The 535,999-nt window shown below is 42.3% G+C and overlaps 27 protein-coding genes across 44 annotated transcripts; 7 read left to right on the top strand and 20 right to left on the bottom strand.

Annotated features, from left to right (window-relative positions):
* Positions 1–3,843: 3,843 nt before the first annotated feature.
* kank2 (KN motif and ankyrin repeat domains 2) lies at positions 3,844–26,698 on the bottom strand. 3 transcript variants are annotated; one of them, XM_083977882.1, is made up of 13 exons: positions 26,638–26,698; positions 18,802–18,893; positions 15,680–15,762; positions 13,904–15,346; positions 12,982–13,191; positions 12,456–12,561; positions 11,499–12,197; positions 10,407–10,494; positions 9,110–9,329; positions 8,405–8,547; positions 7,108–7,308; positions 6,922–7,020; positions 3,844–5,441 (listed from the first exon to the last, which is right to left on the bottom strand). In XM_083977882.1, exons 3-13 carry the CDS (start codon positions 15,714–15,716, stop codon positions 5,385–5,387), a joined length of 3,303 nt encoding a protein of 1,100 aa, XP_083834008.1. In that variant the 5' UTR covers positions 15,717–15,762; positions 18,802–18,893; positions 26,638–26,698; the 3' UTR covers positions 3,844–5,384. The 3 variants fall into 3 exon arrangements, with proteins under 3 accessions (XP_083834008.1, XP_083834009.1, XP_083834010.1); XM_083977883.1 differs by having other exon boundaries at positions 13,949–15,346; XM_083977884.1 differs by having other exon boundaries at positions 13,964–15,346.
* A 1,418-nt stretch (positions 26,699–28,116) lies between these two features.
* dock6 (dedicator of cytokinesis 6) lies at positions 28,117–61,624 on the bottom strand. 3 transcript variants are annotated; one of them, XM_083977504.1, is made up of 49 exons: positions 61,403–61,624; positions 59,167–59,254; positions 58,063–58,241; positions 57,752–57,820; positions 57,487–57,613; positions 56,823–57,035; positions 55,808–55,893; positions 55,603–55,669; positions 55,180–55,329; positions 54,945–55,025; positions 54,568–54,724; positions 54,315–54,445; positions 54,115–54,208; positions 53,399–53,561; positions 49,788–49,905; positions 48,916–48,986; positions 48,681–48,819; positions 48,431–48,532; positions 48,242–48,328; positions 47,057–47,288; positions 46,711–46,875; positions 45,861–46,036; positions 45,022–45,123; positions 43,409–43,504; positions 43,170–43,310; positions 42,274–42,387; positions 41,980–42,147; positions 41,739–41,878; positions 39,885–40,054; positions 39,583–39,734; positions 39,025–39,207; positions 38,682–38,808; positions 38,401–38,485; positions 37,818–37,914; positions 37,560–37,694; positions 36,819–36,971; positions 36,538–36,696; positions 36,350–36,450; positions 34,829–35,021; positions 34,372–34,515; positions 34,094–34,225; positions 33,958–33,972; positions 33,387–33,512; positions 33,210–33,299; positions 32,879–33,115; positions 32,074–32,217; positions 31,787–31,893; positions 31,491–31,664; positions 28,117–30,596 (listed from the first exon to the last, which is right to left on the bottom strand). In XM_083977504.1, exons 1-49 carry the CDS (start codon positions 61,450–61,452, stop codon positions 30,554–30,556), a joined length of 6,273 nt encoding a protein of 2,090 aa, XP_083833630.1. In that variant the 5' UTR covers positions 61,453–61,624; the 3' UTR covers positions 28,117–30,553. The 3 variants fall into 3 exon arrangements, with proteins under 3 accessions (XP_083833630.1, XP_083833631.1, XP_083833632.1); XM_083977505.1 differs by lacking the exon at positions 45,022–45,123 and adding an exon at positions 44,497–44,583; XM_083977506.1 differs by lacking the exons at positions 57,487–57,613; positions 57,752–57,820; positions 58,063–58,241; positions 59,167–59,254; positions 61,403–61,624 and adding an exon at positions 57,263–57,390.
* angptl8 (angiopoietin like 8) lies at positions 50,698–53,144 on the top strand. Its single transcript, XM_083977508.1, has 4 exons — positions 50,698–51,155; positions 51,657–51,806; positions 52,317–52,427; positions 52,523–53,144. The coding sequence occupies exons 1-4, from the start codon at positions 50,874–50,876 to the stop codon at positions 52,538–52,540; spliced, it is 561 nt and encodes a 186-aa protein (XP_083833634.1). The 5' UTR covers positions 50,698–50,873; the 3' UTR covers positions 52,541–53,144.
* Positions 61,625–77,863: 16,239 nt separating the features above from the next.
* elavl3 (ELAV like neuron-specific RNA binding protein 3) lies at positions 77,864–83,348 on the top strand (the record flags this gene model as incomplete). The annotated part of the gene is made up of 6 exons (XM_083976988.1): positions 77,864–78,110; positions 78,215–78,318; positions 80,507–80,660; positions 80,801–81,026; positions 82,182–82,220; positions 83,021–83,348. 6 exons carry the CDS (start codon positions 77,864–77,866, stop codon positions 83,346–83,348), a joined length of 1,098 nt encoding a protein of 365 aa, XP_083833114.1.
* Positions 83,349–89,131: 5,783 nt separating this feature from the next.
* On the bottom strand, positions 89,132–96,076 carry prkcsh (PRKCSH beta subunit of glucosidase II). The gene is made up of 18 exons (XM_083978028.1): positions 95,946–96,076; positions 95,402–95,547; positions 94,752–94,868; positions 94,556–94,651; positions 94,412–94,469; positions 94,165–94,282; positions 93,642–93,771; positions 93,421–93,505; positions 92,986–93,064; positions 92,531–92,614; positions 92,294–92,449; positions 92,103–92,196; positions 91,728–91,797; positions 91,501–91,590; positions 91,339–91,413; positions 90,711–90,810; positions 90,453–90,612; positions 89,132–89,344 (listed from the first exon to the last, which is right to left on the bottom strand). Exons 2-17 carry the CDS (start codon positions 95,505–95,507, stop codon positions 90,466–90,468), a joined length of 1,605 nt encoding a protein of 534 aa, XP_083834154.1. The 5' UTR covers positions 95,508–95,547; positions 95,946–96,076; the 3' UTR covers positions 89,132–89,344; positions 90,453–90,465.
* A 1,899-nt stretch (positions 96,077–97,975) lies between these two features.
* On the bottom strand, positions 97,976–122,658 carry pde4a (phosphodiesterase 4A, cAMP-specific). Of its 2 annotated transcripts, XM_083977148.1 has the most exons (15): positions 121,507–122,658; positions 119,479–119,664; positions 118,571–118,607; positions 118,287–118,357; positions 117,327–117,376; positions 115,833–115,945; positions 107,561–107,654; positions 107,295–107,458; positions 106,908–107,006; positions 106,049–106,213; positions 105,467–105,566; positions 104,126–104,280; positions 103,847–103,969; positions 102,087–102,269; positions 97,976–101,327 (listed from the first exon to the last, which is right to left on the bottom strand). In XM_083977148.1, exons 1-15 carry the CDS (start codon positions 121,701–121,703, stop codon positions 100,779–100,781), a joined length of 2,286 nt encoding a protein of 761 aa, XP_083833274.1. In that variant the 5' UTR covers positions 121,704–122,658; the 3' UTR covers positions 97,976–100,778. The 2 variants fall into 2 exon arrangements, with proteins under 2 accessions (XP_083833274.1, XP_083833275.1); XM_083977149.1 differs by lacking the exons at positions 115,833–115,945; positions 117,327–117,376; positions 118,287–118,357; ... (1 more) ...; positions 119,479–119,664; positions 121,507–122,658 and adding an exon at positions 110,732–111,872.
* On the top strand, positions 113,409–416,325 carry cUnh16orf89 (chromosome Un C16orf89 homolog). Of its 4 annotated transcripts, none has more exons than XM_083977151.1 (9): positions 113,409–113,412; positions 406,878–407,064; positions 408,903–409,055; positions 410,763–410,988; positions 411,116–411,233; positions 412,684–412,846; positions 412,977–413,081; positions 413,906–413,995; positions 414,130–416,325. In XM_083977151.1, exons 2-9 carry the CDS (start codon positions 406,881–406,883, stop codon positions 414,231–414,233), a joined length of 1,143 nt encoding a protein of 380 aa, XP_083833277.1. In that variant the 5' UTR covers positions 113,409–113,412; positions 406,878–406,880; the 3' UTR covers positions 414,234–416,325. The 4 variants fall into 4 exon arrangements, 3 of the variants coding, with proteins under 3 accessions (XP_083833277.1, XP_083833278.1, XP_083833276.1); XR_014595562.1 differs by lacking the exon at positions 113,409–113,412 and having other exon boundaries at positions 406,766–407,064; positions 414,130–415,662; positions 415,710–416,325; XM_083977152.1 differs by lacking the exon at positions 113,409–113,412 and having other exon boundaries at positions 406,766–407,064; positions 410,763–410,913.
* On the bottom strand, positions 158,706–169,842 carry raver1 (ribonucleoprotein, PTB-binding 1; the record flags this gene model as incomplete). The annotated part of the gene is made up of 14 exons (XM_083977056.1): positions 158,706–159,167; positions 159,305–159,370; positions 159,644–159,778; positions 159,883–159,954; positions 160,087–160,229; positions 160,390–160,471; positions 160,610–160,809; positions 161,719–161,797; positions 162,464–162,564; positions 163,389–163,509; positions 163,612–163,803; positions 165,244–165,713; positions 168,158–168,224; positions 169,474–169,842. The coding sequence occupies 14 exons, from the start codon at positions 169,840–169,842 to the stop codon at positions 159,021–159,023; spliced, it is 2,244 nt and encodes a 747-aa protein (XP_083833182.1). The 3' UTR covers positions 158,706–159,020.
* On the bottom strand, positions 171,854–182,804 carry tyk2 (tyrosine kinase 2). The gene is made up of 24 exons (XM_083977143.1): positions 182,642–182,804; positions 181,839–182,042; positions 181,575–181,698; positions 181,345–181,477; positions 181,042–181,205; positions 179,873–180,263; positions 179,362–179,538; positions 178,873–179,030; positions 178,647–178,764; positions 177,832–178,015; positions 177,630–177,745; positions 177,354–177,521; positions 177,173–177,260; positions 176,782–176,909; positions 176,255–176,390; positions 175,662–175,813; positions 175,397–175,547; positions 175,202–175,293; positions 174,347–174,536; positions 173,894–174,012; positions 173,548–173,720; positions 172,764–172,881; positions 172,541–172,651; positions 171,854–172,450 (listed from the first exon to the last, which is right to left on the bottom strand). The coding sequence occupies exons 2-24, from the start codon at positions 182,020–182,022 to the stop codon at positions 172,307–172,309; spliced, it is 3,519 nt and encodes a 1,172-aa protein (XP_083833269.1). The 5' UTR covers positions 182,023–182,042; positions 182,642–182,804; the 3' UTR covers positions 171,854–172,306.
* Positions 185,683–192,372, bottom strand: LOC310989894 (hsp90 co-chaperone Cdc37). The gene is made up of 8 exons (XM_083977047.1): positions 191,997–192,372; positions 190,770–191,051; positions 190,020–190,125; positions 189,790–189,905; positions 188,644–188,766; positions 187,779–187,961; positions 186,375–186,446; positions 185,683–186,277 (listed from the first exon to the last, which is right to left on the bottom strand). Exons 1-8 carry the CDS (start codon positions 192,102–192,104, stop codon positions 186,125–186,127), a joined length of 1,143 nt encoding a protein of 380 aa, XP_083833173.1. The 5' UTR covers positions 192,105–192,372; the 3' UTR covers positions 185,683–186,124.
* cmc4 (C-x(9)-C motif containing 4 homolog) lies at positions 193,364–195,337 on the bottom strand. Of its 2 annotated transcripts, none has more exons than XM_083977271.1 (3): positions 195,236–195,337; positions 195,087–195,146; positions 193,364–194,977 (listed from the first exon to the last, which is right to left on the bottom strand). In XM_083977271.1, exons 2-3 carry the CDS (start codon positions 195,142–195,144, stop codon positions 194,841–194,843), a joined length of 195 nt encoding a protein of 64 aa, XP_083833397.1. In that variant the 5' UTR covers positions 195,145–195,146; positions 195,236–195,337; the 3' UTR covers positions 193,364–194,840. The 2 variants fall into 2 exon arrangements, with proteins under 2 accessions (XP_083833397.1, XP_083833398.1); XM_083977272.1 differs by having other exon boundaries at positions 195,233–195,331.
* On the bottom strand, positions 196,369–199,336 carry LOC310989833 (vascular cell adhesion protein 1-like; the record flags this gene model as incomplete). Its single annotated transcript, XM_083976986.1, has 5 exons — positions 196,369–196,376; positions 196,473–196,727; positions 197,360–197,692; positions 198,371–198,637; positions 199,285–199,336. 5 exons carry the CDS (start codon positions 199,334–199,336, stop codon positions 196,369–196,371), a joined length of 915 nt encoding a protein of 304 aa, XP_083833112.1.
* LOC310990670 (vascular cell adhesion protein 1-like) lies at positions 200,708–209,655 on the bottom strand. 3 transcript variants are annotated; one of them, XM_083978143.1, is made up of 5 exons: positions 209,397–209,655; positions 204,686–204,961; positions 203,416–203,748; positions 203,056–203,319; positions 200,708–202,967 (listed from the first exon to the last, which is right to left on the bottom strand). In XM_083978143.1, exons 1-5 carry the CDS (start codon positions 209,437–209,439, stop codon positions 202,837–202,839), a joined length of 1,047 nt encoding a protein of 348 aa, XP_083834269.1. In that variant the 5' UTR covers positions 209,440–209,655; the 3' UTR covers positions 200,708–202,836. The 3 variants fall into 3 exon arrangements, with proteins under 3 accessions (XP_083834269.1, XP_083834270.1, XP_083834268.1); XM_083978144.1 differs by having other exon boundaries at positions 200,708–202,964; XM_083978142.1 differs by having other exon boundaries at positions 200,708–202,794.
* Positions 210,524–227,091, bottom strand: LOC310990057 (B-cell receptor CD22-like). Its single transcript, XM_083977283.1, has 11 exons — positions 226,942–227,091; positions 224,221–224,499; positions 223,812–224,138; positions 223,465–223,698; positions 222,162–222,395; positions 221,127–221,390; positions 218,715–218,975; positions 218,026–218,199; positions 215,735–215,923; positions 213,891–214,121; positions 210,524–211,730 (listed from the first exon to the last, which is right to left on the bottom strand). Exons 1-11 carry the CDS (start codon positions 226,997–226,999, stop codon positions 211,528–211,530), a joined length of 2,454 nt encoding a protein of 817 aa, XP_083833409.1. The 5' UTR covers positions 227,000–227,091; the 3' UTR covers positions 210,524–211,527.
* Positions 260,218–281,565, top strand: s1pr2 (sphingosine-1-phosphate receptor 2). 2 transcript variants are annotated; one of them, XM_083977954.1, is made up of 2 exons: positions 260,218–260,338; positions 278,233–281,565. In XM_083977954.1, the coding sequence occupies exon 2, from the start codon at positions 278,361–278,363 to the stop codon at positions 279,474–279,476; it is 1,116 nt and encodes a 371-aa protein (XP_083834080.1). In that variant the 5' UTR covers positions 260,218–260,338; positions 278,233–278,360; the 3' UTR covers positions 279,477–281,565. The 2 variants fall into 2 exon arrangements, with proteins under 2 accessions (XP_083834080.1, XP_083834079.1); XM_083977953.1 differs by lacking the exon at positions 260,218–260,338 and adding an exon at positions 262,939–264,512.
* dnmt1 (DNA (cytosine-5-)-methyltransferase 1) lies at positions 286,221–302,791 on the top strand. Its single transcript, XM_083977190.1, has 34 exons — positions 286,221–286,384; positions 286,950–286,986; positions 288,067–288,174; positions 288,263–288,503; positions 288,613–288,688; positions 288,787–288,874; positions 288,975–289,015; positions 289,094–289,151; positions 289,251–289,334; positions 289,438–289,547; positions 289,668–289,786; positions 289,917–290,009; positions 290,105–290,256; positions 290,644–290,831; positions 292,158–292,338; positions 292,426–292,523; positions 292,797–292,944; positions 293,039–293,154; positions 294,079–294,280; positions 294,376–294,509; positions 294,615–294,794; positions 294,890–295,114; positions 295,217–295,409; positions 296,612–296,702; positions 296,792–296,932; positions 298,266–298,548; positions 298,636–298,777; positions 299,321–299,487; positions 299,595–299,772; positions 300,386–300,581; positions 300,680–300,843; positions 301,047–301,163; positions 302,349–302,454; positions 302,557–302,791. The coding sequence occupies exons 1-34, from the start codon at positions 286,338–286,340 to the stop codon at positions 302,592–302,594; spliced, it is 4,542 nt and encodes a 1,513-aa protein (XP_083833316.1). The 5' UTR covers positions 286,221–286,337; the 3' UTR covers positions 302,595–302,791.
* eif3g (eukaryotic translation initiation factor 3, subunit G) lies at positions 304,915–308,318 on the bottom strand (the record flags this gene model as incomplete). 3 transcript variants are annotated; one of them, XM_083977424.1, is made up of 10 exons in its annotated part: positions 308,212–308,318; positions 308,067–308,113; positions 307,284–307,372; positions 306,873–306,932; positions 306,664–306,768; positions 305,857–306,052; positions 305,639–305,755; positions 305,391–305,527; positions 305,138–305,244; positions 304,915–305,025 (listed from the first exon to the last, which is right to left on the bottom strand). In XM_083977424.1, the coding sequence occupies exons 1-10, from the start codon at positions 308,232–308,234 to the stop codon at positions 305,010–305,012; spliced, it is 897 nt and encodes a 298-aa protein (XP_083833550.1). In that variant the 5' UTR covers positions 308,235–308,318. The 3 variants fall into 3 exon arrangements, with proteins under 3 accessions (XP_083833550.1, XP_083833551.1, XP_083833552.1); XM_083977425.1 differs by having other exon boundaries at positions 305,645–305,755; XM_083977426.1 differs by lacking the exon at positions 304,915–305,025 and having other exon boundaries at positions 305,134–305,244; positions 305,645–305,755.
* p2ry11 (purinergic receptor P2Y11) lies at positions 309,258–311,991 on the bottom strand (the record flags this gene model as incomplete). Its single annotated transcript, XM_083976984.1, is given in 3 exon segments — positions 309,258–309,298; positions 309,301–310,264; positions 311,906–311,991. Coding segments are annotated over 2 exon segments (963 nt in total). The 5' UTR covers positions 310,223–310,264; positions 311,906–311,991.
* ppan (peter pan homolog) lies at positions 312,938–318,452 on the bottom strand. Its single transcript, XM_083976816.1, has 12 exons — positions 318,210–318,452; positions 317,708–317,878; positions 316,055–316,156; positions 315,632–315,682; positions 315,270–315,440; positions 314,978–315,054; positions 314,549–314,656; positions 314,335–314,458; positions 314,163–314,241; positions 313,840–313,969; positions 313,581–313,747; positions 312,938–313,486 (listed from the first exon to the last, which is right to left on the bottom strand). The coding sequence occupies exons 1-12, from the start codon at positions 318,222–318,224 to the stop codon at positions 313,065–313,067; spliced, it is 1,617 nt and encodes a 538-aa protein (XP_083832942.1). The 5' UTR covers positions 318,225–318,452; the 3' UTR covers positions 312,938–313,064.
* On the bottom strand, positions 320,545–330,257 carry kat2a (K(lysine) acetyltransferase 2A). The gene is made up of 18 exons (XM_083977927.1): positions 329,994–330,257; positions 329,497–329,620; positions 329,253–329,398; positions 329,048–329,137; positions 328,719–328,900; positions 328,366–328,557; positions 328,163–328,269; positions 325,003–325,107; positions 324,697–324,833; positions 324,394–324,602; positions 324,184–324,310; positions 323,072–323,182; positions 322,835–322,978; positions 322,606–322,720; positions 322,477–322,513; positions 321,860–321,923; positions 321,689–321,773; positions 320,545–321,588 (listed from the first exon to the last, which is right to left on the bottom strand). Exons 1-18 carry the CDS (start codon positions 330,222–330,224, stop codon positions 321,395–321,397), a joined length of 2,400 nt encoding a protein of 799 aa, XP_083834053.1. The 5' UTR covers positions 330,225–330,257; the 3' UTR covers positions 320,545–321,394.
* On the bottom strand, positions 331,973–345,221 carry rab5c (RAB5C, member RAS oncogene family). The gene is made up of 6 exons (XM_083977136.1): positions 345,102–345,221; positions 338,398–338,737; positions 335,700–335,851; positions 335,348–335,470; positions 335,145–335,238; positions 331,973–333,673 (listed from the first exon to the last, which is right to left on the bottom strand). The coding sequence occupies exons 2-6, from the start codon at positions 338,561–338,563 to the stop codon at positions 333,546–333,548; spliced, it is 663 nt and encodes a 220-aa protein (XP_083833262.1). The 5' UTR covers positions 338,564–338,737; positions 345,102–345,221; the 3' UTR covers positions 331,973–333,545.
* Positions 348,878–373,818, bottom strand: LOC310989960 (ras-related protein Rab-40C). Its single transcript, XM_083977159.1, has 6 exons — positions 372,400–373,818; positions 363,213–363,273; positions 357,312–357,372; positions 357,046–357,123; positions 353,584–353,806; positions 348,878–351,814 (listed from the first exon to the last, which is right to left on the bottom strand). Exons 1-6 carry the CDS (start codon positions 372,539–372,541, stop codon positions 351,540–351,542), a joined length of 840 nt encoding a protein of 279 aa, XP_083833285.1. The 5' UTR covers positions 372,542–373,818; the 3' UTR covers positions 348,878–351,539.
* pigq (phosphatidylinositol glycan anchor biosynthesis, class Q) lies at positions 378,188–394,608 on the bottom strand. The gene is made up of 14 exons (XM_083977419.1): positions 394,528–394,608; positions 393,069–393,266; positions 392,074–392,260; positions 391,179–391,429; positions 390,773–390,969; positions 389,954–390,085; positions 389,655–389,775; positions 388,913–389,039; positions 387,913–388,066; positions 382,881–382,992; positions 382,689–382,769; positions 381,303–381,417; positions 381,090–381,151; positions 378,188–380,213 (listed from the first exon to the last, which is right to left on the bottom strand). The coding sequence occupies exons 2-14, from the start codon at positions 393,219–393,221 to the stop codon at positions 380,061–380,063; spliced, it is 1,845 nt and encodes a 614-aa protein (XP_083833545.1). The 5' UTR covers positions 393,222–393,266; positions 394,528–394,608; the 3' UTR covers positions 378,188–380,060.
* eef2kmt (eukaryotic elongation factor 2 lysine methyltransferase) lies at positions 396,017–400,081 on the top strand (the record flags this gene model as incomplete). Its single annotated transcript, XM_083977075.1, has 8 exons — positions 396,017–396,151; positions 396,756–396,818; positions 396,903–396,983; positions 397,107–397,208; positions 398,374–398,507; positions 398,652–398,896; positions 399,676–399,816; positions 399,981–400,081. The coding sequence occupies exons 1-8, from the start codon at positions 396,038–396,040 to the stop codon at positions 400,079–400,081; spliced, it is 981 nt and encodes a 326-aa protein (XP_083833201.1). The 5' UTR covers positions 396,017–396,037.
* Positions 400,174–405,844, bottom strand: alg1 (ALG1 chitobiosyldiphosphodolichol beta-mannosyltransferase). Of its 2 annotated transcripts, XM_083977259.1 has the most exons (12): positions 405,546–405,844; positions 404,629–404,706; positions 404,437–404,540; positions 403,543–403,691; positions 403,317–403,406; positions 402,912–403,025; positions 402,489–402,610; positions 402,071–402,169; positions 401,867–401,977; positions 401,662–401,776; positions 400,736–400,811; positions 400,174–400,369 (listed from the first exon to the last, which is right to left on the bottom strand). In XM_083977259.1, exons 1-12 carry the CDS (start codon positions 405,838–405,840, stop codon positions 400,238–400,240), a joined length of 1,485 nt encoding a protein of 494 aa, XP_083833385.1. In that variant the 5' UTR covers positions 405,841–405,844; the 3' UTR covers positions 400,174–400,237. The 2 variants fall into 2 exon arrangements, with proteins under 2 accessions (XP_083833385.1, XP_083833386.1); XM_083977260.1 differs by lacking the exon at positions 400,174–400,369 and having other exon boundaries at positions 400,736–400,804.
* A 136-nt stretch (positions 416,326–416,461) lies between the features above and the next one.
* Positions 416,462–430,203, bottom strand: ift70 (intraflagellar transport 70). 3 transcript variants are annotated; one of them, XM_083977820.1, is made up of 20 exons: positions 430,057–430,203; positions 429,387–429,452; positions 428,872–429,081; positions 428,289–428,345; positions 428,018–428,153; positions 427,073–427,177; positions 426,830–426,958; positions 425,463–425,512; positions 424,016–424,168; positions 422,607–422,672; positions 422,401–422,454; positions 422,125–422,190; positions 421,817–421,893; positions 420,835–421,042; positions 420,649–420,696; positions 419,919–419,990; positions 419,648–419,751; positions 419,385–419,463; positions 418,460–418,589; positions 416,462–417,453 (listed from the first exon to the last, which is right to left on the bottom strand). In XM_083977820.1, the coding sequence occupies exons 1-20, from the start codon at positions 430,102–430,104 to the stop codon at positions 417,317–417,319; spliced, it is 1,995 nt and encodes a 664-aa protein (XP_083833946.1). In that variant the 5' UTR covers positions 430,105–430,203; the 3' UTR covers positions 416,462–417,316. The 3 variants fall into 3 exon arrangements, with proteins under 3 accessions (XP_083833946.1, XP_083833947.1, XP_083833948.1); XM_083977821.1 differs by having other exon boundaries at positions 418,466–418,589; XM_083977822.1 differs by lacking the exon at positions 420,649–420,696.
* A 56,454-nt stretch (positions 430,204–486,657) lies between these two features.
* gsg1l (gsg1-like) lies at positions 486,658–524,441 on the top strand (the record flags this gene model as incomplete). Its single annotated transcript, XM_083977153.1, has 5 exons — positions 486,658–486,955; positions 500,308–500,355; positions 512,073–512,225; positions 515,674–515,785; positions 524,069–524,441. Exons 1-5 carry the CDS (start codon positions 486,667–486,669, stop codon positions 524,439–524,441), a joined length of 975 nt encoding a protein of 324 aa, XP_083833279.1. The 5' UTR covers positions 486,658–486,666.
* Positions 524,442–535,999: the final 11,558 nt, after the last annotated feature.

The following is a 535,999-nucleotide window of genomic DNA, read 5'->3' as shown; positions in this document are numbered from 1 at the left end:
ACTATCAAAAGACTTTTCTCTGTCCAGACTTCTCTAACTAGCATAGGCCAAATCAATGTAATGCTGATTTCTTTTTAAATCTAAGCCCAGTTACCAGGGGAAATTATTGATTTAGTTTATCAGTTGGAAATCTTCCAATGTGAGGATTAAATGTAATTGTGTGTTTTCTTGCCAATGCCTTGGTTGTTTCCGACCGAGGCTTATCTAACCCACTACACCACAGCTGCAAGGGTGGGTCCACTCAACACAAGGACGAGATAAGCCTTCTTTGTCTGGTACCTAGAAGTTGTGAGCTGCTGTATTCTACCGTATTTCTGAACTGCTGAAACACTGAACCCTGTTGTTTGAGCCAAATGCTCAGTGAACTGAACCAATTTATTGAATCGGTCACTTATTTGGGGGAAACCATGAGCACATATCACCTGCAAAGTTATAGACACAACACCTTCTCACTCTCTAAAACACAATTTGCATAATAATGCACAATTGTTGCACAAAGGTTAAACACAATTAAAGCACATGTTGTCACAGCTTCAACACAATGATTCAAAATTGATCACACTTGTGGCTAATGATGTGACAACATCAATGTAATCCAGGTCAGAGAGCACTGGTTGTTTAAGGTTGTATAAACAAACAGAAATAAACTGAGAGGAAGAGGAAGAGTGCATGTGAGAGTTGGTCCAGGAAGAAGATGAGGGGAGAGAGAACAGGACTTTCTGATGAAATCAACGCTCCTGTGATAGACCATGTGTATTTTCCATGGATTGACAAAGAGAGAAGCATCAGCAGATTCAGTGTGTCCACCACGATCCAGAGATTCAGAGTAGAAAACAGAATGAATCCTTTTTTTGTGTGTGATTAGGCCTACATAAATGTTTACAGTATACAAACAGATGTTTCAGATGTTCAGTAGCCTACATCACTTTGCAAATATAGCCTTGTGCTGTAAAAGAGGCTTAGGGGAAAGTCTATCACTTTTTGTAGACAAAGTATTGCATGTACTGTATATTTTTGTAACCACATGTTATCTCTTTGTAGAATTTCAATACTGCCACATGAAGATGGGAGGAACCCTTTTGTTTTCCCCACATCAAGAGACCCTCATTGTCCGTCAGGTGACGTGAAATGCAGCTGAAAGTCGTTGAAGACAATGTGAATTTTGAAGTAATCAGCAGTGTCAGCCTTTCCACCATTGATCGAGCCCTTGGAGTGCAACAAGGATGGAGGTGGATAAAGTCCTGTGGCTGAATGATTGTACATACTGTAAGCACTTGAGTTTTGGTTTTGTACTTTACCCTGTAATATGATTCTTTTTTCTTTTACTGTACACAAGTGCTAAATTAACAGAAGATTATTCTTTTTCATAATTTTCTTTAAATCCCCTTATCCCCCAAAATGCACAATAAACATTATTTCTACAGCTTCTTGTCCTGAGCATTGTGTCTTCCATTCATTTCATGTAGTGAGTAATGACTGCTCAGTGGTGTTTGTAATTTTGTAATTTTTGATTGACTCGGCGCCATGATCTGACAACATCGTCTGGTTTTGAGCAGAGATGGAACTGTTTTGAGCCGATTGTTTGGTTTTGCAAGAAGAGTCTGATGTTTGGTTTGGTAAGGTTTATTCAGTGACTATATGTGGAACTGACATTACATTTAAATGGGATGAACTTCTGAGTTTAGCTACTAGAAAAGCAATTACAAAGAAATGGCTTAGGCCAGACATCCCATCTATTGACGAATAGTATACCATTTACGATTAATTTGTAATGGAAAGAATCACTTTTATAACAAGGCTTCAGCATCTAAATTCAAACACATCTGGAAGCAATGGAAAAGGTATATTTCCCTGAAACGCCCTTATTTTGTTTAAGTCTTTTTTCTATTTATATATACTAAGATTAACTTATTTTTATTTTATTGTATAATCATAACAGAAAACACCCAGTGATCCTGAGTTATTTCATAAAATGCTTTGTAAAAAGTGTGTGTGTGTGTGGGGGGGGGGGGGGGGGGGGGGGGTACTGTAGTTATATACTGTAACCTTTAATGTCATTGTAGGTCATTCACCATCTGCAGTCTCAAATTTGCTGTCAAACATAATAGTTAAATTTAATGTTGTGCTCTAGTTCAGCTTCATGTAGCTGCATCAGTCATAATCAGAACTGATAATAAGAATAATATGAGGGAAAAAATGACAGAAATGACGATTTAAGACTTGGATACACACTGTCAAACCAGAAATAAACACAAATACTGAATAAACAGTAGAATGAGCAAGTTTGTCCAAGCTGCAGTGAATTAAGCTTTTTCTTCTCAGAAGAATTGAGAAGTTTCTGATTGGCTATTGGATATGACCTTGTTCTTAACAACTGTTGCTGAGACACTTCCTAGCCTTGATATGTTACCTCAGTGACTCCTCCCTAAGACAAGCAGCTGTCTGTGGAAACCAGCTGGAGATGTGACGGTGTTATTTTGGGAGGTGGAGTCTATTGCAGACTCAAAAAATGTCTTATTCTATTGTTTTAGACAAACAGACATCACAATGTACAGTATAAACTCAGATAGTTGTTGACTTTTAGAGGTCATAAGAGAAACACCACTCCAAACTGGACAAAAATCGGGCTGCACAACTTCTTTGTTTGATTTCTGCTCAACATCATTGCACATCTCATAAAAAGCTACAATGTCAAGAACCAGTGAGCTATCCTTAAACTGTGGTCACCATCATCAGTCAAGGCAGTGACATTGATTTTATGTGTTTTTTGGCCATTGATTGGCTTAATTCTCCAATTTGCTCATGAGCCCTGTAAGAAGTTCTTACCTTTCTTGTAGCACTTGCTTGAGAAGGCTCAAAGTGGCTTCAAGATACGTTTGTTGACCACAACCTCCAAGGTTAAGGAGGAGACATCAACATCAACCTGTGGAGCCACTTTCACAAACGGGGATAACACTCAAACTAAACCACCATGTGAACAGAAAAAACACTTAGTGTATGTAGAACAGTGGTTCTCAAAATGGGGTTCTTAAGAGGGTCCAAGGGGGTCCCCAACTTTTTCTAGAAATTTTACCACTTTTTCTAGATATTTTTTCTTTAACTTTTTTCCAGAGATTAAACATTTTTGGAGATATTTTTTCCAAAAAATTCTCTACAATATTTCCAAAAATTCACACCATTGGCCCTAATTTGAATGTATAGGCCCCTACACTGACTAAAAAAGTAATGTTCTTCAGTCTCATAACAATTTATTTCTGGTGTTTGCGTCAAAATTTTGTCCAATGGTCTGTGGTCTAATTTGTGTCTATTTAGGGGTCCTGGATGTAAAAAAAAGTTTGAGAAGCACTGGTGTAGAAAACATGCCTTTAATAGGCTATAGCAGAGGAATACTGAAGTTTGGCCTTTTTGTGTTGTGTTGGCAGCATTGTGGGGAAATATACATGTTACATCACATTTATAGTGATGTTCAGGTTGAACTGTAGGCTACAACAGAGAGTAAAAGGTGCAAAATGTGCAACAGAACAAGTTTGTGCAGCTGTGAGGGAGTGGATCTTCAAAAGAGTAAACAGTGTTCAGTGTTGTTCTTCACCAGGGAGACTGAGGCAAGGACTGTGAGTGTTTGTCTTAGAGCGCCCTCTAGTGGACTTTCTACATTATGCCCTGCAAGTGACAGAATATTAAATACCAACTTACCTTAAATACGTTCAATCTGTAAGAAAAAAAACTCAACAAGTATATACAAAAGTAGGTCTCTTTTTCTGTAGCACATCAGCCATGTAAGTGAATTTACACACAAACAATAAAGCAGTACTTAATAAATGCAATAGAAACAGTGTGGTCCACATTTATTATTAATTCATTGTTTTTTCCAAGAACGCACAAAGTTGAAGAGCAGAAACACAATCTCAGATTTTAGATTAACCTTCATAAAACATAAACTAAAGAGCTGTTCGGTTACATTAAGTGGATGTGAGCTTAAAAATTCTACATGTATAAAAAGATAGATACTTAAATTAAAAAGTTGAAAGTTTATAAAATTCAGTTGCTTAAAAGTGAGTATGAAAATTGAGAAACAAAATGTAAAAAGTAATAGAAATTTTTGACATCAATAGCCTGTGCACTTTTTGTTCAAGGAAAATTTGATTTTAGGCATAAAAGTTTATATCGACATATATTATTTTGAAATTCATATCTTACACGGCACTTCCTTTTTTAAGACCGCAATCAGTCACTTTCTGGTTCCCTGACGAATCTCACCGGTGCGGCCACAGCAGAGGGCGGCTCCACTGGTGCCTTCAGTCGTTTCTCTACCCAATCTTGTTAAATCTTTGAAGCACAGAAAAATTACAAACACAGACACACTCTAATCCTTCCTTACAACCGTCCACGATGCCTTCGCCTATTAAAAAAATACAAGAGACCACAGTACCGAAGCCTTTAGAGACGATCTGCTGCCACACTGATGCTGGCCTTGTGTTACATCATCACTACCATATACAGTGCCACAGAGCTCACAGGAGAGACACATCTTTGGGTTTAATTTGGGAAAACGTGGTCGACACATAAAATAAATTTTGTCCTCTGGTTAAAAAGGTGTCATTGGTAAACAATGGCCTGGGAAATAAAAAAATCATGATCCTTGTTGATCATGAATTCAGTCGGAATTTAAAAAAAAATCTATATCAAAAATACTCTACCGTAAATAAATCTTGTGTATAAATATTGATAGACTGTTGAAATGGTGTTTTCTGTTCTATAATTGTGTAGCACCAATGAGCTTGTTGATGCAAAGGACACTTATCCATGAGAGGGGGTGGCTTTTGTTATTCCAAATGACTGTGATGGTCGCACACATAATGATGCTACTGTGGAGCAGCTATTGTACATGTTACAATGACAAAGTATTGCTCTATGAAAAGCAGCTAATGAGATCCGTATGAAATAAAAACAAGTGTATAATAATGACCTGTATAATGTAATCATGGTGAACAGTTTTGACTGGTAAGTGCCACTAAAAAAACAAAAACAGTGTTGACAAATGGATTATAGTGAGACTGATGATTACACAGCCTCTGTAGATGTTTGCTTGTTTCAGATTGTACCACACAAGAAATCCACGTTTTCAACCACCATGGTGATGAAATGTGTACAGAAAGCAACGGATAACAATGGTGCAAGCTGTCACCTAATAATCCGCACATTATTATGATCTACTTAAATTATGGAGGGTGAAAACGAACACACACACACACATACGCACGAACAAACTCAACGTATTTCCTAATTACACTATGAAAAAACAACAACAAAATCATCACACTGTAATGGGAGCAGTGGTGGTGGATGGGCTGTAGAGCAGCTGTCAGCTGCAGAGGGACTGTGGTTTATTTTGTTTCACCAGATGGAGGAGAGGAACCCAAGAGAGGAGACTTAGGTGAAACCTAGACAGAGTTAAAAAAGAAGAAAGAGATAGGTATTAGAGAGGATAAGGTTTATGTCATTAATGAGTGTGGGTGTATTTTGACGTTTTCATCACGTCAGTGTCTCTTCATCTAGATTTTGTTGCTGCTTCATAGCAAAAAGCTCATTTTTATTTTGTGACACATTCAATCTACTCTCATTTACATCTTCTTCAGTTTGTGATTATCTACAGGAATAATGTGAAAAAAGGTGGGTGACACGGCACGCACATCCCAAAAAACGTCTAGTGTTGGATCTAAAAACACTGGGGCTGTCCCATTCCTCCACACTTGGCTCAGTGCGCTTGGTTACGCACACACTTTGGTGACGTTTTGCCGGCGGAACGTATATTTACATACAGTGTGCAAGCATGGATTAAGTGGCCAAGCGTGTGGGGGGATATTTAAAAGCAATCGGGACACACTTGACAAGTGCAGTCTGTGCCATTGCGCACACTAGCACAACTAAGACACACACACACAGCACAGCAACAGTTTTAATAACCAGTGCTGCTGGATCAGTCTCATCTACTCCTAAAGTGTCTCCATGCGCAAGATTCAAATCATAAACATGTAAGCCCAACTCCGTGAGTAAATAAAACAAACAAGAAAAACGAAAAAAATAAAAACATGAACAGAGCATGATGAATATAAAATATGACATTAAAAAGTCATAATTATGAGATAGAAAGTTAATTTCATTTTATTGAGATTAATTCAATCGCATTTCCTGAACGTGACTTGTGGCTGCCGGTGACGGCGGACTTCACCGTGGTGCATTGTGGGATTTATACTTGGCCAAATACCGCTCGGATGCGGTCTTACCATAAGTGTGGGTAAAGTGCAAATCAAGCGCGCTGCACTTTCGGTCGTTGGAGAAATGGGACACACTTGCGCACTGACACTAAGAACATGAACGCGCACGCCAAGTGCCCAAGTGTGTAAGTGTGATCAAGTGTGCGTATTGGGACAGGCCCACTATCAGCAAAAAAAAGGAAAAGGGAGCTCAATGATGTGTGGATCACTTTGATTTACAGGAATAATCCATAATGTTCACTCAGAAGCAGAATAAGCCATGGCTGCATTGCAGTACTGAGGAGACTGAAAGTGGACAAATCTGTAGTAAAACATCTTCCTCTTTCATGACTCAGGTGCATTAGTGTCCTGGTTTCAAGCTTTATGCTGTTTTTTTGATGATATTTTGTTTATGACACATGAAAAGATGAACACCCTGGTTCTTCACAGCTCTGTATACACATGGTTTCTGAGCGTCTGCCTAGAGCGTTATCTTCAATTCTCACCATCTCACTGTGAAACCTGGTGAGGTGTTTAATTAACCACATTAGTTTGGTTTGTGTTAGTGAGTAGTCAAGGTCACATATCCAGGATAAGCACAAAGGGACTGACTGTTGTAGCTCACAACAACAGTCAGTGTGTGTTTGCAGTGTATGAGAGCACTCACAGGGGAAGGAGGCTTTGCAAAGTTGAGGTGAGCGTACAGAAGCACAGCGATGTCGTTCTGGCTGGCATCCAGGGCGATGGACAGCGCCGTGCTGCCGTCCTGCAACAACACACGACATGACGAGTTTGTCAAGAAAGAGGGAAATAGAAACGACTTTAAAAAAAAGAGGGGATGGACTATGCTTACGTTATCGGTGAGAGTGGCATCGCAGCCCGGCACAGACAGTAGCTGACGCACAATATCCACATGGCCGTGTTCGCAGGCGCACATGAGCGCAGTGGAGCCGTCATCGTCGCGGATGTTGACCTGCGCCCCACAGGACAGCAGCGCCCGCACCATGTCCCCTCGGCCGTGGCTGACCGCCAGCATCAACGCCGTCTGACCGGCCTGCAAAACACCCACAATGCAACATTTTAACCTCATGTTTCTGCTAGGATTTTTTGAAGTAGTGGCAGCGACCTGAGTTCACTGACTGCTGTGTGGAAAACCCACACTGTGGTCCGTTAACGAGGCGAGTTTGGAGCTGAGCAGAGGAGAGAAAAAAGGGAGCGAGACGACGTGGCTGTAGCCGCCGTGATATGACGACCCAAAATGTAAAAAAAAAAAAAAAAAAAAAGAAAAGACTATGATATGATCTATATACTACTAATGCCGTAACATATTATGTCAAAATGTCATAAGTAAAAGAATGTTATATTGAAATGCAAAAGAAAAAAAGGGGGGAAAAAAAAGGAGAAAAGATTTTTTATATATATATATATATATATATATATATATATATATAATAAAAGATTTTTATTCTGTGGGTAATGGGGGCGGGACTAGATAAGCTTTTGCTTCTCCCGCTTTCCCTTTCGGCCATGTGTATTGTATTATTGAACTAAGATGAAGTGTGATGATGATGATTTAAATTGACATGCCCGAAATAAACAAATTGATTGATTGATTGATTGATTGATTGATTGATTGATTGAAAGAGAAAAGGCTAAGGCACTCATCTTGTATCAAAAATGTAAAATGCCTTCATTGTAATAAGGGCCAAACATAGTTAAAAAAGGGACGCTTCGATGCGTTTCGGCTGAGAGCGTTCGTCAGGAAGTGTAGTCTGACACTCTACTGACCCAGCCCTTCACCAAAGAGCACCATCTTAAAAAAAAGAAACTCATAGTTCCAGGCAGCACTCCTAGTCTTTGGCTTTTTTAATAGTAACTGGTAGTGGAAACCCTGCTTTACATTATTTTAACATCTAAAAAAAAAAAATCATCATTCTGAAGGTGTGGCTGCTTTTATTTTGCTGTGGCAGTGCGCCACGATCAATTACATGTAGTGGAAACCCTGCTACAGTTATCATTTATTAAATCATCAGCATAACAAAGCAGTAGTGAGCAGCAGAGATGTTACAACAGCACATTGTAAACACCAGTTCAGCTCCGACATGTGTTTTGGAGCTGCAGTGACACCTAGTGACCAGTAGAGGGCGCACCTGGCTGGCCTTAGCGTTGACGTCCCCTGTGCGCAGCAGCTGCAGGACGGTCTGAAGGTCAGTGTCGGAGTGGAAAGCAGCCAGAGCCGTCAGCATGATGGCCGTGTATCCCGCCTTGTTCTGTTTGTCAGCGTTGCACAGGCCTGTCAGGTGGATGAGACGGGGTCAGTGTGACGGGAGGAGAGACAACGACAGGGAGGCACCGACACTCAGGGTGACCAACGAAGACATGGCACAGTAGAAGTAGAAATATCAAGTAAAATAATTTAACAAATCAATCTGAGATAAAATATTTCAGTTTTAATGAGTGCAGATTTGTTCATTGTTTTTCAAGGTGACATATTGTCTTAATTATTACCGTATTAGTACCTTTTGAGTTTCTGTCGTGACAATTAAACATAAACAACAACATAGACAAGTGATAGAGTGTAGATATAATGAGATTTCATAGGTGTGTATGTGTTTGTGATCAGGTACGACAATAATAATAATATTGTTATAATATAAATAATGAATATATGATAATATACTAATGTGGTTATAGCAGTAATTTAAATGTGAACATATATATATATACACACACATATAGAATAATAACAATAATGTGATATGATATGATATAATAATGAATGTTGCAAATTCATATCTTACTTACATTTAAATTGACAAAACAAACAAAGCATGTGACACACACACACAGCTCACCAGTGTCCAGCAACAGTTTGACCACGGGGAAGTTGGAGTGGGAGACGGTGTAGTGGAGCGCTGTGTTCCCGTTGCCGTCTGCCATGTTGATCACAAACTCCAGCAGCTGAGGGGAGACCGAGGCGAAGGCGTCCATGTAGGCCTTGACAACAGCTGTGTCCGCAGCTTTGTGACAGGACACGCGCAGCCACTCCTGCAGCACGCTGGTGTAGGCCGCCCGCTGAGACCAGACACAATGAGGACACTTTAGAGACGCATGGACACACTGGACACTAGGCCACCGAGGAAACGTAGGAAGCGTAGGAAGCGTAGGAGCGCAGCCACACAGACTGAGCACGAGATACACGTATTGTTCTCTGTGTTGCTCCTCTAGTAGCTATAAGCTTTAAACTTGCTGGAGTTTGAAGTCTGTTTTTTGACTGATTCAAGTATTTACAGATGAGCAGGCCTCTTAAAATTAGGGCCGACCAAGTCAATCAGTATTAGCATGACAGAGATTGATTCAAACTTTGCAGGCAAAATGTCTGGTTTTTTTTTGTTTTTTTTTTACTTATTTTTAAACTGTCTGGGTTTAAATTAGAAAAATATGTCCTTGCATAAGTCAATCCACGAGGGGAAAATAAAGTTTGGGTTGTCTGTGGTGCGCTCATCTCTATAGGTTTGCTCATCACAACTCACAACTGTAGGACAGTGTAAATACTCATTACAGGTATCGCTAGGCAATTGAATCAGGTCAACTGGACTTAGCGTTTGTCTTTGAGGACGTTTCACGTGGCTTCATCAAATCAAGCCACTTGGATAAAGGCCAAACGTCTTCAAAGACAAAAGATAAGTCCAGTTGACCTGATTCAGTTACCTAGAGATGCCTTTAACCTGGAAAATGAGAATTCATTCATTCATTACAGGCTTTTGTCATTTCATAGTAATATTTATTTACATTCCCATCTGTTTGCTGCAGTGCTGCACTGAGGCCATGTTGAATAATAGAAGTTATTCACTGTTAAAAAGTAAAATGATGAACCTCCAGTTCAAATTTGTCACAAGTGTTTGAACCATAAATTAGGGATCATCGCAAAAATGTTTTTTCTCTCAGTATTGGTGTCATGGTCGGCCCCAAATATCCCGTATCAGTCTGGCCCGACTGACAGTTCTTGACTGAGCAACAAGATAAATCCTTGAGCTTGTCAGCGTCATTGCTTTTTTTTTGAACAGGACACCGCTGCTTGTTCCTGGAGAGCAGCCCTGACACTGAGTGGATTATCTTGGTTGAACAAAGTGAATTAAATTGAACTCTTACCGCTGCTTGTTGGCTGAAGGCGTTGGGCTCCCCGAGGGCTTTCTGCAGGACGCAGAGCGCCGACATCAGGCTGTCGCTGAGCTCCAGTCTGAGACAGAGCAGGAGACAACACGCTGTCAGTCACAGATACGAGTGGTGATGCTCAATGTTGACTAATGACTACTCTCAGGGTTCCCACTCTTTTCTTGAAGTCATTTTCCAGGACTTTTCAAGCTGCTACAGTCTGACAGACATGTTATTACGCCAAACACTAATATATCCCTCATACCATTCATGCTTTGGAGAAATAAAGTTGTCCCTTATTTAGTAAAGAATTTTCTATGTTTATTCCTCTCTCAACCCCAGAAGTCTGATTTGAAGATGTGCAGTCTATGGCTCTAAATTATCTATGAAATAATCTCTTACATGCTTAGAAATTATGACAAATTTATCGTAGAACAACGTTTTTATTTTTAAAACCACACCCACTGCTGCTCCGCTATCTGTCACTCAGCAGAGAGAAAACCTTGTGCTCTCACGGTCCAATATCCAATAACACTCATCAACTAAAAGTCTCTAGTTTTATCACTAGGCACGTCTTTGGAAAAGAAATCCTGAGCAGGGCCTGAAGAAGTCAAATAGAGCTCTGGTAGCTGATAAATAATTATCCAGGACAGCTCAAGCTTTTGCTGGAAATTTGACTTTTTTTCTTCATTTTCCATGTGTTTTCCATGACTGGAAAATTAAAGCAGAAGTAAGCGATCCGGTTGTTTTGGCTAACTTCTTGTCAGCCGATGGAGTTAGCAGTCCCCGCCCTCGTCCCTACGTCACCACATGCACACACATCCCTTGGCTGCACACACAGAGAGGACTGCCCCTTTATGCCGTTCTCTCTCCTCATAAAGGATAAAGGTTGTAGGATACAAGGAAAGTTTTCTCCTCCGCTTACAGCAGAGCAGAGTGACTGACAGACCCGTGTTTCTGACCAAACACTCTATGTAAGTGATTGCTGTCAGAAGATATAACTATTTAAGACTTATATTAACACAAATATTCCGCTTCTGCTTTAATCAACCATTTTCCAGGTTTTCAGGTGTGTGTGTGTGTGTTTACCTGACTTGTTTGGCCGATGCTGCGGTGCTGTCGTTGGTGTTGCTCTCAGCTTCCGGCTTGGACTCCGACTGGCTGGACACGACGGCTGTTTCTGATTGGACGGCGGTGGTGGTGCACTGCTGCTTGGTGGCGATGATCTCCGTGGTTTTGGTGACACACAGCGAGGGAGAACACGTAGCTGGTGTTACGACGACCCTGGAGGATTCAGAGGCATTGGAGGCGATCTCCCGTGTGACTGTGTGTGACGTCTCGCTGATGACGGTCTCAGTCGAGGCGGTAGAGTTGTTCGCTGGATGTGGAGGAGTCGTAGTCGAGGCGACGCCCGACGCTGGTGGCTGCGAGGCACATTTCTGCACAGCTGTGTCTGTTGCTGGTGACTGGGGTTGGCCGCCTGCTGGCAGTCTTGTCTGACTCTCTGCAGCTGCGGACTGGCTGGGACTCTGCTGCTGTGTTTCTGGAACGACGGCTGGTAGTTTGGCAGTGGCCTGCTGAGGTACGCTGTTGCTTTCTCGGGGCTGAGGAGCCTTGCTGCTGCTGCTGCTGCTGCTGCTGCTGCTGTTATGGGATGTTTGCTGGTGCTGGACTGTCGATGCAGAGTCCAGTCCAGGCAGTTTTTCTCTGGCTTCGTGATATTCGCTGGAGTCGCTCGCCTCGTCTGAACTCTCGCTGCTGCTGTCGTCCGATGATGTGGATTCATAACTGCGAAAAAAAAAAAGAAAGAAAAGAAGAATTTATTATCAAAACAGCTCCAACTCTTTGAAACTCACACCTGCTTTATCATTGTGCACGAACAGGGAACACAAACACATTTCTGCTTTGTAACTCAGACCTTTTGGCTGCAACAGACACTCTTCTTTTTCCAACTACAGAGAAACTCACACCACACCGCACATCTGGGACCAAACACTGGCGCCAGAGCATTCAGTGGTAGGAAATGACCGACGGGTGGTCACTTACCCTCCATTGACTCCAATGAACTGTAGGTTCTTCTTCGTGGAGGGAGAGCCTGGTTCACCGTCTGCTTTCCGCTTCATGATGGACCTCAGAGACTGAGGAGATGAGGCTGGTACAAAGATAACAGTCATCATACTTAGATGTCATGTCGTATGATTACATTAAAACAAGTCAGTTTTTATTTTGGTGCAATAAGCCATATTCACAGCGTCTCCATCTTTGCTTACGCCATCACTCGGGGTGGGAAAATTCAACGCTGTCACATAATGTTACCGTTAACGTCAGCAGTTGCAGCTAATGCAAATCAGTAAATTCAAATCAGTTTAACCCAAATGTTGTTTTACTTTTAAATATGGCCCGATTTCCCTTCGGATGTTAACAACCCATGCCTTCCTTAAATCTGTATCAACAGGGAAGCGATGAAAGGAAAGCAGTTTATCAGACGTCACGTCGTTTGTACAGCTTATCCACCCAGAGTGAAAACGCTCAATGAATATGGTCAATAAACAACCGTGTATTGAACGGTTACCTGTCTTAGGGCCTTCTTGTGACTGGAGGGTCTCTGTGTTTGCCTGTAGCTGAGTCTCTCCTTCTTTGGAAAGCATCAAACCAACGTGGTTATCGGACGTGCCGACGACGACGGCGGAGTTGGCCACGGGTACCGAGGTGGACAGCTCGCTCCTCAGGACGTCCCGTACCTGCTTGGAGCTGACGGCAATCGGCAACTCAAGCAGAGCATCTGAGAGACGGAGAGAGGACTTCAAGTTTCCAACCTGCACTTATTGAACATATTATGATATGAAGCAGACAGTGAACAAATTAAACTACAAGTTTACTGCTCAGTTTATTGGTTACACCTGTGCAGTCTCATGCAATCCTATGCACCAAGAGTCACCTGGAGAACATAATCTTTAAAGGTGCTGATTCAGTTAAAGGGGAACTATGCAAGTCCGCTCGCTTTCCGCTGTTTTGGTTACGCTCCTCTCGCCCATGTGCATCTGTTTACAACAAAGCTGGCGAAAAATCAATAAATGGAGCGGTGGATAACGTTACATAACATATACGATGTTATGACGTGTGTGTTTGTGAAGTCTTAACCGTCATGAACAAAAGATTACGGGTTACGGAGCGCGTTTATGTCGCGGTGTGCAGAGACGAGAGCTGGGACACCGGGGCGGCGACCAGGTACTACACTGATGTTGCAAGGTTGGTTTTCAGCCGTGAGACGCCAGGTGGAAGACAGAGAGCCTCCGTTCTCACTTGTACAAGTCACAAGTCATGTATTTAACTATCACAATTACTCCGGAGCTGATTAATTAAGGTAAAAATGTAGCATAGCCACGGGAGAAATCCTGCTTAGTTCCTCTTTAAGTGGTATATTTTAAAGGCTGAAGTGAAAATCAATAACAACTGAGCATGATATTCTTCACACAGAGTCCTGGTGCATTGACCTGCATCAGACTGTTCAGGTAAAGGTGATAAACCAGCGTCTCTACCGGACGAATCCCGACCTTCAGCTTGTCGTCTGTGTTGTTGCCCCTCCAATGCCGCTGCGCCGCCCGGCTGAAGGGAGGGGGAGCTGCAGGTCTCTGCTCGGAGCAGCGTGCCCACCTCCACCACGGTGGGCTGCTCCGACGTGTACACCTGGATCCCCACAGTCCTCTGCTCCCTCTGCTGCGGCTGCTGCGTGAAGCTGACCAGAGTGTGCAGGCTGCAGCCCTGCGGCTCCTGCCAGCCCATGCTGGTGGCCATGACCGGATGCACCGGCTGAGGAGCGTTCTGGACGGCGGTGGCCTGCTGCTGCTGCTGCTGCTGCTGCGCGGCCTGCAGCTCCTGCATTGTCCTCTGTAGCTTCCCCTCCAGCTGACCCACTTGGTTCTTGAGCGCCTGTGTCTCCGGCACCAGCCCCAGATCCTCCTCCCGGACCCCGACTCCCACCTGACGGCTGCCCCTCGAGTCCTCTGGCCCCACGCCGATGGTGCGCACCTCCCGCTTAGCGTCCGGCCGAGCTCCACCCACGATCACCGTGTCCTCAATCTCACAGCCCGAGTCTTGTTTATTGCCCTCGGGGGTGGTGGGAGACAGCGGACCCGGTGACTTGTTGCTGCTCTTGGCTCCGGCGCTCAGCTCCTCTTCGGGGATGTCGATGTAGAGCTCCCCGCGGGGACGACCTCGGCTGAAACCCAGACTGTGGCCGAGGAACTTTTGGCTCTTCAGCTGGACGCTGAGCTGCCGTTTCTCCTCCTGCAGCACGGAGATCTTCACCTGCAGCACAGGGATGGTCTTCACCTGCTCCTCCAGCTCCTTTATCTTCCTGAGCGCCGCGGCCATCTGCTCCCTGACGTGCTGCAGGTGGGCCGGGGTCGGCGTCACCGGGGTGGAAAGGCCGGAGCTCATGGGGGTGAAGGACCCTCCTCCGCCGTGGGCCCTGTTGTAGCTGTGTGCGCTGCTGATGGAGGTGTTGGAGCCGGCCACGCTGCTGTGCATGCTGCCCAGGTTGGAGAATCTGCGCCCCTCTTTCTCCTCTTCCAGCTTCCTGCGCGCGTCCAGCAGCGTCTTCTCCACCCGCGCCGTGCTGAAGTTGGGCCGCTGTGACGTGTGGTAGCCCGGAGCGCAGTAGGAGAAGGACGAGTGCCGGCTGTCCATGCTGGTGTTGGAGCACAGAGACTCCGTGGACGTCCACCAGGAGCCGGCGTAGCCATAACCGCGGGGCAGGGAGCCGTAGCGCGGTCGGCGTTGTATCGGCACCTTCTTAATAGTGTTTCCCTTCTCTATGTCGTTTACATATTTGAGGAAGTCGAGGTCCAGACGGTAGCCGTAGGGGGTCTCCACTGAGTAGGGCGCCTCCTGTTCTTTGCCGTGCAGGGAAGGGGGAGCAGGCGGGTTGAGTTTCCCTGAGGGGGAAGGAAATCAACTTTAAACAAACGGAAATCTGCGTCTAATCTTGGGCTCAGACTTTAGAAAATAGCACCGACTCTGGGTGACTGTGTATTTACGTACGTGCTCTGAAACAATCACTAAATGAGGCTCAAAGTGGGACAGAGCAGTCCACTTTATAACCTGACCCTCTAAGTGCCGGGATATCACCGCTGTTACGTTACTTACGAGTATCTGACAGTTTCAGTCCTCACAAAAACAACTAATTATTCTAAAATACCTTCATTATTATTATTATTATTATTATTATTATATTGAGTGTTATTGGTGTAAATAAACAGCAGCTGCACCTGGGAAGCCGGGGTCCATGTGCAGCACCTGAGCCATAATGAGCCTGTGGCTGGTTTTCAAACAGTCACCCACCAACTCTCACCTGTAGAGACACAAACACAGGTAGACAAAACAAACGAGTGCATGATGAATAATTCAGTATATCATAAACAAACAAGTAAAAGGTTAATAATTTATGATTTTAAACAGAAACCTGACAGGGTTAGTGTCTATACCGACACCAAACCGATATATGGTTTGTACTGCAGCCACAAAATCAATGCCGTATTGTTTATCTTTTCGTGTCAGGGTCAGAAATAGTTTCACTGTTTCTTTCGCGACGTCACCCTTGTGCCTCCCCTTGCATCTAAATTTATCCGTCCATTTTTCGGAGAGCGTAGCGGGTCACAGTCGATTGTGTGTTTGTTTCTGTTCATAGCGCTCGGAGAAGAGGAGTTACAGGGGGAAAGTTTCCTGGCAGCTAAGTCCAGGACAGAGGTTGGAGTCTGCCAGTTACAACCTTATTAGGAATCATCTGTGCACGCTAACCTTCGCTTCTCAAATTAGGGTTTACAGACACTCTCTCCTCTTTCTCCATCCCCCTCTTCTGCCTTCTCTATTTGTTCCCTCTTTATGCCTTTTCTGCTGTTTTTCTCCCACTCTCCACGTCAGCTGACGATCAGGAGGTTTTCTCCGTCTCTCTCTCTCTCTCCCTTCACTTGCTCATTACTTTCCACACAGGGAGCACAGTGAATTTCAATGCGTTTTTCATACCAGAGGTAATGCATCTCCGCTCTTTATAAACAAAAGATTGTGCCTTTTCCTCCCACAGACAGAGAGAGCAGCATTTGTGGAGTAGTCCACAACCAACGGCCCGAGCCTCTGAGTTTGTGTCTGCTTGGAAAAGATTAACTTTCTAGGTCATCACTTTGTGGGAACCGGGGATGTAATGTTTAAGCCATGCACAGATTTAGCCAGTTGAACATCGTTATATTACTGAGATCAAAAGTTTGAACTCCAAACCTCCACTTTGTTGTTTGAGGAAAGACTCAGTTCACTTCAGACAGTTTAACCCTGGTCTACTCTTTCTTCAGTCTACTCTCTCTCTTTCTCTCCATCTCTCCCTCTCTCTCTCTCTCTCTCTCTCTCTCTCTCGCTATCTTGTGACTCTGGTGCTTGCTCGTTTGTGAAAAGTAGGACACTTGGAAACACTGACTAAATTGACTTGGTATTTCTGAAGTCCTGCAGTCACTTTAATGTCTCTGTGTGATTTCCCTTATCAGTGTCCCTTCATCACCCTCTCATACCAAGTCGGCCACACACACCCACAGTGTCACACAGTGTCAAACACTGTGTGTGTGCGCGCATACTGACCCACCCACATTGCAACGATAGAGCCACAACACTGAGCCAAATGTATTTCAGCTCACATATAAAGAATTTATCAGATGTACATTTTAAGGCGGTCTTATATTACAGTGTTAAACCCCAGAGACTTCCGGAAGAAAAAAGAAAAAAGACCATAAGGCGTGCTGCTGCAGCCCTGATGGATCCAATAAATATAAGATAACAAAAGTGCCTTTTCATCGCAGATTTAAAAAAGAAAAATGTTTTCAGTAATGTGGAATAATTTCATGAAACATTGAAGAAGAATTTACAGCAGCAGAGACGGGCTTGGCTCTGGCTGCGTGCCCTTCCCTTCCCTTCCTAACGCAGCGTGAGAGACTTGTTTATCTCAAGTAAGGAATGAAAGTGTTAGATTGATTATGTGCTGCACGCTGTACACTGCACAGAGTGGGCATGACTGCATGTGTGAGAAAGTGCGAGCAGGACGTACAGGAGGAGGAGGGTGGAGGAGGGTGGCTGGAGTACAGCAGGGTGGAGGACAGCGATGACAGGGGACAGTTGATGAGATATAATTAGAGTCTGCGGTTAAACAAGCAGCAGAGGAGACATGACAGACGACATGGTCCACTCTGCCGCTCGCTGCACTCCACAAAATGCACTTTTCTGCTCCTTCACATTCACATTCACATTCAATCCTCGCTCTCACATTATTCTTTGCTTCCTTATTGCTTCTCCGGGTGCCATTCCTCCCCCTCCTCCTCCTCTCTAAACGCCCACGCCACCGGGCCTCCACATCTGCTTCTCCAACCCTGGCTCATTGGGTGTTTCAGATGTGTTAGCAATGTATTCCCCCCTGAGTGTGTGCATGTGTGTGTATATGTGTATGTATATGTGTGTGTGTGTGTAGCGGCTGACCTTCCTCCCTCTCTCCTTCTCTCTCTCTCAGCTCCCAAACAGAGTTCCTTTGAGATGACATGTGAACAGAAACCAGTGTGCGCCCTGCCCCAGCAGCGCCACACCAACCATTCTTCATAACCACTCTCTCTCTCTCCCTGGCCGGCTTCATCCAGGACAAATGCCTCCTTGCCCCCATTTTGCCCCCTCCAACCCCCCACTCCCATCCTCCTCCCCATACAGCTGCATACCACACTAAAGGAAGTTAACATCGCCTCGTCGACTCCCTCCATTCCCCCTGCTATTAAGATTAGGACAACCCTGAGGGAGGGGGGGAGGTGGGGGGGCACGATGCAGGTCATCCAGCACAAATTACACGTCTGTCCTGTAAGATGTCACGAGAATAAGTGCATTATACAACCCCCGCCCCTTGCTACAACTGAACAGAAGCTGGTGTTTGTACACACAAGGAGGGTTTAGGTCCATTTATTCACAGCTACACACACACACAGTTTTGCACGCTCGTATCTGGAGGATTAGAAATTGGGTTTGATTTACAGCGTGTGTATAGATTCCTGTGTCTTCGCTGTATCTGAGGGCTGAGACCACCCCGAGGAGCGAATTCAAAATGCCAGGCCTCGTCTCGAGATCAGCTCTCCCACGTTTCTCAAACCCGTTTCTTTCATTCATGGAGTCATCTTATTATTATTGCCATTACAAAGGATTAAAACCTCAGTATTGCAAAGTCAGAAATACCATTCTTCCCACCACCCAGAGACGATCTTTATGGATTTTTCCGCTGCCTAAACGGACTCTCTCAGCCGCTGCTGATTGCTATTCTGCTCCAGCTTGGGAATGGTTTGTGAATTAGGAAAAGGGGGATTTATTTTCCACTTCATACCAGCTGCTTTGCGCTGCAAGGACGGGATCTCTCCTCCCCAGGCTCCTCGCTCTCCCTCTCCCTTCCTTTTCTTGCACTCTCACACTCAGCACCTGTGGAGGGGGACAAGAAGAAAAAGAAAACGTGAACTTTTGGCCGTCGCTGATTCTGTTTGTAACAAAAAAAATGTGAAACCGCACGGAAACAAAAAGGAAATATCTCGACAAGTTAGTCATCAGGGGGACGTTGGTAAATCTCCCATTAGAAGGTGTGTAGCTGTGTTGACACAAAGATAAAAACAGACTTATGACAGGTTACAAAAGAGCGGCTCCCGCAAGACTATAAACACCAGGTTGCACCGCCAGAGAAAACATTCCCAAACATTCCAGTGGTTTTGACGGACAAGTCGGATGTGAACAACGCACCCCCATGAGATGCCAATCACTCTCTGACCTGCTTGTGGTGCAGCCTGGATGATCCATGCACACAGCAACTCTACTCCTCTCCAAGCTTTCTAGAAACAACCCCCCCCACCCCCCACCCTCCACCCTACTCTTCTTCCTCTCTGTCTCCCTTCACCTCATTCCCTGCTCCAGTTCAAGCCTCTCTAATCAATTCAAGGCCGGGACGGGAGCCTCCCTGCCATGTGATTGGGCAACGTTTTCTGTTTTCTTGCCTCTCTGACTAATAACACTCCCTGATCCAGTGGCTCTTGCACACACACACACACAGACACACACACACCCTCCAGTTTTGTTTTGGATGGTGGGACCAGCGATCACCTTTAAAGACTTGAAGCTTTGGCTGCTGTCAGAGATGGACAGAGTACTCGACCCCAGTACTTGAGTAAGAGTAGTTCAGTCGACATGTTACTCAAGTAAGAGTAAAAAAAGTACTTGCTTTTAAAGGTACTTAAAGCAGAAGTAAGTGATATATTTGTGTTAATATAAGTCTTAAATAGTTATATCTTCCGACAGCAATCACTTACATAGAGTGTTTGGTCTGAAACACGGGTCTGTCAGTCACTCTGCTCTGAGCCGAGGAGAAAACTTTTCTCGTATCCTACAGTTTTTATCCAATGAGGAGAGAGAACGGCATGCAGGGCTGTGTGTGCAGCCAAGGGACGCCGTGAATGTGGTGACGTAGGGACGAGGACTGTTATGGTGCGTTCAAGGCAGCCCGTAACTCGTGTTTTTCCGACCTGTGAAGTTGTACCAGTTCAATCTGGTACGACTTCACGGGTCGGAAGTTACGAGTGGCCGTTATAGTGACTTTCACCGGTAAAACAGGTCGGAAAAACACGAGTGGGTTGCCTGGAACGCTACAAAGTCGTAAGTTGTGACTTGAAGCTGTAATTTATGGTTTCAAAAGCCTGCCTGGAACGCAGCATTAGCCAAAACGACCGGATCGCTTACTTCTGCTTTAAGTATCCAAAAGTACATGCTTTTAAATTTACTTTAAGTAAAAGTAAGAGTACATTTCTTATTTTTCACATCAATGAATTACTATAATTTTTTCTAAATGAATTTAAGGACCTTTTAACTCTTGTTTCTGAGAATTTACTCTTTGAATCCACCTGCGCTGATGTGTTTGCTTTTAGGGGTTAGGGTTTCCTTCTTTGACAAACACAGCTTGTGTCCAATAGTATTTTAGAAAAAAAAAGAGCAGACCTGAAAGTAACGAGTACTTTTCAGCCTTCCTAGAAATTAACTCGAGTAAAAGTAAAAATATTTGTCTTGGAAATGTATTCAAGTAAGAGTAATAAGTACCAAAGAAATCTAATACTCAAGTAAAGTACAAAATCCTCTGGATATGTACTTAAGTAAAGTACTCAAGTAAATTTACTCTGTTACTTTCCACCACTGGCTGCTGTAACTTCTGCGTGTCCGCCACCACATCAGCTGCGTGACTGTGTCTGCTCGTTCTCACGCCTCAACTATTACTGCTGCTGCTGCATGTGGACGACATTTTGTCTGAGCCTCCTGCAGCCCCCCTAAAAAACACTGATAGGTGACCTTTGCATAATATCATAACAAGACGCGCTGTTGTTCGTGGGCCCATTGTTTCATATTGTTGTCATGCCAATAGCGCAGAGGGGTGGAGGAAGAGGAGGTGGAGGAGGAGGTGGGGAGGAGAAACAGACCTTTTAGACTGGAACGACAGCCAAAATCACAAAGAGCCATTCATTCAGCCTCTGGTTCCACAGCTGGTTCTAATATAAAGCGAGGAGGGGCATCTCCGAGAGGCAGAGACACAGGAAAACAGTGTGTGTGTGAGTGTGTGTGTGAGTGTGCGGCGAGGAAATTTGCCTCAAAACAAACAAACAGTTGATGAAGTGGTGTTACGGACCCACACACTGACAAGAGGCTGGAAATACAAGGAGCAGGACGACGTGATTGATGTCTGGATCTACAAGTGCCGGAGGCTCATAAACCACTCGCAGTTTGTGCTACTAATTATGTAAGATAGAGAACAAAACACAGACACAGTCAGGAAACACACACACACACACCGCTGTCTGATTACTGAACTTGTATATCAAATGCAAAAGATGAGGAAAGGATTAAAGACTGTGGCCTCTTTAGTTTTTACAGTGCAGATGGCAAATACATGTGTAAGACAAATACCAAACATTACAGGAGACAACTTGAACTCCCATTGACTCCCACACAGCACAGATGAGAAAACACACACACACACACACACACACATATACACACACCCCTCACACGCCAACACTGTCTCAAACTTTCAGACTCCCACAGATCTACAAACAAACACAGCAGCAGCCGCTTTAAAAAAAAATTGCCCTCCTCAGGTATAGTAAGGGCATCGCTGATATGAAAGCTGGATGATTTGGCTGTTTTTAATTCGCCCATCTGTCTTCGGGATGATAAGTCTGACAGCGTGATGATGATACGATTAAGCAACAGCCCAGTATTACACACATCACATCACATCACATCACATCAAGCCGAGGCTAGGTAGGTAACGGTTGCCTGGAAAAACAGCCAGGGATGATGATGATGTGACGGCACGGCCAACAGTCTGAAGCTGCATGAAGAAAGGGTTACAGGAAAGGGAGCTCCATCTCCTCTATTCCCAGAGGATCCAGAAACAACTCAGTCACTTCCTCCCAGCCCAGGAGAGAGAGTAACAAGGAGAGGGAGAGCGTAAATGAGAAAGAGAGAGGGAAAAAATAAGAGAGGGAGAAAGCAGAGGAGAGCAGTACAGTATGTGTGAAGGAGGGAGGGAGAGAAAGAGTGGGAATGTGGGGAGAGAAAAGGCAAAACTGCAGCAGAGGGGGACGGGGGTAAGAGGGGGAGAAGCTGTTGTTGCTGCTGACTGTTTTAGATGGAAACTTCTCGAATGAGGAGACCATGACTCGTTCTCAAGCTTTTGAGCTCCACCAGTATGAATCACCACCAACACAAATCCCTGCAGCTGACACCAGAGCGTAGTCTGGTCCCGTTAACGCAGCGCAAGAGAGAGAAAGAGAGAAAGAGAGAGCGATCCCACAGAGCCGCGGCCACTTGTGCTCACAATGGGTAAATAAAGTTTTCAAAGGACCTTTCCTCATAATCTTTAAATGGCTCCGCCTAGAAGATTACCATCATTTGTGCATTCCTCCCCCTAAAAATAGAGCCACAATAGAGAATCCCTATGAGAAGCTGCACTTTCTCCGACTATATAAAGCTGACTGTTGTTCAGAGTTTTTGGCTTTTTTCAGACCGCAAAGACCTCAACAGAGACCTGCTGCAGAGCTTTAAATGTTACATGAAGATCACAAGAGGAGACACGGTTGTTGATGTATCTACTGAGGCGTCTTTGTCCTCCTCCTCCTCCTCCTCCTCCTCCTCCTCACTCTGCAGCACAGATGGCTTCATTCAACCAACTGGTCCTGAATGAATAATAAATCAGTAATAATAATAAAAAAAAAAAAAATCAAAAACTAATTTCCCTCCTGAAGAGCTACAGAAAGTTAACGACACAACAGCCATTTGTCACTGAGCTTGAACAGGCTGAAGGGTGTAGACGTCATCGCCTGACAAGATGGGGCCTTCATCGAGCGTGACGGGGGCCAGATGATCTCATATCAGCATGGAAATACAGTGTGAGGCTTGTGTTGCTCCTCGTCTACATGTGGTTTTTTTTTCTTTTTTCTTTTGGGTCACTTTGGGCCTTTTAACTCCGGACAGTGAAATCATTACCCAGTGGTCCCCCTGGCCTGGCTGCCCTTTAGCCAAAATCCCTGTTTTTGACATTAAGGAGCGGTGGTGTGGAGCAGCAGCAGCAGCAGCAGCAGCAGCAGACGGCACTGGGCTGGAACAGTCTGGCTGCAGCGAGAGTACGGCCAAAGGGAGGGGCCGCGGAGCTCACATTACCCCTGGAACAGGAGCAGAGTAAACACCCGCCAGTCTGCCATTGGTCATTGTGCTGACCTCCAACAGGAAACTGAGCAAGGGTGGGACTGAGCGCCGGCAAGGAGCGGCACCGGAAAAAAGAGACTAAGGGAGAAAAAGAAGAAGGAAAAAAAAGAAAAAGGGATTTGGGAGAAAATTCCTGTGCAAGTTGTGGAGGTGGGGATTAAGAGTGATGCCGAGCAGAGAGGGGAGGAAGATATGGGGGTCTGCAGGGGAGGAAGACAAAGTCCAGACTGCGGTCGGACGGCCCAGAGCACCGGGAGTTCGGGGGTTAAAGGCTCAGGTCAGCGTGTGCTGCTGTGGTGCCGGGCGGAGGGCACAGCACAGCAGCAGAGGAAGTCATCTGACTGAGGCGGTGATCGACTTAAGTGGCTCCCTCACAGGGATCTTATCAATGACTTCCTCAAGAAACGCTTTTTCTTTTTTTCCTTCTTTTTCTTGTGGAGTTGTAGTAAAAAAAAGCAACTGGACTTCTCCTCTTCTCTTCTTTCAGTTGCTTTTTTACTACAACTCCACAAGAATAAGATGACCTGGATGACTGAGAACCTTCACAGACTTCTTCTTTTTCTTACACAGAGAGCCCGTGGATGTAAAAAAAAAACTGCACACACAGCACTGACACGACTCTGCTGGACACCACAGTCCGCTGTGCTTTTTCCAAAGTGATTCATTTATTAAAGCAGATCAAGTCAGATTATTCAGGCAGATAAGGAATTACCATCTCCAGTACCTCAAAAGCCAGATTAGACCATATGTTCACTGAAAACAGTCAATACAGTTAAGTAGGAGCATTAACCCCTTCACTGTCCCGACCAATTACTGTGATAACACTGTTTATCCATACTTTATAAACTAATCCAACTCTTTCAGTAGAACCTTAAGTCTTCAAATGAAGTGGAAAAGTGAGTTTATTGTCTGATTTAGGTGTAAAATAACAACTCATTTCAGTTTTCCACTTATTTTTAACACACAATACAAAGTAAACACAACTTGACTGTGTGTGTGTGTATTGAAAAAGCCCTTAAGCGACATCACTGACCCTAGTAAGTTACACTAACCTCATCTAAAGAGATTAAGTATAAAGAACAGATAATTCATCATGCTCTAAAAGTGTCCAAGCAGCAAACAGAGCTCAGCGGACAGTGACAGACAGTCTCATGCAGGTTCAGGGTGTAATTTCATTAGCCTCGCTAAACCATTTAAATGCCCGGCGTGTGGCCCAGTGTGCAAATGGGGTTTATAACCCTCCGCATTCCTGCACAGCTCCCCTGCGTCTAAATGCTGCAATGAGACAATCACATTCCAGCTCAGACAGCAAAAAAAAAAAAAAAATCCTGAAATACCGAAGGAAACTCCATCTGTACAGAAACCTGACCAGGATCTCCTAAACGTGCAGCCTTAGGAGGGTGGTGGTAGTGGTGGTGGTGGTGGGGGGCTCCCAGGGGCCTCTGATGGGAATCCAGGGGGTCCCCGAGCAAGGAGAGGAAGGGTCAGATTACACCGTTATTACACTAGATCTCAAAACCATAAGGAAATACACAGCTGGCAGGTCATTAGGTCCACTTAGCGACAAGTCTGCAACATATCCGACCCTGATGTTAATTGTTGAGACTGAGGCTCTGATGCAACTCTACTGTAACATGAGGACAAGCACCAACCAAGCAGTAGAGTATGAATGACAGGACACAGCAGAGCCCAGAGTCCCAGGACGGATGGTGCAGCTGCCACTAGGTGATTCAACATGGTCAACTCAACTCTCAACTCAGCAGCCCCATTACACAACAACAGCAGCAGCAGCAGGACAGTGGTGTGTATTGTACTGTATGATGCAGACAGTGTAACAGGCCGATGATGACTACACACTACACACACACACACACACACACACACCACCCCCTCATCCTGCCAAGTTCTGCATGTCCTTCATCACAACAACATCTGATGTGTTCACTGACAGTCTGCCGCGTCACACGTCACAAGACATCCCGTCACACTAAAACTCGGTTATTAGGCTATTAAACAACCAATGGGATTATTTAAGGTAAAACTTCTTTCTTTTTCTTCCTTTTTTTTAATGCTTGTTGAAATCCTATACTCAGGATGTTTGAAAAGAAAAGCAAAAGTTGCACATGCATTGCAGGCCCACCCAGACCCAGATGTGACTCAGTCCTCCTGTCTCAACCTTCCTGTTTACCTCTTGCCCTGCTGACACACACAGCTCCGATCAGACCTCATCCATCTCCCGGTGATACCGCCCGTGACCTGTGTGCGGCTGCTGCGGGCGGCAAAGAGGAGGAGGAGGAGGAGGAGATTGACATGATGATGGTGATGATGATGAGCAAAAAACGTGAGAAACCGAGAAGCAGCGACGAGAAACTGATGAACATCTGGAACTAATGAAAAAACTTGCAGAATGCACAGAGACCCACCCTCTCCCCTGAGCCCGCACTGAGCTGCACTCTGCTTTTCTTTCTTTCTGTGTATATCTATGTGTGTGTGTGTGTGTGTGTGTTTTTATTCCAACTAAATAAATTTAAAAAAAAGTCGGTTTGTTGCGACAGATCATGTGCGAGGCGCGAGGAAAAGTTTCATAATGAAGGGCAAAGAGAAAACAAACGCATTAATGTGTCGCTGCTGTGGGTTGAGAAACGAGGTGTGGGATAAGATTTAAGAGCAGCAGCTACGTGAACAGCACAGGGCGCGACACTGAAACTCTCTGAATCACAACTAATGGAAATAACTGGATGCTGGTGGTGGGAATTTTACAGGGAGACTGTGTATGTGTGTGTGTGTGTGTGCAGAGCAGAGCAAAGCGTGCACGGATAATTAACGACACAATGAGAATTAAACCCAGTGGAAATAATTAGTAGCAGGCTAGTTAGTATACTTAAATGTGATAAATAGCCTAGATCTGCTGTTGCGACGGATTTAACATAATAATGATGATAATAAAAGGTTTATTTTGAGGGGGGAGAGGGTGGGGGGGGTGACGGGCGCTCCTCTCCTCTCCGCCGTGCAGCCTCACCGAGCCTCCGGTGATGCTCTGAACAAAAAGACACGGCGAGACTGAGCTGCACATTCCTCCCAAACTACAACACACACACACATACACACACAACCGAGTCATTACCGGAGAGATATTATAGTCGGACCATGCAAGGAGAGGAGGGAGAGGAGGGGGGAGACAGCGGGTTGAGGGGGATAAAGGCGCCGTTAGTTCGCCGTTAGAGGACCGGAGGACTGGGCAGGACCGACGCTTCACAAAAGAAGTCGCGTATACGTTCAGAAGAAGGCGCCTCGTGAGAAGAAGCGCTTTAAAATAAAAAAAAACAAAACACGCAGTTTTAGCACCGAGTCCTAACACCGCTATTGCAAGTTTGTGTTTGTTATGTTTTAATTTTTTTTTCCCGCTGCTGACTGCTGGTCTTCTTACCTGCCCCTCTGTATGGAAATCCTTTCAGCCGCCTGCCTCGGCCCAGGAGCGCTCACTGACACACACACACAAAAACACCGCAGCCAAGATGCTCCGCGCGCCCCCCCTCCCTCGCGCCCCGCTCCTCTTAAAGGGCCAGCGGCCACGAGGCCAAGGAGCAGGACTCAGACAGACACACTCTGGAAAAAAACATAAGAGACCACTTTCACAAATGTTTCTTAAAAGCATCTCTACATGTATGACAGTCATTCTTTTCTTTTTTAAATACCAACACAAACACAAGTTATTCTACTTCATGAGACACTGAACCACAACCACTGCTGGCTTATACCAACATCCCTTGCTTTTTCTTTTAGTGTTTAGTAGCCTATGTTTTTATTTTTGTATTATAAGTATTTTAAACTATTTATTGAACCCTGCACTTTCCTTCTTTCTATTTTCTTAGATATGTTTGCCTTTGTTACTGTTTTAGTGTATGTATTGTGTAGGCTATGTATTGCATGTACAAGGCAGCTGTTACGCCACTTTCCCAAGACAAATTTCCCTTTGTGGGACAAATAAAGTTCATTTGATTTTTGATTTGATTTGATCAGATTTTATAGGAAGATTATGAAAACCACTACTGGGATTAAACATTGACATTATCCGATTTATAAAGTCTTCCCGAGTTAAAATATTCTTGCTGTGTTGTTTTGGAATAAATATGAACATGTTTTCTTTGCATTATTATTATTCAAGGTCTGAAAAGACTTGATATTTTTTGTTATTTAGACAAGTTTAGTCATTTTCAGCCAATAGAAGCTCTAAATCAAAAAAAATTTAAGTGAATTTTAGTCAAACACATACCTTTAAATAGTAAAACCAGAGAAACTGACCATTTTGGGAGTGGTGTCTTAATTTTTTCCAGAGCTGCACATAACACAATGTCTACACAGTTTCATCCAAACAAGTATAAATAGTGGTAAAAGTATTCAAATATTTAACTTAGCTTTTATCATACTGTTTGATCTATGGCAGTGCATCATGTTTTTTCTTACCACAGTTGTTGTAGGAAAACTATGAAACGGCTTAAAATGGAAATACTTCAGTAGAAATACTTGAAACTGTACTTACATAGAGCATCTCCAAGGATCTCCATGGAGAATCGACATTGCAGACCGTAGTAGGACTTCACTGTTCTCTCTCAAGGTCCAACCTGAAGCATTCAAGGACTAACAAGCACTTTTAAGAGCATTCAAGGATCCTCAAGTACCAGTGATGGATCTTCTAAAGAGCCTTGGATGGTATTTAAGGACAACATCCCAAAAAAACTGCCAAGCACCTTGAAGGACAAAAGAGACAGAACTCAAACACACAAGTGTCTCACACAAGGATTAGAGAATAAAAAGATGTTTGTTACTGTGTAATTATGATTTAAAATAGGAATAACCACAAAATATTTCGTTTCTTTTTCTTTCTTTTTTTATAAATACTTTTTTAATTTGCGAGATTCACAATTGGAAACTTAATATATACAATCATGACAGCTGTGGAACTTGTACATATGGTATTAATGTCAGATATACATTGAACCTTTCAGGACTTTCTCGATCATAACAGCTGATACCGAGCACCCGTTTTAGGTTAATCTGTAGAAAAACTGTTACCGAGTGATGTAGTCCGCTGATTGGCTGAGCCACTGTGAGTTGTTATAAAGTAAAATAATTAGTCAAACAGTATAAAAAGTGTAGTGCTGCTGGTGTTGTAACATGATTCAGCGTCGGGGGTTCAAAGTGCTGAGGTTTTTTTTTACAGTTGCGTGTTGTCATATTTACTGAAGGCAACAGTAGGTGAACTAATCAGCGAAACCACTTTCACCTGTTGTGCCACAGAGTTGAACTGCAGCTAATTAGACCGAGTACAGATGACCCAGGTGTTCCTGATTACAGAGCTCCATTACAGCCAGAAAACAAAAACACAGCAAACTCCAGTGGAAAATCTCAATATTTTCCAAAAGTACAAACACACACGCACACAGACAGACATGTCCGTGTGTATTGTATTGTTTACCTTGGACGATAACTCCGTAACCTTAAACTGAGAATTAATGACATTAGCATCAAAGGTCCTGAAAAAGTTGCTCAAAGCACATGTTGAGTTTGGTCTGAATTTATCAAATCTTTTATTTTTTGGTTTGTTCTGTGTTTAAATGTACAAAAAAAAAAAGATTCACAAAAATATTTCCAAGACAATAACAATTGGCTCTGCAAAAAAAAAAAAAAAAAAAAGACAATCAAAGTAGTTCAATGAAAATGAAAGATAATAAATCCCTTTAAAAAAACTGATTTATCACATTACAGTGATACTAAGAGAGAAGCTCATAAGACTACATGGGAATCTTAACATGTTCAATAATTGTCATTCAAAAACAGTTTTATAAAAGTATCACAGTGACTGAAATTAGCATTTAAACTAGTCCATGTGTTTACAGTGTCTATTCTTCAGCTCTGTGGCTCCACAAACAAAAGCTGAACTGAGGCGTAGGAGGAGAAATTTAATAGAACGCAGTTAAAAAAAAAAAAAAAGTGTAAAAATAAATAACAAAATGTTAATCTAATTGGTTTAAAAAAACAAAACAATTTCCTGCCTCATAACATAGGGGACAGATAGTTTAGTAGTTACAGTGTTAACGTGCTGCAGTTTGTAGTACGACAATAGTGCAATATAATAGATATACAGTAGTTGTTAATGACTAACCATGAGTACAAACCCTCCACAGCCAAGGTGGTGGACACGTATAAGACATTAGGAGTGCTGTTTAACACAAATATAGTCCGTCTTACAGACAAACAGACATGATGTATCCAGTTATCAGTGTGAGCGGCGGGGGTGATAGAAGAGTAAAGGGTCACAGTTTGGACATATTTGTGTGGGTGAAGGGGGACGGCCTGGCCGAGGGCAGCGCTTCTGTGATAAACATCTGATGTGACGGCAGTGCATTACAGGAGAATTTCACAGTTTAAAATACACATTTAAACATCCGTTCCTGCCCCTCCCACCCCCTGTGAAACACAGTAATGTGTTCCTCTTAAACTGCAGCTATAGGGTCAGTAATGCCCCCCCTCCTCCCCTCCCCTCCCCGCTGTGGTCCTCCCACCTCCTCTCTATAATGAACTCTAACAACGAGAGATGGGCAGATAAATGTGACGACCTGAGGAAGAAGGAATGTCAGTTATTTGGTCTGTTGATAATAAAAGAAAACTCCCTGGGACTATTTAATAACTGAAGTCTGGCATTGACCAGGCATAGTTTGGAGAAAAGAGAGAAAGAAAAAAAAAACCTCATATGAAAATAAGGCCACGACAGAAAAGCAAGACAAACTACAGCCTCTTCAAAAAGCAAACACCAGAAGAAAAAAGCAAAACAGACACATTCACGAACAAACAACCAGAATGATTTGGTTACAAAATAAATGTGTTTGGCAGCTCTAGCCCTGTGAAAACTGAAGTTAAAACCAGCTCAGACTGTAACCTACTAGATTACTTTGGATTGTCGGAGAGGAAACGCTGACATGTCAGAGCCTCGCTCCAGAATGACAATGTTTACAGTGCAGACGGCCTTCCAGCATAAACAGCCGGGGGTTTGCTCCTACCGAGGTGTGAGCGGGGCGGCGATGGGAAAGAGGTGACAAGTGTGTGAGTAGTGTGTGTTTGCGTGTGTGTGGCAGCAGAGGGGGGGGGATTATGGCATGGCTGGGTGGCCGAGGAGGGGGGGGGGGAGTGGTGGGTGAGATAAAGGAGGATGGTGTGTGTGTGTGTGTGTGTGTGACAGTTGGTTGTGCAGTTCAGAGGGGGGGGGAGGAGGGAACAGACGGACAGAGATGGTGCTAATTTCTAAAGCTTGTTGGTCTGTGGTGTTTTCCAGTTTTTTCTGCGGCTCAACAGTCGACTCTGCGGAGACTGGACCTACTGTAGGAGTTCCTGAGGGAAGAGAGAGAAGCAGAACCATGAAGAACCCTTTAACGCCCGACTGTGTGTGTGTGTGTGTGTGTGTGTGTGTTCTGGTTTCATTTCCTAAAAAGTCTGAGAAGTAAACCGAGGTCGCTGCGAGCGTAACATCGGATTTTTGTGAGATATGAATAATTTGTGATGTTTAAAATCTGTCCCTGGGGAATGAAGGAGCTGCAGAGCTGTGAGATAATGTTTTTTTTTTTGTGGTGTCCCACTATGAGGCGACACGACTTTGAATGTGTATCTTCTTTCAAAGAGCAAGAGTGAGGTACAACCGCCTCATTATTTTATTCTGCACTGTTCTGTTTTACTTTTCGGCGGTTCACAAAGCAACTGAAGTAACTCCAGAGTTTTTGTTTTGGTTTTTTTTCCCTACAGTATTTGTTTTAATATTTTTATTCCTTTGAAAGGAAAAAGATCAAACTCCCTCGGTTTGCTCAGTACTGATCGACACTGTGGCAGGTGCAGATGACTGTTGCTCTGTTTTTGATTACGGCCCAGCAGTCCACAGACGCTCACATGCAAACACGGAGCTGCTGCCAAGAAAAGGGGATGAAAACAAAAAACACATGGTGATGGTCTCTGTAGTCAAAGAGGCCGACACACTTCAAGGGGAAGCATCTAGTTTTGTTTTGTTTTTCTTCTTTTTTTTTTCATTAATTAATGTGTAAAAAGTAAACAGAGTAATTGGATGATAAGATCCGAGTGCACATCTTTGCTAATCTGTGACCTGGACTGTCATAAAGTTTGGTTTTATGTTGCTCTTTTGTTGGTTTGATAGGGTTTGGAGAAAGCAGCATGAGCTCATTTTGTGTGTCTCTGTGCGTGGGCGTGTGTGTGTGTGTGTTTAATGTCTCAAGTTACCGTTGTGTTTGCGGCGTCTGGGCTGGCAGGGGTCTGTATAGCTGGGGGATCTTGCGGTTGATGAGAGGACCCAGAGCCTCTTTCAGCTTGTTGTAGTTCCTCTCCAGCTCTCTGTGGTACTCCTTCTGATCTGGTCCAATCAGGGCTTTATTCTTCCTCAGGGCATCCTCACACCTGCGAGCGAGACAGAGAGAAACAGAGAGAGGAGATAACACAACACGCCGGGAGTTGGGGTTTGTTTTTATTAGTTTCACAGCAGTGTGTGTGTGTGTCTGGGCTGCGGAGTGTGTCATCACCTCTTAGTGAAGTCTTTAAAGCAGAGGCGCAGTTTGTTGTGATGGCGAAACAGCTTTGGGTCATTAGGAATGTCGGAAAGAAAGACCTGCGCCACCTCGAGGGGGCCCTGCGAGGGAGAGACAACCTGTTACATATCTGCTGAGGAATGTCAGTCACTACTTAAAACACTGACCCAGACTTTTAACCCCGTTCTGATGGGATTAATATTCCTAGGAGGGAAATGAGGGCAGGCAACAGGCGGAGGCAGTTGTTATTGTTTTTTTTTCAAGCACATAAACACAGGCACCTGGTTGACGGTGGTGCCCACACTGCCCTGCAGCACCATCTGCAGCATCTTGGAGTCGGCAGGTTCTTGGTTGGTGGCGAAGGCGAGCTCCTGGGTCTTCTTCTGCATATCCTCAATCGCCACCTCCATGGGGACGAGGATGATCTGGAGAAGAGCAGAGAGAGAAGAGAAGAGGAAGTCACATCTTATTTCCTGAAGCTTCTCACTCTGTTCGTTTTCTTTTTCTCTCCATCTCGGTCTTCTGTCAAATTGCTCTGCTAGTCTCTGTCGGCGCATGCGGCGTAGTCGGTTGCAGTAAATCGCTCTGTCTTTCCGAGGAAATGAAATGTCGAGTCGACCACTAAATAATAATATCAAAATAACGACAAAGATAAAACGATATATTTATCGAAAATGGATACATATTAAACAAGTGTGGGTAATGTAGATCCATCCACATTAATATGAGACTCTTTTGAAGTGAAGTATGATGGCATGTAAACTATGAGTATGTTGGTCAGGATGCGACTGTTTAAGTGGAGCAGGCACATGTGGAATGAGGAAGATTTACACCCTTGGTAGGCAAAGCGAGGTATGTGTTGGAAAAATGTTTGGCGTGTTTTGTATTGAGTGTTTGGTGGCTGCAATATTACGATGAACATGTGGTTGTGTGTGGAAAATAAGTTGTCAGTAAATAATATGAATATTATAGTATATTAAGTATATTAAGCTGTAAACTGTACAGTATATCTAAACAAACTTTTCTTGTGATTTAGTTTCACGGTGCGTGGCATTTTCCCTTTTGAATTCCAAGGGAGACACCCACCTCCTCTTTGTGGATGACGTTGATGCGCGTCTTGATGTAGGGGAAGGCGTGAGATGTTGTCAGAATGGTTTTGCGTTTGTACTGCTCGTGCAGGTCGCCGTGGGCTCGGCCGTCCAGTGTGAAGGGAGTGCAGTACATGAAGGTTCGCAGGTTGTAGTTCTTGTCGAAGTAGGTGATTCTTTCCTTTAGCTCGTACGTGTCGAAGTACGGCTCCACGTAGGTGATCTGGAGGTAGGCCTGAAACAAAACCAAACACACGTTGGTACAATAATACAACATCTATGGTTGTACTGTATATTATGAGTCACACATGCACATCACATAACGTCACCTTGTTGGTATCCAGTTTGCTTTTGTCCACAGGGCTCGAGTCCTTGATTATCTCAACCGCATCATCTCCAAACCTCTCAGAGTAGAACTCCTAAGCATCAAAACAGATTCATCTTTAGACGCTAGATCACTAGACACCTTTTGTTAGCAGCGTTAGTCAAGTGAAGAGCAAACATGCCTCAAGTCTGTGGGAGATCTCAGCTAGCTTGGTGATTGACGGCTCCTTGTAGACAAACTCCTGCTCATCCAGGTCTCCGAACCGGCAGCCGTAGAAACCAACTCTGAAGTACGTCCCAAACATCCTCTGATCACTACAGGGAGGATGAAAAGATGAGGTTTATAAAACAGGACAGAGGCAAAAAAAAAAGAGATTTCTTTGAGTGCAATGGAGCTGAAACTTTTCATTTGTTCTGTGTGTGGAGGTTGTGGAAAATGAAAACTGGTTTAGCAACGGGACACCGTTTGTAGGAAAAAGGGAAAATATATATTTAGGCTGAAATGTAGTTTGACCACAGTAGAACAGCAGCAGAGAGAAATGGCAGCTGTTTTGTAACAGTGGTGCAGCTTCACTGAGTAGGAGTATGAACACAAGTTTTTTTTATCACTCACCAGTAAAATGTCATTTACGCAGAGGGGAGGAAGAGAAGAAGCAGCGGGGAAGAAAGAAAAACATAGTCAATACAACATGAAAGAAATAACAGAATCAGTTTTAAGTGTTTTATACTCGATATGACAAATGAGTTTATTACCTCCCATCCCGAACTCTGGAAAAAGTTGAGAAAAGAAAGAAGGAAATTTAGACAAAGTTCATTTTCTCATCAACTCTAACAGCCGAGTTAATTCCTGGAGATTTGATTTGAAGATTACACGGGGGGGAAAACTCACTTGGTTGTAGACCTTGTTGAAAGCTTCGTGCAGTTTTCCGTGGACGGTCGCCAGCTTTTTGAAGTCTCTGTTGGCCTCGTGGATGGGCAGCAGGATCTTGTACACTTCGTTTATGGCCTCGTACATGGCCGCCTGGGGTTGCAGCACAATGGAGAAGTCAGTGGGGCTACGCATACCGCTCGATCACATAACACTCCCCGGGCCGCGTTAATACCGTAACCTTGTGCCGCGTTAACATGCAGCCTGTCACCATTGCGGTCGGGGAATGTGAGTCGTACCATGTTAAAAGAAGCAGCTGCGTGCTCCAGGAGGCCCACCAGGCCAGACTCGCTGAAGTACTTCCCAGCACAAATCCCCTCCTCCTCTGGAGACAACACGTCATCAGACACCGCCGACTCCTCCAGTACGTTGGAGGAAATGTGCTGAGGGGAACATGATAAACATATATTCTTTATATTTACTCATTTTCTTTTTTTTTGTCATTTACTTTTTTAGTGATTTTTGATTTTGTATATAAACAAACAATCAAAAAATGAACATGAAGACCTATAGACGAGTGCAAAAATATCAGGGGGAAAGAAAAAACATACATAAAGAGACTGGTAAACTGGTAAAAGTAAGCAATAAGAGTAAAAAAAAAAGGGTTATATTTGCTCATTTTCAACAATAAAATGCTTGAGTGTTTGGGACAAATCCATCTCATTCTGCCACAGTCACCAAAGCAAACACACTTACCTGAAATGTGACACAACCAATGGGCAGGTAGCGGCAATCCTCCAGCATGTTGAGGTATTCTGCCACCAGTGCGGCGCTGTGGACCAGACAGTGGGCGGCCTCGGCATGGTTCCCCCTCTCAGAGTGTTTTCCTGCCATGTTCTGGAGCCACGTAAGACGCAGGTCTGGGGAGTTCTGGTAGCCTTTGGCAATCCTGAAGTTAAAACGTGAGAGAAAATCTTAGCTTTTAGTCGTAACACTCTGGTTTTGAAGTCAGGATTTTAGTTTTTTGAAGATGTTAAAACAATGTAAAGCAGGTTTTCCACCACCAGTTACTATTACTTTGCAACCCTTTCCACTACACAGTTAAGGCCTTTGCACACTGAGTCCGTTTTTGTCGTCCGAAATTGCCGCACGTCAAAAAAAAAAATCGACCGCATGTTGTGTCAATCATGTTTACACACAGAGTCCGAAACTTTCGTCCGTCATAAAAAAATTCGGATCAGGTTCGATTTAATGCGTTTTTCGCATCCGTGAAAAACCTTTTGACCAATCACATCAGCGTTTTGAGGCTGGAGAGGGAGAGGGGGGGGGGGAGTGGGGAGGGGGGGGATCACCGCTGAGTGGGTGTGTGTGTGTGCGTGCGCCAGCCGCTGTTCACTGCTGAGTGTGTGTGTCTGTGTGTGTGTGTGTGTGTGCGTGCGCCAGCCGCTGTTCAGGATCGTGGAAATTGTCCGTCTTCTGTTTAATATGTGAGCTAATAATCAATATCTATCAAACTGGACCGACATCCTAAAATAAACAGTTGAAGTGATCATGATAGTTCCGCTGCTCATTAACAAGCAGTAGATCCCCTCTACTGGCTTTTAATGTTTCTCTTTCATTTCTCAACAAGTGGGAGAACCACAAAGTGCATCACTGCGTGACGATTCTGTCTCCCTCTCCGAAATTTGGAACACAAAATAAAAACGCATGCGAATAAAACGCAACGGACTCAGTGTGCAAGGAGCCTGCGCGTAATGTTTTTTGTCAGATGACGGATACGAAAAACGCATGCGAAAAAAACGGACTCAGTGTGCAAAGACCTTTACAGCTCGACTCGGTTTAGGTTCTTTTCCACAAGTTTTTCACAGTTCCTCCTCAGCGGGGCCGGGTCGTCATATCACGCCGGCTACGGTTGCGTCATCTCGCTCTCTTCAGCTCCAAACTCACTCGTCTACACCTCATTAACGGACCACAGTGTGGTTTTCCACACAGCAGTCATTCAACTCAGGTGAAAGAACAACAACAGTCCAGATCAGTGGGCGCTGCTGCCGGTGTGTTTTTAAAATTAGCGTGTTTGATTCTCGTGTCGTATGTCTCGCTTGAGTGGTAGTGTAAAAGCAAAAAAAAAAGAGTAGAGATGTGTCAAGCCGAATCGCGCTGGTAGAGAAGGGCCATAAATAATAACCCGCCTAAAGTGTCTCAATCCTGGGACCGCCACTCCTTAAAAAATCCTAGCGGAAATACTGGATGTTTTCTCACAGATGGGCATCACAGTACCTGTACATTAAGTCGATGAGCATCTCTGGGTCCTGCTGATGCTCTTTCATCTTCACAGTGTCAGTCAGGATCATGTGCAGGTTGAAGACCAGATCCTGGACCTGTAGTTTCAGAAGTGCAACGGAGCGTATTAGTGAAGCATGAAGCATGGCAGCTGCTTCACAGACAGTACGAAGGCTGTAACCTACCTGCTCTGGGAACGGTGTCTCACGCAGCTCCAAGTCATCCTCGGCGTAGGTTAGTATCGTCTTCAGCGAGTGACGAAGATGGTCCTCGTTGAAGTTCTGTGACGTTCCCACCAGTGAGGACAGAGACATGGTGACCTGCATCTTCACTCGTGCAAAGTTCTGGTCAAAAGGAAAGAAAAAAAGGACTCACATGTCTCACAACTAAGATGATAGAATCATGTTCACACACATCCTGTTTTATGCTCTGTTGCCATTTGTCATCAAAATGCAAAACCACTCACATTTCCGATCTCAAAGTTCTGCCTCATGAGCAGGTAAAGAGAGGCGGAGGCGTGACTTCTGACCGAGCCCACGCTGCTGCTGCAGTGACGAAGGAGACGCAGGCACAGGTCCGCACAGAGCTCAGTGTCCTCCTCAAACAGCATCTCTGGGAACTGCACAACAAACACACTCTCACTATAATTTTACATTATATAGCATTTATTCTTTGTTTCTGTAAAGACATTTTTGCAATAAAAAAAAACAAAACCAGCACCCTATAAGAAAAGATACACATGAAATCCTTTTATTTAGTAATAATGGAAACAAAGGTAACACTTTATTATCAGTACACACTATTAAACAATAGTTAAGCATTAATAAATACTGAATTCTTCATTTATAACGCATAAATACTCATTAGTGTGTAGCTTATAAATACAGTTAGTGCTTATCAATGATGAGTAAAACATTTTTAACTGTGTTTACAAATTAAATACTAATGAGTATTCATGTGTTATAAATGATGAATCCAGTATTTAATGCTTAACTAATGCTTAATAGCGTGTACTTGTTATAAAGTGTCACCAAAACAAACAATGCAGAGGTTTGATATGTGGAATGGTGATTACTGGTAGGGAGAAAAATTACAAGCGTGTTACTAATAAATCAAACTTAGATTGTGTTAGATTGTTTAAAAGCAGATAAACAAAACAAAAAGCTCTAATGGAGACACTTGGCAGACTCATGCAAACTGTGCTTGCCTTGAAAACCAGCGCCCTCTGTGTAGTGAAGCAGTGCTGCAGGAAGAGGGCGCTCTGGTTGCCTGCCATGCTGTGGAGAAGCACTCTGAGCACCCCGCCTAACACACTCTCCTTCAGCTCTGACGCCACCACGGTCTGGGAGAGAGGACAGAGAGAAAACAAAACACGTTATTACAGCAGGGGAATAGTGTCACAGCAGCTGGTACCGACCAGAGCCGTCGACATGGTGATGCTGTTTTTCCGTCTCCGTCGTTTCACCTTGACTACAATCTCCAGTGTGTCCAGTACTATCAGAGAGGCCTCGGTAGCCAGGTTTCCATCCACCACCGACTCCTGCTCCATCTCAGCTTTAGTCCTGGAACAGATGTGATTTTACAATCATCATTTATTATGCATTAAACCCTTTTTTTAAATATATTAAACCACTTTCGGAACAAATTACCAGTCCACATTAGAAACTGCACAAGTATAAACTCCTTCAAGAAGCAATCATTAATGTTTTGTTGGCCCAGTTGAGCAATGCATAACCATCTGCTTTCTCTACATCACAGAACTTTTCTTAACTGTGTTCTTCACATTATTGTACATATCATAAATGTGCATTCAACATAAAAAGAATATGTTGTATCTATTCTATTGTTATTCTATTACATTGTATGGTTGTTGTTATTGTGCTGTTTTATATGTATATTTCTTCTTATGTGCAAATGAATAACTCAAATCAAACCAAACTCAGACAGCTCATGTGTTAATATCATCCATTTTAATTTTGATAATATAATAAGAGGTAAGAATTTTACTGTTTTGGTGTGTATTGGTGTAAATCATGTAAACTACATACTTATCGACTCTGTCTGTGTTTTGTCTCCAATGTGTGACGTTCTTCCTCCACCTCACGTTCTCTTGGCTGCCGTAGGGACTCCGCTCTGGAAGAGTAAACAGATTACAATTTCCATGAGCACTGTCAAACAGACCGACGCCTCAGACAAAAACAGCTAATGTAATCTCACACACTCACACACACACACACACACACACACACACACACACACACACACACACACACACACACACACACACACATATACTGTATACAAATCACTGTGCTCTCACACAACAAACCTCTGCAGCGGCGAACCATCTCCTGACGAGCCCCGATGGTGCCCAGTATGGCCTCCTCCAGTCGGGCCTTCATGTCCTGAGACTTCTTGAACGTCAGGCTGTTGATCCTCTCCAGAGCTTTCTTCCCCTGCCAGGCGTTAATAAAACAACAGTCCATTTTTCACAGGAAATTGTGTCTGGATCAGTGGTGATACGGTGCTGATAATGTGCTGATTAAGAACTCCGATATATCTGTAATGATATGCTGTTGCTCTGGTTTCTGTGTTTGACTCCTACTGTGCGTGTCGTGTCGGTGATGAGAGACGCTCATAGTCGCGGCAGCAGCACCGCCTGGTAATTGTACCTTGTATTCAAAGCAGGAGACACAGAGATGCAGCAGATCAAGCAGGCGGTTGATTTGCAACACAGACAAATCAGACACCCAGCGCTCCAGGAGAGCTGCATCTGCATTCTTCAGCACCCACAGGAAACACACCAGCAGAGTCCGGCTGCACTCGGCGGACAGACCACTGGACTGGCGCCCGGCCTGATGAAGAAAAAACATACAGAACAGTGCCAGTCTTTAAAATCTGCTTCAGAACAAAATGGCTGTTTGAAGAAGGGATTCATAAATAAAAAAGGACAGAGAGCCACCTACAGGCGGAGAGGAGCAGCTGTGCTTTAGGACAGAGGAGCGACATGGAAAGAATGCAAATGCTCTTTGAATGAGTGTTTGTGTGGAGTTACAGAAAGGCCAGAGTGGTCGTCTGTCAAACTGAGGCGGCGGCCGCCCACGCACACGCCAACCTGCGTCCTGCCCGTCTGTGTGTGTGTGTGTGTCTGTGTGTGTGTGTGTGTGTGTGTGTGTGTGTGTGAGGCCCCCGGGGGGTTAACAGCCTGACCCCTGCCCACCATCACTCACCACTGTGGGCAGCACGAATGCGTTGGCTTTGGCATGTGGCAGAGGGGAGCCGGCAATCGCCATGGCAACAGACTGACTGATAGTGTTGCTACCGTCTGGGTCAGCGTCGTCGGCGTGGGCCGAGGCATGGCGGACCCGCGCGGGCGAGGAGTCTGCAGAAGGAGAATGGAGAAGAAAGAGAAAGGAAAGCGTTTTCAGGTGCAATTATGCTGCGAATAAAAAAGCCTCAAGGACCCCGAGGAGGTGGGAAACAATGTCGGTGAAGTGCAGCAGGTGTGTGTGTGTGTTTGTGTTCTTCTGACCGGAGAAGTCGTGGAGCTGATGCAACGTCTCCATGACGATGGGGATGAGGGGCAGGTAGAGCTGAGCGACGTGCGCTCTGACCTGAGGCTCGCTGTAGCGGGGGTCTGCGTCGTGGCTGCAGAGCAGGGCGTGAACTGCACTAATGGCCTTTTTATGGAGGAAGAAAACCCTGCAGGTGAAATAACACACACATGTATCACTGTGTCTCACACTCTGCATTCGTACTTAAAGGACAAGTCCGGGCAAATTCAACCTGGGGCTCTAGTTTCCTAATCAGGGTTCCTACACATTTGAAATGTCCAAATTCCATACTTTTTCCAGACCCTAATTTCCAGACTTCTCTGTAAAAAAATTCAAATAATTTGTGATATTTAAGTAAATAGATGTGCATAATATAAAAAAAGCATGCAATTTATCTTGTTTTCATTATTCGGAATGTGTATGCCATTATGCAACCAAATAATTTCCAGAAGATTGTAGCTAAGTACAATAGCACATACTAAATAGTTAACCCAAATAACCCAAGATAAGACCAAACCAAGATAAGATCAATAAAATAAATATATTTCCATACAATAGTTTCCATTTTCCATACTTTTCCAGACCTGGAAATGTATAAAATCAAATTCCATACTTTTCCATACTTTCCATACTTGCGTAGGAACCATGCCTAATATATAGGGGTAAAAGATTTAATCTTTCTGGAGTTCTGCAGTAGTTCTGTTTGTCCCCGCATCGCCACAGCAGCGTATAATGGGAGCGGACCGATCTTACGATGTTTAGGCTACTTACATCCAACAAAACCACAATTTTTTTCCACAGACAACATCAGATGGCTATTCAAACACACACCGAGGGGTTTGTTTACTACAAGTATTCTCCTAACCAGCTTTTTTCTCCATATATTTTTGATTGTTTCACTTTTTGATATACTCTCTGAAGAAGTCTTCCCATGTTTACTGTTTAGATTGAGGCATATCTCTGTGATTATTTTGATAACGTATGTATATATTGTGTCTTTTGCAGCATTATCTTCTAAATTAGGGTGATTCATACCAGCTGTACTGATTCACCACCTGCTGGTGGGGGCGGGGTGGGCACTTGTTTATATACGTTTCAGCCTCGTCTTTTCACCATATATAGCAGTTTGAAAAAGAGCCTTTGCTTGAAATGTCACGCTAATAAATTCTTTCTCTACAGGAGCTGCCTTGGTGTGTGGATTTTTTATTCTTTATCTTCTCATACTCCTTTTTGGATCCAGCACCCATCCCATTTGGGCCTGGGGATGTGCGTGTTTTTTGGTTACTTTTTACTTCAAGAAAGCCAACATGTTTGTAAACAGAGCTGTAATCCAAAGTCTCGTGAAGTCAAGTATGTTTACAGGCAGAATACACAATCTGAAGACTTAACTCTGTCTGCAACAAAACCGTCGTGCCTCTGAGTTGATATTCCTTTGCTGATAAAACAAAACGGTCGAGCTTCAGACGACCTGTAAACATACTGAGACGGTCAACTCGGCTCTCGTGCGAGACTTTGTATTACAGCTCCGTTTACAAATGTCGGCTTTCTTGAAGTAAACAAACCCCTTGGTGTGTGTTTTAATAACCATCTGATGTTGTCTGTGGAAGAAAATTGCGGTTTTGTGGGATGTAAGCAACCTAAACATCCTAAGATCTGCTCCCATTATACGCTGACGTGGCGATGCGGGGACAGACACAACTACTGAAGAACAGGAGATATTAAAAAGTAAATCTTTGACCTAAGATGTTAGGAAACTAGAGCCCCAGGTTGAATTTGCCCGGAACTGTCCTTTAATGCCAAAATCAGTACATATGTAACCAACAACAACCCACCCTTCTCCTTCAGGATCCAGAATAAGAGAGAGCTCACAAAGCAGCAGACCAGACAGGAAGTGCTGCTGGCGAAACGGGACGGAGAGCTCGAACATGGTGGCCACGCCTTGGTCCTGCACCATGCTGGAAAACGCTGAACTCTACGGATGGCGAGCACAGGGATGAAACGGTAAGAGGGGCAGCGGCAGCAGATCGAAACGGGGGAAATTCATAAAGGCACACGATTACATTCTCCAGTTACCTGTGACGTGGTGGAGGAGGTGGAGGGGGAGGGGGAGGCCGGGGGGCTGAGCGTAGAGCAGGGCAGGTTGAGGATGACGTAGTGCTCGTGGCTGCAGATTATTCGAGTGAAATCCATCCTCAGCGCGTTCAGGGAGCTGGGGTTCTGCGTCGAGTGCAGCTTGTTGATCTGCTCGGCACACAGGTTTGTTTGAGACAGTAAAAGCTGTTTTAAAATATGCGTGGGAGAGCTGGGAGTGAAGCTGTGTTTGATATTAGAGGAAGGAGAGAAAATGAAAGAGAAAGAGAGAGGCACCTGTTTGTAGTAGGAGCGGATGAGGTTGAACACAAAGCCCCGGTCCATGAGAGACAGCAGGTCGTTCAGGAAGAAGGCCAGACTGCTGTTTAACCTCTCCACAAGCTCCACATCCTGAGAGAGAGGGGGCGATAGTCATGTTTGAGAAATAGGTGGATCTAATTAAACTAAAAGGAAAAATGTGACACTGTGCAGAAGAGATATGGCGACTTTTATTGTTTAAAAGGATAGTTCAACATTGAGGCAAATTGGCCCATTGCCATAATCCCTATAGTCATAGCAGTAGGTTCGTTACCTTTAATTGTCGGTGCAAGCTATTTTTAGAACGGCGGAGCAGAGCCACGAGCTGCTCAGAGCTACGCTACAGAGGCTCATGGGATTTCTTGGTTTCCCTCATCAAACTCATCAAATACACAATCCAACAACTCCAAAATGCTCTGGTGGACAAGTTGTGACCTGCACATTCACCACGCTATGAGATAACGGAACGTTACCAGATGGAGTTGTTTTTGAGGCAAATGCAAAGAGACTGCTTCCTGAAAAACTGTCCCTGAAGGGAACACGCATCAGCGGTTTTGCATGAATTTGCCTCGAAAAACAACTCTGTCTCGTAGCGTTCCGTTATTATCTCATAGCGTGGTGAATGTGCAGGTCACAACTTGTCCACCAGAGCGCTTTGGAGTTATTGGACTGTGTATTTGATGAGGCTCTGCTCCGCCGTTCTAAAAATAGCTTGCACCGACAAATAAAGGTAACGAACCTACTGCTATGACTATAGTGATTATGGCAATGGGACGATTTGCCAAAATGTTGAACTATCCCTTTAATCTAAAAGGAAAAATACGACACTGTGCAGAAGAGATACAGCGACTTTTATTGTTTAAGCTCGTCTGTACCTTGTGGTATCGGCCGGCAATGTCTGCGCTGATGGCACACACCAGCGCAGCGATGTCATCCACAAAGCGGTCTGGGAAACGCTGACGTCTGGGAAGGTCTAATTTTGAGGTTAGGAATAAGTGATTGGCCATGCTCTTTGTCTGGAGGAGAGAAGAAAAAACACCGTCACTTGGTGAAAATTGGACCTTTCCTGCTATAATTATGATCTCTCTCTTTTTTTTTTTAAAGGCATACTGACCATGAGCTGGAAGAAAAACCAGGCCTGCTGCAGCGCCGCCTCCCTCACTGAGCTGGTGCTGACCACCCACTGTAACGCCAGCTCCTCGTGGAGAAGCTGAGCATAAACCAACACACACACACACACACATACCGTGTTTTAACTTGCACGAGGAAACGATTATCAGAAACAAGATGAGCTATTAAAGCAGAAGTAAGTGATATATTTGTGTTAATATAAGTCTTAAATAGTTATATCTTCCGACAGCAATCACTTACATAGAGTGTTTGGACTGAAACACGGGTCTGTCAGTCCCTCTGCTCTGCTCTGAGCCGAGGAGAAAACATTTATCGTATCCTACAGTTTTTATCCAATGAGGAGAGAGAACGGCATGCAGGGCTGTGTGTGCAGCCAAGGAACGCCGTGAATGTGGTGACGTAGCGACGAGGACTGTTATGGTGCGTTCAAGGAAACTCGTATTTTTCCGACCGTGAAGTGGTACCAGTTCGATCTGGTACGAGTTCACCGGTCGGAAGTTACGAGTGGCCGTTATAGTGACTTTCACCGGTAAAACAGGTCGGAAAAACACGAGTGGGTTGCCTGGAACGCTACAAAGTCGTAAGTTGTGACTTGAAGCTGTAATTTACGATTTCAAAAGCCTGCCTGGAACGCAGCATTAGCGAAAACGACCGGATCACTCACTTCTGCTTTAAGATTAAAACTGTGTGCGTTTGCTGTCGCAAAGAGCACACTGTGTACACTAACTGTGCTTTGTCAAAGATGACTGAGCTGTAGTTTCATAGTTATTCAGATTCTTGATACAAACTGAATCTAAATAAGATTATTCTAAGGTAAATATTGATAGTAAAAATACATTTACCCATTAATCAATATCTCTGCCACAGATTAAGTCCTGATATCTCCAGACAAATACAGATTGTAAACCATTCAAGTGCATTGAGAAACAAAATATTCAACACAGACAAAACTGTGAATGTTGATGAGTGTTAATGATAATGACACGATGGCTGTTAGGACATTGAAACGCGTTAGCTTCGTGATGGCGACTGCCACTTTTTAGAGTTTGTTATAGTAGATGCCAGTTTTACCTTCTTGGTAATCTGCCTTGTGGGATGTGAAAACAAGGCCACGCTGTCCAGAAAGGCAGACATGCGATTGCAGCCGCGGTCGTTTGCCTGACATGGAGTGACGGTGAAGTGAACACACACACACACACACACACACAGACATGAGGGACAAAGTGATGTGAAAATGGATGAATGGAAATGGACGAGTGGCCAGAGAACTCTCTATGAACTCTGACGAGCGCGGAGGGGCTGGTAAGGGATCTGACGAGCCCCCAGGCAGAGTGTGCGTCATTCGGACAAAAACAGCTACGGTCTGTGAAGCGGCGGTGAAGAAGAGGATGAGGAGGATGAACCGTAGAGGACGGACAGTGTGTTAGATTACGGGTGAAAAGATGCGACAGGATGGAGACATGGCTTGCAGAGTGACGGGCGGAAAGAAGCATGCACACGTAAGAGCTGACCCACGAGCACCGAGAGAGAGATGGTTCAGGATGGAGGTGATGAAGGTGAAGAGGAGGAGGAGGGAGAGGAAGAAGGATTTGGCACCTGCTTGAGCTCACAGCTGGAGTTGGGGTTCCTGCGTAGCACAGATCTGGCGCCCCCGGGGGCATAAGCAGAGTTTACCCAGGAGTGGGAGCGGTCAATGCCCTGCCATAAGCCACCGGAGACACAAAACACACACACACACACACAGGACGGCAAGAGGCAAGGGCACAGTGAGTAGGGAGAGGATAATTACCACACAGGAGATTACGTAGAGGAGATTTTTTTTTTTTTTTTTTTGGCAGGAAACAAAAATAAGGGATGTGAAAAGAGAAGCTAAGAAGCTAAAAAGCAGAAAATAGGGGAACAAAAGAAGGGCTTAGAGGAAGAGTATGAATAACAAGGGACAGCGGCACAAAGCATAATTGCATTTTTGACTGACGCGTTCATTAAATGTTGGCACAGAGTTCTCAGTCAACCCTGGGTTATTGAATCTGCTGTGAAGAGATGAGACAAGGGAGGGCAGCAGTATCATTACGACAAAATAATAGACTGATATTGGATAAAGAGGTTGGAATATGGCACAAGGGGAACCGTAAATACACAAACTTTTGTGCTGCTGTTTCTTGTGTAAGGGCAAGGAGATAAATCAACCACATCTATTAACAAATATCACTCTTTTACTAAATTACAAGACCTTTTCAATGCCATGTAGGATAAAAATGAGCAAATGAAAATAACGTGCAGAAATATTGGTACAGATTACACACAAAAAATTAGATAACATTGTTCAACTTCTGTCATGACCTTCAAAAGGTCTTATACATACAAACTGACTGCAGTAACAGCTGTATCACTCTAATACACATACAATTGATTTTCCAAAGACAAGCACGACTCACCTTGCTCCCGATAATCCTTTGCACCTCTTCGTCAGGAGAAACCGGTGTGGTGGCCAGGTCGGGGTTGGAGTTGCTGATGCTCTTGGAGCGGGCCAGGTGCAGGCTGCTCGGCCGGCCTGTTGCCCTGGATAAGGTGGCGTACTGCATGGGCATCTCATAGGACTGGCCGGCCGCTCCTGATGGAGATGGTGGGGAAAGAAATGTTAGTACCGTAAAACTCATTGTCATCTAAAAAGCTGGATGCGGGTTATACACTGTGCAATTTATAGACCAAGGTCAACTTCAACCCCATTCAGTGTTTCCGCTAGGATTTTTATTAAGTTGTGACGACATTGAACACAAGTGTAAACGGTGGTGATGCGCCCTGTATCTGCATACGATTACGCAGGCGAAATGGTGTTTCCCATTAATTAACAAGCCTCGTTTGGGTCCGCCATTGTTTCTCACAGAAAATAATCTTATTGTTATGTTTTTTTTTTAACAGCGTTTCCTCATCTCTGTCAGTCAGCCCCTTCTCTGCTGGACTCGGTCTCTCTCTAACACGCGTGCATACACACACGCTATATTGCGGCAAATGTAAAGTATTATTATCCCGATCTCTTTTTTCTTTTTTTTAACTTAAAATAACAAGAAAGGCCATGTTGTAGACTTGTGGAATAACTTGTATAATGTTTTTATTAAATAATAGGAATAGAGAAGCTTGTTTTCCCAGTTTGAGACCCTCAAAAATAGACTGCGACTTATAGTCCAATGCGATTTATATTCCGAATTTCACGGTCAATCAACAGAAATGAAAGTCTGTCTGTCTATCGATGTGTTGATAGTAGTACGGTGTAGTCCGGTGACTCACCTGACGAAGGTATTGTAGGTTCGGCCATGGGCAGGCGGAAGCAGTAGTGGATGTAAGACGCCAGGAGGTTGTTGCGGCCATGCTGATCGTGGTTCCCCTCCAGGTTCTTGTGCATCTGGTTGACCAACAACGCCATCGCTTCAAAGGCATGACGGCCCAGGTTCACTGCAGAGCAGAGCCACATGAGTCATATATTCTATCAGACATAACTGTGAATTGATTTGTGTGTGGTAGATTTAAGCTTGAGAATGTATTTGTGATGTTTGGCCAAAACAAAACATCACAGCAACAGCGAATGGCCTCGTTCCAGACTCAATAGTCTCTGTTTCAGAACTCACTCACTCACCGATTTGACCAGAAATGACCGGCGGGTAGATGATCAGCTGGATGAGCTTGTTGAGCAGCTGGTGTAAAAAGCGGACACAGGTGTCGAGCAGAGCCCCTCTCAGCGCCGCCATGCTGGCCTTCAGCTCCCCCTCCATGTTCGCCTCCGTTATGATGACGTCCTTCAGGCGGAAGGGGAAGGAGTACTCCTCCAGAACATACACCAGAGTGAAGAACTTATCCAGGTGGGGGTCCTGGGGGCACGAGGACCAGAGTTTCACTTGGGCTGCACTGTTTTTAGTGTTGCACACTTTGGCAGATTTTTAACAGAATATACAGGTGCATCTTAAAGGGATACTTCACCAAAAATCGATAATTCATCAATTTTCTACTCACTGTCATGCTAAGGAAGGGTTAGGAGAACTTTCAGAGTCATCAAAACGCTTTTGGAGTTCCGAACAACTTTTTCATGTGGCGGCTTCAGGACACTTGGGTCAGTATAGACGAGCAGTATGGAGATATTTGGATGTTTCATAGTGTGTGTTTTGGACGATTCAAAAGTGAGCACAATCAACCGCCATTATATGAAAATCCGTTGCCAGCCGGACCCCCCCTGGAACTCCTAAAGCGTTTTGATGAGTCTGAAAGTTCTCCAAACCCTTCCATTGCATGACGGTGAGTAGAAATTTGGTGAATTATTGATTTTGGGTGAAGTATCCCTTTAATAAATTACAATATCATGGAAAAATCTATTTTCAGTAGTTCCAAGTCAAATCGCCCCAACCAAGTATTGAATGCATATAGATGGACATACTTTTCAGAAAGCCAACATTTGCATATTAAAAATGCTTTTTTTAATTGGTCTTTGTAATATTTACATTTTTTGAGATACTGAATTTTAGGTCTTCATAAAATGTAAACCATAATTATTACTAATAAAAGAAATAAATAAAGACATGAAATATTTAATTATGTGTGTAAAGAATCAATATAATGTATTAGTTTAACTTTCTGAATTTAATTACTGACATGAATAAACGTTTCCATGATATTCTGATTCACTGAGGTGCACCTGTATGTCTGTAGTTCGCTCCACAGTAACAGCTATGGGCGTTCGCACTCACATTAAATGACGGCTATGGATGCTGATGTTAATTATCATAATTATCTGGTGCTCGGTGTAGAAAACATGTGTGTGTGTGTGTACCTGAGTGTGAACGGAGGAAGCCGCCGTCACCTCGACGTTGAACACCCCTTTGTGATTATCCACCCACTTCATGCCTGGGAGCTGAACCTGCCACAGAGAGACAACCAACTCGTTTAACACTCGCACACGCAGGAGCAGGTGATGGCAGGCAAAACCGATATTCACATAATCTCTTTGAAACACACTCACGTCGGGGGTGAGCACCGAGTAGCTGGGCGGAGGTTTCTCCACGGAGACGGGCAGACTGAAGGAGCCGGTGCGCAGTCGGCCATGCTGCATCAGAGGGATCCACTGAAGGCAGAAAGACACACACAGGCGCGTGATCTCTTACCGATGGCAAGACAACAAAGGGAGCTTTCAAACAAACGTGTGTGTTTGTGTATATATGTGTGGGTGGGTGTGTTAAATGTGTGCAAGCTGAAGCAGTGTGTGTGCTCACAGTGTAGCCCACAGGGGTCTCCAGAGGAGTGTTCTGTTTGGGTTGGCAGCTGATGTGGTGGAAGGTGAACAGCAGGTGGTGGTTGTCTGTCAGGTTGGCAGGGATCTTCAATTTCATCTCCTCGTAGAACTCAGGAGACCTTCGGGTCAAGAGGTGGAGAGAGAGAACGTTTAGAGAAGAAAAGAAAAGAGTGGGTGGAGCAGAGCAGAGGGTGGACAGGTTGACGGAGCCTTACTTGTTGTGGTAGATGACAGGGGTGTAGGCCTCTTTCATGAACTCGGCGCAGCTCGACTTTCCAAAGATGACCTGGTCAGGATGACAGAGTACAAACAACACCGCTCTATGACTAATGGGAGGCATTCGCTTTCTCTCTCTCTCTAGGAAAACAATCACAACACTACATCCAAGAATTTCACAGCCTGCATGTTGTCTTTGCAAAGACACCACACCTTAACTGATGCTGGAAAACTTTCAAAAATACTTTTCTAATCCTATTGTTTGACATCCATGTGTTTCTTACATTCATAAAATCTTCTATGAAACTAAATAATCAATTTACATAGGCACATTTAGATCAATATTATCAATTATATTAAACACTATTACTACAGTTTATCTGAGCCAATGGTTAGAAAATGAGACGCAGAAGCACTTATACCAGTTCAAGTTGAACATTTTGACATTAGTTCTGCAGCTTTAATCCATTGCTAACTGTAAATTCAATCTGCCTTGTTATCTGTGAAGGAGCAAACTTCAGCTTTCTAAACCGTGACCCCTCAGGTCAACAGGAGGGTGAGTGGTGTGTATCAACAAAGGTGAATTTAGCAGGAGTGGCACTTTTAAGCAAGTACCGTATTCTGCAAATCAGCCAACTCATATTTGATGCAAAATAATAAATCAGAGTCGTGACAACTATTTACTGTAGCTCGCTAAGTGAAACCAGATTAGCCGACGCTGTTGCTCATAACAAACGCTGCTTTGAAGAAGTGTGCGTTTCCAAGAAGATGTCATATCACGTTTCACCGCCTCAAGCTGTTTCTTTGTGACTGGAATTTCATTTTCGCTGCGGTCGTGTCACTGGATCGACCTCGACTGTGAGTGACTCACCGGCAAAGCTTGACTGGGGTCCTCTGCCGCCATGTACTGAACCTTCACGGCGATGTTTCTCACTGAGCCCTGACGACTGCTGAAGTTCAGGGATTGTGGGTATATGTATAGCAGATTCCTGGAAGGCAAAATGATGTAAGGCACATTAAATGTCTGGTTCACAGGGCTGTTAGCTGCACACTCTAAACTCTACAGTATATGTGAGCCGTGCACTTAGTGATTCATTTAGAAGATACAGAAAAAACCAAAGTAGACACGGACATCACACCAACGTTGGCAGGTGCCGAGTACAAACAATATGTTCTTTTCATTTAGAAGATGTCACCACTTCTAAAACAGCTTCAAGTCAGTAGCTGCATCCACTAGTCACTGTTTGATAAATGCTATGTCATCATATCATGTTTTACACTGTGACCATAGTTGGCTTGGAAATGAGACAAAAAGAGACAAGGACACAGTGATAAAAATCTTCTCAGGGAAGACATCAACGTGTGTGTGCGTGCGCATGGGGTAAAAATGTGACCGGTGTCTGGGTTTGCACGGTAAAAGTCACCTCAACGCCTTCCAAGTCAAACATCAGAGGTAATATTTGTTCATAAATTTTGAAACAGCGGATTTTTATCCACCGTTCACCGCAGAATCACATGTTATTACATTGCATTTACTTCACATTGTTGTGTTTCTGCTCGTTGGAGAGCAAAAACTCTCGTGTTCAAAGCCAAGGACACAACATAGCATACCTATGTATGTCACATGTGTTTGTGACCTAAATCATACAATGTCATTTAAGGTTAAACTTCAAGGCAAGGTCACTGAGATCACAGAGAGGAGCAGGGATCGAACCACGGCTGAGCTAATGTTTTACCAAGGTATTTGCATGTACACATCCAATATAAGGCAGAGTGGCCGCCCTACAAGTCTATTCTGATGATAGCAGCCTCTGCACAGCTGTGACAGACAAATACTATTTCGACTGCTCTCCGTTCTCTTTCTGGTGGTCTTGCATCAAACAAACTTACTAAATTGCTGAAAAGTAAACGCGTGACTAGACTCCAAGTCAGTTTGTAAGCAACGGCCATTATCAAGATGATCTGGGGCCTGTGTTTCCTCTGTATGGCTGCCGGAGCAGCCAACGCAGCTCCGCTCATCAAGCCCAAGGCGCCGCAGGAGGACGTCAACGTGCTCATGTTCGGTGTCATACAGTTCAGCGAATCCCTCAACTACGCTTACGAAACCACCGATGCAAAGTTAGCGAGGATCAGCAAAACGCTGAAGACCCGCGAGGGGACTCTGCAAAAGCTGGGAGAGGAGACCGAGCAGGTTGCTGAGGTGGAGAAACAGCTAAAAGAAGTCGTGCAGCTGCTGCAGGTAAGAAAACAGCAAAGAAATATGCAAACAAATGAAGTCCCGTTTGATGTTGCATGGCTGTGTTGTTACAAGCGAGATACCCACTGAGGATTAAAGCTGTAACTCGGAGGAGCAGGGGAACGTGGAGGCAGTTTATCAGATTAAACTTCAGTGTTTATCTGTGTGTACAGCTCAGCAGACACAACAAAGCAGGTCTTTAGTGATTTGAAAAAATAGCGAGCAACATAACAAAGCCTGTACTATGTCTGCATAAAATCCTAAGTACCTCTTCTATTATTTAAGCACTTTAATCGTCTTTTTTCTTAAGACCAATAGTTCTCATCTGGTTCTTTAACTTACTTTCCTGATGTATATGGATAAATCAAACTCTTTTATCTGAGATGAGAGAGTGAGAGTGTCATTAGAAAGCTGCATGTTGGACTGTGGGCAGGCTGCTGCCAGCTGCACTGGGATCATTGGTGAGGGGGAAGAGGATAATCTGGACAGATGCTCTTTTGACAGGACCAGATGGTAAAGCAACAAGCTCAGACCAAGATGACTAAAGACTGGCTGGCAGGCGTGGAGCAGGAAGAGGCGGCGCTGGAGACAAAAGTGAGAAGGTTGGAGATGCACGTCAACAACTCGGCACCCACCAGCATCAAAGAGCTGCAGGTAACAGGAAGCTCGAGGCCTCGATGTAGATACAGACCTTATCTCACTGTCTGTCTTCATCTACTGCTGGTTAAAGGGATCGTTCAACATTTTGGCAAATTGGCCCATTGCCATAATCCCTATAGTCATAGCAGTAGGTTTGTTACCTTTAATTGTCGGTGCAAGCTATTTTTAGAATGGCAGAGCAGAGCCGCAAGCTGCTCAGAGCTACAACTTGTCCACCAAAGCGTTTTAGAGTTGTTGGATTGTGTGTTTGGTGAGTTTGATGATGGGAAACCAAGAAATCCCATGAGCCTCCGTAGCGTAGCTCTGCTCCACCATTATAAAAACAGCTTGCACCGACAAGTAAAGGTAACAAACCTACTGCAATGGGCCAATTTGCCAAAATGTTGAACTATCCCTTTAAAGCAAAGACACCTGAAAACTTTACATGTTTGAAAACCCCTCACTGATGTCTCGACATTGATAGAGATGGCTGACCAATGTCTACTGACTTTTTCCCGCTGTTAGGAGAGAGCAGCGGAGCACTCGGGCGTTTTGAGAGGTTTACAGTATTTCACCCAGTTTCACAAGGACAACATTGAGACTCTAAATGAGCAGCTCTCCAAACTGCTGAGCAAGGTGAGGTACTTGTTTTTTAACCTCCTTTTGATGATGGTTTTGTCCTTTTCATATTTTTCTTTCATTAATTTCCTCATCCTATTTCCTTCCTCCAGAGTGAAGCTATGACATAGCTGTTTTAAGATTCAGCTCCCAGTCCATGCAGCTCTTTGAACGAGACGGGTCCATCCACATCTCGACTCAACGCACTCCCTTCCAACCCTCATATGTAAATAACAGATCTACTCGTATGGAAGAAAATACTTTTTTTTTTTGCTCACACCTTTATGATTGTGTCCATGTTTTTGTGGCATCTAGCTGAAGCAGTCCTACAATAAGCTCTCGCCTCATGACAGCAATAATTACAAGTTTGTGTTGACTCAACTTTATGGCCATGTTGTAGGCTGCAGTTTGTGACTGGATGTCAAACTGAGTTACATGGCTGAAAGTGGCTGAGTAACAGATGATACAGTTCAACAGCACCACAAACTACATTCCCCAAAAAGGCCACTCAGCTGAATCAACACCTCACTCAAATGATTTGCCGACATTCTAGATGTGAACATTATAACCTTCCCGAATGGAGGATTTATTGTAGGTTTTCTGTACTGTATTACTTTTAGCTACATGTACCTAATAAGGTGCTAACTGAGTGTATTTCTAATGTAATATGTGTTGTCTTGACTTTGATATGCTTTGTAAATTTTGTTTTCAAATAAATGTATTAAATCATCAGTATCATGGGTTATTTCTTAATATACTGTATATCGATAAAGACAAAAGATCAACGCTAATTTATACATTTTACAAAATAAGAATGTGATGTGTTTTAATTTGAAATTCAGAGGCTGCTTTCCTCTTTTTCTTTCAACCTAGAATAAACCCAGAATAAAAACAGCGAGCCATGTGTGCAGTGACAGGCTGAACTCATGTTCTACAGGTCAACTCACAGTGTGCGTGCGTGTGTGTGTGTTTGGAGGACGAGCGCTCACCTGTAGGTGGTGTGTGGAGTGTACACATGGCGAGCAGGGAACTCCTGCACCTCTTTGGTTGGGCGAACACGCAGGTCAGGGTACGGCTTCACGTGCAGCAGCTCTGGGGACAGACAGTAATGAGGCTGGTCCGGAGCTGGAGAGATGTCGATCTTCAACTGGGCTGTTGGAGAAACAAAAGAGTCATGGTCATGGATACACATTATGTACATGAATTCATGTTCACAGACACAGTACATACAGATGCATCTCAATAAATCAGAACAAGACGACGAGATTTTAACATGGGCTGCACTGTTTTTAGTGTTGCACACTTTAAAAGGCAGATTTTCAACAGAATATACAGGTGCATCTCAATAAATTAGAATATCATGGAAAAGTCAGTTTTCAGTATTTCAAGTCAAACAGCCACAACGAAGTACTGAGTGCATATAGATGGACATACTTTTCAGAAGGCCGACATTTCCATATTAAAAATGCTTCTTTTTTTTATTGGTCTTTTATAATTTTCAAATTTTTGAGATACTGAATTATAGGTCTTCATTAAATGTAAGCTGTAAGATATGAAACGTTTCATTCTGTGTGTAATTGATCTATGTAATGTATTAATTTCAATTTTTGAATTGTATTACTGACATAAATTAACTTTTACAGGATATTCTAATTCATTGAGATGCACCTGTAGTGTCTTAACAGAGTGTGCAGGTTGTGTTTACCTGTGACAGGTCTGAGTCTGCGCAGAACGGACGAGGGTCTGCGCATATCTGCCAGAAACTTGTAGAGGTCCTCATCACTCAGTCTGTCCCCTTCCTTCATGCACACAAGCAGGAGAGCAGCTCAATATCAGTTCTATTCCTTATTATATCATGTATTGTTCAATAAATATGAGAGGCTGTGGCCATGACAAGAGTCTGACCTGCTTGAAGAAGTTGGTGACAGTAAGTGTTGCAGGGCGGAAAGTAGCAAAGTTACACATGTCGTCCCCAACGCTCATCCTCTCAAAGCCCTTCTTCTTCCTCTCATTCCATGTCCCATGACTTTTTCTCTCTGGAAGGACGACAAAATCCTACTGTGTTAGAGAAGCACGGGTATGAATATTATCGATGCAATTATATCACATTTATTTGCCAACGGTACACTGGTGAGAGTGCATCTGGAGTCAGCAGTACCAGAGTCCGAGTCCGGGTCTGACCGATCCAGACCTCCCACACTGCTGACGATGTTGAGGAGGTGAATGGCCGTCCAGGCAAAGGGCATGCGATACTGACCAAGACGGCCGCACGCCTGCTCTGCCTGCAGGCGCAGCTTCTCCAGCTTCTCCTTGTGCTGCAGTGGGACAAGACAAAACAAGATGTAATAAAGAACATTATCTGCAAAAAAAAAATCTGCAACCGCCAGCATATCTAAAGGGGTGAAAGAGGATAGTAAATATTGCAGGTTTGCAGACAGAGTTGAGAAATGCTTGTGACTATAAAAAGGTCCCATGTCATGCTGGCTCACGGCCCTGAGAGTTGCAACAGTTTAAAACACATTTTGGCTCCATTACCTTAGAGGAATCTGACTCTTTCATAACCATGTAGGGTTCGCAGCATTCTCCGATGTCTCCTTGTTGAAGGACTTTCTCAAGCTGAAAAGTAGAAAACGCTCATTAGTGTTAATACTTGATTTATCTAGAGACTGGGCATTTGATTAAATGTAATTATACAGTATAAGTGGCACTTAAAATAATGGATGAAAGGGAAAGTGAATGAATCAAGTGTGAAATAGGAGTTTGTCGGTACCTTAATGACTAGGAAGATATCGGCGGACGGGTATGTGATGGAGAAAATGGCCGAACGGGCCTGTGTGGAGATGGCTATGTGAGGTGTGTGGGGTTTGAGCAGCCCTTTCATCTGATCCGAGTTCAGGTCAAAGTAGAAATTCTCCGAGATCTGTTGGAGGGAAGATTGAGATAAGCGGGAAGCGGGAGAGGGAGGGGAAAGGAAAGATGATAATGGAAATGCACGTCCAGGGATTTTAATTCAGTTATGACTCAGTGATCTAAACCGCAAGACCACTTAGACCTTTTTTGAGACGAGGGAAATTCAATTAGTCGAGCATGAGCTCAGCATTACGTAAGTGGTTTTACACAGTGAGAGTCAATGGAAGAGTTACTCATTGTTCCAAATAAAAAATCTGACCTATTGTAATATCAAATAAAATACCTTTTTCTTTTCCTTGACATCATAGAGGGCAAGAGATCCAAATATTGGCTCAATCTCTATTTCAAATCTGAGGAGATAAAAAAAATAAAAAAAATACAGTGGTTCTCAAATATGGAAAACATCAGGGAACGTTTCTAAAAATGAATCAGTGCATGAAGACATGAATGTGACATTTATACACATATATAAATAAAACAGTTCTCACTTCAGAGACAGACACTTGACCATGATCCTCTGGCCACAATGATCTTTGGGCACTTCAGGAACCGAGCACCTCTCTACTGCTTCGTCCTGCCACACACACACAAGAATAACAATTACACAGATGTCATGGCAACACAGCAGCATGGTCGGAAAGTGATGGTGTGTACACAGACAGAAAGAAAAGGAGATAGAGCGAGACAAGGAGAGCACAGAGGAAGGAAAAGCAAACAGTTCCAGGGAGGAGGAGGCTTCAGCGTTTCTACGCATCCAGCAAGTTCACTTTATGGGAACATTCAATACCATCACTCCTGAGTAGAAACAAATGGCAGCTGCATGCACTTATATTTCCATCAGAGTGCTCTGCTGCTGCGTGAAGCAGACAGTGATCTATAACATTAAGTTGCAATCAATGCGCAGCTAAGACTGAAAACTGTTTGGCTTCCTTCAGACTGTGATCTTTTATTTAGTGATTAATGCTACAAAGTTGTTCTTTAACTTATTTGAAATGAACCATTGTTTGTTTTAAATCGATCACTGACTGTACCATACTTGGTACACTGTACAATAAGAGTTCAGTGTGAATGTAGTTAGTGGATTAGTTCCCTCACTTGTAAAAAAGTGCCACAGCTCATTTTCCCACGAGCATATTAAATCTGTATTCAATAACAGTGTAATCAGCTCTATTGATTTTGGACTGAGCCAAAATACTCTCCTGGATTAAGTGGGTTAAGCTTGATGAACTGTATTCTACTATTATTTTTTACTTATTTATTTTTTGGTTTGTTTGTTTGTGTGTTTGGTTTTGTCCATGTTGTTTTATTGTTATGTTGCTCCTCTTGTTTCTCCTGTCCTGTGTCATATGTGTTGTTTGGTAATCAGCCAACTTGCACAATAAAAAAAAAATTAAACAAACTGATGATCTAGAACTGCAATAGAAAACGTATCTATGTTATAAATCCTCATGTTTATCACTTTTAACAGCAGAGGGAAGTGTGTGACTGTGATATAACACAGACCTCGTCAGGGGGAGGGTAGAGGCCCAGCAGGTCACAGTGGCGCCCCTGCTGCCGGGCCTCTGTGTTGCGGCGGTCCATGTCCTCTGCAGCTGTGCGCTCCAGCACGGAGGGCAGGAGGGCGTCCGGGGAGGAGTTCTTCAGGTCGAAGATGCTGGACGCCCAGCTGCCCCGAGGGGTCTCATCGAGGCTCACTGACCGCCGCTTTGCGTCATCCTGAAAACACACACCGGTGAGGTCACCTGTTATTTTTTCCCTCCAGGCGAAGATGTTTTAGAAAGCTGAGAACAATGGATTATAGATCCTACTCCCTTATTACCATTAACTACTTAATATGATTCATATGGAGAATGTGCAGCGCATAATCGACAAGATATATCCATTTATCCATTACTGAATCTGGATATGATGACCTAGCTGAGTGGGATGTATGCATAATATACCATATAACTCATAGGCGCCTCATCGGCTGGCTGGTCTCTCTATCTCTTTATAGAAGGTCGTAAACGATGGGGTCTCAGGAGCGTGATAAAACTTTTAAGCTTTTACTCCTGGCAACGCTGTATGCACAACACATCAGGAACAACTGTCTAATGAACCGAAAACCATGCGCCTTTTATAGTTTGAGATACCGAGTCCTTTTGATAGCACCGTCACCATCAGCTACCTGGTCATCCTGGCGTTCGGCGGCAGCAGCCACGTCCAGTTCAAAGGTCTGTTTGACCAGCCCTCGCTGCCTCTCCCTCTGCCGCTCCGAGTTGTGAGGGGTGTATATTGTGCTGTAGCGCTGATACCTACAAGAAAAAAAGGGTAAAAAAGTTGTCTCAGTGATAATGTAACTGTCAATCAGCCGAAGCGTGAACACGGGAAAAGTGGTGCACATTATTAAAGAATAGATGAAGAAGTGGGTTAATTCAACTGGTACCACTTACTTCCTCTGAATGACAAGCCAGTCATCTGTGTAGACTGCCAAGGCATCTCTCACCCTGGGATCAAATGAGCTACATAGAAAGAAAAAAAAAACACATTAATAATTGAGCAAAACTGGCTTTTTAATATTAATGTTCACTCCGTGTCAGTGAGGAAGGCTTTGTTCTTGTCTGTAGGGATGTTTGTCCTCCATTATAGTAATATTATTAATCCTGTGTGTGTGTGGCAGAGCAAAAAAAAAACCACACAGAGTGATGTGTGTGTTACAGTATGAGGGGTTGTTGTTTGGCCGTTAGCAGCTGGACGGACTCACTCCTCCTCCTCCGGCAGCGGGGGCTCCAGTGTAGTGCAGTCTTTGTCCAGGTGGAGGAGCTCCAGGTCGTCCTGGGGGAACTCCGTGAGCTGTCGGAGAGGGCCAGGCTCCACGGCCGGGGCATGACTGTTCACATACTCCTCAAAGTCCACCGGCTCCACCACCTCCGTTAGGGGCAACTGTCAATCAACAGTAAAGTATTATATTACAATTACTATTATACGGTCATAATGAAAGCTCCTAGCTTGACAGGAGGTTATTAGAACAGAGTGATGTGGGATTTCTGATATGTATATACGTATATAAAAGACTTAAAGTAGATGTATATCTTCTATTTATTACAGGTCCTTCTTGTGAACATGTGTTAGTCATTTCATTATGGGCATTTCTCACTAAACTGAAGAACTACTGATCAGCTGACAGAAACTTCCACTCTCACAAGTTACTAAAGGTTAATGTTGTGTTTAAATGTTGAGTGAGAGTTGATAACATTTCATTTTCAGTTCTCAGTTCTTCATATTTAACTTTCTTTCCCTTTGTTTGGGTTACAACGAAACCAGAATCAGCCACAGCCACTGCTGCTCGCAGTCACACACTGTTTGTAAAAACACTGAAGCATTTACATGAATTTAAGTTCAATAAACAGCCTCATTATTTGTAACCTAAAACCTCTTTTCGCTCGTCTCTTTTGCCCATATGAGGAACTTTTAAAGAACAATGAGTAAACAGACTCTGTCCCACAACCTATGTGTGGTTTCCCAGGGGATTTCTGTTCCTCCGCAGCATCCAGAGTATTTGTAAATTCAGTTGTCTTTACTGTAATGTGACAGACATTTAGTAAATGCAATATCTCTTGTATGGACACTGACAACCTGATGAACATCAAAGCAGGAACTTCCTGGCAGTCAAACTACACAGGTGATCAAGAGCAGGTATATCATATCATATAGAACCAGCTCCCTTTGTGCCAGTTGTCAACACAAATTAAAGCTGCACTCACCTAACTTTATTTATATCTAAACTTGGATCTTTCTCACAAATTTACACCCACTTTGTGAAGTGAGGATTTAAAAACCTAGGAAGGCTAAACACAGGGTGACTCACAGGGTGGTGCGCGCCTCCTCTCTTCTTTGACAGCTGAGGAGAGCCATAATCTCTGGACACTTGTTTTCGGACTTCGGCAGCAACCGTCCTGAGAGAGAGAGAAAGATAATAAAAGATATTAGCGAGACAACTCTGTGAAAACTGGCTGCAAAGCCAGGGAGGATAACTAAACACACTTTATTTTATGGGTGTTTAATTCCATTTAAATACAAATCCCCAAACTATAATCACTCTAAACATACAAGAGAAATGTGTATAAACAAAACCGTTCTAATTCTGTCACACAGTCTCTGTCATGCTCATTTAGTTTTTCAGTTTGCAGAAGCACAAAGTTCAACTGCACCGTCACAGTTCAGCTTTCGACGTTTCGGAGAGATGCCTTTACAATCTACAAAGCCCTCCCCCTGTCGCAGTGTTCAGCTACTGGTGCTGGTAGTGATGCTGAAGGCCAGCAGCTGTTCTGAATAGGGACTTGAGCGGATCCCACAGAGAGGTGGCGAGCTGGCTCCAGGGAGCAGGCACCGAGCCAGAGCTCCGTCCGTGGCCTTTATGGACTAACGGCAAATGGGGAGGCTTAAAGTGAGACAATGAAGGGGGGGACAAAAAACAAAACAATTCTCTCACAGAAACAAGCAAGCAGCTGCTGCTCTACAACCACAAAATGTCTGTTTCTTTCATATACACAGCTGCAGAAGCTTTGACGTTTCCCAAACAATATCTGTCATGATTACAGCAGTGCATAAAGAGCGATGTCCTCTCTCTACTACCCATCCCAAACATATAGTTACACAGCCTTAATGGAAAGTTGCCTGTTTGTGCACGTTGACTCTAACTTTATACCATATCCTTAGGCAATGATGAAATGTTTCTGCAGCTCTATACACCTCTAGTGTATTTCAAACAGGAAAAAGGAAAGCTATCGACTGCCATAGCTAGAACTCCCCTTCCCACCCCTTCCTGCATCCGGCACTAAACAATGGTCTGGGTCCCTCTTAGGAGAGGAGAGGCAGGACTTGGGGAATGCTGCAAGAGAGAGAGGGCTGTCACATATTAATGCTGATGAACATACATATAATTAAATCTTTAAAAAAAAAAAAAAAGAAGAAGATGACTTTGGGTTTGGAGCATAGTCCAAAGTTTCCAAAACAGCACAATCCAGGCATGCTTAAGTGAAAGTGGGAGAGTTATCCACTTGTGGCGGGGTCAGTGATAAGAATCTGTGGTCCTGTTTGTTTTCTCTCACAGGCTTCTGGAGTTGCAAGGCTAAGCAGTTTCTTGACAGTCAAATGAACTGTGAAGATGAGGGTGATGATTCAGTGTAGTGTAGTTGCAGTACTAGCAGCACCACATCTGTAGACAAAAAATAAAGATCAAGGCAAGGCAATTGTATTTGAATAGCCCATTTTTGTCCAAAAGCATCATGACAACCTCCTCTGCCCTTAGACCCTCACATCAACTAAGGAAGAAGTCCCAAGAAAACCCTTTTAACAGGGGGAAAATTGAGAAATCTCCGGGTAAGCAGCAGAGGAGGGATAGATGTTGCAGGAAAACAGTTAAACACAAGGTTGAACAAGGGGAAAGACTTGTCTGCAAATTGTGCCACACTTCTACTGGTTAGTTAAGTATGTTAGGATTTCCTATGCAGAGCCACAGCTTGCCTTGTTGTGATAGGGAGGGAGAACCAGTTTACAACATGTGGAAACAGGTCAATTCATTAACTGTTAATGCTGCGAGGCGTTCACACGACACAAAAACACACACACACACACACATATATCCTTGTGTCATTAGATGCTATTTCGTTGTTTATGAATCAAACTAAAACACTCCCTATAAATAAATGACACATCCCAGTCAGTCAGTCTCTACTACTACTGTAGATTAGCCCCCAGCACAGCACAGCAGCTTCATAAGTAGCTCAATAACCATTGTCGGTGATAACACAATAATGCTCCTACTACCTACGATGCTACGCTGAAGCTAATAAACTCTTAAAAAGTGTGAACTGTTAAAAAAAAATCTTCCGTTCACTTCAAATGCGTTTAGATATTAAGAAGTTAATGGTTGCAAGAGATACGTTAGAAATAACGTTACTAGCTTACTTGCTATATGGACCGTGTGTCCAGCAGGTCACTCACACACACATATGCACACACACACACACACACACACACACACACACAACCAACCGCCAGCCGTTAAACAATAACTTCATGGAGCCTCGTCCTCAACTCACCGGTTGATTTTGTGAGCGAACGCCCTCCTCTCGCTGGCCGTGGATGTCATTCTCTCGTCGCCATGTAAAAGAAACTCCTCGGAGAAGAAGCCAAACTGAAAGCTCACTCTCTCTGTCTCTATCTGTCTTTCCCTCCGCCTCCTCCTCCTCTTCCTTGGCTCCTCTGTCCCGTCTTGTGTGTAGGGAGATGCGGACACTCTGCTGCTTCCTTCTCCACGCTGGGACCGGGGCAGCGGAGCAGGAATCTCTCCTTGTTTCCTCCTAGCGGCCGGGAGCTGAACCGCGCCGCGGCGGCCATTACTGTCAAGTCAGATGAAGAAACGCGGCGCTACTTCCGGTGACTTTTCAAAATAAAGGTGTCCTTAAACATTCTCGATTACGATTTCCATCTCAATACCACACAATGTCTTCAAAAATATCTCACCCATACTCCAATTTGATATTTACATTTGTTTCACACAGTGATTCTGATCCTTACTAATTTTTACACCCCCAAAGCGACTATCACTTCCGGTCTTTTTGTTTGTCCTCACTAATGTAACCAGCTTGTCCTAGGTGACTGTATCTGCCATCTGTTCATGCAGAAATCTCACCTGACCGGTTTACAGAGACCTAGCTGATAATGGCACATATCCCCCTCCACTCCACCACCTCAGTTTAAGGTTTCACTTCTCTATAAAATTTAGGAAGCAGGACAAAGGAGTTTTAAGAGCACAAATATTCTCACAATGTTTTTCTTTAGCCTATAGATTTTTTTTTTCTTTTGCTTTGATTTCATGAGTCATATAACTACTTAGCAGCATGATCTGTCCTATCTGAGAGGAACATGATTTGATATTTGTCTGATCCACGCTTAATCCGCTACTTTCTTTTCCCAAGGGCGATCCTGTTGTTGCTGCCAAGTTTTTAATCTCATAAGGATAATAAGTAAAAGCGCACAATAGCAGCATCTAGAGGACTGTTGGCACTGTGTCATGGCTCTAAGTAGACAACACTGAGTGTTGCACTGTAATCACACCAGCAGGTGGGGCTGTTCACCGTGATTGGAGAAGAAAGAAAGCCTTGCCTCATGACTGATTGTTTAAGATTCAGTCTTCAAATTTGACCTCTACAAGGAGATGAGGAATAGCTACAGCTGTCTTTTGGTCAACAGTGAGGGAAAAGTCACATTTGTGAGCCTACGAATGCAGAAATATCATACATTTCTCAAACACATAAACAATCATAAATGGATGCTATGGATTCTTTAAGGTGGATGAAACAAATACATCTGAAATGACACTATGCTACATTTCCCAGTGTCCTCTCTCTGTCCTGTTTGACCAGATGAGAATGACATCGTCAGTGACTCCTATCGCTGATGGAGGACTTGTCAGTTAATTGTAATGGCATGACTGCATCTCCCTCCTCCCTGCCTGCAATCACACTATATAACCCCCCATTCCTACTAAGAAGAATTAATATAGCCATTCTCAGTGCTGCAGCCCTCCCTTCCTCCCACCGCTCACTCCTGCTAGCCCACAGTCGTCCTATTCAGCACCCTGGAGAGCTGCTGCAGGTACTCGGCCCGTCCTCTGTGAGACGGCTGATGAATGGCATGAATTGTATAGGGGAGGTGGGGGGTATGAAAAATGGAGGGAGGGGAGAGATGGAGGAAAAATTAACCTTGCGTGACAGAGGCTTGGCTGAAGCAGAGCAAGGACAGACGTCTCGGGGATATATGTTTATGCATGGAGCAGCAGCAGCAGCAGCAGTCAGAGCAGCAGCAGCAGCAGCAGCATCAGAGCGGGCGTGGGTCTTCGAGGCCTATAGACGCTGCTAATGAAAATAAATGAAGCTATACAGGCACTCTTCCACCATAATGCCAAAACTCATCGTTCTTTCTCCACTGCTCCAAGGTTCAGCAAATTCTAATTCATTGCGGCCCTGGTGGTGGTGGTGCTTTCTATAATTGATTCGCTTAGTAATGAAATATAATATTTTTCTTCTCTCTGCATTCATATTGCACATTCATCTCAGACATTATGTCATCAAACCAACCTGAAGATATACTGTATATAAGTCTAAATATTTGTCATTTAAACATTTGAGTATAAATCTAGTGAGGAGATCCGCTGGCTGGGTGTTTGTGTGACATTGCAGTGTCCTTGCATACTTGGAAAGCCCATGTACTATAAGTGGGCTGAACCCATGCTGGCTTTATCCTTCTGTCCGCACCTTCCCTGCCTGCTTCCTTTGCCTTTCTGTTCATCGAAGGCTTTCAATTCCTAGATTCGGCACTATTGTTTGCGCGCCCAGCCCCCACGGCAGCCAGAGCCCCCCCCTCCCCACCTCCTCCTCCCTCCTCCTCCTCACCCACCACCACCACCACCATCACTGCTGTGTTACCAAAGAACAAAAGAGAGAGTGTCAGACACCACCCACTAGATCTCTTTCACACCAGAGCCCCCACCTCAGTTCCAGATGGGGTTGCCTTTTTTTTTTTTCAGGGTTTCTCTCAACCCCAAGAGTCCTCCAAAATGGATGCACCCCCCATCCCCTCCCCTCCCCCCCGGAGCCCACTACTCAGCTGCCCGTCATCCACCTGCTCCACCGCCACGCGCCCGTGGCCAGGGCACGTCCCCTCTCTATCCCACCCCACCAGGGAGTCCTATTAAAATCATTAACCACTTTTTACTGGGGGTCTGCTTCCAGGATATTACTCCGCCAGCAGAGCAAACTTTAACCACATTAAGTCTAAAAAAAAAAAAAAAGGAAGCACAAACCCACAATTTATCTTCCACAGAAGGAGAAAAAAAACAATTACCAAAACAAGGGGAGGGAAACGACACATGCAATTATTATTTAAACGCAAGATAAAACATAATGTTTCTCCCTGGTAAATAATGTGTATAAAACTTTAATGGTAAAAAAAAATAATAATTGCATAGGTTTTTCTCAATGTTGCGCGTTTAGCTGCTCTTAAAGCACAATGGAGGAATTACACCAGAATGAGAATTGTAATCAATAATGCTGATTGTAATCTGTGTCCTGTGGTGGCGCGCTATACAGAAGGGGGCAAGCAGATGCTCATTTGTTTGTTTCCCTCAAAGCATCAACACGTAGCTTCTTCAGGAGAATCTCAGCTTCACCTTCCACCCCGGGTTTGACCTTTCCCCTCCCGGGACAGAGAGCGAGCTGCAGCAGCAACAGGACACATCTGCTACAAGAGAAGGCAGCTGCTGTAGTCTCTTAATGTTGCTCCTACAGTCAGATTTTTGGGAGACAAGGGGTGAGGTGGGGGTTGGGGTTTTGGGGGGGGTTAATAGTGATCTTTGCTGAATCACTAAAAGTCTGCCTTAATTGCACGCCGAGCTACAGCTCTTAGCATTCACCTCTCCGCCGTCCTTGAAACAGTTTCAGCTAATCAAACAAAAAAAAACCCCACCACACTTTCTCCTCTGCCTACATTACATGCATGGATGCCTGCTTTCGCTGCCACTCACTAACCAAGATTTATGGAAATATTCCCTTCAAGCTCCACTCACACTCTGCCATTAGTGTGCTCCACCAGCAGAGTATATGCAGATATATGCATATAATATGTTTATGAGTTCTTTACGGCACTTGCAGGAGACTTTTTTTTTTTTTTTTTACAGGTTCTATGCTGCAGGAAATGACTAAAACCCCCCATCACCATTACTACCACCCCCCATCCTAACACCACCCTGCAGTCCCTAAGGGTTCAAGCACCCAAATCAATTGAAAGAAAGAAGAGTGCAGTGTGGTCCTCCCCCTACATCTGTCAGGGAGGGAAAGCAGGAGGGGCTGCACTCACGGGCCGTACAGGGGAACAATATCACTCCATCTGTCACAAACCGTTTCATCTCTGATGGGATGAAATATAGCTCGCAAATACATCTACCTCTATATCATCTACGTGTATTAGCTTACTGGCTGCCCAAGCCTCCGCCAATTCCCAGAAGCATACGCAGTGGCTTTTTGTCTCGTATTACCTTCCCTCCCACCAAGCCAGCACTCTCCAACCACCTTGCAAATTACGCTTTTAAGCCGAAGAGCACGTTAAAAGAAATCATTCCACTTTACACAGTGAACCAGTAAATGAAAATGGTAGGGAGACCAAGTAACGAAATTTGCATGTAAAAAGTTCCAGATTGAATGTAGTACAGAGCGTGGAGTATGAACGCTCAATGAAAGAGAAGACGCAGAGTGTATTTGGAGGAAATAGTGAAAAAGTAAGATGCAATCTGCTAATAACCAGAGAGCTCTTTCATATTCAAATGTTGCTGCTGCTGCTGCTGCTGCTGCTGCTTCTGCTGCTGCTGTGTTAGGAGGATGGGTGTGGCCGCTTGATTCTTCTTGCCTCCTGAGCTGTCGCGGCTTTGTGACGTCCACCATCGCATTTGCTCTATCGAATTATGCTCATATCGGACTGGTCACTCTCTCCGGCGGTGCCGAAGACGAAAATGACAACGGGCAACCCGACAGCAGCACCTATCAGAGTCCGTATAGCGCCGCATGCACTGGTCTCCGACAAAACAAGGTAACCCAGTGATCCGGAAAGCTGTAAGGAAAAGCACAAAATGGCCTGACTGTTTACTGGAGGGAGGAACGAAGAAGAAGAAGGAAAAAAAAAATGAAAAAAAAAATCCCATATCCCCCAAGAGCCATCATGCATCTCTCTCAGCAGCAGGTAGAGCTGCAATCTCAGTCATTCATATTTAATTCCACAAGAGTTTCCGGCCAGACTAATGTGCTATTGATTTCAAGTCTCCTATTACTGAAGTAGGGGAGGGCCATGGGGGGGGGGGAGCTGGACTACAGGGAGAGAGAGCAAGAGATTGAAAGAGGAGAGGAGGAAGGAGGAAGATGGAGGGGGATAAAATAGAGTGTAATGGATAAACCAGAGTTTTTCGAGGAAACATTATCATATCCCCTTTGGACGGCCGGCGTTATCTGTCTAATAATCCACTTTCCCTCTGCCCGGTTAATAAGGAACGTTCCACTGTACATGACAGTACAATAGGAGCGTTTCAGGCTCGGGCAGGAAATGTGTTTTTTACATTATTTGTTGTTCATTAAAAGTCGAGCGCAAGTTCGAATCGTGAAGCTAAAAACAGCTCAGCTTAACAGGAACAAGCACACTTGCACCTCATGTGTTCGTTTTGTGTCTGTCACTTCACTTGTGTGTTTTTTTCATGTCAGATAGAAAGAGAGCGGCAGGAAAAAGGAGCGAGAGGAAAAACAAAGAGAATGTCTAAGAGCTTTTGTGTATTTAAGGTCTCTCCCTAGATACCAACTCAGACAGGACAAAATGAAAGATTAATAACCGCGGCTTTATATTTAAAAAGGTTTTAAGTAAAACATGGTCTCTGAAAAGGAGGCTATAGTCCCACGTCACCGCACCTCAGAGCCACACGATGTGGCAGAGATAATCTTATCGTTAACACAACGTATTAATACGACTCAGCACGCGCGTGGTGTGTTTACCTTTATTTTAAATAATAAAAATGTGGAGCGCTCCTGCCTGAAAGTTTAAACATCCCGTTCTGCGACGAATACATACAAACAAAACGAACAAAAAAAAAAAAGACACGTTAACGTACACAAAGAATTAAACAGGCACACGGAAAGCAAAATATAATCCATAAATAAAAAGATGACAAGAGCGTCTACTTCAGAGACTTCCTCCCACCAGCCTGTCTACTCTAATAATAGCCCTGAGACAACACATCCAGGCAGACAGAGGGAGAGAAAGATATAGAGAGAAAGAGAGAGGAGAGAGACGGAGAGAAAGTGCAAGAGTGAACCCATGAGGGAGACCACAAGAAAATTGCCAAAATTGTACATAAAGGGGGTTGAATTAGGCCAGTTGCCATTATCAACAAATGTCCTTTTAAAAAGAGGCTAATTTAATTTTGGATCTCTTCCTGAAAGCAATAACTGCTTCACTGCTGCTGCCACAAAACCCTGAACCGCCGAGAGCCAGGCCCAGTGCAGAGAGAGAGAGACACAGAGAGAGAGACACAGAGAGGGAGAGAGAGAGACCACTGAATTAACCAGACCTGAGGCTGATTCATCCTCCCCATCCCCCAGATACACTGTCATAGTGTCACTCTCTCACTCTCCGTCTCTCTCTCTCTCTCTCTCTCTCTCTACCCCCTCTCTCCCTCACACACTCACAGGCCACTAACTTACCGCAGGGCAATGGCAACAGGCATTCATTTTGATGTGAGACTACGAGAATAATGGAGATGAGGCTAAGGAATTCAGACCTAAAGGGGTTTCGCAATTTACGAGGTTTTGTATCATTATAGCTCGCACTAGCCCGAGTTCAAATACATAATAAATTAGAAATTCACACCCTACTGGCATATGGATTTTATGGAAATGCTTTATAGATAAAATTGTACAATTAAAACCAAGAAGGGCCGTGTTGAACGTATGCATTTCTACCGTGTTTTGTAGTGGAAGTGTACAGGTAGTGCGTTTCCTCTGTGGGTTCGATGCCCTCTGGCACCAAGGAGCATTCCACGATACGGCGAAAAGAAAAGGGCCACTGCAACAAGACTCCTAATCACCACTAGTGGAGGAACCTTTGACAATAAGAAAATAATCAGTAGAATAACAAAAAGGCTTTTAAGCAAAACCAATGCTTGATCCTTTTGATTCAGTAATGTACAATTGGCGCTTCAAATGCCCTCTTACACACAGGGAGGATTCAGCTGCCGTGCTACTAACCAGGGCTCTAATGAGGGGCCACAATTAAGCCCATTTATTCACATTAAGTGTGAACTGTGAGTGGGGCTGCAGTCAGTTGACGGACCTGGGTGCCTTTGTGTTACAAGAGCCGCTTTTATCCGGCAAACAAAGACGGAAAAAACACAAGCACCTAATGACCGAATCTCACCGTCTCTTCTCAGACATCCAAACACAGCAGCGGCGCACACACACACACACATACACTCACACACACACATGTACGCATGCATTGCACACGGACACACTATTCCTCCCTCTCTAACAAACTGACTCAAAGGCTCCAACGCATCCAAGCTCAGTTGAGTCACCGCTTGACAGAACGGTGGGGGCGGGGTTAAGACAGACTGACAGTGGGGCTCCATCTCTATCCTCTTATTAACGCTTAACGAGTGCTTTCCTCATGCAATATTCATCTCTACTAATATCATCCAAGCTCCGAGTTGAGCTCGCTACTTATGTAAGGCAATTATGTAAAATATCAGACAGGGCCCATGTTCAGATTCTGACTAGAAAAGAACTGCAGGACAATGACAGAAAAAGGAGACGAGGGGGTTTTACAGGAGTGATTGGCCGGTGGGAGAAACAATAAGACACCAACACACAGACACACATGCAGGACGAGGAAATTGGTTATACTTCGGTGTCCTGTGCTGTGTCTTCATCTGATTATAGGCCAACATCCTTCAAAAAGGCAAGTGCTCGGTGTCAATAATGCAAACAATTTCCTCCCTCGCACCATCACTCCTTCCAGCCCGCCCGAGACATCTGAGGACTCGTCAAGGTCAGTCGGGGGGAGCAGAGCGGAGCAGCTGATTTGTTTGTTGCGGGGAGAGGAGGAGGACTAGCATCAGCACCACTTGTCCACTCTTCAACAGATGAAAAACACACAGACAGGAGGCTTTCATCCTATACAGAGCGAAATAAATAAATAAATAAATAAAAACACTTCACCACCTCTTCCTTCCTTCTCTCCCTCCTTCGGCAGCCCCAGACAAACATACGCAAATAAACAAACATACACTGATTTACGCACACTTGCACGCACGCACGCACGCCCACCACACCCCCACCTCTCTACCTCCTCCAGCCCCCCCTCCCCTCAGGTCAAGGCCCTATGGGGGTCTGCACAGAAATAGGTCATTTGTCACACATGATGTCCCGGGGCAGGGGATGCATTATAGATGAGCCCAAACAGCATGTCTCAGTGAGCACTCACCACACAGCTAGGCACACAGGAGGCAGCAGCAGGAGGTGGGCAGAGAGGGATGAGAACTCCTCAGGAAGAGGATACACTGGGTCCTGGGATGTCATAAAAAGTGAGACAAAACAACACACTGCTGGCTGCTGACTACTGGCTGCTGCTGCTGCTGCTCTGTTCATAGAAAAACTAGAAAAAAACAAGGAAAAGACGACATTCAGCGAAAGCTACAACTGCAACTTTTCACTGAATGGACATGAATTAATTCAGGGGGGCATCTACTTTGTTATTCTCATGTCTGCACCTGACCCTATAGCTAGCCATCTGCCTTGCATACGAGAGAGTCCAGAAATCACCCGCTCCTTTGGTCTTATTATGGATTTACTCCTTTGTTTCTAGCACACAGTTCACACCCAATTATTGCATATTTTGTGTCTTCTTTTATTTTTTTCTCCCCCACCACTCCTCCATTATTGCAATTCTGTGATTACGTTGTGTGGACTCAGAGAAAAGTCTGCCGATTCCACACTTGGAATGGCTTTTTATTCTCAAAGACAAAAGGCTGGAGGGAGTGAAGTTGTTTGCTGTGGTTTCAAAACGGGGGGCCTAAATGGAGAATGAGAGAGAAAAGGGAAAAAAAGGGGAGAGAGAAGTGAGTGCAAAGTGTGTGGGGAATGAGAGAGAAAGAGAGAAAGAGAGAGAGAGAGACAAGTCCGCTGTCTTCTGCTGCACCCATCTGTTCTGAAAGTGCAGGTGGAGCCCTATTCACTCCGCTCTGCATGTGTGTGTGTGTGTGTGAAGAGGGGGGCAGGAAGAAAGGAAGGGCAGCGAGAAGGAGGGAGTGGAGAGATGGAAGGGCAGGGATGGAAAAGGGAAGGGGTGTGTGTGTGTGTGTGAGTGTGAGTGTGAGTGTGAGTGTGTGTGGGGTGGGGGAGGTGGGGGCTCTTGGTGATCTCTCCTGAAGGGGATAATGGGAGAGGAGCGCATTGCAATGGCTGCCATGTAGTACCCTCCCTGCACAATTAGCCAATCAGCAGCGCGCTCTGCCAGCCAGGAGGACGCATAAAAGAAGAACATTGCAGCAGAGGCACAGAAGGACACTGCGAGAGGAGCAGGGAATTACACACACACACAAAAACACAGCAGAAAAACCAGAACACCCTCCTCCCCTGGACACACCCTGCTGAGGATCACTGCTTCTCTTTTTTTCTGAACCGTCGCCCACGCCACACGGAGAGAGAACGCGCTCTCCCTCATCATCATCCAGTAGAAAACCCCTTTACTCCTCATTTTCATCCTATAGAGGACGACTACAATCTCGGAGGGCTGAGATCCCCTGGCGAAGATTGTATTTTTTTCCTTTTTTTCTTTTTTTTTCTTTTAATTTGGACTCCTGAGAGAACGTAAAGGGCCATATCACAGAAAAAGGCCGAAGAGCACATTAAGAGACTCAGCCTCCAGCTTCAAGACCAGTGCAAAAACAAGGACCTAGATTTCTTTCATTGTACGTCAAGAATGGTTACTGTACGTATTACTCTATTTCTTTTCTTCTTATCTTGTGGAGGGGATGTTGTAGCAGCAGCAGCATGCTTACATGGTGTGTCAGCCCTTTGTGTTGGATGTGCTGTTTAACTACATGTAGCCTACACATGTGATGGAGCCGTACACAGATTTATTTCACATAAGAGTTGGGAGATTATTAGCATTTATTTTTTTAAAGCAGAGCTCCGGCGGCTGAGCCCACATGCCGAAACACACAGGCAAGCGTTTGGGATTAGCAGTCCTGAGATCCTCCTGTCCAATATGCAGCAGTGCCATATTATTATGATAAGATTAACGATCGATAGTGGCAATTAGTAATCTCATACTGAGTGATGCGCCATGCCGGCTGCGCTCCAGCCTGCAGTCATCCTCAGCCATGGATAAAGTCTTTATCCTGCCATTTTAGACAGCACGGGCTTTACGTTTCAGCGCCGCAGCCCCTCTCTCCGACCGCCTCGGTGTCGCAGCAGCTGTGAATATATCGCCTTAATGATTGCAGGAGTTAAGGTTTAGGAAATTCCGCAGGATTACAGTGATGGAGAGGCGATGGGCTCAGTGTGTGTGTGTGTGTGTGTGTGTGTGTGTGTGGTGGGGAGTAGGGAGGAGAGGAGGAAGGAGGAGGATGAGGAGGAGGAGGAAGGAGGGTGGGGAGGGGAGACTTGCTTTCTTTGCCTGGTGCAGCACAAGGATGCTGGAGACGAGTTTCTGAGACAAAACACGATGCCTGGGAGGCTGAGGGCCCATCTAGCAAGGCACAGGGAAAAAAAGGGTCGAGTCACTCCGAGAGAGGGGGGGTGGGATGGGTAAGGGAGGGGGAGGGAAGAGGGAGAGGGGAGGAGAGGGGGGGGGGGGGGGATTACGCATCCATTGGTTTGCATTGAATCAGACAAAGTCCAAAAAATTCCTCAGGGTTTCTCGTTGCGATGCAACCGAGTAAATGGGCTGGAAACCTCAGAGGAAGAAGAAGAGGAAGAAGAAGGACGCGCATTTGGACATCTCCATTTTAAAGCGCATTTTCTTCTCCTTCTTCTCCTCCTCCTCCTCCTCCCAAGTAGCATCGCATAGGCTACGTACAAGATGGCCATGCTCGCGCTGCGCCTGTCGGATAGAGAAGGAGATGTGAGCGGTGATAAAGTAGCTCCGATGCGTGTGTGTGTACGTGTGTGTGTGTGCGCAGACGGCCGGATTGGGCGTGTCTCTGCTGGACCGGAGAACCAAACCAAAGCAAGGCCTCGGAGCGTCAGTGTGTGTGTATGCGTGTGTGTGTGTGCGGCTCCCAGCAGGTAGTTCACACAGGCCGGCCAATTAAAAACACACACATTTACATTAAACGACACGAAGCCACGATGTGAATAACAGCCTAAACCGGGAAGCAGCGCGCGCATGATGATGTATATAGACAAAAAATCTGCTTGATGACGTGAAATATCCCCCTCCCAAAAAAAAAAATCACTACACTATTTTATTATGCTGATTTTAAATCATAATGATATCTACACGTGATGTGGTGTTTAGTCTGCAGTCTACGACTAATTATGGTATGAACTCAACATGAATAATTTAACCCAGAGAAAGAACAGGATGTGAGGGGTTGAAATGTAACTTTTACCACCTCCCCTCAGCGAATCTGAAACACACGAGAGAAATAATAATAAATTAAATAAATATAACAATAATAAGTGGAAAATGGATGTGGACAGCATGTTGTTGCATCATCTGTGAGGCTCCAACTATCCACTTGACACGTTTCCACTCGCAGGCTCATTCTCTTCCTCTCACTGCTGTATATATACTGTACCTATTGTCCCTTCCAGGCCTTAGACGGTGTCACGCCGACAGAGGCTGTATAGCTCTCCCTCCACATGGTCCGCAGTCCCTCCATGCCTGTACCGCAGTGCCAAGCAAATAAAAAAGCGTTGAGTCAGATAACCTTTCTGAGGCACTTACACAATTCAAGGACAAGGACAGCCGAGGCCATCACTGTAGAAAAAAAAAAGAAAAAAGAAAAGAAAAAAACACCATAAACAGGTGTTTGATGTCAACTGGGGAAAAAAACTACATGGGCCTCATAAGACTAGAATTAAAACCGTATTCAATCTTATTTTTAAAAAGATTTTAAATGAGAATAAACACAGCAAAGACGTTTGTATCTGCAGAGTTAAGACGTGACCTGTGGAAAAACTTACATGAGACGTTCAATGCAATTATGTAAGAGGTGATTTGCCTCCTGTTGCCCTCGACTTCATGTAATTATCAGCAACAAATATAAAGCCTGAAGGGCCAGAGAGGGAGCTCCTTCCATCTCTGAGACAGCACAATCAATTTCTAGGACCACCATTTTTCCCTCATAATAATCTTTTTAGTGAACGAATATTGATCAGGAAGTACATAAAACCGATTGTAAAACAACATTTTCAATATTTGTATTCATAATAATGCAGTTTTTAGGGGGGGGGCCTCAACACCGCCTGTTTTTTGAATTACAACTATCCGTGAATACAAGTCTGTTCATTCACATCAACAGATAAATATCTACTATCGTTTATTTATTTATTTTCTAATTTGACCTATCATGGCTTTTTTTTTTCCTTTTTTCTTTTTGACTTGGTGCTGGCAACTGTAACAGCCATTGTTCCCGGAGAGTCCTGCAGCCCCTGGCCACAACACAAAGCGCCACTGTTTACATTAATATTCATAGTGCTGCCATAGCCTCTGCGAGGGAGAAGAGGAGGAACGGGTGGCTCTTTTGTTTGGTCGTTTCAATACGTTTATTCAGCAAAAAGGCGCTCCGGCTCATGAATGCCTGCAGAGCTCACAAGTCCTGCCTTTAAAAAAACAAAAAAAAAACAGCTCTAAATAAGAGAGAAAGAGAAATCGAGGGATTCTGTTGTGCATACGCATCTTATAAAAACAACCTTAAATGCAAGTTTTCTCGTAATAACTCGGTTTAAATGTGTTTAAGATGCTGATATGTAGAAAATAAAAGCGGTCGGTTGCTGTTTGCTTCGTATTCTCGGGCCTGTGTGGCCTCAAATGAGACCGTCCGAAAGCCACTCCCTTTTTCAGCACGCTGGAGAGCGCCCCGCATGCTACAAGGACTCGCAAGACAGATTTGTCTCCCCGAGCCTTTTGACGTTGTCTGCTCCAATCTTATCAAAGCAGCCCCCTATAATTCAAAGGCCCGGAATCTTTTTGGAAATCTTTTTATTTCTAGTCTGCGGAGCGGAGAATAGGGAGGGATGGAGGAAAGGAGGGAGGGAGGCTCGGTGCATGGCTGACATGAGCTGTGACTCCTGTCGTCCTGTTGTTTTACAGCTGCCACCATGATCCCTTAAGCTGCAGAGAGTGTGGCTAATGCCCTTTGTTTGGGATAATCCTGTAATCTGTGTTATTTAGAAGGCTCATTTACACTTCAGCCTAGCGTTCAGTTTTGATTCATGCCTTCCAGAAAAAAGAAGAAAAAAAATCTTTATATAATGCTTTATAATGTGGACCAGAGACAAGGTTATTTATCAAAAAAATGAAGAGGAATCCTTGTTTTTATTTTTTAAATCAAGAAATGTATATATGTAACTGTGTACTTTGATGTTTAGTTTTAGCACACAAAGAGGAGTGAGCAAAAACACATTTACTTCTACAATAAGGGACAAACAGTAAATCCTCCCTCCTGATGGTCACCACCACATCCTTTTCCCTTATTGCACTAACGTTGAAATGTATTTTCCGCTCTGGACTGTGACAAACAGCAGAGACGGACAGTGAAAGCTGTTCCTGAGCATCAGAAGGCAGAGAACAGAGGCTGCATTTACGTTTCAGTCATGTAATGCTCCTGCGTTTTGTAATTTAATAGTGTAGCTAACAGTGTAGGTGGTTCATGTGCTTGGCGAGTGGAGGCAGGGCTCTTGTTTGCGTGCAAGTCTGGGTTCATGTGTTTGGCAGTGGGGGGTGGGGGGAGGCAGGGCTCTTGTTTGCGTGCAAGTCTGGGACCATGTGTAGGCGATGCTGATGCAGTACATTAAATATTAAGGGATATCTCACAGAACCCCCAAAATAGAAAAAAATAGAAAAAGAAAAAGCAGCGTGGGGCTCATGGTGCCACCCAAACAACTCAAACTGTTCAAAGCATATGTCTTTATGTTTTCATCCCTATTTGACATAGCGTTATGTTATGGGTACAATGATGTGTGTATGCAATATTCACACCCTGGACCTAACACTTCAATTGTCTCCAGTGGATGAAAATGTCTGGGCTATATAACTAGAGCAGATCTATATTGGGTATATTGTGATTATTCATGCTACTGTAGGCCCATCATCACAGCATCACAATGAATTATTGTCTCTTTTAATTAGGTTACTGCCAACAAAACTCAAGACTATTTGATTTTTTTATTTATTTTTTTCTGCTGTTAATGTGAAAAAAATATAAAATATGACGGCCTCTTTGTTTGGGATAACTTCAGAGTGTGCTGTTTCTCTCCAATTCGGTTAAAAAAAAAAAAAAAAGGAAAAAAAGTCTTGGTTGCTGCTTGTGTCAGCCACTCTCAGTGTCCAGCCCTTACTCAGTGGTTCTGTGAATTATATAACTTCACACTGTTCACTGGGGATGTGTGTTCTGCCATGCTGAGGGTTATTTCCGTTGGCCCTAATATGTGTGTGTGTGTGTGTTTTTTCCTTTCCTTCAAAATGCTTTTGTCATATTTGGGACACATTCACTTGCTCATATTTCTTATAGTCAGACGCATCACGTCAAACGCGACTGCACTGGGTTAATATTACAATAAATGTAACATAAAGGCTCGGTTCCACCTTTATCTGTCAACACGTGTTACTCATATCATCATTTCTAAAGAGCACACAACTTACACTCATCTGGCATTTTAGCCTTTCATCAAACTCTTCATGTGGCAACACCCTCCTCCTCCTCCTTCTGCGTGTGGAGACGTGTGTTTGAAGTATTTTATTTTTAGGCTGTCTTTTACTCTTTTGCCCTCGTCGTCATAATCAATTCATCTTACTGATGTTTCCTGCTTCAGCAAAGCTGCGTGATATAATATAATTTTTTTTTAAAACACGGAGGAAAAAATGTCTGACCTGTATATCTGCTCCTCAAAGGCACAGACGCAAACACAAACACAGAGCGAGCTGAAAGTAAGAAAGCCATTCAGCCATTAGAAACAATGCAGTCTTTGAGGGGCTGTTACCTGGGCAACCTGTGTCGAGGTGAGGCTCAGAGGAAGACAGCGGGTTGCAGAGACGAGGGGAAAAAAGCAGGTTAGACGCACACTCTTTGGAGAGAACAAATAAAAAACGGCACATAGACCTAGAAATATGATTGAAGGCATTAATTTAGCTGTAACAATGAAACATGGTATAATATATTTACAATACGTTTTTTTTTTTTTTTAGAGAGAGATGTGAGAGCCCACATTTCAACACTGTGTGAAATTCATATCCTGAGACAAAGTGCTCACCTCTTGCAGTCATCCTCAGCAATAAAGATTCAAATGTTCAGCTCTCTTCAGCCATTAAAATAAATCAGTTCGTCCATTATCAGAGAACAGATCCTAAAAAGCTCCAGGAGCTAATTGCCAGGTTAACATCTATTTCATAAATAATGCTGATGTGCTTCACTGACATTTGATATTTCTCATCAAGACACCAGGACTTCCCCTGAATATGATTCTGAACATTCATTAATTAAGTTCCTTTGTTGCTCTGGACTACACCGAAAGACCCCAAGAGTTTAAAGAAGACTCATTTACTCCTATTGACATACATAACACCCACCACTTAGACACCTGCACCAGCTCAAACTCACAATTTCACACAGTTATTTACATTTTAGCCCAATCTGTGCACATTTACAACTGTTTATCTAGACACTTTAAAGCTCAGTCAAACATGCACTGAACATATACTGTTATAGTTCAGGACAAGTGAAATAAATCAAATAGCAAATCAGATGTTTGAAGATGAAAGTAATTCAGGTGCATCGCCCAAAACTGTTGCAAGTTTTCAGCATGTGATCCTAAGATGACAAATAGGAGCAGCTCTACAGCGCCAGTGTCACACAATGCAATAACTCCACGACCAGTTTAACTTTAATTTATCTCAAAAACCTAAATTTGCCAAGATCTTTCCAGGATCCAGAGACAAAGAACTAGGTGCTGTGAGTGTGAGCAGAGGGGAAAGTGGAGCAGGAAGTTTTTGTTTCTGACCACACAGATGTTCCTTGAGAATCCCCTGTGGATCAAATCAAGCAACACGGTGTTCACTCCAGAGCAACACAGCACAGGAGAGGAGACACAAACACTAAACACCGTGCACTAACCCACACCCTTACTCTACTTACAAAAATAAAAAAGTCAGCTGACCACAAAGAAAACCTTAAAAGATACCCGAGGAACAAAGGTGTAATCCTGGCTTATTTTACCAGCTGACCGTGTTATTCCTCATTTACTGTGGCACTAAATCCATTCAACAATGTCACTCTCCCCTTTGTCCGTCATCTCAGCCCCTTGCCTCCTCTACCCTGCCCCCTCCTCTCTCTCCCCGAGAGCCTCTCGCCAACCTCGCATACCACCATCACTATTATCCATCCCTGTGTAATGATGTAATGGTGTTTGACCCTGGAAGAGAGTGGGGGGAGGGGAGGAGTAAGGAAAAAGGGACTGTGACATCTGCAGGACCAGAGGCAGGGAGCGAGAGAGCAGTAAAAATGGGGTGAAAGGAAAGGAGGAGGGGGAGGGGAAGATGATAAATCAGACCTCATATCCATCTCTGGTTTAGCAATGCTGATTCCTGACCTTTCCCTTCTGACAGTGACAAAGTGGACACAGTCTGTGCGGGGCGTAGCTCGCAATTGTGTGTATTAGATGGCACATGGCAGATACGTATATTCATATGAAGCCATTTCATTTCGCTTGTGTCCTTTTTGTGCGCTTGCAAACGAAATTATGAATCTAACTTCCGCTCTTCCTCAGCAGATAATCAGCACCATGGAAACCCAGGTGTCCAACGGTCCAAGCGGAACCAGTCTGCCAAACGGTCCAGTCATCAGCACCAACGGCTCCACGGACGACAGCAAAACCAACCTGATCGTCAACTATCTGCCTCAGAACATGACTCAGGAAGAGTTCAAAAGTTTGTTCGGTAGCATCGGAGAGATCGAGTCCTGCAAGCTAGTCAGAGACAAGATAACAGGTAGGACGACAGTACGAGAGTCCACGCCCGAAGATGATGTTTGCACTTCATCTGGGTTTTTGGATAACGTTTTGACATCGCTGTGCGTCTCTCTTTGTCTCCAGGTCAGAGTTTGGGATATGGTTTTGTAAACTACGTGGATCCAAATGATGCAGACAAGGCCATCAACACGCTCAATGGCCTCAAACTACAGACTAAAACAATCAAGGTGAGCAGAACTCGATCTTCTGTGATATTCAGGTTTCATTTTTTTGATTTTCGGTGGCATGCTGGACAAAAAAAATAAAGGAAGTGGAGATTTTGTTCAAAAAAATATGGGGGTGGGGGGTGGAAGAGAGGGGAGGGGGGTTTGGTGACAGACGTGACAGAGGGAGGGGAGGAAAACGGGGAGGTGGAAGCAGAAGGGAGCAGTGGGTAGAACAAAGGAAGTGAGAGGAAGGTTGAAAAGAGAAGGAGAGAGTGGAGGTCAGAAAGCAAGGGGCGGACAGCATGCAGAGGTTATTGTGATGGAAATGTAATTAGGAAGCCTGACTGTGGTGCACAAGGGTCAGTCCAGGTTACCCCATCTGCCTCCAATCTAGGCTAATTAGGGGGCTTCTTTGTCCCAAAATCAGATGAGGGGAGAAAAGGGGGGCATACCATTAAACGCTACTTCCTCCCACCACCCTCCCCAACCTGATCAAAGTAGATCAAAGATGGAGATAAACGGCAGGATGGAGAAAGAAAAAAATCAAATCTCAGAGAAAGCAGAGCAGGTGAAAGCTCCGGCAGCTGCTCATGAAAAGAGGCGTTAATTCTGACTTATGACTGATCAAACAATGAGCTGGGAGCAGGAAACCTTCACTACTGGATCTGGTCCCTTTTTTTTTGGAAAGAATAAATACACATTTAGTTTTGTAAATAAAGTTTGAGTTAAGCTTTTAAATATAAGACAAATTACTTTTACTCTGGAACAGCCACTTAGATAAAATTACCACGCCAATAATTACAATTTATTGTTAATTTTATGTTATGACATACATGAATTATTCCATGCATCTACACATGGATCGCTGGGTCTGTGATTAACTTTTTTAATCATTGTTCTCAGATTTAGAAATTGTTGTCAACACCATACTTTTATATTTTGCTTCAATAGAGAGGGGGGGGTGAGACTAAGAGGGAGGGGGCAACAGTAGAGGGGTAGGGGGTAGCTCGGAGAGCAGAATGCCAATGACAGGATTAGAGGCCATATGGGCTTCAGGCACCATCTGTACTGTGGGAGCGACAGGGAGAGGGTTAATTATAGGGCAGCCTCTGCTCCCTGAACACAGCAACTCCCCCCTGACTCGTCCAGAACACCCTAATCACTGCACCACACAACCCTCCTGCTCATACTGTCTGTCTGTGTACACAATTACACTGGTGCTTAGTACTGATGGATGAAATCAGAACACCTGTACTCATTTGAAAGACAATATACGTGCTGTGTGTTATGTGCTTCCTTTGTGTCAATGCGCAACTTCATTTTAATGCTACGACTATTTCAAAAAAAAAAAAAGTCGAACAAGTCTTTTATACATTTATATTCATAGCGGCGATGTATACACACACAAACACAACTCAATAGTGTGAGTTGTGTGTTTAGAAGTTGTCAAGCATCCTGCAAGTCTTGTGATGCACTTACATTGTTTGCTCTTTGCCAGTGGAGCTGCTCCCCCCCCCCACCCCACCCCACCCCCCCTCTAGAGGATAGAAACAAAGGAAGGAGGCAGGACAGGGAGGGCAGCTCAGCCTATCTCAGACAACACTCACTCTGTCTCTCCATCACACACAAACACAGCGGCGCTCCCCAACAATGCACCGAACTGGATTATCTACCACACATGTGTTCACACGCTCCCATAAACACCAACAGCAAGAGCAGCGTGCGTACGGCTTTCAACAAAAATCAATCAGATTTTCCTCGGCAGTACAAGATCTAAAATGTTCTGAAAGTAGACCAAAAGTAGACCATGAGGGGATATAAACACAGACGCACCAAAAATGGCTGTGCACTAATTAAGTCACTGGTGAATTCAGGCAAATATATCGACTAAAGCTGATGTTTCTCAGTGCAAAACAAAGTTGACACTATGGGTTTGTTAGCTGATGATGGGTAGCAGTTTGGGTACTGGTGGTCACAGTTGTTTCTGAATGTCTTATAGTGAGTTAGTGTGAGCTTGAAGGCACTGATTTATAGATAGCAAAGCAAAGTGAGCTGGGTCTGCAGTGAAGAACTGCTGGGCACAATTTGGGAACTCAGCCTCGGCCACATGTTCCTCAACTTCAAGTCTTTGTTTCTCCTAAAATGTGATTTTTGGGGGTGTATTGATTTGAAAAAAAATCAACTTATTCATTTTATTTGGGTGTTGTAGGTATCATATGCCCGGCCAAGCTCGGCTTCTATTCGTGATGCCAACCTTTATGTGAGCGGGCTCCCCAAGACCATGAGCCAGAAAGACATGGAGCAGCTGTTCTCCCAATATGGTCGCATCATCACATCCCGCATCCTAGTGGACCAAGTCACAGGTATAGCCTTATCTCACATCTCATGTCGACACTGACAAGGACAAGTTTATCTCGAAGAACAGTATCTGTAATCCCAGTCAGACGACCACGTAAGTTGATGCCAAGATAGTGACATTGGTCTGTGTTCTTATTCGGAGCAGGCATATCACGAGGAGTGGGCTTCATCCGGTTTGACAAGCGAAATGAAGCGGAGGAGGCCATCAAAGGTCTGAACGGACAGAAGCCTTTGGGTGCCGCCGAGCCCATCACTGTCAAGTTCGCCAACAACCCCAGCCAGAAGACAGGCCAGGCCTTACTGACTCAGCTGTACCAGACTGCTGCACGCCGCTACACGGGACCCCTGCACCACCAGACTCAGCGTTTCAGGTACTGAAGCTTTACCAACATCAGCGTGTCCATCACTAACCAACAGATAGTCCATGAAGATAGTCCATGTGTCAAGATCAAGTCATGGGTCATCCTGCTCTGTCGTTTTGCTTAAGCAAACTCAATATCCAACAGATTTTTAAATGTCAAGTGTTAAGTGTGTCAACAATGCAGTGTTTTAGTACAACAGGGACCATCATTACTGAGTCAATAGTCAAAGTCAAGTCTCTTAAAGGTTTTTTGACAATTATCAAGCATCAACTACACCAGAGAATAGCTAAGAGTAAATATTCCTCAAAGACTACGTTCAAGAAGAAATCACCAGATGAAGTCGCACAACCCAAAAGCAGCAAATGTGGTCCGATTCTACAATGAAAAGACAATGGAAAAGGAAAAACAACTAAATATTCTCAGTCACTATTAACACTTAAATTGTTCCTTTTATCAATATTATCACTTTATGGTAAAGAAGGAAATGGCAATATTGCATTGTCCCTCCTTCTCACTCTTTTTCTCTGACTTTCTTTTAAACTGCAGCGTGATCCCTTCACTTGGAAAGGGACCTGATCCAAATAACAGCTCAAAACCAATGTAAGAGACTGGATTTTATCAAGTACAACACAAAAATAAAGCTAAATTATTACTGGTTTAAGAACAATTATACTGAACATGAAGTGTTGCCGATATTTCATAGGCTTTATAGGCATCCTAATTATTGAAATTGCCAATGTTTGGCCACATCTACATGCGTAATTATTGATAAAGGTTTAAAAGCTCTGAAAGTCGAGGGCTTCCAGTGGGAAATAATTTAATGGAGCCTCACAAAAAAAGTACTTTTACTCAGTGGATGTGAAATGGCCTCGGACACTGGATTTATTTTTTTTTACATTTGAATCACTCAAGGGGAAACTATTTCTGAGCTTAAACGACTCAACTCACTTTTAACAAAAAAAAAAGTCCAGCTGAGGCACATATTCACAGGACTATTTGACAAGCCATCAGTTTGTGGTTGGATGGTTTGGGACTGCGGTGCAGTGAAGGATGCCCTCTGGAGGCCAGCTGGTGAAGGAGCTACATGTTAACTGACAGCCCCCCTTCCTTGTAGATCTCATAACTAACTTCTGCATCCCCTTCATTCTCCCTCTTGCGTTGCAGACTCGACAATTTACTAAACGCCAGCTACGGAGTCAAGAGGTAAATGCCAAAGGTGTACTTTCAAAAGCATCCATGCCAAAATAAAACCTCAAACAAAGTGCCCGGAATACCACCTGCTGACTTCCTCTCGAAATTAGATATAATGGCCATGATTCTTAAAGCCCACCGCCCATTTATCCATGTCACAGAAGCAGCCCAGACAACAAAACACTACCTGTAATTGCAATAAGCAAAGATGCAGCCTTCTAACAGCAGGGTATTCTGGCATGGCTTTGTTTAACCTTTTTGTTCGTTTGTTTTAATCAATAGAAATAAGTTATGTATGTATTTATTTATGAACTAACATTGTCAGTTTCAGTTGCTTTAATGTCCCCTTTTTTTCACCAGCATGGACATACCAGATTCCGTTTGCGTCTCCTCTGTTTGCTCCAAGTTTTTGTATGATTTGATTCCAATTTGCTTTTCATCCCTCTCTAGGTTTCTGTGTTTTGTTCAATACTGTGATTTCTGTTGAACATTGTGATTCATGTGTTTAATTCTTCCAGAGGCTTTGGTCAGCAGAGAAAATGAAATGAGAAAATATGCAGATTGTGTGGGCGTTTGTGTCTCAGTGCACACAGTGTCATTTTGTATGAAAACAAAAAGGTAGTTTGGAGCCACTGGGGGTGCCCACATATTTACTGTACAGCAGAGGGGATGGTGATGGGGTCCCCTGATACCCGACTACAAGTTTTATCATTTCTCGCAGATAAATATCCATAAGACACAGTATAGAGCACTGAATGTCGTGTGGAACTTCAGAATGACACCCATGGTAGCTCTCCTACTCTCTTCCCCAGATTCTCGCCCATCACCATCGACAGCATGACCAGCCTCGCCGGGGTCAACCTGACCGGTCCGACTGGAGCCGGCTGGTGCATCTTCGTCTACAATCTGTCCCCCGAGGCGGACGAGAGCGTCCTGTGGCAGCTCTTTGGGCCTTTTGGCGCCGTCACCAATGTCAAGGTCATCCGTGACTTCACCACCAACAAATGTAAGGGCTTTGGCTTTGTCACCATGACCAATTACGATGAAGCCGCCATGGCCATCGCTAGCCTTAACGGCTACCGCCTGGGCGACCGCGTGCTGCAGGTTTCCTTCAAGACCAGCAAGCAGCACAAGGCCTGAGAGAGAGAGGCTGCTGGCGCCAGCTCCTTCGACCTGCAGGGAGAGCAACCCGAGCTCCCTGCGTCATCACTCTACATGGGCCTGGACTGAGTCTCTCTCTGACACATTCTCACACAAATTCATAATATATTATTACAAACACACACATGCAGATGAACACGTACACACATACATGCACACATAAGCAAACATATCCATACTCAAGCATACACGCGTCAGAGTTTCAAACAAAACACACTAGTGGAGTTTTTCTTTTCTCTTTACACAACATACTAGTCTTTCCCTATATTTGCCTGGATTGAATTAGAAGGGGTACGTAGCTGGTTTGTTGGGTAGGGGCAAGAGCTATCTATTTAGGAGACAGTCTAACGAATGTGACAGAGAATGTGTACTGAGTGCTTTGATTGAATTCAGGCAAATAACGACAACTGATGAACAAAACGATAAAAAAAATTTAAATGAACGAATATGTGCAATTTACCCAAACTCTTACCCCACCATCTCTCCCACTATCTTGCTGGAGAGGATGTAGTCACTTTTTTACACTTGGGCATTTTGAATCAGCGATTTTTTTAGATCAAAGAAAATGAAATTAAAAACAGTGTTCTCTTATATACGTCTATTAAAATATAACTATATATTCAATATTTAAGGTGGTTATAATAGCCGAGTATGTAAGCATTTTCTAGAAACTTTGACTACTGTTTCCTGACCTGCATTAGGTGGTGCCTAGCGTAAAGGCAGTTACTCTACCCTATGTGAGCTCGTTAGCTCAGACCCAATACAATTTCGGTTAACCAATGAATAGGAATACTGGTCACAGAAAAGAGTAGTCCGAAGGCCATCACTCTTTCCCTCACAGTCTCACACCAAACAACACAATCGTCACTTATGTATCACAGAAACACAGTTCAGTAACTAGCAGATATACACACATTTAGTCCACGACAACTACAACTACAACAAAAAAAAGTTCTTGTATTTTTTCTAATCAACACAAACAGACTGTCTGTGAAGCTAGAGCAGAGTGGCAGCGCTCACATGGTGACAGTGTTCATTGGTAATTCTCTTGAGGGCAAGAGAGCAACGAATGTGAGGGGGAAAACCCATTCACGTCAAAGGAAAATACCGGTGTTTTTCCTCTTTTTGCATCACTTCTTTTATATTGCACCTGTATTCTACATTATCCACAGGCCATTTTACTTCGCATGGCTTCATCGGCCATGATTTGGTGTGAGATCCCTTTAACTGACCTTGGTGTCAAGTGATCGAGATGTGAAAAGGACAACCAAATTATATTATTCTAGCTGCCGAGCTTTGATACTGAATGTCGCTGTGCTTAAGAGAGGTTGTCTTCAGTAGATTTGTGTAGATAAATAGAAGCAGGGTGATTTAATTACTATATGATTATGATCCAAGAAGCTGCGAAAAGTAACTCGGGAAAGAAAAAAAATGCCATACAATTAAACAATGGTCTACGGGGGTCTGCAGAGAAGTAACACAGATGAGCAAAAATTCAAGAGCACCGGTATTATTCTTCAGTCTAGTGCACAGATAGAAGCTCCCTGAGTAAATGAGGTCAAAGTTTTGCATATCAGCGGAATACATGGGCTCTACGGAAACAACATGCATAGAGCAGATTAAGAGGACTGCAGTTCCTGAACATTTAAAACTGACTTAAGAGTCAGAGTGTGTGAGCAATGCTATCTGGCAATGTTAAAATTATCATTGATCCTTTGAGGAGAAAGGTTACCAGTTCCTCCAGCTTTTCTAAATGCTCTTCAGTTTTAATTTTAAACCCCTCTGTTCTCTTAAGAGCTTCCCAGAAACTTTGAACTCCTGCCCTATCAAAAGATGACTGTACAACATCAAGCCTGCAAATAATAAGTGTCATAATTATACTTCTGTTTACAACAGGAAGGTATTTATTTATTTGCTTCAGATCTGTTTGGCACTATCACAAAAATAGCATTTCTCAAAATATCCCCAACCCAATTGCATGAAAATTATTTATGGCACCCTGATGAAACATTAAGGCCAACCTGTCTCGTTGAAATGTCTGTTACAGACCAGACTTAAGATTTACCATGGGGAGAGCTAATGTCTTTTAATATCAAGACATCTGCACATGATAATAGATTGAATAAGGTCAACTATATTCAAGACATTTTGCTTTTGCTTTTCTAAATGAAGCTGTGTTAGCCAAAGAGGACGATCTCTTTGAAAGGATTACATTAGAGATAAATCTATTTTTATACATACAAAAGAACAAGACCTTGTGCTGAATTTTTACAGATTCTTAAGCTTGGAAAAATTGGGACATCGCATGGCTTTATTTTAAACCCTCTGATCTTTGCAGAGCAAGGGGGAACAAGCATGCGGTGTATGGGTGGGGATTTAGGGAGGGGGCGAAGGAACATTGTATCTCATACAAACCTAACCATTCAACCATATCAAACGACAAACTTAACAAAAACAAATTTGATGTATAAAAAAAAAGGAAAAAAAGTACAAATCAAACAGTTGGGGGAGTAAACCTGACAGACACATCTATACCTTTGAGTGCTTAGACACACTCACATCTCTTGTCCTGAAGTTGTGTACAGTGTTGCTTCAATGATGGTGCAGTGAAGTGAAGTTCTTTGACTTGAGAATCCCAGACAAAGCCGCAGTGAGACCAGCTCATTGCTCAGCTGAAAAACTCATAATAGCTGCTTGCAAGTAAAAAAAACAAGAAAGAAAAAGTAAAAAAGGCAGACTCAAAACACACTTTCACCAATTAATAATGGACATTGAGCATGATTCTTTATGATTATATAGATTTGATTTTTGCCAAAGAATTGCTTTGCAAGTCAGTACCAAGAAGGATAATTAAGACTAACTATATAATTCCCTGAGTAATTGCTGTACAAATCTATGTTATTTATTGACTATTTAAGGACCCTCTACGATTTCAGTTGTCATTACTTTTTGAATATCTAAGTTGCGCATATCAGTTTGCATTTGTAAATCCTTAAACCACTAAACCAAATGCTAACATCAAAACAGCTGCAAGCATTCACATTATTTGCACACATTCCATGCAGACGCCGAATAATGATCAAAATACAAAGGCATATCAAACATTCGATGATGAATGAATTCAACTATATTGAGGAAAACAAATCGGATGCATCCATATAATGTATTTTCCCCCAACATTTATATCATCTGCTTTGTCTTGTGACCAATTAAATCCTTCAAGACCATTAACATTGCACTGCTGGAATACTGACCCTGGCATCTTATAATCTGACTCATACTGTTTCATCCCCCGAAATACTCTGAATGATTGTCGCTGGGTTGCCCAGAGCTGACCGCATAAAAAGGAATCATCTGGCTATTTTTGGGTCGAGCAATTTGCAAGAGATAGCAGAGTACAGGACTGAGCACTTGATAAGACCAGTGATAGACGTTAGGAACAACCGTGATAACAGGCCATGTTGAACTGCAGCTGGAGTCGTTTACCCAGCCATGTCCGATGTAGTACAGTCAACCCACAAACCAAACCCACAGCCCGACAAACAACCTTTCATACACAGTCTATACAAAGACCTACACCTAATGTAGAGCGAAGGACCATGGCAGGAAACAGTACTACACTGCTTGAGCAACAACAATAATCATTTAAAAAGACAAAAAAACTTTCCTATGGAACAGTAAGTGCAATGTGCTTTGTTTTTATATTGACTGAGAACAAATGATATATATTTTTTAAAAAAGAAATTAAACGTCACACTGAAAAGGTTTGCGGAATAGAGAAAGGAGCAAAAAGTTCAGACGAAAACATTTTTAAAAAAAAATCAACAGACTCATTACGATCAAAAAAAATAAAAAATGAGAGCTCTGATCTACAAAAAATTCCATAATCACTTCCTCAGCCCCTAATTTGTGCTCTGACCATGCAAGCTCAAACAAAACTGCATATCTGGCTGACTTAATAGAGCAAATCTCAACGACCTTGAAAGGAATACTGTCTAATATATCATCAGTTTTAGCCCATGTCAATTTCAAATATCATTTTTTTTCCTGTAATTTATTGATTTCATTTACATATCAAGACTCACTTGTTAAATTAGCGTATTTGTGTTGTTGATGTTGCCATAGAGAACACACATGGGTCAAAGATTATGTTTGGTTGCATTGATTGGGTACAGTTTATTATTTTTCTTCCATTATTTAATTAGTTGCAGTTTTTACAGTGTATGCAGATTTTAGACTTAGTTAGATTTTTTTATTTCAATCAAACTGTGTTCAATTGTGTTTGTAAAAGTCTGTGGTAGCTTTTGTTGCAACATAAAATAATTTAAACAGAAAAAATTCAAAATAGCGCCAACAAACTTGTATTATTTGGGCGACTTTAAGCTTGTAGTTTTAACTTATTGTTAACTTAAAAACTATTTATTATGATTATTATTATTGCCTCGTATAAAGTATGTTTTGTGTATATTTATGGTTTATTTCATTATATTTGCAAGTTTAAAAGATTTTAAGTTTGCCAAAATTGTGGTTACACCATTTCGTTTCTTAAAAGGGGGACAAATAGAAAAACAGTTTTAGAAGTACGATTTGGAAACGTTCTCCATAGTCAAAGAATGCACTGCTATATTTAACTAATTGAAGTGTATAAACATACATGCTGTGTGCTAGATGTTATGCCTTTACTGCCTGTGTTCTGTTTGTCTTGTTAAATGAAAATCTTTTAATTATTTAATCTAATCACAGTCTTGTTTTTCAACCACTCGGTGAACCCCTGAGACATGGGACAGCTCCTGTAGTGAGGCTTTGGTCCACTCACGGGTCCAGCGTTTAGCCGGTTAACAGAGATGTCCTGAGTTTGATATGCTTTCAAGATGCTTTCCTGTTAACGCTAATGGGCTGATTTATATATATATATATATATATATATACACATATATAAAAAAATGGATATTAAGGGTTCTGTTTCTGTAAAAGCATTGTAATACTGAGATCATCAATATCAATTTGTGCTTCTGAAACAATGATGTTTTTTGGAAACCCAGACTAAAGATTACCGAGCTCAGACAAGCTGCAGGAAGGCTTTCTTGGGTGTCTCTAGGGTAGTAAAAGGGGTGAGTGGTCCTTCTGTTTCTCAACCAACTGTATTTTGTGTCTATTTATTTAGAAGAGGGGACGCAGTAACTTAGTGATGTTTTTCTTACATTTTCCTGGAATGGTAGAACAAATCAAAGGTGAAAATGATCAAAACAGTTCTGCTGACACCAATATCAGTGGAAGAAATACAAAATCTCATACTTCCAAACATGACCAAATGAACAATGTCAAAATTTAACAAAGAGAAAAAAACCTTTCAGTTTAGTCTAGGATATTTATTACTGGGATTTCAGCTGAAGACGCTTGAAGACTTTTTCATGGAATTGTTTAATTATTTGTACTTTACATGCCAGAAAAAAATAAAAGTTACAAATATGACTGACTTGATTTTCATTGACTGTCAAAAAGTATTCCTGAACATTATGAACAAACATATAAGATGTGATGATGTTGTATTGGTATTTGATTTGCCTTTGAAATAATAAGGATTGGATTGTTTTTTTTGATAATCTTATGAGACTTGTTGGTACAGTATAAAGTTAGTTATGTAAAAGCTCTTTTGAGATGCATCTGGAAGCCGATGGTTTGAAGAGAGGGTTAGTTATAACAAAAAAACCAATGATGTAATGGAATTAAAAATAGTCACAATGTTTGAAATATGATAAAAAGACCTTTATTTCAAAACAATGGAATGACGCTACATTTGACACAAGTCAGAGAGTCGACACGACAGGTGGAGGTGGAAGTTTGAAGTGTGAACAACAGTACTAATTGGAATTTCCATAATTTCTTCTCAATTGTTAAGCGACACCAAGGTGGTGCTGCTCTCAGCATGGCAACGTCATGTTGCTGCAGTGACTGCGTGGTCCCTCGGGAACAACCTGCAAAAGAGAAATCATACACCGTCATTTCACTGGCTTGTTTACTTAAGTTACAGCTTCCCAGTTGTTAGAGGGCAAGAACTATTTGGCTGTGATTAATCCCTGTAGGTTTAGTTTCTGAGGAATAAGCATTCACACCGGTGACGGGTCTACATGTGTGTTATTTTGGAGTCAGCAGTTAAACGCTGAACTCAAACCCTCTCATTTCCCCACTTTCTAGGGCAGACTGAAAGTAATCCACACTATCATTATGATAAACATAATTTTTGTTCAATAGCCTGTCTGCAATTTCACCATCACTCCTGCAAACCAAATCAGCAGAAGAGATTTAAAACATCAAATCCATCTAAAAATGTTTACCGAGCCATTTATTTCAAAAAGGAAGCTGCAATCGATGTCAGCTCGTTCTGTACAGCATCAGGGCCGAGCAGCACAGGAAATATATCACTGCCTATAGTCAGGATAACTGTCATAACAAGACAAGCCGTTCTTCTTATATGTAATATATTGCAAGTTATTGCGTTATCTGTAACCAGAGGAAAATGCTGAACGGGCTTAGAAACAAAATGTCAGCTGTGAGGGATGGATACAAACCTGGCTGCAGCAGTAACACAAAAAGAGGGCATCGCACTTACTTTATCTGAACAACACCATGTGCCACAACACGCCACGGTTCAGATTTGACTCACCCTTGTGTGCATTGTGAAATTCTTAATCCTCTTAACAACTACAATGAACTCAAATGAAGTTGCCTTTACCTTGCTCTTGCTGCTGTCCTGCTCTTCTTCTAAAAGTGAAGCTGTAACCGCTCAAGGGGACTTTTTCTTCGCAAAACAACAGATGCAGAAAGACTAAAAACCTTCACATCATGCACGCTGCTCTGGCTGTCACTGATTTGAGGGCAGTCAAAAACTTGGCTCCTCTAACTTCTCCTCACTGGATCGATTTCAGATCCTACAGGGGATGGATACTGAAGTCCTGTAGAAACTTTTGTGCAGCACACAATATGGTGCAACTTTGTCATAGAGGTGTCATTGTGCTGTCTGCAGAGGTAGATTACCAGAGATTTAACCACACACACACACACACATATTCAGAAGTTACTCACCGATCCAGTGGGCTTAGAGCTCTTCGTGGCCATGAAGCATCGAGTCGAGGCTCGGCGGCTCCTGGCAGATGGCCGGGCTCGTGAACTCCATCAGGTACTCACAGCGACTGGGCTCTGAGGTAGACAGCACCACCGTCTCCTTCCCGCATGTTAACTTCACCTGAGGGACGACGTAGTAGAAGTATTTAGCTCTTAATCAAATAAGGAAGTGAAACGTCGGGTGAGGGGGGCTGAGCAGCTGAGGAGAGCGAGACTCACCGTGGTGGACCTGTTGGGGCCTTGCCAGCATCCTGTTCCATGTTCAAACTTCATCAGAGAGTAGACATTGTCCTCTGGACCGGCCCATTTCCCCCATGTTCTAAAAAAATGATAAAAAAAATAATAAATCACAGGACACGTCAACCCAGCGGACTGGAATAATCTCCTTTGCTCAATTAGGTCTATATCCTCTTTTCATCTCTTTAAATCCTCACTGTTTACTCACCTCCAAACATCCTGCTCTTGTTTCTGATGTATGCATGTATAAGTACTCTGTTGTGTATGTGTGCTTACTGCTTATGTGTACACAGGCCCATTGTATATGTATTACTGCAGAGGGTTCTTCCGATAGCGAGGTGTAATTATTTTATTTAAATATTTTATGTATTTGTTTTATTTTGAGTGTGTGAATGGATGTCTGTGTCTCTATATTGTATTATGTTTTGTGTTCACTTTCTATTATGAACCTGTTCTATTGATGGCTGAACTCTTGTTTTGTATTTCTGTTGTTTATAAGGACCCACTCAAAAAAGAGATGGCAGATCTCTAGGGGCTTTCCTTTGAAAATAAAGTCACATAAAGTCACATGTTTCATACAAACTGCAAACAGACACAGACATTCACTTACCCTAGATTAGTCTCAGATCCTCCGTACTTAGGTTTCTGGGATACTCTGTTAAATGGACAGAGCCTATATATATACCTAGAAGGAAAACAAAAGTTGATTTAGACCTTTATAAATGAGAATTTATGCCAAATTATAATAAATAAATGGCAAGTGTGTACATACTCGCTGGTTGAAAGCTCATAACACTGGCTGTAGAGATAACCAAACTCAGCACTGGGTCCAAAGTCAAAGGAAATCTCCTTATCGAGGTTCCTGCAAACCAGAAGCAAATGTAACATATAACCTCAATTAATAATGACACACTGACTGTGCAACAAAACCCTCCATGGTTGCTGCGTAAAGTCAGACTGCAGTAATGATGACTGCACCATTGGCAAAGCGCTAGTCACCTGATTTGGTCATCCACTTCCCGCAGAGCTCTCTCAGACTCGTCAAACTCGTCCCTCGCCTTCTGAGCAGCTGGGAATCAGATTTACAGAATTAAAAAAAATCTACCCTCACAGTAAATCAATGCATAACTAAAACAAGACATAGACGTGTGTCATATAAAAGCAACACAGCTGCCACATTAATCACTTTGTTCTCCTGATAAATCTTTATTTATCCCACTAGGATGAGAGATGAGTTTAAGGGTAGCGTGTTAATAATTAAAGAACAGGCATGAAGTCACATCTGTGTTTTCTTTCCCCTGGTATTTTACAACATGACTCACTTACTCATAGCCGAGGACTGGATGAGTCACCCAGTTTCATGCACACTCTTACCATCAATGAGGTTCTGCGTTTCTTGGTCGTAGGGCGGCATCGTCCCCTCGTCGTCGTCGTTGCTCTTTTCCTGACTCGGCGTCGGAGGAGGCGCCTGCGTATCATATAACACCGATGAGAATGACTTGCTAAAATAAAGCTAAGAGTCATCCAGTATGAACCTGACGGAGAGAGTCGGTGTGAGTTTTTACCTTATAATCTCCATCTTCTTGCTCGTCGTCCTCGTCCTCTTCGTCCTCCTCTTCCTCGTCCTCTGGGATGTCGTCTTCAGGATACTGCTCCGAGTCGTTGTCGGAGACGGGCTCCTCCTGTGGAGTCTCCGCTGGTGCTGGGGTGTCTGCGGTGGCCTGATGCCAGGAGAGTGACACGTTAGAGGAGCAGAGGCTTTTCCACTTGGACTTTTCTAAATCAAATTAACGGGTCGTTACCTCTGATATGTATTTTTCTTTGATGTTACTCCAGACAGCCTCGAACGTTGCCGTGTCCACTTTGTCCACTCCGCCCAACATTTCCTTTACAGAGCAAAGACAATACTCACGTTTAGATAAGAGTATGTTGAGCATCTTTAAGTGTTTGGTAACACTTTATAATAAGTATACACTATTAAGCATTAGTTAAGCATTAATAAATACTGAATTCATCATTTATAACACATGAATACTCATTAGTATGTAGTTTATAAACACATCATTGATAAGCACTAACTGTATTTATAAACTACATATTAATGAGTAGTCATGTGTTATAAATGATGAATTCAGTATCTAAAACTTAACTAATGCTTAATAGTGTGTCCTTATTATAAAGTGTTACCTACTGTTTTATAATTTCCAATACACACACTGTTCATCTGCTGAATATTGATATAAAAGTAAGTATTTACCTGAGCTTCTGCTTCAGTGAAGGAACCGTCTGAATCTGCATCGAGCTCAGAGTGGGACAGAAGCTCAGTCACAGAGACGCTGCGAAAAAAGGTACATCATCAGTCATCACCAGTGTGGGTAAGGATGGTATTGATAAATAATATTTTTAAGACCCATAATGTATTCTCAGATCATTTCTGTTCAGAAAAAGTAGTAAGTAATCTCTATATTATTCTAAATCTGCCATGGGACAGCATTTTGAATCCTTGGAAAATAACATACAGATCAACAAGGCGCTGTGAAATAAATATAGTGCCAGATTAACATTTTCTCCATTTATTCTTTGTGTTACTTTATGTATTTTTGCTCTTGTTGCTGGTTCTGGTAAGTTTCACAACAACGTAAATGTCCAAACAGTTTGAGCACCAATTATTCCAGTAGGTTCTGATACTCACAAGCCATCACCATCATCATCCAGCTCAAGGAACACCTCAGCCATCTTGGCCTTGTCCTTCTCCATACGGACCAGAGCTTTTTGGTCTGAAACGAAAATGTAATTCTGCTTTATGCCGAGTTGTCTAATTGGAAAAAATGCTAATAAAACAGACATCACAATCTGCTCTGTGATGTTAAGTTCAAACAGTAGATGGTGATGTACTGCCACATATTCATTTACCTTCCCAAGCCTTCAGGTGGCGCTCTTTAGCTTCTTTCTCTGGCTGCTCTGCAGTCTCCTTTATGGTTCTCAGTGCCTCCACCTTGTCTTCCAGATCCTTCTTACTGGACTGAACATCTACAAGTTTGGCCTGTTGAGACAAAGTCAACAATGAAAATGATAATGATCTATCCCTTTACAGATGCTGCAGAAAAGAACAACTAACAGATGCAAATAAAACAGCATAGAAAGTATTGTAGCACAATTAAGAAACAATAGAAAAGATTAACTGTTGTTAGTAACCATAGTGTCACCGAGCATCTTTCATTACTTTAAATATGACTTCTTGTTAAGGAGGAGAATTCAGATCACTCTGTGAGAGTTAGTAGAGTATAGATAATAGACTGTGCTCAACAGCTGAACACCGTTGAATGTCTTCATAATCTCTGCATAAAGGGACATTTAATGCTGTGATATTCTGTGTTTTAGAGCTCTGGATATTGATAATTATAATAAAAACAAAAGGTTTTCTTATCATTCACACCTTCTTATCCTCCAGGCCCCTCTTGGCCTCCTGTATAAGTTGTTGTTTCAGCATGAATCCCTCCTTTGCGATCTCCGCCATCTTCTGCAGACTCTCCCTCTCTTTACGTCCCATCTCCCTGAAAATCACATATGATGAATAAAATAATAATAACAATTCCTCCATTTTATGTGAATGTGATGTTTAGTGCATGATTAGCCTCTAAAAAACATGGCTTATTACAGATATAATGAAAAACCCTTCCCACCTGCAGGTGTTCTGACACGCAGCACCACTGTTGTACTCGTCTGTTGTGTCACAGCAGTCTGAGAGGAAACACAAACGTTACACAAAATCCTAACAACTGAACAACACCAGGAAAGACTCAGTCGGCAAAGTGTAAGATTCATACCACAGATTCCGTCATTAATGCGGGAGGAGGGGATGAAGCCTGGTCGGAAACCTGCGTTGGTGCAGTGGAAGCTGCCGTTGGGACACGCAGCAGTGCCTGCAAACAAATGTGTTTACTGAGTCGAGTCCCTGTACATTTGTTTCTTTAATTCAGTGAGCTGTAGTACAGGAGTGTCCATGTTGCAGGATATACGCACCAGGCTCATCAGAGCCATCCTGGCAGTCACAGTAGTCATCGTTCACTCTGTCGAAGGGAATGGTGCGGGAGTTATCAAGGCAGGTAAATGGCTTTCCCTCTTCATAGAACTGCCGTTCTGTCAAGGAGATTAAATGGAGGAACGTTATGGCTGCAGTCGGAGAGCTGATAATGAACCTTTGCAAAGTTTGGGCTCAGCTGACTTCTGAATTAAGAAGAAATGAACACAACCTGTACACAAACTGAGCCATTCCTCAAATTTGACAGATTGTGTAAAATTTGTCAAGAAACATAGTGCTGCATTGCAAAAGTGAATTACATATATTCCACATTTTCCTGTATAAAGTCAGATTTGTATGAAAAAATACCCCTTACACCACTTGACATTGGATTACATCACGTCATTGTAAAGTGGGCACAGTGGGCTACAAACATTTGACACGCACTTGTCCATCTTGGACGTCTAAAGTAAGTAGGACCTAAAATGCATCATTATACCACCTGGAGTTTTTTTTCTTCCATTTTTGAAACACAGTACTTGCACCACAGATGAGCTGTGTACTATGAAGTACAACACGACCTGAACAAAGCTATCCTGACATCATTCAGTACACACGGATGCAAGTTACTCATGAACTGTAAAACGCTTACTTGATAAGGGTACACCGCGGGGTCGTTGCACTTCCACCGCAGAGCCTCCCTCACTCAGCAGGAGGAGGAGGGGAAGGAGGAGGTGGAGGAGGTACTGACAGGACATAGCTACTGATGGTGCTCCTCCACAGCGGAGCTTCAACTGCCTGCAAATCAAGTACATTTATACCTATAGTAATAGGAAAAACCCCATGTCGAGAAGCTGTTCTAGGTCTCATAAAGGCTATACATTACGTTACGCAACGGAACTGCCTCTAAATCATGTACATTATATCTATAACGTTAGCTATAAGAAAAATCACACGTCGAGAAGCTGTATTGGGTCTCATAAAGGCACATTAGTTATAATGCAGCACCAAATATCAGTATTGGTTGCTGTGTTACGATAAAAAAGCGATGACTTCGAGTTAACTAACGTTAGCACTGAGCTAACGAATGAATCATGCTAACTTTACGACACAACTTTAGCTACATTAAAACCACAAACATACACCAAAGCAAAAATAACGACTATATATATGTTGTTACAGTAAAATAACAATACCTGGAGCAAACAGAAGTAACACGGCGGACGGAGACGGAGGTTTTTCTTCCCCGGAAAACAAGCTAAATGCCGTCTGTGCTAATCACCGCCGCCTAGTTCCTGTGGCAACAACGCGCATGCGTGAGGCCCCGCCCCATTGGGTGCTTTGTTTCGCTCTGATTGGACAACGGCGAGTTCGGCGTTTGTGATTGGCGGAGCGCAGTGGCACCTGTCTGAAGGAGAGGATTCTGGGTGTAGGTGAGGAGGATGCAGCCATCTCATGTCAGAGCAGTCAGACAAGAAGACGCTGTGTTCGTTAGGTTATTTAATGTGATCACATAAATAAATAAAAAAAAGACAACGAATAAACTGCCCGAGTTTATATTTTAAAGAAACTATAACTATTCCAACGTTTAGTACTGTGCAAAACTCAGGGGAAGCGAGGTTGCCGTCAAAAAATAATGCCATGATGAATTTATTTCATTATCAGTAAACTTTACAGTATACACAAGTGCTTTAGTCTTCTCATGTGATGAGATGGATTGAGGCCATTGAGGTCAGAGTCCTGTGGTGGGCAGTTCATGTTTCAGGACTCCTATTCTTTTGCTGAGGGTAATTTTCACATCTGTATGAGGTTGTTAAATAACAGTACTTTATGATGGACAAGAACAAAAACACTTACTGTATGTGCACTACTTTATCTCTAAAGTGGTCTAAATGTTTTTAATAATAGCCCATTCTTGTCCTGTGGACATTTCTTTCATGAAGTCATGCATGTTTTTTTTATCAGTACTATTAAAACATGGTGGACAAAAACATATACAGGAGGACCAAAGAGTGTGCTAAATAATGGTCCCTGTACACAACACACCATTAAAGATAGAAGCCAGCTGAGATTTACAAAGCCCACAAAGGACCAAAGGGTGTTGCCTGCAATATCCAGTTCATAATAGGAATCGTGCTGTCAATTAGGGAAAGCCTACATTGCACCACCAGTCACAGGACTAATGGTTGAATTGTATTCATGGAAACAAAGCAAGTAATAACAGGAAACGTGACAATGATGTCGCATTTAATATAAAAATCTTACTTTATTTGTATTTTTAACACACTTTACAGTACTGAACAGTGAAATAAAAGAAAAATATACTGATATACTATAGTATTGTTTTATATATAGATGTTTGCTTATTAAATGCATTTATTCACAAAATGACACCTCAGCTCTGTCAAGAGGAAAAACTTTCATAAAAATAATATAATAAAAAATAACTGGACACATTTTACACATTACAGCAAGATCATTTACAAATATTACAATCATTTCATGTTATTTTTTCCCTTGAATAATCTTTCTTATTTGTGAACAAACACATGAATTACAGCCCAGAGATTTATTCTCAGAGGGAGTCAGTCAGCGACAAAGTAACCTGACAGCAACCCCGATGGGAACCAGCTAGTTAGGCCACCATGGGACAGACATTGAGGCTATCAGGCTAGTGATTAAAGTTACTAAGAAACAGAGGTGGTGATAGTACTAGAAATGGCCAGGTTAGATAAGGACACATTTATTTTTCTTTGAACGTGCCACATCCTATGTGACTACATCACCCTACATTTGACTTTATCAGTCAAATAAGTTCAATCTCACATGGACATTTAATAGAGAATGACTAGTTTGTTGGATTATGCCTCTAGAAAGGGGTTAACATTGACTACTGCACAATGAGGGTTTCGTGATTTGGTCCCATGGGATCTAATCAACAAGTGACTGCCAATGACCAAACCACCAGCAAAGACTGTACACTACCTGAAACACACTGTCTGCCTCAAAACCTGACGAAATAAAGTGCTGGTACAAATATATTTTGATTTTAATAATAATAATAACCAGAATAATAATAATAAATGTGCACAATTTAAAAAGAAAAAGAAAAAGAAAGAAAAAAAGTGAAAGAACTTTAGTACGAGTGAGCGAAAAATATAATCAGAGAATGAAAAGGTGTGGATGTGGCCTGCAGTGCTTCAGCGGTTCACTTAACAACCCCAAGTGGTTATTCGTCAATCATTATGACTTGGATAAATTTTTAATTTACAATCCAATATTACATTATATACATGAGTGGTAATGCTTATAGCTATATCATCAACACGTGATTCGTTTTTCCAGACCATCCACCAGAATGATATAAAAATAAACTGTACACAAACTGTTCAAAGAAAACACTTCCCATGGTTTTCTTTTCATCATTTAAAAAGAATGGCAGCAATCAATCAATTGAATAATTTTCTTAATAAGAAACAATTGCTACAGTATCGTGTTTGTATGGCAATTAAATATTAATGTTTTTATAGCTTATGACAGAACAAGAAGCCACAAAAACAAAGCAACATCTTGAAAGTAAAAGGCCGATGCATATGGGAATCTTTTATTTTTTATTTTTAAGTAACTGCGATAATAATAAATCCTGGATTCCCATTCCACCAGATGAAAGCCTGTGTGGTGGCCCCGCAGCTCTGCTCCATCCTGCGACAGAGCAGGTCAAACACACAGGCTTCTGCTGCACCGAGCTGCAGTGTCTCCAGATAAGCTCAGTTACTGACCTGCAGAAACTTGTGCTTACCTTCAAAAGAACCACACTCATGTTCTTTTATATTCTTCTCTTTTTTTTTTCTTCTTTTTTTTCATGTTTTAGACCCTGTGAAAAACTGACACCTAAACAAACTGTGACCAATTTAAGCTGTGCTGATCGGCTCCTCCCCGCCCCTTCCCAAACAAAACAAAACAAAACAAAAAACACCATTCGACAAGATGTGGCGATGCCAGTGAGCGAACGATGACACACACATGACAGCATCTTTAGCATCCTGTATCCTTTATCTGATGACCACACAACGCACACAAACACAAACACACACTCACTCCATCATGTCAGCAAATCAATATCTGGTCAGATTCAGAACAAAGGACGTCCTCAATCAATCTCATAGCCTGCAAAATCCTCACTCCGATGCCTACAGGTGCCTATGCGATAGTCGCTTCACTGTCCTCATTAAAAGAAAAACAACAAAACACATTCTTTATGTTGGTCCAAACACAGAAACAACATAACGACTAATTGGCAGCAATGTTTTCCCTTTCCCCTCCGAATGCAATGCTGGATACATTGTGTATAGACACACTGATACTCACAGAAATAAGCATACAGACGTGATATAAATATACTAGGATATCTATTATATATCTTATTATAAATCTACATACCGGCAGGTTTGTTATCCTGCATCTGACATTAAGGCAAAAAAGCATCAAACATAACAAGGATGATTAGGGACCGCCGCCACGCCTCCTTTTGGCCGAGTCACGCTGCTTTCTTTCCCCTGACATTCTGCCTCCCTGATTTTTCTAAAGTCTCGTCTGTTCCTTCGACTCACTTCACCCACTGAAGTTTCTCGTCCTTTAACTTTGGTGAGAACTGTTGAGAGTATGAGGAGACGTAAAAAAAAAACACACACACACACAGTGCAAGTGGGCATGAGATGGCGACGAGTGAGACGTTTGTTCTGCTGATGAAATAATTCTGTATCCCCCTCAACATATTTAGCAACCGTCAAATAGAAAATAGGCAAAACTTATGCATCAAAGCATCACATGGCTTATTCTCAGAAAGTTTAAAAAAATCATTCTAATAAGAAAAAACCATAAGCTGGAAAGAGTCCACTGGTGGTTGTGGTGGTGGTGGTAGTAGTGATTGCTCTGCATCTAGAGTTCTGAGTTATTATATTACCAGAAGAGCAACAAAAGGAAGACTTACAGCTTAAAACATATCACCACAGAAAACCGTACGTGTGAGAGAACACACCACAATACCATGAACAGTAAAGAGAGATCTTTAACAAGAGACAATCAAAAATGATTAACAAAATCAAGACACTCCTGTCCCACAATGCATTGCTTCACGACAGCTCCGTTCAGGAAGCTGGTGTTTCAGAAAGGCACAGAGCCATCTCGCACCAGTAGCACTCTCCTCGTAAAGGGAAAAGGGGGTTTTTGGGACCCGACGGCCCCTTTCGTCGCAGCATCTTCCTTCCTTTTTCTTCCGATTTATTTCCTTCCGCTCATCTCCTCTTCCTCCTCCTCCTCTTCCTCCAACTCTGTGGATTTTTTTTTCTCTTATTTTTCTTTTCCGACAGAAATGGAAAAAAAAAAAAGTCACTCGTCGACTGTAGCTTTTCTTAGGAGAACAGTTTCTGTTGAGTTTCTAACAAACATGAATTACTAATACTGACTGAACACTAGTTAATACTCCATTAAGAGATGGCTTTTTCCAAAGAGATTCATCACTGATCAATGTCCCTCATGTCAATGCACACATACAAACATACAGTCAAGTGTGTGTGTGTGTGTGTGTATGTCTGTGTGTGTGTGTGTGTGTGTGGGTACAATTACACACATTTGTATCTGTGTGTTCTTCATGACTGACTCCTGCCCTCCTGTGTGTATGTGTGTGTGTGTGTTTGTGTGTCACTTCCTGTGCGTTTGTGTGTGTGCATCCCAGTCCCAGAGTGCTACGCTGTCTCCAGTTGCCCCGTCGTCACTGCTCTTCTTAATCCCTCTCCGTCTAAAGTTCAATCGTGAAAATCGGTCGAAGGACTCGTCGTCGCCGCTCCAAATCTACAGTTGCTGTGTAATTAACTTCTCTTTAAGCGATTTTTTAATTAATTCCCTTTTTGAAAAATATATTTAAAGGTCTGTTATTGTCATTGCAGTCTTATTATTTGTTCTTGGTTTGGCCATTGAAAGGATGAACAAGATAATGTGTGCAAGTGAGGAGGGAGATACAGAAGCAGAACTCATGTATCTTCGGCTTGTGAAGAAGAATCCTCCTCTTCCTCTACAGGACTTGTGTCAGAAAGTCTCTCCTTTTCCGATCTCACCTCCAGCTGAGCCTTCAGCTCCTCCTCCTGCTCCTCCTCCACCTCCTCCTCCATCGCCACCTCGTCCTCCTCCTCCTCTATTATGTCCTCATTTTCCTCCTCTGCCATTATGTCTTCCTCCTCCTCCTCTTTTTTCCCCTCCTCCTCCTCCTCCTCCTCCTCTTCCTCCTCCTCCCCCTGACTGCAGTCCTGCGCCACGTGGTTCGGCGTGGGTTTGTCCTCGTCCTCGTCTCCCTGATCCGTCTGAGAGCTGTCTTCCAGAGTGAGCTCAAACTGAAACTTGTCCATGCAGGCGTTCAGCTCCTTGTCTTGGCTCACCGGCGGCGGCGAGGGGCTCTGGGGGATTGTGCTCTGGTACCAGTCCCTGTTGTCCTCCAGAGTGTCCAAAATGTCCTGGGCGTCCGGGTGCACCAGGTCCCCCCACGTCTCCCACAGCGGGTGGACGATGTAGTCGATAAAGCCCACCTGCGCAGAGAGAGAGAGAGAGAGAGGAAGTCAGAGGATGATTAACATCGTATCGACGAGCACAGTGGTGTCATTTCACTTCCTGCAAATCAGCATTAAAAATGCACAAGGACGCCCGCCGCGATCAGAGACGACAGCTTCACTGTACTCATCCCCACCGCCCCACCCACCGCATTCACAGTCATCATGCTGCGACAGGATCGTATCCGTGCATATGTGTTGTATTTAGGGTTGCAAAAGTTGGAAACCTTCCATGGGAATCAACAGAAATATATGGGAATAAACGGGAATGAATCCGAAATTTACAAAATTGAAGGTTGGCCGTTAACAGGGACCTTAAATATAGTTGGGGGAAATATATTGTAGCATAATCTTGGCAAAAACAACCAGATTTAATGCAAGTACACTTGAATATCTATCATAGATGATTTCTTGAACCCTGGAGGCAACACTTTTGGGGGTCATTTTACTTTTTGGGTGGGAGATGGGGGGGGAGGGGTGAGTAATATTTTACTCAACATTCAAGTTTTTGTTGTTCAGTAAAAGAATTGATTGTTCATTAAAACTTGATAGCAGATAGAAGTTCTACTCACAAATAAATCTGTTGAAATGTCATGTTTTTTAATTGTATTATTTTGCATGGATGTCTGCTTACAACAAAAAAGAATATTTACATGATAAAGTTTGTTTAAATTACGCCCAATTTCCAGTTAATTCCCATATATTCTATTGTATTATAGTTCAGTGCTGACCACCTACCTGACTCTTCTCTACAGACGCAGTGTGTTTATCGCACATGGGACTGATCTCCATTCCTCGCTCCCTCTCCTTGTCTCCCTGCCTGAAGAACTCCTGCATGATTCGCTCCGTCCACTGGCGATACACCGCCAGCGGCTTCGTGGGATTGCTCAGGTCAGCACAGTGCACCATGTTCCTCAGCACCTGCAAAAAAACACACACACACGTTTTCACGCAACAATGTAATGGAAATAGGAATTTATCATATGCAAAAAGCAAAAAACAAAAAGGCAAATGTGCTTTTATGTGCTTTTCTTTTTGGTGCATAATAAAACATAATAGGGATTCATTGAGGACTTATTACAGCATTGACTCTGGCTTAACTTCTCTCTCCTTTCAGCTGCATCAAGATGCTTAACCTTTGACCTTTAAACATCACAGCCACTGTCCGGCGTCAAATCATGTCGTCATCCCAAAACCCAAGAGCAGTTCTTCCCTGCACCATTCTCCACAACTCTTGAATCATAATTATCAGTGGGAAAACCTTGAGCTCAGTCAATCAGGATTCAAATTTCCACTGGCATGTTCTCTTCTCCTTTATTTCTGTTGATCTGTTTATAGAAATCCAGTTCTTGTTTTTGTGGATGAGACATACAGGTTCAATCAGGTCAAAAAACATCTCTGGGGCTCCAGGGGACAACAAAAAAATCCAACAAAAAATCCTCCAACTCAATGCAGAAAAGCACTTTCCTACCACAAACTTGTACCCCATCCAAAGCTTTCTCTTTCCTCGTTGTCAAAACCTTGAAACAGCTAAATACATTCATATCCTGCTGAGCCAGTAAACTAGATCTTAAAGATTTGTAACAGTGGGTTAAATCAGATTCTGTCTTGTTCAGCCTCTTGTAATTCCCCAGCTACTGAAACACACTTAAATAAAAACTTAAATAAATAAAAAAAACAAGTCTTAATCTCATTGAAGATTACAACAACACTTTTTCAAGGAGGCCACAGTAAAGACGTACAGTACATACGACGGAAACGACATGATATAAAACGTACAATAACAAACTCACTAGTCACTGTCATGTCATGACATCTTCAGGAAGGACATATAAATTACAACAAGGTCTTATCCCCCATAAACAAGCCACACACTGTGCAGAGGGGCCACACTTTGACAGAGAAGCATAAATAAACCACTAGCTGAGATCTGGTTTCTGATCGTATGTCCCTTCTCCTACAAGAAGTGAAGAATAACATCTGCTAAATGGGAAAACTAATGATCGAAGATCTTTGGAAATAGGGATGGGAATTGATAAGATTTTATTGATATCAATGCCATTATCGATTCTGCTTATCGGTCCGATTCTTTATCGATTCCTGTGGATTTTCTGTGTGGAAAAAGTTGAATTATTATGAGTCTCTGAGTACTGATTAACCAAGATAGATAGATAACTGCTTGAGAAGAGACGTACAACGTGCTAAAATGAATGAAAGTGTATAAACAAATGTAAAACGGGTCTCTGGATCCTAGATCTCTTACAATATTAAACGATCGAGACGGTGAAACGCTGTTAAAAAAAACATAATATTTTCTTTTCTCTGAGAGATGGACCCAACGATTCTGTGCAGGGCCGCCACAAACTCGTTAATTAATGGGAAACATAAGCGAATCGTTGAGCATAAAGGCAAATGATGCAGATGGATTGAACCAATTAATTGGAGCCAGTTCTCGATTCCCATCCCTATTTGGAAATAACTTGAAGGTGACATCTCACCTGTATCCGATCAGTGTAGTGGTCCAGCAGCAGTACTCCAGAACTCGTCACCTTCTTGGTTTCCACCATAGTCTTGAGATCTGCCAGCAAACTCATGTGTTTTGACATATCTGTTGCCAAAACCTAGACAGAAGAGAGAGAGAGCGCACGGGGGCATTAGAGGCAATGAACACAGCAGTAAGATCTGGTGGGAGAAGAGCTACACAGGACCCAGATGATGAGAAGTGGAGGTGCTCATCATCATGATACAGAATGCAACGCGCTGATGATGACACTCACCATATCAATGACAAGTTTCCTCAGGCTCTGTCGCTGCCTCTTGCTGAGGTTCTGGAAGATGTCACAGTTGTCCTCGTGGAGCAGCTTGAAGCCCACCGCGAGGTGGTGGTTCTCCAGCACAGACTCATCGTTATACATCAGGGCTAACTCGGAGTCTGAGGACAAACACACACATGCTCCACCATCAGCATCATGTGAGATGTGAAATGCCAGGTACTGTCGACATAGTTCAACACTAAATGGATGTTGTTTTCAAAAGCTAGCAATACATGCAATAATCTAGATCTCCACTATACATGGTTCCCATATTGAAAGAGTCCCCGTGTACAACTATCTTGGTATTTGGATCGATGATAAACTTATATTATATAAACTTTATTTTGTCTCTTTTCCGTTCTCTATTCGTATGCTGTGTTTTTTTAAATGTTTTGTGAAGCACTTTTTTGATAATCTTGTAAAAACACTTGGTCAAACATGACATGACACTTTCCAGTGCCATGTAGAAAGACATTTGTCGAGGCTGTCTTTATGTCTGTATTAGATTATGGTGACATCATATACAGTACATGCATGTCTCTGCTTCTACTCTTAAACCTCTAAATGCCATTTCTCATTCCACCCTTAGATTTATCAATGGTGCTGCCAATTCCACACATCACTGCACCCTGTATAGCTTATACTATAGGGTGGACCTCCCTAGCTAAAATACGTGGTTCCCACATGTTGTTCTTCTCACTAGCAAGCTCCCCATATACATCTCTTCTTTACTTGCTCCGTCCACAAACACTTATAACACCTGCTCAAGCAAATGGTTGCATTTAAAAAAAACAAAAAAACAAAATCCATACTGAGCTGGAGAGGTTTGCCTTCTCTGCTTATGCCCTCCAGTATATACCTGGAACAATCTTCAGACAACCTTAAAGCTAAGTTCACTTGTCCCCTTCAGTCATTTTAAATCATCAGTCACTAATTTCCTGTCCTCTGTTTTTTTCTGTTCTGCTTCTTGTGTTTTACTGTGTGTACATTGATTTGTATCTTTATTTTCTTATCTGTTTTGTACATATATTTGTCCTGCTCGTCTGCACTGTAACTGGAGCTGGCCCCTGTACTCACAAGTTTAAATAAAGGTAATTTACTAACTACCTACCTATAGTTCTCATATAAAAGTGACCACATCTAATTTTTTACATAGGATATCTAGTGTAGTATACTGTATATAGTGTATCTTAGCTCAGCTGTCTCATTCCCTTTCTAAAATCTGGTCAGGTCATTTGTTGTTTTCTCATTCTGTGTTTTTATGACTTCATGTGTCTGTGTGTGTCTTTTTCTCATTCAACTCACTGGTGTTTATGAGGAATTGGTTGGACACTCCTGGATGATCCACATCGTGGATGGCGGCGGCAAATAGCGCTGCTAGAATCTCTAGATCAGTGAACACAGCCTGTGGGAGGGAGACGAAAAACAGTCAGTGTAACTGGTTTGGACTTTGGCAACTGTCTTCTTTGGTCCGTGCAAGTTAAGTTATCAGTGCATTTGTTATTTGCGTTGACTCGTAAAGATGAACTATCTAAATCCGGTCGCTCTTCCGCTGTTTTGCTAACCCTTTTCCTGGCCATGTGCATTTGTTTACAATGAATCCGGCGAGAAATCAATCAATAGAGCGGTAGATAACGTTATATATCATATACAATGTTATGACATGTATATTTGTGTAGTTGAATCTGTCATAAACTGGATTATGTGTTGTTTTTCAGCTAAGTGACACGCACGTGGAAGGCATAGAGCCTCCATTCTCCCTGCAACAAGTTAAGCCATTTACTAAACCATGACAATTACTCCAAAGGTATAAATGTAGCATGATTAAGCTACAAATCCTGCATAGTTCCTCTTCTTTATCAGTGGTAAACCAGCCATGGTACTCACATCTAGAGCTGGTGAGGAGAGCAGTACATGAGTAGACTGAGTGACATCTGCAGCGTGGAGGCTGTTGTGATAGGCCACGTTGGCATGGTAGTGGTCCTCCAGGGTCATCACATAGGTGACAAATGTGTCCAGAGGGATCCGAAAGGTCTTCAGTAGATCTCTTTCCTGCAGCACAGGGTTGATGGTCACATATTTAAAGGGATAGTTCAACATTTTAGCAAATTGGCCCATTGCCATAATCCCTATAGAGTTAGGAGTAGGTTTGTTACCTTTGATTGTCGGTGCAAGATGTTTTTAGAACAGCGGAGCAGAGCCGCGAGCTGCTCAGGGCTACGCTACGGTCGGAGGCTAATGGGATTTCTTGGTTTCCCTAATCAAACTCATCAAATACACAATCCAACAACTCAAAAACGCTCTCGTGAGATAATAACAGAACGTTACCAGACAGAGTTGTTTTCGAGGCAAATGCAGAGACTGCTTGCTGAAAAACTGCCCCAGACGGGAACACGCATCAGCGGTTTTGCATTAATTTGCCCCGAAAACAACTCTGTCTGGTAACATTCTGTTATTATCTCATAGTGTGGTGAATGTGCAGGTCACAACTTGTCCACCAGAGCGTTTTGGAGTTTTTGGATTGTCTATTTGATGAGTTTGATGAGGGAAACCAAGAAATCCCATTAGCCTCCGTAGCGTAGCTCTGAGCAGCTCGCAGCTCTGCTCCGCCGTTCTAAAAGTAGCTTGCACCGACAATTAAAGGTAATGAACCTACTGCTAAGACTATAGGGTTTATGGCAATGTTGAACTATCCCTTTAAGTCAATCTACATGTCACAGGCCACTGTAGGATCTGTCGTTCTCACCTGGAAGATGGCAAACATTATGCAGCTGAGGGGTCGGTTATTAGAGAACTCTGCCACACGAAAGATATTAAGGCCCCACTTGTTCAAGTCGCTCAGCTCCTGACGGACGACCAAACAGGAAACAAGACGGCACATGAGCACAAATATCCTTCAACAACAGTTTATGGCTGCTTAACATTGTTGTGTGTTGTGGTTGCTGCCGGTTTCTTCTAGTTAAGCAAAACATCTTCCCATGACGTAGCTTTAAAATGGATCACTTTTGAAAGGGATATGTTATGTGTGATGTTTTAGCTTGTGGAAATCACATATAATATGTAGAGAAGGGATCTTCAGTGTGTCTTTGTTATGTGTGTGTGATCTGGTGGGCTGCTTTTCCGTCCTTTTTACCCTGGCTAATGAGTCCTCGTGTTCGGTCTTCACGCCGAAGCGAGGCATGGTGGAGTTGGAAAGGCTGGAACTGTGCGTGAGCTTCTTCACACCGCTGATGTGACACATGGGCTTCTCCCTCTCCCTCAAGGTCGGGGACGGGATCTCCACCTCGTTCTGCTTATCTGGAAGGAGGATCAACAGTTTGAAGGTCAGGCGGGACGGGAGACTTACGGAGGGTCAGAGCAATATAAGGGACTTGATATAGAGGCAAAGGTTTGATTTACCTAGAAAGGTAGTGGAGATGTATTCTGACACCTGGTTCCCTGAGCGACTCATCTCTGACAAATGTGACAGCTCCCTGTTCAACATCCTCTTGAACTGAGGAGGGGACAGACAAGAGACACACAAAGTGAGCACCTTGGACACAAGCTGCAAGCAAAACGGTTATGGACATACCGGTATATGCAGAAGTTAAATGTAAAGACGTGCAGTTTGTTAACGCTGCACTTCACAAGAAAAACATCCCTATGATTCAGATATGAGAAAATAAATTATCACCCTCATTCGGGCTCGATTCAGTAAAGGGTGAAAAAATCAATTATGAATCATGCCTTTTTTTCCTTTTTCTTTCTCAGATGAGAACATACTGTTCGATACCCCCCCCCAATTCAGTGTGTGTGCTTGTATTTTGGTTGCTGTGTATTGATATGCTGCAGCGATATGCCGTGTTCATACGTATTGTTCTCCATACATCTACCGTGGCAATCAAGAACAGCTCGTCTGCCAGTCCGTGCAGTACAGACACAAATGTGATTAAGTGAATACATTATCCCCGCAGACAGAAAAAAAACCACTGTTCCTGAACCTTCTTTCACATTTTATCTTTATTTTTTTATTTTATTTTTTTCCATCGTTCGTCGTTTCGGAGGCTCGATCGTTTTACCCCCTGTCTCGGTAAGTCACGTGAAGGTACAATGTGATTCGGACAAGACAGAGAGAGAGAGAGAGAGAGAGACCCCCCTCTCTCTTAGTCTGTGTCCTACTGACTGATCTTTCACACATAACAATCTCCATGGCAACCGGAGCGGTTGCCGTGGCAACTGCCTCCTCACAGTCAGTCCTTCAGCTTGATGTGTGTGTGTGTGTGTGTGTGTGTGTGTGTGCGGAGCGAGCGAGCGGTGGCTGGCTGGCTGGCTGCTTGGGTGACAATCTGAGGGAGTAGGCAGGTGTCTCTGACCTTTACCAAGGTCAACCCTCCCCTCCGCCGCCGCCGCCGCCGCCTCCCTCTCCACGTCTCTCTGTTGCTTATATCTGCTCCTCCCTCCCTCCCTCTCGAGGTAAACAACACTCTTGACTACTGCCCCTCCAGCCCCCAAAATCCTCCTCCTCTTCCTCCTCCTCCTTTTTCACAGGCTCTTCACCCATTCCCACCGTCCTTCACTCTCGCCGGCCACTAACTCGCTAGACGCTAAGCCAAGCAAATAGGTAACTGTAGAGGCAGTCAGGCAGGATCAGTCATCATCAGAGGCTGGGAAAGCTAGTCAAGCCCAGTGGCACACTTAAGCAGCAGGCTTGGCCCAAACCTCCTCCTCTCTCTCCCTCTCTCTCTCTCTGGTTCCTTCCTTTCCTAATGCTGTAACGCTGAGTCATAGCTGCCAACCAACACTTCCACAGTGCCAGTCCGAGTGCCAGGACAAACAGCACTCTTCCTCTGACACTGACTAATGAGGCAAACATGCAAACTCTGCACACACATGGCCGTAGACACACACACACACACAAACACACAAACACACACCTGTGGATGTCAGGGACCCACGAGGGCTTCATCCACGCAAATACAAATGCACATGTGCAAAATGTGACCTTTCCCTGATTCCTACTTGTGCAATAAAACTCAAATCGTTCACACTTCTAATGTTCCCAATGTCATCTCATGAAACAGTAAAGACAAACGCAACAATTTGTCCCGGTGACACAGTCGCACCACATCAGATACGAAGCTGACATGTCAAAGAAAACTTCCCCCCAGTCTCTAATTTCATAGGTTTTTGTGGATGCAGAATGATTGCACAAAAAACTGGAACAAAAGGAAACATGTCCTCAGTCCTGAGAGACAATAAGCATTGTCCTTCACTGGCAGCATGCTTGGCTTCCTTAAGTCTGTATTGAGGCCAGCCTCAGGGTAACAGGAGAGAGAGAGAGGGGGGGATGTGGGACGCAGGTGTGGAGGATGGAAACGGACATTATGTGACACTGCAATGTACCTGCAGTGAAGACAACTGGACGGCTTATCCCTGAGTCCCAAAGCAGCTCGTTGTATTCTCGCAAAAGACAGGCTGCTATGTAAACAAGGTATGTAAGGAAGGACGACTTTGATATTGTCTTTTTGTTTACAGTGCTGCTGCAATATAGAAACAATAAGCAGAGCAGAGTTAATAAACTCTGAGCCTTTATCACTGCTCCCCTTCAGTGGGTCCATGTATAAATGAATGAACAGGTACGTACACTGACTTACAGTTTCTTGCAAAGCCACCGTCAAGACACACAAAACCTCCAGTCACCACCACACACAGTCAGTATAATGTCCTTTCTCTTTTTGTTTTTTTGCAGGACAGAGCGACACAGAGGATCTTTTATACCCACACAGCCATCAGACCTTTCAATTCTTCTGCAGCTGACAGACAAATGAATTTCCCTTTAGGGATTCATAAAGTAATTCGTATTCGTAATAATGTAATGAACTAGTCCCCCATGTTACATCATGGAGGACTCGCCCCCCTCCCCAATGAACACATAACATCACACACATGGACTGAAGAAGATAACAACATGGAGTCAGGAGAGAGACGAGTTGTTAAAGCAGAAGTAAGCGATCCGGTCGTTTTGGCTAACTTCTTGTCAGCCGATGGAGTTAGCAGCCCCCGCCCTCGTCATGGATCTATTGGTCCTCGTCCCTACGTCACCACATTCACGCGCATCCCTTGGCTGCACACACAGCCCTTCATGCCGTTCTCTCTCCTCATTGGATAAAGCTTGTAGGATACAAGGAAGTATACAAGAAAAGTTTTCTCCTCGGCTTACAGCAGAGCAGAGTGACTGACAGACCCGTGATTCGGACCAAACACTCTATGTAAGTGATTGCTGTCGGAAGATATAACTATTTAAGACTTATATTAACACAAACATTCCGCTTACTTCTGCTTTAATAAAGTTATTCGTATTCAATTCATATTCGTATTCGTAATCATGTAAGGAACTATCCCCCCGCTCCCAATGAACACATAACATCACACACATGGACTGAAGAAGATAACAACATGGAGTCAGGAGAGAGACGAGTTGTTAATTCATGCACAAAACTTCAGGAGTCCACGGTATCTGCCCCTGTCAGGCCTCGTCTCCCCCCTCTACCCCCCCCCTCTCTCTCTGTGAACTCGGTCGGGGGTCCCTACCTGGTCCCACCAGCCGATGAGCCAGGGCCTGGAGCAGGTCTCACAGAACAGGTCCACTAAGGGCGTCCTGCGCTCCGCCGCCGTCCCACCCCCCTCCAGAACCCCTCCGGCGGCCGCACCGACACCGAGGTCCAGCTCTGCCCCCGCCCTCCCCTGCAGGGGGCTGTAGCTGGAGGAGCGGGGCAGCCTGTAGCCCCCCGGTACGGGCGAGGGGCAGGGGGACGGGGACGGGGACGACGCCGGGTCAATGGCCTCCACCACACCCATGTTGTCGAGGGTGATGGCGGCGGGCGGCGGCGGCGGTTTGGTGGGCAGGTGGCACAGGCAGGAGGCGCGGCGGTGGTAGTGGTGGAGCGGGGCGGGGGAGGGGGCGCTGCAGGTGCTGCCCCCCCAGTGGCATGAGGAGGAGGAGGGCGTCGTCCGGGCGTGTGGGGAGGAGGAGAGGCCGCAGCCGGTCAAGCCGGGACACTCCAGAGTGACGGCTGCCCCCCCGAGAAGCGGCGGCGAGGGGCGGCGTAGGAACACAGAGGGGGGAGAAGGGGAAGGGGAAGGGGAGGGTAGGGGTAAGGGGCTGCTGCTGCGGACCGTCCTTGCCTACATGCAGCACCCCAACCCAACTCAGTCCAGACTAGAGTCCGCAGCCTCCAGCCTCAGTGTTGGTGGTTGGTTGGTTGGTTGGTTGGTTGGTTGGTGGTCTCCAAAAAGATGAGGGTCCGTTTCCCCCCGTCTCCCCCGTCCCCCCCCTCCCCAGACCAGGAGCAGCCCCCCTGGATCCGGCTGCCGCTGCTGCTGTGGCGACTACATCTCATCCCATTTAGCTGAGCAGCAGACTGACCCAAATCTACAGTAGTCACTGCAGGGTTAGGGTAAGAGAGAGGTGGGAGAGTGGAGAGTGGGAGCCGAAAAAAAAGAGAGAGAGAGAGAGAGGGGGGAAGATGGAGGGGAAACAGAGGAGAGGAGGGGGGAGAGAGAGGGAGGGAGGGAGGGAGCGTCTGAAGGGCACAGAGAGAAGAAGTCGACGGAGGAGGAGAGGAGAGGAAAGGAGAGGAGGAGTGGGTTATGAGAGAGGGAGAGAGAGATGTAAACGGAGAGGAAATGATGTTGTGGGGAAGCTGAGCTGCTTGACAAACAGTTGATAAAAAATTCAGACGACGGAGGTGAGAGGACGGTGACGGTGGCGGAGGAGGAGTGGAGGGATGACAGTAGGAGTATCGGATGGTGATGATGAGGATGATGGAGGAGGTAAAGAAGGGAGCTTGGATGACAGCAGGAACATCAGGAAAAGGGAAAAGAGAGGAGGAGGAGGTGGTGGAGGGGAGGTGGTGGGGAGAGGAAGGGAAGGAAGGAGGAAGGAGGAAGGAGAGGAGGAAGGGGGGGGCAGATGATGATAGCAAGAGAAAAACAAGGATGAGAAAGAGAGAGAGAGAGAGGGATGCAGCAGCAAGCAGGCCTGTTGCAGCAGACAGACGGTCAGGGCTGGAGGAATCACACCAGAGCAGCAGCGGTGGTAGTTTTGGTTTTGGTGGTGGTGGTCTGGAAAAACACGCTCCCTCTCTCCCTGCGTCGACCGCCCCTCCCCCCGCGGTCCGGTCCCACTCAGGCCCAGTCGGTCGGTCACAGTCCGACTCCTACCAGAGCAGCATCATCATCATCATCAGCCCCGTCTCGCACCGACACAGAGAGCCCACAGACAGCCAGTCAGTCAGTCAGTCACTCCTCCTTCCTTCCCTTCCTTCCTTCCTTCCTTCCTCTGTAGCCCGGTCCCTCCTCCTCCTCCTCCTCCTCCTCCTCCTCTCTTGCTCCGTGTCACTCCTCCATGTCCGATGCTGCTGCAGCTGCCGCCGGAGGTTAATAAAGTTAATAATCCCGCCGCTGTCGGCTGCCGTCGATCCTCCGCCGCTGCTCTGCTTCTGCTGCCTCTTGCGCCATTTCCCTGGATGCTGAAGACGAAGACGGCGGCGGCGGCTCTCGCAAGCTAATCAGGGCTGCGTGCGTGCGTGCGCGTGGCGTGCGTGTGCGTCGCGTTACGTGCGTGCGTGCCAGTGTGTGTTTGTTGTTGTGTGTCTGTGTCTGTGTCGGGCGCTTTGCTTTGCGCCGCGGAGTGCGCATGCGCCGAAGAGACAGCATGTACGTCTGTCGCAAATGTGTGTGTGCGTGTGTGTGTGTGTGTGTGTGTGTGTGTGTGTGTGTGTGTGTGTGTGTGTGTGTGTGTGTGTGTGTGTGTGTGTGTGTGTGTGTGTGTGTGTGTGTGTGTGTGTATGTGTGTGAGACTGAGTGGGAACAGTCATGTGTGTGTCTCCGTGTTGTTGGCGCGGTGCGCAGGGTTTCTGCTCAAAAAGACGGCAACAGATTCATATTCACAGACTGTTTGTCTTTTTTTTTTTTTTTTTTTTTTTTACCCGCGAGACTCCTGCGCGCGTGCACGCCGCATGTGCACACGTATAGCTAGACAGCCTATAAACACACACACACACACACACACGCGTATACACAAACACACACGGTGTCCTCTAAGCACTCTCCTCTTTATCCTTCCCTCGTGTCATCATAAACCATTAATTACACCACAAAAACCATTAATTAATAGCGAAGTGCAACACGGGAGGGATTTCTGGAATAAAACCAACAAGGTGTATTGATGATGATGATGATGATGGTGGTGATGATGACGGTGGGTGAGTGTCTCTTTAAGGCTGAGCAGCTCTATTAAAGGAGCATCGCCTCCCTGTGATTGGTCGTTCCCCGAACCACATGGCTTGTGGTCAGCGTGGCAAACCAATGACTAAAAGGGAAGGGCAGACCCTGCTGCTGCTCGATAGCAACCAAGGTTACAGCAGAGACAGCAGCATCAGGACCCGTCTCCCCCTCCTCTTCCTCTCTCCCTCTCATGTCCTCCCCACCCACAGACCGCCAGCCTCCCTCTCCTTACTCTCTCTCTCTCTTTCTCTTTCTCTCTCTGTCCCTGTGTCTCCTCAAATACAAATGCATGCACACTTAAGAAGCCAGCCCATGCACGCACACACAAACACACATACACATAGCCTAGATGCAGATGAAATGCATCAAAGTCCACCACATCCTCCTCGCTGCCAGCCCCTGCAGTTATTGCACACAAAACGCTCAGCCACTGCAACAACAACCCAATAAATGTTTTGTAAACATTAGTTTTTTACCAAATGCCACAGAGGCGCTGGTTGACCACATACGCGGTGCAGCAGCCGGGCCGCATTAATTATTTAAGCAGTACAATTACTACCACAGGATTACAAATAAACCGAGGCCATCGTGTACATACAGTACAGTACAGTAGCCCTCTGCAAACTGACCCCAATACACAGCAGGAAGAGCTGCACATGATCACCACCACAGCTAATTAGCCACTTTATTATGTGAGAATGTGTTAGGAGAGAGTTTTTTACATCCTTGTAGCATTGTTGTTAAAAGTATTTTGGACAAAGTGAGTTATAGACACATGACTACATGAATGCAGGGTTATTGTTTCACCTCACTTTAATAATTTTCCTCAGTGGAGCTGCTTTCAGGGTTCATACACATTTTAGCCGACACATTTCCATGACTTGGCAGTGAGTTTCCATGATTATACAGTACGTGACCCCTAAACTGTCAATGTATGCGTGAAACATAGGAATAAAACAACATCATCTTGAAAGCTGTACTTTCAGTTATTGTCCCACCCTCTATTGAATATAAAAGGGGGCTTGATCACATGCTTGAGTTTTACACCGCTGACTTGTATCATCAGAACAGACATGTGCTGTGATTTTCAGCCTTGTATCTATTATATTTCGCCTTCACCCTTTACAGCAAGGGGTGGGACAATACCTGACAGCTGAGAACATTACTGTCAGGTATCGTCCGACTCCTCCCTCTATTAAATATGAAAGAAAGCTGACGTGACCTGACGAGAACGGTGGCAGACTGATCAGATCAATGCGCAAGATTTGTGGATACAAAATTTTTATTTATCAATTTTAAATCAACCACATATAGGCTGTTACTGCTAAGGCCTTGTCCACACGAGCCCGGGTTATTATTATTGCAACCGTGAACATGTGTTCCAGCTGTTCTGTCCACAAGCAACCATGCTTCTGCAACAGTGAAACCGTGGTCTATTGAAATCGGAGTCCAGGGTGAAGTTTTCGGCCGAGTTGGGTCTCAGCGGTTGCATGTGGATATGACAACCGCGACTATTTCCATTGATTACTTCAGAGCTGCGTGCATGCTTATGTAAATAGTGCCTAGTGCCCGTCCAACAGGATGTATGGAACCTCCACTCTCCCTGTAACAAGTTATAAGGCATTTATTTAACATCACAATTAGTCTGAAGCTGTTTAATGAAAGTAAAAATTAAACATAAAGTCAATATCCTGCGTAGTTTCTCTTTTCTGTGCTGCGCTGATCAGAGCGGCGTCCCTAGTAGCAACGGTCTGTTATACTTGACGACGGTCATTATTCAGAAATAACAGACTGTAGAACGCAGCGATCGACCAGAGCAGAATTGAAGAGCCGTGTAATAACCAGAGTTAATGTTATCGAGCTAAAATGGACGTGACAAAGTTGGTGTTGGTGTTTATTAGCATGCTGTCAGCTGTATTTGGTTGTCATATGCAGTTGCTCATCTACAGAGGAGCCTGGACGAGCAGCGAAGGAGGCTTTACAGTTGCGTATTTTTATTACACCGCTCGTGTAGACGCAGAATTTTATTTAACAAAACTTCGGTTTCAAAAAATACCTGTGTTCGTGTGGACAATTCCATGACTTTTCCAAAACTTTTGGGGTGTATTTCAGTTTCCAAGGCTTTTCCAGATCTGGAAAATTACATTTTCACCTTGTGCATTGCTTCTATTCACTAAGGAGTGGAAGCTTTAACAGGAAGTTAGCAGATGTCGCTGTATTTTGTCCACTGTGTCACAGCTGTGTCGCAGCTGCAGCCCGTTCATGACCTTTCATGACATGGTGAAATATTCTCATGAATCATGAAACATCAAGAAGCCCGGCACCATATCGACTCAACAGCAAAGTAGATGGAGTGAGCGTGAGTTTGTGTGTGTGTGTGTGTGTGTGTGGACAAAGTGGGCACCTTGTTGGAGGCCATCTCGCTGACAGAGCGGTGGGTCTGAATGGTCTCCAGCTGGTCCAGACACCAGTCCAGCTCCTCCAGAGTCTCCCGAGCCATCTGCTGGTACGTCTCCTCTGGGAAGGACACAAACACACAGAGACAGAGTCTGTAGACCAGCAGAGGAAGAGCACAAATAGTTTCATAAAAGTACCTAACATTGTCCATTTAACAGTGGTCTGTGGCTTTTAAGGTCCAAAGCTGCAGCTCAGTATTTTGGCAATACCTGGATTTATCATTTAAAAGCTTTAATGGCAAGTTTCCATGTTGGTCACATCTGATAATAAAAAATGTGCCTGAATTTATAACATTGCAAGAGGCAAATCCACTAACTAAAGTTAAAACACTTGACAAACTCCCACTCTAAAGTTGACTCAGAGTCTTTTAATATATATATATATAATCTAAACTGAATCTAAACTGATCATGTGATGCTGACACATGGTTTTACAGCAGTATAATATTTATAAACAGAGCAAGGCAGTTCACTAGTTTAAATTATACTTTGAATACAAAACATACAGACATCACTCTACAATTAAATGTGTTTCATGTTTAATTAATCAACAATTAAACCCAAATTCTGTGCTCATTCTGATGTTATAACAGTGTATGAATATCTATGATTATTAGAAACACAGTGAAATGGTTCTGCATTTGATATAGGCTACAATCAGCTGAGTGACCCTATGTTATAATTTGATTATTTAAATTGATGAAGAGGGCTATATACTACTATAGACAACTGCTATAAAGTCTCATGTGAACAAATTTTCTCATTTTTAAAGCTTAACAAGTCGTTTTTCAATTTCTGTATGCAGTCCCTTCACAAGACAGATGCATGTTTTGCACATGGATTACGTAAATCAGAGCTACATTTAAAATAAATCCGTAACAGCCAATAAACAAATATATATAAATATTTTATAGATCTATCGGCCACTGTCTTTGATTATGAACATACTTTGTATGATTAAAAACACTGATATTAGTTGTTTGGTTCAAAGTAAATAAAGTGATGATGTCAGGCGTCAAACTCTGAGGGGAATATTCAAAGAGCGTTGTAGTGCTGCTGCCCAACATTTGTCATCTAACAAATAAAAGTAGGTCAAAGCGTTTAGTCTCAGTTTCAGTGCAGTGACAGTAAAAAAAATAAATTAAAAAAACTGCACATTGATAATTAATCAGACATGTAATTTACACATCTAGTGTGTAAGAGAAGCTTTATTTTTTTCTTAATCTTTACATCTAATGTAGCCTCGGCATTGTAATCTGTTAACATGTATGCAGTGTGGTTAATTAAACCGTTCTTCAGTAATAGCCATGTGATGTTCTGCAGTCATTTTCATTCCTGATGAGGCTTTTGGGGAGTGTGGGAGCCTTGGCGTGTCCTTAACACAGTGTGAGGGGACTGTGGGACTCTTTGGACTAAGAGTTTTTAATTAGCAGACAACATACCAGAGAGTGTAGCTTGGGGAACAGTGGGTTGGCTTGTCACTGGTGACCTCCTGTGGACGAACACAGCCTTACATCAGAGGGAGAACGACACGCTACTGCCCCCTGCTGGGGTTCAACAAGCACTCAGCGTTAAACAGGACAAGGCAACAAAAGGCTGGGCTCACAGAGGGGGGATATACACATGTTCACGTATGTTATTCATTTATACATCCCTTAAAAAATAAAAAATAAAAAGGCAGATGAGTGCATGTCTATATTAAAACAGCTCTGAATATTGTATGCGGCTGTGATGTGTGAATGTTTTAAAGTCCATAAAAATTCCCCTGCTTCACTTCAAATATTGAAGTGTCCAAAAATAGTCTAAGACAAAGCCTGAGCTCTTCTCTCCTCTAAAACAGCCTTCATGGTTTCATAATTGTGTAGTGAGGGAGGTATTTGCAGGGCACAACACTGTATAATTATAGATGCTGATAATTCTGTGCTGCATTGCTTTATATATATATATATATATATATATATCACATTGACGTGGAGCTAAAAGCCTGCCAACTCCGGCTCCTTCTGTCTACTGCATTACAAAGGAAAATAATTTTAGTATTATTGACCGTCTGCATCGTCTGGGTACAGAGTCAGGGACATAACATCTGAGGCACGGTGTTCTCTACACTCAGTCCTCCTCACTCCGACGGTGGAGAGCTGGAGAGACGCCAGATAACACGGATCATATTTTCTAGACTAGAGCACAGTCTGATAAGTATTAAAAAAAAACGGTTAATCGTGATGGCAAAAGTGGGAGCAAGGAAAGAGGGGGAGACATCAGCAAACACACACACACACACACACACACACACTGCAAACAAAGCAGGCAGTCGTGACGAGTGTAAGTCGGGGGGTGTGGGTGGGGGGTGGGGGGGGGGGGGGGGGGAGAGAGAAGGGGGTGTCTGACAGCATGATACTGACTTGTTAGTGGGTGTTGTGACATTGGCGAGGATGGTGAAGTTGCTTCTTACAGTTCGTAGGCTGGCCAACACCTGGGGGATGGATGGACAGCGTAGGAGGGAAAGAAGGAGGGAGGGAAGGAGGGAGGGAGGGAGGGAGGGAAGTAAGAGGAAAGGAAGGAGGGAGGGAGGGAGGGAGTGGGCAGAGGAGAGGGGGGGACAAGTTCACTGCACTAATTAGACACCTTTTCTATTCATTTGCAGCAATTAAAACATGGCAGACGAAGGTGCAGGAGGGAAACGTACCTGAGCGAAAGGGGTGACGATCATGTCTTCGGCGTGTCTGAGACGGAGAGAGAGAGAGAAAGAAAGAAAGAAGAGGAGAGGAAAAATGGGATGAATGCGAGCGGGTTTGGGGCGGTTGAGTTGAGGAGCTCAATATTAGTGTTTATATGAGAGGAGCTGGGTGTTTACAAAGACCTACGTGGGTCTAAACACAGAGAAATAATCCAGCGGAAGGTTTTTAGGGCGGTTTTTTAAACTTACCAAAAAAAAAAGACAAGCCAGGAAAACAGAGCACAACAGTTAATGTTAAGAGGATTCATCATGATTTCATTAGCATAATGCTCGCATAATTACAATCAAAACCATTTCTGTGTTGATTGGGATAATGTGCAGTCACCGTGGTGTATGTGTGTTTGTGTGTGACAGAGCAGAGGACACTGTGGGTTTAAAAAAAAAAAAAACATGTTTCAGCAGTTTCTGCCGCGTGATGATGATGATGATGAATTATCTTAAAACCTTATGGAATATGAACTGTGGAAATCTAAAATGTTTTATATATATTTGTATCTTGTAAGACTTAGCTTTTCTCTCCATTGATTATATAGGATAGGGTATACACCTCTCTCAGGTGTGTTGCACTTGATCTGGTCTTTTTAGATGTGGAAACTGTTGTTTTTTTGTATTGTCTATGTGCTGTCTACTGTCTATTTGTGTATCACGCTTGTATAGTAGTTTGTGGTCTGCGTTTCTTGTCTGTTTGTTATATGTTATATGTTGGGACTGCAGATGGAAATTAGCTGTGAGCTGAATCTGGTGCAACCATCTTCTCATTTTCTGTAAATGATTAATGTCATTGCACAATGTCCCCTAAATAAACTAATAATAACATGATTGATGATAGATCCAGGATGATGGGCCTCATTGCTTACCCCTCACTGTTGATGGAGGAGTTGCGTGACATGGTTTTGGGGGACGTGTCGTAGTCCGAGTCGGAGCGGTACAGGAACGACTCCCTGCGCTGACTCTGGGGGAAGGACGGGTGGAGCACCAACCCAGGACTCGCCTGTGAATCCATGGGACTGCGGCCTGGGGAGGGACCATTCTCCGAGTCGAAGCTGTGTGTGTGAGAGAGGGGAAGGGGTTAAGAGGACAGAGAAGGAAACAAGGGGCGGGGGGTTTTAGGTGTTTGTTCGACTGCTTGCTCTATACAGTAGTAACACCACACAAAAAAGTGTCAAGATCGTCTTTAACACCCCAACACGAGCCGTTCACACCGTCCTCTTTCACCATTTCTGCTTTCTGTGAGAGAGAGAGAGAGAGAGAAAGAGGAAGTTGAAGGGAGAGAGATGTGACACGCTGCAGCGCTGACTCGTACAGCTGTGACTCTGCAGCAGTGGTGCCGCTGGATTGGCAGCCTGCCACTAGGCTGCCCTGAGAATTACACATTACTGACAAGTCATATTTTTTGTGAGTGAGTTGTGTTTAAGTGAGCAAATGGGCCACATCAACTCCAGCTCCTCTCTGGGCCAAAGCTGTCTGTCAGTCAGTCAGTCTATCTGTGGATAAGAGGGATTGAGATGTTTTTATTTGGACTGAGACCTCCCTATACATCCCTGGGAAACACCATCACCACTGACTGAGAGAAAGAGACAAGGTGGATATTAGCATCCGCAACCGAGGCGGCGGTGATTAAGGCATTTTTGCAGTCCGCTAAACCCGGCGTCTGTCTTCTCCTTTCAGCTTTCAGTAGTGAGACGTAGCATCTGTCCACGCAGCATCGGGCCAGCACGTTGCTGATTAACATTAAAACCCCCCAAAACACAAGGCAGAGAGAAACTAATCTGCCAGATCCACTCAGCGTCGAGCTCCGCCAAAGGGGACACGACAACACACTTCTCCGGTTACTCTCGCCTTTTTTCTCCCCAACACCTGCAGCCAGGAAGCCTTTATTCTCCAGCAAAAAAAACTATACTCAGACCAACTTTTTTTCTAAGATGAAAGAAAGATTCGATCTTGCAGCCAAGAAATGAGTTCACCGTTGATTGAACGGGGGGGTTATATATCATATTTTGTGAATTTTTCCTCTCACAGTACACGACAGATACCAATTTACGTATATGCCAATATTTGTGAACGGCATCCTGCTTAATTTGTCAAGGTTTGTTATTCACTACATCAGCGACAAGACTCCCCATGCATAATAATATTAATATGTAGTAGTTGCTTTCAGGCTGCAGTCAAACGTTGGGATGACAAGGACAGAGAGGGAAGCAGATTGCAGTGTAGCTGCAGCATCTATTTTTAATGTAGAAGAACTTTTATCTCCACAACACCTCCCCTCTCTCTCCTCCCAAACTTCTCAAACTTTTGTTGTCAACACAGCTGTGAACGCCTTTCAGTTTCTCTTCTAAAATTAAGCGTGAAGTAGCGGATATTTTTAGATTTCACTTCTAAATTGGCCAATTAGGAGCCACTCCTTTCCCCCACTCCCCTCTCTCTCTCTCTCTCCCCAGAAGGCTTTGCGTCTATGGTTTACAGATCACATTATCATTAAACAAGTCTCCTCAGTAATGAAAAACACATCAAAAATGTCTGCCAGGGAGACCCTCCACAAGCTGTGCGCCGCTAATCCCTGATTTTTTTTTTTTTTTTTTTTCCACCCGTCTGCAAACTTAGAGACTAATTATGAGACTTGAGTTTTCTGAATTCGGCACTTCCCCAAATCTCATCAATCTGGCGAGGGTTATTACAGCATGTGCATGGAATAACTCCCTCTGAAATCTTCTTTATTGTCTCGTCTGACAGTCACATTGCACAAAAAATGCTCAGCTCACGCCTCACCTGAAGTGATGCAGAAGCAGAGCGAATATGAATCACTACAGGTTCTTTTTTTAAAACTGGGCAAAATTACAGATGAGTGTTTGTGGTGTTTTTTTGGATTGGATGTAGAGCTGTACCTGCAAATACAGTGTGACGAGCGACTGTGCTCCTGAATACTGCGGTTCAGTTTCATCCGGCGAAACAGAGCGGAGCCCCCGTGTCCGCGAGACTGATCGACTGGTGGTGACAGAGGTGAGGTGAGCGAGGGCGCAGCAGGAGGACCCTCAGGACTCTCCCACAACCTCAGCTGTCGTGTCAGCTTCCTCTGACTCATCGCTGTTGCCAGCTCTGGCCCCGCTGCCGGAGCTGCCGACCAGTTAAAGAAGAAAACTCCCCCAGCCTCCACTTGAAACTGGCTGCTGTCTCGCTCTGTACACGGCTGCTGTCTCTCCCTCCCACGCAGCTCCCCGAACCCCCCCCCCTCTCCTCCTCATGTACTTTTTAGTATGTCGACTCACGTCTCAGGCAGACAGAGCGGCAGCAGCACCTGCAAACTGTCCTCAATCCAGAGCCAGATCTAATAACAAGGCCTGATCCTCCCTTTTTTAGTCCTGCTGCCCGCCCACGTGTCTCATGCCAGGGGAGTCAAAGTGCATCAACATGCACATCCAGCGCTGTGATCCTCGGTGCCCTGGATGCTTAAACTCTGGTTTCCCCCCTTCCTCCTCCTCCTCCTCCTCCTCCTCTTCTTCCTCTCACATCCTCAGTTTGTTCCCAGGATTTACGCAGGTCTTCTTAATCCTTTTGCCCGTGCAGGCTTGTTTGAGGTTGGTCTGTCTGTTTCTCGGCACCGACAGCCACACAAAGGAGAACTCTTCTGATATTTCACCACCTCAGCTCTATGCGTGAGTCCCTCCTCTGCTGCTGCTGCTGCTGCTGCTGCTGCTGAGACCAACCGGCCCAAACCAGACCTCTGCCCCCATCTGCTCTGCAGGTTGATGTCGCACAGACACTCTCAAGCCTCCTGACACTCAGGCTGCAGAAAAACAAACAGAAAACAACCAAGAAGCCCGTGGTCTCTGTTAATTTTCCAATTAACCCGTCCTTTGTCCTTGGTTTTGTATCTGTTGCTTCTTCTCTCTTGCACTTCTCTCTGTAAGCATGTGCTCTCACTTTCCTTATCTCTCAGCTCACAGTTCCTCTGCAGCAACAGGAAGGCTAATCACTAAGAGTAACAGACCACAGGCGCAAGAATACAGCAACACATAGTGTGTGTGTGTGAGTGTGTGTGATGAGGATTTGAAGAGAAGATTGAGAACAACCCAGAAAGAGGAGGAGAAAATAGAGAGAGAGAGAGGGGAAGAGAGAGAAATTGGGAGAAAAAAGGACTTGACTCATTGCCCTGTGTAAATATTTACACATTCTACTGCAGAGCGTGCAAGGTTTGCGCCCAAAACATTTGGTGTTTTGACATCAACAGCCTCGCTCACCGACAGCGCTTTCCTTGGCCTTTAGCTGCGAACAGACACAGCGCTGCCTTAATATTCTCCACCAGCAACAATTAGACCATGAAACAGCTTCCTAACAAGGTGCATTAGGTCGACCCCCAGCTAATTCAGCCATGACATGGCAGACAGTGATGTTAGGCAGCTTCAAGGGGGGTTTCTGACACATGTTACTGCAGCGTTAATGCAAAAAAAAACTATGTTGGAGCCATTCAATTATCCAATCAATCAATAAATGAATCGACTGTATAGATCACTATGCAACATGATCCCAATACACTTTACATCCACTGTCATGCTTCTATTTGCTTTTATTTGCTCTTGCTTTTAACTCAGTTTTCAGTGTTTTGTTTGTTTTTATTCTGTCTTATGCTTCTTTTTTTTAATGTTTTGTCTTTATGTAAAGCACATTGAGTTGCCTTGGTATGAAATGTGCTATATAAATAAAGATGCCTTGCCTTGCCTTCTAAACAGACAGCAAGCAAAAAAAAAACCATTCATACTGAAAAATAAATGAACCACATTAAAGCGTCTGTGTCTGTACGTATTGAACCTCTGCAGACGTTCCTTAGATGTTATCTGTTACTTTCAGAACAGGAGGTATTGATAAATAACTCCGTTAAAGACCTCATTCACCCTGGTATTACCAAAACGGCATGTTGAAACAACACTGTGGCAAGTGAGGCAATATCCTTTGGGCAGAGAGTGAGTCGAATTTCTCAGTTAACTATTGCAAAGCAAAGTGTGAACTGTGTGAACTGCACTGACTGATACTCCAGGGTTACACTTCTCTGACTGAGAGATTAAACCAGACAGATTATGAATTGCACTTTTTTTGTTTAAATGAAAAGGGTAAAGATTAGGAAATAAGAAATGTTTTTACATCTATATACTTTTCTGGTTGTAACGGTGACCATGAGAGCTCAGTGCAACTTGGAAAACACATGGAAGCCACTGGAAACACTCTGCAGAGCATTTATTTCTTTGCATGCTTTTCCTTCAAATTACAGTGGATTAGACCCTGCGGGCCACCGTAGTCCAATTATGGTGAAAAGATGAAATAAAAATACAAATATTGTTTTCAAATAATACAAAATGATAAAAAAAAACAGTATAAATCACACTGAGAAGCCAGTGATAAGGAGTGTTTGTGTTTTTGTTGGCCAGCCAGACCACGTTGTGTACTTGTTAGTTATCTCCGACTGATCGCACACTAACAGCAAAAACTGGAGTATTGAAGTGAAGTGAAGTGAGATCTGGGGTTGGATGTGGGGCGCCAACAATTTCAGAGATTTTGAAGTGGGTCACGAGTTGGAAAAAGTTGGGAACTGCTGTCTTTCTGCTTTTTTTTTTTTGCTTTTTTTTTCATGTCTGTTCTGATTAAATTTAATTTGTAATTCCTGCTCGTCTCAGTGGAAAACTCACTCCAAACACTTTTTTGTTTTTGGCAGCGGGTCTAACATTTCCTCAGCCCTTGTGGGAACACAGATTGGACGTTTTAAATGGTGCGTGTACACGGGTTGTGTCTGTTTGTGTTTGTTCTGCGACTGTGGAGTGAAGACACACAGAGGAGCAGATATTCACAGTCTGAATACAGTACACCTCGCTGCTCCAAATACCAAATGAGAGCACCAACCAGATGACTTGTGAATACTATCTGTGTTGTTTTTCTTTCCTCCAGCTTTTTTTTTTCTCCTGCAAAAGCAGCTATAGCTAAAAAAAAAAAAAGTTAAAGAAAAAGCAAGTGAAACCTGCTGCATGAATTCAGTGTTCCACCTCTCAGCGAGCAGCTTAAAGCCTGAGCACAGCGAAGAGGAATACAGTGAAGATGAGATGTCCTGTCAAGCTGCTGCTTCTTCTATTTGCCTCGTCTACATACATACAGTAGTTTACCCTTTCTTCTGAGTCTTTTTCCCCTCTTAGTGGGAGAAAATTAACCCTCGTTTGTTTATGGCGCCGCACCGGAGGGATGGATGGCGGCCTCCTCACGTGCAGCCTGTTTGAACACAAGTTGCTGTTCAAAGACGAGACTCCGGGAAAATGTCAAGAATCCTAATTCACATGACAGTTACTATTGTAATCTCTGGAGAGCTGATGAAGAGACAATTATTCTATCTCCTATTAAATACTGAGTCCCCAGCTCAATAATAGCTGGTGAAAAACCTCTCAAAGTGACTCATGCATACACGTGGACGCACACACACACACACACACACACACACACACACACACACACACACACACACACACACACACAGACACACGGGTAAGGAAAAAAAAACACACAAAAAATACAAAACACACCCCCATGTTTCACTTCAGCTCACACGCAGATCAGCATAAACGCAGAAGCTCTTTTGTTTTCACTCAAACACTATAAAAAGGCTAAACTAGATGCATGTCCACACATACAAACACAAAAAAACACACACACACACACACACGCAAAGATACACACACTGTAAACAGGGTGATTATAAGCCGAGGCTGTGGGCAGCTCTCTCTGATTTCATTATGTGAAAGCAGTGTCCCTGGAGTGTATCGCTGCGGACAATGACATGATGATCAGAGGTTTCACAAGGAGGACGGGGGATTTGTGCCAGCCGAGTGACTCCTTCTTCCTCAGAGAAGATAACAAACCGTCTCTGTCAGGAGGAGGACGGAGAGAGACAGAGAGAGAGAGACAGAGGGAGAGAGAGAGGAAGCACATTAAAGCTTCCCTGCGTGTAGCCGCTTCTACCTGAACCGCCTCACTCTGTTAACTCTCAGGGGCCCGCTGACGCACGCCGCAGACAAACCTACGGTAATGGATATGTTAACAACGAGACCCGGATTCATTTTGCATGACTGAGAGACGTGGTCGCTCACGTGGAAAAATGTAAAAGCTCATTTATTGCTTGTGCAGCGGTTGTGTTACATCAAGCTGAGTTGTACTGTACTTGAGGTTGGGGGGAAATCCTATATATGCACAGGTATTGCTTTTTCTTTTCTTTTTTTGTATTCTTTTCTAGTTATTAAATTAAATTAACCACTGTGCATCATCTCACAGGGAGTTCCTTGTGTGCAGAATAAGCCGAAGGAAAATGAGACTGTTCTGCGGCGGAGCTTCATTTTCTTCTCTCCTTCTCAGCAGCAGTAGCACACGTTCACGCAACAAAAGAGAAGAGCTTGATTCCATGTTATTAATATGGCAGGCTTCAAAGGGGCTTTTTTGGAGCTGCGTGTCAGTGCGGCGATTAGTTTTAATTAAACCTGTAAAGTCTGTGTGAGAATGTAGAGGAGATTTACATACATCCCCTCCATTGACCCCTCACTCTCTCTCTCTCTCCTTCTCTCTCATCGCCATCGATTATTCATTAACAGTCATCGCGGCCCGGCGGAGCCCCTGGCTGGTGCCACATCAGCGTTTTCCCAGCAGTCTGCTTGGTGTCAGCTCTCCTCTCCCTCTCCATCACGCTGCTCACTGGCGTTAATCAGGCTTCTCCGAGGGGATGAGCCAGCCAACACTCATTCATTTAAGCGACTTTAGACTTGAAAAAAAAAAAACTCTCAGTCAACCCTCCTCCTCTCCTCCACTCTCCCCCCTTTTTCTTCATTCTCTTCAGTTCACTAAGTTAATGATTAACCTGCCTGCGTCCATCTCCCTCACTCCCCACAACACACACACACACACACACACACACACACACACACACACACACACACACACTCACTCTGTATACTCTCAGCCTCTGTAGAGAATGACAGTTATTTCCTGCCCCCGCTTCCTCCTCTGCCAAGCAAGCACAGATGCTTATTTCCACGTGCAATTTCACTCACCCCCCCCTCTCCACTCCCCTCCCTCCACTCCCCACTACCACCACCCACCCATGAGCTGTGCCGCCTCACCCAGGCATTTAGCACCTGGCTGATTGCTACCAAGTGTGGGGGTGGCATTGAGGGGAGTTGAAGGGAAGAGGAGTGGGGGGACTTGCAAATTGGGAAAAGGGTGCTACTTTTATAGGCTGACCATATAATCACAGCTGTACTCCAGTGAAGCGGGTTGAATCATCTATTGAGTCTGTTTTTTTAAATTTCTGTTATAGTGAGGCGCTCTCAGTCTCAGGCCAGGGCATGTTGTAAGGGCAACATGCCCGTAACTGACACATCTCGGATGACATGTCCAGAGAAGGCTTGCCATCTCCTCTTGCCTCAGCTTGCCCTCTGTGCCTCTCAGGCAATGACAACAGAGAAGGAAAGACGGAGGCACGCTCCAGTCTGCTTCCATCTTACTGTCGACATTTGCAGTTCAGTGCACACGAAGCGGGAGACAGCGATGTGCCGAGCGGTTCGTGTCAGCGCAGTCGAAATCACTGGAATCGGTTTGTTAGAAAGATTCGTTCACAAGAATCAATCACTGAATCTTGTTTTTTTTTTTTTAAAGGTTTCTGGAGGAATATCAAAGATGCATGCTGGTTCTTTAAGTCGTTCGCTGATCCCCAGATCCCCAGATCAGCGTTATCCTGGACTGAGCTGGGTTTGAGCCCCTGACACTCTCACTGCAGCTGCAGCAGCATTATAGTGAATCTCTCAAGTCTCCTCTCACACAGGAACTTAAAAAATGTGTGTTTGTGTTCATTATCTTGCTGCTTAGAGAAAGGAACGACCTCCATGTGAGTGTTATCCTTGCAAATGCATCAATGACTTGAAGCTAAAACTGAACCGAGACAAGATGAACGGTTTGTTTCAGAGGGTTAGGGATTCAGCTCAGTTCGCTCAATAAAAAAAAAAAAAAAAGAGTTCGCGAACAACCCAAGACTGGCAGACTATATAGGCTCTGTAAAAGACAGCGCTGGCACCAGGCCACGTGGGCAAAGAGAGGGCATCTGGCCACCGGGACTGCAGGGAACCAGGATGAGGATAAAGCAATGACATACATGGAGGAGGAGCAGGAGGAGGAGGAGGAGGAGTAGGAGGAGAAAACACAAGGCAGGAAACAGTGACAGCAAGTAGAGGACAGAGACAGGTTGGTAGGACGCCACATGGTGAAATCTTGATAATTCAATTAAATCAACTGACAATCAACCACTTTAACATGATTATAATTACATAAAATCCCTACTTCTCTCAGCCACGAGCATTTCAGAACTTGTAATCATACATTCGGGCTTCGTGACTTCTGGCGACCTGGCAGCTGAATGCTCATTAAACTCATCAAATTATGGGAGTTAAGAAACATCATTATCTTATTAGCATACTTCCCATGCAGGCAGCACACATTGTATTGGCGTTAGCGCTCTCCAGAAAGCCTTTTCTTTATCCACTTGGAACACAGTTGCGTGAGACTGTAGATGCTTGTTATTATGAGTCTCTTCATGCATGTATCCGAGATGAGTCAGATATTTTCTCAGATAAAAATGAAAACAATGCTAACCCTGATGAAAATTCACATCACTTCGGCCCCTACCCCCACGTTCTCAGTTTAGAAGTCGCCAGAGCAACAGTGAGATCCACGTTTCAATATTAATACTGGATTGAATCCGCCGATGCTCGATATGTGCACTGAATATTACAACCTTGAGTCCATCATTACAGAGAAGACTAATGCAACTGGAGAGCAAATCTGATTTGAAAGTGTTATTAAAATGGCTGAGCTGTTGTTTACGGCTTTTAATAGCTTCGGTTTATCTCACATTAAAACTATTAATGAACAAACGCACAACAAACTCGCTCCTGTACTAACAAAGAATGTAAATGTCGTCTAGTCGTTCATATTTTTAGGTCAAAACGGTCTTTTCTGTCCTGACCTCCCTCGGCCCCGGCTTCATCCACCCACCCCACCCCTCCCACCCCCAACTGTCCACCCCAGGCGCAGCTTCTCCCACCCATCCAGCTCGCGGCTACACTGTGGTCAGATCACAGAGCCGGAGATTACAGCAGATTATCCTGCCCACAGGATCACCGACCCGGCTCTGGGCGGCCGAACACAGAGAGCCAGGCCGCAGCCTCTCAGAGTGCACGACGCGCGCGCCTCTCTGGAAGAACACGGAGGGATTGGCCACGATCACACCTGGCAAATGCCGCACGATGAAAGGGATTTATTTTACAGTCGATGGGATAATCAGCCGTTTTTCAGCACAGTAACAGACCCTGAATGCACGTTGTTAAAGGGATAGTTCAGTTCTCATTCACATAGTGCACATTCGCCACGCTGTGAAATAATCATGTATAATTACGTAACATTACGACACATGAAGCAAATACCCATAACTACTCGCGCTTTTGAAATCTCGAAAACAACTCTGACTCACAATGTTACATTATTATTTCATAGCGTGGTGAATGTGCAGGTCACAACTTCTCCATGAGAGCGTTTTGGAGTTGTTGGATTGTGTATTTGATGAGTTTGATGAGTTCACTGAGCAGCTCATGTCTCTGCCCTGCTGATCTCAAAACAACATGCACCGATAATTGAAAGTAATGAACCTACTGCTATGACTATAAGGATGATGGCAATGGGCAAATTTGCCAAAATGCTGAAATATCCCTTTAAAGCCCAGCTCTCTTTATCTATTAATGCACTGCATGAACAAAAAATCTGCCCTAATCGAGTGCATCACATAAGACACACAAAGCTCTGAGTGTTTTTTCTTTCACCTGAGGAACTTGGGCGATGTTGTTGCTTGTGAGGATTATTTGTATTATACACTATTCTTCAAAAATCCATCTGCGTTGTGTCCGTCGCTCTACATCGGCATCTACAGATCCCCGACATCTGACTGAACCCACAGGTGTCTCCTCCTCGGGGCTGAGACCTGCTCTCTGTCAGCGCTGTTTCTGCTTCACAGGCTTGCTTGGCTTTCAGCTCTGTTTAGGTGCTGCTCGGTGACATGGCTGTACATCTGTACAAGCAGGTACATCATCTCTTCATTTGAAAAGAAAGTAACTCTGTGAGCAAGCTGAAATAAACAGCCACCGTATTTTTGTATTAGGTTTCAGTAGGTTTCAGTCTGCTCTGCCAGGCCTGTACCGCAGCCATCTTCCCTTTTTTTTGCCTGTTTTGTGGCCCTTTTGCCTTCAGTCTGGTCTTCAGGAAGTGAAACACATGCTCAGTTGGCACGAAGGTCAGACGACTGACTCGTCCAGTCCAGAATATTTCACTGGTTGAGCCATTAAATAAAAAAAACAACAACTTGGTTGCCTGTCCTGCATGTTTACGATCTTTTTTTCGATTCTGTGTCATAAAATTGAGCGGGTATGTGTGAACAGGGTCACAAGTGCTCGTCCAGACTCCAACCCCAGAGACCCATAAAGTCACGACTGAAACCATACACTGTGGTTACTGTCCTGGGAGTCAAGGAGTAGTTCAGAAAAGCCAATACTTTCCAGCTCTGTATCTCTGATGCTGCGTCTGCAGCATAAATTAGAAACAGGGGGCAACAAGGTCAGCACATCTCCACAGCACGGCCGTATGTCTTCCTCTTTATGTTTCTGTTTTTGTCCATTCTCATTCCTACTATACCAGAGTGTTTCTCTCTCTGGTTCCGACTCCTTTTCTCTGGCCACATGCAAAGTGAGTGATTATCACTGAGTGGCATGAAACCCATCCTTTTCCTCTTCTCTTCACTCTTCATCCGTCTTTCTCCTTTTATATGCAAATCCCCCTCTGTGACCCCCAGAGGCCATTTAGTGCGCGAGGTAAGTGTTTAAGAATCGTGACTCCCAATACCCGGCTCTTTTTAGAAACCAGCCTTCCCGTTCCCAAATATCAGGGGAGGGAACCGAGAGGAAGCTGTTTGTTTTATGAGCATTGTTCCCCTCAGAAAGCACCTTGTAGATTTGTGTTACGGGAGCTCCTCGGTATTTCTCCTCCTCTCTGCTGTTGTAGAGACTGAGGCTGGGCTAAACAGATGGATCAGCTGACACAGACAACCATCCTGAGAGATGACAGATGGAGAGACGTGTTCACTTGGTGCTCTGTTTAGTTTCCTGCCACTCGCATCCAGATAAATTAGGAGTTGAGAGACGAAACTCCTCGGCGTGGAAACCGTTCAGCGGCAGCGGAGGGCAATAAAATGATATTGATTTGCTTTTGATGTTTAATGGAGTTTCTCAGGGGGGTAAGATGCGAGCAGTGGGGGGTGTGCGATGGAAAGGCGGGGCGGGGGTCTAGATAAAAGCGGCATTCAACTGAATTCTGCTTAACGACATGGATTTTAATTGCACTGACCAGCATTCCTCGAAAGTGGAAGAGTGCACTTACAAAACCCAATTAGTGCAGAGATGATGAGAAAAGAAATGGGCTGAGGGATGCTGCAAATGCAACGGAGCTGGACTTGGCATTGGGGGGGTTGGGGAATGGGGGGGAGTAGTGATACCACCACTGTCTGTGCTCTACCACCAAATCCATAAACTCCCTTCCAATATGGGTGCCCCGATCCCACCACCACTACATCCCCCCAAACATGCCCACACAAGGAGTGGTATTTTTAGCGCATCAGCCTATCTCTGAGATGGAGTGCGTAACTCCCTCTCTGCAGGCTGGGGCTGCTGGGCCTCTTTTATTTTAATCCAGACTGTAGAGATGAAGAGAGAGCAAGATAGAGAAAGAGAGAGAGAGAAGTGTGACTCATCCAGAGCTACCTTTGTGTCACTGTGGCTCTGTTCCTCCTCACTATCTCACTATCTATCTCCCTCCATCTTTTTCTCCATCTGTCTTTTTCCTCAGTCTGCCACTCTTGGCTGATCCATCTATCCATCTATCCATCTATCCATCTATCTATTTATCTATCTATCTATCGGTTGTATTTTTATTTTCTGAAAGTCTCCACATCCCTACTGTAATTTCAAATTATGTCATATTTAATCCAATCTGCAAGTAAAATGCGAACTGATAAGCACTCTTGGCATCCAGTTCGTCATGCATATTCCCCTGCACAAAGACGGTTGGCTGCGTATTACCCCTGGAATGATAGATAATTACTGATATAATGTGGTATGAAAACAAAACGCCGGGCAGGAACGTACGGCAGAGTGAGGAAGCGTACAAGGTTGATTTTGAACATGCGGTGTAATGGTCCATTTAGCTTGATGCTCTGAATGGTCCTCTAATGTATTCATGACGTGGCTGAGCAAAAACAAGGGGCGCCAAGGCTTCACTTCCCTTCTGTTCCTCGCTGCGGTATTGTACCTCGTGGTAGACCTCACAGTGGTGTCTCATTTAGAAAGTAACGCAGTCGAAAAAAACAAAGCTCTGGATGACGTAGGGTGAGGAAAACAAGAGGGAATGTGCGGAAAGTGCACAACATTTTTTTTACAGTAATACTATCACCTCTAAAAGATGATGATGCCAGTCAGTAAGACACCTGTAAGTAAGTCACTCTCCTTCCAGCTCCCTTTAGGAAACACCTTAAAATGGCGCTTTCTATCTAACAGGTGTGATAGACATTGGATTTCTTTTAATTTTAAAGCCCTCACTGGTCTTTTACCATCCTATATTAACTCTTTAGTATTTTTCATTGCAAGTCTTGAAGTCCAGTTGCACATGCAACTTGGAACACTTTGCAAAACCATCTGAAACTCACCACATTTTTCATTAGGGCAATTTAAATCCATAGTTGCATCTTATTTTACCCCTGTTTTTTAATTAGACTTCTCTGTTTTCTATTTATCATTGTCACTTTTACTTTTTTGGTATTTTTGATATGTTCATTATATGTTTCAAATGTTTTGTGTTTTGTCTCGTCTATATTGTAAATGAGATTGCTTCCTCAATATATCTCCGAGTTTAAATAAAGATTATAATAATAAAATCACTGTGGCTCAACAACATCTGGAGAATATGATTTGTAAGCAGCCCCAATTACAACTGCTTTTTTTGTTTTTTTTTATAGTACTTATTATGATGCATAGTGTGCATTCATATCACCAAGGATTCAAACCTAAAAAGATAAAAACATCATCTCTTTTGTAAAAATCTAACGCTCAGTACTTCATGTTTAGGCAAATTACATCCCTGGAGATGAAATATACCATGAATTTAACAAGGACAATTAGCAAAACGGCACTCCAATTATAGTGCTGTTACAATAGGCATTAATCATGTTAGAAAGAGAACAATAAGAAAATCAGTGTGATTATCCTGGATAGCAGCTCGGCTCCATTAGCGAGGAAAAAGGCAGGATTGTTTGTGTGGATTAATCGGGGCCCAGTTCTGGCCACGGGGCCGGTGCCTTCCAGCAGCAACAAGCTTGTCTGATGAGTCAATCTGTCTGTCATTTTTATTTTCATGTCACTCACTCAGCGCGCTCTCGTCCTTCAGTCCCCCCCCCCCCCCCCCGTTTTTGTTGAGCGTAAGCACTGTAATTTTAGCCATCAAAAATGCTTCACAATTCAGAGGCGTCCTGTCTGTCTCCACTTCACTTCACTTCACTTCACGCCAGCATCTGTCTGACTTTATTCTATCACAATGTGGTGTCTAAAAGTCACCTGCCCTGTCTGCTCACCTATAGCCCCGCTGCGTTTTCTAATCTAGATCTATTCAAAAAAAAGTTGTATTGAAAGGCTGCTGCACAGACAAAGCTAAAAAGAAAAAAAAAAGAAAAAAACAGAGGACATGCCAACACAACTGTAAAAGATGTGTGCATTTACTTTTGGCAGTGATTGTGTTTACATCTGCTCTAAAAGCAGAGAAGCTCTTAGTCTTAAAGGTGCAGATAAGATGTTGTTAATGTTAACAGCAGCAGACGAATAACAGATACATTTATCGGCGGAGGATGGAAGTGAACCCGAGGAGCCAAGTGCTTCCTGACTTGATGGTGTAATGATGGAGGAGGAGGAGGACGCTGTGATTGGGTAATGAGGGCTCAGCGTCGTGGCAGGAAAACGCAGTCAGTCAGACTCCACAGTGAGAATCAGCAGTATGTCCAGACAAGAACGCAGAACGTCTCCCACTCCTGCACGTCCCCCAGACACTTCTCCTTCTCGTCTCGCACACGAGCACACGTTCACGCTCACGCAACACACGGTCGTTCAGCCACAATAGCTGTTGCCAGCGCCCGCGCCCGCCGTCCTCTGTCTGCCTTTCACAGGATTCAGGATTCAACAGAAAAAGACATGCACGTCGTCGTCGTCGTCGTCGAGCGTGTGAGTGCATGCACGTTGCGGTTATAGCTATCACTTTTCCACTGGCAAGCAGCAACAGACAGGGCCTCACATGCGGAACAACATGGAAACTGCTGGAAAAGCCAGGAAGGAAGCAGAGTGGGATTCATGAAGATTTCAAGCCAGTGGACAGAGAACTTCGTGCCGGCGCAATTTTATGGTGACAAATGCTTTACCATCACGATGAACACATCTTCAGGAGATGTGCCATGCCCTGCGGGGCGCAAAACGAGGACATACATACACACATGTACACACACAAACACACACATTTAAAAGCATGTAAACACACACTGACACACTGATGCACAAACGAAATGTTCTTACATGGACTCTGTCTAGCACGCAGGAGCAGCCACACTCAATATCTTTCTTATACATATTGCAACGCAGAATGGAAACTGAAATAAAGCTCAATAAAACACTGGGAGCTGAGGCTGGTTTGGTTTAATCTCATTACACTGAGAGCCCGAGGCTGCTCCCCCCCCCCACCCCCCCTATTTATAGCACCCAAAGAGAGAGAGAGGAGGGCCAGCGTTCATGTACACAACATCACTGGCCCCCGTGCACCCGCGGCTGTGAGTGGCAAGGGACTCGACCAATGGCAGACCGGTCTTGCATCAAATTTGATGTGACAAAACACACAATTGCCAGTGATCTGTGAAGACAACCGCCCTCGTTCTTGTATTCTCCAGACACATGCCCGCGTTCTCATTTGCCACGTTTACCTTCTGTTCCTCTTCGCTCGCCTTATCTTCACACCTTCTCCCCGGTGTCGGCTTCCCTCGTTCCACCTGTTTGATGCAGAGGAATGGGCTCAGGGGTTGTCTTGTATTAAAGCAGGCTGCGTCTGTCTGTGTGCAGGGGGAGCACCCACTTCTTCTTCCCCCCCCCCTCTTCTGCTGCTGCTGCTGCTGTCGCTGCTGCTGCTGCAATTAAACCAGAATCTTTCAGTGGTACTTTTCTGATGCTTACAGTAAACTGCCGGGTGAGGAAGAACATTTTTTTTTTAGAGTTGATGGAGCTGATGGTTTTTGGCTACTTTGCAGTTCGTGATTCTCGACTACACTGATGCAAAAACACACGAGGATTAGGTATCCTTGCTCAGGGACACTTTGTAACTGTTACTGGGCACTGATGGTACTGTGGATTGCACCAGAAGCCTTTCAAGTTCTTCCAAAATAAAATGCCAGGAACAAAGATGAGACGCTCAGGGGAGAGAAGCAGCACGGAGTAAAGGAAAGACTCAACCGTGATTTTCTTTAAAGACAACTCTCAGAATAATACCCCGCGAGTCCACACAAGTAATCACACAATAACCCTCTTGGTACACAAGTGGAAATAGAGAGGGGAGAACGCAAACCAAAGCCTCTCTGTTGTTAATTACTTCGCCTTTGTTGGGGATAAAATCCACCTCCCAGTCTGCATCTGCATCATCAGAAATCTCATCCCGTCACAGTTTAATGGAGGATGTTAGTGAAAGCCCGCTGTGGGCCTGGCCCAAGAAGAAAGGAGACACATGCAATCTTCAAAAACTGCCGGATCTTAAACTGAAAAGTGGAGCATCAAGTGAAAATACCACCCTGAATCCTGGGGCCATGCTTTTTTTTTTTTTTTTTTTTTTTCTCCTCCTCCTACCCTCTCTGCCCTCCAACAGCCTGAATGCTGAGTGTTAATGTGCGAACATGAACATGACCTACAAGAAACGGGCTCACTGCTCTGACAGGGCAGGTTACGCTCACACTCGGATGTAGCAGAGGTCAGTAGCCGGAAACAGAGGAAACAGAGGAAACAGAGGTGTGCACTGGCCTGTATACAACACCTTCAGTCGGCTATAAATCATAAGCTGCTTCATGCATTATGTAAAACTCTCAAGTGCTCCCACAAACCTTGTTGCAACTGCACAGATTGCCGGTTTCATTTTATATGTATATATATAAATATATATTTCCTTATAACACAAACCTATTGCATCTGTTTTATTTTGACGGGTGTCTGAATCATTCTGTTTTGGAGGCAAATAAATGATGAGGAAGAAACACATGCAGTGCTTTCCTACACACGAGCCCCAGCTGGCGCCGACATATCACCGGCAACGTACAGCAGAGATATACTGTAGCGTGCACACACACATGCACATGCACTGCACGTGTCATTGTTTCCTATTAATAGGCGGTAATACGCATCCTGCCCTCATTGTGACACATATATTTTTGAAATGTGGAGACTTTAAAATAAGAGAAAAATGGAAGTGAAAATCTCCTAGCTATCTCAGGAGTAGTTGAAAAATTACATGCTCCTTTATCGGCTGAGAAAATTGGATTATTTCCAAGCTGCTCAGTCACAAAGCTAAAAAACCAGCCTGCTGCTGCTGTTGTTGGTCTCCGAGAACTGTGGAGTGCATTTACCAAGTTGTGTACTTAAGCACAGTTTGGAGGTCGTTGTCTAAATTATGCCACTTTTCATATCTACTCCGGCTCATTTCAAAGGGAAATGAGATACTAAAAAGCATAAAACCATCTCATAAAATACAGCCTATTGTTATTAAACTGTCTATCAATGTATTACATCAGCAATAATGGTAATATCCAATAATGTATCACTCACAGAGGAGGATCTTTCCACATTCCTACTTATAATCACATTTTAATGACAGAACTTATATACTTGTACTAATGTAATGAAATATTTCTATTTGTCATATCACTGCTGTTACTGTGAGTAAAGCTTTGGAGTCGTTTCCCTGTCGCTGCTGCATATGAGAGCCACAGTGTTTTTATCCAACAACAGCCCAAATGACAGTTAATAGCTGCTGGCTGATTTGGTTTCTGCTCTCCGAATTAACACACTGAAATATTTTCCAATCGACAGTTCTCACACAACAACAGCAGAGCTGAGTCAGACCAAGAATGGGCAACAACTAACCACTTCCCGCTGTATTTTCTCTATCTGAGCCACACTCTATTTCTATCATTGACACTGTCTAAGCAGCACGACACGATGTGGAGGCAACAGTATGTTTTTTACCGCAGGGGGAATTAAAATGAAGGACAGAACAAAGCGTTGGTCATACAGTATTTGCTGGGACCGGGGCCACAATGTGCAGTAAAGGCACCATCTGTCCTTGCTCCTCTTAACAGCACTGACACTCTTGAGTCATCCAGGAAAGCCGATATCGTTCTGGGTTAAGGACTCGGTCCCGGGGCGGCGGGAGGTCTGTGGAAGTGACACCTCAGATGACACGTTGGCACTTGGACTTGGCCGTCTGTGTCCGTCTGTGCCAAAACGTGGTCTCCAGGTGCACTCATCCTTTTCAGCTCTGATTTGCTGCGGGCTCTTGATTTGAACTAGAAGTCCCCCGATGCAGCTCGCAACAGCCTGACACGCTGCTCTGCCTCTGCTCGACAGGTGTGTGGCTGTTTGTTCGCATTGTGTGTGTCTGTGCTGTGCTGGTGTATACACCTGACAAGAGAGTTTGTCAGTCTCAGTCATTTCAGGCAGTGCAGCAGCCTAAAGCGCATTTCAGCAGGAGGGAGGGCGTCCCCTCGGTGGCGTCACTCGGTGCCACAGCTTCAGAGGCCGCCGGCTGTTTCTGAATTACCGTGGTCAGGGTTTCCTGTTCACACATCTACATCTACCCTGTACTGAAATCTCCCACCAGAACAAGCATCATATTACAGTTTTCCCCCCTCAAGCAGAGCTGTTTGCTGAGAGGTGAAAGACTACCACTTATTTTGAAATTGAATGTGCCGCACATTTTGACATTTAAATTCTCCTGAGTCTCAGCAATGAAGAACCTTTTCTTGGTTTGAAGTGGGCGACTTCATTACACTAAAAAGGTTTTTTTTTTTTTTTTCCTTTTAGTCCCTCTTAGTGCCTATGGGCTCACAGCATAAAATACTATTTCTACTACTAAAAAGCATTATTTTTTGTGTCAGACGAAACATAAATCGGAGAGAAGGTTCACCTTGAATTCATACAGGATACATTTTTAGTGTGTATTTTCATCTCTCAGCATAATTACTACCTGTTTTTCCTGCTCTTTGATGCACAGGCCTGTTTGAACTCCCTCTCTAATGGCAGCTGATTGCCAGCCATATGATGAAGGTGTTTGTGTCAGCTCTGCCCTTGAAGTCTGCGATTTTTTAAAGCACAAGGACTGAAAAAATGACATCCTTGTAAGATACCTTTAAGGAGGAGGCTATAGGAGGAGATGAGGCACTGCACACACTGCGAGTGGTGGGCAGTGATTTCCCGCCACTGGGGGATCTGAAGGTTTGAGATTCAGATATGGCTTCGAGGGGGGAAAAGTCTCTGCGAGCAGTTGATGATCTCCATGGACGAGCGAGGGGGAGTGGGATGAAAATGATAGATTTATGACAGGGAAGCTGTGTGCCTAATGCTGCCGCTTGCTGTAAGCATGAACAAGGCTGTATCGCAGACAATCTCAGAAGCTACAGGGAACCAGCAAGACGGGGCCATACAATAAAGAGACAAAGAACAGAGACCAGGAATAGAGATGGAATCAATACTCCCCATTTACACCGGAGCGAAAATGAAGCGCTGAGAGTATGGAGGATCAAATAAAGAGAGAAATGCAGCAATCAGACTGTATTCTTTATGGACAAAAGAGTGACTCAAACAATATTATTAGATAAGAAAAAAGTGGCCTGGACGAGGCTTATCATAATAAAATTGGACATCTTGACAGAGGCGGACGGGAGGAAACTGTCAGATAATGAAATTTCCCAGAAAGCCCCATGAAGGCCACATAATGGTCATGAAAATGACATGGGAAGAGAAAGAGAGGAAGAAATGGGTGTATCCGTGGAAAGAAACTGTGAGCAGCCTGGTTACATCGATCAAGAAGATATTCGCGGGTAACAGGTGGACTTTGTTTTTTGTTTTTTTTTATATGGCAAAGCTCACTTTGTTTCCTCGTGCTGCTGGGATCCTTGCCCATCTATACTTGTCAACAGAAAACAAATGAACAAAAAGAAGAAAAGAGAAAAAAAAACAGTGTGAAATTAATGAAAATGCAAAGATGCCAAGGTTTCCAGACAATTCACGAGGCAAACTGTCTGTGCTAAATGTGGTTACCAGTGGCCTCAGTATCTGAGGGAACTAGAGAGTCCTCCAGTGAGACAAATTGATGAGCAGACAACAAACACAAAGAGAGGCCTTGGACGAGAGCTGCATACATTCCCTTCGAACGTGCAACCTGTTTGGTGTCACTGCTAAAAGATCTCAGAGGGGTTTTTTACCTGAGGTCTCTGGGATCCGCCTGAGCCAACCAAAAAGTGAGCGCCGTTCCAGTGCATGAACTGCCTCCAGATACTAATTAGCGCTGAGAGTAGTGAGAAAAGCACTGTGTATTCACAGAAGAGCGCAATCTGTAGCTTAAACAGATGGTTCCACTACACAAATGAGATAAGAGCTCTATTACTTAACGCTATTAAGACACATTTGTTGGGATAATTCCTGAATACGCTCTGCATGAGACTTTTTTTTTTGTTTCCGGAGTGTAGAAATGTAAATGTATGATCAACAACAAAATACAGCTGTTGCGGTAATTAACTAGAGCTGTACCTCATTACGAACTAAATTATTATGGCAGACGGCCAGTCAGGCAGGAGGAAAAAAAGAAAAAGAGACGCTTACAAATCAGCGCTGGATCCCAGCGTGGGGAGCAAAAAAAAAAAAAAAAAAAAAGGTGTAAAGAATGTACGAGGTGGTAGGTGAGGGAGGGAGGGAGGGAAGGAGTCTTTGGTAAGAAATTGTAGCTGAGGACTGAACAGGAAACCGGCTCGGCTGCTGTGATTAAACTCTACAGACTTCACTTCTTCATTAATATTCACTTATTCACCTTATAAACACACACACACACACACACACACACCAGCCCATAATGCACATCCAGTGGGATCTGCTGCCACACACTGACAACTTATGCAGTCAAGCCCGTCGAGTGCCTGTAGGGCTTCTTCTTTTTTTTCTTTTTTTTTGCCTTTTTGGGTAAATGAAATCTATTCTACGAATGCACAAAACACGTAACCATGGCAACAGAATCGCGGGAAGAGCCGTTACTCCGTTTTCGGTGTCAGTCAGTCATTCGTTTTTTTTTGTGTTTTTTTTTTTCCCCCCCGTGTTGGAACTTCCCAAAGCGGATTGGGCATGGGACCTGATGACTGATACCCTCGTATTAGCATCCTCTTGACAAAAAAAAAAAAAAAAAAAAGACGGTCTAACAAAAGACACCGGGGGTGGGAAGAAGAGGAGGCAGACTGACTGACACTCTTTGGGGGGGAAGCTGATTGCCACTAAGACTGCCATTTTGTGGGATACAAACACACAGAGAGACAGAAATAGACAAGTGAAAACAGTCACAGACAATGATGATCCCTGCAAACAATTATGCAGAACAACACCCAGAATCCTCCTCGTGCGCCACCCAACCCCCGGATCGGTGACTGTCGGGACTCGGGAGCGCTTCGCTTTCAAAAAAAAAAAAAAAAAGCAGCTGTATCAATTACAGAGAACACGACGGCACGATCTGTTTCTTCTCTGAACCTTGTCCGAAACAATTCCAGCAGCAGTAGCTCTTGTGCTGATTGATCTTTCGGACCTCCAGATGAGGTCTTGACCGACTCTCTGTGATTGAGCGGCCTGCCTCCCCGACACACTAAGGTCATCTGCCGGGTCGATCAGCGCCAAACCAATCAAAGACCAATGACTCCCTTCCTGTCGCCGAAAACAGAGTCCCCCTCCTCATGCCCCCTCACCTAACAGATGCAGTCTGATAGCATTTATCATTTTAGTGGCAGAGAAAACATGTTTGCACAAAGCTGGGAATGTTTCGCCCTTGGTTCATGTTTTTAAATAGAGAGAAAAGAGTCTCAACAGGAAAACAGTAAACCACTAACCCATTGTGTTGTTGAGTGAATGGATTTCAGCATATTGTATCCAAGGTTTAGTTAGGCAGCCTCTCGCATGTCTGTGCCACATTTTAGATATTTAAATGAATGCCTGTAGATAAAAGCATTCAGCAGCTAGTGAGAGCAGATGTTGTAGCGGAGAGCTGCCTGCCTCCCATATAGGCTGCTGGACTCAACGCAAGTTATCCTTGAGCCAAAGACACAGAGCTGCTGGATCCACATACTAGATGCTCACAAAGCCTGACAAATCGAGCGAGGGGGAGATGCATGCGGCGTCCGGCTCTTTAGCATTCCTTCTTTTCAGACATGAGCAGAGAGAGATAGAGAGAGAGAGAGAAAGAGAGGCAGAATACGATATACAGTCGCGGCCGGTGATGTATACGAAGAGAATGAAAATAATATCGGCAACACAATGGAAATCCCTCTGGCCTCCCACTGATATGAAGACAGATAAAACGAGGCCTCTCTTGCAATACATACGGGCTACGGGTCAGACACTAACCTGTGCACAGCCCCCTCATAAATACCTCCACACACACACACACACTCACACAACACTGTGCGTGAAGCATTTCAGCACTACTCATGACACACAACATTCATCTACCAGCCTCCATCCCTCCATGCACAGTGCACACCCTCCTTTCCTGATCAGTGTGTAGCACAAACACCCACAGATAGTACACACATCACCTCACGGATGTGCTAAGGCATACACACATGAACACATGAACACACACACAGTTGGAGCCAGCTTGGTGTGCTCTCAGAACTGAGCTTGTCGGAATCGAATTACCTCTCCCCTCTCTTTTTCTCTCCCTCTCTGCCCTCTCATGGTTTTGCCGCCCACAGAAGGAGAAGGGCAGGCAGAGTCAGTCCCAATGCACTAAAGATTGGACTGCCGCAGTGTGTGTCCTGGGGACTAAAATACAAATCGGCCCTTCCTCCAGTCAGCTGGAATTGGCCCTTCTCCCAGGGGCCTGCCAGGAAGGCCGTCTGTGGCATTGAAAAGGGAAAAAAGCAGCAAATAATAACAAGAGAGACCCCAACAGTCCTCTCAAGACTCACCACACTCTCTTTTTCTAATAATCACCCTGTTCAATGTGTTACTCCTCTATATTTGGGCTTCATCGGGAATTGGGAGAATGATTAATAATAATAATAATAACAATAATGGAGTTAAACATGTTGATTCCTCCCCTTGCAAGAACATCTGGAGATTTCAGGCCACATAAAAAAGGACGGAGCGGAAGAGGGAGTGTTTTTTTATATAGTTTGAACCATCTCTCTACCAGAAACAGGGATACCCTCCTGCCCCCTTTTTTTCTACAAACACATTAGAAATAACACGAATGAGTCACAACAGCCAACCTGTAACTCCCACCCGTGTTGTACAAGCTTCACTTTTTTCAGATGTTCCTTATAAAAATGATGCCCTGCTATATGGAGGGGAGAGAAAGAAAAAAAAAAAAAGGAAAAAGAAGCAGCTGTTAATAAGAATAAACAGAAAACACATCCAGGTGCTGCTGTCTGTGTCTTGTTAGAGGAGGATAAATGGAGCTATTGTTGAGTAAGGACAAAGTTATCATATCAAAATTTTGATTCGTTCCATGACTCATTTAATTATCTGCCTTTAATCCAATCCGCTCGATAAACATGCATCGTGTAATTTGATTTAAGTGCTGGTAGAGTTGTGAGCCGGTGGAGTTTTTTGAAGCATCATGTGATTGTGTGCTGTGTGCTGCGTTTGTCTCCAGTCCTGTCAATGTCCTCTCTCTCTCTCTCTAATGCGGTGATTTTTTTTCTTTTTTCCTCTCAAACTGTCATATCTGATCAGAGAGCAGCCACTTGGAAACCATCTGTGTGACACTGCTGCTGCTGCTGCTCACTCAGGTCTAGGCAGGTAGCACTTTATAACTTTGTCACATCTTATTTAAAGCACTGGGGAGTTTCTCTTGTCACCTCATTCACCACCATTGGCGTGGGTCAGAGGGTCAGGGTCGGCTGCTCTTGGAGTAAAGCAAAGAAAAGAAAAGAGAATGGAGGACGACACTTCAGCAAAGTGCAGCCATAAAGAGAGGCTTAAACTTTTTAGTGCTTCACCCACTGGGCCCCATGCAGACCTGCCTATATGCAAACAAGCTGATAAAGGCCTGTGTGTCTCGGTGCTGCACGCATGGACGCACCCACTAGACCTTTGGTGCCATTAAAAAAACGACTGTGCCTCATTTCTCTTATCGACTTTACATCAGGGAACAACATGCTGGACGCTCTTTAACAAAAAAAAAAAAAAAAAAATAGTTACTGGTATTTAGAGATGCTGCTCTCTGCGTTTCGAGTGGGCGGCCTAGGTTTGCGCTTCATACCCATCTGACACAGTCTACCCAAAGACGCATAACGCATCAGCACCGAAAAACCCACGCGTCCCGCCTCCCGATAGAAAAGCGCCTCACATCAGTTAACCCTTCAGGCACACTGCGTTATTACGCACTCATTAAAATGCCCCCACCACCACCCCTCATACCCCCCCTCTCTCCCGTTTACGCATATGCCTTGTGGGCTGTCATGGGCTATTATTGGGATGTTTGGGATGCACACATCTCATCTCATCTCTCTTTCGCCTACCGTTTATTCCCGACGCAATTTCCGATGGATGTGTTTGTGGTCCCGTGGAAGGAGGATGGCCAGGACATCCGAGACTTCTTCAGTCCCGGTCTGTCGCTCGTATCCACGGCGTCGGAGCGCTCCATGTGCCGGTGGTGGTGTCGGTCGGTGTCGGAGTAGCCCCGGTGCTTGATTTTGATCGGGGTGCGGGGTTGTCTCCAGAGATGCTGCGGAGGCTTCAGAGTCGCCTGTCCTTCCCGCGGCACCGGGAGCGACAGGGACAGGCTCTTCTTCGCGCATGGTGGTGGTTCCATCATAGTGCAAAATAAAAATTTAAGATCCCTTTTTTTCTTCTTTTTTTTAACTTATTGATTAGATAATATATGGCTGTATTCTTTTATTTCAAGCACAAAGCAAAGCGGTCCATGTCCGTCTCTCTCCTCACTGCCACTTGATCTCTGAGCGAACAAATCAAAGTGACCAAGTCCAGCAAGCACAGCCGAGATCTGAATCTTGTTGTTTTTCTGACTAACATCAAAAACTGTCACAGTGGTGGTGATCTGACAAGTCATCCGAGAATCAATAATCTCATTGTTTTCAGTTTCATCAGTTTTTTGTTTTTTTTAATTCAGCCCAGATGAATCTCCTCCGCTCTGCCCTGATCCTGATCCTCACCAGTCCTGGGTTTTGCTGATGAGACACCGGTCCTGCTGCTTCTTCTCCTGAAGTTTGACGCCTCGTCGCCCATGGCGCACAGCCGGAGGACTGTATTTATTTTAGAGAATTTATTGCTTTTTATCAGCCACTTATTGCAGAGAGACACACAGACGTGCAGACACACGGCGCTGGCGACTCTTCTCTTCTCTCTCTCTCTTTCCTTCTCTGTGCGCTGTGGTAGCTATTATTGCTGCTCTTATTGGGTTTTTTTTTTCTTCAGCTCAACTGAATTTCCCAATCAATTTCCATAAAAGTATCTGATCTATCAGGGCTCGTGTAGAGCTACACAGCGTCTCTGCGCGCGCACGCACCGTTGAAGAAGGAGAAGAAGAAGTCTCCAGTTAATTCCTCCATGGAGATGTTTGATCCAGTCATGTCCAATAAGCTCTGAAACTGGACTCAGTAACCATCTCTATCAGTACATCTGAAGAATGGTGAGATATGTCCCAAAATAAATTAAATAAAAAATAGAAAAAAAAATAAAAATAAAAATAAAAAGCAGATGCGATCCTTTTGTTCCTTTGCTGTCCAGACTCTTGTTCAGCTTTTGGTTTTGTCAGAATGCATCACAAAGAGACACAAACTGATAATTGCGGAGATTCAGTCATCCTGCTCAGTGTGGGCCATTATCTTCCCATCCTCGTATTTGCTGGAGTTCGACGACAAACATTGGCTTTCACCACTACCACCCTCCTCTCTCTCCCGCTCCCTCTCTCTCTCTTTCTCTCTCTCACTCCCTCTCTCGACAAGTCCAGTCCCTCTCTCTCTCTCTCTTTCTCTCTCTCCTCTCTCTCTCTGTGGTGGTTGGATGGTTGTTCTCCTCAGTAATCTGTCAGCACTGGGGGCTTCTGAACCTCTTACGCGCTCATCCATCACGTCTTTGCCCCGTCTTTGCGTTTCCTTGACAGACACAAACAAACAAACACAACAAAACACAACAAATTGCTTAAACGATGTCAGCTGGGCAGAGAGAGGTTCATAATATCAGACATGCCATCTAAAAAAAAAGGAAGTGCATGAAGAAAGAGGAAGAAAGCCACTGTTAATCTTTTTTTTTTACCTATTTGGAGATGAAGACTGTCACTTCATTTTCACACGTGAGCTCCCCTGGAGTGACAAGACCTTCTAGTCCCCCCCACCCCCACCCCCTCCTCTCCTAATGCGGTATTTTTAGAAGGGGAACAAAAGTAAGAACTGATCCTGTTGCTCCTGGGACCTGCAGAGGGGGAAGCGCATTGTTGGGTTAAAGGTCTTATTCCCACCAGGGGCGACCACAGCTAATGGTCTTTTCCATCACTTACAGTATTCGGATGGCAGCATGTGACTATAACTGCTGCTGCTGGTGACATTCATGACAATGTGCTGACACTAGTGCTCAGTGCTCTCGCTGTTGTACATTTTAAATGATGTAGAAATCACATGTCACTTTTGATCAGTTGGTACCGGCCATTTCAGCTTCACATGCCAGACGCTACTGCAGCAGAGGAAGGAAGAAATATGCTTCTTGTTATTGGCGATTCTTAAAAAAAAAAAAAAGGATCATATTGAAATTCACATTAAATTATTCAAGCCTTTGTTTTGTATTCATGTGATAACAGCAATAAATCTCTCATAAGCATGATGTTTTTCACCAGAGCTCAAGGCAGGTATACGGTAACTGTATGTCAGCCTCATCGTTTTCCAATAATGATTCAATAGCTGGAAATTAAAAGGCAGCAGAGCAGAATCTCCTGTTTGTTTACACACATTCACACCACACAGCTGCAGCGAGTCCAACACTCAAAGTTAGTTTATTAAATGAAGCTGGTTCTTGACTGCAGGTGTCAAACACCTGGGTCAGGCTGTAATCACAGTGCAGGTGCGTCCTGCAGCCTCCGCTGACATTAACGTGTTTACAGATGTGTTAACCTCTTACACCGGGGGGGGCTTTGCTCTGCTTTGCAGCTCGAATGTGTGATTAAAATGAATCATTGTCCCAGTTCCAGATGGAAAGAAACAGCTCCTAAAAAGCAAACAAAGAAAAAAAACAACAACACATGAGCGTTTGAGAGAAAAGATGCCTCGCAGGCATTTCCTGTTGGTGATGAGGTTCGCCAGGAAACACCTCATTACCGCCTTGTCCTCGGCTGACCGGGAAGCGCCCTGCGGACTCTCTGAGAAGATGCAGGACATCTGTGGGCCGTCTTGTGTTTTGCCACCGGTGACCCTGACAGAAATAGGGAGCTGAAAAATACACCAACTGATGTTTTTTGATGTACAGTAAAACCTCCAAAAGTTGCAGCAGCTGCTTCTGCTTCTGCTGCTGCTTCTCCTCTTCCCCCCATCAGTAAACCCATGGGGGCTTTCAGGAGTGATGCTCTGAATAATATAAATAGTGGAGTTAAAAATTGCTGAGTGGAACAACTTGGTGGCAACGTGCTTGGATGCTCAAAAACTATTTCTTGACGTATATTTTACAAGAGCTACAACACATTAGGTATGACAACAAACAAGGAAGCAGGGAAGGTGTCGGAGTAAACAGAATCAAAAGAAACGACGGTAATAAAGCCGTGGAAGTGGTTCGGTCCCGCCCACTGGCTCCAGCCAACGCCGACGGACTGGACTACAGCGCAGGCCGCCGTGGCCTCGGGCCTCTCACCTCAGGCCAGTGGAGCTTATTACCTGGAGGCCAATGGAGACAAATGGCCACCATCTGCTGCTAGATGTAGCACACTGCACTGGAGTGGGAGAAAGGTTGTATTGGGGAAGCGGCGGTGCCACTAAGAATTAACTTTAAGTCCAATTTTTTTTCCCCACTGGGCCCCACCGAAAGCTTTCCCGCTCACTTCTCGTCTCGTGCTGCCGCTGCTCTCTGATAGATTGGAGCAGAGGGGGAGGATGTGACCAGAAAGGAAAGGAGGAAATACAGCACTAATGAATAGAAAAATACAATTTTCTTCCTTCTTCTTCCAGAAATGACCAAATATATATATATATTCCTTGTATTTTGGCAAGAAATCAACACTTTTATGCAAACTTTCATGTATCTTGTGTTTTTTTGGATAAACAAGTGCAGTAACCATAAAGAAGCTTGTGGTCGAGACCACTAAATCAACAATTTTGTTTTCTGTAGCCCCACAGCCCAGCTATACAGTGTTGGTCTGCTTTCTGTCTATACTCTAATTACTGGCTGTAGAAATAGACTTGTTGTTTCCCTCTGGTCCACACGCTTTTTCACTCGATTCCTTTCTGCCTCAGCCTCAATTAAATCATTATTTTCTTCTGTGCTCAGGTCGAGTTGAAGAAAAACATACTGTACTTGCTGCCGTTTCTGTGTGATGTGTCTGCTGTTAAGAAATATTCCCTTTGAGCTGTGATTTTACACTTCAAACCAATAAGCTGCACAGTAAAAGGGCCACATTAGCACTGCATTAAAGTGATGGAAAGTAATGTAGTTTTTGTTGAATATCATCGACACAAGATCAAAAATGAAGGACGACCAAGGTAATCCGCTGCAGCCTGGCTCTGGAAATGACCATGAGCTCTTGTCTGACGGACTTAAACATTGTCACATCCATCTTCATGAACATAAAGTAAAATCCTTTTAACAAAACTTTAAGTGATTTTAAGTGATTTAGAGTAAAAACAACAGCATTATAAACTGGAGCTGAGCTGCAGAAGCTTGGCAGAGGAACAAGTGGAAGCTCTGCAGTAGTTCAGGCTGAACGGAAAAGCATTAATCATTTTGTCTGTGTCTTTAAAAGCCAGGGCAGAACTAATTTTAGCCGTGTTTTCTCAGTTGAATCTGAAAAAAAAAGCCCAATTGAACCTGCACTTTTTTCTTGTTGCATCGGGTTAAATATGGCAAACTGAAAACGTCAAATCGTTGAGGGTCTCGTCGCTGACATATGCAAATTTAATCTAAGAGGGAGTCGGAGAATCTGGGTGTTGATGTGTACGTCTGAAGTGCAGCCTTGCGTGTCTGGTTTTGTTACAACTCCGAGGAGTATACCCGAGAACGACATGTGGGTTGATGAGCACAATCAGAAACCTTTAACTGTGGGTTTCTCCTCAACAAATCTCTAAAATTGAATCATGCAGCAAGTCTCTCTGCAGGATTCACACTTCAACATTTGCTCTTAATTTACATCCCACTGAGCTTGAAAATTAAAAGCCCATTGACCCTGAATTACTTAGCTACAAAATAACGTACAGTATGTATTGCTTGCATACTCGCGTCTTCAGCTTATAGTTTTAATACCATCTTCATATTAAGTCTGGTGTTATTCTAGCCTTACTTTATGTTGCAGAGATACTACACTGAACAAATCTGCAAATGCATTCCGACTTTGAAATATTATTTTTCTCTCAGGGCAGCTGCGCTAAACTTCATTCAATAACGTCTCCTTGAGAGAAGATTGTCAGTTGTAGTACACGTCCTTAGAAAAATGAACAGGACAAAATGAAAAAGCTGCCAGTAGCTGGATGTCCAAATAACTGCATTTCCCCATTTCAACCATGATGTAAAAAAAAAAAAAAAGTTGTGTATTATAAGACTGTTTTTGGGTTCAGGAATGAAAAAAAACAACCTAAACGAGCAACTCCAGGCTGCAGAATCAAAGATTAGCGTTTTGCTTCTCTGGGAAACACTTAAGACCTTTAGAATAAAAATATGCTCTTCAGTCGAGTTGAATCGGCCATGTAAGGATTTCATCTCTGAAAAATAATTTCTGCACAGTTAAACATCTGATTCAGTAGCTTCATTAGAAGGTGAATGAGCACACACAGACTCGGTGATGCCGGCGCGCTCAACTAAGAATCGTGCTTTCATTTAATCTCAAAAAACCTTGACCAAGACGAGTGATGACGAGTGCTGTATTCAGCTTGTATTAAATGCCCGGGCTCTTGTGGGTATCTATATGTAGATAAAAAAAACCTTGACCAAAGGAGGTAAAATGAAATAAAGAATAAAAAAATAAAAAAAACATGCAGGCCTTGGCAACGTGCTGTGTGGGTACTATTTTTTTCTGCAGGAACATTTTTACCCTACTTGAGCAAGAAATTCCAAGTACTTCAGTCACATCAGCAGCAGCCGCATCTAACAACTAATATCTGAACATAAAGTGACAATGGGAGGGAAATAAAAAGTTAATACGCTCTTACTGTCATGGTGACATAAAAAAGGGACTAACACAGCCATCATCTTCATCATCTATATATAGTATAGTACATATATATTAAAAAAAAGGCAATGAAAAGGGGATGAAGTGATTTACTAAATGACCACAGACCACAGAGCGGACTGGAGCGCTCCGTTGTGGTGTGGGGAAAAGAAAAAAGAAAAAAAAATTCCTGTTGCTTGAGTCAGCTGCATACTTCATTTACTGAGCATCTGATTTATTATGACCAACCACGCAAAATGGTGCTCCACGTTATACATTAATATTGTGGAATAATTGAAATGCCAAGCCGTCTAACTGACTCAGTACAGTACTAAGTGGATGACGGTTGCGAAGGCCTGTGTGAGCGCCAGTGCGTTCGTGTGTATGGGAGAGAGAGAGTGAACTGTATATATATTATGCAGAAATTTAATCTTAAAACTGAACTTTTGAAGAATTTCTACATTACAGCGAAGAACCAATCACAGAGGGCGGTGAACTCTGCATGTCCAGGAGAAAAGCCCATCAGCCGCCTGTCTGGCCTCTGACTCACGCTAAGTCTACACATCGGGGGCATCGGGGAACGCTGGGAAATGGATCCACTTTCTGCCAGAGGAGGGCCATGAAATATTAACCTGCACCTCTTCCTCTGATATTGAGCAATAGTGGAGCAGCTAATGTGCATGTGTGTTTGCACGAGCGCCAAGACAATGAAAAGTAAATGGAACGTGCTAGAAGGTGGAAGAAGTAAGAGAGGGGATGAGATATAACGCAGGCATGTCCAGACGTGGCGGAGCTGCAGCGATATGTAACAGTTTCATCAGGCTTCATCAGGTCATTTATATTAAGCGTTTTTAAAAAAGGACTCTGGAAATAACTTCAGCTTGTCTTTTTCTGTGGAGGTGCAAGCGGGTGGGGGAGGACTGTCCTCCTCCTGTCCATGCCGTGTGCACACAGACTCATAGACTCTCGCTGAATCAAAGCTATAATGCTTGAGTAAAAGCTGCAGCAAAAAAAGAAAAAAAAGAAAAAAAACCTCCACATACTGAACAGCGTCGTTCAGAAGTGACTGTGGGAAGATGTGCTCACGAGCGGCAGAGCGAGTCACCACTTTTCACTTCATTTTCACTCAAGTATTTTCTTGTATCGCTCTCTCTCTCTCTCTCTAAACGGGCTGAAAGGCCCATCCAGCTAAGGGCAGAGGAGGAGTCAGATGGGAAAGGATGAGATGTTGCATCACGGAGGCGAGGCAGCGTTTCACTTTAGGGACTAAGCTGAAGGACCAGTGAGACCTCGTATGACGTGATAACTTGATTTCATAGCTTCTAAAACTCCTGCTAATCACGTTATGGAGCTATAATGGCAACTAGAGATGAGAATCAAGTGTCAGAATGACCCCAAGGTTGTGCTTTCGCTCCATACGTACTCTTGATTTCATGAAATGTGGTAAAGGTGAAGCACAAAACCGCGGACCTTTATAGACTACCAGGAAAAACAGTGCAAATTAAGCCCTTGAGGATCAATCGGTAGGTTTTGCCACATTAATTATTAATAGATTAGATTCAATGATCTAATTGATAGCATTGTCTGTTTTTAAACAGCTGGCCACGATAGACCTTTAACAGCATCAGTAAGCATCAATAATTTAGTCACTGGTCTTTTGAATGTGGTGGTAAACAGGGCTACGGTTTGGTTTACATTCGATCACATATTGCACCTTTAAAAACAGGCTGTCTCTCATATTGGAGGGCAGAAAAATATGAGTTTGTTTGTCTGTTGGATTTTACATTTACATCTTGGGTGAATTATGTAACGTACAAGGAGCTCGATGGAGAAATAAACTGCAATTCCTGCATCAAAAAACAGAGCGAGAACGGGTGAGAGATAAAGTGTCTTTGCAATAACTCATTATTCAGTAGTGATCATGTACGAGACAAGTGGCAGCAAAGGAAATAAGAGAAATGAGAGCTCGGCTTGATAAAAGTGCAGGTTATTAAGGCTGAGGACGATGTGGGACAGGGGATATGATTCAACAGGGGAGAAGAGGACAAGAGATACTTCTTGGAAGAAATTAGTTTTTTTTTTTTAGTTTTTTTGTGGTGGGAAGATTTCAAGACTGCAGCATCAATGCTTTGCTTTAAATTAGAAATTTCTCAGCCTGATAGAGAACCAGCTTCGTTTCACTGCAACAGCCAGTGTCTGGGTTGGTACGTCTGGATGTTCACAGCTTAATCTACAATTAGAATCTGTAGACAAAGAGCATGAGACTGGAGGGCTGCAACTAACGCTTATCTTCAGTATCGAGTTTTCTGTCGATTATTTAAAGGGATAATTCAACATTTTGGCAAATTGGCCCATTGCCATAATCCCTATAGTTTTAGCAGTAGGTTCGTTACCTTTAATTGTCGATGCAAGCTATTTTTAGAACGGCGGAGCAGAGCCGCGAGCTGCTCAGAGCTACGCTACGGAGGCTAACGGGATTTCTTGGTTTCCCTCATCAAACTCATCAAATATACAATCCAACAAAATGTAGAGACTGCTTGCTGAAAAACTGCCCCAGATGGAAACGCACATCAGCGGTTTTGCATGAATTTACCTCTAAAACAACTCTGTCTCGTAACGCTCCGTTATTATCTCATAGCGTGGTGAATGTGCAGGTCACAGCTTGTCCACCAGAGTGTTTTGGAGTTGTTGGATTGTGTATTTTATGAGTTTGGGAAAACAAGAAATCCCATTAGCCTCCGTAGCGTAGCTCTGAGCAGCTCGCGGCTCCGCTCCGCCGTTCTAAAAGTAGCTTGCACCAACAATTAAAGGTAACGAACTGACTCCTAAAACTATAGGGATTATGGCAACGGGCCAATTTGCCAAAATGTTGAACTATCCCTTTAAACGATTAATCGAATCGTTGTTTGATCAATAAAATGTTGAAACATGTCAATCAGTGTTTCCCAAACCACAAGGTGACGTCCTCAAATGTCTTGTTTTGTCCACAAACCAAAGAGATTCTCAGTTTATTGTCATAAAGGAACCAAGAAACCAGAAATATTCACATTCAAGAAGCTGAAATCAGAGAATTTGGACATTTTTTCTTAAAAAAACTACTCAAACCGATTATTCGATTATCAAAATAATTGACGATTCATTTAATAATGGATTATTGTGCGATTAATCGATTGCAGCTCTATGAGACTGTGTACTGTATGCGTGTCTGTGTGTGTGACAGTAACAAGAAACAAGAACAAAACAAAACAAAAGCATTGTTGTTTTGGAATATCTCTTCATTTCAGAAATCTAATGAGTTGCTTCAGTGTCTCATAACAGAACAACAGCAGCAGCAGCAGCAGCAGCAGCAGCTCAGTACTGGGAAACATTGTGTTTATTTCTCATAACCAAGAAATGGTTATCTTATTTTGTAGAGCCTCGGTGATATACAATTACACAGAGGATCGACTGGAAACGATGAAAATGAAGAGTGCAACAATATACCCAAGCTTATTTCAGGGGGATAAGGGCACATTTTTCTGGCTAGGAATTCAAATCCCTATAATCTTGTTTGGCTGTATAAGCAGGTGAACCACTGAGTTGCTTGTTGCCCCCCCTCCCCTCTTTTGAATTAAGCGAAAGGCAGACTAGAGGGTTTCTCCAGGGCTACTGAGATGTTCTTCTACTGTTTTATAGACTGCTTGTCACAGGGGGGAGTGGGCTGTTTTCTATGACTAATCCTGCTATAAACAGCTCTTGTGACAGACCCTATTTGGTTACATTTTGTTGCTCCTGTACTGATATAAAACCGTAATAAATCACTGCACATGTGAATTTAAGAGTGTGTCGTGCATGTAGATTAAGTGAATATGTATATTTATGTACATTTACATAGATTGGTGGTTTCCACTCAGCACACATGGGCAGTAAAGTGGGAAGAAGCTGTTTCTTTTCATTAGCTCTACTGTACAGCACGCACACAAAGGAATAAAAAATATAACTTTTTCATCATTTGTGCGTTTTTTAATTTGTGATAAATCATGCTGCAGCAGTGATCTGCCTTCAGAGCTCTTCTTCCTTCCTCTCTGTATTTGGGAAAATCGCAGGTTTCTGCAGCGTTCACCAGCAGCAACTGTGCCGGGTGACTGTGTGGGTGGAAATATGAAAGGCAGAAATCTAAATGTGTCTGACACAGCGTCCACCGAGCCTCGGCGGATCCCTCAGAGAACTCTGGGTAGACTGGCTGCAGGTATGAGAACATCATTCAGGGGTGCCTGAAGCATTACAGATAAATATTACAGAAATAAACCTGGCGGCTGCGAAAAACACTAATATCATGTCAGCAGCTCTCGAAAGCAAGCGCCATCGTTTCTTCATAATGTTCTCGTTTCAATTGTCGTTTACAGGCGATAAAAGAGATTATTTCTCCTTCAGATGTATTTCTAAAGTGACATGTTGCAAAAATAACGAAACATAAAGTCGAATTTTTCTCATGGAGTAAGTCACGAACTGTCTGTGTTAATAAAAGGGTGTTTTATGACCAGTGATTTTGCCATATCAAGGGGGAGAAAGCTCAATCAGCAGCTCTGCTCCTTGTGGCTCCATGGGAGCACAAAAATACCATCTAATCAAAACCTTTCATCCTGATGGGTGCTGAGGGGAAGAGGCGCTCTCTCTGGCCCTCAGCACCTCAGTCTGAAGGATGAGGGACAGTAATGCACAGGGCTCAGTGTAGCCACATAGCCAATTGTCTGGGGAGACGACTTTAAGCTCAATTTCAATCTGATAAGACGATTGACCCGGCATTACCCCCTGGGAATCAGCTGAACAGAGGCTGAACCATGCCCATAAGAACAAAGCTGACATCTTTCATTGTTCTTTGGTTTGCGTTTAAATCAAATCTGAATGTCATCATCGGGCTCTACCTTATCGGGGTGAAATGTATTCCCTCACTTCGGTCTGACATATCTCTATGAGTTGTTTTTATGTTTCAAGCAACCTGTTATTCTCCTTGATAGCTGATAACTGACTTGACTGAGCTTGTTGTTAAATAATTAGTCATCCACAGAAGAAAAATTATCCCCTCAGCAGTAACCTGCTTGATATTCATGCAGGTCACACACTCACAGTTATGCTGCACTGACAAAGCAACAGAGAAGCCACGGCATCTGCCCAATAACTCCAGTCAGTATACAGGAGACGTGCTGTGCTCAAAGGCACTTCATGAAACGCCGAAGCTATCAGCCCTCAGTTTGTTTCCATGTTGGTTCACAAAGGAAGACAAGAGGAGATCTCTACAATCGGCTTTTGTTAGCAGATGCTTTGATACGACCCCCCCCCCCCCCCCCCCCCTTCATTGACTTCATGCTTTCTGACCACCACACCTGTTCTTGGAAAAATCTGTCTGCAGAAGTGTGCAGCAGCAGCATTATGTTTTCTACAGTTGGTTGCCTATCCAATAAAGCAAAACATCAGCTGGCTGTGCGTGCGTTCATTTGATTGAAACAAGGGCACCACGGTTCAGTTCTGGTTCATTACTCCGAACAACTGAGCTTAAACGTAAACACTGTGTGCCTCTCTGTGTATATATTCACACAGTATAAAGGACTTGTACACAATTTCTCCACAAAAACAACAGCACATTAGTTAGCCTGTACATTTACCTACAACATTTTTTAGTATGTAGTTTTTTGAAATGGTTTTCCACAGACCTTTTTCTATAGCACAAATGCAGTCTGAAGCCCCGAGGTACAGTCATATCAAATTGGTATCACAATGACAGTCGTTATGCTATTGACACACACACTCTCCAGATGTACAGGTCAGGTAGCCTACATGTTTCCTTACACCAAGCAAAAATAATCATTTAGATTTTAGTTTTTTCGTGAAAAATAAGCAGGGAAAAACACTTTTGTTATTGTTTCAACAGAATACACAAAACCTGTCTTAATTATATCAAAATTATTATTTTTTTCATATCATGATGCATCTAGTGATGATGAACCTAGCTAGCGTTAGCAATGTTAGCCGCGCACATTATAAACATGGCTAACAAACAGCGCCGTAGCTAACTAACATCATGCAGCTTTATTTAGACTGTCACAGGAAAACTGACTGGTAAATACCATGTAGACACGAAGTTACTTACTTGTAGAGGAGAAGAAAAGACACTTCCAGGTAAAGCCTGTGTCATTTAGCAGCTTTTAGGACTTTTTAGCTCCACATCTTGGTGAAAACATCAGCAGTTGTGGCTCCATGTTCAGACAGTTGACTGGTCAAATAAGTAACATTGAAAATATATATATATAAATAAAGATTTATGGATGTTTTAAAGCCGTTTGGTTTCTTTCTGTTTATCTCTTTCTTAATATAAAACCGCGGTTTCTTCAGTAGAGGAGGAAAGTCCTACAGGTGCTTCACCTGAGCGTTGAACTGTTGCACTTCCGGCCTGCGGGGGCGACCAACTGCCCCGAGCAGGGGTCAGCCCTATGTTCCCTCATTTCTAAGAAAAAAAATTTCACTGAAAATTTTGAAAATTAGGCCCTATGTTCCCACAGCCCTATGTTCCCTCAGGTTTATGTTGCCTCATTTCTAAGATTTTTCTCAAAATGAAACTAAGTCAAGTCATTTTTATTTTAAAGGGATGATTCGGAGTAATTTCAAACTAGGGTCTTTGCACCATGACCTACAAACTTTCTAATATAATGCTTTGTTTACTACTACTAACACTATTTGTACTACTGTAGAAGTTTGTTGTCTAAATTGCACTAACTCATGGAGGTGAGTTTAATTTCGGTATAAGGGTCCGTCACTCAACCCTATGTTGGAGTATCGGTGTTGGAAGGGTCAGCCCTGTGTTCCCAGATTTAGCTAAAAGCTCCTTTACATCTGGAGTCAACTGCTACTGGATAATAGGTTGGGTGTAATTGACTACCAAATTGGGAGAAATGGGGATAAAATCTGATGCAAATTGATCATAAAGGAAATGTGGGAACATGGGGCCTAATTTTGGAAAGAAAAAAAAATCCTTAGAAATGAGGGAACATAGGGCTGTGGGAACATAGGGCTGTGGGAACATAGGGCTGAGGGAACAAAGGGCTGAGGGAACATAGGGCTGAGGGAACATAGGGCTGAGGGAACAAAGGGCTGAGGGAACATAGGCACACTCCCCGTGCACCAACACGCACGTGCCACCAAACCACCACATGCCATAACAGAGAGACAATACATTTGCTTTTATCGTTTTGGATGACATTGTTTTCCTCACCGTTTATGTTTATAGTTTTGAGTTTTATGGTTATAACTGCTGCCATTTTTGTTTTATAGATATAACTGCTGCCATTTTGTTTTATAGTTATGACTGGTAACATTTGGTTTATTTTATGGAAAGCACTTAAACATTCTTTCAAAAAGGGCTACATTAAATCATTTAGATATAAACACTGTATAAAATATGAAGTAGTTTTCTGCTGTATATATATATTTTATTTTTTAAATCTTGTTTACAGAGCCTGTAGATGGTTATATGTAAATCAGATGCTCTTGTTCCATTCTGCAATTAAACTCTCCAGGTTTTGAGACACAATTAAAGTCTAATTAAGCAAATCTTTTAAGGGTTACTTTAACAACTCTCTCTAAAATTTTTCAATCATACTCCAAAATTAAAAACTCTGCAGGCATTTAGGCTCAAAGAGCAAATTGCGTGCTCACGAAGTGTCAAACCAAAAAGGTTAAATATTTAATACTGAAATATTTTCACATTAAACGCCAACCCCACAGAGCCACAGTCTATATTCTCTGAAGTTTTTTTTAAATGATGATTTCACAACAGTGAGTTTAAATAACATTTACTCGCTCACATCACACACATACAGAGACAACCATGGCGGTACAGAGGAGAAGATAGCAGTTAGAATCAAATCAATCAAAATGAATGATGATCATACAGTACGGCTGCATCTCTTGGTCCATACACAACATGAGCAGTCTGCTGTGGCGCCACTCTTGGTCACATCAGCTTTCAAACATACAGGCAAACGAAAAAAAAGAAAGAAAAAAAAAAACACACAAGGAGCAGCAAATTCATTCAAGAACACCAGACCAGGGGCAGGTATTATTAAAGAAAACAAAAGTTTTGGACTCAGGAAAAATGATCAAGCTTTAACTATTTACACGGCAAATAAACACAGAAATGGTAAAATGTAGATGGAAGCCAACACAGGGCAGGATGACGTCACAGAAAACAATGTTAAGGCTCAAGTGTAGCTGCATTTGCTAGCAGAAGTCAGAGGTAATGGGTTTTCACAATCAAACTGTCAACCAGGTAATTATTCACAAAAAAGAAAGAAAAAAAAGAAAACAAGGACAGTCATGTCACTGACCAATCATCTGCCAGTAGCTTCCTTTAGTTTATCCTCAGACAGACTTAAATCCCACCATTACTAGAAAACTTTGAACATGAGCTGTGTCCATCATTCCACCTGCCACAGAGAAGCCCCTCGCCCCAGACTCCCGTGTTCACTCTGTGCCGGCAGCTCGAGGGATGGTGCACAGCGGATGTTCACTGCACCCACCCAGCTCCACCATCGAAGTGTGTGGACTTCAAAAGACATTCAAAATTTAACTTAGCAAAAAACAGAACTCACATAAAAACACAGAAATTTATCAACTCCTGGAGATGTGAAAAAAAATAAATGGCATCCGATGTGGGTGAGAACAGATTAGGATTGTGACCTGTGCCCTCCAAGTGCATCACTCGACAACCAGTGTAGAGAATAGACTCCGTAAAAACGAGTTGGAGGGTGTGGATCAAAAAAGACAAACAAACGTGGAAAAGTTGAGGCTTGAGAAAATATGCCAGAATGGTAGAACACTTCATCTTAATAACACAAGCAGGTACACGCAGCTGTCATTGGTGGATGGAAAGCTGAATGTTAACCGATGAGAAAAAGGCCTGAATCCAGAAAGTAATACAGGAAAATATACAACTTAGTGGAAGGAAGGGGGGAAACACAATAACACCATAACACAAAAAACACCATCTCATTAAACAAACCACTGAACTTTTTACATTGAATTTAGTAAGGCTACTTAGAGTTGAGCCTCTGAAGTAAAGCTTGGTTTTATACTATGCAAATCCCTTTGCTTGTAGTTGTGGACAGCTTCACTTAAGTGAGATGTCAAACATTATAAAAGCAGCTTATGGCTGCCAATGAAAACTGGCCAAACTATATGTAGCTCTGCTGATACACCACACTCAACACAAGAATAAAAAAATGATGCTGAAGAGGAAAAGACTTCATTAGCTAATTAACCATTTTTTCTCACTGTACACATTGTTCAACAGAAAATTAAAAGTCAAAAAATGGAAAAAGTAAAAACTTAATTTACCAACACACTAAAATCATATATACACAAAAAAGAAAAAAACAGCCACCAAGAATTCCCATGGAGTGACACAAGTGTCCAGATAGCAACAGGCTGCACTCCTCAGCGCCCTCCAGGGGTCACTCACAGGAGTACACAGGAGACAAATCCAAGGACTGCCAAACGAAAGTTCATGGAGGAGGTGCCATCGCGTCCTGGCTGTTTAATGGCTACTCGTACAGCAGCACGCGGTCGGCTGTACTTAAAATATACGCTTTCTCTTCAGGTAGGAGTCTGCATAATGACCGCCGAGGCCCTGGGAGTGCTGGCCCACGTAGCCGCCCTCGGGGCTCGGCTCTGGAGACGGGATCAGCCGGGAGAACACACGCTTGTGGCTACCGATTGGAGTCTGCAACTGGCATAACGATGAAAGGAGAAAAAAAAAGAAAAAAAAAATCAATGGAGGAAGAGTTAATTTAAAAAAAAAAAAAAAGGTTAGAAAGTTATGACTCCAAAAAAAAAAAAAGGCAAGAAAGTCTAAATTACCTTGACAGCATTCCCCAGGCCTGGGGGGTAGTTGTTGGTGTGGCTCACAGGAGGCATTCCCACAGCCTGAGGAAAAACATCACAACTTTTCAGTGACCTAGACTTCTGTGTGAGGCTCGTGCACTCACAGCATAACATTAATTATTGAACATGGGCTTATTCCGGGAATGTAACCCTTCCCCGTTTTATCTCTTGTATTGCTACCTTGATGCTCTCCCACTGGCAGGTAATCGATAGTTTGAGACCAAAGGAGATGTTAATTTTTAATTTATTTATTTTTTTATAAAAAGGGAAGTAAATAAATAAATAAATGAATCAAGTCCAAAGCTTTAGACTTACCCTATTGAGCTGGGTGGAGTGGAGGCTGCCGTTACTGGAAGCCTCCGGCCCTGAGCTGAAGTATGAGGAGAGGGGTGGGCTGGGCGGGAAGTTGTAGTGGGAAAATCTCTCGCTGTATTCGGGGTGACGGGAGGTCTGCGAAGACGGTTGAACATCAGAGTTGCCGTTTTATTACAACAGAAATTATTTGCTTGAACTGGTTGAACAAAAGAAAGAAAAACAAAAAAAAGAAACACTACCTGCTGTCCGAATCCTGCCAAGGCCCCGGTGTCGAGGTTCTCCTGCTGTTCATACAAGTGGGCCAGAGGGTCCTGAGACAAGACATACCAGATGGGTATCAGACCAAATCACATCATATAGCGAAATGAAAAGGGCAGCCAACGAGCTGTGCCGAGTGCAGACAGAGGAGGAGGAGAGGAGAGTGAGGGATCTGGCGGTTGTACCTGGTGCAGAGGAGGATACTCCGGGCTGTAGGAGTCCTGGTAGCGAAGGTTGTAGTTTGGCTGTATGCTCTGGTGTGTGTGCTGGTTGGACACGTTGCTTAGTGTTGGCCTCTTCCTATAGGGGTGAGGTCTGCAGCTTCCTCCTGGAGTAGCAGAGGCAACAGAGGCATCACACACACAGATACACACACACTGCATGTATTTTCCTGAATAAATGAGGCGGTGCAGCAAACGCCAACAGACTGCCAAGTAGGAAATTCAGAACCGTGCGCTGCAGACAACACCACAAAAGAAAAATCTTACCTGAAGGAAACACGTTGTTGACACTGAGGAAGGCGCTCTGAGGAAGATTCACATCTTTGGGAGGATCTCCGAGTATGGAGACCTGACAGGAATGAAGGAGGAGATGCTTTTTATTGCTGCACAAATTTACCACTTACACATGGATTAAAAAAAACACAACACACACAAACACAACGCAAGAGAGAGAACAGCATAGTTTGGAAATTACTTGGGACCTCACCCCTTGTGCTGTGAGACCATCTGCTCCCATCATGCCGCCCATCAGGGGCATGGAGATGCCCTGCAGAGTGGGAGAGGAAGTCTGGGGGAAGGTGCACGCTGCTGTGGGAGACTCCTGCTCCCTCGTCAGCGCTCTGCCAAGTGGCATTGGCTTTAGAGGAGCCAGAGGATCCGTCTGAAGACCAAGACCTGAGACACCGCCTAGAGGAATTAAAAAGAAGAAGCGTGACCTTTAAATCTTAATTTGCAAAATCTTAATTTTTTTTTTTTACTTTTGCCCATTCGGTTTCCTCTCAGATGTACAAAATTGTGCTTGATAAAAGGGATAGTTCAACATTTTGGCAAATTGGCCCATTGCCATAATCCCTATAGTTTTAGGAGTAGGTTCGTTACATTAAATTGTCGGTGCAAGCTATTTTTAGAACGGTGGAGCAGAGCCGCGAGCTGCTCAGAGCTATGCTGCGGAGGCTCATGGGATTTCTTGGTTTCCCTCATCAAACTCATCAAATACAATCAAACAACTCCAAAACGCTCTGGTGGACAAGTTGTGACCTGCACATTCACCACGCTATGAGATAATAACAGAACGTTACCAGACAGAGTTGAAAACTGCCCCTGACAGGAACGCGCATCAGCCGTTTTGCATGAATTTACCTCGAAAACAATGTCTCGTAATCTTCTGTTATTATCTCATAGCGTGGTGAATGTGCAGCGTTTGAGTTGTTGGATTGTGTATTTGATGAGGGAAACGAAGAAATTCCATTAGCCTTTGTAGCGTAGCTCTGAGCAGCTCGCGGCTCTGCTCAGCTGTTCTAAAAATAGCTTGCACCAACAATTAAACAAACCTACTGCTAAAACTATAGGGATTATGGCAATGGGCCTATGGGCAATGAACTATCCCTTTAAAAATACAAATGCTAATGTGTTTGGCTTATTATGCTATCACATGGTTCCCGTCCACATCTAGCTTCATGACCAAGATATCAGGATTAGTGTCAAGAGCCGGAAGCATGACTGACAAGGCGAGGAGGAGTGGGCTACAGATGTTCAGCATCGTAAAAGGCAAAAACATGCTTTAGGAGCTGTGGCTGGAGCGGGCGGATGGCAAACCTTGGGGCAGGTCTCCGAGCAGATGGACTCCCTGCTGGACAGGCAGAGCGGCCAGAGGATTCTCCCCGATGAGTCCTGCCTGCTGGCGGCCAATGGAAAGAGAGAGAGAAGGAGAGAGAGAGAGAAGGAGAGAGAGAGCAGAGTTCAGTGTCACCAGAGGGTCAGACGGAGCGGCTGCGGCACCGGAGCAGAGGTGAAAAAAACCCGCCAAGTTACACGAGCACACTTAAATCAGCAGCAGGGCTTACTCACCACATATGAAAATTATGGTCTTACAGAATGGGTATTTACAATTTTGCACAATAGAGTAATACACCTACCACATCACTCAGCACCACTTGAAGCACACCCCACACACACACACTCAAAAACAAACCTCACACTTTCCTAGCGAGAGCTTACCCACCTCGGCACCGAGTTTTCCATCAGCAGCCACATAAAAAAAGGCCAGGATTCATCAAGCTTCGCAACCAACTCACGCTCACACACTGATAACCAAACACAAACACCATTATCACTCACACAAGGCACTAGAGGGCTTTCTTTATTGTGCAGCACCTGAGCCCACAGAAGATGATTTCCCAGAAAGGCTTGCTAAAGGTAAAAGAGGGAAAGAGCAGAGAGCGAGGAGGGGGAAAAAAGGTGCGTGTGAGTGGGAGAGGATGAATCAAAAAACAGGCTGGGCGGCTGAGAGGAACGTGTCGGAGATGGAGACGGCGGCGGCGAGGCGGCGAGGCGGCAGTACCTGCTGGGCCTTGGCCTGGTTCTGAAGGAGCAGCTGGAGCAGGGCGGCGGAGAGCGCAGGGTTGGCCAGCAGCGGCATCGTGGGGGCTGCTCCCAGGATACCTGCACACAGGGACAACGTGAGGATCCACAGCACCAGAGGAAACCCTGACGTTAGAGGGGAGCTACGCAAGTCTGTTGCTTTTCCCCTTTTTTGTCGCTTTATTTCCCCTCTACAGAGCTCCCCCTACAGGCTCGGAGTGCATACTTTCACTGTGCATTTGTTTTCAACGAAGCTGGTGTGAAGGGCAATCCGTGGAGCGATGTCTACCGAGGTGGGGAATGTAAACAAGAGATTACGGATAACAGGGTGCGTTTGTGCTGCAAAACAGTCCATGTTTCTCCTGAGACGAGATCTGGGTCGGAGGCGCTGATCATGAAAGGTTGGTTTTCCGCCAAGAGACGCTAGGTGGAAGGCAGAGAGCCTCCATTCTCCCCGTAACAAGTAATTTAACCAGCACAATTATTCCAAAACTGCTTAATGAAGGGGAAACTATGCAAGTCCGGTCACTGTCAACCCACCTCCTGGCCACGTGCATTTATTTACAACAAAGCCAGCGAGAAAGCAATCAATAGATCGGTAGATGGCGATATATATCATATTCAATGTTACAACATGTATATTTGTGTCGCCTTATCCGTCATAAACAAGAGATATTACGTTGCACGTTTGTGTTATGGTGCCACGGTGAGATGAGAGCTGAGACACCGTGTCGGCGGCATTGATCTTGCCTCCATTCTCCCTCGTAACAAGGTTACATGTCATTTATTAAACCATCACAATTACTCCAAAGCTCTTTATGGTAAAAATGTTGCATAGTTAAGCTAAAAATCTGGCACAGTTCCTCTTTAATCCGTTGATAAATTGCCCGTGCGGACTTCCTCACCTTGTTTGTGTCCCTGCGACAGAGGGTTGAGCAGCATCTTGAGGGTGGCGGGGTTATTGAGGCCTGTGAGTATCTGCATGGCCGTGGGATCAGGGAGGAGACCTTTACCCCTGTTCACAGCCTTTTCAAAAGGCAGGAAAACAAGACAGGTGATCACACACACAACACACACACTGAGCAGTAACTGGACACACGGAGACTGTGTAATTTAAGGTCTAAATACCATGGTTTGGGCAGCAATCAGAGCAGCCAACATGCTCCTCCCGGGGGGGCCGGGGGCACAGAAGGACACCCTGATGTGCGTCCCGCCCAGCAGCCTGCCGTCAGTGAGCCTCTGCGCCTCTTCGGCCATCTCTGCGGTGGCAAACTCCAGCACTGCGAAACGCCGAAAACTTCCATCTTGTCCCTGAGCCAGCTGAGAGAGGGAGAGAGAAACAAAAACGACTCATTCTAATCTCACAGTGACTCAATTATCCCGGGTTCTACTGCCAATAAACGCAATAAACACGAGGTAAGCGCTGACTGGTGGGCCTGTGGCTTTTCACTTACACCCAGCACAATGTTTGAGTGGAACATTCATCTGAAACGACATTTATGAGAGAAACTCGCAACAGAAACCTTGAGATGTACCAGTGAAATGTAGAAAATCTCTCACAGAAAGAGTTTCCCTTTGTTTTGTTTACTGATAACGCAGTAACCGTTCACACAACTGGCAGGCAGGACATTTTCTAGCTTCTTCTTCTACAGCAGCCTGTCATTTAAGTCTCAGATTTACTCTTCCGAGTCCTAAAAATGAAATGTCCGCTTTATAAAAATGTACTGGAAGTACCGAGAAAAAGAAGAGAAAAAAAAGGCGAGAACTGCGAGGGAATAAATTATTAGATCTTTTTAAAAAGTTTCCATTCATATTATTCAAACTCATTTAAAGTTTGGCAAACCTCATCCACTGCATTTTTACTGTCAAGTGTGAAGGGGGTGAAAAAAAAAAAAAACACATCAAACTGCCTCTTCAATTACTCATAGATAAGTACTATTACACTGAAAATGAAGCTTTTGAATTTCCTTTGAAATGGCCCTTTACTCATTATCCTAAGTTACGGCCTCATGATTCACTGCCACCTGATTTCACAAGCAGACCTGTTGTACTCTGTATAAAAAATAAAAAAAAACACTGGTGCTGGGAATTTAAATGGTTTCTCTTTCATGAACAGTTGCCCCTTAATCATCATCGCTGCCTTTTACCGCAATCCTAAAAAAAAAAAAAAAAGAACAAAAAAACTGGAACCAGCAGAAAACTGTCACTCTGTGTGTGTTGTGAAAAAAAGGACCACCCTCTCCCATTCCAGAAAAGCCTGCTGAATGACACCACCTGGGGGAGTCAGGTGGTCATCACCATAGAGACCAGCAATGCTCAATGCTATAGAAACTTTGAGTGACCGCATGAAAAACTGGGGTAAAGGTGAAAAGATCAAATATGGGGGTGGGGGTGGGGGGAAACAGCTGCACAAAATGGTTTCCTAGCATTTGTAAACAATCCCCCTAAAATCATTTTTAACACACAACTTCAGGGTCAATTCTACAACTTTCTGACACATGAAGCAGCACGTGACCTTTATCGGACCACTAAAAGCTCTTTGTTAACGTGACCTTGTCGAGTGACGACCGATACAAAGAAAAAAAAACATATCTGGTGAAAATATAAAACAATGTTTTTGGTTTCATGGATTTCAATAGTCAATGAAAAATGGCACTAAATCCATTATTCTCGAGGTCATTCTAGAAAATGATCCAAAAGCATTTCAACTTGACAAGAAGTGTGTGGTTTTTTTGTTGTTGCGTGTGTGGGGAGATTAACCTGGCAGAAGACCGGAGCGTGGGTGTCGGCCAGGGCGTTGCGGAGGTCCTGGGCCGTCAGCAGGATGGGGGGCAGGCGGTCCACGCACAGACACTTGGCGTGCAGCAGCGGGTACGTGAGCGAGCCCACCTCGGTCCAGTGGACGTACAGCATGCGCGAGCCCAGCTGCTTGCCCAGCAGCTCCGACTTGGCGCGCGCCGCCGAGTCCTTCTTCATGTACTCCACGAAGCCGTAGCCCTTCGAGTGGCCGGTGGCGGCGCTGTACACCAGGAAGCAGCGCTCCAGGTTGCCGAAGGGACGCACCAGCTCCTCGAACTGCTGCTGCGTGAAGGCGCGCGGCAGGTTGGCGATGCACAGCAGAGCGTCCGTCGGCTGCAGCTGCACGGAGATCTCCCTGTCCCGCAGCACATGCTGGTGGAACTCTTTGATGGCACACTGCGCCTGTTCCCCATTGAGCAGTGTCACAAACGCTGAGGGGGTGAAGGGGGACAGAGAGGGGGGAAGGGAGACAATAAACACACGTTGGGTTGGGTGCAAAGTGAGGAGACACATTCGTTCAGGCGGCATTAAAGGAGGATTCCGGTCATTTTCTAAGTAACGCTCTACAGCTCTAGGTCCCCGAGTGCGACCACAGGGAAAAAAAAAAAAAAAAAAATCAGAAAAATATGTGCAAACCGGACCTAGCTCTCCTCCTGCTAGCTGCGCCACACTGCAGTTAAACAGCGAAGTAATGGGGGCAGTTCTTCTAACTGCGACTTTCGCCTCTATATAATTCTCAAAATATCACTACACATGCTTTGCAACCTCCACCAGCTCCTTACCACACAACACTGAGTGTGAATAACTCTGTTAATAAGAGAGAGCAGTGCTAACACACGTTTACTCTAGCTTCCTAGGTAGACCTTACTAGTCGACTGTTGAACTCGGGACGATTTTCCATACAGTATCATCAAAGACAAAAACGTGAGGAAAACATGGATTTAGGAGGAAAAAAATAATTTTGGATGGTGATATTGATGCTTTTTTCCCCATCCAAATTCATTTTTTCCCTCCTAAATTCATGTTTTCCTTGCATTTTTGTCTTTGTTGATATGGAAATTGTCCAGAGTTCAACAGTCAACTAGTAAGGTTTACCCAGGAAGCTAGAGTAAACACCGGTGCGTGATAAAAACACACACGTTAGCACTGCTCTCTCATATTAAAAGGAGTTATTCGCACTTAGTGTTGTGTGGTAAGGAACTGGTGGATGTTGCAAAGCATGTGTAGTGATATTTTGAGCATTATATAGAGGCCAAAGTCACGGTTAGAAGAACTGCCCCTATTACTTACGCTGTTTAACTGCAGTGTAGCGCAGCTAGCAGGAGGAGAGCTAGGTCCGGGCTGCACATATTTTTCTCAGATGTTTTCCTATGGTCGCACTCGGGGACCTAGAGCTGTAGAGCTTTACTTAGAAAAAGACTGGAATTTTCCTTTAAAGGAAAAAAATAAAAACCCATCTCTTTGCATTGCAGGTCTCAGAGAGCAAACCTTGGCTGTGACATCCTCTCTCCTTCAGGTGGTCTGATAAAAGGCAACGCTGGTGGCACGGTGTCACCACCACACACACCGGCTTTTTATGTCGCTGCAGCGTTTCCCTCGCTGAAATTACAACAGCTGTCATGGCGGCTGACTGGGAATCAAACGCACTTGATCTGACAAATTGTCACCGTATGACCTGAATAAAGTTTTAATGTTGCCATCAACAGTGTGTGTGTGTTTTTGTGTGATAGCCTCTGGTTAGAGTGCAGACAGGTAGACTCAGGCCCGGCCGTGGTGCTGTAGTAAACATCCTGTTACCCACGTGTGTGTGTGTGTGGTTCCTTCTGAAAGTTACATTAAGAAAAGTGGTGTGTTTTTTTCCCCACCACAAGACTTTGCACAAAAGCACGTCTTACACATTTACTGGTTCTGTGCCAGACCAGTTTGGTCGGTACCAGGCGCACCCTGAATTTACCATCCGTCTCAAAACGGATATCGTGCCTGTGCAGCTCAGCCTCGCTCTGGTGGGATGTCGCTCTGCCAGTGTGCAAAACCATTTTCTTCTAAGTGGATGTTTCTGTCCGATTTATTTCTTTAATGACAGTTCATCCTGATAAATCAGCTTTCACACTTCCGATGGCAAGCTCATCCGTCATGTGCTTAAATCATCGTAAAAACTCCCTCCTCCTCCTCCTCCTCCCTCCCCCTCTTGCTACTGTCTGGCATCTTGTGAATATGTTGGAATGAATTCGTATTCCTTCAATTTCCGATTCTGTCAAACCGTTTTGACTGATTTTTGTGTTGCCCAGTACCAACACCACCCCCGCAAACACACACTTTAAAAAAGAAAAAAAGAAACACAGCAGCAGCCGAACTCAGTTGGAGAAAAGGCTTAGTTGAAATGTGCTAGGTAAATGGATAACCTTCCCTGCTAGCAAACATTGCACACAGCTTGAAATCTCAGCTAGAGTTGGCACACTAGTGTACAGCAGCACAGAGACACGCACCTCAGTCGCACTTACAAACTCAAATGTACAGCTGCACAAATATTAGGGTATAATTACTGCAAATTGCCATAAGTGCATGTAAACAACATCTTTACTGAACATGCAAATGAACTGTAATTTTGCCTAAAAACAAAAAAAAAATCCTCCTCCTGTAACTTTATTTTCCCTTTTATTCAATATTTCCCTCAAGATCAAGATCATTTATATATTTCTATGAGCTTAGTCACATAATTTCCTCTGCAATTTCCCCCTCATCCGGAAATACTGTAGAAGATGGAGAGATGGAAGTGCTCTAATGGCACACAGCTTAAGTTATATTGTGTCAATAGATACATTACTGCACTCCTTTAAAAAATGACGGCATGATGGACAAGCAGCAAAAGACCAACCTGTGCCCTTGTATTTGTCAACGAAGCAGTACTTCAGGTCATAGTTTCCCAACAGCTCATGGACCTCCTGTAAATAAGAGAAAGACAACAATTACATCTCGATATTTAAAAATAATCATGTCTTACATCCTTTTAATAGAGAATCCAAACATAAAATACCGCATTTCAAGTTGTAGTTTTGCTCGTCATAAATTAGAAGAAGAAATTGCTTAATTGCAGATTTTGGTGGTGGCAGCCAGATAATTAATTAATTCATCCATTGCCCACACAGGGGAAACTAGTAACAAGTGCACCTGTTGTGTGTGGGGGGGGGTGAGGGAGGTGAGGTGAATAACTGACTCATTGTTGTAGGAGAAATTGTTCTCCGTTTGTTTTTTTGCCCATTCACAAACGCAAATGGTGATGCTGTCTAGCATTTTCTGAAACGTTTTGTCCCCACACGCCTTCCACCTTTTGTTATTTTGCAACTCACATCTCGAACTCCCACCACCCCATCCCCTGTCCCTGTCCCACCCCCACTAACCCACCCACCAGCCCCCCCTCCTCCACCACCACCAGCAGCAACCACCAACCACCCACCCCTGGGGAACAATGGTACAGCCCGCAGGCCCACCGCTCCCCACGAGTCAGGCACGTTCCCAAAAAATGTGGCATCATGACTAAAAAAAAAAAAAAAAAAAAAATCTGTGGTTGGTGGATTGAAGCTACCAAAAAAAAAAAAAAAAAAAAGCAGCCAGCTTTAATAACAACAGATGGGCTGATGAGAAAAGCTCCAGTGCACCTGTAAAAAAAAACAGAAACAAAAAAAACACAATATAGACAGTAGAATGACCTAGTTTAAAAGAAATAAAAAATAATATTTGTTTTTAAAAAGTGGAAATAAACTAAGATTATTAAAGTTAGCATGTTATTTCCCCCGAGGCCGGACTGGCAGGTCATGCAGGCCACAGATGACCATTATTGATGACAGTTATCTGACCACCTGGCACTAAAACCTTACCACTATGAGTCGACCTAAAACAAACATATTTAAGCGCAATATTAATGTGTTAGCGTGGTTGCTAGTTAACAGTGTGTTGGCTTATGAAAATACTGTAGTCAAAGCAAAAATAAAAAAAAGTCGCAATTCAAAAGTTTCTTTAAAAAAAAAAAGTAAGCTACCGAGTTAAATGGCTAGTAGGCTAACTGAGGTAGCATGGCAGGAGAGCTAGGCTAACGTTAGCCAAACGACTCATCATCGCCAATCAATCAATCAATCGTTCGACAATTCAAACATCAATTCACCCTTGTAAGTTTATTTTTTTTAAACCCAATACCTGGTTGCTAACATCGGAGGGGAGGTTTTTGATGATGATTTTTCGTCGGTTGTAAAACTCCCGACGAGTCCTCTCCAAACGGCTCTCGATCTCCTCCGGGGTCAGGGACGACAGGTCCTCGTCAACCCGCCGCTGACACTCGATTCCCGGCGTCGATTCCTCGTCGCCGCCGCCGGGCTCGAGTTCGGGATGATGCCGTCGGTCCCCCGTCATCCAGCTTTCGTGCTCCGCGGCGTACTGGTCGTAGTGTTGTTGTTGTTCGTTGTGGGGCGGCGGACGAGAAGAGAAACCGAGTCCAGTAGTGTCTGTGCTGCTTTCATCCTTGTTGGCTGCTGCTGCGGCGGCGCTAACAGACACGGCGGCCGCCATCACTCACTTTGGTGGAAGTTTTATCGGGTCTGCAAACTCACTCTGATTTGAGCAGTTTAAACAATCGACACATGGCCCCAGCGCCGCTTCTGATTGGTCGAGAGGAGGACGCATTTCCATGACTACGACGTAACGGAAGCGAGGGGGGCGGGGCTACGGTTGCTCTCTCTTGTAATAAAAAGCAAAGCTGCAGATCTCATCCCTCAGTGTGTTTTGTGTGTGTGTGAGGGGCCCCTGGAGCCAGTAGGGGTCATAAAAACTAATCTTAGCGGTACCCCAGGCGTTTTAATTAGACAAACTTCTTTGTATCTCATCCCACTGTTATGAGATCCGATGAAATATTAAGATTAGCGTCATAAAGGTGCTCAGATAATGCTTTCTCAGAGTGACTAGAATAATATGAATTACACACATAACAAGGCAAATTTGATAGCATGCTATGTTGCAAGGCAAACTAACAAACACAAAATTGATTAATAAGTCATGCATCATTTTATCAGTCATGTGTAGCTACATGTACACTTGAGTTATGAGCCTGAAATAGTAACTTTAATACCCTTCTAAACAAGATAGCCTACATGTATTTTATATGCTACTTTTTTTTTTTAGTAGTGCTCATTACAGGAATTTTGTATTACATTTATGGATGTACCACTACCTAATAAACCGCCAACTAAATGTCTTCATTGATATATATTATGACAACACAAAGTATTAGATGTAGAGTTGTTCAGTTTATAAGCGATTATGTGCATAATATGGAGATTTTGTTTTTGGTAGGTCAGCAGGCTTCTCCCGGGTGCAAGATACAGTAAATCAGAGGAAATTAGATGATGGGCATTACTGCAAAATGTGAATTTACAGGAATTCCTGACTGGACTGCGATAGCTAGTGTCAGCTGATAGTAGGACACTGTAGTCTGCACTGTAACTGAAGGATAAAGAGACACTGTTGCGTTCAGCTATGGAAAATCTCTGCTGCTCCTCCAGGGGCCTTCAGTCCAGCCAGTGACAGGACAGGCAGGCTGAGTCATGTCCGAGCTGAGTCTACGAGAGCTGTTTTGCATCTGTGTAACAGGGCTAAACACCTTTAACATTAACATATTCCCAAATGTTGCTCTTGTCCTTTTCCTGCAGACAGGACACAGACAGTTTCATTTTCCCCCAAAATGAACAACAGTAGTGTAGTATGCTTTCACTGACTCAGCTGAAGGGTGCACAACCTTGCACTTTTGCCTGGCACTGACCATATCCACTGGTACATTACTCCTATTGTTTAAGCCTTTGGCCCTCACAGTATTTCCCTTCAAACAGACAGAGAGATCTTGCAGCAGCTCTGCTACGTTAACTAGCGCGGTTGGAAAACCAGAGACGCCTCTGTGGCTGGTAATTAGCATCGTGTGCTTCATGATTGTGTCCAGCTTTGTCCAGTGGAATATGTGGATTACATCAGTGCAGCAGCAGTGTTGTGGTTGAGAGACTCTGTCAATGTCAGTTTTTCCTGAGTTGTTTCCTTCTCAACGTGTTTGCTGATAACAGATACAAACACCTGTTGTTCAAACACCTACCTGAGCAGCATTGTTGTTATTTTTATGTGCCAATAATTGTAGGTGCAGTGTTTGCAACAGATGAAGTGGTGTGTTGTAGTCAGTGGTGCAACATGTTTTCATTTTCATGTGACACACTGTCGTTCATATCTACAGAAGAACCATGTGAACAGGCACCTATATGGTAAAGGAAATACCACTTCCTGATTGCACAACATCATACAAGTTGTTTTCATCACAGTATATCTCTGTCCACAGAACCACAGAAGGAAGAACTGACTTGATAAATGACGCACAAGTGGGAGCTTGTTAAGACGCAGGCTATAGTCTGCACAGACACAAGGGGGGGCAGGAATCAAAAATGGACTTTATCTAGAAAATGAACCATAATACTAAAAACGATTGAAATCAAGCTATTTATTTAACTAGCCCAACAAAAGCAGACAGCGCTCCAGTGTGAAAAATTCTTTATTAGGTTTTGCATTTGTTTATACAAAATTAAATGCAAAGTTAACATTAACTTGAGAAATGTACAGAAACATATGAACGCCAGTAATCACCCTCTCTTACAGCAATTCTTAATACTTACTGTGATATATGCAAATCCTTATTTCTTCTATAGACAAATACAGACATGGAGTGGCTGACTGCTCAGGCCATCATCACCTTTTCCCATGAATTTCAACTTATCGACCACAAAATGAAGACACACCAACCAGTTGAGATTATTATGATGGTAATGTTACATATGAGAGGATGCAATGTGCTTTTATCAAAAAGAAGCCTGTAAATACAAATATGCAAATGGAGACGGCAGGCATCGCACAGCTGGAAACACATTACTGACCACCCTGTAGTATATGGTTGCCAAAGTGAAAAGGTGGTGATATAAAGACAAGCAGCTCTTCAATGGACTGATCAGCAAATCTGAGCCAGGGAGAAGTTTATACCCGGCTGCCAGTCGAACGGTTTGCGAATCGCCTCCAGCTTTTCAATGAGGGATTTGAATGACGGCCGCTCTGAGGGGTCTGTAGCCCAACACTGATCCATCACCATTTTCACCTGTTGGTTCAAAAAATTAAGTAATTATGAAAAATACCAAGCTATTCGTCATGCCAACAAACTATCAAATTTTTGTTTAATTAGCGCTACCTCATGTGGGCAATCTTTGGGACAAGGCAACCGCAGCTGCTTCTCCAGCAGTTTAATGAGAACCATCACAGTCATCTGTCCCTGGGTTGGTTCCATCATCTCAGAGTATTTCTACGAAAAACACAAAAGTTTGCATTTAACACACACACACGTTCTGAAACTACTAGACCAATTACAAGAAGATAAAAAGACAGGTTTAAACTCATTTTAGGAGACGACGTACCGATGGCGGGCTGTTGCGGTGTTCGCAGCGGGTGAAGATCTCGTACAATGTGACACCAAAGGACCAAATGTCGGACGAAAAGGAAAATTTACTCTCCTTCAGACACTCGATGGCATACCTGGACAGTGCAAAAAATGGAGTTTAGTGGCTAAAGCTATCACTGAGATCAGTAAAAACATTGTTAAAGGGATAGTTCAACATTTTGGCAAATTTGCCTATTGCCATAATCCCTATAGTAATAGCAGTAGGTCCATTACCTTTAATTGTTGGTGCAAGCTATTTTTAGAACGGCGGAGCAGAGCCGCAAGCTGCTCAGAGCTAATGGGCTAATGGGATTTCTTGGTTTCCCCCATCAAATACAAAATCCAACAACCTGCACATTCACCACGCTATGAGATAAGTTGTTTTCGAGTCAAATGTAGAGACTGCTTGCCGAAAAACTGCCTCTGACGGGAACGCGCATCAGCGGTTTTGTGTGAATTTGCCTCTAAAACAACTCTGTCTCGTAACGTTCTGTTATTATCTCATAGCGTGGTGAATGTGCAGGTCACAACTTGTCCACCAGAGCGTTTTGGAGTTGTTGGATTGTGTATTTGATGAGTTTGATGAGGGTAACCCAAGAAATCCCATTAGCCTCCGTAGCGTAGCTCTGAGCAGCTCTCGGCTCTGCTCCACCGTTCTAAAAACAGCTTGCACGGACAATTAAAGGTAACAAACCTACTGCTAAAACTATAGGGATTATGGCAATAGTTGAAATATCCCTTTAAGCGCTGCATGGACTCACCAGAACACTGGGCTGTCTCCATCTTCCCGTACACGGTAGTAGATTGCGCCATCAGGGATGTATTTCGTCAGGCCAAAGTCTCCAATCTTCACCAGGCCTTTGTTTTCCACCAGGACGTTGCGGGCAGCCAGGTCTCGATGGATGTACCGCTTTGAGTGCAAGTAATCCATTCCCTTTACGAAACAGAAGGAAACGACAGGCTAAAAAAGATGCACATGCTACAAACATGTGACATTTTGAATGAATGGAAAACCAGAGCTTCTTCTGGAGGGAGGAGAACACAACCTGACATCTATCTGTGACATCTTTGCAGTTTGCACAAAGTACCAAAATGACATGAACTTGCCTCACAGATCTGCTGAGCAAACATCAGGCACTGGGGGATGCCCAGTTTACGCTTGGACAGGTAATCTCGCAGACACCCCAGAGGAAGGTACTCCATTATTAGCTGCACCACTTGTCCTCCTGTGAACGGACACCACAACACTATGTTTATCCTGCTATTTCCATTATAATTCAAAGGAAAAAAGAACGAGCTGCAGACCATCTAGGCTCTGAAGCAGCTGTAGTGCTCGGCATGCTGCGTGTTGAAAGCTCAAAATATTGAATATCTTATGGAAACAGCAGCACGCTTCGACAAGGTTTACAGTGAAACAGAGGGGACCGAAAATCAATTCCCTGCAAGACAAGTTAAAAAGAAAGCAACCGAGCGCTGCTTTGCACACGCAGACGCTGTGTGTTGATGTGTAATTCAATAAAGACATCTGCAGCACACACAGAAGACAGGCTGGAAACTCACCCAGCTCCGTGCAGCAGCCCTTGTACTTGACAATGTTTCTGTGATAAAGAGACTTCAGGATCTCAATCTCTTTTATCCAGCCGTCGGGCACAAAGCCGTTCTCTTGTTTCAAAGACTTCACCGCTACGTGCTCTCCAGTCCCATCGTTGGCTGGGTCATACAGGTAGAGAGTCACCTTTCCAAAGTGGCCCTGGGGACGGAGCAGTGAGATGTGGAACTGGATTACTCTCCATCATACAGAAGCTGTGATTATGTTGGATGACTCCACCACTCATGTTCATCGCAGAATCACATCAAATATCAACCATTTGTGAGAAATTTTGTTCCTAGTGACCTTCACTTTTGAGCTGTGATGACCAAAATCTTGAATGAATGAATGAATGTTTGTGCCACATTTGATGAGACTCGAGTTGTAGCAGCCGCATTCAAGTTTCCTTAATTCATTTAAGTCCGTGGAAGAATGTTTTGATTATGAGTTTGTTGATTAACTTGTGCATGTCATGTGTGCGCTCCTCCCTCCTCGGGTGGTGAGGGCAGGACCGATCGAGGTTTTAAATTGGATGGGGGATGGCAGGAACAGTGGCAAAACTGTCATTGACCACAGTCAGGCTCAGCACAGCTTTTGTATTGTCGCTTTCTTATTTTATTGTTTTATTGTTTTGCAATAAACAAAGTCATCATCCCATATTACTCTCTTGACCTTCCTTTTGTTTTACGTATGCGCTCCTGTATGTCAAGCACTTTGTCCTTTTAAAAGCAGCAAATAGTGGTAATAGGAGCAGGAAAAAAATATGTTTTTTTTTGCTGCTACAGGAGTTATGGAGATGTTGTGTTCACAGGTATAACAAGACTCACCTCTCCTAGGTCCCGAATCTCTCTCAAGTAGCGTTTATGAAAGATGCTGGGGTCTGGCTCGGGGAGAGTCTCACTGGGAGGTATATTGGGATCTGTTTGCATGGGGAGGAAAAAGAAAAAGAAAAATAAGACACTAATAATATAACACGTGGTAATGCGCTGAACAGGTTGAAAGAGAGTGCAAGAAAAACTCACTCTTGATCATGATCTCTGTGAGGTCTCTGAGCACTTTGAGGAACGAAGGCCTCTCCACCGGCTCGTAGGTCAAACACATGCTGATGAAGCTGGCCAGTTCCTGGGAGGACGGTTCGCCTAGGCGGCCCTTCTGCTGATAGAAGCGCTCTTTCTGTTTGGGGGTTGGTTATAGATCGTTATAGATTATATATATATGAGCTATAGATATTTTTGGAAACAGAAAGGTGAAGCTTGTGGCTGTCGAAGCTGCCGTGTGTGAGCCCACCTTAGACAACTCACAGCCGCTCATGGGAACCTCGCCGTTGTTGCAGATTTCCAGCAGCGTGACACCAAAGCTCCACTGGTCGGCGGTGTTGCTGACGGGCGCGGTGCTGTCGATATACTCAGGTGCGATCCACGGGATTCGCTCAAGACGCTCTGCAAGTTACACGTTAAGTTACACGCGTTAACAAACACTTCACAAGAGCTACGAACAACTTATTCTTGTGCCATTTTTATATTAAGAAACCATAATTCAATAAAAAACATTATTTTTCTATCTCAGAAGAGTCTACAAAGATGCACAGGAAATGGTGCTGTATGATATTGCACAACACAAACTCATAAGCAACACATATGAGCTTGTCAGAGACACGTTACTTCATCTTGGACAACTGTAAGTGACAAACATGACATAGTATATGGTGAAGCTGTAGCGCAACAGGATATGGGTCACAGGAAATGGTCGGTTTCCTGAGTCTGGTTTGAATGAGGCTTAACAGTGAACAAAAACCCGAAGCTGATCGAGTTTGGGGAGACTCCTCTGGTAAAGTGGGGGATCATTTTGTGTAAAGCAGAGTGGCTGGTACCGGTACCGACCTTCCCGTGAGAGGTAACTCAAGCCGATTCCCGGGTCGCTGAGCTTGATGAAGGGAGTCGTATCGTGCTCCAGACCTTTTCTTGCCACCAGGATGTTTTTGGAGCAGACATTTCCGTGAACCAGTCCCTTGTTCTCCTGCATAAATCAAAATGGCACTGATGTTACCACTTGGGATGGAGAGCGTTATCAATGTTTAAATACGAAATGTCAGAAGTATGAGTCATTTTTGAGAAAAAAGAAAAGAAAAAAAAAGTACCTAACATGCAGCTTTTATCTCAAAGCTTGGTCTGATTGTAAGATTAGTTTGCTTCCTGAGTGCAGACAAACTTGAACTTCAAAACTCAAACTTGTTGTCCAGTGAAAATATTCAACACACTTTCATTCGGAGGGAAACTGCACAACCCTTTGTATTAGTACTTCACATTATGACCCTAAGCTAAGCTGCATGGTCACTGAAGTGAGCTGGACTGAATTTATAACTAGTGGTGGCACATAAAATAAAAAATAATGCAGTGTTTGAACTCACAAGATAGCTCAGAGCTGTGGCAAGTTGTCTCGCAACAATAAATTTCCACTTAGGAGTCACCGATGCCTTTTCTTTGCGAAGGAAAACATCCAAAGGCCCAAACTCCACGTATTCTTCCACCATGATGTCTGCAAAGGTGAAAACACATCAGACAGGTCAAGTCTCTGCTGGAGCCGTAGGCAAAATGTTAACAAGTGGCATGTCTCTTTAATAAAAACAGAACAGCTGTTTTGCATTCACTTCGTAGCTGACTTGGTAGTGTTGATTGTATACATTTGAATATAAACATTGGGCCACACTATGAGAGATGCAAAAAGCTGCAAAACAAGGAAGTCGCGTCTCTGAAAAGTGGAAGTGAGTTTTAGGAGGTCAGCTTTGTTATGTCACTTACTTTCGGATCCTTTGACAGACACACCGTGTACAAACACCAGGTGGCTGTGGGAAACCTGGCTCATGATGCTCGCAGTTTCAAAAAACGGCTAGGAGAGATTGAAGAAGGAGGAATGTTAATATTATGTGTTTGACTTGGATACACAATTACTATTTGTTTTGTCAAAAATCAAAATTCCTACAAGTGCCATGTCTTTGTGGTTTTGGTCCAGAATCTTGAGAACCACCCGCATCCCCTTGCTGTTTGAGTTGTTGTTGAACTCGTCGTCATCGTCTGCGTTTCCCCGTCCCTGCGGCCGACAGCGTCCCAAGTAGATGTTCGTTCTGGTCCCTCTGCCCAGATGCTGCTCCTGTTTCGAAAAATAACACGACGACACACCCAACTGGTCAGTACCCGAGCTTTGTCAGGTGAGACGGCGACTCTCTCATATTGACTCATATTGGGGTGTCATCATCACCTGCACGATGTCCCGGTCCTTGATCTGGTGGAAGCGTAGCTGGGTCATATTCACGGAAATCAGCTCGTTGACGTGGTGATCCATCCCTTTCCTCATCACCAGGAGGTTGGACTGCTCTAAAAAAAAAAAAAGATACAGCTCTGTTAATGCTCAAAAATACCTCTTATATTCGAGATGCAGGAGATGCCCAATAACTACAAACCTCCTTGTCTTGGAAAGCAGCATTTTTTGAGGGTGAAGTTGTCCGACCCGGACTTGAGCACAAAGGTCTTGAGGCTGTCCGTCAGCTCCTTGACGCTGGAGAATTCCCGGTCCCATCCCTCCAGACAGAAGGCTGAACCCTTGAACTGAATCCGAAACTGCTTGTGGCTCTGCATCGACTCGTTCTGTGAGCACAGCATAACAGCATAATTGTTTAAAGGGATAGTTCAACATTTTGGCAAGGTGGCCCATTGCCATAATCCCTATAGTTATAGCAGTAGGTTTGTTCCCTTTAATTGTCGGTGCAAGCTATTTTTAGAACGGTGGAGCAGAGCCGCGAGCTGCTCAGAGCTACGCTACGGAGGCTAATGGGATTTCTTGGTTTCCCTCATCAAACTCATCAAATACACAATCCAACAACTCCAAAACGCTCTGGTGGGGACGTTGTGACCTGCACATTCACCACGCTAAGAGATAATAACAGAACGTTATGAGACTGAGTTGTTTTCGAGGTAAATTCATGCAAAACCGCTGACGTGCGTTCCTGTCGGGGGCAGTTTTTTGGCAAGCAGTCTCTGCATTTTTTGGATTGTGTATTTGATGAGGGAAACCAAGAAATCCCATTAGCCTCCGTAGCGTAGCTCTGAGCATCTCGCGGCTCTGCTCCGCCGTTCTAAAAATAGCTTGCACCGACAAATAAAGGTAACGAACCTACTGCTAAAACTATAGGGATTATGGCAATGGGCCAATTTACCAAAAATGTTGAACTATCCCTTTAAACATGACTGCACTGAAGAAGAGTGGGCGTTGACTTACCTTATTTGTGTTGAGCACCGCTAGGATGATGCGGTGGTAGTCCAGAACACTCCAACGTACGAGGAAAGCTCCCTCCTCTGCTGCCTCCTTTTTCAGCTTCAGCAGCACAAAATCATCACTGGAAACAAACCAGAGTTGTGATATAACGCCCTGTGTCTCTTTATAGCCTGCTGCTTGTGTCTGTATGTGCATGTGTAAGAGGGGAAAAAAAAAAAAAAACACTCACTGCATAGGCCCATGCAGTCCATTTGCTTCACTCAGCACAACCCTTGGGGGAGCCACTTCATGACAAAGATAGTGGTGGGCGTCTGCAGTCAGCCGATAGTATCCATCCAGGAGGGAGATGAAGGAACGGGCCTCCTGGCTGGAGTTCATCTGAACCTCCTACATACACATACACAGAAACACCACTAGCTTACAATCAGAGCTCCCACCTACAGACACATACAAATTCAAAACATAATATCATGCCTGAAGTGAACCAAAAACCCAAAGCACTTTTTAGTCACACACACATATAGAAGTGCAGAATATAAGCGAATCTCGACGCATCCGTGCTTACTGTACTGTACGCTGGTATATACGTGCACTTAAAACCCAGCAGAGTGACTAATATATACAGTACATCAATCGGAGCAGTGCATCGCAACCGCATTTACCAATCATATAAATGCACCGGGGCTTTTTACGCAATGGGGTAAACAAGTGCTCTCACCATGCAGCGGTTGTCCTGAGTGCTAATGCACACATTAGCTCCGCTGATGGCGATGTGAGTTATTTCAGGGAAATCACAGAAGGATGTCCATTCGTTGGGAGTGTTTGCATTCGTATGGTCCGACTGCTGCTTTGTTTTGCTCATGTAGTCATTGCTGAGGTAGGAGTTTTCCTGCGCCTGGTGGAAAAGAGACGGAGCGGACAGGTTGACAAAATCCAAGATAGATAGATAGATAGATGATAGAACTTTCTTCTGCCAGGATGCTCCAAAGGGAAATGTGCAAGGGAGATAAATAGGATACAAAGAGGAAGTATATGATAAAATTCATCCTACAATGTCTAAAACAATAGAATATACGCTACAAGTGCAAAGGGAGCAACCAAGACATAGGTTAAATACTGTGCTACATAATTTAAAATGATATAATAATAATAATGCAAAATGCAAAGGGGAACATAATTTAAAAAGCGCGGGCCAAACAAGGAGATTTGTGTGTTTAGAGTAGACGAACCTTCTGACGAGCTCTGTGTCCAGACACCTTCCTCCACCGAATCCCTTTGGTGCCAGACACGAATATTTCGTGCGTGGCGGGAGCTGCGAAGTTGTCCTTTGCAGCTCCCTGCCCATTGGTGTTGCTGGAGTAAGAGCTGCCTCCGTCGCCGTCCGTCCGCACCTCCAGGTGGGGGACGGGGAACATCTCCGTGCCGAAACACGGCGCCAGGTGCTCGAGAGTGGAGATGTATTTGTACATGATCTCGTGCGCGCCCAGCCGGCCCTTATCCACCGTGTGCTGCTGGAAGGTCCGCACAAACTCCGCAAACACCCTGTGGATCCTGAATTTCGTCAGGGGGTTGTTTTTGGAAATGTGCTTGGCGAAAGACCTTGGAATACAGTGGAGGAAGCTGGAATAAAACCAAAGAAATATGATGATGTTGCTGTGAATCCAGTGATAATGATCTAGATTTCACACAACACGCAATACGAGAGATGAATAATCTGGTCCGTGCATGTCCAGGCAGTTCGTGTTTTGAGTTAAAGCCAGTGTGTATTTCAAAATACAAGATGAAACAACGCTGTGGCCATGAAAAATAACACACCTGCTGTCCCAGTCCCCTCTCAAGATTCACATCCCCTGAACATTAGCGGATCATTGCGTCATCTGTGATACTCAAGTATCATCGTCCCACCATCTAAAAGGGATTGTTCCTACTCCTCTCCTTTTAATTAGGCTATTAATTCACACTACACAACTAAATAATACACTCCTCTTCTCTTTTATTTTGAAATATTTACCTTTACGTCCATGTCACCTGACTGCCTTTCTTCACTTCTCAATTAAAACTAAAATAAAATGATGAAAAGGGACTTTGCAAACACCAAAATGTAATGGTGTTTTTCTTTTTGTTTCTTGATTGTGACAATAGAAATAGAAATATTGCTCTATTTTCCATTGTTTTCTAATTTTTTTGAATTCTGTTTTAAAGCTTAAAAAAACAACAAACTGCCACACAATGGACCATTTCACACATTTGTTGGCAGATTGACAGATTTGACACGCTTAATAAAATCATAATGACCATTTGACTACTGTACAGAGGATTAAAATGTGGTTTAACAGGTAAAACAGGACATGGCTTCACCACCTGCTATAGTGTATAGCTGCCTCATCCATGTATTTACCTGATTTTCTCTGCTGCTTCCCGTAAGGTGCAGCCGGTTTGCAAAGCGTGATGTGAGAGGTGAAGCACAGCCATCCCCAAGCTCTCGTTTTTGAAGCGGTTTAGCTCGTCCTCTGACTGAATGGCTTCCATCTGCACTACCTCGTTCACAAATTCATATTTAGCCTTAGGGCAGAAACGAGAGGCAAGGAGGAAGTTAGGCAGCGTTAATGTATTGCGCAGCAGCACTAACACAGTTATATACACTACAGTATGTGTTTGACAGGTAGAGCAAGAAAAAGAAAATATAGGGTTCAGTGCCGACCTGAGAGAATAAATACTCCAAGGAAGTGATTTCGAGCAGAAGGGAACTCCCCTGATCGGTGCCAGATTTGAGCCGATATCGAGACACAGTCGGCTCCTTATCATTTAATCCGTGCCAGTTGTAAAAGTAAAACCTAGGTTCAAAGAAACACAAAACAGTCATTGACGGTGAATACAACCACCTGCACTCCCTTTATTATTATTATACATTATTAACAAACATGTACTGACCTCATACAGTAGTGAAGGACCAGGCCGGGGCTCTCCTTTGGACTGAAAACATGGTTTGGACTGTACCAGCAGCCTGACAGTGGATTGTACAGAGCAAACAACACATGGCACAGCGGCGCTATCCCTGTGGAAAAAAGAAAACACAAGAGGATAAACACACAACCCAACCCCCCCTTAGGGCCAGTAACACTGAGCATGACACAGAAAAGATGCTTTCATTTTTCTTTTTGGTCAGTTAAAGGTGTCGCTGCTGGGCTGACTCACCCACGGCCTCGGCAGCGGAGATGCACAGGTCCTCGGCTGTGACCTCTCCGCTCGAGTGGGACAAGTATCTCTCCCCATCCTTAGTCCAGAAGAGGAAAACGTGGATGCCTTGACCCTGGGGGGGCTCCGTCTTCCCTGGGGCGCCCCCTGCCCTTAAACGCTTGGGCCACCAGTTTCCAGACATGGTGGTGAAAAGGCAACTCACTGACACACACATATTACACATACACACACACACACAAGAGAGGAAGAGAAACGTCAATCACAGTGTTTTCACTCACAGATGTTTCACTCAGTCATAATATCACGTACGCATTAAGGCCTGCGTAAACACAACCACCAGCAATTCAGAGCTACACCTTCACAGTTCAATCACCCTCTCATAACATAGGCTATTCGCTATTTCACACCACTTTTCCACCACCATTATTTCACAAAACAGAATTAGCAGATTCACAAAACGTAATATTAACTTTAAAAACATGACGTGACATGACCGTCGGGTCAATTTGTCACAGAGGCCTTCCGGGGATTACACCTTGTCTAAGTTATTGTTTACATCACATGCTGATGCTGAACAACGATTATCTATTATAAATATAGCCTATATTTTTATTATTATTATTATAAACACTATAAGTAAATAACACACACTGCGTCACAGAGCAGCTCCAAAAAAAACTTGAGTCCTCACATGTTTTATAACCTGGCTACGACAACACAGACAAGGAAACATAGAGGATTTAACAACATTGAACTCAGCAGCAGCAGCGTGTAGTATTAAAAAGCAGTATCTATCTTACCATTTAAAGGCGGTCCACTTCCACTGAGAGGTGTGTTACATAAAAACAACTCGTCTCGGTTGGATGCTGCGACGGTCGGGGCTCATATTATTCTGTTGAGCGTGTTTCCCCGCGTCGCCCACTCTCCGTGCTTCTCGTGAAGAGTGTGACAGCAGCTCCTTCCCGAAACCAGCGAGGCCACGCCCTCCGCCCGGCCGCCGTGCGGAAGCGCGTACACGCACGGCACGTACACGCGCTGACCCTTACAAAATAAAAGCCACTTTTTGAGAATAAAAGAGGGTTGTTAAGAGTTAGGTAGGCTCATAGACTGTAAAAGGGTAGGCTATAATTTGGGGCAAAAACCACCATATCCACTCTTGTAAATGGAAAAATAAGCCTCTCTCTCAATAGTGTGATTTAAAAATTAGTTAAATAAACACTTCGGTTCAGTTATTGACGAATGAACATGAAATAATGTATAAAATGGTGGAAACTGCAATGCAATATGTTGAACCTTGAAGAGTCTCAATGTGATAAAGTGCCTTGAAATCCAAATTAATTTATTAATTTATTTATTATGCATTTATTTTCTGTTATATAAAGCCTTGATGTTTTTTATGTATGAAACTTGATGCCAAAAAAATAATGTAATATTATGTTCCTATTGAGAGCATATGTAAATTTACAATAAAGTTTGTGGGGAAAAAAGAGAATAAAAGAGGGCAATAATCTTCAACTTTTTTTTTTTTTGTAAAGTTGGCGTTTCAACAAATTATCACAGAAAACATTGCATAAGGTCTAATAATTAAATCATCATTAGGCCTAGGCTACTATAAAAGACATATTTTCATTATCAATATTTCGGGTTTCTGAGGCTATTTTGATTGATTAATGTGTAAAATAAGCACTAAAGTGAGCACTTTTGGCACATTTATCATCATGTTTATAGTCTGCTCGTAGCCTATGCGTTGGTTTGTGTTACATTTGACTGTGTTTTGTTCTTTTTATATACAGTCTGTGGTTTTGTTATATGTTCCAAAAGGACATTATCACCTGACTGCAAAGTGCAAAACAACCTACAGATACAATAAAGTAACCTAAACCTGAACCTGAATCTGAACCTGAACCTGTTAGTCAAGTTGTAAATCTTTTTTGCTGTTTGCTCAACTGTCAACAACTGTCTCACTGTGTAATTTGATAGTTACAGGTGATATCTAAATCCACTTTAAATGTCAACCTGCACCCTTTGCACAATGAGGTTTGGACAGAGGTTTTAAGTCAAAAGCTGTAAATTATAGCACAATAAAACAGCTTTATTCAAGGTGCCATTACACTGATAAACAAGCGTTAAAAACTGCAAATTTGCACAAGATCTTCTTGGAACCTAATTTATTCATAGTTCTTATTGTTTTATTTTTGGGGTTGGCTATGTATTTAAGATATTTTTATTGGGATTTATTATTTACTTAACATTTCTATCGACGTCGCAGCACTTTTATTGTTTTATGTTTTTATTATCATGTGTATTTCTCTATGCTGTGCATGGTGTTTGAGACCAGAGAAGTAATCTAAACCTGAAAAGTTTCCATGAAATATTGTCTTGCTTAAGATGAAGGTGGCCTTCCTATAGCTCTCGTTCTCAATGTGAGATTGTTGCCATTATCACAAGGGCAGAGTGGTGTTTTATCTTTGCACCTCTTGGATAAATGCATTGGATTTCAGCAAAAGCAACATTGCATTGCATTGTATATACTTAAATGTCTCTAGTGTTTAATAATCAACCATTTCCAGTCATGCAAGAGACATCATTTCATAAATACCTTTCCAACCAAATCAATACAATCCAGTATCATCACTAATTCCAGCAACACTACAGTACCAACGATAAAGAGAAACACTAGTTTTGCAGTTCTGGACTGCTATAAAAGAAAAAAAGAGTCAATTTCATCGGTCATATAAAAGCCTAGCAAACACTGCCACCACATTATCACTCCCAATTTTATAACACTTAATTTCCTAATCACAGTCAACAACAATAATTCATGCCTGTATTTTAAAATAACGGACCCCATCACCGACACAGGATGAGAGGTCAGTTAGACCAAATAGAAACACCCCCACAGTCCCACTTCTGATAAGAGAGGTTCATTCAGTCTTCATGATGTGCATGGGATTCTGTTCATCACTAAATGTCATGATTTTATTCCAATAGTATTTTTTTTCTAGCGTTTGATGCTTTGTGCCATCATTATCTATTCCACTGTGCAAATGCATGTCAGAGACCTCACGCTCACTGAATACAGCGGCTCTTTCTAAACATCCTCCGCCACCTTTAAAATTTCAATGGGCTTTCTTTTTTTTATTCTGCCCTTTATCAGACTAAAAGGGGGGTTCAGCTGTGCGGTATCATTTAGTTAGTTCGCAGTGAAAGGTATCCGTGGTAACACAAGGTGCTTCCAGTCCCTCTGATTGTGACAGCTGAGTACGGACTAATGGCTTTTGAAAGAAAGAAAGTAAAAAAAAAACTCATCACCTCTTATATCAAGTTTCCATCATATTCCACTTTAACCTTCAAAATAAAAGCATTGAAAGCTAAAGCATCAAATCCAACCACATCTATCCAGCACTTTTAACGTGTCACATAAATGAACAGAGGCCCATGACAGCGATCATCCTGGCAACGTTTATGGTCCCTTTTATCCATTTAATTGGAATCCTAATTTGGCCAAGATGGGAACAACTGGGGTCCGTGTACGCCATCAATCACCCTCCAAGCCGTACAAGGACTCACTTAGGTCTCGTATCCATTTTGTGCTAATGGTTGGGCCGTATCAAACTACAGTATGAGTGTAGCCAGTGTGAGTAATTATCCCTAGGCCTGATATTGACTGCTTTGTGTGCTTATATTGATCATTTTCTTATGGTGTAGTTATAAAATGTCATGGTCATGGCATATCTATTGATTTACTGTGGCTTAGTCTCTATGTAAAGCAAATGTCACTTCATGATTTGAAAAGCATGTCACGCACAACACCTTGGTCTTGTGTAGATGGATATAATTCAACCTTTACTTCAGCAATTTCTTTAGAAAAATTCAAATAAGTGTTCCAATTGTTTACTCATACCCTGAAAGTCAAACAAATCTTAAATTTTTAAATGAGAAAAAACAAACAAAACAGAAAAAAAAAGCAGGTGTGTGTACACATACGTACACACACCCACACAAATAAACAGCGGTGTATACAAATAAATGCAAGAATACAACTTTTTGGGATATCCAAACAAATAAAAGACCTAAACACAACCAGCAGTTTATTTTCCAAGCAGGAGATATTGATGCAATGTCGTGTAGCTCAGCAATCACTAATCCCATAGGTCTCAGCTAAAAGTTTTCAGAGGAGTTATTTCATTGTTCCTTGATTGGCAAAAAACTAGTCATACACATAGTGGAGTTGCAATACAGTGGGTAAAGCACAAGCAACAATTCATGGGGATCGTCATTGGTCATTCCTTCGGAGTTTCTTCCTGCTCCTGTTTCACCTCCTCGTAGGTCGCCTCTTCCTCTTTCTCATCCCCTTTCTCATCCCCGTCGTCCACCTTCGAGTTGGGGACCCAGAGCCCCGACTCTATGCACCTCTTCATGTGAATCTTGGCCTCCTAAATCATGAAATAATCACGTTTAATAACTGGCCGGCATGTGTTTTTTATCAGAAAAATATGCATTTAAAAGACTGAAAGGAAAAGGAAAACCTACCGTCGGGTCCATTTTGCTAATAACTTCTTGTAACATCTGGATGTCCTTCTCGTCAAAGCATTTCTGCATTTCCTGTAATTAAGAATATTATGCATTAGGCATTTAAAGCTGAATACATTAAGTCAACATAAAACAATGCTGGGGCTTCTTGTAAACAGTATTTGGCACGTTACTTTAAAAAAAAAAGTAATTAGGTATGGTTTCCTTCCCCAAAAAGTAACTATTGCGTTCCTTTTTTTATATAAAATGCTCAAATATGTCAAATTACTTGGACTTCTCTCCCTAACCCCCTTTATCTGGAACTAACCAACTCACTCAGTATTCCTCCACGACGCGCTGTATCACTCCGCCTCACCTACACGCTGCTGATCCAAACAGCTGATAGTAGGCGGAGTGATACAGCGCGTTGCTGAGCCGAACAGACACAGTGACGCAGCATCTTCCCTGTTGGAGTTGGTTAGTTCCAGATAAACACATTTTTCCCCAACCAGTTGATGAACTGAAAATACTGTGTATATAACGCACACTTAAAGAGGAACTATGCAAGTCTGATCGCTTTTCCGCTGTGTTGCTAACCCTCCGCTGATGTTGCAAGGTTGGTTTTCAGCCGTGAGACGCCAGGTGGAAGACAGAGAGCCTCCGTTCTCACTCGTAACAACTCACAAGTCGTATGTTTGAGTTATCTCGTATGTAGTTAACTAGCACAATTACTCTGGAGCTTTAAGCTTTTGTTATGGGTATAGGTTTGTCTGGGTAGTCTGTGTGTGTTTGCCCCGCCTTTGTCCCAGGTGAATCCCTCTGCGTCATCATCGCCTGTTTGCCAATTATGTTGAGGCCTTAGTTTTGTACTTCTTCGTTTGGGAATTGGGCACTAGGTTTAGTCTTTTGTTCTTTTGTTTGGGGATCGTTCCCCTTCGTTTTTTCCCTGTGATTTTCTTTTAGGTTATGGGTGGTGTCCTATTTTTTTTGTATTGATTTAGTTAGTCAGTTACTTTATGTAGGTTCGATTGGAGTCTGCTAGCGACTTTGTTGATTTGACGCCACCCGCTGCCTTCCCATTGTTTTGTATCAAACATTCAGTTATTTTCATCATTCCTTAAATAAATCCGTGAAGAGCTCTAACCTGCATCCTGGTTTCCTTTTTTGTTACTTCCTTCTCACCTCTAGACAAAGTGGGTTGTAACACTTTTAATTACGGTAAAAATGTAGCATAGCCACGAGAAAATCCTGCTTAGTTCCTCTTTAAAACGGGTGTATTATTTTCTGACGGGACTTCTTGAGTGAAGTAACGGCGCATTTTATTGTCAGTAATGGCAACTGTGTTGTAATTGGGGAAACAGTAACTTTTTTTTTTTTTTTTAACGCTGTTATTCCCATCACTGCTTGTGAACGATGGGACCTCACCTGTGGCAGGGTCTCGTACACGTCAACAGGATCCAACCCCCCTGGTCCCAGGCGCTTTTGTCGTTCCTCTTCCTCGTACTCCTTCATGGCCTTTTCTATGCGGATCTTCGCCCTGCCGCGAACCCGCTCTTTAAATGACTCCAGCTCGTCATTGAAAGCTTCCTGGTACTGCTGATCTGCTGTCTGCGGCAGGACACACACACACACACACACACACAATAAGTATTTGGATGAATCAGGGTTTTCCCCACCACTGGAGCCTCCCCAGATCAGGAGTTTAACATGCTTTTCATTCAGAGGAGGAAGTGAATTTAACTCCTGTGGAAAAGTCCCTGCTCCTGTAGCAAGTGCTTTTCTGACTATTCAGAAAGTACTGGGGCACAGGAGAAAAAAAAAGGAGAGGGAGGAACAGGACAAAGTGTTTGAGAGTGAGCTCCGGAGTAAATGAAAGAGAAAGCGTACACTATTAAAGAACAAAGCAAATGACAGAGAGTAAGTGAAAGTAAACAACCATGGAGACAGGTGCTCTAGGGCTTCACTCTCTCATTATCTTTCATTCATTACATCCAACTCAAACATTAGAGTCTCACAACAATAAACAGAGAGAACAAGATGACTCTGTTGTTATTTCCTCATGTGTGAAAATTGAAAATTGCATTTCAAACGCCGCTGTTGTTTTTAATCCATCGCTGAATAAGCCTGGCTCATCTTCACAGTTCTTTTAGATGTGGAACAAGGGCTTCGGAGAGTTTACTTCCCCCCTGATTCCACTGTTCCTGGAACAGTTTGGTCTACGAGGAGGCTGTAAATTATTTGATTTGATTTTTTTTTTTTTTAAGCATCCAAACAAAACACAAATAATCACCTTAATCTTGGCGAAGAATTGACGGAAGCACCCGCGTGGATCCACCTTGAGGCTCTTAGCCAACTCCAGGATGAACTGCATGACGATGGTCTGATGAGCCACCTGCTCCATCAGTGCATGTTTCTACAAGAGGGAAACATTGTTAGAATAGAGTTCATATTTTAATCAACACACAATGATAAAATCTAAGACACACACAGACACAGTCCATAAAGCTAGCTTCTGTGTTCATGGGTTTCAGTCACGTGACGGTTTTGTTGTGAGCGCCATCTTGAGGACCGAGGCACAGCTACGATCACGGACTGTCTGGGCTACGATGAAGGACTCTACACTATCCCGTTTATTACACGGCTTATGAGTGAAATAATTAATTTCAGACGTAATTTTTACCAAAATACGACTTTTATCGATTCATAAATTACATCATTTAGCGAATCTGCAAGTCTGGTCACTTCTCCGCTGTTTTACTCACCCTCCTCCCGGTCATGTGCGTTTGTTTTCAACAAAGCCTTTGATAATCAATCAGTGGATCGATGGATTATCATAAACATGTTACGATGTGTGTATTTGTGTAGTCGTATCCGTCATAAACAAGAGATTGTGGTTTACCGGACGCGTTTATGCCGCGGACTTGCGGTGCCACAGAGACGAGAGCTGTGACACCGGGTCCGAGCCGAGGCTCTGATCGCAGGTTTGGTTTTCAGCAGCGGTGTAGAAGGCAGAGAGCCTCCACTCTCCCACAAGTCATTTATCTAACATCACAATTAGTCCCAAGCTGTTTAATGACGGTAAAAATGATAACTAAGGTAAATATCCTGTATATTCTTCTGCTCTGTGCAACTCCGATCAGAGCGGCATCTCTAGCAACGGTCTGTTTTACTTAGCAATGGTCTGTTACAGAAATAAAAGACTGTAAAATGTAGAATCAGAGTGTTATTCATTGATATGTAATGCAGCATTCAATAGAGCCATGTCATTAAAAAAAATGCTAATCCACTCTTTCTGTGAGACTTGTTGTCACAGCCCACAAGGTGACAGATAGGCGGCCTGTTGTAGGTCGGTCCTCACATATTTGGGATGTGGGCGGCGGGCGCTCTTTAAAAAAAAAACACTGGCGACCAGAGGAACATTTCTTTTAGTGTTTACCTCCTCAACTTCGAGGTCAATGCACATGATGACCAAGTAGTTGGCCGTCTCTTCACACACGAGATGAGGGTTGTCGGAGAGATACTTCTGGCTGTCATCCCAACGTCGCAACATGCCTGTAGGAAAAGGACGTGATGTCAGACCACACTGTTACTTTATAAAAAAAAACACAAAAAACCTGTAAAACACAGTGAATAACAGTGGGTGATGAAGAGTCAGTGAATCCGTACCGAAATGTTTGATCTGCTTCTCATATTTCTCTACGAAGGTTTTATGCTTTTGCTCTTTCTCTTCCTCCGTCTCCTCAGCAGATTCCGGTTTGACATTGACAATGCTCTGTGGATGACACACAGCAAAACAGAGTAATCAATACACAGCGTTTTCTCAGGTCTCTGCAGAGAAAAGTGCAAGAGAAAAAAAAAAAAAACACAAGACGAGTCAAGGACATGTACATTATAAATCCAGACTTGGAGACAAATTCGATAATCTGAGAAAAATGAATATGGATGCCAGAGACTAACTCAATTTAATAATAATTAACCTCAATCACATAAGACATTTACTTCTGAATAAATATATATACATAGCTCCAAACACACTGGTTCCCAATCCCATCACCTTCTGATCTGATTAGAGGCAGTAACTACAGCAATAAAATGTTTGAGAACATCGAGTGGTGTTCAAAGGTAAAATATTTGATGATAGAGAGCCGAGAGTCATGATAAAAGAAAACAAAAAAACAAACGCTTTACATACAATGTTTGTTGTATTTGTAGTGCAACTTGTAGTGTAGGCCTACACATATTGTTTTTGAATCACAGACTATGAATAGAAATTCATAATTTGCCATTGGTATTATGTTGAAATAGGGGCTTGGTGGGGAGTGTAAAATGTTATCATACTCTCTCCTGAACTGAGAGGCTCTGAGCTGAGGTGACTAGAGACTACGGTAGTTTTAAGATCCTTATAATCTGCCTCACCTTGCTGAAACCGTCCTTGCTGAGGGTGTCCACGTTCCACGGCATCTTCTTCTCATCCCGGTTGAAGTCGTCCACCTTCTTCTCCCACTCTCGCTCCTCTTTTTTCAGCTTCTTCTCCTCGGCCTGGGCTTTGCTCAGCTCTGCTTTGGCGTCGTCTGTTCCTGAAATGCTCAGGTCCTTCACTTTCTTTGTGGCCTCTGATAGTTTACGCCGGCAGTCACCGAGGGTCTTGTTAAGGTCTTCTCCTTTTTTCTGAACGTCTTCCATCCGCTCCACCCGTGCCTAAAGAACAAATACCACATGATCAGACAAAACCACAAAGGCAAAAACCTCAATGTCCACCACAGTCTTTTAAAGAGATAGTCCCAACATTTTGGTAAATACTCCTATTGCCATAATCCCTTTAGTCATAGCAGTAGGTTCATTACCTTTAATTATTGGTGCATGTTGTTTTGAGATCCGTGGGGCAGAGACGTGAGCTGCTCAGTGAACACAATGCAGGTGAACGGTACAAGTCCACTGTCCCTCAAAACTCATCAAATACACAATCCAACAACTCCAAATCGCTCTCATGGAGAATTTGTGACCTGCACATTCGCAACGCTATGAAATAATAATGTATAATTATGAGATGGAGTTGTTTTTGAGGCAAATGCGTAGCTAGAACTACTGCTGGGCGGAGTGATTTCAAAAGCACAAGTGGTTTTGAGTATCTGCTTCATGTGCCGTGATGTTACATTATATGTGATTATCTCATAGTGTGGTGAATGTGCAGGTCACAACTTGTCCATTAGAGCGTTTTGGAGTTGTTGGCTTGTGTATTTGATGAGTTTGATGAGGGACAGGGGGCCTGTACCGTTCACCTCCATTGTGTTCGCCGAGTAGCTCACGTCTCTGCCCTGCAGATCTCAAAACAACATGTACCAATAATTAAAGATAATGAACCTACTGCTATGACTATAGGGATTATGACAACAGGCGAATTTGCCAAAAATGTTGAACTACCCCTTTAACAATAGGCTTCCTCAGATCTTGGGCTGATCAGGGATGTGTGTCATTTCTAGGCTACTACTAGACACTTGGTAATAATGAGTCGTGCAGCACAAAGTGAGCAAAGACAACCAGCTAACAACTAGCCGGCTAACATGACTGTTCATCTTTTTCTTTTTCTTTTTTTACAAGTAAAATAACCCGTTTAAAAAAGCAGGTGAGTCTCAAAGCTGGTACCTGGTGTCTCCATCTGAAGAGACTGGGTGTGTCGATGTTGGGATGGGTGTCGTCTTCATCGTCTGACACCTCGATGTGGTCCCACACGCTGTAGTCTATCCTGGACATGATGCCAGCAGCAGCAGCAGCCGGACGTAAACAGCGTTAGCTTAGGGTTTTAGCTCGGCTAAGTTCGTGGGCTAAACGAAGCTCGCCCGAATATCGAGTCCAAAAGACATATAACAAAAGAAGGCTGCTCTCTTCAGAAATGTGTTAGTGGTAGTAGCTGTGCTCGGTCGGTGCAGCCGAGAGCCGGACTCAGATAAAGGTAGCTAGCGTGGGCTAAGAGGGAGAGACTGCTGCTTCAGAGTTCTAGAAAGAATTGGTGCTGCATATTTCCGTTCGACGTCCGTGCGTCATTGCGTCACACGGACCTACGTCACCACGTAGATTGCATAAAAAGCGCCTCAAACTGGAGCAACGTCGGCCTACTTTTTGGTGTCAATGATGTCAAAAGTAAAATAAAAAACAAAACAAAAAAAAGAAGAAAAAGAACTGTATGTCATAAATTTAATAATGATCTTAGGAAAATACCACCACATACACAAAATTAAATTTAGTCACTCAACTCCCTTTTTTGTCTTTCCAAACGTACACTGAACATTCAAAGCATCTGTGACTCAAATAATAAGAAAGATTGAAGATTGAAGATACTTTATTGTCATTATACATGTATGTACAACGAAATTAAGGTGCACAGTCGGGATGTGGAAAAAAATGTGAATAAAGAAATTCTAATAAATAAAGTAAACAATGTAAATCACACACTCACACATCAGCATCCATTCACTGACTCACCCAACATTCATTCACTGACCACACAGCAAAACATCACATGTCTGCCAAATGAAATGTCTGTTATCAGACAACAATTATGCACTGCACACAATTATGAAAAACAAAAAATAATTGCTCATTAGAAACACAAATATGTTTCTATTTTCTCTGGATGTCGAACATTTTTCACTCTTTATTAATGTTCCCATCACGTTTTTGTCTCATTTCTTGCTGGTTGCCCTGGTTATGTCATCTGGCTTTGCCATGTAAAGTGCCTCTAAAATGGTATTGTCATATTATTTATTTTTTTGTATTCTTATTCAATTTTTCTCAAACTTCCCTCACATATGTTCATATGTTTTGTTTTTGTAACAATGCAGCATTGTGAAAGATCATTGCCGTTTTCCCCCTCATCTGATCAGTTTCTGTTAAATTATGTTATTAAAAAATGTTTTAAAATGGGTGGATAACATTAAGAAAACTCATTTATTGACTAGAAACTGCAATTTCACATGAAGTCAATGCTCATACAACAAAAATGAGGAAAGACACACTTTTATTTTGAAATGTGGATGAAGAATGTTTTTTTAAAATTATAACATTGATAAACAAAAACTCAACAGACAATAAGTTTAATGTCCCGTTTAGACATCAGCTCAGCTAATACAAATGCATACACCTGATACTGGGCCTGACTTACATCATACAGAACAGTTTTTCAATGATGACAGTCACAGTAGACAGCAAACCATACCCAAAGGCAATTTAACTTAGAGAAACTATTTTTCCACAACACGGTGATCCACGGTGCCTTTCATGTCCTGAAAAGCTCCATAGAACTGTCTGAGGCACATAAATATTTATGTTCTGCACGGAAAAGCTTTGTTATGTAATGACAAATTCAAATGTATTATTAAGGTGATTTCTCAAGTTTAGCATAGCTTACCAGTGATTTTCCTTTTGCATAAAATAAATACTGCACCCCACATTAGACATGCTGAGTGATGCCGTTTATTTAAAATAGCCTTGGGCGAGACAGGCAGCAATAACAGTGAACAGATCAACTGGGATATCGGAAAAACCTTTTCTGACAACACACTATATATCTTTTATTAAGAATTAAGTGACAATATAATGCAAATAAAGACTTGTATTTACATTTGATATTAAAATCCCACCGGTGTTTTCAGTAAATTTAGATGATTGTACAGTAACTTCAGTGGGAATAGTGGTCACCAGACTCAAAGCAATAAAAAGGCAGTGTAATTCGTATTTAACAAGAAAGTGCAATGAAGCTGACAGGAGATTCAAGCACACTTGTATATAACCTGACAATGCTGCAGAGGGTATAATCACTTGATATCCAGCCTGTCAAAAATAATTTATATCACCTCCTCCTGTGTGAGTTCACTATGGGTGTGTATGGCTTTAAATTACACCTGCAATATAACAACTGTGTATCTCAGCGAAACATGCACAAACAAGTGCATTCAAGTGTGTGCTTGATAAATGGGTTTGACACAATGGTAGGAACCCTCTGGAAAATAATTTAGTTGAACTTCCCTTTAATAAATACCTGTATGACCTGTCAATCACACAAAACTATGAGTGCACCACCTCCACTGTACATAATATAGGCACAGCTCAATGAATATCATGGAAAAGTCAATTTCCTACTTTTTTTGAATTGGTCTTTTGTAATATTAAACTTTTTGAGATCCTGGATTTTAGGTAGGCTATTCATTAAATGTAAGCCATAATCATAGACATTAGATAAACAACGGTATGAAATGTTACATTATGTGTGTAATAGATCTATATAATTAATTAGTTTCACTTTTTGAATTGAACTACTGACATAAATTAACTTTTCCATTCCACTATTGTAATTTATTGAGATGCACCTGTATGTGCCAAAATATCTGCTTTGGTTTCATCATATTTCACATCATATAACAACTCTGTCTGCATTGCTGCAACACAGACAGCAGTTATCCAGTTCATACAATATACAGTGTCACCTATGTCTTATGTTTGACTCTTTTTCTCTGCAGGTTTCGGGTCTCTGAACCCGGAGCAGCAGATGGACTTTCCGCCCTGCAGCTCGCAGCACCTCCGCATGTCCCTGATCACATCCTCACACATGCTCTCCACGTACTTGTTCGCTGCAGGAGGAGGATAATGGATAATGTCAGGATTTTCTTTTCTCTGACAACAAAGTGGCTCTTTTGTGTGTGTGTGTGTGTGTGTGTGTGTGTCTGTGTAGTAGTGTACCTTGTAAACACTTCTGAATTGCGCATGCCTGCTTCTGACACGGGTCTTTCGGTGGCATGTCTGCAAACAGAGCACAGCGCGTCACTTTACAAACATTATCCGACGGGAATGAACAAAGACACATCAGGCTCGAGACTGATATTTACCACCTTCGTCGGTTCAGGAACTCGACATTAGATAGAAGTAGTCAAAAAAGTCCTGGTTGAAAGGTTAAGCTAAAGTTAGCAGCTAACGCTACTTCCTGGTTCTTGTGGTGCTGTTACGTCACTTCCTCTCCTAAAGTTTTGATCACGTGGCTCGGCTACAGCCAATAAGAAAACATCTCTAACAAGGCGCAACAGCGACAACTGGTGGTTTCTCCTGACAAATTCATGAACTAAACAAATATTAGTTATTTAAGCATTAATTTATTTGTTCATTTACTTTTATAAACATGTTTAAATGTTTATACTTGTTTGGATATGTTGCCTTTCTTTGGATATATAATGTTTGGATAGCCTATGTTGCTCTCTGTTATTTGCCCTGATACTGACATTGTATTGTACATTTAATAATAATAATAATTTAAAAAAAAATGAATACACACCATTTCATTTAAAACAAAGGTTTTTTTGTTTTGTTTTGTTTTATTTTTTAGCAGAAATTGCTATTTGTAGCTCTGAATCAAAAACTACACGTGTATATTTAGATATGAGGGGAAACTATAAAATAATTCAGGTCAAATATATAGAAAAATATAAATAACACGTTTTTTATTTAAATTTTATTCATAAAGATAGGCAAATAAAGAAACGGTTCATATTTACAGTAATGGCCTGCTTTTCTTTAACATTGAGTATTAAAGTTGCAAGTTGTATACAATTTCCATCATACATTAACAATAATGTAGTCATCACTGCTATATTAAATGTAGCTACACATGTGTAATGTTACAAGATAATTTTATTAATAGGAAAATAAATCTAGCAAAAATATAAATTAGATACAGGATTTCACATGGAAAGCATAAAAAGTGATCTATAAGGTACTCTAAACTGACAATCTACCACATTCATGTTAAAATACTGACAAATTAAATGGCAGTTGCCAGGTGTAGTAAATTCAGGGCTTTTTCTTTATACGATCTAATTCTGAGTGATAGCAAGATCCTGATAAATATCTGTTGAGTTATAGATGTATTGTCATTTCTGTCTCCAAAGCAGCAACAGTACAAATCTCCTTGGCTGAGTTCCCCTTGCGTGTCCTTGTATGGTCATCTGATCCCCTCCCCAGATTGTGTGATTCAAACACCTGAGTAAAAGCAAAAAGAAGATGCAGGTTAGGACACGATTGGAGATGAATGCACACATGCCTTTTCAAAGATACCCTCCTCTACTACTGTAATACCTTTGGTCTTGGCCTTGACGACGAACTGCTTGCTCTTCTTCTCCAGTGTGTTGGAGGCAGTGCAGGTGTAGGTCCCTGGGAGCAGTAAGGAAGAGGTAAGAACTGCATCATTCTCCACCCTCTCCTGCTCGGGATTGGAGGATTGCCAGCTGTACACAGGTGTGGGATTTCCTGTGGCAGTGCAGTTTAAGGAGATTTCAGAGCCCAGTGTGAGGTCCAAAACTTCTGTTTCAGGACTGAGGAACGCTGGGGGAACTAGAGAGAGAAGATCACAGCGATTAGTAGGGATGTCACGATTACTTGTTTTCACAATTAATCGTGGTATTAAAGGCCACAATTAATTGATCGTAAAGATTCCTAAATACCGTTACTTTCACAAAAATTTGATGTTGGAACCTTATTGGCAGATGTGCGCAAAAATATGGGTAAATGCACAGATACTTGTCCATTTATCTAACGTAACACTGAATGGTTAGGAATTTAAATGTTAGTGTGTCATTTTTAATAAAAAAAAAAAGCAAAACAAAAAATGATTAAAATAAACGCAAACATTTGGTATAGATAACAATTTATGACCTGAATATTTCAAACACTTCCCCTGGGGATTAAGAATTGGTCATATATTAATAGATACTTGAAATATTCTGTGTAAACATGGGTAATTATATTTTGACTAGGCTAAATTAGATTTTACACATTCATAGTGTTGTGAAATTACTTAATGCATAATAATCGTGATAATCGGAGTACCGTGATTATTTCTCTGACAATAATCGTAACAAGAAAATGTATAATTGTGACATCTCTAGCGATTAGAAAAACCAGTGTACTGGAAATACGAGAGCTCTATTTTGAGATATTTTTGGGAATATAGCTTCATGACTCACAGTACACTGAGGCATTAAGAGGCTCTGAGGTCACAGTGGGAGGAGGTCGTGGTCCTTCCGGTCCCAGCTCCAGCTCTGCCACACACCGGTACTGAGCTCCGTTCTCAGCTTTGGTCGGCGTGACGACGAGGATGGAGGACACCTGGACGGGCGAGGAGGACGTGAGGTCGGCGAAGGAGTGGTTGTAAACCTCGGCCTGCCCCTTGTACCACCTCAGGGTGAGATACTGGACGGGAGCGATGTTTTGAACCTCGCAGAGCAGCTGGTACTCCTTCCCTGCCACCATGGGGCCGGTGTGGTTCACAGGCCTGATCGAGACGCTGTCTGGGGTTTCTGAATAAATAAATAAATAAATAATACACAAAGGTTTCAGGTCAGTCAGATAGCTTTAAAGGGATAATTCACCCAAAATTCAAATTTCACTCATTATCTACTCACGCTCATGTCGACTAAGAGCTGTGAGAATCCTCCTCCGTTCCTTCTCTGAGTTACGGGGGGGTCCGTGCAGCAGTATTTGTCCATATAATGGTTGTCAATGGATACCAACCTTCTTCGTCCAAAAAGACACACCAAAAAAACATCCAAATACCTCCATAGTGCTCGTCTGTAATGTCCCTCTTGTATTGAAGCCCCGACATGAGAAATTGTTCAGAAAAAAATTAAATAAGCCTAAATCTCGCGTGATTTGCACTGACCGGCGGAACAATTTCTCATGTCGGGGCTTCAATACAAGCGAGACATTACACACGAGCAGTATGGAGGTATTTGGATGTTTTTTGGTGTGTCTTTTTGGACGAAGAAAGTTGGTATCCATTGACAACCATTATATGGACAAATACTGCTGCGCGGACCCACCCATAACTCAGAGAAGGCACGGAGGACTCACAGCTCTTAGTTGACATGAGGGTGAGTAGATAATGAGTGAAATTTGAATTTTGGGTGAACTATCCCTTTAAGTTATCTATTTATTTTTATTTTTTTGACACTGTGTATGAAAAGGAGCTGACTCACTGTAGAGGACGAGATTGAGTTTCTCCTCACATTGTCTGGGAGCTGTGAAAAACACCCCGTAGCAGATGGGCTCCTCTATCCAATCGATGAGACTGTCGACCTTCCACTGGACGGACAGCTCCTGCTGAGTGTGTGCAGCACTGATGGCCGATTCCCAACCCAGGACACGCACGGGGCGGACGGCCTCACAGGTGACCGACACCGGCTCCCCGAAACCCACCACCACCCTGGAGGGCTTCAGTATTAGGGAGCAACCCTCACCTGACACTGAGACATAAAGCAGCAGCCACACACCACCACCATCATCATCTGTCTTCTCTTCCTTCAAATTCACTGTATAGGCTCCAAATAGGCTGCATGTACCTGTTACATAACTCTGTTACAACACACACACAGAGAGTCAGCCTAATATTCCTTAAATACACCTGTTCATAATAGTGAATGTGTAGCTATCTACTTTATTTTTTAATCTGTGTTAAATCAACAAAATGTAGCTTTTACTTCCTAGGCCTGTTTATAGGATTACACCCTATAGTTTATTCAACAACAACAGAGAGTTAGGCCTATAAAGTCCAACAATATGCACACATGCACTGAAAAAAGCGTCTTGTTATCTATGTAGAATATAGTGCAGTTTCCTAAACGAGGATTTGTTAACAACACACCCTGCTAATTACACTGACCTAAAAAATGCGAGGACTGCCCTACATTGCAAATAAATAGGATTTAACTCGCTCTTGCACTGACGGTGGCTTTTACAATCGCTTAATCACCAATTAGAGATCACTATTTATCACCACACCGTTATTGTTTTACAAGGCAATTACCGCGACGATTATCTGTCAGAAGTATAAGAGAGAAAGAGAAAGGAATAACATAGAATTAAAAAAAACACGTTGCCTTCAACATCTTACCCGAATAAAACATGCAAAACGTCAGGATCCATCTCAGAAAGTTGTTCCCCATGTTATATTTTCTGCACTGAGGCGTCGATTCAGGGGCGAGGGGGAGAAAATTCCTACTTGAACAAGCTTGGCAACTCTGCAGGGAACGATGTCGGGGAACAAAAGGGCCCCGTTCATCCCAGCTGACTTTGTGGGTGGGGGGTAAAAGGGAAAGAGGGAAATTTAACAGGTGGCAGGCCTCTAAAGAAACACAGGCCGAGCTTTAGTAAAAGCAGTGAACTCACACGCGTCCCAGCTAGGCTACATATAGCTGTATCTATAAAGTATAGATCTATGATAAAACACCAGAGCATGACTGGTTTCAATAAACTGTGCCAACACCAACAATGTAAGATCAACAGAGCAATGTTTCATTTTCATGTCTTGTATATTTGCAAATAGATCTTGAAGTCATTAAGTGATTAAATTGACATAATAAAACTTAATCCTCTGTAACAATTGACCTTTGTAACTCAGTGGATCTGTCATACCACATAAAAAATCTGAGCTCTACTCCCTAATGTCTCATATTTTTATAATGCTTGTTACATTCCAGCCTTAATTGCAGACATAACTGTTTCAAAACAATGATTTAAAAAAAAAATTGTCTTGTTTCTTCTTGATTTCTCTCATTTGTGCATGTGTGTGTGTGTGTGTGTGTGCACTAGATTCCTCTCGCCTCTGAACTCCAGGCTTTGTGAGATCCCAGCAGGCAGGAGTGTTGGTGTTGTGTGCAGCATGTAGCCTGTAAAGACTCACACTGTGACCAGAATGCTGCACAGACAGATCAGCTCTGACCGCAACCGCCAGTGTGTGTGAGCAAGTGAGCGAGTAATCGGATGCTTTTTTTTTTTGTTGTTGTTGGTGTATATTTATGGCGAGCACAGCTGGGAATCTCAATGCACAGATTACAGCACAGCACACATGCTCGTTTCACTTCCAACACGTTGCTCCCCTCTCTCCGAGGCATCCAGAGAATTATGTGTTTATGATCAAACTTTTTTTTCTTCTTTTTTAACTCCATGACAAATTGAGCAATATCCACTCTGCCAGGTTGTTATAGCAACACAGTCAGAGCATACACAAACAGTGCTTTTTTTTTTGGCAAAAACCCCTTCAGTGGGAATGACAGCAACTGAACATAAAGAATGTGGTTTTAGGACAAAAAAAAAAGGTTTATATTGGCAACCGTGGGCTGGATAATAAATGCTCTCCTTTACATTTACTTTGTTCAGTGCTAATTAGTATGGCAGTCTTAGCACTGTATAACGTAAGCCAGATTGAATGAGAGAGTGAGAGGAAGAGAGAGAGAGAGAGAGAGTGAGAGTGAGAGGGGGGTCCAAAGGGTTGACAAAAGACGGCAGGGAAACATAGTCATGAACACTGGTTTGACTTTGCCTCGATCAGTATTCGGCCAAAGGATGTCACTGACGGAGGAGTTGGCTTTATTCAACATGTGATGTGTATACGTACAGGGCTGCACATACTGTATATGGACCTTTAACACAACTGCAGTTCCCTTTTTTTTCTCAATGTATTCAGCTTTCACAATGATAAAAGTTTCTACAAATGAGAACTGCCTGATAAACTTGTGGGATGCAGTGATTAATAATCAGGTCATTTCCATAAAAGCAGCACTGTTAATTCTCCCATCACATGAAATCGAAGGCACGTCACAGAAAAAAAAAAAAAAAATGGCACAGACACTCAGTGCAAAAATAATTAACATTCTCGAGCTGTGCCACTGTATAAAGTATAAAAATATACAGTACAACAAATGTCAAAGACAAAAAAAAGTACCTAACTGTCATTTGTGCATAATTCATACAAAAAATGAATAAAATACAATTAAAAACAACATATCCCACTGAATTAGCAATTTCTGTAGCTGTAATGCAAAAAGGAAAACTACATTTACCTGAGTACATAAAAATATGAGGATCAAGTCTAATCTCATGTACAAAGTTTTAACTTTTTGATCACTTGGGGGCAGAATAACTTTACAATAAGCTGACAAACACTATCATGGCCTTATGAGATCAGGTAAATAAAGTATATCCAATGTTTTCAATTCATATTTAGTCGTTTCCATGTTGAAAATTCCTTCCCCTGTTGCACAGGTTGTGGTTTAATCAGAGCTTCCTTTGCTGGAGACGACTTCCTGCTGCAGGTCAGGGTACAAGGGTCATGGGTGATGAGCTCAGACCAAACCAAACCACACCAAACCACATACAGTAAATGTGCAGGCTACGAAGCCACAACAAGGAGTTAAGAAAAAAAAAAGAAGCTTTAAAGTGATACGCCAACATTTTTTTTGCTCTAACCCTCCGTTTTGACCGATCTCGTCCCGTTACCGGCATTTGACCGCTCAAGATGCCTTACCGGAGAGTTTTGTCAGCTCTGAGACGAAGATCGGTCCGTTTAGAGTTGCTGAAGAGTGTCGTTGATTACTTTAGGTGAAGGCAGGCTACCATTACCCGTAATTACGGATGGATGGTGTCTTATCTGCTTGTCATGGACTCGAGAGTGAGGCAAGAAATGTATAAAAAATAAAAATGTTGGCATATCCCTTTAAGGCTCAGTAAATCTGACACACACTTTTAGTATTCATGTTCCTGGGTGTTTGATTCAGTTTCTGTGTTTACATGCACTTAAGTAAACAGGCCACAGTCAGTTTATAAATATATCCAGGATAGAGGCGGCATTTTGAAGCAGCGGGATTGTTTCTGGGAAAAGAGTGGGATGATGAAAGTGAAACTAAAATAAATGACTAACCATGCTTCAAAGTTTTCCATTCAAAGTGAAACTAAAAGCAAATCTAAATGAGTTCATTTCCATTGTGGGACACTTGTGGCTCTTTTGTGTGATATGGAGAGACGTGTGAGGCAAAGCAGAACATGACTGAACGAACAGAATCCGGAAAGACAAGTTGCTAATGCCGCCAAAACAAACTGTGGGGGAAGTGGAAAAAGATCTTAATAAGTGACCTACTGCATGTTAACAGTTTCCAGGTTACCACAGTGCTCTCATTGACGATGACCTGTGTACCCTGGTTTCCTAAGTGCATGTAACCATGTTTTTTGTCAATACAACACCATTGATTAGTCAGGCTTTGAAGACAGTTGATGCGATTAAACAATCTCAGAAAGACACAGAGTGTTAGGAGAAATCCACCAACCACCTGCTGAGCAAGCAGAAGAGACCATGCCCCGGCTTTTAAGAAACATGTTATGACTAGATCACACACATGTAGTAAAAAGGAAAAATTTTCATCACAAAGCCATGCAAAATCTACTAAAAAGTTTTTTAAAAAAATGATCCTCATTCATACAGGCCCCGACGACGGTTGTCCTCTGGTATAGCTGCCTTTGTTGCAAGAAAACGCGCCGTCACTTTTCACATAAATGGCACCGATAACGATGAGCACGACTGCCAGGAAGAGACCTACGCCGAGAATGACTGCCATTGTTGTTTGGTCCCCTGTGGGAGATGGGATGGGGAGTTTGTGTTATATTCTCTCTCTCAGCTCATCTGCTCAGGTTGTGGTTCTCTGGAGTTTCTCTTTTTCAGATAAAACACAATGCCCAAAATCAAAATCAAAAGAATGACAACAGCGATTAAAATCCCAGCCGTGGCTCCGGGGCGACTTCCTGCTGGAGAACAACAGCATGAGGGGATTATAGAGAATAACAGAGTGAAAGAAAGTGATATAATGCGATGACTTGGGAGTAGTGATCTTACTTGGAGCTTGGACGAAGGTGAAATATTTGGTCGTGCTGCCATGGTCGTTGGACGCCGTGCAGGAGTACGTCCCTTCAAACTGAAGGTCCCAGGGCAAGGTGAGCTCAGCATCTTTGTGATTCTTAATCTTCTCTTGTACGGCTTCTGGGAGCTTCCACGTGTACACCGGCGTTGGGTTTCCTCCCGCTGTGCAGCTCAGAGTCTTGTTGCTGCGCTGTGTGTCGTTCAGCGTCATGTTTGCCGGCGAGTTGAATTTAGGCGGGTCTGAAGACGGACAGGAAATCAAGTTAAAAGTGGATCAGACAAAGATAAATATTATTCAGTGAGATGTTTGCACGAGGACGGCGTTAAAGAGCTCACACTGTATCATCAGTTTGTGAGAGTTTGACTGTGTTGTGGGAAGATTTGGATCTGCTGGGCCGAATGTCAGCTTCGCTTCGCACAAGATCTCAGCTCCATCGTCATCTCCGTTGGCCGTATATTCGAAGGTTTCTGACTTATCGACTGGAGTCCGAGTGTCTTCAATATAATGGTGAAGTTTGATCAGCTGATTTCTTATGAGCCAACGCATAGAGAAGTTCATTGCTGGTGCAACATTGGTAACGTCACAGTCAAAGCGATACTTTTTGCCTTCCACCATGGGTTTCGCTGGAATTTGAATTTGCTTGGACATCTTCACAGTGTCCGGCGTTTCTGCAGAAAAAAGCAGGAAAAATGTTGAACAAACCTCCTGACGTCAGTGGTATTAAAGGGATACTCCTGCGTAAATGTAACCCATGCTCTAATGCACCGTGAGACCGAGTAGAACACCCGCTCAAGAGATGAAGTTTGCCGACCGTAAACTTATTGAGTTGTTGCGACTTCAGCACGGACAGCCAGATAGAAAAATACTGCTGTCTATGGAGCCAAGAGCCAATCACCATCAGGAAAGCCACTCATAGCCACAAATAATGCTCAGAACAGCACCAAACTTCATCAACAGAACAAATGGGGTCCCGGCACATAATACGAGGCATCAAACCCCTCCTAGCTTTGCCTGGTTTCTATTGAAAAGAGACAAAAACAGAACTCACCTACTCTCCTCCAGCTGCTTTCTACTAATGGAAGCCCTAACAAGTCGATTACTGAATGCAGTAGAAAAGGAAAGAGTCCAGTGACGCTTTGTTCCAAAAATGCACGCACTGTGATAGTTTGAGCAACTCAGCTTCATTTATTTTCCCAACGCTCGTAAGTTATTGTTAGAAACAGAGAGGGACGACAGGTAAGAACACTGTAATCGACTTGTCAGGGCTTTTCCCACAACTAGCAAGCAACTGGAGGATAGTGGGTGAGTTTTCTTTTTGTCTCTTTTCAATAGAAACCAGGCAAAGCTAGCAGGTGTTCGATGTCTTCCTGTTGACAAAGTTTTGTTTTGTTTTGAGCATTATTTGTGGCTTTTTTGATGGTCTGTCTGTGCTGAAGTCGCTACAACCTGAGAAGTTTGCAGTCGGCAAACTTGATCTCTCGAGGGGTTGTTCTAGTTAGATGTTCTGTTAGAGCATGGGTTACATTTACGCCGGAATATCCCTTGTAGTCTCATTAAAAAACTGAAAAAAACTAAAAAAAACATCCAGAGTTAAGGACTGCTTACTGTAAACAGTGACTGGCAGGTTATGAGGGCACTGAGTGCCGTCGTGGAGATTGAAGAAGCACACCGGAGCGATACTCCAGTCTGTTACAGACTTTACTGTAAAGGTAACGAAGGAGGCCCCGTTTGTGAGCGGGACGCCGTCCTGCGTGGACTCCCAGCCCATTCCCTGCGTCACGCTGGGTGTTGAGCTGCAGTTGGCCGAGAACGAGTCTCCAAATTTCACCACAACTCGAGAAGGGCTCAGCGTAGCAGCACAGTCGTCACTCACTGCATTTCCTGAAAGAAAAAACGGACAGATTAGAAGCCACACTGCAAGAAGCAGCCACAGATACGTCTTCAGTTTGAAACGAGTTACAGTTTAGTCGTTAGTTGTGGTCAATAACACCTAACACGAGACCGAGTCAAGACCAACACCTGAGAAAACCTGAGAAAACCAAGTCCAGGACAAGACTGAGAAACGTAGTTTAAACCAGTGAGACGCTGCCACTCTACATTATAGTGATTGTTGTTGTTTTTTCTAAGCTTTCCAGGAAACTTTCATTTTTTATTCATATTTTTTGAAACTTTACCTGTAAACGAACCCTTATAAAACAAGTGCACTGCTGCAGACAGAGTGCAGATCTAATCACAGACAATCCAAACAACTCTATTCAATTACATTTAGCAATCATATTATTACATATATTTATTCACATTGTATCAGGTTAAAACAAAAGATAACGACTTTATACTGTACATCTTTCCTCCCTGCTCCGCATCCATCAATTTAAAACCCACCACATCAGGCGATCATTAGTTTAGTCCATTAGATTGCCCATTAACCGCTGTCACTTCCTGGGGTCCAAACACATCCATCTATCACTGACACTCACAGTGAGATTCACAATACAGAACTTCTGACACATAGGACAGTTCCATATAATGATCTATTTTCTTCTGTAACCAAGAAAAGACAGGATCCCTGGACTCTGGCATACACCTTGACTTTTAATTCTATTTATATGTATGATGTTTCTTTTAAAGCAGAAGTGAGTGATCCGGTCGTTTTCGCTAATGCTGCGTTCCAGGCAGGCTTTTGAAATCGTAAATTACAGCTTCAAGTCACAACTTACGACTTTGTAGCGTTCCAGGCAACCCACTCGTGTTTTTCCGACCTGTTTTACCGGTGAAAGTCACTATAACGGCCACTCGTAACTTCCGACCGGTGAACTCGTACCAGATCGAACTGGTACCACTTCACGGTCGGAAAAATACGAGTTTCCTTGAATGTCACCACATTCACGGCGTTCCTTGGCTGCACACACAGCCCTGCATGCCGTTCTCTCTCCTCATTGGATAAAAACTGTAGGATACGATAAATGTTTTCTCTTCGGCTCAGAGCAGAGCAGAGGGACTGACAGACCCGTGTTTCGGTCCAAACACTCTATGTAAGTGATTGCTGTCGGAAGATATAACTATTTAAGACTTATATTAACACAAATATATCACTCACTTCTGCTTTAATGTATGATTTGTCTAAGTATGATATGTGTTGAGTGGGATTGTGGGGATTGTGGAGCTGCTGTGCAGCACAAATTTCCGTAAGGACAATAAAAGTCTTTTAAGTTTAAGTTAAGTTCAATGTCAAATTAAATGTGTAATCAATGTGCTTGAAAAAAAAGAAAAAAAGAGAACGGCCACAATTAAATAAAGTATAAATATAATTCACTGTACTTGTGCCACCTGTTAGCCTTCAGACTACTTTCTGACTGAATCACCAAACAATAGTCAATCTATTTGTTTAACTTGCTCGGCATGAATTCTTCCACTTACGTACTTCTCTTTCTCAATAACGAGTGACGATCCCAGACTGAATTATGAAATCATCCCTAATGACTTCAATGTACTTTTGTCACCTGTTGCCTGATTATTTAGTCACCTATTGTTTCTCAATCACTTAAACATCTAATTTAAAAAAATACATGTCCTGTGTAGTAAGAGCAAAAAAGAAAAGGAAAAGAAATACTCTATAAATCACCAGCTATGCTTCGTAGCCATACCAGCCCAGGTATGGCCGTATATTCTTATAAAACAAGTGCACTGCAGGCAGAGTGCAGATCTAATCACAGACAATCCAAACAACTCTATTCAATTACATTTAGCAATCATATTATTACATATATTTATTCACATTGTATCAGATTAAAACAAAAGATAACAACTTTATACATCTTTCCTCCCTGCTCCGCATCCATCAATTTAAAACCCACATGAGGCGATCATTAGTTTAGTCCATTATATTGCCCATTAACTGCTGTATTCACTTCCTGGGGTCCAAACACATCTATCTATCACTGATACCCACAATGAGACTCACAATACATCTGACACATAGGACAGCTCCATATATAATGATCTTGGTTTCTTCAGTAACCAAGAAAAGACATGTCTCCAATGTAAAATTAAATGTGTAATCAATGTAATGTATGTATAAGAATGGCCACAATTAAAGGTGCCATATGTAAGAATGTGGCCAAAAACGGTTACTGCAGTCAAATTCAATACAAAGCGATCTTGTTTTATCTCCCAGCCATAGCGGCAGCTCAGTGGAAGCAGACCGGAGGCTGAAATGCCACTGACGCCGCCGTGACTAGGAGAGAGGGCTAGGTGGCGCAACATGCCAACATGTAAATTCAAAACATAAACATGATTTGCAGTCTGCAAAAAAAGATTTTTAATGCGAATACTCTGGCTGTAGGCTACTATTGTTGTTGGTGAGTTCATCATGTTATATGAACATTATTCCTGAGTCTCTGTGACATATTAGGAGGATTTTACGGCCAGTTGCTTTAGATTTCTTACATATTGTACCTTTAAATAAAGTATAAATATAATTCACTGTACTTGTGCCACCTGTTAGCCTTCAGATTACTTTCTGACTGAATCACCAAACAATAGTCAATCTATTTGTTTAACTTGCTCGGAATGAATTCTTCCACTTACGCACTTCTCTTTCTCAATAACGAGTGACGATCCCAGACTTATGAAATCATCCCTGTGATGACTTCACTGTACTTTTGTCACCCGTTGCCCGATTTATTTAGTCACCTATTGTTTCTCAATCACTTAAACATCTAATTTAAAAAAAAATACATTCCCTGTGTAGTAAGAGCAAAATAGAAAAGGAAAAGAAATACTCAGATATAAATCACCAGCTATGCTTCATAGCCATACCAGCCCAGGAATGGCCGTATATTCTTATAAAACAAGTGCTCTGCAGACAAAGTGCAGATATAATCACAGACAATCCAAACAACTCTATTCAATTACATTTAGCAATCATATTATTACATATATTTATTCACATTGTATCAGATTAAAACAAAAGATAACAACTTTATACATCTTTCCTCCCTGCTCCGCATCCATCAATTTAAAACCCACATCAGGCGATCATTAGTTTAGTCCATTATATTGTCCATTAACAGCTGTATTCACTTCCTGGGGTGCAAACATCCATCTAGGCCTATCACTGATACTCACAATAATAAGACTCACAATACTGTAAACACAACCACTACATCAACCCTATCGGACACATAGGACAGCTCCAAATATAATGATCCCTTTGCTTCAGTAACCAAGAAAAGACATGTTTTCAATGTAAAATTAAATGTGTAATCAATGTATTTGAAAAAAAGAAAAAAAGAATGGCCACAGTTAAATAAAGTATTAATATAATTAATTGTACTTGTGCCACCTGTTAGCCTTCAGACTACTTTCTGAATGAATCACCAATCACTTCCACCAATCTATTTGTTTAACTAGCTCGGCATGAATTCTTCCACTTACTTACTTCTCTTTCTCAATAACGAGTGACGATCCCAGACTGAATTATGAAATCATCCCTGATGACTTCACTGTACTTTTGTCACCTGTTGCCTGATTTATTTTGTCACCTATTGTTTCTCAATCACTTAAACATCTCATTAAAAAAAATGACATGTCCTGTGTAGTAAGAGCAAAAAAGAAAAGGAAAAGAAATACTCTATAAATCACCAGCTATGCTTCCTAGCCATACCAGCCCAGGTTACACAATGACAACCTATAATTCACTAATCCACTTTATCAAATGCTGCATTATAAAATGTGGTTTGGGACTGATGGGAGCTGAGGGGAGTCACCACTTCTCTGGAAGAGGAGGGTCTGACTCATGTGAAAATCATCCCCACACACAGGATAATGATACAACTTTGGGATTCCCAGGATGGGACATGTAATATTCCTCTAGAGATAGATAGGATACAGAGTGTATGTTGTTGTTCTTTAGAGGCTCTCGTTTCTGCGTTATTTGTATTTATTTAGCCTATTGCACGTGGTATCAAGTGGAGGGACAACATTATTTCTATTTTTCTTGTTGACTACAAACGCATCGCCCCAGACAAAGGACAGCTGGGACTTTGCGCATGAAGTTTACGCATGAATGAAAGTTGGCTAGAAAGTGTGCGAGCTGCTTTGAGATAAGTATTAAGCGAACACATGTAAATCATCAGCCTTCAGTGGTGTCGGGTTAAATAATGGGCGTAGGCTGCTGGCTGCAGAAGCGACGCTGTAGCTTTCACTGGCATGACACCAAAAGTTTCTCAGGTGAATAACCCCGAATTAAAAAAAAAAAAAAAAAAGGAACAACAACCGCACAATAACCAGGAACTGGAGAGAAAAGAGAGTTTACCTGCACAAGCGATGAGGCCGCAGAGGATGAGAAGCCACTTCATGTTTCCTTTCTGAAACAAACACCGACTCTCTAACAACTCAATGAACTTCAGTTCACCGACAAACAGGCTGACTGACTGACTGAGGGCTCGTCTGATTCTTAACCTGATTTCGCTTTCTGTGCCGTTTCTCTTTCACCTGGTGGTGGTGACGCCGACCTGAGATAAAAAGCCTCGAACACGGTGCTGCGTTTAGGTGCACCTCGGGAACTCTGGACACTCTGCACTCGCCACTAGTAGCTACTATGGTGAGATGCATGTTGCAAAGTCCATTTTTGGTGCTTTGGTTTGTTCCGAGGCGGAGCTAGTGACACTCATTAAAGAGACAGAGGGAGAAAAATAAGAAGAAAGATGAAAGCTACAGCATAAGTGCCATAGCTCTGCAAAGGAGCCTGGGAAAATGTGTTTAATCGTCTTATTTTCTCATTTTTAAACGTTTTCACCGCCTCCAACATATTTGACTTTTATACAAACCAGACTCATACAATGTTTGACTTAAATCATATACAAGTAAATAAATAAATGTAAATAAATTCATTTTGCTTATGAAAAATGCCGTCTGATATAGCCTATTTATTCATTTATAAACTACCTTTATGTGTTTTCTTTGTAACTATACTCCAAAAGATCAAAGCCAACATTTCATAAACCATCAAGACACCAGACATTAAGAAACATCCTTGTGCGACACTTGTTGAGCAATTAGGCTTCAATTGCATTATGTCCTATACGGGACAGGAAGGCAGCATTACTCATCTTGAAAAACCTGCTGTCCCCACAGAGAATGACGTGTTAAAGTGTCTTTTGATAAGATACTTTCCGTCCTGTCTGAGGCTGAGATAAATCTCCAGGATTTCCACAGTCAAAAGTAAAACAATAGACATGTTGATACATCTGTATCCTTTGTAGTCTCATTTTATTGAGACTAAATGAAAACATGTCAAATTCAACCGCATTTGTAAATTAATGGGGGCGAATTTTTAAATGAATGAATGCACATTTCTTACAAAGCAACATCTTTTTTTAATAATAAAATACTGTTGTACGTCAGTTAAAAATATATACAGCAGTATTCAAAAACATTACGAACACACATTAAAAATGTTCTCATGTCCAGAATATCACACACACACACACACACACACACATACACACACACACTCAGGCCTTCAACTCCAACTTTTACATGTCAATCTGCAGTCCGTTTTTTAAAACAACTATGTCTTTCACCTTCACCGTTACTCTCATAAATAAATATAAGGTTTTTGCATTTACATAAAAAAATATCCTGAATATACAGTTCTGATTGACATTAGGCTCTAAAGCCCGCAGTCATTCAGTCATAGAAAAAGCATACAACTGTGGAACAAGACAATTTGTTCCTTTAAGGCTGGAGCCTGATAAAAGGCCAGGCACACACACACACATAGGAGAAGGCCACAAACAGAGAGAAGTGCACAAACAATAGTGAAGGGGACAATGGGCTCAATTGATTGACACATTGAGCAAAGCTAGCGATATTCACACCTTCAGAGGAGCGGTGGACTTCCTGTTGGTGTGACTGTGAAATCCACTGCAGTCTCAGGGGGGCACCACTTCTTCAAACACATTTTTATAAATAAATGTAAAAAAAACCATCCCTATAGTGATTCAAATTGAAATGCATATCAAGGGGGTGGACTCTTAAAAAAAGGAACCGAGGCTTTAGTGTGAAGCCATGGTCAAGAAAAACATTCATAAATCATATTAAACTTTGTGCTCAAGGGGGGAAAAAATATCCAGTTTCTCTGAGAAATCATCAGAGTCACATTGTTTTGAGTCTTTGCTCCCCTTCTTCCTTCGGTCCAGTGAAAACAGGCACAATCCAGTAGTTTCACTTCAGTAAAATTGTGCAGCTCAGGTCAAGTTTGGTAATTTTCTTATAATTAGATTATTCCACGAAGGGTGAGATGCTATTTAAATGTATTGGGGAGGAGGGGATAAACAGTAAAGTGTGAAGTTCGGAGGCGTCAGTCCAGTGTAGCTCATTCAGAGTGGTCAGCGTTCCCGTTCCCCCGAGGCACCAGCACCAACAACACTTGCAGTCTGACGCTAAGACAGTTTGGTCATGGGAAACTGCATGTCCCAGCCGTTGTGAGCTACGTTGCCGTTGTGGTTGCCGAGTTTGGGGTTTTTGAGGCTGTAGCGGCGCATCTTGGTGTTCTTGTAGTAGATGGAGTAGATGAAGCAGAAGACGACGGAGATGCAGACGACCATGAGGGCCACGAACCCAGCGATGAGGGGCAGGTAGTCCTCTGTAAACGAAACGGAAATCAGATAAAATCATCAACATGTTCCGATGAAAAACGCTCAAAATAACCAGCTTTGAATAAATATGTGTGTGTCACTGTCTCTGACATCATGCAACATTTTCCACTTCTCATTTTTCTGCTGCAAATTCAATGTCAGCATGCACGTTCACAGATGAAAACTAATTACCTCCTTACTATTTTAACATACTTTAACCCATGCTCAGGCAGGAAGACATCTGTATTAGTATTGTTATTATTACTGAGACACATGGAAGTCATTATTTTCGACAAAAACTTACCCAAACCTCTGGCCTTCTGCCCTTTTGTCTCTTTCTTTGTGCACAAATCGCTCAGAAAAAATAAATTAAAAATAAAATCTGCCATTTTGAAATAAATTTAAATGGCTGAATAGAAAAATATCTCTTTGACTGGCTTTTTTTTTCTTTCTTTCTTTCTTTCTTTCTTTCTTTCTTTCTTTCTTTCTTTCTTTCTTTCTTTCTTTTTTAGAATCTGCTACTTAGTGCAGAGTTTACTTCTTTGCAGGAGATGCTTCTATTGATTAATTATGCACTAGTACTGTCAGGCTCAGGTAGAGATCAAAACCAGTCTTTAGACGTGCTGCTGTAAGGGAAGAACTCCCATGATGCACTGTGCTCTCTGTCTCTCTCTCTCTCTCTCTCTCTCTTTGACTTAGACTTTTATTTTCTCCTTCCTCTAGTTTGTGCTTCTCCTCTGTGTCTCTCTCATTCTGCAGAGTCTTAATCCACCATAACAACACTTAGTTAGTTATTATTATAATAAATTATCAATATCATATCATTATCAATGGCTATTTCCTCTATATCAACATAAAGTACAGCAGTTATTGGTCTCTCTCTCTCTCTTCAGCCCATCACCATCTATTTCCCCTCTTTCCTTACAACAGTCAACAGCGTTTCCTCCTGTTCGCTGTTGACAAGTTTTTTTTTTATCACAGTGAAAACTTCTGAGTCTCTCTCTGTGATACCGTGAGATCCTGATCCGACCTTGTAAAATGAGACGACGATGTTTGTTATGATTTGGCTCCCTCTAACGTTTTTTATTGAGTTTGGTCTGAACGGTGGTTTATAGGTGACGGTCACACGCGTTGAGGGGAAATAATAATTAGAAGATGTTTATATATATGGGCCGAGTGAGTGCAGTGGAGGTGATGGAAACGAAACAAACATCCCCTTGGTTTTAAAGCTGTGCACCATGAAGGCTCATAGTGAGGGATTCAGAAAGACTTATAGACTGATGCTATTGTATGTAACCCAATGTATCTTTTACTCGAATAATCTCTTACACAACCTGAATGTTAAGCATCTCACCTGATCAATGACAACCCTGTCTGTTGTTATGTCTCGGTTTCATTTGTACCGTGTTTATATACTGTATAAATAAAGATGTTTATAGAGAGCCTAAGCGGAAGCAGGAAGTAACGGTCGCCGTGGGACCTCAACTCGGAAAAAGTCTCCATGTAAGTGAACGGGAGTCAAAGTTTTATTTCGTGATCCGATTTAATTGTGCCATGAGGAAAAAAATATGACCTCTACCTGTTTAAAACATCGCGTTTCATGCCAAAAAGTCTGCAGTTTGTTGTAAAACTATTGGAAAATAAAATTCAGAAGAATCCGTAACCAGAAAGACGACAGGTCGCCTAGGTGACGTCACACACCAAATGCCGCCCTTTCCCGTGTCAGTTGGTGACGTATTTTTTGTGGGACACCAGATCTGTAGTCCGTAGAGCGGTCGTCACACAAAATACATTCCTCCGTTGCCGTTTTACGATCAACTGCTGATTTCTCGGCATGAAACGTGATGTTTTAAAGAGGTAGAGGTCATATTTTTTTCTCATGGCACAATTCAATCGGATCACGAAATAAAACTTTGACTCCGTTCACTTACATGGGGACTTTTTCCGAGTTGAGGTCCCATGGCGCCGTTACTTCCTGCTTCCGCTTAGGCTCTCTATATAAACTATAAACCCATTCTCATACAATTTGTGTAAAGGGGAGAAGAGATCAATATTTATTTCTTGGCTTCAAACCCCTTTGCCACAAACTTGTTTCCCCTGCTGCGGCACTTTGATAGATGATGCATGTTTCCTTCTAAATAAATGTACAACAGAGTTTTGATTCTTACCCTTAAAAATCAATTCGACCACATGGTAGACGGTGCCGACGTTGTTGGTGGCCGTACAGTTGTAGAAACCGGGTTCCGTCACTTCCGTCAGCACGCCTTTCCCTGACTCTTGGCCGTACCACTGGATCACTGGAAGCGGGTCGCCGTCGGCTTCGCAGATGAGCTCCTCGCTGTAACCTCTGAACAGCGGGATCTTCTCAGGTAGCTTCGTTTTGTTAATGACGGGCGCATCTGCAGAGACACGGGGGCAAAGAGAGCGTTCAGTACTGGTGCTGGTTGGCTGTGGCATCCCTAAATCAACATTTTACACACTGTGCTTTTTTTCTGTGAGAAAAATGAATGAATGAATGAATGAATGAATTTATTTAGAACATAAAAAATAAAATTTAAAAACAAAAAGAGAATACAAACAAAAGAGCAGTGTCCAAAAAAGGAGCAGGTAAAACTTATATGACCCTACCCCTTTCTTACTTATCTATTAATAAATCTAGCATTTTAATTTAATTTAAAATTAATATTATTACCAATATCCTCAGTGGATATTAGTATTCATTAATAATAATTGTATATTTATTAATTATATATTAAAGCAGAAGTAAGCGATCCGGTCGTTTTGGCTAATGCTGCATTCCAGGCAGGCTTTTGAAACCGTAAATTACAGCCTCAAGTCACGACTTACAACTTTGTAGCGTTCCAGGCAACCCACTCGTGTTTTTCCGACCTGTTTTACCTGTGAAAGTCACTATAACGGCCACTCGTAACTTCCGACCCGTGAACTCGTACCAGATCGAACTGGTACGACTTCACAGGTCAGAAAAACACGAGTTACGGGCTGCCTTGAACGCACCATAACGTCTTGTCAGCCGATGGAGTTAGCAGCCCCCGCCCTCGTCACGGATCTATTGGTCCTCGTCCCTACGTCACCACATTCAGGCGCATCCCTTGGCTGCACACACAGCCCTTCATGCTGTTCTCTCTCCTCATTGGATAAAACTTGTAGGACACAAGAAAAGTTTTCTCCTCGGCTCAGAGCAGAGCAGAGTGACTGAGAGTCCCGTGTTTCGGTCCAAACACTCTATGTAAGTGATTGCTGTCGGAAGATATAACTATTTAAGACTTATATTAACACAAAAATATCACTTACTTCTGCTTTAATTATTATAATAATTAATAATCTACAAAAACAAATCATCCCTTAACACAACTCCTCCATATAACATTTATACTCCTCATATAACTCCTCAAAAATAACAAGCTCTCAGGCTGGATACGCCTCAGATGATACTGGGCCTGAATCAGGGTGTGTTGTGTCAATAATAATAATAGGCAGCCTGATCTGGAGTGGCAAATATCAAATGTGTTTGTAGTAACTATCAAAACAGACTTAGGATATTTAGGATTTGTTTTACGTTGGGTACTTTTACAGCCCACAAACATGGCAGCTAGCTGAGCCAAAAACAAGAGCAGCCAATGGGATTACAGCATCAACACAAGTGTCTTGATACCAGACCGACCAAAATAGGGCTAAGATAACAGAGTTGTCCTTCATATTTGTTTTTGTTTTTTCTTCTGAAGTCACAGTTGATCAAACAAGTTTCTGTGAGATCTTGTGTCTGGGAAATTGCCGCTGTAACTACAAATGGCAGGAAAATGGGTTAAAACCGTCCTTTATCTGTCGCCTCCCGTGTTTTCTCATCAGAAAACCATCTAGTGTGCGGTCTGCCTTATGCAGTGTCGCCTGTTATTCCTCTAAAATGATCCAATAACATGTCCATCCATCACTTCATCATGCAGCTTATATATCAGATTAATCTGAGGTGTAAAAAGGTAAAACGTGGTCTCACAGCGGACGATCACTTCCAGAGGGTTGGACATCTTCTCTTCAGGAGACTCTGGCCCCAGGTCCAACTGAGCTACACATCTGAACTCAGTCCTGTTGTCCGTCTTGTTCAGTTTGATGCTGATGGTGGACGTCACGTTCATCGGAGATCTGTCGCTGAGGTTACCGTCTGTGTTGTCCACTTGTGTCGAGCCTGAGGGACAAATATATAAAAATTAAATAAAATTGAAGGTAGAAAAACAACCAAACAAAATCAAACAAAAAAGACATTGTTAGACATTGTGTGACAATGTTTTTACATTTGACTCTTAAGAAAATAAACATCACATTAGACTCAATCATCCAAGGCGACTCACAAGTGACGGACAACTCTAAAAAAGCTTAAGAGCAGAGGGAGGCCGTGGTGTAAGTGTAAACAAAAGACACTTTGTTGGAGGAACATCTGTGCCAAGGCTTTTGATCAAGCTGCAGCGCATCTCTTGTTTTTATTTAGATAAGCACAAACTCATCCGCTTTGAACACAAGAAACAAGCTGATCAAACGCCTGGTTTCTCTTTTACCCGTCACATCTGGCCGGTGACGACAACATCAACACTTCAATAAACTCCTCTCAGGACACAGCTCTGATGAACTTAAAGCAGAAGTAAGCGATCCGGTCGTTTTGGCTAATGCTGCGTTCCAGGCAGGCTTTTGAAACCGTAAGTTACAGCTTCAAGTCACGACTTACGACTTTGTAGCGTTCCAGGCAACCCGCAACTCGTGTTTCTCCGACCTGTTTTACCGGTGAAAGTCACTTTAACGGCCACTCGTAACTTCTGACCCGTGAACTCGTACCAGATCGAACCGGTACGACTTCACAGGTCGGAAAAACACGAGTTACGAGTTTCCTTGAACGCACCATAACAGTCCTCGTCCCTACGTCACCACATTCACGGCGTCCCTTGGCTGCACACACAGCCCTGCATGCCGTTCTCTCTCCTCATTGGATAAAACTTGTAGGATACAAGAAAAGTTTTCTCCTCGGCTCAGAGCAGAGCAGAGGGACTGAGAGACCCGTGTTTCGGTCCAAACACTCTATGTAAGTGATTGCTGTCGGAAGATATAACTATTTAAGACTTATATTAACACAAATATATCGCTTACTTCTGCTTTAACTACTTATTGAGGGAGATCAATTAACAAACTAAATGTTTCAGCATTTATTCAACAATAAGCCAATGTTTCATCCTTCAAGATGCTTATTTTGTGCTTCACCTGTGTAACATGATTTTTGCTGAGAGCACCAGCGACTATGCAACAACTTCCAACAACTTCCACTGTGTGTTATGTGGAACAAGAGGACCAGCTCGTACATTAGCAGACACTATAATCAGAGACTAACATGCTACTTTGGTCTGGACCACACTCATCCACGGGCAGCTCTGCCCTGTCAAATCGGAGAAACCTTCTCGTCTGAAAATAAACTTAATGATTCATAGAGACACCGGAGAGAGTTTCATGTTTACTAGGAAATATCTGTTCAAATATAACACCGTATTGAGGCCAGTGTTTGGGTCAAATGAGAATAAAAATTAATAAGAGCTGCAAGAGAGAAGAAATGTGTAAGAAATTTGAAGCAAGTAAAAACCAAAACTAACAAATTCAAAGCAACAATGATATTCTCTGACATTGTGAAGTCATAACGGAAAAGAAACTGGCAAATAAAAAACTCAAAAACTCAAAAACAGCTAAAAGAACTGAGATATCCTCTGATATCAAAGAGACAAAAATCTGCAAAAAAAAAAAGAAGGAAGAAAAAAACTCAAACATCTGCAATAACAAACGCACAAATCACGGAAGGAAACACGCCGACACCTCCACTTTGCTAAGTTGGAAGAGAACAGGCACTTTAATGATGTTGTGATTCTGGGTTTATATAATAACAACTATTTCCTGATTTCCTGCCAATGCACCTGGGAGGTGGAGTTTCATCCACTGAAGGAAAAATGAAAAAAAACAAGCCAAGTCTGTGAAACCTTGCAAAACATAGAGACATGTTTCCTTCCCAAAAATTAATTTTCTAACCTACAGTACAATGGCCCCAGTGCACTGTTGTACCCCAATATGTGACACTTCTATAGTGTCTCTTATGTATTATTGCTGTGAATTTATATCCCAGCTTATGTGTGTGTGTGTGGTTTTTTTTCTTTTTCAGTGATGAAAGATTGTTTCACGTGCAACTCAGCTGTCCATGGTAGATTTTCCTTGACCTCACAGAGAAGGCAGAGTGTGTGTGAGTGAATGCAGATATCCCACCGTTGAGTGGTGTGCGTGTGCCGTTCCAATGGAACCACACGCTGACTTTGTCTGCAGGAGCGACGTTGACGATGTCACAATGCAGCTGGACCTCTTCGCCCTCCACCATCTCATCGCTCTCATTCACCTTACTCAAGTTACGGACAACGCGGATGGAGACGTCATCTGGTGTCTCTGCAGTGGTGAAGAAAGAAAATCAGGATTAAATCAGGATACAAAATTGATTAAATGTGTTACAGTAAGGTCAGTAACAGTCTGACCCTCCAACATACAATATGTGGACTGAAAAAATAAGGTGAATATATCAAATGGAATAAATAACATACTCCCTTAGACTTCAAAAAGACATAATCATTAAAAAAGTCCCTGCCATGGGTATGCTATTACAGTGAGGAACCGCTGTATACGTTTTGAATCTATTCTATATTATTAATCTTCTTTGGTTTAACTTATTTAGTTTAATTTTTACTCCATCTTCCTGTTATTACAGTCTCTGTTTCCTTTGTTGTGTCATAATTGTTTTCATGTCGCTATAAGAACTACATTGTGTTGAAAATTTGAGAAAACAGCAGATAATATGATGAATATGACTCTGCATGTATGATTTTAAATGAAACTGATATAACAACAAAGTTTTTTTTAGAACTGATGACAATAAAAATATGATAATAAGGTTGATCAATACATACTGTAGAGAATGAAGTCTAAAGATTTATTGCATTTTCCAATTCCCTCAAACTCAGCAAAGCACACAGGCGTGGACTTCCAGTCTTCAATGGTGTTAACAACCCAGGTTGGACCAGTTATGCTGTTGCTCCCATCCTGCCAGTGTTGGTGCTTTAGATTGCTGTATTTCCCGGTCGGCGTGCACGTCACATTGACTTCTTCTGCTTTGTACTGCACCACCATCCTGTCTGGGGTTATTTTGATGGGGCATTCTGACGGGGCACCTGAGGAACGTAGAGAGAGAGAGAGGAAGGGAGGGAGGGAGAGGGAGGGTGGATGGGAAATGTTATTCCAGTGCAAGTCAGTACATTATCCATTATCTTTACACAACAGGTCTCTACGTCCAGCGCTGTGCAGTCCAGTGAAGTCATGCTGAAAAAACGCCTGCAGAAACAAAAGCTGCATCTGAGGAGGAAAACACTCAGGAAGGAAATATCCCTCCCTGAAGGAAACGCTGCACTTGCTGCCCACCATTCTTCGTGCTGGACTCGCCTCAGTATTTCATATCTTTAAGTCAAATGCGCCACATTTTTCAAGCCTGTTTCCATCTGTTAAAGTGTCATCTTAGAAAGAAGAATAATAAGAAATATAATAACAAGTTTTTAAAAAATCATATCATATCCACAGGCCTAAGTGGAGGCTTCAATGGTTTGATTCCCTGTGTAATACCTACTAATTACCAAACAGTTTAACTCACTCAGTGTAATGTAAATGGTTTTTCCAGCAGTCTTGACACACCTATAATTACCATTACTTCCCATTCAAAGTCTATACAACATGTAACATGAATATGAGTCATTAAATTCAGACTTTCCAGCCTCCTCTGAGCTTTTTTAAACACCACTGTGTTGTCTAAAGTTAGCAACTAAATAACCTAACCCAGGCCACAGCAGCCCATGAGCCAACAACACTATCCTATCCTGCTGCTTTTCCTGTTGATAACCTTTTTCTTTTTTTTATCGACTCGTTTAAGAATCTACAGGAAAGAAAAACATCAAGTCTGTAACTTTGTTTCCAAGAAGCTCAACTTACTGTCTGTCCCGCTAGAGTACGACACCAGCTTTAAAGTCAAAAGCACCGACAGGAGACGAAGAGAGTTTAAATCCTCCATCGGGAATAAAGTCTGGAGAGGTTGTGTGTTTTGTTTTTTTTGTTTTTCCTCCCTCGTTTTTTCCTGTCGCCGGGGTCTTCCGTTACAGTCACACCGACTCGTGCGCCTCCTGCTCGGCTTCACACACACACACGCGGCGCGACGCGCGAGCCAGAGACCAGTTGTTGACTTTTCGGGCGCGAGGCTAAAGCTAAAGTTATGGGAGCAGTGGAGCTACAGACCAGAGCTACAGACAGGCAGCTCCCAGTGCCCTGCTGCATCACCGGAGAGGAAACAGCCCTCCCCCCAACACTGAGTACACACACACACACACACACACACACACACACACACACACACACACACACACACACACACACACACACACACACACACACACACACACACACACACACACACACACACACTAGGCAAGTCTATAAATGTGGTGGTGAAACTAGGGCTGCAGAGTTAAGTTAAACTTTGTGCCAGCAGCAGGATAACAGGGGGGCTTGTTGGTTTGTAGCATTAGACAGAGAGGGATCATTTTTTGGTTTGATGCTGGCACGGTGGAAAAAGTGGTTTATGAAACTGTAAACATCCGATCAGAGTCTGTTTGTTCATGGTTTGGTTTGAACCCTGTGGCCTTCCTGTCTGGAGTCTGGATCTGTTTCCCCTGTGTCAGTCTGATACTGAGAGGTGATAAATGTTTGTTAACTTGAAAGAAAGAAAGAAAGAAAGAAAGAAAGATAGAAAGATAGATAGATAGATAGATAGATAGATAGATAGATAGATAGATAGATAGATAGATAGATAGATAGATAGATAGATAGAGTTTTTTTAATCAAAATTGATTGGTTGAGCTTGGAAATAAAAATATCAAATGATGCTTCAGTTGCTTTTTGAAATTTGATATGAATGGAAGTGATTCTGTAAAATCGTCTCATACAGATCACTGTCAAAATCGTATCGTGACAGACCTTGTGATATCGGCAAACATCAAATCGTTGTCTGTTGAATCGATATAATATTGTATTGCGGGTGCAACTGGGTGCTTGTCTTTGTATGCCAGCTTCATCACTCCTGCAACATCCAGTACAGATGGATGTGCGATATTATAATAAGTGGATTTAAATGTGTCACACATCTGTATTTCAGTGTGGATTTATCCATATCGGGCCAATATTAGGAGTAAAGTCATTAAAAATGTACTGAGGGTCAATAAGGTGGCCAGGTTAGTGCATCAGCCTATTGTGTTTATATTATTACATTACGTTGACCTCACCTCTGACAGTGACTCTGACTGTGTGGGAGACAGATCCTCTCTGATTGGAGGCGTTACATGTGTAGGTGCCCGCGTTGAGTGCTGTAGCGTTGCGGATGTGTAAACGGGACACTCCGTCTTCATCTTCCAGCTCCACATTGGCCGTCCGGTAGTAACTCCAGGCGTAATGCGGCCGTGGGTTTCCAGTGGAGGAGCATTTCAGATACACATCGGAACCAGCCTTAACTTCAGCATCTTCAAGCTCCACGATCTGCGATGGTGCGTCTGCAGACAAACAGTGAAAACATGACAAGTGAATGAAATCTAACAGATCCAATGCTGCTGACTGACTGCATACTGTATTAGTCTACTTGCCAACAATGAGTACCCGGAAATGTTGAGTACCCCAAAGTTTTATGTTAGAAATATATAGTATGGGTCCCCAGTATTCAGAAACTGCCGGGTGCTAACTTATATATATTGGGCAATTAGCACAACTGACATAATTAGCATAAATTAGCATAATTGCCTATATGGGCAATATTTCAACAAAATTGACTTGGCTGATCTGGGCAATATTGGGGTGGTTTAAGGGGTTATTGATGATGCTGAATCCATTTCTGACATTTTCAAAACTCAAAATGGCTGTCTAAACCGGTAGTGACCAGATGAAATCCATCAAAATCGGCCCACTGGCGGTTAAAATCAGGTCACTTCCGGTTTAGACAGCCATTTTGAATTTTGAAAATGTCAGAAATGGATTCAGCATCATCAATAACATCTAAAACCACTCCAATATTGCCCAGATCAGCCAAGTCAATTTTGTTGAAATATTGCCCATATAGGCAATTATGCTAATTTATGCTAATTATGTCAGTTATGCTAATTGCCCAATATATATAAGTTAGCATCCGGCAGTTTCTGAATACTGGGGACCCATACTATCTATTTCTAACATAAAACTTTGGGGTACTCAACATTTCCGGGTTCACAATGGGGCCCTATGGGCTGGCAAGTAGACTATATGTACAAATAATCTTTATAAGTGTGACTTACATGTGACGGTAATCTCCACGGTGGCGTTGACAGTAAAGTTTGAGTTTGAAGCGGTGATCGTGTACTGGCCTGCGTCACGTCTGGTTAGGTTCTCTGGAAGCTCCACCTCCTCATCATCATTGTCTTTGTACCAATGGACCTCAGGTCTGGGGAAGCCGCTGACGTTGCACCTGAGGGAGTGAGGAACGTGCTCCACAGCAGTGTAGGAGCTGGGACAGTCCAGCTCTGGTCCAACTGAAAACAAAAACACAAAAACATTTTCTATTTTACACACAGGGGGGAAGGAAATAAACGTTACAGTCGAAGCTGCATGGAAGTACACTGATGGTTTTAACCCTTTAGATCAGAGGTCTTCAACAGGGGGTCCGTGACCCCTAGGGGGTCCGCAGAGGTACTGCAAGGGGGTCATGAACTTTTTGGTTGATTATACTATTTTGTATTTCCACATTTATGCTTAAAATAAAAATGTCAATTTAAATAGCTTGTATGCATGATTATCATGCAATTAACAGACATAGTTGATCAAAGTGTGTTTATAAATGACTGAATATACATGAATATATGACTATACCAGTGTATTATTTGAATAGCTGAATTAAGGGGATACTAGCCCCAGTTTAATATAATAAAAAATTGTATGAATATATTTAGCAGGGGTCCCTGCTCCATCTCTCCAGTAGTTTGGGGGTCCTTAGCCTGAAAAACGTTAGGGGCCCCTGCTTTAGATGCCAGTTTGAAGTCTTCAAACAAAGACAATTATTGAATGTTTGGTAGTTTTGAGCAGAGCTAAAGGGGCTTAAGGTATTTATGCAAAAAAAGCAGAAAAGAATATTGATGTATGATGATTTTATAGCAGTTCTTTTGTGCATCAATTTTTGGCCACTAGGGTTTCCAATGGGTGAACATTTTTAAACCTGACACCACTTAAAAAATAGTAATGCAATGAAATCAACACTATTCAACAACATGTCTTCAAACTGGCATTTAAAGATTTAAAATCCAGAAAATGTATGAACATTTGGTAGTTTTGAGCAGAGCTGAAGTGGTTTAAGAGATTTATGCAAAAAAAAGCAGTAAAAAATATTGATATATGATGATTTTATAGCAGTTCTTTTGTGTGTCCATTTTTGGACACAAGGGTCCCGAAAGGATGGAAATTGGAGGAACCCACAATGGTAAATATGACACCTACTGGGACCTAACTAAGGGCAAACACTTTAAATATGATATCTTAGAAAATATATTGGAGTCAGTGGTATAGTGCTGCTGTGGTACTGCCATAGAAACTCAATGTAAAACTCACACAACACAAAAACATCGCGCTCCAGTGTGAAGCTTGAGGCCCCCTCGGCCTCGATTGTGTACACTCCTGCATCCCCCCTCTTCAGAGGAATGCGCGGGTCGATTAGATTTCCATCTTTCATCCATCTGACGTCGGGGGGAGGATTTCCTTCCACGGGACAGTGACTGGCCAGAGTTTGTCCTTCCCATATAGACACGTTAGACCCGGAGCAATTCATAGGCACATCTGGTCCATCTGCACACAAGCAACAAAAAACAAAACAAAACAAACGTTCATGCATTTTACTTTAACCAAACAGATGAAAAGCAGCAAAGACACAAATGCTAATGGCAACATGAGATACTTACACTGAACTGTAATATTATACTCTTGTGATGCTAGATTAAACTGCGGCCCCAATGGCGTCAGGTCCATGTGTGCCTCGCATCTGAATCTGACGCCATTGTCCCGTCTGGTCGGTGTAAAATCGAAATCAGTTGACTGGTTCACTGGCTTCTTCTCAGTGCGATTGACAAAAGTGTTCGTGCGGATCAGCGTGTCCTCCCTGTACCACCTGACTGTGAGGTTTTGCACCGGTGCAACTTGGTCGATGTCACATGTGAAATTGTGTTCGGTGTTTTCTCTCATCACACCATCCGGACCGGTGGAGCTGATGCTGACCTTCTCTGTGAACTCTGGAGACGTAAAAATAAAGAATTAGTTATTACAGTCACATGTATCACAGCCTGTTATGTGTTCAATACACGCAAGACTTACTATAAAGTGTAATGTCTGCCTTCTGCATGCACTGTTCTTCAAACGAGCTCCCTGGTTCAGCGTTTATGTAGCACGCAACAAAGGGGTCCCACTCTGTCAGCTTCTCCACAGACCAGGTCATATGGTTGATTTTGTCTTTCCCTGTGGCTCCTGCTGGGACCTCCCAGCCCAGATCCAGGAAGACAGTCTCTGGTGTGCTGCAGTTGATCGAGACAGGATCTCCATACTTCAACACAACGCTGGGGGGGTTCAACTCAATGGGACAGGAGGCGTGCACACCTGCAGCAGCAGCAGACACGTGTGTTACATTTGCAAACACTTTTATTTCATTTATTTCATTAAATGCAGTTATTTCATCAACAGGGGGTGAGATGTTCACACTTATGTTCGCAGTTACAGTAACAGACATTGTTGGGGTAGTCTTTTGTGGTAATTATTTGGTGTCTATTCAATTTTTATCTTGTGGTATTTCAGATCATGTTTCATTGGCCTTATTGTGTGCATTGTTGTGCATCTTGTGTTGTGTTTACATTATCTGTTGTTCCCTGTGCTGTATGATTTTTTTTTTTACCTGGAGGTAAAGGTTGAGTGTGTGTTGAATGTGCGATTGCTGGTTTTGTTTTTCGAGTTCAAGTTCAAGTTCAGCTCCAGCATCTCACAGAAGAATCCTGCCTACGGATGAGTGGTAACTTTTTTCACTTTTTTTTTAACCTGGAGGTAAAATAGTTTCCCCATCATCAAGCTTAACAATAACCAACAGCTTGTAAAAACACTTTCTTACTGTTTCCTAATATGTTGATGAATTCAAAACACATTTTTTATCGTACAGTATCAATAATATGGGCAGCCAGAATGCAAGTGGTCTAGACTTTTTACACTGAAACTCCTGCAGATAAAAAAGGTCAACTATGAACAAACAATGGCTGCTGAAACAATGCCAAATGTAGCACAAAGAGCGTGTGTTTGATGGAGAGTACAACTGAAATAGACTGGCGGCTAATAGTGGGCTGGGTGTGGAGAAGGCGCCAATAAAACTGGTCACTTTTCCTCTGCACTTTCCCCGAATTGACAAAACTAAACCACAAGAAAATCTTTCACCTCTTCCCCATTGAAAAACAAAGTGAAAGAGGAGAGCGTTGCTTGTGTAGCCTAATTGTCACAAACGTAAAAGAAAACGGGGGAAATGGGATTCAAAATGATAATTCGTCATTCACCAGAGCAACAGTCTGTGCAAAAAAGTTTTCAACGCCCCCCCCCCCCCCCCCCCCCCCCCAGCAGTGACGATTATAAATTGGGCAAAGAAATGCTCTCAGGGTTATTAAGGTCATTCCCCAGCTTTCTTTCCCTGTTACACAATCCCAACAAGAACAAACACCAATTTAAAGGAGCATTATCGCAAATACAGCAGTAATAGCATAAAATAAGCTGACATATGTAAAAGATGGGTCGGGGGGAGCCATAACTAAATTTACAAAAAAAAATCGCCAACAGTATAGTGTCCGTGGGGCAAATGCAGCATTTGTCTTTGTTATGATCCAAGCCGGCCCGGCGCTTGCTGCGTTAAAATGCACTCGGAACTCGCAAATCAGACCTCCGAACCGGACAAATATGCAACAGTAAGTAATGTAGCAGTGTTAGGGTGCTCACAGTCACTGAATCGCTGGTAGAACACTTTGTCTCCACGTCCCTGTGTCTTTCTTCAGCTGTCCTCTCAGCGTTATTAAGGAGGAGGACGTTTCAGTTGTTGTTGTTATCGTTGTTGTGGTTGTGCGCGACGTAGAGCTGCCGCTTCCACTAGCGAGTTTTCTTTTTCCCGCGATTGCACGTTCATTCAGCCTGGCGAGGGAGGAGGAGGGGGGAGGGAGAAGGAGGGGGGGCGGGGGGGGGGACTAAACGAGGCTGCTCTCTCTCTCTGACAGCTGCCCACTTGTTTATATCTGATAAGCTCCGCCTGGCTCCATCTAGTGGCCGAATTTTGCGATAATACTCCTTTAACACTTTTATTTTGAAGGAACAAAATGCGGTGGTTTTATTCTGTTTTTTCTTGAGTAGCCTACATAACGTTGTTGTAGTTGTTTTACTCAAATTAATGTTTTTTCCCACAACCTCGACAAGATTAATGTCAATGTAACACTTTTATTTTGAAGGAACGAAGGTGATGGTGGTATTCTGCTTTTCTTGTAAAGTAAATATACCGATGTCTTTAGTCTTTACTCAAACTTAATTTTCCTGTTATTTCCCAGTTTTCACTCCATGTTACACAACCTCCACAAGAATGATGTCAATTTAACACTTTTATTTTGAAGGAATGAGGCTGGTCCTATTCTGGATTTACTACAAAATAAATGCAGCCATTACTTTACTCATATTCTTGATTCGTGATTTTCTTTCCTTTTCTTTCTATTTAAAAAAAAAAAATATTTTCTATGTGCCCTCTTCGCTGTTGGAGGTAATGGTCAGAGTTTGTCTCAGTAATTTGTCATATGATACCGCTCCCTTCTGGTTAAAATAAAGTTGTGCACCCACGTAGGCTACATAACTCATAATTCATGATGATGCTGATCTTTATCACACTTTTCTTCTTTGCTTTAGCAGCGATTATTAAAGTTGTTTCTAACCCAGTCTCTCACACACACACAGTAAACTCGCTGTGGAAAATGGCAGAAAAAAGACTTCTTTTTTTAACGAACATAGTTTTTTTTTTTTTTTTTTTAATCCTACCTGTCGCTATGAGAAGGAACCCCGCAAAAAGCCCAAGAAATGCTGTCGTCCTACTCATTGGACCAGAACAATGACTCCTCTGTGGTTTAGTCCAGCTCGGCTGCTCTGCCGCTGTGCTCGGGTAAAGTGCTGCTCTGCTCCACTGGACCAATGAGGTGCATTGAGAGGAGAGGGACAGAGACATAAAGCCAACAACACACTGGTGACCATGCTCTCTCTCTTTCTCTCTCTCTCTCTCTCTCCGTGTCTCTCCTCCCCACACACACCCTGTGTACAGTGGATGGTGGTTTGTGTGTGTGTGTTGGTGTGTGTGTGGGAGATATTTATGAGTCACACAGTAGCCTGGCAGTTAATGTGTGTAGTGTATTTTTAGAGCGTTCTTGTGAACATGTAGCCTAATATAATATGATTTATCATGTAGTAGTCACAGTGTAAACTGAACATATTAGAGTCTGAACCACTGGCAGCTGTTACTGTATGTAGGTACAGCAAAGATCAAACTGAGACACTTTACACTTCACATCAATAACAAGTTTCTGAGGCTTTTGTCTTTTTTTTGGTAATTACTTCATGGTCTGTGCATGTGAGCAAAATTTACATAGTGAGGTTTGTCCTGTTTATATAGTTTTCATACTGTACATATGTTTATAGTATTCAAACAATATGATATGACTAGACCAGGGGTGTCAAACATGCGGCCCGTGGGCCATAACCGGCCCGCCAGAGGGTCCAATCCAGCTGCTGCATGAATTTGCCATGTGTGAAAACTGCTTGGAAGACATAAATGGATTTTTATGAATTGTGTATTTTATTCTTTGTATAATTTGTCCTGCTTTTCTTCTTTTTAAGGCTACTGTCATGAACTAATTTCCCCTCTGGGATAAAATAAAGTGGCAGAAGGCAGAATATTGCTGAAATTGCACATACTTTTTATCAAGTAATTTCAGGTTGTTCATAATATGTTTTGTAAAAGGATAGTTCATTAACTGTAAATATCTTAATAATGCACTAAAACAAAGGGAAAAATTATTACTTTTTATTTATTTACTGGTCCGGCCCACTTGAGATCAAATTGCAGTTGTTTGTGGCCCCAGAACTAAAATGAGTTTGACACCCCTGCACTAGACTAATATATGAGAAACATATAGTACATATTTGTACATATATTCACATTATTTTAACACATATTTCTCTGTGAGGGACAGAATGACAAAACTTAGAATATATGAAAAAAGAAAATAGAGTATGTACTGTACTTAACTATATTTTTTTCAGTTATTAAAGTTGGCAGAATGGGGATTTCACTGGCAAATATATGTAACAAATTAATAAAGTTTGATGCACTGCTGCTAGGGCTAAGGGAGGAATTGGAATTCACCCATATTGTAAACTCAGCTACGACATTAAAGGAGCATTATCGCAAATACAGCAGTAATAGCATAAAATAAGCTGAAATATGCAAAAGATGGGTCGGGGGGAGCCATAACTAAATTTACAAAAAAAATCGCCAACAGTATAGTGTCCGTGGGGCAAATGCAGCATTTGTCTTTGTTATGATCCAAGCCGGCCCGGCGCTTGCTGCGTTAAAATGCTCTCGGAACTCGCAAATCCGACCTCCGAACCGGACAAATATGCAACAGTAAGTAATGTAGCAGTGTTAGGGTGCTCACAGTCACTGAATCGCTGGTAGAACACTTCTCCACGTCTCCACGTCCCTGTGTCTTTCTTCAGCTGTCCTCTCAGCGTTATTAACTCATTGAGTGCCAGCCCTTTTATAAAATGGTCAGTGCCATGTGCCAGCGTTCTGGGGCATTTTGAGTAATATGTCAAGACCCAGAGAATATTTTGTACTATGACTCTGAAAACACCAAACAGCTCAAAGGAAAGAGGAGACTCTCTATTTGACTAGGGAAAAAAACATTTGTTTATACCTTGTTCCATTCTTGATATATCTTAAGTTGAATAGAGCCTGGTTGCACCAAAAAGACCACTTTTTTTCTAGAAAGCTGAGAAAAATGCATTTTTGTGAAAGAGAGTCTCTCAAGAAAAATAGTGATTTATCCGTTTTAATTTTGGCTTCAAAAACATGTAAGACATCTGAAAGTTTCATTTCACATGTTTTTTCATTGACCCCCCCCCCCCAAAAAAAAGACAAACAAACAAACAAACAAACAAAAAACAAACAAAACAACAACAACAACTAAAATACAACAAGTACGAGCGGTTGCTGCCCCCTCAGCCTCTCCTACGCCCCCCTCCCCTCCCTCTCCTCCCCCCTCCCCTCTCCTCTCCTCCTTCTCCTCCTGCTGCATCCCCTCGTCTCTGAAGTAGGGAGGGAGACGTCGTGGCGTCTTCAGCCTCTGTGCTGGACGCGGCCGCGGCAGCGACTCACCGCGCTGATCTCTCGGTTCGTCGTCACGTCGGTCACTGACTCCGCGATCCGCCTCCGCTTTCGCTTCGGCATTTTGGTGCTGATCGTCTAGATGAGTTTACCTTTCCTGCCTCCTCTGATCACTTCATGCTGGAGCTATGCTAACAGTATCCGTGGCTAAGCTTTCCTCCAGCTCCACGTTACACTTGTTCCAGGCTCTGCCCGTCGTTTTCTCTAGAAATATAAACTTTTTCCGACTTTCCGTACCGATCGCGCTCGTCTTCTCCTTCTTCTTCACTTCTTGCTCTGATCTACAGTCTTCTTCGTTCTACACATCCCAGAAGCCCCAAAATTACTCAGAGTGTGCGCGAGAGCGTCCCCATTTACCAGCCGCAGAAAACTGCATTTGACGTCTATGAACGTCAATGGCACTCAAGCGTTGGATTTTGATTGACGTCCATAGACGTCAATGGCACTCAATGAGTTAAGGAGGAGGACGTTTCAGTTGTTGTTGTCGTTGTTGTGCGCGACGTAGAGCTGCCGCTTCCACTAGCGAGTTTTCTTTTTCCCGCGATTGCACGTTCATTCGGCCTGGTGAGGGAGGAGGAGGGAGAGGGCGGAGGGGGGGGGGGGGGGGGGGACTAAACGAGGCTGCTCTCTCTCTCTGACGGCTGCCCACTTGTTTATATCTGATAAGCTCCGCCTGGCTCCATCTAGTGGCCGAATTTTGCGATAATACTCCTTTAAAGAGGAACTATGCAAGTCCGGTCGCTTTTCCGCTGTTTTGCTAACCCTCCTCCTGGCCATGTGCATTTGTTTACTACGAAGCTGACTAGAAATCAATCAATGGAGCGGTAGATAACGTAATATATCATATACGATGTTACAATGTGCATATTTGTGTGGTTTAATTTGTCATAAACAAGAGATTACGGCTACGGTTTTGTGTCGCGGTGCCGCAGCTAGAGACGAGAGTTGGGACACCAGGGTGGCAGAGTTGATCTTGCAATGTTGGTTTTCAGCCAAGAGATGCAAGAAGTGACACGTACGTGGAAGTCAGAGAGCCTCCATTCGCCCTGTAAGTTAAGCCGTTTATTAAACTCACTCATCACAATCACTCCAAAGCTGTTTAATTAAGGTAAAACCCCTGCATGGTTCCTCTTTAAAATGCATCTCACATGTGGGATTAAGTTGTGATGTCATGTGATGAATGCTGCCAGTGTTTTTGTGACATGAATATGCCGCTTCATTTAATTGTAGTGAATGTTAAAGCACATTTCACTGCAAATCTAAAATTAAAACATGTACAAACACATTTTTCTCAAAACGGATATTAACAGGAAGTACTGCATAAGCAATATTTTTGCTATCAGAGTAAAAAACACACACAAAAAAAACACAGAAGAATCAAATATGATGACAATGACAGTATCAAGTTCCTTTTCTCAATAAGGTTAAAGTTAATGTTCTGTAGGCCTATGTGTGCATGAGGTTTTTTTGTATGCCTACACTTCTTAAGGTCACCACCAGCAGCAGCGCAACGATTCACTCCCACACACCCCAGTGTTTCCAGCTCTGCCGTCACCATGTTTGTGAACATGAACTAACATGTTTTTCACTTCTGTTTCTACTGAATCTAACAGTAATTTATGTCTTATCAAGATCACATAATAGCTTTTGGTGAGACACACTGGCTTGTCTCCAAAGAAAACATATCCTTTCACTTTCAGATGGAAGAAAGTCATTTGGACTTTCCAACACCATGTACTCACATCCTGCTTTTAGCTGCTTCATGTTTCAGCAACGCCAGGATGCGCCATGTGTGTGTGTCATGTGAGTTCCTTGAAACTGGGATAAAATTTACCCAGAGGTACTGAAGGTGATGGAAGCAGGAGTATTGACAGTGAGTCACCTTGAGGTGTTGATTTCCAGAGAAACCTGGCACTAGATAACAAGTCTGGGGGCTGAGACACTGACTGCAGCTAGTTCACTGGAAACCCACAGTACTCACTTCTCCCTGTGCTCTTGTGACCTGCAGAAATGCTGAGTATTGAAACTATATAGTGGAGGGTTTTTTTTTTGTAGTGGAAACAGGGAAAGTTGGACTGTCCTGAGAATAAACAGCTGCACACAGCAAGTTGTCTTTAATCCAGCTCGGGGTCGAAGGGCATTTTAAACAGCCCATTGGATGGGAGCAGAAGGACAGAGCAGAGGAAGATATGCAACAAGGGAGGTAAAACAAACTGGTGGTGAAGGAGGGCTCGGGGTAAGAAAACAAGCATTGAGATTCCAGTCATGTTGCTGAAACACTCCCCGTTCAGAGAGAATTAAAAAAAAGAAAGAAGACATGACATGTGTTATTCTCCTCTCTCCGCTCTCTTGCAGGCCATTAAGTTTTTTTTTCTTCCTTTTTTTGTTTTACGCAATAGCGAATCAGAGAGTTTCACAGCAACAAACCACAAACAAACAAACAGACCTGAAATCTCAGACTCCTAACTTTTCCCAGACATCATCATCATAACATCAGAGAAACTTCCTGTTCATGTTGAACAACCTACGCTGTCCCCTCACCGTTTCTCAATCATTTGGATAAAGTTATCATGAATGTTTACATAAGGGAGTCACCTAATGAATAGCAGAGTGAGAGATGGGAGGATGCAAGACGCCCCCACCCCCCCTCTCCCATGATAAAGCGCTTCTTGTACTTCATAATGTACAAACGTTTATCCCTTTCTGGCAGTGAAGTAATTATAGGTTTGCCAACGCAGACCACCGACATGACTTCAGTTGGGAACTTTTGCCCACCCTCCCTCAAAATAAAATCTCATTAATCTCACCACAGTTTTCGTTTTCATTGTTTCTGTGCCGTCACAGATTTTTCCTCTGGTATATATATAAGACCAGACACTTGGGAAGTTGTATAATAATGGAAATCCTCCACCACTTGAATAAGCGGAAGTGATGATGTAAAAGGTACAATATGTAACTTTATAGGGGGGAGGGGGGCTGTTGATGACAGAAATAAATTACCTCAGTAATTAACGAGAGTAAGGAGGATGCCAGGGAATCCGGTAGGAAGTTTTACCCCTTCAAACATTTTCCTCTCGCAATTTCGCAATCAGGATATGGTTCTGAAAATATGACAAAAGGCAAACACAAGAGGAAACACTTGACCACAAGCAGGTAGAGGAATGAGAGGCCGGGCCGAACCGGAGATTCATGACTCCGCTGACCTTGTACTTCAAGAGAAAAACACACATATCGTCAGCTTCGGCGACCAGATGCTACTTCTCACCCTCTCTCTGTATCAGCGTGGGTACTTAATGTTCAACCAGTGGATTTGCAACACATTCACTGCTGCAACAATATGAGCGTTATCCATTTACTGTAATGCGATCACGAAAAATGCATGAGCTAAACAGAGATCCCTCTGTGCCCACAGATTCCCCGAGTCTCTGCTGGCATTTTGAAGCCACTTTCTTTATTTTGTGCAGGAGAAAAAGAAAAAAAAACCCAGTGTCGTTTTCCAAGTGTGCTCCATCACAGATATTGTTCTCTCTCTTTCTGCCCTTGTTGTTAAGTGCTTGGAAATTTGCATGATAAGGCAAAGAATAACCTTGGGTTCAGCTGACTCATCTTTTTCTAAAAAATGGCGAGTGTTAATCATCAGTTTAACATAACTCGCTCCCCACTTTGACAGAAGCTCTTAAGAATTTCAGAATAAAAGATGTTCTGTTGCGGACCCAACACGTTGTTAGGCAAGGGAAGCCGTTTGTCTTCATAATCACATTCAACTTGAATTTGGTTGCAACACATTTCCCCTCATCATTTCCACGCAGGCCTCTCACCCTGCACAGACTTCCCACCGAGAGTTAACTCTCTGGCTACATACCACAGTGTTGAGAGAGATGAATTCCCCCTGCCAAGCGTTGCATTCTTGCCTTGATCATTAAACCGAGCCGGGCTCATATCTGGGATTGCATGTTTGCTTTTAGGAAGGATACTGCAAATTTCTTCAGTATCACAGGTCCTACTATACCAAATCTTTGGAAAGAATCCCAAAAACTTCATCACTCTTCAAGATACAAATCTGCTTGATCAGTGACTAATGCAGTCCAACCTTTTTTTTGTGTGTGTGAGAACATTCAATGACTAACACAATTGTGTCCTTTGTAAAGAGAAAACACAATAATAAGTGTAAAGGTACAGTACAGATGACGCTGACTGGCAGTATCGTCATTTACTGGAATAAACCGAAGATAAAGTCAGAGAAGATAAAACAAATTGATCCCGGTTCAGTGTAACAATCTTCATGGCGGTCCGTCCAACCAATAGCTGTTGAGAGTTTCACCTTATTGTGGCACAAGGAAAAAAACAAGTCAAAGGATAACAGAAAACAGACAATTGCTGCAGACAAAGGTGGAGGACATGGCGCCTGGCTGATTGAACCATAAGCCCTGTTTCCACTGAGGAAGTTCCGGGTAAAGTTTAGGGGGTGGGAAGTTTACAGGAACGTCCTCTCACTCAGCCCACTCGGCCGCTGTGTCTCCACTGCAGAGTCGGGACCCATCCACCAGACTCTTGTGGCAAATTAATCATTGTGCAACAGTTTCGATTTGTTGCACAGTGGGTGTGGGACACTTTTTCTTGTGGTTGTTGTTGTATTTTTTCGGCAGCATAGACCCTTTCTAATAATGCTGGGTTTAAAAAAAAAAAGCGTATTGGAGGACCGACCCCAATGAGGCAATGGACTCACTTAGCCCCGTAAAAGTTCCAGGAGACAGGTGGCCACAAAACGCCACTGAACACACCTATGAGGCAGCAGAGAAGGCTTAACGGGATAGTTCAACATTTTGGCAAATTTTGGCCCATTGCCATATAATCCCTATAGTTTTAGGAGTAGGTTCGCTACCTTTAATTGTCGGTGCAATTGTTGGATTGTGTATTTGATGAGTTTGATGAGGGAAACCAAGAAATCCCATGAGCCTCCGTAGCGTAGCTCTGAGCAGCTCGCGGCTCTGCTCCGCCGTTCTAAAAACAGCTTGCACCGACAATTATAGGTAACGAACCAACTGCTATGACTAAAAACCAAGCCTATTTTCTAAAATAGAAAATTGCATATTGAAAATTGCATATCCATAATAAAATGAGTATATCTCTGTCTGCAACCACAAGGTCTATTTGAATACTTTTGGTGTCATAGTAAAGGGAAAAAAATTAGAAATGGCTGATATCTGTAAATTTCAGTAGGCCTATGTATTTTACTAGTGAAGAGTAAATGAAGATGGCACACAGAAAAAATTTAATAAAATTAATATTCGTCCCCCCCAAAAAACACATTTTAGAAGAGTGTCCTTCAGAATGATGCTAATAAAGCTCAAAACCTCTATCAAATGATTGTACAATGTATGAACATTATCTCTGCAGTGGTTGATTCTGATAAAGTGAAGCAATACAAAATTATTGAGATTTTACTACAAAATATTCAGGCGAGCTTTCCAAAATGTCAATTTTTGGCACAGCTTCGAACCACCTCCCCTTATAAACCATTGTTTATTCTTTATTTTCACACAATTTGCATAAACTAACTGAAAAAGAATCAACCGGGACTAAATAACAACTACTTTCTAGGCCCTCCCCTCTGCGTCAATCTGCACTGAGAGCAGCTTATTTGGCTCAATATTAGAAATTCTCTGTTTGGGTGCAGTTACGCCTGGCTCTATCTCTGCAGCGGATTGGTTGATTCGAGTGATTGACAGCTCATTCGAACCGTTAGAGCCAATAGAATGAAGCTACACCCACGTTGATGTGATTGACAGTACTGGCAGCCATGAGCCAATCAGAATCAGCCAAATCCTGAAACGTGTGATGCGCAGGCTGTTGTTGAAGGTTCCCCCGCTCCCCGTCCGGACCGATTTAGATGTAACACCGGCCAAAGTTCAAACCATATAGACTGTGGTTCAAACTGGAAATATTGTGGATTTACCCATAAAACAAACTTTTCACGGCAAAACAGCAAAGGTAAGAGGAAATTTACAACCATGTTTTGGCCAAGCGGTGTCTGTGTTTGCTCGACTTGCTCGTTTTTGTCTTCTCTCTCTGCGGCACTTCTGTGTAGCTTCTGTGTAGCCGCGGCTGCTATGTGTTGTTCCAATCTTTGTAGCTTGCTCTTTCAGATGAGTGGTAGCTGACGTGTTTTGCATAATACCTAGTATAGGAGCCAGACATGTGGCGACTGGGTCCACACAGAGGTGCTTCATGAAGTTTGATGTTTAGTTGTTTATTTGAGTAAGTTAGTGTTTGGGTCATAAACATGGTTTTTACACGTTGTAGCCCAGCTTCTGCTGTATAATTTTATGTAAAATATGACTATATTATTTCATAATTAGTGCTGTAGAGGCTCTGTGGTTGTTCTGTTTGTCTGCCAGTATAGGGGTATAGCAGATTTTAAAGAGGATACCATAGAGTAGAGCTGATCAACCTCGACTTGAGAGTGCATAATGTTTCAAGACCAGAAAACACCTGATGACCTCAGGAAACATTAGGGAACAATGAAAGTTTAAAAGAAATCTTTTTGTCCATCCGTCTACTTTTTGCCGATAAGTCACGACCGTGACCTGCAGATGGAGTTACAGGAAACTACAGAGTGCATCCTGCAGGACTCATCCTCTGGACACCATCGATATCCATCCATCACCTAAAACCAAACCACCTCCCCGTTTAAGGGTTTCAGGGTTGCTGCAGCCAATCACAGATGAGAAAGGGTAGGAGATGGGGGGGCGGGGTACAAAGCATATAGCTATATATCGACGAACAACGTCCACACATTCACATTGGTACCTATTGTAAATGTCTTTGGACTGTGTGAGGATGGCGGGAAACCCAGGAAGGCACATGGAAGAAAGGTCCCAGGACCAGGAATCGCAGTGTTATATGAACCACTGTGCCGCCCCACCATGGATATCTATGCCCAGTTTTTTGGTAATCCCCTCAGTAGCATGTGAGATATTTTTATCTGAACTGAGACAGTGGCCACTCTGGAGCCTCCTCTTTTTTTTTTTTATATCAACGAAAATTTATTGAGTTGTTGATTTATTGAGACATGTTCTCAAGAGCATGATGGGTGTGGAAACCCATCAGCATATTATCATGGTGACCGACTGCAGCGTATGCAAGAACCAGATAACAAACAGGAAATGTCCAATTTACTGCGGACAATTGCCAAGGAGTCAACAAATGACAGGAAGAGTGTTTGAAATCAGTGTTATAGAGGTGGCGTCTCGCCAAAGATCACCACAGACTGGGAGATTCTTCTTCCCTTGATCTCTCTCTTTTTTTTTTTTTTTTTTTTTTACTAGTTGACCTTCTGTTCTGCGGCTTTACTGGAAATCTCATGACACAGTTGGGACTTGCTACAACCGCTCTCGCCTCTTGTGTGTCAGTCTGTGTGATAAGATCTCTGGAGTTTAAAATAATCCCACTGTGAGCCCTTTATACACCCTCCCACCCCTCACCTTTCTTTATTATTAACACACACACCACTTCCTGAAACTCTTGTACTTAGGTACACGGAGTAGATTTGGATCTCTGCCCACTATTGTGGTGTTATAGCTCACGGTCGCCGGGCCTAAATCACTCTCTCGTTTTAACGTTTGTATTTGAATTCGCTCAACCTTTTCCCCTTTCCACTGTGCCTTTCTTTCAAATGCAGCTGCCCTTTTCAGTTGGAAATGAAGTCCTGCTGGCTCCCCGAGAGTCTCGATCAGCACAGACTCTGGGCCTCCTTTCACCGCTGTGATTGCATTGTTTTTGTCATTTGTGTGTGTTTCATTTGGAAAAGGCTCACTTGCTACAGAGCTGAGTCATTGGTGAAGATCCCTCCAAGGATAATCTGCCCCCTTCCTGACGGCCCCCTTTGGTCGCCTGTCTTCCAACAACAATTGGGCTCTCTCAGAAAGTCCCAGCTGGCACAGAGGAGGAAGGACGAGTCTATGGATCTGCCAGCTATTAGTCTCCTGATTACAGAGAAGTGTGGAGAACATTGTGTGTAAAATATGCCAAGAACTTTTTCTTTTTCCTGTCAGCGTCAGCGTTTTCCCCCCTGTTAAAAAACAAACAGCAAATTCTGTGGAGTTAGAAAAGCTAGTTTTTCCATGACAGATACTTTCAGGTCCTCCTCCTGCTGAGGGAGTGTTTCACTGCCATATCTGAGCCTCACGGTCCCAGGAGAGGATCAGTGCTCTGCAACATATATCCTGACATCATAGCCATATGGGAGTGTTTAGGGGCTCCTTGACAGCCAAATAACTCAGTCAAAAACTCACCTGGTTTCTCTTATTTTCTTTTTTTTCCCCCCTTCCTCTAAATGATACACCACCAATAGATGATCAGTTAAAGGGATAGTTCACCCAAATTTCAAATTTCAATTTCATGTCGACTAAGGGCTGGGAGAAGTTTCAGAGTCCTCCGTGCCTTCTCGGAGTTACGGGGGGGTCCGTGCAGCAGTATTTGTCCATATAATGGTTGTGAATGGTGCTCACTTTTCTTCGTCCAAAAAGACACACCAAAAAACATCCAAATACCTCCATAGTGCTCATGTGTAATGTCCCTCTTGTATTGAAGCCCCGACATGAGAAATTGTTCCGAAAAAAATTAAATAAGTCTATATTTTAAGCTTGTTTGTAGCGGAAGCTTCCAGTGTCTCAGTTCACTGCTCTTCCTGTGTCAGTGCAAATCTTGCGTGATTTGCACTGACCGGCGGAACAATTTCTCATATCGGGGCTTCAATACAAGACGGACATTACATACAGACGAGCACTATGGAGGTATTTGGATGTTTTTTGGTGTGTCTTTTTGGACGAAGAAAAGTGAGCACCATTCACAACCATTATATGGACAAATACTGCTGCGCGGACCCCCGTAACTCCGAGAAGGCACGGAGGACTCTGAAAATTCTCCCAGCCCTTAGTCGACATGAGGGTGAGTAGATAATGAGTGAAATTAGAATTTTGTTTGGGTGAACTATCCCTTTAAACAGCCTCACTTTTATTTTGTTATACCTAAATAGGACAACAGGGTTTGGGAGGCAACCTGTTTGTATGTGAAGTGAAGAGGCAGTGAAAGATGATGTCATGTATATTGGGAGTAATAAACTGTAAATATTTTTCCAGTTGAACGCATAGACACTCCTACATCATCTGGGTCAGATGTGTTGCTGTGCACGGGGAGAGCAAGTCCTCCTTGATCCCGTTGCGTGAAATTCTCCCCAAAAAAATCCCCCTCCTCCTCCTCATCGACGACAGCTGCTCTTGAGGTTAAAAGCATCCGCAGGGAGAAGAAGGAGAAACATGTGTGAATACTTTATCTCCTGGCTCTTTGCTGAAGGATTGTCAGAATAGACAGCAAGAAGACTCTGATCTCTGGCGCCCCCATGTGTTGATGATTTCAACAAAATGATGCAGAGTAAATCACAGAGCATCACTTTAATTAAATACCTTTGCTTTTAAAATGCACATTTAAAAGTCCCTGTTTTTTATATTTATATCTCAAACCACTTCATGCAACAACAGTGTCTTTTCTATCACAGTTTATTTCCTCAAGAACTCAACACTATACAGCTGCAGCACCTGACTATCGTGAGTCACCACTAGATGGCAGCATCGTGTCAAATCCCACGCCACATGCAGCTCAAACAACAAACTTGTGCAGACTTGATGTGTTTTTTTGGCTGAGCGGAGATTTGAGAGGCGGATAAAGACTTTTGGGAAAGGTGGAGGAGGAGGAGGAGCCAGCTGTGAACAGTTGGATATTATATGGATATGGGAACCCTTTAAGCAGTCGTAACCACAGAGACCACATATACACTCACTGTGAGGCCATAACAAAGCATCTGGGGGAAAAGGCCAATTAGCAAGGTCAAAGTCAGCCGGTTGGAGACGCGGGAACTCTTGTTAGTCAGATTTAATTAGAATTAATCATTAATGGTGACGAGAAAGAGAAAGAGCAAGAGGTACTGATGGGGTCAACGCCCTCCCTTCTTCTTCTCTTGGTGTAATAACTTTATTAGTCATCCAAAAGTGCTGAAGTGTAAACTGTAAATTCTGCAAGCCAATCCTGTGACTTTAGTTTGCAGGAAAAATGATTCAAAGGCTAAACACATGTCACAACTCAGCCCATAAACTTGGCTTTGACTTATTCTGGGCCTTGTTTGACCCCTTATCCGTCTTAGCTGTTACCTAGTCATGCCGTTGGTTCTGCTTTTAAAAGGGTAAAGGGTAAATGTCACAAATACATCACATTTTAAAGTTTTGAAAGTGGTTTCAGAATAGCAGAAGGTGTATGACTTGCAGCCTACACAGTTTTTCCGTTTGTGGCACCTGCAGAGATTTTTTTTTTTTTTTTGGTTGCACATTTTCATTTAGCCTTCTTCCGTCTTTCAGTATGTGGCAACCAGCTGTGTGTGTCAGCCAGCGGTTGTAGCTGCTGCAGAGATTATTGGTTGTATTGTGGGGGGGGATAAACCACAAAACTGACAATTTCTCAGACCTTTGAAATGGTAACACACGGTAATCCTCTGTTTGTAAGAACTTTAAACACGGAGATTGGCTGTCTTTCTGTGGTTTAATTTTAACTTGTTTGCTTTGGGCCGTCTCCAATGTGTGCTACAGATGGACACTTTCTCACAGAGCTCCTCAGCCCCGGAGGTTTTCCCTTTACTCTCTCCGGCTCGCTCTCTCTCTCTTTCTCTCTGGGCTTGAGTCTCGGGCTCGATTGTGGCTTCCTTGGATCCAATTGGCCGGCCAAAATATTGTTGCTGTTGCTGTTGTTGTTGTTGTGTCGTCTCGCCTCATGCCCCCAGCCTCGGCCCAGCGGTGCTAGTGCGTGTCAGACGGTCTCCTCCATGCTATGTTATGCTGCAAGTTTACCAAATTAATAGAAACACTGTGTCACTGACAGTTGAATTTCATCATCTATAAATAAATAAAGAGGCTAACAGGTTCTACAGCAGCCGGATGAGTTACAGAGGAGATTAGCATTTGAAAAAAAAAAAAAAAGGCCCTTGGGACAGTGGCAGGCAAGCATGTCCCGGGGCGTTTTAGTGTCCACAGTGAGAAACAGATAGGGCCCTAATGATCGGCCTCTTACAGATTAATAGAGAACAGCTTGGACTGTTGTAAGGAACATAAATCCAAGAGTGTGACACACGATCATTTAGCAAAGGGTCATGAGGAGGGGGAAGGAAGGAGGGAGGGAAGACGGTAACATTAGCTAACTCCTGAGAGTAGGAGCCATTGATTTTTTCTTTCTTTTTTTTTTGTTTAATGCTTGTGGAGAGTCATAGAAGTAGAAAGAAAAGAAGCAGAGGTTGTTGTAATGAGCAGATGAGGTGCAGCCGACACAGGATACCCAAAGGCCCAACCCAGGGATGTAGACAAATGAAACCTAATAGTATTTACCACCACTGCCCATCTGGATGGAGAACAGCTGCAGAGAGAGAGACTTTGTTGTCCTGTTTGTAAGCAAAACCCCTTCTTTTCTCAAACGCTCTACCAGGATGTCTTTTTTTTTTTTTAAGAAGAAGAAAAGGAAAAACCACACCCATGCCCCTCAGACTGGGCTTTTCATTTGAAACCCTGCTGGTCAGCGCAAAGACAGGACAGATCAGCGATTACCCCGTGAAAGGGAAAGGATGCCAAAGTGCTTTTTGTAGGCTCAGTGGGGGAGCTATGACTCCCCCACCCCCCTACCATCCACCATCCTCCCTCTGAGGCCTCCTGATCACCATTAACACCACGAGAGAAAGAGAAAAAGAGGGAGGAGGAGAGGAGGAAGAGGGGGGCAACTGACTTCCAAGGTTTGGTAGAGCTGGAAGAGTACAGCATCTCAACATCTGGAAGGCATTATGCTGTTGCTGCCCGAGGGTGAAACACGGGGAGACGATGATGATGATGGTGTGTGTGGGGGGGAGTGAGTGTTAGTGTGTTTTGACCAAGCTGTGTGTGTATATGTGTGTATGTGTATGTGTGTGTGTGTGTGTGTGTATTTTATGGAGAATGACTTAATTGCATTGTTGTGTAAGAGTCAGGGGTACGAAGGCGTGACCTTCTTGAGAAATACTTGGGAGCTGAGTGAGGGTGGCATTAGGGAGGAGGAGTGGGGGAGTCGAACGAACCAGAGATGAAGGGAGATAGTGAAGTACAGTGTGCTCTTTCTGCATGTGTGTGTGTACGTGTGTGTGTGTGTGTGTGTTGTGAGGGTGTTGGTGGTGTATGGGCGCTCGCTCGCTCGTGCACGCCGCCGCTCTATGGCTCTTTGTTCGTGCTACTTGTTTGAAGACTGCAGCTCTTTGACTGGGCGGCAGGATGTAGCGCTTTGGACCTTTGGCAACAGAGCAGCTCCATCTGAGCCGAGTCCTGAAACAAGATGGCTTTGTGCGTGCGTGCGATCACCATCCTGCCCCTCCCTCCCTTCCCTTCCTCCCCCCCTCCTCTATAACCCCCCCACTTATACCTACAGTATGGGGCTGCAGCCTCAGGCAGCATGCACCAGGTGCTCCCCTCCTCCTCCTCCTTCCACTAACCTCACAGCAGCTCAGGTCGTGCTGCAGCAGCTTATAGGGAACAGAAGTTACCTCACAGCAACCTGACCTTCACTGGGAGCCTTGCTCTTTAATCAACGGCGGTCTGGATGACATCAGAGCGAGTCAAGTTAGACAGACAGACCAGCTGACGGGGGGAGGGAGCAGCATGTGACACCACAAGTTGGACATTTCCAGTGGTGGACAGTAACGGAGTAAATTTACTTGAGCACTGTACTTAAGTACATATCCAGAGGATTTGTACTTTACTTGAGTATTAGATTTCTTTGGTACTTATTACTCTTACTTGAATACATTTCCAAGACAAATATTTTTACTTTTACTCGAGTTAATTTCTAGGAAGGCTGAAAAGTACTCGTTACTTTCAGGTCTGCTCTTTTCTTTTCTTTTCTAAAATCCTATTGCACACAAGCTGTGTTTGTCAAAGAAGGAAACCCTAACCCCTAAAAGCAAGAGAGTTAATTCTCAGAAACAAGAGTTAAAAGGTCCTTAAATTCATTCAGTAATTCATTGATGTGAAAAATAAGAAATTTACTCTTACTCTTACTTAAAGTAAATTTAAAAGCATTTACTTTTGGATAAGTACCTTTAAAAGCAAGTAATTTTTTACTCTTACTCGAGTAACATGTCGACTGAGCTACTTTTACTTGTAACGGAGTAAATTTTGACCAGTAGTATTTGTACTCTTACTCAAGTACTGGCGTCGAGTACTCTGTCCATCTCTGGATATTTCTAATAACATATATAAGACTCTTGCTTTTTAGGACTTAAGTGCTTTATTGTGACAGCATGACAGTTGTAAAGACCGTCATCATCTGGCTCTGGCTCAGTGAAGGCTTCACTTTGTTGCTCATAAACGAGAACCGACCCCTCGGGGAAGTCGAAGCCGAGGCCGAGCCGAGCAGTCGGGCATCTGGAGAGTCCTGATCCGTATCTGAACCCACAGATTAATGTGGCGTTAAGCAAAAAGTGAGATTTTTTTTTTCTTGGGGCCCATGTGTGTGTGTGTGTGTGTGTGTGTGTGTGTGCCCTGGATGGATGGCGATTACTAACGGACGCATTAATGAAAAACAGAAAGTTTAGTCAGACAGGAACATTCTCAGCCATTTTGTGAGATTTTTCCTGGCTGTGTAGCTTTCACACCCCCTCCCCCTGTAGACATTTTTTTTTATATGAGAGAGAGCCGAGTCCTTGAGTCCTCTCCATAACATGAACACATGCTGAGCTCCGCCAAGTGCCTCGTAGGCTCACAAGAGACACTGCACTGGACGGTAAATCCCCCACCACTCCACCCTCATCCTCATCCTCCTCTTCTTTGTCCTCTTCTTCCTCCGCACACTGCAAAAACTCAACATCTTTACAAGAATATGTGTCTCATTCTTGTCAAAATGTCTCTTTTCTAGCCAAAACTAATCTCTTTCCACTTAAAATAAGACTCATCACTTAACAAAATTATTTGTTTTTAGATAAATTTCACTTGTTTCAAACAAATTTTCACTTGAAATAAGTAGAGAAATCTGCCAGTGAAAGCAAGTTTTTTGTGTGTGTTTATAATAAGGAAGAAAAACTTGCTCCACGGTCAGATTTTTCTACTTATTTCAAGTGAAAAGAGGCTTGAAAGAAGTAAAAAGTGTCTAAAAACAAGCTACGTTTTATGCAATGAGTCTTATTTTAGGTATAAGTTTTGACTAGAAATGACATTTTGACTAAAAAATAAGACAAATATTCTTGGTAAGATTTTGAGTTTTTGCAGTGCAACCTGTCACCCACCCCTCACTGCCCCCGCTGCATCTCCTCCTCCTCCTCCTCCTCCTCCTCCTCCTCCTCCTCCTTCGCCCTGCCGTCAGTCGGCTGTAATTGAGCAGGCATTTCGCAGACACTCCCACTGAGACCAGTGACCTCATCAGTGGGCAGGAAGTCAGAGGGTTCAAGTTCCTCCTGTGAGAGTAAATCCCACACATCTCTGCGTATTTGATTCAGGAGAACAGGCAGTGAGGGGGTTTGGGGGGGGAGGGGGGGTGATGGGGGGGCTGTGGAGTCCCCACGCTGACCAGTTTCTCACTATCAGGGCCCATATGCCACATCATCATGCTGTCGTCACATCAGCGTGGACTTTGGCCTCTAAGCCGTGCCCTGGAAGAGGGTCTCAGTGGAAAACTATAGCGAGATCCAGGTGTCTCTACTTCCCCCCTCCCCAACACCCCCAACTACCACCACCACCGGCTCCGAACGGCTGCAACGTGGCAGTGGAACAATGTGGAGGAAGAGATCAGCTTTAGCAAAGAAAGGCGAGAAGAGGAAGGAGCTGTTAACAAACGACAAAAGACGTTGTTGTGTATATTTAACCATTTACGTGTAAAAAAGCAGTGAGACTGTTAATAGCAACAACAACAACAAAAAACACCCAGTTCCTCCATCTGTCGTTCCCCCTCCATCAGGGAATAATCATTAATTTGTGACATCAGGGACACGCGGAGTGATTGGTGGCTTTCTCCCTGAAGTGGGTCAATGACCTTGACTGTTTGTCAGTCTCTTCCTGCCAAAGTTTCTGTTGCCTCAACAAATGACATCAGTGGGAATATAATAAACCAACACTGATTCAACCCCGGGCCGCGGCGGGACACACCCAACTGGAGCTTATCATGGATAGAGAGCATAGGATGTGTTATTTCTTTTTGTGGTTTATGTTGCAAGATTAGAATTCTTTTTTTTTTTTTTTATGTCTGAGATTGTACAAAAAAAAAACAAACAAACAAGGAAAAGCCGTCGCTGTCAAAATGTCAAACTCTTGGGGGCTGATTTTTGTTGTTCCATTGAATTGATCCACTTCAGTTTAATCCATCACACCGTGGCGTGTAGGGTCATGTTCAGTCGAGATCAATGAGGCACAGATTCACTGTATCCCCGAGCCATGTCGTGTCATGCAAAAGAACACACAAACGCACGCTATACCACCACCATGACGCACACATGCATGCAGATTGTATGTATGTAACATGCTGTTAATGTCAATGTCAACTGAGCGCTCAAAGCTGTAAACACTCCTCCGCTTCTCGTTGCTTTCACGAACACACCTTTTCCACTTTTCTTTCAAAGACAGAGTGAGAGAGCGAGAGAGCAAGTGAGAGAGAGAGAGAGATGAAGTTGCAACACGTTTGTTACCGGCAGGTCTTGCCTTGCCGCTGACTCTGCAGAAAAGACAGTTCAGCTCCAGAGGGCTGCGTCTGGGCTTGGCCACTCCTAGGTTCGCACGGCACAAAGAAAAATACAAGGAGCCCTAAAGGAGCTCACAAGACCGGGCAGAAATCTAATAGAGGGTGTGTGATATGATGTATGTGTCTGTGTATGTGTGTGTGTGTGTGTGTTAGTGTGTGTGTGTGTGTGGTTGGAGGGGGTATATTGTATGAAATGGCTGTGACTTGGGCGAGCGATTCGGCTCAGCTCATCACAGACACAGATCTTTGCCGACAGGAACATTGATGGGTTTGTGCCCAGATGTGTGGGAGGGAGGGAGAGAAGGGAGAGAAGGGAGAGAAGGGGGGAGAAGGAGAAAGCGAGGGAGGGAAGGAGGGCTGAACAGTCAGATCCAGTGTGTTTGTGAATTTGTTCCAACTCTTCAGACATGGTCCCATTCTCCTCACTAAATCTGTCACACTCTCACAAACACTCAATCTGGCACACAGGCAAGACACGTATAAGAGCAGTGAGTTTCTCTGAGAAAAAAGTATCACGAGAAGATTTTACAGTAAGAACGAGAGTGAAATAAGGAAGTTTCCATATTTATTTGTGTATCATAAAAAGAGATAAGAAGTCATAAAGCAATAAAATGATGCAATTTAAACTCACAACAGCGTTTCTGTGCTGTCACCACCACCAGGGCCGTATCACAATGAGTCAATGTGGAGGCCCGATGTGTTTTACACGGGGCCTTCTCAACTTCTCCCTTCTCTCTTCTCTCTTCCCTCTCCGTCTGACTCAGAGCCAATATTCATAGTTTAGTGAAACACAACATTCAGACAGAGACTGGGAGGACATTCACTGATAAACCCCTGAACTCGACTCACAATGAGAACATTCAGACTTCGTTAAAGGAGGAGCAGCAGCAGCAGCAGCAGCAGCAGCAGCAGCAGCAGCAGCAGCAGCGGGGATGAGCTGCTGCCGTCAGGTCCTCACGGTGCCTCTGGTCTTGGAGCAAAAGATCAGCTGCTTTGCTTTCATCGTACAGATTACAGAAGAGAGAGGGGGGGAGAGGAGGAGGAGGGGGTCTAATTATCTACTTACTTGAGCGGAAAATGTACCTTATACTGTCCCGTGACACTGAGGTTAAATATAGCACCATCCGCTAAACGTATAGCGTGCAGAAAAGATGGACGAAGATATAAGGTCGCCGGTATCGATATGAGTCAATGGAAAGCTTTGTGTGCTGATGAGATAGATAGATAGCAGAGGAGAGGAGAGGGGAGAAAAACAAAAAGGGAGTGGGAGTGATAGAGAAAGCATGTGAAAGTGAGAGAAAGTGTGTCGTCTGTGGAGATAAGGGCGTGTCGCTGGAGTCTGGCCGCCTTGAGGTCAAGAAAGGTCAACGCTGATGTAGGAGAGCGGGGACGGGGAGGACGTCACGAACTCGTCCGTCGCTGCTGCTGCTGCTGCTGTGGGAAAACCGTGGAAAAAGGAACGATGGGGGGAATATTTTCAGGTCTGTTTGGGATAATTGAAGTGCGTCCTTCAGCTGGAGTGCGTGTCGGCTTGGTCATACAGAGAGAAAGAGGAGGAGGAGGAGGAGGAGAAGAGGAGGAGAAGAGGAAGAAAAGGAGGAGAAAAGAAGGGATTTGGTCCTTGAGCAGGTCTGGTTCCCATTAGACCAGAGGCCCGGGGTCGGTTTGTTTGTACAGGCAGAGCGTCCCAGAGGAGAACAGAGGCAGCCCCCATGTTGCTCCTCCCAACCGGGTCGCCATAGAGGGAATATCAGCTGCAGCGCTTCACTCTCTCTCACCCCTCCTGTCCCCTCTCTTCCCTCCTCCCTCCTCCGCTCCTCACCCACCCACTCCTCTGGAACAAAGTCCAAACGGGTCTTCTAAACTGTTTACGGATGTTCTCTGTTTATGTGTTATTCATGAGAGCCGTGCCGAGAGTTCCTGTCCGAGCCCTTTGGACCTACTGTCCCAGAAACCGAGCCTGCATGAGTCGTCGAGTCATGTGACAGTACGGAGAGCTGTCAGTCATATAAAGCATCATATGAACCTAGACCTCACCTTCATCATCATCATCATCATCAACCTTTATTTAAAGCGGAAGTAAGCGGAATATTTATGTTAATATAAGTCTTAAATAGTTATATCTTCCGACAGCAATCACTTATATAGAGTGTTTGGTGACATGGGGCTGTCAGTCACTCTGCTCTGCTGTAAGCCGAGGAGAAAACTTTCCTTGTATCCTACAACCTTTATCCAATGAGGAGAGAGAACGGCATAAAGGGGCGGTCCTCTCTGTGTGTGCAGCCAAGGGATGCGCGTGCATGTGGTGACGTAGGGACGAGGGCGAGGACTGCTAACTCCATCGGCTGACAAGAAGTTAGCCAAAACGACCGGATCGCTTACTTCTGCTTTAAGCAATGGCCTGGTAGGAGGTGAGGGACCTCCTAGGGGAAAAGGGGAGAGGGGGAGAACAAGAGAAAAGACACTAAAAACACTCAAATATAACCAGTAAAAGCACGCATAGGCAACAATAACATATACAACATAGTAACAAGAAATTTGACATACAACAGTGACATACAACATAGCAATAAATGAATTAAATGAATAAAAACAGTGACACAGGACGACCACATAATACAACACAACGAAGACAGATATTTAAGCACCTGCGTATTAATAACCAGCTTCGCCCGTGTGCGGATCCTCCTCCTCCTGATGATGATGATGATGATGATGATGATGATGATGAGGATGATGATGATGAGGCATGCATGCAGAGACAAGTCTATATCGCTCACTCATGGGTTGGGCTATAACAGCTCTGCAGCCACAGGCCCGATCAATAAAAAAGCTTTTCCACAGAGAAACAATTGCTTGTGTAACTCTTTTTTTTTTTTTTTTCGTCTGCGTTGTGTCATGGAACATTTTCCCAACAACATGAATCCTGCAGCTCTGTCCTTGTCTGTTTTTTTTTTCTATTTGGTTTTGCAACTTGAGCTTCCCACCAGTGAAACACACACACACACTCATACACACACACACAAAACCCCCTGCAGGAGTTTTTTTTTCTTCTATTTTATTGCTGTTGTGCTCACTATAAAAGCTCTGTTAGGAGATAGTAGTCTGTCAGACTTGACTGGCACCGTTGTTGAGAATTGCGGGCAATAAAAACCAAACAACATCATGACCACATGTAGAAAAACCAACAGGTTTAAAAAGAAAAAAAGAAAGAAAAAGGAGGCAGGGAGGGAGGGAGACTGATTGAAGCAGCATGACTTTGACGCCGCTGCGGTGTGACAGACGGGGTCGTAAAGATCTTAGCTCTCTAGTAAGAGACTCAAAGTGAAACAGAGACCTGTTGAGGGTTGTGGTAAAACGGTGAGGAAGTTCTCATTCGCTACCCTGCGCTGGCATTAAAACAGTCAGGGGTAGAAAGGGGGGTAGAGGGGGGGGGGGCAGGAGCTGGATGGGCTGCAGGGGTAAAGGGAAAGGGGATGATGTTTCTCCCTCAGTTGCTCTGCAGGGAGCGGCTGGGGAGTCCAACTGTGATTTATGGAAGCCAGATCTATGCTGCAACTTTTCCAGGAATCCGTGGCTGTTCTGGTCCGAGGGTGGGACTGCAAGGGTTGGGGGGATTGGGGAGGTTGGGGGCTGGGGGGCAACTGAGGAAGGGGTTAAGGGGGCAAGAGCGGTCCGAGGGCCAGGATAAGAGCAATATTTCACTGAAGCCGTTAAATCAATTCACCTCCAGAGGGAGGCGAGCTTTGGAAGCTTGAATTCCCTCCTTTCTGCTTTTCGCTGGTTTGTTTCGACTCCAGGTCTCTGGAGGGTAAAGGGGGGAGTTTGTGGGGGTGGGGGTGGGGGGGGGGGCTGTTTCTCTTAGGTGGAGACCCACAGTTTTAAACCGTGTTATTGGAACTGGTTGAGGTCAGCCGTCTGAAGCGTCGGGTGACTCCAGCGCTCACCTGGAACGCACAAAGCTGAAGAACTGAGGGAGTTTGTCAAAACAGTAATAAAAAGTTAAAAAAGGCCCAGCGTTGGTACACAGAGACCCTCCTGCTCTGTTCCACCGGGACCTGTGTGTGGATTTATACGAGCAGAGTCGGTGAAAAGTGAGATAATCATCATTTGTGGCACCTTGACTGGCACGCTTTACTTCAGGTTATTCACACAAAATGAAAACACATTAGTATTTTTAGGATCATAAATAACTCAAATGTTGGTTTTAAAAAAAATCGTCCGCTGGTGCATTGAGAGAAGAAACATTGGTTTATGCCATGAGGAAGTATGTCGTATTCAAGTCTGTTTTAAGTTAGCCAGATTGCTGCCAGTCAGAGAAGAAGTTCGTGTGAGTTGTTAATTAAAGCCACATTTCTTCTTTTTTTTCTTATCCAGCAGCGATATTCGTCAGTTTTATGGAGCGATCTCTGACTGTGGCAGCTGCACCGTTGCCAGATTCTTCATTTTTTAAGGGGGCTGAACGCTTCAACTCGGACACCACATGTGCACATGCCCACCTCTGGCTTCACATTTCCCATCATGCACCCTGATGGGGAGGCCAATTGTTTATATGTTTTTCTCAGCAGACACCGCCTCAATCATCTGAGTAGATAATGATGCAGCGGAGTGAGTCTGTATTTCATGACTCACAGATCTGTCAGAGGAACCGGCCCAGCTGGCAAGCGCCGGCATGAGCTAACAATCATCATCATCATGTGAAAACCTCACTCACAGATGTGTGTATCCACGGCCGACGGATCCGATGACGTGAGAGAGGGCTCCTTGAATTTTATTCAGCGAGGCTTTCCAGTCGTCACAGCTCATTGCGAAGCTCTCTCAACAGGGGGGGAAAGTGACAGCTCGATGTCATAGTTATTATTTCCTGATATGATTCTGTATGTGGGATGGGTTGCCAGTTCTGGAGCAAGCGTGTGGAATCTGGAGCTGAAGTTAATTATCTTGTTAAGTATTGTTTATACTGTGCTTTTAATGTGTATGAATGTAATTAGGGCGCTCTCTCTATGTGGTATCTGGTAACTTTAATTGCCAGGCTTATTAGAGATCTGGCTGTGGGTGATAAGTAATTTTCTAACGTGATTGGATGTGGTCAGTGAGGTCATCGTGCAGTCACAAAGCAGCTGTATCAATATCACCAAGCAAACCAAGAAAAAAAAGGCAAAAATTAACCTTCTTCCCGGTTCCTACTTCCTTAAAAATTCAGTTCTTAAGAAAGTGGCTTCACTTTTGAAACTAATTCATGTTTTTTTTTTTATGTTTTTGTGCTCTAAAAGTGGGTCCACGCCGTTCCACAGTGGGTGGTCCTGGACAAAATGTTACCCAAGTGAAGGAAGTGTGGTGGTATCTTTTGGTTTTGGATGCCTTAAGCATGAAATGATAACTATACACTTTCTATTCTCTTCTCTCTCTCTCTTGGCATCTCAGGCTGGCATCTTTTCCCCAAAGCCACGGCTGGGTCCACCTCCTCCTCCTGTTCCTTCTTCTTCTTTTTCTTTTCTCCACTATTGCAAAGGCTAAATTCCTCCTGTGCTGCATTGTTTGCTATAGCGATGCGCACGTGGATGACACACACTCTTATTACGTGTTATTCTTGTATATCGGCCTGTGTTAATCATCGGATGACAGTGATAAACACGTGCAAGAAATAAAAGATTGTGGGGCTTTTATTTTGAAAGTGCAGCTCTGTAACAAAGGATTATGAAAAGCTTTTATAGGAAGAAGCTCAGGGTTTAAACATGGAAAAGATGAGAGATGATTCAGACAAAGTGACGACGCACAAACACTTCCCTGTTGACAAACACAACGATCGTTTTTCTGCATAATCAAAGTGACTGGTAGGACATTTCTGTGTTTTCCCCTCCTACAGTACAAAGAACCTTTATACTGAAAGGTTCAGTGGCTTCTTTTCTTTTTCTCTGTCTCTCTTTGTTCTTGCACCAAACAATCGATGACATGCAAAGCTAGAAACCGCAGTGATGTTTGATTAATCATTCAGAGAAGTATAAATGCAGCTCACACAGGGGGCAAAGGTCACGGAGAAACAATCAACAGAGACAGAAAAGGAGGACGTTTGATGAGAAACTGGACAGAAAAAAGTTTCTTCACGCTGCTGCTGCTGTTGTTGCTGCTCAGTTGGAGCTGCTGGGCTGCTCCTGCTCTGTGGAGCGGGAAGATTTTGTCAGCGCGACCTTGACGGAGCGAGGTCCGAGAGCGACTGGAGGTGCTCCGTGCAGCTGCAGCCCATAATAAACACAGAGAGGAGGTGGGATGGGTGGGGGCTTGGAGTTGGGAAGTGAGATGATGATGGGAAGAATGTGTGCAGAGAGCTGATCAAAGCGCCGCTTCCCGGGTGGCGTGTGGAGCTTGACCACAGGGAAGGTAACAGTGTGCAGTCAATAAAACAGGGGAGTGGGAAGAGGTTCAGCGTGGAGGGTGGGGGGTGGGAGTTGTCCTCTGTGGTTCAAAGGTGACATAAAATCACACAGTAAAAAAAAAATATTATTGCAAATGACCTCATGACCTCATTGATACCTGATCCCTTCAAGCACGACTGTAATAATAGGTCGAGTTAAAAGGTGAGCATTGATGCGGGAAGAAAGGATCCTTAAAGGGACAATGAGGAGTTTCTATTTGGTTATTTAAAAGTCTTACGTTAATGTGGATGAATCTACGTTACCACTTGTTAATGGGCCCATTTTCGATAAATATATCGTTTTGTCTCTATCGTTATTTTGTTATTATTAGTGGTGGCGGAAATGCTGGTCGAGCCGACCAGCGTTTCTTTACTTTCGGTTTCGTGGCGAGTCATGAGAATAACACAGCTGAATCGCCGTTTATGGTCGTAACTACGACGGTATGTGATCGTCTTCGAACCTCTGACTTTAATTCTTGATGAATGAAAACATGAGTCCGTCTTGCGCCGGTCAAAGAATTTTACGGTGCGCGCGGAGGCTCATAAATGTAGTGTGAAAACGCTTCGCTTTTCCAAAACTCCTCGTTGTCCCTTTAAAGCATACGGTAAGTAAGCTGTCGTGTTTGCTGTCGGAAGATATAACTATTTAAGACTTATATTAACACAATCACTTACATAGAGTGTTTGGTCAGTCACTCTGCTCTGCTGTAAGCCGAGGAGAAAACTTTCCTTGTATCCTACAACCTTTATCCAATTAGGAGAGAGAATGGCATAAAGGGGCGGTCCTCTCTGTGATACGCGTGAATGTGGTGGCATAGAGACGAGGGCGGGGACTGCTAACTCCATCGGCTGACAGGAAGTTAGCCAAAACGACCGGATCGCTTACTTCTGCTTTAATGCACATGTTGTGGGACTGCCCTGAAGTGAGGAGGTTTTGGGAGGGAGTCTGAGATTGTCTATGTTTAATTGTGGAGGATGGTGTAATAATTTGCCCTGAGGTGTGTTTGTTGGGCGCTAAGGTGGACGGTGTAGGATCTGATACAAAGCAGCGACTAGTAACACTTGCTTTTCTTTCTTTAAAGAGAAACTGTTTTTGTTTGAACAACTGGCTCAAAGAATTTATTGAATTAATAATGATAGAACGTGCAGCCTCAGTACTACACGAACTGTATAGAGATGGTCAAGATGGACCCTGGACACTTATCATATAATATTTAAGTGAGAGGAATGCACCTCAAGAGAGACTGTAATAGCCAGTACTGTATGTATATGACTCCTAGTACAGAAATTCAACCCCACTGGGGAAATGTTGGCACAGCGATTCTCTAAGTACATTGATATGTAATAGTCTGTAATTCCTGGTGAATGTCTTTGTGTTGTGTGTATGTGTGTATGTGTATGTGTATGTAATGTCTCTGTTATATGTTGTAAAACCAAACTTTAAATTAAAAGAACGAGTTAAAAGGTGAGTTGTTTGCTCGGAGAAACAAAAGAAAATCAGAGGCCCTGGTCTCGGCTGAAACTCTGCTCTCCCTTGTTATTGTCTGAGGCCACAATGGCAGAGTTAACACTGTGTGTGTGTGTGTGTGTGTGTGTGTGTGTGTGTGTGTGTGTGTGTGTGTGTGTGTGTGTGTGTGTGTGTGTGTGTGTGTGTGTGTGTGTGTGTGTGTGTGTGTGTGTGTGTGATCGGCTTTGAAGGCTGAAGCGCTTCAGGCTGTATCAGGAAAGTGTGACATTTTAAACACCTGCTTCCCTCCTGTCTTCTTCTTCTTCCTCCTCCTCTCACTCTTTGTCTTTATGTTTTATTATCATCATCATCATCATCATAAATGTGACAATACACTGCAAAAACTCAAAATCTTACCAAGAGTATTTGTCTTATTTCTAGTCAAAACCATCTCATTATACTTAAAATAAGACTCATCACATTTAAAAAAAAAAAAAAAAAAAAAGCAGCTTGTTTTTAGACACTTTAACTCAATTCAAGCATAATTTTCACTTGAAATAAGTAGAAAAATCTGATAGTGGGGCAAGTTTTTCTTTCTTATTACAAGCACACAAAAAAACCTGCTTTCACTGGCAGATTTTTCTACTTATTTTAAGTAAAAATTTGTTTGAAACAAGTGAAAAGATGTAAAAACAAGATATTTTTTAGATGACGAGTCTCATTTTAAAGCAGAAGTAAGTGGAATGTTTGTGTTAATATAAGTCTTAAATAGTTATATCTTCCGACAGCAATCACTTATATAGAGTGTTTGGTCTGAAACACGGGTCTGTCAGTCACTCTGCTCTGCTGTAAGCCGAGGAGAAAACTTTCCTTGTATCCTACAACCTTTATCCAATGAGGAGAGAGAACGGCATAAAGGGGCGGTCCTCTCTGTGTGTGCAGCCAAGGGATGCGCGTGAATGTGGTGACGTAGGAACGAGGGTGGGGACTGCTAACTCCATCTGCTGACAAGAAGTTAGCCAAAACGACCGGATCGCTTACTTCTGCTTTAAATGAAAAGAGATCAGTTTTGACTAGAAACGAGACATTTTGACAAGAAATAAGACAAATATTCTTGGAAAGATTTTGAGTTTTTGCAGTGTACTGTACGAGCTGCTTCACCTCCATCTGATCTGATCTGAGGGAGGGAGAGAGGAGGCCGAGGAGGAGAGGAGCACACGGGTCATGAGAGTGGCTGCGGCAAACAGCTGGATTTAGAGTAAATGGCCCGACCCTGATCCTTCTCCTTATCTGATGACCCCCCCAACATTGACCCCTGCAGGCAGCCGAGTGCCAGCTTTTCCTTTGGGAAACGGCAGATAACAGTCTGCTGCTCCGGGACACAGAGAGAAAGAGAGAAATGTGCACCTTTTGACGCATGTGTTAGCACAAACACTCCCTTGTAAACACACTTCTCCAAACAAATACTCGCGCTCTGCCTCAAGCAAAAATACACAGAGATCAGCTCATTGAGCATAGCCCACTCCCCACTCCCACCTCCCACTCCCCCTCGCTTTTCTCCGTCTCATCTGCAGGCAAGAGATTCCAATAGGTGCACGCTTGACCTGGCTGCAGAAAGCTTATTTTACCCTCTATTGACCAACTTCACTTCACTTCCTGCTTACGAACATCCATCCTGTTCCTATTTCCTTCTTTGACTCCTTCACCAAAGCTCCTCCACTCGCTCGCTGCCCCCCCCCCACCACCTCCGTCGGATCTTAACAAACTTTCTACATGAGCACACACCGGAGGGGGGGAAGAAAGGAAAAAAGAAAAAGAAAAAGAGAGCAGGTCTGTTTTTTCTCTGTTGTGCAGAGTGATTGCTCTGCAACATCTGTGCACTTCATTCTCCCTCTTGCCTCAGCAAGCACGTAGCGCCCTGAAACTCTGCCTCGACAGGGCCGAGGTCAAAGTTTAAGAGCAGAGGCTGCGTGTGCTATAGCTATTGCAGATGTGACAGGGCAGCAACAGACATCCTGAACATGATGGTGCAACATGTGACGCTACAGATATACCATGATTAAATTCTTTAGCAATAGGTAAACATTTGCAAACACACAGCCACACACAGCCACACACACACACATGCTCATGCCCATGCAAACCTCTATGACAAACCGTTTGAACCTCCTCTCTGGTCTGGTCAGCGAAGTAGCGTGACATGTCAGTGTTGGGTTTCTTTACCAGTGCAAAGTGGAGCCACCGGTGGCCTCCATATGGTTTCAGGTCAAAACAACAGATTCTCAGTCATGAGCTGTGTGATGCAGCTGGAGATTGAATGACACAGATCTTATCTGTGTCTGCAAACTGCATGTTTTTTCTCTCTCAGGAAAAGACATACTCTCCAAAACCTCTGAATGACTGTTGGACCACAGCGATTGAGTCACTTCTCTTTCGACTGCTCCTCCGTCCACAGTGTGAAAACACACACTGTATATGAGTTATAGAAGAAAAGGGGGCTCTGCCGATCCTCTAATGGATGTGTGGATTTAAATGTGCTTTGCCACGGGTACTTCAGCAAGGCTCTATAAACACTGCCCTAATCTGCAGGAAGCCACAAAAGTCATGACTCCCACCTCCCCAAACCATGTGGGCCCCCCCTCCCCTCCCCTCTCTCCCTCTCTCTCGCTTTACTATCCACTAATACTCTTCCCCTCGGTGGAGCAGAGGACAGTGAACACAACAGACACCCAATACTAACACGCGAGCGCGGTAACCAGAACACAGGCCGATGCAGAAGTGGACCATGGGAACAGTCGTTTCAGGCCCTGACTGTAAAAATAAGGTAACCCTATCCTCCTGTGAGAGACGAGTCAGCGGAGGGGCGGAGCCAGGAAATACTGTGAAAGACACACGCTCAGGGAAATATACAGTGGCATCATGCAAAGGTCAAAATGTCTGTTAATGTGAACAGTTAAAGAGATAGTTCAACATTTTGGCAAATTGGCCCTTTGCCATAATCCCTATAGTCTTAGGAGTAGGTTTGTTACCTTTAATTGTCGGTGCAAGCTATTTTTAGAACAGCGGAGCAGAGCCGCGAGCTGCTCAGAGCTACGCTACGGAGGCTAATGGGATTTTTTGGTTTCTCTCATCAAACTCATCAAATACACAATCCAACAACTAGATAATAATGGAACATTACGAGGCAGAGTTGTTTTCGAGGCAAATTCATGTAAAACCACTAATGTCTGGGGCAGTTTTTCAGCAAGCGGTCTCTGCATTTGCCTCTAAAACAACTCTGTCTGGTAACGTTCAGTTATTATCTCATAGCGTGGTGAATGTGCAGGTCACAACTTGTTCACCAGAGCGTTTTGGAGTTGTTGGATTGTGTATTTGATGAGTTTGATGAGGGAAACCAAGAAATCCCATTAGCCTCCGTAGCATAGCTCTAAGCAGCTCGCGGCTCTGCTCCGCCGTTCTAAAAACAGCTTGCACCGACAATTAAAGATAACGAACCTACTCCTAAAACTATAGGGATTATGGCAATGGGCCAATTTGCCAAAATGTTGAACTATCCCTTTAAGCAAGTGTAAGATTAAATGAAAAAAGCAAAAAGTTACAGATGACACATTCCCTTTATATAATATACAGTATATATATCACAGCATTATCACTACACTATCACAGCGTGTAAATAGCTAGGCTAATAGTTAATCTGACTGGTAAAAATGATCTGAGCGCTATAGTCCTCTGGGTTTCCAATTCTTTTGCAGAGTGTTTGTTTTGTTACTCCTTTTCACTTTATTGATTAAACTATTGCGAAAGAGTGTTTCATGCTTAACTTTTTGCCTTCTGGAGATTGTTTCATCTTCCACTTGCTTAACTTTTCACATTACAAGAAATTTTGACTATAGGGGGTGCTTAAACATTTGCATACCAACGTATATAAATATGTTATTTTGCAGGCTGCAACATGCCACATGGTGAACGAGCTTAAATCCCAAATCATATTACATTAGTGGCCTTATTTCTCCTTTGTCTCTGTGTGTGTCTGTGACCTGGAAACAGACAGTGATTCAGACTTTATTCCTGCACAATGAACGGATCAAATGTAAAAAAAAGAATTTGAGTTCTTTTGTGTTTAAAGAAAAAAAAAGTAAAAAAGAAAAGGCTCAAAGATGGTCTCCAGATAAGCCGCAGTAAGATAACACTGCAGGTCTCGGGGGAGTGAATGCAGGACGGTACGGATTTCTTCCTAAACCTGTGAACAGCAGAGACATGTGGCACAGGCAGCACTTAAGCCCACTGTTTTGAGTGCAGAGAGAGATAAGACAGGCTGTCTCCAGGCAGCAGCAGCAGCAGCAGCAGCATTTCTTGCTGTTCAGTGTCGAGAAAGGCATCTCAAATCTCCACCGACACAAACACTATCTGTAGCTATCAATTAACTCCACGCACTGAGCCCCAGATTACAGTTTTTAACGGCTGTAACAAAGCTGCAGAGGTCAAACATTTCTCACCACCACAGGTTCTGCTTATAATAATCGGTGGACGTGCTTATTTTTTCATACAGCTTTCAGTACGTGGGGCTACAAGGCGCCAGTGTGAGCGCGTGAAGAGGATGTCATTTGCAGAAAAGCTCTTTGTGTGAACACGAGGGCTAAAAATATACATCAAAGTGTTATAAATTATCAGAACATCAATGTGAAAGGAGAAGTGTTTTTTCACAGCGCAGCAGTTTTTACTTAGTGGAAGAAGTCATGAGAGATCCTCCTTTAAAACGCACTTTATATGTATTTTCTCTGTTTGGAATAATTGAAAACAGTTTGATATCTTGATGAATTTTCCAAAAACATAACACTTCATAATCCTAAATAACGACATGCAGTAAGCGATACACCAACGGCGACATGAAAGTCACACTTCACACTTATGAAGTAAACGCATCTGAAACATCCTCTTTATTGCTTTACCGCGGTTCTAAGAACAGCTCGACATTCCCACGCGCAGATCGACACGTCTCATCGATTTCTAATCAGATTTCACAGCTTTCAAACTTAATTTTCACAACATTTGAAAAACAGATGGTAAACAAGACACTTTAAACTTTCCTCCTCATATGTGTAAAAGGTCAGCAACCCATATACAGTACATACACATATAGAGAGTGGGGGAAAGATCAACACATCAGAAGCTGCAATAATTTGTGTGTCAATTTTGAATCAGTGCACAGGATAAATGCTAAATACTAAATGGTACTTTTCTTTGACTGTGTTGGTCGGTCTGTCCGCTCCACAGTCCGATTCTGCAAGATTAAAAATCATTTCAGTGAGATGAACTGACTGAGAACATTATCGCATGAGATAAAACAGATGTTGACACATGGGACAATTGGGACATACTGTAGTTTGCAGCTGCAGTTGAAGAAAGGAAATAGATCACAATGTAGGCTATTGCATACTAGTCTGGATGACACAAAATGTTTAAAATAGCAATATCATACAATGGGGACTTCCAGCCATATGTACGTCCGAGTGACATTTACCAAATATACATATACATATTAATTGAACAAAAACCTATTATTAAATTAATCGTCAACTATTTTGATAATCAAATAATCAGTTTGAGTATTTTTTTTAATGGAAAAAAAGTCCAAATTCTCTGATTTCAGCTTCTTAAATGTGAATATTTCTGGTTTCTTTGTTCCTTTATGACAATAAACTGAGAATCTCTTTGGTTTGTGGACAAGATAAGATATTTGAGGATGTAATTTTGTGGTTTGGGAAACACTGATTGACACTTTTCAACATTTTCTCATCGATTCATCATTTACATAATCGACAGGTTAACCGTTAATGAAAATCATCGTTAGTTGCAGCACTATACACTACTCACAGAAAGCTAGGGATAATCCACTAATGGAAAATGTAAAAAGATCATGCTTCAGTGATTTAAGAATTGAAAGTAGGGCCTTGAGGAGAAGTGTGGAACAGTAATTTCTTCATCTCAAACAATGTGGTGAAACAAAAGCTGACAACAGCGGTGGGTATACCACAGCAATACATTATCACTTGTCGCTCACGTCCACTTCTCAGCCTTTCTGTGACTGTTCCAGTCTCTACGTGGTTATTCGCCTTGTTAAAGAACCACGTGTTTGTGTTATAAGAACTGAAACATTGAACAGACGGACATGTGCATTCAAAAGTTCAGAGAAGGTCAAATTAAGTTCATCTATAAAGGTTATGTTACATTACAGTTTTTGTGAGCAGTGTATCATACATGCAAATTCTATTAAATGTGAACTTACTCTTCTATAACTGATGTCATCTTCTAATTTTTACAGCGTAGTGCGTACTTTTGTTTATCTTTTTTATGATTATCATTTCGCTTTCAAGCATCTTCTGAACTATTTCTCATTTTATCTCATCTCTACACGCAAATAGTGGTAGCTAAAGTTGCAATTACCACATAGTATCTGCAAAAACACTGTAGCCTACTGTAGATATCACACAGTAAAGAAAACATATAAATCAATCATATATTTGTATCAAATGACAAACAGAGGCTCATCTGTCTTCCATGGTCTGACATCTATGTTTACAGTGTTTTAAAGTGACAGTACAGTTGCAAACAGAATACAGTTAGTATTCATAAAAGTAGATAGATGCCTTTATCATGCAATGGGGATTTTTCCTCACAGTGCGTCAAACATATGACACACTTTACTTTTCTGTAGTTCTCTTTTCCGCAGATCAGTCAGATTATAATCACAACAGGTGGTGTCTGAGTCCTGAAGCTGTGGTGGAAAGGTTTAATTCACTCGTGACGATGTTAAAGTGATTCACTGACTTGGCGAGTCTCGACACGCCAACGAGGTTTTGATTGTTTTTTTTTAGGCTTTTGCACAGGCGATTTAATGTTTTGAGAGATGCATTAAGAGTTGTGAGACGAACGAAGTCTCTGATGTGAGAGACTGAGAGTTGCATCAAAGCGAGAGAGGAGAGGAGCTGCGAGACGCGTCGTGCATGGCCCTTGTTTCATACTACATTACAGCTGCTTCTTGACAGCTGAGCCTGTGGTTCAGCTTTGTGGGCCTACACTATATACGTAGAAATGTGGATAAACAAGGGGATGGGAAGTCCCCGCATCTCACAGCACACACACAGAACAGAGCCTGAGAACAGTTAGAGTTTACTGTTAATGACTTCCCCAGTGTAATCCTGTGTCTAAAAGTAGGAGCGTAGAATATTTAGCCGCTCTTCTAAGGCCGCTTTGCCTTTTTTGGCATCTTGAGATCGGTGATAAGAGATCTTCAGAGACAAGCATCGATGCATGAATGATCACAGTTGTGGGTCTGTCAAACGCTTCACCTGAGGTACTTTCTGTTGCCGCTTTTGGTCTTGAAATCTGACTTGGCTGCCCCACTTCTGTGTAAGTTCAAGACTAGGTCAGGTGACCGCAGCCCGACTGTAGGCTGCTGCCAGTGCGTCAGTTTAACAGCTTATCGGTGTTTTAACAGTTAAAATGAGTGGTTGGATGTGTTGCATAACTTGCAAAATGCTGGTGAGCTGTAGTTAAAGTCTGGTTGAAGTTGTTTCTGCCTGGTTTCAATATATTAAGCGAAGCTATAGCGTCTCGCTGCCGTGGCTTTGTGCAGTAGTGTGTGAAAGGTTTAGGCCTGAAAAGTAAAGTGTGCATGCTTTCAAAAAATAATAATGTCATAAACAGTTTTTAGTCATGAATTATCTTCATGCAGGGCATTACATTCTCATAAAACCAACATCTGCCTTTATATTACAGTAAATAGCATCAGTTCTTCCTAGTTGCTTTTCAAGGTACTTGGCAGGAAGGTTGTTGGAAGCATCTTGGAGGACTTAGTGTTCTTCTTCTTCTGTGGATTTGTGCTGTCAGTGTCGTCAATCCCCTCATTTGATCCCACTGTGATGCCGAGACCATCTGTTGCATGGGAGACTCCTGGTTTCCGGAGATTCTTTAGTTGGGTTTGGTTTGGTTTGGTTTAGTTTGGTTTAGTTTAGTTTAGTTTAGTTTAGTTTAGTTTAGTTTAGTTTAGTGTAGTGTAGTGTAGTGTAGTGTAGTTTAGTTCAGTTCATTTGTTTTAGTTCAGTTCAGTTTAGTTTAGTTTAGTTCAGTTATAAGTTCAGTTCAGTTCAGTTTAGTTTAGTTTAGTTTAGTTCAGTTCAGTTTAGTTGTTTTAGTTTAGTTTAGTTATTTTAGTTCAGTTTAGTTTAGTTTAGTTCAGTTCAGTTTAGTTTAGTTCAGTTTAGTTTAGTTATTTTAGTTCAGTTCAGTTCAGTTCAGTTTAGTTTAGTTTAGTTTAGTTTAGTTTAGTTCAGTGCAGTTCAGTTTAGTTATTTTAGTTTAGTTCAGTTCAGTTCAGTTTAGTTATTTTAGTTTAGTTCAGTTCAGTTCAGTTTAGTTATTTTAGTTTAGTTTAGTTTAGTTTAGTTGAGTTATTTTAGTTTAGTTCAGCTCAGTTTAGTTTAGTTTAGTTCAGTTCAGTTCAGTTTAGTTTAGTTTAGTTCAGTTTAGTTTAGTTATTTTAGTTCAGTTCAGTTCAGTTTAGTTATTTTAGTTAAGTTCAGTTCAGTTTAGTTTAGTTCAGTTTAGTTCAGTTATTTTAGTTCAGTTCGGTTTCATTTAGTTCAGTTCAGTTATTTTAGTTCAGTTCCGTTTTGTAAAAAAGCATGCAGTGGAAGTTAGTACGACAAGCATCCCTCCAATAATGTATAGCTACAGCAAGCATCACTGCTGTGTCATTGCTTCTTGTTGCTATAAAGAGAGAACGTTTCTGAAATGCAACATCCTGTGTGTTCATGTTTGTGGCGGCTCAGCGGTGACTTGTGAACAGATGCCAGCCCAGAGAGTTTATTCTATTCTGAGGTGCGTTTTTTTTTGGTCTGCATGCATGCACATCCACCAGCACATGATGATGTGCAAGGACAGGGGGGAAAAAAGAGAGAAAGGGTGAGGGTGGGGGGGTGGTTGTTGCGCAGGAGGTTGCTAATAACAGCTGCCAGATGTGCCAGAGTCCCCGGAGCCCGTGCACATTCTCACAGACAAAGGAATGCTTGTGAGGAGCCCCAACAGGAAGTGAGGTCAGGGCCCTTGACCCCTCCCCTAAAAGCTCAGCAAGAGAGGAGAGACACAGCAGAGAGAGAGAGAGAGAGAGGGGTAGGGGTTGGGGGGGGGGCAGCTTCAATGGGGCAGCACCCCCTGAGAAGTATCCCATCATAAACCTGCTGACAGTGAGGAGTGTGAGTCCATAAAGGCCGTCGGGCTGCCACACACGCAACCTGCCAGCACTTCACAGAAAAGTGAAAAGTGAAAAGTTTCGAAGAGAAAAAAAAAACTCCAGCAGCAGCAACAGAAAGCATTGCAAAGTTGAAGATTTTTCTCTTTTTCACAACTTGTTCTTCTTTTTTTTTCAGTGAGTAATCTCTCTCTCCCTTCTCTCTCTACAGTCTGCACACACAGTCTGTGCGGAGGCGGCTCGGCTGGGATGAGTGCGGTGCGAGTGAGAGAGAGAGTTGCACAATCTCAACCCCCCCCACTTCTCCTCCTCCTTATCCTCCTCCTCCTCCTCCTCCTTCTCCTCTTGTGAGTCAAAGCTGCTGTAACTGTTTGTTACAGACCAGACAGACAAACACAGGACTGATTTGATTCACCTTTCGTGAGATGCCCCAACCGTGTGTGTTGTAGACTAAATGCCCCTGATGTCATAATCTCAGTTCATACTCATATCAAGCTTTCATGTCTGGGTTTTTGAGGGACTTCCTCTTTTTTTTTGGCTTCACTGGAAAAGAAAAGTCTGATCTCTGGATCCCTGCACGCAACCACAGCTTTCATTTCTCCCAACTATAAAGTCTTTCATTTTTCTGAGACAAAATCAAGTGCAAATCAAGACCAAAAAAAGATGTGTAAAAAAAGGAAGCAAAAAGGCAGTCTGAATAACGTAATAAAAAATCCTTTATTTATTCATTTTTCTTTTTAACATTTGTGTCATTTCGTCATCTCGTGCATGCCATGCAGGCTGTAGAAATCTCTTATTCAATCCCACATTTCTGCAACAGAAGCTAAAAAAAGGGAGGAGGCTCAGGCTCCACATGTTCTGGGAGATAACTAACAGTACAACACAAGACAGCTTCTTCGTCTTCTACTTATCACAGACACATGACATCATAGCCTCTCGGGATGACTTTGGCTTTCAGTGTAATGACTAGTGGAGAGATGATTATTACCTCCTCTGGGGTTGGACAGAGGCTCTTTCACTGAAGCTGCAGCACCTGCCCTCCTTTTCTGTTTGCCTATAGTGACTAACATCCACCTCTCCCTCTCTCTCTCGTGACTTACCTTCACCTTCACCTCATCTCAATCACACCTGTGTCCACACCTGGGGCGGAAAGGGAGGGGGGTTATAGGCCTGCACATGAAAAATGACTAATTAGAAACAGAAAATAGAACATAAAATGTGATATATTGAAAAAAATAAAAGAGAATGAGTGTTTATTTATATTATAAGACCAGACATATGAGTCCTATTGTGTTGTAAATAGAGCTGTATGCGTTTGTTAACTCACCACCACTACTACTGTAGGTCCCAGTGGGAAACAGAGCCAGGATGAGTGGAGGAGCGTGGACTCTGGTTCATGCTGGGAGAGAGAGAGAGAGAAAAAAAAAGAGGAAGTGAGGAGGAGGTTGAAACATCTGGACTTCATTTGGGAAGCGCTAACTGCTGCAGAGTGGAGGGGGAAAGAAAACGTCTCCAGAAATAGGCTTAACAACCATTTTTCCATATTAATTGCTGGTCCACAAATCCGCATCACCGGTATACTGAGTCCACGCGACTTGTGTGACGTTTTCATACCGCCCGCGTCTCGCTCACCGCTCTGTGTGTGTGTGTGTGTGTGTGTTGGTGTGTTTCTCTCGTGCGTGCGCATGTGCGTATTGTGCCACTACGAGTATTGTGCTCCCACAGAGAGCAGCAGACGGACTCTCTGACTGACTGACTGACTGGTGGATTAGAGCGACAAAGGAGAAAGTGAGGCATCTGCTCCCATTCATTCCTCCTCCTCCTATAAACTATAGCCTATACATACACTGTATATATATAAATATACATTTGGATAAGACGCTGCGCTCTCGCTGATCTCTGGACGGTTTCCGCGGTGGCTCACACACCGGGTATGGATTTACCACTGACTAGACAAGACACGCCGCCGCCGCCGCCGCCGCTGCAGCCAAGCCCTGAACCAAACTTTTAAAATTGTCATCGCCGCTTCTCGACTCCGCAGCAGCAGGAACAGAAACAGGAGCAGAAACAGGAGCAAGGAGAGCTCTGAACTTTTTTTGAACACCAGCGTTTTGTGACTATCTACACGTGAGAGGACATTTGGAGACAAATAGGTGTTGTTTGTCGGAGCAGCGTCCTCTTCTTTGCTGATGTCTACAACTATCACCACCACCGCTACCACTAGTACCACTACTACTACAACTACTACTACCACCACCACTTCTACATCTCTCATGGGGTGAGTATCTGTCTGGGTTTTCACTGTGACAGCGCCTGATGGCTGCAGCAGCAGCCGAACAAAAGGATCTGATCTGCTGCGTTCAGGTTTAACTGTAAATGGGAGTTGGTTTAACTTCGCTTTAACAAACAAACAAACAGAAAAGAAAAGAAAAAAGTCTTTACTGGTGAAACAAACTGCCAGTTTATGGTTATTCCCCCCTCCTCCTCTTCTTCTTTTTGGTGACATCAACCACACGCCACGCCAGGGATGTTAGGAAACTTTCTGAAACTTTACACTGACGCACTAAACTAAAAAACTGTATCGAAATGTCGTGTTTTCTTGAGTCATTGACACAGTTTGACAGCAGCTTTACGCCGCGTTTAGGGGACGCACCGCTGCAGGAGAGAAGAGAGGGAGAGAAAAGCTGCTCCATGTGACAGCTGCGTTTGTTCAACACCACCCTGCGTGCATATGTGTGTGTGTGTGTGTGTAGCCTAGCCTATGTGTGTGTGTTTTTTAATGAATAACAGTGTGCGGTGTTAAATATTAACACACCACCGCCTCCCTCGGCTGTCGATCACACAGCAGCGGAATGAATCACACGCTTGTTGCTGATGTTGCTGATTATGATGATGATGATGATGATGTTCCTTATGTTGCTGTTGTTGTTGTTGCTGGGGCCTGAGGTGAGTTGCGTGTGTAACCAGACGCGACCTTTACACACACACACGCACACACGCACAGTCACACTCACGCAGGTTGTTGAAAGCCGTTGCGCAGCCTGCTGTGCTGTGCGGTGCTGCGCTGTGCCCCCCTCCTCTCCCCTCCTCTCCTCTAGTCCATGCATCCACCCCCTCCTCCCTCTCTTCCCTCTTCGCGCTCTGACCCCTACGATGTTGTTGAGGCTTGTTCATCCGTCACTCTAAAGAAGCCATTGTATTGAAAGGATGTATTAATAAGACAAAAGCCCCCATTATCCCCCAATGTACCGGAGTTAATCTCATGTGCTCCCCTGTAGGAAGGCACAGACACAGACTTGAGCAGAGGAGAGCACAGCAGTGCATTGTTGTCAGATTTAAAATGAGTGAAAGACAATGACATACATGTGAATACACTGTCACACTGCCCACACATAGGCTACATGCATTAGGGAGTTTCAGCTGCAGATGGATGTAATGGAGAGGAATTTGCAGCCATGTATCTAGACTGTGCCATCTCTGTGAAAGCCTCTACTTGTTAACATTTCCTTATCAGCGCTCTTAAGGCCTCGCTATCTGAGCAGCACATTGATTGTGTCAGAGTGGCTGAACCCTGCAGAGAGAGGCAGAGAGAGAGAGGGAGATGCACCACCTAAGTGTCAGCAGTCTGGTCCTGAAGCATCCTGTTGTGGGAGAATCCTCAAATCACAGTGAGATAAGGTGATAAGGCGCAGGAACTAATGTTTATTGCTGAGATAAAAAAAAAGCCCCCAATCCATCACCCACCACCTCTCCTGTGGTTGGTCTCGTGCAGTTCTCTTCTCAGAAGCAGCAGCAGCAGCAGCGACACCACGCTTGTTGTGAAAGAAAGAAGGGGACGCTGCAAAAAAAGCCTCGTGTGGTGACATTATCTCAAGCCCCAGTGGAGGTTTTAAAGGCGTGAAAACCAAAACTGGTCAAATGCACGACGCAGCTTGCTGCTAAGTTGTTGAACTGAAGCAGAGCAAACATCTCGCTGTGATAACATCAGTCGTGGAGGTGGAAGAGGAAGCACGGTCAGCGGTGTTAGACAAGGACTGTGGAGTGTCGACGGCCCTGTCAGCAGCTTCATTGATGCTACAGTGGCTCGGTTTGTTTGGGGCGTTGACGGTCACTCACTCACACATATCACTCAGGTGCGTCTCCCAGCATGCCTTGGACAGGGCTGGATCGGAGGCATGATACAACCTGCTGGGGCCGTCTGTGTTGGCACACGGCTCATTGCACCAGAACAACACCCACCACCACCACAGCCTCTCTACCAGGCCTGACCACTGCCAGGCCGCTTCACACTCACACACACACACAAGCGTTCACACATTCACACGTCTTCGAAACCTCAGGGTGTTGATTTGCACGGGACAAATCATCTCACAGACGTTCACAGATGATGAGATGCTGTTAGTGTCACCAGTTTATATGTATATCTATATACAGCTCTGAAAAAAACCACTTCAAAATGATCAGTTCCTCTGGTTTTACTATTCATAGCTAGTGAAAATATGTAAATATGTAAAATGAACACTTTTGTTTCATGCTATAACCTACTGACAAAATTTCTCCCAAATTGGAAAAAAAAAATATTGTCATTTAGAGCTTTTATTTGTAGAAAATGGCAACAGGTCGAAATAACAAAAGAAATCTGGTGTTTTCCGACCTTGTATAATGCAAAGAAGTTGTAATATTCATTTTAAAACAACACAACACTACTTTTTAAACTGAGGAAGAGTTTAGAAATCAACATTGGTGGAATAATCCCAATTTTTAATCGCAGCAGTGTTTTCTTTTCATTTATTTATAATCTTTCTAGTTTCTTCATTAAATATGATTTGGTTCAGGTGAGTGAGTGTTGGGGTTCAATAGACACTGGTGGTGGAATCGATGGCTGCCATAGGCTACATGTAGAGAAGCTGATTTATTAAGAACATTTTGGAGTGGTCTCTTTATTTTTTCCAGAGCTGTGTATATATATTTATGTATAAGAGCTTTAAAGTCTTTTATTGTCAGAGCTGAGGGAGTCGGCCTCGGCCCAGCAGCAGCAGCAGCAGCAGCAGCCCATGACATCATGAGCTGAGGATGTGTGTGTTGTTGCTGACCCTGCTCACTACACACAGTAACCAGACCCTTTCTCAATGGGGACGAGCAAGGATGGCGTGAGAAATGATGAGTTGGATAAATAAATAGACGTATGGATAAATAAATTAATGGTAATTTAGCAGTGGGAACAGGATTGGAGCAGGGGATTTTTCTTTTTTTTTCATTCTAATGGAGCAGCAGGTCACTAGGGGGTTGAGGGAAGGCGGAGATGGGTGGGTGGGTGGTGTCGATCTCTGAAGGATGCTCGGGTTTCAGTCGAGGCCTGGGAGCGTTACGCTAATAGGAAGCAGCGAGAGAACCTTTTCCTTTGGGAGACTCCGCTCCTCTTTTGTTGTGTATACTCACCACTTTATTCAGCTTCACACAACAACAGAGAGAGAGATCAGAGGAGCGGCTCTGCTCTGCTCTGCTGCAGGCGCCCTGCTGCCCCTTGCTACCTGTTTAATAATAACCCCAAACCCAGTCAGGAGTCAGTCAGCAGCAGAAAGTCTCATTACTTCTTCTTACTTTTCTTTCTTTTTGGCTTTTTTCTCCTCCGGGATATTAATAGTGTTCTGCGGACGGCCATCTGGGGTTCGACAGGCCCGGAGTTCGAGCTGGTATAGGCCTACTCCCGCCCTTTAGCATGAAAAACACTTTCCTTGGGTGTGGCAGCTGGAGCAAAATAAACGCCTTCTGTTCGCAAGCTGCCCGACTCGCGCAAGTCACAACACACAGCTGACAGCATGGAGCTTTCTGATTCACAGCCAAGAGCTGGGAGTGCCTCGGATCAGAGACATTAATATGGCGTCGATCCTCTCCTCTATAGCTCTTGCTGCCTTTTTTCCCTCTTTCTCTTCCACGTTTTGTAAACACGTTTGAAAAGAGGATGTCACTGGAGGCCGAGGCAGGTAGAGAGACACACACATGCACATGCACACACACACACACACACACACTACTTAGTCACCCTATCTGTCTCTGCTTTTCAAAACAACCTCCCCGAGTACCGAGAAGATGCTGTCAGAGCCGCTCTGATTGTTGTATAAACATTTACACAAGCTGATATTTGGTGGAGAGAAGTGGAAAAAAAAAAAAGTCAGCGTGACTATTTTAAGAAGATGTTTTACCCAATGAAAGAATCCATTAGCCCTTTAAGTCTCCTGTTACATTCCTGTTCCCCTTGAATGACAAACTATAAGACCCCCCATGACCAGGCGCTAATGCTTGTAGCAGCATGCCAGGATTTCCTGACGCTCTCTGGTGCGGGGATGAGGTGACAGCCCCCTCGCTGGCTGCATGCACAACGCTCTCACTTGGAAGTAATGCAGAAAACGGTTGTTCTTCTGAGCTTTTCTTTTCTTCATTGTGCAACTTTTTTTGAACATTATAGGCTACACGTCCCCTCACAGACAAAGACAGGCAGGTTGAATGAATACAGGGTTGGGGGGGTTTCTGGTTTCTGCAGCGGCTGCAGGAGAAAAGATCTGCAGCAACTCTCTGCTGCTGCTCCACCGCGACCTTTCCTCTAGGTTGTTGCACACCGTGTGATTTATGAACCGGTCGGGGGGAACAGGCTCATACTGTCTGTTCCTGCGGTCGTCTTAATCAGTGTGGTCATGTCGTGGTTTCCTGATTTCGGGTCATTTCCAGCAACTTGCTCCTGGAGCCGATCTCGGAGCAGGTGAAGCACATGAAGGTGCAGCAGCGGTGGTTTTGTTGGAGCTGGAGAGAACCACGACCACCACTATACTACCACCTCCTCCTCCTCCAGCTCTTTCTCCTGTTTCTCCTGTTTCTCCTTCCCTCTTGGAAGCCTTTGTTATCCAGTCAGCTTTGTTTGTGCAGCTGGAAAACTCAACAGGATTACTTCAACACCCCACCTCCCCAGATCCAGAAGTATAAGCTGGAGACAGTTTTCTTGGATTTCTCGTTGCCCCCATGCAGCCAAAGCGAGAGCCTGTTGAAGACATTGATTTGAGTTTTTTGGAGCTGAAACTCGGCCTCTCCTCCTCTTTCTCCTCTTTCTCCTAAAGCTTTTTCACATTTTCTCTTAATATCTTTTAAAAATCTGTGGCCTAGTTGAGTTGGAAAGAGTCATTAAGATTGTTTATTCTGCAAAGGCCTCAGCTTCAGCCTCTTCCAGGCTTAAAGACACGATGGAATTAACCTCCAGCCAAACACAAGCCGGGTCATGATGGAGGCCAGACTGCTCCATCGCAACAGACTGATTGAGTGGAAGTGGATGCTGTTTACTTTAAACTAATATGACAACTGTTCCAGCACGTCCATTTTCAGAGGTCAAAGTCAAGTAGCTGTTGTCTCGGCTCACGGCAACGCTCACTTTCTGACCTGTTTTGGTTTTTTGTGCAGACTTTCCAATTCACCCAAAACCTTGTATAAGGTTTGGTTGAGCCCAGTTATTTACTACAGGGCCTTTTCTTTCTTTCTTTCTTTTAAAAAAAATGTACCAGTGTAATGTTGCCAGGAAATAAAACAGACACAGTATCCGTCCAAAAACTGTGTAACTTTAAATACCCTCGAGTCTCTTTCCAGTGCAGGCACACATTCATTCGGCTTTAAGTGCAGGTTGTAACTGTGAAATACGTATATATATATATATAAAAATATATTCAGTTGGAGATATGACGCCCTCATGTCAGAGAGGAAGATTGATGTTGACATTACGAGAGTTTTCTAAGTAATAAATTTGCTTAAATCAACCCAAGAATTTCTTAAATTGTGTTAAAACCGAAGTGCGGCCAGTGTGGACACAACAATGTTCTCTCTCCAGGCAACCGTGTTTTTCTCCCCCCGACCTCACGAAAAAACAGAGCTGTGTTTAATGGACCTGTGTTTGCCAGAGTGAGTCTGACTCTGCTGGAGTTGTTTTCCTTCGCCGGACCACGAGGAGAGATGGTGGGCCTCCATCAATTCGTCATCTTTATCAGTGGGCAATCATGGCGGCTTTGTGCCCCTGTGTGTCGGCCTGTGTAGATGTAGATGGTATCGTTTTTCTCCCCCTCCCCACCTCCTCCTCCTCTTCATGCAACAGCGCTCTCTGCTTTGTCGCCAGCACCTTCAACCTTTTGCTTTGTCTTGCTGTTTCTGCGGGTAACGTTGGTCGCGCAGGAAATCGCCACAACATCACCTACACAACAACACCCACGTAACACAATGGATATATGTTGTCATGTCTCGTATAGCTGCTGGCACGCCACACATACACACACACACACACAACAAACAATCAGTATTAAAACTCTCTCACGGCAACCCACGCCGTTTCCCAACGAGGCAACAGAACATGAGAAGGGGTGGAGTTCAAGGTCTGGCAATAGAGGAGAATAGGAGCAGGGATCTGGGACAAAGGGAATCTAAAAAGAGGGTTCAAAGCCATTCATTAGGGGGAGACCTCATTGTAAAGACAGGAACATGGGAAAAGGTGTGAGAAGTGGCTGAAACCTGAATCAAGCGCATCGACCTCAGCACTTCAGACCTTCCTAAAGCTTTCTTCTGATGCTTACACCTGCCAGAACTCACCTATAACTTCTGTAACCGTGTCTGTACGTCTGCCTGACAATGGCGTCATGTGGTTAACACTTGTTCACCTTTATACGTAGGCTACATGCAAATCTGAGAAAATACACGGCTGAACATTTTTTATATGTGGTTCACCACATCAGGCTCATAGTTGAACGTTATGTTTTTCATGTCGAGCAAATCTTAGGAAGCTTTGCACATCATCACGAGCACATCCGGCGTCTTTGCAGAAACACACGCACGTAGGCCTACCTTCAATAGTGAATCAAAAGGTCGATAATATGCTATTTCGAAACTTCTCACACCTTTTACTTTTTTTGTGTTTTCCACTCTCACTGACCAGAGGAGTCACACAACGAGATCACAGCCAGATAAGAAAGTGTTGCACAGTTTCTTTAGAGTGAGAACTGATTGCACAGTGTGTGTGCCGTAATGAAGTTTTTAATGGGGGGGCTATAAGAACATGTCTGCTCCAGATGTGCGCTAAATAAATCCTGCTTGATGTGCATTTAATCACCTCTTTGTGGCCTCGTCTTTTGATCTCTGTGGTGAAGTTTAAAATATACGAGGGGAGGAGGGAGACGGGACGGTGAGGGGGTGGGGGGTTTGTTGGAGTGAAGACGATGTGGCTCTGCCTGCGAATCAGGAACCAGCATGAAAGGGGAATATGCAAAACGGAGAGATATTAAAACATGAATAATTCTGCAGCCAGTGAGTAAAGTTGACAGGCACGATACGAGGGTGAAGGTATTACAGTAATTGCCTCTCAGGCGCCACCCTCGGAGATCCCCCTCTCCTTCACACCCCCCACCCCCTCACAGTGGGGCAGACAGGGAGGTGGGGGAGGAAAAAAAAAAAGAGGGGGAGAGAGGGGGAGATGTCTGCCGGTCATTGGGTTATGGCTCCTGAGGCTGTGCGATGCCCTTCTTTACGCCGCTCTCTTTTGTCTCGCTAGCAAAAAAAAACCTTGAAGAGCCCCCGAGAGCACGTGAACAGCACATGAACAGTTGCCATAAATAAAACCTCTTGCAATGCTGCAGCGATGATGAACTCACTGTGTGGAGAGGAACAGAAAACAACACGAGGCTCCATGAAACAAGCTGTAAAAAAAGCAAAAAAGAAAGAAAAGAAACATTCAGTTTTTGTCCCTGACTGAACTGTGTTGACAGACTGAACCCCTCACATGATGAGGCTGCACCCAAACTGTCAGAGTGTTTGACGAGCGAAAGGGTAATCCCTAATTAAATGGCAAGAGTCTGTAGAGTATTGAGGACAGGACAGCCTTCCCCCCACCCCCCTCCAACCACCCACCAACCACCCACTTCCCTAATATCTAGCAGCTTATATCTAGGTTTTAATGAAGCATAAGCGTGTTAGCATAATAACGGACAAAAGAGAAGCAGGACGGTTTTCTCCTGGAGCTAAAATTAACAGACAAGAAGGAACAGTTGAACCATTAAAAAAAAGAGGAAACTGCGTTGTTGGTTCACTCTCATCTAATGCCACAGTGAAGGTTATCATGACACCACTACTACGGTTCAATAAATACTTCTGTATTTTTAGATGCAAATGCAAATGCAAAACAAAAAAAGGATGTGAATTGTACCCATCATATGTACGACATAGTGGCTTGGCACACTACGCGTATTGTGTTGCCAACTTATTTCTTTTTACTTTTACTGCTTTGTAATTTGTTGTCCCTCAAAATGAGACATCACAGAGTGAGATACTGCAAGGCAAGCCCCCCTTGTTTCATATCTCTCAGTTTGTTTTCTGAAACGGGCTCTCGCCTCTCTCGTTTCTCTCTCTCGTCTCTCTCTCTCGGGTCGGTCGCGTTTGCACTTCCTTCTGAAAAACCTCTTTATTTTTCATCTTGACTTTTCGAGGAGCCGCTGAGGTGACAGCTCTGGCCCACGTGTTGGCCTCAACCCCCGCGTTTTGTCTCCCTCCCTCCCACCCCAGCGGAGCACAAGGCCACAGCGTGTGTTTAAAAGCACGTATCAGCCTTTGTGACTCTCAGCTTTGATTTCCAGTAAAACATCTGCACATATCCAGTCAGTGGAGATAAGAAAAAATAACTAAATCGGCTGCACGCTCAGGCCTAAAACATTCAGAAAACATTTAGTGGCGTTTATTCTTGTGAAAGTTTAGTAGTAGTTTCAGTCCTGACTCCTGACGGCTTCAAGTGAACACATTTTCTGTTACCCATGTGAAGCTGCGGTGCTGAGTTTAACCTCAGACAGGTTTTTTTTTCCTGTGTTCAGCTCCCTGTCTTGAGATCAGCTGTACAGAGATTAGAGCAACTGCTGCGAGCGTGGGAAACGTGTTTATGGTTTTATTCTCACTAGTATAGAAGAGAGGCAGCAACGTAAAGAGTATAAAGAGAGCAAACAGGCCAAGGTCGTCTGAAGGACCAGCAGCAGCACCACCAATCCTCCCAATCATCCCAGTTGCACTGATACTGGAAACACAAACGCTTTTTTTTTCCTGGAAACTGAGAGCTGGGTTAATCAATAGTGTTGCTGTGCTAATGTGAAAAGATCTCACACACACACACAGTTGCACACAGTCACACTCACACACACACACACGTAGCCTCGGGGGCTCAGTGATGGATAGTGCAGCATGGGGACACTGCGGCCACCTGCCAGCAGACACAGTCCGTCCCTGTGTTTCCAGCCGTTACTCAGCGGCCTTGTTGCATGAAGCTGCTGCTCGATGCAAAAGAAAGAAGAGGAAAAGAGAAATGTCTCTCTGTGCCGTGGCTCAGCTCTCACACTGTACATGCCAGTGCATTTTTTTCTACCGAACCCAGACCATTACAGTATGTGATGATGAGTTTTGAGACAGAGTATAGAGAAAACGGTAGACGGGAGGCACTGTGGCGTCTTTTCTCTTTAGTAATTTCCGGCCTGTGGTAGCAGCTCCTGTGGTGGCAGTGGTGAAACTTTGTGGTGGTAATAGCTGTGTGTTTTCTCCTGTTGAGTCTGACATGTCAACACTTGACTTGGGGAAACTTTTACAGTACACCGCCGCACTTTGCATAAGGAATTTTCCTCCCAGGAGCTTCAGCTTACGACTGCTGCACCTTCACGCCAACGCAATCACACCTTTTTTTTTTTTTTTTGATGATTTTTTTTGTTTTGTTTATGTCACCTGAAATCCCCCTCTGTCCTCGACCCATAAAAAAAGCACCCTGGCCCACATTACATCCTGTTTCAATATATAGACTGATGATGTGTTCCCTTTAAGAATCACATTTGCTTTTCATTTCTCTTTAATGTTTGTACTTCTCAAGTCAAATGCGGACTTATCGTTTCGTGTCCACGCCATTTAGAAAACGGCTGCCGCTGAGAGAAGAAAGGTGTTGGCTGATCAGAGCACCCAGAGAATCGGTGCTTCCCTGATTTCTCCATTAATGGCTGCAAAAGACGAACAGGAAAGAACAAATCACAGCAGCAGATGCTTTTTTTTTTTTTGTCCATCCATGATGAATCTCCTCGGGACTGTTGGAGAGATTAAGTCTTTAGTGTAGAAAGCATCTTGCAGAGGAGGCAGGAAGCCATTAAATTTCCCCTTTTTTAAAATGGAAAATTGTACATGATTTAAGTTTTTTAATATATTTCAGTCCCCGCGACCTTTCTGCTGCGGTGTCATTGGGCTCATTCTGAGGTCAAGCTGTTGAATCTGATGCTGTGCCGTGTGTTGCCATTACAGCAGCTTATCCACAGAGTGTGTGAAGGACAGATGGAGGAAGATGTGATACAGGATGTTTCACAAACCACAAACGGCAAACGAGAGAAGAATTAGAAGAAGAGCGCACGCCGGGTGATTCTTGATAAACCAAATAGCATTTGACTGAAAACAGAGATAAGATGAAATTGTAAACTGCCTGAGCACGAGGCCGGAGTCACCGCTCTTTATCGAGACTGTAATGTTTGTGCAACATTAAAACGTGGGCATGCCATGCACGCTCCGTCAGGGATTTCAGGAGCCGTGTCTTTGCACAGAGAAAGTGAGGTGGAGGAGGTTAAAGTTGTGTGTGTGTGACAGGTAGCAGGTGGTGTAATGGACCGTCCTGTTGCCTTGGTTTCCTAGTGAACAGACGGTCTGCTAATTGGGGCTTATCAGGTGTTTCTGGGGAGAAAAAAAAAAGAAAAAACACCTGAGGCTTTTTGTGCAGCCATTTGAGGGGGAAACCCTGTCTTGTTAGGATTAAGAGGAGATGAGAGTTGTCTTTCAGCAACGAAAGCTTCAGTCCATCCTGAATCAACTTCTAAATTAATCTATGCTGCAGAGGTGTTTGCAGCTATTTGCAACAGTAGCTCCGTGGTTGATTGAAATAGATGCGGTTTCAGAAAGGAGGTGAGACACTGTGTTGGCACATTTCTCAGAGCAGGTACCGTGAGAGCTCCTCTGTATCGTTTCAATAATTGACGTAGATAGGTGCAAAATTAGTGATGATAAGGACAGAATCAACTCTCTGCGGGGATATCCTGTCTCCTGTCTGGCCTCCTTTTGTCTCCTGCGTTCAGCTTTGTTGTTTCACCCTCCCCGTCCGTCCACAGCCGTTTCTTTCGTCACCTTGTCTAACCGTGTCTGAGCCTCACGGTGAAATCCACACAGGATATTGTGCTATTCGTCTTTCTGCAGCGTTGTTACACCTTCACCTACATCACAGCACTTTGACACCGGCTTGTGAAACCACTGAACTATTATTTCACGGCTTCTTTCCCCATGAGATCACATTTACTTTTAAGATTAAAGTAATTACAACTCATGCAGCAACTCAAAACTATGTCAATGTAATTAAGCGTGGACATGAAAGAGTCAAAAAGGAGGCAACCCTCACAGCAAATGATATATTTAGCCTTGGAAATGTTTAATCTAGCCCTTACTTGTCGTCCCAAATGTCAAACGAAGGGCACGACTTTGCTTGCAGATGGGACAGGAAGAAGTCCCCACTCCTGTCGAGCAACCAACCAACCACCCGTCTGAATGGGACACAGCAGGTGGAGGTGCAGGGCAGGGCTGTGACGAGACTGTAGGCAAACCAGCCCGTCAGGTTTCCCTCACACACACACACACACAGTGAAATCCCTTGGTGACAGACACCAAGGACTCACGCGTTGTCACAAGGACCTCGAGCTGTCGGCACAACAGATGGGGACAGAAAAAGTGTCCTGTAGGAAAAGCACACAGAGCTGAGAGAGAAAGAGAAAGAGAGAGAGAGAGGGTGGAAAAATAAAGGAAATCAAACAAAGGAAAAGCAGAAACTTTTTTTTTTTCCCCCCTTTCTCCTAGCTGGCTGGAGGCGGTGGTGGAGATGCAGAACTGGTCTATGTCGGCTGATTTTTTCCATTATTAAAATCATTATAGACTGCAATAATGTAACCTAATTTGATTGCGCTGGTGCAGCTGGCACATGTGCTCAGCCTCAAGCCTCCTATTTGTGTCTATTAATGGAGCTAAAAGGGATGGAGAGGGGGGAGACAGGCAGCCAGGCAGGCAGGCAGGGCTCTGGGAAGGGGAGCGCTGAATTGTAAATAAATTTGTGCTATGATACAGTTGCAGCAGCCAAATGGAAGTGTGCTGTCCCATTATTGAGGCTGAAGGGCAACGCTCTTCACGTTGAAGGAGACTATTGTTCTTTGTTCCTGCTTGAGGAAACAGTGTGCTGGTTATTGCTGGCAACCAATAGCAGCTGCCTGTGTTGCCTGAAAGTGTGTGTGTGTGCAGGATTTTGCTACAGAGTCGCACATTTGTGTGGTGTGGTTGTGGGGAATGGTGCATGTGTTAAAAAGAAAAAAAAGTCGGCCTCCGCGGTGTTGCAACAACGCAACACATTGACCAGTTTTGTCTATATGTGCTCATCATCGATGACGTCTCAGATTCCTGCCTTTGTGTCCAGATGCCGTTCCACATGCATGCTCTCTGTCTGGTCTTTGTCTCGCTCCCTCTCCATCGCTCAGTCCCTCAGGTTGAACAGAGCAGAGCTGAGCTGAGCTGAGCTGAGCTTCAGCCCCAGTTTCCACTAAAGCTTTCCAGTTGAGAGCAGCAGCAGCAGCAGCAGCAATAGCAGCAGCCATAGCCATCATCCCTGGCTAGATGTGAAGACAAGCATCAGTGTTGAATTACCTCTGGAGCTGGCCTGCAGAGGGATCCTGTTACTTTTGACAGGTTTAAGACACCAGCTCCACCTCTAATTAGATTTCCAGAGCCTCCAACTTTCCTTTTGTTTTCAGCTGCGTTTAGTTTGTGTTGCTCTGGGCGCAGGTTTTCTCTATTAAAAAAGAATATTTATTTCTATTCATTTGTTCACATTTTATTAGCTTTGGCTCATTATTGTAAATTATTCCAAAGATCCCCCCTCAAGCCGGTATTGTCTGCACTAAAGCTATTAACAGCACTTATTCTAACACTTGAAATTAAAAGTCCCCAGTGCACTGAATTATTCAAATGCCACCACTGTGTCAGTCAAGTGGCCTCCGTTTCCTCGTGGGTATCTATTTGATTAGCTTCTCCGGGCTGTTTGGAGGGGGCTTGGCGGGGAGGGGGCTTGGCGGGGTCAGGATGAAGAGGTCTGGCTGATCCACAAGCTATGCTGAAGTTTCAAGAGGTAGCTCACTGGAGTGGAATGGTTCGCTCCCCACAACAATGCCGTGTGTTGACAGCCGAGTGCTCGGACAGGGTTGGTGGAATGTCCCCTTCAGACTGCGAGCGAGCAAGCGAGCGAGTGCAGCCCCTTTGTCTGTCTGAACGCCAGCGCTCACAAAGCATTTATTCTTCTATACCTGAAGATGAACTCTGCCTGCACAGGTTCAACATCCACCCAGACAGAAAGAGACAGAGAGAGAGAGAAAGAGAAAACAAAGTGGGATGATCTTTGAATGCTAATATTCCCCCACAGAGTCATTTTTTATCATAATGTACGACTCCCTGATGAGCTACTGGATTATGACCCTCCATCTGTTTTAGTCTGCAACAAGCTGCAACTGTTGCGAATGCGATACAGTACAGAGAGTGCAGTGTGTGTTCGCTCTGTGGCGATTCATTTGTAACTTTTGTCCGTATTTACTTTAAGTTTAAACTCTTGTTGTTGTTGAATCTCGGTCGATCTCGGGGGTTTGTATCTTAAAGCTCTGACCTGTTTTTGCTCCGTCTTCGAGTGGATTTCAGAAATGTTTAGTTTCCGCTCCGCAGACTGGACTGGACGAAAGACAGGTTGTTGCCTAGAGACTTTGTTTTGCTTTGTTGGACTTCGTCCTGGGCGAGTGCATTGCCCTTTCTTTTTTTTGTTTGAAAATGTATGTTTGCTTTGTCACAGTTTATTTCATCAGCAAGTAATCCAGGCCCTTTTCTCTTCCTTTGTGTGTCCGCAGGTGACCCACATAGAAGTCCTGAGACGTGACTGTGGGACAGGCGGTGTCCCCTCCCAGCCCGGGCCGTCTTCCTGTCCAGAAAGGCAATGATTATCTCAGTCGACGCTCTGCACGACTCCACTGTGTGAATGAATCTTTGCTGTAAAGCCCCAGTGCTCTGCCAGCCCGTCACCATGAAGAGCAAGTATTCCGAGTACTACAACACCACGCTCATCCACTCCTACTATGCCTACGCCAAGAACATGACCCCCGAGGAGCTGAACGAGGTCATCAAGAACAAGAAACACCTCCCCACCCTCAGCATCGTCATCGTGGTCCTGTGCACCATCATCATCCTGGAGAACCTGCTGGTCCTGGTCGCCGTCTTCCGCAACAAGAAGTTCCACTCCGCCATGTTCTTCTTCATCGGCAACCTGGCGTTCTCCGACCTGCTGGCCGGCTCGGCCTACATAGCCAACATCTTCCTCTCGGGGTCGAGGACTTTTCAGCTGGTGCCCGTGCAGTGGTTCATCCGGGAGGGCACGGCGTTCATCGCTCTGGCGGCCTCGGTCTTCAGTTTGTTCGCCATCGCCATAGAGCGCTACATCGCCATCACCAAGGTGAAGGTGTACGGCTCCAACAAAACGTGCCGCATGTTCCTCCTGATCGGCGCCTGCTGGGTCACCTCCATCCTGCTCGGAGGACTCCCCATCATCGGCTGGAACTGCATCAACAACCTCCCGGAGTGCTCGGCGGTGCTGCCGCTCTACTCGAAGAAATACATAGTGTTTGTTGTGACCATTTTCAGCATCTTGCTACTCTCCATTGTCATCCTCTACGTGAGGATCTATTTGATTGTACGCTCCAGCCACCAGGAGGCCACCAACTCGCCGGCCTACGCGCTTTTGAAGACGGTCACCATAGTGCTGGGCGTCTTCATCATGTGCTGGCTGCCGGCCTTCATCATCCTCCTCCTAGACTCGTCCTGCGGCATTCAGTTCTGCCATATCCTCTCCAAAGCGGACATCTTTTTCGGCTTTGCCACTCTGAACTCGGCTCTGAACCCCGTGATCTACATGCTGCGCAGCAAAGACATGAGGAAGGAGTTCATGCGCGTGCTGTGCTGCTGGGGCGTGCTGCAAAGCGGGCGGCCCGCCGACCGCTGTCTGGTCCTCCTAAAGAGCTCCAGCTCGATGGAGCACTGCACGCATAAACTCGAACACCAGACCACACCCATCATGCAAGACTGTACCACCTGTGTCTAATACGGTGACAAACACATCAGAGTGCTTGTGTGTGCGTGAATGTGTGTATAAGTGTGTGTGTAAGCGTGTGTGTGTATAAGAGGGTTGTGATGAGACGGAGAGAAGCCAACACACACCCTGGACTGAGACGCCCCGGCGAGGCTGGGACGCAGCTGTCTGCAGAGAGAAGAAAGAGAGAGTGAAAGACACTTTTTTTTTTCACGACGCAGACTGTTTTTTGTATTACAATCAAATTTTGTGTGAGTCCACAATCAGCGTTCAATCACTTCACCCCCGCTGTGGGTGTAAATCACAATGTTTCAAAGAGGGGAGAACCAATTTCAAGGGTGAGAACTTTCAGAAATGTGAAAATAGCTTTTTTTTTTCTCCATGGGTACTACTCCCATTAGTTAAGATGGAGTTTGCGAACCATTTTAATGTATAAATGTATACGCCTGTCATCTTGATTTTGTTTTTTTTTCTTTCTAAACATGTAAAAAAAACCATTTTAAAAGCCAAACAATGGAAAACAAATAGCATGCATTATATCATACTAGTTACGATGAGTCGTCTTGGGCCTTTCAAGAACTGAGTCAATGCAAAGCTCGCAGAGTCGCACTTTGTAGATTTTCTTCAGTGACTGTTTGTTGTTTGTGAGGTTGAACCACATCGCTCTCCTTCACTGATATGTATGTATGTATGTATGTATACATTAGGCCTTTTACACATCCACGGCTCGTTCCTCCTTACAGACCTGAGGGCAGTGATCAGCTTCACTCTGCACTGCAGCTCCACAGCATAATAAGCCATACTCCCTCAACCAAACCAGGGCTATATACTCCCTATATAACCTTGCTTAAACCATCTGATAAACAACAAATTAACATAATCTGCTTACATTTACTGCATGAAATTCTAACTAATTTGTAAGCACTAATGTGTATGATTATATTCCAGCTCCAGCTTCCATCACTAACACCCCTCCCCTCCCTCGTTCACCCTCATAATCTGTCCCCTCTCGCTTTTACTGTTGTCTTTTGTATCTTATCAGTTTCCGTCGAGGAAGGCCTAATCAGAAAGCACATTTCCTGAAGTGAGTTGGCACTGATGATTTTTTTTTTTTTTTTTCTACTCATTGACAGCTGTCCAGCAGCTTTTTGACAAATGGGACCAACGTCCTGACAGTGTTGTAGCAACATAGCAGCGATGTGCTGTCTCTGTTTGTGCCTTCCTCTTGGGGAATCAGGCTGAATGTATGTATGAAGTGTTTGGGGCAGGCGCTCCGTTGTTGACAGTATTATTGATATTGATAATGATTTTTTTGAATTACCAAGTCACTGACGATCAGAGAGTGGGATATACACAGGGTAGGTCAAAGGTCACTCTCACTGTGAAGTCTTAAATGGCACCAAGAACAAGTAAAACATGTTGTGAACATCCTGGTTTTTCAATTTGCCCGCCGTAATAACGCCATACGCAAGGCAAGACATACATAGTCTCATGTCTTCCAAAGACCCCTCGACTCCCTTTCAAAATAAGAGAGGTCCTTGTTTCAAATGCACAGAGGGGGGAAACCGCCTCCCAGGGAGGTTCGCTTCATCCTCATCCTACGACATCCTACGACACGCCACTTCCTTCAGCCGTAGGAAGTCCTGTTTCTCATTGTCCGGTTCCTGTTGTTCAGACTTACACTAACCTTCTTCCTGTAGACACACATTTAAATCGCTTCTCTCCCTCAGTGTTTTTTTTTTTTTTATATTGACATTTACATCTAGACGGCCAAGTAGAAATGGTGACAAGCACTTTGGCAGCTTCAGTGACGTTTGCTCCCCCCCCCCCAGTTTATTTCAGACGGAGAGGTCTTTGAATCTATGTACCTATCACTTTGTTGTGTTGCCTGATTCTATGATTTTGTTTATGATAAATATATGAAAAACTATGTATGTTTGTAAGTATGTATGTATGTATGTATCTTTGTACAGTATGTATGATTTGTGTTGTATGAAATGTCTCGTGTGCAATAGCCTTGTGTGTCCAGTAGCACGCTGCCTGTGTTAAACCGGTACAATCTGAAACACTAATGTAGGTACATAAACATTTTGTAATTGCATTCCCTTTTTATAAAATAAATGAAATACTGAAAGAATCCATTTCGTGGTCGTGGGGTTTAATTATGAGCTGTGAAGAAATGTAATTGCAGCTGTGGCTTTTCTGCAGGTCCTGAGACGTCTAAGTATTGTGCCTGAAAGAAGTTCTCAAAGTGCAGCATTTAATCCAAACATGCTCCGACATGGTCAGAAAAACACTAGTGTCATCACAAAAAGAGCAAAATGGTACATGCAAATACGGCTCAGTCGTTAATCATGGCTCGCTTATCTATTAAAGCTGTTCAATAGCTTCAAGGCTAAAAAGCAAGACGGGGGCTATGATGGGAAGCTGAGCGAGAGGGCAGAGAGGGTGAAAAAGGGTTTGGTCTGTTTGCGAGATAGTTTGTCTGAGAGAAGCATAAAGAACGGTCCTGGGAGAGGCTTTCAGGAGAGGGGGAGACTCGGGGTGAGGGGAGAGGCTGACTTATAGCGGCCTTGAGAGAGTTGGGCCTGTTTCCTGTCAGACGTCCAGGATTCCTGGGTGGGAACATTGACTGAATCAGCCCCAGGAGGCTGCGCTGCTGGGAAGGCTGCCAAGTCTTTCCAGTGCCCTGCAGGATATGACATCAGACTGAGAAACCTGAAGGTGAAGTCGCAAAACACAGTAATAATATATAAGTCAGCAGCACACAAGACAAGACTGATGCCTGTTTATCCCAGAGAAAACAGGACAATCTGTAATACTTGATGAATAATCCAAAATGACCTATCACACATGGCCAGAAAAACAAGAACACACTTGACTATCATCTCTGACATGATCCTCTGTCTCTCACACACATCTGTAACTGCCCTTACATGTAAAACCGATCACACCTCAATCACAACATGTCTGACAGACTAACGTGACCAGGCTGGTAGCAAACATGAGCAATATGACAGGGAGAAGAAGATTTACAACCAAAGATTTACCAACGTGAAGAAGCCTTTGATCCCTGTGTGTCAGATTATCAGTGACGTAGCGCCACCTTGTGGTGAAATGGCAAAGCACATGACAGTCAAGTTGTGAAGGATGTTTTTTCTTCATATTTCACTTCTTGTTATATAGAAGTCCATCGACTTCTGTTTCTGTATCTTTTTATTTTTATTTTCAACATCTGTATCAGTGGTGGAAGTATTCAGATCCTTCACTGGAGCAAAAGTGCCAAAACAGCTATGAAAAAATACTCCTACTTAAGTAAAACAATAACAGTGTTGACAGCAAAATGTTAAGTAGTCTATTACAGTTTTTCACAATTGTTAAAACACATTTTTCAAATCCTCCTGTTCTTTTCTCAGAATTGTAAACACAAAACTCTTTTCCCACACTACATTCACAAAACCTCTGATTCTTTTTGCAAAAACCAAACCATCGCCTCAAAATAGTTTTACCTGTGCTCAAAACCGAACAGTGTTGTCAGATCTTGAACTAACTGGTCAAAATAGAAAGACTGCTGAGCAGTCATTACACACTACACCAAAATAAAAAGCAAACACAGTGTTGTGGGCATGTAGCTCATGGTGAAATGTTTGTTGATCACATTACAGTATGTATAGCATACGCATTTTCCATCTCCAAAACTGAAGAAAAAAAAATGTCACAACTCTGTGGATTTAGCATTTACCTTTTTTTGCTAAAACACTAAACCCTATTGTCTGAACCAAATCCTCAGTGGCCTGAACCCATTTATTGAATTGGTCATCCTTTTGTCAGAACCTTAAGCACTTTTCACTGAGATAGACACAACTTGCAAACCTAATTATACCCACTATAACACATTTTGCACTGTGATGCACTTGTGTTGCATAAGCGCACGTAGCAAAAGTGAAACTCGATCAAAGCACAGGTGTCTAAACTTACTGTAAACACAACAACTCTAAATTGATCACACTTGTGGCTAATGATGTGAAAAAACCAACAAGCCAGTTCAGAGAGCCCTGGTTGTTGAAGTTTCACTATGGCTAGAAGCAATCAGAGAGGCAGAGGCAGAGTGAGTAAGTCCTGTGGCCTGACCCAGCACGTCGACATGATGCTGTAGATGAATAATTGTACAGTATACTTACTGTATGCCCTTTTTAAGTTGTAATGTGATTCTTATCCATATTTTTCATTCTTTACTACAAGTGTTACACAGAAATTTTGTTTTGTTTTGCAAAATGTATTTTCCTATTGTGAACATAAAGATTTATTTCTACAGCGTTATGATCTGATCATTGTGTTTTCCTTTTTTCTATGTTGTGTGTAATGACTGTTCAGTGGTGTTTTTCATTTTGATTGACTCGGGTCTGATCTGACAACAATGTTTGGTTTTGAGCACAGTTTGAACTGTTTTGAGGAAATAGTTGGTTTTGCAGGAAGAGTCAGAGGTTTTGTGAATGTAGTTTGAAAATTAAGATTTGTGTTTACAGTTGGGAGAAAAGGATGGAGGGTTTCAAGAAATGTGTCTCAGCAATTGAGAAAAACTGTAATATTAGGTACTGTGAATTTTTTTTTTTCATCATCATCCTGAAATTGTTATACAGAAAGTCTACAGCCTAATGCAATGTAAAGGGTAGAAAATGTACTGTATGACTGTACACAATTGATCACGCAGTCATTGAGCTTCACCTGGTCTTTTAACTGGGTCAGACCACAGCACGTCATCAACATCACAGGCTATACTTTTCCTGTTTACACTTCACGTAGTGTAGGTGTCCATTATGGCAGTCACGAAATTCTACACAAATGCGTAAAATATATCTAATGTAATGATCTGAACATTTTAATACAGTAACTTCTTGTCTAAAATCTCTGGATCACTGTAGTATGGACACAGAGAATCTACTGATGTTTGATTGGACTCTTTGTCCTTTCTGTCATGCCATGCACAAAGACATGGTCTGAATGTCAGCAGTCTGAATGTCATCATAAATGATCACTCTTTGTCTTCTTGCATCCTTAAGTGGTTTATATTGGGTTTCACATCATGAGAAACAAGTTTGATCAGTTTTGAGTCATTTTATTTGACAGATGACACATGTTTTATTTGTGTTCACTTGTATTTATGCATTATGCATCACAGTATTTTATTGCATGACAGTTGTGCATAGGGTTTTGCAAGTGTTCCCTTTGACTGACATATTATTATGCATGTCGAACGGGTGTGAGGGGAATCTAAAGGCAGAAGTGCTGGTACACTTCTGTCCTCCTTCTTTCTGTTTCTGCTGTTGTGTGTGGTTTTTGTATTTGTCTTTGTCCTCAAGCCAGTTTAACCTCCAGTTATTAGTTATTGTTATTATTTATTTTTTAGATATTTATAATCTGTTTTTATCGTCTGTGTGTGTGACTGATTCTTCTGTGAGCAGTTGACCACACCTGAATTTCCTTCGGGATTAATAAAGTAAATCTATCTATCTATCTATCTATCTATCTATCTATCTATCTATCTATCTATCTATCTATCTATCTATCTATCTATCTATCTATGGTATTATTGGGCGATTAATACTGAAGCATCCCTGTGTACGCAGAAAGTGGGGAAACTACTGGTTTGATTACTGTTTTTTTTTTTTTTTTTAAGTATCTGTGTTGTCCATTTAATCCTCATCATTAAAACAACTAATAACCAAAGCTGTGATATAAATGTATTCCCTGTGAAATGTACTTTAGCAGAAGTAAGAAAGAAACACTCAAGTGCCCCAAAATTGTAGCCTACTTACTGTAAGTGGGGTTAGTAGTACAAGTATGTACTTAATTATTTCACAGCTGATCTCAATCTGTATCCAAGCTTAAACTAATGATTATTGTTGGTCTATATTAATCTACCTCATATTCTCTCAGTTAGTCAATGTATCATTCTGTCCCTCTCCTTGTAATGAGTGATCTGTTTTATGATCATTATAGTCAAAAGCAACTTTTGCTTATGTCTTGTTTTGTCCAGCCAACAAAATATTCAATATATATCAGGGAAATTAGGACATTTTTACACAAATGTAGCTGAAATCTGCAAATGTGTATGTTCGATGGTCTATCAAAATTGTTCTGATTAATTTCCTGACGACCTGCTGATCGATTATTCGTCTAATTGTTCCAGTGCTAATCTACACACGAAAGAAACAGACAAGATACCCATCTTGCATCTGAATCATTACACACAGTTGTAAGACGTATATGCCACGCGACACCAACACCGTAACTGCGTTATCTACCGCAAACTCATCTCATTTAATGTTTTCATACGAACCACAAACCACCTAAACCGTGGAAATGAATCGCTAATATATTACACATTAGTAAACAACATCCAGATCGCTTCCGCTTGGTCAGTTGTCTACAACATCTGGCGAACAGCAGGGGGAGATCCGGTTAGTTTTTTCCATTTTAAACAATCAAACTAATTCACAAAGAACTACGTGGTGGTTCCGGTTGTGTTTTATAAAATATTCTATATGGTAAAATATCTTTCTATTACAAATAAAACGTTCAGCAATGATATAACACGCACTCACGCTGAGAGTGGTTCCCCCCGTAGCTGACTGCAATGGTACAGTCCACAACACCCGGGTTTCCGCGCGAAAAGACGGCCCGCGCGCCCGAATTGCTTATAAGCATCCATTGCCAGCTCGAGCACAGCCAGGCAGCAACGGTGGAGACGCGCGCTGTGTTTCAACACGGTTTTTAACGGATATCTTTGTTTTTAACGTGGTTTTATCTGTGTGGTCGTACACGTTTTAGCTAGCTGTTGCTTTTTTAAAGAAAAAAAAACCCAACCAAACAATGCCAGCCAAGACTTCCCTGTCTCTGCCTGAGGATGTCAGAAAAAGGTAACGGTTGACGGTTGTAACCTGAATGCTAATAACAGTTGGTGTCCCTAACGTTGATGGTAAACGTTAACGTAGCATCGTGTCTTGTTGCACCGTGTCGTCCAGAAGCGGCAACGGGTTGAAACAAGGAAAAACCCAAAACCCCGCTGCTCTCTCTGTCTCTCTGTCTGTCTTGTCCTCCTCGCCCCGGTTGTCACAACCACTTCACCTTTTGTCTGTGTGCTAGCTGCTGTAGCTAGCATTAGCTTGTTACCACTGGACAGTAAAAGGCAGATGCTGCTGCTGCATACAGAGTTAGCTGCCCCCCCTTACCCCTTCACTGATGGCGGCTTAGCCAGTTAGCATCATTAGCCTGTCAGTGGGATGGAGTAGCAGCGTGTGTGAGTGAGATTTGGCGCCACTCAGGAAGTTTTGTTAACCTGTGTTGTTGCTTTGCTGCTGTGCTCGCTTGCGCGCTGTCACCGCGGGTTTTTTTTTTTTTTTTGGTTAAACGCGATAAAACATCGACATTGAATGTGATGAGTTGTCTCAATTAACCGTGTTTTGACGTGTTCTTTGTCCGCAGGCTGCAGGTGCTGGATGAGGATGGAGTTTCAGACGAGGTGGGTTGTGTATCTGCAATGCATGACATGTGTGTGTGTGTGTGTGTGTGTGTGTGTGTGTGTGTCACTCCTCCAGCTGCACCTCACTAATTGTTAGTTTGGCGCCCCGAAGACCATGATGCATGTTATAAAGTCCACCACGTTGTGCCACATTAAAAAGCCACTCTACGCTTTTTTATTAATTGGATTTCACTTATCTGAAAAGTCAAGGCTCCAGCTGCCTCTAATTGGGAGCATTTTGCCCCAAATTTTGAACCGTGCAAATACATTTTTTATCTACTTGTACATGTGCAACCAGATAAATTGCCACTTTTTTGTTAACACTGATGAAATGTGGAAGGGGCGTCTTAATAAATCTGTTATCTGTCATTATCGGTGGCAGAGCAATGTGTATGAGGATCATGAATGGAAAAGCTTGATTAGCAAGTTGATGTAAGTGGTGAGCACTCCTAAATTTTATGCCTGTGCTCCTAGTAAAAAAAAAAAAAAATTTAAATAAAGTTAGTCAGGAACCTGTGTGTCACTCTTCCAGCTGCACCTCATTAATTGTTAGTTGGTTAGTTTAGCACCCCAAAGACTATGATGCATGTTAGGAGACCCACCACGTTGTACCACATTAAAACCACTCCACCTTTTTTTGTAATTCGATTTCACCTATCTGACGATCTGAATTAGTTCAGTCATAATGTTTGAGTCTGACCATTAACAGACAAGAGAAGCACTATAAAGATGAAACCATGTAGCAACAAGTGTCTGTGCTGCTCTGTGTTTTCTCTGCATGTTTAAAACCAATTTGGTTGTAATGTCTCCAACACAATCACTGCCCAAAGTGTTTAATGTCCTGATATCAACATTTTGAGGGTGGGGTGGGCTACACAATAAAATGACTGCCTTTAAATATACTTGGAATATACACATAGAGCGTGTATGATCATAATTTATATTGGAAACTCATTATAGAATAATTTTCTGTCTGTAGTTTTTCTTGCGCTGTTGCATGATGCATTTAAGGACAATAGTCAGCATGACACTCAGAAATAAAGCAAACTTTATAAACGACTTTACTTTTAAATGTTCCAGGATAATGTGAAGGAAAAGCTCAAGTTGGTGCAGGATTTCCTGCATGATGACGCTCAGGACCAGTTGACCAGCCTGGAGGAGAAGATGAAGAGCTCAGAGATCTCAATGGTCAGTGCCTCCTTCAGTTATCTAACCAGAAGTTCACAGCTCAATGTTTTGTCCTGCGATGTGACGACGTCCCATGTGCTTTCCACAGGAAGTCTACATCACTAAAGTAAAGGCCTTGCTGGGAAAAGAGCTCAACCTTGAGAACGGCTCCCATGGCGATGGCGTGGAGCAGAATGGAAAGACGAATGGCTTCACAAATGGCTCTCACAAAGACGAGGATGGCGAGGACGCGACCATGGACACACAGGAGGATGAGGAGACGGTCAAATCACCAACCGCTACTAAGGGGAAGGGTGGACGCAAGAGCAAGGCAAATTCTGACACCAAAAGTACGTTAAGATTTATTTATTGTCAAATATGGATCTCAAAGATGGCAATGACACAAATGAAATGGTTTAAACTGATGAAGGAAATTTGAATCTTCTTTGTCCTTTGCAGAGTCTCCAGCCAGCAGCACCAGGGTTACAAGAAACAGTGGGAAACAGCCAACCATCATGTCAATGTTCTCTAAAGTGTGCGTACATGTGAATTAATTGTTTTATCTTATTCAAGATTGAAATTTGTAACATGCAGTTCTCTGAATTGAGATGTAATAATAAATCTGTCCTACAGTCAAAAGCGGAAGTCAGAAGATTTGAACGGAGAAGCTACGAACGGACAAAGTGAGCCGAAGAAAGAGGAAGAAGAAGAGGTTGAGGAGGTGAAGCATTTTTTTTTAACACTTGTGAGATTTTTCAGCATGAAGCGGTGCTGCCGTTCTCTGGTGTGTAACGTTGCACAAATTCTCAAATCTGTTGTAGACTCGGGAGGAGAAACGTCTCAAAGTGGACTCTAATGAAACGTAAGTTTTCCCTCTGAGCTTTATCACTATCATTCATGTTCAATAAAAAGAAAATACTAACACTTTTATCTTATACAGCGCTGCTGCTCCAGAGGAATCCAAGAGTGAAACTGTTAAACCAGTTTCTGCTGCTAAGGTAATGAATTCTGTCGATGTCGCAGCAATACAATATTTTTGTAAGCATCACATGCCCAATGTGTCTAATGTTAGTTTGTCTTTTTTTTTTATCTTGAAGAATCCACCACCCAAATGTCCAGACTGCAAACAATACTTGGATGATTCAGACCTCAAATTTTTCCAAGGGGATCCTGATAATGCGGTGAGGATCATCAAGGTTACGCTCCTCAATATGGGAGCTTTCAAAAAGAGTTTTATATATTTGTGTTGAGGAGAAACGTGAAACTGTTTTTCTTCGCCTTCAGCTGGACGAACCTGAGATGTTGACAGACGAGCGCCTCTCCTTGTTCGACTCTAATGAGGACGGATTTGAGAGCTACGAGGATCTGCCGCAGCACAAGATCACAAACTTCAGGTGAGGAACAGCTGCTGTCCTGGTTCGGAGGAACAAAATATTCTTAAACTCACTTTTTATTTTGCAGAACCAGAAGTTGTTTTTTTTCTCAGTTAAGGTATAAACACTTTTGTCTCACAGTGTGTATGACAAGCGTGGCCACCTTTGTGCGTTCGACGCTGGACTGATTGAGAGGAACGTGGAGCTCTACTTCAGCTGTGTTGTCAAGCCCATCTACGACGACAACCCCTGCATGGATGGTATGAAAAATATAATCACTATCATGTTTTTTTCTCTTCTATTTTATCATCAAAACATGTTTTATAATTTTCTTTTAGCCTCAAAAACACATATTTATCTATGTGGGTCTTTTTCCTTGTACTTTACCAGGTGGCGTTCCTGCAAAGAAGCTCGGACCCATCAACGCCTGGTGGATCACTGGTTTTGACGGTGGAGAAAAAGCTCTAATTGGTTTCACTACAGGTATCAAAGTATTTTTTCCCTCTTTCTCTATTCAAATTTTTTAAATGCACCTCTCCCATGTATCAATGGCTAACATCAATTCCTTCTCTCTCCAGCCTTCGCCGACTACATCCTCATGCAGTCGAGTGAGGAGTACGGTCCCATCTTCGCTCTGATGCAGGAGAAGATCTACATGAGTAAGATCGTGGTGGAGTTTCTCCAGAAGAATCCCGACGTCAGTTATGAGGACCTCCTCAACAAGATCGAGGTGACGAGTTTTGAATAAATCAAACAAGATCAACTTCTGTGTTATTTGATTTCAGTTCACTGCTTATGTAAAAGAAATCATAGACATTTAGTTTTGGACATTTCACAGCAGGATCAAACATACTTAAACATTTTAAGAAATTTATTTAGACTGATTTTTATTATGAAATCAAATCCTTTCAGTGCAGATATGATATGACTCAATCATCTCTCAAGTAAATGTATCAAACATTTGTTGGTTTGTATTCATAAAATGCTCTTGACATTTCATTACTTTTAACACTTTTACAGTGAATTTAAAGTGACAAAGGGAGACAAATGTGTTTGCAAGTCGAGGTAGCTTTTTGCTTTTATGACTCTGACCGGCTTCTGCTCCTCCTGCCCTCAGACCACCGTGCCACCTGCAGGACTAAACTTCAACTGCTTCACTGAGGACACGTTGCTGCGCCACGCCCAGTTTGTGGTGGAGCAGGTGGAGAGCTACGACGAGGCCGGCGACTCGGACGAGCAGCCCATCATCGTCACTCCCTGCATGAGAGACCTGATCAAACTCGCCGGAGTCACTCTAGGGAAGAGGTACAGAGAAAAGAAAATATGATTAGATGTGTTTTTTTTTTTTACACTGTCAGATGAAAGTAGTCAAAGACGTTACACTGTTAACATCACATCAGCCTAAAACTTTAAATGCTCACTTTGTAGCAGGCTCCATCCTGTTCGTCTAACCCGAGTTACAACTCCTCTCCCAGATTTCTGGCAGCAGCTCCTTTGCAACAGAGATGCTCCAGGATTTTGATGTTATCCTTCTTTTCTTTCTTTCTTTTCTTTCTTTTTTGTTTCATTAATTTTTGCTTATATTCCTGTCTTTATGCTCCTCGCTCCTTGTTCTCCCCAATGTCTAACACTCCTTTGACATTTCCTAATGCAGCATGCTGCTGTACTGGTAGGTAGGCCTCGTTGTGAATGCATCCTTAGCTTGTATGGTGGTGTGTTAGTGTGAAGCATTTAGAAGCTACATGGACCAAAAAAAAAGAGCATTTTTTACCAGAGTTCACGCTAGAGTTTTTATCGCTAATAATTGTCATTTTGTATTTCTAGATTTTGGCCTTTACATCGTTGTTTAAGTTTACATGGGGAACATTTTGAATTCTGGCCATAAAACACCAGGGTGTGTGGACAAGTGCCCATCGGTTTATTATATAACATAAAAATATATATCGGGTAGGATGCTTTAAAAAAAAAAAAAAAATCTTAAGTATTTGCATTAATAGTTCTCTAAAATCTTTATAGATCCTTTCTTTAAGTTCAATTTTTAATTAACTTTTTGTGTTATTAATAAAAAGTGCATTTTCAGTTTAAACTTTATCTTGATGCGGAAGTGTCCTCAAAGAATAAAACTCAAATCTTTGACCAATTTCCTCCGTGAGCCCTGAGATGCCATTACTGAAGGTGGCACTTCAGAAACAATAAATATGAATTAATTTTCTAGGTAAAAGTCAAATGCTTGTAACGCCATACTGTGAAGATAATAATGCTATTTAATGATCCTATAATTCTTAATCTTGAGATTATCGTCTTGGGTTCTAGGTAAATTTTGGGGAAAGTTGCAACAGCAGCTTCGTGTCATTTAGACCGTCAGTCGTAACTCGTTGATCGTTTTCTCTGCAGGCCAAAATGTTTGGACAGAACTTTTTTTTGTCGTCTTGCATCTAACGGGAACTCTGCACTGTTACATCTCGTCTGTTTTTTGTTTGCTTGTTCCTTTTTGTTGCATGGCCTGATGCTGTGGTGTGTTGAAGGCCAGGGGCTTCATACTGCCATTGCTCCACATACCATCAGGTGTTTTTTATGCCAAACCCAGTGGACCTCTGCCTCTGAACACGGTCTTTGTTCCCCCTCTGACAGGAGAGCCGCGAGAAGACAGGCCATCCGTCACCCAACCAAGATCGAGAAGGACAGCAAGGGGCCGACCAAAGCGACCACCACCACGCTGGTCTACCAGATCTTTGACACCTTCTTCTCTGATCAGATTGAGCAGAACGATAAAGAAAACGGAGCCAAGAGGCAGCGCTGCGGCGTCTGTGAGGTGAGTGACTCAAACAATTCGGATGCACATTAAGACGTATGAAAGCGAGGGTATTAACTCATCCTCCTTAAAATGTTTTATCTTCAGGTTTGCCAATCTCCTGACTGTGGCAAGTGTGCAGCTTGTAAGGACATGATCAAATTTGGAGGAAGTGGCAAAAGCAAGCAGGCCTGTAAGCAGAGAAGGTGAGCACGACACTGCAGTGACTATCTTTAACCTGTAGCCTATTTAAAACTTATTTCAGTTTCATCTAAACGGCGATAGTGGTGTGAAAAACATGACTCTCGTTCGTTGTGCAGGTTTTCTACCCAGACGTAGTTGTAAACGAGGCGATTCGTTCTGTAAAAGCTGCTCTGAATATCTGCTCTGTTTAGTTGCTTCATACTGGTTGAGATGGCTCGGTACATTTGCTTCTGTCGTCTTTAATTCCTTTTTGTCGATATCATCCGAAACCCCAGATGCCCAAACCTCGCAGTGAAGGAGGCTGAAGATGACGAGAACATCGAGGAGGAAGACATCCCAGTGACGAAGCCCAAAAAGCTTGTTAATACCAAGAGGAAGAAGCAGACCCAGTGCAAGCTGTCATGGATTGGAGAGGCTATTAAGGTATTTGAGCTTAATCTAATGCAGTTTTATTTCTGTGAAACATGAGAAAGCAGCATCGGGTTTACATAAAGTATCTGTCTCCCTCCTCCTTCAGACTGAGGGAAGGAAGCACTACTACAGGAAGGTCTCTGTGAACGACGAAGAGCTGGAGGTCGGAGACTGTGTCTCGGTGTCATCAGAAGATCCATCCACTCCTCTGTTTCTGGCCAGGTAGAGATCTGCAAACTGAAATGTTTAGATTCAGAGCGCTTCATTTGTACCAGAAGCGCAATTCAGTTCTTACAGTCTCTGACTCAAACAGGAACTAAGCAGGATTTTCCCGTGGCTTTGCTTTTGCATTTTTACCTTAATTGAAACGCTCAGAGTAATTGTGATCGTTAACTACATGACTTGTGACTTGTTTCGAGTGAGAACGGAGGCTCTCTGCCTTCTACCTGGTGTCTCATGGCTGAAAACCACTCCTCTGTTTCTGGCCATGTAAACTGAAATGTTTAGATTCAGTTTTAGAGGTAAATTCATGCAAAACCACTGATGGGCTTTCCTGTCGAGGGCAGTTTTTCGGCAAGCAGTCTCTGCATTTGCCTCTAAAACAACTCCGTAGCATAGCTCTGAGTGGCTCGGCTCAGTGGTTCTAAAAATAGCTTGCACCGACAAATAAAGGTAATGAACCTACTGCAAAGACTATAGGGATTATGGCAATGGGCCAATTTACCCAATTGTTAAGCTATCCCTTTTAGACTACACAAATACACATGTATGTTGTAAAATCGTATAAGTTATATAACATTATCCACTGCTCCACTTACTGCTTTTTCGCTGGTATTTGTTAAAAACAAATGCACATGGCGAGGCGGAGGGTTGGCAAAACGGTGGAAAAGCGACTAGACTTGCATAGTTCCTCTTTAACAAGACAAACATTTATACACATGTGTATAAATGTTTGTCTTGTTAAATGTTCACATGTACATTCTCAAACAGGGGAGCACAGTATGTGGCAAGTAAGGAACTAAAAAATGCAAATAAGCTTGAGTAAGAACCAACTTAAAGGAAAATTAAAAACAGTCGGGTAAATAAGTGTCATCAAAGAATGTGAATGTAGATTTCTAATGATTTCCCTCCCCTCCCCCCTCTCAGGATCACCTCACTGTGGGAGGATAACAGTGGAAAGATGTTCCACGCCCACTGGTTCCACCGTGGGATCCACACGGTGCTGGGCGAGTCCTCCGACCCGCTGGAGCTCGTCGAGGTGGACGAGTGTGAAGACATGCTGCTCAACTACGTCCAGGGCAAAGTGAACGTCTCGTACAAGGCCCCGTCCGACAACTGGTTCATGGAGGTATAATAAATCGACTTAATGGCGTGGAGGGGAGGGGGTAATTTGCATTTCACTGCGAGCTTTCCCTTGACGCCATGGTGACGTTTGTGTTGCAGGGTGGAATGGATCTCGAAATCAAGGTGATTGACGACGACGGGAAGAGCTTTTTCTATCAGTTCTGGTACGACATTGACTTCGCTCGCTTTGAGACGCCTCCCAAGACCGCTGCAACCGACGACTGCAAATTCAAGTGAGCGCCATCCCTTCATGTCGCTGTTGTTTCTCCAACTTTATTTATTCTCTTCTTAACCTTGTGCATAATCTTTCCTTTTTTTTTCTCCCTTTTTTCATTCAGGTTTTGTGCCAGCTGCGTCAGGAATAAACAGAAGGACGAGCGGGAAACTCCCCGTGCGTTTGAGCCCCTGGAGAGAGAAGACAACGACTCCAAGGCTCTGTACGCTCTGGCCTGCTTCAGGGGACAGCAGTTCAAGGTGGGAGACGGTGTCTACCTGCCTCCTGACACTTTTCATTTCAGGTGAGCGCCAAGTCATCATTCCCCAATTCGCTCAAACTTGTACAATGATGGAAAAATGTGTACGAAGCTCATCGTCTCTGTTTCGGTTTTCCCAGTGTGAAGCCGGCGAGTCCAGTGAAGCGCTCCCACAGAAAGGAGGATGTGGACGAGGACCTGTATCCAGAGTATTACAGGAAGTCCTCCGACTACATCAAGGGGTCGAACCAGGACGCTCCTGAGCCGTTCCGCATCGGGCGCATCAAGGAGATCTACTGTCTCAGACGCAGCAACGGGAAACCCGACCTGTCGGAGGTCAGACTACGACTCTACAAGTTCTACAGGTGAAACTGGATTTTAAAAAAATGAACTGGTTGTGTTTTTAAATCCAAAGTCTGTATCAACAAAATGATGCTTAAGTGTCATTTTGTCTCCTCGACTCTCAGACCGGAGAACACTCACAAAGGCGTCAAAGCCAGTTACCACACGGACATCAACCAGCTGTACTGGAGCGACGAGGAAGTCAGCGTCAGCATGACCGAGGTGCTCGGCCGCTGTCAAGTGGAGTACGGAGAAGACCTGAACGAGTCGGTCCAGGACTTCTCCAGCGGTGGACCGGACCGCTTCTACTTCCTGGAGGTACTTCTTGTTCATTTAATCTTCAGATAGCTGCTATTTATCTGAATAGAATAATGGCAAATCTATAGAACTTAAAATGAGGGGGGTGCACCAATAAATTAAAAAGTTTAACTTTTTATTAAATCATTTTACAATATAATGGAGAAAAAGGAACAAGAAAGAAGAACAAGGAAGAAAGTGCACAGACGGAAAAATGTACGCAGATATATCGTTACACAGGGAAAGATATAACAATATGTATATAAGCGGTAGGTCCAGGGTTTAGAGTTACTTCAATCATTTTTGTTCTGTTTATCCAGTCCACTCTTGTCGAAACAGGACTAAACCATTCACACACTAGTGTACAACAAGACTGAGAGAGCACATCAAATAGGACAGGGCACTGTATTCAAGCAAAAAATAAAAAAGTAAATAAATAGAAAAATAAAAAGATAAAACAGAGCACAAGTTGTGATAGTGTCGCTTATTCAGGATGAGCTGTCCATTTCCTCCATAATACAGTGAATTTGTCCATGTTCAAGTTCAAGGAAAAAGTCAGTTTTTCCATGTTATATTTGTTTTACAATTGCAGTCCACTCTTCTTTAGATGGAGACTCTTTCGATAGCCATCTTCTCGTAATAGCTTTTTTACCAGAGACCAACATTATTTTAATCAAATAATTATCAGTAACACTGATTGTACCAATACCACTTTTAAGTACTTGCATTTGAGTACTCACCGATACCGAGTAGTTACGCCATTACACAAAGTTGCTTTAAAAAAATGTTTTTCTTCCCACAAATTCATCTGTTATTTGAACAACATTCCTCAGCATGTTTTTCTTGTTAAATTTGTGTTTGTACTCCAGTGAAACTTGTGACGGTCACTCATGTACAACATTGTCATATAGCCTATTGACATTCAACATTAGTGCTTTTATAAACATGGCACTGTCACATTGCTGTCTGAAATTTAACAAAACAAAAGTGAACTCCTTGTATTCTGCGTCGTGTTGAGATTTCAAATGTTTAATTAAAGAGGAAATTAAAGTCTGATTGCTTTCCCGCATTATCGGTGACAATTTTGAGTACGAGTACTTGCGCCCAGTATCGATGCATCCCTACTTAAAACTGGTAAATCTGCAACGCTAATTTGCAAGTATGGCCTGGATTTCAAATTCTGTTCTCACTCTTTTTTCTTTTTTTTTTCTCCACTCTCTCAGGCCTACAATGCAAAATCAAAGAACTTTGAGGACCCTCCAAACCACGCTCGCTCAGCTGTTCATAAAGGCAAAGGAAAGGGCAAAGGGAAAGGTGAGAGTTCAGTGAGATCAAAGACAAATATTAGATTCAAACTGTTTTAATGTCTGAAATCCTGATTGAATGATCTTGTGGTTCTCTAGGTAAGGGCAAAGGAAAGTCATCGGCCACACAGGAGCCACAGGACGCTCAGAATGAACCACAAGCTGCTAAAGTGCCTAAATATCGCACACTGGATGTCTTCTCCGGCTGTGGTGGACTTTCTGAGGGCTTCCACCAGGCTGGTAAATGATTTATGTTCAGTTTTTTCCTCCATAATAATCACAAAATATATCCTCTGATCCTCAAATGTTGACATGCACATGGCTTCTGGCAGAGATGGGGACTCGAGTTTGCAACTCGAACTCGAGTCGCACTTAAGTCGCACCCACAGAGACTTCAGACTTGACTTGGACTCGTGCCCAAAAGACTTCAGACTCGACTCGGACTCGTGTTTTGAGACTCGTGAACAATCTTTATTTTTTTTGGCTCGTACCTCCCTCCTGACAGGACGACGGACAATCTTTTTTTTTTTTCTTTTTTTTTGCCGATAACGCACCACTAGCGGAGCAGCGCCACATGGCCGGTAACGTTATTCAGATGGAGGTTAGATCTTCATATTGAACTCCTACAGAGTGCAGCCAGACACCAGTGTCTAAAGAGAGAGGAACAGCAGAGCTCCTCTGACAGTGCAGTCAGCTGCTGCGGGTGAGTGACAGGTGACTGTGAACTGGCTTTTTTTTTTCTTTTTAATAGGGGCACCGTCCGTAGCCTACATGCACAACGCCCGTTTGTTGTGAAACTTTCCTTCACGGGGACTAGCTGCTGAATAACGGGCACATATCAGGCTACTGTAGGCTAAATCCTCCTGTTTATTTATGTTTTTGCTGCGAAATATGACTGAAGGCTCGTATGGAAGTCTGGACGTGTCGACACGCCTCCATGAGTTGACGGAGCTAATTAAAAAAATAATAACAACGATGCGGATCCAGAAAGGTTTTGCTGCACATAAAGATGTGAGCTATACCACCCAGATCTAATGACCTATAATTAACAGCCTAAATCATTTTCCATGTTGTTCATCTGGGTTTTCTGAATTCAACAAAGCAAAAAAGAGAGAGAAAAGGCCAGTGCAGAGGGGCAGAGCAGCCTTGATTCTTTCTTGACTCAGAATACAGTTTCCTTTAAAGGAAAGCTTTCATTGTGTGTTTTCTTCATATTGCATTGCAGTATCCTGTTTAAAGTGATCATATAATAAGCAACTTATCAATACTGTATAAAGGAGTGATGATAACCTACAGTAAATACTTTGAATTTCTTAGATATAGCTGTGCAGTATCCTTAGTAGACCGGGTAGCAGCAGATGATAAAGGGTCATTACAACCAGAAGAGACAGACTTTTATTTTTTTGAGACTTGACTTGGACTCGTGACCAAAGACTTGAGACTTGATGAAGTCTCACCCCTCAAAGACTTGAGACTTGACTTGGACTCGTGACCAAAGACTTGAGACTTGACTTGGACTTGCAAAAAAAGACTTGTGAACATCTCTGGCTTCTGGTTATTTATTTATCTGTAGGTATCTCTGAGACTCTGTGGGCCATCGAGATGTGGGAGCCTGCAGCTCAGGCCTTCAGGCTCAACAACCCCGGCACCACGGTGTTCACCGAGGACTGCAACGTCCTGCTGAAGCTGGTGATGTCCGGAGAGAAGACAAACTCTCTGGGCCAGAAGCTGCCTCAGAAGGGCGACGTGGAGATGCTGTGTGGAGGACCGCCGTGCCAAGGCTTCAGCGGGATGAACCGCTTCAACTCTCGCACTTACTCCAAATTCAAGAACTCACTCGTGGTCTCTTATCTCAGGTCGGTGTCCGTCTTGGCATCATGTAATATCAGGTCCTCCGCCTGTATGCAGCACTCACAATGAGTTCCTCTTTTCCTTCGTTGCAGTTACTGTGATTACTACAGACCAAAGTTTTTCCTGCTTGAGAACGTGAGAAACTTCGTGTCATTCAAAAGCTCCATGGTCCTGAAGCTGACCCTGCGCTGCCTTACGCGCATGGGCTACCAGTGCACGTTCGGCGTCCTCCAGGTGAGTTCAACTACTCTGTATTTGGCCCCATCTACAAATACAGTAGTTTAAAATGGTGCTTCCTTGGATGGGCTCTGGGCCTTAATCTCTGTGTGTCTGTAGTCTACTGAGAACCACCAGGTGCTGCAGGATTTGGCTGCATCAAATTGAGCTGTTGAGAGTTCATTTTATTGTCATTCATAGTACATTTGCATTTATTAGAATTAAATTATGAAAGACACAAGTTGCAAGACAGAAAATCACTAAACTCAAACCAACATTTCCAATAAATATATATACTGTATATAAAAAATTATGATAAATAAAATCCTAAAAGAGATTTATTATGAAAAAAACTGATGCCTAAACATTATATTGCACATTATGCCTATGTTTTAAAGTGCACTTAAGAATGTAAAAACCTGATAGCTGTAGGGTAGAAGCTCTTCTTGAACCTTGTATAATTTCAGGGAGAAACTCTGAGATGTAGAACAAAGTGAAGTAAAGATTCACTCATCAGCTTCACTACATGCTTAACGTGCGTGCTGCGTCCTCCCTCAACAGGCGGGTCAGTACGGCGTCGCCCAGACCCGTCGCAGGGCCATCATCCTGGCTGCGGCTCCTGGAGAGAAGCTGCCGCGCTACCCCGAGCCCCTGCACGTGTTCGCTCCCAGAGCCTGTTCTCTGAGTGTCGTGGTGGACGAGAAGAAATTCGTCAGCAACGTCACACGGTAAATTAAGCTCCCTCTGTCTTCAAACTATTGATTTTTGTAACATGTAAAGCCAGTCGCCCCCCAGTGGGAATGTCCTCAGACTAAAATGTCCTCTCTCACTACAGAGGTAATGGCGGCATCTACAGAACCATCACTGTCCGAGACACCATGTCCGACCTGCCAGAGATTCGTAACGGTGCCGCTGCACTGGAGATTTCCTACAACGGAGAACCTCAGTCCTGGTTCCAGAGGCAGATCAGAGGGACACAGTACCAGCCCATCCTCAAAGACCACATCTGCAAGGTGAGTGGTGCTCTCACTCAATGATCAATGACATCATCATGTAGTTGTGTAGTATTGCGTGTGTGTAGGGATGTGAAGATGACTTGTTTTCACAATTAATTGCGGTATTAAACGCCACAATTAATTGATCGTAAAGATTTTTAAATGCAGTCACTTTCTGAAAAAGATTATGTTGGAACCGTAAAGGAAGATGCACAGATACTGGTCCGTTACACTGAATTGGTGGGAATTTGAATGTTATTGTGTCATTTGTAATTTAAAAAAAAAAATGATTAAAATAAACTTAAACATTTGGTATAGATGACAATTAATGACTTGCATTTCTAATCTCTTAATATAAGACCAGTTATTAATCCCCCGGGGGAAATTCAAATATTTTGAAATAATATGAAATATTCAATTAGATTTGGACTATATTTGATTTTATACGTTCATAGTATTGTGAAATTTATTGATGCATAATAATCGTGAAATTTATTGATGCATAATAATCGTGAAATTCATTGATGCACAATAATCGTGATACCGATTTCTGACAATCGTACTAAGAAAATCTATAATTGTGACATCCCTAGTTGTGTGTAACAAGAGATGTGTGACCCTGTTTTCTCAGGACATGAGCGCTCTGGTTGAGGGTCGTATGCGTCACATCCCGTTGGCTCCCGGCTCCGACTGGAGGGACCTGCCCAACCTCGAGGTCCGGCTGAAAGACGGCACCATGACCAAGAAGCTGCGCTACAGCCACTCGGACAAGAAGAACGGACGCAGCAGCACCGGTGCTCTGAGAGGAGTTTGCACTTGTGCAGGAGGTTTGTGGTTTAGTTTCCTGCTTGAAATCGAAGCTTTTTTTTCCCCCATTTCTATTAGTTGCATCTCTAATGTTTTTTTTTTCTCGTGCATCACACAGGGAAGCCATGTGAGCCTCAGGACAGGCAGTTCAACACCCTGATCCCCTGGTGTCTGCCCCACACCGGCAACCGCCACAACCACTGGGCCGGACTGTACGGCAGGTTGGAGTGGGACGGCTTCTTCAGCACGACCGTCACCAACCCTGAGCCCATGGGCAAACAGGTACATCAGCTTTTTATTAGATGAGTCGGAATAAAAAGAAAACATTTTCAGACCTGGGACAAAAACCTGAACTTGGTACATTACTGTGAAACGTACTGTATCTACACAAAAACCTAATTTAAATAGTAAAGGAAATGAGGTCATTGGTTAATATTTACTCTACTCTAAATCCTTAACCAACATCCTTGTATTTTCATTTCCAGGGCCGTGTCCTGCATCCGGAGCAGCACCGAGTGGTCAGTGTGAGGGAGTGTTCGCGCTCTCAGGGATTCCCAGACACCTACCGCTTCTTTGGAAACATCCTGGACAAACACAGACAGGTAAAACCTTACACACTTCACACATGTTTCTGCTTCTTTGGAAACATCCCTCACACACCGCTTCTTTGAAACCATCCTGGACAAACACAGACAGATAAAACCTCACACACTTCACACATGTTTCTGCTTCTTTGGAAACATCCCTCACACACCGCTTCTTTGAAACCATCCTGGACAAACACAGACAGATAAAACCTCACACACTTCACATATGTTTTTAACAGGAGCAAAAGATCTGTCTATACGAGGACAACGTTTTATTGCTTATAACAGAGCCAGAGACTAGCATCCCTAGGTTGATGTCTATAAAAGAATTTGGTACCTATTCTGGATATAAATTGTGCAAAAAACTCAAATTTTAAGCTAGAATTATTCTCCTCAAAAAGACATGCTGAATAGATTTGATTTCAAATGGAACTCAAAGGAGATTAAATATCTGGGGATTCGAATACCTAAAAGATCTATCCAAAATATACAAAAGCAATTTGTTAGATCTAAAGACTGATACATATTTGCACTATTGGGGGAAAAATGGATTGTGTACATGTCCAAAAGAGATGCTCATTCATTGTTCTTCTAGACAACATACAGGGAGACCTATACATTCATTCATTGTTCTTCTAGACAACATACAGGGAGACCTATACATTCATTCAGACATTATACTGGTGGAGTTACAAATACAAAGTACAAAAAAAAAAAGGTCTTGGGATATATGACCTAATGCGATATGCAACATCTGTGTCGGTGTTGACCAGTTTTTATTCAGATGAAATGATAATTGATCAAATCACTCTTGACCCATCAATGTCTTTCAGCTTCACTCAGTTTATTTTGACTGCAGCAGGAAGAGCCACTGTCCATACACAAGTGAATTGGTAGATGTGGAATTTGTTGAACATAAAGAATTGCTACGTGTTTCTCTAAGTGGCTTTGACAAACATTAGCTTTAATAAAAATTCATGTTCAGACTGTAAATGGGTAACCGCTGAGATGTAACTGTGCCCTCAAGTGGCCAGAGAAATCTTTCAGGATTCAAAGCTGCTGCTGAAGAGAAAGAAGCCATTTTGTTCAGTTCAGTGTCTCATTTTAACTTTTTTTTAATTTTATATTTTTATTTCATAAACTCAGCTTTGAGCCGTCACACATTGTGTTAACTAACTTGTTTGTGTTGCTTCCTCTCAGGTTGGAAATGCAGTGCCCCCTCCACTCTCCAGGGCCATTGGTCTGGAGATCAAGAAGTGTGTCATGGAGAGAATAAAGGAAGAAAAGGAAGAAGAAAAAACATCAGGTATCTACCTTTTTCTCTCTATTGCATCTTTTTTCCCTGGTTGACTCTTATCATTTCAATCTGCAGCAAACTTGGTATAAATATCTTTATTCCTCTCCACAGAGAACATCAAACAGGAGAAGATGGAGGTCACCGACTAGTCCTCGTTAACCTTCCCAGCAAGAGTCGGTTCCACGATAAACCCTGGCGCTGATGTGTCGGGGCGGGAGAAATCATTTCTTTTAAATAAGCTGGCGGCTTTCAACTGTGTCACTAAGTGGCCACCATGGACTTTTCTGTGCAGTACCGTTCCATGTTTTAAATGTGCTTTTAATCATGTTGATGTTGTTGGGAAATGTTCACCTAACGTGGAATAAATTGTATGTAGTTTTTTATATGTAATATTTCAAATAAAGCTCTTATGAAATCGTTTTTTTCTTGACATGTGAGAGTTTAATTGTAGTAAAACTAGATGTTAAACTGAGTTGATGAGTAAAGACTGCAGCTGGAGGAGGAAACAGTGACTCAATGTATGGTTGTTGGAAACTCTTTATCGCTACCATCAAGGCTTTAATGGCTCTTATAATGGGCCACTGATTGTGTCTTTTGATGTCAACTGAGTATTTAAAGCTCTACATGTTGTTCAATTTAAATGTACTGATGTTAATCATCAAATATTAATGTGCAGCAGTTCAGAAAAAGCACAACATGTGAAAACCGGCACATCAAAGTGATCAGAATGAAATCCTCCTCTTTACATTTATGTTAATGAGATGTGTTGTGTTTGAACCCCTTAAGTAGATGACTTATTACGGCTCATTAGACACTGAATGTGAATTTCATATCTTATCATTGTGCAGTAAGTTGTGAGTCAACTCAGAGCAAGGATTCCCAAACTGTAGTGCACAACAAGCTGCTGCTGCTAATGAAAAGGGTGATGCTATAGTGTTAAATTTTACTAAAATAAATACACTACTCACAAAAGGGTAGGGATATTTGAGCTCAGGCCTTTTAAGTAGAAGGATGCTTCATCTCAAACAAAAGCTAACAGTGGTGTAGCACAACAAAAATCTCAAAGTCTCAATAACTTGATCATTTTGATCAAAGTGTCTTGGTCTTATGATGTCAAAATTTGAACATGGTGGAGAGGCAGAGAGACGAGAACTGTCTATAAACTGTCATTGAACCAGAGCAAGCCGATGATTTAGTTCAATGACAATTGACCCACTAAATCAGACGGTGCTTGTGATTTTTGTGGTTAATCACCTTGTAAGAGAACAGCATGTTATTCAATAAGGGCTGAAACATTGAAAAACTGCATTCAAAAGTTTAGAGAAGGTTAAATTAAGTTCACCTGTAAATGTTATAGTGCATTTTAGGTGCATTCTGAAATGTAATCCAAAAGCCAAACATCCCTAACTTTTTGTGAGTAGTGTAACTCAACTCAAATGGGTTTAACAGTGTGATTGTAACAAGTAAAATTAAAGAAAATCTTTTGTAAACCTGAATTAAAAATATTTTAATAACATTTTAATAGAAAATAAGCATTAAAAAATGTACCCAAAATCCAGTTGATAAATAGACTACCTTAAAAAACTGACTTAACAGTATTTGTTCCAGGTTAATGAAAACTGCACGTCCCTGTGCGTCCAGAAGATGGAGGAGTCCCTCTCTTCTTCTAGAGTTGCCTCCATGTTGTCATGAACTTCCTTCAGTGATAAGCCTTTTGCCGCCCGGATGGAGGATGACTGCGCTGAGGCCGATAGTGTCCAACGTGCTCAGACGGTGCTGACTTGCAGTTTTCATTTACCCCAAACCGACGCACCACTGAAGCGACTGACTTCAAACTGTCTGTGTTAATCTCTCAGATTTGCTGTAAATGTACAAAACATGAGCTGTTTTCCTCATCTTCTGCGCCTTTGACTACTGATTTATCAGTCATACAGCATGTCGCTCTCTGCTGCTGATCTGAGGATTTAAAGTCTTGCTTTAAGGTATTGACATATTGGTATTGGCATTATATTTAGGAACTCAAGTTTTGGTAACCCTTTAATTTACAGGCCGTTAATTATGTGATAATGTCAAGAAATAGCCTAGAAGTAACGGTCAATTTCATAGTAATGTTGAGAAATAGAAGAAATAACGATTGTCAAGAAATAACAATTGATTGCATAGAAATAGCCCAGAAATATCTGTCAATTATAAGGACTTACGGTAGTGGAGAAAAATTCTGGCCTTTCCCAAAAAATTCAAAGCATGAAAAGCATGTGCAATCTTTTGAAAAACATGACATTACTATGAAACTGACCATTATTTCTAGGCTATTATTACTATGCAATTAATTGTTATTTCCTGGCTTTTTCCTTGACAATATCACACAAATAAATGGCCTATAAATCAAAGGGTTTTAAGTCAGTGAAACTTGCGTAAGTGTGAAACCTGTGTCAACTACAGTGAAAACAACGACGACAACAAGGGAGCTGTGATAACAATTACACGCTTTATTTAGATAACAGCCATATTTTACCACAACAATAAAATCTGGCATCATCTTGGAATAAATTCTGGTGGATTCCTCAGTTGTTTGACGGTCTGCAAAGAGAGGGACACACCACACAGTTAGCAAGTGGCAATAAATAAATAAATAAATAAATAAATAACCTGCTTTAACACTTTTTTTGAACAGAAGTGTGAGTGAACTTACTTGGCCCATTCAACGTTGAGAATAAGATGATCGTATCCAAATCCTGACACTCCTGCGATGGCTCTGGCTGCATCCTCCCGACGATGGAAGCTGATAAAGGCGAAGCCCTGCAGGAAAAAAACAAGTGAGTAGTGTTTATTATCAATGCCAGATGTAGTCAGTATATATCATCCACAGCTGCTTGAATAATTCATCTCCTGTTCAACATTAACTGAGCAGCTCTTAATGATCTAAATAAAAGATGAGCACTGACCTTCGACTGCCCGGTGTTCTTGTCCTTGGCCAGATAGATCCTGGAGATGGAGCCAAATGGCCTGAAGAGCTCCTGCAAGTCTGTCTCACGGGTATCCTCGGACAGGTTAGTCACACGGATGGTGGCGTTGTCGTCAGCTGTCGGGTGAGATAAAAGTTTGCTAATAATCGTTTCAAAGCTTCAAAAGTGGCTGCTGTGCTGTGCTGTGCGATTGTTCAGTAATATGAAAGTAAGAAGATTCTACGTACACCCACCTCTGCGGTTCGGCTGCATGGACTCTCCCCTCCTCGTCCCTCCGTCCCTCAGGCTCGGCGGCACGTACTTGCCCGTCTTGCTCTGTGCAGGCGCTGCAGGCTCCGGCTCGGCTGGTTAAAAGACAAGAGGAGAACAGACCGTCACTTACGTTCATCATCATGACTAACAAATCAAAAAGACCAGATCTTGTGAATGGTTGAGGTGGCCTTACCTGAGCCAGCGGGCTTGTCCTTGTCTCCGGTGGAAAGCCCCAGCTGCTCAGCCAGCTCCTTCTGCATGGGGCCCAGAGTGTCCTTGTAGGGACAGCGGGTGGTCCAATGGTCTCCTTTGCAAATACGACAAGACACAATCTTCTGTCCTTTCAGTTTGTTCATGGGATCCTCATCCTGGTCTTGGGCGTTCAAGTCCTGCAGGAGGAGAGATAAACAGAATAAAAAGAGTTAAATACAGTTAAATACTAGCCTGGGTATACCCATGCTGCCTTGCGCGCAATTTTATTCGCTCTGCAAGTCAGCCTGGAAACCATGGACCCAAGAGAGAGCCAATCACAGAACAGGGGAGGGGGCAGCAAGACGATGACGACACACCGAAGCGACTTTGTTGATAACTTGTCGATCCAAAATGGCGGCAGACGCAAACATGTCTGTAGAGTGTCCATAAACACCCTCTATCCTCATGTTTATTTTGCACAAACGTCAATGGTCGGTGGACGCCATTATTTCTCCGACCCATTGTTTTTTTCCTCATCGGATTTCTGTCGCTCTACATACGTCATCGGGTATGATTGATACGATTGGCTATAATCTACGTACAGATGCATTTGATAGACATTTGTAGCGCCCAATAAACAGCTCTGGGCTTTCGTAAACCACGCCTCAAACGAAACGAAAAAATGAACGGGTGGTTCCCAGACCGAATCTCAATCTACACTGAGATGAGGTCTGGTCAGGCTAGTTAAACATTAGTGAGCAGCAGAACAAAACAAAACAAAAATTCTTGCAGCTCAACTGATGCTCACCTCTTTGCTGGAAATGAAAGTCATGAACACGTCATCACTGACTGTGGTGGTGGCAACATTGGGACCTGGTGCATCAAACTCAGAGTTACCAAATTTCTTCCAGTTCTGAAAAGAAGAAAAAATAAACAAAAACAAACGTCAGTCTTTCACCAGAAATGTGTGAACTACAACTAAATGTAACCTCAGATCCATTCAGTGTGAAAACAGACCTTTCTCCTGGCCACAGCTTTTGAGGCTTTTCGATTCTCGATCTTGAAGGTCCGCACAATCTGGCAGACACAAAGGCACAAAATGCTTCATCAGGTTTTACTGCACACAAGAAATGAATTTTGGTTTACTATTGGAAAAATGGTTAAACAAAACCACTGTGATGCCTTGTAACATGTAGAAAAACCAAAGCCCATACATCCAAAATTCACTGTCATCACCACTAAGACATCTCATTATGTAGTTAGGGGCTAATGACATTAAAGGGTGACTGAAACCCATTGGCATAAATATGAAAAGGACTAAATAATCTTTCAAAAATATTGGTCGTCCCAATGCACCCTAACAATTCAGATAGTTATATTTATAGGAACTGCACCCATGCAACAAATATCTTAATAAAGTCCAGTTACCTTGAACTTCTTTCCGTCCTCCTCTATTTTATATTCCGTGATGGTCTTTATGTTTCCTTTGATGGTTTCCTTGGGGGATGGTAGTGTGCCTGTTAAAACAACATCCAGTTCAATGAGTCAAATTAGACATAAACAATACAGATGTCACAGACAGAGACGATGCTATTCCTGCTTTCACTTTACAGCGAATCGTTTGTTTGATATTGTTAAAATAAAACAGGAAAACACATTATTCCAGGGCTTAAAACACATAACTACAATATTATAAGCTGGATCATCATCACTCCCAAAGTACATAAAGCTGGACTGGCTGTTGCCCATCCCATCAACATATCTCTGCTTCTGAACAACATACAAACGACCAGGTGCACACATATGTATATATAGTGAGAAATATTTAAATGTCCTATTGGAAACTAAACATTAAATGTCTAATTAAAACCACCAGGCAGGGACATGAACAACCTGCTAGCGCTAGGTTTGCTAACGCTAGCGGTCTCTAACTGACAGCCTGCGTCACTGTCCACCGGCCGATCACACATTTTGACAATAAATAGTAGATCAATATCAGTCAATTTAAACGTATTTATAATATTTTGACTTCATATATGTGTCACGGTTTGTTTATTGTGGCTCATGTTTTTACACCGGTAACCACGTGGAGGTGGAAGCCGCCTAGCCGGCCTCTTCCTACGGGCTCCACAATACAAGAGAGGAGCTAACCGAAGCTAACAGCGGCTAACGGAGCTAACAGCGGCTAACAGCGGCTAACGGACTCTTTACCTTCATCTCCTTCCTCCTCCACCTGGTCGGCCCAGCTGGGCTTGGAGCTGTAGAGGAAAGAGAGAGAGATATATGTGATATTAGATCGATAAAAAAAAACATCCAGTGTGAGTAGACAGTGTTAAAAGTTATTGATAACACTCACTCGTCGTATTCCATCGACGGCATCCTCTCAGCTAGCTTAGCTTCAGGACCGTAAAGACCGGAACACTACGAGGCGCGTCGAGCCGCCACGACAACCACTTCCGGGAGCGAAACTTCACAATAAAAGTACCACATTATTAAGCTTCACAATAAGAGTCCTACATTCTTTTTTTTTTGTTTTTGTTTGGTAATATATTTTTTATTGATTTCACATAAACAAACCATGAACCATACAGCACAGATACAGCCAAACTGCAAAACAAAAATACACTAATTCACATACATGAATTTACACAGCATCATAACAGCACCCTCTGCCCTTAGACCCTCACATCAACTGAGGAAAAAATCAGAAGAAAACTAAAAAATATATTGGCTATATATATATATATATATATATATATACATTAGGTATGCATTATTTGATTAATTACAAACTTGAAATCTGTATCATTGAAGTACATATCCGCTTTGACAGGTCCTCCATCCTCTATCATGTGACTCAGGTTTTAAACTCTGTCTCAAAATCTTTAGGCTATTAACTTTTGTTATATCAATGCTTTAACTAGTTCAAGTCGGTCAAGTAATTAAGATGATCGTGTTTTACCATTATAAATGCACTTGAAGTATATTGAAGCAAATTCCACCAGCCTGGCTGTGTGGTCATTAAAAAGAATCAATCAATCAATCTTTGTATATTTCTGTGAAGTAAGTCTAGTAGACTTCAGTGACCAAGACGTTATCAGTCAGCTAACTGTTTTATCAAGCAATCAGTTTTCACAGAAATAGCGTGCATTCTGGGTGTATCAGACTCAGATAGGAGGTGGAGAAGATGATAATCAGATGTGTCTAAAAGTGAGATCAGACACGTTACAGCAACATGAAGACATTTTTTGTATTAGACATGTCATGTTCCTTATAATAAACAATACAGAGCTTTAACTTTTGACAATAGCATAAACAAGTCAAGGATCCAGAGCTTGAAGCAAAACTTCTGAGCAGAATAAGAAAGAAAAAACAAATTTCAACATGAAATAAAGATGTCCTTCACAGAAAAGATGTCAGCCTCCTCATCACGTCACCACCATGTCGTCTGTGCTCTTCCCACAGCAGGCTACTCTGATGCTGTCAAACAGAGCCAAGTAGAGGATCGGGTGGATGCACATGTTGAGAGTCGCCATTCCCTTGGACACTTGGTACATGTCGTAGACCCAGCAGTTTCTTCCGCCTCTTTGCCTCAGATACAGGTGGTAGGTCTGGAAGATGTGGTACGGCACAAAGGAAACAGCGTACAACACCAGCGCCGACGCCACCAGCAGAGCCACTTTTCGTTTCTCTAGTGTGGTCGTGCTGACGTTTCTCCACACCACCCGGATCACCACACAGTAAGAAGTGAAAGTAACCAAAAAGGGAACAAAACAGCCAAACACAGCCAGAAACATTCTGTAAATGAAGTTAGCACCTATGTGCCCGGGATTATTTTCAGAGTGTGACACACACATCATGGTTTTATTGTCCTTGCCTGGATAAACTGTAGCAAATTTCAACACAGGGCAGGAGATGACTCCCACGATGACCCATATGATGACACTGATGGCCTTGACGTGACGAGGCTCTATGTAGGATCGGGTGAAGAAAGGACACACGATGGCCACGCACCGGTTCACGCCGATGGCCATGATGAAGAAGATGCTGACGTACAGGTTGCAGGTGAAAAGGAACCTCTCCAGTTTACAGACGGCGGCGCCGAACAGCCAGTTTTTCCCCATGGAGTAGTAGACGATGAGCAGAGGCAGCGTGAGGACGTAGAGCAGGTCGCTGACGGCCAGGTTGCAGGACAGCACCACGCCTGTGTGCCAGTTTCTCCTCTCTCGGCCCACCAGCAGCCACAGGGCGAACAGGTTTCCCACCAGGGCCACGACGAACTCCACCCCAAACATCCAGGGCAGCAGGGCGATTTGAAACTTCTCACATTCAAAGAAATCTTGACTTTGATTCGTTTTGTTGTTCATCTTTTGTTTTTAGATCATCAAGCTGCTTTCACACAGTTTGTACTGGGCAGCATCTGTAAAGAGAAGGGTGTTGAAGTTTATTTTTTGCACATGTGTGAACAAAAAGTGGCAGAATAATAATGAAGAAGAAAGAATAGAAGAATGAAAAGCACAGAAAATAATCATAATGACATTTACAGATAATGAAAAGCACAAAGGAAATCAGCTGTCCACAACTTTGTTAAACATTTTTGGAAGAATTGACTGATAGGGGGAGATCGGGGATGGTTCTAACACTTTTTGTCTCAGCTCCCATTAACTTGCAGAGTGTTCATAGTAGGGCGTGCAAATTTTGACACAGAGTCGTGTCCTCTACAAATAGCAGCATCTTAAACTTCTCAAACTATATCACAGAATTCACTATTTGATGTCAAATGCGAGGAGTGCCACTGTTACAACCTACCCCACTACCAGGGTAGGTTGTAACACAACCTGCGGTAAATTCTAACAGTGAAATTTAAAACTGAGAACAAAAAAAAAAAAAACATGCATCTATGTAAATGTATTGTACATGTTTCAACACTAAAGCATCTGTGGTTCAGTGTGAACAAAAATAACTCATCACTGATGGCTAAATGAAGAACAGTGACAGAGGTGTGAATCCTAACATTAGTAAGCCGTCTTAAAGAACATATGTACATGTACAGAATGAATGGAAACCTTCAGCAGGAAGAAGCAGCTCATAGTCCATGTATAATTCCAGTAAATATTAATGACACTTCATAAATCAACAAAGGTGTTACAATCATCCCCACACCTGTCAGCCATTGTTTGAGCAGCTGTACCGGCATGGTGGTTTGAAATAAGCATTGATTAAATGATTCATATTTTACCTAAGAACCTGCTCTTTTATCTTAGACAAGTTACCTAATTCAAACTTCAATGGTATCGATACTAGTCAAAATTTAGACTTGGTCCAAAATATTAGTTTCTTACCCAAAAAAAAAAAGTTTTTTTGGCTGTAAAATCTACACACTTATTCACACAGCCATGCAAATTAACATGCAATGTCAGGGAGTGAGTGGGTACACATGATATTGATCACATAACTCTAATGTTATCCCTTATTGGTGCAAGTGATGCTGTTACAACCATCCCCGGTCTCCCCTAAGCCAATGAACAGAATTGGTAAAGCTAAATGTCAGATATGATCAAGCTGCTTCCACACAGTTTGTACTGTGCAGTATCTATAAAGGGAAGGATGTTGAGGTTTATTTTTGCACAAGTGTGAACAAATTGTGGTAGTATATTAATGAAAAAGAAATAAAATAAAAATGAAAAGCATAGAGGTCAGAAAATAAAATAAAATCATAATAATGTTATTTATAGATAATGAAAAGCACAAAGCAAATAAGATGTCAAATATTTTGGAATAATTGATTGATAATAATCTAATAGTTTGTTTGTTAGCACCCTGGTGCCAAACTTCACATAAAGTATTTACAAAGTAGATGAAAAGAATTGGTAATAAATAAAAACCAAATAAAGTCCAGAATACCAACCCCAGAGTACGCTACATCTGGTGACTGTCTCCCCACCCACATCGTCCCAGTACCCAATGAAAACAACATCCTCTATTTGATTTTACATCCCGGTAAGTCTAAAAAACTTAAATTTCACAACCAGAAGAGCAGAAATGACGACTTACCGACTGGCAGAGGCTGCAGTGAACTCACTCTTCAGATGGCCAGAAACCTAAATGTTCACTTCCTGGCTGACAGCTGCTTCAGTGAATGTAAAGCAACCACACTGACCACAGACACGATGAGACGCGTTGAGTTGAGAGGTGAAGGAGCAGCGTCCCTGACAGTTCCTCTTACAGTTCCTCTGCGCTGCTGTCGCAATAAGAAGAAGGAAAACTGGTGACACCCACTGCTGGGCATCTGCAAAATAAAAGTGGCAATAAATAGCTCAGATTACACCAGTTAGTTATCGTCATCAACAAGTGTGTTCACTCACATTGACCCATCAGGTTAGACATGGCCTGAGGTTCCACTCATATGTGCACCACTTCCGCATATCTGCACTGCAGTGGTGGTGTTGATGGTGAATATTAAAATGAGAAATAAACCACCTTTCATTTACCACTTTCCCCATAAGCTCATTTTCTAAGCGTGTGTGCATTGTGCTGCACATGCGTGCAGATGCGGTTGTTCATATCAATATATCAGGTTTTGGATTTCTCATCGTGTTCTTCCTTATCTTTGTCATCTTCAATCTTAATCAACGACATCCTGTCCAGAAAAATTAATTTCTAAAATAAAAACTTGATGTTACTTCACCATAAAGGCATAAAAAACAATAAAACCGACACAAAAAAAAACATAATTTCAGTATTTTCCAAATGCATAAATGAATTGTGAAATGAATTCATTACTGATAGGAATTTATTTTGCTCCTACTGTATTCATACAGATCTGTTTTATATTTAGATAAAATAAATCAAGTGCATCTTATCACATCTATTTAATACTTATATTTTATCAAATCACTTTCAGTTCTCATCTAATAACTTCATATTGAACTGAGCCCTGTTTTGCAACACTATGAAATTACCTCACCGACCCAACAAATGACAAAAATAAAACTTATCCAGCAGGTTATCAAGTTTGTTTTTATAACAATTTATTACACAAGTACATTAACATTTAAACCATAGTGTGAAAATAAAGCACTGTTGCCGAGGCCTCCACAGGCTTCAGGCTGATGGTGAATGGAGGTTTGCTGCCTCCTGGTGCTTCAGCACAGTCACTCACTCAATTAATTCAGTGTCCGAGTCCAGAGAGGCATGGACGGGGGGTGTTCAGCCTTTCCCCTTCCTCTGTTTGAATCCCTGCTTCGCTCCTCCACCTTTCTTCTTGAAGCCTGGTTTACCTTTCGGACCTTTAGATTTGAAGTGTTTGTCCTTATTATTATTACTCTTTCCAAATGTTTTGTTCCCTTCAAATTTCTTCCTCCATCCAAATTTATTTTCTCTATCTCCGGGTTTCTTGAATGTTTTTCCTCCGGGCTTCATTTTCCTTCCAAACGTTTTCTCTCTGTCCTGTCCTGGTTTGTTCCAGCCTTTCCCCGGTCTGTCTCTGTGCTGTCCTCCTGGACCGCTCCTCTTCGGTGATTTACCGTCCCTGTCTCTCCACTGTGATTTACCAGGGGACATCTTCCTCTTGTAGGGAGGTCCTTGAGGCTTCTCTGAGCTCCACCTCTTCTTGGCAGCAGGAAACATGTCTGAAAAAGAAGAATAAAAGAAGTTTAAGTCAATAAATACACTCACAACAGGAGCTAGGTGTTGGATGTTTTATAGTTCATTCATTTTCCTCACCTTCGTCTGGCTCCTGCCCTACAGCCTGTCTGTAGTACTCCACCTCGTCGTCAGACTCGGCAACATTGGCGGCCCGGTCGTCCTGGGCACCGGGATCCTCCACCTCGCTGTCCTCCTCTTCTTCTTCTTCAGCGCGTTTCCTCTTGATGCCCTCCAAACTCTTTTTCCTGTTAGCAGAGGAAATAAACTGTTTTTTCCCCCTGCAACCAAGTGAAAACTAGACATGACAGGAGGCGTCAGGTATCTTAGGTCGGCTTACTTGTTCTCCTCTCGTTTCTCTTGTTTCATAGCGACGTTCTGCGCCTGCTTTTTCTTCCGACCCTCCTTCTCTTTCAGCTGGGCCTCCTTCCTGTTCAGGATCTCTTGTATTTCCTCCTCTGACTTTGTGACTGTGAAACGTAGCGCACAACAAAATCCCCATGAAAGAGCAGCTTGTGGCAGGTGGAGAGAAAAACCAAGCGAGCTCTAGATGTATCAGTAAGCGTTTACTTTTGAGAGATAAATCATGGAAATCATACTCAAGTTGTCATCATGTACATCTGAGCAGCAAGGTGACAGATAACTGGATATTAAATGACTCACTGAGCGTATGATAGAGGATGTTTCCTTCTCCCATGCCTTCCTGGATCTTGGTCAGCTGCAGAGTCAGACGAGGACCAATCTGAGGAGAACCAGATGCAAAAAACTTCAGCTTCCATCTATGATGATGAATCGTGTTTTTAAAAAGACTGGACCTTTGTCTGTTAATGCTCACCTCTGTCAAACGAACAGCGCTCTGTTGAGACGCCATGTTGCCTCTTCCGGAGTAGATCTGAGGCAGCTCTGTGATGTTGTGCTCCCCGTCTTGCTCCGCTTCACTTTCGGAGAGGTTCGCCCCCCTGAGAGCAGGTACAAGAAGAGGACAGAACCGTTTTAGATACAACCTCTACAGGATGGGGACAAAAATTACACCGTCACTAGAGCCTTACTTCATCAGCAGCTCACTGATGTCCTCTAGCTTGCTCATGTTGGGGAACTTCTCCTGCATCAGCTTCTTGACTCCTTTGCTCATGCCGACAGGGACGACCTTCAGGGAGCTGCGGGGTGGGGGACAACAACATCGTTTGGGTCACTTTGACATCTTATCAATAACATCTCAGATCTCTAGTCACAGAGTGGAGGCTCGTCAGTGCGTTTACTTTGGACATAGATCACTGAACAGTCACGCCATGATTTGTCATCATCTGAGCCAGTAAAAGATTGTTTTCCCCTGAATATAACAACTACTTCCTCGATCTCGCAGCCAATTTACCACTTTAATAGTTTTATTTTTCCTCTAAAACCTAACACCTGCAAATACTGAGAAAACAACGACTATAAGTATTTGCTTATACATTCACAGATGAAGGTTTACTTACTAATGTCGAAACTCGATCTCCTCAGTCTCTGGCTTGTAATTGAGCAGCACACACCTCTTGATGTTGTTGAGACTCACCTGAGGAAATAAAAATACACACTGATCACCTGAATTCACACTTGACTATAAAAGAAGTTTCTGCATCGTTTGATCCTTAACAAGTCAGTAAGCGTTTACTTTTGACACATCGTCAGGGGAAGTCAGAAGACTATACTTTCATCATGTCATCAAGGATTTAAACCTCTGATCTCTCAAAACCACAGCGATACATGAACAGTGTAAAAACAACGCACCTTCTGCACATTAATGGAAGGAAACATGTTTTGAAACATGGTGGCCATGAGTTTTATGTGCATCCCATCAGATCCAAAGTTATTGAGGATGAGTAGAGGGTGGTGTGTGAACTGCTGATCGTGCATCCTGTGCTTCTTCAGAGATGAAACCACATCTTTGACGAGGGAGTACTGAGGAAAGAAAAAGTTAAGAGTTACTTACAAAAGCAAAAAAAGAAGGTGAACGTGAAAAATAACTGACAGTTTGGGCGCATCAGTGCGTTTACTTTGAAAAACATCACTGTACAGTCAGTTAAGTTAAGTGTCATCATCTGAGCCCATCTGTCTATTGTGTTAATTGAGTGTTCATACATAGCATTTACCTTCAGCACTCTGAAATGAAGCGTGGGGCCTTTGGGAAGTCGAGCAAGTCTCTGAAAGAACAAGAAATGTTGTTAGTAGAGGTACAAGTTTCCGCTGTTCTGCTAACCTTCCTCCTGGCCATGTGCATTTGTTTTCAACAAAGCTGGCGAGAAATCAATCCATGGAGCGGTGAATAATGTTATACATCATAAACACATTATTTGTGAGTTTTTCCTGTCATAAACAAGAGATTACGGGTTGTTTTCCGGCCAAGAGACGCTACGTGGAAGGCAGAGAGCCTCCATTCTCCCTCGTAACGTGTTACAAGTCATTTATTTAACCATTACAATTTCTCCAAAGCTGTTTAACGAAGGTAAAAATGTTGCATGGTTCCTCTTTAACAGATCCAACAACTGCTGATCTGTGCTGTGAAATTATCTCACCATGTTGACACTGGTGGGTGTTTTGCTGAAGATCATGAAGTGAGTCACTCCCAGTGGTCCAGCGATGGTAACAAAGTCTTTGAGCACGTTCTTCTTCCTGACCTGGACAAAAAAAAAAGGCACAGACCGTTCAGACACGAGGTAAAAATGCTTCTATTTGCCCAAATGAAGTTCACAGATTAAACTTTCTCCCTGACACATGGTGGCTGTGACCAGGCCCGCCGATAGGGGGGGACAAACGGGTCTGCTGTCCCGGGCCCAGGAAAGAGGGGGGCCCACAACTGGGCCCTCATTAAATTGTGAACTTTTTTTTGTGGACTTTTTTTTTATTATTATTGTCAAATTAGTCCTATCTGGAAAAAGACATGTTTAATACATTTAAGTCTTTCTTATTTGTTTTCTTCCTAATTTTCCTTTAAAATAGTGGTGGTCAAGAACCCCCACCCCCCACCCCAAACACAAAATTGGTTTGGCCCGTGATCGAATTTGTTATTGACGTTATTATTAGTTCAGAAGGCCTACACTCAAAATGTCTGGTCAGCACAAGTCCGGTGCCCAGAAAAGAAAAGAAAAGAGAAAAAGAGAAGAGGAAAACAAAGGGTTGAGAAATGCTCTAAACAAATATTTAAAAAAATGTAGTGACGGTGAAGCTGGGACAAGTAAAATAGAGCAAGGTAAGTAGTGCGGCCAACCTGGTAACGTAACCTAACTGACGAACGTTAATTAGCCTAGCTTGTGCAAAAGCCTGACAAAACATGTTATCTTTGACAGAAACAGAGAGGAGGGAGGTCAAGCAGCAGTCAGGTGTCAGGAGTCAGGCTACGGATGAGGAGAGAGAGAGGGTGTGTCAGTGTAACGATGGAGCGGAGCGGCAGAGTGAGGCTACAGGTGACAGAGAAGAGAGAGGGTGTGTGTGTCAGTGTCATGGTGGAGCGGAGCGGCAGGCTAACTTTACCGGCGGTGACAGAGAAGAGAGAGAGGGGGTGTGTCACGGTGGTGAAGCGGAGCGGCGGAGTGAGGCTACAGGTGACAGAGAAGAGAGAGAGGGGGTGTGTCACGGTGGTGAAGCGGAGCGGCGGAGTGAGGCTACAGGTGACAGAGAAGAGAGAGAGCGGGAGGGGCCCGCTGAGCAGGGATCAAAGACTGATCGTCAGTCACACAATTTCAGCGATCCTGCATTATGGCCAACTACAATGACCGACTCTGATAGAGTAAACGTCGTACGTGTGATGGCAAAACGAACACCTTTTTCAGAGAGGGCAAAGGAATTGCCGGCAGATGCAGAGGGCAGGGAATTTCCAAAATATTTGACATATTCCACATCCCACAATGGACGGGAAAAAAATGATAGGGACTGGTAAACATATAGCAGCTCAAAAAAGGCCTTATTTTGCCTACCATGTTTGCTGTTTTCTTTTGAAGAGGAGAAGAAGACAGGAGATGAAGACAGAGGAGAGGAAGAGGGGAGGGAGAAATCAGAGGAAGACAGGAGAGGGAAACAGAGGAGAGGAAGACAGAGCAGGAGGAGAGGAAGGAAAGGAGCCGGAGGAAAGGAGGCGAGATGGAGAGGGGGGGGGGGGCCATCTAACATTATCTTGTCCCGGGCCCAGCCAAGACTGTCAGCTGGCCTGGCTGTGACAGCGGGGTGAATACCTTCAGGGCCTCTGCGGTGAACGGCTCCATCACCCTCCGCACGTCCAGGATGAGCTGCCCCACGTTTTTCCCGACCTGCCCCCGGTGGAAGACGAAGGAGTGGGGGACAGCTCCGTAGGTCTGCTCGGCCACATGGTTGGCTGTTGCTCGGGCCTTCTTCTGGTTCTTGGTCTAAAAAAAACATAACAAAAACAAAACACAATTTCCATATATCAGTGAATGGTGATTGGATTTCAGGTTGTCATAGTGACATTGGGCCAAAGCCTGAGTGAGTTGAATTTATCCGATAAAAAGAACTAATACACTCATTCAGTTAACTTCGTTAGTAAAAAATACTTTATATAATAAAAATCCCAACCAGTTTACAAGCATCGTCACAAATTCACCATCAAATAAAGCTAAAAAAACAAGTTATATTTAACGAAAGCTACGTTTTCACCAGTAATAAACCTCTCGAGTGCTACAAGCTAATGCTAAGCTGTTAGCTTCGAATGTTACGTACCTTTGCTTTCCCCATGATTCGAGGCGCGTGTAGAGAACGTTAACAGATGGAACACTGAACGTTACTACGGTGTTTAATTTAAAACGCAACGTAAACTAAAGTCCATAGTGTCGATAATAGATAAACGTGTAACTGCAACGACACGCGCACACACACTCGTCAACCCGACTCACTTCTTTCTGCACATGGTTCAACCAGCGTGTCGCTCTCTAACATGTCCGTGGTTATCACGTGTGTAGCAGAAGGTCGGTTCCTACTCGCTCACCGGATGTAGTAGCTACGTTGGTTGTTGGTGTTTTACGGTAGCAGTGCATTGAACGCATCACGGTTTGACACCACTCATTAATCCAGATGTGTCCGACTCTAACCCCAGACACACCTGGATTATTCAGTTTGTCCAGTAAGGTAAAACAGGAAGGAGCTTGTTTAAATTTAGGAAATTGTGGAGCTGTGCGAGCTGTGCATAAAGCCTATTAAAGGTAACGAACCTATAGGGCCAATTTGCCAAAATGTTGAACTATCCCTTTAAACGAAAAGGTTGTAAATGGGAAAGAAATTTAATGTTTTAATAGCCTTTTGATTTGTTGAATAAGTAAGCAACTTAAATTAATGCATTTTTTTCATTAACACAACAAAAGAAGGGCTTTTCTCATAAAATTTGCTTTTATGGATAAAAAACATTTTCAATCTCTCTCAGAATAATTAGGAAAAACCAAAAACAATATTTTCCCAGAGTAAAATAGTAATCAATTATGAACCTGCTGAGGTCTGCCCATATTTTTTTAGTATGAGAAAATGTCAAGAGATAAACAACTTGTGGATGTGAGTTACAAAAAGAGCAATTTGTATGAATGTCCTGCATTGTGCCAGGATAGATGCACTAATACAGTATACTGTATGTAATTTTGCTGTAATCACCATCAAAAGACTAAAAATATAGACATATAGATGTTGTACATGAGTCCATCGATAAAATGTTTGACATTGATACATACATGAACAGGGCAAGTGCAGACACACAGGTAGGACCTGAGAGTTCAACACTTGACATTTCTGTTGCCAGTTTTAAAGCAGGTTGTGACAAACAAGTGAATGCTGAAGTTTTTTTTCTTTCTTTCTTTGGCATTTACTCAATTTACGCAAGTTCTTGACCGACTCATCCTGGATTAGTGACTCAGGTTGATGCCTGCAGGCTCATGTCTACCAAGGCTGTTTCAGTTCTGTTCGGGAGCTGACAAATCACATGCTCAAAAAATAATTTATAAAAAACTTTATTGTCATGAACAGTATTGTAAGTTACAGTAAACAGCGTTTATACCATAACTAGAGACAGTAGCCATCCTCAAACTGGTGAAAAGTTCACTCAGACTTACCTGTTAAGAAAATCTGAAATGCAGCATAGGTAGACTGAGGAAGAACACACACACACACTCAAACACACATATGCAATTAACAACCCTGAATAATGCAACACTGACATCACTTCAGTAATTCAAAGCTAGTCATGATTCAAGTACAAAATAAACACACACACACTCGCACTCTCTTTCTCTCTCTCTCTCACACGCACACACACACAAACATACACAAGTCAATGAAAATAATTCAACAAGCAGGCTCAACCAGCATTGGACAGTTACTTCCCGTAAAAGAAGTGGATGCGTGTCAGGAAGCACACCGACTGTGAACAGAGGCAGGTTGTAACTTTGCATTACAATGTCTGTAACACTGTAAAAAAAAAAAAAAAAAAAAAAAACCTTTAACAATGAATGGTAAAAGTTGGATATTGTGTTATTTTGTCTGTTTTTTTTTATATGAATGTGAGTTGTAAACTGTCTGCCATGCATCAACACCTACTACAGCCTGTGTATGCTGTGATAAATAAACCAGAGTTTCCTTCTTCAACTACCCAGTAAACCTGTGACACCACAACAAACCTGTGGCTGTACATGAAATAGACTAGTTAGCATATGTGTGGAAGTGAGTGTACTACAGAAGAAATCAACGCCGACAGCTACAGTACTCTTCTCCGAGCGTGGTAAAAGCTATACTAATGTACGACCTCCATCCTAAACAGCTTGGAATAAAAACCCTGCCAGTGGAAAAAAACAAAACAAATGTGTATACACAGTACATTTTGTGTTTCCTGTATGAATAAATACCATATGTTGTTGTCGTCGACATGAAATCTGTGTTTTCTCGAAGGCAACAACTGAGGAAATTAGTTTATAGCTGGCAGTCGGTACGACGGCTGCAGCCAGTGGTTGTTTTTTATTATTCTGCGATGATTTTTTTTCATTATCACTCATGTTTCTAATTGGGAAAGATATTGATATTAACATTGCTAGGGCCCAAATGATAAATAGTTGCTTTTTTTTTTTTTCTTTTTCTGACCGACAGTCAAAAAATATCTAGATTATTATACACACACTGGAATGAAAAGAGAAAACAACGCACCCTCCCTCTGAGGCGCTACAACAAAGCAAATGTTCAGTATTTGCTTTTTATGAACAACTTCAATTGTAATCGATTAATCTCTCATCAATCGACTTAATTAAATTAAATTCTTTTTACTTTGATTAACCGGTCAAAGTAGTGCCCAGCTTTCATCATTATTTTAAAATGGGCTTCACCTCTGAAATAATGCTTTATCTTTATACCCATGAGAATGACCAGGATGTTCAAGTGTCTGTCAGTAACAGAAGGCAACGTGGCTTTAGGTCCCGAGGTCCAGTTTTCTGTGAAACATTTCTACACTACGAGTTATAAGCAAACTGGAATGAACAAATGTCGTTAAACGTGACACAACCAGGTGGAGTAATACTATAAATAACGGTGGATATAGTGGCGTTTGTTTATAACATGGACCTATAACTTTGGTACGTTACGATTACTAACTCGCTGTGAGAGCTGAAGAGGAAAAAACAAAAAACTTTAAGGGGAAAGGTAATGCCATTTTTGACACTGTGTGATGCTCAACTGGCCCTGATATTTCCACACAAAGCTCATGTTCGTTCACATCCACCAGTTCCCTTATAATAAAAAAAATCTGTCAGTCGTGCACATGCCCTCTATTCACTCAGATATGACAACAACTAGCGATAGTTTCAATTTCCTGGTGTGTGTGTGTGCGGCAGCTGTTGACGGTCGGCTCCTCGCCCCTCTCGATGATCCTGTGGCCGAGTTCACTTCTCGATCAGGCCTCCGTCTTTTAATTTGAAGTAGAAGAACTTCTCCAAGGTGTTGGCACACTTGCAGTACTCGCTGTCCGGAGGGTTGTACTCGCGACAGTTGGTGATGATCCGCTGCAGGTCGGCGATAAAGAGCTTCTTGGTCACGTAGTATCTGTTCTTCAGTCTCTCTGTCATGGTCTTCAGGTCTACAAGACCAAAAACAAGGGACCAAAAAAAGAAAGAAAGTTTGAGATGAACAGGCAGATGAAGTAAAAACAAAGGAAAAGGAAGATGAAGCTCACTCACCGATGGGGAAGCGGATGATTTCGTAGTAATCTGGAGCCTCTGATTTCTTCACCGGCTCCATGAAGGGCCAGGCGTCAGGGTGAGTCTGTCCAGGAGATAAAGGCCTCGTTAACCTGCCGTGTTGTTACTTCTGTGTGTGTGTGTGTGTTTGTGTCAACAGGCGACTCTTACCTTTACCTGGGCCAGGAGGTTCTTCAGCATGTTGTACAACACGTCAGGGTCCTTCACCTCTTTCCTACAGGACAGGATGAAATAAATGAGTGAAATACTGACAACACTAGACATGAAGAGTAGAAACAAACAATAGTTAATAACAGATTAATACTAGACTTCACTCCTATAATGAAAAACATAACGTTTACTTGACTTGTTGATTCATGTTTTCAGATGAAAGCTGCTTGTTTCACTGTAGTAGTTCAGCACGATGCCTTCACAACACATTGGACATTGTGTCCTAACATTTTTTTTTGTTATTGATAAAGAAGACATCCCTCCCATTCTTGCATCATTACACTAGCTCCCCGTTCACTTCAAATTCTTTTGATTGTTTACAAATCCCTCCATGGTCTCGCCCCTTCATATATCTCTGAACTTCTCACCCCTTCACAGAAGGAAACACTTTGGTGCAAATGCTCTTTGCTTTTAAGGTGCCATATAAATAAATTAAACTTCGTCTGGAGGTCAGTAGGGGTGACATGAACTTTTTTAGAAAATAGTTCCCATTGTGGCACTACTCCAAAATACAGCCAGGACACAAACGTCTAAACACTCATTAAAAGTTAATTTACCCTTTGTCCTTGCTGCTGGGTTTCCAGCCGGTCTCTCCTGGAAAAAGAAAAAGAAAAAAAGATTTATAAGTAATATGACAGAAAGTTTTTGAATTACTTTTCGTCATGGTAAACGAACCAAACACTCACTTATGCCTGGGATGCTCTCCACGGGGATCTGTCGTACTCCCTCTTTGAAGCAGGTGAGACCTGGGTAAACTTTTCTGATCTGGGTCTGCTTCCTCTCAATCAGCTTCTTAATGATCTGTGAGGAGACATTTTTATTTTTTTACATGTATGTGACATTAAAGCTATAAATCAGCGGAAGATGAAAGAAACCGTGTTTGCTGCGATTCGAGGCATCAAACAGCCTGCCCACCTCTTTCTGCCTTTTAATGATATGAGAGAGCTCGGTGTAGGGGATTCTGGGGTTCAGCTCGCACTCCATGAGGGTCGCTCCTTCGTAGTCTTTGATGTATCCCAGGTATCGACTCTTCGGCACTTTGATGTCTTTGGAAAAGCCCTGAGAGGAGGGAACAAACAAATCAACTGAAGACGGAGGAGGAGGACAAGACCAGAGAGAGTGAACAGAGTCGAGGTTTGCGGCTACCGGTACCTGCTTCTTGAAGTAGCCGATGGCGTACTCGTCAGCATACGTGAGAAAATAGAGGATGTTGTGTTTGATGTGGTACTCCTTCAGGTGGTTCATCAGGTGGGTACCATAGCCCTTCAGACCAGACAGAAGACGGTTAAATATGCAATCCAAATAGATAGATAGATATACTTAATTGATCCCAAGCAGGGAAATTACAGTACCAGTGAATCAGAATCAGATTAATTTGCCAAGTATGTGCAGACATACAAGGAATTTGACTCTGGTTTATGCACTCAAATATATATAAAAAAGATACACAGAATGAGGACAGCAACAACTGAACACTGAACACATAAAAGTACAAACATAGATAAGTGAAGTGGCAGGTGGATTAAGGTGGTCAGTTGGTAGTGTAAATAAACAATGAGGTAGTAGTGTAATGAGATAAATAATAAATACTCGATAAATATAATAAAATGTTATTTACAGCAGGGTCGTATTGCAATATATCTACAGTAGGCAGAATATGGCAGTGCTTGTTATGTTTAACAGGTAAAGGAAACTTGGCAACCCTTTAATTTACAGGTCGTTAATGCCTGGAAATTAAATTAATGCCTGGAAATAGTCTATAAATAACATTCAATTTCATAATGTCGAGAAATATAGCCAAGTAATAACGATTGATTGCGTAGAAATAGGCCCAGAAATTACAGTCAATTGCAAAGGACTTGGTGGAGAAAAAATCTGGCCTTTCCCAAAAAATTAAAAGCATGGAAAACATGTGTAATCTTTTACCTTTATGAAAAACCTGACATTACTATGACATTGACTGTTATTTCTAGGTTATTTCTTGACATAACTAAGCAATTAATTGTTATTTCTTGGCAATTCCATGACATTACCGTGTAATTAATGGCCTGTTTAAAGGGTTACCGGAAAATTCTATTCAGTAGCTTTATTCTTTGTATTTGCAACAACCACAAAGTGAGAAACTGCTAAATGCCATTTAAATTCAATCTTATGCTATAGTCTATTTAAAGGGGAACTATGCAACCCTTCTGCAGCCCATGTGCATTTGTTTTAAGGTTCCTCTTTAAAGCGATGCATCTGAATCAGAGCGAACGGTAACGTACCTTGACTTGTTCGTTGGATGTGACGGCACAGAAGACGATCTCTGTGAAGCCCTGAGTGGGAAACATCCTAAAACAGATGCCTCCGATGACGCGGCCATCTTTGATGAGGGCTAAGGTCTTGTGCTTCCTGTAAAGTGAGACACGTCAGGGCGGTGTGCAGAGACATCCGGTGGCGTCCGACCGTGTCGTACGAGAGCACGAGAGACTTACGGGTCAAACACCAGGCGTGTGATGTACTCTTTGGGCATGCGAGGTAACTGGTGGGAGAAGACGTTCTGCAGGCCGACCAGCCACATCAGGATCTTCTTGTTGGACTTCTGGGAAAGCGAGTTTCCGATGACGTGGAACTCGATGATGCCCCGCCGCTCCTCCAGCCTGGCGGTCTCGTCCCGGGCGGCGTTTGGCGTCAGCAGATTCGTCTGGAGATGTAAAACGTCAACAACCAAACCAATCAGCGCTGCAGTCTACATTTCAGACAAAACAAGACACTGTATGCGTTGCGTTCACACTTGCCTCCGGTCCGAGCATCGCTGCAGGGTCAGTGATTGTCATCATAACTTCATTGACCAGCTCCATAGGGATGTCGCCCATCACACGGATCCGCTTGGCGTCCTCCAGGGTCAACGCCTCCGGAAGTTTACGCTTTTCTCCTGAGCACATACAGCATGGACATTTCTCAGGTCAAAGCCATGAAAAGACACAGTGAACTCTCTAATAATCTCTAATTTTCTGTAATAGTTATGTAACTTCAGACTCCAACTGTAGCTACTGAGAATCTGGTGGAAGGGAAATAAAACAAGTCGAGCTGAGCTGTCAGACCTGTGATTGGCTCTGCACCTCCTGCGTCCATGCTGCCCAGAGAGGAGATGCTGCTCAGACCTTTAGACAGAGCAGGAGAACCAGACACTGCAGCAGGACTGATCACTGCAACAGAGAGAGACAACAGGACACAGGTAATTGATTATAGACGGTTAAAAAAACAAAACAAAAAGAACAGGAGGTAGGGCGAAAGCTAATTCCATACATTCATATAGCAACTGCAACATTAACACGTTTATATTACATGTAAATTACGTAAATTTAACTCATGTCTCATTACAACCAATGTGAGAGTTTCTGTCTCTCTACTAAACTAATTTCTGCTCCTCTAGGGTCTGTTTTTATCCGTGCTGTAACGCTTGAATTTGACCTCTAGGTATCAAAGTCTTTTCTTTTTCACCACAAAACTAAATCATTTTTCTTGGTCTGTGCTCAATGTTACAGCTTTTATTAAGAGATAATTCTGATTATTTGAGGTTAGGGTTGTGTGAGTTAGTGAGGTAGTCATACTGTACAGGCAGAGCTAAATGATTATAAGCATGAAACCAGCAGAAAAAATCATGTTTTAGATACTTTTAAAAGATGCCCACCAAGAATTTCCATTCTCTGTTAAAATATGAACTTCTTTTAGACAATTTTTCACTCTCTCCAATTGATTCACTAATGCAGTATTCATTATAGGTGCTCTTTTGTGTAGGAATACTGATTAGAAAAGTGTAGAACCTTAAAAAAGCAATTATTAATGACAGTCTGCATTAAGTGAACATTTAAACTGATAATTGGACCATTTATAAAAGTGTCTAAAACACATTTTTCCTCGAGCCCTGTGCACAGCAGCACATCGCTCTGCTTGTGCACTGTGTTCCCTGCTGCCTCTAAAAACTGACAGCGCTCTGATCTGAATCTACTGCAGGTGACACGATGACTCTGCAACTTCTACCCAACACATTCGCCCGCTTCAAATAATCTGAACTGTCTCTTAGATTCCTCAGCATCTGAGATTTTGGTAACCCTTTAATATACAGGCTGTTAATTAGATGATAATGTCAAGAAATAACAATTAATTGCATAGTAATGTTAAGAAATAGCAGAGGGGAACCCTCTGGGCCTTCAAGGTATTCAGTGAAGGCCTAAGAAAAAGTATTGAAATAATTCTTGTACTATTATATATTTATTTTATTTTTAATTTTAATTTTATTTATTTATTTTATACAGTGAGCAACACACAAGTAATATTAGATAATTGTTATAAAGTTGGGACTAATATTTCTTGGGAAAAAATGGGTTAATATAATGGAACGGCAAATGGACCAATCACAATTTTTCTTCCAACGGTATCTGGGCAGTAAATCATCGACTCCCCCTGCAGGGCCTTCAGTGGCTGTGACTGAAGGCCCGTGTAATGCAAGTCAATGTGGGCATGAATTTGAGATTGACAGGTGTCTTAGCCAATCATATTCCACTGAGTTGTGGGCGGGACCATATCACGACAGCTTCCGGGTATTCGCGAATACCCAGCAGAACAACATTGCCGCCAAAATAGTGAGGGAGCGGGTTGCCAAGTCCGCTTATTATACGTGACTTTGTTTTTCTGTGAAGTCGCTTATATTGGTAGTCGTGGGTTGCGGGTTTTTGGGCTTGTTGTTAAAGTGTAGTTACTTATTTAGGGCTGCTTCCAGCTCCATGAGTTGTCAAGCAGATATTTTCGACATGTTATTCAAACGCAGGATAGTTTGTCCTCCTGCTGGACCTGTCACCCGCGTCCCGTTCCCCCCGCCCCTCCCTTCCCCCGTACACACACGACACTTTGCCACGGTGACAACAACAACAACGAGATTGTCTTTCACCCTACAGTCTATGCTTTCACCACGCTGATCAAGAGAATAGTTACCGTAAGGAAAGAGCGGAGCCTACAGTCTGTGGCCGGAGCGCACATTTATTTATTAGAAGTTTAAATGGTGCTGATTAAACGCATGACTTTAAGCTGGGTCAGTTCTGCTGTTGAAGCCCTGAAGCCCCACAGACCCACAGACCCAGACCCACAGCAGCAGCAGCAGCAGCACAGAACTGAATTTGTACTGTAAACCTACAATTTGCATATACCGGTAGTTTGATAGCCATTAAGGCCAGTGAAAAATGGCTGAACATTTACAAAGAGCTTGTGCCTTTTTCCCATTTCACCTCAGGAGGTGTTTGTTTTATAGCCACTTTTGGCAGAAATATTAAATCCACAGTGAAATTCAACTGTGTCTAAAGCTCAAACAAACACAAAAAACATTATCAAAAATACATCTTTAGTTGTTGAACAGCTCATGATTGACATTTTACTTTCATTCCAGCTAAACAAATAAGTGAATGTGTGATTTGCTAGTTTCTTTTTTTTTTTTTTTTTTTTTTTTTAAATAAGTGATTCATGATAGCCAGCTTTGAATGACTGTTTTTCCAGAATCACCTAGTGTGTTGTGAAGCCAGTTAGGGCAAAGAAACATGTAATATGCCGACCATCCATGTGACAAGGCTCTGGCTATTATTTCTATTGCTATGTTTAATTTTTTATTGCTACATGGTCCTATTGAAGGCCCAGGGTCTGGGTCCACGGTTCGCCACTGAGAAATAGCCTAGAAATAACAGTCAATTTCAAAGTAATGTCATGTTATTTATAAAGACAAAAGATTACACATGCTTTCCATGCTTTGAGTTTTTTGGGAAAGGCCAAAATGCTTATCCACCAAGTCCTTGCAATTGACTGATATTTCTCATATCAATCGTTATTTCTTGGCTCTATTTCTCGACATTACTATGAAATTGACCGTTATTTCTAGGCTATTTCATAAAAATATAGCCAAGAAATAACCGTCAATTGCAAGGACTTGGTGGAGAAAAATTCTGGCCTTTCCCAAAAAAATCATTGCATGTGTAATTTTTTTGCCTTTATGAAAAACATGACATTACTATGAAATTGAACGTTATTTCTTGGCTATCTCTAGACATTATGACGTAATTAACGGGCTGTAAGTTAAAGAGTTACCAGGATTTTTTGTCATGTCTTTTTTTAGAACAATGACAGATGATTAGAGAGAGAACCAAAATCTGAATCACAAAGTATATACATGATGATGCGGTTTTAGTTTAGGTCTGGTCTCTGTAAAACCCTCCGTACCTGTCTGATGTCCCAGCTGTGTGCCATCGGATGCAGGCATGGTGAAGTCGGCCTCCCAGATGGGCGAGTTCTCCCCGTAGATCTCCTCCTCCAACATGGACAGAAACCTGATGACACATGCACAGATATACCGACCATCAACAAGTCTCCAACAGACAGCATTTTCTTTCTTTGTCATTTTTTTTCCAAGAGTCTGCCCTTACTTGGGGAAGTGTGTGAGGATGAGTGTGCGTTTCTCCGGCAGCAGCTTATCCTTCTCCACTCTGAACTTCTCCAGGAGCTGGCGTCTGGTCACGGTGAAGATGGACTTGAGCAGACTGCGGCCGAACACCTGAGTGGTTTCGTAGCGCGGGAGGCTGTCGTTGCTCTGAGGAACGTGGCAGTAGCACAGCCACCTGGGGGTCAGGAGCACAAACACTATTGAGCTTTTGCACAAAACCGATAACAGCATCCATCCATCCATGCAGCGCGGCACATGCACGTAGCACGTACAAGCCTGTTAACCAACAAGTCAGTGACATGATCTGTTGCTTCCTTCGATTACATTACAACACACCTGGTGTAGTCGACTTTGTACGCTGTGCCATCGTCTTTCTGCGTGCGCTGCCGATACTGCGTAGGCGTCTCCAGCTTCCAGTAATTTAGGCACAACAGGAACATCTTCGACAGTTCAAACATGGTCTGCCTCTCCTTTGGTGCCAGGTGGCTGAACTTGTACTGAACGAAATTCAAAACCCCCTTAAAAATGTAGAGAAAACAAAAAATACAAAAGAAAGAAATAGGGGGTTAGACAAATCTGAAATATGATGATGTTGCACCACAGCAAAGTAGAAACATCATATTTCTCCTTCGGCATTCAAAGTGTTTCTTATTTGTCGTGTGCACCTGCTCAATGTTGGGCTTTTCAAAGGGTGGACTCCCGAGGGACCCCTCCACGACAGGCTGGCTCATCTGCAGGATGCATTTTCTCAGCAGCTGAAGGAAAAGATAACACATGATTAGTTGTCATGGGTTTTTTTTTTTTTTTTTTTAAAGGCTAGCAGGTGTGATTTCAATGTTTATAATCCTGATATGTGCCAGGTTTGCTCACCTTGAAGAGGTAAAAGTAGACCTGCTTGGTATCAGTATCCTCCTCCTTGTGCACAGACATGAACAGGTTCTCCACGTCCACAACCATCCCTAGCAGCCGGTTAATCTCATCCTCGGACACATTCTCCAGGTGGGACACATGATCAGCTGCAGAGACAGAGCCAGTACATTAAAAACACGACATGCATGACAATTAAAGGTGAGATATTGGGTTGAATTGATGAGGAGGGGGAGGTTGTTGGTACCCAGAGCATGTCCACAGCTGCGGCACGGCTCACTGAGGCTGGCCGCTTGCTGCTGCAGGTCCATCCGAGTGGCTGAAGGTGGATTGGGATTTTTCCATCCATTGCACTTGCATGTATCACTAGCCTGGTGATAAAAATAAATAATACAAAATATGCTAAATAAACAAGCAACTTCATGAACCACCACCACCCAGCAGCTGCAACGTTTAGCACATCAATGAATGACTAAACCCCGTTGAGCTAAGCTGATAACAGATGCATCCTTCCTCAGAGATTTAATGGGACTAGCCGGCTCTCTTTAGCTTAGCTACAAAGTTAACACTCAGTTAAGTCTTTTATGTTCATGTTTTTCTTTGTGTTGTGTGTTAATAACATTTGCTTCCCGCACCCCAGCCCAAAGCCACACAGGTGCTGCTGCTAACAGAGCCCGGAAAGTGCTTTGTTGTGGGTCAATTTATTATGCTAAGCTAGCTGCTGCTACTGCCGCTGCTAACTACCTTGCATGCGGAGAAGACGCCAAGTTTCTCCAGCTTCTTCGCCCGGGGAAAAGCTCGGACTTGGGCTTTTTTCTGGCTGGCCCGCTGCTGCTGGCTCAGCCCCGGTCGGGCCGGGTCGCTGTTTCCCGGCCCAGAGCCCGTGGTCGCGGCTCCACTGGACCCGGCAGACCCCCCCGTGGACTGGGGTAGGAGAGGCCGGGGTTGCAAGGCCTGCGCCGCCGGATCGGACATATCCTCCTGCACGCTGCTGCTCGACGCTGCTGCTCGGCGGCGCTGCCTCCTCCGCTAACGATGGAGCTCGTAAAGATGCGTTCACGGGCTGTCGGGAAAATCTGACACCTGGGGGAAAAAAACACACACACACAAGAACAACAACAGTGATGTCACCGGGGAGAAAATAAATGCCAAATGGAAATGGCTTTTTCAGATTTTTTTCCCCCACCTCTAAAGCAGATTGTGTGAATTTAGCCTTCAATAAAATTATTTGACTCGATATAGAGCTAAAACAAACGAAAAATGTATTGATTACCTGCCTTAAAATTTACATCCTACATAGAAAACGGCCTCGTTTCATCAACGTCCCCACAGGCTCACCACAGATTTTAAAATTGTATCTAAATTAACTATTTTTACTTGAATATATTCACTACAACAGCTACTGTTAGACCTATGGGTAATAATGGTTATGAGTGCATTGTGCGCTCTAGTGGCCACAGCGAGTAACGACACCCATGAAACGCATCACGGTTGTTGTTGTCATTGCAGCTTGTATTATGTATGAATGATTGAATTATGTTGGTACAAAGTGTGCTGTTTTATTTTTCATTATCTCAAATATACAGTATTTTGTGCATCTACTTTAATACCAGTGGGGTGTAGTTGTAGTTCACTGTGTCCGCTGGAGCGCCCTCTAGTGATAAAAGTGAACAACTGAAACATATTATATTGGGAAAACTGAGGTTTTTATAATCTAATTTGAGGGACTTTTAAAATTCATATTAAAACTAGAGCTATCCTAAATTAACTGGAAATCTTCATGTTATAACAAAAAGGGTGTGGTGGTCACCTTTACAGACTAAACTAATCCATTAGACAGCTCTGAAATTAAAGCTATATACGCTTTTTTTTAAAAATTATCTAATATTATGAGGGACTGTGTCAACATGTCTTACTCGGGTTAACTAACTTGTATCAGTGAAGTCATGATGATTCAGCACAGAAGAGTCTTTGTTACGGGACCCAACCTGCTACACTGGTGCTGTGGTTGCACCCCACAACAAAACAGGTGCACTTGAAGGCACCACCTTGTTGTTTGTGGTTATAATTATGGGTAATGGAGTTTTTGGATACAGATTGCAGAGGTTGGTTTATCACTACAAATTAACAAAGACTGTCATTTCTAACTTGTTTCATATAAACTGGTTACCGGTATATCTTAGGCTTTCCAGCGCTGGGATTGGAAAATAATGATTTTCTGAGTAGCATTATAGATTTTCTTTCCCTTTCATTTACACATGTTAAAATATGTCAATTGAACAGATTTCCTGATGTCATACAGTAATATATTAAAATATGCATCAATATTTAACAACCAAATTGCTATTACATGTATTTTTAAGTATTAGAGAAATTAAATACAATTGTCCAGTTAACTGTATCTACAGTAGTTAGTGTTGTTGAAGAGAAAATGAAAGCAGTTAAGTTTTAAGTCTCATTTCAAAGGAAAATTGAACCTCTGACGGGAAAGAAAGAAACACAAAGAGGGGGGATGGTCAGTCTCTGCCGCTCGGTTGGTCTGGTCATCATCTTAAAGGGACAAAACCCATGTGATTGTTAAAATTTAGATGAAATAATTAGAAGAGGCATACAAAAAAAAGATACCTTCCCCTTGTTTATTTGTAAAAATCACACTTTTGTCTTCCTTCGCTACCCGTGACCCCACTCTGCCCCGTTATACCCCCCCGACTTCAGCATCGGCTGCTGGGCAGTTATTGATGCCACAACAGGACGACAACACTGTTGAAAGCAATCCCTCCCTGATATGAAGAGTAAAAACAAAGAGAGAATAGAAACAGGGAAGGAAGAGGAGGAGGAGAATGAGGAGGTGGATAACATCTCAATTCACAAAGATGATGAGACAGAACCAGTGCATTTAATACCATAGATCTTCAGAAGAAAAAAAAATTAAGACATAAAAAAAAAAAAAAAATCCACAAAATAATTAAGGTTGACAGAAAGAAAATCATGTAGAGATCGGGAAGATATCGTTTTGACAAGAACTACTGATTGATTATAAACTTCTGAAAAGTCTTGATACAAATACAGCAAAATGTTTTCAATACACTGTTTGTTGTGATTTTGGTCGAGAAAACAAATCCTGCTTCATGTATTTGCCTTTTTTTTTTTTTTTTTTTTTACACTGATTATTCAAAAACATTACATTAATGCTAAAATTACTTATGGGTGACAGTGTTAATAATAAAGTACTATTGACTGTATAATGGTTTGATATAACATAGTTGGATGATTGTAAAACCTTTTTGAGTGCAGGCTTTAAAATCATACTTGAACAGCCAAAACAGGTTGAAGTTATAATAATAATAATATAATAATAACAATGTAATAACTCAATCTACACAGCTCTATCAAGGAGGAAACATCTGTCCATTCCCGTTCTCCTGTTACGGACCTTCTCTCTTCATCTTTTCCAGGAAGCCGACCAGGAACAAGACGGAGAAGCGAAGGACTGACTGCTGCTGCATGCACCTGGATTTGAGTTTTAACAAGTGTCATCATGAGAGACCATGTTGGAAATACTTTAAGAAATGTACGGTGCATGGGCAGCGGGGAGGGGGGGAGGGGGGAGGAGGAAAGCGAGGGGGCAGAAAGAAGAGAAGGGACAGGGCATGATGAGCCTGTTTCTATTCCTTCCTGTTGCGTTAATCTTTTTCTTTTCTTTTCTCTTTTCTTCCTCGACACAAATACAGAAACAAAGGAGAGCGAGTTGGCCCTATATCAAGTGCCATTGGTAATGACTGATCTCTTTTTTTAATTTATTTATTATTTTCATTATTTTTCCTTCTTTCTTCTTCCGAGAGTGGGACGTGTTTTTTCTTTTTTTCTTCTTTTCCCCGACTGTGCCGTCAAGTGTCCATCATCAACAGAGAGGTCATGGGTTGGCAGGTCCTGGGGTTTCAGACGAGATTCGTTTGATTTCTTGGTCGGTTCATCAGCTGTAACCATGACGAGGGAGGGAAGGAGGGAGGAGGGAGGAATAAAGGTGGGTGAGGGAGGGAGGGAGGGAGGGAGGGAGGGGGAGGTCTGGCAGTTTACTGGCCAGTTGACTTTTTTTTGTGTTGCCAAACAGTTAATCGGTGCTGATGGGGTCGTCGTCGTCGGTCGGACCGTGGTTTGGTTTGGTTTGATTTGCCCCGATGATGGGACATTGAGTTTTGACAGCTGGCTGGTTCAATGTGTGGTCTGGTTGATCGAAGCTGTAGATTGTAGGTCGGATCAGCTGATTGGTCGTTGGTGTCGGTCGGTGACGGTTGGTTAGTTCCCGCCCCCGCAGCACTGACCACTTCTGCCTTGTGGTGCGGCCTCCTGCAGGTCCACGCCGCCCCTGGCCCGCCCGCTGGTGCCCGCTCCGCCCTGAGGCTCGTTCTTAGGAAGCTTCTTGGCTGTGGAGCAGAGGGAGCACAAGGTATTTCAATATCCATTCTGCTTTTACTTTCTTTGTTAATTAACATAATAACATTTTCTAGAGCCTCAGGTGATGTCGGCAGATGTTTTTGTGTGATATTCACTTAACTGTGATGGAAGAACCCGGAAAACCATAAAATATTGAAGACTTTTATAGCGTATATCTGATTTATTTAATTATTGATTCAATTATTAAGTATTTTTTTTTTAAACAAAACCATCAAACACTTTTAAAATGTGAGGATTTGCTGTTTTTTCCTTGTCATACATAATGTGCTTTGCAAATTAAGAATCTGAAGATGCCACATTGAGCTGTGTATTTTTATTATTATTTTATGATTAACTCCTCTCACTATGCACACCACTGGGGATTATGACAACGCTTTTCTTTGATTGCACTCGCCTCCACATGCGATACAAACATGCACTTAATCACAAATCCTTTAATTCATTTCTATTTATTTTATATTTATCAATAGCACAATAGTAGAAGACTAAACCCATGTTATCATATTGTTCATAACGTCTGTGTTTTCCATGCATTTGGTTTTTAATCTTGTGTCTGTTGTTCCTTCCTTTATTGTCTCTGATTATCTCTTTTTAAACCTTTTATTGTATCTATTAAAGGGATACTTCACCCAAAATCAATAATTCACCAATTTTCTACTCACCGTCATGCCAAGGAAGGGTTTGGAGAACTTTCTGAGTCTTTAAAACGCTTTAGGAGTTCCAGGGGGGGTCCGGCTGACAATGGATTTTCATATAATGGTGGCGGATAGAGTTCACTTTTGAATCGTCCAAAACACACACTATGAAACATCCAGATACCTCCATACTGCTCGTCTGTACTGACCCAAGCGTTCTGAAGCCGCCACATGAAAAAGTTGTTGGGAAAAAAATGTATTTGATCTCTGTTTTTAGCCTTGTTGTAGGAGTAGCTCCCAGTTGCTGCGAGAGATGCGTGAGATTTGCTGCAAGACGTTCTTTCGTTGTGTAAACCATTGGATGTGTGATGTAAACACGGAAGAACATCTCGTAGCAAATCTCACGCCTGTGCATAAACATCAACAGAGCCACTGGGAGCTACTGCTACATCAAGGCTAAAAACAGAGATCAAATTAATGTTTTCCATGTGGTGGCGTCAGGACACTTGGGTCAGTACGGACGAGCAGTATGGAGGTATGTGGATGTTTCATAGTGTGTGTTTTGGACGATTCAAAAGTGAACTCTATCTGCTGCCATTATATGAAAATCCGTTGCAAGCCGGACCCCCCCTGTAACTCCTAAAGCGTTTTGATGACTCTGAAAGTTCTCCAAACCCTTCCTTGGCATGAGTAGAAAATTGGTGAATTGTCGATTTTGGGTGAAGTATCCCTTTAAGACAATAACAGGCTGATTTTATGTTGTTGTTGTTTTTTTTAAACTGCGCCTGCACTGGGAGTCACTCACCTATAGCCATAAAAATCTCATTGACATTCATAGCAGTCTTGGCTGAAGTCTCCATGAAGAGCAAACTGTTGTCATCTGCGTACGATTGTGCTTCCTGCAACACATTAATACAACACAGATATAATTTGACAGCTTATATTCAATATTACAAATACTAAATTAAAAGATGTAAAATACATTAAATAAAAAGTCCGATATTTTACCTGGAAATCTACAGCTCTCTTGTTGGCCAAGTCTGCTTTGTTCCCTGCCAGTGCAATAACAATATTTGGGCTGGCTTGTCGCTGGAGCTCCTTCACCCAGTTCTTTGCACGTGTGAATGTGTCCTTTAAAAAAAAAGAAAAAAGAAAAAAAAAGGCACAACATGTTTTAAATCAATGATTTTTTTTGTTGATGTTACATTTGTCTGTGGCAGTGAAAAGAGCAAAGGTCTGTAGCCGTCTGCTGAATTAAGCAATCATCAACCCAGGCTGGAAGACAAGGGTCAGCAAACAAATGACATAATATACGGTAATACTTCTGTGTCCTGTCTCGCAGTCGGACGGGGAAACTCACTGTGTTGGTGATGTCGTAGACCACGATGGCCGCCTGGGCTCCCCTGTAGTACATCGGTGCCAAACTGTGATACCGCTCCTGTCCTGCAGTGTCCCAGATCTCAAACTTGACTGTTGTGTCATCCAAACATACCGTCTGTGTGAGGAAGGCAGCTGGGAAGAAAAAAAGAAAAGAAAAAGATATTAAGTCATTAAAGCAGGAAATGACAGAGCTGTTATCTGCTGGGTTTAAGATTAAGGTTACGACTAAATAATAAGATACATTATGTGCTATAGTGCTGACAAGGCAGCTAAGCAAGGAAAATAAAGGATTAAACAGTAAAGGAAAAGAAAAAAACACACACAAAAAGGCTGTGTATAATGTAAAGAGTATGAATGACAGGAGGAGGTGCAGCTTAACACAACTCGCTTACTCAGCCGACTGTCACATGACAGAGGAAACCGAGCACTCACTGGCAAAGCACATACTTTAAAGCTTTGTAATCTTTGACCAGGCATTCAGCTGAGCACAAGTTCACCAGAAATAAAAAAAAAAAAAAGAGAGAGAGGGGGAAAGGAAAAAGTGCTGACTCGTTATGAGTCTTTGGTCAGCGTAAGCACTTAGCATCCTGTCTACATCCATGAGCCATGTTACTCATATGCAAGCTAGTGGAAAAATAAAAAGTTGTTTCAACAGAAAAATATGAAAAACAAAACTAAAAGAAGAGTCAATTTGACTTTATAGCATTAAACTTAATGGTATACCAGAATTATATTCCCTTAATGATAGGCCATGTATCAAAAATGAGTAATGACTTTATTATATTGAGTGAAAATAAAACAGGCCGCTCTGATCTCCTGAAAACAAACTTTAAAAAAGTTTGACTACAGGATATACAAGCTTATGTACGGGGTCAAACTTCAGTCAGTCCTCTCCCTGTAAATCCTTAGATACACATATGACAGCTGAATTTTATAATAACTTTTAAATAATGCAGGCAGCAGAGTAGTGGTAGATGTTATAAAAGGCTGCAGTGTGTCCACAGTTCAGCTTGTGGCTGCAAGGGAAGCAACAAACACAACCACAACTATGTTGCAACTACTTTTGCTCGTTTTAGGTTTTAGTTTGGTTTTAGCAGCGATTAATGATTCACTCACATCATTACAGACGCAACATTTGTGTATCGACCAACCGGCCCTGTTGTGTAAATTCAACATGTCTGACAGAAGAGGAAAACCTGTCACTGTCGTTTTTCCTGCTGGATTGAGGGGAGTCGACTCCTGTTGAGTCCCGTCGCCCTCGGGCTAGAGGAGGACAGCCACTTTTGAAATTTGCAGACAGATTTCCATATTCATAAGTATGTGTTGCTTATTTTTCAAACTGATCAGCCTCACTCATCTACAGGAGGTCCAGGAAATCCCCATTGTTGTCTCAATTCCTTCCTGTTTCACATAACCTCACACTCCTCTGCAGCCAAAGAGGAGCTATTCTGAAGAATTCTCATCTCATTACCGTCAGAAACTCTTATTAAATGTAATTTGTCTCCACGGAAATCAATGCACACGTCTGCCAGTGCGAGGAGCTCGATGGCTCATGGGAGTCAGGTGATCGGCTGCTGCTGCTGCACAGAACTGGTTCTGCCGCTCCCTCTCCTGGGCTCCGACAACACAGGAGATTAAACCCTCGAGCAAGAAGCTCCGCTCTACCGGCAAGGACATGTTTCCTTCTGCTGCAGCAGCGTTCGGGCCGTCTCATCATGAACACTGACAGGATAGTTGCTTCAATAGATAAAAATAAAAGTGTGACACCTGTGGGTAATTTCCAGAAGTTAAAGTTAAATGTGTGAAAAGATATCATCTATGGAGTTATTACAGACATTATTTGTGACGTACAACCCAAACAGCCACACCCACACAGTCTGACTGCACAGGTGGAGACTGAACGGCCTCTACCCTTCAGTGACTGAGGAGATTTTCCTACAGATATGCAGCTCTGATGCCATTACAGGATGACTCAGAGCAGAAACTATTATCAGTATCGGAGAACGAAACCTCACCTCTAGGGCGGCAACTAAGGATTACTGTATTTTCATTATCAATTCATCTGTTGATTATTTAAACGATTAATAGAATAGCTGTTTGGTCAATAAAATGGAAATAGATGTTAAAAAATGTCAATCAGTGTTTGTCAAACCACAAGGTGACGTCCTCAAATGTTTTGTTTTGTCCACAAACCAAAGAGATACTCAGTTTATTGTCATAAAGGAACAAAGATAATGTCCTGAGAAACGCCCTTGAAATCCATCATATATTAACTGTTATCAGAATTTGTCTATTTTTTATTATCCATTTACTTATTACCGTATTAGTAGTTTTTCTTCCTTTTTGCTTTATTTTCATCTTATCTTTATAGTTTTAATGTTTTACTTATTTAGCGATGGGACGAGGGAAAGGGAGGGAGAATAGGGAGAAAAAGTTTGCTCTGTTTCTTGCATGTAAGAATGTCTTGTTTGATTTGCTGTAACTTGCAAACAAAAACTAATGAACACATACTTAAAAATAAATAAAGGAAACAAAGAAACCAGAAATATTCCGATGTAAGAAGATGAAATGAGAGAATTTGGACTTTTTCTCTTAATTTGATTATCAAAATAGCTGATGATTAATTTAATAATCAATTGTTGTTCGATTAATCGATGCATTGTTGCAGCTCTACTCACCTCCGATGGTGCTCTCCTGGTACTCGTGGAACTGGCCTTTGACGAAGCGCAGCACCAAGCTGGACTTCCCCACGGCCGACTCCCCCAACAGCACTAGCTTAAACTGGCAGATCTTGTTGCTCGCGGCAGTGCCGTTGGTCCGCGCCGGTCCGCCTCGCCCTGCCATGGTTGCAGTGTTTAAAAAAAAAAAAAAAAAAAAAACTGGGAGAAAAAAGCAGCAGCTGGGAGAAGAAGGGGTGGGGAGGAAGTGTGGTGGACCCGGGCCCGGTGCAGAGAGGAGGACGGGTTCAGGTCGGGCAGGTAGACGAGTCGGAGGAAGAAGAGACCTCACCGGTAGGAGCTGGAAAACAAAAGGACAAGACGACGGTGTATTAAGATCCGCTCCATAATGAAATTAACATTTTCATTAAAGCAAACACGCTATGAATATTATAATCAGTCAAACCCACTGGAGTGTTTAATGAGAACAAAAAAAAACAAAAACAAATTAATTCCTTGTTCCTGCTGGCAGCTGTTAATGAGAAGAGTTCATAATATAAAACAAAGTCCACTTTTCTTTCTTTTTTTTTTCCCAGGCAAAATATCATCATCAGATAATTTAAAGTCTAATGTGTTGACACAGAAACCTGCTTCAGCGTGGGGCTGGGGCTCCAGATAAAGAGTTGATTATTTACTATAAACAAGTACCGGATGATTACACTTATGTGAAACTGTGTGTACCGTCGTCTTGCTCCCACAGGTCGCTCTGCTAGTGTGTGATTAGTTTATTACCACGAGGGGCAATTATTACTTTCGCTTCACTTTTTTTTTTGCTTAACTTCTAAAAAAAAATCTAAATAAGATAAAGAGATAAAGTGAAGTGGATGTGGAGAGTCGATGGCGCCCATGTGAACAGATAGGAGTAAGGTAAAGCTTCAAAATTAGTACATACTGTATATAAGAGATAGGTATTAGCATGAAGCCAAACAGTAACCAAGCATCTGAGTCGACACACTTGTTCCTGTGACTCATCTCTTAACGTGTCTGGCCACAGTTTGAAGCTGTAACCATACAGTGTTAAGATCTCTGTGGCTATTTCTATTCAGCAACACACAGAGCCAACTCAAAATTAATCAGTGAGTCAAAAATAACTAAACATCTTTGACGCGTCACCTTCACGAAACGAAAGTTTGTTTTGCAAAAGGCCAGCAGCAGACTGGGGTAGTAAACTGTTGTGACAGCACAAAGAGGAACCTGTAACTCAGTTTGACTCTGAAAATCAAAAGTTTTTTTTTTTTTTTTTTTGGTTTTTCGCCGTCTAACCGAATCATAAATTGCTGAAAATAAACTGTACGGCTATAAGAGATAACAGCACCGCTCAACAGCTGTTTGTTCTCTTTTCTTCGGGCCTGCCGCCGCGAGTATGAAACCTTGCCTAATCTTTTTTTTCAGTTGGTTGATACACATGAGGTCAGCCAGCTTCTGCTTGGTCGCAGGACAGGAAACACAACTCGGCTCGAAGCAGGAAGTGAAGATTGCAGAAGACATTTTAGTGCTGAGTGCTTTAAAACCTGGGATAGCCTCATCTCTGTAAAAAAAAACAAAAAAAAAAAAACGTGCTGAAGCCGAGCCGGAGGTTAGACCTCTCTCCTTCAGAGGAGAACCAGAGGCAGAGATGTCACTGCTAATCGTCTACAGAGGCTGGTTGTGCTGGTCCTTTTCCTGCAGCTCGCTGCTGAGCTGGACTTAATCTCCAGCATGTGACAGGAGATCATGGCTCTGTCCATGAAATATTTAGAACTGGCATGTTTCATTTGATAGTGCTGTGCACCAACCATGCAACATGCATTAACTCAATTCTGCTGAGCAGCCCTGTGTCTATCATTATGTGTCTAAACTTTACAGCACAAGTTTGATTTTAGCTTTCACTGTCGCAGAGCAACAAAAACTTTTTACTCTAACATAAAAGTAAATTAGCTTCATTGCAGCGGCACTACCTACAACCAAACCTGCTTACTTTTGCTATAAGGCTTTAAAAAGTGCATATACACACACACACACCTGTATGCAGCGAAAGTAAAGTCACCCACAGTGAACTGAGGTCTCACTGGGCTCTTTAGCTCGCAGACAGACTTCACACAGGCCCTGAAGGAGCAGAGGGAACCCTTCACAGAGTCGGAGGAGGAATAAAGACTCTCTGTTCACTGGGTCAGACAGTCGCTCCGCACTCATTTGATTGCAAGCGGCAGAGCCGAGCTCTCACCTGTTCACATTCCTCCTCACCAAGGGAAGCGGGGAGAAGAGACTGAGAACTGAGTGTGTGGAAGACGGCCAACGAAACACGCAGAGTGGCGCCAAAATCGAGGCCTAATTGGTTTTCAAAGCCTCTTAAAGTGGAAATATGAACAAGAATTACATTTTGGTAACAATTATCTGGAATTAGCTGAAACTAATTACAAATGCGAGTGTGAAAAGTCGACTTTTTAAACAAGCAGCGATGACTGTAAATTGCAAATTGTAATTTCTGCTGATCCAGGGAAGTATCTCTTTCATGGAGAGATTATAGACAAAAATGTCTTGGGAATAGATTGCACATTCAGAGAAAGTAACTTTGTTATGCTACAAATGAACACTGTGAAAGACGGTTTCAGAAATGTGAGGAGCAGAAAAACAGATTGTCTGTCCGAGGGCTGAAAATGTGTTTTTCATACTGCTGAATACAAACTATTAAGCAGAACAAAATCGATTACTGCATCCAATTTTACGCACCCGGCCTGCTACCTACTGATTAAAGATGCTGTTAACAGTTCAGCACTGGCAAACCAACACCTGCACAGAAGGTGCAAAAGGTAGAAGTGGCTCGCTGCTACTGAGACAGACCTTCACACGTCTTTAGCAGCCTGTGACGGACGCTTTGATGGCATCTCTAATGGGCTCTGAAGCCTCCACAGGGAAGTGGGTCAGAGAGAGAGAGAGAGAGAGACAGTGGGACATTGGTCAGAGAAAGGGGGAGGAGAAAAGGCAGGAAGAAGGAGCAGACTAGAGGGAGAGCCTGTGAAATATTCATCGTGGCCTCCTGTATGCTCTGCTGCCAGTGTGACATCCAGACACTTAGCAGGGATCACACACTGCACTCAACACCTACATATGAGCATGTGTGCACAAATTAAAACACCTGTATATGAACAGACTGCTCTTTTGTTATTCACTCGACTCGAAACTGGCTTTAAAATGTTGTAAAAAAAAAAAAAGAAAAAAAAAAAAAGACACAGATACAGTGAGACTTCTATGAATAGCTGCTGTTCACTCAGTGAAAGCATCGGCTTTGGTCTCCCACAGTCAATTAATGATCCCCTTCCTTTCCTCTGCGCTGTGCCGTCAAATGTATAGCTCCATAAAAAGACAAGAGAGCGAATTGGAAAAAGATACTTAGTGACTGTGGTTTAACTCATTCACGACAGCGTAATGTAAGTACGTCTTAATAACAAAGACAAAGTTCATGTGCAAAAATGGATTGCAGTGAAATGTTCAGGTTTTAGATTTTGATTTTGGTCAAAGTGTTTGATTTTTTTTAATCAGTTTCCCAGGAAAAATGTCCTTTCAAGCTGTATGCATCAGCCTTTTGGCTCATATAGATTAAGAGTTTGGATTCTTCTCTTCAAACTCAACAAAATATGGAAGTTCAGAAGCAGTTGCAGCTTTAGACGCCACATTTATGCAATAAAATGACATAGAGAAGAAAAGAAGTACCTGTCTGATTCGTTTCACGTATTACAAGATCATTTCCTCAGCAGGAAAACACAATTCTCCAAATGCTCTCGGGCTTTTGGACCCACGCTGTGTAATTGGGAGTGAGTGCATGGCCGTGTAATGACTGTGCAAAAATCTGAATTCAGTCACACGTTCCACTTAGAGTAGTTTAGTCCGACGACTTTTATGGTGACTGTACCGACTAGATGCAACAGAACAAGCGTGAACTTGTGCTTGTTCACGTCAATAAAAAGGGTGGGGTCCTGGAAGAACTGGTGGTGTCTGATATGATATGAGGGGGGCTGCATCACCGTCCTCCTTTTGTCTGCTCTGCCAAATGGCCACACTCCTGTCTGCAAAGTGCAAAGTGGAAATTTCCATATGCACCAAAACCATGCACTCAAAACCCGAGATAATAGCGGCAAAGAGCTTTTTTGAATCTGCCCAGAGATGACGAGATACAAAAACAGAGCGATCCTGAAATGAAACAGGAGGAGATCTTGATCCGAGGTAAGTCCTTCTAAAAGTCTGAGTCTCTAATAAAGAAAGGAAAGCGACAGTTTTTGGACGAGACATGACTCAGGAAAAGCAAACAGGATATACTCATCACTAGCTGCTGGCCTGGGCCAGTAGGTAATCACAGGCACTTCCTTTTCTTGAGACTTCTGTGTGGAAAGGTCGACGGTGACCAAAGCCAAGATTCGTGGTCATCCACAGGCCCAAACTAAATCTGCACCCGCCCCCCCTCCAGGAAATTATAATCAACTCAGCAATTAGTTTAAAAAACATTGCACAAATGAAGACAGAAAAATGCACAACAGCAGCCATGTTACACTGCTGCTCGTGGTCTGATAGTCTAGTAACTCTGCTTTCTATGTCAAAACCTAGCAATAGAAGAGGCAAATTCATTCTAACCGAATTTTAAATCTATTTGCATGAAGATCTTGATCACCAATAAAGTCCTCTCTGCACCTCACAACTCACCAAACCACAGAAAAAACACCTGTTGTCCCTTATATCTTTTTGGACAGTAGTTTAAAGCTCCAACATCAGCATCCGTCTGCACAAATCAGACAGAGGATTAGAAGGAAGTAAGTCAGAGTGTTGATGTAGAGCACAATAAACTACTTGGCCAAGTGGTCAGTTCAATACTGACCTTTAAAAATCAAAAAAGACAGTGCTGAAACAGCCCAGGAAAGAAAAGAGAGGGACGTCCTTGATGCACACACACTCAAATAGCACACTGTGTGTTGTATAGGAAGTGTGTGTGTCGGGAGCAAATTCACAGTTCTTCTTTCAGGCCTGTTGAGCGAGATGTGTCACCACTTTTCGGAGGACAAGGTCCACGCGCCATAAACCTGACAGGAGCCCAGGCATGCGACCGTAAATTCCCCTCTCCGTCTCAAAGGTCTGAGCTGTGCTGTCCTTAATAAAGCCATAAACAGGAGGATTCGTGTGCCTGTATTTGCTGTTAAATCTAAAAAAAAAGAAGAAACATGTGCAGGTACATGAGCTAAAAACAATGTAAACCGGCTGAATTACATCACAAATGCTGAGAGCGGTTTATGACACTTGGATGTGATGACACCTTTGAAAACTTACAAGTGTGCTGACATTTACTGGCCTGTCAAACTGTTACACATATTAACTGTTTCACATGAGTCGAGCCTGTGGCCAAAGAGCTTCAAGGCCTTTAACACTTGAAAGCTGATCTCTGCAATAGCCTACTATAAATGCACCTGACATGACATGACCGAAGAGAAATAATAAGCTGCCATTTTAAAAAGGCAAACAGTAAATCTTGCCACTTGAGGGGGAATCAGGTAGAAGCTGTCAAACTACAATCTAATAACCTGATTAAATACAAACTTGCTCCCTGCCTCGTGTCAACTATCTCAAACAGAGCAGTAATAACTTTTAACACAATGACCGACCTGGCTAACCACACTGTAGCTAACAATACAGCAGGGGTGTCAAACATACGGCCTGTGGGCCAAAACTGGTCCACCAGAGGGTCCAATCCGGCCGCTGGATGAATTTTCCAAGTGTGATAATGACTTAAAGACAGAAAAAGGTATACGATTGTTTAAAAATTGCACATTTCCTCAAGAAATGTCAGGTTGTTAATCATGTTTTGTAAAAGGATAGTTCATAAGCTGTAAATAAAACATCTTTGCACTAAAACAAAGGGGGGAAATGTATCGTCTCGTTATTTATAATAGGTTATTATGCTATTATTTCATTAGTCCGGCCCCCTTGAGATCAAATTGCACTGTCTGTGGCCCCTGAACTAAAATGAGTTTGACATCCACTGCAATATAAGCTACTAGAGAGGGAGGTAAGGTATAGTTAGCAGCTAGTGACAGTGACAGTAGTATATAATAGTAAATTAACTTAGATAACATGCCATTCACTTAGGAGTAGTTGGCTGATAAAATAAATTATCAACGAGTTACACAGCTGGCCGTATCGTTTACCTACCTAGCATTAGCACTAGCTTTCTAGCGTAAATCTGACAACAACAAAATAAATAACTCATACAAAAGGTTAAAACTTCATTAAAATTATTAAAGAAAGCGTTAGTTCGCCGGGCTACAACCCAGAACAAGTCGATCACGTCACTGGACAACTTTCCTTTCCTTTTCTCGGCTCCACATCGTCAGCTGTTGTGACATTATGACAAACTAACTGGTGGCAGTGAACGACTCTATCTGCCCCCCTCGGTAATATTCATCCAAAAAAGGGGTTTTTCTTTTCTTTTTCCTTTTCTTTGGGGGTATTTGACGTTAACTCCGGTCTCAGAGACAGTTGCTAGGTTCCCGTGTCGGTCCAGTCAGTCCGATGAACCGTTGGTTTCGGACGGCGGCAGCGGCGGCGGCTAACGGCAGCTCCGCGTCGACAAACTGACCGACACGCGTTCAAAGTCTCCGCTTCACCTCTTCCGACCTTTTATAATCTCAACTTGTCTCACTTACTATACTTTTCCTTCTTTTGCTGGTCTCATCGGTGGTGGTGGCGGCGGCGGAGGCTCCGTTCTTCTCCTTCTTCTCCTTCTTCTTCTTTAGGCTCCGGCCTTCCCTTCCGGTTAGCGATTTTTCCGGGAACCGCCCACTTTTTTCTGACCAATGAGAGCGCAGCATCTGCTCCACGCGTCACTGTGTGTTTATAGGCCTTTTACCATCCTTTTACAGGTAGTGTCTTTGGATTTTGATCATATTAGTTTAGTTTATTTGTTTATTTCATTCATTTATCGAGCATTAAAAAAAAAATCATAAAAAAATGACAATACTGTAACTCTTGAATGAAAGGGGGCAGAAAGAAGCAAACCTATATTGTCTACCCCTTGTTACAAATAATTCATTCACAAATTAGATCATATAGGCTACACATCCAATAATAATAATAATAATAATAACAATAATAATAATAATTACAAATTAGATAACATTTTACTGCTATTAATCAAATAAATACTACAAAAAGGGGTATGTTTTTTAAAGTAAGTAAGTTGGTTTGAAGTAAGTTATAGTTCTTCTGTACAGTGGCACCAGAGGTAGGGTGGGTTGTCCACTTCCCAGAAGAGTGTTTGTTCAATCTCTAGCACCATTAGGAGGCTAAACATTTGGTTAAACAAAGTCACAATATCATATAATCTCTTGGTGGATGTCTGTGTACACACAATGATCTGTATGTGTTGAAAAAACTATTCAACTATTCAATAATCTTCCGATACAATGTCTTTGTATCACATCAACACTGATCATCTGCTCATCCCCAAAGAAATTAAAATCAAAAGCAACTGGACTTGGTTATTTGTCTAGGAAGACGTTTCACCTCTCATCCAAGAGGCTTCATCAGTTCATGTACGCATCTGACCCAAATAACCAAGTCCAGTTGCTTTTGACTTAAATTTCTTTGGGGATAACGATGACCTGGACAAATGAGAATATTCACAGGATCATCTGCTCATGTTTTGCTGCCGTTTTTTCATTCTTATTTATTTTTTTAACAAATACAAATTTCTTCAACCTAAGCACAACTTTATACAACGTTTTAATAAGCTGAAACTTTAAATTCTCATGCATTCTTTTAGTTTACAAATATACAATATACAACATCAAACTCTGGTATTATTTGTGAGCATCATTTTGATGCAACTTGTGTTATTTTTACAGTTCACATATCTCTGACCCTGTTAAAAGGAGTAGGTACAGTTTCCCATTGAGAGTGTGTGTGGGTGTGTGTGAGGTTTAATTCCAGTAGATGGCAGCCTTCTCTAAAGAAACTGCACCAAAGGCCCCAGACACAGCAACTGTACCTGTCAGAAACTTAAAAACAACGGTTCATTTATATTTCATATTCGTAAAATAACCCAGCGGTTATTGCCACAATGAGGTTGAGCTTGGTAATTGGTTATTGTTTTAATGGTTTGTGGTGTACTTGTTGTGTCAGTTGTGGTTAAGATAGTCTTCATTAATGTATCTATCTGTGTATATCATGCATGTTTACAAAATAAAAAACTGCCTATCAGCAAATCAACAGTAAAAATAACCACAGAGACGTCTTGACTCCAACATTCAATAGTTTTATTGTGAAAAAGTCTTTCTCTTCATCCCCTCGCCTTGAAACTGTACAATCAATAATTTAAAAAAAGAAAAATGTTCAGCTCGGTGTTTGAAGAAACTGTTTCTCTCTCTCTCTCACCCTCTCACACACACACGCACGCACACACACGCACTCACTCGCAGATCAATCAGCAGCTTTAGCCAAAAACAAGAATAGTGTTTTACAGGTGTTTTTTTGTTGTTTTGTTTTGTTTTTTCCCTCCAAGTCTGCCCCTTTACACAAACACACCCACATTAAGCAGAATCCCCACAGGGTCCTGAATCAATCTCCCATCATCCTCTACAAACATTTCCATTATTAAAATAAAATAAAATAAAACGTCAGTGGAAATCCAAGAAATTGAAACACAATCAACAAACACTGACAGAAAAAAAAAAAAAAAAAAAAACAGAGGAAGACGCAGAACCAAAACCTTGAGGAAAGACAGTTGTGTTGTCACGTAACACAACACAACGGGGGCTGGATGTACAAACACAACACAAAACAATACCGTCACACCCAGTGAGGCTTAATACGCTATAAATGAATTTGCCATCACAGAGCGGGAAACCTCTTCTAAAAAATCTTGGCAACAAGCTTGAGTTAAATTCCTTTACCGCTCACTTTCCAGAGTCGCTCCTTCTTTTCCTGAAACACTGATGCTGAGGAAACAAACACACACAACCATCCTGTATGCGTATGTATGTGTGTGTTTCTAAATCTCCTTCTTATCCTATAACTCGGGGACTGAAGCCGCAGCTAAAGTGGTCTGGTCAGTTTCATTTTCAGAACCAAAACCGGCGTCATATGGGATTAAAATATTTTTTTCTCTGAACCATGTGGAGCTAACATGTGTATGATGTGTTTCTGGTTTCTGTTTATTTTAACAGGCATCAGATTTCTTTAGTTTAGGGGGCTCCTAAACAGGGGATTGGCGCCCTTGTTGGGTTCCCAGGGGTCAAAAAGATGATTAAAGGGATGGGTGAGGAAAAATAACAACTTTTCTGGGATTTGGGTTGTTTTCTTCTTTCTCCTTGTGAAATACTGGAAAATGAAGCATGTCAGGCTTCAATTTAAACCGTCACAAGCCAAAAATATTGGGAACCACAGGTTTAAATCACCCACCAACCACCAAGCTGTCATTGTGTGTTTGTGTGTTATTTCTGCGTAGTTTTCAGTTCAGACCGACTTCCAGTCTACGCTGCTTTTAAACGCAAATCCACCCGGACATATTTTCAGTTCAATAGACTTTAACTATAACTTCAGGGAGTTTCAAGTCTCCACACATGAATGAATGAATGAATGAATGAATGGAAACGTGTGGTGGGTGACTGGAAGAGAGGAAGGAAAAAACACATTCAGCTGCACAAAAACAAAATGGCTGCTGACTGGAACAAACAACACAGTGATGTTTTAGCTGCTGTTGGAGCCCAGTCAGCGATGATGGAGCTGAACGTGTAAGAATGAAGTTTGTCCTGACGGTGGCGCTGGCAGACACGACTTTGATCTGAAGGGTCACTATCAAAAAAGGAGGTTAAGTAAGTTTAAAAACTTGGATTTTGTTCTTTAACGCTACAGAAATCTGACTGTGGATCAGGGGAAATCTTCCCTAAAGCGAGGAGGATTCACTGAGAGTCAAAGTCTGGATGCTGAGACGAGTCCCTGAGGTGGGACAGAGAGAAGAGACAGAGAGGAGGAGGGAGGAGGACAAACTGGAGAGGACACCAACACACCGAGACAAACACAAACACTGAGCTGAGTGCAGCAGGAGGGGCTGCGCCACTGAACACCTGAAGGGAGGGAGGGGAAAGAAAAAAAAAGCAAAACGTGGTGCAAAAACCGGTTTAGGCTAAAAAAAAACTAAGCAAAACAAAACCTACAGCTTATCGGAGCCGCAGTGTCGTCCACATCCAGGAGGAAAAAACGGGGAAGGAAACAGATGCTGAGGAGAAAACAGGTTCCTACGGGCCGATGAAAGAGCAGCGAGAAGAGACAGAGCCGTAGCGTACTGATGAAGCCCTCCAGAGATCTATGAAAAGAGCATGTATTATTCAGCAGCTATGAATCATGGGACAGCATGCGGAGGCGGTGGAGCAGATCAGAGGGAGGGGAGAGGAGAGGAGAGGAGAGGAGAGGAGGTGGGGGCATGCTGCATTCAATCCCGTGGGAGATCCAGGCGCTGGTTAAAAAGCCAGCGACTCGGAAGAGTTCACGTGCTGGAGCTGATGTCGACACGACGCGACCGGTTGGTTCGGTCTGATCACCGGTCTGCTGGGCCAAGCAGCCGGTCAGAGAAACACCACCAGGTGTGTGTGTGTGTGTGTGTGTGTGTTTCCACGCTGCTGAGCTATATTTACAAGAACCTGCTGCTGTCTCATCGTTTCTAGGCCTTTTTATAGTCGTCTCGTGAGTCGTGATCACCAAATTATGTTACTTAAAGAATAAGTCTGGTGATATCCTAAAAAAAAACAATGTTTGTCTCTATATTGAGCATTTATCTAAAGTATAACATATCGTGTAGTTTATTTAGACACTCGCACACTGTTCAGCTGTCCCAGACACTCACTACAACACCAAATATAGATTAATCCGCTGCTGAAAATAGTCCCAAACAACTGCTGTTTATATTTCTTCCTGTTTGTTTGATAGAAACCACAGCGAGCCGAGTAGCTGAGACTTTATGAAACTACACATTGGAGCTCTCAAAGAACTGAAACCTGCACTAACACTGCTGATTTTGGTTTTGATCATTTGTTAAAAAAATAAAATAAAGAATAACTCAAACATTTTCTTTCCTGCAAATCAAAAACACGTTAGATCCTCTCTACCGTTTCCTCTTAAATAAAATAAATAAAAACTAAAATACTGTCTTCCACCAACCAGTCAACACTGTCTTACTTCCTGAGTAATGGCCAGAGGTGTTTTTACAAAACATTAAGATGACACTGTTGACATTTGACTTTCTAAATGTAAAATGTCATCACTGTTTCATGTTGTTCTGTTTGACATTTGTGCTAAATTTGTGTCATAAATAATTAGTGACCCTTGATCAGATGTGATGAAATCCCCTTCAGATGTTCCTGAGACGGGGATGGAGAGATGGACGGATGCTCGCAGCGAGGTGTAAAAAGAAAAAACGACTTTTTCCTCACGACAATATTTGTCTCTCGTCTCCTGGTTTGGTTTTATGATACGAACACAAAAAATCAGTTCCTACTGATGTGAAAACCGTCTCTCTGTCTCTCTCAGCTGCACGTGTTGTGTACATGTGTTTGGTGACAAACACAAGAGAAGCAGAGACGTGTTGTTTCTGCACATAACAGGCGTGACACGACAGGTGTGGCGTGAAAATTGAAAACATGAGCAGCAGGAGTCTGTAAACACTCGACAGGGAGGAAAGAGAAAGAGGAGGAAGAAAAGAGGAGGAAGAAGGAGAGACGTTTCATCTCCAGACTGTAACTCCCAGAAGCTATTTGGGTCAAAAAGAAAAGACTGACAGTTTCCAAACATGGACAATGACACTGTGCGGAAAAGTTGTGACCCAAACCTAGATAGTCGTGTCTATTATTTACATTTGTGCGATGTTTTTAAAGATTTACATCTTCAGAGGGAGCGAGGAGAGTCTGACTGACTGACTGACGCACTGTTTGTTTCTCTAACTGGGTTCATTTTGTTCAAGTTCTAGTTTTACTTTGTTGAGAAAAAAAAAAGAAGAAAAAAAAACCCAACTTCAACTGGCATCGAGTTAAAAATTAAGTTCATAAAAGATGGAAAGATGATAAATAGGCCACTTTTTAAAAAAAATAAAAAGTTGCAGTGAATGGTATCCATAGCAACAAGCATCCCTGTCACAGCAGGCTACTCCGTCAACCACACTAATAAAATCTAAACCTGGTCTCTTGTTGGACTTTTTCTGGCTCTTTTGTTTATACGGATTCAAAAACCTGTGGCAGGAAAAGTTCGACTTGACTTTAGACTGAAGAGACACAACGAGTCTGGATCTGAGACCTGGTTCAGGTCGTGTGTCTGAAGACCGGATGGGAACCTTCAACTCATCTTGTCGCCAAGATTTCACTTCAGCAAGTGTCATAGAGCAAATAAAACATTTTTCACTTCCAAAAAGCACAAAGAAAGTGTTCAAACGCAGCTGTTAACGTCCAGCTGCAGGTAAACAATGATCAATAAAAGGTCTGATAAAAGGACTGACTGGTTACTAGTGTTTCTTGATCATTAGCTTATTGGTCAATAAAATAGCAAATAAAACAAGAGGTGTGTGGACAGAAACTGACAGAAGCAAGAAGAAATAAATGTGCAACATAAGAGTGAAGAATAAACCTTGAGGTGATGTCTGTGATGCACAGACACAGACGAGTGGCGTGCATCAAGTTGTAGAGTAACTAAATAACGAGTTGTGAGGGATTTCTGTACATGTAGTTGACACTCTGGCAAACAGAAGTGAAGCTGGAGTCTCTCCTCACGCATTAGCAGTTGGATATAGTGAGAATCGGGTCGGCAGAGACCAGAAAGTCTGTAGTCGTCCTCCTCTGACATCCTGAGGCTTCATTCGAGCTTCGCCAGCCGGAAAAGTTCTTCGCACCTTTTTTTTGCCGTGGTCTCGTGAAGGTGCGGAGGTAGCGCTCGTTCATCCCTTTATCCGTCATCTCTGCTCTTCAGCTCTTCAGGTTCAGGGATGTGCTCTCTTCTTCTTCTTCCCCCGTCCGACTAACAACATCCTGTACACGCCTTCTCTCCCGATCCCAGCCGTCCGTCGTCGGTCGCCGCCGGCCCCTCGTGGCGGCCGCCGGCCATTAGGAGATCTTACAGTTGTTGCGGGTGCAGTTCTGTGGAGGGCTCTGCGGCGGACGGATGGACTTGGAGCGCTTCAGGCTGTTGCCCTTGGAGCCGCCGGCCGGGTTGGCCAGCGAGTAGGAGCGTCCGTGCATCATGACGGCGTTCATGCCGTTGGCCATGGAGAAGGACTTGAGGTGCGACTTGATGGCGACCGGCAGCGGCAGCTTGTCGATGAGGTGGACCGGCGTGCACGACACGATGGCTCTGCAGCAGAGGTCCTGCAGGCTGAAGACTGAGGACAGACACATTTGGATATTTAATATCAATTTTAACAGTACTGGGGGATTCAAGTAATATAACTTAAAGGAATATTTCAACATTTTGGCAAATTGGCCCATTGCCATAATCCCTATAGTTTTAGCAGTAGGTTCGTTACCTTTAATTATCGGTGCAAGCTATTTTTAGAACAGCGGAGCAGAGCCGTGAGCTGCTCAGAGCTACGCTACGGAGGCTCATGGGATTTCTTGGTTTCCCTCATCAAACTCATCAAATACACAATCCAACAACTCCAAAACGCTCTCATGGACAAGTTGTGACCTGCACATAAGTTCCAGATAAGAAAAACTTTTTCTCAGAGCAGCTGATGCATTGTAAAATTTTTACTTTAGACCATACTCTTGAACTGGTGTATTATTTTGAGACAGGACTTCTCGTAGGCGGCAAAAATGCACTGATTAATCGTCCCACAACAGTGTACTGCCTGTGTCTCGGTGCAGCACGATGCGCCGGTGTTTCTCAGTGGGGGAGAGCAGAGACCTGACTGAGAGTTTGAATTTGATTTAAGATAATTAATTGGTTAAAAAGGAAAACTAAAGTCATCACCATCCTCAAGTCATTGAGGATGGTTGTGATCCAGATTGTCCGGCCGGCCAGCGCCTGCTTTTTCGTCAGTTCAAAATGCACACAGATTTCGTTTTAATTTTTGTTGTCAGTACTTATTAAATTTACATTCTCAAATTAATCACGGAATAAAGGGTTGTCAACGAAAAGTTTTCGTGAAAGTGGCGTAAAAACCAAATGGGGTGTCCTAATTTTTTCACGTGGCTGTCGACCTAACAATCATTAGAGCTGTAAAAATGAAACAACTGAGTATATCTGAGGTGTTTTCAGTTGAGAATCAGCCACAGACTCAGTTCATTAGTCAGACCTCGACCTGATCCCTCTGCTGTCTCCACGGTCACCAGCACCAGTGAAGTGACTACACAGTAAACCTGAGTCTGTGTGTTGACACTTAATTATCTGAGGATGTGCACAGGACTTCACCTCCACCTGCTTTTCTCCGTAAAACCCTCAGTACGTTTTAATTCCTGCACAGACTTATTCCGGTGCCCGCAGGATGACTGGAAATCCAGAGGAGTAGAGTTAATCCAATTAAACTCTAATTTAATCAGCGCACTAAATTATATTATAAACAGCGCCGTGTGCAGTTGCTTTAACAGACGACCGCAAATTGGGGCCTGCACTCACTTAAATAATTGCCCCTGTGCCCTGGTTCATGAACGCACCACACTTCCCTCATCGGATGTGGAGTTGCCCTCCGTCCTTAGACCAAGGACAGATCCGGTCTCACGCAGACTGTTTTGCCTTTTGCACTTACTTGGCCTTTATTCTTGTTATTACGCTTCCATTAATGACTCTCAACAGTCCCTGCAGAGTTTTCATGTCTCGCAGTGTTTCCTGTATGAGTAACCTTTATTGTAAAAAAGTGCTTCACATGCTGAGCTTCATTAGCTGTAGCTCGCTGCCAAAAAGGGAAGATGGCAAACTGCAATGAATTATAAAAACAAAACAAACAAAAAACAGCTTTTCTGTGAAAAAGGAGAAGAGCAGAGCGCAGAGTGACAGTAGCGCTGTGGAAAAGGACATCTGAGCTGTTTTTCTGTGTTTTTTTTTCTTTAATCTGGCCTTCATTTGTTTATGCTCACTTCTATAATCGCAGCAGCTGCTCCACATATTGTTCCAGGAGCTGTTCTGGCCTCCTCCTCCCCCGGGTCCACTCACCTCTGTTGGGCCTCCAGAACTTCTCCATGCCGTGTCTCATCAGGACGATGCGCGACAGCTCCGTGAAGGACTCGATGACATTGAAGTTGCACAGCGGGCTGACCTCGAAGAACGTCATGCCGTTCTTCTCCGCGTACGCCCTCGCCTGCTCGGTGGGAACTTGCCGCTTGAAGGCCAGATGTAGCCGGTTGCCGACGAGGATTCGCGGCACGCCTGGCGCATGCTGGGGGAAAAGACACACCACAGGACGTAGTCAGTCACGGCTGTACCAACTATCAACACTTCAAAAAGTGGAAAAAAACACACAAAAAAACACAGGAAAAGTCTAAAACATGGAGCTTTAAAAGCGACAGACAGAGTGACTGAGAGACGCTGCATTCATACAAAGTGAACAGCGAGAGCTTGTTATTAATTCAACACCCTTGTGGCAGTGGCACATCTCTGCTCCTGCCAATCTGGCTCAGGTCTCTCTAATTCACCCACATCTGTTCTGACAAACTGAATGAGTCATGACGGCAGCGAGGGGCCGACCTCCTCCTCCCCTCCTCCTCCTCCTCCTCCTCCTCCTCCTGACTGTCACCACTCAGAGTTTCCTCCCCGTTGCCTCTCCATGCTCAGCAACAGGCAGAGAGAGAGAGAGGGAGCAGCAGCTGCAGCAGCGGCGGTGGTGGTGACGGTGATGGAAACAGCAGCAGCAGCAGCAGCAAGTTCAAACTGCCTGATGCGTCTAACATTCACCGCAGAGGCTCCGTCATGTTACAGAGACTTCTCAACGCTCTGTCCGGAAAATCTGAGCTTGCAGATTACTGCGGACGAGGGGCCCGGCTTCCCACAGTAAAGTTGGGGTTTTTTATAAAAGAAAACAACCCTGATGGGAAACTGGGGAAAGTGGTCACACACAGATGGTGAAGTTGTGGTTGAATTTGGCTTCGTATGAAAATGAACAATCACACATCACATAACACAATGTGATGAAAACATGAAGCCAGCTGCGTTTTACTGTGTTTGCGCTTTGCGAGGCTCCCGTTCTCCCAGAAGAACCTCTCAGTTTTTTAAATACAAAAATAAAAAAACACCAAAATGTTGAACCATTTACATCTGTGATTCATCATTAAACTATCATTAAAGCACAGAGCCCCTGGTGTTGGCTCCAACTCGCCACATTCCCGAACCCTCAGAGCTCCTAGGAGAGGAGAGGGTCGGGCCGTGCGATGCTCACCCTCAGTCTAAGTGGGTTGAGGAGCACCACAGCACGGCTCAAGACCCGGGGACGATGCCAGGGTGAATTAGTTGGCACATTCTGGAAAATCTGTGTTGCCTTTTCTCCCCCAAATATTAACCCTTAACATCCTGATTTAATTTCCACCTCAAGCGCATTAAAAGGATAGTTCAACATTTTGGCAAATTGGCCCATTGCCATAATCCCTATAGTCATAGCAGTAGGTTTGTTACCTTTAATTGTCGGTGCAAGCTATTTTTAGAACGGCGGAGCAGAGCCGAGAGCTGCTCAGAGCTACGCTACGGAGGCTCATGGGATTTCTTGGTTTCCCTCATCAAACTAAAATGCTCTGGTGGACAAGTTGTGACCTGCACATTCACCACGCTATGAGATAATAACAGAACGTTACCAGACAGAGTTGTTTTAGAGGTAAATTCATAAAAAACCGCTGATGCGCGTTCATGTCGGGGGCAGTTTTTCAGCAAGCAGTCTCTGCATTTACAACTCTAAAACAACTCTGTCTCATAACGTTCTGTTATTATCTCATAGCGTGGTGAATGTGCAGGTCACAACTTGTCCACCAGAGCGTTTTGGAGTTGATGGATTGTGTATTTGATGAGTTTGATGAGGGAAACCAAGAAATCCCATTAGCCTCCGTAGCGTAGCTCTGAGCAGCTCACGGCTCTGCTCCGCCGTTCTAAAAACAGCTTGCACCGACAAATAAAGGTAACGAACCTACTGCTATGACTAACGGCCTCCATTCTCCCTGTAACAAGTTACAAGTAATTTATTTAACCATCACAATTACTCTGAAGCTGTTTAAGATAAAAACGTAGCATAGTTCCTCTTTAAATCGTCCTCATTTGCAGCCTCACTCTGAATCACTGGTCACTGAGTAAACAGTAAACATCTGCACATGGTCCGACCCTTCTTTTTTTTCTTTATTTTTATCTTCTCTACGCATCATTTAGCTTTTATCATCCAGAGACGTTTCCTCCCTCCTCGACCATCTCCACCTCACATGTGTGTGTCCTTAAAGAAGTGGCCAACAACAGCACGTCTGTGGAGGTGGAGCAGGAAAGACCAAACTGAAACATACATTCCACAGGACAAAAATATCACACACACACTCACACACAGACACACACACACTCACACACAGCGGACATCCTCCCTGTTTCTAAGTCAGCAGGAAGAACATGTTGTGAGTAGCCTGCACACACTCAGACACACACAATCAGGTTGTCTTAAGTGATTCACTTCGCTTCTATTGACCCTTTGTCCCATCGTGGAGACAGTTTGCTTCAGTTTGAGAGAGAAAAAAAAATTAAGACATAATTATGTTTCACTGATCTCTGTGGGATGATTAAAAAACTCCAGCTGAACTGTGGCTGTGCTCTACTAGAGTCGGAACAAATTCAGAGAAAATTAAGTAGAAAGTAGGAAAAAAAAGAAACTAATGACGACAGACATGAAGGAATTCAACGTCCCAGAAGTTAAACAACAAAATCCTGCAAGATATAATCCAGCCCTCTGATGACTGCACAGAGCAGCTTTGGCTGGGATTAAAACATCAGATTCAGTCAGGTGCTTGTCTTCCACTGCTTCATCCTATTTCTTCTTTATATGTTTTATTTTGATATAAACTCAATATTATTACTGACACTTCACTGTGTCGTAGTGTTCATTCAGTCACTCCACACTTGAATCACTTGTTTTTACTTGGTTTGAAAAGGATTGAACTAACATATTTCAAAATTTAGTAACCTGTTGTTACTAGCCCATAAATCCCTCTTTCATTCTGTCGTCCCACTTTTTGTTTCTGTCTTTAGTTAGTTTTGTTTCTTTCTTAAAAATATATATTTTTGCACACTGCGCTGACTCACATCAACTGCAGTTTGGGAATTGCATTGTCTCAGCTTTTGTTTTCAGCCCTTTTTTTAACATTACACATTCATAGTACTGTAAAAGCTTTGTTTTGATATGCTATGATATGTTTTTTTTTTCTTGATAATAACTGTGAACCAAAAAATTGATGTCAGCTGTGTAATGTAATCTGTGATAAATAAAAGTCTTTGTTCAAACGTCACTGTCAGACAAAGTAAAACTTGCGTTCTTAGTTCTTAAACTCCTTTTCCTCCTCTGACAGCGTCACCCGTCTCCATCACCTCCTCTACTGTTCTGTGTCCGTGTCGTCTCAGCCAATATTCATAAAACCTCGGCACAGCATCTCTTAGACTCACCTCGTCAATCTCCCTGATCCACCTGTCGATGCCGTCAAACGACCACCGGTTGGTGATGTCATACACCAGCAGGATCCCCTAGAGAAAGAGGGAGAGAGAGGGACAAGCGAAGCCAGAACAGTGAGCGTCGGTGTCGAGGTGGAACAGCCGTTTCCTCGTGTTTTTCTGTGCTATAAAATTTGCTTTTTGACGATTACAGTCAACAAACATGTCCCCAGTCGTGAACTTCCAACATTTCTTTCCTACTCATTCATCTGTTTTCTCACCTGAGCCCCGCGGGAATAAGAGCGAAAGATGGTGCAGAACCTCCCCTGTCCCGAGGTGTCCCTGCAGAGGATTAGAAAGAGAACAAAGAAGGATTAATATTCGTTTCAAATTTGCAACAGTAAGCAGGAAATTAAACTTTCTTTGGACTCGACAGCTAAAAAGAGAATCAGGTTTCAGCCTCCAGCAGAAAACACAGGGCCTGACATTCACCCAAAAGTCACATATTCAGTTTCAGAAGCGCCAGACAACGAGCTCAGAGTTTTTATGCGTTGGCTCAGAGGCGTCGACGGCTCTCCAAGCTGAGCACCGCAGGTTCCAGCGGTGATGATGTGAAAACATGTAATTCACACTCGTGACAGTATTCTTGTAGTAGCATTCCTGTGGGGAAGTTTTTAGAGACGAAAATATGGAGGCGTAGATTTCTGTGTCTGGACAAACAAAAGCTGCGTCTCTCTCAATCCTCTGGAGTCTTCTATATTCGAAGACCAACTATGTCACAGCGGCGGGACGAGGATCCTTTAGACGAGTCCTTTTTCCTTCTTCCTTCCTAAGGATCCGACAGGTGGATGATGGGCTAATAGAAATCACTGTGTGCTGGTAATAAAAACAATATGGCAACAAACCGCACTAACAGAGAGCCAGAGGATAAATGTAGGTATTGAGTTTCAGCTCAGTTAAAGGGATACTTCACCAATTTTCTACTCACCGTCATGCCAAGGAAGGGTTCAGAGAACTTTTGGAGTTATCAAAACGCTTTTGGAGTTCCAGGGGGGGGTCCGGCTGGCAACGGATTTTCATATAATGGTGGCGGATAGAGTTCACTTTTGAATCGTCCAAAACACACACTATGAAACATCCAGATACCTCCATACTGCTCGTCTGTACTGACCCAAGTGTCCTGAAGCTGCAACATGAAAAAGTTGTTGGGAAAAAATTAATTTGATCTCTGTTTTTATCCTGTAGTAGTAGCTCCCAGTGGCGGCGCAAGATGCGTGAGATTTGCTGCGAGATGTTTGTTCGTCGCTGTAAATACGGAAGAACATCTTGCTACAACAAGGCTAAAAATAGAGATCAAATACATTTTTATCGCGGCTTCAGGACACTTGGGTCAGTACAGACGAGCAGTATGGAGGTATCTGGATGTGTCATAGTGTGTGTTTTGGACGCTTCAAAAGTGAGCTCTATCCGCCGCCATTATATGAAAATCAGTTGCCAGCCGGACCCCCCCTGGAACTCCAAAAGTTCTCCAAACCCTTCCTTGGCATGACGGTGAGTAGAAAATTGGTGAATTACTGATTTTGGGTGAAGTATCCCTTTAAGCTAATAATATAGCCAACAGTGCTGCTGTTAAAAAAAAACTTCCAAAACTCTGGATTCTGAATATTGAAACATCTTAAAGCTGTAACAGTAAATAAATGTAAAATAGATGTACTGTCCTAAACTGTTTTTAATGTTTCTTATGTATAAAATCCTGTTTTATGAATTCTATTAATCAGTCATGCTAACACACATCCTCGGCTTTGTTAAGTCTTCTTCTTGTGATTTCAGCGTTCACAAAGAGAATAACTGAGGTTTAATTGAGTCTGACAAATCAGCGATCAAAGGAGAGCGTTTAAATAATGATGTGACCTCTCAAAGCTCCCGAACCCTTGTGAACAGCTGTTTTAAAATAGATGTTACGAATACAAAAAGCCTGCACAGCTTCACCGCCTGTTTTTGCCTCACTGACGCTTCATTGTCAAAACTATTTTTGGTGGTTTTTAGAGGAAATATATGACATGTTTTTCCAATGTGAAAATAAAGAAAAAAACACTGGTGACAGCCCAGTACAGGGTGTGTTCATCCAGTCCCACGTGGGAGCGGTTCATGTAGTCAGACATGACGTCCTCCTGCTAATGAAATGTTTACGCTTCTTCGGGCAGGTGAAGCGCTGTCTTTACAAATGGCTATTAAAGAATTCACTGGTCTTATTGACGTTGTATAAAGCTGACAGGTGAATATCTGCGGTTTAATTAAGAGGTGAAATCAGAAAACCAATAAGTCTAAGTCTGGTGACAGCTTGATGACTGTATAGTTTCATTTCGTTCCCATCACCTGCTCACAAACAAAGACCCACGATGTGATCTATATAAAGGTTACACAACATGGAAAAACACACAGCACGAGGACTAATAACTTGTTTAAGTTGTTTGCTGCGACTGAGGAGGCAATCACGAGGACATGGTGTGAAGAAGCCCCCAGGCAGCGGCTGGACATTATGGATGATGTGAGGAGGCTCTCACATGTTTCTGAGAATTTAACAAACAATCGGAGCTGAATGAAACATGAGAAGCTGCTGATTAAACTCATCACAAGGTCAAAACTAAAACCTTCAAGGGATAGTTGAACATTTTGGCAAATTGGCCCATTGCCATAATCCCTATAGTCATAACAGTAGGTTTGTTACCTTTATTTGTCAGTGTAAGCTGTTTTTAGAACGGCGGAGCAGAGCCGCGAGCTGTTCAGAGCTACGCTACGGAGGCTAATGGGATTTCTTGGTTTCTCTCATCAAACTCATCAAATACACAATCGAACAACTCCAAAACGCTCTCATTGACAAGTTGTGACCTGCACATTCACCACATTATGAGATAATGGAACATTAGAGAGAGTCTGCTTGCTGAAAAACTGTCCCTGAAGGCAACACGCATCAGCGGTTTTGCATGAATTTACCTCTAAAACAACTCTGTCTTGTAACGTTCTGTTATTATCTCATAGCGTGGTGAATGTGCAGGTCACAACTTGTCCACCAGAGCGTTTTTGCAGTTGTTGGATTGTGTATTTGATGAGTTTGATGAGGGAAACCAAGAAATCCCATTAGCCTCCGTAGCGTAGCTCTGAGCAGCTCACGGCTCTGCTCCGCCGTTCTAAAAATAGCTTGCACTGACAATTAAAGGTAATGAACCTACTGCTATGACTATAGCGATTATGGCAATGGGCCAATTTTCTAAAAATGTTGAACTATCGCTTTAAAGATAAGCAGCAGCTCAGAGCCGCATATATGTTTTCTTTTCTTTTTTTCGGTCCCTGGTCCCCTGTGTGCTGAAGAAATGAGAAGCAACACAGCGCTGGTGGTCTCAGGGTTTTAAGTGACGGTCTGGGTTATTGGACATGCGGCTGTGTGAGGTAGTTTATCCACGCTGAGTCTATTAGCTGCAGTAGATTCAGGTCAACGCTCTTTCAGTTTAGAGAAGCAGCCAGGAGTGCCTGCACAGAAGCTGAGTGATGCTCTGCTGTGGACGGCGCCGGAAAAAAACATGTTCGAGCCACTTGTGTGTGTGTGTGAGTGTGTGTGTGGGCTTTATTTTGAATATTTCCACTGCTTTATCTTGCCATCAAAACAACCATTGAACGTCCATATTCCAGTTTCGCTTCCAGCCTCTACTTGTCCTGTTCTTGTAAGTCAAACAGAAGGAAACAGTGTTTTTGTTGGGTACTATTTTCAGCAGCGGATGAATCCATGTATGTTGTTTTAGTCGAGTATTTGAGGCGGGAGGACAGTGTGAGTGGGACTGAGTCAAAATAAACTACAAGTGTGTGTGTGTTCGTGGTGATGAAGGGACACGTGTAGTGTGTGACTCACTGTCACACACACACACACACACACACACACACACACAGTGGAGCTCCGAGGATCAGAGGAATAAAGAGAAGTCAGGTTTTAGATACTTAGGCTGACTGAGACATTTATTACTGGTGGACGGTTCAGTTTTGACGCCTTTGTCTCTGAGTGAGTCATGAGATGGGACAAGTCGAAGAGAAGGGGGGAAAAAGAGTGTGTGTGAGTGAGAGGAAAAGATGAGATGTAGATCGGGGTGAGGAGGAGAGGAAGAAAAGACTGAGGCAGCAAAAATAAAGACAGTTCTGCATCACAGGGCTGCCTTTAAACTCTCCTCTCCGCGGGGAGGATGAGGCGTTGGTTCTCCCCCGAGGAGCTGAATTCCTTGGCCTACTTCCACCAAACAGGCGGGCCTCGCCTTAGCAGCGCTGCAGTGTGTCTTAACTGACAATTACACACACATCTGCTGCATCTCCACCGATGCACGAGTATTTGCAAGGCATGTAAATGTAAAAACCTGTCAGGGGAAGTATGTGCATCTTGCAACTGGGTGTGATTTTGTCTGATGTGTCTGAGGAATCTTCTCTATACCACTGGAAAGTGAATGATTTGATTATTTACAATTATTCTATAGTTTTGCAGAGCATCCTCATCATCTGTGTCTTTCTGCAAATATGCATTCTCTATATAAACCTTCCTTGTGCTGTATTTTTATGCTTTGCTCTATGCATGTGTCTGTTTTGCCTCTTTCCCTTAATGCGATGAGTATTAATAATAAACCCATGACATATAGTATTCTCCTTTTTACTCCCTCGTTCACACTGTCTGACAGAATCCCATATATTCTGTATCATGTCGCTCCAGCTCTTTACTGAAGCTCTATGATGTTCACTCTGAGTCACATATGTAGATCCAAGATGCTGCATCAAACACAAATATTCAAGATGTATTATGCATCGTTTTATACACATTTCCCCCAGAAGCCTGACATATCTCGTATCCTTGGAAACTTTGAGATCTCTGCTAGAATTTAAAATGATGTTTTGTGCATATGAAAAAAAGGTTTTTGGTTCGGTTACGCAGCATGAGATGGTCCAGCGCTCATTTTCAAAAGATGTTTTCAGAAGGAACATGAGGCAAAGTGCAGATGTGGCGAGACCATAATATACAAAGACAGGAAGACAAGAAAAGAAACAGTGTGAGCTGAGGTGAAGACGTGTCGGTCAAAGCTGAAAATGAAAATATGAGCAAAAATTTCCTGCTTATACTGGAGTTTTTAAATGAACCTACAGTACATTTTAAAGGAGAACTATGCAGGTCCAGTCAGTTTCCTCTGTTTTGCCAACCCTCCTCTTGGCCATGTGCATTTGTTTACAACGAAGCCGGCAAGAAATCAATAAATAGAGCAGTAGATAAGGTTATATATCATATACAATGTTACAACATGTATATTTTTGTAGTCTTATCCATCATAAACAAGAGATTACGGGGCGCGTTTGGTTCACGGTGCTGCAAAGACAAGAGCTGGGACACCAGGGCAGCGGCTCTGATCTTGCAAGAGACACTCGATGGAAGGCAGAGAGCCTCTATTCTCCTTGTAACAAGTTACAAGTTATTTATTTAACCTTCACAATTACTCCAAAGCTGTTTAATTAAGGTAAAAATGTAGCAGAGTTAAGATAAAAATCCTGCATAGTTCCACTTTAAAGGTAGAGAGACTAACACCAACAAAAGGAATTGACGGTTCCAGTTATGGTTTATCACACTAAGAAGGTCCAGTTTGCGTCATAAACAGGTTGGTGAGTGTGAGAAAAGTGTGAATTGCGAAAACCGTGACATTTAGTAAACTTCCTGGTCACTGCCCATAATCCACCGACTCTGTGATTGTTTTTCTTTGGAACGACCGAGTGGAGAAAACAGTTGTCAGTGACGCCTGCGCAACAGGACGCGACATGAGTAAATGCTCTATTGCTCAAAAATCATTTGTCAATGCTGTGAGCGCTACAAATTAAACTAATTCCTCCATTTAAGGCTGAACAATTAATCACAGTATTATTGTTCAGTCCTATCCTCGTTATATCATGTTTGAGAAAGAGACACCTTGGGGTTGTATGTTAAAAATAGTGGGTGGATAAAAATGAAACCTCTTCACAGTTTAACACCTCCAGATGTGAGAATGGGAGGTCTGCAGTCTGCACCGAGGGGATTTATGACCGGGCGCCAGGAAAAGAGCAGCAGTCATTCTCACTTTTTGCACAGACATGACAGGTAATTCATTCATGCAGGGGGGACGTGTGCTCACCAAAGCTCCAGCTTCACTCTCCTCCCGTCCAGAAGAATGGTGGTGGTTTTATAGTCGATACCTGGAGAGAGAAAGAGAGAGAGGGGGGAGTTAGGCATTAGACAATTGGATGCATCAGGAAGGTCAACATCAATCAAGTTTATAACGCAGCAGTCAGAGACAAGCCGGTGCTCGACAGGACAGGATGACTCATCATCAGCAAAGTGTAGATTTACCCACAGCAAAAACCAGAGGAGTGGGACCAGCTTTTAAAAAAGTGACAGCAGTGTATTTATAGAGATTATTTTCTTTACTCAATTTGTTTTCACTGAGAGCAACAATTATAGGCTTCAGTCAGACCGTTGCTGTACCGTGAACACAGTCCCCGTCTAACTCTGTACCATCCAGCTGCTCCAATACCAATATTAGCATTGGAAATTCCTCCAGTGCTGCCTAAAATATAGATTTGGGTATCTGTGAGTATGCAAGGTTATTATGCACCAATCCAATACCATATAATCTATTAATAAACTTTATCGTTTCACAATTGGCCAGCAGCAGGTTTCCTGGAAATCAATTCTTCTTCACTGCGCCAAAACAGTAGCCTACACAGGAAGCTGCACTGTGCAGCAGCAGAGACTAAGCTACTGTGGCCTCCAGTAAATAGCAAAATGCCAATGGAAACGTTTTAATTTGAAAGGGTAGCATTAGTGTTAGGACAACTAGCACAGGAAGTGTGTATTTATTTAGATCATAAAAGAAAGATTATGCGTCATTCACGTATCTGTTCATGTTTTTATAAAGGGTTTAACCTGAGCGATGCCACACAACAATTGCAGGATTAGCAGCAAACAGCTGGTGATTGTAATGTAATGGCATAAGATCAGTATTTGTGTATCTGCCTCAAATGCAGGACGAGGAAGGAAACAGCTGTGATGAACTTAAGTGCACTGTAATAAAACTTTCTCATGAGTGTTGCGCAGCCCCTGCTCGCTGGTTAACAGCCAGCGTGCCGCCTCGGGCAGGTAACAGATCGCTCTGTTCTGGCTCATCTCTGACAAACCTGTCCGACCGCACGCTACACCTGTCGCTCTGCCGCTTACTCTGTGTCCCAACACGCTCACTCTCACTCTGCTCAACAGGTCGCTGCTGTGGTGCCACCTGAGGCCAAACAGGTGAACCACTGTAGAAAAAAATAAAAAAAATCAGCGCTTCCCACCGCTGATGAGATGTTTATCTTGTTACTCAATAGTTTTATGAGCGATTGTGTGGAACATGTTGCGAAATGTGCCTCACCCTGCTTTACTGTAAATTAGTGGGAGTTTAATGATGTTTATGGATCTGAACTTAATAATTTAATGATCATGTTACCTGTCGATTAAATCAAAATGAGCTGACAGTTGATTGTTTGATTAGTAACTCAACAGCAAGAAATTAAAAAATAATTTTGGACATCGAACCCTCTCCATCAGCACCAGAATTTACTTTTCTTTCATTAACAGTGCATGTTATATTTTGTTTTTTTTCTGTTTTTGTTCTAATATTTTCACATGTTTTTAGCACAAAAGACAGTAACACTTTATAATAAGTAAGTACACACTATTAAGCATTAATAAATACTAAATTCTTCATTTATAACGCATGAATACTCATTAGTATGTAGTTTATAAATACAGTTAGTGCTTATCAATGATGAGTAAAACATTTTAACTGTGTTTATAAACTATATTAATGAGAATTCATGTGTTATAAATGATGAATTCAGTATTTAATGCTTAACTAATGCTTTAGAAAAATACTTATTAATAATACCAGTAACTCATAATTGCAGGCGTTAAAATTACTATTTAGTCAGAAATGCAGGCAGAAAAAAAAAATTAGACGATAAAAATGTCCTCTAATCTAACTTTGAGGCACAGGTCACATCTGCAGCGCACTGCAAACATGTCATCGATTGATTATCCGCCGCCAAAACTGATAATTATCGTTTCAGCCTTACTGGCTTAAAATTGGCTTCACTCAACAAACCGTCCACCACCACCACCAACGATCTGTGGGACGTAAATTAACTGAAATCTGTCAAGAAGAAGCCTCCAAACGAACACTGAAGACTCCTCCTGGGACAAAAAAAACAGATGTAGCAGCAGCAGCCGCTGTCATATTTGAACAACAGCGCAGCAGAAAAAGAGCAGAGATCAACCTTTTCCCAGTTCCCAGACTCTCTCACACATGACTGCATCAGCCTTTGGCAGGTAGCAGCTGCTGGCTAACAACATTAGCAATATCTTCCAATTTTCCTGGCAACATATAACTGCTGCCGAGCTAAAGTGCTGAGCTCAGGCTAGTCTAATTGAATTGGAGCGAGCGCAAGGGCTTCGTACCAAGTGCTTCCTTCCCTCTCGTTGCCAGGGCTCACTTAGACTTCCCAGATAATCAATAGCTGCTCTGATGTCTGAGCTGAAAACTGCTGCTTCTATTCTGGGAGGCGGCTGACTTGTCTTTGTTCTCTGGACGTGCTCAAAGCTGTGAGAAGCTTCTAATGTTTTAAGCTTTTGTTGAGAGTGTGACAGAGAGGCGTTGATTTAGCTCAGTGGTAATATTAGCGACGATGTTATTGTCACAGCACAAAGCGCCACAGCGAGACAGGGAGTGGGCGACGGAGCTAAAATCCACACCAACGGTGCAGATAATTACCTCTTATTAGTACATTTTCTAGTAAATACGTTACAAAATAGTCCATATAAACACTGACCTGACAGTTGTGTGTGCGTTTGGTAAATTTAGCGGATGAAACTCTGTCACTGAGGTCCAATACAGCCAGAACAGCTACTTTTGACTGTATATTGCTGCCTGTTATAATATATAATCACATAGTTCAACATTAGGTCAGCTGTAAGAGAAAGATTTCCTCTATGTGAACATATTTAGCTGTAGTAGAGAAAGACGATAACTAGTTTTAAAGGCACTGAAGATGAGACATTATTGTAATAACAAGTGCACAAAGCAGAGAAGAGAATCTATTTATAGCATCATGTGTTTGATTTACTCAAAAGAAAATGTAAGCAGATTTTAGGCATCATACTGTATTTCTTCTTAAATGTCATGTATCTGTGTCTTTATACAGAATATGTTATTCAAATATAAAAGCCAAGACTAAGGACAACTGATGAGTAAAAAGATATATCAGTCCAGACTTGGCAAAGATATATTCTGACATAAAAAAACAAAACAACAGTTTCTTCTACTTGACATTGTTTTGCACCGGAAAGCCATTTATCTGTCAACTGGAAAATGTCATACTCATCATATATCTTGTGTTTCAAATGTAAAAAAAAATATCACTGTCTGCTTCAAAAATACAGTGTATATATTTTGCAGCATGTAAAAAAAAAGGTGAAGAGCAATCGGAGGCTCGAACTAAGAGCATTATAAAAACACAAGCAAGAAATCCTGGCAGAGAAAGATCAGCAGTCTTTTAACTGCTTTTAACAGAGCTTAATAAAACCAGTGGTCAATCTGGTCTAATACGCAGCTGGTCTATTAGACGGGCTAAGTCTTACAGGGCAAACTGTGTAGCAGCAGCAGCAGCATATAGGAACATACTGTATATAAAACAGAACTGATTTATGTGAACATGTTGTCACAGTTGTATACGACTGAATGTGAAATACATCACGTCCCCCAGGGTGCAAATAACAAAATGTAGTATAAAGACGGAAGAAAAGAAAAAAAAAAGGGGAAAGAAAAGAAGGAAAGAAAAAGTGAAGCAAGTGCAGAAAATCTGATTTGACAGCAGTGAGACTGCATTTCCAGCTAAGCTCTGTGGTAATATTGAACAGTCTGTGTGTCGGCCTGTGCATCTTTCAAGAGGATTAGACCAGGTTCAGCTTTTCATTTACCTACAAACTCACTCTCTTACACACACACAGATACACATACACATAAACACACTCTGTAAAATCCCCTCTCCTCCAGCGGGCCAGTGTGATGGGGGGTTATCTCTGAGCTGGCCTGCATCCAGCGATAACTGTTGTCTATGGATATGCCTCTGTCAAAACAGCCACAGTCCGCTGCCATCGACAAACAATGGGCTGCCGTGCCTGGTCGACCCCTGGGGAATATTCCATTGTTAGTGTGTGGCTGAATGAAAAAAAAAAAGATTTAAGAGTCTCACTTGTCTGCCAGCTGCATGGAAAAAAATTGTCCCCCCCGCGCCCTCCCTCCAACCTGGTTTTGCATTTTAATTGGCTTCACTCCTCCAGGATCGGAGTTTATCTGATGGCTAGCATCAAACCAACTGTGAAATGCAAAACCGTTCCCGTCGGTGTGAAATCATGAAATCGCCTAAGAAATCATTTATTAGCCCGCCGAGGAATCCCTCAATGTTGGTTATTCTGACTGCGGTGAAAGAAAAAACAATGAATTTATTATGAAGTACAAGTACAAACACGGGGGGCTCGCTGGTTAAAAATAATACAGCAGAGAAATAAGCATCCCTTCAATATGGAGATATATATAAAGGCCACTGCAGGCAATGTTAAGAAAGTAATGCACAGGACTGCTTTATGGTAATATGGGATTTGGAGGACTGAGATGAAGTAGCTTAATTTGTCAGGTACTTAATCCCTTGGATTTAACAAAAGACTTCTCTAAATGCGAACTTCACCAGCAGTTCTGCAGCTCAGGCCACAACTGCAGCTCTGATGTTAATCAATGAATCATTTTAGTAACTTTGAAGTTAGGGCTGTCAAAATCGTGAACCTTAATTGCCGTACAAATAATTGTGATTAACTATTTATTGTCTTTTTCTGATCTGTCACTATTATTGTATATTATAAGCCTAAACATAGTTGAATAGTACACAGAGAGCCATTTATTGGCATTTACATTGCGACATATAAATAAAAATGACATTTCTGTTTGTCTTTAGGCTTTGCAACTAAATCCATAATGTCAATGTCAATAGATGCTCATCGAAATGCGGTCATTGAATATTAAATTAAGCACCCCGCGATAAACAGATTGTGAAAAACAGAAAATGTTACAAATCTGTTAGTTTCATGCAGCCGTTTTTATACCGATGAATGGAAACCATTTTAATGATGATGCAATATAATTGCGGTCAGCTCAAATAACAGCAATCATGCGATTATGTAATAACTGTGACAGGCCTATTTGGAGGAGTTTCTTTGTTCAGTGGCTGCTGCCTCCTGTGACTGATGCTTGTTGGCTAGTTTTCAGTTTAGCAACAAAAAAAATCAATAAATTAGGAGTTTGTTTAAGCTTCAGTCAACACAAACATCTTTTACTGGCAGAATGTACGAGGCATTTGTCATCATCATCACAGATTTCTGATCGATAAACACACAAACGCTGATCGCCGGGGGAGGAAATGCGACAGACCGGTCCATCCCAATTTAGACACGGAGCTCAATCATCGCCCGAGGACAATGTCATCGAATCAAAATCTGTACTCCTGTCCTGGTTCTCAGTCTCTCCTCCTGAAATATTCAGCATCCTCACAACAAGCAAATTCGCCATCATCTCTCCACACTGACCTCTGTTTGCCAGAAGGATGGAAATCAATAGCAGAGCTTCTTTATGCACAAACATCCCAGCTGGAACGCGCTCGGCTATACGTTCAGCTCGGCCCTCCCGTGTTTAATGAAGCCGTTTGAAGGCTTTGATCTCGCTCGCATCAATTAGGACGGCTTCCTCTTTCAGCGACTCTTCAGAAGCTGGCCTCCACCACTAATGCCCGATCAATTTCAAAAACACTCTTCCATCTAAGGGCAGCAACGGATGGACAGCAGTCGTCAATTAATCGGCAGGTTATTTTTGCAATTAATTGATTAATCATTTGGTTTTTTAAAAAGCCCATCCCTAGATTTAAAAACCTGGTTTCTTTGTCTCTAACTCTCCAAAAAATATGATTAATTTATTATCACACCAGACAAAGAACTGCAGCAGATTCTCACAACTGAAGCTACAACCAGGTAATAGTTGATATTTTTGCTTGAAAATACCACACAGTACTTAATGATTATTAAGTTATCAAAAGAGTTAGTGATTTGTTTAGTTTTTTCATTGACCAATTGATCAACTTCTCGTTGTAGCTCCCAGATAACTTGAGTGCAAATCTACAGTAAGAAATGCCTGCAGGTGTACAGCTAATATGCCCAACCAGCCGCCCCAAAACACAAAGCTGCTGCGTTCACAATAACATAAAAACCTCTGATCCTCATGTTTGAGTAGCTGCAAGTAGAAAAGGCCTGGCTTGTTTGCTTGAAAAATGATTCATAGGTTATTAAAACAGCTGCCATTTATTTCCTGTGGATGGACTAGTTAATTTACTCAGCTCTAATTTTAAGAACATGATAATTGTGTATGTATGAATCCTTGTAGCTTCACATCAGTGTGCTGCGCACTCTAAAAGTGCAATCACAGCCACAGACAATCAGCACAGAGACCAATACTTCAGAGTCCTGTCAGCTCTTTAGCTCTGGTCATTAAGTATTTGCAATGATGATGAACTCCCTCTCTACATAATATTCAACTGCTGCAATCAAACAGTCTGGCCTCCAGCGAGTGGGGATGTCAGTCTGCGAGTGCGAACACACACGGGAGACTGACGGAGGGTCTTCACACTGCTGCCAAATGCCAACAGGCAGCATCACCCTTTTTGGCAGATTTCATTAGCTAAAGCGCTGATGAAAAAAAAAAAGGGTCACTCTGCTGCTGACTGGTGTATTTTTCATAACGGTTGCTGTTGATGCTGAAGGCGTGAGATGATAATCTTCATCATCTGAAAACTTAAATGGACACTAAAAGGGGGGATCATCCACAGCTGCATCTCTGCTGAGGACGACTGTTTGATGGAGTGAGTGGGTCCAAACAGATGAAGCTGACACACACTCATCTCTTTTTGTGATAGTTTAAAAGAGGGATAGACCGATTATCGACATTTTTTTACGATAATCAGTATCGGCCCTTAGCCTGGGTGTACCCATGCTGACTTGCGCGCGATTCTATTCGCTCTGCAAGTCAGCCTGGAAACCATAGACCCAATTTTCCCTCAACTAGGGAGCCAATCACAGTACAGGGGAGGGGGAAGCAAGACGATGATGACACACCGAAGCGACTTTGTTGATAGCTTGTCGATCCAACACGGCAGCAGACATTTTACCTTTCGATGCAGCGTTAGAAAGTGTTTTAAGTAGTTTTGACAGCAAGTTTATTTTGGGAAAAAAGAGCAACGTTTAGCGTTAAACTGTTTAATTATCAAGAAGGATGTCTTTCAGATTTACCCATGAATATCGGTTAACAGTTTCCTCGATTACTAATAATTGGTGTCAGTGTTGGCCCTGGAAAAACCATATTGGTTGATCTCTAGTTTAAAGTAGAGAAGAGGCTCTACTTAGGCCGTGTGTGTGCGTGTGATGAATGGATGGACTCAGTTCCTTTCTTTCCTGCTGCACAGCCTCATCTGCTTGATTTCTGTGATGCAGGATTCATTGACTACATCTGTGAGCACAGAGGGAGTAGCCCTGTGTTTGCATACAAGTCTATTTACCAATCTTCCATACTGTTTACATTACAGCTGGATCACTGTAGTGTATTCCTGTCTTTTAGTTTCCATTGGTTACATCTTATTCCAGTACATTCATCAGAAATAACATTTGAAAGTTGCCCAAAGTTGAGGTAATCCATCAGAATTAAGACTGTAATAGCCCTTTGTTGTGATTTGCACAACATAACCACACAACAGTAATGTAATTTGGACAACAGCAGGCACCACGTCCATTGCGATTAAGCTTTTCCCATATGTAGAATTTTTCTGGTTGACATTTATGGTTCCTTCCTTTTTTTTTTGGCAGCTTTAACTGCATTCCCCCAATTATGTGAAGAAACAAAGGAAAATAGTATGGCTATGACAAAGCACTCAAGCACTTTTTTTTAAATGGCCAAGTAATTACAAAGCAAAGAAACAGATGATGGCTGTTTATAAGAAAACGTATTAATGGGAAAAGTGACTCCCATGAGTATAACAGTGGATGCAAAGTTGTGCTATGATCCACCCCTCAAGCTTCACTGGTGAAATACCAATGAACACATGTAAGAAATGCATTAAAGAAATCTTGGTTGACAGTAATGTGTATTGTACCAAATGGATGTAAAGACACATATATGGTCTTTAAAAGCCTTCATTATTTGTCCCTTTTGTTCTTCCTGCTCTTCTTCTAGGACTTCCCTTTGATAAGAGTGTGTGAGTATGTGTGTACAGCAGCCATACACCAGCAGCTTACTGCAGCAGCAGCAGGCTGTGATCAGATAGTGGCAGTCGGCCCTGGAGCAATAGCAGCGAAGAGAGCCAGGTGATCTGAGCTCCTCCACCCAGGGAGGGATCATCTGACTGGGCACAGCTCCATCAGCCTGTCCCTTCCCAGAGATAAGAGCGCCGGTGTGTTCCTGAACACACCTACTCTCTCAAGTCACAAACACAGCTGACGAAGAAAAACTACGATCCAATTCAGTGTTGGCCTCAGAATAAATATTCAAATTTAAAGTCTTTCTTTAGGGTCTGGGTGAAGCATGTTTGCAGAGATAGCTAAGCAGCCTCCAAACAGCTGAAATGTATTTACATACAAGTACCAAGGCATATTTCTGTAGTTGGGTGAACAGCTTTGCCTGTTTTGTTTTGTTTTTTTACAACTGGGCACAACTGAAGCTGCTTTGGAAAAAAAAAAGGAACCATCATCCTGCTGAAGAGGATGTTTATGTATCGTACACTATGTAATACCAGCAGAAACTCATATCATATGTAGGTCTAAAAAGACTATTGTTCTTGTTGTTGTTGTCAATGAGGTCATGAAAAGCATTGTTCAGTAAATGACTGATAAACCAAGTCAACAACAATGCACATACATTCACGGCTGTGTGACGTGACTCACCTCCATGAGAATGCACTGTGTTATCAGTGTTAGTGTATGTGAATGTGTTTTTAAAGACAGTGAAGAGAGGTCATTGTGCCTGCTCCTCAGTCCAGACAGAGAAATACAGCTAGTACGTTCAGGGCTTTTTTTCCTTTTCTTTTTTTTTGCTGAACAAGCATGACACAATCTGAGAAGAGAGGCTGGTCATCATCACAAGTGGGTAAAACTGAGCCAGCAGGTCCCCAATCAGCAGAGACTTGGAGTGAGTGACTCACCGCTACTGTAAGCATATGGAGACTCAGCTGATCCATCTTGCAGGCTGTCCAGGATCTCTCCTTTGCCCACGTCGCTGTCTCCGACCAAGAGGAACTTGAGCAGGTAGTCATAGCTTTTCACCGGGCTTCCCTGACTGCCCATGACGTCTCACATCTGAGCCTGGTCCCAACGGAGGCTGAAGATGAGTGAGTGAGTCAACTGTAGACTTTTCCCCGCTTGACCCCGTGTGTTTTTATCCCTCTGACTTGATCCAAAAACAAAAAGGATGTTTGTTATGCCATGAACTCACTAAATAAGGGGTCCAACCAGTGTGAAGTCCTTGCGTTTACTGGTTGTACTTGGAAGTCTTCAAAACTGTGTGCAAGTAGTTGAGCTTCAGACTAAAAAAAAAAAAAAACTAAAAAAAAACCCACACCACAGTCTCACAGGAGGAATGTCCTGCCTGAAAAACAAGGTGACTGCCAAAAGTGTGGTTCTGAAAACCAGTGCATCTTTATTGCCAAAGTTTTTTAAAAAATCAGTTCAGGACAAAGGTGGTGCTCACTCAGTGTGGGGGAAAGAACAAAAAAAAAACTTTACCAAATAAAAACAACCACTTCTGTTCTTATGCCAGCTCAAAAAAAATGTATAATCACAACTCAAGCCAAAAAAAAATCAAAGGTAATCCTATGAGTAAGTGATAAAAGCATAGATAATCAAAGTAACTCAAGCAGCACTATCCGGACGGGAGGACTCTTGCAGGAAAGAAGAAGAACATGCTTATTGTCACCATACCAGGTGTTTATAATGTAAAAAAAATTATGATTTTACGATTTTTTTTGTCTGCAAAATAAAAACAAAACAAAAACTGGATTGTGTTGATCTTTTTGTTCCTATTCAAGTGAAGCTGCCTGCCTGCCAGAGAGAGAGAGAGAGAGCTAGCCAGTTAGCTTAGCTTAGCTCGTATCACTGCTGCTGCTAACGTTACCAAAGAGACGTTATAAATAAACTGCTATCCGTTAAGAGACACTACGCACGGTGCCGTGACCGTGACACCACTTTATATTACTGCTTCCCCAGATGGATAAAAACAACGAAAAAACACTCGGTATTTTAACTGCAAGCTAAATGCTAACTTAGCCAGCGTAGCTCAACTTCTTTCTGCCCGACGTCTGTGTGATTTCAGGCCCCCGCTCGTCCTTTCTTCAGTCCGGGACAAAGATTTCTGTAACTTCAACCTCACTGCGTTTTAAATATCCAGAAAATTCCGCCCTCCTCTTCTTCGCAGTTGAGTGGCGTTATTAAATGGCTGTGGCGATGTTACGTCCAGTCCAAATCTCTGTAGGTGTACTCACAACCCTCGGTCCGTGGTGGTTTTTCCATCTTTCTCCATTATATTGAATCATATTCAACGGGTTGAATCTGTCCTGTAACCGCGACACAACACAACAACACTGACTGAAGCTGCTGCGCTGCCGCTGCTGACAGATCGGCACAACTCTGCCGTTGATTTGGCTCCGCCCACTCTACTCCAGGCCCCGCCCCTTCCTCTCTAGCGATTGGACGCCGGCGACGAACACCGGGGCTCTGATTGGTCGAGCGACACGTCCGTCAAAGTCGCTGTCAACAACACGCAGATGGTGAGAGAAGAGAAACAACATCCATGGTTTTGTTATGTTATGTATCAGATAAGAAATATTTTCTCAGATTTTACTTTACTCTACAAGGATGTCATAATTGGCTTTCATAAACACCAAAAGAAGGACAATAATGCATATTTTCTAATACATGTAATTTTACTTTTTGCCAAATCCCACATACACAATGTAAAAACACAAATTTCTTGGTGTTTAAGTCAGAGTTTGAACAGTATAATCTCAACTCTCTCCTGTCTACAAAACAAAAAGCTGTTAAAACTACCAACATATGTACTGTGTTTAATGTCTTTAATTAAAGACATTGAATTAAATATGTAATATGACATTAAATATGTAATCTTGCATCTATTTATTTATTTGTTTTTGCTTTATTATTTTGCTTTTTCATACTGTTTGGCTACACTGAATTTGATAAGAAACCAAATTTTCAGGTAAGACGCCATATTTTCTGGTATGTTAAACATTTTATCTCTTCTATATGTGATTGTGAAAGTAAAAAAGCCGTTAAAACTAACTTAACCCTCACCCTTAAACCCCCTGCGTGTTTATGATTGTATGTTTGTGTATTAATGTTGTATACACTTATCCTTGTTCGGATTCATTCGTGTGTGTATATTCCTGTGCTCCTGTGTTGTTGTCCATAAAGCAGGAAAAAAAACAGAAGGACAAAGAAATACATCCATGGGGAAAAAAGTGGATAACAAAAGTGATTCATATCTCAGTGAAGCTGAACTGGTACGGACGGATTTCGGTAAACAACTGGATTCCTAAGCTCTGTGTGAGTGATGAGAGATAACTGACTGGTTACAGTTCAGGCTGTTGTTGTGAGCATCATAAGACTCAACTGCGTATATGGGAAAAGGTGAAGTTTAAGTTCAGTTTAAGGTAAGAGGAAACACCTAGAAAAAACAGACAGGGTTCAGTTTTCTTTGTTAACACATTGTCAGAATATTATGACATAACATATCATTGCAGGTTGAATATTGCGTAACTGCCCTGTGATAATGGAAATGCTTATTTCAAGAGCACCTTTCTACACCCACATTTCAAAGTGCTTTACACAAGGCAAGGAAATAAAACATATATGACTGTCAACTGTAAAAAAAAAAAGAAAAAAAAAAGGCTATAGTCGAAACTGAAAGTGTCTCAGCGCTAAAAGATAAAAGGTTTGGGCAACAATGAGTTCAGTCACATTAAGTAAAAGTTAAATAAAAACAGGAAAAGCTGCGCAATCATTTGAATGTATATAAATTAATTCTGAATAATATTATGAAATGTGTTTTACAGTATGAAGGAATGTGTGTGTTTTTATCTGTGTCAGATGGGTTTTTGTAACATCATGACTCACCTCTGCTGTCGGCTGAGGATGAACACCCACACACACACATACACACACACACTGAATAAGTGTACAGATAACAGCTTGAATGGAGTCATATAACGAGTAAAGTGCCTTTAGAGTGCTAACAGTTTTGAAATATAATTTCTATTTTATCGTTTAATGCATTTGGAGCTCCATACATCATTGTTTCTTATTGCCGGATGGTCGCAATAAGAAAACTGCCCTTTGCCTTTCTCACAGACCATATGGGATTTGCACTATCCAGCTGGATGTTTTCACCTCACCTCCACATTTCTGTTATCTTACATCACACTAAATACAATTCCTTATGATTACAGATACTCATCTATTCATTATAAGAAAACATGCCCTTCTTCTACAGATCTTGTTGATAGATAGATAGATAGATAGATAGATAGATAGATAGATAGATAGATAGATAGATAGATAGATAGATAGATAGATAGATAGATAGATAGATAGATAGACAGACAGACCAGTGTTTCTGTGCCTTCCTTTTTTTCCCTTCAAGCTGACTGCTTTTATATTCTGACAAGCTTCTTAAAGGATAGTGTTTTCCCCTTAATTGCTTCCCTGCTCATTAATGAGGAGGAGTCTTAATGGCAGTGGGCCACATGGAGCCAATCTCCAGAGGCATGCTGGGACATCTGGACCCTAAAAAGCTTAAAACCTTAAACTTTTATCTGCATGCACAGGCATTAACCCAGGTCTGAAGATATAACCTCACAGACAAAATCACATACAGATCCATTTAAAAATTACAATACAGTCTTTTTATCATCATGGTCTAATCCACCGGGGTCGAGGGCAGATCTGTTTAGGTTTATAACACTACAGTGAATATAAAAGACCAACAACAGCACCACAGAAGGCTGATACACACGATTCACTGCTGCAGTACAGCAATTGCACACTTTATGCCGCTAAAATAAATCCAATTAATTCTAAGTAGGCATTAATTCTGCTTCGGATTAATCATTGATGGAGCAGCTCTGTGTTTTGTGTCTTATTGACACTGCAGATGAGATTAATCACGGAAGACTGTCATGTTTTCTACTCTGCGTCATTCATTAGCTGTTTATGAACCGAGAAGCCTCACATAGAAAATAATGGATGTCAGAATATTAAATACGAATAAATTTTATTACACAACAGTAAGACAATTTAGAGCAGACCAACAGAGGATTAGATTTAAAAGAAAGAAAGAACAAAAAATAATAATAATCAACTGTTACAAATGATGCATTGGGTGTTAAGGACGCTAAATTAAACAGCAATAATTCCCATTGAAAGAAAAATAATGAAACCTACTTCAGAGTCTGATAAGAAGATTAGTATCAGTTTCATCTCTGCGTAACTGGAGATCGGTCTGGGGATGCGTTACATGATTAGTCTAAATAACCTCCCACCAGCTCCAAAGCTCTTTTATGCTACAGACAGACAAGAAGAGGATTGTTTTTCTTAATGAGAGCTGGTTCAGGTTGATTGTTCTAAAGAATTCAAGGGCAACAGATAAAACTAAAATCACATGATTAGGCACATAAATAGAAAAAAAAAAAATCATCAATATTAGTCATCTCTATCAGTAACTCACTCTGTGGCACACCTGCCTGAGTAAAATAGTTCCAGTGGAAGGAAATATGGCAACAAATAAACATAAATCATTTAATTTATACTCATAAAGATTAAAAAATTGTATTGAAAACAAAAAAAAAACAGCTTATCCAGTTATTATCATTTGAATTAGGCTCAATTTTAACATTTAATCATATAAAATCTAAAGGATTTAAACTACCTACACAGTCAGTGCCGTTAATACATAAATACTTTCTAAGTGGGATTCTGCCCTTTTGTAGAGGCTTCACGGGAACAATTCATCCATACATGAAAATACTGTCTCATCTACTAACGTTTGTTTCAAGCGCTGTAGCTGTTTAACAACTCGCAGTTCCCTCTCAACTCTGTTATAGCGAATGAGGTCAGACTGATTAAAGTTTAAAGCAAGACTATGAAACTTTTGGAAGAGGACATAAGACATATTTTCTTATTGTTAAAAAAAAGAAAGAAAAAAAGTAACAGACATGAATAATAAAAACCACCCTCAATAAACACAGTTTTGTTTTGGGTTTTTTGTTTTGTTTTTTTTCTGCTACAGTGCTCAGTGTGGTATAACTAGTAGCTTATGTTGGGATACTTTAAGATGTTTAACGGACAACACTTTGAATCATCAAGTTGCTACTTTAGCATTTAGCATATTCAGGTATAAAGGAGCGAAGAGTGTGAAGTGTGGATGGTGCAAAACGGATGGTCACCTTGTCTTTAAAATAAAACAGGCTCTAGTAATAAAGCATGAATGCATTTGCAACAATGTAACTTTTAGATAACAAAATGTCTTCAAAAGTTGTCATTTTGTCCTAAAGGTGTGTTATAGGAGTGTTTAAAAAGGGGGAGTGTCAATCTTCGTTGTTCTGGTGCTGAACCTTTGTAGCACGCCACTGCTGGTTTTCACTACGCTGCTGCTGCTGTTTTAAAGGCTTGTGGCATTTCGACCCTCATCCTCCACTGTGCTGCACAGAGCCCTGATCTCAGCATCATGGAGTCGGTCTTTAAATTCATAAAGAAACAGAGGGGACTTGGCGAAGAAACTCCTGCACACTTTCTTTCTTCTTACTTGCAATATTATTTATTGTTAAAAGGCCAACGTTTTCAGTTGTTTAACCTTCTGCAACTGAAGAAGGTTAAACAACCGCAATGTTGGCCTTTTAACAATAAATAATATTGCAAGTAAGAAAAAAGTGTGCAGGAGTTTCTTCGCCAAGTCCACGTTGTTCTCCTCCTCCGACGCACCTTTCCGTCAACTGGTGTGCAAACGTTTTTCCTCCATAAAGAAACAGAGGAACATGTGGCAGGTTCTCCAAGATGCTGGAATAACCAAAGGACTTAAGGAGCAGGTGAACTAAAGCAGGACCAGCGCTGGTTTAAACCATGATCTGAGTTGTGCTCTTTGTTTTCTGCACTTTATATGATAGTAATTATTCCTGAAATCATCCTCATGTAACAGCATTTTTTTCCCCAGGACCTTAAAGGGATAGTTCAACATTTTGGCAAATTGGCCCATTGCCATAATCCCTATAGTCTTAGAAGTAGGTTCATTATCTTTAATTGTCGGTGCAAGCTGTTTTTTGAGCGGTGGAGCATCATATCGTTCTGTTATTATCTCATAGTGTGGTGAATGTGCAGGTCACAACTTGTCCACCACAGCGTCTTGGAGTTGTTGGATTGTGTATTAGATGAGTTTGATGAGGGAAACCAAGAAATCCCATTAGCCTCCGTAGCGTAGCTCTGAGCAGCTCGCAGCTCTGCTCCGCCGTTCTAAAAATAGCTTGCACCGACAGTGAAAGGCAACGAACCTAATGCTATGACTATAGGGATTATGGCAATGGGCCAATTTGCCAAAATGTTGCACTATCCCTTTAAAACCTTAGTGCATCACTGTTCATCTCATGGCACATGTCTATTATACACCACTGGTTATTTAGAGATGTCACCAGCGTGTGTGGTGTTGCTCACACAAGAACGGGTTCAACCAGTGGAACAAAGGAGCCATATGTCAGATGACCAGCAGTGACATCAGTGTCGTATCACCTAGAATCTGCATGTGACAGTAAAGCAACAGTGATATCTGCCAGGCGTGATGAGCAACGCTGTAGTCACACACACATACACACACACACACACACACACGTAGCATCTGCATATTATAATCTGCACCAGCTCATGACACATGGTTTACAAATGCCATAAGCCAGGGGGGGATGACAGCAGCATAACATGAACCAACAGTGACAGACCACCCAGAATAGCTTGACCACATGGTGACACGACAGAAAAGAACACGGGGTCCACAAATACAGCGGGGATTAACCCCCGGAGACGACGACGATGATACACATACCAAAACACAAAGCGTCTGTGGAGTGTTGTTTGTTTGCTGGTTGAGTTTACTCTGACATTAACAGGGGAAACAGGGTCAATAATCGTTTACAGTGTAAAGAATCGATACTTTCACATTTTATCTGCACAAGTTGAAGTTCAGCTCGTTTTTTATTATTAATCATCTCATATTCAAAAAATATTACGCAGTTGTTTTGGTCCCTTGGTGTTTGGCACTATACACCCATGTCCTAAGGGACAGAAAAGTGCTGCTCACTTCGGCTTAAAGCTGCTCGTGTCTAATTATGGAGCAGGATTTCACATGTGGACAAAAACTAAAAAAAAACCTGGGAATGTTTTTATAAATAATAAAGTATCTCGACCATGCACTGAGGGTTATTTTACGATCACAGCATCACATGACTTGTTTGTTTGTTTTTTTAGTTTGTGGCTGTTGAGTGTGTTGTCGACTTGGCAGCTTCGCTTCGCTCTTCCTGACGTTCTTCCCATCAAACATAAAAGCGGCTCAACTCGGAGGTCTTTGTACCAGTTTCACCCTTGCTTCCCATTTCCTCTCTGTGCCTCCATCTGTCTGTTTCAATCTCATTATTTATTCAGTCTCTTCCCTTTCCTCCTTCCCTTCATCCCTCCTCCTCCTCCTCCTCCTCCTCCTCTCTCGACTCGCTCTCTTTACCTCACTCTCTGTCACTTTTCTGGCTGGTGTTTCTCAGTCAGCCTTGGTGGTTTTGTGTCTCCAGGGATAAATCAGCTCCCCGACAAACAGTTTCTTGACCAGCGCCGCCCACGAGTCTTTAGGGTAGCAGCTGTAAGTGGGAGTGCGGTAGTTCTGAACCACTGTGCTGCACTTCAGAGGGTTGATCTGAGGAGAAAGACACACGACGGCCTGATAAAGACAAAATGCTCAAGTACTTGATAGCGTTACTTAAATAAAAACACAATTGGAGAAGTGCTCCATGATGCACTTGAAGTGGATCTGGAGGAAAAAATAATCAATGTTTTGCAAACCATCTCACAGCTGTAAGGATCAGATAACTTTTTTTTAAAGGAAAGATGCAAAAAAACAAACTTTATCAATGTGAACACGTGCAGGCGTTCTTTGTCTTCTCTGTCAGTAAACTAAATATTTTTGAACCTTGGTTAGTTGGTTCAGACAAAACAATGGTCCCAGGAAAACAGAGTAAATAGACTATACAATAATAGATAGACCATACCATAGATAGACTAAAACATAAATTGATTAATAGAGAAAAATAACAGTTTGATGACCTTTCCTGCCGTGTGTGATATTTTTCATGATATTGCAACAGCATCATACATGATGTTATTTGGACGAAACTGTACAATTGAATCTTGTAGAGTTACTTCCTCAACACTTTCACCGAAACTGCTGAGAGTAAGAAAATAAATACAGGAAATCATAATTGCAATGTCCCTTTTACTGTTAATGCACAAGGCACACACACTCTAACATAAGTTACATGAGCTTAAGTGTCTTGCTTCGCTTTACTTCACTTCACTTCACTTGGTGGATTGGACAGGCCACTGAAAACTGATCAATACTAACTAGTGAAAGGTTTGTAATGGCCACAGGGTCAGGAAATGAAAGGGTAATTTTCTCCAGATGATTTGGATGAAAGGAGGAACTCACTTTCAAACTGTCCTCAGCTGGGAGGAAAACGTTTCAACGTCACCAACAAACTTTAATTTTTACATGTGGAAGCTTTAAACGTCTTACCTCCATCAGCAGGTGAAGGGCCGTCCCCGGTTCCTCACACAGCACCCTGAACTTAACGCCCTCTGTAACACACAACAACAATTATTACACTGTGTACTTGAAAAGCACCACTCGTCCATCCACATACCATATACACAAATAATATCTATAATTGTATTGAAGTTTGATGCAGTGTCACACAAACAAACTGAATTGCTGATAAGCTTCAAGTACCTGCCAGTCTGTAGGGCCGACAGATGCGGAGGCTCATGGCGAACAGAGGGAAGGAGTTGATGAAATCCACACTGAGGTGCAGGACACCTTGGAAAAGCACCACCACCAGCCGCAACTGCACGACAAAAGGGACACACACGGGTTAAAAAAACCCCAAAAAAACTAACATATCCCCCTGAAAATCGGTCGGGGTTGTTGTATGTGAGATGTTTGGCTAAAAACTGGCTCTGGACTAGTTAGTTAGACTTGTGGATTTAAAACAATGCTGAAATCTGTTATTTGCATTTATCCCCAGGTGACACCTCAGAGCGCGGGGCCAATTACATCAAGTAAACATCAAACATTTATTTCATGATGTGATGTGAAACTCCCCCATGGATCTATTTATAACTTTCAAACAACACACCCGGTGTATATATTTTTTAAAAAAGGCCGTGGAGTTTGTGAGTGGCAGGAGACAGCAGCTGTTGTCAGCTTGGATTTATGTTGTTGTGATGAGGGCTGTGATTCCAATAGTGACACGTTGTCAAGGTGAACAGTGGGTAAAAAGATATCCGAAGACATGAGAGAGGAAAGAGAATTTTTTGGTTATTTTTCTGTCAGTTTTTCTGGCTCTGCAGCGGCAGACTGATCCCGTCGACTGAGCTCTGACTGACACTGTGTTTCTTCCAGTCTGAAAAACAAGCCGTCAGCAGACGATCTCCAAAAACCTGCCTGGCACAGTCTCTGTCTGTGCTTGGCAGGTTTGTGGTTGGGCATTACTGCACATGCCACTTGTGCTGCCCTGAATCTAGAGCGGCAACTAACAATTATCTTTATTATCAACTGGAGCCGCCACCTTGCACTTAAATGCCTCTGCAAAGCATTGAGTTTACATCCACGCCTGTCCAGACCCACATGTAGGAGGAAGGAGTTTAATAAGAAGTTTTAAAGGTCCCATGTTGTATAAAAGGTAGAAGCCCATGTGTAGTTTGTTTATAAAGCACTTCTAGTCTCTATATTTATATACTGTGAAAGTATCAAAGCTTCAATTCACAGAGAAAGGCACACAACCTGTAGTCAGGAAATGAGCCGTGAAAAGAGCCATTAGGACTTCTGTAACTTTGTGATGTCACAACAAATCAGTTACCAAGCCCCAACCACCATCTAACCTTGCAGGAATTAGTTTCCCCTGAGTGTTTACCTGAAATCTGCTCTATTTTTAGTCAATCATTCAGCAAACAGTCAGCCAATCAAAAAAGAGAGACCCAGAGCCTCCTCTCTTGTGATTGGCCGACACTATAAAAACTACATAGAGATGGTTTACGTTTCTTACAACCACGAATAAGGATCAGCAATTCAAATGTCACACATGAAAAGTGTTAAATAACTAGTTTATTCACTTACCAGGGTGAAGACCAGGTAGTAGAGAGCTGTGGTGGGGAGCAGGAACAGCAGGATGGTGAACAGCAGAGTCCCGATGAAAAGCTGGAGCATCACAAACACAGAGAACACTCAAGAGTAAACGTCAAAATCTCTGAGAAAATGATGATTATAGTACTTGGTTTGTTTGTGTGTGTGTGTGTGTTTGTATGTTACCTGGTCCAGATCGTAGGAGCAGGAGTCAACTCTCTGGCGCAGGACGTTCCACTTCTTCCCTCTGAAGAGCCTCCAGAGAGACGAGAGGCCGTAGATCTTCATACAGTAAAGCCTGACAGGGACACACACACACAGACACACACACAGACAGCTAATGATATCCTCATGGAAAAACAACACACGTTAAATACCAGTTACCCTGCTCCTCCGGGTCCGAATGGACCAAATGGAGACAGGTGAGAGACTGACAGAAATGGTTTGGGATGTATTTAAATAAAAGAGTCTAAGTTTGTACTGGGAGAACTGGACCAGTCAGCTGTGACTGTTTGCAGCTCTTCCCACTTTAAAGCAGAAGTGAGTGATATATTTGTGTTAATATAAGTCTTAAATAGTTATATCTTCCGACAGCAATCACTTACATAGAGTGTTTGGACTGAAACACGGGTCTGTCAGTCACTCTGCTCTGCTCTGAGCCGAGGAGAAAACATTTATCGTATCCTACAGTTTTTATCCAATGAGGAGAGAGAACGGCATGCAGGGCTGTGTGTGCAGCCAAGGAACGCCGTGAATGTGGTGACGTAGCGACGAGGACTGTTATGGTGCGTTCAAGGAAACTCGTATTTTTCCGACCGTGAAGTCGTACCAGTTCGATCTGGTACGAGTTCACCGGTCGGAAGTTACGAGTGGCCGTTATAGTGACTTTCACCGGTAAAACAGGTCGGAAAAACACGAGTGGGTTGCCTTGAACGCTACAAAGTCGTAAGTTGTGACTTGAAGCTGTAATTTACGATTTCAAAAGCCTGCCTGGAACGCAGCATTAGCGAAAACGACCGGATCACTCACTTCTGCTTTAACCATTTAGATTTTCTTATTTTAAAGGGTTAGTTCAACATTTTGGCAAATTGGCCCAGCCCCATTGCCATAATCCCTATAGTCATAGCAATAGGTTTGTTACCTTTACTTGTCGGTGCAAGCTGTTTTTAGAACGGTGGAGCAGAGCCGCGAACTGTTCAGAGCTACGCTACGGAGGCTAATGGGATTTCTACACAATCCAACAACTCCAAAACGCTCTGGTGGACAAGTTGTGACCTGCACATTCACCACGCTATGAGATAATAACAGAACGTTATGAGACAGAGTTGTTTTCGAGGCAAATGCAGAGACTGCTTGCCGAAAAACTGCCCCCAACGGACCACGCATCAGCGGTTTGGCATGAATTTACCTTGAAAATAACTATACTAACTATAACTAACTAACAACTGTTTTGGAGTTGTTGGATTGTGTATTTGATGAGTTTAATGAGGGAAACCAAGAAATCACATTAGCCTCCATAGCGTAGCTCTGAGCAGCTCACGGCTCTGCTCCACCGTTTTAAAAATAGCTGGCAGGACAAATAAAGGTAATTAACCTACTCATAAGACTATAGGGATCATGGCAATGGGCCAATTTGCCAAAATGTTGAACTATCCCTTTAAAGATATTCTGACAAACTGGATCCAGATCCTTGTCATCGGATGAGGTGGATTTCTCAAACCTCTGTCAGCAGAGAGCAGCTGAGTCAGCTTTTCGTTTGCATCGATCGTTACTGACACTGGCTAAAATGATGATGTCAGCAGACGACATCAGCTGCAGCTCATTCATGTTAACTGTCTAAAGTGTTTGTGTGCAAGTGTGCACTCAACACACAGCTGCTATTCCGATCAGATCAGATCGTTGTTTTCTGATCCACCTAATAGCCGTCAATCTGTAGCCGTTGTCAGTTGTCAGTAAGTGACTAGTAAAGTGCATCCGGCTACCGATGTCAGATACCTTTAATCAACATTTCATATCTCCAGCTACTCGGTGCATTTTCAGGCTGTGAAGATTAAAAAGTAGCGTGGTAGTATCTCTGATTCTCAGCAAATCAAAGTTGATCAGATGTCTTTTTGTAGTTATTTTAGCCTTCAGCTATACTTGAAGTGTTGCAGCGTGGCAGTTCCACTAGTGAGATCCGATAAAGGACTCGTATCTACTGCAGGACTCAGTCAATAAAATAAAAGTCAATAAAATCCCCATCAATACATTTAAGGCACAGTAGCGCATAAAACAGGAAGTTATCTCGCTAAACCACAACAGTGCGAATAAAAAGAGGAAATGAAAAAAACACACAGAACTACTCTGTGTGCACAGAGCTGACTGATAATTTGCAATGTGAATTTGTTACATAACTGTGTTTGATGTAACGTCTTGTCTGTGGAGTCGCTTTACTTTTTAGGTGCTGGTGCTAGAAACTGTGGACAAATAAATAAATACAATCTAAAATTGGCCGATCCATCAGCTGTGGCCTGAAAACAAATGCCTGCATCAGATTTCAGAACCATCTGTTAATCACACTCACATTATTATCAAAGGAGCTTCTTAAAGCTGATTCAATCGAGTTTCTCCATTGTTGACCGTTGCATTGGGATCACAGCGGGAGATATTTTTAGGTGCAGGCATACAGATTTAATAAGTGACTCTGACAAAGGGTCTCTGACTGAATCTAACACACACACTCGCCCACAACCAAAGAGCTGTTGGAGCATAAATATGTAACAAGGAAAGTGGGTAATATTTCATTATGCACCATGGGCGAGGCAGCCGACCTATCTTTAGAGCAAATGCATAATTTAGTCGCTCCTCTCTCCTCCAGCATGCAGGACTATTATCACAGCGCTCTAAGACTTCCATCACACCACAGAGATACACAGCCGGGACGAGGCCAGGTTCAAACTGAGCCGAGAGGAAAATCAAACGATGATGAGTGCACCTGAACGACGACTTAACATCCACGTTTGAAACATTTTAAGATTTAAGAAAATCGCCAGGCTCGTGATAAATTATTTAATAAATTTAAAAAAAGCCATTCGGCTCCGTTATCCTTTAATCCCACCAAACAGGACTTTTTTCCTGAGATGACATGTTGGGACTTTGGCTTCGTGCGTCCCCACATGTCAGCAAATGACAGAAGATTAACATATAATATTATTTTAAACCATTAAGCCGACAACATAACGATCCGGCGGCTATTCTTAGGTTTTTCTCAGTCCTCTGATGCACCCGAATATTTCTGAATTTTAAATTCTTTCACGAAGCAAAAGCCGCTTTACTGAAAACTGAAGCTTATGAGTATGTCGTTAGCTCTGCAGGTGTTTGGTCACGAAGACATAAACATTTAGACTTGGTGGTGATGAGTGAGAAGTTAAAGGAGGATCAAACGTTATTACAACGCTTCCTGACGGGGAACAAAGTCTCGTGACAATACATCCAACAGTTGCTGAGATATTTCACTCCAAACCTCTGATATCAACCTGATCTTCCTCTCCTAAAGAGCGGCCGTGTGTGGAGCAGCTGAGCCACAACGAAGGAAGAGACAACTAAATCTTTTTTTTTTGCAAACATCTGTGTTATGTAACACTGACGTCTGACAAAACATCCTGTTCTAACAGTCGAATCCAGGTGATTTATATGTTGTAGCGCCGGTTTGAATTAAGGGGATCATAACAAAAGCTTTTCTGTACCGACTCTGTTCATAAACAACGCAGGTACTTTAAAGTACCGGTATGCACGACTCCATGTGTGTTTGAGTCCGTGTGGATGCGGTACTTCATCTAAACTCACATCTGTGTTTTGTTGTTCACAAGGAGACAACGTTTCTTAACCTGAGCAGATCTGAAGCTACAACAATCTGTTTTCAGACTGCAAAAATCTAAATAAACTCACATGCTGTTGGAATAATTTATGAAATGATTAATACTCTCTGTTAGAAGCAGGAAGCTGGTAAAATCAGAGCGTTCATCTGTGATTAGGAACCTGAAAAACCATATTTCAGGTTGCTGAGAAATTTACGATGGATAATTATCTCTAATTATTTGTCATTATCACAAGAAGTTGATGGCTCCAACTGTGTCTGATGACCTCCTGAGCTTTTTGTCAAACAGCAAAATCAGCTGAAAAATATTAATGTGTGTACAGAAAAAAAAAACCTGACTCTTAAAGCAGAAAGATCATTTTCTATTTAGCACATTCACGCTCCAGGCACAGATGGAGGTCATTGAAATATTCACATTTAGAAAGGGGTCAATAAGAAGCTCTGATATACGTGATTTTACTGAGGCAAAACTTTGTGAAAACTGCCCCCTACTGGTGAATCAACATCAATATGTCACTGAAATCAAGAGATGTGTTGCTGTTCAATAGCACACACTGTTTTTGAGCTCTGTTCGACTGTGTTGTGTATTAGATGCTGCCTCCACCTGTAATAAGGTGTTTTTTTTTGTGCAAATCATTTGTTCCAGAGCTGCTGAGCAGATTTACTTCTTCTAGCTGGTCAGGTAGACACAGACTGAACCTCGCTGTTTAATAACTCTCTGGTGCATACGAAGTGACACACTTTTAAAAAGCTTGAAGTGATTAAACATCTCAGCTCTTTGCCTTGATTAAGAATTAGCAGCAGCTACACGGAGGATGGTTCAACTTCAGGTTTCATGTATTTATTTATTTCTTCACTATGTTCATGCATTTATAAATTTGATTCATTGTTCTTTCTCGTCTGTGGAGATGGAAAAAAACTGTTGCCACAAGAGTCTTCCTCTAGAGTCTTTTGTATAGATTCTATCGTGGCTTTGTTGTTCTGCCTAAGTCATGAAAAAATGTTGAACTAACCCTTTAAAAAATGTTGGTGTGCAGACTTTCCTTTTTCTTATGATTTCTTGTTCTGCCTGTGTCACCATTGTACATCAGTGCTGTTTTGTCTCTTTGTCTCTTCCTCTCTCTCACCTTAGTGGCTGTTGTGTCTTTTATTGTCAAGCACCATGCTGTGACACTATCTGCCCGTTTCAGGACATTAAAGATTTACTTTATTTTACTTTTAAATCCACATGGACCATAAACTAAAAACATACAAGTCTCAAAATAAAGCCTCACGTGTTCCTCGTGTTTTCAGTACAACCCCTTGTTCTTTTGTTTCATAGCAGTAAAAGAACTAAACATGAAACATGTGTTGCGGTCTCACCTGGCTCCGTAGACATAGAAGCAGTAGATGTGGAAGGTGAGCAGCGCCACCATGTCGGAGAGCAGCGAGAGGGCGAAGGTCAGGCCCAGGCAGGCGGACAGGCCGCCGTACCAGAGGATCCCCTCAATGAAGGGAGACATCAGGTGGATGTAGCCTGGACGGACAGACACATACGAAGCTGAAGCTGTGAGGCCTTGAGTTGGTGTTGGCAAGGTGTTTTATGTCAGTGTGAACGTCAATTATATAGAGCTATATCTTATTTATTTCAAATTGTTTTTTATTGAGTTTTCAAAAAACTGTAGTGAGAAAAAACAAAACAGTTTAAACTGACAGAGAGCTATTAGACACAATTGCATGAATACCATACATGGATCCCATCTCCAGTGTGCGTCGTTTATAATATACATACATACGTACTACATAGACAGTTTTTCTTTTGCTTCAATTTGTTACATTTTCAATAGTCAACCCATGTACAGATACATGCCTATATAGAGCTATATCATATTGTAACAGACTCTTCTATCTTATTGGTACTGATAATAAATCAAGTTTCAAAAAGACACTCAAGAAAAGTATATAAAGATGCATAAAGAAATCTTATTTTGAGCAACTTATTACCTGCTTTTAATAAGATAGGCTATTTTAAAGGCTTTTATCCTATTTGTTGTACTAATTAATAAGGGATTGTTGTTGATAGTGTATATTTTTGTAGTTTGACTTAATTGTTTGACTATTTTGAGTGTCTTTTGATTTAAAGTTGTTGGTCTTTAATCAGACCCCAGAAAGAATAGTCCTCATCAAGGTGACGACTAATGGGGATCCATGTACAAATAAACTAATAGAGAAACAAATAAACCCTGAGTGGGAGCTTGGCTTTGTGTGTGTGTGTGTGTGTGTGTGTGTGTGTGTGTGTGTGTGTGTGTGTGTGTGTGTGTGTGTGTGTGTGTGTGTGTGTGTGTGTGTGTGTGTGTGTGTGTTTTTTCCTGGTGTGACTCACTGATCCACAGGTGAATGTGGTAGAGGAAGAAGCGTCCCAGAACCTGGTCCAGGGCCCGGTTCATCTTCAACCCAGCAGGAGCTCCCATCAGCCACTGCAGCAGCTGGTCCAGCTCTTTAGCCACATGCTGGAAACAAACACACAGAGGTGTAAAGGAAGAGCAAAGGAAGAGTATTAGTCTTCAACTGTGTCTGGACGGTTCACGGTTAAAACATAGTATGATAGAAAGCTATAAACAGGATTGATCAATTGAGTTTTGATTGAATCTGTAATGCTGTTATTTTTGTTTTTTTTAATTATTAGATACTTGCTTCTTTCTGAAACCATGAAGAGCTTTAATGGTTTTACTGAAATAATGAATTAAAGGGTAGGCATTTATAAGCTGGATAGCTTCAGCCTACACCTTTTCGATCTATTTATGGACTAGTTGAACTAAGGACGGTATTATGGAAGGTTAACTGATTGTGATTGATGCTCGACTGTAAACAATTTTTGCACAAGATCGAATAAACAAACTACTACAACTACTACTACACATCAGTGACACAAATCTTGTTCTTTTACATAATAAATGAGTGTGTTTTTTTGGCACTAATTTAGATTTTGAGAGTCACCATTTTCTTGAAAACAGTAGGTTTGTCCAACATGAGGCCTGCACCATATCCTAGAGGCCACCGATCATTTAACCTGACACAGTGACCACCTCAAAACACCAAAATACATTGAAGTCAGAGACACTTACATCTGCTGCAGGCACCAGTGTATTTGCCAACATGGTGATGTGGTTGTCTCTGTAGAGCCATGTCATGAGCAAGATGCCGAGAGCCACGTCGACCAGGAACGACACCAGGATGTTGGCTTTTCTACAGACGGACAGAGGAGGAGAGGCGCCTGGTTATATCGTCTTAGGAGTTTCTGCTGATATTCATCATGGTCTCCTCTCCAGATGCTGATTCCTTCTGGTCTTTCTTGTGACCTCATGACCTTCCATATAACTGCACCATCAGGTGAAAAGTGCACAGACAAATAGCAGAAACTCACCTCATGAACTGTGTGTGACCAGCAGCAGCTTTGGGTGAACTGAGCGTCCTCATGTGTTCGGTTCTGTAGCTCAGCTGAACGCAGGTGGACAGTTTACTGGACAGGAACCGGAGCGGGAACAGACTGAAAATCCTGCAGGTGAAATATAACAGTGATGATAATGACCGTGAAAGTGTGAAGTGTTACAGCATCAGAGATACTCTCATCTTTCATCTTGAGACTTAAGGGATAGTTCAACATTTTAGCAAATTGGCCCATTGACACAATCCCTATAGTTTTAGGAGTAGGTTCATTACCTTTAATTGTTGGTGCAAGCTATTTTTAGAACGGCGGAGCAGAGCCGTGAGCTGCTCAGAGCTACGTCTCGTAATGTTCCGTTATTATCTCGTAGCGTGGGGAATTAGCAGGTCACAACTTGTCCACAAGAGCGTTTTGGAGTTGTTGGATTGTGTATGTGATGAGTTTGATGAGGGAAACCAAGAAATCCCATTAGCCTCAGTAGCGTAGCTCTGAGCAGCTCGTGGCTCTGCTCCGCCGTTAAGGTAGGGTAACGAATCTACTCCTAAAACTATAGGGATTATGCCAATGGGCCAATTTGCCGAAAATGTTGAACTATCCCTTTCAGAAAATTTCCAACCTTACAAGCGTACATTTTATCAAAGAAATTGTCGAGTGTGTGTAACTGTTTGTTAACAATTGTGAAAATCGTCACCACAGACAGGTATTCAATTTGCAAACTAAGTATCTCGGGGCAAAACAATGACTGTAATCTGAATAACAACTATAAAAAATGGTTGCTTATTGTTTCCCTCCTCGTACCGCATGTTACAGATCCACGTCCATATGGACAGCAACCAGCTGAGGAGCAGACAGAGCGGGACGGACGCCTGTTTGAGCAGCTCCACGATGATGCTCGCCTCGCGACCTTCAGACTGCCAGTGCGTCGACTTCAGCGGCCCGTCGTCGTATTTGTCCATGAAGTACAGAGGCTCGTTGTTGGCCACCGTGTGGAACATCTGGACCAGGGGAGGGAGAGGAGAGGAGGGAGAGGAGGAGCTTTAATCAACCTGCTCCCTGAACCACAGTCACACTTTACTCTCTACACGCTGTGGGGACGTGACCTTGGGTTTTCTCAGCCGAGCAGAGAAAGTTAAACACTAGACGCAACAATCAGCTGGGAAGGAATTAGACTGAGGAGTGCGACTGATTTGTCTCTGTCTCGTACCTGTCGCAGCTCGGACGGCGGCTCAGTTTTGGGGTCAGGAACTCCATTCTCGATGGGGTGAAGCTGTGACAGCATCACCTTCCTCTGCTCGTAGTGGACGAAGATCACCTTCTCCTCCTCATCCTCCTCTTCCCCCTCCTCCTTCTGCTTCTCCTCTTCCCCCTCTTCTGCTTTAACTCTGCTCTCACCATCACTCTTCTTCTCCTCCTCATCCTTCTTCTTTTTTACCTTCAGCGGGGCAGCTCCTCCACCTGGCCATCACAAAGATCAACTCATTTTGAACAAATTCTTTTTTGTAAATTAAAAACAGCCTTATAAGTGCCTTTGAAATAAATACGCTTGATGGAAATTAAAGTTTGGAGAGTTTTCATGTTAGAAAATACTCAAAACACAGCAAATTATTAAAACATCTCTTGCCAAGACTGCAATTGGACTTAACCTTTAACTATATAGACTAGAGCAGTGGTTCTCAATGTGGGGTCCGGGGACTCCTAGGGGTCCTTGGGCGGGTTCAAGGGGGTCCCCAACCTTTTCTCAAAATTTTACCACATTTTTTTCCAGAAATGGCATGAATTTTTGGAAAAAAATCATGCCATTTCTGGGAAAAAAAATGTGGTAATTGGTAATGGTCAATGGTAATGCCATTGACAGTAATTTGAACGTACATTGACTAAAAGAAGCAATGTTATTCAAATATTTGTGTATTTCTGGTGTTTGTTTTATGTTTAAGTTGTCCAATGGGGGGGTCCGTGGTCTAATTTGTGTCAGTTTAGGGGTCCTTAATAATGTAAAAAAAGTTTGAGAACCACTGGACTAGAGCATTTAAAAATTCCTTTCTGTCCTAAACTACTTCAGACAGAAACCCAGCGGACATCGATGATGATGACGGTCTTACTCTGATCCCGGTTGAGAACATCGCAGGTGAAGCCCATCTTGCCGATCTCGCGGCTGACCTGGAGCCAGCGCTTCTGGGGGAAGATGGTGCTGAGGTCTCGGAGGAAGCTCTCCATGCCCTCCTGACCCTCTTTGGGTAAACTCCAGGAGCCGAGCACCGACAGCTCCACCCCGCTCTGAGCCTGCATCTGGGAGAAAAATGGGTGGAGTAGTATATTGAATTTCTGTAGCATTTTAAATTTTGATTCATGTGTTAATTATCATCTTTGTTGGATTTACTAATAGAAGTGCATGTGTTAACCCTCCTGTTGTCCTCCTGGGTCAAGGAAGGAAGGAAGGAAGGATGAAGGGAAGGAAGGAAGAAAAGAAATAAGGAAGGAAGGCAAGAAAGAAGGAAGGAAGGAAGGAAGAAAAGAAAGAAGAAAGGAAGGACGAAGGGAAGGAAGGAAGAAAAGAAAGAAGGAAGGAAGGATGAGGGGAAAGAAGGAAGGACAAAGGGAGGAAGGAAGGAAAGAAAGAGGGAAGGAAAAAAGGAAGGACAAAGGGAAAGATGGGAGGAAAGAGGAAGGGGAAAAGGAAGGAAAGATAGAAGGAGGGAGGGAACAGATTGGGTCCAAAAGGAAGGAAGAAGAAAGGTTGAAGGGAAAGAAGGAAGGAATAAAGGAAGGAAATAAATATGGAGGGAGGGAACAGATTCGTTCAAGTGAGGAAGAAAAAGGAAGGAAGAAGGGAGGAAAGAAGGAAGGGGAAAAGGATAGAAAGAAAGATGGAAGGAGGGAACAGATCAGGTCAATTGGATCAAAAGAGGAAGGAAGAAGAAATGAGGACAAAGGGAAGGAAGGGAGGAAAGAAGGAAAGGAAAAGGGAAGGAAAGGAGGAAGTGAACAGATTGGGTCAATTTGACCCAGAAGGACAACAGGAGGGTTAAAATGTGGATATAAATCAGTGAGTTTCACCTGATACAACACAGAGAGGGCGGTCCGGAGCTGTACTGACCTTTTGGACGTACTGTTTGACCTGCCCGGGGATGAACGGGTAGTGAATGACCGCCAGCACCACGGCCGAGTCATGGCCTTTGATCCAGCGGCCCACCAGCAGCCCGCTGTCCGCCCGGTTACAGCACTGTGGAAAGAAGATCTTCAGCACCATGATTTCACCGCTGCTCAGTGTCCAGCCTCCAGCAGCTCTGACGACCTGGGAGAGATAAGAAATGTATCAGGATTTGCTGTAATTAACTCCTCTCATAAAGATAAAAAAAAACTAAACAAGAAGGAGGGGAAGGATATAAATCCTTGTTCTCCACCTCAGTTAAATTTTGGGTGGATACAGCTTAAAACGTTATGATCCCAGTTGAAATAGAAGATAGTTCACATGACATATTTTAATTTCTTATCAGCAAATGAAATCAATTTAAGGTGCAAAACAGAGTAAATGACAGAGGAGCTGCTACTCCATGCCAATGGTGAATGATAATGTACTCAAGATATAAAAACTCCCTTTTATTTCCCTTTTAATGGAAATATATGTCTCAGAACTCAGGATTAGTAACATGAAACAAGTTTACTTGCTTTGCATAACTGTTTCAGTTAGAAATTACTTAGAGGAACTGCCCCATACGAGAAGCTAAACTGTAGAGATATACTATATAAAATGAATCCTACAAAGACATAAAATATATTAAATAAGCCGAATTGATAAGCTGTGAGTGAGTTTATGCTCCGAATACTGAACACACAATAAACCCTGGCTGTCTATCCCCCTACCATTTTTAGCATATTAATTTGAGCATTTTGTATTTATTATTAACTATTTAGTATTTAATATTGATTCACTTCCTTAATGCTGCACTCACTTATTTGATCTTTTTGACAATTTGAGAATTTGAGATTTTTACTGTTGCACTATTTCTCTGTTTTGTTTTTTAATCGCTGCACAGTATCTCGTTTTTATGCACAGTTTACATAAAAATGACAATAGAAAAGTGAAATCTGGAATCATACTTAATAATCCTATTTATAAAGTGTGTTTACAGAGAAGCGCAACGACAGATTAAAATACTAAATTTCCATTTTTTTTTTTAAGGCACTTCAGGGGGGACAATGAGGATGTGACAGAGCTTCGTCCTTTTATCGCCCTTCAAATATTGAGTTTGAAGCCTGTTGTCCTGGCAACGTACAAAGCCCCGGGCAGGATTAGCATTGATTTCTCTGACAGCAGCATCACATCAGTGTTAATTAACTAGGCCATAACAAGAAAGTAGGTTAACAGCAGAGTCAGCAGCCGTCAAAAAAACAAAAAAATGTGGAGGAAAACCCTGCTTCAAGTTCACCAGACTCCTCGGACTAAAAACGTTAAAAATGTAATTTAATTATCTCACTAAGGATGTAACAGACAGAGGACGCTATATAAAGGCGACGCCGATGTAAGATATCGGGTTAAAACGGATTTAATTTACCTTCTTTACAAGTTTTCACCTCCCATCGGCTCCGTCGAGTTCAGTTGAGCTCTGAGCAAACCGCCGCCATTTTGTTTGTTGACAGTCCAGAGCGTTAAAAGCTCCGGTAAGAAACAAACGATCCCTTATTAAAAGTTCCTTCTATCAAAACGTCCGCTCCGTTGATTTGTAATTTAAATATACACGATTCAAGCTCTGATAAGACCAATTAGGGGACAAAAAAAAACTTAAATATATTCCTTATAATATTTTACTTATTTTTGACTGTTGATGCATTGACACAAATACTGTATTTCAGTTTTTCTGTGAATACTACAGGGCAGTGTAGGGTCAATAGAGAAATAACATAATAAACAGGAGAGTTCACATTTCATATTTTACTCTCTATTCATTCATATAGCCTGTTGCTGCATAACAACACACAGCAATATGAACACCAACGAAAATACACTAAACCTTTCCAAATTACCATGTGTTCAGTTTTGGTTAAAGGACATGATCTGATGTAACTCTACTAATTTTAAATAATGTAATTATTAGTGGTGATATTGTACTGTATTCAAGTTTTTGTGGACCAAACTTTCTGGCCTTTGGTTTAATATTTGAGTTAGTTTGGCAACAGTTATCTGATCCATCACTTGTTTGTTTCATTTTCAAATGAAAGATACTTTTGCTCTAATTATTATAGCCGATTAACAAAGACAAAAAAAGAAGAAGAAAAAAGACACACATCATAATAATCTTCTTGTTACTTACCAGTAAATGCTGACGCAGTGAGTTGTGGGGGAATGAGGAGTTGGCCCAACTGTAAAGAGGTTTATCTCTTCATGCAGTGACACAGCAAGAAAAGAGCGGGATGAAAAACCAACAGACCGAAAATAGAAAAAATATTATGACTATCCAGTCATCCAAAACACAAACAGACAGGCTACTGATGGACAATTTAAAAGGGACACTGTATCTTGCTTGTGTAGGCTATCGTGCTGTTAAAATTTGGGGATTTAACTGTTATAGTTTTATGTATTATTATTATTTAGATGTGTCTGTGATTTTCAGGCTGCAATTACAAAAAGAAAATCACCATCATAACAAGAGGGAAGATTTTGGCAGGGATCAGGTCAGATACTGAGTTAAGTTGGAAAGGAAAATCATAACTTTACATTTGACCACACAACTTTACATTCCTGTGATTAAGCCTACTATTTCAAAAATAATCCCATGATAACATAACACACAAGGTGGTAAATTCACATATAATAGGTGTTTTCAGCTTTTGAAAACTATGTAGCTATAATCTTTGTTTATAGATGAATAGTTTTATCTCATAAAATGCTTTATAGTGCCTTATTTGTTATTATATTGACTTGTTTATAATGTTTTACCATGTGTTTTATTGGTGTAACAACCAAACAACAGTTGAAGGAACAAAAACTTCACTGCCCAGTAGCTTTAGCGAGATTTGTCGCGGTGGATTCTGGGTAAACAGGAAGTAAACAGACCCACGTTGAAGATGGGGCACTCAGAGGAAACCTCAGACGAGATTAGAGTCAAAAAGACAGAAATTTTAAAAGATTTCCAGTCGTATTTTTTCTCCATGAGCAGACTGCCTTCATTTCCCTGGACCGTGAGTACGACGATGCAAACGCGGTTTAATGAGTCGCTGTTTGGCCGGTTTGATCACTGACTGAATATGATCGACATCATTTTACAAATCAGTGAACAAATCCAGACCCATGCTTTAAAATTAAGGGGCATGTGCATTTGGCACAGGTTTTTCCCAATAATCTGTTACATTATTAACGTATTGATATGTGTTTCTTATAATGCATGGTGGTATATACCTGTCCTAAATTCAATGCAATGATGAAAAATATATGCAATGAAGATTACTTTACTCTTACACGTAAATGAAATGCACGGTCTACATGAAACCATAAAATGTGTTTTTAATGGCCTGCGGGTCGAATAAATTAGACACCTGATTGTATTAAATGATGCACTAAGAATTGGTACAGATGCCTTTTTTTTTATCCCTTTAGTAATTTATATTTTATGAATCTTATAAAATATGAACCTTTCGCTTTCATCATCTCATATTATATGTATTGTGTTGTGTGTATTGTGTGTTAAACTGAGTAGCCTATGTAATAAAGTTTAACATAACAGACATTATTAAGAAGACTCGCAACCACCTTGTTATTCATGACTGATCGTTTCCTCTGTCTCAGTTTCTAGAAGAAGACCTTAAAGGCGATAAAACATCAGAATTGATATCAGATATCCTGAAACAGGTGAGCTGCCTGCACTCAACCTCTGTAAAACAATTCTCAGTTATCTGTGAAACCAACAGTGGCATCTCTTCATGTGTTTTCCAGACATGTCTTCACTCTCTGTGCCAAAAGTTTCCTCCGTCACTCAGATACAGGAGGTTGTTCCTCTCTGAGCTCATCAAACGGGTTGGTCACTCTTATCGCTGCATATAAAGTTTACAATTTAACTTTATATCACAGTTGATTTCCCAAGCATTCAAAAAATAAATTAGATTCTCCTCCTGAGTGATGTGTGTGGTCGCTCCACAGCAGGAGGCTGCAGGCTGTGAGCCTCTGGACGAGCTGTATGACGCCCTGGCCCAGGTGGTGGGAGCTGAAGACACGACAGAGTGCTACAAGAGCTACTTACTGGTACCAAACACACTCTGTGCTGTCACTCTCTAATGTCTTTAAAACAATCTATATATAGGTAGGGCTGGGTGTCACTACTGATTTACTGAATCAAGTCTGATTCACAAGGATTCAATTCGATTTTTACGATTTGATTCAATATTGATTCATTTAGAGATATTTCAGTTTTAACACCAGTTTTTATTATGAAAGACATTTTCACCAAACTACTGCTTCAGATTGTACAAAGATGAAACTCTCTAACCTAATGAATTATTGAAAATATTAATGTTAACATTAAAAATTGACCCAAAAGCAGTTACATTAACGCATATGACCCCCACAGTGAACAGTGCATCTCTTCAGTACAGTCGTAGGTGATAATTCAAGTAATCAATCAATGTGTACAATTAAAGCAGAAGTAAGCGATCCGGTCGTTTTGGCTAATGCTGCGTTCCGGCAGGCTTTTGAAACCGTAAATTACAGCTTCAAGTCACAACTTACAACTTTGTAGCGTTCCAGGCAACCCACTCGTGTTTTTCCAACCTGTTTTACCTGTGAAAGTCACTATAACGGCCACTCGTAACTTCTGACCCGTGAACTCGTACCAGATCGAACTGGTACGACTTCACAGGTCAGAAAAACACGAGTTACGGGTTGCCTTGAACGCACCATAACGTCTTGTCAGCCGATGGAGTTAGCAGCCCCCGCCCTCGTCATGGATCTATTGGTCCTCGTCCCTACGTCACCACATTCACGCGCATCCCTTGGCTGCACACACAGCCCTGCATGCCGTTCTCTCTCCTCATTGGATAAAACTTGTAGGAAACTTGTAGGATACGAGAAAAGTTTTCTCCTCGGCTCAGAGCAGAGCAGAGGGACTGAGAGACCGGTGTTTCGGTCCAAACACTCTATGTAAGTGATTGCTGTCGGAAGATATAACTATTTAAGACTTATATTAACACAAAAATATCGCTTACTTCTGCTTTAAGAAGTGAATGGAAATGCACGCATTCGCACAGATCTCCAACAAACAGGAATATTTGGAGGATTTTATGAACTGACATTAGATCTTTCAAATGAGGATTGATATGAATCGTAAAAAAAAATCTTTTTCAAACCCAGCGCTATATAAAGAATCAACATCATAGTTAGTTACCATAACATCTGGCTTTGTGTCCTGCAGCCCAGTGGTGATGCCGTCAGCTTGCTGGAAAATGTGGCTCTGATCTCAGAGGGAACGACCGGTCTGGTGACCTGGGAGGCCGCTCTCCACCTGGCGGAGTGGGCGCTGGACCACCAGCAGGCCTTCACCGGCAGGTATCATCACCACACAAACACATGCATACATTTAGAAAACAAGCACAAAAACAGAGTCATGTTATATTCTAGGCTTCAGTTTTGAATAGAAAATGCACCAGATCCAAATTCCTCTTCCACACATTCACACTCCCCCCAATGCAGGACGGTTCTGGAGCTGGGCAGCGGCGTGGGCTTGACCGGTATCACCATCTGTCGCTCCTGCAGCCCGGACAGATTCTTCTTCAGCGACTGTCACCCCAGTGTTTTACAGAAACTCCGAGCCAACGTCCAGCTGAACGGGCTGAGCGGGCAGACATCTCCCGCGGTCAGAGTGGAGGAGCTGGACTGGACGCAGGTGACGGAGGAGCAGATAAAACAGATCGGGGCCGACACCGTCATCGCTGCAGGTCAGAGTTGTGTGTAGAGATGAAGCAGCAGCACTGGTCTGTGTGATACAACAATATCAATGCTAGGGCAAGACAATATTTTCTTTCTTTTATTGTTGTTTTATCTCTTCTTTTTTTGTCACGTTTCTTTTTAAATGTTCTGTTAATGTTCCTTCTTTTATTGTGAAGCACTTTGAGCTGCACTAATTGTATGAAATGTGCTATACAAATAAAATAACTATTATTATTATATGAATTAGGGGTGGTAGAAAAAATCACGATATTTTTTTTTACTTTTGTGCATTTGTTCGCCTTTTTACATACAGAGAGTCCAGGTTTTGAAAAGTGTTTAAGTTCACTTTATAATGGAGTATGTTAATTTATAGGCTCCTACAGTATTTGTGTGCAGATAAATGTTAAAATGTAGCAGTTTACCTCAGTCTATATCTCATTTTGTCAGAAGCCTGTTTTTTCTATACTCTTTTATTTTTGCCTCTTTTATGCAGCCCAGGCTTTTGAAAAGACAGTAAACATTATAGTATATTGCTGCTGAATAAATCTTTTGGGGAAATATGGTTCCTGGAATAGTCTGTAGACAATCATAATCATTCAACTGTTTCACTGGTGTTTAAACTGCAGACTAAAAATCGGCAATATCGTAGAATCGCAATTTAAATCGAATCGGCATCCAAAAAAATCGTAGAAGAATCGAATCGGGAGAAAAGCATATCGTCCCAGCCCTAATATGAATCATGCACATCCAAAACAAGCTAATTCCAGGTGTTAAATCTGTATTCCAGATGTGGTGTATGACCCTGACGTTGTGGGAAGTCTGGTGAAGCTGCTGTCGAAGGTCCTGAGGTGTTCCTCTGCTCCCGAGGTCCTCATCTGCTCCACCATAAGAAACCCAGAGACTTACAGCGGCTTCAAACAGCAGCTCGGTGAGAGAGGGTTTGTTCTTCTTTCAGGGTCCAGCTGCACAAACATCTGTCAGAAGTCTACAATATCTAAAATGTTAATTTTTTTATGAATAAATCAGCTAAACAGACTGAAAAGCCTTTTAAAAGAATTCAACTAATAATAATGATTGTGTTTGTTGTGGCAGGAAACGCAGGAATCAGCCATCATGTGATCTCAGGACCCGTCAGCCACGTGTTTCCTTACAACCGACTCTCGTCCATAGAGATGATCAAACTGTACACATGACTCTGTAGCACTGTAGCACAATAAAGTTTTTATTTACAAATGTACATCGTATCAAAGTCTATTTTACATTCAAGTTCTCTGAAGTAGAAAAGCTAGACGATGGAATTAATTTTTTCTTTGGTTCTTATAAATGTTTGACCTTTTTTTATTTATTTATCATGGAGCGGTGATGAGCGGCAGGACGTTCTGGTCCCAGTTGTCGTCCCAGCGCTGCCCTCTGCTGGTGCGCAGGTTCCTCCTGAACAAACCCAGTCTGCCCTCTGAACCGGGGAACTCTGACAGGAGAGACTGGAAACACACAAAGACCAAAACAAATGTGTTATCAGTTGGATAAATTCATAAAGAGGATTAATTTAACCACCAGAGGCATGAAATACCAAGGTGGAGGTGGGAGCTGAATCCTTGATGTCACATGTTCACTGTCAGATGCATTTTATTAAAATCACAGCTCACTGAGATGACGACTTCTCAATCATTCAAAGCAAATAAATGCAGTTCAAAGTGCTTTACATTTTGACTAAAAAAGTATATACGGTTTATAAGAAGTGAAACAAGAAGAATGATGTCGGAGACTAATGCACGAAACTTAAAAACAACAATAAAATATAAAAACCAATAAAAATTTAATAAAATAGAATAAAATGCTCAAATCACCTTGAGCTGCTCAGCGAGCTCCTTGGAGTCCCTGAAGATCAGACCGTTCTCCTCGGGCTTCACCAGCTCCTGTAAACTAACGAGTCAGACGCTTCATCAGACATTCACGTTTTTTATTCTGGTTCCCAGTTTATTCAGTGAGTCAGCGAGGATTTATGTGAGAATCTGACCTGAAAATATTTAGCCTGCAGCAACATTGATCCGTCTCTGAGCAGAGACAGAGTCTGACTGTTTGTCTGATGCTTTCGGTTCATTGTCGACTTCTTGACTCCATAAATTCATAATATACTAAGAATAAAGATGTCAACAATAAAATCTTTGATTCTCTCTCTTCTTCTTTTCTAAGTGCATGACAGCAGTTGTGTGATGGAGTTGTAACTTATTTCTGAAATGCCCAGGCCTCAGTAGTGCAGAGAAACAAATTTAAAAAGAGCACGATTCAGGTGTAAAATAATTTGAGACCTTAAAAACATCTCAACCCTTTGATATTAATAATCTGACAGGATACAAGTCCCTTTGTTTTCTGGAGGAAATGAACTGATTTCTCTCAAACCTAATCAATTTTTTCCTGTACATTTATCAAACAAGCCAGGAGGAGAAACCAAACCAAACCAATGTGTCTGGGATAATCTACGTAGGATAGTTCAACTTTTTGTGTATTTGTAAATCAATTGTCCATTAAAGGGGACATATTATGGAAATATCACTTTTTGAAGGCTCTTTAACATATATTTGGGTGTTTGTCTTGCCTTCCGGACCCCAAAATGTGAGAAGTGACAAAAAAAACTGTAATTTTCAGGCTCCCTAGGTTGAAATCCATGCGGTTTTTACGAGCTGTTCCCTCAGTTGTCTTCCAGTTATGTAACTAGGATTCGAATTTGCATAACCCCACCTCTACCTTTAACCCCTCACTGTGTGGCGCTCACCAGTTAAAGTGGATGGCACAGACAGGCAGACAGCAGCCGAACATGTCCACCACCTTCATGGGCAGATCCAGACCACTGGAGGACTTGTGGAGACACACACCCAGGTCTGCTGAACCTGGAGGACAGGACAGTCACATTTGGCTGTAGATGTTGTGACGAGGATTGAACACAAAAACAGGATGTATCGTGTGTTATTGTTTCTTACCCAGTAAAACAGGATAATCTTCTGCCTCCAGCCACGGAGTACAGATCTCCACATGCTCCAGCTGCAGAGAGTCAATCAGCTTCTTGTAGTATTCTTTCTGAGGTCCTTTACCTGCACACACACACACACACATGAAAATAAAAACCTGAAAACTCTTCTACATCACACACCTGAACAGAGAGTGAGGCGGTGCAGCAGTTTTACCTGTGATGGCGCAGACCAGATGTGGTAACGAAGCTCCATCTTTAACAAAACCTTCGTACTCTTTGAGAGCCTCCAGGAGGATGGAGAAATCTTCATCCTCTGTGGAAACAAAGTAAATGTGTCTGATTATAAACAACTAAATACAGTTTATGGATCCGTTTAAAGTCAGGGAGTTAAACTCACTATATCTGAATACTTTTTAACATGTAATAATCTTAAACATGGATGGTTTATAATCAAAGTAAAATGAATCTACAGTTATATTGTTTAGTTACCAAAAGATAAACCATACGTTAACGTTATAGAATAAAGTTATCACAATATACATTTAGGTATCATCTTAGATTTCAAAAAAATCTAAAACTCTGAATGATTTATAGAAAATACATGTTCAGACCGATTCAGTTCTTCCTCTGACCTGTCCAGCTGGTGCTGCTGATCAGCAGCGCAGGTCGCCCCGTCACCAAGGTCACAGACTCATCAATGGGGTCACGAACTGTGAAGCTCGTCCTCTCCACCTCGGCCTCTTCTTTCCCAGACCTGAAAACACAAAACAACTCAGTCGAAGGCAGCACTTTTACTGCAGGGCAAACAAACCTGGAACTACAGCACAAAGACAGAGTGAATTAAAGAAACAAGACAACAAGATGTTTCCTCACACTATGTGATGATAAAATCACAGTCATCAGTCTCTGGAAACTTTTTGTTCTGGACAAATGTTGTAAATAAAGCTTTAAATGTTGCTTTTTAAAAGAGCAGCTTGTGTCTGAACAGTTCTCCCCTGACTAAAAGCCTGCACGGTGGTTTTGTGCTGTTCAGTATCTTTCCTTCAGCCTCTCACCGTCTGTGCTGGAACTGAGGGTAAGTGTCGGCCAGTCTCATGAAGAGCTTGTGCTGCAGCTTCAGTGGAGTCTCTCTGAAGATGGAGGGTGGTCTGTCGTACAGAGTCGTCGCCCTGCAAAGGTCAGAAGGTCAGCAGTGTGTTCAATGCTTGTTTATTATGTAGTATTTGGAGAGTTTTATTTCACTTTAGGGAAAAAAGTGGATTTTTTTTTTTTTTTTGCAGGGACATGATGCAATGAAGACATTAGAAGTATTTATTTATGGTGCCCACAAGGTGTAAATCAATGATTTTATCAATGACGGCAAAATTTGACATTTTTGGCTTCATTATCAGTGTAGCTGTGCCAAAAAAAACTATGTAACTGCACTTTTACACATGTGGTAAGTATAAAACAAATCATACTTGATGCCCCAGTCTTTCTGCAAGTCGTCCTTCATCGCATTAGTAACACAGAGGTTGTGAGTCGCCAGAGGGCCGAACAAGTGCTCGTACCTGGAATAGGCCAAATTTATAAACACATTACAAATACAGGAATCTGAAAAAACATATAAACATCAAAGCCTGAGCATTAGACACGGTTGACTTGTGTGGTCAGACAGTGAAGCACCACCAGCCACTCAGCACTGACCACTTGGCCAGTCGGACCACCGGGTGTCTCTCGCCGTGACTCAGGGCCATGATGGTGTAGCCGTAGTTGTGCCAGTCGATGACCAATCTGCTGCCACGGAGGACGCACACAAACCAAGCCACTGCGATAGTGGGCAGACCAGGAGGATTCTGGGATACGAACAATGACAAGACAATGAACACGAGTTTAAAGCAGAAGTAAGCGGTCCGGTCGTTTTGGCTAACTTCTTGTCAGCCGATGGAGTTAGCAGTCCCCGCCCTCGTCCCTACGTCACCACATTCACGCGCATCCCTTGGCTGCACACACAGAGAGGACCGCCCCTTTATGCCGTTCTCTCTCCTCATTGGATAAAGGTTGTAGGATACAAGGAAAGTTTTCTCCTCGGCTTACAGCAGAGCAGAGTGACTGACAGACCCGTGTTTCAGACCAAACACTCTATGTAAGTGATTGCCGTCGGAAGATATAACCATTTAAGACTTATATTAACACAAACATTGTGCTTACTTCTGCTGTAAGTACACTATATGAATAAATGAAAGAATGAATGAATGAATTTTATTTCAAACGAACGTGTCTAAAATGAAAATAAATAAATAAAATAAAATAAAAATATAAGTTATCATCAAATCAAATCATAATATGCACAAGTTCGAAAAAGGAGGGATGAAGTATGCACCTTTTAAATTCCCACCCCTTTCTACTCATCATGATTTATATACAGTATATCTATCTATCTACTACATAAATATCCATATATACTACATCTATAGAAATAAAAACATATACATAAATATCCATATCAATGTATAATATCCTATAAGTTTAGCAATTTATTTTACTATAAAAATAAAGGCAGTCACAACATTTAATCCAGATGTTCATCCTGTAACACACCTGCATTAGCAGATGAGACTGCAGCTCCATCCTGAGCAGCACAAACAGCAGCTGCAGACACTGGATGATCACCTTGGTCACATAGGTGAGGAGTTTAGGGCCCACTGTGGAAAAAACAGCACTCTGTGAAAACTATAGGTTAAATCTACACACTGAAGAGTCTGAACCACGGACAACGTGACGCTAACTGACCTCGAACGCCTTTCACCTCCTCGATGGGGACGATCCTGATGTTCTCCTGTCTCAGCACGTCTTGGTGAGGTTTGGTGTCTGAAATGACAACACTGCCTGTCAGCTGTTTGTTGTTGTAGTCAAGACCACCTAACCCGAGACCCGAGTCAAGACCAAGACCCTGAGCATAGCAAGACCAAGACAAGACCAAGGGCCAAGGGGGGGCGAGACCGAGTCCAAGACCGAGTCCAAAACCAATGTGAGACCATTTTCAAGACCATTACTGGATTCAGTACCAGTACTCATAATAATCATGTCGCTTGGCTTGATATTTACATTATTCCTCAGCTAAGACAATTTTCCACATATACTTTTGTGCATTACATAAACCAAAGTGAGTGAGTGACAGTGAGACATACAAAAAAACAACATCATCAAGTACAACAACACTAGTCTACAGTTTAGTTTTCTAACAGTTTTATGAATGAATGAATGAATGAATGAATCTGGATCATCAAAATGTATTGTTTGGTTTCTTTTCAGTCCCCCCCCCCCCAATTACATCAATATTATTATAATTAACTTACTCATAACCCCAAATTCACAAATCAAACATCATGTTTTTGCCGTTTCGAAAAGGAAATCACACAAGTCAATCTGAAAACAAGAAAGCCATAAGGACTCTTTGTTTCCATGTTTTTCGTGTTGGCCTACTTTAAATATTTTTTGTTTTCTTCTCCTGCATATTATTATGATATTATCATATGTAACCTGTTCAATCTCCTGGCATCACTCTGCTTTGAACTGTAATCCCCTCACCTCCTTGTACACATAGGCTACTTAGCTTCCACCTGTCTGTCAACTGTAAATGACAATAATAATAAAAAAGAAACACAGTTTTATGAATGGTTGACATGGTTTGAAACAGTCTTTCTCACCTAAAAACCCGACAAAAGTCACATTAAACCCGTGTTTGCTGAGGGACAAGGCGTGATACTGCATCCGAGGACTGCGACCGATGTCCCCCAGCACCAGCACACACACCCGCCGCTCGGTCCCCGCGTCCCACCGCCGGAGCCCCCACAGCCACAGCGACACCAGCACGGCCACGACACCCAGACACACCAGCGACCACGACGACCTGGACGTGTTGACAACACAAAACGCAGCTAAAAGCGCAATTAATGCGAAAATAAACGCCAGAAAAGCGGCGCCGCGGCCGTGCGACGCCATGTTGGTTTGTGACTCGTGATGACGTGGCTCAGCGGAGGGGGCGGGGCTTCAGATTTAAAGGGACAGACTCGCAGACTTCATGATGCGTTCAGGGCCGAGCAGATGGAAAAGTGTCGTTTCCTACAGCCCATACTGACCCCTATTGAACATTATCGCATCACTATTTTATCGGCACTCTCGAGCCGAAATGACAAGTTGAGCCGTTTGATCAGTATATAGACAAAAAACACCCCAGATGTACATTTTCCAGCTTCTAAAATGCGAATTTTCTCTACTTTCCTCAGCGTCAATTTACAAAATGAGGAAATTTCATAGGCCTATCTTTTTTTTTTTGTCCTCAGGAAGTGCACTTATGCTATAGCCTAGTAATGTTTTGAAGTGTGCAAGTTGTTTTCTCTCCTGGTCAAGGAGTAGCCTATAAGTAAAGTAAAAACTGCCGCCATCATTTTTTAATATTAACCTAATTTATAGATTTATGTGTCGGCATTGATGCCTCAGAAAATCATATAGGCTAGGCCTAATCAATAGTTTGCCCATCAGGTAGGCTATCAATCTCTTTACTGGAGACACTGAAGACAGTGGTCTCTTTCTAGAAATGTTCGTAGGCTATTGTTCGCCCTGCCTATTGACCCTGAGTCTTAAATAGGCCTAAAGATTTTTAAAAAATATATAAAGTAATAATCATATTCGGCCTATAATATATTTTGATGTTTTTGGGAATGATCTATTATTTTGGGGTTGTGTTATGTGTACCTATTCAGTTTATATTCTGTGGCATTTCTGGCATCATGTGCGTTGATCAATAGGCTACAGCCTTGAACTTCATACTCAAGTTTGGATGTCGTAATTAGAGCCCATCTGACGTCACATCTTGTTTCCTCCCCTCGAGCCTCCTCACTTTTCCTCCCCACAGTTTTAGAGGAGAAACAGTCTGTCCTCCCCACTCCTCCTCCTCCTCCTCCTCCTCTCTCTGTTTTCTGACGGAGAAAACTGTCCCGCAGCCCTTCATTCAGACTGGATTTATCCGAGTGAGTGAGTGGATGATGCGGGCAGCAGCGAGGCTCCAGCTGGCCGCGGCGCTGGCTCTGTTTGCCGCAGTGTCCGGGACTCGGGCGGAGATGATCGATGACGTCCTGAGCAGCCTCTCCAGGGGCGCATCCTTCCTGGAGCGGCAACACGAGCACATCAACCTGGACGGGGTGGTCGGCTTCCTCGTGCTGCAGGGTAAGGTTAAGGTTAAGGTATAAACATTAACTCTGCTGCAACTGAAGGACGTTGTTGAGGCAACTCTGACAGGACTAGGACGAGGGGTCACAGCTGCATGAAACAGCTGGAAAGTATCTGCAGTTTGTTTGTCCGCGGACTTCAGCTGGAGTGGGACCATGGTTAAATTTCTTTTCCCATATTAGCACACATTGGAATATGAAAACGTCTGTAAACTATAATTAATGACATTATTAAATCTTACTAATGATTAACAGATTAGGCCCCTAATAACCACAGCAGTTGGATTGCCAAATTATGGAAAATCCCCCTCTGGCAGGCAGGACACTTTTTTTTAAATGCCATTGTTTGGACAACTCCAACCTTAAAAACATATGAATTAGAACTGCAACCATTATTAACAATATTTTTTTTTTTTTTTACAAGTTTTATAAATAAAATGCCAGTAAATTGTAATAAGAGTCCATTCATTTCCAACAAGCCATGAGCCTGACAGTTTAGAAACTGAGTGTTTGACGCAGAAAAGCTACAAATTCTCAAACATGAGAATTTAAAAACATAAATAGGGTGAATTCAGGTATATTGGGACATCAGGTAATTTGGGACAGATAAGGAAAAACACTGCTTCCACTTGCCTTGAATGGGCTATGGCAAAGTTAAAGGTGCCGATACATTCCTTTGGATGTCTACATTAAAAGTCACATTAAATATTTTGGGTGACATCACACAGGGGGGTGGGGTCAGCATCAAACAGGACGCTGACCCCAAATATCAGGAGGTAAGCAAAATGGCATGTGCTTTTGTTGGAATTTAATATAAGGCTATTACATTTGTATGACTAATTTACTGTAGGTATGAAAGTTATATTAAGATGTGTGATGCATTGGTGTACTAAAATAAACAAACATTGGTTTGTGAGGATGTTTACATTTTCTTAATTTGGACATTTTCTTGCTGTCCCAAATTACCAATAGTGGTATGGTAATTTGGGACAGCATGTTCAGGTTATTTGGGACAGTGTTTCTGGGTTTATATTGAAATATTTCAATAGTGTAGTCATATCTTACACTCTTAAAAGTGAGAAATTCTTACACATATAGGGAAAACAAGCACCTTTGTACATTTCAGAATATCAAATCAGCGGTTAATGTTGAATATGTGAAGTGACGTTCAAAAATAGGTCAGATTGTTTTATCTCTTATTATGTCATGAGTTATCTTTATTTTATATATTTATATTTAACAAAATATAAAAATAAATGTATTTTTAAAAACATGCTTGCTTCTCCTGAGGTCAATAGTCTGCTCACAATATGTTTTAGGCTATTAAATCTGCTGTATGTTGAAATAATTAGTATATTTGGTTGATTTGGTTACAAATCACGAGATTATAAACAATACACAACATAAAAATAATAGGCTATAGGCCTAATATACATAAATAAGCAATCTATTCATGTCTTTTTTAATGTAATTGCAGCTCCATGCAAAATCCCATTGCACAAGCCTGTGTCCCAAATTACCAAACCTACTGTCCCAATTTACCAAACAAGTTGCAAAAAAATAGTTTTGTGTCAAAACCTTTAAAATAGAGTGCTGTGCTCTCACAAAAGAATTTTAGCACATAATTGTTTCACATAAAGAATGCAGACACCTAGAGGAATCCAGACATATCTCATTTGTTGGGTTATTTATTAATCTTGATGACAAAAAATGGCTCAGAAAATGAATTTACAAAAATTGTCCCAATATACCTGAATTCACCCTATGTGACATTGTTTCTCAATAAAATGTTTTGATGATGATTCTCCTTCTGTGTTTTTCTGAATCGTGTCTCAGCTGAACTAAAGGAAGCTGTGCGGACGTGGCCTCACACCGACCCGGTCAGCTGGGCTCAGAGAACCTCGGCCGTGGCGCTGGTCAGACGACTGGACCTGAGCTTCGACAAAGCCATCGCCGCGCTGCAGCAGAACGACCCCAAATACTACAGAGGTGAGATGCACTCACAGCTGCAGCAGCACTTTTAACCCTCCTGTCGTCCTTCTGGGGCAAATTGACCCAATCCGTTCCCTTCCTCCATCCTTCCTTCTTTCCTTCCTTCCTTCCTCCCTTCCTTCTTTCCATTTTTCCATTCCTTCCTTCTTTCCCTTCGCCCATCCTTCTGCTTCCTTCCTTGACCTAATCTGTTCCTTCCCTCCATGTTTCTTTCCTTCCTTCCTTCCTTCCTTCCTTCCTTCCTTCCTTCCTTCCCTTCGTCCTTACTTCTTCCTTCCTCCTTTGATCTAATTGGCTGAATCTGTTGCCTCCCTCCATCCCTTTTCCCTTCCTTCTTTCCACAATCCTTTTTTCCTTCCTTCCTTCCTTCCTTCCTTCCTTCCTTCCTTCCTTCCTTCCTTCCTTCCTTCGTGCTTCCGGCCTTCCTTCCTTCCTTCTTTTTTTCCCTTGGTCCTTCCTTCCTTCCTTTTTTCCCTTGGTCCTTCCTTCCTTCCTTCTTTCCCTTCGTCCTTCCTTCCTTGACCTAATCTGTTCCTTCCCTCCATGTTTCTTTCCTTCCTTCCTTCCTTCCTTCCTTCCTTCCTTCCTTCCTTCCTTCCTTCATGCTTCCTGCCTTCCTTCCTTTCTTCTTTCCATTCGTCCTTCCTTCCTTACCTTCGCCCTTCCTTCCTTGACCTAATCTGTTCCTTCCCTCCATGTTTCTTTCCTTCCTTTTTCCCTTCCTTCCTTCGTTCCCTTCGTCCTTACTTCTTCCTTCCTCCTTTGATCTAATTGGCCCAATCTGTTGCCTCCCTCCATCCTTTTCCCTTCCTTCTTTCCACAATCCTTTTTCCCTTCCTTTCTTCCTTCCTTCGTGCTTCCTGCCTTCCTTCCTTTCTTCTTTCCTTTCGTCCTTCCTTCCTTCTTTTTTTCCCTTCGTCCTTCCTTCCTTCCTTTTTTCCCTTCCTTCCTTTGTCCTTCCTTCCTTGACCCAATCTGTTCCTTCCCTCCCTCCATCCCCTTTCCCTTCCTTCTTTCCACAATCCTTTTTCCCTTCCTTCCTTCGTGCTTCCTGCCTTCCGTCCTTTCTTCTTTCCCTTCATCCTTCCTTCCTTCCTTCCTTCCTTCTTTCCTTTTTTCCTTCCTTCCTTCCTTCTTTTTTTCCCTTCGTCCTTCCTTCCTTCCTTTTTTCCCTTGGTCCTTTCTTCCTTCCTTCCTTCCTTCCTTCCTTCTTTCCCTTCGTCCTTCCTTCCTTGTCCCTCGATGTTTCTTTCCTTCCTTCCTTCATGCTTCCTGCCTTCCTTCCTTTCTTCTTTCCCTTCATCCTTCCTTCCTTCCTTCCTTCCTTCCTTCTTTCCCTTCGTCCTTCCGTCCTTCCTTCTTTTTTCCCCTTCGTCCTTCCTTCCTTTTTCCCTTCCTTCCTTCTTTCTTTCCTTCCTTCCTTCCTTCCTTCCTTCCTTCCTTCCTTCCTTCCTTCCTTCCTTCCTTCCTTCCTTCCTTCCTTCCTTCCTTCCTTCCTTCCTTCTTTGACCCAGGAGGACAACAGGAGGGTTAATCTCCCAGAAATCCTCCTGTGGTGTGATGTCAGCTGTGGGTGGGTGGTGGGAAAAAAAAGTACACAAATAAGAGAAGAGCTTCACTTGATTCAATCCAGACCTTCTTTCATCCTCTCACTCCTGTCCTGTGGTGTGTGTGTGTGTGTGTGTGTGTGTGTGTGTCGTGCAGAGTTTCAGCCGCTGCTGACGTGGAGCTTCTGGTCGGTTCCTCTGGGGTGGAGCACCACGGACCCGAGCCTGGTCTACTCGTCCACCATGACCACCGAGTGTTACGACGAGCAGCTCAGCGACAAGTGTCTGACCCTGCTGCTGGGAACCTGGTATGAACAAACACCAGCTGAAACAACTACAACAACAACATCAACAACAGCAACAACAGCAACAACAACACCACAGTATGCATGAGGGATCTCTAACCACCAGAGTCTGTATATATTTCATTAAAAGGTCAAATATGCGCTGGTTTCATCTCCTCAGAAGTTAAAGAGTTGCTGCTGCTGCTGCTGCTTTTCTGTTTTTCAGGAAGATGAACGGGACGCCCTGTATTGTCACCAAACCGTGTCGGGACACCATGACTCAGTTTGGTTGCCCACACTACTCTCTATCCCACCAGCTGCTTTACTTCATGATCGGAAAAATGGTGAGAAATAATCTGAAATATACAAGCACTGTTAAGTTTTCTTTCTTTTTTTTTTTTTTTTTTTTTACAGCAGTCGGACAACATTACAGGTACATTGCAATCAGAAATAAAGAAAAATTAAAGAAAGAGAGGGAAAGAGAGAGAGAAAGAAAAAAGACCTAGTGGCGACCTCTCACCCCTTCAACCCTGGATCTTTATAAAAGTCTTACAGGACATGAGAGATTTTAACAGAAAATGCAAATAGAAGTAGTGATTACGGCAACGCCTTAATCTTATCTGCCATTGTTTGCCAATATGCTAGAATAATATCAGCTCCAGCACCGTGCAGCGCTTGGCACCGACAGCTGCATATTTGTTATGTCAATGTATGTGTTAATCAAAAACAAGAAAGGACTCGCAACACTGTAGGAGCTCCCAAATATACAAAAATATATTATTACTATACTATACTTTTGTAGTCCTCTAATAACAGTGTTGCGAGTCCTTTCTTGTTTTTGATACTCGTCTCCCTGGACTCAGCACCTGGCTGAGATTCTGGATGTGCGCAAGCCTTTTTTTGTTCAATGTATGTGTTAATCCATTGGGGTTTAGTAATTGTATGTGGAGGTTTCCAGCGTAAAGCCGCAGCATCATTTTGGCAGCAGTGATGCCTGTTAAGAGCATATGTTTTTTGTCATCTTTAGTGGGGTGGTATCATGCCAGAGTAGCACAGTGGGAGAACATGGTACAGTGACATCCAGTACATTAGATAAAGTAGTACAGACCTCACCCCAAAATAGCCTCACATCATTCCATTCCCAGCACATATGAGCCTATAAATTCATTTGAGCACTTTTTTTGATAAATATACAGTAACCCTTTAATTTACAGGCTGTTAATTAGGTGATAATGTCAAGAAGTAGCCAAGAAATAACAACTAATTGTGTCATAATGTCTGGAAATAACGGTCAATTGTGAGGACTTGGTGGAGAAAAATTCTGGCCTTTCCCAAAACGTGTAATCTTTTGAAAAAGATGCAATCGTAGGCTTTTTCTTGACATTACTATGCAATTACTTGTTATTTCTTGGCTATTTCTTGACATTATCACGTAATTAACGGCCTGTAAATTAATGGGTTACCAAATATACTGCTAATATCCCATACACACCTGGTCCTATTTCAGTAAGCATCTAATCACCTGTGTGGTAAATGTGGATTAATCTGCTGCTGGAAAGAGTCCCTAATGGCTGATTTTTTATGTTTCCTTCTGTTTGTCTAGTGTAGGAATAGAAAGATGAGCTGAGAGAATCTGTTATTATCTGACACACATCATCTCTTAATATGAAACCAGACAGAAAAGAACATGCATAATGTGAAGATAAAATTAGGGAATTACCCATAATTCACTCATCATCGTGTTTATTACCTGGACTCCAGGTGAGACTCTGACCGGCTGTGTTTCCCCCTCAGAAAGGCTGCACCAACCTGCTGAAGGGTGACACGCGAGCGTCCAGAGCCAACATGACCGAACGCCACTACGAGAAGATCTTCTGCTCCAACATGATGAAGACCAACCAGGACATCATCAGAGACGGCCTGACCGAGCAGACGGTCGACATCTTCATCGAGAACAGTGAGTGTCGTCTCTCGAAAAGTATTATTTCAAACCTCTTCTGTGGGGGGTGAGACACTTCTGCTTTTGAGATTCAGCAGAACCATAAACCAGGTTAGAAAAAAATGGATTTGTTGCTCTTTGTTCACAGTCCTGATTTGTGGACTGGCTGGTTTCTCGGACTTCTACAAAGCCGAGTGGCTGCAGCACATCCTCAGGCTGCAGGACGAGGAGCTCGGCTGCTTCGGGAGGGACAGTGAGTGAATCTCATCATTTCAAATTTAAAGAGGAACTATGCAGGATTTTTACCTTAATTAACCAGCTTCAGAGTAATTGTGATGGTTAAATAAATGACTTGTAACTTGTTACGGGGAGAATGGGGACTCTCTGCCTTCCACGTAGCGACTCTTGGCCGAAAACCATGTAAACTTGCAAGATCAGTGCCGCCGACCCAGTGTCCCAGCTCTCGCCTCGGCAGCACCGCGACACGTAATCTCTTGTTTATGACTGATAAGACGACACGTCGTAACACGTATATCATATATAATGTTTGCTACCACTCTATTGACTGGCTTCTTGCTGGCTTCGTTGAAAACGAATGCACATGGCCGGGAGGAGGGTTAGCAGAACGGTGGAAAAGCGGCCAGACTTGCATAGTTCCTCTTCCTCATTTATACCAAGTTCTCTCTCATACTGTGGGCACTGCTGAAACCCACAATGACTTAAATGTTAATTACTTGTAATGGACTTGCTCCTCCTGCCTCTTCACTCTCATGTTCACTCTGATGCACAGGTTTCAAGTTCAAGCCAGTGGATGTTTCAAGTTCAAGCCAGTGGATTAAAGTATTTTCTGTCTGTTTAGCTTGAAAGCCGGTCACATGTGTTAACATGTGTAACACAAATGAGTTAAATACATGACACATCAAATATGAGATTTGTTTTCATCAGTAGGACCAAAAATATAATATTTTATAGGAGGAGAGCAAGAACTTACTTGAGCTGCTACATGCAGGAGAGGGATGGATGGATAGATAGATGGATGGATGAACAATTGATTTTCTCTGCTGACTCTCTCCTTAGGGAGCATCATCTCCCAGATCATTGGAGACGAGCTGTTGGAGCAGCTGCAGCCTCACAGGAGAGTGAAGAGGAGGGAGAAGATACTTCCAGGTCAGTTTAAGGGGCCCACAGAGTCGCCATTGATGCATTAAGATGGCGACACATCAGCTTATTGTTGTGAAACATTATGGTTTCTCACCACAGGTTGAGACCTCATCCTCTTCTCTGTGTGTTTTATTTCACAGATGGCTGCTCCAGTCACATGACCGCGGTGGCTGTCGGTGCTCTGGGAGGATACCTGAACTATTACCTGACAGAACAGGACATAACGAAGAGGCCGCTCTCCTGAACGCACCCCTACAGCCGTACACGGGGTTGTGTGTATGTGTGTGTGTGTGTGTGTTCACATCGTAGATCATCAGGTAGAGACTGAGCTCCGACACAATATGTTGCTTTATGAACACAGCGGTAAGATGATGAAACACTTGGTGAAATATGTTTTTTTTTCACACTGTATTCTGTGATTATAATGAGGAAGATGTTTAGTTCCTATTCACTGTCTCCTTCCTAAATATGTGATTAACCTTAAACAAGACGCCTTTAGAAAGTGCTGATGATGATTTGGCCCATACTGATTACAAATAGCCTGAGTGATTGAAAAGTGCTCATCATAGTAGATGTCTGATCTTCATCAAACAGTGTCTGAGGCAGCTCCTGGACAGGCAGCGTCTTCAAGCTGCTGTCTGCTGATTGCTGGGTACAGCAAAACCAAATCAGATTTTGCTTCTTGCTACAAAGATACTTTATCATTTTTGTGATTTAAAGTTAAAGGGATATGTATGTAATAGCTGTCAAAGGCTTCATCCTCTGAAGGCTGCATTTGAAGACTGATTATGTCACAGCAGCGCGACTAGGCCGACTAGGAAAATACCGCTGACGAATGTGGGATTTTTCTTAAAGGGGACATATTATGGAAATATCACTTTTTGAAGACTCTTTAACATATATTTAGGTGTTTGTCTTGCCTTCTGGCCCCCAAAATATGAGAATTGACTAAATAAAACCGGTAATGTGCAGGCTCCCTAGGTGGAAATCCACGTGGTTTTATGAGCTGCTCCCTCAGTTGTCTTCCAGTGATGTAACTAGGATTTTAATTTGCATAATACCACCCCTACCTGGGACTGGTAGAAGGGGCGGGGCAAGCAGTGGTTCATTTGCATTTAAATGGACAGGCACTGCAGCTGTTCTGATTAGGGCTGTTTTGAGAGTATGAAAAGAGCTGAAATGTTTGATCCTTGGAGTATTTTGACCACAGCATGTCACAGATATGTCTTTAAGACACCTGGGGACTATTTCAATTTGTGGAAAGGGGGCATAAGATGTCTCCTTTAATCGAAGCAAACATAGCGCAAATGAGAGCCAGTGGATCACACTTTTTTCAGCACCTTTGCAGCTAACAGTACTGCTGTTAAAACCAATGGCCTCGAAATGTTCAAGTTCTTTTTTAAAAAAGAAGTTATGTGTTTTCATGGTTGCTACGTGACGGGAGCTGCGGTATGGACGGGCACACAGCTGGTGACGCAAGGCAAAAAAAATCCTCCGGATACCAGACCGACTCATTATGGTTTGGCCTTTTGTTCTCTGGTTCACATACTGGGAACATTTCCTGAGAAAGTCCTTTTTAGAAAAACCTCCATCCTCTGTTTGATGACGTGGCCCCTGAGTCAGGACACAGCTAGAGACAACAACGATGACAGGAAGAGCGCTCTCGTCTCCTGGTTGATGGTTTCTGTCTCAATAAAATGTTGAGGCGTCTGTACTGTAGCTTAACATTTCAGGATGCTCTGTGATCATCCAGAGAAAAAGTTTGAAGAAGGAGACGACAGCTGTCAGAGTCGTTCAAGGAAAAAAAAAGCAACTATACTTATGAATAAAGAAAGAGGTTCACCTACTTTCCTGGCTTCTCAAAGGCGACCAGGCAGAGCAGAAAGTGGGTGCGTATCAAACACTTGGTTTTCAGAAAGTTGGGTGGAAGGATGCGGTGAAAAGCTGTGGGGGTCTGGAGGTCCGTGGGTTTGAGGTCTCAGGTGCTGAATACTGAGACTCATCAGACAATATATTTCTGCAAAAATGCTTAAAGGGATAGTTCAACATTTTGGCAAATTGGCCTATTGCCGTAATCCCTATAGTTTTAGCAGTAGGTTTGTTACCTTTAATTCTCGGTGCAAGCTATTTTTAGAACGGCGGAGCAGAGCCGTGAGCTGCTCAGAGCGACACTACGGAGGCTAATGGGATTTTAGAGGTACATGCAGACAATGGTTGCTGAAAAACTGCTCCTGACGGGAACAAGCATCAGCGGTTTTGCATGAATTTACCTCTAAAACAACTCGTATCTCGTAACGGTCTGTATTATCTCATAGCGTGGTGAATGTGCAGGTCACAACTTGTCCACCAGAGCGTTTTGGAGTTGTTGGATTGTGTATTTGATGAGTATGATTAGGGAATCCAAGAAATCCCATTAGCCTCCGTAGCGTAGCTCTGAGCAGCTCGCGGCTCTGCTCCGCCGTTCTAAAAGTAGGTTGCACCAACAATTAAAGGTAACTAACCTAATGCTATGACTATAGGGATTATGGCAATGGGCCAATTTGCCAAAATGTTTAACTATCCCTTTAAGAGCGGAAAACAATCAGTTATCAATATCAGCTATTAAAAGCCTGATTGGATCATCCCAGTTTCCAAGGCCAAGAAATATTTACTGTAGCTGTAAATTAAAACACATTATTACTTTGCAGGGCACTTATTTCTCTCCAAAAATAATAATCTTTATTGTCTTTAAATTATGTTATAGCTTTTCACATACATTTTATCTTCTGAATATAAAACACAGAATATGTCTGGAATGTGAATTCGGCTGTAAAACCAGCACTCACCAAAGAAAATATGAGCATGAATCATGAATGTATGTAGATGGGCATATAAACAGTCATAGTGTGTTATATGTTAGTAGAATAAACACAGCTAATAAAACAAAGCCTGAAAATTGTCTCTGCGTCTGCAAACCTTTTTTGTTGCTCTACACACCGAGTAGCACTGATTATAAATGCAGATCGTCTCTCTCTTCATGTTACTGGCTGTAAGACTTTATAACATGGAGAACAGGCCTCCTGCTGCTCCTCCAACAGTTACAACAAGAGAAAAAGCACACAAACTGATTATGTAACATCTGTTGGAGCTCTGGGATTTTACCCTCCTGCCAAAACTCTCCCAGCTCAACTCAAACTCAAAATAAAAACTCCCCCTGGGGTGTTTGTGTGTGTGTTTGTGCACTGAGTGTCTCTGGGTTGATACCAATTGTACTCTGAGTTGGAGACGTTCACTTCATGCCATCGCTGGTTGTAGTCGGTGATGGATGCACCCCGCGCCTATGTGATGTCACTTGTTCCAGCCAATGACCTCGTAGAACAGCGCCTTGAGTAGCCGAGCCTCGTAGGTGACGGTGTTCTTGCCGATGTGAATGCGGACCTCCTCCAGAGGCTGCTCGATGATCGCTGGAACCTCTTTGCCATAAACTACAAACAAGACAGAAGAAATATTATGAGAGACCAGACTCGACCAGAACGAGACAGGATGTGTAAAGACTCACGACTGTCTCCTCGAAGCTGCAGCGTTCATTATTGTCATAAGAGGAACTATGCAGGAATTTTAGCTTAACTATGCTACATTTTTAACTTGATTAAACAGCTTTGCTTTTTAATTGTGATGGTTTAATAAATGCTATATAACTTGTTACGAGGGAGAATGGAGGCTCTCTGCCTTCCACGTAGCGTCTCTTGGCTGAAAAACAACTTTGTAAGATCAGAGCCTCTGCCCTGGTGTCCCAGCTCTCATCTCTGCGCCACCGTAATCCGTCATCGCTTGTTTATGACAGATAAGACTACACAAATATACACGTTGTAAAATCGTATATCATATATAATGTTATGTACCGCTCTATTGATTGATTTCTCGCCAGTTTCATTGTAAACAAATGCACATGGCCAGGAGGAGGATTAGTGAAACAGAAGAAAAGCGACCAGACCAATTTAAAAATTGTTCTGTGGTCGCAAGTAACGTCCTTTTGACCATCATTTAAATTTTAAAATTCGCTCTGACCCGGAAAGGAACAATGAGGAAGCTGCGGTAAGTCCGAATTTTGATTTAATTTAATTGTAAAGTGAATTTTTAAATTTAAATGATGGTCAAAAGGACGTTACTTTCGACCATAACACAATTTTAAAATTAGTCCGGAGCCCATTAATGAACAATGAAAAAACGATAGATTCTTGAACAAAAACGAATATAAACGTCCACACGCTGCATTTGGGAGAATGGACAGTATGAAAATGAATCCAAGAAGCTCCGGGGATCACTGAGTTCATCATCATCAGGATTCAGGACTCATGAGATACTCAATCTGTCCAGTAAGACACAGGATATGAAAATGCTTTTCTGGAGTTTAGCCTGTCGTCACACTGACGGTGTAGTGGTCCAACATTTTTCAGAGTGTGTGTGTGTGTGTGTGTGACCGCTGCTCACCCTCACAGTGCTCCAGGAACTGAATACACTCCTGTACCACAGTGTCTCTCAGCATGACCATGTGTTTGGACATGTTCTCCAGCAGAGAGAGGAAACAGCGCTTGGCGTAGAACCACGTGTCCGTCCCCAACTACACACACACAAAATACACACAAACACAGCAACAATACCTTGTTATTGACATGCATTTGTCACAATTTTGAGCACAATAAGTCCTGCTGGTGTATGTTTTCCTCAAACCCTTACAAACACCACGTGATGTTGCATGACAGTGAGTGAAAAAAACAAAAAAAAACAGAATTGGTGATGATGGTTGTGAAACGTTGGCGTGACTGTGGCTTCACATTCCTGAGCTCCTCTCTGCTTCCCCTGTGAATGTGACTCTGAGGTGGTGATTGTTGTGAGGACGAGAGGGGAGACACTCAGGATGACGGCTTGTGTTCTCAGCTGGAGTTTAGTGGACTCAGCTGCGGCCAGAGTCTGGTGTTGTGACTGGACCGGATCAAAGGCCGCAAAAAGCAGCTCAGCCTCAGAGAAGACCCTCGGCCAGAGAGTCCTGCAGGACTCAGGTGGACTCAACGCTGATATTTGTCTCAAAAATACCAGATTTTTATCTTATGTCCATCATTCGATCTTTAAAGGCGACATATCATGGAAATATCGGTTTTTGAAGGCTCTTTAACGTATATTTCGTTCTTGCCTTCCGGCCCCCAAAATATGAGAATTGACAAAAAAAATCTTTGATGTGCAGGCTCCCTATAGGTTGAAATCCACGTGGTTTTACGAGAAAAAATAAGACAAACAGCTTCCCTTTAAAAGAACGAGATAACCTGTGATACAAAGGTCGTGTGTGTGTGTCGCTTTCTGTATCTGATTGCTACAAACTATTTGTAAAAAAAGACCAACAGCCCATAAAATGGCCAACCTTCTTGTTGTATGGCTCCAGGCTCTTGATGACACGAGAGATACCAAAGTCGTAGTTCCCCTTGGCACAGTACAACGTCCTGGAAGATAAACACAACTTTATGACAGGACTGAATTGAATTGAATAATGTGATGGATACACAGAGTGACTGAGTGTTGACCGATTTGAATTCTCTTATTTTGAAATTATTGACTCTTGTGGAAACAAAAAAACAAAACAAGAAACAGAAATATAAGACAGAAGCAGCAACAGGAGGAACTCACCCGATCACCAGGTTGACGATACAGAGATGAAAGACCTTTTTGTCGGGGTCGTCATAGGAAATCTGCTCCTCCTCTTTCTCGATTTTCCGCATCAACTCCTCGGCCTGTTGAGCCACAGAGACATGGAGAGGAAGCAGAGGAGAGAGGAGTCTGTTTACAAAGACTGTTTAAAGAATGTGAATGAATACTGCTCCATACAGAGCCACACACACAGAGAGAGACAACATGTGCAGATAAAACGGACACAGCATCATTAACCTCTGTACAGTACCTCCTCATTCTGGCTGGTCATGATGTAGGACACACACAGGTTGGCCAGGACCACAGCGCTGACGTTCAGGATCTACAACAGACAGACACACACACACACACACAGTTCTTCATCATCACCTAAAACATTATTTATTTATTTATCTATTTATTCATAACTTCTGAATCTGAGCTTCTCCTCAGAGTCTTTTAATGGTTTATTTCACGGACGATTTTCCAGTTTAGATGTGAGCAAGATTGGAAAAAGTAATTTTAGACTTGAACGGTATGGTTCTCTTTTGGTAATATTCATAGACATAACGTTTTTGTCAATGCAATCAAAGCAGCTGTGGAGATTTTAGATGATATCAGAAAAGTAATTGATAAAGTGATAAAGTAAAGTGATATTAAGTTGCTACAATCCTGTAATGTAACTTAAAGCATTTAAATTATTCCACAATGTGAAAAAACGCTGTAACACAAAGCTGCTCTGATAAAATTAGTCATTCCTCATTTCTTGTTTCAAAAACAAAAAAAAAACGTCAGGACTTTTGGCTCAAATTTATGGTGAATTAAATGTCCATATTTTCAGTTGGCAGAGATGTCGTAGAAACACGACTGCAAACAAACAAACAAATAACAAAATCCCACACAAACACTGCAATATCAGAAAGTCATTCAAACAGATGTCATGCACAGATGCGAGGACACTGCAGAGGAGATAAAAACAGCTGTCTGGCCTCTATCTTTACCGAAGGTTTGCACTTGCAGGGACACTCCTGAATGTTACACTGCTCCACCTGGACAAGAAGTGAAACTGTCAGTGTTTAATCCTGACTGCAGACTGTCAGTGGTGCTGAGAGGTGAACGAGTTCTCTCTCCAAACATCTTCATCTTTATGAATGAGACCGACCGGCAGCCGCCATGAAACTACTCACGTTATCATAGTGCTTTTTGACGATGGGCTCGTAGAAGCCGATGGCCTCCTTGTACTTGTTCTGCATGAAGAGCACGTGGGCAACGTTCAGCTTCCAGGTGTCGTCCTCGTTACAAACCTCCACCGATTTGCGGAAAATCTTCTCCACCATCTGGAAGTTCTCCCGGTTCCAGTAGATCTTCGCCTGAGCCATCAACACCACGATGTACCTGTGGTGAGACGGAGAACCAGGCAGGATGGAGAGTGAGATACAAGTGCTGATGTTTTAATGAGAGCTCCCAGGATTTGTGTGAATGTATGTTTTTGCCTCTGTGAATTCGATTTTCAGTGTGTCATGATAAAGGGATATTTTAACATTTTGGCAATTTGGCCCATTGCCATAATCCCTATAGTTTTAGCAATAGGTTTGTTACCTTTAACTGCTGGTGCAAGATATTTTTAGAACGGCAGAGCAGAGCCGCGAGCTGCTCAGAGCTACGCTACGGAGGCTAATGGGATTTCTTGGTTCCCCTCATCAAACTGCACATTCACCACGCTATGAGATAATAACGGAACGTTACGAGACGGAGTTGTTTTAGAGGTAAATTCATGCAAAGCTGCTGATGCGCGTTCCCGTTGGAAAGTTTTTTGGCAAGCAGTCTCTTTTCGGCACGACACCGGCTTTGCTTTTGTTGTCTAAAAACAGCTTGCGCCGACAATTAAAGGTAACAAACCTAAGAAGAGAAGAAGTCCAGTTGCTTTTTTACTACAACTCCACAAGAATAAGATGACCTGGATGACTGAGAACCTTCACGGACAACAAACCTAAGACTATAGAGATTATGGCAAAGGGCCAATTTGCCAAAATGTTGAAATATCCCTTAAAGCAGAGGAATTTTAAGAAAAAAACAGCTGACTAGAGTTTTGATAGTGAACTAATGTTCCTATTTGCATACTGTATCTGTGTGTGTGTGTGTGTGTGTGTGTGTGTGTGTCCGTCTCACTTCTCCTGCATCAGGTCGTAGTCCTGCAGAGCTTTCTTCTGGGTTTCATCATCTCGAGCCATCCTGGCTTCCTGCACCTTAGAGAAGAAAGACAAAACAACAAATTCAGCCAATTACATCTTGACATCCAATTTTTATAAGATGGTATTTAATTTTTTCTGTTCCTGAGATCACGACTTGTATGTTTTAATATATGGCTGTCTCAGGTTCCTGCAGTTACTGTGATTCTGAATGTACGTAGCTCAGTGTAAGTTCTATGAAGATGCAGAGCAGGAGAGGAGGAAGAGGAGGAGAGGCGAACGACCAACCTGCTTGGCCAGTTTTCGTAGCTGCTCAGTCAGTTTGCCGTTCATCTCATCAAACTTCCTAAAGGCCTGTGAGAGAAACAGACAAATTAAACACATGAGTAAAAAAATCCATGAACACAACTTGATTTAAGTTAATATACAATACTGAACTCTTGAGTTTAAAAGCTGCAGCTAAGAAAGAAGTTTGCATGACTCTTTTTTTACGTGCAAAGTTGAAAATACTGTTTAATGCGTCTTTAACTTTAATGTTTTTAAAATGTGTTATCTGCTCTGTACCTCCTCTGGTGCTGTCTGGCAGGTCAACAAGGCATCGAGAAACTCATACATGTACTGGAAAAGGAGAAAACAAACATGTTAGCTGTGACATGTAGTGAACGATGGGAGACATTACATGATGTTCAAAACGATAATGACACTAAAAATAATGCAGAAACATGTGCTACTGATGAAACACTCTCATGTAGATGCAGAGTGTAACTCACCGGGGAGAGGAACTTGTAGGTGAGGTGGGCGTTTTCTGCCAGGACGTCCGCCGCCAGGTCGAAGTACTGAGTGAGAGAGAGTTTGAATCCAGCAGAGACATTAATACCGTTTTAATGAAAACCCCCACGGCTCTCAGCGCTTTCCGCTCTTTCCACTAAGACTCACACCATGAATCCAAATCCTCCTAAAAACATTTGCTGCTCCCCGCAGAGACCCTCACTGGTGTAAAAGTATGGTGGAAAATGCTGACACTGTCCCTTGTGAAGCAAATGACTCCACAGGAACTAAGCTGTGATGAAGACCTGTACGATCTCATCTCTCGTAGTAAACAAGGTACAAACAAGGTTATTATGAGGAGCTGATGGAACTGGTTAACTACTTAGGGAGAGGAAAGTTTAAAAACAGGGGAAAAACAATATGTAAAACTGTTTGTGCATCATTACGCACAGAGAAACAGGTAAAACTTGCACTGAGGTATGTTTTGCTGTATATTGATGTTTTGTGATTCTGGTCCTGTGAACAAGAAGGTCAGCAGAAAACCTGCCCGTCGACCTTTGGATGAACTTCGAAGATCTTGTGTTTACAATGTTTAGATGAATTCGGGAAAAAGGGCAAGTTCCACCTTTGCACTCTTGTTATAGTCACGCTTAAGAAAAGTGATTGTCTCCGTGCCTGAAACCACAAGGGGAATCGGACCTGCTCTTACTTCCTCTTTCATATTAATCCTAATGAGTAAATGAATAAAATACTTTGAGTGAAACCTCTTTTTGCTGGACTTATGATTTTCTCTCTCACAAATTAAAGGAAATTTCCACAACATCTTCTAACTACGTCTTCTGAGCTCTTGATCAAACGGCAGCTGAGCGTGACTGTAAAATGGTTGTCTTGTGCTCAGCGAGCCGTGTAAGAGCTCAACCTCAAAGAGGGCCAAACGTACATCATCATTGTGGAAACACAGTCTGGAAACACAGTGTAAAAAAACCAAACTAGGCAAAAACCCCATTGTTTGAAACTGGGCATACTGCGACTTTTTAAGTTGTACTGGCGCAGCTCTGTGGTTTTCTACAGAGCAGAAATGGCACAGAGTATACAGCACTAAGTATCACTAACTTGTTAACTGCAGTTTCTATTGCTTTTTCACAATAAAAGCCTCTTGCTTGTTTGCCACTGTAACACTTTGAAAAAAGAAGCTGCAGCAGCAAGAAAATTCAGTTTGCATCAGCAGTGACTTAACTCAGTTAACGGTGCCAGTTAACAGAAATACAAGGCAGTTAAAGCTCAGTTAAAAGCTACATAAGCACAGGGAGCAGTTAGAGAAAACACAGTCTCAGGTTCATCTATCATGAGGAGTTGGGTGAAGTCATTGTGTCATTGCAGCTCCCGCTGGTGATCGATCTCTGCTGCGTACCTCATGTTTGCAGTAGAGCAGCAGCAGGTTTCCGAAGGTGACGGGAGGGAAGGACGGCTGCTGCAGCAGGAAGGCCAGCTTCTCAAAACCCTCCGACGGCTTCGTGTCCATGTTCACCAGAGCCTGGTTGTGGAGTGTCACTGGGTCCAGTTCCTGACAAAACACAAACACACATACGGATATAATTATATTCTACTTTTTATATTTAGATTATATGTTGAGAAAAAGGTCATTTTAAAAAGAGTTGGGAAAAAAGTAAAAACGATTTTTCTTCCTTAACATGTATTCTTTCAGACAAGTGGAAAGAAATGGTAGAAAATCCACATTAAGGTGGTTATTTTACTTCATTTTGTCTCTTTCATCAGTAGATTTCTCTTAAACTCACCAAAAATTAGCAGCTACTGTGACATACTGTGCTGTGTCTGTTGTCTGACCCATGTCATGTCAGGTATCATTGTAAAGCTCTCTCTCTCCTGAACAATTATGTAGGCTTCAAAAATGGTCATTTCCTCCATATCCGCAACCAATTGTAAAAGTATGATTTACATTAACAATCTATGGAATTTTAGTCTTTTTTCCTCAGACTCTGAGCCCGAAATCTCCTCTTCAGCAGCACTTACAGACACCAAACCTTCTAGTTTTATTCCTGTCTGTATTCTGAAGGTTTTTACAGTACATGCTGTTGATATATAATTCAAAGCCTGATTTATACAACATTTTATTCCTAAAAACATGGCGAAATTTGATTTTTTTGACAATATTTTCTCATTGACAGAGTGATAAAAAAAAAGATATCTAAAATCCCCTCTGTGAAAACTTCTGACTCTAATATATCAACAAGATAAAACAAGAATTTTGAAAGCGGCTTTATCCATTGTTCAAGATTTCGGTTCTGGAAATGTATGCAAATTAGCACATATTTCATTAGATATTGCCTCATTTACATATTTAAACATAACATTTGACAAAACTTGTAATACAAAAAACATCTGTCTTAATGTTAGTGATAAACTTAGAAGTTTCATGGCGATGTCTTAAGTTAAAACTTTTACCCTATTCAGTAGTGCCCCACTTCAATGGTATTTGTGTTTCTACATTGACACCAACATGTAACATTTAATTCCACTAGGGGGCACTAGCTGTGCACTACTTGTCCCAAACTTGTCCCAAGTTAAAAACAACGGTCCTGACACAGTGGCAGTGACACACTGGACCAAGGACGGTGTCCCATCTGTACATTCATCTTAATGAGGTATTTTCAGGACAATAACACGGTCATCATTACCGTCGTGTAAGCCTTCACACCTACGTCTCTGTTCTGATTTCCTATTAATCTCTCTTCACTCCAGGCTGCTGGCGGGACAGGTCTGGGCAGCTTTCATCACACACATCCGAGGAGTGTGGAGAGTACACACAAACACACGCACACACATGCACTTCCTCTTACCTCTTCTGATCTGGGGGGCATGTCTGTCAAAGCCTCCTGAGCTCCTTTCACTTCAGGAATCCACATGAAAGTCAAACATAATAGAAAACAGTTGGTTTGAGTCGGTATCACAGCTTCTCTGCAGGATGAACTTTACCAACCAGATTCAAATTAAACAGTAAGTTAGTGAATAATCAGCACTTACAGAAGCCTTGTAAACAAATAAAAAGTTTTTATCTGCTGTTTCTCACTGCGAGTATTGAGTGGATTTTATTCCTCATGAGACATTTCTTGATTTACTGATAATAAGAATGGAAATTTTCCAATATAAAATCATGAAATTTGCAAATAGCTTTGACTCTTTTTCAGATGTAAGGAAAATAAATTCACGAATTCATTTTGAAACAAATTGGCAGAGTTAAGTTTTACTTTGAGAAAGGAGTTATCTATTAACTTTTTTTACTTTCTAGTTTTACCACTAATGTGGTAATTTGGGGATATTATGTGGTAAAACTTTGCTACTCTGCCTCTGGGTGTAAAAAGATCTTTTACTGTTTAATGCCTGAAACTTGCAGCACGACTTTGCCTTTAATAGACAGTGACAGAAACACAGAGAGTAATTGAACAGGGGATGTTGTTGCGGTTTTGTCCCTGAACTGCTCGGCTACCAAGACGAGTCAATCTTGAATTTCTTTATCTTGTGAGTATGACTATGAAAATATGAGTTTGTCCCCACAGCCTGGGTTCAGCTCTGGCCTTGAGCACCTTGTCTTGTCTCAGAGAGGACGTACAGCCGGTGATGTAGCGCCCTGCTCCTTTTGACAGAGGAGATGTTTGATGTGGTGCTTCAGACATCCTCCTTCCTGCTCATCATCCTCTGATCACAGTTGTTGAAGCTTTGTTCTGATAATGTGTCAGAGGGTGGAGGAGAGGAGGGAGCAGAGCGCTGCTTTTGAAGATAAAAAGGAAGCTTTACAGGTTCTTCTCTAGGTGATTTTCATCTCTGTGTAAGTGTCTGTCTGCGGCTGCGTTTACAAGCTTTTCAGTTCTGCAAAAGTGACCTGATTTAGGTTGAATTATACAACCTGTGGTTGAATAAGAATAACCAAGGTTAACACATCGTACACTAATGACCAATGCTGCTGTGATACCTTGCTGGACACAGCATTTAAAAATGATTTAAGACCTACTAGATATTGTGATGTATTAGAGGAGAAAGAGAGAGAGAGAGAGGTCTAACAGATATTTCTATGAGAAAGTGTTACTTCAATAATTGGTGGTTTTACTCTGTGAAAGTCAAGCTCTCTGCCTGACAGGTGTCTTTCTCATCTCTCTCTTCATACTTCTTGTTCTAGGTGCCATGCCATGTTTCAGAGACACTGCCTTACGGTTCTTCAGCTGGTATTCGATGGCGGCTTTAAGGTTGAAGGCTTCAATCAGAGCTGTCTGCTGCAACACCAGGGTGTTGCCCACACTGTGGACGTCGAGGCCTTCGGTCGTCATCCCCACGCTCAGCTCTGGCAGACAACAGATCGTTATTAGACAATCAAATAATCACAACAGATTGCTCATATTAATATACTAATCAACGCAGGCGAGATGATGGCAGTTTGGCTCGGATGTGTTTTTACCTGGATGTTCCCTGATTCCTCGTTCGATGATCTCTCCGATGTATTTGAGGGCCTGAGCGTAGTTTTTCTGGCTGTAGTAAGACAGGGCGATGTTGTAGGACAACGCTGAGACAGAGGAACAGCAGAAAGACAGAGGCCGACGTCAACAACATTACGAGATGCTTACATTTTTTTTCACTGTACAAATATACAAATATCAAAACATTTTATATATGCGGATATTACATGAAACTGTAAACACGGTTCATTTGTTTTCAGCTGGTGTAGTCGCATTTATAAAGCCAGGTCGTGTTCTCCCTGTGTGTGTGTGTGTGACAGATGGTGGATTCATGGGATGTTTTAGAGCAGCAGACAGAGCTGCTCTCATTTGAATTAACAGACTCGGCGATGCCAACCAGACCTGCTGTACTGATGCAGGTTAGTCAGGTGATGGTCGTTAGCCAGCTGAGTCCACCCAATCAAAACTGCACTTCCAGCCAACTTCAACTTCAGACTTTCCTGACTATTACACGTGCAGCTGTTGGTTATCAGCTTTCGCCTCGTGCAGAGTTTGTCCTCACACGTCCTCCTACGAATATGAGTGACTGAGCTGCTACAGAGGATTTTGGTTTATTGTTTCTTTATTTGTTTGTTTTTAACATTTTAGTATTGTTTTATATGCTTTTTTTAGTTTTTGTTTTATTCTTGACATGTTCAATCAAGCAAAATCAAAGAATAAATCCATCAATCCATCATCAATCGTTGTCATCTTAGCTGAATTAGATCATGCAATGTGACATCTTCTGATTGGTTTACGTACTAGATGATGGTATGTGTTGTTTTCACACTTCTTCTTACGACTTCCTCCAAAACGATGCCTTCAGGGTGTTCTTAATTCCTGTGCTGTGTGCTGTACTGTTGTATAAAATGACGTATTCACGCGTGTGTCTTAGGAAAAAAAACTACCTGGCACGTATCCCAGCACTTGCATGGCATTCGTGAACTTTTTACAGGCCTCCTCATACTTTCCATCCTGGTAGAGGAGACAGCCCATGTTGTAGATGTAGTCTGAATCGTCCTGGGGCAGCTGCTCCAACAGAGACTGCACAAACACAAACACAAACACACACACATGCACAGACTTTTATTGCCTCTGCAGATAATAACCATCCAAACTGCATCTGTATTGATGTGGAATGGTGGATTGTGTGTATAAACAGATGTGAGAGCTTGTCACCTTGGCAGCGGAGTAATCTTCCTCACAGTATTTGATACTGGCTTGCAGCTTGACCATCTGTACCACAGAGAGAGAGGGGGGGGGAGAAAGCAAAGGTAAAACAGGGACGTGATGTGTTGAGCCAAGTGCTGGATTGACTTGGGACAAAAAAAAAATTAAGCACTAACATCAACTTCTGACTGTGATCCAAATTGTCGCACAGCCTGGAACCTGTTTTACCACAAGAAACTAAAACACTTATCATAGTAACACATTTATTCAAACTCAATATCAAGTTATTTTGACTTTCTGGTAGTAAAAATCTGCTTCCTGTTGTGGCACTATTTATTTATTTGTTGTGTGTCTCTCTAGTCAATATCCATTTGTTAGACCACTTATGTTGAACAAATGCTCTCTGTGTGATGAAAAATATACAGCAGATGGAGAGAACAAAGTGAAAGATCTGAGCGTAAATAAGGTGGAGTTATTCTAACCCTGCAAATCTGAAGCTGTGATTGAACACCTGGACAAGCATAAGACAAATGAATACCAAGGAAAGCTGCTGAAAAACTGGGATGTTGTGTGTTTGGTATGTGTACTGTACCTTGGTGTGACTGCTGGGGTTATCCAGGACAAAGGAAGCCTTGGTGGCCTCAGGATAAGCACCAGATTTGTAAAGGGACTGTGCATAGTACAACTTGTACTCCTCCACCTCTGGGTGCAGCTGTGTGAGCTGCTCGTAGCACTCTGCAGCGTTGGTGAAGTCCTGGATGTGATAGTAGCAGTAACCGAGCAGAGACAGTGCTGCCCTGGACTGGGACACGGGGAAAGAGGCTGTTACACTGACAGTAGTTCAGTATCAAAGACACAAAAACAATGAAATATAAACAGATAGGTCTGCAGTTACAACAGCACAACATATTACACTACTATCTATGTCTTCAAGGCATACATACAGTATAAATCAGTATAAAGAAGTGATTGTGGTTTTCAGGTGAAAAAAAACAAACATTTCCACTCGGCCTGTGGGCATGCCTTGTTTTCAAAGTGGTGGCAGTTAGTTTCTTACATGCTCCATGCATGATATTTAATAAACGAACAAAGATATCCCACACTTACCTTTGTGTGCTTTTGCAGCTGACTGTTTAGGATGTGAATTGCCTCGACATACTGGCTGTCTTTAATCTAAAAGACAGATGAGAATGAAGTGAGATGGACCTATACAGGATTTCTTCCTCGATCACAAATTATCAGCACTAATAAGGAAAACTCACAGCTATTTCTTTCTATTCTCCATATTTATATTTATTCATATTTATATTTGCACCGTTTTTTCTTGTACATTTTAAATTTTTATATATCTTTCATACACCTGCACTTTTTTTTTATGACATTGTATGTGTGTACTGCTGCTGGCCCCATTATGGGATAAATAAAGGCATATCTTATCTTATCTTAGCTATTGTAAACAGGCATTTTAGATGAGACTATGTTAAACTAGGTTTATCTTTATTGATAAATTCAACTTAGCATCAGTGTCATGTTTCCCCTGATTGCAGGATATGTTTACATTTTGTTTTATTAATGGATCAAATTAGCGGTTGCTTTATGTGTTACATGGATGCTGAATTTACCAAAGGTCCATCACCATTTCGGACACAGTGTTATCAATCCTGTGTACATGTTTCAATACGCTAGAAAATAAAAATTAATGATTTTTTAGTGGATCTATCGACGATACTTTAACACTGAGCTAAGCAGCTAAACTCGACTAAAACAGTTTCCTCACCAGTTTGTAGATGGTAGCCGTGTATTCTCCGTCTTTTATAGCTGCCATGGCTTCACCGGAGCAGTTTCAACATCTACAAATGATTGGAAACGTTGTATTTTCCCCAAAACACTTATTAAATGTAGCATCTGTCTAGCTTCTGTTTAGCATACGAGCAGAGAGTAGATGTAACTTAGCAACGGACCACACCGGAAGTGGAACATTTGACAGACGTGCGTAAGAGCCAATCAGAAAGCAGGAGCTTTACTTTTTTCTTCCCAACCTTTATTTAACCGTTAAATATGGACAGAAAATGATGATGAATGGTTTTCTTTCTTTCTTTCTTTCTTTCTTTCTTTCTTTCTTTCTTTCTTTCTTTCTTTCTTTCTTTCTTTCTTTCTTTATCAAATATTATCATTATATTATATCAGAGTTGAATCATGATAAAAAATATAGTCCCATCTGTGAGTCAAGACACTACATTTTCTCCTGAATGGGCTGAGACATTGTAATATAAATCACAGGAACATTGAATTAAGTAAAAACAACTGGAAAGTGATGGTCACAGTGTGCTTTTTGGATCATAGTACTTAGTTCCCTGTAGAAGTCTATGGAGCCAGTCTGACAGATAACAAAGAAATCCATTTCAGAAAGATTGAATTTTTGGTCATTTAACATTGAGATAGCCTTAAGTACCATTAGGTCAGAAGCAATTGCTCTGAAAACAGTCTTTCAGAGTGCAGAGCACAAGCACAGTCTGGTAAAATCTGACCAGTGATTTCATATTTGAAGGATCCAGGATGTGACTTCATCCAAGGGTCACAGAAAAGAAGAACTCACACAAATAGCGGTCAAAACAGATGAAACCGACCATGGTGCTGGAGCTTTGCCTCAAACCTAAACCACACTGTGCTGACCACAGGGCCTCTGTAATGATGGGGGAAGAGTAGATGATATGCATGTGTTTCTGCATGTGAATGTTCGAAACTAAGAGTGTGAGTTTTTTTTTATATAAATGCATGTGCATGCATGCTTTTGTTAGGTGTGTGTGTGTGTGTGATTCCTCTCTCCCTTTCTCTCTCACTCTCTCTGCAGTTTTGCATGCATATCACTGCCTTCTGTTGGGACTGCGGGGAACTTTTGCTGTAGAGGAGCTGCAGGACATCAGGTGTACCACTGTTACACAGGTATGTGCAGAGAACAGGATTATATTTAACTATTGATAATTAAGTATTGGGACTACTAACATTTTCTTTGAGATTTAAATCATTAAGAAAACGAAAGTAGAGCTAACAAAAGTAAAAGGGCGTCTGCTTACTGTACCTGTGATATTAAGACTAAATTGAGCTACTTCACTTCTTGCCTTGATTTATACAACCTAATAAAACAAAAACATAAAAAAAAAAATCAGCATGAAGTAAACGATCATGTAACTACAGTGTAAAATATTTTTTTCCTGAGAGGTGCTGCTGCTTTGAAAGAAAATGTGCCTGCATTCATGCTGCATAAAAAGCATGAGCACTTGAAGTGTAATACGTGCCTGAGATGAAACTGAATGGGACTTTTTATTAATGTTGAGCATGAATTTGAATAAGGCATCTGCCGTTTAAAATGTGAATGACTCGGGGAAATTTTCTTTCACCACGGGGCCAAACTTGTGTCATGGTTGCCAGATTGAGAGTGGTTAGAGGTGATGAGATTTTGATCGCTTAAAAAAAACAGTTTTACCTTTGGAGAAAACCTGGGCAAGGACACGTGTGAGGGCTCAGTGTGGTTGCCTGTGTGTACACTTTTGTGTGTTGTTGTGTTGTGTGTGTTCTTGGGAGATGGTTAATTTTGCATTAAGAAATAATTTCATAGACACCAGGGATCTTCCACATTTACATGGCAAACCGCTGTTTTCATAATAACTGGAGACTGAAGTAAGATGATGATTAAGTAATATAAAGTTTGCAATTTTGATTATACAACCTGTCATTTCATATATTTAGAATATGATCATCATAGGTATTGTAGTGGTTGATGTGGGCAGGTTTATGTTTAGATGAAGGTGCAACCACATTGTAGCTCTAGTCATGGACTCACAAACCACCTGCATTAAAAACTGGAATTTATTAATCAATAGTTATTTCTATTGATTTCAACACAGTATAAACACAACAATATGGCACTGTTATATGATACAATACAATGCAAATTACCTTATTAATCATTTCAGTCTTTATGGTTGACATGTTTGATATGTTGCCATCTGTTTACCACCTTACACCCATCAGCCCGATATCATTGTCTGTTCACTTTCTAAATGCTTATGTTCAGAAGCTGCTCTCTGACTGTGTCTCTGCTGTTTGTCGTGGACAGTACGTGGCTTTATCCGAAAACAACTGTGGTGGCAGGAAGTGATGACAACGAGAAGAGAGAGGGAGGGAGAGAGGGAGCGTGGACTAAAAAGTTGACAGCCCTAAAACCAAAATACTGACCAGGCAGATGAGAAACCCAACACCTGAGACTTGACACCTGACATTTTGTTGACAAAAAAAAAGATTAGTGCAGCATCTGTCCAGTCGTTTCACACAAACTCCTTAAAACCAGCAAACTGCAGCACTGCACCATGGAAAAGTTGCTGATAAGATCTTCTGAAATATATAGAGCATGGAGAGAAATATAAAGACTGCTGCTGTAAATTTTTGTTTTAGAAAAGTTTGAAAAGTTTCTTGCCTCCTCGTCATTGTCAAACTTTTACAGCCACTTTAAAGGAGAATGAATTTCTTTACATGTCTTGTACAGTATCTCATCACAATCATTTCCCTGTTCGAGCCGACCAGCAGGTCAACACATGTCTGACCAACTGTGTAGTCTACCACAGCCTCTGTGTATTATTGCAGGTGTGTGTGTGGGACTGTGTGTGTGTGTGTATCACTGAAACAATATGAAGTTGCTGAGGTAGTTTGCACTCTGCATGTCTCTGCAGCTCTCCTCCGAGTTTTCCAAGTGGCTCTGTCGGTTCACTTTTGTGTATCAGCTCTGACTAAAGCTTGGACTCATTCCTTAATGTGAGCTGACTGCAGGAGCAGAGACTTTTGCCCCGGGGCTTCTTTCTCTTTTCCATTCCCTGACACGCCTGGAAGAATTAGAAGTTTGTGCTCAGAAAAAGTTAGATTTCCTTTTTTCTCTGTGTTATTAGGATTGATAGCCACAGTGGGAGCAAAGCCATACAAGGTTTTACACAGTGCTGAGGAACAGTGTAATCTATGTGGCTTGTTCCCTCATATTTTAAGACTAAAATAGAGACTGGCACTCGGTACGCAGAGGATATCGTGTACCCCAGGAAGGGAGGAGGAGACAGAAGACAATCTCCTGGACTTTACGAAGATACCAATGTGCAAATAACCAAACATGCAGAGTAATTTGAGTCTGATGAAGATGTATATGAAGGATCTGCTGATTGCTCTTTGTTTACAAGTTTGATCAAATTCATACAGTCCAGTCCCTTGTTTAGGCTCAGTCTTCATCGAACCAATGATTTGTGGAATCAGTCATCAGTTTTAACATTGCAAAGTTAGTTTAAGTTAAAACCAAATCCAGAATATTAAGTTACACTACCTGAGATGTTTTGATGGAATAGTTTAAGATGCAGTGTATAAAACAGTAAAAGTTTTAGGCTTTAAAAACAAGAACTTTAACTATAGGAATCATTGTAACTGGATAATTATAAAGGTTTATGTGGAGTGTCCAGATGATTCATGGGCCGAGTGTGGAGCCGTGAACCACAGGTTATCCTGTGGCTCTTTCTAAAAAGATTGTTTTCTACATAACACTACTTGTAATATTATTTTTCTGTTCCAAAAAAATCTTTAACACATTGATTTCACCTAACCTAAAACCCGTATTGATTTTTTGAACACTTGAGGCTAATGCAGCAACTATCAAACACAAAACTACTGTTTGCGTGTCCCTGTGATGAACCAGTATTCCTTTTATCTCCGTGTTTGGTCTCCACCGGGAAATATCTGGCTCTTTAGCTCCTAAATGCTTCACTGTGTTTACCAGCTGCTCTCTGACAGTCTGTCTGCTGTTTGGTGCTGAGCAGGTGGTGAATAGTGGGTTTATCAGAGCTTTATTGATGAAAACAGCTGCTGAAAATTAAACTGGCCAATTAGGGCCAATCAGTGATGGGAATAATGGCGTTATAAATGAATGGCGTTATTTTCTTCAGTATGAGCAATCAAAAAAGTTACGGTTTCCCTGTTATAACGCCATTACCAAAAATGCACTGTTACTTGACTCAAGAAGTCCCGTCACAAAATAATGCACCCTTTAAAGTGTACGTTATACTGAGTGAATTGGTTAGTTCCAGATAAACGCTTTTTTCCCTAGTTAATGGACTGAAAAAAAAAGTGTATATAATGTACACTTTATGAGTCAAAGTAATTTGACATATTTGAGCATTTTTTATAAAAAAGTAACGCAACAGTTACTTTTCCTGGTAATTAATTACTTTTTTAATGTAGTAATTCAGTTACTAACTCAGTTACTTTTTAAGGAAAGTAACTAGTAACTATATAACAAATTACTTTTTTAAAGTAACGTGCCCAACATTTGGCCAATAAAGCTTTTGGCTGTGACTTGGTTGACGGATGTAAAACCAAAACGAGCTGAAAGAGGCTAAAACACTCTGAGCAGAACTTGGTGATATGTTTCTCTTTTGCTGTTTAAAAAATGTTATTGATGTCCTTATCTCAGGTGCTGGTGTGATCATGGCCTCCAAGCTGAGCGTGCTGCTGCTGTTGCTGGCCGTTGCCACGGTGCTGGCCCAGAGGAGGCGCCCCACGTCGACGTCGACGGCGACCGATGAGTGGAACTTCAGGGATGGCTGTGAGCTCCCAGATTACTCTCTGTTTACTCTGGCTCAAAGGTCAAGTTCAGGGTGATGATGTCAAAGCTAGAGGTGAAAGTTCACGCTGCAACCTCGCCGTTCAGAGCAAACCTGTCTGTACATGTGATGATTCATCGTTTGTTTTTGTCTTAAACTTTTAGGATTTAGGATTTAGGATTTAGGAACAGGGCGGGGATTGAAAGAGCAAGATAAATACGCTACACCTTTGCCAAGATGTGATGTGATTTGTGCCATAACAAACATGTAAAATTGCGTCTTTCCGTCCCAGCTGACAGGGTGAACATGCGCGGCGTGGCCAACCTGACTCAGATCCTGGACAACTGGAGGTTCGACATCCTGAACCAGATGAAAGGACTCCTGCAGAACGACCACCAGTCTCTGCTGCCTGACTACGCCAGGTATTAGCCTACCGCTAAGAAATCCCCTCATCGTCATCGTGCTGCCTCTGCTTGTCTGTTTACACTGAACCAAGCAATCTGCCGTGACACCTCCCCAGAGAGCGATCTCAGACAGCAGAGGCACCATCGGCGTCTGTCCCGTCATGCTTTTACACAGACGTTGATCCAACTTAATACCAGGACGTTGTCTTTAAAGGAACATACTGTACATTTCTGGAGGAGTGAATATAACAGCTGCAGCTTATCTGTTAGCTTAGCATTAAGACTTGAAACAACCAACGTCACACAATCTGCAATAACATCTTATTTATTTTTATCTAAAACCAAAACCACTGGGGAGTTACTCTCTGGACTATTAACCAGCACATAAGCCAGCTTTGTACAACAGCAGGGTCTTGCATTTATTGAATTTTGCACTTAATATTTTACTAAAAACCAAAACAAATCTATCAGAATATATGTGGTGGTCTGAGTTTCCCCTCGTTGAGATTTCTAGTTTTTCAAACACCAGTTTTTATCTTTTTGCTGCAAGTTCTCAAATTTAAAATTCAAATGGACAAATTCAGAGTCAGAGAGGGTGTTAAAGTTTTTACTAAACTGAATCTTAAATATCTGGAGGTACAATATCTGCCCTTGTGATCTTTGAAGAAGAAATCCTTCAAATCTGGTTTTTGATTTTTGTGTAACCTGAAGTCACAGTATGTATCTCGTAAAACTTCAGACAGATGGTTTTTCAAAATGAAGGATTTCAGTTTTGCTTATTCAGTAGCTAGTAGTATTTGGTCTTTGATTTGAAGGATTTTTCAGTTGTTAATATTCTCCTGGTTTTCTTCGTTCCCCTGGTGGAAGATGAAGAGTATAAAGACAGTAGGAAGGAGGAATGTGAGGTAAAGCTCACTGTAGCTGAGTTTAGTGTAAATCATCTCAAAGATCTTTAACTCTGTCCACAAATCACAGCGTAACATGCAGTGTCTCTCAGCTCCTGTGTGTTTTGAATGAGCAGAATATTCCACATGAATGAAATTAAACAGTCTGGAAGCAGAGCGTCGCCACAGGAATTTGGTTTACGCTTCGGGCTGAAAATAAAATCAGGAGTCTGATGGGTCCACTCTGCGGCTGCTGTCGTCAGAAGAACCTGCAGCTGAAACTGCAATTTAAAAGCCAAAATAGAAATGAGCCGCTGTGCAGCATTTTCCATAAGGAAATCTGGTGTTTCCTGTTCCTCGCCACAGTTTAGAGGTTCAGACATCATAACAGTCATGAAGTTAAATAAACAGTACAGAAGTAGACATGTCTAATGTATCACTTTCTTATTTATTTACCCCTTCAACCATAACTCTTCTTCTGTGCTTCTTCACTGTTTGGTCTTCAGATTTCACCCTGATACATTTTTAATTTGTTATTCCACAATTTAGTCAGAGTCAAAATAAAAAAGATTGATCAAATTGAAAAATTTAGCCACATCGTATATTTTACTGATGTGAAGTTTATAATTATTGTAGGCTACTGTGGTTACTAAACAGACAGGTTAATTTGTCTGTAGAACTGATCAATGCTTCAGTTGTTCTTACATCCATAACATCGTCTGTTTTAGGTTTGTTTTTCAGCAACGTCTCTGCCAAAATAAACTGAAACCGATCTCTTAACCAGAAGAGAGTCAGAGAACATCCAAAACCAAAACTACATCTTTAAGAAGCAACAGTCTGCCTCCTACAGTCACACAGAATAAAAGGCTCCCATCATATAAGCGGGTGGATATTAATGTCTTTAAAAAAAAATTATAAATCAGGTCATATATCATGTACTTCTTTGTGGCTCAACAATTAAGATTAAACACAGGGAAAGTGTGAAATGGTGGATAAAGTAAGTGTGGTTGTATTTGAACCATATGGATTCTTCCAGGTTGCTACAGGAACATGATTCTCCCTGTATCTGGATATCTGGATATATCCTGCAAAGTTGTGTTATGTTATGTTTTTAAATTATTTATAGTTTTCTTTTTCTAATTTTTTGGTGTTTCGAGCTTGAGACAGTTTCTGTGGAGTCTCTTTTCAGAAACATGACCTTCACTTGTTTCCATTGGGGCTGAAACATCTACTGGAGATTCTTACATCACTGGTGATAACTTGAAAGGATTTGTGTATGTTGTTGTTGTGCAGTTGCTTTTACACATACCTGATACCTGTTTATTTTCTATATTGTCCACATCCAGGGCCGTTGCTAATAATTCTTGGCCCCCTGACTTCTCATCGCCACTTTTTTCATGGACTGTTTTATCGTTTTTAAAATGTATTGTGACAGTAACAGACAACTTGCCTGTCATTTTGATTTAATACTTCTCCACTATGTGTCATTACATTTTTGTTTTTCTTGTTTCTAATGTCATACCAGGCATGTGAAAATGTAGTGTAGTGTTATAGTGGGGTGAGCGTCCTGTATTGATTCAGCCCAAGGCCACACTCAGTGCTCTCGGAGGGAGGCTTCTTCTTCAGCAGCAGGATTTGAACCCCATCGCCTAAAAACCTCAATGTGTCAAGCCCTCAGCTCCACCAATCTGTTATCTTACATCCCACTTTCTCATAATACTTACTAATAATGACACAGAACACGATTCATTATGATTGCAGCAAATACTTTTCATGTCTATTCGTTATAAGACAACAAGTTGTTCTTCTACAGATCTTGTTGATGAAACAGTAACACACTTTCAAACCTCAAGGGCCAAAGTCACTGACATTACCCACTGAGCTATCCAGCTGGTTGTGTTGAGCCCTCAGGTCCACAAAGCTATTATCTTACATTACTCCTCCTGATTATACACTGCAAAAACTCAAAATCTTTCCAAGAATATTTGTCTTATTTCTTGTCAAAATGTCTCATTTCTAGTCCAAACTAAACTATTTTCACTTAAAATAACACTCATCACCTAAAAATGAACTTGTTTTTAGATAATTTTCATTTGTTTCAAACACATTTTCACTTGAAATAAGTAGAAAAATCTGCCAGTGAATCAGATTTTTCTACTTATTCCAAATGAAAATATGCTTGAAAAAGTAAAAAGTGTCTAAAAACAAGCTACTTTTTTAAAAGTAATGAGATTTGTTTTGACTAGAAATTACATTTTGACTAGAAATAAGACAAATATTCTTGGTAGGATTTTGAGTTTTTGCAGTGAACTTATTAACTGAAATGTTCTGCTACCGATTACAGCAAATACTTAGTTTTCACATCTATTCATTATAAGAAAGCAAACTCTTCTTATGCAAATCTTGTTGAACCAGGCACATATTCAAACCCTCAAACCTCGTAATCCAAAGTCAGCACCATTTAGGTGTCATCACATCGTACATTTCACTTCCTTCACCTTGTTCCAGTAGTGAGGTTACATAACTGGGAGCAGACCGACCACTGATGTATGTTATTCTGTATTTCTTACAAACTGAAGCAATTCCCAGCAATGGGATCAATAAAGTATCAATCAATCAATCATGATCAGCACCAAATCTTCTCTGACTCTCCCTGTTTAGGATTCAGCCGCTGTCCGAGGCTTTGGACGACCTCTACAAAGAGTTCAACGCCCTCAAATCTCACCTGGGCGACCTGACCGAGAAGTTCACCGCCATCGAAACGTTCATCGATGAGGTCAAGGCCAGCCGTGCCAACGCCGCCAGCGCCGGCCCGGCTCAAACCCCTGGTGGGGGCGCTGGTGTCCCCAGACAGGGCACGAGGAGGGTGTTGAAGAAGAAGGCCACCGTCTCCGCCTAATCGTCTAATTACGAGCTTCTGTTCATGTCTCGCTCCCGTGTCTCTTGTCTCATCTGACAGTGCTGACAGTCTGAAGCTAATCCTCTTTTATTCACTATTATCATCTTACATGAGCTCTTCACCTCTGAGTTTGTAAGTCTACCTTTGTTATTGGTTATTATTAATCACGCCACCAAGTGACAAACTGCACAAAGGAATTTGTGAACCGTGACTGAAACGTTCAATTAGCCGTAAAATGTGATAAGTCATCAACATGAGTTTGCAGATGTGGACTAATCTTTCCTTCACACATGAGCTCATGCTCCTGCAGATTTGCATACACAGGTCAATAATTCATGTGCACGGCTGAAAAATCAGTGTGTGCTGTTTACTAAACAACATGCACATTATTTAACAGTCTTTTCTAATTAATTAAATTCAATCAAACTTTTGATTAATTACATGCAGTCTCTAAACGCACACCATCCTTTATTCATTCACTCCTACCCTTTATAAAAAGACACATAATAGTTTAGAGAGAAAAGTAAATGGCATTTTCAGGGCTCTATAATGATTAAATACTGAGAATTTGGACGTGCAAAGAAAATTATAGACAGTAAATGAACAGTGTTGTTTGATAAAGAGGGATTCCTTACCAGTATTATCTCTTTGGTGACCCCTTGGGAACTTTATTCTAGTTAAAGTGTGGAAATGTAAAGTTTCCTCTGCATGCTGGTTTGGGTTTATGGTTTACTGCTGCTTTTCCTACGTTCTAAATAAAATCAGCTTTGGCATCAATTCATCATTTCAGTCGTTGTTGCTTCAGAAACAAGTTTACATTGATCGGGACCGAGAGGAGCGGAAGATGATGAACAATGTCAGTGTGTCTGAACATCAAGGTCAGGGTGTATGAAGCTGCTCACAGTGCTGTGGTCCCATGTTCACATCAAAGAAACGGTAAAAAAGCACTCAGCAGCGTGTTTGTAGCTCTTCTGTTCTCTAATTGACCACTTATTATGTCCAGTCTATTTCAGGCACCTGCAGTGGGCTGACCAGCAGAGGCAGCAGCTACACACTTAATATAATGGTTCTGTTGAGGTCTATCACAACACAAAGTTCATCACATGACGGATTCAACACAATTTTCTCTTTACGTAGGTTGATTTTGATCACTGTCTATAATATTAAAAAAAAAAAAAGCCAACAATTAAACATGCAAACATTTCCTTGAACTTATTAACATTTTTTAAAAAGCCAAAATAACACTTATTGTCAAGAACATATGGAGTATAAACTTTCCTCCTGTGTTTTTCAGCACATCGAAGGTTGATAAAACTGGAAACAATGTGCTGCTTAGATTGAATCACTACAGTGTGAAGTTATTGTGGTGATGAGTACACCTTTGTATTAAAGAAAAAAAACCTTTGTGGACACGCACATCACACCTAGAAAGGGCAGGTGCTGAGTAAAAAAGTCAAAGAAAAACAGCTGTACAACCGTGCAGTTGATAAGATCCAGAGTATGACAGGACTTCCATATGTTGTAAACAATAACTCTCAAAAAAGAAATTAGTAAAATAGAAAAGAAAAGGTAAGTACCATGATGTGTTAACCTATCACTGTAGCCAAAGTTTAAGGTGAGGAGTGAAAGTGACAAATTCAGTCTGGAGTCTAGGGTTACCCTACATATCATAGAGCATTTTATAATGGCTTATAAGGTCAAGTATTATAGAGTAGAGTTATAATGCTCTATAATGTGTTAACCTACCGGTAACCCTTATTGTTAGAAAGTCTTATGATAATTTATGAATATAATGATGGTTATACACCTTTATAAGGCAAACACATTATATTCATAATGCATTATCGATGTGGGCATTGTCAGTGAGTTATTAACAATTATAACGTATTATAACCTCATATAAGTCATGATAAAATGCTTTATAATGTGTTATGATTATTGTTATAAGCATTATGATCATTTATGAGTGTTTATAACTATAGTTATACAGTGCTATAACTGCATTATAACTCATTATAAGTATAGTTATAATGCGTTATACAGATAGGCGTCAAATAAAGTGTTACCAAATAATTATACACCAGCAATAATATATACACACAAGGTTGTCAACCTGAAAAAAACTTTTTACATCTTTGTATTGACAGTCGACACTGAATAATCCTGTTTAGGTTCAGACAGAAGATCTTGTTTTGTGTTTTTTTCCACACAAAGCCTCAAAGTCCTATGAGTTCAGGCTCTGGTGAAAATATCATAGAAAAAGTCAAATGCTTTAAATCTGTGGATATTGTGGCCTATAAACTGCTGAGGCTCCAGATCTGTGACTATGAAACATAATTTGATTCAAAACTGTTGGCAACAAAAAATAGAAGAAAAAAGGAAAAACTCCTCAACCCAAACTCCAGTGTATGTGGGTCTCTGAGCGTTGACCCAGTTTGTATTACATCAGAGCCACTGAGAGAAACATCAGTAATCCCATATACTGTAACATACTGTGTGTAATCTGTCACTGCTCTCAATTCTGACTCACTGCAGGACAGGATGAGGGACAGATCTGAGAGAGGAGGAGGAGGAGGAGGAGGAGGAGGAGGAGGAGGAGGAGGAGGTGAAGCAGGGTGACACTACGAGGTCACAGTCACACCCACTACAAGGCTTTACAGGCAAATTATATGCAACGCAGGATATGGACTGTTACAATAAATTAATGTGACATTAATGACACTGTGGCAAAATGGCTCACTGAGGATTAAAATGACACAGTGTGGTGGACAGTAACTAACTACATGTGTTTTGAATACTTTGTAAATCAGGATATCTCCAAGACATTTATACAGTGGCTAATGTTTGCAGGGAATATTTCTGGTAAATTAAAGAATTTTTTTTTTTTTTTTTTTTAGAAATTTTACCAGTTTATTAAGAAATTTTACTGTGTTTTTCTGGAATTTTTAAAATGTTTTTCTTGGAGAAACCACTTGTTGTTTTCCTTTTTCTTTTTTTTTTTTTTTTAGAAATTGTTACCAATTTTTTTAGGTTTTTTTTTTTAGAAATTCTACCACGTTTTTTAAAAAATAAATTTTACTACTTTTTTGAGACTTTTTTTTTTAAAGAAATTGTTACCAATTTTTGAGAAAATTTTAACACTTTTTTTGTTTGACCATGTTTTCTAGATTTTTAAAAAAAATGGAAATGTTTCAACTTCTTTTGGAGAAATTGTACCATGTTTTTCAGAAACCTTACTATAAGCTTTCCATAAATGCATGCCTAATTTGAACGTACATTGACTACAGTAAGTAAATATTTGTGTATTCCTGGTGTTTGCTTCAGAATTTTGTCCAATGGGGGTCCGTGGTCTAGGGGTCCTTGATGGAAAAAAGTTTGAGAACCACTGCTCTAGAGAACCGCTAAAAACAGTACATTAAAACATATATTTACAATCACGACATGAATAAGACAAGACAAGTCAAGAAAACCTAAGCCTACATAAAACCCTATGTGTGTATGCATGTGTGCATGTGTGTGTGCGCATATGTTATCTTACATGTATGAAATTCCGAGATGTTTTTTTTTACTTCCTTTTTAAATATTGATCTCTGTATGAGTTTGGTTATTGGCAGTGGTAAGGAGTAATATATTTTGAAAATAATATAAATTGATAGACTGTTGTTAAGAGTCTAGTTTACTGTCCGGTCAGTGGTTCATGTAAGGTGGACCGTGTCGGCTGCATGAAGAGGAAGGTCACACCTTCCTTTGACCTAGCTGGATCAAGAGGCCTTGAGTGATGGGCTGTGAAATCAATAACCTCCTCTGATTGGTGCAGACTTGTGACAAACGATGACATGACGTGCCTGGCGTGCAGATGAAGGGTCAGAGGTCAGAGTGTGTTAACAGCATCATCACGGAGACTTGGGACAAAAAGGACACGAGGCTGTGAAAGCAGGAAGAAGTTGAGTTTAATCAGCTTCCGTCAGATAATCAGATTTTATCAGCAGCGACGATCAAAGATACCAGATGTGAAAGTTTCATAAAGCAGAGTGGTTCCAGTGGTTCCTGTGTCGTAGCAGCAGCAGCACCAGTGCAGTGCTCACACCAGAAAGCATGAAATGTGTTATTGATCTGCCGCTGTGACGCAGAAATGTGAGGTGGGGGACGACGGTAAAAGAGCCAGTGAATCCACTCATGAACTGGTCAAGTGAGGCAAACCAATAACTCGGTGTGACGATGAATTATGGCGTGAAAGTGAGTCCTGGGTGTGAGTTTTTCTTCCCACCACCTGCTCTCATGTTGTATTCATCAGCTGATTCACTGTACAGTCGGTTTGTCAGTGAACTGAGCGGCGCCGGGGTCGACAGTTCAGTTGTCACAAAGGAAAACATCTGTAGAAACAGCATCGCACATGTTGATGGTTGATTTGGGATATTTCACGTTTCATCTTGAGTGGCATTTAGTTTTCTTTAATTTATTTTTTGTACATTTTTTATAGATTATGATATATACGTATATCTATTTAGTACTCAAATGTCCTGTTTTCTCTTTTGCTGCTGTAACAAACAAATTTCCCCTCAGGGATGAATAAAGTTTAACCATAACCTTTAACACACGAGGCTTTCAGATGCACGCAAAGTTTTGGATGTTTTATGTGTGATTTGCAGATAATTCACAATAATTCAATAGTCTACTGTACCAACGTGTGGCCCATAAGTGAGGTGGTCTGGCCTACGGTGTGTGCATGTGTGACTTGTGGTTTTATGATGTTGGTTTTAACTTGTTGAACAGAGCTGAAGTGTAATTTTAGGTTCTCTTTTGGCGTTGTTTACTGTCATATTATTAGTCATTACTGCTGTGCAATCAATCTGGGGTCATTTGAAAGCGACACACTCAGATCCACACAACGTTTCTTGGTCAAAAACATCTTTGATTCTGAAATGTTGGGTATAGTATTTCCCCAAAGTCTAATAAAATCACATGTAAATAAGTGTTTCTCTCCTCTCCTCTTCACATATTCATACGCAACACATCTCATGGTGCAAACACAGCTCTGCGTCTTATACCTGTGCTCAGCTGACTGGCTGAAACCAGGCTGATTGCATCATTTTTCCCCGGTGATGTGATGTACCCTCACAGAGCAGATAAAATAAACAGATTGTTATTAGCCACAGCTTGATGGTGAGCTTTTTCCTCACAGCTTGTGGCATGACAGAAAGAGAAAAAAAAAGAAAAAACACGCCAAGTGAAAGACGAGAGTGAACTTTCATAAACTCTTGCAGGAGAACATTGCTCTCGAAGTCGATTTGTCAGCTGCTGTAAATGTAATCCTCAGTGTACAGGGGGATGTAAAAGTTGATACAGGCACATTTTTCCTAATATACTTGGTTTCTGAAAGGTTCAATTTGAGAAACGTCTTACATAAATCAATTAAAGTCAGAGCTGCAAGAGTAAAAAAAAAAAAAGCACCTGCCACCTGGTCCTGTGTTGTTCCTGTCTCTTCTGCGTAGACATCTTGACTCACTTCCTGTCGATTCTCTCTCCTGTTTAATCCCAACAGTGAGAGGTGGTTTCAAACTGATGGAGAGAGTTGGACAGTTTGAGGATGCTGCGGTTTTTTTTATTTTTATAACTCCATTAAAATAAGCGGGTAAATCTGCAGCACTCCTGAGGAGAGGATGTGACGAGCTGCTCCCCTCCTCCCCCCTCTTAATTTCCAGATCTTAATCTGCATGGAGTTGGAAGACACTTTACAAACTGTTTGTAGAGCGACTGCTGCTCCACAGCCTCTCGGTGCTGACGTCTCTACTCAGGGATGTGCCGCCAGATTAGAGCCAAACTGAGAGCAAGAAGTCTGGTTAGCAAACTATCTTGTTTCTGTTTTTTGTGTTCTTTGATGATGTCCCTTTTTTTAAACGAAGCAAATGCAAATTTCGTTGCATTTTGTTGTTTTGCAATGACAATAAAGGCTATGCTACTATCTCTGATACTGTTTCTTATCCTTTTTGTTTGGCAAACTGAACATTTCAAGATTTTAAAGAAAATAAATATATAAAAAAAGACCTGCATCTGAACAAGCCACAGTTCAGTCAAACACATCTCAGTCTGTCAATGAATTAATCATCTGGTAAATGTCTGAGTGGTCTGATGTGGGAGAAAAGGTTTAAAGGAAGCTTGTAAAGTATCAGAGCTGCAACAAAGACGACGACGACCCTGAGAGCTAAACGAACGGCACCTTAACAAAACACCTGCAAAAAGACAAGATACAAGCAAATTCAGAAATCTGGTGCAACAATAGAAGTGACACTTGTTTAAAGGGATACTTCACCCAAAATTGATAATTCACCAATTATCTATACCCACCGTCATGCCAAGGAAGGGTTCGGAGAACTTTGACTGACTCTGACACTTGGGTCAGTACAGACGAGCAGTATGGAGGTATTTGGATGTTTCATAGTGTGTGTTTTGGACGATTCAAAAGTGAACTCTATCTGCCGCCATTATATGAAAATCCGTTGCCAGCCGGACCCCCCCTGGAACTCCTAAAGCGTTTTGATAACTTCAAAAGTTCTCCAAACCCTTCCTTGGCATGACGGTGAGTAGAAAATTGGTGAATTATTGATTTTGGGTGAAGTATCCCTTTAAAGCATTGAATAACAAGTCTATCCCAGTCTGGTCCATCCCTTTTTTTTTACTCCCTCTACTTTTTCCCCCTGAATATGCTTGTGTCTTGACTCTTGAGTGTTCTCTTATAGTGCAGCAAACTCGGGGTCAGCTTGAGTTCATCTACCAACACACACAAACTTTAAGGCTCACACAGTGAAGAACTAGTTTGTAGGTATAGCACGGAGGTCGTGACGCTGACTTACACGATTTATAGTTTGTGAAAGGACATAAAAAATCTTTAGAAACAATTTTAATCAGATTATTAAAAATGGCCTCGAGTGCAGTAGAGTCATTAAACATTTGAAAGAGAAGAGAAAAGAGAAGAGAAAATACACTGACGTAAAAATACTCAGCCTATAATATTCTTCTGACATGTCATAGGGAGACAGAAGATGAATGAAGAATTTACATGAGGAAACAGGATTAAAACTGGGAAAATACATCTTTCATATCGTAAGGCCTTTAAACGTTAAAGGTAGGGTTGGAGATCATGGAAAATCGGGCCACATTTTGAAAATACAGTCAAAAGTCCCAGCGTCTTTCCTCAGACTTCTGTCTGAACTGAAGCCACGCCTTCACCTTCCCGTGGACGTGGGTGAAGACACTGAAGACACTGCAATCTAGCAGATTAGTAAAAAATTATCCAGAATAAGATCTCCAACCCAACCTTTAAGTTTAGTTAAATCATGAACTCAGACAAAGTTTCATTGAAGTGATGGTCAAAACAAAGATGTAATCTGCAGCTACGTAAACCTGCATAAATGTAACTGGATGTTGCTAAACAGCTGATTTAGCTGGTTATTTATTACACCCTGCACCTCCCTGAACTTTTACCCCCTGTCCCTCTTTCCTCACTTTTAATATCATGTTATACTTTGCAATATTGAGATGATAAATTTTGGATAACGATATATTCCACCTTCCAAACTTTCCAAGTGAAGAGAAGCCAGACTGAAGCTTATCCTTCTGTGATGCCACTGATGTAGTGCTGTGAGCTCAAAGACACTGGAGCTGCGTGCGTCCCAGGGGCTGTTTCCCGCGGAGGCTGCATTTGATGACCGATTGCATCACAGCACAGCGAGACGTGGCTGCCCCCATTTTGGAGCCTCCTTCAAAAATGCAGCTGAGAGACACATCCCTCTTTTCCTTGGGTTTCGTGGCCTGACCTATCCCCAAGATTCAATGTCAGTAGTGATAATAATATGGCAACAAACAGCGAGCAAGTTTTTACGAAGACAAAAAAGTTGTATTGTAAAGGCCCTGTCCTACGTAGGCATTGTAGCTGCAACAGTGCAATGCCAATACAAACTAATGTGAGAACAACGTGTGGCCTTGCACTGTCTTTAAAAAAAAAAATCGAACATAACTGAAAGGGGACATAGAAGAAAAAGAATCAGACTATTTTGCCAGATCTACGAACTGAAGAAGAACCATATTCAGTCAAAACTGAGCCAAATAATGGGTTGTAAATATAATTCAAGGATTATAAAAGCCTGATTGAATGTGTGTCAGCGCCAAGGAAACTTACAGAGGACTGTAACTTTGGAGACCGCCTGTGACAGTGACGCTCAGATCGCAATAAATTATGACAGGATACAGTGTGAAGGCTGCTGTTGGAGGACAGGACGGGTCACGGAAAATATGAAACACTGCATGAAAGAAAATGCTAAATGGAGCCATAGTGATGAACGCTCTTTTATAAATCTACAGATGTGGTTTGAATGTGTCACAGCTGTGGTATAGGAGGCAAATCCAAACAGCCTGCAAGACATTATAGCCCTAAATATTTACCTGTAGATGTTTCATCAGGATTTCCATTGTAAGTCAGATGTTATCAACTTCATTTTGTACATGAGAGTCATTAATAAATAATCACTCACCACATCTCGCGTGTCTCAACCGACTCCCCATCGATCACGACTCCATGAAGTTAGCGAGGGGCTCAGCAGAATCAGTCGACTCTGCACGGACATCAATATCCTGCTCTGATTTCATTATTCATCAGGTGCAGAGCCGCGGCTCTTTATTGTCTGAATTCACGGAGTCTGGGATTTAGACGAGCTTCTGAAGGCATTTTTCAAAGTATCTCCCTGCACTTCCATGCATACTGATGCTCACCAAAAAGGAGCAATAAAATATGCACATTGAAAACATAAAACAACTGATGAGAAACCTCAGTATCAGGAGGAGGAAAAAAAAGAAGAAGAATTGATTCATTCACTTTTGGTTAAAAAAGGAACAAGCTTTGGCAACTTTGGGGCTTTCAGTAAATGCATCAAGGACTCTATGTTTTAGCATTGTGTTATCAGTGAATTTGGTGTCATATCTTTTGTTTTGGATGTAATAATGACGGCCATTTTGAAATATATATATCAAAAAGATGCATTGATCCTGCAGGTGTTCAGTGCAGTCAGGACATGGGGACATGGTCAGTCACGTGGTCCAGAGTGTTTTGGGATCTCTCCATCGTCTTAAAGTTGCTGCTCGATAATGAAGACTCTGACACAGAGAGGGTAGTTATTAATAGGTAATGGCTCTTCTAATCAGGAAAGATAAAATCCCACAAATCCTCAGCCGCTCATGCCCTGCAGACAAAACGAGCTTGGCAAAAATATTCATCCACCATATTGGAAGTAATTAAATGTTGACTCGCAGCCTAATTTAAAGCTTTAGCTGTCATTATTCACAGAATAGGGAAGAAATTAATTTTAGTTGTATAACAAAGACTCTTCAAAAAAACAAAAAACAAAACAAACAGATTTCTACTATAACATTTAAACATGATCACTCTGATCCATAATAAGTTAGTTTAACTTCAATCATGTATAACGAAAATTGCATTATGTGCTCAGCACTAGTTAAATTAGTGATTGGCTAAAAATATCAATATCAATATTCTTACATGCAAAGTTCTGTCAACAAAGCCGAACAAAGTAAGGCTAATAGTCAAGATTTTGTTGTCAAATAATCAAATTTAGGCTACATTCTGATCAATTAGCCTATTTCATCATCAGCAATTCATGAGATCAATGAGAAAATAATTAGTCAACATATTTTAAATTTATTTTTCAAATCATCTAGACTCAGAATTTACAATCACGCTGCTAACATGCTCAATGGCAATGCTAACATGTCAGCAGCTGCTCAGTGGATAGGCTATCGTTTTAGTTTAGTTTTAGCATCAAAATATTTGTTTATTAGCACTAAATGACAAATATACTGTATAACTTAAAATTATAGTAGCCTACATTTTGGTATATAAATAGCTAAAGGAAATGTTGCTATTGCTGCAGAGTTAGCACTAGTTCTGCCATGTTCAGATATGTGAAAAAAAAAGATAACATAAAGGAATAACAGCTCTCAGGAATAAAAAATGTCAGTGTTGAGTAGCCTACTCTAAGGTTTGCAATCTCTGTGTGGCTTTATCCTATGCACATACTGTAGCTACAGTAATCAGTCACAAGAGTAGCTTTATTTAATGAACCCATTAATACTTGAAAAGCGTTTACAAAGAACTGATTCTGGCTCTCAGTTCTTGCTTCTCTCTCTTCTTCCACAATCCTTTGTGTGGTTTCCATGGCGTCGCTGCTGATCAGCAGTCAGTGGATTTGGAGAGCGTTGCGTGGCGTTGTTTCTCTGATGGATCATCATCATCTTCAGTAATGTCTGGTTTGAAACAGTTTGAACTGTGCTGTTAACTCAGCTTCAATCAGGGTTTGTCCCTTTTGCTCTTGTTTTCCAATAATGGAGCAAACGTTCAGGCCAACACCCTCAGTCACTCTGAATCTTTTTTCCCCTCTTTCTTGCTCATGCAAACAAACTGAGGCAGGAAAAGCTGAAACAAGGCAGCCAGCGTAATCCCTCCTCCATCTCCCTAGCATGGCTTCTAATCCAAGTCCCAGATGCCCCGGGCTCCTCAGCCAACTCTGTGAGTGTGTGTGTGTGTTGGTTAACTCTCTGCAGCTCCGCACACGCAAAACTGAGGGATTTTGTCTGGAAACAAAACTGGGGAAACAGCTGGAATCTGGAAGTGTCTTGTTAATTTGTTTGGAGGGTCCGCCAACTTTTTTGGACGTGAATCACAAACAGCAGAAGGTGTCGAGGCAGATCACACCAGCTAATTGCTAATTTTCATGTTGAACTCGTAAACGAACTGGCTCGCTGTCAGGAGTGGCGGTGGGATGATGAATCATGGCGACACTGGAAGGAAAATGCAGCAGCAGCAGCAGCAGCAGCAGCAGAAAAAACAAACCAAACTGTTGTTAATCATCACTGTTATGTTGCAGTAAGTGGTCATCACAGAGCAGCATCGTCCTCCCGGATGATGCAGAAAAGAAAAAAAGAAAAAAGTGGAAGTTCATCTAGGTTAGATCTGTGAAACATTTAGTGAGAGGCTTGGCATGTTTCTAACCCTGGAACAGAGACAGGACGACCAGCATGTAATAGACTCAGAGGGTCTCCTTTCAGCATGAGGGCCGGTTTAACACAAATTATCGAGCCTTAACTGTTTTGCTCAAGCATTAGCTGGCATGTGGATCCTGGCAAAAACTCACCTCAGTTAAAATGAACCCCAGGGTGTCTGCGTCCAGCTGGGGCAATCAGACCAAATGCAGATACTAGTAGCTAGTTTTAAGCAAGCAAGATGAGCAGTGATGGGGATAACAGCTCTTATAAGAGAGCCTGCTTGGGCTCTTATAAGTTGTTTTTCTTTAGTTAGTGAGGGGAGGAAGTGATGATAAGTGTAAGAATAAGTGATGATGATTGGCTTAGAGTAAAATTTCATCATAAAGCAATCAGAGGCATACAGTAGTAGGGCGGGTATTTGTTCACAAACACACAAGCTCAGCATCAAATACACCTCAGTATCCGGAGGAGTTACAGCGATGGCGGTGATTTTGATGAGTTGGAAGGTAGCTTTCTCAAACTGGGAGTTCAACCATTATTTTTCCTTTGTTGAGGTAAAAGAAAAAATATGTAACAAACAGCTTGTGCCCACAATAAAGGTGTCTCTCCATGTCAGTGGGGGAGGGTCCAAGTAATTTGACACATCTGAGCATGAAAAAGTGGCTCAATAGTTACTGAGTAATGAGTAAGTTGCACAACATGCTGATGAGGGTAAACCCAGAATTCAAAGGGTTAACTACCTTAGATGAATCTGCTGTTCAAGAATGATCTTACACCACAATCTCACTAATTCAGTGCTAATTTGTGTTAATTCAAAAGTAGAAAAATGCACAGCCACAGTCAAGGTGCCGGTTACATGCCGCACACAAGGGTAAGGAAGAGGATCTTTTAATGGAGCAACTGCCATAGGCCATAAGGTGAAATGCATTAATTCATGTTCATGTGATAAACTAGAATAGGCAAAGGATATTTCAGATATGGTGCTAAAACAGAAACTTTGAAAGATGCCTGAGGCTACAACAAGACTGAAAACAGGCCCCTAAAAGTATTGATTAATAAGCACCTTGATTTTCAATTGCTGTCTCTAAGTTTACGACATGTGAGTCATGCTCACTGACCAATTAATCTGCTTCATGAGCTGCTGGTCCAGAAAATATTCCATGCAGTAATACTTATTCAGCCTCATGTCTGGAGCTGACAGACTGACTGCTGTTTAAATGCTGAAAAACACAACGTGAGGAGGAAACGGCTTTTTACAGGACGCCCGGCAGAAATGTCAGATGACAGAGACGAGGCCAAAAGCGCAGAGGAAGGTCTTTTCATCTAGACACCTGGAAATGTTAGCAGAGTGAGCGTTATATATGTTTCCCATCAATGTGATCGGCCCTTGACGCCTATGGTGAGATCCACGGGGGCCTCGCAGTGACAGTAGGTCATGGGCTGTCTTTCAGCAGCAGGAGGAGGAGGAGGAGGAGGAGGAGGTTTCTGTCACCGAAAAAACCTGGAGGACAAAAAAATGCAAAGACTCTCCAGAAGCTAAATTGGCTGCGCAGACAGACAGAGAGTGAGAGTGTGATCAGGAGTCACAGACAGCGGCAGCTTGATTACAGACACTTTGATAAACAAGTAGGCGACACCTGAAGCGGAAAATTTCCCCTGTCAATTTGATTCTGTCAGCGCTGCTCCTCTCTCACACACACACACGCACATGTCATCTCTGTCTAATAATGCCTTAACTGTGGTCCTGATAGAAAGCATTGTGCCGTGACTGCTCCATTATAACAGCATCCTCCTTTACCTGCCTGCTGCAGACCAGCTGTGATGAAGCTGAGGATGAAGGCACTGAAATGCTCTTCAAACCCTGTTAATTGAGACAGAGTCCTCTTTTATAGCTACTCTGCAGCCTTTCTAGCCTCATATTATATAGTGTGTATTTATCCCAAATGCTCCATTGTGACAAAGCTTTTAAAGGGTTAGTTCAACATTTTGGCAAATTGGCCCATTTGCTATAGTAGAGGATAATGGGATTTCTTGGTTTCCCTCATCAAACTCATCAAATACACAATCCAACAGCTCCAAAATGCTCTGGTGGACAAGTTGTGACCTGCACATTCACCACGCTATGAGATAATAACAGAACGTTACGAGACAGAGTTGGTTTCGAGACAAATGCAGAGACTGCTTGCCGAACAACTGCCCCTGACGGGAACGCACATCAGCAGTTTTGCATGAATTTACCTCAAAAACAACTCTGTTATTATCTCATAGCGTGGTGAATGTGCAGGTCACAACTTGTCCACCAGAGCGTTTTGGAGTTGTTGGATTGTGTATTTGATGAATTTGATGAGGGAAACCAAGAAATCCCATGAGCCTCCGTAGCGTAGCTCTGAGCAGCTCGCGGCTCTGCTCCGCCGTTCTAAAAACAGCTTGCACCGACAATTAAAGGTAACGAACCTACAGTACTCCTAAAACTATAGGGATTATGGCAGTGGGCCAATTTGCCAAAAATGTTGAACTATCCCTTTAAGGAGCACTTCACCTAAGTGGAATAAAGAATCACATATTTATGATAGGAGGGAAAACCGTTGGTTATTTTGCATTTTCTTGTTAAAATCCCTTTATACTTGCTTTATAATGCCCGTTCTCTCTCTGTGTAATACTGTAAGTTCAAGGTTTCCTCCACTACTGCATACAGGACATTCAGATGTATTTTAATGGTGTGATGCGCCGTACCGAGTTCTCTTTTTCAATCTTAATAAATTTCAGAAATGACAATGAGCACGGAGTGTCAGTTGTCAGCACACACTCGTCGTGATCTGATTCACTCTGTGTTTAACTTTGAACTCACAAGGTCAGGCTGTAATTGACCTGCCAGGGACTCACTGTCTTTGATTTAAGGCAGTGCTGATATGCAGCACATAGCCTACTCCTCTGCTGGGATATAGAGGGGAATGTAAATGATGCTGCTGCTGCTGCTGCTGTATCTTAAAAAATATAAACAACAAGAATACTTTCAGGGAGTGAGAAGTTGAGCAGCACTGGTTGTGTTTTTCCTCTTGATACGTCTGTTATATCTGTGCATGGGCCTGCGGTTTTAACATGGACAGAAAAATCTAACACTGACTAATTATTATTTTACATATTAATCAGTCTGTATATGACAGCATATTTTTAAAGCAAACCTACAGCTACACATTTATACAACTTCCTTTTTTGCATATTTTATTTTTGGTTTTCACCAGCCAACATCTGAAAACTGCATTAGTTCCTGTGTCAAAGTAGTTACAGGTGTTTCCAATGATATATATAAAAACACCGTAGCGCAGTCACTGGTCTTTATGCTGCTTCTGCTGTTTTTGGTGCGTTTGTGACATTTAATGTGATCAAACAAGTCGGTTGCATTCACCGTCTTTTTCTTTTTGGCAGGTTTACCCACGCTTATAAAACCAGCACCCACATTCTCATTTGATGTAAAAAGCTTTAGCTGAAAGCTGCGAGTTGCAGTATTTGCAAGGTGCATCTGTCTTGTTTAGTTGAGGATGGTTAAAAACAGAGGCTGCGGGATGCACTAACAGGCTGATTATTTATTCTACTGGCATCTACTGAATGCAGCAGTGGTGGAAATTGAGACAAATGAGTCATAGATTATTATTAATGAGTAGTAATTAATATAATATATATAAATATACAATGAATGGGTTGTGTTCAGCATCTGTAAAAAAAAAAAAAATACCTGCAACAAACTTCAGCTTTGAAGGGTACGTTTGTCTGCATTGACCTCAGTATTAACATCCATGGCCCCACCCACTCTTAACGCTGCAATCCCACTCCCCAAAGTCCTGTGAGTGTGTGTGTGTGTGTGTGTGTCATTAATTTTTGTGCCTCATTCAGTCTGAACGCTGCAGCTCCTGTGTGTGTCTCTAGTGGACAGCTTCACACCTGTTGAGGATCTTCATCATTAGTCTGTTTATGTGGTGTTTTTAATCTCTTTTTGCAGCTTGTTTCTCCTAATGGAAGCGTTCTGGGTCATCGTGGTGCATTTGCCCTTTTTAGCCACTCTAATAAATAAATAAATAACCTGTTAATAAAGTTTTTAAGAGCTCATAAGTTTGTTAATAATAAGGACTTGCATTGACTAGTATTGGAAAAGCAAGTGATCTCTGTTGTAACGGATTGATTTTTGGTGTATTAAATGTAAATAATTAGTAAGATAATGATGAGTATCATGATTTTGTTTGTACATTTACACCAAGAAATGTGTCACATAACATATTACGGGTCTAAATAGCTGTGACGTGGGTCCAGTGTTGGTGAGAACCGCCCGGTGAGAACACAACCTGGAGTCGTGAGGCTTTGTGGGGTTGGACTGAGGGGGATCACCGCTGTGTCTCCGGGGGCGACGCGACGTCTCTGTGATCCTGTTGGCTTTGTCTGCAGCGTCTCTGCCAATCAGTCCTCCAAAGTGAAGCCTCCGAGTCCTGCGACCGCTAAATTGCCCGAACTGGGAATAAGGTAAATCCCAGTCTGTGATCAATAAAACTCCACCTGTCAGTCACACAGGAGCAGGACTACGAAGTAACACACACAAAACTCACACACAGGTTTATTGTCACAATTATTTCTTCTGCTTTGCCGAAGTTTTTCCCATCAGTATTTTGGACTCTAAATACAACTTTTTTTTTTTTAATTGTGAGCAGATACAGTGTCGCAAGTCTTTTTCTCTCTTTTTATCACATTTTTTGGACTCAGCACCTGGTAACATGGGTATGCTTAGCTTGTGTTTTCTGATTGATCCCATAAAATTATTGCAGATTTTAAGCCAAGTCATGTGGGAAGGTTGGATGGGGTCCAGGTGTGGGGGCGGGGCATAGTTGTGGCTAAGGGTGGTGGTGCCTGCTTTGTTGTGACATCACAAAGTTACAGAAATCCTGGTGGTTTGGTTTTAAAGCTCATTTTTTGAATGCAGGCTGTGTGCATTTCTCTGTGGAGGGAAGCTTTTTATACTTTCACATTGAACCGAGAACTCAGTAGGCTAATAATCAAAGAGGGCATATACATCTACCTTTATACTATACGAGATCTTTAAATTCTGCCGTCCATGACTTCTGATTTATTGCGTTTTTCATTGCCACTGTGCTTGTATAGTGTGAACTGTTGGGTCGCTGTAATGAATGCCTACAGTATAAAGAGTGTGGTCTACTCTATTTGACAGATAACCTTTGATATGGTTTGGTACTATATGAATAAAATTAAAATAAAAGAAAGAGAGAAAGAAAGAAATAATATCTCTGAGCTGAGGGAAGCCCTGTTAATCCAGCTTTGACATCCTGATGACTGGAACTGGGCTCTGTCCAGGTTAAAGGGTTAGTTCAACATTTTGGCAAATAATCCCTATAGTCTTAGCAGTAGGTTTGTTACCTTTAATTGTTGGTGCAATAACAGAACGTTACGAGACGTTTCGAGTTGTTTTCGAGGTAAATTCATGCAAAACCGGCAGTTTTTTGGCAAGCAGTCTCTGCATTTACCTTGAAAACAACTCTGTCTCGTAACGTTTCGTTATTACCTCATAGCATGGTGAATGTGCAGGTCACAACTTGTCCACCAGAGCGTTTTGGAGTTGTTGGATTGTGTATTTGATAGGGGTGTAACGGTACACAAAAGTCACGGTTCGGTACGTACCTCGGTTCAGGGGTCACGGTTCGGTACGGTTTCGGTACAACAGACACTATTAAATGTAAAACAAAAATCTGCCTTGTGTTATAAAAGTTAAAAAAAAAAATTGAATATAAAATCAAACAAAGTGCATTAGGAGTGTTATCATGCCATTCATTCATTCTAGAGAAAAAAAACTTGCACTTGACAACTGACAACTATTATTTAAAAAAAACAAAAAAACAAGAAACTAACATCAATGTTGGTTTACACAGTTAACTTAGACTAGATGCCAGTTGCTTTGGTGATGTTTCTGGTCCTGTCTGTGTTCATGTCAAGAGGCTTCGTCGTGTGACTGTGTGCACCGAACCGTGACCCCCGTACCGTGACGGCACGGGACGAATACATATACCGTTACACCCCTAGTATTTGATGAATTTGATGAGGGAAACCAAGAAATCCCATTAGCCTCCATAGCTCCGTAGCGTAGCTCTGAGCAGCTCGCGGCTCTGCTCCACCGTTCTAAAAATAGCTTGCACCGACAATTAAAGTTAACAAACCTACTGCTAAAACTATAGGGATTATGGCAATGGGCCAATTTGCCAAAATGTTGAACTATCCAACTAACCGACTCACTCTGGGTCAATCATAAGTGTAATACTCAAAAGTTACTTTTGGAAAATAATGTGAAGTGAAGGTGGATGTTGTCCTGTTTGACTCCACATAAACACCTGCTGCCTCCAGACAAAACAGGTCAGCGCAGCTACACACACACACACACACACACACACACACACACACACACACACACACACACACACACACACACACACACACACACACACACACACACACACACACACACACACACACACACACACACACACACACACACACAAAACACGTGTCTTTCATTCATATGCCAGCCACGAAGACAGAGCAGACGGAGGAGGCTGGCAGTGTGGGTGATCTCAGTGTGTGTGTGTGTGTGTGTGTGTGTGTGTGTGTGTGTGTTGGCCGTTGTCTGAAGGCCATGTGGACCCCACAGGCGGTGGTGGGACCCCAGCCCATCTGAAGGCCTGTCTGGATGGAAGTCTGGGTGTGTGAAATTTTGTAAATGTGTTGCTACACAAACATTGAGCACACAAACCAACCACCACCATCATCACCACCACTGAATAATTCAGGTGTGTGTATTTATTCAGACCAAAACTCATCTTTAAATATCTCTCCCAAAAGTGTGTGTGTGTGTCCTCAGACATAAACATCTGAAGAATGCGTTACTGTAGTGAAGATTAGATGTAGTGTGAATAGCAGTGTGTGTGTGTGTGTGTGTGTGTGTAGGTGCTCTTCTTCCATACATGATGTCGCTGATGATCAGAGCCACAGTCGTCTCTGGGCTCCATCTGGACGCTCCAGCTCTCCAAACGATCCGTTTATGCAGCCTTTGAGCAGCAGCCCTGGGTGTCCCGGCGGCAGCGCCACAGCAGCAGCAGCAGCGCTCTGACACGGAGCCACAGTTGTCGTTGCTAAGTCTATGGCTGAGACATATGGTTAGAAAATGTTGAGGATGAGTCATAGAGTAACAGTTCCACATTATGCATCTGCTTTGCATTATTTTACATTAACGCTGCAGCAGCTCTTCACCTGACTCACACAGAGCAGGAGGAACTCTTTCAGCTCTCCCTCCACTCGGAAAATGTTACATAAACTGGTTGCATTCGTGAAGTGAAGTGAAGTGGTTAATAAAGAAGGTTTTCAACTCCACTGTAAACACACCTGTCACCTGTCCAGCAGCATGGTAACCAAAAACACAGCAGCTGCACTGCACTGCTGAAATATGATCTATAAAAGATTAATAAAAGGGATAGTTCAACATTTTTGCAAATTGGCCCATTGCCATAATCCTTACAGTTTTAGGAGTAGGCTCGTTACCTTTAATTGTCGGTGCAAGCTATTTTTAGAACGGTGGAGCAACGCTACGGAGGCTAATGGGATTTCTTGGTTTCCCTCATCAAATTCATCAAATACACAATCCAACAACTCCAAAACGCTCTGGTGGACAAGTTGTGACCTGCACATTCACCACGCTATGAGATAATAATGAAATGTTACAAGACGGAGTCGTTTTAGAGGTAAATGCAGAGACTGCTTGCTGAAAAACTGCCCCTGAAGGCAACGCGCATCAGCTGTTTTGAATGAATTTACCTCTAAAACAACTCTGTCTCATAACTTTCCATTATTATCTCATAGCGTGGTGAATGTGCAGGTCACAACTTGTCCACCAGAGCGTTGTGGAGTTGTTGGATTGTGTATTTGATGAGTTTGATGAGGGAAACCAAGAAATCCCATGAGCCTCCGTAGCGTAGCTCTGAGCAGCAAACACATAAATATTGTGTTAGTTGTTGTTGTTGTTGTGTCTTGTCAGTCAGTGTAACAAGCCCCAGACAAATACTGTGACAGCTTGAGATACAAAAAAGAAACACAAGGACACACACACAAACACACACACACACACACATACTGGCAGCTTTGGTCATTGTCATCGATGATGGACAGGTGTGATCTCACAGTGAGAAACCACAACAGGTGTTTTAATAACGAGCATCCACAGGGTGGGAGCTTTGATGAGATCACACACACACACACACACACACACACACACACACACACACACACACACACACACACACACACACACACACACACACACACACACACACACACACACACACACACACACACACACACACACACAGACATAATGCCATTCATTTCATCTATAAAAGGATACTTAAAGAGTGCCAGGTGGTCGATGTCACACTCCACCACCTGTGTCATGGCTGACACCAGATGCTTCCTGCCGCAAGTGGCACTCTGTAAGTTACTGTGTGTGTGTGTGTGTGTGTGTGTGTGTGTAGGTGTGTGTGTGTGTGTCTGTAGGTGTGTGAAACTGCAGAGACTCACCAAGAAATCATCTTTCTTATTGTCCCCACGAGGTCCGAAGGTATATATGTGTGTGTGTGTGTGTGTGTGTGTGTGTGTGTGTGTTCTCTTCAGACAGTACTGTAGGTGGTGTTTCATTAATGTGGAAGGATTTCTCAGCTTCATGGCTCAGTGACGATCGGCTGAAACACAGACTGTCTCTCTCTCTCTCTGCCCTCGTTGCCTCTGCTGTGGTGTGGACGACGACACCACCACGGGTCGTGTTGAAGTGCAGGTTTTGATGATGATGAACTACACACTAAACTGCTGCATCTTCACAAAGACCGAAAACTTAATGGTCCGTTCAGTCTAAGTCGTCAAAAACAGTTTTATCTGTATCAGCAGATAATTCCCCTCTAGTTTTGACTGATACAAGAGCACAGGAGACACGAAGCTGCAGGTAGCTACAGTAGAGTACGGCAGCAGCAGGGATGGGGAGAAAGTGTAAGTGTAATGTTGTCCAATTAATGTAAACTGTCTTAATTCATAATGTGTTTTTGAACTTCTTGTTTTGGAAAAGTAAGAAAAACTGGGGCAAAATTAAAAAGCAAACAAACCTAGAGCTAATCAAAATGCGGGACATCGTCTCAATATGCACGCAGTGGGGGAAAAGTATAAAAATAACATGCAGTCCAGCACAAAGTTTGACACCTGGTCACCCTATACTTGCAGGGTGTTGGGCTTTCAAGGCCACCACAGCTTAGCTTACAGGCTTGGGTGCACATTTTGGCAAGTGAAGAGACGAAGCATTACTGTGCATATTTAGAGTGAGCTTTGTGAATGTACTGTGTCCAAACAAGCAGCTTTACACCTGGCAAGAATAAAACTCTTGCTTGAAATAGGCCATCAGCACCAGTTTGGTCACAGATATGGAGATACACTGCAAAAACTCAAAATCTTTCCAAGAATATTTGTCATTTTTCTTGTCAAAATGTCTCATTTCTAGTCAAAACTAATCTATTTCCACTTAAAATGAGACTCATCACCTAAAAAATGTGCTTGTTTTTAGATAATTTTCACTATTTTCAAACAAATATTCACTTGAAATAAGTAGACTAAGCAAGCAAAGTTTTTTGTGTACTGTAATAAGGAAGAAAAACTTACTCCACTATCAGATTTTTCTACTTATTTCAAGTGAAAATATGCTTGAAAGAAGTAAAAACTGTCTAAAAACAAGCTACTTTTTATGTGATGTTTCTTATTTTAAGTATAATGAGATTTGTTTTGACTAGAAATGACATTTTGACTAGAAATAAGACAAATATTCTTGGTAAGATATTTGAGTTTTTGCAGTGTAGTTGTGGTTTTCTCACAGCTCAAACTCTTGATACTTGACTGTTTCCAGCTAATTAAAAAGTTTGTAGTCAACTAATGAACTGAGATATTGGCAGAAAATAGATGGTATTTGTCATCTTGCATATCTGACCTCTTAAATTATGTTTAGTTGGTGTTTATTCCCTTCAGGTGTTTCAGCAGGAGGAGGTGAAGAAACCAGATGCCTGGCAGGAGCTAACCAGGTGGTGTCTGTGTGGGCGGTTGTTGGTTGTGTTGAGGTTTTGTCGTCGTGCTGCTGTGGTTAATCCCTCATGGACGTCACGGGGGCTGAGCCTCACGTCAGTCAGATTTGGTTGGAGGGGGGGGGTCTCGACCTTTCCATGCTGCGACCCCTCGCTGGGTCTCCAGCACCTCAGGATGGGTGAAGTCCAACAAACCACTTCCTACTGCTTTATCCCCTGCAGACAGTCTGATCAGTGTGTGTCAGTGTGCATGTGTGTATGTGTGTGTGTTCAGGTGAGTTTGAGTCAACTTATCAAAGGCGTGTGTGTGTGTGTGCTCTGTCTCGTGTGTTTTTATATATATATATATATATATACCACAAAAGTAAATGTCAGAGTTAAAATCCAAGAGAGTAGAATATCTGATATTAATATTCATTGTCTCCAACCTAGTGATGTTGGTGACCTTGGTCTTTTCCTCTAACGCCAAGATTTCCTCCTCTAACCACATATTGTATGAATGAATGAATTAATGAATAAATTAACTGTGGCACATCCCATATGGGATTACAAGACACATTTAATGACGAATACAAAAAAAGACAGTCCTTCCTGTTGGTATTGCCTGCCACACATGTGTGACACATAAATAAACAATTTAAGATTACTTTCAGTACTCAACTCGCTCTTTGTCTCATTGCCCAAGCCGTTTCAAGAAATAAAGAAATGGCAAATATATTCAACCGAAAAATATGTTTTAGCTTCTCAGCATCGTATTGTATCAAATTGTTAATGTAAATGTAAATATCAGACAAACCGTAAAGTTAAAGGTCACATTCCTGCCTCTCTACTCATAGGATGAACTTATTTGATCTTAATGACCCCATGACCTCTAAACTCTAAAGACAAACTTCAATTTCAACTCAATTTTCTGGTGTTTTATTTTGATGTGTTGATCCATAAAAGGATTTTTAAGGTTTTACGAGTCAAAAAAACAAACATCTCAGTGTAGTTTTACATCTCTATGGGTTTCTCTGGGAGCCAATCAGGAGAGACGAGACTCTGAGTCATTGATTTGCTTCACGCTGAACTTCAGTCCACAGTCGGTACTAGTGGAGCCTCTGCGCTGCAGTTCAGTTAAGTGCCTGTTAGTTTTTTTTTACTGTAGCTTTGAGATTTTCTTGAAATACATCTTCCATCTCCTGCTTACTCTTTATTTCTTCTATGTATTTTGCAATAACCACAATCAGAGCACTTTATTGATCCCTAGGGGGATATCAGTGTGTTACAGTCGCTCCCTCTGCAAAGAATAGAGAATATGAAGCGGATAAAAAACAGAAATATAAAATAAAGATAAATATATACAAATGCAAGGTAAAATAAAATAAAATAAAATAAAATAAAAATATCCCTGGTATTATTATAACATAAACAAGAAAGACATAACAGGAGGGAAGAAGAAACTTGGTAGCTAACCCCTGCAGCCTCAACACTTTCTTTCCTATTTCACTTTCTTTCTCAATGTTGCTCAGTAGCTGGGAAATCTGGGAATATTCCCCTGTTTTATACTGAGGGTAAAAAACAAACAAACAGCAGAACGTCCCTGCTCTATATACGGAGTTAGGTCAGATGTTGTTGTTGTAGTTGTTGTGGTCATGGTTACCTTGCGTTGCACTCTATATATAAAGGTATGAATGCCACAGAGGAACGAGCCTGTTCGTCAGAGCTCATGAACAACAGCCCCTTCGCTCCGGCTTCACCTGGTTAGGCTAACGATCAGAGTGGAGACTGATTTAATTTAGAAAAAGAGAGACAGAGATGGGGGGAGGTGTGTGTGTGTGTGTGTGTTTGTACTGTATGCAAGCAGCAGTGTATATGTTTGTGTGTGCGTCTAAAGACAAAGTGGAGGTCACCGGTCCATTGGACATCTCCAGCTATAATTTGATTAATTTTGCCCCCCGTGGCTCTGGAAGGTCTAATCTAAACAAGGTGAACGAGGTGGAAGGATACAAACACACACAAACAAACACACAAGGACACTTGACATGAAGTTTACGAGTGTGTGTGTGTGTGTGTATGTTTGTTTCTGCCCTGAAAAACAATCACTCGTCTCTGCTGCGGTGTCTTCCTACTAGTCGTCGTAGCTAATTTCCCATCCCTGCTGCTGCTGCTGCTGCTGCTGTCGCCGTCGACGTGAGGAGAGAAGGTGACAGACGGCGACGGGTGACAGCCTCCATTGATTCGTTTTTGTGCTTACGTTGACCAAGGATAATGAAGCTGCGGGATTTGACAGAGATGACATTCAATCTAGGCCTCGTGTGATCCTGATTGAACACGATCTGGGAAAAAAACAAAACAAAAAAACATTTTTTCCTGAAACTCACAGCACAACCTGTGGAGTGTGTGTGTGTGTGTGTGTGTGTGTGTGTTTGTGTGTGTGTGTGTGTGTGTGTGTGTGTGTGTGTGTGTGTGTGTGTGTGTCCTCATAAGGTCTGTGAGTCTTCACAATGGTGGCTTTACACCGGCATTGTGAGGACTCTCAGATCTTATGAGGACCTTTTATAAAACATAAAATGGGGAAACATTAAAGACTCCCTAGACCAAAAGTTTACTTTTTGAAATTGTGGGTGGGCGTAAGTCATGATGCATTTTCATACTCATGAATAGTCATAGAACCTGGATTTTTCAATGAGAGAGAAATAGTAGACGTGTTTTTAGCCTCTTTGAGAGGTTTTTTTATACAACTTTTTTTATAGGATAGCAATTTTAATCAAAAAATAGTCTTAGCAGAGCATTTTTACAAATTTTAAAATGCCTCCTTATGGGGTCTTTAAATAGTTGATTTCAGGCTGATTAAACTTTGGTTCACCCCGTAATAAAATCTGAGTGTGGCACAACGAGAGTGTTAAAAAGTTAATTCAACGTCTCCTGTGGTTCGTTTCTTCAGATCCTCCACAACACTGCAACAACGCGAGTGTCCCCCCCATGAAACACATCGACATAAAACAACTCCATCTCTGTCTGTGTTTGAAGAAGTCGATCTCTCCCCGGTCGGCTCCCTAATCGATAACCAGCCTGATATTACTGTGGGCCGGTGGTGAGTTATTCCTGCGGGCTGCAGCCGGGCCGAGGCGGGAGGCTGATGGAGGAGGGAGAGCGATGCAGGCGGCATCACGGGGGGACGGTATGAGTCTGAGCAGTGGAGCGTTGAGTCAGGATTGAATCTGAGGAGACACCAACTCAGAGATAATATGAGACAGAGAGATACTGTACATGTACATGACTAAAGCTGGAGATTCAATGTGCATGAGTGAAAGAGATGTAACTGTACTCATTACTCTTTGATAAATCATCAGAAATACAACTCGAGTTTCAACCTGTCAAGATTGTTTGACAGTTTCAACAGCAGAATAAATAAAATATGCGCACTGTCAGTTACTGTCACTGTCTGTGAGACAGATTTCATTGTGTAAATTTATGTTTCACATGTTACAAAGATACAAAATAGATTTAAGTTCATGAAGTGTTTAAAAAGGTTAATACATGGACATAAATAATAAATAAGAGAATTAAAAAGGGTTTGTGTTATGGATAGCATGTGTAAAAATGTAATGCTAAAAGAATTTCAGCTCTGATTTTTATAACCTTCAGACAGAAAAGCAAAAACACTAAAAGGAAAGTGTCCAAGTTGTTTGTAGTTGTGTCTTTTAGGCTCTTCCTCCTATGTCAGAACGGCCTCTCATAGGTCCATATATAGTCCTATCACAAAAGCAAACAAATACACTGAATGTGTGAATGTACAGCCATACATCTTAACTTAACACTTGTTGCATATTTATGGACTTTAGATGACATATTTGAAGTTAGCAATAAATAATAAATAAAGGATTCTGTGTCAATATTTTGTTACTGAAAGTGTGGAAAAGAGTCAAAACAAATCTATAGGCTACATATCTATATTCATACTGGGGGAAAATACAAAATGAGATGAAAACAAAACAACACCAAACCAAACCAAACCAAACCAAACAAAAACACAGAATACAAGAAACAATCAATTATTCAAAGAATATTTTTGCTGAAAAAGCTATGTCACTGTTTCAAATATATATATTTTTATTTGGTCAAAATCTCACCTGTCCCATTTTAAAGGCACCATCAAATGCATCTGAGAAACGAGGCCTTCTCTCTCCTGTGGCTCCTCCGTGGTCCGACCAATCCCAGGATTCACCGTGCTCCGATAATGACGACTAATACGGCAGCAAGGAAGCCTGAGGATTACACTGTTAAATGTCAGTATCGGGTTTCAGCTTAGTTTAACAGCTAATGGCACAAGTGTTGAAACCAGGGGGTCTTAAAACCTCATGTTTTGTTCAAAATAAACCAGGTTGCTAGGCAACAGACCATCTACCTTTGTGGACTAGGGTACCTAAGAAGCCCCTGAATAAGTGACCTTGTTCCACTTACTTGGTAAGAAGTCGGAAAAGCAAGCAACTCTTTTGTTAGCTAATCTACTTCTACTGCTTGTTATTTGGCAGCAGCATAACAACTTCCTCTTCTTCGTCTTCAGGTAGAAGTTGCATAACGCTGTGGGGAAGACTAACTCAATGACACAAAACCAGAATAAGTGGCTAATAATCAGTGTAATGTGCAAAGTTTATTCGCTGTTGAAGGACAGAGCAGCTCTTGGATTGCTAGCTCGAGTCAAGGTGGCGAGAATAACTGGACCCAAATGCAGACAGCACGGATACAGGGTTTGGTGACACAAAATTATTTATTTATTTTAATTTTTTTCGGAACAATTTCTCATGTTGGGGCTTCAATACAAGAGGGACATTACAGACAAGCAGTATGGAGGTATTTTTTGGTGTGTTTTTTTTGGACGAAGAAAAGTGGTGTCCATTCGCAACCGTCATATGGACATGCAGTGCTGCACTGAGCCCCGCTGTAAATCAGAGAAGGCACGGAGGACTCTGAAACTTCTCCCAGCCCTTAGTCGACATGAGGGTGAGTAGATAATGAGTGAAATTTCAATTTTTGGTGAACTATCCCTTTAACACAAGAGGGGAACACACAGGACGTGACAGCTTGGAGCAACTGAAGTTCCTCTGAGTTTCTGAGTTGGAGTTGCGGTTTTAGGTAGCGTTTCTTATGATGTAGCCGACTGGGAACTTAGTAAATCTGACTGCAAGTGAGTTTTTAGTCTGTTAATAGTAATTCTTTCATTATCCAGATTAATCTGCTGGAGTTTGTGACAAATATCTCATGACTAGTGAAAATGAGTTCACAGTGAGGACTTAACAGCAGAAATGAGGATCACAGTGGTCACAGGTGATGAGTTCAGACACAGAGTCTGTAAGTATCATCTGTTAGAGAAAACGGTTCTGACCCCAGTGTGACTCTGTCGCTGGTCGACAAATGTGTTTTTTTTTATACAACACTGAATTTCATGGTTCGTTTCATAAAGAAGAGTTCCCGCACACATAGCCAACTTGCAGAATTTATTGCGACGTTTCGGTACTAGACCTTTTTCAAGCAAACAAAAAGGTCTTGAAAAAGGTCTAGTACCGAAACGTTGCAATGAATTCTGCAAGTTGGCTATGTGTGCAGAAACTCTTCTTTGTTTAATTTGGACTTAATTGTCACCCTCCGACGCTTTGCTTTTTCATGGTTCATTTCATGACACAGACTTCCTGCTGTTTGTGAACAAGATCCAACTCACCTGGTTTCTTTCTGAGCAATAAACGTAACTTTATTTATCGAAACCTCACCTTAAACCTGAGTTGTGACAATTAAGGACAAATGTTTCAACGATGAGGACGTGTTTACTCTGCCTGTCAGAATAATTGAATACTAACCTCGCTCACTTGCGCATAAAATAAAGTTTAAAATCTCTGTGTGGTTATTGTCCTCTCCTCAGATCTGTATCTGTGTCTCCTCCGCCCGTCAGTCAAGGGGGGAGATAAGCCGTCCCTCTGCCTCCCTCCCTGTGTGCAGGCCCTGCTCCGGGGGAGGCATTAGCTGCTAAATCACTGGAGCTTTTTGTCAGACACAAACGATGTTGTTCCCCTCATAAGGAAGCGGTCGGCAGCTGGGAGGGGGAGGACAGGACAGATAGGCTGTAAACCAGAGACACCAGATTAAGCTCAGGATTAGCTATTGATCCTTCATGCAAACACACGTTGTCCTTTTCTCACTTTCTTTGCTCTTTTTACACTTTGTTGCCTCAGTTCTGTTCATATTCTGCTGCTCTGCGTCCAATCTGGTTTCTCCAACAACATGTCACACACAGTAGTGAGAAGAAAAAAGAACAGAGATAAGGACAGGTAGAAAGTGAGGACTGATTGCGTTTTCCGTCAGCTAATGAAGCCACGTCTCGTCCAATCAGCAGCTGAGCTCCGGCTCTCTGAGGGCTGATAAGGAGGGAAGGCTGTAATTGAAATTGACCAATCGCCCGTCTGCTGGGTTGAAATATACCTGGACAGCTCAGACAGCGTCATTATGGAGCCGAGACGAGATTTACCTGCTTTTTCGCTGCTCACCGTCTTGATGTGAGCTGGAGAGCTGAAGTCACTTTCTACAGAGAGTTTATTTGCATCGTGTCCACACAACACGACGATCCAGATTCTGCTAAAACATAAAACCGACACACGCCATGACACGTGTTGTAGTATGAGCAGAAACCTCTGTGTGATGGATTGCATCCTGCTAATTTACATCTGTCAAACTGATAGATCTGGTTTCAACTGGATCATATCAAAGCACAGGTTTTAGCCACATTTTTCAACATCTTTGATCAGTAACTTCCTGGAGTCCCAGCGGAACAATATGCTAACTCAGAGCTCAGCAATTAATCAAAAAATTATCCATTTATGAAACTCTTCGACTTGATCTTAATGTCAACTTCTCCGTCTCAAGACTCCACCCTCTCTAATGATCATTAGTCTCTATGTTCACTCAAAATGAAATGATATTGATGATCTGAGCACCATGAGTCCCGGTCTATGTCCACGATTATAGATTTTTAGTTTTCAAACTCGTTACTTTTCTTAAACCTGAGACTTTTGCAAACCCCTCGCCTCCTGATTGGCTCTTATCAGTCACAACTTCCAGACAGCAGTCAGTGCAACATGGAGAATTTGCAAAGGAAATACGACCAACTTGCACGCAGCTGAATGTGAAGTGTGTGTGGCTCAAAATATCGATGTAAAAGTTTGATATTCTATACCAACCCGTGGTAAAGCACATACAATTATTTTTTGATTTTGCACAACCGAAAAAGGACAAGAGCAGAGAAGACCTTAAGAAGCCGTCCTTGTGCTTTCACTCTTACCCACGACCTCAGAACAGTTTTAATTCATCCATGAGCATCTATTGTTACATTCAATTTCTCCTTCAAGGTGAAATGAGAAAACCCACACCACACTCAATTTTCATATTTGATCCCAGTAAAACATAATTCCAAATCCCTGAGCTTTTTCTTCCTTTAAAATCTTATTCTAGCAGCTGTGGATTAATTGAATGAACCGGGGTTTCAGCTGAAGGAGGGAAAAACACCAAAGGGAGAAAAAGTATAATGAACTGTCTCTTTCTTTACCTGCCAGTTAAAGAAGCTTCCTCGTCAAACTCGGAGAGGTGAACGCAGACAGACAGAACGGCAGCTGTGAATAAAACATCGACTCAGCGAGCAGTCGGACCAGCACGCACACGTGTGTACACCCCACCCTGTTCTCCCAGGGAAGGGGGATTTATGGTGCATCTCCTCCTTTTCACTTCCCCTTGACACTTTCATTACAAAGTAAAATATCACAGAAATTGGAAATTTCTGTCTCCTGTAGAGGCAGTCGCACGGCGCGAGAGAATGAGGTGTGAGAGACAGGCCGGTTTTTCAATAACAAGGTCCATCTTAACACCTGACTAATCCTGACATATGACAGAGGGGCCCTCAGAAAGGAAGGATGGCTCCGTTTCACGCCGGGCCTTCCCAGCGGACCAACTTGGATCGTGAATTGGACGAGACCCCCTCGGGCAATAATGACCCCTGTGCATTTCAATTGAAGCTGAGAGGAATGAGCTGAGACTTCCTCCGCAGAGGTTTCTCAGGCGCGCTGCAGGAACTTTCAGGTGAGGTCTTATGTAAGGTTTCTGTAGAGTAGTTGCATAGTTATTGTGTACGGCGGGCCCTGAGAGCTCAACGTGCTGCATTTTAACTCAGGAAAAGACATGCAAAGACACAAAAGTGCTACAGGAAAAAACTTCATCAATGTCACAACACGTGCTGCAAACAACTCACAACACATGCAAAGACACAAACAGGATGTAAATTCAGAAAACATCTTCATCAAGTGTTTGTGGAGACACATTTTTGTTCAGTCTTTCTTGACTTTAGAAGTTCTGAAGGCGCTGACCTGTTAGTGATGTTTGAAAATAATGTGAGTTTGGTTTGTGGTTTTATTATGATGTCAGTAAAACATTGTGCAACATTGTGCTATTGCTATCTTCGTCTGACCATGTCCCTGCAAACCTTTCTGCGGGGTAAAGAGTTTTCAAGTGCATGTTTCATCAAATTGATGCAGTTGTTTTCTGAATTTCTAGCTTGATTGCGTCTTTGTATTTTCTTTATTCAAGTTGCAGTGCAATTAGCTCTCAGCATTATGTAGTAATAAGAAGAATTTTTCAAGATAAGTCTGAATAGTTTGAAGTAAAACTGGGAAATAAGTAAGATTTTTGTCTATTATTGAAGTGAAATTGAAGTATAGTAAAAAAGGGTTGGTTGGTTATCATATGGAAATTGTTATAGGAAGTATAAATAGTCAGAGAGGAGGATTGTTTCTGTCTAGGTTACCATTAATAGTAGCCTAGTTTGTAGCATAAATATCCACTTGCATTGTGAAGACAGGCTGTCAACTCGTTTCTTATTTTAGCCATTAGCATGAAAGCAAAAGCAGCCAGTAAACCTCACACATTTGTATCTTCACTTTCCTTTCTTTCAAGGAGCCTAGAGGAGAGGTAGCCATAGCAACAGTTGTTAACCCATAATTACCTTATTGCTCCCTGTAACATGGAGTGTGTGTATTTTTTTCTTTCTTAGAAATATATATATAAAGGTAATTACAAGAACTTTCACTGTAATCACTTCATCATCGTACTACAGGAAATTCTTTCAACAGCAGAGTCCAAACTACCTGAAGTTAGACGCTATAATGTACAGATGTTCCCTGAATGCCCCACATGCAGCTGAATATGCTTGCCACAGCTCACCATCTCATCAGGAGCCCCACTTAGGAGCAATTTGGGCCATAAACGTTGCCATGTATAGTGTCTTTATGGAAGGTTTAATGAGGGTTATAGCTGTTATTGCAAATATGTGCGAACATAAGTTGCCATCCGGGGGCCCCTTTACCCCATGGGGGACCCGCAGTGTTTGCCTCGTTTGCCTCTCTGTACTTAAAGGCTGAGACAAAAGTTAACCATCTCCAGCTTTTGTCACCAGGTTTCAACCAGTAGTTTCAGGAATGTGGAGCTCTGCAGTGTTGTTTTAAAGAGGGAAGCTGAAAGGCACCAGACGAGAGGACGATCTATCCGTCTTCTAGTTCCCGCTGTCTGTCCCTCGTCTGTCACTTTCCCCCCCTCTCCCCCCTCTCCCTCTCTCTCCCACTCTCCACGGCTGCGGCCATCAATCTCGTCTGCCTCTACTGTAACGGCCGACTGTGTGTGCAGCGAGTGGAGACTGCAGATTTACAACGTCAGCCTTGCTGTCCGAGCCTCGGACTCTCTCTCTTTCTCTCTCTCCCCATCACACGCACACACAGAAAGTTACAGATCTCAGTCCTCACAACTTGTGGCCTTAAGAAAGATATTGTCTGCAGAAAATAAAAAGAAGAAAGAACCCCCACACACAATAGTGATGAGTCGAATGCAGTAGCAGCAGCCTCACCAAATGAAACAGCTGGAACACGTCCTTTCAGTCAGAGTAATGAAATTCTCTCAGGGAGCAATAGTTTCTGTGCAGGGAAGTTGTCGATCTGATGTTAGTTTTTTCGTGTCGTGAGAAAAAAGATGTTTACTTCAGCACCTTAACTTTAGTGTTCAAGGCGGCTCTGTGTTGCTGTCTTCACTGTGGACAGGACACTCAGGACATGAGGCAGTTTTTCTCAGGGACAAATCGCTACCATATCGGCATAAGGCAAGTGTATTTCAAACTGTGTCGCTTGAATCCGACTCAGTGCTGCTGTCAGAAGAGTAGGTGAAGCTCTTCTCTCATGTGCACTTATCTAGATTATTTCCCACACTCATGTAGTTTTCATGCTCTGCACTTCACATCCATCCATCCATCCACCAGGATGCTGATTGACTGACGAGTCGTCCTGTCATTCATCTCACTTGTCATTTTTTGTCTGGATTTGATCTATTTGTTTTCCTTTACAGAAATCCTTGGCCTACATGAAATACACCCTTCAATCACTATCTGTTTTTTTTCCTGACAACCTTCACATGTCAGTCATTGAAACACACACACACACACGATAAAAACCTTTCTCAAAACAGGTTGATTTCCGTTTTGATGGAAACGTATTGTGACAAGTCAAAGTATCAACTGTCACCGTCTCTCATTTGAAATGCATTTCGCACACTTTGCAATGCGAAGCCAATTTGTTTTCGCCGCTCGCAGTCGCAGCTGAAAAGCAGAACTGTGTCCTATTTTCTGTACCGGTGGCTAATCACTGTCCAGCCCTGAGACAAAAGCATAAACTTCCACCCAGACACTACCTGCCCCAGTTCCTTCAATAATACACCAACCGAACTGTCAACCGACATTCAAAGAGAGAGGACAGAAACAAAGAAGCAAACACACACACACACACTGCACAGTGGTGACATAGTGGAAGGTTTAATTATGCTCTCTGCATGTTATCACCATGTGCTGTGCATTTCTGTATCTACAAGTCGACAAACAGTCCTGTAGCCAATGCAGCCTGCTCTGATTGCATTTCTGCGCTCACAATGCAACAATTCAGTGTTTTTACAATCTTTACCTGCAGCATTGAGCAAACTAATCCAACTGCCCTGTGTTTCCATTTTCTGTCAAGTCATTTCATTAGAGTCAAGCGTGAAAAATAAAGCTTGATTCATACCTTATGACATGATGCAAAAGAAAACATGGGGGAAGGCCAAAGCAGACGAGAGAAAAGGGAAAAGAGAGAATGTGTGAGATGTTTGTTCGACTCTGAGCTTTGCAACAAATATTTATAAACGTATCTTACTCTTCTCCTGAGTAGAGTGTGGATCCATAAAAAGATATATTTGTGGGTTTTAATAACCAAAAACAATCTCGGTGCAGTTTTACACCTCCTTCAGTTTTCTTTCTCTCTGGGGCTCTTCAAACAACTGGTCGGAGCTGTGAAGAGAATATAACAGGTATCAGGTGAAATATGCAGAGAAAACAAAGGATTGAATGGTGGGTCCAGGTGGGCGGGGCTTTTTGTGACATCACAAAGTTACAGAAGTTATTTTAAGACTGCATTTCTGATACTTTCACAGAATTAATAAAGAATCTAGACATAAATAATTATCAAACTACACATGGACATTTACCTCCATACTTTATAAAACCATAAATCTGAGCAAACTTTACTTTGATCTCTGAATTTAAGCTTTTTACTTAAAAGTGTCATCCACTGCTGTTATTTTAAACATACGAGTGTGGTGTCACTGCCCGGCGCCGGTCCTTCAGGGATCCTCCCTGCTGAAGCACCAGTTCTCCTCTTGTGGAGCTGAATAGATGAGTGGAGTCGGAGCGAGCTGAGAGGAGACAGAGCAGCAGGTGCTGGAGCCGTTCAAGTCCCATTCCACCTGAGAAACAGCTCATCTGTATCTCATGGAAACAGCGGCAGGTGTGAAATTAAATTATGACTTCAGTGATTTGAAGTACAAGCACGGGCCTGTTGTGCCGCGCCGCTCTCTGAAGGTTAGTTACTGGAGTTACACTGATGCCACAGCACTTACATCACCACACAAGCATCTTACTATGAGGCAGGTGAAGCCGTCAAATGGCAGACATTGTGCTCCGAAGCAGAAAATGACTGAAGGGCAGTTATGACCCAGCTCTGTTGTCCACTACCTGCTCGGCACCACAGACACAGTGGAGTTGGAGTAAGTTTGGAACTAAATGCTCATGTTGCTTCATGTGCAAATAAACCACCCCTCCCAAAAAAAAGCTGTAAACCTTTAATTTACAGGCTGTTAATTACAGCCCAGAAATAATCAGTTGCAAGGACTTCTTGGGAAAAATTCTGGCCTTTCCCAAAAAATTAAAAGCATGTAAAGCATGTGTAATATTTTGCCTTTATGAAAAACATGACATTACTATGAAATTGACCTTTATTTCTAGGCTTTTTCTTGACATTACTACGCAATTAATTGTCATTTCTTAGCTATTTCTTGACATTACCACGTAATTAACGGCCTGTAAATTGAAGGGTTACCAAAAAAGCAAAATTACAACATCTGGTGCAACATGTGGAGTGAAAATAGCCCAAATTGGATTTTAAACTTCTAGGCCACCGTCTACCTGGGTCCTCAACTCTGGTCTATCCACCCCCCAGAGTCTTAAAAATTTGGAAACACTTTACTTGAATACGTGTTCATAAAACTGACATAACACTGTCATAACCATGACATCAATGAATACTTATGACAGCTCTCGTTAAGTGTAATTTGGTAAGTTATGTCACTTTTGATGCAAAGTTGACATTGTTTGAGATGTCCTTGTTATGACAATTTGATATAATATTTTAAAGTTTGGCAATTAGGTAGGCTATGCTACAGGTTATGTTGTCTTTACATCAAGTTATATACTGTAATGAGGACATCTCAAACAATGTCAACTTTGTATCAAAAGTGACATAACTTACCGAATTACACTTAACGACACCTGTCATAAGTATTCACTGATGTTTATGACAGGTGTAATGTCATGGTTATGACAGTGTTATGTCAGTCTTATGAACACGTATTCAAGTAAAGTGTTACCAAATTTTCAGTGTGTACAACACAACTGGTCCAGATGTGGAAGTTTCATCTTATAGCCACATGCTTGTCTTGCCCTGACCCAGTATACACCTGGTCCCATGGCCCACATTTTGGTACTACAGTGAGTATGTGAAGCAGCAGGACTGTGTGTCTTGAACTGAGTCCAACTAAACTACAGCATGTGTGTGTGTGTGTGTGCGTGCGTGCGTGCGTGCGTGCGTGCGTGTTCACAGTGATGAAGGAACATGTCACCCAGTGATACAGTGCAGCCCTCTGATGTGTTTTAATATTCTTTGAACGATGGAGCGCAGTGGCTCAGAGGAATCAGATAAATCAGACTCTGACACACACAATACTTATTATTATTCTTTATAGTATTTCGGTGATGTGCTGCCGTAACTGCCGTCCCAAATGAACCTCAGCGGGAGGGGGCTTCAGACGCGCGCACGCTTGAAAGGCAAGAGGTCTCGTAACAAATCAAAACATCCGATGATCATAAAAAAATAATCAGCGAGTGGCTGCAGCCAGATCATTTGCATGGAGAAATAGCTAATGAGGCTCGTATGCTGTGTGTGTGTGTGTGCATGTGTGTGTGTGTGTGTGCAAGATAATAAAAGTTGTGTGGACCCAATTAGAAGAATCCACGGCGCCTGACTCTGAGGCCATTTTATATCGACTCACAGCAGTTTGCATCATTAGTTTACATTTGTTTGTGTCACATTGGTTCAGTTTGACTTCCTCCAAGCCAGAGCTGAACCGTCCATCCATCCACAACCCCCTCGTTCACACTGGTACATACATTAATATGCGGTTTAAATTCAGATTCCTCCACTTCGACAAGAATAAAAAAATTCTCAGAGAAACATATTTTGTAATTTAGGGGAAAACTTTTGGCATAAAACCTGTCGAAGATAATGGTTTAAGATAATGGAAATACTGGCATTGGCCTTCAGAAAGTCATTTTGGTGGAACCCAGATACGGATGGCTGCCAGAGACAGATAGACAGACAGAGAGTCCCATTAGATTAGGAGAGGGAGGCATGAAGAGGAGGTTCAGCCGAGGGTATAATGAGCTGCAGGTCAGCACACAGCCACAGTTCTTTACCGGGGGGAAATCAGGAAAAAGTGGGGATGAGCTGGGGTGTTGGCAGAAAACACACACACACACACACACACACACACACACTGAATACAGTTATATAGTGTGTGGATAGGTCCACAGACAGACAGATGGACCGATATCCGTGCACACACACAAACACACGCTCACTGGCTCGTCTGCAGCTTATGGAAGTCAGTGGCTGGTCACAGAGAGGATTAACAAGCCGTCTGACTGCCATCAATGTGTTTCTCTTCTTTAATCTCATTCTCTGTGAAAACATTCACAAAACTGTCAGTTAACGCTTCCCCGCAACCTTTAAAGCTGCAAGTAACTCATTCGTTTCTTTTGTCCAGGAAGCACCGTGAGCTGCTGCTGACGGACGGTCGGATACACACCTGACATATCGTTAAATTGAGAAGTTGTTATGGCTAATTATCTATTACTCTCACACCCAGCACACACACACAGGAGGATCATCCTGCTGCAGCGGTGTTTGTGTCAACCTGATGCTGGGAACATGTGTGTGTGTGTGTGTGTGTGTGTGTGTAGCAGCTGCATCACTAATCTGTTGCTGCTGGCCTGCGTGTTTGCTGCGTCACTGAGTTTACTGGCTACTTAGTGTGGGATTTCTCAAAAATTCCCACATGCAGATGCTTTAAAATGATTAGAAATATATTTATATTCTTGCTGGCATGATGTCAATATAACAACAACAGCACATCTCATGCAGGCAGTGTGCATACAGTATGTACAAACCTGAAAATATGGGCATCAGGTTTCTGAAGCTCAGAGCAGGCTGTTGCGCTCCTGACTGCACCTGACTGCAGCTAATCCAAAAAGGTGTAAAAACAGTACAGCGTGTCTGCATATTTGCTTGCTTGTGACAAATATGCATGCACTTTTCTGTAAGTCTTAAAGGGATACATCACCCAAAATTGATAATTCACCAATCATCTACCCACCGTCATGCCAAGGAAGGGTTTGGAGAACTTTTGGAGTCATCAAAACGGGACAGAGTTCACTTTGAATCGTCCAAAACACACACTATGAAACATCCAAATACCTCCATACTGCTCGTCTGTACTGACCCAAGTGTCCTGAAGCTGCAACATGAAAAAGTTGTTTGATCTTTGTTTTTAGCCTTGTTGTAGCAGTAGCTCCCAGTGGCTCTGTTGATGTTTGTGCACATGCGAGAGATTTGCTGTGAGAAGTTTGTTCGTCATTGTAAACCATTGGATGTATGTTGTAGACACGGAAAAACATCTCTCAGCAAATCTTGTGCAGCCACTGGGAGCTACTACTACAACAAGATTAAAAAAAGAGATAAAATACATTTTTTCAGAACAACTTTTTCATAGAAAATTGGTGAGTTATCGATTTTGGGTGAAGTATCCCTTTAATAGAACATAAAAAAGGGGTGTTTTAGGAAATTCATATTCCCTGTTCAGGTTTTTTTTTTTTTTTTCAGCTGTAGAGACCAAAACTGTTTCCTCTACCAGACTGGCGAGTCTTTGGGGTCAGACCAATGCTTTCCCCTTATTTGTAAGACTGATTTGACAGGTTTAGGTTATAATCGATGAAGCAAGTTACGCTGTAAATTACGTTGTGTGCATTTCCCCCTGAAGGCCATTCTTGGTTTGTGTTAATTACAATAGCCTCTTCTCCTAATTTTAAACCAATTACCAAAGCTCTTAAACCTCTGACCTGTGCGTATCATGTGATCCATTGCACCTCCACCACTGTAACGCTGCTGGAGACTCAGCACTGCTCCTGCTATCTCACCGCCACACTGAGCTCCACATGTGCACAGTTATTGTTAAAACGTCTGCACGGACACGTCAGCAATCCATCCTCAGGGAATTTGCATAAATGTCATTTATTGGTCAAAATAAACAACTTAACCACCACCAACCTCCCTCTCCAACCACCACCACCCCCGACCTCCCTGCACCCATCCACACATTTAATTGGAAAAACACAACCAGGAGAAATCTGCTGAGCGTGGAATTGATTCGCAAGTTATTTTCACAGGAAACTGCCATTCTGTTTTTCTTTTTTCTTCTTTTTGAGAAGTGTGTCAGTGGCAGGTGCTGTAAGTGAGAGGTGTCCAACACAATGTGACCAAGTAGCAGGAATTTAGGTTCTTCTCTGGTCAAGGGAAGAAGTTCCACATCCAAAATGTGTGTCAGTAAAACTGACACTGTCAATTTACAATGAAATGAATGATCAAGAAAAGAAAAACAACACTGAAGATGAACATTGATGTCATGACTTCGATGAGATATATTCAGGTTATCATATGAATGTGATGTTTAAACATGATATGCTTAAAAAACAGATTATTATAAGTATTTTCATTCCCTTTAATTGGCTTTAATTGACATCAACAGCTAATGAACAAAAACATGTAAACATGCAGGTTAATTCTGTCTCAAGTCACGACGTCTTAAAACTCCCTTTTATAGAAAGACATTTCAATAACTTGGTTTTATTACTATTGATATATTTTTTTTACTACTTTTTTACTGTCTGTTGTTTTATTGTCTTTAATTATTTTGTGTTTATAAGTGCTGCACAATGTTGATTTTATTGCAGCAGCACTATTGTTTTATGAATATACCCGCTGCTGCTACTTGTCAGGGTTGTTTCATGTGAAGCACTTTGGAACATGTAACATCCCAAAAATATGATGATTAACATCTGATATCGGCTAAAAATACAAGCTTGTTAGCAACTTCCAGGGTTGAATAATGTTAAATGCATCTCAGATGTGCGTTGACTATCCACAGTATCTTACATTATGTCATATCAACACTCACGTTACCGTTAGCAGGTGCAGCTAATGTAGGCTAACGTATGTTTTAAAATATTTCTTATGAAGACACCGGCTAACGTAATTGTTTAACGACCCCGAGTGATGACGTTTAGAAAAGATGGCTACATTTAAAAAAATGTTTTCAAACATTTAATAAATAAACTAGGCTACAAAAAAAAGAAAAAAGAAAAAAGAAAAGAAGGAAATCACACTGCTCCAAGAGTTAATCGTTATTTATGAACCTGAAAAAGTATTTTCTGAACCCGAGGGTGAGGAGAGTAATCTCCGAGGAGATAGAGAGAGACTTCCTCTGCTGCCTTATTGACTTTGTGTTGCGCTGACAGCAACAGAGCCACATGAATTTATCAAGAATATAGTTCATTTTCTTGTTTCAGACAGTTGGGGTGGCTGTAATAAAAACCTGTTTGAGTTGAAGTAAACACACACCGAGGGACCGAGCAGCACTAATCAGTGCTGAGAGCCTGTTTATCTTGTTTCGACAGATAATTCAGAGACGGGGAGCATCCTCACATAATAACTGGGCTGTAAATGTGTTTGCTCTGAATGACTGTGTGTAATAATAACTCTGCGTACATGGAGAGTTTATTCTATTTTATTTATTCACTAGTAGTGAGAGCAGCGCAGCCAACCAAAGGAAAGGCATCCAACAACTACTGTATCTCAACAACTTAATAAAGTTTTCTGTGGGAATTCATGAAGATGAGTCGTCAAGGTTCAGCGGCACCAACAGACTCTCAATTCTGTCACATCCTAAAGAAATCACTTTATATTATTATATTGTGCAAATACTAAGAACTCAGTTGCATGTCATATAATAATGAAATTGCTTTTACGCCGTTGTATAGTTCAGTTTGGCCTCATTTCTTTGTGCTATCAGTTTGCTGTGATCGGCCAATGGAAACATCCACCTATACAAACTAGAAATCAATAAAACTGTATACACATAAAGCTGCACATGACCTTCTTGGAGTGAAATCTGATCAGATCTTTATCGAAAAGCCGCCATTTAGTAGCCAGAAAGCTAATGAAAACAACCACAACCATTGACGAAGGCGTACAGAATGAAATATGGATAAACAATGACTCAATAATCTGATGTGGATATTCATGACTTTGAATTCTTGTATGAAGAAAAAAAAACAACGCTGCTGGTTGCTGGTAGCCTACCTTCTGGTCTGGATGCTCAGACATTAATAAACCTTGTGAGTAGAGTTGGACAACGGTTTAAACTTTTACTCCATCAGGGCCTGTTGAGAAGCTTCAGTGGGACGTCTACAGTCAGGTTTTGGTTTCCAACATTTTAATCTGCCCAAAGAAAAACGTTCAGCACAGAGGAGTATTCCCAGGGATTACATTTATATTTAACATTAAGTGGATAGATAGTACTTGTTATCAATAGCAGAAAGTCTTAAACACCTGTCTTCAGTCTGCACTGAGTTTATTAAAAATCAAAAGCTGATATCTTTAAAAAAAAGTATTCCGATGCTTGATTAAACTTCTCAGAAACCTCTTCAGTTTCAGTGTCTAGTCTTCCTGAGTAGAGTTGGTATTAGAGACATTTATGCAGATTTTTTTTTATTATTAATATAATTATTAATATTATTAAAAACATTAATGTTTATACTAGTTGGTGAGGTCATCCTCCCAGGAAATGATGACATGAAGAGCCACAACTTTTTTGTTTTAAGTTAAGTTTTAAGTTGTGGACACCGCAAACCTGACAGAAATAAAACTCTGTTCGCTTCAAGAGAGATGCAGTGATTGTTTTTTTTTTTTATCAGAACGCATCAGGGCGGCAGCAAACCCCCTTGAACAAAGAATGGCGGGTGGTTGCCGGTTAAAAGGCCGCCACAGTTGGTCTCTACAGGATTTGCGCACCTATAGATTTGAGCAGGTGATCCCATGGTAGATGTTTCCATCTCTGCAGAGCCTCTGTTCGACAAACTGTTGCTTCTTTCCTGTGGTCAAAGTCTTAAACAACCACTTCAGGGACAGTGAAGGTTGTTCCACTCTTTTATTTCATTTTATCTGCTTTGTGAGGTGTGAATCTGGGACCATACACATAGGTGTGAGTCTTTCTCAACTACGTTCAGTCTCTTCAGTTTACCACAGATGGAGTCCTTTTTTATCTAAATACTGAATATATAACTAAAACATGAATATATAATTAATCTGTAAAAGTGGAAAATTAGATATTTTAAATGAAGTCTCGTGTTCAGGATTCACAGCCTCACAGTGTCGGGTCATGACACCTGGTTTCTCTCACACAGACTCGCTGAGCTGAGCCGCTGACTCTGATTAAACACAACATCCACTTTAGTTCACAACAGAGTCAATTTCAGCCAAGGTCGCTCCGAGCGGCTGACGCCACTCAACCAGCAGCCCTGTGGGTAACGGCCCGAGGTGTGTGTGTCCCTGCAGACACAACCGTTTCTCCCCTGACGCTCAGTGTGTATGTGTGTGTGTGTGTGTGTGTGAGAGAGAGAAAGAGACACAGTGGGGATTTTTCTCAAAGTGACAGGTAGCAATGTGACACCTGGGTACAGAGTCAAAAGCAGCGAGTGTGCTTCGTCACCTCTGGCATCTCCAGATGTTGATCACTTCCTGTTGGTGGTGTCGACCTGCAGTGCGGATGTCTGTGTGACAGGTTTCATCATTCCCATGATTCACCTGTGTCCAAACCCGCGGCACCTGCTGTCCGTCCATCTGTCTGTCTGAAAAAGAGTATGCAACTGTCTCACAGAGAAAATAAGGTCAATCTGTCAGTCACATCAGGAGTTTGTTGATCTTGTAAGTCGTCCACGATGGTCTTTGTCCTGCAGCATCAATGAGAGCTTCCCTTTTTTCCATAAACCCTGCAAATATCTGAGAAAAAAAGAAGAAATACTCCCCAATGTCAAATGTAGGCTACATCCCCTTTTATCAAATGATCTTGTCCTTGTTGTTGTTAAACCCAGTGCAAAATTGCATTACTATTATTTGTGAGGAAGAAGAAAGAGTAGAGAGGACATTTCAAATTAGGTTTAATACGTACAACCCAACGTCACGACTCACAAATTGTTACAGTCTATGACACCTTCTGTGCTTGGACCGTTGTAATAGTAATAAAGAGCTTTTTACTGGAGCAACATCATTACTCCGGTTTTAAAATCTCTGCATTGGCTTCCTGTCTGTTGGTTTTAAAGTTGTGTGGGTGGGATGGGAAGTTTTTATTTTGTAAAGCACTTCTAATTCTCTTATAAAAGTGCTATAGAAATAAAGTTTGATTGATAATTTCATTGATATTGATGTAAATATATAACATGAACAGAGGGACAAGGTGAGGATATGATTCCTGGAGATCTAAAACATCTGAACAGGATTATACACGCTGGGTTTAATGGATTAATTGAAGGTGAGGACAGAGACAGGTGCCCGATGTCATGATTTAAATATAAGTTAAATGTCTGATACAGGAGCTGTGTATTCAGAGGATGAGACACGTGTGAAGTCTTTTTACCTATTAAGGATTTAGTTTGTCACTTGATGCTCCTTGAAATCTAATCAGGAGCCAGTGAAGAGAAAATAAATTTGTTTCATATCTGATTTGAGTTGAAATTCCAGCTGCAGCTCGTCCTGCCTTGTTTAAGGTTTAGGTCGGAGTTAGGTTTAGAGATAGGAAGACAAGACTAACATGTGTGAAAGAGAGAGAGAGAGAGAGAGTGGAGTGAATAATGTTAGAGAGAGGAAAATGCCCTCCAGGAACAGCTGGAGGGCATTCACTCTCTCTAACACACACACGTCCTCCCTGTCTTCTTGTCGTTACAGGTCATGATACGAAGCCGCTGTGGCTCAGTGCAAGAAACAACCTTCACAGATCTGACTGAACAGAGGCCGCCACGTTTTAAACTCTAATCTTTGGCATTTTGATTGACATTAAAACACAGTTCTGAGGTTGATTTTCTGCACTAATCACTGACTTGTTCGTGATAAGGTTACTTCATTATATAGTCGTTACTGTTATGTATTATATACTGCACTACATAAATCAAATTTCTATATATGACTTATACAATGTACATATAAAAATAAAAGCACATATGTAAAAAGCATACATGGAACCTATGAGAAATTAAAACAAATATAATATATGTAGTGACCTTCCTCTTCCTCTGACCCAACCAATAAAAAGAAGGTCACCGTTGCTGATGTAGCTTATTAATTGACGCGTGCCTGTGTGCGATGAAACCATTGTCCAAACAAAGTTTCACTGTTCAGTTACATTTTACAATTGTGTTTTTGTGTATGTTATAACATTATATCTTCAAATATTAAAAGAATGCATGTTATAAAAGGTGACATACAGTTAACACGACTTTTCATAGGGACAATCGTACTGTTAGCCTACATTTCTGCACAATAGTTTCTTTGTGTGTGTGTGGTTCTGCAACAGGACACAACAGTATGAGCTAAAACTATGTGAATAAAGAATGACATATCCACAGATAACAGCCAGAAGAGCAAGTAGCACTTTGTAAGTACTGAAGACGCAGTTAAACGGCCCAACATATGAGTGATAGTCAGTAATTACTGACTTTAAAAGCCTCATTGTACAGAAATAGCAACAAGCAGCACGCACGTACACAAGCAGCTGCTCAAGAGACACATTATAACTCTGAAAAATGCACTCGCAGCTAAATAAACACAACAAACATGTGCATGTTTGACTCACACTTTTATGGACAAAGCACTCTGGAGACACGTCCATCTGATACTCGTCTTACTCGCTGATGCGTTCAGGGGCATACAAAGTGTGGGCACGCTGAGTTCCCATGCACAGAGCACGATCAGGCACAGCAGAAACAGGGAGGAAACCTGCACAGAGGCATGGCCTTTTTTTACAAAGAGGTGATAATAAACTCTCTGAGCAGCGCTGTGGGAAAGAAACAAGAAACGAGAGGCTGGAGGACGTTTTAGTTAGCATGCTAATGTTGTGTTCACGTTTCTCTTCTTCTATAGGGACTGAATTTACCCACAAAAAACACACACACCATCTATCATAACCACACTGTTGTTGTGTGTAGATTTTGTATAGCGGCCCAGTGTCGTGCCAAGTTTCTTTCTGGTTCTGGAGTCGTGCTGTTCAAAAGGACGACGAAGGTTTGATGCTCATTTTTGTGTTGTGAGTTTTCTTTTAAACACAACTCCACACTATAAAGTCAGTCCTCAGGGGGAAAACCGCTGCCTAGTTGTGATGACTGTCAGGATGAAAATCTGCCTTTTCATGAGCGTCATGTGATGTTTTCTGTCCTTCAGGAGACAGAAAACATCACAAACTGACACAAAGAGACAGTGACAGTGTTAAACTAAGTCCTTCTCTCTGTGTGCACAAATACTCAGAGTGAAACAAAGCATGAGAAAGAGCTTCAAGTTTGTTGCTCCTAACATTTAAAACCCTGAACACACACTTGAAGATGCATGTGTGTGTGTGAGAGTGCGTGCGTGTTGCCTAGAGTGTATCTTGTTACAGGCTGCTGCTGTGCAGTGAGCTGTGTTAACTCGGACGTCGTGATCTACTGGCTGGTGCCGGGATTTAATTCAGGCGGCAAACAAAGCTGATGCGAACCCACAGATGGTCCCATATATCCAATGGGAAATCTTGTCAGGGGCATCTATCCAACAGTGCTGCAAAATATACGTGCTGCTCTGTGTGTGTGTGTGTGTGTGTGTGTGTGCAGGTGTGTGTTCCTGGAGAAAGAGGATTCGCTGAGCTAAAATGATTCAGAGCTATTTTAGGAGCTTAAAAGAAACCGATTTATCCACTGTAGTAAAAGAAGAAACCAACGACAATATTTTCCCATTCACTTTGGTTTAGTTAAAAACATGAAATGTTCCATTCACTGCTCAATGGGGAGTTTAATTAACGGGTTAAAAAAGTTGTGATTTTGGTGCATCTATTCACAACTTATTTTTCAACGTCCTTCATCAGGAGTGAGGGAATAAATTGGGCACAAATGTCGGCTCGGACCCCGGCAGCTTCCCCTCTAGAGGAGACGTATGAGAGCCTGTGGCCTCTTCCGGTGAGCCTGCATGGGTTTTGGATGATTTTCTTTCTTTTTTCATTTTTTAAAAATATATTCTGTGTGGGAAGTCATCTCTGAGATAAAAAACAAAACAAATTGATGGCCTGAAGCTGCAGAAACTGGTGGGACCTCGCACATTAAACAATAACTTTACTTCACTTGGCGTCACACAAACGCCCTGAAAGTCTTTGATTACTAGGCTACTTGGTCGGCTTTTGCTTTTCCTCGTCCACATTGTGACACAGTGGCGGTCCATAAGCAGATGCATGTGCACTTATGTTGTTTACTGACATGGAAGAATGAGAAAATAAGGTGGTTAAGGCGGGTAATTGTTACGTGTTGAAAGAGATCGGTAGGCTATAGGTCGATACTGAAGGAATCTAAATGAGGAGACAGTAACAGTGTTAAAGACAGCAACTCCCATGATCCTGTGCTTCTTAACAACATCACCAAAATTGTTTTTTTTTCTTCTTATTTTGATAAAGAGACCCCCTAGTGGCTGAAAAAAATTCACCATGTGTTTTGAGGCTTAACAAATCATAGCATAACCTTCAGCACCAAGCTGCTTCAGGGCACAATTTAATCTTGTGTCGTTGCCTTCAAAGACAGTCTTCTTGACTCTCACGGTGCGTGTTTGAACTGGAACTGGTGTTAGTGGTATTTGACAATGAGCTGAAGTGGACTGGAGTCATTACACTGAATGACCATTAACATTTTAGCAGCTTTAGAGTTTGACTGCAGATAAATCCAACGGCATTATCACTCATTTATCAACACACCGTTTTCTGCTGTTTATTGACTCTCCTGAGGTGCTTTGTCACTCTGAATCAGCCTGGGCCGGCATACATCACATCACACATACAGCACACACACTCTCTCTCTCTCTTTCTCTCACACACACACACGTACACACAGTATTGATCTGGAGGTGGGGACCATAAAATGAGGGGTGATGGATGGGTGCGGTAGGCGGCTCAGCCTTGTCGTCGGTGATTTTCATGCCTGGAGATGTGAGCTCTCCGCTGGCTGATCGATTAGAGGGCCGGCCGGTTTCTACATATTCATCAAGAACGATGCACCTGCAAAAACAAACACAGCGGAGGTGTGTTCCATCATTACAGGTGTCGTGGTGGACAGGGGTTTCCCTGAGAGCAGCAAGAAAAGAAAAAAAAATCCATCCTTCACCCTTAGTCTCTGTGAGAGGTTTGACGTGTAATGTGATTGATGTATTTGAGCCTAAAGTTGAGAATTTAGCGTCGTCCCTGCAGGGACAGACTGACACAGTGTATTAAACTGTCATAAAACAAGATGTAAAGCATCAAGCTGCTGATGTCCAATACAGGCTGCAACCTGCGTTACACCCGGAGAACAACGCTGTGTGATCCCATCAGACAGTTTCCTTACGGCAAATGTGATTTTACTTATTCATATAGCAAAGTGCCAAATTAAAATATATAAAATTCTACGTAAAATAATGTCAGCTGAAATCTAATATAATTATTGTTAATAATTGATTAACTATGAGAGTCAGCATTTTGTATAAGCTGAAGGAGGTGGATAAAGATCTGGCTGACACCTGAATAAATTGCATTATAATAATCAATACATAAAGAATGCATTAATCCATGTACACTTTTGCGTAAGTCAGGGATTGATAGAAATGAACATGAGCCACATGTTTAACTCAGGTTGGTTGAAAATGACTCCTTGGTTCCCATCAGGCATCTTAAAATTACAAGACGAGGTGGTCACTGAGCACTGAGAGCACTAAGAGAGCTGATGAGTGGCCAAATAGGATAAAACTTTACTTTTATTATTATTTAATTTGAATGAATATAATAATATAATAAAAGCAAGAAGTGAAAGTTTATAGGGCTTTATAGGAATATAATCAGGTGTTATCAGCATAGAAATGATAAGGAAAATTAAAGGATTTTAAACAGCAACTGAAAGAACAGCTACTCTGTGGTACGATACACATATTTCCTTGTTGACACTTTTACTGTCGAAGTTCAACTTTTCTACCAGTTTGCAGTACCATGTGATACCTTAAAGAGTCGCCCTGTCATTAAATGTTCAGTTATATCAATAGAAGTTTTATAGATTGTGATGACAGAGTATATTTGTTGGAGATCCTGACAGATTTTGTAAGCAGGCGTACTGCACTCATGATGCTGTTTGGTGAACACAGTAAGTTGTAAGCTATAGGTTCATGTTACAGTGGGTGATTGGGGGTGGAGGGTGGTGCTGCTCCCTTTGTTAAAAATAAAAAGACAGAAGCAGCTGTTGCTCACCTGCCGTCTTGTCTCACGACCTCACTGTGCTGTTAAAACCCTGACGCTGTCCGTGGTGCTGAAGTAACAGATTCACACAAACTCCCCAGTGCAACTTTGATATCCTGAAGTCACTGTTGTCAGATCGACATGTTGTTTAGGGATCTTTGATTTCAACTATGGCAATGTGTGTTGATGTACAATCCCCAATTAAAATACCATAGACAAGAGCAGGGGACCAAGAACAAAACCCTGAGGAACACCTGATCTAACACGGCTGTGTAAAAGATTGAGTTATTCAGGGTTACAAGGCAATAGAAGGAGAGTTACACGTCATATAATCATATCTACTCGCGTTTCTAGACATAGCATTAGTAGTTTTTGTCACCTGCCATCTCTAATGTCAGGAATAAATGAATCAAAGTCTGTATCCTTTACTCTCAATGTTATGACTCTTCCACACCATCAAGTCCTTATAGATCCCATCTGCATACAAACCCACACCCTGAGTCATTCACCCATCTATCTTCACATAGAACATAAGGAAAGAGTAACGCACTACTACGCACTACTACTACTAAAATATCACATGGATGTCCGTCCTCAGAGGAGGTAGTATGAGCTCTTCTAGTGGTCCGGTCACGGTAATGACGCACGACGAGGAACCTTGAGGGAGAGCGAGGGAGCAGGAGAGAGAGAGAGAGAGAGAGAGAGAGAGAGAGAGAGAGAGAGAGATGCTCTGTTTCCTCCTCAGTGAGCGTCCTGCTCTCTGACAGTTCACCGTCTCCTCTCGGTGAGGCTGGAAGAAGAAGCTTGTGTCAGATGGAGGAGGAGGATTTTATTATTATTTATAACGCACAGTTTCAGTCTCTCTTCCCTGGGAGAGTCCGGACCACCTGTCACTTCTCTCCGCTGCTCTGAGGGTTTAGACCTGGCACCAAGAAGAGAAGACAAGAGGCAGAAAGACGCGCGTAATTCCTCCGGTGCGCCTTTGCCTTTGCCTTGCCTCTTCTCCTCCTCCTCCTCCTCCTCCTCCTGTCTCTCTCCTTCTTGGATGAACTTCCTCGCTCGCACCGAGATCATGAAGACGACGCGGAAATGTCGCGCTATGCTGTCCGTGGGTCTGAACCTCGTGGCCCTGTTCTTCTCCACCACCGCCTTCATCACCACGTACTGGTGCGAGGGCACACAGCGCGTGCCCAAGCCCAACTGCAGCAAGCAGCGGCGCCACAACTGCATCGACTACGGCGTGAACGAGACGGACCAGAACAAGGTGCACTACAGCTGGGAGACCGGCGACGACCGCTTCCTCTTCCGCCGCTTCCACACCGGCATCTGGTACTCGTGCGAGGAGAACATCCACGAGGCAGGTGGGAGTCAGCGCGAGGCTGAGCTGGTAGATGAGGAGAGAGAGAGAGAAGCTGTCACACTTTAGATGTTAGAAAAACAAACCAGAAGTGGCAATAAAGAAGCGATGATGTTTGTAGGATCAGCTGTTGCTCCGAGTTTAGATCAAAGCTCAGTTCCCTCATTTGTACATTTTTACGCACGGAACAAACCTTTAAAATCTCTGTGTCGATATCGGAGACACATCACACTTTGTTCAACAGTAAAGTGGTGTTTATTTCTCTTTAGCTGTGGTGTGGACTGAGCTGAACCGAGCTGAGTCTGCATGTGTTTCTTTACGGTGTTGGTTTCTCATTAAAGCTGAGATGATTAATCAAATTGATTGACAGAAAAGTAGCTAATTGGCAGCTGTTTCAGTCATTTATTTTGGTCCCAAATATGTGGGTCCGCAACATTACACTGAAAAAACTCAATATCTTACCAAGAATAGGCTATTTGTCGTATTTCTAGTCAAAATGTCATTTCTAGTCAAAAACAAATCTCATTATACTTAAAATAAGACTCATCACATTAAAAAGTAGCTTGTTTTTAGAAAATCTGATATTGGTTTAAAACAAATGAAAATTATCTAAAAAACAGTTCATTTTTAGGTGATGAGTCTTATTTTAAGTGGAAAGAGATTAGTTTTGACTAATGAGACATTTTGACAAGAAATAAGACAAATATTCTTGGAAAGACTTTGAGTTTTTGTTCAGTTGCCTTTCACTGTGATAAACTGTAATGGACCCTCTTTATCAAAGTCTGTAACTTTACAGACTAAACGGTTGATTAACAATCAAGAAAATGATGATCAGATTAGTCAATAAGAAAAATATCCTGCCAGTTAAAGCTTTTCTTTTTTGCCTCAAGTGAAATTAAAGGATGATTAATATCCTTTTTTCTTTCTTTTTTGGGGGGGGACCTGCAGAATTTTATCATGTGAACTCATAAATCTCTAAAACACAGAGAGTCAGTAATATCCTTAAAAAGCTGCTCAAACAAACAAACAAACAAACAAACTATAGACTATTTCCAGTGGCAGATTAATCCACTGCAGGTTAAAAAAGTGGAGAAAGCGTTTGTGATGATGTTACACTGGTGCTGCAGGTGTCAGTGGACACATTGATCATGAGTCTGCTGCTGACTGTGTGTGTGTGTGTGTGTGTGTGTGTGTGTGTGTGTGTGTATTTTGGCATTGTGCATTTAGTGAGTAAATGAACAGCTTAGTGAGACAGACAGAGATGGAGAGTATGAGGAAATGTGTGTGTGTTGTAGCAGTAAGTTACCACATCTTACATCTCAGGGAAAGAAGCTTCTCTATAGAAACAGCTAAGGAATGATGATGATGATGATGATGAAGATCTAGTGGTGTGTTAGTGGTCATGCAGGGACCACATTACACACTTTGGCCCAAATGTGACTGTTTTCAAGTAGCTGTAGCGCTGATCACAGGTTTGTGGACAGACCCTTCACAGCAGGACGCCCTGATGTCCCAGGGGCTTTGAATGCATCGTCCCTGGTTACAGCTGCCATTATGCATTATCTGTTAATTGTATGAAATTATGGAAAAAATATATTTGTTTGTGTAGGAGCCATAATTTATAGATGAAGAAGAAATAGATTGATATTTAGATTGAATTTCATTATTTCATAGTTTGTATTTCTGATCAATGTGTTATAGTGTAGAATTTGAGGGAGATTACGTGACCAACGGCCTCAGTTGGATGTGAGAGCAGTGAAGGAGTGAAGGAGTGATGGATGTAAATAGATTTTTCTTGAAGTTTTGTTTTTTAAACGGATACATCTCGTCATTCATTCTTGCGCGAAACCCTGCCTTTCGTGCCTCTCATGTGGCTTTGACACCACGCAGGAAAGCCAACAGTTTTTTTTTGTTTTTTTCCCCCACTGACTCCACCTGACCGGGTGCAGATGGGTCCTAAAGCAACATCTGACACCAGTGGTCTTCAAAGAGTCCAGCCACCTCAACAAGTGCACAGTTTTTTTTTCTTGGCTCTTGTTTCTGAATGCTGCACCTGAGACTCCACGTATTAGCTTTGATATCACCCATAGTAGTGTCTCCAGAAATAGCGCCCATACTGCAGCAGCAGGCATACCTTGGACAATGGTTGTCATGGTTGTCATACAGTATAATAACCAAACAAACAAACCAAAGAGTGGCGTACCTACCTACCTCCATCACCATGGTTACCATAATAACAGTCATGGCTTGCAATGCAATTCAGGTAAGGGTTGTGATTTGGGTTTTGATAAGTAGACTTCTCCAACATTATATCATCTTTGTTCCCGTTGTCTTATTATCTTCTGTCGAGCAAGATGATAAGAAAAACAGTTTTGACCTAAAAACTGGAAGTTACTCAGCTTGAAACTTGGAGTGGCTCTGGTTTGACACCAGGATAGATGATAATGTGAATGATCCGACAGATGCGCTCGTCTTAGACTGAGTTCCCTTTGAGTGTGATTGGCCCGGGCCCTCGAGCTTTTACAAGCAGGACGGCATTCTTCAGAGTGTATTTATTACTGTTTGCTGTGTCTGGCCGTGCAGGATAAAGAGAGGGTTTGACGTCACATACATCACCGAGCAGAGAGTTATGTTAATTAACATTTTACAGTGGTGGTCCTCTAGCACTCTCTCTCTCTCTCTCTCTCTCTCTCTCTCTCTCTCTCTCTCTCTCTCTCCCTCTCATTCTGTCATACGTTCATTCATTCATCTTCTACTCCAGCTTCACTCTCCTGTTCGCTCTGTCTGGATTGAACAAAAAAATCCCTTTGTGAGCCACCTCTCATGTTTCCTGAAAGGATGAGAGCAGGAGAGGAGATGACAGACACACTTAGACTCCAGCCATTAGTTAACATTCATTAAAGGCCCCGTGTTGTATACACGAAGATGTCCATTTGTTTTTTTTGATTATAAATCAGGTTTGGTATAGCCTACAGTGAAAGTATCAAAACCTCAGTCCACAGAGGAAAGCACACAGCCTGTATTCAGAAACTGAGCCTTAAAACGAGCCGTCGGGCCTTCCTGTGACGTTCTGATGTCACAACAAAGCAGTCATTGCTTCAAGCCCAGCCCACCTCGTTTTTTTCTTCTTTTAACCTCAATAACAAGTTGTTCTACCGAGCAGCTACAACCAAAGACAGTAAATACAGATGGATATAAACTCTGTGAAGTCACACACAGGTTTTTGAAGAGTGGATTTAAAGCTCAGAGTGGGCTGCTGCTGCTTCACCGTCACCATCTTGGCAGTGACCTGACTTCATTTAACTCCCGGCTAATCCAAAAATAAGCAAAGAGTTGGGGAGCTGTAAAGCTGGACATTTTAACATGGGAGTCTATGGGGATTGATTCACATTTAGAGCCACTTGCCTCTAGTGGTCATGAGAGGAACTGCAATGTTTGACACCTCAGTGTTGGTTTTATTTTTTCAGTTTAAAGTAGCACTATCGCAAATTACAATTCTCTTCTACAAGTCACAACTCCACTGCAGGTATGGGACAAAAAATGGCATGTTGCCCTGGTCTTTTTGGGGAAAAGCGGGGAACATATAGGACCCTTTTTCTATGAAAGGGTTCTATGTTGCCCAGTCACACACATAACAGGTACATAGGAGCCGGGGAACATAGGGATGACCCCAGTAAGGCTCTCAAGGCATGATTCTCTCTTACTGTCATCACTCTTGTGACGGCATACATTCAAAAACAACTCTGACTCATCTTTAACTTCTTTAATATAGGATTCATCAGTTTGTTTCATAATATTCATCAAAATCTTTTCTGCCTCAGACAGTTCCATGTCTGTAGTTTTCTCAGCCATTTTCAATGCTGTTTAAGGGCAACAACTACACTTACGCCCTTCTGGCTCTGAACCAACATGTGGGTCCGACATGTATTTAGATCTATTTTTCAGGGCCAGAAGGGCTCCAAACATTACTCACATTTTTGAGTTAGGTCTTTATTGTTTTGTTGCTTTATTCAGTACAGTTTGATCTCAGATGGGTCCTTTTGGCATCATTGGATAGAGCTCATCAAGACCTTTCTTTTGATATATAGAACTCATTTTCGCCCAAAATGTCACTTACGCCCTTTTGGTTCTAACCCCTCGATATAAACATCCTCGTCCTCTTTAGCGTGCCGATCAGGAGGTGGGGCTAAGAACCCGGGGCGGCTTGTCTCATAACAAAAAGGAATTCTGCATTTGCTCCACAGGCACTACACCGTTGGCTATATTTTGTGTACAGATAGTTATGGCTCCCCTGGACTTATTTATTGCATATTTCCATTTTTTTAATTACCGTACTATTACTGCTGTATTTACGATAGTGCTACTTTAAAGAGGAACTATGGAGGATTTTTAGCTGAACTATGCTACATTTTTACCTTAATTAAAAAGCTTTGGATTAATTGGATTAATCTCTTGTTTATGACAGATAAGATTACACAAATATACACATCGTAATACGTATATGATATACTATAACGTTATCCACCGCTCCATGGATTGCTTTGGTTGAAAACAAATGCACATGACCGGGAGGAGGGTTAGCAAAACAGCGGAAAAGCGACAGGACTTGCATAGCTATTCCCCTTTCGGTGATAAAAAAAAAAAGTGGATAAAATCACTGCAAATGCTTCTCAGTGACGGAAGCATAATTTTATTTCAACTCTGTTCAGCACAAAACACCCTTTTCTTTACCTGCATGGACTCTGAGACTGACAGAAAACTCCCTGTTCTCACTTGAGAATCCTGAAGGAGAAGCTGTGAAATAAACGGAGAAGGTCTTTAGTTGTTAAATAGACAAAAATAGATACTGTATCTTCTCAAAGACCAACACTTTCCCCTCTGTGAGATCAAAGAAGTGTAAAAATATGGGACCTTTAATTTTCTAGTGATGTTGCTGCCTGTTGGGAGCAGTGGTGAATTCCAGTCACATCTCAGGTTCACTGATCCATAAACATTACGACTCAGAATATGAAATAACATCCGGTCTCTATCTTTAAAATACACAAACTCACCCGTGGGACACTTTGGCCTCGGAGGAAAGCTTCTCCAGGTGCGTTTTGGCCTGTACATGTCTTCACATGGTCTCCTGATTTATTTTGTAAAACATTTTAGGATCCACATCGCTGCAACAGCTGTTGAGATGGAACGAGTTCAGACTTACCTACTACAGGCTTCGTGCTCTTGTGCATAAAACATATGCACAGGTATGTTTTCTGTTCACTCATTCTTTGTGAAGACTGTGATCAAAAGGACTGAAGAACAGTAACCTTTTTCAACCTTTCCTTTTTTTTAAAAGAAGTCAAAAGCCAAAAAAAAGTTTAAAACAATTGATTCTCTTATGAAGTGCACAATGAGAAATGATAAACTTGGACAAAATGAGCACAGTAAGGAAAAAAAACCACTGTGAGTTTGATCTGGTCCTGTTAAAATAGAGTTACAAGAGTTTTTGGAAAGTTGCAGCTTTTATTATTGTATCAAAATACACAAGGGAGACAAGGAAAATCATTTAAAAATACAACAGGAGATCATAAAAGACAAAAGTCCTAACATAGCCAATAATGAAAGTGATAATGCTGAGTTACTACTTTTAGTAATATTTGTTAGACTTAAGTTTACTAGTGTGTCGTTGGTGTAAGATTAGTTGTTTAATCTCTTGTCTAGTAGTTTCTAGCCCAGACTGACGTGGTTCAGTGGCAGCCTGTGTTTGCAGCCTGTAATTCACCAGTGACGGTTGTTGTGTCTGGCTCAGTTCTGGTCTGTTGCCAGAACCTGGAGGCAAAAAAACAAAAAACAAACACACAAAAAACACACTTTTTCAGCTACGACCTCCCACAGAGATGGCGGTGTGGTGCGATGTGACAGAAAACAACAGATGGTTGACACTTCCCTCTGCGTTGAGGACGAAACAAAGGTTGGACCTGTTGCATGTTGAAAAGAAAAACAGATTATTAGGCTTTGGTGCGTCATATTTTCATATGCAAATAGCTCAAAGCACGAACACAAACACAAACATGCTGCAAATTCAGAAAACATCACAACAACTGCGCTGCAAATTAACTATCTGTGTATATTTTCATATGTGCTGTCATTTTTTTTTTCAGTGTATGTGTCATCAGGTGTTTCAAATATGTGTTTTTAAGTTGCAGTGCGTTGAGCTTTCCGGGCCACCGTAGTAAAATATTAAACACAAACACTACTTAATTATTCCTGATGATGATGCGCAATGAAAGGAAGTGTTTCTGCTTGTCTGAAAAATGTGCATCATTAGACAGAATTTATGTATTAGCCTGTTTTCTTTAGCGAAGGCAGTTTTGCATGGAGGGTGGGGTCGGTAGGGGGGTGGGGGGTCTATACAGAGATGGACAGAGTACTTGACCCCAGTAAGAGTAAGAGTACAAATACTACTGGTCAAAATTTACCCCGTTACAAGTAAAAGTAGCTCAGTCGACATGTTACTTGAGTAAGAGTAAAAAAGCACTTGCTTTTAAAGGTACTTAAGTATCCAAAAGTACATGCTTTTAAATTTACTTTAAGTAAAAGTAAAAGTAAGAGTAAGAGTAAATTTCAGATTTTTCACATCAATTAATTACTATAATTTTTTCTAAATGAATTTAAGGACCTTTTAACTCTTGTTTCTGAGAATTAACTCTTTGAATCCACCTGCACTGATGTGCTGCTTTTAGGGGTTCGGGTTTCCTTCTTTGACAAACACAGCGTGTGTTCAATAGTATTTTAGAAAAAAAAAGGCAAAAAAAAAGAGCAGACCTGAAAGTAACGAGTACTTTTCAGCCTTCCTAGAAATGAACTCAAGTAAAAGTAAAAATATTTGTCTTGGTATGTATTCAAGTAAGAATAATGAGTACCAAAGAAATCTAATACTCAAGTAAAGTACAAATCCTCTGGATATCTACTTAAGTACAGTACTCAAGTAAATTTACTCCGTTACTGTCCACCACTGGGTCTATATATTTTACATATGATGTAGGCTACTTCAGAGCTGCAGCCCCCTCCGTTACGTTTTTGTGGTTGAAAACTCTCTGTCAGTTTATTGCCTGCCACCAGAAATTAATCAGAGGAGCTGCAGATTAAAAATTAAAGATAATTACAGAAATTAAATCATTAAATCATTAATCATCCTCACCACCGCCACTGGAGCTCGTGTCAGTCACTGTATCCTCTGTCGGAGTCCCAGTGTAAACGAAGCGCCGGTCAGCTCGACCGTTTCACCTCATCAGTGTCACTGAGCTGCTCCTCAGTGTCACCGTCCATCTGCTCTACAATGACTTTAAACTTTATGATTAAACAACTTGAGTCGGAGCAGCTGTCTCTCTCTCTGTACAGGTCCTGATCTCTATTACCTCTTTGGATTTATTTTTTATATCTGCAGTTTTTTTTTTCTTCTCATTCCGTCATCGTTCCTCCAGCTGCTGTCACATCTGTGTCAAAGGAGAGAGAGAGAGAGTCACAGAAGGTCATGAAAGGCAATTAAAGGTTAAGGTTGAGACACAGTGTTGCTGCGATGATCACTTCGGCGCGGCTTACTCGCCTCGTTACATCACTACAATCTGGCTCGACTGGCGCGGAGACTCGTAAGCAGCTCAGCTCGATACTGTTTTAACAACAGTAATGAGGAGTTGCTCCAGCAAGAGGCTTTAGTTTGCACAAAGTTCTCCATCAAACCTCAAATCAAGCAAACTGGGACTTTATGCACTTCTCCTATTAGAGATGCAGAGAGAGCGTCTGCAGTATTTGCTTTGCTTCATAATGTTTGGCTGAGTTAGGCTACTACTTTTTTAATGATGATAATAATAGTTTTAGACTAACAGTCTACTGGTGTGTCGTTAGTGTAAGATTTGTTGTTTAATCTCTTGTCTAGTAGTTTCTAGCCTAGACTGAAGTGGTTCAGTGGCAGCCTGTACTGTAATTCACCAGTGACTGTTGTTGTGTCTGGCTCAGTTCTGGTCTGTTGCCAGTTGGGAAGAATAATTAATAAGACTCCAAGCAGAACTCTGGACCTTGATTGGTCAAAATGAGACATGTCAGAATACAAACTTCTCCCATCAGGGAAGAGATTTCTAATTCCAAAATGCAAATCCAACTGCTTTAAGTTATCATTTGTTCTAGCCTCCATTAAGCTGTTGAACAGTCATAAACTCTAATGCAATAGAGCAATGTGCAATCTTAAAGGGATAGTTCAACATTTTGTCAAATTCGCCTTTTGCCATAATCCCTATAGTCATAGCAGTAAGTTCATTACCTTTAATTGTCGGTGCATGATGTTTTGAGATCCACGGGGCAGAGACGCAAGCTGCTCAGCAAACACAATGGAGGTGAACGATACAGGTCCCCTGTCCCTCATCAAACTCATCAATACACAATCCAACAACTCCAAGGCGCTCTCGTGGAGAAGTTGTGACCTGCACATTCACCACACTACAAAATAATAATGTAACATTGAATATACTCTAGGGATTATGGCAATAGGGGAATTTGCCGAAATGTTGAACTATCCCTTTAACTTATTCATTTTTTTCATAACTTTTTAAACCAGCGTCTTGTGTGTCAGTGTGGATACACTTGCGTGATGTTGTTGATCTCTGTTGTTTTCTGTTTCTAGGAACAATGTTTTTTATGTGGTAATGTGATAATGTCTTTTTTAACACTTTGAAGCAATGGACTGATCAGTAGCCCAAGCTTTTGTGCCCAAAACAAATTCCCCCCTGAGGGACTATAAAGTTCACTTCACTTCACTTCACTTCAAGTGGTCACATTTCATTCTTCATTGAAGCTCTCACATCTCAGGTCTCTGGATGACCTGATCTGGACCTAAGACCCGGCCGGACTTGGGTTTATTTCTCTGGTTCTTTGAGGCGCTAAATCTGATTGAACGTCAGGTTATTAAAGGTCCCATATCTAAGACTTTTACATTGTTTTACCATAAGATGCGATACAAACATAAGAGTTTCACCATAAGATTATATTTTTTGTGGTTTTTAAGAACCAAGAGTTTAGTGTTGTTTTATATCTCCTCTCTCAGGCTTCTCTCTCTGGAGCTCTGGAAACAAAAAGGTCAGCTGGCCAATCAGAGGGAAGGAGGCTCTGAACCTCGCCTCTGATTGGCTGACTGTTATAAACAAATGAGTAAAATTAAAGCAGATTTCAGGTAAAACACTCAGAGAAATCAAATCCTTCAGGGTTGGATGGCGACGCCCACTCTAAGTGGGCGGGGCTTAGGAGGCGTGACTGCTTCGTTGTGACATCACAAAGTTACAAGAAGCCCTGATGGGTCGTTTTAAGGCTCAGTGTCTCAATACAGGCTGTGCGTTTTTCTCTGTGGACTGAGGCTTTGATATTTTCACAGTATTAAACAAAATCCAGACTGGCTATATAATAAAAAAAGACATCAGTCTTTATAAAATATATAAATACATTTGTGTCTGTGTGAGGAAATTGTGGTAAAATAACCACACATTTGAAATCTTTTCCTCTGCCTGAAGTTAGTTTTCGGTCCCACATGTACCCGGCAGATACAGCTGAATAATGCAGAGCGACACAAGTGTAGAGGTAATGGCACATTAGCTGTTGTTTCGCAAAAACCATTCATACTCATTACAGCTGCAATTAGCCCCAAATGACATGGGATCAGTGATTAAACAGACTGCAGAGCTGCCGGCTGCAGGGAAAGGGAATAATGAATGAGCGGTGTGAAAGCGAGAGTTGGATGAGTGAGCGAAGCGAAAACACCAGAAAAGACATTTGAAACCACCTGAAGCTCCTTGGAAATTTATCTATTCTGTTACAACCCGATAGACTGGGAGCTGTGAAACTGGGATTTTGTTTTATTATTTTTTGTTTGATTGACGTTTCTGAGTGTCCCGTGTGCAGTATACATGGGGAGGCGTAGGAATACTGATTGTGCTGTTAGTTAGTCCTGTCGTCGGGTCACAGACGAGCCCGCTCACTCTTTAATTACATTTTAGATTCATGTCCTAATCAGACGCTGTGCTGCTCACCTTTTAGCTCCGGCCCATTTTCACTGCAGCTCACCAAGACACGAGCACATTCATCTGCTTTTCCCACTCCGCTCTCCTCACTTCCCTCGAGCCTTAACCTTGGAAAAGATGAATTACAACCATCTCAGATGAGTTCCTCTGCAGTATTTGCCAAATAGCATGAATTTATAATATTACGTCATTATGTCATAACTTTAATCTGCTGTTATTATCACTTTAGTTTAACTAAAGTTTGGGGTAAAATGCAAGAAAACGTAAACTTTAGGATTAAAGTGTGCAGCTGGTTGACAGGTGGAGTCGGGGAAATAAACACATGAGCAACAGGTAACAAGAAGCTAAACATAAAACAACAAACCTTTCATTACACTGGCAATGATATACAATATTGATTACAATCCTGTGGGGTTTAATAGGCCAATTTATATTGTGTTAATAATACAGATGTGCTGATAACGTGGTGACGGCAGATGTGGGTCTGTTGTTCATCAGTCTCCATTACGTGTAATCGCACAGCTTGTTTTCGTTACAGACTTTCAAATTCAATTCAAGTCAAACACTTGAAGACAAAACAAACTATAAACAAAGTTGAAGTCAAATTTAGTCATAATATTAATAATAATAATAATAATAGTGTTGGAGTGTTGTAATAGCTGCTAAACTCCGGTTAGTGTTTGCATGCATACCCTAAATACAGCATGAATAAAAGAATGTGTTTACAACTGCCCTGAAGAAATGATAATGGGAATAAAAATAAGCAAATTTAATGTAATTTATACAGTGACCAATGACCATATCCTCCAAATTTCCTCCTCCAGTCAGTGTTAGTGCAGTGTTTGAACAAGTGTGGTCAAAGAACAGGGTGAGGAAAGTTTTTAAGATTGTTTAAAGAGGAACTATGTAAGTCCGGTTGCTTTTCTGCTGTTTTGCTAACCCTCCTCTCGGCCATGTGCATTTGTTTAGTTAAGCCGGCAAGAAATCAATCAATGAAGTGGTACAGTAAATAACATTACATATCATATGCGATGTTACGACATGTATATTTGTGCAGTTTTATCCGTCATAAACAGGAGATTACGGGTTACGGGGGCGCGGTGCCGCAGAGACAAGAGCTGGGCCACCGGTTGGTTTTTAGCCCAGAGACGCAATAAGGGACATAAGCCTCCATTCTCCCTCGTAACAAGTTAAGCCTTTTATTAAACCATCACAATTAGTCCAAAGCTGTTTAATTAAAGTAAAAATGTAGCAAAGTTAAGCCACAAATCCGTCATAGTTCCTCTTTACAAGTAAATACTACCACACACGTGTTTTATTTCATGTGAAAGTCTTATCACCTGTTGTATTTCTCTGTAGTTGCAGTTTTCACTTTATTTTAGCTTCTGAAGCTCAGAACATCCTCAGTGTCCAGGAAACAGAGTGTACTTTGGTGCATGTTGTGATTTTGGGGGGTGAGAGAGAGAGAGGGGGTTGGGGGCCGGGGCTTTATGGCGGCTGCTCAGGCTGGTTATAGATGGGTCTGCCTGCAGCCTGTGACACTGTGGAGGCTGAGTTATAGCTCATGTTGTGGCTGGTGATCTGTGACCTGCAGCAGGCCCACCGAGCTCTGATCAACTCTCTGCGGCCAGAAATAACTGTGATGAAGCCGAGAGGAGAGGAGAGCGCCCTGATGCATCATGGGAGAAAAAAAAATACCATGAACTGTCGAGCGTGTTATTGATGTAATAGTGACAAATATCGTGATGATCTGTGGATCATAGGTCACCGTTATTACCGTGGCCGTGGTGTTTATTAGGCTACTGTATCCATGACAACGAAAGTTTGGTACAGGGTTGTTTGTAGGAGACTCTCCTATGGGTTGTATCAGAGGTTTTAAAAGGGATAGTGCAATATTTTGGCAAATTGGCCCATTGCCATAATCACTATAGTCATAGCAGTAGGTTCGTTACCTTTAATTGCCGGTGCAAGCTATTTTTAGAACAGCAGAGCAGAGCCGCAAGCTGCTCAGAGCTACGCAACGGAGGCTAATGGGATTTCTTGGTTTCCCTCATCAAACTCATCAAATACACAATCCAACAACTCGAAAACGAGTTGTTTTACAGGCAAATGCAGAGACAAGTTTGACGAAAAAACTGCCTCCGACGTGAACACACATCAGCGGTTTTGCATGAATTTACCTCTAAAACAACTCTGTCTCGTAACGTTCTGTTATTATCTCATAGCGTGGTGAATGTGCAGGTCACAACTTGTCCACCAGAGCGTTTTGGAGTTGTTGGATTGTGTATTTGATGAGTTTGATGAGGGAAACCAAGAAATCCCATTAGCCTCTGTAGCGTAGCTCTGAGCAGCTCGCGGCTCTGCTCCGCCGTTCTAAAAACAGCTTGCACCGACAATTAAAGGTAACGAACCTACTCGTGAGACTATAGGGATTATGGCAATGGGCCAATTTGCCAAAATGTAGCACTATCTCTTTAATAAGACCATATATGGACTTGTTGTGCAGGGATCAGCTCATTACAAACTCACAGCTCATAGAGAACAAATCATCATTATCATGAATTATCATTAAAACTGTCAGTGTTAACGTCAAAGTTAAAAAATTAGTTGGTGGTAATTAATAAATAATAATAATAAATTACTTGCCAAGACATTTCTCCCTCCTTATTAGCAGTTTTTAACAATAAAATCATTAATTAGTGATCCTGAGCCTAGTTGCATGTGATGTTGGATCACAATCAATCAAAAAACAAAAAAACAACAACAACCAGAGCCTGGATAAAAAAGTAAATAATTGTATTTCCTAAAATGTCAAACTTAACCAAACTAAAAGAATAAGTATTCTTGTGAATATCTGGCATCACGAGAGTCAGAACAAGGTCAACGACCACTTCCTGTCACGTGTGTCCTACAAAATAAAAGCACTGATAATGAAATAAAAGAGTCGTGACTTTCTAGAGTCATTGTGTCTTTGTTTGTCAGCGCGATACGTCATTTGCTTTGTTTTTATAAAATCAGTCTGACACACTGACACTAACGCTCTGTTTATCCTCCTCTCTCCACCCTCTGCATAAATTCAAATCCTCGCATCCTTTTTCTCCTTCTCTCTAATCATTTCGTCCTCTCCACCTTTTCTTCACCTTCCTTTCTCTCTCTTCTTCCTCTTTGCCTATTCCTCATCTCTGCTTTATTTCCAGCTAATTTCACCTTGAATTCTTTACCTCTCTCCACTTCCTCTTTACATCCCTCTCTCCCTCTCTCTCTCTCTCTCTCTCGCTTTATCCCACCCCTTCCTCTCTCTTTCCTCTTGCAGGTGAGAAGTGTCGGAGCTTCATTGATCTGGCCCCTGCGTCGGAGAGAGGTGAGTAATGACGGTCATTAGATATCACTGCCACTCCCTGCCGCTCCCCACCTGTTCATCAGACCCAGTGAAACCAGTGGAGGAAAAAAAAAGAAAAAAAGAAACATAGAAACATCTCTTTTCGTTCCTGGACTCAGGGACGGGTCGTGATTCTCAAAAAAACTGCAGAGAATAAAACTGAATTTGCTGATCAGCTTTCCAACAACTCTTCAGAGGAACACGTTCCTCGTGTAAATCAGACGGTGCTCCTAAAGATTCAGCTCCGGAAGAAAAAAAACAGAGATCCCTGTCAGCAGTAGAGAACAGGAGATTTTTTTTGTTTTAAGGTTGCAGCTTTGAGTTCAGGGAGTTGTTTTTTTCAGGGAACTGGAGCTTGGCTAATACTTGGAAACATCTAGAGGTCAGCATGGTTAGGACTTGATCAATATGTGCTCTGATGTCTTTTTTTTCTGAGCCCACAAAAGCAGAAAAACAACAGGTGGAGTGAAACAACAACAAGAGCTTGTTTGAGCTGAGTTATGGAGGCTCGGTCGAGAAAAAAAAAAAAAAAAAAGAGAGACGTGCATGGGGAGAAGCGGGGAGCAGCAGGCAGACAGACGGGAGAGGCCTGAGCAGATAATGGAGGAGGAGGCAGGGCAAACAGACGGGCGTCCTCGGAGCAGGGCAGGCAGGCAAACAAAACCCAAACAAGTGAAACAACGAGTCTGAGGGCTGAGGGTGGCGAGGCCGCGGGGATTTGGACCTGAAGCAGAAGAAAAACAGGGTTAGTGAGAAATCCAAAAAAACACACAGAGCTAAAAACAAAGAAAAAAAAGTTTGTTGCAGAGTTGGGTGTGTGGAGTTAACGAACTCCAAGGTGTGACTGAGAGAAAAACACAGGAAGCCGATGCCCATGCAGCTATAGGACGGACACACACATGGTTGAAAGCTGCATGTGCCTCCATACAGGAGCTTTTGGAGGCTGCGTTCAAAGACAGATTGTGCAACAGCCGCACGACTAGGCTGTCACATTTCAAAGGCTCCTGCGGCGTTTTTGGTTTCCTGGGCCACCACCATCTCTCCTCTCCTCTCCTGAGCGGAAACTCTATGAATTTGAATAAGTAGAAAAAGATCCTGAACCAAAGTTGGAGAATGTTTTTTCTTTTCCTGGGCGTGAAGAGAATATGAGGCCTGAAGTGAGACCTTCAGAGTCGAGAAAAAAAAACACTTTGAAGCCACAGATTCGATCCAGTTTGTCTAATCTGAGGATCTTTAAGGACTTTGCATAGATAGGAGGGAGTATATACGAAGGTGTTAAACTGTTTTCTGCTCTGGTTCAGGTGAGTTATAGATCCTCCAGTGACCTCAGACACAACCTGTTTATTTACATTTAGTCTAAACAACCAACTGAACCAAACAGCCGTTGTTGAGATCCGTTATTCGAGTTCAGTAGTTGAATGTAATTTCCAGGAGTCGACAGTGAGAAGAAGAAAGCTGCCTCTTCAGATTAAACGTTCTTTCTCTCACATTCACATTCAAAGAGCTGCACTCGACTGCTCGCTCTAAAAGTGACAGAGGTGTTTGTGTGAAGAATGAAAAAGAGCTGCACTTCTTCCTCCACACACCTGAACCACCACTGAGTAAAGTCCTAGAGTAGTTTTATAAATGTACAATTTTTACAAAGTCACTGGAGACCACAGATGATAAATAAAGATGGACGAGCTGCTCTGCTGTTGCTGAGAGGAGCTGAGACATGAGACTGCATGCTGGTTCAGTTTGTGAGAATTAAGCCCCCGCCTGTCACTCATAAACAGGTGAGTTACAGTCGTCAATAAGGAGGAAATTAGTAGTAATTGTTTTGTTTTTTTGTAAAAGGCTGTAAACATGTTTATTTCTGCTGTTAAAGGGATAGTTCAACATATTGGCAAATTGGCCCATTGCCATAATCCCAATAGTCATAGCAGTAGGTTTGTTACCTTTAATTATTTAAGCTATTTTTAGAGCAGCAGAGCAGAGCCGCGAGCTGCTCAGAGCTACGCTACGGAGGCTAATGGGATTTCTTGGTTTCCCTCATCAAACTCATCAAATACACAATCCAACAACTCCAAAACGCTCTGGTGGACAAGTTGTGACCTGCACATTCACCACGCTATGAGATAATAACAGAACGTTACCAGACAGAGTTGTTTTAGAGGTAAATGCAGAGACTGCTTGCATAAAAACTGTCCCTGAAGGCAATGCGCATCAGCGGTTTTGCATGAATTTACCTACAAAACAACTATTATCTCATAGCGTGGTGAATGTGCAGGTCACAACTTGTCCACCAGAGCGTTTTGGAGTTGTTGGATTGTGTATTTGATGAGTTTGATGAGGGAAACCAAGAAATCCCAGCTCAAGGCTCTGCTCCACCGTTCTAAAAATAGCTTGCACCGACAATTAAAGGTAACGAACCTACTGCTATGACTATAGGGATTATGGCAATGGGCCAATTTGCCAAAATGTTGAACTCTCCCTTTAACATGGGAGTCTCTGGACTCACAATTGGAGCCAGACTCTAGTGGTCATTATAGGAACTACAGTTTTTTTTGTTTTTTTGTTTTTTTACTTTATCTTGTGAACTTGAAACTGACAGAGGAAGGTGCAGAGGAAAAGTGACATATTGTAATTCATATCAAACGTGCTCCGTCTTCTCTGGTGTGTTGTCAGTTTTGATTTATGGATTATTATGGGAACCTGTTCCCATAATGAAATAAAGGGTTGATGCTTTATGTGTTCACATCTAAATTTTATGTAGACTTTTAACCTAATTGACCCAAAAGAAAACAACTCTGTTTCCATCACGAGTCCACTCGCTCTTCTTTAGCTCGTGTTATTTCATCGCTGCTTTGAACTATTAATAATTCTGTTTTCTTTTTATCTACACACTGAGATCAGAACCACACCTTCTTTTTAGTCCAGTCCCACAGACAGAATATCAGGATGCCTGATAATGAGAAGGGTCCCTGGGCCCTCATCAAGCTGCCGCCCCCTCTATAACCACAGATAAGAGCAACACATGATGTTTGTATCTCACGGTTCATAAAAGGAATATCTGAGCGTCCAGAAGAAAGGGAATATTTCTGGTCTGATGTGGGCGTTGCCTCTAATTCTCTGTGTCGGAGCAGGTAGTTAATAATGAAACTTCTCTGATGGTTTCATCTGTTAATGCCATCTGGAAGAAGAGGCAGGGGTGGATGATGGGATATATAGAGCGGGGCGACCTTGCCTTTTTTCACACAAGGATACAATATGTTAATCTGCCTTCCTTTGAGCCCGACGTGCTCGCTGCTGGGTTTTATAACGCACAGCTGCTCCTCCTCGGTCACATCCAGGTCCGACCTTAATGAAAACTGAAATGGAAACAACTCGGTTTGTTTACATGGGGAAAAAAAACACTCAGAGAATCAGCGCTAAAGCCTGGATTTAATGCGATCTACGGTCTATGATCGCCGTATGTTTCACTGACTCAACCGTTTCAAACACGTGTCGCTGTCTCATGTTTCTGCCTCAATCCCAAACTCCCCGACCAGATGTACCGAGACCTCATATCTCCGTCTCCTTCACCTGGCTGCCCCGCCCACCCTGTTTATGCCCGGTCCCACTAATCATTCGCCTGACAGTCACCAGGGCCTCGGCAGTAGAAACTTAAACTGCAATATCAGATATTTTGGTGGAAAACAAACTTTTTCTTTTTTTCTTTTTTTGCTGTGAACATACTACTGATCAATATATTTGCTAGGGGTGTACTTTAATCTGAATATACATTTGTAAAGGCACAGAGATGAGAATGAGATAGATCTGAATATTTTTTAAATCATTTGAAATCATTTTGAAAAGGAAAAGAGAAGCTCATTTTTATTTCATGGACTTCCTTAATGAAGTCAGAGTGACAGATGAGAAGTTAGAAAAATATTCCATAATTATTTTATTTGGACCTAATTGTAGTTTATTCATGGTTCTTAGATCGTTTTGTGTTGTGGTTTTGATTACTGGTATTTAATACTTATTTAGTGTTTTTGATCAGTGCTGGAACACTTTTATATATTTTTCTGTTTGATCTTTTTATTATCATGTGTGAATGGGATGACCCTTCACTTTATTGTACTTTTTTTTTACTCTCAGCCTAAAATCAAATGAACCTGAACTTGTTACAGTATATGGCAATATTATACATTTATCTGATGCTTTGAAGGCCGATGCATTGCCAGAATTAACAATATTTACTTTAATCTAACATTCCTGTATAATCTGATTAAGTCTAAAAATGATAAAGAAAAAAAAGTCCAGTTCCAAAATAGATACAGTCATCTAATGTCTTTTTTTTAAAGCACAAATATTCACTTGGATTCAAAGATGAACTGATAAGATTTACTGTAGTATTAAAAGGTCAATGTCAGTGTGACCTCATAAAACACTTTCCTCTTGCCATAACTCAAGATTTCACAGGGACAGTAATGATTTCACAGAAACCACTCTGGATAAACAGGGTTGTAATCTGAAACCATGAGGCAGCAGTTCTAGTTTTTTAAAGTTATTTATTGAACTGATTCATTTCAAAATTATTTAATGTAGTCGGTAGTACTGACACAAATCTCCAATTACCCTAATAACTGACTAGAAATGCTAAAATAAGCTGAATGACCTAATTTGAATACAAATTATTGACATTTGCTATCGATCCATTCATCAATTAATGAGGTTTCCTGTGTGTCTAAAGTCGAATAAATCTGGATCTTTGACGTGAAGATGTGTCAGAAATACATCACTCACAGAAAACTGTCACTGCTGAAACCGCACACGCACTCACGGAGTAATTAAAGATGTAATTAAATCCATCTGAGATGAGACTCGGTCTGATGAGCTGCTTCCTTCCTGTTATCAGACCTGCTGGCTCAGTCCCTGAAAAACAGGTTTTTTTATTTGCCGTCTTCGGTTTTAATGAAGTCTCAGCCTGCTGATACATATTCAATAACACAGAAACAGGGGAGAACATTATTTTTGGTCAATATTGTTGCATTGTGAGTTTCCCTTACAGGCGTTTTTTACGCCGCTGGAGTTTGTTCCCATCGACTGGCTGGAAATGAAATCTGCAGCTAACGAGGAACCAGAGGGTAACGGCGGAGTGGCGCTTCACCGCCGCGCTGCACCTTCATTAGAAATCACATCTGACAGTCAGCGGAGGGAATGATGCAATTCTTCTCTCCGATTCAAATTAGCTTTATTGGTATGTCTGTAATGAGAGTAAATGTTGAATGAGGCCCTTTAATATTCGGTCCACAGCTGATTCTGACCTCTGTTTAAACTTTTCTGCACAAACCCTACAGGGGGAAATACAAATGATATTTAGAGCCAATTGATCACTCAGGTGTTTAGTGTTTACTCACTGCAATGAAAACAAATGTACCTGCACTTAAATCGAGTGTATTACAGAAGCAAAACTGCAAACATGGCTCCTCTGTTGGAGCTAAATCACCTCTCCAAACCTAATTATACTTCAGTGAAACTGTTAATTGAACTCCGACCTGCTGCTGGAGGACAGGTGAAGAAACCATGTGACCCAGTCATGTGATGTGATGAACCTGTTTATTGCACCATTATCCCAGTTCATTTATTATCGCTGTCGTAGATTGCAATTATCAAAATGAGGCGGCCTACGGAGGAATTCCGCGACGCATCCAATTGGCTCCATTTCTCCAGTAACCTTGACAACACGTTTTATGGCCTTCAGTTTTTAGCTGAAACCCAAGACTTCTATCAGTGATTAAGTATTAGCGGTCTGTAGGGAAAAAACAACCAAAACAGAGAAAAAGTGACTGGATTTGCACCCATAGACTGTGTGTTCGCACCACACAACTTGCTGACTTGTGATCAGGCGGCCTTGAAGTCGTAAAGAGTTCATTGTAGACAGATAAACAGCAACACATTTGGTATTCAGCATGTACAGTAAGGGACTTCTGGTCAATGAGCTTCAATAATCAAATCTTTGAAGAGTTGTGTGATATTTGCTGAATTTGACTCAGATCAGGCACTTTTGTCAGGGACCACCAGGATCTTCTGGTGACGTTACAATCAGGCCTAAAGTCGCCTTATCTCAACTTGGCACAAGGAGAACATCAAAATCCTGTAGTTGTTGTTTTGATCAAAGTGTTGTATTGATTGACAGGCAGACTACCAAGAATATTTGTCTTATTTCTAGTGAAAACAAATCTAATTATACTTAAAATAAGACTAATCATGTAAGAAGTTGCTTGTTTTTAGACACCTTTTACTTCTTTCAAGCATATTTTCACTTGAAATAAGTAGAAAAATCTGATAGTGGAGCAAGTTTTTCTTTCTTATTACAAGCACACAAAACTTGCTTTCACTGGCAGCTTTTTTTTTTTTTTACTTATTTCAAGTGAAAATTAGTTTGAAACAAATGAAAATAATCTAAAAACAAGTTCATTTGTAGGTGATGAGTCTTATTTTAAGTGGAAAGAGATTAGTTTTGACTAGAAATTAGACAAATATTCTTGGAAAGAGTTTGAGTTTTTGCAGTGTATAGTTTCACCAAGGAGTCAGGTTTGTTGTTGCAGGTGTCGGCTGCTCGGACTCTGTTTCTCCTTCAGGTGGCCTGAGTTGAGAAACCTTCACATTAACTCTGAATCTTGACATCATAAAATGGTTAGTGCTGCTTTTATCACCGAAGCCTCCAGAGGTTCCTCATCCTCCCTCCCTCTTGCTCCTCTCCTGCTCCTTCCCTTCCTCTTCTGAACGATCCTCCTCCGCTCTCGTCGTCTCTTCGTCTTCATCTCTCGCCGCGTTGTATCATAAAACACAGTGTTATCAGTTTTATGTCGAGGTGTTCTCTCTCTGTCTGCTGCCTGTATCTCTCTCCATGAATCAGCCCCTCCTCATGCTGCATTCACAGTCTCGTGGGACGTTGTAGATATGAGCTTCCTGCTGGTTTTCACCACGCTGCAACAACATGCTGGAGCTAATTATGCCGCGGTGGCCTTGTTTCTCTGACTTCCAACACACACAGAGAGAGATTTTTGCTGTTTTTTCCCCCCTAAATCTTATTTTGAAATATTTTTTGAGGCAGAAATCACTACTGCTGCTGGTCAAATCAACCAACCAGTAAAAGAAGAAGGGGCACAATTCCTTCTGGTGGATATTTGTCACTGGGATACTGAAGATAGAAGCTCGATGGAAATGGATAAAGTCTGGGAAAAATTCACTGAAACAATCAAGATGTCTGGTGGAAAAGAAACTTTTACCGAGACCAAGTGTGAGAAGTTTCCTGGCGCTTCACACAGTCAGCTGAAAAGTGGATCTTTGTCAGACAAACAGATTATCAATTATTTTTCTTTTAGCCCCAGACCTCATTTTCAAATTGCTTGTTCTGGTCTCACAGCAAAATCCCAAATACACTCAGTTTACAATGATCCAAAGATGAAGAGAAAATGGCAAATCCTCAGATCTGAGAGCGACTACTCTCTTTGATAAACTGATAAATTACAAATATAATTTGACTTTAATATATTTTTCTTTTGAATCAATATTTGAATATAAAAAATCTGTCAATTATGAGCACATCTTGTAAATGAACATTTTTGATAAGGATCCCTTCAGTTTGGTCCTGTAAATGTGAGCGTCATGCATATAAAAAACTAATATGAGCATCAATAGTATCAATAAAAGACTCACTTTTCTTCCCTACTTACTTCCCAACTTTTGAACACTGGTAGGAAACAGGATCTATTTTAGTTTCTGATTCATGGAAATCAGCCCCATAGCTGGAAGGGGTGAAGACATAAAGATGGACACGATGTCAGATCGCGGCATTTCACCGGTGGCTCAGCAAAAAGTTGTTGAAAGTTGAGAAATGTGGAACAAAACTTTCCTGGGATCTGAGCCCTGCCTCGAGATTTACCGGCGCTTTCAATTAAAATTTGCCGCCTGCATTGTCATCTCTCTCTCCCCCCCTGTTTTAAAATTCTGTTATTCTGTGAAACGCTTTAATATAGAAATAAGCTCTTGCCTAGAGAGAAGAGTGATGGAAAATTAGCCATCGATATTGGCTCTTCAGGGATCCTGTAGCTCCCCCCGAGCTCACTGGTGTTCAAATTGAAAAGTCGGCCTGCAGGTTGTGTTTCCACATCAGCTCCATCCCCCGATGGAGCGCAGAGGATAATCAGTTCAATTCAGTGTCGCGAGTTTCAACGATTAAAGAGGCGCTTCTGCATTTTTTACAATTTACAAAAAATGTGGAGAGAAGAATCAAGAGTTTCTGTGTAATGAGAGTGAGTGGATCCCGGGGGCGGGTTCGGTTACAGCACCGCGACAAGTCGACAACCCAACTCTGCTCTAAACGTGTTCACATTTCCAGAGCAGGAGGCTGTAAAACGTGTTCATCATCCTGCATAATGTCTCTCTCTCTCAGCTCTGATGGGATTTTATTTCTCTCTCTGTGACCGTAAAGAACACACACACACACATACACATACAGTAAAGAGCCAATCAGTGTGTGCCAAACAAGCAGGTGGAGATATCAAATGCACCCTCCTCCTCCTCCTCCTCCTCCTCCTGCTGCTGCTGCTGCTTCAGGTCGATCAGAAACAAATATCTCACCTTGTTTTGAGCTCTGAGTGTCATGTCCCGGCTGCAGAGCAGAGATGTATCATCATCCTGCTCAGATTCATCAGGAGCTTCTGTCTCTTCGAGCTCCTGACGAATGACTGACGACAGGACAAGAGGAAGGACGATCAAACGTTCTCCGCCCTCAGCTTGTCCCCCAGAGGAGACAAAACACAACAGACATCAGGGCTGATGTTCACATCTGTCTCCGCACATGGTGCAACCGGGAGCAACAGCCGATTACTGGATTTCTACCAGGAGGAAAAAAACATGTTAGGAAAGAAATTTTGGGTTCACACAAAATTTGAGAGAGACTGTGGAAGAAGGTGACGAGGTCCTTTCACTGCTCGAGGCTTAAAGATGGCTGCCTCATGTTTTCTGTGTTTGCATGAATAGATTATATAGACCATTAAAAAGACATCATGCAAAGTATGTGGTACAGGTCCATGTCATTGAATATTCATTATTAACAGTAGCATCTTAGCTCAAAAATCAATTTCTCTGAAGCATCAGCAATGTCATCGACCGTGAATCTCAACTGAAATTCATGAGTGTATAAAATAATTTTCAGTCAATCATGTACAAGCACCATGTCATAAATAGAAATCCTGAGATGTCAGTGCTACTACTTACAGTGTTCATGCACTGAGCACTATAGTACGGTATTCAGTTAATTGGCTCCAATTTAGGATTATTTTCTTGATGGATTAGTCTATTCTGATTATTTTGTCAATTAATTAATTGATTCAATTGATTGGTTTGTAAAAGTACAGACACTGGTGAGAAATGTTGTTTTCCCCCCCCAACCAATAAGATGAATATCAAATTACTGTTAAATTAAAGTAATTAAAAGGAATAGAGGTTTCTAAATTCATGAAATGAAACATGTCTTAAAGGGATAGTTCAACATTTTGGCAAATTGGCCCATTGCCATAATCCCTATAGTGGTAGGTTTGTTACCTTTAATTGTCGGTGCAAGCTGTTTTTAGAACAGCGGAGCAGAGCCGCGAGCTGCTCAGAGCTACGCTACAGAGGCTAATGGGATTTCTTGGTTTCCCTCATCAAACTCATCAAATACACAATCCAACAACTCCAAAACGCTCTCGTGGACAAGTTGTGACCTGCACATTCAACACGCTATCAGATAATCACAGAACGTTACAAGACTGAGTTGTTTTAGAGGTAAATTCATGCAAAACCACTGATGTGCATTACTGTTGGAGGCAGTTTTTCGGCAAGCAGTCTCTGCATTTACCTCTAAAACAACTCTGTCTTGTATAATCTAATATTTAAAACCAACACATCTGTATCATGGTGAGTGAAACAAAATCAATCAAAATCTCTCCTTACTGTATTATTAGTTTGAAAGCTTCCAGGTAAATGTAGTGTATCTGAAGTAGAAAGTGTTGTGAAATGGAAACGCTCAGTGCAGTATTTTAGTAAATGTACGTAGGCCTACTTGGACTTGCAGGCACTTCAGGTGTTTCTTCTGGAACAGTTACCAAACTTTACTTTTATCAGAAACAGGAGTGTCTGGTTTAATGAACGTCTTGCGTCCAGACCACGAGTCCTCTGAGTCCACTCTCTGTCTAAACCTGCTCGGCTCCGACAGATCTCCATCTCCTCCTGGTTCTCTGACTCTTCGCTCTCTGTGGTTTTTCTCCCAGAGTGAAAAAGCTTCAGATGTTTGACAAGTGGAAACACCAACCTCCAGAGTCCAGGAGCTCTTTCAATCCAAACTCTCTGTTTTTTTCTTTTTGTGAATTTCTGTATTAGTGTGCATGTCTGAGACGCAGACGCTGAGCGAAAGGTAAAAACATAAGAGTCAGAATAAGAGTGGGAACTTTCCCACAAGTCATCACTGTATTCGGTTTGATGTTGTTTCTCCTCTGGCACCAATCCCACTCTTTGTTTGCTCTCTGAATGACAACACCTGCTCCAACAGACTCCGACTTAAGTCTTTCGTCTGGATGATCAGACTCATTGTAAATTACAACATGATGCTGAACATTGTGGTTCGTTTAGAAGATCAAAATCATCAAAAGGAAGATGATTAAAAAGAGTTGGATGAAAACTTTGGGCTTTATCCTGTGGCGGCTGTTCCTTCATCAGAATGGGTGACAATTAGCACATCTGTTTAGCACCTTTTAGCATTGCAGAAGGAGGAAGAAGATGCTTGCTGGAGCTTTTTTTATTTATTTATTTATTTTTTAGAAAAGATGGATGTATTATTTTTGAAAAATGTATCGTTTTGATGAAAAAGTTGTAGCTATAATGACTTCAACAACACAGAGATTAAGAGAGATCAATCAGAGATCAATCAGATCTCAGCTCAGGTGTTCACTGATTTTACACGGTTATGTTAAATCATATAGCTAAGAGTCTTGAGCTGGTGTTAACAAACTTAAAGCAGAAGTGAGTGATCCGGTCGTTTTCGCTAATGCTGCGTTCCAGGCAGGCTTTTGAAATCGTAAATTACAGCTTCAAGTCACAACTTACGACTTTGTAGCGTTCCAGGCAACCCACTCGTGTTTTTCCGACCTGTTTTACCGGTGAAAGTCACTATAACGGCCACTCGTAACTTCCGACCTGTGAACTCGTACCAGATCGAACTGGTACCACTTCACGGTCGGAAAAATACGAGTTTCCTTGAACGCACCATAACAGTCCTCGTACCTACGTCGCCACATTCACGGCGTCCCTTGGCTGCACACACAGCCCTGCATGCCGTTCTCTCTCCTCATTGGATAAAAACTGTAGGATACGATAAATGTTTTCTCCTCGGCTCAGAGCAGAGCAGAGGGACTGGGAGACCCGTGTTTCAGTCCAAACACTCTATGTAAGTGATTGCTGTCGGAAGATATAACTATTTAAGACTTATATTAACACAACTATATCACTTACTTCTGCTATAAGTGATTTTACACTGTTACGTTGTAGAATAAATAAAAGTCTTGAGCTGGTGTTAACAAACTTATTTCAACCATCTAACCTTTGAACTCTTTATATTTGAGTTTGCTCTTGTGTGTCTGTGTGTGTTTTTTTTCTGTGTGTAACAAAGCTGTATGTTGTGTGTGCAGGTGTGTTGTGGTTGTCGGTGGTGTCGGAGGTGCTCTACATCCTGCTGCTGGTGGTCGGCTTCAGTCTCATGTGTTTGGAGCTTTTCCACTCCAGCAATGTCATCGACGGACTCAAGCTCAACGCCTTCGCTGCCGTCTTCACCGTGCTGTCTGGTAAGCTGGACGCCTGATAACACACACACACACAGAAACACACAGAAAAACACACAAAAATGAATTCTCCTACTGTCCTGCGAGAGACGACTTGTAAACATTTCGGTCTTGACCAGATCGTCCGTGCAGAGCAGAATAATCTCTAATCTCGGTGGGATCTGGTTAAACAGTTGTTAACAATGATAATCACTAATTTAAATAAACAGCACGTTAAAGCTTTTAACTTGGCAGCAGCAGGATCCACTTTACAGCCGTGACAGACACCGTGTTGGGAGCATTACGAGGTTAGCGGAGAGAGACTGATGCAGATTTGCGAGAGGTCGTCCAGGGTCAGAGGTTATCCCCTGGAAGCCGCCGCTGCGTCGGGTGCCAGGGATTTTTTCTCCAAACTCATGTTTAAACCTGTTATGCAAGACTCTGGCTCAGCCTCCGCCACGCTTCACACTGCTACCCCCCTTCTCCTTCTCCCGAGGACGTTTTTGAACGCACCACTGATTAACATGTTTTTACAGGGTTTGCACTGATAACCGAGTGGTTACCATGGACACCGACCTCCTGTAAAACGCAACGGCCGCAGGTCGTCCCACGGTGGCCCCTAATCATGATAAACATACTAATTAGCTGATGAAAACTATCGGTCACACCTGCCACTGACATGAGTGGATGTTGAAGTGATTGCTGAAGTTGGAGGAGTCGTTGATGACACGTTGAGTGAGGACGGTCCGGCCTGAATGAGTTATAAAGATACAGAGTGCAGTGTAACTATGACTGGAGCTGCACAACGAATCGTGATGTAATGGCCAAGTGTACTGTACAATTCAAATCAAAGGAGCTCTATTTATTTTATTTTTGTGACATGCTGTAAAGTCATATTGTCAAAACTTTAAAGGGATAGTTCAACATTTTGGTATGGTACACTATGAGATAATAACAGAACCTTACGAGATGTTTGTTTTCGAGGCAAATGCAGAGACTGCTTGCTGAAAAACTGCTCCAGATGGGAACGTGCATCAGCGATTTTGCATGAATTTCCCTCTAAAACAACTCTGTCTGGTAACGTTCTGTTATTATCTCATAGCGTGGTGAATGTGCAGGTCACAACTTGTCCGCCAGAGCGTTTTGGAGTTGTTGGATTGTGCATTTGATGAGTTTGATGAGGGAAACCAAGAAATCCATTTAGCCTCCGTAGTGTAGCTCTGAGCAGCTCAGGGCTCTGCTCCACCGTTCTAAAAATAGCTTGCACCGACAATTAAAAGTCGAACGAACCTACTGCTATGAATATAGGGATTATGGCAATGGCCCAATTTGTCATAATGTTGAACTATCCCTTTAAGGGACAAGATTCAACAAATATCAAATCATCAGTTTTGTTGTTTTTCTAAGTTAAAATGAAATTTGAAAATGACCGTGCACACTGCACAATTGCAATATCTGCCCATATAACGATGTTTTGTGTATATGGTTTTTGCCAAACTAATCTGTCTGTCAACATCAATCCAACCTTTCCTGGGAAAAGATATAAAGAGTTATTTTTTCTCTGTCAGTGCCGTTTGTGGACGCGAAAAAAAAGAAAAGAAAAGCAAAAGGGAGGAGATTCAAGAAAACCAAATTGCATCATTACAGATTTAATTGTGTCAGTAAATGTGACAGATGATCTCCAAGACATAATCAAATGTATAACCCAAACACATTAAAGCTGATAAAGGACACACACACACACATTTCTTAGGAATCTGTGTCGTCATGGCGTCAAGGTCGAGGAGAAATTATTCTCTCTTTATGGTGAACTATAAATCTGGAGCAGCTGAGTTTTATTTACTGTGGCATGAAGCTAAACACACACACACACACACACCCTCAGCGAGACTGATTACAAACACAGACACGTGGCTCTAACCCACCACACACTTCCACGTGACACACACACACAAAACACACCGTCTGTGTGTGTGCGTCGCTTGTTGTGATGTATAACCTCTGCATTAACGTCACACACACCGACTCCTTCACACTGGCCTTTTGATTTACTGTAGGTTTATGAGTGATTACATCCCCACCTCTAATTGATCAGATGTGTGGGCATGTTGAATCAATTGATACTTTGGAATGACTAATTATGATAATTACATGTGCTGTGATTTATTACTGATAATGTGCCGAGCTTCGTGATTTATTGTTGTTGTGTTTGTGGCGATTATCAGAGCAGATTATCTTGTGTGAGTGTTGGCAGTGTTAAAGAAGAAACCTGCTGAGGCTTTAACTGAACACTGTTGGCCAGAGGCTCGCCCTGAAGGAAAGGTCATGTGATTGTTGAAATCAATAGGATTCATCCTCTGGGGAGCACGAATGTGATCAGACACTTATTACTGTAAACTAAATAAACTGTGTGAGAAAACTGCAATTCCATACATGTATTTGTGGATCACCATATTTCACCTTGTGGATCCTTTTTATATTTATATAGAACGAAAAATTTTCAAGTGCATTGAAAAATACTTTCATGAGTCATTTACATCTAAATCTTAAAATACTTTAATGTGCATGTATTAATTCTGAGACTGATCTGACTCCATATAAAACTATAAATGAAGATATACAATACAATATACTGTATGGATAACATTAAAGGGATAGTTCAACATTTTGGCAAATTGGACCATTGCCATAATCCCTATAGTTTTAGCAGTAGGTTTGTTACCTTTAATTGTCAGTGCTATTTTTAGAACGGCGGAGCAGAGCCGTGAGCTGCTCAGAGCTACGCTACGGAGGCTAATGGGATTTCTTGGTTTCTCTCATCAAACTCATCAAATACACAATCCAACAACTCCAAAACGCTCTGGTGGACAACTTGTGACCTGCACAATCACAACGCTATGAGATAATAACAGACCGTTACGAGACAAAGTTGTTTTAGAGGTAAATTCATGCAAAACCCCCTGTCAGGGGCAGTTTTTCAGCAAGCAGTCCTAACGTTCCAGTATTATCTCATAGCGTGGTGAATGTCCAGGTCACAACTTGTCCACAAGAGCATTTTGGAGTTGTTGGATTGTGTATTTTATGAGTTTGATGAGGGGAAACTAAGAAATCCCATTAGCCTCCGTAGCGTAGCTCTGAGCAGCTCGCGGCTCTGCTCCGCCGTTCTAAAAGCGTGCACACTAGGGATTATGGCAATGGCCCAATTTGCCAAAATGTTGAACTATCCCTTTAACATTATTTGTTTTGCTCTAAACCTAAATATCACCACTCAACCCGTCAGTGAAAGTGTTTCAGTCGGACTCTGCCGTCCTATAATCCTGATGATCTCTGGGTAATGAAGTCTTTCAGACTCATGTTGCCACATGAGGCTGTGAGAAAGTGCACTTCCCCTGCTGCAGCTCTAACAACAACAGCTTGTTGACATTTTGTTTGATGCAGTAACTGTGTGTGCGTGCGTGTGTGTGTGTTGCAGGTCTCTTGGGTATGGTGGCCCATATGATGTACACTCAGGTGTTTCAGATCACAGTCAGTCTGGGTCCTGAAGACTGGAGACCTCACAGCTGGGACTACGGCTGGTCCTTCTGGTAGGTCTACTGTACACACACACACACACACACACACACACTGGATTTCTTCTTTCTTCTGGTTTGTGATGACTCTGAGTAAAATGTTGCAGTAACTTAACGATCTTCAGAAGTGAAACACGCTCCAATCAGCAGAGGTATTAAAAACCAGTCACCTGTTTTAATGTTGTGGCAGATCAGCGCTGGTGATTGCTTGCTGTTGATTGGGTGCTTAAAACACATTAGCAAAACAGAGAAGAAAGGACTTTTTTATATACAGAGATACACTAATCAGGCAATAAAACAGATTAGCTGGTTTTATTGTTGTAACTGACCAGTGTGTACATTATATGCTATAGGATCTACTTTATCCACAGACTAAACTTTCCTGTGGTACTTTGAAGAAACTGCGTGAGGGGAAATGAGTCAAAATAATACTGTAAAGCCTCTTTATACGTTTTGAAAAGAGTGTGTATGTCAGATAGCAAAATAAATACAGTCCTAAATTAAGCTACATGCTTGATTTTCTCTAGTCAACTATAAACCCAGTAACACGACCCCAATACAGTATGACTGTCCAGTGCTGCCTGCACATCTGGACTAATTCTGGTGCACAGAATCATTTAAAACCAGCCGAAAACAGCTGGAATTTGCCCAGATATGAACGTATATGGGCCAGACATGGGCGTAATGGGTTTAATTTTGCTATACATTTATACCGTACCAGTGCTTGACCTATGAAGCTGAATGAATCGAACCTTTCTCAGACATATCAGTGTTGTCGACATATTTGTTGGTCAGTGTTGACACTTTCTTGTGCCTTCAGACTTTGCAGATGAACTGTCTGGGTTTAATTTAGAAATGGCGTCCTTATGCCAGTGTTGTGTTTATTTAGTTGTTTGTAGTTATTTTTATTGTGTACATATGTTGTTTAGATATTCCAGGAATTAACAGCAGTGCAAAAAGATATATGTTTAAATATTCATGAGGAATATCTGGCAGTAATTTGCAGAATTAAAGAATCCCATATGTTTCGGCCCTATAGTGTATATAATTAGTATAAATGTTGTACTGATGCACTGTTTGAATCAGATCTTGTCTTTAAGGATGTTGCTCTTACTGGAGGTGTGTGGGAGTGTGTCAGCAGGTGGTGTTCAGGTACACACTGCTGTTGTTTTTGACATCATTAGCCAGACGAGACTTGTCTTGACCTTCCCTGCTCTCTGCTCGAAGGCAGAATCGTGCTGCAGCTGTTGTCTGAGTTCACTCAGGTCGCTTGTGGATCAAAGAGAGAAAGTGACTCAGAGATGAACAGGAGCCAGTGTCTTGCCTTTGATTTTTTTTGGTTGTTGTTGTTATTGCTGCTGTACAGTAGTAATAATCTAGATGGAGCAGATGGAGTTCACCCACTTGTCTTCATATTGTCAATGTTCAGTTTTCTGAATTTCTCCGAGCACTTTGAAGACCTCACATTCACGCTGGCTTAAGAACTGAGCCTCAAATTTCATCCGTGACTAAAAGACCTGAGGAAAATCATCTAATACACTGTAAAAAAAATTCCGTAGAATTTACGGTAAAATACTGGCAGCTGTGGTTGCCAGAATTTTACCGTAGAAAATACGGTCACAATGTATTACACGTTACGGTATGCTGTTTTGGCAACCGTAAATTTCACAGTAGAGAACTGTTATTTGTTTACGGTAATTTGCTGTAAAAATAACAGTTATAATATAAATCTGTTTACGGTAAATTCTTTTAAAAATAACGGATATACTGTAAACCTAATTACAGTCCATCAGTGAAAAAACACGGTAAAACTGTAAGATATAGTACGGTATTTTATTGCAAAATTCACGGTAAAATACTGGCAGCTGTGGTTGCCAGAATTTCACCGTAAAAAATACGGTACAACACATAATGGAATTACAGTTTGTTGGCGTAGATTTTACAGTCAGCAAATGCAAATGGTAAATTATAAAGGAAATAACCAATTAAAGGACAATTCCAGGCGAATTCAACTCGGGGGTGTATTTTCCTATCATTTCAGGTCTAAAAGAAGGAATCTGAAGATTATCAGTTTAATCGCTCCTGTTTTGCGGTAGTTGCGTCTGTCCCCGCATCGCCATGGCAGCAATGAATGGGAGTGGATGTAAGTTCCGCTGTTTAGGCTGTTTACAGCCCTCAAAGCCGCAATTTTTTTCCACAGACAGCGTAAGATGGAGACTCAAACATGCACCGAGAAGTTTATTTGCTTCAAGCAAGCCGACATGTTTGTAAAACTAGATCTAATTCAAAGTCTCCCAGAGTCTCGCGCGAGCCCGAAGTTGCAGTGCTGGTGTATTCAGGTGCAGTTGGAGCTATCGTTTGTGTCATAAACACAGGAATACCAACTCTTGACTTGCTTCAAGTGTAAATTTTTTTCCACAGACAGCATCAGGTGGCTACTCAAACATGCGCCGAGAAGTTTTTTTTACTTGAAGCAAGTAAAGAGTTGATATCCCTGTGTTTATGACACAAACTGTAGCTTTCCTACTGCACCTGAACACACCGAGCACGGCAACTGGGTCTCGCGCGAGACTCCGGGAGACTTTGAATTAGATCTAGTTTTACAAACATGTCGGCTTGCTTGCTTGCTTAAATAAACTTCTCGGTGCATGTTTGAGTCTCCATCTGACGCTGTCTGTGGGACAAATTTGCGGCTTTGAGGGCTGGAAACAGCCTTAACAGCGGAACTTACATCCACTCCCATTCATCGCTGCCGTGGCGATGCGGGGACAGACGCAACTACTGCAAAACGGGAGCGATTAAACTGAAAATCTTCAGATTCCTTCTTTTAGACCTAAAATGATAGGAAAATACAGCCCCGAGTTGAATTCGCCTGGAATTGTCCTTTAAGCCCATTGTAAACCAAAGTACAGACTATAATTGATAAACTTTAAGAACCTCTCTTTGCATATACACATTCTCTGTGAAAAACAGAACTTGTCCAGTATACTCACAAGGCAGTGTTGACATCTTGAAAAGACAGTGTGTGTCCATACATATGAAGAAGGATAGTCCATGATAGAAGAAATAAACATAATGAAAAAAGGAGCCACTTGCCCTGTGTTGATCAACACTAATAAGTCACTGAGTCCAGACTTGGCTGAAGAGGGCTCTTAACATATACATGGTGTTCAAGAAACTGGAACTTAAAGCATCCAGCAGTCACCAGTTCTGCTTGAAGACTCATATATTGTCCATTTGGTGTCCACTGTAGACTGGCATGATCCTCTCTGCAGCCAGAAAACAGAAACAAAGCAAAGGTTAGATTGATGCAGTGCCTGAGCATGGTGCCTACAGAGATAAATTCAGCCTTCTGTTGTTAAACTGAGCTCCAATGAGCTATACATAGAATGAAACCAGCACTCTGGAATATAGTTTTGCAGGTCATCAGGAGTATTTCATTTATTTTATTGTATTAGTGTGAAAGGTAGAAACTGTCACTTTTCAGGACTAAATGATCATCAGTATTTGTTTCACCCTTGTCGAATTGCAGCCTAAATCCTGAATCCTGTCCGTAATACAGATTTTTTTTTCTACTGTATGTTTGTATGAAGCTGTTGGCACCGTGCACTTGTGGGAGATTGATTGAGTGAAGTTTGAGTTGTACATAAACCATTGCTTACCTCTAATTAGCCTTGACAAGACTGGTGTTTGAGTCATTGGGTCCAGACTTGACTGAAGACAGGTGGGACAGAGTCTCATACAGACATGGTACAATGTTGAAGAAACTGGAACTTTGGGCAGGTGTTGTCATCATTCCTGCTTGAAAATTCACCAGCAGTCTTCAATCAGGTGTTTACTGTGGACTGGCATGAACCTCTCTGCAACCAGACAAAGAAAGACAACAAAGAAAACATTGTTAATGATAATGATAATTATTATTATATAGCACACTGTTGCAAAGTGCTTCCTACAGCAACAACAACAACAAACAAAACATTAATAAAAGAAGTTGGAACAGAAAAAAAAATAAATGGTGAATGAAGAGTAGGTTTAAAAAATCTAATAGAAAGGCCAACCAATAAATATGATTTCAGGAGGCGCTTAAAACAGTTAACAGATTTAGCAGATCTAATAGATTGAGAGAGATTGAGGGAGAAACTGTGGAGGCTACAGCTGAAAACACACAATCCTTTGGATTTGACATTGAATCAGTGATTTTGATGGTTTTTTTTAAGGATAGTTCCGAGGATTTATCCTTAAGGAACTCCAGATAATAGGGTAGTAGACATAAATGGGAGACATAATTATTGATGTGGCCATGTAAATATTTGACAGGTATGAAGAAACAAAAACATTTAATGGCAGCACCAGTTCAGAAGCCTATCAATTTAAATGTACTCACTGAAGCCGAGTGTTGATAACGCTGAAGATGTACTGGCCATGCCACATTCCTGCAAAGTAGGCTGCCTTGCATTCTCCAGCTGCACCATGCTGAGGAGAAGGTAAAATGATTTTGTAGTGTTAAAAATGTGTACAACTAAGGATGGGATGGTTCTGTACAAATATATATGTTGAACACAAAATGAACTCATGTAACACTTCAGTAATAATGATAATGGACAGAAGTAACTACATGGATATCTTAACAAGGCAGTTTTAGGCCGGTGTATTTTCCCTCTTCCACACAAACACAGTAACACATAACTTTACCTTAACAGTAATGATGTTGGCCTCCTTTAGGAACGTCTGCACCTCCATGAGAGCAAGGCTCCTCTTCAGACCGTCTATCTCCATGTGCTAGCTTCCACATACTTTACTCTGATTAGAAAACACAAAAACTCTGGTTACTCTCAGGTCCTGTCTCTCACGCTACAGTCTCATGCTATAGTAGTCAGCGTTATTAGCTTAACGATCGGCCGTTAACGTTATTAGCATAACAATCGACCGTAGCTGTATTAGCATAACGGTCGTTAGCGTTAGCCTAGCCATCGTTAGCGTTAGCCTAGCTCATGTGCTAAACGGCCAAAGTAACACAAACCATGCTCATTTTTAAATACTTACAGTTCATCTGTAGCTTTTCCACGGACAGTTGGTATCGATCCAACCTGAGAAAGTCCAGTCCGATTCACTGACACTCGTTGCTGAAGCAGTCAGACTTTTTTGCAGACTGAAGCTGGGGCATTTCCATCAAAAATAAAATTAATCCACTTTACTTATGTCGTCTTTGGCTGACAACAGAGCAGCTTGGTTGTAACCAGGTTGTAACGGCGCTCTGGCCAAAAATAACGGATCTTGGTGGCGCGCAGCAAACCAACCGTTGACCCAACAAATGGGTTACTATGGTTACTAGCTGGGTCACCTGTGGGTCACCCAAGCCAGAGTTGACTCAAGCTTCTTTTTTTCCTTTTTTTTTTTTTTTTTTACTGTGTGTATGTTATGGAGACTACATGTTTGTACAATAGAGATGTTTGTATTATTATAGATTATATTATAAGATTATAGTATCTTATTCTTATCTTAATTCACTGTGTTTTGACAACATGTAGTTTTTCTATTGCATCTACCCGAACAATGCCCACGTGACCACAGCCTGTCCTGATGTATTGCCCTACCATACTTTTTAACATTTTACTTTCTATAGAAATGATGGTATGATTTAATGGTTGTGTACCGTAAATTTAAACGTAAACACCAGCAAAATCTGTAATTCAGACAGAATGATACCGTCAATTTTACGTTAATTACACGCTTGTGACATTATGGTATTTTACCGTGAATTTTACAAACTTTTTGCAACATTCACAGTAAAATTCCATATTTTCTACTTAGTAAGACCGTAAAATTTAAAGTTATTTACTGTATCTTGATTTACGGTAATTCAGTGTATTTACTACAGTGATATACTATTTTTGATTTTACGGTATTTTACTGTTGCTATTTGACAGTTTTTTACCGTAATTTCTACGGACATTTTTTACAGTGTATGGTCAATATGGAGAGTGTTTTGTCAGCTGCTGCTTTTGAAGGTCAGGACTGAACTGTGCACCTGAATAACTTTTATGTTTCTTTGTAAGGAATCAGACCATACTAACGCAAGTAAAGACTTGAAGGCCAGAAAACAAGAATAAAACCTGCACCAGTGGCCACTCCTGTTAAAAGCCGATGTTTCTTGTCAGTCATCAGAGTGAGGGCCTCTCTTTTAACACCACGAGGGAGCCGTTCAGTGGTTAAAGTGGAATAAATTCAGCAGGTATGATTAACCTCTGTTGGAGCCGAAAAGGCTCCTTCAGGACGAATCAAGAGTCTGACTGTGCTCTATTCTGAGGACGATGGACAGCTAATGTGCACTCACATGTTGTGTTCAAAGCTCTCCTGAAGCTCGTAACCTGCCTCACTAAAGATGGAAACAGGACGAGGGAACGTACAAAAAAACCTTCACCTTAAGTTTGAACTAAAAACTGAAGGCTGTTGAATCTGAGATTATATAATATAATATTCCTCTTCCTCTGTCATTCATCATTAAGTCACAGCTTTTGTCAGAGACTCCAAGAGCCGGCATCATTTTTCCACCTGATATTATTCTTACTGTTTCTGTTATCTACGCTATTTTAATCCATGGTTCTACATTTATTAAGTTTTGTTCACAACAGTGTTGAGACGTTCACAGCCTGAGACAACCACTGGCATCCTGAACATGTCTATAATAAAAACATACACATCAAACTGCATCATATTTATCACACCAGAAATGAAAGTCTGGTCACTTTTTCAAACGATATTCATTCAGCTGATGTCTATCTATGTGGTTATATGTTTTACTTAGCAGTTATTATGATTGATTATCACTTTGAAGTTGTTTTTTTATTGTAAAAACTGAGTGTAGCAGGAAAGAGGAAAGTGACTGATGGTGTCTGTCGACCGACATTAAACTGTGAAATATCAAATTACAACAACGTTTGGCTTTCTGTCCTTAAAGATAAAGAATGATGAAGTGCATCAGTCATTTCCCTCCATACTGTTTCTCGCTCATCGTATCTACAGCTCTTTTCTTGACATATTTCTTGGTATAAAGAGTCTGACTCTGTAAAGATGGACCGTTATCGCTCCCATTAACAAACTAATAACTCACCCATTCCACCCCAGAGCCCTGACAGTCTCTCAATCAATTAGCGGCTCATCATTTATGTGCCTGCTAACACTAACTAGAGCAGAGGGTCAGGACTGAAGAGCTCAGAGTATTCACTGAATCACCACAGATGTTTTTTTCCAGTCCCAGAGGAAATTTCTCCATCTGGCTAATAACGCACCTCTTGACTTCCACCGAGCCGGTGACAGGTACTGAAAATATGTTAATTACTCCTGTGTCCATCCAAAACACTAACAACTACACCGGCCAGTGTAGCTGTTGTTGTGGACACGAATGATCCCCAGTAGGAGTTGAGCCATAATAAATGAATAACCTTTAGTCCACTCCTGTCTGGCAGCACCATCAGGGTAAAAATTGCACACCTTGGTAGCCAGATAATGGGCTGAACTTTGTTTCTCGGAAAACATTCAGGCTGACTTGATTGTTTCCATAGTCGTCTAAATATAACAATGAAACAGCTGTTAAGTCTGAGAAGTGGACTCACCGCTGCCTGGTCTCATGAAAGCGGCTCCACAGCTATAACCTCACTATTCAGGACACCGGCACTGATTGGTGGACAGGACACAGAGCTCGGTGCACCGCAACTCAGGAAAACCAATGCAAATAGACAAAACACAAACAAATCTGCTAAAACCATTTGATCAATTTGACAACTTGTGCAAAGACTCAGTTTAATGAAGGGGACACAAAACAGTGATGCACCTGGCTGGGATGCACTCACATGGATGTGTTCAATGCTTTTAACTTCAAAAGTCATAAAACATTGAACAGTAAGTGTATGATTTTGTCACTTTTTTTTTTGGTATGTAACCTAGAAACACTTTAATTGTGCTGTGTTTACTAGCAATGGGTTTGCGTTTTTGATTGTGTTGTCATATTGGGAAGATACATTGAGCTTTTACGGCCACTGCACTTTACAAAACTGAAAGTTAATCTGAACTGACTCACAAAATTATGCTTATATTAAATTATATTGACTAGTCAAGCAGTGTTTTACGCTACATGCAAATATCCTAAGGCTCAAATTAGGATAAACTCTCTAGGGAACATGAATTTCAGTCCCAAACTTGTTTGCGATCTAAACACTAATTACCTTCCTCACAAGCGTTGACATACAGTACACGTGGCTGTTCCTCACCACCTCATCATCTCTGTCCCTTTCTAACCAGCATGGCCTGGGGCTCCTTCACCTGCTGCATGGCCGCGTCCGTCACCACCCTCAACTCCTACACTAAGACGGTGATTGAGTTCAGGCACAAAAGGAAGCTGTTCGAGCAGGGCCTGCGCGAGGAGCAGAACTACCTGGACCAGGAGGCTTTCCACTACTTCCGGGACCGCTCCCTGCAGTCCATCTCCAGCACCGTGGAGGTCTACCCCGGCCACAGTGGCGCCAGAGGTGGGATCGTTGTTGGCGGCCCAGGTCCAGGTCCGGGACCGGGGCCGGGTCCGGGTCCCGGTCCAGGACGGAGCAAAATGAGAGCTGCATCGGCCTCCATAGACCTGGGGGATAACACAGACTCTCTGGGGGAGGAGCAGTGCTGAGCCGCCCACAGGGATGAGAGAGTCATGTGGGATGTGATGTGATATTCATTAGATTCACATGACGTCACTGTGTTTCTGCTCCGCCATATTTGTGTCCGAATCAGGGCAATCTGGGCACAGATCACAGCATGTTACGTTACCAGAACAAGTGGAGTAGTAGGAGCAAATCAGCAAGAGACCGAAAATTGACGTTATTTGAAAGATGCCAGGATTATATTGTGCTGTTGACTGTGATAGCAGTCGCCAAAGAAACCCCGGACTGCAGTTTTATTCCATCCCAAAAGACGTAAAGTTATAGGCGTAATAAATAGTTGACTGCAGGCAGTCTATCAGTGGCAGCGTGGGCTGTGACAAGTCTCACAAAAAGAGGGGATTCACTTTATTTTTTTAATAACATTCATATATTGAATTCTGCATTTTGATTACTTTCTTATTAATTACTCACTGATTCTGCATTTAGGGTCTTTTATTTCTGTATAACAGACCGTTGCTAAGTAAAACGGGCCGTTGCTAGGGACGCCGCTCTGATCAGCGCAGCAGGGCAGAAGAACTATCAAGGATTTTTACCTTGTGTTTCATTTTTACCAGCTTCAGACTAATTGTGATGTTAGAAAATGATGTGTAGCTTGTTAGAGGGAGAGTGGAGGCTCTCTGCCTCCCTCACCGCTGCTGGAAACCAAACCTGCGATCAGAGCGGACAGAGCGGACGGGCCAGCGCAGTGTCACAGCTGTGACCAGCTGTGTCTGTGCCACCGCGAGTCCGTGACACAAACGTGTCCCGTATCGTATAGTCTCTTATGACAGACAGGACGACATAAATGCGCACATCGTAACATTTACATGATAATTCATCAATCTACTGATTGATTATCAAAAGCTCGTTGAAAACAACTACACACGAGTCGACCGGGAGGAGGGGGAGGAGCAAACAGCGGAGAAGTGACCTCGGACTTTGATCAACATTACGTCTCAAATTAATTAATTAATTCATAAACTGTGTAATAAGTGGGATAATATAGAGTTTGTCTGTTGTTATAGAGATATAAACCCAGACAGGATGTATGAAACCCTGTCATTTTGTCAAGAAACTGTCATTTCCATCCTGTGGTTTGCATGCTGTCATATGAGGAGAACTGTCAAATCGGACACAAATATGGCGGCGGTCCCTTCGACGTGACGTCACTGCAACCCATGAATAGGAGGATGAGGATGAGGTGGACTGCTCCTTTAGGTTTGGACCCAGCTATTGGTTTTCCCGCCAAAATCAAAAGCACAGCAGCCGTTATTTTCTGTTTGAAGAAGACAATTAACAGATTTGACGAGAGGAGCCGTGGAGGAAGCAAATAGCATTAGACAGATACAGTATGTCCTATATATGAAGTGAAATTGAATGTTAAATGTGAAAACTGACTGAACTCACTCGCTTTGAGATCTGTGACTTCTTGGATGGAAATCAGGTGTTCTTCAGCATATTTCACAGTGCTATGTGTAGTATTTTAACAATAAATCAAAAAGTAATGTTAATTTTGAATTGTTAATGGAACAATTTGTATGTTTTACTAATGCTACATAGCTACATTTAGCAACATATAACAGCTGTTTTGCTAACCAGTCTTAGCCTACCAAAAGCTGCAGCCATTGTTGCTTTTTCCAAGTCAGTGACTTCTTCAGGGTTGACAGGATGCTATAGAAAACAAGAGTTGACAGAAATACAGAAGAAAGACTTAAGTTAACATTGGTGTTAGGTTACTTTAAATTCCTGGAGGAGGAAGTTATAGCTCAACTCACATAGCTATTCTAGACTGGCGAATACAGCTGCTAATGCTAACGTTAGTGATGTAGCAGGTAAAAACGTACACAAGCTTTTTAAAATCCTTTTAAACTTTTGCCAAGAGTGGTTGTTGTGACCAGAAGTGATAGGATAACTAAAATAGTAGCATAACAGAAGAAGCATAGATGCACTACAGCAATATCTAACTAATGTTTGCCAACATTAGCTAACCTCCATTAGCAGCTGGTTCATCTGAGTGTGTTAAACTGAATCATGGTCCATTTTTTCGTCAACATGACATTTGTCAGAGAAGGAATGTGTAATTTATTCTCCTAAAAGGTAAACATTAACTTTAATAATTACTTTTATAAAACAGATAAAGCACTTGGCTGCTTCTGATCTCCCTGTAGCCTACAACCGTAAAAACCCATTTCGCACCTGTATGGGTTCCATTCCACATACTGTATGTGTATGGGCCTCACCTTTCACATTGGTAAAAACTCTCATACTGTAAACCAGTGATGTGGCATCTCTAACATAATGCCTTTGGTAACATTGTGTGTGTAGCCTACTCACATCCATCACATTTGAGCTCCGGAGGCAAAATAAATGGGCAAACCCCACCGCTGAGATGGGAGAATCTCAAGGAGCTGTTAACATTGGTGCCTGGTCCCTTTGCTTGACCCTCCACCTGCGCATAAGAACAAAAAAAACAAAAAAAAGTAGCCTAATGATCAAGGAAGAGCTTTTCAGAAATCATAAAACTCAAATGGATCATCTTTGACACAAGATTCGCAGAGGCCGATGCCATGTAGGGGAGTTGAAAACAGGGAGTAGCCCAGGCTATGGTCTGCGTCTAGACAGGAAATTAAATTATTCATGGATTTTGTTTTTTTCCGGATAAACATAAAATGCTACACATAGCACTTTTTTTTTTTGTACCAGGCCATGTCCTATTTATGACACTGAATGTGAAAATTAGTGTTATGAGTTCTGTAAGACAACATGTCTGTTCATTTTCAGCTGTGTTGATCCTGTAGGTGAAACTTGAATATACTGACCAGAGGTTTGAATCACATCCAGCTTCGTCTGTCCTCAGCAGCTTCGTGATGGTTTTCACTTTTTACTTTCAGCTTAAGAAAGAGTTTGGAACGACCAAAAGTATAACCCTTTTTTCCTGTGGTTGCCTTTTGTTCTCCTAAAATGATTTAATCTGTGTATTGTTGCTGATCGTTATTTGTAAAACAGCAGTATTTTTCTTTTCTTCATACCAAAAATGCTAACCACCCTCAGTGCCAACAGCTATCTACATCTCATTAGAGTTTAGTTACCTCCATCAAATTTAAAGGGTCCATATTTTACAACGTGTTGAAGTGTTGCTCCATAAGACAATGCAGTATATTTATGGTTTGATGTCCTTAAAAAAACATCGTAATGTAGTTTTACATCCCATCTATCCTGCTTCTTTCTGGTGCTCTGATAACAACAGGTCAGTCAGCCAATCAGAAGACAGGAGGCTCGCGTCTGATGGCTCACCGCTTTTTGAGTGATTGAACACAAATATAGCAGATTTTCCTTAAATTGTCAGAGAAATAAAAACCTATAGCGTTGGATGGTGGGTCCAGGTGGGCGGGGCTTGGGTTAATTAGACTGCTCTGTTGTGACATCACAAAGTTACAGAAGTTCTGACGGCTCATTTTAAGGTTCAGTTTCTGAATACAGACTGAGCATTTCTCTGTGCACTGAGACTTTGATACTCTCACAGTATCAATACATATAACCTAGAGCTGCTTGATGATATAAATAAAGAAGACATGGAAATCTATACAATATGGGACCTTTAAGATTTTGGTAAAAACATTGCAACACATTGGGCCCCAGGCAGAAAAGACACTCATCCACTATCTATCTAACAAGCACTTCTGTAGAGGCATGCTGTCAGTTTAAATGCCATATCAATAATCAGTCTCTTCACACACAGTTGTATATGAAGACCATACAACTGTAAAATACATTTTTGTACCAAACTTAATTCTTATTCATTAATATTTCACAGAGTGTCGCCACTCTGACGGCTGTTTTTGTTGGGTTATAATTTGAGTTTAACTGACGGCCCACAAGTGTGTGGACAGATTTGACGGACAGCCTCATCTACCAGAGGTCAAAGGGTCATCCCTCTCCAAGAGTTAATGTGCTCCACATTCACACAGTGTCCTTGGAGAGCCACTGAACCTGTGGCTGCTTCAGGGAGCTGTTCACCTCTGACCTCTGTGGAAATTAACTGCATAAATGTTCTGTATGTGAGTCTCATGGGGATATACCAAGGATATAAATCCTAATCCGAACCGAGGGCTCCATATTTAGAAAAGCTGAAGCTGAGCGGGTCAGACACTGACCGAAGGGGGTCACAGCTGAAAGCACGTCATAGTGTTGAGTCCATCTGTTTTTAGACGATGTTTGAGGTGTCTCCTCGTATAGTTCCAAGTGCAGAGGGTAGTACATCACTGGCCTAAAGTGAAATTGATTTTCTGCTCTTATTGATCTGGTGATATCCAGCACAAATCACAGTCGGGCTGTCCACATCAAATCTGTGTCGCCTGACACCAAACCTCTGAATCACTGCCCACATCATCTGTTCACTCACTGATTCTCATAGTTGAGGTTCAGGGTTGCGCTTAGTGACGACTGTGAGCTGGACGACCAGTCAGACTTCTGTAGGAGAGGTTAAAGGTTACGATCTTCCTCCCTAGCTAGTATGAATTAACGGAATCCACCTCTACAGGCTGCGATTCAAGAAGTCGCTCTAGGCTTTACCTTCTTAGATCACTGAGAGACTCTTGAACTCAATTATGCTGTTCATCTTGTGCTACTAATAGGCACAAATGTGTTTATTGATATCTACCAGTCTTGTGCACCAGCAAAAAGCAGCAGAGGGTGTCGACTGCCCACTGTTTAGGAAGTGTACGATGTGATTATCTGTCAATTCCTACATTAGTTACACTCCTTTAAGTCTGAAAGGTCCACAGATCACAAAAAGGCTAAAGGTTTTCCAAGTTACAAATGTAATCACAGAATCCACAGCAATTATTTATCCCTCACTTCTCCACCTCTATCTGCAGCTGTGTCAGTGGTCAGAGGTATGCTTGTGTTCATTGGCTTCATGAATACAAAATAGAAGTCGCTGTGTAAATTTTTTGCTCCAGGGCCTCAACACGGAGTAATCTATAAGAAAACATGTAAAATATGCAAAAAAAAATTGGGAAACACCTTCATCATGTATTTGGCAACACATGCTCAAATTTGCTGGATATACTGTGTGATGTGTATCATCTACTACTGATTGTTAAGGACAACACAAACCAACAATTTTCAGGCTTCTACACTGGACAAAAGGTTCATTTTCAGTTATATTTCACCATGCATTTATTATTTACCAGTTGGGGAGCAGGAAAAACGAGCTGTAAACACTATACTGAGGTTGATTGTTGATTGTTGATTGCAGTGAGAGGAAGAAAGTAGCAGGGACGCTGGTGGCTGAAAAACCAAAACAAGGAACTGAAGGAGGCGTAAAAGGTCAGGGGGAAATGCTGTCCGTATGAGTGACCTTGCTCGTATGACACATAGTCATTTGATTTACTCCTAATAGAAAGATATTGATTAGCACAGCTTTAAATAAAAAAAGAAATCTGGTTGTTCTTGTCATGTTTGGGATCAGATATTGACATTTGCCACGAGTCAAACAGAAAATCAGCAGCTGCTGAGGACACTACAGTCTCTCCTGGATGCTTACAGTGTACTATACGCAGCCCGAGGTTATATAAGGCATGGATTGTAAACAGCAGGGATTAAATTGGCTGGGAGTTGCAGTAGCAACGGGGGAGGTTTTGGGGTCGACATAATCCAAACACAAGTTCCAAATCCTCGTGCTGCCTGACTGTAAACTGATGGTTTGTGGTGGGTCATGAATCCTCTGTGCACTGATGTAAACATGCTTTTGACAACTGGATAAATCTATTCTGTTTGAATGTATTTACTTACATATATTTATCTATGTACTACATACCCTGTTTCCTGTCTTTTTTCCACTGATCTTACTTCAGTTCCAGCACATTAAACACATCACGTACAAACTGTAAATCGATGTCATCGGATTTCACCATGACCTCAAGGTCAGAAACAGCCCTCACTGCTTAATCCTGCAAATAAGATTTTTTATATCACTCATTAATGATTTGCCATTCTAGGAAAAACATATCAGGTAATTTCCGAAGCAGTTTCAAATGTGCAATCCCATGTGAAATAAAATGTTCTATATAATTTATTTGACCAAAAAATACAATTTATAGAAGAAGAAAAAAGAAGTAAAATAAAGAAGAAAACACTTCTTTAACTTGGCTCTTAGATCTCCATACAGAGGAGAGAAAACTGCGTTATTAAAGACTTTTCTCCAATCAAACCTCAAGTTTCTTCCAGTAAAACCATTAAATGTATTTAACCTATATAGAAGTGGTCACACTTGAGCAGCCACATCATTACTGGATTAAATTGCTGCCATGCTAAAACAACAGTTTCACCTACAGCTAGTGGTATTGAGCCATACCAGCAGCTTTAATTTAGTTTCACTGAATTAATTTCAACAGTTATTAAAAATTTAAAATGTGTTTCCAGAGACAACACCACAGTTGCCCTTCACAATCCACAGGACACAATTAACAAGTCACCAGACCCACTTTCTATTGAGGAAGAACACACGTATGAAAACTGTGAGCGAACTAGTTTTCCTTATCACTAAATCAATTACATTACCACACTTCTACCTCTGCTCTTGTCATAATAACTCCAACCACCAGATGTCGCCTAAAAACAAAATGTAATGAGTCATAATAATTATTGGCTCTTTTTTTTTTTTTTTTTTTTTTTTTTTACAGGAGAACAGTCTTTTATATATTAGATAGACTTTTTAAATGTTTTAATTACAGCTCAAAAAGGGAAAACAAGCATGCATTCAAATATAATCAGGTGGTGCACTATCACACAAATATTGTCGACAGATTTGAGAAGGCAGTACGTGGATAGACTCTAGATTTTGCTGTTTTAGTGTTACCTTTGACATCTCTTTATGGAGCGACTGCTCATTCCTGTTCTAGTCATTGTGTCTTCAAATGTTTAATCCAGGGGAACAAATTGAATAACACAAGGGCACAAAATAGCAATGAAATCATAATTTGAAAGCAAAGAATATATAAGAACAAATGAGCCCTTATGACCTGAACTCCTGACTTGTGGAGACCTCTAAAGAAGGAGCGTGCTCCGTGCTGACCTGCAGTCATCGATTCCCTTTCCCTGCCCATCGTTCACAGATGAGTCAACTAGACTGACTCTCTCTGATCCTTAATACCTCCACAGACGGACGTGATGAATGCACTCTGGGAGCTGTAATGGCCGGCAGAGATGCAGAGTGGGAAGATTAAATAAGCAGTTAAAGCTTCTGTTTCACTGCATCGCTGGACATTGTAAATGGAGATGGAGGATTTATAACAAAGGAGAGGCGCAGAAAACATCCATCTCCCCCCCAATAAAACACACAGAGCTGCACAGACACTGAAGGCACCAGGGGAGGAAACGTCAGCTACAGCATGTTTACACCCAATGACGTGTCGCAGTAAATGATGAATCTCAAACAGCTCAAACTGATGGAGGAGAAGGTAAAATGTCAATTCATTTATATAAATACAGCGCTCATTGATTATTGATCCAGATAACCAACTTCATAAAGTTTATGTTTTCAAAATAAAACAAACAAAGTGATGTAGTGTGGCACTGACATTTGGAGATGAATTTTTATCTTCATCACCAGCTGACATTTAATTAGATTAGCATATTGTTATTATCTCACTTTTATATTTAGATTTCACTTTGTTTGTAATATTTTGGGTAGCAAGACTGACTTTTTGGGGTAGTGAGGGTTGCTCTAAGGTCAAAAACTATTTGAATCAATATTAACATAATTTTGAGGTGTCAGTTTGAAGAATCTCAGCCTCTTTTAGCTCTGTTTTTGGTCTCCACCAGCGCCAGAGGGAATATCTGGCCCTTGAATCTTTACTTTTTTGTTTCATTTTCTGTCCTGGCCGTTCAATTGCAGAACTGCAGTTCCTCCATCCAACCACTAGGTGTCCTCGAGCCGCCCTTCGGTCACCTGTTCTTCCCACTCACACATTTTTGTTCCAATTCAGGAGTTGCATCCGCTGTGGGATGAAGCCAAAAGACGAATTAATATGAGAAAGTCTCTGCAAAGGATGTTCGCTTACCGCTTGTATTGTTGAATCACGCAGCTTCTGTCAACTAGGAACCATGACAACATTCAAGGTCCTTGGTTTTAACACTTGTATTGTTAACTGTTGAACTGAGCTGAAACCGAAAACTTACATCTAAAAGTGTAACAGCACTTTTATAAGTGGCTCTCTTGTTGGTGCTGGCTTTCATTACACTACACAATGAATCTTACAGGTTGGGGATCGGCCCGGGGGACAGAGGGCTGAATTTGAAGAAGCCGTCGAAATGGGACAGTCGAGCTGCGCCACTGTGACTCAGTCGGGCTTGAACCTCAGAAAGATGCAAACAATGAATCCGGTTCACAGTAGTTTCATCTTTTTGCCCTCTCTCTGTCAGATTGTGGACTGTTCTTGTCATCGACCTGTTCCCTCTTCCTGTGATACCTGGTAAGCTTTAAATAATGACTAACACTGGGATATTTAATGACATGTGGGTAAAACTTGAATTGTTCTTTCCGCAGTAGGACCTGGTTGATACATGATGTATTTGTACAGCCTTAAAATGATGACATGAACCTCTTGTTTGACACTAAATGAGGTACAGAACCATCTCAGTCCTTGGAGGATATATTAGATGCACATTTCTGTGCTGCCCCTGGGCTTAATGGGGCTTGATGATAGTAATGCTTCATCCCAAGGTGGGCCTGCATTTTTCAGTTGGTACAAACAGGCTTGGCGTGCAGTATGACCTTCTCTATTAATGACAACACAATATTAAACAAGAGCTTTTACACACCGCACTGGGGTTGGGTATACATCACCGAGCACTGTTTGCAGTGACATTACCGACATCACTAATACAAATAAATTCAACAGAGAGAATCAAGAGGAAGGGGAAACGGGTTATCTGTTTGCATCAAGAACAAGGAGGCATTTATAATGATACAATTCATTTCCAGTGAGACATCCCAGTGATCAATACGCCTTATTCTCATGAACTCAATTGCCCATCCTTCACCCCAGACTCACCTCTTATCCCCTCCCCGCAGAGGGCGATCGATGCATAACTGTTCTTATTAACAGTGACATTTTATGTATCTGGTCAGTGGAGCTGGAGGATACAAAGTGAACGGCTACTGAGAAACAGTCACAGGGACGAAAGGTTGTTGTTGTTGTTTTGATTTTTCCACAAAACATGGATGACTGAGCATCCTCTTCCTCTGAGGGGGAAGATCCTGTGAAGGAGAATACAGTGATTAGAGAAAACACATCGGAAACAAGACTGGACTGGACAATGCTGTCTCTAAAATCTCCACTTCCTCCATTGCCTTTTACTTTTATAGACCAGTAGGCTATAGCATGACATGACATCATTTACTGATCTCTTCTCCAACAGCATTCATTCATTAGTCATAGCACTGATCCTTTGAGGGTCATAGAGAGGCTGGAGCCAATCCCACCATGATGCGGCCTTAAGGGTTTAGGGTACTTAATTGGCTGTATTTAAAACCGTAATCTCTAATACAGGTAATAAGTTTACAGCAAAACCTCAGTCAGTCTTTTACCTTGAAAAGTTGTTGGGAAACAGAGTTCAGAAGCTTTTCAGATGCCTCTGGCAGCTAACATTGTTTTTTTGACAATGTAAAACACTTGATCGTAAAAGGCTCTGCTGTGCAGCGAGAGTGAACCAGAACAGTAAAGCTGTGTCAGTCTGAGCAGATATACAATGAGCTGACACTCACTTTAAGGCTCCATAAAGCTGGTGGGAGCTGCAGCTTCACCTTATAATTCACTATTGGTTCGTCCCTACAATACAGAAGCTGCTGTGTTTCCATTAACTTGCTCATTTCACAAATGAAATTTAAATGTAAAAATGAGTCATGAAAATGTTAATCTAAAAAAAAGTTATGTATTTGCATGAAGTAGTTTTTAAGACTAAGACTATTCTGCAGAACTGAAATTGAAATGTTTCTTCAGCATTTAGGTCAAATTACATCTAAAAACTTTGCTCACTTTCTTATCTCCAGCAGAACCCCCTCATTGTCTTTGATTAATTACTATATGTGAACTGTGGCAGATGCAATCATCCCAAGAATTAGCATTCGGATTGGAAAACCCTTCCTATATAATATCACTCAATGGAAACACAAACCTTTCATAGTTCAGTTTTTTCAATCGTGCTATAAAATTGTTTCTATTTTGTGCAAAACTGCAACAAGAACGCAGCTACTGTTGCATCATTTTCACATTATTGGATGCGCTATTGCATAAAATAAGGGTTGAAGACACTTTGAAATTATGTTCAAGCAGTTGGTTAAGTTACAAGTTCATTAAATCCAACTTGAGCTGAGGCACAAAGCCATGTAAATGCCTTGTTAAACATTTAGCTCACCAATGAGCCAATGATTTGTCCAGGCGGAGACCGGGCACAAGTGTTTGTCGTCAAAACCAGTTCCTGCTATCTCGAGCCAAGAAACAAGATCAAGAGAAACAATATCAAAGATGTCTCTGTATTAGTAGTAAAATGTTTTACTGCCCGATGTGTCACAGGTACGCTGAGGCTGCTGCTCCATCAAACATCCCCCTGAGACGAAAGAGCAGAGCAGCAGTTTAAGAGAGCTTTGAGACGGTCGTGGCGAGTCCCAGAGGACGATTCAAAGTCAGAGAGCAGCCACGGAGCTTGTTCATTAAAAGTGAGACTTTTTACAAGACCGCTCCTGGTACTTATCAACAGTAAAACATCCCGCTGGGTATGTGGCTTTTATAGGAGAGGAGACAGTTGTATATCACCTCCCTTTAAACTCAAGCTCAGGGACGTGCCTTTGGGGAGACTGTGTCCCAGTGATTTGTGTCCCTCTCTGCTATATTGGCACCAAGTGTTTTGTTTTTTTTTTGCTATTGTTTTCTCTTTTTTCATGCGTCTTTGTTCTTGTATTACACAACAGGTTGACACAGACACTGGAGACAAATCCATAAATAGTCTCAGTGCTCCTCTCCATCTCAGTAAATAAAGCACGTCAGTCTACCGTGGTGCACTGATAAATGGCTTGTTACCATAGTAGATCTGGAAATGTTTTCTTGTCCGCCGCCATGACCCCTGACTGTTTCATCAATTGACCCCCACAGTCTAGATGATCGCAACCGCTGACGTCGACCCGCCCAAAGTTTATTTGCCCAATGGTCTTCACTCCACAGAGCTCCTAACTGCACTATTACTGTGAAGTTGCATCAGGGAGCAACTCTTTGATGCTCCAAGTGTTGTATCATTTAACCAGGGACGAGCATGACAGGTCAGAAAAAGAAGAGAAGTATGGTTTATATGGACCAAATATTATTCTTAAAAAAAGTCTGAATCTCTTGGATGTCTAACCCATGGGTTGGATGGATGGATCTATGGATGTATGGGCAGATCTGAAGAGATAGAACGGCAACAGGTTCACACACAAAAACTGTTGCAACAAACCATTTGACCACTAGAGGGCATAAAACCCCCAAAACAAGTTGGTTTTAATTTG

The sequence above is a fragment of the Trachurus trachurus genome (genome assembly GCF_905171665.1).
Source record: "Trachurus trachurus genome assembly, chromosome: 8".
Classification (NCBI taxonomy): Eukaryota; Metazoa; Chordata; class Actinopteri; order Carangiformes; family Carangidae; genus Trachurus; species Trachurus trachurus.
This window is presented reverse-complemented; position numbering and strand designations above follow the sequence as displayed.

Coding starts and splice junctions, on each gene's coding strand:
- dnmt1 (XM_083977190.1), top strand. CDS start 286,338: ATGCCAGCCAAGACTTCCCTGTCTCTGCCTGAGGATGTCAGAAAAAG. Junction 290,257..290,643: donor ACCTCCTCAACAAGATCGAG/GTGACGAGTTTT, acceptor TCCTGCCCTCAG/ACCACCGTGCCACCTGCAGG. Junction 295,115..295,216: donor CGACTCTACAAGTTCTACAG/GTGAAACTGGAT, acceptor CTCGACTCTCAG/ACCGGAGAACACTCACAAAG.
- ppan (XM_083976816.1), bottom strand. Junction 314,242..314,334: donor GCGCTGTTCGTTTGACAGAG/GTGAGCATTAAC, acceptor GGTTCTCCTCAG/ATTGGTCCTCGTCTGACTCT. Junction 313,748..313,839: donor GAGAAACGAGAGGAGAACAA/GTAAGCCGACCT, acceptor CTCTGCTAACAG/GAAAAAGAGTTTGGAGGGCA.
- LOC310989894 (XM_083977047.1), bottom strand. CDS start 192,104: ATGTCCAGGATAGACTACAGCGTGTGGGACCACATCGAGGTGTCAGAC. Junction 188,767..189,789: donor TTGACCTCGAAGTTGAGGAG/GTAAACACTAAA, acceptor TCCCTCTTGTAG/AAACATGCACTGATGGAGCA. Junction 186,447..187,778: donor TGTACGAGACCCTGCCACAG/GTGAGGTCCCAT, acceptor TCTTAATTACAG/GAAATGCAGAAATGCTTTGA.
- LOC310990670 (XM_083978142.1), bottom strand. CDS start 209,439: ATGAAGTGGCTTCTCATCCTCTGCGGCCTCATCGCTTGTGCAG. Junction 203,749..204,685: donor CCTGCCAGTCACTGTTTACA/GTAAGCAGTCCT, acceptor TTTTTTCTGCAG/AAACGCCGGACACTGTGAAG. Junction 202,795..203,055: donor CACCTTCGTCCAAGCTCCAA/GTAAGATCACTA, acceptor CATCTCCCACAG/GGGACCAAACAACAATGGCA.
- cmc4 (XM_083977271.1), bottom strand. CDS start 195,144: ATGCCACCGAAAGACCCGTGTCAGAAGCAGGCATGCGCAATTCAGAAG. Junction 194,978..195,086: donor AATTCAGAAGTGTTTACAAG/GTACACTACTAC, acceptor CTCCTCCTGCAG/CGAACAAGTACGTGGAGAGC.
- cUnh16orf89 (XM_083977151.1), top strand. CDS start 406,881: ATGATGCGGGCAGCAGCGAGGCTCCAGCTGGCCGCGGCGCTGGCTCTG. Junction 409,056..410,762: donor CGACCCCAAATACTACAGAG/GTGAGATGCACT, acceptor TGTGTCGTGCAG/AGTTTCAGCCGCTGCTGACG. Junction 413,996..414,129: donor GAGGGAGAAGATACTTCCAG/GTCAGTTTAAGG, acceptor TTTATTTCACAG/ATGGCTGCTCCAGTCACATG.
- pde4a (XM_083977148.1), bottom strand. CDS start 121,703: ATGAGTCAGAGGAAGCTGACACGACAGCTGAGGTTGTGGGAGAGTCCT. Junction 118,608..119,478: donor TCCTCCATCAACAGTGAGGG/GTAAGCAATGAG, acceptor TCTCCGTCTCAG/ACACGCCGAAGACATGATCG. Junction 107,655..115,832: donor GCGAGATGGCCTCCAACAAG/GTGCCCACTTTG, acceptor TCCCCTCCTCAG/TTCAAGAGGATGTTGAACAG.
- dock6 (XM_083977504.1), bottom strand. CDS start 61,452: ATGACATCCACGGCCAGCGAGAGGAGGGCGTTCGCTCACAAAATCAAC. Junction 57,036..57,486: donor CCGAACGCCAGGATGACCAG/GTAGCTGATGGT, acceptor GTGTGTTTTCAG/GATGACGCAAAGCGGCGGTC. Junction 37,695..37,817: donor CACTGGAGATTGTAGTCAAG/GTGAAACGACGG, acceptor CCTCTCTCCCAG/ACCGTGGTGGCGTCAGAGCT.
- kat2a (XM_083977927.1), bottom strand. CDS start 330,224: ATGTCCGATCCGGCGGCGCAGGCCTTGCAACCCCGGCCTCTCCTACCC. Junction 328,270..328,365: donor ATCCTCACACACTTCCCCAA/GTAAGGGCAGAC, acceptor ATGTGTCATCAG/GTTTCTGTCCATGTTGGAGG. Junction 323,183..324,183: donor CATCCAACGAACAAGTCAAG/GTACGTTACCGT, acceptor TCTGGTCTGAAG/GGCTATGGTACCCACCTGAT.
- rab5c (XM_083977136.1), bottom strand. CDS start 338,563: ATGGCAGGGCGAGGCGGACCGGCGCGGACCAACGGCACTGCCGCGAGC. Junction 335,239..335,347: donor AGAGAGCTGTAGATTTCCAG/GTAAAATATCGG, acceptor AATGTGTTGCAG/GAAGCACAATCGTACGCAGA. Junction 333,674..335,144: donor TGAGATTTTTATGGCTATAG/GTGAGTGACTCC, acceptor TCTGCTCCACAG/CCAAGAAGCTTCCTAAGAAC.
- prkcsh (XM_083978028.1), bottom strand. CDS start 95,507: ATGTCCTGTCAGTACCTCCTCCACCTCCTCCTTCCCCTCCTCCTCCTG. Junction 93,772..94,164: donor GGGGCCTGGAGGATAAGAAG/GTGTGAATGATA, acceptor TTGTCTCAACAG/GCCAAACTTGTAGATGTTCA. Junction 90,613..90,710: donor GCCCCAACAGGTCCACCACG/GTGAGTCTCGCT, acceptor GTCGTCCCTCAG/GTGAAGTTAACATGCGGGAA.
- alg1 (XM_083977259.1), bottom strand. CDS start 405,840: ATGGCGTCGCACGGCCGCGGCGCCGCTTTTCTGGCGTTTATTTTCGCA. Junction 403,407..403,542: donor GTGGTCCGACTGGCCAAGTG/GTCAGTGCTGAG, acceptor GGCCTATTCCAG/GTACGAGCACTTGTTCGGCC. Junction 400,370..400,735: donor AGCTCGCTGAGCAGCTCAAG/GTGATTTGAGCA, acceptor GTGTGTTTCCAG/TCTCTCCTGTCAGAGTTCCC.
- tyk2 (XM_083977143.1), bottom strand. CDS start 182,022: ATGTCTGGAAACTGGTGGCCCAAGCGTTTAAGGGCAGGGGGCGCCCCA. Junction 181,206..181,344: donor TGGAGTATTTATTCTCTCAG/GTCGGCACTGAA, acceptor TTCTGCCCTAAG/GCTAAATATGAATTTGTGAA. Junction 178,765..178,872: donor GGACTGCATGGGCCTATGCA/GTGAGTGTTTTT, acceptor GTTTGTTTCCAG/TGATGATTTTGTGCTGCTGA.
- LOC310989960 (XM_083977159.1), bottom strand. CDS start 372,541: ATGGGCAGTCAGGGAAGCCCGGTGAAAAGCTATGACTACCTGCTCAAG. Junction 363,274..372,399: donor TCCATATGCTTACAGTAGCG/GTGAGTCACTCA, acceptor TTCTCTCTCCAG/GTATCGACTATAAAACCACC. Junction 357,373..363,212: donor AGAGTGAAGCTGGAGCTTTG/GTGAGCACACGT, acceptor AATCCTCTGCAG/GGACACCTCGGGACAGGGGA.
- s1pr2 (XM_083977954.1), top strand. CDS start 278,361: ATGAATCTTTGCTGTAAAGCCCCAGTGCTCTGCCAGCCCGTCACCATG.
- ift70 (XM_083977820.1), bottom strand. CDS start 430,104: ATGGCAGCTATAAAAGACGGAGAATACACGGCTACCATCTACAAACTG. Junction 426,959..427,072: donor AGGAATCAGGGAACATCCAG/GTAAAAACACAT, acceptor GTTGTCTGCCAG/AGCTGAGCGTGGGGATGACG. Junction 425,513..426,829: donor CGAATACCAGCTGAAGAACC/GTAAGGCAGTGT, acceptor GGATTCCTGAAG/TGAAAGGAGCTCAGGAGGCT.
- pigq (XM_083977419.1), bottom strand. CDS start 393,221: ATGGTGCTGAAGATCTTCTTTCCACAGTGCTGTAACCGGGCGGACAGC. Junction 382,770..382,880: donor GCTCCTACGATCTGGACCAG/GTAACATACAAA, acceptor GTGATGCTCCAG/CTTTTCATCGGGACTCTGCT. Junction 381,152..381,302: donor TCGGCCCTACAGACTGGCAG/GTACTTGAAGCT, acceptor TGTGTGTTACAG/AGGGCGTTAAGTTCAGGGTG.
- angptl8 (XM_083977508.1), top strand. CDS start 50,874: ATGATCTGGGGCCTGTGTTTCCTCTGTATGGCTGCCGGAGCAGCCAAC. Junction 51,156..51,656: donor AAGTCGTGCAGCTGCTGCAG/GTAAGAAAACAG, acceptor CTCTTTTGACAG/GACCAGATGGTAAAGCAACA. Junction 51,807..52,316: donor CCAGCATCAAAGAGCTGCAG/GTAACAGGAAGC, acceptor TCCCGCTGTTAG/GAGAGAGCAGCGGAGCACTC.
- LOC310990057 (XM_083977283.1), bottom strand. CDS start 226,999: ATGAGTAGGACGACAGCATTTCTTGGGCTTTTTGCGGGGTTCCTTCTC. Junction 224,139..224,220: donor GGCAGACATTACACTTTATA/GTAAGTCTTGCG, acceptor TTACGTCTCCAG/AGTTCACAGAGAAGGTCAGC. Junction 221,391..222,161: donor CGTGGAGATTACCGTCACAT/GTAAGTCACACT, acceptor GTTTGTCTGCAG/ACGCACCATCGCAGATCGTG.
- kank2 (XM_083977882.1), bottom strand. CDS start 15,716: ATGGCTCAGGTGCTGCACATGGACCCCGGCTTCCCAG. Junction 9,330..10,406: donor CCTTCAGCCAACAAGCAGCG/GTAAGAGTTCAA, acceptor GTCTGGTCTCAG/CGGGCGGCCTACACCAGCGT. Junction 7,021..7,107: donor ATGCCACTCTCACCGATAAC/GTAAGCATAGTC, acceptor GTGTTGTTGCAG/GACGGCAGCACGGCGCTGTC.